The sequence below is a fragment of the Manis javanica genome, chromosome 13 (genome assembly GCF_040802235.1).
Source record: "Manis javanica isolate MJ-LG chromosome 13, MJ_LKY, whole genome shotgun sequence".
In the NCBI taxonomy this organism is placed as follows: domain Eukaryota; kingdom Metazoa; phylum Chordata; class Mammalia; order Pholidota; family Manidae; genus Manis; species Manis javanica.
In genome coordinates this window covers 39,887,451-40,464,166 of record NC_133168.1, presented here as the reverse complement: position 1 = coordinate 40,464,166, position 576,716 = coordinate 39,887,451, and the positions used below count along the sequence as shown (strand labels likewise).

The 576,716-nt window shown below is 38.3% G+C and overlaps 1 non-coding gene across 1 annotated transcript; it reads left to right on the top strand.

The window, feature by feature from the left end:
• The first annotated feature begins 509,887 nt into the window (after positions 1-509,887).
• On the top strand, positions 509,888-510,023 carry LOC118967822 (small nucleolar RNA SNORA72). The gene has a single exon (XR_005055069.1). It is a non-coding gene; the product is annotated as a small nucleolar RNA SNORA72 (small nucleolar RNA).
• Positions 510,024-576,716: the final 66,693 nt, after the last annotated feature.

The following is a 576,716-nucleotide window of genomic DNA, read 5'->3' as shown; positions in this document are numbered from 1 at the left end:
ACCAAAGACCCCAAATAGCCTAAGCAATCCTGAGAAAGAAGAATAAAGTAGGGGGGATCTCACTCCCCAACTTCAAGCTCTACTACAAAGCCATAGTAATCAAGACAATTTGGTACTGACACAAGAACAGAGCCACAGACCAGTGGAACAGATTAGAGACTCCAGAAATTAACCCAAACATATAATGTCAATTAATATTTTATAAAGGAGCCATGGACATACAATGGCAAAATGACAGTCTCTTCCACAGATGGTGCTGGCAAAAATGGACAGCTCATTGTAGGTGAATGAAACTGGACCATTGTCTAACCCCGTATACAAAGGTAAACTCAAAATGGATCAAAGACCTGAATGTAAGGCATGAAACCATTAAACTCTTGGAAAAAAACATAGGCAAAAACCTCTTAGACATAAACATGAGTGACCTCTTCTTGAACATATCTCCCTGGGCAAGGAAAACAACAGCAAAAATGAGCAAGTGGGACTACATTAAGCTGAAAAGCTTCCATACAGCAAAAGACACCATCAATGGAACAAAAAGGAACCCTACAGTATGGGAGAATATATTTGAAAATGACAGATCTGATAAAGGCTTGATGTACAGAATATATAAAGAGCTCACACGCCTCAACAAACAAAAAACAAATAACCCAATTAAAAAATGGGCAGAGGAACTGAACAGACAGTTCTCTAAAAAAGAAATACAGATGGCCAAGAGACACATGCAAAGATGCTCCACATCGTTAATTATCAGAGAAATGCAAATTAAAACTACAATGAGGTATCACCTCACACCAGTAAGGATAGCTGCCATCCAAAAGACAAACAACAACAAATGTTGGCGAGGCTGTGGAGAACGGGGAACCCTCCTACACTGCTGGTGGGAATGTAAATTAGTTCAACCATTGTGGAAAGCATAATGGAGGTGCATCAAAATGCTCAAAACAGACCTACCATTTGACCCAGGAATTCCACTCCTAGGAATTTACCCTAAGAACACAGCAATCAAGTTTGAGAAAGACAGATGCACCCCTATGTTTATCACAGCACTATTTACAATAGCCAAGAATTGGAAGCAACCTAAATGTCCATTGGTAGATGAATGGATAAAGAAGATGTGGTACATATACACAATGGAATACTACTCAGCCATAAGAAGTGGAAAAATCCAACCATTTGCAGCAACATGGATGGAGCTGGAGAGTATTATGCTCAGTGAAATAAGCCAAGCAAAGAAAGAGAAATACCAAATGATTTCACTCATCTGAGGAGTATAGGAACAAAGGAAAAACTGAAGGAACAAAACAGCAGCGGAATTACAGAACCCAAAAAATGGACTAACAGGTACCAAAGGGAAAGGAACTGGGGAGGATGGGTGGGCAGGGAGGGATAAGGGGGGGGAAGAAGAAGGGGGGTATTAAGATTAGCATGCATGTGGGGGGATGGAGAAAGGGGAGGGTGGGCTGCACAACACAGAGAGGACAAGTAGTGATTCTACAACATTTTGCTAAGCTGATGGACAGTAACCGTAATGTGGTTTTTAGGGGGGACCTGATATAGGGGAGAGCATAGTAAACATAGTATTCTTCATGTAAGTGTAGATTAAAGATTTAAAAAAAAGGAAGAAAGAAAAGGGGGATTACTCCTTGATAGGATAAAACTATTGGTAAATCAAAGATCAACGCTTGCTTTAAATATCCTTAATGTTGATCACTTAAAGGGTGTCCGATGATCAGCTATGGAGGTACTCTTTTCTGATAATATTCCTTTCTCTTAATAATAAAAAAAAAAAGCAGTTCCTGTGTGTTGACCTCCAATGAGTTCTACACAGTGTTATAGAGGGCATTTCAAAGTGTGGGCAAAGTGTCTGTTTGTTTCTATGAAGAAGATCAAGGCCTCGCTTGGATACTCAGAAAATGAACTAAGATACGATATGAGGAGGAGCTTCCAGCACCAGCACTCTCTGGAGGTCTTCTGCCAGGGGGATGATCATCAAAAAGCCTCCACAGGGATCTGGGCGATGCTGTGGTTGTGGCTGCATCCACCCCACCGTTTCCTGGACTTGCCATTGGAATGAGGAGGGAGATGTCTAGGCTGGCATGTGCATACAGTGAGACAACGAATTTGACCAGATCTATACTGTTGGAACTCAACCAGGAGTTGGGAGGGGTGCAAGTTGTAGCACTCCAAAATCTTATGACTATAGACTATCTACGGTTAAAAGAACATATGGGATGTGAACAGATCCCAGAAATGGGCTGCTTTAATTTGTCTGATTTCTCTCAGACTGTTCAAGTACAGTTGGACAATATCCATCATATCATAGACAAATTTTCACAAATGCCTAGGGTGCCTAAATGGTTTTCTTAGCTTCACTGGAGATGGATGGTAATTATAGATTTGCTTTGTTTATGTCACTGTATTCCTATTATGTTAATATGTGAGCACAAGTTAGTTAGTAGTTTAAAACCTATACATGCTTAAGGTACTCTACAAGAAGATATGTCAAAGAAATAATCAATCCTCCCATGTTTTCTTCCATATGTTACCTCTATAGCTTTTCTTCTTCCTTCCTAATTACAACCCTTAAATAAAATTCATGCCTCATATGGAATTTACCAAGTATCATAATTCCTCCAGGTGGTAAAGATACCTCGAGACAAGTTCTGGACATAGAAGCCACAGGGCATAAATCTGCAAAGAAGTAAAAAGCTAACCTTTTCAAACAATATGGCTTCTCTCTCACTTACCAACTTTACATTTCCCTGTATGGCCCTGGAAGATGACTGGTTAGCCAGAGACATGTAAGATTCCTCAAGGGAGGAACAACCTAAGACAGGCACAGTCGCAGGGGGGCCATCAGGTGAGAAATTGGGGATCAACAGAGGTGAGGCTCAGAACCTCACCCCCCCTGCTTTGAGAGAAATCTTCTGTATCCGTGGATGTTTTGGTGCCCTTGTCTAGCTTGGATTAATACTTAGTCCATAGACACACACCTGATCATCTACATTTGCCCTCTTACAGCACTAAACTATGTTTTCTACCTTTATCTTGCATCTACCTACCACTTCAGTATTTTATTAAAAATATAAATAATAATAATAATAAAGGGAGAAATGTGGGATCAACATATAAATCAAGTATAAAAATCAAACAAATATTCATATTTGACCTGATTGTTTATAGTTCATAATGCGTGATCAAAACCGAAAGTTTCTGTCATGAATGCCCTTGTACTGTTCACCATGTAAGAATTTATTCACTATGTAAGAATTCGTTCACCATGTAAGAACTTGTTCGTTATGCTTCAGAAGATTGGAGACTGACGAGAATTAGGCTTGAGATGGATTAATGACTGTACATTGAGCGTTGACCCCCCTATACTGAATTTTATTGTTGTTAACAACCATTTGATCAATAAATATGAGAGATGCCCTCTCAAAAAAAAAAATTTCACATCCACACTAACCTTCTGTCATTTTCTTCATTCATAAAAAAAAAACAAAACGAAAAGATTGACCTTGTTGCTTTGTGGTCGAGGTTGGCCATGTGCATTCTTTGTCTCAGACTCTTCTGACTGGACTTTGGCTATTCACATTCTCTCAAATATTTTCAATCTTTTTTCTTTTTTAGTGGATTCTATGCTTCTGAGTATAAACTGCTCCAATTCTCCTGCCTCTTAAAAATGTCTCTCCTTGAGTTTCTTTTTGTTGCAGTCCTAAACTCTCTCTTTTCTTTTACCATAAAGACATCCAACAGTTTCTAAAATTGCTATTTCATGCTTTCTTACTTCCTACCTACTGATCACAGAGAATAAATTTACTAAAACAAGTATCAACCATTGTATTGATTTGAAAACATCTTATAGCTTTGCATTACCTCCAAGAAAATCAAATCATTTTAGTAGAATATGAAAACCCTCCATCTCACACTAATGTCTCATTATGACCACTTTATGCCCTTGATTCCTTAATGCAGCCAGAATTCCCAATGAGTCACCTGAACCAAAATAAATTCCTAGTAGCTTTACTCTTCTTCTTACATATCCTGTTTACTGGGTTGAAAAGTGTGCCCTAAAAAATCACATCTACTTCAAACCTCAGTATGTGACCTTATTCAGAAATAGCGTCTTTGTAGATATAATCAAGTTAACATGAGGTCATACTTAATTAGGGTAAACTCCATATAGGACTTGTGCCCTTGTAAAAGGGAGAAGTTTGAGCATAGACACATAAACAGAGGCAACACAGGTGAAGACATAAAGGAGAATGCCATGCAAAGACAGAGGCTGAGATTGGAGTGATTCCTCTACAAACCAAAAAATACTAAGGATTTTAGGCAACTAGCAATCAATAGGTAGGGGCAAGAAACTTCCTCCAACCCCAGAACCTTCAAAAAGGTGTCCTTGATATCAGACTTCTAATCTCCAGAACTATGAGACAATAAGTTTGTGTTGTTTTAAACCACCTGGTTTGTGTTACTTTGTGTGGCAACTCTGGGGAACTAATATGACCCAAAATTCAGAGCAATATATCTTGATAGTTTCCGGTTAAACACAACTCAAAATCTGACTTGATAATCATTTGTAAATTTCAGTTTCTTTTAAGTTTATGGATCTAGTTGTGCCATTTTCCTCATATTATTAGGTCTTCTTTATTGTGGTGTTATCTGTATCATAGGATATTAAATACATTTAAGATTGCACACAGTCAACCAAGGTTTAACAATCATAATCAAAACAATTAAGAATAATTTAGGCAACCCATTGAGTTTCATCCTCTTTGTAAATGGGGCTTCTGTTGCAGGCTTTTGTCTTAAATTGTTTCTGAGAAATCACAGAAAATGGTGCCTTGAAACAAAGAAAATTAGTATCTCTTGTTGCTGGTGTTCCTTTATTAGTCACTATGGGCAAGAATCCTACCACACTTAGGGGCATTAACAAGGAGGCTAGGTAGTGCGCTAGGCAATCTCTACAGTCACGGCAGTCCACATTGTGTAATTAGGGCTAACATTTGTTTCCATTGCTACAGAACCTCAGGAATCAGCTGAGACTCAAAACTGATTTTGTTTACATGATCTATTGGGAGGACCAATGGCTCTGTTTAGTTTTAAGGTCATGACTTCCTAATTTCTTTGCTGGAGATGCTCCTATATCTGCCAATTTTTAATAAAAGCATGTGCACACATACACACACATTTTACCTCATAAATCAAAGAGGACACCCCACCCCATCAATCATTTTATTGTATCTATCTATGGGGAGATTGTGAGTCACTTTAATTTGTACAAACGAGAAGACAAAAAATTCTCAGTGAAATAAAAATGTTTAGTCTTGCTGTCTCCTTAAAGCAGCACAATGAGGTAAGACACTGATTTTATTTTCTTTCACAATATTTGTTCTTCTGAAAGTTAGTGAACTTTGGCGGGGGTAAAAAAAATCTCAGTGATATTTTGCTCTGGAAACTCAAAGCTAAAAAACATGAAAACTTGGTGAGAACCAGGAGACTACCTGACAGAGTAAAAAGGTCACCATTCATGCCTCTTCCTCTTCTACAAATACAGAGAACTCCAGAATGTACGTTAGGAAAATCCTGTCAAAAGAAGCAGTGCCAGGAGCAACCCTTAATGAGAGTTGTAAACTAATGAAAAATTATACTGGAATTCATTCTTGAAACATTCATGGCAAAGTACTTCCTTCCGCACCATTAGTCATTAGTCTCTAAAAAAGTATTGTGGGAGTAAATGTCAACTAAACTCTGCTTTTATTTGGTGTATCTGCTAAGTCAAAAAAAAATCAGAATAACAGTCCAGACACAGCAATTACATAGATGGGCAAATGAGAGAAAACAAGTCTGTCTGATGAAGAGATATTTCAGGGAATCTGTTATTATAATGCAAATGCTACATTTTCCGGATAGTTTTGTTTGAAGAGAAACTGCTTTACTGCCATTGTCAATGTTAAGCAAGTTTTCATGGTGTGTTGGACCTCTTGGGCTCCGAAGTGTGTTTCCACTTTCAAGCATACTCCTCTGGGGAACAGACAATAAATCTGACCCTCTACCTGGATCCCTGAAGAAGACAAGGCTTCAGTTCATGCACAGTACACGTCAGTCCAGGCATATCTGTGAGAAGATGATTACCTTACAGAGCAGCCAATGCCTTTCAAATCACAGAGATGGCCAAGACAAGCCTGGCAACATCCAGAGCAAGAATAAAAAAAAACAAGGGTAAACAAAATATAGTTCATAGTGAGATGTACTTTGTCACTGAAGTTTAGTGTCAAAGAACACCAAACAAGATGAAGTTGGCTAGATAATTTATGTTGCATCTAGCACACTCCATGATATGTTGAAAATTAACAAGGCACTTCTGACATTATCATTAGGAGCTACGGGAAGCGTGACACTGACTGTCACCTATATCTCTCCCTTTCCAGACAGAGCAGGCTTCTCCTCACACTAAAGCTGATTTTCCCTGTACTCTCTTCTTTCCAGACTTAGGCAAAATAGTTACTGAGAGGTGGAGAGGTTTTTCTTTTCCTCAAGAAATGTTAGCCAGAGAAGTGACCTGAATTTCTTAGAAGAATAAATAGAGACATGTGCCCTCACTGCACCATTCCTAAAATGGGTTATTATTCAAAATATTTTTCAGAATATTCATAATTTCACATATTATATATCAGTTCAAGATATTTGCAATATATCAGTTATTTTTCAGAATATTCCTCTGAAATATATTGAGTGCTACTTATTATGAACAATTATTCCTCTAGAAGTAAAACTATTATTTTCTGACTATTTATAGTCCACATTTCTTTCAGAAATATGAATCTTTTGGAAACACATATTCTATTTTTAAAAAATGTCTTTTACCTGTCTGATTTTTTAAATAACCTGCTGTAAGTCCAGGGAAAGGAAATGCTGGTGCAAAATACCCCTAAAAACTGTTAGGGTCCAGGACTCCGGGGTTTCCCAGAGAACAAGACACACGGACACGGAGATGAAAATCCAAGCAAAGTCTTTATTCAGCCAGCAAGCTGGGATCGACAGCACCTTCCCCGACACACAGGCAGAGTCCAAGCTGCCCACCCCCAAGCAACTTTAGGTATGGTTTATATGGGATTTCTACAGTCATTGCACCGGAGCCTGCACATTACCCCAACCAATGAATTTGAAGCACATTCTATATTTTGGCCAATAAAATTGGAACAGGGATACACCAGGTGCCTGACCTTTGCACAAGCATTCCTATGTGACTTATCACCAGTTTCCACCCCAGGGGGGTCGTTTACTTCTAGTTATCTAACTTAGGGTAGGGTCCAGGAATGTTAGCCTCATGTAGTTTCTATGAAAACTGGGTGGCTCAGCCCTGTTCCCTGCATTCCTCTACATTCCCCCTTTTTCTTGATTAAACGGAGGAATCTTCCACAGTGGCATCCAGGGCCTGATATCTCTGTCAAAGGACCAGAAGTTGGATGGCATTAACCCTTTCCCGCACAAACCTAAGCAGCCTACTTACTATGCACGGACCAATCGTAAGCAATAACAGCAGGATGACCAGTGGCCCTGTAACAGCCGAGAGTAGGGTAGCGAACCAAGGTTTGTATTTGAACCAAGAGTCAAACCAGCTTTCGCTACTGTCATATTTTTTATGCCTCTTCTCTAGATCTTTCTTTAGTTTGGCCAGGGAATCTCTGACTGCACCTGTTTTGTCTACATAGAAGCAACAGTCTTCCTTTAAGGCTGCCTACAGTCCACCTTCTTTTAAGAACAGGAGGTCCAGGCCCCTTCTGTTTTGTAGGACCACCTCAGCTAAGGAGGTAAGAGATTGTTCCAAGTCTGATATTGTTTATCGAAGTTGTTCTAGGTCCCTGTCGACAGCCCGCCTCAGAGCTGTGAGCCCCTGTTCTCGAGTTACAAGGGCTGCGACCCCTGTGCCAGCCCCTGCCATCCCTAGGGCAAAAGGGCCCCAATGGTCAAGGCGGTAATAACTTCCCTTTTTTCCCTGTGGGGGTTTGGCCATTCTTCCCAATAAGAAAGGAGGGTCTCATGAGAACGATATACTAGGCATGGTAGAATGGCCACAAGTACACAAAACTCACTGTTAGCATTAAACACAGAGGTGGATATGGCCGGGGTGAGGCCTGTCTTTAAACAGAGCCACCAACCCGAGGAGGGTATAATCCACTTGTCCTGCTTCCATGTATTGTACGTGTAGGACGAGCATAACTGGCTCCAGACTATCGGGACTGAGCTTACACACGTTCCCGCGACTGAGACCTGAGCGATTGTAAGTCCCCTTGGCCCCCGTCCCAATAAGTGGGATAGGAGTCGTTAATGGTGTAGGAGCCATTTATCCCAATTGCCTCATAGAAGGGGGTGAACCTGGATAGCATAACCAACAGGGATCGGTGAGGGAGGGAGTGGTGCGGTTCAGAGTCTCTGCAAATGCCTGCACCATTTCCCATAAGGGGTTACCTAACCCGGAGAGACCCAAAGCCGGTTTTCTTGCAGGCCCTGGAATCAGCTCCACCGATTGGGAAACACCAACTGTGCAGACTGATAAAGGCTGAGCAGCCTTTTCCAGCCTAGATGGGTGGACTTATGCAGATTAGCAAGCATGTACTGTCCTAATGCTTCTGGCAGGATCAACCTACCTTCTTGGTCTCTACTCCAGTTTCCCTCCCCAGATACTTCTCCTGATACTTGTTTCCTAATCCACTCAAGATCCTGGGGGGAATACTCAGGTTTGGGTGGCAAGGCGGGCAGTTCAGGTATGGGTATTTCGAGGGCTGCAAGTACAAGGGAGTCCGAGAGGGCTGCCCTATTAGCTTCCGCATCAGCATGGCTGTTGCCGATGGCCTCAGGTGTCTTCCTTGATTGGTGGCCCTGTACATGTATAACTGCTACCACTTTGGGTTTTTCGACAGCAGCTAGTAGTCTTTGGACTTCTTGCAGATTCCTCAGTCCCTTCCCTTCTGCGGAACGGAATCCTCTTTCTCAGTAGATGGCACAGTGGACATGGACAGTGCCAAAGGCATATCTGCTATCTGTGTAAATGTTGGCCCGCTTGCCTTCTGCTCTTTCCAGGACCTCAGCGAGAGCAATAAGTTCCACCTTCTGTGCTGAGGTGCCAGGGGGCAGAGCTGCGCTCCAGACAACTTCCCCTTCGTGGGTTACTACTGCTGCCCCTGCTCTCCTGACCCCCTCCTGCACAAAGCTGCTCCCATCTGTATACCAATTTAGCTCACAGTTTGGTAACGGTGTGTCTTTCAGGTCTGCTCGCACCTGGATAATTTCGGAAAGGATGTCTCTACAGTTGTGGGTGGGGGTCAACAGATCTGGGTCCGGCAAAAGGGTGGCAGGATTTAGGGTTACCAGGTCAGAGAAGGCGATTCGTGGAGAATCTAGTAGGAGCCCTTGGTAGTGGGTGAGTCTTGCATTCGTCATCCATTTTCCTGGAGGATGCCTGAGGATCCCCTCTACGGTACGTGGGGCTGTTACTCTCAGGTTCTGGCCAAAAGTCAGCTTGTCTGCCTCCTTTACCAGTAGAGCGATAGCTGCTCGGATATGCAGACAAGGTGGCCACCTGGAGGCCACTGGGTCTAGCTGCTTGGACAAATAGGCCACAGGTCTTTTCCATGGGCCCAGCTGATGAGCCAGGACTCCTTTAGCCACTCCCTTCTTTACATGTATAAACAGGATAAAGAGTTTTTCTGGGTCTGGCAGAGATAGGGCAGGGGCCCGGAGGAGAGCTTCTTTTAGTCTGTCAAAAGCCTCTTGTTGTTCCTGAGTCCATTGCCAGCCCAGCCCTTCTTTGGTCACTTCATGTAGCGGATGGGCTATTGCTGCATACCCTGGAATCCAGAGCCTGCCAAACCTGGCTGAGCCAAGAAACTCCCTCACTCCCAGGGATGAGGAAGGGACGGGGATAGTCAGGATAGTTTGTTTCATGGCCTGCGTTAGCCACCTGGCCCCATTAGATATTTTGTACCCCAAGTAGACCACTGACCTCTGACAGATGTGGGCTTTCTTGGCGCTGGCTCGATATATCCCAGTTCACCCAGTTCAGCCAGCAAGTTCCCCGTGGCTTCTTTGCACTCCTCATGGGTTTCCGTGGCCAGCAACAGGTCACCCACATACTGCAGCAGTGTCACACGGGGGTGGCTCCTGCGAAAGGTGTCCAGGTCCTGGCTTAGGGCTTCATTGAATAAGGTGGGAGAGTTCTTGAAGCCCTGTGGTAGTCTAGTCCAGGGAAGCTGCCCTTTTCTTCCCACCCCCTCGCTCTTGCCACTCAAAGGCAAACAAAGGCTGACTAACTTCAGAGAGTGGGATACTAAAGAAGGCGTCTTTCGGGTCCAGAGTAGTATACCACACATGCGTAGGTGGCAGGTGGCTGAGTAGGGTGTAAGGGTTGGGCACTGTAGGATGGATATTTTCTACCTTCTCACTGACCTTTCGCAAGTCCTGCACTGGTCTGTAATCTCTACTGCCAGGCTTCCTCACTGAAAGCAGGGGCATATTCCATGCAGATTGGCAGGTTTTAAGGATTCCTGTCTCCAACAGTCTATGGATATGGGGTGCTATCCCTTTCCTAGCCTCTTCCAGCACTGGATATTGCCGGAACCGGATGGGTAGAGCCGCAGCTTTGAGTTGAACAATGACCGGGGATAGATGTTTAGCGAGACCAATTCCTCCAGTCTCGGCCCATGCAGAAGGGAACCTCTGCAACCAAGAGTCCATTTCTCCCTGGCCCCCCTTTTCTTGATCCGCCTGAAACAGACGATGTTCGTCAGCCAGGGACAGAGTTAACACATGCACCGGTTGTAGGGGCTGCCCTTCTTTGTCCATGATTTTTATCCCTTCAGGTTCAAAATGAATGCGTTCCCCAACCTTCGTTAGTAAGTCTCTACCTAACAATGGTGCGGGGATCTCAGGTAAGACCAGAAATGAGTGAAGGACCTGATGCCTTCCTAGGTCCACTTTTCTGCTAGTGGTCCAGGCACATTTCTTGGACCCTGTCGCTCCCTGGACTATACTTGTGTGTCCTGGGTTCAGGGGACCGTGGACCTGGTTGAGAACTGAATATTGTGCCCCAGTATCTACCATGAACCCAATGGGAGTCCCCTCCATGCACAGGGTTACCCAGGACTTGGGGAGGGGTGCCGAGCCCCGTCCCCTTCAATCCTCCTCTCCTAGATGCAGGGTTTTAATGGGGTTCCTCCTCCTTGTTCCCCCCTTTGGGGGCACTCCCTCTTCCAATGTCCATATCTCTTACACAGGGTGCATTGATCTCGTCCTAGTCAGGGTCCTGTTCCTTGAGGTGGCCTAGGGCCCTCCTTCACCCCGGCCAGGAATATCCTGGCCATCTCCTCCCTCTGCTTCTTGTTCTCCCTCTTCTGAAATTCTCTGTCTTCCTTCCTATTTTTCTCCTGCATTACCCATTTCTCTTTCCTCAGCCTTTCCTCTCTATCCTCCGGAGTTTCCCTAGCATTGAAGACCTTCTCCGCCTGCTGCAGCAGTTCCCTAATAGAGATCTCCCCCAGGTCCTCCCGCTTGTGGAGTTTTCTCCAGATATCGGGGGCTGCCTGGTTGATGAATGAGAGGACTACAGCTGATCTATGTTCCTCTGCTTCTGGGTTTATGGGGGGTGTACTGCCTGTAAGCATCAAACAGCCTTTCCAGATACGCGGCTGGGCTTTCCATTTCCCCCTGAACAATAGTTTTTACCTTAGCCAGGTTAGTGGGCCATCTGGCAGCCGCCCGGAGACCGGTCATCAGAGTCTGGCGGTAGACCTGGAGATACTCCCTACCTTCTGTAGTCCCGAAGTCCCAATCTGGGTGCGTAAGTGGGAACGCCTTGTCAATGATGGGCTGGAGGGTAGTGGGTCTTCCATTCTCTCTGAGGACATTTCTCCTGGCCTCATTGAGGATACGCTCTCACTCTTCCGTTGTGAAGAGAGTGCGGAGCAATTGCTGGCAGTCGTCCCATGTGGGACGATGGGTAAACATAATGGACTCCACTAGACCTATAAGACACTTGGGGTCCTCTGAGAAGGGAGGGTTCTGAGTCCTCCAATTATAGAGGACACTAGATGAAAAGGGCCAGTATTGATATTGGTGAGTGATGCCTGTACCGTTGCCACGCACAGGCAGAACCGGCACTACTTCTGAGGTGGAGGAGGGAGCCTCCCCTTCTTGTTCCCTGTCCCCCTGAGGCCTTAACTGCATTCCTCCTGCTCTACCTGGCGCCCAGCATGGGGCGAGGGTGGGGGAGTGTGGGGAAGCTCTTTCCGGCCTCCTGCCTTCCTCTGCTGAAGAGTCTGGGGAATCTGCAGCCGCCTGGTTCCCGCTGGGTTCCCCAGCCTCATTTTCTATCCTCCTGGCAGCTTCACCCCTCTCCTCCACATATGGGGGTGGCTACTCAATCGGCAGAAGGGGTTAAAGAGGAGAACTGTCAGGGAGGACAGGCGGCGCACTCGGGTTTTTGGCCCTGCAATTAGGGGACTTTAAATCTTCCTGGGTAACTAGGACGGAGGCTCTTGGTGGGTCGGTGTGAGGTTTCTCCACCAAAAAAGGCCTCAGCCAGGAAGGGGGATTCTTAGCAAAAATTTCCCAAACAAGGATATAAGGAAGTTGGTCAGGGTGACCCTTAGGGTTTGGCCAGGAGATAACGGCTTTGACCTTGTTAATAAGGTCCATGGAAAGAGACCCCTGGGTTGACCAGCCTACTCCAAAAGAAGGCCACTTGGCCGAGCAAAAAAGCATCGAGCCTACCTTTCTTGATGCTAAAACCCATATTCAGGGCCTGTTTCCTAACCTTCAGAAAGTGGGAAAGGATCAGACCTTTAGGAGTAGTCTGAGTCTGGCCCATAGTGAAAAATACGAGGAAGACAAGGGTAAAAGATAGACATGCCACTCTAACAAGATGACTGGTGTATGTGCTTGTGAACGGGTGCCTGTTGTTGCACAGTTTTTCTTCTGTGGGGGACACGAATTTATCTGGGATTCACGGCTGTGACCCCCTTATCCTATCACGGGAGTCTTCTAGCAGCGGGCACCCTAATGGCTCTTAATTGCCCGACCCGTGCCCGCGGGGAATGATTTAGTGGCAGAGAGGAGGAACGGAAAGAACAGGGAACCTTAGAACAGGGAAACTTAAAATAAAAAGCGCAGAAAGAAATATAAACCGAAACCAAAACACAATAAAACAATCAATGATAACACTAAGCACACACACCACATCTGATCGCACTTGTTCGGACCGGTCCTTCTTTCACTCTGGTGCGCACCACACTCACCACTTTCAGGATCCTCAAAAACTCTCATGATTCTCCCGAAAGGCATCCACTCGGACTGCCACAGGGTGAGGAGCTCAATCCCTTCCTCCTCGGGCGCCAGGTTTCTGCCGATTGGACGTGCTTTCCTAATGCCGAGTCACTTGGACCCCAGGGCCAGGATTAGTCACCTGGACTTCACCCAGGGTCACTAACCTGGGGGCCGGGACTACCAACCCAGACTTTCTCATTCGGGGTCATTAACCCGATACCATACACGGGATGGCAACTCCTGCTTTATAATGGATTTATGCAGAGATGAGGGGACGACCCTCGAATTACACTGCCCCGTCCAGGCAATTAGACCTTGCCTCCGGCCGTCCTTTGTTCTCAGGGAAGCTGCAAGGATCCCGGATGAGCCCCCAAATGTTAGGGTCCAGGACTCCGGGGTTTCCCAGAGAACAAGACACAAGGACACGGAGATGAAAATCCAAGCAAAGTCTTTATTCAGCCAGCAAGCTGGGGTCGACAGCACCTCCCCCAACACACAGGCCGAGTCCAAGCTGCCCACCCCCAAGCAACTTTAGGTATGGTTTATATGGAATTTCTACAGTCATTGCACCGGAGCCTGCACATTACCCCAACCAATGAATTTGAAGCACATTCTATACTTTGGCCAATAAAATTGGAACAGGGATACACCAAGTGCCTGACCTTTGCACAAGCATTCCTATGTGACTTATCACGAGTTTCAACCCCAGGGGGGTTGTTTACTTCTAGTTATCTAACTTAGGGTAGGATCCAGGAATGTTAGCCTCAGGTAGTTTCTGGCTTCTAGTTATCTAACTTAGGGCAAGGTCCCGGAATGTTAGCCTCACGTAGTTTCTACGAAAACTGGGTGGCTCAGCCCTGTTCTCTGCATTCCTCTACAAAACCAAAATCAGTCAAAGGGAGAAATAAAGTTTAAAACCCGTTTATTGCTCACAAACTGCAGTCCCAGGCCATCTTTCTTCTCTGCCCAAGCAGCCACCACACTGGCCCTCCCCTTCACCTCTCAGGTACAGATAAGCCCTCTGTTGCCCAGGTATCACCCACTGATATGGAGAGGAACTTCTCCACCCCTGAGGAAAGATGCAAATGCACTAAAGCCACATTTCTTTCCACCTCTGAACACCTGTTGATATGCAGATGTACCAAAGCCAGGCAAGAAATTCTGGAAATGTTTCAATTTTACTCATACCCATTCACCTTGCATAATTTTCAAAAAATAAGATTTCTCCTAGATACAGTGTATTCTTCTTCACTTTACCTCTTTGGTCTTCTTCAACTAGGGGAATTAATACTAAAGCTCTAAACTACTTTTTATCATTGGCTTACCTTATTTTTATTCCTTTTGATATTGAAGATCCAGCAAATGCTCTACTCAGCTCAACACTTGGCTCAGATTTCTTCATAATCCCATTCCATACCATCATCTAAAAGGACTTGTATTGAAGATCAATATGATTTCTCAGCCTTACAGTTATTTAATCCTCTCAATCATTTTATCTGGATTAACTTTAACATCATCTATGTGTCAAGCATTGTGATAATAAGCCCTTTGGAGGAAAGGCAAGTAAAACATAGAATCTTTCTCAAGACTATCCCAGTGTGGAAGGTATGGGATTTATACCTCCTATAACTCAGCTGTCCTTCCCATTCCAAAGCAGAATGGCCTACCTTGCAGAGGTCAGCACCTGCATTTCTTTATCTAAGTGCTTTCTCTCAAAGCTAGATACCCCTCTGCCTTGCCCAAAGCAACATGGACATGCCAGAGATGTCTTTTAGAAGCAACCTAGGTTGGTAGTGGGTAGTGCATTAATGTGCTGGTCCCCTTTTCCTTTGGGCAGGAGACTTCTGAGACTGGAATAAGATTTTATTACTTAAAGTGATAACTTGCTGTATAGCATCCACTTCACTGGCAATTTTCCCTTCACTTTTTCTCAGTTCCTGTCTTAGTTTAGGATCCTCCAGAAGTAGAATCTGATACAAGTATCAAGCAGAAGTCATTTATTTAGAGGGTAAAAGGAACATTGGAGCACAAATGTGCTGCCGGGTGAAGGGTCCCCACCAGTAAGATGGCAAACTTCTGGCTTCTTTTCGGGGTCCTCGGTTCCCGCCGGTGCCACCTGAAGCCCAATCACCTCTCACCACCCTCCCAATCCCAGCACTTAGCCAACAGCCACCAGCCCCATAGAAGTAACACCACAATTACCCTATACCCCTTCCTATATAACCCAGCACCTTTCCCTAATAAAGCAGAACTCTCCGGTGAATTGCTGCTGTGTGTCGCTCCTTTCCTTTCATTGGTGCCGAAACCCGGAAGACGGGACACCCCAACTGGGCCCCGTCTTCCCCCAACACCAGCAGCAGCTTGCCCTCGTCCTCTTTTTCCGGCGCTGGCTCATCACACTCACCACTCCTCTCTGGCCTTTAGGTAAGTTTCCCCCCCGGGGTGGGCCACTCTTCCCCGAGCTATCGCAGTGCCATTGACCGTGATCGTCCGGCAAGGCCCTGACGCTCGGGGACGAGGAGGGAACGCTCCCCGCCTCAGGCCTTCACAGCTGCAGCAGACTCTCAGCCGCCCCCCTCTAACAGCCATAAACGAGGTGACTCCTTTGCGGATGAGAACGCTCCCTTTCCCACCCCCTCCTCCTTCTGTTCTGTCCGCCGAAACCTGTTCGGTCTGCCGAAAATGCCTAGCGCTAGGTACCTCGTGACTCTGACACTCTGCCTTCTTAGGGAAGTCTGGGTGACGACCCACACTTCCCAAGAAATTCCGACTCGTATACGAGTTTCAGCAGACCACCAAGGATCATCGGGGACGCCCTTTGTCTCCTTGTGGTCTGCCTCCAGTCCGAGGATCTCCGTTTGTCTTCCCCTGTTTGTCTCCTCTGTCCATTAGCCATGGGAGCCTCCTCATCCCTCCCTGAAAGTTCACCTCTTGAATGCCTGCTTAAGCATCTGGCTACCCTCTCCCTGACGCCTGATATAAAACCAAAACATCTCCGTAAATATTGCTCCCAAGATTGGCCGACATACCCCTAGACAATAACAACCAATGGCCTGCAGGGGGAACTCTTGATCCTAACATCACTCGCAATCTCTTTAACTACTGCCAGTGCCTGAAAAAATGGAAGGAGATTCCCTATATCGAAGCTTTTCGCCTCCTAGCTCAAAATCCCAGCCTCTGCACCACCTGCTCCCCACCCCAAGTTCTCCTAGCATGCAAGCCGTCTCCCTCCCCTCCACGCACTCCCAGTCCCTCTTCAATTACCTTTGACTGGGCCGACGAGCCTCCACCATACAGACTTCCCCCTTCGGCCCCTCCCCCTCCTACAACCCCTCCACCCTCCGCCACCGCTGCCGCCTCTTTCCCGATGGCAGAAGCCTCCTGTCCTCTCCCTTCCCCTTCTTCTCCTACAACAGCCCCTCCCCCTTCCTCTACTGCCGCCACTGCTGCCGCTTTCCTGGTGGCAGAAGCTTCCCATCCTCTCCCTTCCCCTTCTTCTCCTACAACAGCCCCTCCCCCTTCCTCTATCGCCGCCGCCGCCTCCACCCCAGCAGAAGCCTCCCATCCTCTCCCTTCCCCCTCCTCCACCATCTCCTCCTGCACCTCACCACCTCCTCCTCCGTCCCCCTCACCTTCCCCCCTCCCGCAAATCGAGCCTGAGCCTTTCAGCCCCCCTCTAAGTTCCAAGAGCCTCGTCCGTCTTTGCCCCATCAGATTCGGTACAGAGGGCCTCCCAAAATTATCGCGGCTTTGCCCCCATCACCTGTTTCCCCCGCACAGACTGAGCCAGAACCCTTCAGTCCCCCTCAGACTCGGTTCCGAGGGCCTCCCAAAATTATCGCCCTGCTCCGGGAAGTAGCAGGATCCGAAGGCATCGTGCGCGTTCACGTCCCTTTCTCCTTAGGAGATTTAGCCCAACTAGAGAAACGCCTAGGTTCTTTTTCCACTGATCCCGCGACATACATCAGGGAGTTTCAATGGACCCTCCAGTCTTACAGCCTCATGCATCATGACATTTTCATGCTCCTGGCCAATACTCTCCTCCCTGAGGAGCGTAGACGAGCTTGGGACTTCACCCAAACGCATGCTACCGAAACCCCCAGGACTGACACCACCTGTCCCCCTGGTCCCACTGCTGTCCCCGAACAAGACCCACACTGGGATTATAACACCGCCGTGGGTCTCCACTCTCGAGATATTTTTGCCTCCTGCTTAATAGCAGATCTAAAAAAGGCAGCTCGTAAAGTAGTCAATTTTCAAAAGCTCCAAGACGTAATTCAAAAGAGAGATGAAATCCCCTCCGAGTTCTTAGATAGACTCACTCAAGCCCTATTACAGTATACCAGCCTGGACCCAGAAACACCTGAAGGAAGACAGGTCTTTATGACATACTTCCTAGCTCAAAACTACCCCGACATTAAAGCTAAACTCAAAAAGTTAGAACAGGGCCCCGCTACCCCACAGACTGAGATCCTAACAGTGGCGTTTAAAGTCTTCCATAACCGGCAGGAGGAGAAAGAATGCCGTAAACAAAAAGCTGATCAGGCCAATTTCCAGATGTTGGCCCAGCTGATAAAACCACAACCTGGGCAGCCGTCTACAAACAAGCCCCCCCAAAAGCTTGTTTCAAGTGCAGAAAAGAGGGACATTGGTCAAGGGCGTGCCCCTCCCCCAGATCTCCTACCACCCCATGCCCCAGATGCCACAAAAAGGGCCACTGGGGGTCAGATTGCCCAACCACCTGAAGGGGAGGCTGGACGAACAACCCCCATCCTAAGCCCGCTGTAGTGGGGCTGGCAGAAGAAGATTGATGGGGCCCGGGGGCTTCTTGCCCGACCATTTCCATCACCAAACAGGAGCCCAGGGTTACTTTAACAGTAGACGGTCACCCCATCTCCTTCCTCCTAGATACAGGAGCCACCTTCTCAGTCTTGCGAGAATACCGGGGCCCTACCACGCCAGCCATTACTCCTATAGTCGGGGTAGGAGGTAAACAGGTATTCCCATTAAACCCCCCCCTTTTATGCACAATCCTAGACAGTCCCATACCTTTTTCCCACTCCTTCCTAGTTATGCCCCAGTGTCCCATCCCTTTACTAGGATGGGACATCCTTTCCCTCCTCCACATTTCCATAACTATATCCAATCCCACAGCCTCCAGTACTCCCTTTCTGATGGCCCTCATAGCCGACAAACCCCCTCTACTCAATAAAAGCTCTGGTTCCACCCTTATACACCCTGTAAATCCCAAAGTTTGGGACATTACAAGCCCCTCCATGGCCCTATGTCCCCCTGCCTCTATCAAATTACGTGAACCCTCTCAGTATATCTGTCAGGACCAATACCCCCTAACCACTTCAGGCCTCATAGGCCTCCAACCCATCATTCAAGATCTCTTAAACAAAAACTACCTCAGACGCACTCACTCCCCATTTAATACCCCCATATTAGCTGTTAAAAAAAACAACGAATCTTTCCGCCTTGTCCAAGACCTTCGCCTCATCAACATAGCCGTTGTCCCTATCCATCCCTTCGTTCCAAATCCACACACCCTTTTATGGCAGATCCCTGCTTCCGCGTCCCACTTCTCAGTCCTAGATCTCAAGGACGCATTTTTTTCTATCCCTCTAGACCCCTCCTCCCAAGATTTTTTTGCCTTCACCTGGACGGACCCATACAGCAGACATTTTGTACAACTTACTTGGACAGTTTTACCACAAGGCTTCCGAGATAGTCCCCATATTTTTGGACAAGTCCTAGCTCAAGACCTCAAACAGTTTCACCATGATCACCCCGAGTCCACTTTATTACAATATGTAGATGATCTTCTGCTCTGCAGTCCCTCGTGGGAACAGTCTCAACTTGACATTGCATCTCTTCTTAACCTTCTAGCTTCCAGAGGTTACCGAGTATCCCCCGTCAAAGCTCAAATCTCTTCCCCTTCTGTCACTTACCTTGGATTCCTTCTGTCTCAACAAAGAAAGTCCATTACCTTAGACAGAAAATGACTCCTCTCTGACCTGCCCGTTCCCAAAACCAAGACAGAAATCCTATCCTTTCTAGGCCTGGCTGGGTATTTTAGAGCGTGGATCCCTAACTTCTCCCTGTTGGCAAGACCCCTATACAACCTCAGCAAGGGCCCCCCTGAAGAACCATTATCATCCTCACCCCGACACTCCTTCATTAAGCTCCGCCAAGCCCTTGTAGAAGCTCCAGCTCTCCATCTCCCTGATTTGTCAAAACCCTTTTCATTATACATTCATGAGAGGTCCAGTCAAGCTCTAGGAGTCCTAGGCCAATATTATGGCCCATCCTTCGCCCCAGTAGCTTATCTCTCCAAGCAATCAGACCCCACAGTTCAGGGATGGCCCCCCTGCCTACGGGCATTAGCCGCTGGACAGCTCTTGCAGAAAGAAGCTCATAAACTAACATTCGGAGCGCCCCTTACCATTCTGTCCCCACATCACCTAAAAGATCTCTTAACCTACAAAAGTTTATAGACTCTCCCTCCCTCCAGACTCCTGACCTTACTGTCCTCATTCCTCCAAAATCCAAACATTTCTTTCCTCCCCTGGCCGCCCCTGAATCCGGCCACTCTTCTTCCTCTGCCCTACTCTTCTCATACTTCCCTCGCATGATTGCCTGAAAGCCCTTCACAACTTCCTTCCGTGCCACTACACGATCTCCAAAGGAGCCCTCTCACACTCCGACCTCATCTGGTTTACTGATGGGTCCTCCTTTAAACATGAGGGCATCCACTACTCAGGATATGCAGTAGTCTCCCTGGAAGATGTCATTGAAGCACAAGCCCTACCCCCTGGTACAACCAATCAGCAGGCTGAACTCATTGCAGCCACCAGAGCTTGCACTCTGGCCTGGGACACGTCTCTCACATTGTACACTGACTCCAATTACGTATTCCACATTCTCTTGTCCCACGCAGCAGTATGGAAAGAACGAGGCCTCCTCACCACAAAAGAGAATTCCATAACTAATTCAGCCTTAATTACTAAACTTCTAGAGGCTTCACAACTCCCACACCGACTAGGCATAGTCCACTGCAAATCACATCAAAAAGATGACTTCCCCATTGCAAGAGGTAACAACAAAGCCAACAGAGTAGCCCGGTCAGTTGCCCTATCAGAAAACGCACCAGACAATAATCCGTCTGCCCTCGCGGTTTTAGCCTTATCACAAGACACCCTCTGCTCCCAGGACAAAGAGTCTCTCTTCCGCCTCTTACATGATCTGTTCCATTCCAGCCTCCAATCCTTGAACCATTTTTTACAATCTTTTTTTCCTCTCTCTCCTGAAGACAAAACCCTACTTAACCAAATCACCTGCAAGTGCACCATCTGCCAACGCACTTACCCTAATACCCCCCCTCAAAGCCCGACCCCTCCCGGCTCTTTAAGCAAGGGGTAATGTCCCCGCTGCAGATTGGCAAATAGACTTCACTAACATGCCCCCTGTATGACGCACCAGATACCTACTCGTGTTAGTAGATACATTTTCAGCATGGGTCGAAGTTTTCCCCACCACTAACAAACGAGCATCCGTGGTTGCCTCTATCCTCCTCACCCAGATCTTTCCTAGGTTCGGGATGCCCACTTCCCTCCAATCAGATAACGGCCCTGAGTTCACTGCCCAAATTATCCAGAACCTCTCCAAGTCGCTCTCGCTCCCCTGGCATTTACATTGTCCTTATCGACCATAAGCTTCAGGAAAAGTAGAAAGAGCCAATAGGACTCTAAAAGACATCCTGACCAAACTACCTCTAGAACTACACCTTGACTGGGTTCGCTTACTTCCCTTAGCTCTACTCTGCATCCGAGCCCTCCCAAAGAAACCTTCCTTCTTGTCACCCTTTGAGATCATGTATGGCCGCCCGATTCTACCCCCGGGGCTCCCTTCCCACAAAGGACCAATTCCCCCCAATATAGCCCTTCCACTACTCTCTCTCCTCTGCACTGAATTGTGGAAATATCAGGATTGGCTCCTTCCTGATCCATCCGCCTCCCAAAATCCTCCTGTCTTACAGCCCGGCCAACTAGTGTTTTATAAGCCACCAGAGGATCAGCCCTCTCTCACCCTGAAATGGGAAGGTCCACACCCAGTTATTCTCTGCACCCCCTCGGCCGCCAAGCTCTCACTGCCTGATAACTCTGTCACCCCTTGGATTCATATCTCCAGGTTGAAACCAAATACCCAAGACCCACCTTCTCTGGACACCCAAGACCCATCAGTCACAATCCAGAGTCCTTCGGATACAGACCAAGACGCTGTCTACTCTACCACGCCTCATCCCTCTGATCCATTGAAGCTCCGCATCTCCCGTGCACCCCCTTTGCCATCCATACCCGAATCATGACTTTTTCCTCCTTTACTGCTCTCTCGCTTTTTTCCCTCATTCCTATTGTCTTCCAAGCCGCCCCAGCCTCCTTTGTATGGTGATTCAAAGTCAGACAGACTTACACACAGCATCAAACAAAAGTTACTGCCCTCATTGCCACATCAGACTGCCCTCTGAAAGGCTGCTCTGAGCCTTTGTACCTCCACTTTCCTCCCTCCACCGAAGTATTCATTTACAGCTACCTTTATTCTCCCTACCTCTGCTTCCTCTATGACCAAAGACAAGCCTATTGCAGGCGATGGCAAGACACCTACGGGGGATGCCCCTACTGGTCTTGCACCATTCACTACATGGGTGACTTCCAGTACCCACAGTATTACTCCTCCAACCGTTTCATGAAATATCCCAACGGCTCATTCTCCTTATCAATCCCAGATCCCTGGGACTCTCGATGGGCTGCTGGAGTAACAGCCTCAGTTTACTACAAGGGGTCCTCGACCCCCCATGGTACCCTTCATATCTCTCGAGAGTATGTTCCCTCTCGCTCCCAGATTTCTCAAGTTGCATCAGATATCAGACATTCCGAGAAAGTCAATATCCAAACTCTTGATGGCACCTCTTCATCTTCCTATTCCTCCTACTCTTGGTTACAGCTCATTCAAGACACCACCATCTTTCTCAACCACACCCTCAACACTGCCAATTGTTTCTTGTGCGCATCACTACAGCGCCCACTGCTGGCCGCCGTGCCCCTCAATATTTCCAACTACTCCTTCGATGCAGAAGGACAACCCCTCCGTCCCCTGGCAGACATACCCCTATGGGAACCAGAATACGCAGATAATCTCACCATCCACCACTGTGTAGGCCCAACTCCACCCCCCTCCAGTGCACTTCACTGCCTCTCTATCTACACCCCTACCTCCGGCTCTAAGACTTTTACGCAACCGGGACACTTCTTTTGGTGTAATGGCAGCCTTTTCAACTCACTACCTCTCAACTCCAATACACCCTGCATTCTTGTCACCCTAATCCCACAGCTTACACTTTACAGCATGGCAGAATTCCTTGAGCTCCAACCTCCCTTGCACTCGCGCACAAAAAGAGCTGCTTTCCTTCCCATCATGGTCAGTATCTCTTTAATCACCTCAGCCATTGGGGTGGGGTTTTCGGTAGGAGCCTTGGGTCACTCTCTATGGGCCGTTAGAGATCTCAACGCATACTTGAGGGAGCCCTGACATCCACTGCCGATTCCCTAGCCTCTCTCCAAAGACAGGTCACTTCGCTAGCTAAAGTCACCCTTCAAAACCGGCGGGCCCTATATCTGCTTACAGCTGAGAAGGGCGACACCTGCGTCTTCCTCTGGGAAGAGTGCTGCTATTACATCAACGAATCCGGCATTGTAGAAACTGACATCACCAAACTCACCGACCTTGCCTCCAGCCTCCACTCTGCTTCCAATTCCAACCCATTCTCTTCAATACTAACAAACCCCCTCCTCACCTGGCTCTGGCCCATTGCAGGCCCCATAATAGTCATTCTTCTCGTCTGTCTCTTCTTACCCTGTATAATAAAGTTCATCAAATCCCAAGTCAGAAAAATCTCTAATCAAGCTTTCAACCAGCTTTTACTCAGGAACTACCAGCTTCTGGCCACAGAAGATCCCCCACCGTCACGTGACCTCCTCACCACAGGCTGAGATGGACCCCTCTCTCCGCTGGAAACTGTTCCTGGAAACAATGGCTGCAGACGCCTGGCTCCTGACACTCATATCCTCTTGGCACCATTGGAATCAACAGGTCCTCGACCTATAGTTACAGGGAACCTTCATTGATTTCCAACCTGAAGAAGTCCACATCTACTCATCCTTATTGTGGGGAGTCCTATCAACCCTTTCCTCCCAAACCTCAAACCCTCACTCCATTCTCCGCCACTGTTCAGCAGGAAGCAGTCAGAGAGAAAGCAACGTCCACAAACCCATAGAAGAGAAAGGGGGGAATGAAGGGTCCCAACCAGTAAGATGGCAAACTTACGGCTTCTTTTCAGGGTCCTCGGTTCCCGCCAGCACCACCTGAAGCCCAATCACCTCTCGCTCCCCTCCCAATCCCAGCACCTAGCTGAAGGGTCCCTAGCAGTAAGATGGCAAACTTCCGGCTTCTCTTCGGGGTCCTCAGTTCCCGCCGGTGCCACCTCAAGCCCAATCACCTCTCGACCCCTCCCAATCCCAGCACCTAGCCAACAGCCACCAGCCCCATAGAAGTGACACCTCAATCAATTCATGCCCCTTCCTATATAACCCAGCACCTTTCCCTAATAAAGCGGAACTCTCCGGTGAATTGCTGCTATGTGTCGCTCCTTTCCTTTCATTGGTGCTGAAACCCGGAAGACGGGACACCCCAACTGGGCCCTGTCTTCCCCCGACACCAGCAGCAGCTTGCCCTCGTCCTCTTTTTCCGGCGTTGGCTCATCACACTCACCACTCCTCTCTGGCCTTTAGGTAAGTTTTCCCCCCGGAGTGGGCCACTCTTCCCCGAGCTATCGCAGTGCCATTGACCGTGATCGTCCGGCAAGGCCCTGACGCTCGGGGACGAGGAGGGAACGCTCCCCGCCTCAGGCCTTCACGGCTGCGGAGGACCCTCAGGCCCCTCCTCCAAAAGTCATAAATCCCCGCCTCAAGCCTTTATGGCTGCGGCGGACGCTCAGGCCCCTCCTCCAACAGTCATAAATCCCCACCTCAGGCCTTCACGGCTGCGGCTGACTCTCAGGCACCCCCCTCCAACAGCCATAAATGAGGTGACTCCTTTGTGGATGAGAACGCTCCCTTTCCTCCCCTCCTCCTTCTGCTCCATCCGCCGAAAACGCCTAGCGCTAGGTACCTCGTGACTCCGGCACTCTGCCTTCTTAGGGAAGTCTGGGTGACGACCCACACATCCCAAGAAATTCCGACTCGAATATGAGTTTCCGCAGACCACCAAGTATCATCGCAGACGCCCTTTGTCTCCTTGTGGTCTGCTTCCAGTCCGAGGATTTCCGTTCGTCTTCCCCTGTTTGTCTCCTTCTCTGTCCTTTAGCCATGGGAGCCTCCTCATCCCTCCCTGAAAGTTCACCTCTTCAATGCCTCCTTAAGCATCTGGCTACCCTCTCCCTGACGCCTGATATAAAACCAAAACTTCTCCATAAATATTGCTCCCAAGATTGGCCGACATACCCCCCCAGACAATGAAAACCAATGGCCTGCAGGGGGAACTCTTGATCCTAACATCACTCGCGATCTTTTTAACTACTGCCAGCGCCTGAAAAAATGGAAGGAGATTCCCTATATTGAAGCTTTCTGCCTTCTCCTCTCCCCGCCCCCTCCCAAGTTCTCCTAGCCTGCAAGCCGCCGCCCCCACAGAAGCCTCCAATTCACTCCCTTCCCCTTCTTCTCCTAAAACAGCCCTTCTCCCTTCCTCCCCAACCATGTCCTCCCCCATCTCACCTCCTCCACCTTCATTCCCTGCAGATTAAGCCTGAGCCTTTCAGCCCCCCTTTAACTAGGTCCCAGGGGCCTCCTCCATCTTTGCCCTCATCACCTGTTTCTCCCCTGTTAGAGACCACCTTTGTCTTCTCACATGTTTGTAGAGAGAATGGGAAAGCACCTCCCCCCATGTCTGAATGCAGCATGGGAAAGCACAAGCTAGAGAAAACTGGTGCAGTCCTTAGAAGTTATCTGTCCACAAAAACATATCTTGCCAAGACTCCTCACTCTGAAAATAGGGAGACCTTGAAGATGTGTAGAAACACCGCCCCTGCTTCTAGCTATGCCCTTCCCCCACTTGCCGATGTGGCAGGAATAGAAAACAACGCATTCCATAAGCAATAAACTGGAGCCCTGCTGTAGCTCAGTAGAGCATGGGACTCTTAACCTCAGAGTCATGAGTTCAAGCCCAACTAAAGCAGCAGAGGCAAGCAGCTGGGCTGCTAGCTGGCGACATGTGTGTCCGATTCTATCTTTCTTTATTTTCTTTGCCCTCCTTCTGCACTTCAGGACCTGCTCGACTAGGCACGGCTAGACCACGTCACTCCCCCACAGACTGAGCCAGAACCCTTCAGTCCCCCTCAGACTCAGTCCCGAGAGCCTCCCAAAATTATCGCCCCCCTCCGGGAGGTAGCAAGATCCGAAGGCATCGTGCGCGTTCACATCCCTTTCTCCTTAAGAGATTTAGCCCAACTAGAGAAACGCCTAAGTTCCTTTTCCACTGATCCCATGACATACATCAGGGAGTTTCAATAGACCCTCCAGTCTTACAGCCTCACACATCATGACATTTTCATGCTCCTGGCCAATACTCTTCTCCCTGAAGAGCGTAGACGAGTTTAGGACTTCGCCCAAATGCAGGCTACTGAAACCCACAGGACTGACCCCACCTATCCCCCTGGCCCCACTGCTGTCCCCGAACAAGACCCACACTGAAATTATAACACTGCCATGAGTCTCCGCTCTCGAGATATTTTTGCCTCCTGCTTAATAGCAGATCTAAAAAAGGCAGCTTGTAAAGTAGTCAATTTTCAAAAGCTCCAAGACATAATTCAAAAGAGAGATGAAATCCCCTCCGAGTTCTTAGACAGACTCACTCAAGCCATATTACAGTATACCAGCCTGGACCCAGAAACACCTATAGGAAGACATGTCCTTATGACATACTTCCTAGCTCAAGGCTACCTCAACATTAAAGCTAAATTCAAAAAGTTAGAACAGGGCCCCACTACCCCACAGACTGAGATCCTAACAGTGGCCTTTAAAGTCTTCCATAAGCAGGAGGATGAGAAAGAATGCTGTAAACAAAAGGCTGATCAGGCCAATTTCCAGATGTTGGCCCAGCTGATAAAACCACAACCTGGGCAGCCGTCTACAAACAAGCCCCCCCAAAAGCTTGTTTCAAGTGCAGAAAAGAGGGACATTGGTCAAGGGCGTGCCCCTCCCCCAGATCTCCTACCACCCCATGCCCCAGATGCCACAAAAAGGGCCACTGGGGGTCTGATTGCCCAACCACCTGAAGGGGAGGCTGGACAAACAACCCCCATCCTAAGCCCGCCGTAGTGGGGCTGGCAGAAGAAGATTGATGGGGCCCTGGAGCTTCTCACCCGACCATTTCCATCACCAAACAGGAGCCCAGGGTTACTTTAACAGTAGACGGTCACCCCATCTCCTTCCTCCTAGATACAGGAGCCACCTTCTCAGTCTTGTGAGAATACCGGGGCCCTACCACGCCAGCCATTACTCCTATAGTCACAGTAGGAGGTAAACAGATTTTCCCATTAAACCCCCCACCCACCCTTTTATGCACAATCCAAGACAATCCCATACCTTTCTCCCACTCCTTCCTGGTTATGCCCCAGTGTCCCATCCCTTTACTAGGATGAGACATCCTTTCTCTCCTCCACGTGTCCATAACTATATCCACTCCCACAGCCCCCAGTACTCCCTTTCTGATGGCCCTCATAGCCGACAACCGCCCTCTACCCAATGAAAGCTCCAGTTCCGCCCTCATACACCCTGTAAATCCCAAAGTTTGGGACATTAAGAGCCCCTCCGTGGCCCTATGTCCCCCTGCTTCTATCAAATTATGTGACCCCTCTCAGTATATCTGTCAGGCCCAATACCCCCTAACCACTTCAGCCCTCATAAGCCTCCAACCCATCATTCAAGCAGACCCACTCACTCCCCATTTAATACCCCCATATTAGCTGTTAAAAAAACCAACGGATCTTTCCGCCTTGTCCAAGACCTTCGCCTCATCAACATAGCCATTGTCCCTATCCATCCCTTACTTCCAAATCCATACAGCCTCAGCATCCCACTTCTCAGTCCTAGATCTCAAAGACATACCCCCATATTAGCTGTTAAAAAAACCAACGGATCTTGCCGCCTTGTCCAAGACCTTCGCCTCATCAACATAGCCAGTCTCTATCCATCCCTTAGTTCCAAATCCATACAGCCTCAGCATCCCACTTCTCAGTCCTAGATCTCAAAGACCCATTTTTCTATCCCTCTAGACCCCTGCTCCCAAGATTTTTTCATCTTCACCTGGACGGACCCATACACAAGACATTCTAAACAACTCACTTGGTCAGTTTTGCCACAAAGCTTCCGAGATAGTCCCCATATTTTTAGACAGGTCCTAGCTCAGGACCTCAAACAGTTTCATCATGATCACTCCAAGTCCACCTTATAATACATAGACAATCTTCTACTCTGCAGTCTCTCGTGGGAACAGTCTCAACTTGACACTGCCTCCCTACTTAACCTTCTAGCTTCCAGAAGTTACCGAGTATCCCCCGTCAAAGCTCAAATCTCTTCCCCTCCTATCACTTACCTCAGATTCCTTCTATCTCAACAAAGAAAGTCCATTACCTTAGACAGAAAATGGCTCCTCTCTGACCTGCCCATTCCCAAAACCAAGACAAAAATCCTTTCTTTTCTAGGCCCTTTCTAAGCCTACCTAGATATTTTAGAACGTAGATCCCTAACTTCTCCCTGCACCCTGTTGGCAAGACCCCTATACAACCTCAGCAAGAGCCCCCCTAAAAAACCATTATCTTCCTCACACCGACACTCCTTCATTAAGCTCTGTCAAGCCCTTGTGGAAGCCCCAGCTCTCCATCTTCCTGATTTGTCAAAGCCCTTCTCATTATACATTCATGAGAGGTCCAGTCAAGTTCTGGGAGTCCTAAGCCAATATTATGGCCCATCCTTTGCCCCAGTAGCTTATCTCTCTAAGCAATTAGACCCCACAGTTCGGAGATGGGCCCCCTGCCTACGAGCATTAGCCACTAGACAGCTCTTGCAGAAGGCAGCTCATAAACTGACATTCAGGGCGCCCCTTACCATTCTGTCCCCACATCACCTAAAAGATCTCTTAACCTACAAAAGTTTACAGACTCTCCCTCCCTCCCTCCAGACTCCTGACCTTACTGTCCTCTTTCCTCCAAAATCCCATTCACCCCCGTTACCATCCATACCCGAATCATGACTTTTTCCTCCTTTACTGCTCTCTTGCTTTTTTTCCTCATTCCTATTGTCTTCCCCGCCACCCCAGCCTCCTTTGTATGGCGATTCAAAGTCAGACAGACTTACACACAGCATCAAACAAAAGTTACTGCCCTCATTGCCACACCAGACTGCCCTCTGAAAAGCTGCTCTGAGCCTTTATACCTACACTTTCCTCCCTCCACTGAAGTGTTCACTAGCAGCTACCCTTATTCTCCCTACCTCTGCTTCCTCTATGATCAAAAACAAGCCTATTGCAGACGATGGGCAGATACCTACAAGAGATGTCCCTACTAGTCTTGCACCATTCACTACATAGGTAACTTCCAGTACCCACAGTATTACTCCTCCAACTGTTTCATGAAATATCCCAACGGCTCATTCTCCTTATCAATCCCAGATCCCTGGGACTCTCGATGGGCTGCCAGAGTCACAGCCTCAGTTTACTACGGGGGGTCCTCGACCCCCCACAGTACCCTTCATATCTCTTGAAAGTATGTTCCCTCTCATTCCCAGATCTCTCAATTTGCATCAGATAGCAGACATTCCGAAAAAGTCATTATCCAAACTCTTGATAGTGCCTCTTCATCTTCTTATCCCCACCCCTCTTCCCATTTCTCCTACTCTTCGTTACAGCTCATTCAGGACACCACCATCTTTCTCAACCACACCCTTAACACAGCCAATTGTTTCTTGTATGCATCACTACAGCGCCCACTGCTGGCCGCCGTGCCCCTTAATATTTCCAACTACTCCTTCCATGCAGAAAGACAACCCCTCTGCCCCCTGGCAGTCATACCCCTATGGGAACCAGAATACGCAGATAATCTCACCATCCACCACTGTGTAGGCCCAACTCCACCCCCTTCCAGCGCACTTCACTGCCTCTCTATCTACACCCCTACCTCCGGCTCTAAGACTTTTACGCAACCGGGACACTTCTTTTAGTGTAATAGCAGTCTTTTCAACTCACTGCCTCTCAACTCTTATACACCCTGCATTCTCATCACCCTAATCCCACAGTTAACACTTTACAGCATGGCAGAATTCCTTGAGCTCCAACCTCCCTTGCCCTCGCGCACAAAAAGAGCTGCTTTCCTTCCCATCATGGTCAGTAGCTCTTTGATCACCTCAGCCATTGGGGCAGGGTTTTCGGGAGAAGCCTTGGGTCACTCTCTATAGGCAGTTAGAGATCTCAATGCCAAACTTGAGGGAGCCCTGACATTCACTGCCGATTCCCTAGCCTCTCTCCAAAGACAGGTCACTTCGCTAGCTAAAGTCACCCTTCAAAACCGGCGGGCCCTATATCTGCTTACAGCCTAGAAGGGCGGCACCTGCGTCTTCCTCTGGGAAGAGTGTTGCTATTACATCAACGAATCTGGCATTGTAGAAGCTGACATTACCAAACTCACCGACCTTGCCTCCAGTCTCCACTCTGCTTCCAATTCCAACCCATTCTCTTCAATACTAACAAACCCCCTCCTCACCTGGCTCTAGCCCATTGCAGGCCCCATAATAGTAATTCTTCTCGCCTGTCTCTTCTTACCCTGTATAATAATGTTCATCAAATCCCAAGTCAGAAAAATCTCTAAACAAGCTTTCAACCAGCTTTTACTCAGGAACTATCAGCTTCTGGCCACAGAAGATCCCTCACCCTCACGTGACCTCCTCACCACGTGCTGAGATGTACCCCTCTCTTCACTAAAAACTGTTCCTGGAAACAATGGCCGCAGACGCCTGGCCCCTGACACCCATATCCTCTTGGCAGCATTGGAATCAACAGGTCCTCAACCTATAGTTACAGGGAACCTTCATTGATTTCCAGCCTGAAGAAGTCCACATCTACTCGTCCTTACTGCAGAGAGTCCTGTCAACCCTTTCCTCCCAATCCTCAAGCCCTCACTCCCTTCTCCGCCCCTGTTCAGCAGGAAGCAGCCAGAGAGAAAGCAACGTCCACAAATCCATAGAGGAGAAAGGGGGGAATGAAGGGTCCCCAGCAGTAAGATGGCAAACTTCCGGCTTCTCTTCGGGGTCCTCAGTTCCCGCCGGCACCACCTGAAGCCCAATCACCTCTCGCCCCCCTCCCAATCCCAGCACCTAGCCAACAGCCACCAGCCCCGTAGAAGTCACACCTCAATCAATTCATGCCCCTTCCTATATAACCCAGCACCTTTCCCTAATAAAGCGGAACTCTCCGGTGAATTGCTGCTATGTGTCGCTCCTTTCCTTTCACTAGCCGACAGCCACCAGCCCCATAGAAGTAACACCACAATCACCCTATTCCCTTTCCTATATAACCCAGCACCTTTCCCTAATAAAGCGTAACTCTCCCGTGAATTGCTGCTGTGTGTCGCTCCTTTCCTTTCACCGGGGTTCTTGTTCACGAAGCTGAAGAATGAGCTTCACAAACAGTCAAGGTAGGAGAGCAAGTTACAGGCTTTTATTTAGAGGTAAAGTTAAAGTACAGAGCTCCCGGCTCATGCCAGGAGGGGACAAGAGAGTCCGTAGGGGTGCGTTGTCTAGGGGGTTTTATAGGCAGTTGAGGATTTTTCGAGAACATGAAAAACTTAGGGGTGTGTACTTGTTAAGTGGTCCCTGAATATTAAAAATTAACTTAATGTAAGGAATTTCCTGCCTTGATTTCTCTCCTGGACACCAGTGCCTTGGTCCGGGAGCACATCAAAAGGCTCCCCTGCCCAGCCCCCAAGGTGGGCTGAGGTATTGTCTATTTGCTAAAGAATCCTGCCTCTTGAATTTCCTGGGTGTTAAAATGCAGTCTTATCTTTTAGATGGAATCCTTCCTGCCTTTTACCATGCTGTCTACAGCTGGGTCTGCATGCTAAGTTAGTTGCTCAGTTTGCAAAATCACCTTATCAGATCTGAAGGAGGAAAGACAGCAAGTAGGCCTGGGCCTTTTAGTATGTTAAAGTGAATCTTACACATGGTTACAAATGATTAGCATAATAAAACATGTGCTACTCTTCTTTATCTGGGGAACATTAACTGATCTCACTGAAGAATGATTCTACAGCTTAATGTTTAATATAGAGTTTCTTTGCCCATTGTTACATTGCTCTGACTGCAAATATGCTGCCTTGCTTTTTCCCCGAGGCCCTCACCCTATTCTGTCTACACCCACGGTCTTTGTCTCAAATGCAGAAGTGATACAAAAAAGGAAGCAATCCATTCAAGTGTGTATTACTAAGCTAACAACCACAGAGTTCCCTCAAAGGAAAATTCATGCCTCAGAGTTGTGTCAACCATGGGAAGAGAGAGCTGGGATACACACCCACTCCCATAAATTATTGATTGAGGGTTCTAGTGTTCATTTAGTTCACTAGTACCTCTGCCCTGCCAGTTGCAACAGCAGAGTGGTATACATATTAAGGGAAGAAGCTCTTATGCACAGAGATGCACTTACTGGGCCTTGGAAATCATAATAAGCATGTTGAATTTAGATGATTTGAGGTTTGATATTGGGCAGGATATTGACATTGTTTACTGCCCTTCCCCATTTGCCACCAATATTTCCTGGGATCATTTCCAACAAATTATTTGCACTAGAATTTTTATCTCAAGGGTTACACTTGGAGGATCTCACACTAAGATAATCATATTTATTTATGAAGACACCTTGAACTTGTCATAACTGATAAATACTAAAATAAATGTAAAAACAACATGCTTTGGGGGAAAAGCAGGGGAGAATCAGCAAATGTCTCTTGTAGAAGATAAAGATTAAGATAGTTTTAGACCAATAGAGATTTAAGTAAACAAAGACAGGGAGAAGGAGGCAGGTACCAAGAACATTTCATCAAGTGGTAGGAGAAGGACAAGTATGGGATCATGGGAGTTGCCTGGCCAAGATGTAAACAATAAGGTTATGGGTTTGACTGTACAGATTTAAAATGATAGTGCCAATTAGTCATTTGTCCAATTTTTATTATCATATGCATTTTTAAATCTTAAATATATCAGTTTAATAAATATTTATTAATAATAAATCAATAATTATTAACTATTGCAATAATTACATTTGCTTTTATTATGATTATAATAAATATGGTTATTATATGTATATATTTATAAAAATTAATAATAAGATATTTATATGTGTTCTTAACTTTCTACAGTAACACAACACATATGTAAGTGATGTGAATGCACATTTTTATTATGTATTTATTAAGAAACATTATGCTTTACACAGAATTTAAAGAACCGATAGTTATCTAATGCTCCAATACTTGTTGGTTTCAAGAGTTTATAATAGATTGGAATGATTTGCATTTTCTTTTTTTCAATTTGTGTTTTCATCCCATTTAGTGCTTTATGGTCCTCATTAAATAGATTTGAAATAAGGAATGATAGCCCAGAGATTGTAAAATGAGAAAACAGAAACTGAGTTGCTTCTATTTTGTTCTTTGTGAGTGCCAAGAGAAATGATAAAATGTGCTGTTCCTCTTTGACAGGAAACATAAAATGGCTGCTTGAATGACCTGATTATTTTTACAATAACTGGAGACTACAGCAAATAATATCAGTGTTTTCCATGTCTTAGCCTTTTTGGTATTTTGGAGGGGTGGGTTAGCAGAAAAGAAAATCTTTGGAATTTTTTAACAAATATATTAGAATTTCTGGGAAATTTTCCTGATGAAAAAATTTAGTGGAAATGTGACTGCTGAGATCCTTGAAGACATTAGAATGTATTCCTAAGAAACGTGGATATGGAGAATATTACACATTTTGGACCAAAATGGGATGTTTATGAATGTCTTCCAAAATTATGTTTAAGGTGAATCTTCCTATTTCACACACACACACACACACACACAAACACACAAACTTTTTTGAGTTTCCAATATTAAAAGGAACCTTTTGATATTAAAATATATAAAAGTGTTAATGGATCAATTAAAAAGAAAGGTTGATATGATAATGTGGCTGTACTCTATCGAATTTATATTATATGTAAAAATATATGTATATTTTTATTTAGCATAAATTGAAATTGAAATTTTGGTGTACAGTCCTATAAATTTTAATCATGTATAAATTCATATAACCATGACCACAAATGGGATATTTAAAAATACAATCACCCACCCCCCATATTTTCTAATGCTATTCATTTGTAGTCATAACCTCTACCCACCTCTAAACATGAGTAAATATTTATAATGGAAAGAAAGTACTGTCTTTCAGAGAACTAATATAAATGGAATCATATAGTATGTAACTTATTTACTCAACATAATGTCTTAAAAATCCATCTAAGTTGTTGCAGATATTAAGTTTGTTCTTTTTAATTGCTGAAATCCATACAATTCAGTATTCCAGTGTATAGATTTACAGTTGTTTAGGCACAATTTGAAGTCATTGTCTTTATGTTTTTCCCAGGTGTTGGTGATGATGGAAAAAAAATATTCTATAAACATCCAGAATAGTTGTTTTTAATTTTTCATATCTCTAGGGTAAATAACTGATAGTTATATTTCTGGGCCATAAAGTAAGTATATGTTAATATTATAAGAAGCTGTCCAGTTTTTCCTAGTGGATGTATCACCTTGCATTCCCAATACCAATGTATGAAAGGCTTAGGAATATATTTTCTAATACTTGGCATTATCTCTATTTTTATATTAGGTATTCTTCCATGTCCTTATTTTGCATATTTATATTTTCTTTAGTGAATTGCCTAATATATTTATCATTTTTCTTTAATAGGGCTATTTTTTAGTGTTGACTTTTAGATGTCTTTATATATTCTGGATAAGTGTGTTGTTGATATGCAATTTGCAAATATGTTATTTCAGTCCGTAGTTTGTATCTTCATTCTCAAAAGAGTGTCTTTTACAAAGCAGAACATATTGATGGAGTCCAGTTCATCAATTTTTTAATGGATAGTCCTTTTTATGTCAGATCTAAAAACTCTTGTCTAATCTCAGATGGAAAGATTCTTTGCTATGTTATCTTCTACAGTTTTATAGTATTTTACATTTAGATTTATGATTTGTTTTGAGTTGATTTTTGTAGGATATGAGGTTTAAAATGCTTTTGTTGTTGTTTATATTTAATTGTTTCAATGATCTTTGATGAAGATTAGCCCTTTTCCATTGATTTGCCTTTGCACCTGTAGAATCTAAGCATTTAGTGAAGACAGCAGGTTAGCCTAAGCACAGCCATCTTAAGAAGCCTAGAGGCCATTTTCTGAATATGTGACTCAGAAAGGCCTTGAAAAACAAGGTGAAAAACAAGTTAATCAATCATAAGCACCGACAATAGTGACCTTTAGTCAGTTAGCCTCATGTGGGTTACTCATACATACCAAGAAACCACCCTAACATGATCTTATCTTGCTAAATTCCCAGGATGTGGCACCAGCCTGAAAAGTTATGTGCTTATGGAAAAATACTGCCTTTTTGAAAATGCTATATAAACCCTTGGCTTTGAGTGCTCAGGGTCCTTGTTGAGACCCACTGCATCGGGCTGACACTTGGACCCCAGCTAGCTGGTTCCTGAATAAATTCCTCTTGCTTGTTGCATCAGAGACGCCTTTCGTGAGTGATTTGGGGCGGCGTCCTCCTCTGGGAGAATCCAACACACCTTCATCAAAAATCAAATAGCTGTATTTTTGTGTGTATATTTCTGGATCTCTATTCTGTTCCACTGATATACGTGCCTATAATTTTCCTGATACAGTGTTGTCTTGATTACTGTATCAACCATATTCTTTTTCAAAATTATTGTCTATTATAATTCCCATTGCTTTCTATATAAATTTTAGAATCAGCTTTCTGTTTTCTTAAAAATCCAGGTTTGATTTTAATTGGAATTGCTTTACATCCATAGATCAGTTTGGTATAATCTGACATCTTTACTATGTCAGTTCTTCCAATTCATGTCTACAGTATGGTTCTCTGTTTATTTAGGTCTTTGTTGATTTCTTTCATCACTATTTTATGGTTATAGCATACAAATCTTGTACATGTTGTATTAGATTTATACCTAGACATTTAATATTTGGAGATCTAGCAAATGATATTTTCTATTTCAAATTTCATTTTTTTATTGCTAATGTATAGTAATTCAATTGAAATATGTGTCCTGAAATTATATTGTAGATAATGCTCTAGGAAACATTTATTTTCTTTGTAGATTCCTTGGAGTTTTCTACAAAGAGATTAATCTCACCTGAAAATAGGAAAAGTTTTATTTCTTCCTTTCCAATGTGTATGTCTTTTATTTCAGTTTCTCTTCTTATTGTACTGACTAGGACTTTCAGGGTTAGGATAAGAGTAAAGAGAATAGACATTCTTCCTTTCTTAAAGATCTTACAGGGAAAACATTCACTATTTCACCATTAACTTTGATGTTATTTGTAAGTTTATTATAGTTGACCTTTATCATGCTTAGTAAATATCTTCTAGTTCTAGAAGGTTGCAGTTTTTATCACTAATAGGGTTGAGCTCTGTTACATGATTTTATGCATCAACTGTCATTATCATACACTTTTTTGTTCCCTTTTAATATGGTAGACTGAATTGATTGATTTTCAAATATTGAACCATCTTGTCATTCCCAGAATAAACCAACTTGGTCATAATGTATTGTTATTTTTATATATTTCTAGGTTTCATTTACTGATATTTTGTGGATTTTTTTTGTCTATATCCAGGAGGTTTGGAGTCTGTATTCTTATTTCCTGTAGTGTCTTTGCTTGGTTTAGTTATTGGAGGGTGTTAATTGTCTATTGCTGTATAACAAATTACAAAATACTAAGTAGTTTGAAACAACACCCATTTAATATCTCAGAGATTTTTGCAGGGAGGTTAAGACTGGGCACAAAATAATTGTTCTCTCTGTTCAGTGTCTCACGAAACTGAAATCAAGGTGTCAGGTGGGCTACAGTCTCATTTGGAACTTGGGCTCATTTTTTAAGCTCAAATGATTGTTGGCAAAATCAATTTCTTTCAGCTGAAGAACTCATGAAACTGCATCTTCAAGACAAAAACCAAGAAGGTTTCTTCGGCAGCATACCTTCTTTTAAAAGCCAGTCTGATTAAGTCAGGACCACACTGGATAAACTCCCTTCTGATTAACTCAAAGTTAAGAGATTAGTGACCTCATGATGAGAATGCTCATCTATCACATTCCAGACCATGCTCATGCTCCAGGGGAGTGGATCATGCAGGGCATGTGCACCAGAGGTCAAGAATCATAGAAACTGTAGAATTCTGTTTGCCACATGGGTTTGGCTGTGTAACATGAATTGGGAAGTTTTCACTCATTTTTTCTTTCCTTGAATACCTTGTATAGAACTGGTACTACATCTTTGTAAATCCTCTGTAGCATTTCCCAGTGAAAAACATCTGTATTTGGAAATTTCTTATTCATAATGTTTTTTAATATAAATTCAATTTCACTAAGTTATATATTACTTATAGTTATCTAGTTCATCGATGAATTTTGTCGCTGGTAGTTTTTAAGGAATTGGACAATTTCATTGTATTTCAGAATTTTTGTGTACAGAGTTTATAAAATTCCTTCACTATATGCCTGACATTTGGAGAAATAAGGGTCTGTAGCAATATTACCTATTTCATTCCTGATACTGGTAATTTGAATCTTTTCCCCTTCTTCATTTATCAGTTTCCATAGAAGTATATACATTTTACTGAACTCTTCAAAAACACAGATTTTGGTTTCAATGTTTTTCTCTATTGTTTTCTGTTTTCAATTTCATGTATTAATATTCTTTATTATTTCCTTCATCCTCTTATATTTTACTCATGTTTTTTCTAGTTTCTTCAGTAGCATCTTAGATTATGTTTTGAGAACTTGCCTGCTGTAAGCATTTAATGCAATAAATTCCCCTTTTGATCTAATTTAACAATGTCCTGCAAGTTTTGATATGCAGTATTTTCATATTCTATCAATTCAAAATATAGCCTAAGTTCCCAAGCAATTTCTTCATTGACACGAGTTATTTATAAATGTATTTCCAAATGTTTGATTTTTCTGTTATGTCTCTTACAAATAATCTAGTTTAATGCCATTACATCATAAAATATTTTGTATAACTAGAAATTTTTTAATTTGTCAAGGCATGTGTTATTACTCAGAATATGGCCCATCTTTGAGAATGTTCCATATGCACTTGAAAGAATGCATACTCTGTTAATGAATGGAGTACTCTGTAAATGTCACCTATAACCCTTGGTTGATGGTGTTTTCAGGTTTTCTGTAACCTTGTTGATTTTCTATTATTCTATTTATTATTGCAGAGACAAAATCTTGATATCTTCAAGTATAACTGTGGGTTTTCTTTTATCTCCTTTGAATTTGTCAGTTTTTGTTTCAGATACTTTGAGGTCCTATATTTAGGTGCTGTATTAGTTTTCCATTGTTGCCATAATATTTTATCAAAAACTTAGTGAATTAAAACAACATAATTTATTTTCCTCCACAGTTCTGTAGGTCAGGTGGGCTTGACTGGTTTCTATGATCCAAGCTTTACAATACCAAAATCAAGGTGTCAGCCAGCTGAGGTCTTAGTCGAGGCTCTGGGAAGAATTGACTTCCAAACTCTGTCACAGATGTAGACAGAATTAAACCCTTCCAGTTGTAGAAAAGAGGTTTCCATTCCTTCACTGGCTGTCAGCTTGAGGGTGGAGAGGCCTCTTTTCAGTTCTTGCACATGGTCCCCTATCTTAGGGTTAACAACATCATCTAAAATCCTTCCTGTGCTTGGACTATCTCTGACTTCTTTGCCCATAACCTTAAGTACATCTGCAAAATCCCTTTCACCATGTAATATAATATATTCATGGAATTGAGGGATTTGAGTGTGAACAACTTTGGGAAGAAGCATTCTGCTTACTACAGGTACATAGAATGTATAATAGAAATGTACAATAATTACACTTTTGTGATGAATTGGCCTTTTAATCATTAGTAGAGCAGTATTGTTCTTTGTCCGTTGTTATTTTTTTTCTGAGGACTATTTTGATAATAATTGAATATGTGTTGCTTTTAATGTTTTTCTTTTCCATTTTCTTACTTTTAACCCACCTTTACTGCATCATTGAAGTGTTGCCTATAGACAATATACAGTTGAATCTTTAGTTTTATCCATTCTTCCAATCTCTAACTGGAATGTTTAGACCACTTACCTTTGCTTAGTTTTCAATATATTTTGATTTAGGACTATCATTTTTTATTATTTGTTTTCTGTTTGTTCCTTCTATTTATTACAACTCTACTGAAAATATTTCAGTATTCCATTTTAATTTTTTCTATTTAAATATAATTCTATTATATTTTTTATTTTATCTCTTTGAATAGTTTTTGGCAGGGGCCAAGTGGCAAGAAGATGGAGAGAGAAATGAGGAGCGCTCTGCCACTAGGGAATCTAGGTCATCTGATAAGAGAATAATGTGACCCTGCCTCCGACTTTTAAGCTCTTTGTGTCCCCCAGGGCTGCGCTGTGGACAATGTCACCACTGTGGCAACAATGGAATTACCTGGGAGCTGGCACACGAGAAAATGGAAAATTTTAAAGAGAGAATTCCCTTAATTTCTCTGAGCATTATTTCCCTTCTATTTCCTTGCATTAGACCTAGAGAGCTTCTTTGGAGTGCCCTCTTCAACCTGGTCTTAGTTCTTGGTTTTGGGCTACATTGTTTCCAAGCCAGGAAAGAATGGGGGAAAAAGTGTAAATTCATGTCTGATTTGGTGATATTTCAATTTTTTGTTTTCTTCAATCTACCCACCACAGTTTACTTTTTAGTCTTCAAATAATGCCTCATATATTCTATTCACATTTTACAGTTTCCTTACAGATAAAGGTAAAAGACTGCTTAGTTCATCCTGGTCTTAAACAAGAAGATAAATTTTGATAAAGCCAATGACAAATTTGTAGAAATTAGACTTCAAAACAGGGACCACAATGTTATTAATTTATTAGTAGGCCAATATGTAAGGATAAAGTTTATCCTTTTTAAAAGTACATATTAATGTAATTAAAAACATTAATCATTTATTTTTTCTATTATTGTACTGAATGTTATTTTAGTGCATATTATCTCTCCTTTTTTTTCTGACATGGTTATATATACAAATTTCAAGAAAATTTCAGTTTTTTTCTTTTCTGGTCAATAAAATTGATTTCATGATTATTACTGGAAATTCTTTTGTCAAATAAAAGAGAGGAAATTAACAAATAATTATGCTTCAGGTTTAAAATGCTCAGAGGTTGATTTTGCCTGGAGGACCACCATTTCAAATGTTTGAAAGAATGACTTGATATGACAATTCTTGTAACTATAAGGAATTCAATACGGCTAAGTGATAGGTGAAAAAATTCAGAAGAGAAATCTAGTATGTATTTTAAGGTTGTTGATTGAACAAGTGTTTTTAGCTCTGCTCCTAACTCAAGTAAACACAGTAAAAAATACAAAATAGCCACAACTAATAGGAGGAGAAAAGGAAAAACAGAAGGACAGGAAAAAAGATAGTGATAGTAGTTAAGGAAAATCACAAACTGACAGTTCTAGGTTAGATGAAGAAAGTAAACAACTACATTAGAGTGAGAAAATTTGTTTAGAAGAGATACCTTCAGGAAGTTGAAATTAATAGAATGTTGATATGTTTGACCATCTTAAGAAAAAATTTTATATTTTATTCAGAGAGATTGGAAATGAAATTATTATAGGAATTTAAAAAGCAAACAAATCAAAAGTAAAATGGCTAATTCCAAAGAAAACAAAAAGTTGTATAACAGTATAAATATTATTTACTTAAGTGGTGTTTACATAGAAAATAATAATATACTTCATGCATATTCAGATCCAATAATTGTAATATAAATACTGTGGCATAAGGAATGTGATATTCAACAAACAATTTACTTCCTCCTGAAGAGGAATTAGCACAGTCTTTTTGATTCTACATGTGGCCAAGTGATTACTTCTGACTGATGGACTATAAACACAAATGATGTACCTTGCTTCCAGGTCTGGTCCTAAATTATCTTAAACTCTCTTCTGTCTCCTTGTTTTTCCCTCACATTTGGATGGATAAGAAGGATATGATAGGGCTCTTTGAGGTACATCCTAAGTTGGAGCACTTTGTATCCTTCAGTATTTGATGAAGAAAAACTTCCCAAGGGATCAAACAAGAATAATTACATTAGATTTTAATTGAGAAATCAAGACACAGAGTTCTTCAATTTTTTTTTTTCACATAAGAGCTAGTATTTTTTGGCCTAATACACAAATCGGATCTAGAGTTCCACCACTGGCTTCTGGATGGTGGCATGGTGACAGCTGTTGTTCTATAGTTGAGAGGTAAGACTACTGTTGAGGTTTGTGAATGTTCTAAACCATTCTTTCAGGGACCTAAGCATTGAAAAATAGGAGAACCATAGGACAGCACGAGAATCATCAAGGGTCAAGGCCATTTTCTTTTTCTTTCCTTCTTTTACCAGTGTTCTCCAGAAGGGAGATATATATCTATATATCTACATAGATGTATAAACAAGAAATTGATTTATGTGATTGTGGAGGCTGCAAAGCCCAAAGTCCACAGTATAGGTGGGCAAGAAAGACAATGATACAGTTTTAATCTGGAAGCAATTTACTAGAGAATTCTCTCTCATTCAGGGAGGCTGATCTTTTTGTTCTATCTAGATGTTCAACTTGTTACTGGAGAGGGGTTCTTGGTCTCATCATAAGAAAGAATTCTAGAATGGACACATGGAAGTGGCTGTATTTCAGGAGTTTACTGGGAAAGAAGAGATCAGATTAAAGGGAAAGTACATGGAGTTGAGCTGAGCATGGTCATACTCAGAGGGGGTTGCCCCAAGGAAACAATATGAAGCTTTTTTACATAAAGGGAGATGAATATTCACTAAGTGGGGATAGGTTTCAAAGAGAATACGTGGGCTTTCTTGGAGTTTGGGCATGCCCCATCCTCATATCAGGCAGGGGAGTTTTTGGCTGTATTTGGTTCTCATCAGAACTGTCATGGCAGTTGTTCTCCACAAGGAAGGTCAGACTGCAATGCCAATGTCATGGCAATGAAAGTATCATGAGCTTTAGAGGGAAGTTTGGGTCAACCTCTCCATGTTGGAACCAGTTGGTTTTCGGCTGATCTTTTATCTGCATTCCCACTCTCCTCATTCCCAGAGAACAGCTTACATGGAATATGTAGGGTATAAACGAGCTGAATGTAAACACCAGCCAAATTCCCCAATACCCCTTCCCTGCCCTAGTCGGCTATCTACCTACTCTAAACAAACTGAATGAGGTTCTACCACATTACCGAGGACAATCTGTTTACTCAAAATTCACCAATTTAAATATTAATTTCATGCAAAAACAAAACTACAAGCTAACATGGGGAATTAACTATCACACTTCCTTTTTCTTTTTCCTTTCTTCCTCTCCTCCTCTGTCCCTTCCTTTCTCTCCCTTCCTTTTTCTCTCTCTTTTTCTGTTTCTCTTTCTTTTACCTTTTTTTTTTGATAAATGTGTTTTGAACTGGTTTATATGCTTATGTGTTGATGAAATGATAGGAGAAGAGGAAAAGTCTTAGGAGAAGGAGGTATGATTGATACAACAGTTTGCTTGAATTGTTGACAAAGCACAGAAGGAGATAATAATAGCTCTCAGGAGAGAAACCTCACTGGCCAAGAAAGAAGAAAATCCTAGTGACCTCTGTTCCCACTGCACTACCACTCCCTAAACCTTACCCCCAGCATGGTTGAAAACATACCATCTTAAAATTTTGAAATACTATAATTCTTCTCATATTATAATCACTTATTTCATTTCCCATTCATTTCTCCTTCACCATTAGGGAAAAAATGAAATAAGTGGTAGAACCTCGTTCAGTTTGTTTAGGGCAGGGAAGGGGTATTGGGGAATTTGGCTGGTGTTTACATTCAGCTCGTTTATACCCTACATATTCCATGTAAGCTGTTCTCTGGGAATGAGGAGAGTGGGAATGCAGATAAAAGATCAGCCGAAAACCAACTGGTTCCAACATGGAGAGGTTGACCCAAACTTCCCTCTAAAGCTCATGATACTTTCATTGCCATGACATTGGCATTGCAGTCTGACCTTCCTTGTGGAGAACAACTGCCATGACAGTTCTGATGAGAACCAAATACAGCCAAAAACTCCCCTGCCTGATATGAGGATGGGGCATGCCCAAACTCCAAGAAAGCCCACGTATTCTCTTTGAAACCTATCATTTCTCCTTCACCATTAGGGAAACTGTCAATCCTTCATTTCCAAGCTCTTTAGTCACAAAATCAAAAAAAAAAAATTTGTTGATTTGTTTTAGTAAAGCTACATTCTTTATGAACCCCTTTACCTTATCTTGCTAATTCAATACTCTTGTTTGAAGGGGACTTAGTTTTTTCCCCCAGGAGTTAATTTTAATTTTAGAACCCCCCCCCCACCTTAGAATAAGTTCTGCCATTTCAAAGATCCTACCTCAGCCAATCAGGACCCAGATCCTACCTCAGCCAAACAGGATCCGGATCCTACTCCAACCAATCGGGACCCACATCCTACCTCAGCCAATCGGAGCTTGGGCTCTCTCCTCACCAGTCAGCAAGAAGCCCACCAACCACCCTTAGACCCTGCCAATCGACAAGAGCCATGACCTCTCACCCCACCAACTACCTCTAGTCCCAGCCAATTGGCCAAGGCCACACCCTTCACCCCACCAACAGCCCCTAGATCCCCAATAAAACCTTTGTACTTTTGAAACTCACTCTCTTTCTCTGGCATCTTGCCACTGCATTGGTGCAGATGAGAGATTGAGCTCGAGCTAGCTCAAATGAAGTCTCTTTGCTTTTGCATCAGTGTTGACTCCTTGATGGTCTTCTGGGATTTGCAACTTTCAGCACAACATTGTTCATTTTGCCTCCCTCTAAATTCAACCTCTAAAATATTTTTGGATACATTTTTAAAATTTTGTTAATGGGAGTCAAGACAAAAAATCATGTTGCTTAACTTTATTCATGGCCTCACTTAATTTCAGAAACATGTTTGTAGAATCTGAGGTGATTCCAACATTCAACTTTATTTCCACATGCTTCTTTCTTTCTTCTATGCAAACTTATGTAACTTACACTATACTTTATTATCAATGATATCTTTGTGGATGAGTCAAGTATTTCATCTGCCTCAATAACTTTTTGTTTTTATAGGATTTCATTATATTTATCACTGTCTTGCCTGAGAGTTTCAGCCCTGGGCAAGTTCACTATGAATTCAGTAAGAGCGAAAAATGACAACAGAACACTGGGGGAAAAATGGGGCTCATGCCAAGCCTTATTCCCACCATGGAAGGTCAAGCACTAAAACCCCATTCACCTCTGTCTCTGCCTACGTTCAGTGGCTGCCCAGGCTGTGTCTCTGCTCCAGGCTCTGCCCTCACCTCCAGCCCCTGACCCTTCCGTCCTGCTCTCTTGCTCTCTTCTCTAAGATCCCTTCTCTAGGATGTCTTTTTCTGTCTCTGCTCCAAGCACTGGGGTAATTCTTCATAGCAGTACTGGCAGTAATGGCTTATTGCCAACAAGTATGCAAGCATTCCCTTTGCAGTAGACTAAGCATTACCTCATCACATGTATGCAATGGGTATCAGGTGAGAATCCTGCCTATGGAACTTCCATTTATAACTATGAGAGAACCCCATTTCTTAGTTTTATTACTCAGTACTGTTTCCTTGAACTTCAAAGAGAAATCAAAATGTACCCCAAAGGCTGGTTTGTTTTCTCAAAATCTGTATTTCTTTTAAATGAGATGTTCTTTTGTATTCACAGTTACACGTGGAGGTTATGGGACATAATAGCTTTTTATCTTGACCAACACTAGCACGGCTTTAGCAGTGAATATTTTTCAAAAGATTATTTCATTAGTTAAGTCAGGACATTTGGAATCACTCAGAAATAATGTTATAGGAAGCATTACTTGTTTTTGGGTCTGAAATTAAGGTAATTTTAAACTGCAGATAGTACTATTGTTAGTATTATCAAAAAGAAAAGTATTTTACTGAATTAAGGCTCTCTTCAACTTGGACAGCAAAGAGCCTGACCATTATAATTGTCATACATATAACATCTTATTATAAAAAACAGAATTATAAACTTAGCTTAAATCAGAAAGTAAGGATTCATTCTCAAAATAATTTAAATTTCCTCCTCTCTGACATTAAGTGTTGGCAAGATTTAATAAAGAAATATAAAAAACTGAGAAGTCTTATTCTTTTGAGGTTTTTAATAACAAGATTGGCATCAATTTATATGATTGATCTAGCATAAGTACATGGAAAGAGGTTAGTTAAGCGGAAATTTTCTCTCTAATCTTCATGGTTCTTCTAGCTTGTCTAAGAATCAAATTTACATGAGACAGATTAATAGGAGAAAATCAAACAAAAGTTTAATAACATGTGTACCTGCCACATGCATGGGAGAGACCCAGGAAAACCAAGTAACTCTCCAAAATGGCTGAAGCCATCACCTTAAATACCATCTTCAGCTAAAGAGTAAAGATGTTGCAGGTAGAGAGTCAGTTATGGGAGGTTACCAGGAAAAGCAAGTAAACCAGATTAAGGTTGTTATGACAATTTAAGTCTTTGTCTTCTCCATTGATAAGAGTTTCCAGATTTAGAATCATCCCCCTCTTCCTGCACAGCCAGGGAGACACCCTTAGGAATGGAGATTTTCCCTTATACATGTAAATGACTCTGTAGCTCTGGGGAAAGGGTGCTCCGGGACTGGGGCAAATAAACAGGCTAAACCAAAGTAAGGCAAGGGAAAGGACAGGTTGGGAGAAACCATTTTTGTATTGTGCACAGCTTGCTCGAATTCGCTGGCTAGGCCCTGCTCGACTACCTCCTCTGGCCGCTGCTCTCACTCTCTCTCCTTCTCCCCAGTCCGCGTTAGCAAAGCCCGACTGATGCTCTCTGTCCCTGCAACCATGGCATGTGCTCACTTCCCTGCCGGCCCCTTCTTGGAGGAACACTGTGGGTAGGTCCCAGTGACTGACAGGAACCAGACCAATTATGTACCGGGAATGGAGGGGAGGAGAGAATCTCTCTCTATGCCTTCCCCCAGAGGCTGCAACGGTAAACACCTACAGATATGTAAATAGACTAAGGCCAGGCCGGAGATTCTGGAAATTCTGTGATTATCCCACAGTCTCTTATAAAAGGATGATTTCTACTTAGTTTTTAGAGCTCTTTTGTCTGTAGTTTCTTAAAAATATCCAGCTTGAAATAAAAGATGTGCCAAAGAAGTACATCTTAAAGTGGCAAAATTTGTTCCCTTATAGGTTGAAATAAGAAGATTCTTGAGAAATTTGTACTGGTATATAGCTAAGAGCCAGTAGGATTACAATGAACTCATAAATAACAGTGTTGAGGTAAACCAAGAAAGTAAGAAGAACTGGAACAGATAGAGGGCATTATTAAAGGGAAACATTTTCTTTCTGTTTTTATTTTTTAGCTATATACAGAATCCATGAAAATTTCTATACAGATGTTGGGGATAAACACTTGCAAACCTAACAAAATAAAATGTTACTGGGGATAGGTCCTTGGTTTCATTGCAAGAAAAAATTCAAGAATGGGTGGAGAAAGGCAGTTGAGCATTGAGAGTCTGTTTAGTGAATAAAGCTCAAAGAACACAAGAGTACACATCTAGAGTTGGGACGTAGGCAGACCCATTGTGGGATAGGGAGCCTTTTCTATATGAAGGCAGAAGAATATTCACTAAGTGAGATTAGGTTTCAAAGGGAAAAGGTGGTTTCCTCCTAGAGTTGAGGCTTCTTCACCCTCACATCAGGTGGGGGGTAGTTTTTTTACTAAATCTGGTTCTCATAACTGTCAGTGTAGGGAGACATGATTTTTACACTGTTAATGAGTATATAATGCATTTGGATGTGAAGTCAGGGTCAACTTCTCCTCTGTGTTGGAATCAGCCAGTTTGGGCTGGTCTATTATCTATACCCTCACTCCCCACACTGATGGAAGGGCTTGTACAGAATGTGTACAATGTAAGCAAGCATCTGACTGAAATTCCCCTCCCTCTCCCTACCCATGTCTAGTTATATACCTGATCCAACAAAAACACAATATCCTGGTGAAACACTTTGGTTCTTTTATTAGTGTGCTTATGCCAACAGAATGTAATTTCTCTATTTAAATTTCATTCCTTAAATTTTTTTCTAAGATTACAACCAAAAATCTAATTGGCAAAGCAATGTGTGTGTGTTTGTATGTGTGTGTGTGTGTGATTTGGAGCCAAATTACTATTACTAATATTTTGCCTTTAGTAATATTGTTCTTCTACTGAGAAATACACAGAGGGAAACTCACTCCTCAGTCTGCAAAACAGAGAATCACCTCACTGACCTAGAGGTGGAAAACCCTGCCTAATGTAAGCTCAAGCCTTTGATTTATCCAACACACTAACAATATTATTTTTGACAGAGATTCAATGAATTTCAAATCTGGTCTCTATAAACCATTTATGGCTATAAGCAATCTTCACTGGCAGCCTTATTATATATTTATGAATCCTTTTGGGGTAGATTTCTTACTATATCTCCATTTTATCAGAATAGAGCAGAGAATGAATATCAATTTCTTTCAAAATTTTTTGTCCCTAGGCACATGTAACCATATTCAAAGAAGGATTTGTTAGAAAAGTAAAACTCATTCACAATCAATAGCCCCTTTGTACCAAGAAAATTCATTTGGGACTGCACTGATGCACATTTGTAGGATGAGGCAGCAAATGCATTGGCTGACTATTTTGGAATTTAGCATGAGTAAACTTTTTAAGAATACAAAGTGCTAGAACTCCAAGCAAGTTAATGCTATGAATACATTTTGGAGACTTTTACAAGGAGATTTTTGCCATTCTGAAGGCAAAAAAAAAACATTGTTTGTTTTTGACATCCCCAGAATCCAGTAACTTTAATTGTAAGAGACAAATTTGAGAATGAAAAGTTCTGGCTACTAAAATGAGAGCTCTCATAGTTCAATGCAGCTGTGTGTCCAGGGGTGGGAGGAGGGGTATGACCATGGCCTCCAGCCATCAAATACCACCTGTATTCTTGGTTCTTCTGTTTAATCACAGATGGGCTTACAGAAATTTGGAGCAGCATGAAAGATCCATCGCCTAATCAGAAAAAAGTATTCTCAAATAATTACTATAATGATCTCATTATTATTTCTAACCTGGGGGATAAAATTCCAGTTTAAAAGTGCCACCTTAAAGTTTTGTGTCTGAAATGTCAATGATGGCCTTCAATGTTTTACCTCCATCCAAATAGTCATTTTAGTTTTTTATGCTAACAATTATTGGAAAGCACACTGAGGAGCCATCACGTGTAAAACTGACCTAGGATTTGAGGAGTAAAGCAATCATGTCCAGAAAGAATTTCAAGAAACAAGAAATGATTTTATGAAAAATATACTAAGAACAGGTTTGAATTACAATTGACTAAAATGAAGGGATTTCAACTATGCTCTACTCAGAAAAGTTTAGATTCTCCTCCACCAGTAATTTAATTGCAGATTTTTAATAATGCTGTAGTTTCTCCTGTGTGTAATGAGATATACAATCAACTATTTTTGGTATGAAAGCAAAAAATAACTTGAATTACTCAGAGTATTCCAAGTATCTGTTATTGCATTAATGCACTTATACCAGCCCCACATTTACAGCATTGTACACGACACTACTAAATAAAAAAGAGAAAGAAAAGAAACTTCCATCCTTCGCTGTGGAGAACTGTGGTTAATTTAACTTGGCTAGGCTATTGTGATGAGTTGTTTAGTCAAATTTCAGTCTAGATGTTGCTGAGATGATATTTCTTAAATGTAATTGATATTTTAAATCTATTGAGTAAAGCTGATTACTCTTCTGATATGGGTGGGCCTCATCCATTCAGTTGAAACCTTTAAAGAAAAGACTGAGTTCCTCCAACAAGAATTTTGTCACCAGACTGTTTTCAGATTTAAGATTGGAGCATCAACTCTCTCCTGAGTCTCTAGCCTGCTGATGTGAGCTGCACATTTTGGGCTTATTAGTCCCCAAAATTGCATGAGCCAATTCCTTAAAATAACTCACTCTACACATACACACACACCACAGACACATATATTTTTATTCATCCTGGAGAACCCTTACTCATTCAAGAGCTCATTCATATTTATTAAGAACTTTGGGTCATGAGAAGATGGCAGCATGAGTAGTTCAGAGGAAAACCCCTCCCCAAAACATATATATTTATGAAAATACAATAAGTACAACTATTCCTAAAAGAGACAGCAGTGGATGTGGTACAACAGCCAGGATACAACTACATCTGCGAGAACTCAGCATCACACGAAGGGGGTAAAATACAAGCCACAGCCAGGCGGGACCTGAATGCTTGCCCACCCCAGAACCTGGCAGGAAGAAAGGAGTCAGAACAGGGAGGGAGTGAAAGCCCAGGAGTGCTAAACAACCAGCTCTAGAAATCTGCACCCGGAGCGCAGACACAAGGTGCATGGGGGGCTGAATATTAGAGAAATGGAAAAGCAAAACCTGTGGGCTGGTCCCCACAACCAGCACCCCTGAGACAAAAGAAAAGCAAGTGCTTTCTGCAAGTCTTAAAGAGACAAGGACACCATAGCTGGACGAAGTCATCCCGGAACACTTAGCCAGCAGCTGGGAATCCCAGGGAAGCTTAGGCACCCTAAACCCCAGGGAGGAAGCACAGCTCTGAAGCCCCTCACAGCACTAAGCAGCCTGCCATTCATTCCTCCAACTGGCACAGACCATGACACACATGACTCAGGCCCAGCAGCGGGAGAGTGGCAGCACATGCCAGGGGCTGCGGCACCAGAAGGGACTGGGAGCAGATCGCATGCACCAATGGTGCCAGAGGGGACCAGGAGTAGCTTGTGGGAGCCCGCAGAAGTGGTGACCGAACAGCCCGGGCGCAGCTAGTGTGCACCGGCGGCAGTGGAGCCAGAGGAATCTGACAGAGGCCTATGTGGGAGAGCCCCATGCACACCAACAGTGGAGCGAGAGGGAGCAGGCATGCTTCCAGCAGCAAACCAGAATCCCAGCCTAATGCACAGCCACCTGGGCCAGACCCAAAGGCCGTTGCTGGCACACAGCTGCCTGGCAATGGTGCCACTATCACAGAGGAGCGCACCTGGCATGCCTGCCACTCCCGGCAGAGCTTCATGCTGCTCTGACAGAGACCCCGCCACAGCAGCTTAAGGAATTAACCCGGTGGCTGCTCCAGGAGTGCAGATAACCGACAAAGGCAGGGGAGAAGGGCAAGGCATCCAGCAAGCAGGAAAGGACTTTATTCTCCCAGCTGACACACCCGCAACCCACTTACAGCCACCACTATTACCATGAAAAGGCAAAAAAATTTAGTCCAGTCCAAGACAGTTCAGACAACACCTGAGAGAGCATCTGCACAGACAGACCTAAACAGTGTCCCTGAAAAAGAATTCAAAATAAAAATCATAAACATGCTGACAGAGCTGCAGAGAAATATGCAAGAGCTAAGGGAAGACATCCAGAGGGAGGTTACAGACGTCTGGAGGGAGATTACAGAAGTGAAACAAACTCTGGAAGGATTTATAAGCAGAATGGATAAGATGCAAGAGGCCATTGATGGAATAGAAACTAGAGAACAGGAATACATAGAAGCTGACGCAGAGAGAAATAAAAGAATCTCCAGGAAAGAAACTAAATTAAGAGAACTGTGCGACCAATCCAAAAGGAACAATATCTGTATTATAGGGGTACCAGAAGAAGAAGAGAGAGAAAAAGGGATAGAAAGTGTCTTTGAAGAAATAATTGCTGAAAACTTCCCCAAACTGGGGGAGAAAATAATCAAACAGACCACGGAAATACAGAGAACTCCCAACAGAAAGAACTCAAGGAGGACAACACCAAGACACATAATAATTAAAATGGCAAAGATCAAGGACAAAGAAAGAGTTTTAAAGGCAGCTAGAGAGAAAAAGGTGACCTACAAAGGAAAACCCATCAGGCTATCATCAGACTTCTCAACAGAAACCTTACAGGCCAGAAGGGAATGGCATGATATATTTAATGCAATGAAACAGAAGGGCCTTGAAAAAAGGATACTGTATTCAGCACGATTATCATTTAAATATGGAGAGATTAAACAATTCCCAGACAAGCAAAAGTTGAGGGAATTTGCCTCCCACAAACCACCTCTACAGGATATTTTAGAGGGACTGTTCTAGATGGGAGCACTTCTAAAACTAAACAGATGTCACTAGAGAAAATAAGATCACAGCAAAGAAAGCAGACCAACCAAATAATAACTAAAGGCAAAAAAATAAAATCAACTACCCACTAAAAGCAGCTAAAGGAAACAAGAAAGAGCACAGAATAAAACAACCAACATATAAAGAATGGAGGAGGAGCAATAAGAAGGGAGAGAAGAAAAGAATCTCCAGATAGTGTATATAACAGCTCAATAAGCGAGCTAAGTTAGGGAGTAAGATACTAAAGAAGCCAACCTTGAACCTTTGGTAACCACAAATCTAAAGCCTGCAATGGCAATAAATACATATATTTCAATAGTCACCCTAAATATAAATGGACCGAATGCACCAATCAAAAGACACAGAGTAAAATAATGGATAAAAAAGCAAGACCCATCTATATGCTGCTTACAAGAAACTCACCTCAAACCCAAAGACATGCACAGACTAAAAGTTAAGTGATGGAAAAACATATTTCAGGCAAACAACAGAGAGAAGAAAGCAGGGGTTGCAGTGCTAATATCAGACAAAATAGACTTCAAAACAAAGGAAGTAAGAAGAGATAAAGAACGACATTACATAATGATCAAGGGCTCAGTCCAACAAGAGGATATAACCACTCTAAATATATATGCACCCAACACAGGAGCAGCAACATATGTGAAACAAATACTAACAGAATGAAAGGGGGAAATAGACTGCAATGCATTCATTTTAGGAGACTTCAACACGCCACTCACCCCAAAGGATAGATACACTGGACAGAAAATAAATAAGGACACGGAGGCACTGAACAACACACTATAACATATGGACCTAATAGACAACTGTAGAACACTACATCCAAAAGCAACAGGATATACATTCTTCTCAAGTGCACATGGAACGTTCTCCAGAATAGACCACATACTAGCTCACAAAAAGAGCCTCAGTAAATTCCAAAAGATTGAAATTCTACGAACCACATTTTCAGACCACAAAGGTATAAAACGAGAAATAAATTCTACAAAGAAAGCAAAAAGGCTCACAAACACATGGAGGCTTAACAACATGCTCCTAAATAATTAATGGATCAATGAACATATTAAAATAGAGATCAAGGAATATATGGAAACAAATGACAACAACAATACAAAGCCCCGACTTTTGTGGGACGCAGCAAAAGCAGTCTTAAGAAGAAAGTATATAGCGATCCAGGCACACTTGAAGAAGGAAGAACAATCCCAAACAAATTGTCTAACATCACAATTATTGAAACTGGAAAAAGAACAAATGAGGCCTAAAGTCAGCAGAAGGAGGGATAAAATAAAGATCGGAGAAGAAATAAAAAAATTTGAGAAGAATAAAACAATAGCAAAAATCTATGAAACCAAGAGGTGGTTCTTTGAGAATATAAAAGAAATAGATGAGCCTCAGCCAAACATACTAAGAGAAAAAGAGAATCAACACACATCAACAAAATCAGAAATGAGAATGGAAAAATCACGACAGACTCCACAGAAATAGAAAGAATTATTAAAGACTACAATGAAAACCTATATGCCAACAAGCTGGAAAACCTAGAAGAAATGGACAACTTCCTAGAAAAATACAACCTTTCAAGACTGACCAAGGAAAAACACAAAAGCCTAACAAACCAATGACGAGCAAAGAAATTGAAACAGTAATCAAAGACTACCCAAGAACAAAACCCCTGGGCCAGACATATTTACCTCGGAATTTTATCAGACACACAGAGAAGACATAATGCAAATTCTCCTTAAAGTTTTCCAGAAAGTAGAAGAGAAAGGAATACTCCCACATTCCAAAACCAGGCAAAGACCCGAACAAAAAAGAAAATTACAGACCAATATCCCTGATGAACGTAGGTGCAAAAATACTCAATAAAATATTAGCAAACCAAATTAAAAAATATATCAAAAGGATCATATACATCATGGCCAAGTGGGATTCATCCCAGGGATGCAAGGATGTTACAACATTCGAAAATCCATCAACATCATCCACCACATCAACAAAAAGAAAGACAAAAACCACATGATCATCTCCACAGATGCTGAAAAAGCATTTGACAAAATTCAACATCAATTCATGATAAAAACTCTCAGCAAAATGGCTATAGAGGGCAAGCATCTCAACATAATAAAGGCCATACATGATAACCCCACAGGCAACTTCATACTGAACAGCGAGAAGCTGAAAGCTTTTCCTCTGAGATCAGGAACAAGACAGGGATGCACACTCTCCCCACTTCTATTTAACATAGTACTGGGGGTTCTAGCCATGGCAATCAGACAAAACAAAGAAATACAAGGAATCCAGATTGGTAAAGAAGAAGTTAAACAGTCACTATTTGCAGATGACATGATATTTCACATAAAAACCCTAAAGACTCCACTCCAACACTACTAGAACTGATTTCAGAATACAGCAAAGTTGCAAGATACAAAATTAACACACAGAAATCTGTGGCTTTCCTATACACTAACAATGAACCAATAGAAAGAGAAATCAGGAAAACAATTCCATTCACAATTGCATCAAAAAGAATAAAACACCTAGGAATAAACCTAACCGAAGAAATGAAAAACCTCTACCCTGAAAACTACAAGTCACTCTTAAGAGAAATTAAAGGGGACATTAACAAATGGAAACTCATCCCATGCTCGTGGCTAGGAAGAATTAATATCGTCAAAATGGCCACCCTGCCCAAAGCAATATGCAGATTTGATGCAATCCTTATCAAATTACCAGCAACATTCTTCAATGAACTGGAACTAATAGTTCAAAAATTCATATGGAAACACCGAAGACCCCGAATAGCCAAAGCAATCCTGAGAAAGAAGAATAAAGTGGGTGGGGATCTCACTCCCCAACTTCAAGCTCTACTACAAAGCCGTAGTAATCAAGACAATTTGGTATTGGCACAAGAACAGAGCCACAGACCAGTGGAACAGATCAGAGACTCCAGACATTAACCCAAACATATATGGTCAACTAATATTTGATAAAGGAGCCACGGACATACAATGGGGAAATAGCAATCTCTTCAACAGATGGAGCTGGCAAAACTGGACAGCTACATGTAGGAGAATGAAACTGGATCACTGTCTAACCCCATACACAAAAGTAAATTCAAAATGGATCAAAGACTTGAATGTAAGTCATGAAACCATAAAACTCTTAGAAAAAAACAGGCAAAAATCTCTTAGACATAAACATGTGTGACCTCTTCTTGAACATATTTCCCTGGGCAAGGAAAACAATAGCAAAAATGAACAAGTGGGACTATATGAAGCTGAAATGCTTTTGTACAGCAAAAGACACCATCAATAGAACAAAAAGGTACCCTACAGAATGGGAGAATATATTTGTAAATGACAGATCTGAAAGAGGCTTGACGTCCAAAATATATAAAGAGCTCACCCACCTCAACACACAAAAAATGAATAATCCATTTAAAAAATGGGCAGAGGAACTGGACAGCTCTCCAAAAAAGAAATACAGATGGCCCACAGACACATGAAAAGATTCTCCACATTGCTAATTATCAGAGAAATGCAAATTAAAACCACAATGAGGTATCACCTCACACCAGTAAGGAGGGCTACCATTCAAAAGACAAACAACAACAAATGTTGGCAAGGTTGTGGAGAAAGGGGAACCCTCCTACACTGCTGGTAGGAATATAAATTAGTTCAACCATTGTGGAAAGCACTATGGAGGTTCCTCAAAATGCTCAAAATATACTTACCATTTGACCCAGGAATTCCACTCCTAGGAATTTACCATAAGAATGCAGCACTCAAGTTTGAAGAAGACAGATGCACCCCTATGTTCATCATAGCACTATTTACAATAGTCAAGAATTGGAAGCAACCTAATTGTCTAGCAGTAGATGAATAGATAAAGAAGATGTGGTACATATACACAATGGAATGTTACTGAGCCATAAGAAAAAAACAGATCCTACCATTCGTAGCAACATGGATGGAGCTAGAGGGTATTATGCTCAGTGAAATAAGCCACGCGGAGAAAGAGAAATACCAAATGATTTCACTCATCTGTGGAGTATAAGAACAAAGGAAAAACTGAAGGAACAAAACAGCAGCAGAATCACAGAACCCAAGATTGGTCTAATAGGTACCAAAGGGAAAGGGACTGGGGAGGATGGGTGGGTAGGGAGGGATAAGGCGAGGCAAGAAAAAAGAGGATATTATGATTAGCATGCATAATGGGGGGGTGGAAGAAAGGGGAGGGCTGTACAACACAGAGAAGACACGTAGCTATTCTACAACATTTTGCTATACTGATGGACAGTGACTGTAAAGGGGTTTGTGGGGGGGGGACCTTGTATAGGGGAGAGCCTAGTAAACATAATATTCTTCATGTAATTATAGATTAATGATAACAAAAAAAATGAAAGAAAAAGAAAAGGGGGATTACTCCCTGATAGGATATAACTAACTGCAAATCACAGATTAATGCATGCTTTAAATATCCCTAACTTTGATCATTTAAAGGGTGTCAGATGATGAGCTATGGAAGTACATTTTTCCGATTATATTCTTTTCTCTTAAAAAAAAATAAAGCAGTTCCTGTGTGGTGATCTCCAATAAGTTCTTCACAATGGTATAAAAGGCATATCAAAGTGTGGGCAAAGGGTTTTTTTGTGTTTATGCAGAGGTTCAAAGCCTAATTTGGCTACCCAGAAAACGTATTAAGATATGATATGAAGAAGAACTTCCAACATCAACATTCTCTGGAAGAGCGATTTCAGAAGATGATCATCAAAAAACTTCAACAAAGATCCTGGCGCTGTTGCAGTTGTAGCTGCATTCATCCCACCGGTTCCTGGACTTGCCATTGGAATGAAGAAGGAGATATCTAAGCTGGTCTGTGCATACAGTAAAACAACAAATTTGACTGGATCTATACTGTCGGAACTCAACCAAGAATTAGGAGAAGTGCAAGTTGCAGTGCTCCAAAATCTTGTGACTATAGACTATCTACTGTTAAAAGAATATATGGGATGTGAACAGTTCCCAGGAATGTGTTGTTTATATTTGCCTGATTTTTCTCAAACTATTCAAATTCAGTTAGACAATATCCATCATATCATTGATAAGTTTTCACAAATGCCTAGGGTGCCTAACTGGTTTTCTTGGTTTCACTGGGTAGGGCTGGTAATTGTAGTTCTGCTTTGGTTATGTAGCTGTATTGATAGTATCTTAATGTGAACACCCAATTTAATTAGTAGTTTAAAACCTATACATGATTATGTTACTCTACAAGAAGATATGTCAAAGAAATAATCAATCTTCCCATGTTTTCTTCCATCTGCTACTTCTATAGCTTTTCTTCTTCCTTCCTAATTACAACCCTTAAGTAGAATTCGTGCCTCATATCGAAATTACTGAGTATCATAATTCTTCCAAGTGGTAAAGATACCTCAAGACAAATGCTGGGCATAGAAGCCACAGGGCATAACTCTGCAAAGAAATAAAAATCTAACCTTTTCAAACAACATTGCTTCTCTCTCATTTACCAACTTTACATTTCCCTGCATGACCCCAGAAGACAACTGGTTAACTAGAGATGGGTAAGATTCCTCAAGGGAGGAGCAACCTAAGATAGGCACAGTCACAGGGGGGCCATCAGGTGAGAAATTGGGGATCAGCAGAGGTGAGGCTTAGAACCCCAACCCCCCTGTTTTGAGAGAAATCTTCTGCATCCGTGGAGGTTTTGTAGCCCTTGTCTAGCTTGGATTAATACTTAGTCCATAGGCACACACCTGATCATCTATATTTGCCCTCTCACAGCACTAAACTATGTTTTCTACCTTCATCTTGCATCTACCTACCACTTCAGCATTTTATTAAAAATAATAATAATAATAACAATAATAATAATAATAATAAGGGAGAAATGTGGGATTCACATATAAATCAAGTATAAAAATCAAACGAATAATCAGATTTGACCTGATTGTTTATAGTTCATGATGCATGATCAAAACCAAAAGTTTCTGTGATGACTCCCCTTGTACTGTTCACCATGTAAGAACTTATTCACTATGTAAGAACTTGTTCACCATGTAAGAACTTGTTCATTATGCTTCAGAAGATTGTAGACTGTTGAGAATTAGGCTTGGGGTTGATTAATTTTTGTGCATTGAGTCCCCTATACAGAATTTTATTGTTGTTAACAACCATTTGATCAATAAAAATGAGAGATGCCCTCTCAAAAAAAAAAAAAGAAGAACTTTAGCAATATTTCATAGGTTTTAACATGGCTATTTTATTACTATTTTCTAGATATTCTGTCTTTTGTTTTCCTTTGTCCTCCCAGAGAGTTTAATGGAGATTTTTATATAGTTCTACAGGAAGGACATTTAAAATTTGTTATTCCTAACTATTTTTTCTGATTATGTTTTTGTATTCATTTTTAATATATTGAGGTTTTCCTTGTGTTTTAATATGTAGGGGAATATTTTGTAAATATTTTCGTACATACCAAAAAAGAGGTATACTCCTTATTTTTGGATTTCTTGGTTTGAGATATAAGGTAGTAAACAAGCCAATGTTGAACCTTTGGTAATCATGAATCTAAAGGCTACAATGGCAATAAGTGCATATCTTTCAATAATCACACAAAATGTAAATGGAATGAATGCACCAATCAAAAGACACAGAGTAACAGAATGGATAAAAAAGCAAGACCCATCTATATGCTGCTTACAAGACACTCACCTCAAACCCAAAGACATGCACAGATTAAAAGTCAAGGGATGGAAAAAGATATTTCAGCAATCAACAGAGAGAAAAAAGCAGGTGTTGCAATACTAGTATGAGACAAAGTAGATTTCAAAATAAAGAAAGTAACAAGAGATAAAGAAGGACATTACACAATGATAAAGGGGTAGTCCAACAAGAGGATATAAGCATTATAAACATATATGTACCCAATACAGGAGCACCAATATATGCGAAACAAATACTAACAGAATTAAAGGAGGAAATAGAATGCAATGCATTCATTTTGGGAGGTTTTAACACACCGCTCATCCAAAGGACAGATCCACCAGACAGAAAATAAGTAAGGACACAGAAGCACTGAACAACACACTAGAACAGATGGACCTAATAGACATCTATAGAACTCTACATCCAAAAGCAACAGGATACACATTCTTCTCAAGTGCACATGGAACATTCTCCAGCACAGACCAAATACTAGGCCACAAAAAGAGGCTTAGTAAATTCAAAAAAGATTGAAATCCTACCAGCCAACTTTTCAGACCACAAAGTTATAAAACTAGAAATAAATTGTACAAAGAAAGCAAAAAGGCTCACAAACACATGGAGGCTTAACAACATGCTCCTAAATAATCAATGGATCAATGACCAAATTAAAATGGAGATCCAGCAATATATGGAAGCAAATGACAACTCAACACAAAACCCCAGCTTCTGTGGGATGCAGCAAAAGCAATCTTAAGAGGAAAGTATATAGCAATCCAGGCATATTTAAAGAAGGAAGAACAATCCCAAATGAGTAGTCTAATGTCACAATTATCAAATTTGGAAAAAAAGAACAAATGAGGCCTAGGTCAGCAGACAGAGGGACATTATAAAGATCAGAGAAGAAATAAATAAAATTGAGAAGAATAAAACAATAGAAAAAAATCAATGAAACTAAGAGCTGGTTCTTCAAGAAAATAAACAAAATAGATAAGCCTCTAGCCAGACTTATTAAGAGAATAAGAGAGTCAACACACATCAACAGAATCAGAAATGAGAAAGGAAAAATCATGACAGACCCCCACAGAAATACAAAGATTTATTAGAGAATACTATGAAAACCTATATGCTAACAAGCTAGAAAATCTAGGAGAAATGGACAACTTCCCAGAAAAATACAACCTTCCAAAACTGAACCAGAAAGAAACAGAAAATCTAAGCAGACCAATTATGAGCAACGAAATTGAATCAGTAATCAAAAAACTACCCAAGAACAAAACCCCCGGTTAGATGGATTTACCTCGGAATTTTATCAGACACACAGAGAAGACATAATACTCATTCTCCTTAAAGTTTTCCAAAAAATAGAAGAGGAGGGAATACTCCCAAACTCATTCTATGAAGCCAACATCACCCTAATACCAAAACCAAGTGAAGAAACGACCTAAAAAGAAAACTACAGACCAATATCCCTGATGAACGTAGATGCAAAAATACTCAACAAAATATTAGCAAACCGTATTCAAAAATACATAAAGAGGATCATACACCATGACCAAGTGGGATTCATCCCAGGGATGCAAGGATGGTACAACATTCGAAACTCCATCAACATCATTCACCACATCAACAAAAAGAAAGACAAAAACCACATGATCATCTCCATAGATGCTGAAAAAGCATTTGACAAAATTCAACATCCATTCATGATAAAAACTCAGCAAATGGGTATAGAGGGCAAGTACCTCAACATAATAAAGGCCATATATGATAAACCCACAGCCCACATTATACTGAACAGCGAGAAGCTGAAAGCTTTTCCTCTGAGATCGGGAATAAGAAAGGGATGCCCACTCTCCCCACTGCTATTTAACATAGTACTGGAGGTTCTAGCCATGGCAATCAGACAAAACAAAGAAATACAAGAAATCCAGATTGGTAAAGAAGAAGTTAAACTGTCAGTATTTGTAGATGACATGATATTGTACATAAAAAACCATAAAGACTCCACCCCAGACAAAACAAAGAAATACAAGGAATCCAGATTGGTAAAGAAGAAGTTAAACTGTCACTATTTGCAGATGACATGATATTGTACATAAAAAACCCTAAAGACTCGACCCCAAAACTACTAGAACTGATATCGGAATACAGCAATATTGCAGGATACAAAATTAACATACAGAAATCTGTGGCTTTCCTATACACTAACAATGAACCAATAGAAAGAGAAATCAGGAAAACAACTCCATTCACAATTGCATCAAAAAGAATAAAATACCTAGGAATAAACCTAACCAAGGAAGTGAAAGACCTATACCCTGAAAACTACAAGACACTCAAGAGAAATTAAAGAGGTCACTAACAAATGGAAACACATCCCATGCTCCTGGCTAGGAAGAATTAATATCGTCAAAAGGGCCATCCTGCCCAAAGCAATATACAGATTTGATGCAATCCCTATCAAATTACCAGCAACATTCTTCAATGAACTGGAACAAATAATTCAAAAATTCATATGGAAACACCAAAGACCCCGAATAGCCAAAGCAATTCTGAGAAAGAAGAATAAAGTAGGGGGCATCTCACTCCCCAACTTCAAGCTCTACTACAAAGCCACAGTAATCAAGACAATTTGGTACTGGCACAAGAACAGAACCACAGACCAGTGGAACAGAATAGAGACTCCAAACATTAACCCAAACATATATGGTCAACTAATATTTGATAAAGGAGCCACGGACATATAATGGGGAAATAACTGTCTCTTTAACAGATGGTGCTGTCAAAACTGGACAGCTACATGTAAGAGAATGAAACTGGATCACTGTCTAATCCCATACACAAAAGTAAATTCAAAATGGATCAAAGACTTGAATGGAAGTCATGAAACCAAAAAGTTAGAAAAAAACATAGGCAAAAATCTCTTAGACATAAACATGTGTGACCTCTTCTTGAACATATTTCCCTGGGCAAGGAAAACAATAGCAAAAATGAACAAGTGGGACTATATGAAGCTGAAATGCTTTTGTACAGCAAAAGACACCATCAATAGAACAAAAAGGTACCCTACAGAATGGGAGAATATATTTGTAAATGACAGATCTGAAAGAGGCTTGACGTCCAAAATATATAAAGAGCTCACCCACCTCAACACACAAAAAATGAATAATCCATTTAAAAAATGGGCAGAGGAACTGGACAGCTCTCCAAAAAAGAAATACAGATGGCCCACAGACACATGAAAAGATTCTCCACATTGCTAATTATGGGAGAAATGCAAATTAAAACCACAATGAGGTATCACCTCACACCAGTAAGGATGGCTATCATCCAAAAGACAAACAACAACAAATGTTGGCAATGTTGTGGAGAAAGGGGAACCCTCCTACACTGCTGGTGGGAATGTAAATTAGTTCAACCATTGTGGAAAGCACTATGGAGGTTCCTCAAAATGCTCAAAATAGACTTACCATTTGACCCAGGAATTCCACTCCTAGGAATTTACCATAAGAATGCAGCACTCAAGTTTGAAAAAGACAGATGCACCCCTATTTTTATCACTGCACTATTTATAATATCCAAGAAATGAAAGCAACCTAAATGTCCATCATTAGATGAATGGATAAAGAAGATGTGGTACATATACAAAATGGAATGTTACTAAGCCATAAGAAAAAAACAGCAGCAGAATCACAGAACCCAAGAATGGACTAACAGTTCCCAAAGGGGAAGGGACTGGGGAGAATGTGTGGGAAGGGAGGGATAAGGCAGGGAATAAGAAAGAGGGCATTACGATAGCATATATAGTGTGTGGGGGGTATAGGGATTGCTGTGTAACACGGAGAAGACAAGTAGTGATTTTACAGCATCTTACTACGCAGATGGACAGTGACCATGAAGGGGTATGTGCGTGGGACTTGGTGAAGGGGGGAGCTTAGTAAACATAATGTTCTTCATGTAATTGTAGATTAATAATCCCAAAATAATAAATAAATAAAAAATAAAATAAAAAAGAGAACCTTCTAAAACTAAAATTGTTTCTTTTATTCCATTCATAATATTACAGTCACTTACATTTAAATGTTTATTAATATTCAAAACTAAGAGATTTCAGCTCATTAGATGACATTTCTAAAGAGCTTGTCCTTATTCATTTATTCAAGAATTCTTCATTAAAATAGAACTAAGTGTAGACATTGCTCCAACAGCCAAAGTGAATAAGATAGATGAATTTCTGCTCTCAAGGATTTTCTATTCTTATATAGGCTATTCTTATTTATCCTGGAGAACCCTAACTCATTCAAGAGCTCATTCATACTTATTAAGAACCTTCTAACAGGAATTCTTCAAAAGTCACTAAATTTTTAAACACAACTTCTATTAAATATTATCTAATGTTAATAATTGCTGATATCAAAAGTTTGTTTTAAAATTAAGATGATTCTAATTTAAGCAGATCTACCTTGTGACACTTTTAATTATCCAAACTCTTTCTCCTAATGTTTCATATACATCTGAAATTGTGAGTATATAAGAATTATTTGATTAACTCTTTAATTCCTTAATTCAATCAATTTGTATATCTCACGTTTAAGAAGTATTTAGGACAGTTTTAAGAGAGACCCAGCTATTGTAATAGCAATTTATGTAGTTAATAGAATAAAACTCAAAAGAAACAGCCAGATACAAGATAACAGTCTTCCCTTTCTAAAATTTAAACATTTTTATAAGTTTAGATTATAATTTCTCACAAGAAATCACTTATTTTTAGTGTTGTTTATGAACTACTACTGGCCCTAATTGAGGGCTTCATTATTTTTCAATAGGACTATACTAACAGCCTCTGAACAGATCCCTTTCACCTCCAGGCCCTTCCATCTTAAATGCGGCATATGCACTATATGAATATGTAATTGGCTTATTCAAAAATTTTCAGTGATTTTATATCTAACACAGAATATTCATCCATCAAAGTTCCTTAAAGTCTGGTTAATACTCAGGCCCAAAAGTCTGAAGCATGAAAACTGCTTCCAAATCTTGATATAAAATGAAAGTTTAACAATTATTGTTAACTTTAGATGTATGAACAAAGAGGCAGATGGAACTGGGTGGGATGCAAGGAAATCTAGCAGTACTCAGAGAAAGGTTTTTGCCTTATGAATATATAGCAGATTCTAGGTAGGAGTTTTGTCAAGAACTGTGAATGGTCAGAGATGTTACCTCATTTGTGAGTATATATGTGTATATGTGTATGTGTATATGGCATATGTATATATGAAACATGAGACACCTGAGCCAAGGAAAAGAATTTCTTGATACAAGATCAACAGGCAGAGTAACATGGTTATAATCCATACCCCACATGGACTATACCATAGACAGGCAGGCAAGGTAAGGAGCTCCACTGAAAACTTTCTGTAAGTGGTGGGTTGGTTTATATGAGATGGAGAATAATGGATTTTTTTGTTTTTATATAGGAAAGAGGAGGTGCTTTCCCCATCATTCCTGAGAAGGTGGAATAAACCTTGGTTCTATGCAGATATTATGTAAATAATCTTAGGCTCTCATTTGAATCTCTCAAATGTAAATACATATTTCTAAGAACCAGATAAACCCCAGTGTCAAAGCAAAGATTTATCTCCAAGAATTGAGTTTCATCCTGTTGACATGCAAATATCTAGGGGAATACTGTTTCTGTTTTCGTCCCACCATGGGAGTTTAATTTAGGAGCTTAGTCCAGGCTGTAACCAGTGCCAATGTCAAGTAGATAACGTGTTTTATTATCTTTTTGAATTGGAAGAATTAGCTACATAAATTATACCAGCTCTAAATTTCATGGTATGTGAAGAGAAAAATATTTCTAGGAAAAGTGAAAGTACACATTCCTTACATTTATATTTCATACCTTTCCATACTAAGGAGACTAGAAGTTTCTCAGGAGCCATGATAAATCTCCCAGTTGGTTTACTCTATTTCAGTATTAGACTACTGTATAAAATATTAATTAAGGTGTAGCATCTCTTTATACCAAAAAGTCTGGTTATAAATTGACTTTTTCCAAGCCATAAGAAAAAATGCACATACTAGTATCAATATCAAGTCTCTTTACAAATTATTTTTATAAAACTGATGAATAAATAACCATTACTTGACAGCAAAATTCTCTTACAAATTGGTGAGAATAAGGCAGATCAATAAACATAATATTTTCTGGATACACCTGACTTAATCTAGCTCTGGACTTACAAAAGTAACATCTAAATTCCAAATCTTAGTTTTCCCTACAAGATAAATCTACCCTGAAGTTTGATTGACTTTGAAACCTTCAGGTTTCCCTAAATAAGTATTGTTCAGATTTCTTCTTGAAATAGCCCATATTTTCAGAATGGGTAGAATTTTTGGTCATGCAAGTTCTGGCTCACATGATCTCCTTTATCTAACCTTAGTAAAATAACTTACAGACCAACACGTATAGCCAAAGATAACACCAGTTGAAGTTATTTTTAAAATATTCAAAATATTTGGACTCCATCAACAAATATGCTTCCCTTTTGTTATGCAATTTCTTTTCCAGGGTCCAGGTTTTATGCTTGCAACTCCAGGGGGAAAGTAAGTTCTCAGCCCAGGGCAAATTACCTTTGAAGCTGAAATCAGTCAAAAGGAGAAATAAAGTGGGAGAAACCTGTTTATTCTTTATAAGCAGTCATTCACTCCTGCTCGCCCATGTCTCTCATGACCTGGCTGTCTAAAAAGGACCCCACCAAACCTCTGTGGTCCAGATATACCCTAGCTACCCCCACTCTTGTGATGACCTATTGATATGGAGATGGACTACTTCTCTCCACCCCTTGGAAACACCTACTAATATGGAGATGCACTAAGTCTAGATGAGAGATTCTGGAATGTTGCGATTCTATGCACAGTGCCGCTCCATGACTGCTCAGGATTACCACTTTCCCATTCTAGACCTATATTACCTGCAAAGGTACCTGCCCATAGGTGTCTCACTTTATTTCCCTTCCTCTCAAGTATTTTTCTGTGCAGTATCTTTTTTATCAGGTTTATCTAAATATTGCTGTGGAAACAAAGTGGTAAATGAACTCCTGGTTTTCTAGTAATGGACCTTAACTTATTCATTAAAAGAATAAATGTGTACCTACCATGTACAATGGAAACATTATGCACATGGTTCCTAACTTTATGTATCTAACATATCAACCCAGGATGGCATATATTTACACAGAAGATTTTTAATTCTAAATTGGAAGAATATGAGGAGTGTTATAAGAAGGCACTGTATACCTCTGGTTGGTGTGTGTGAGTGTGTGTGCACATGTACACACACACACACACATGCAGAAGTGCTTTTTTGTTTTTGGTGATGGCCTTCCTGGAATAAAAACTACATCTAGCTGAAATTCCAGGTTTTGTACACATAAACCAGTCATATTAGTAGTCTTGAAATTTGGCTTTGTTCTTTTTTCAGAATATTGCTTCCAAAATGTCTTGTTATAAATGTAATTCTCTCAAAATTAGAGTTTATTAATTTTTATTTCATTTTTCTCCTTCCAAATTATCCATTATCATCAGTGTCAATTTTCTATGGTAGTAATTTTTTTCATTCATTAAAAAATGAATGCTCAATGAAAAAAAAATAAAAAATTTCCGCAAAGAATAAAAAGTGCTCATGATCACACCACTAGTATGTTATGCTTCATCATTTATCTTAATAGTGTGGAAAGTATAAATAGAATATTTCTATGTTTTCTTCACATTTTACCTAAATTGGACCTTTTGGTCAATTTGTTCATACATGAATCGTTATATATGTCCCTTTTACCTTACAGATTTTTCTTCATTGGGATGCGGAATGCTTTTGGATGGTGATACTGTTGAAAAGATGAACTATGAGGCTAGTATTTTCTTAATAAAAAAAAAAAACTGGCATTGAAAGTAGAATTTTTAAATAAAGGTCTTAACTGAGAAAATACTATTCTGTAAAGTTTAAGATAACAAATTAAGACTTCTACTTGTGATTTTCAATTATTATTTAGATACTATGTTACTGTCTTTCCATTAAATTAAAGGCAATTAAATCTTTAACTTATATGCTTATTTTAAATTGAAATTATGCATGATAGAACACATTTTAATATTCTCAGAAAACTAAGGGCATCAGCATATAATACTTCACAATGGTTGCCAATTTTCATATGGTGTTTATAAAAATATTTTTTTGCTAATTGGTTGCAAATGATTACACCATCCAAAAAAGACACTAAATGTTTTGCCAAAAGTATTTTACTCCTCTCTTACCTGTGAAAAGAAAAATCAACTGATTACCACTGTTAAAAAGATAAGCCCTGCCTGAAAAGATAACTCCTGCCACATTTCGCAAATTCCCTTCAATGAGTTTCCATATCCCGATTAGATGACTGAAATCTTTCCTCTCTTTAATTAGAAAGGAAGTGGCCCCTTAACTTGATGTAAATTGCTACTCATCTTTTACACAATCTATTATATCAAAAAATAATAAAATAATATGTTAATTAATTCAAAAGGCTTCACCCCTGTAGCTCACCATTATGAATTGAGTTATCTAGAAAACAGTATAAAATGGGAAAATTACTCAAAAAATCCTAAGTTTCTGTTTTCCTTCAACAGAAATAGCATGCTGAGTTTTGAAAATACTGTACTATTGTCTAGACTTCACCACAGATATTTTGAATATGTCGATCTGAAACAAACCATAATATATATAAAACTATAAAGATTTCACTATTATTTCTGATTATTGTCAGGTTTGAATTAGAAATGAATTCATTTTCAATATAAATTTTCATATAAATGCAGTTTTGATTAACCACTAAACCTGGATAATAACAATCTTTTCGTAAGAACTCTTTCATATTATAAAAAAACATTTTCATTGGAGATTTGAGTAGAAATCACATGGGCCTGAACACTTTTACTCGGCACTTTACTGGAGAAATATTATAAACATCATTCTTTGATCACACTGAAATAAAACTAGAATTTAGTCTCAAAAGCAAAAACAGAAACATCCTTCCACTTGGAAATTGATAGACCTTCTATTAAACATCTCTTAGATAAAAAGAGAAATAGAAACTAGGGAATAAAGATAATGACAGCAAAAACAGCACTTCTCAAAATTTATGAAGTAACAGGAGAGAGAAGAGGTAAATTAATTGCACCAAATATTTTTATCACTAAAAATGAAAGAATTGAAATAACTGAGTTAAATCCCTAGCTCTAAAATTATGATGACTAGCGATGTGTAGCATCTTTTCATGTACCTGTTGGCCATCTGAATTTCTTCTTTGGAGAACTGTCTGTTCAGCCCCTCTGCTCATTTTTTAATTGGATTATTTGCTTTTTGTTTGTTGAGGTGCATGAGCTCTTTATACATTTTGGATGTCAACCCTTTATCGGATCTGCCATTTATGAATATATTCTCCCATACTGTGGGGTACCTTTTTGTTCTATTGATGGTGTCCTTTGCTGTACAGAAGCTTTTCAGCTTGATATAGTCCCACTTGTTCATTTTTGCTTTTGTTTCCCTTGCCTGGGAAGATATGTTCATGAAGAAGTTGCTCATATTTATGTCCAAGAGACTTTTGCCTATGTTTTTTTCTAAGAGTTTTATGGTTTAATGACTTACATTCAGGTCTTTGTTCCATTTCAAATTTACTTTTGTGTATGGGGTTAGACAGTGATCCAGTTTCATTCTCTTACATGCAGCTGTCCAGTTTTGCCAGTGCCATCTGTTGAAGAGGCTGTCATTTCCCCACTGTATATCCATGGCTCCTTTTTATCAATGGAGAAAAGAAGATACAAATACACAAAATAAGAAAAAAAAGAATCAAATAACTATTAACACTGATTAATTTTTTTTTTAATCCTAGGAGGCTACTTTGATGACCCCTAATGAAAAAAAAAAAATAGATGAGATACTCAGTATCTTGGGAAACCACAAATAACTAAAGTTGAAGTTTGGAAAAAAGGAAAGATTGTATGCATTATTTACAAAGAATTTTGATTGGTGTTGGTGGCAGAAAACTAATCTTGGCTAAATATGATTAGTTGCTAAGGTTATCACTAAGCAAAATCTGTTTCTACAGCAAGTGCAGATGTTTGTGCATAGTTTTTAGAGTATCTGTGGTTTGGCCCAATTCAAAAGTTAATGGTTAGGGAGAGCAAAGTCTTTAGAAAATGTATTCACAGAGTACTTTTCCTTTATCTCTTCAGAAATTCTCTTGTCCTTCTTGACCCTAATATGTACCCAAGGAAATGGTCCTGTACTGACCTTATTAATGGTAGTGTTCTTAAATCTAGCCCCATGCTTTTGTACACCTATGGGCATGTTCATACAATTTATTTTTCTAATAAGCTCTGATTAGGTGATGAATTACACAAATCGATTGCAAAATATTGAGCCATCCTAACATGCCTAGTGTTAACACCACTTAGCCATGGTGATTATTTATATTTTTACTGTGCTATTGGTTTATATTTGTCTGTATTTTAAGATTCTCAGTAATTTTAAAAAACATTTTTCTTATTAAAAATCCAAACATGAAAAAGGTAAACCCATTCACATATTACCCACCTTCCATAAATATTAACATCTTGTCATATTGTCATCTGTACTTTTTCCCATTCCACATTGCCTCACTCAATTATTATTATTACTATTATTATTTTTATTACATAGGTTTATTTGGGGAGATAAATGTATATTGAAGTGCATAAACATCTTATTCAACTATCAAAATGCCATTCCTGGCTAATTTCTTATATCCTATCTTAAAAAAAAAAGGTATTACTCTCTTATTACTTACAATGCCATAGTTGTTCCAAGCTTGCTTAGATTGAAACAATATAGTTCCTTCTGCATAAGCAGTTTCCTAATATCATTTAATTAGTATAGTTACATCATTGTTCATGATTCTGCATTATCCATTGAGCCACTTGAGAATATTGGCTTACAATGATCTCTCAAAAGTTATTACTGTACTTCATTGGCAAAGAGCATAAAAGTAAGTTTTGCTCATATTATGCAAAACAGATAAACGACACTTCATTTTCTAGTTATGTTAAATTAATTGCTCAGGTTTTTAAAGTATTAAGATAGAAAAGCACATTTTCCAACCATGTATTCTCTTGAACCTTCAAGGTCATAATCTATGCATTCCTACACAGAGATCCTTTTCAAAATTGACTAAACACATCTCGCACACATTGCCATCAGTAGGAGAAATAAAGGCAGGAGATATGAGTCAAGCAAAAGAGCAGTCCAGTTTGCTCAAGGAGAACCTATTCTTGTCCAGCATGACTTAAGACTGGCTCAGGAGCTCAGAGCCTTACCACATCAGTGAGGGGCAAGAGAAGATAATAATCTGCAGGGACTTTGTCACTGCCACACAACAGACTTGAAAACCCTTAGATGGGACAGTTGAGGCCACCCTCATAAGAATACCTGGCATATAACATGAACACTGCAGAAGGGTTAGGGGGGCCACCCTGCATGCTTGCGGCAAGGAACACACAGTGAAGGATACCTGCCACCATCCCACTCTCTCCAGTTGCTGTAACCTGGAGGAGACATGCTAGTCAGAACACAGACAGACATCTGATACATGGACCCACACACATGTGTCTTAAATCCAAAGGCTGGCAGTGAACCATCCAAGGCCCAGAGCCCTCAGTTCATCCTGTGTCCAACTATCAAAATGCCATTAATAGATGAGGGAGAATCTTCTCAAATCAACAACATTCTGGAAGCAGAATCTTGTGTGATCATTCAACAGAAACACCACAGCAACTGGTGAAAGGAACTTGTCCCTCAGGGTGCCCTTCTGGAACCCCACTCCATCGTAGGCTTGGACAACTCATAGGCTGTTTGCCAAGTACTGTACTTGGACAACTAGTTGAATTGATGCATTGGTGTATAGTCAGAGAGAGAAAACCAGGAACTGGAAAACAGTTCTCAGAAGATCCTGGACCAGGTTCAAGGTATGATTGCCAGGTGTCTCTGCCAGTCCTAGGTCCCAAGTCCTGGAAGTGTGACTTAGAGGGTCTTCCTTGCCAAGGCCCAAGGATGATACTGCTTTTCAGCATCATTTTAGCAATTGCACTTTCTTCCAGATACAACAGTTGGTTCAAGATTCCATATTATCTTCACATGCTCAAAGCCAACATCATGAGTTTCCTTCAGAGGCAAGAGCAGAAGCCTGGTAGCTCCTCCCAATACCTGAGTTCTAGCTTTGTAGAGCCCTCTTTGAGACTGTAGATGGGGCTAATCTCATCCCCTTATATCTACTCCAACCCTAAGGGAGTTACCTCTTTCCTGAGGTTATCTTGGAGTGACCTCAGTTTTCCCTTCTCGCTCATTAAATGTTCCAACACATGCATAAATAATTTTCTTTATTATATTCCTCTGTTGAGAGGACTAGTATGTTTTTGTTACCTTGACTCAACTCTAACTGATACTCTAACTTATAAATTAGAGTTAACTGATAACTCTAACTTATAAATCAGAGATAAAGAAAGTGTTCACTTATTGGAAAGAACTTTCTAAAATTGTTCCGTATGAAACAAGTGTTGTATGACCTCTTAATTTATGATTTACATCAGAAAAACTGGTTTGGTTAGGACAAACTCAAACATTATGCCCCCACGGTATTAAGATAAAGTTGGCTAATTAATGTAGATTTGAAAAACAGTGTGAGATTAAAAAGAATTATATAGAATAATAAAAACATATAATGGACTACCATGCTTTTAAATTATTTTTGCAACAATTTGTTGATATTGCTGCATATTATTAATTAATGACATATGTTAAATATCACACGATATTTTTTGTGTTATTCCCATTTACCTACCATGATTAATTCAATCATAAATTATAAGTGGGGTTGATACTTTCATTTCCCTCTGTATTCTTCAGGATTTAAAAGCAGCAGGATTTAATCACTAAAGATACAACATGGAAAACATTCTAAAAATGTGATAGTTAATAAAGTAGGACTTTTAACAAAGGAGTTTTACCATGTACTACCTAGCTGAGGCCATTTTATATTTTATTTTCTCTATTATAAACTGCATCTACAATAATTAAATAGAAATAAATACTAATAGGATTAAATATGCACCACTCTATATCCATCAGCCAAATATATTCATTTAAAGCGTTGTACTATAACATCAGTTACATTTCCACAAAGAACAGTAGAGATAATCTCTTTCCCTAATTACCACCTCAGTTATTTAAGTGGAAAAGTTCCCTCCAAGTATTGACAAGTAACATAGAACACCTGCTCTTAATGGTGAAGAACAGTGGAATCTTTTATTGTGCTTACTATTTCTCTTAATAACTTTCAAATCAGTCAATACAGTTCTACTTATCAGATGAGAAATTTTATAGACAGTACATCCTCTAACACTGTGGTAATCAAAATAATGATAAATTCTAAAATTCACACTGACAAAGTCAAGTATATTGCATTAGTTGGCAAAATGACCTAGACCTATAGATGAGAATGAAAGCATGAGCCACACATTTGAGCATTGAGCTTATTCTTTGACTTATCTTGGAGAACACAGAAATCTAGAACACCAAAACCCAGGTTATGAGCGACAGGAAAACTTTTTAAATAATTCTCTCTCTGGATTAAATATTTTTTTTCTTCCTCCAAATATCTTACCTTCATATTCATTAATTTTGAATTGAAAATAGCATTCAGGTTAGTAACTCTTATAGATACTACCTAAACAGAGTCATCATATGCAATCTTATATTTAATATTTAGACTGCTGTTACTTTAAATGGTAAAAAATAGACAATTATTATCATTATAAAGTATAATATAGAATATTTTAGAAATAAATTAAATTAGAGCTGTTATCCAAATTAAACAGTTTTACTTAGTAAAACTAATTTTCTGTTAGATATATATTCAAGAACAAACCACTGAAAAGAGTAAAATTTATTTTTCTAAGCCTTGACTTATTTTGCCAGAATTCCCCATGATGGAGCTTATCCTGTTGCCAACTAGCTCTTTAACAGACTGAGGGCTCCTGAGGATCTCAAACCATATCTATAATAGTTCTCAATTATACAAAATCCATTTCATAAAGCAAAAACACCACCATGTATAAAGTACAGGCACTAAATGTTTCACTTCTATTCATTATAATATTCAGTTGAAATGTAACTTACCTTTTAAACTTGACTACTAGAATGTCTTTAGTATTCATACAATTAGCGGAACAAATTTGTACTTATGATGTAAACTACTCCTATTTACTGATTTTAAAGTACCATGTGACTATAATATCTAAGTTTAACAAAAGTGTAAGGAAGAAGGAATACGTTCCACAAAAGTAAATAAATATATAACATTTCATGAAGAGTTACCAAAAAGACTCAGGTTCTTTATATCTGTCACATAAATGAAGTGATATATTATTTAAGAACAATATTAATGATTTCACCTTATAATTTTATATATTCACCCCATGTATATATATTATGGTACTCTATGGTACAGAAACTGAAATGTTTATTTGCAAAATGATTCTAGCTTTTCTTTTGTATATTCTTTTTTCTTTTTTTAGATACTCCCAAAGAAATATCTTTACAGAGAAAGAGAAAGAATGAGTCTCAACTGTCAGGAAGCCATACTCATTCTATAAATTGTACTTAAGCTGAACACTAAAACTTTGTTCAAATTTCTGGAAATATGGATCTCAGTAGCCACAAGAATGTAAAACCTACATAAATGTTAAAATTTTGAGGCATAATGGCATCTTTGGATGAATTTGTCTATTAAGAAAATAATTTATTTAACACTAAATCCCATATGCAAAATGGCTAGATCATATGGTAAGTTTGTTTCATTTTATTATAAAATGGAAAATTGCTTTCCGAGTGTTTGTACAAATTTTGTATCTCAGCCGGCAATGTCAGCCCACCCACTGATATGTCGACTTACATCCACCAAGTGAAATCATTTTGAAGGTCAAAGCCATCCTGAAAATGAAATATACTCTAAATTATATAATAAATCTTTTAATAATCCAATGCATGATTAAACAACCTGCCTAATTATGAATCATTCTCAGAAACATCTATTTAAAATCTTGAGTAGGTGTGATTCTTCTTAAATTTATTTGCAATGCAAGAAAAGGAAAACTATTTGCAAATATATATAGTGTGCATCATGAAATTCATTGAAGTTTTAGAATTAGTTTATTCTTAATATTTGAGCCTTCCTCTCCTAAAACCATATAAGAGAAATGTCATGGACGGTCACGTGTGAGGACATAGAAATAGAGTTCTTTAAAGGTTTATCAGTAATTTTGTTTATGTAGCATGGTTCCATTCTTTGCTGAAATCATTTTTAATTGCAGATGGAGCATCCTGGACTCCTCAATTGAGGTACCCCATTAGCAGGAATAAGAAGAATCTGAATCTGCTAAATGTAAATGTTATCTCAAATTTGTAACTACCTTAGCAACCAATAAATACACAATTAAATTACATGATCAAAACCAGAGAGCAAAAAACAAAAAACAAACAAACACTCTTTTTAGTAATGGATTTAAGTATGAAGTTTCTTAGCTCACTATAGGAATGGGTAAGAGAAATGTAAATATATAATTTTTTGTAACTTGCACAGAGCTCTATTGATTTATTTATATCAAAACTGTCACTCTATCAGGAAGGAAAACAGGTAGATGCTAAAACTGTAACTAGCATACCTAATATAACCACTAGAAGAAATAAGAATTACTTAATCGGGACTTCTCACTTTATGAAGGTTGTGTTATTTTAAAAGTTAAACTAAAAATGTGGAATATTTAGATGCATATCAAGATATGTAGAAATAAAAATAAAAAGATCTACATTTCCACAATTCTAAGTACTTACAAAAAATCTAGCAAGATTATGAGGAGAGACAAGGGAGGGTGGTGATTGCAGAAAAGAAAGGTCTAAAAACAATACAATAGAAAAATAGCCTTCTAATTTAATTGCACCAATAAATTTCCTGTCATAATATGTGTATACACATAAGTGTGTATGTGTATTTCTACTTACTTTAGTTTTTTTCTTCACTCTGCATTCATAATTGGAACTTCAACACTATCAAAATTAGTTTTATGTATAACAGCACATTACCAAATACTTCCTAATAATTTCTGGAAGTAACTCAGAATATAGTAGTTTAAAAGGTGAAAGGAATGTTTACACATAGTGATTAATGAAGTTAACTGGTATGTGGCAAATACAAGATCATTTCAAATGTACCCAAAGGCAAGGAGACTAAGACCAAAACAAAACAAAACAACCAATTAAGCAAAAACTAAAAAACTACTTACTCCATAATTTTTACTCCCTTATCCTGATAATAGAAATACAAGAAAGAGGAAGGTGGGAAAGAAAGATGTTTGCAGGACTGATATTCTTGATTAATCATACCAAAACTTGTTTCTCATTGGTACCAGTCTCATGATATATTTGTAGAATTTTTTTTTAATGATTACAAGATGAAATACATTAGGCAAATGCTGCCTACATGTTAGATACAATAAAGACCTCTGAAAGGTTCACAATTCCTGTTAGCATATTAATGACTTAGTTTAATCTGCAATAGAGAAAGTTTAAATTATTCCAATCTGAATGTACCATACTCATTTAACCACAGAAACATATGGCATTAACTATCACAAAACAGTACTTGGGAAATACTATTCTAGGTTAATATTTGAGACTAAATTATTATATTTTGGTAATATGAATCAAGTTGAATCACGTTGCTTTTCTGTAAGAAACAATTTATCATTTAGAGGAGGTAAACACTTAACAGTATACATATTCAGAAAATTTTAAAACTTAGAAGATACTGAAATGGTACATGGTAGACTTGCCTATAATAGTTTTCCTGTAATGTTTTCAGATGTTACCTGCCATTTGTGCTCTTCAAGATAACAAGTACTTGATCAAGTAGAACTTATTCCAGGGATGCAAGGATACTACAACATTTGAAAATCTATCAACATCATCCACCACATCAACAAAAAGGACAAAACCACTTGATTATCTCCATAGATGCTGAAAAAGCATTCAACAAATTTCAACATCCATTCATGATAAAAACTCTCAACAAAATGGGTATAGAGGGCAAGTACCTCAACATAATAAAGGCCATATATGACAAACCCACAGCCAATATTATACTTAAAAGCAAGAAGCTGAAAGCTTTTCCTTCCAGATTGGGAATAAGACAAGGATGCCCACTCTCCCCACTTTTATTCAACATAGTACTAGAGGTCCTAGCCACGACAATTAGATAACACAAAGAAATAAAAGGCATCCAGATTGGCCAGAAAAAGTTAAACTGTCCCTGTTTGCAGATGACATGATATTGTACATAAAAAAAACTATAAAGAATCCACTCTAAAACTACTAGATCTAATAACTGAATTCACCAAAGTTGCCAGATACAAAATTAATACTCAGCAATCTGTGGCATTCCTATACACTAACAATGAACTTAGAGAAAAAGAAATCAGGAAAACAATTCCATTCACAGTTGGATCAAAAAGAATAAAATACCTAGGAATAAAGCTAACCAAGGAAGTGAAAGACCTATACTCTGAAAACCACAAGACACTCATGAGAGAAATTAAAGAAGATACCAATAAATGGAAACACATCCCATGCTCATGGGCAGATAGAATTAATATTGTCAAAATGGCCATCCTGCCTAAAGCAATCTACAGATTCAATGTAATTTCTATCAAAAGAGCAACAGCATTCTTCAACAAACTAGAGAAAATCGTTCTAAAATTCATATGGAACAACAAAAGACCCCTAATAGCCCAAGTAATCCTGAGAAGGAAGAATAAAGCTGGGGGGATTATGCTTCCCAACTTCAAGCCACAGTAATCAAGACAATTTGGTACTTGCACAAGAAGAGACCCATACATCAGTGGAACAGACTAGAGAGCCCTGACATAATCCAACCATATATGGTCAATTAATATATGATAAAGGAGTCATGGACATACAATGGGGAAATGACAGCTTCTTCAACAGCTGGTGTTGGCAAAACTGGACAGCTACATTCAAGAGAATGAAACTGGATTATTGTCTAGCCCCATACACGAAAGTAAACTCAAACTGGATCAAAGACCTGAATGTAAGTCATGAAACCATGAAACTCTTAGAAGACAACATAGGCAAACATCTGAATATAAGCATGAACATTTTCTTCATGAACGTATCTCCTCAAGCAAGGAAAACAAAAGCAAAAATGAACTCATGGGACTACATCAAACTACAGAGTTTCTGTATGGCAAAGGATACCATCAACAGAACAAATAGGCATCCTACAATATGGGGGAATATATTTGTAAATGATATATCCAACAAGGGGTTAACATCCAAAATATATAAAGAACTTATGCACCTCAATACCCAAAAAGCAAAAAACCCAATTAACAAATGGGCAGAGGTTATGAAGAGACAGTTTTCCAAAGAAGAATTTCAGATGGCCAACAGACACATGAGAAGATGCTCCACATCAGTAATCATCAGGGAAATGCAAAGTAAAACCACAATGAGATATAACCTCACACCAAAAAGGATGGCCACCATTAAAAAGACTTAGAACAACAAATGCTGGCAAGGATGCAGAGAAAGAGGAACCCTCCTACACTGCTGGTGGGAATGTAAACTAGTTCAACCATTGTGGAAAACAATATGGAGTTTCCTTAAAAAACTAAAAATAGAAATACCATTTGACCCGTGAATTCCACTCCTTGGAATTTACCCAAAGAATACAACTTCTCAGATTCAAAAAGACCTATGCACCCCTATGTTTATCGCAGCACTTTTTACAATAGACAAGATATGGGAAGCAATCTAAGTGTGCATCAGTAGATGAATGAATAAAGAAGAGGTGGTACATATATACAATGGAAAACTATTCAGCCATAAGAAAGAAATAAACCCTACCATTTGCAACAATATGGATGGAACTGGAGGACATTATGCTCAGTGAAATAAGCCAGGTGGAGAAAGACAAATGCCAAATGATTATCCTCATTTGAGGAGTATAATAATGAAGCAAAACTCAAGGAACAAAATAGCAGCAGACTCAGAGACTCAAGAAGGAACTAGTGTTTACCAAAGGGAAGGTGTGTGGGAGTGTGGGTAGGGAGAGAGGTAAAAGGGGATTGAGGGGTATTATGTTTACTACACATGGTGTGGGGGATCATGGGGAGAACAATATAGCACAAAGAAGGCACATACTGGACTGTGACATCTTGCTGCACTGATGGACAGTGACTGCATTGGGGTACGGGTGGGGACTTGATAATATGGGTAAATGTAGTAACCACATTGTTTTTTCATGTCAAAATTTCATAAGAATGTATATCAATAATACTTAACAGAAAATTACATAAAAAGAAAAAGATGGCAGCATGAGAGGAGAGACAGTGGCTTCCTCCTAAAACTGGATACAATCATGCAATATAGTTGGCACAACTAATTATGAGAGAGGAACAGGAAAGAGGACGATACCAGACTGCATACATCTGGAGAAAGAAGCAGACCACAACGAATGGGGTAACATAACATACCAGAGCAGTGGCTCAGCAGGACCTGAGCCCTTCCCCCACCCCAGCTCACCAGTGGGAGGAAGAGAGAAACTGAGCAGGGAGGGAGTGGAAGGCTTGGGACTGCTGAATACCTAGCTCTGGAGATCTGCGCCGAGAGCACAAACCTACATTTATGGTGCTTTCATCATACTCTTCTGATTATGGGATTGGAAAGCTGGGACAGGTGGAGTTCTTGGGGAGACTGGGATTCCGGCCACTTGTGGAAAGCAGGGATCCATATCTGGCTGCTCTGGAACAAAAGCTTATATCTGTGTGTTCAGCCCACTGGTTCAGGCAGTGGAGACAGGCACAGCAGTCCCTGACTTTGCTTCAGGGGCTGAGCAGCTCCAGAGTAAAGTTTCTGGACACTAGAGGGCGCCATATACAAATATGAAACGCCAAAGAAATCTGGTCCAGAGTAAAATTATTAATACAACTCTCAAGAAAGATTTAAATGATATGGACGTAGTGACTTTTCCTGAAAGGGAGTTCAAAATAAAAATCATCGATGTGCTAATGGAGGTATGGAAAGACATCCAAGAACTCAGGAATGAATTCAGGTTGAAGATCCAATCATTGAAGAGCACAATGGAGGGTATTAAAAGCAGGTAGAATATGGTGGAGGAGATGATAAATGAAATAGAAACTAGAGAAGAGGAATACGAGGAAGCTGAGGCACAGAGAGAAAAAAAGGATCTCTAAGAATGAAAGAATATTGAAAGAACTGTGTGAACCAATCCAAATGGATCAACATTCATATTATAGGGATACCAGTAGAAGAAAAGAGAGAGGAAGGTATAGAAAGGGACTTTAAGGAGGTAGTTGCTGAAAGCTTTCCCAGTCTGGGGAAGGAGATAGTCTCTCAGGCCACGGAGATCCACAGATCTCCAAACACAAGGGACCCAAGGAAGACAAGACCAAGATACATAGTAATTAAAATGGAAAAGATCAAGGATAAGGACAGACTGTCAAAAGCAGCCAGAAAGAGAAGTAAGATCACATACAAAGGAAAGCCCATCAGGCTAATATCAGATTTCTCAGCAGAAACCTTACAGGCCGGAAGGGAGTGGCATGATGTATTGAATGCCATGAAGCAGAAGGGCCTGGAACCAAGATTAGTTTATCCGGCAAGATTATCATTTAAATTTGAAGGAGGGATTAAACAATTTCCAGATAAGCAAAAGCTGAGACGATTGACCTTACCTCCGACAAACCATCTCTACAATCCATTTGGGAGGGACTGCTGTAGATGGAAGTGTTCCTAAGGTTGAATAGCTGTTACCAGAGGTAATAAAACCACAGTAAAGAAAGAAAGTAGAACAGCTAATTACTAAGCAAATGAAAAATTAAATTAACTATCCCCAAAGTCAATCAAGGGATAGGGAAAAAGTACAGAATATGATATCTAATATACAATGAATGGAGGAGGAAGAAAAGGAGGAGAAACAGAAAAGAACCTTTAAATTGTATTTGTAACAGCATACTAAGTGAGTTAAGTTAGACTCTTAGATAATAAGGAAATTAACCTTGAAGATATGGTAACAACAAACCTAAAGCCTGCAATGGCAATAAGTATATACCTATTGGTAATCACCCTAAATGTAAATGGACTGAATGCAGCAATCAAAAGACATAGAGTCACTGAATGGATAAAAAAACAAGACCCAACTATATGCTGCTTACAAAAGACACACCTTAAACCCAAAGATATGCACAGACTAAAAGTCAAGGGATGGAAAAAGTTATTTCATGCAAACAACAGGGAGAATATAGCAGCTGTTGCAGTACTAGTATCAGACCAAATAGACTTCAAAACAAAGAAAGTAACAAGAAATAAAGAAGGACATTACATAATGATAAAGGGGTCAGTCCAACAAGAGGATATAAACACTATAAATAAATATGCACCCAACACAGGAGCACCAGCATATGTGAAACAAATACTAACAGAACTAAAGGAGGAACTGGAATGAAATATATTCATTTTAGGAGACATCAACACACCATTCACTCTAAAGGACAGATCCACCAGACAGAAAATAAGTAAGGACACAGAGGCACTGAAGAACACACTAGAACAGATGGACCTAATAGACATCTATAGAACTGTACTTCCAAAAGCAACAGGAAACACATTCTTCTCAAGTGCACATGGAACATTCTCCCAAAAAGACCACATAGTAGGCCACAAAAAGATTCGAAAAGTAAATTCGAAAAGATTGAAATTCTACCAACCAACTTTTCAGACCACAAAGGTATAAAACTAGAAATAAATTGTACAAAGAAAGCAAAAAGGCCCACAAACACATGGAGGCTTAACAACATGCTCCTAAATAATCAATGGATCGAAGACCAAATTAAAATAAAGATCAAGCAATATATGGAAACAAATGACATCAACAACACAAAGCTCCAACTTCTGTGGGATTCAGCAAAAGCAGTCTTAAGAGGAAAGTATACAGCTATCCAGGCATTTTTAAAGAAGGAAGAACAAACCCAAATAAATACTCTAAAGTCACAATTGCCGAAATTGGAAAAAGAAGAACAAATGAGGCCTAAAGTCAGCAAAAGGAGGGACATAATAAAGATCAAAGAAGAAATAAATAAAATTGAGAAGTATAAAACAATAGAATAAAAGCTATGAAACCAAGAGCTGGTTCATTGAGAAAATAAACAAAATAGATAAGCGTCTAGCCAGACTTGTTAAGAGAAAAAGAGAATCAACACACATCAACAGAATCAGAAACGAGAAAGGAAACATCACAAAGGACCCAACAGAAATACAAAGAATTATTAGAGAATACTATGAAAACCAATATGCTAAGAAGCTGGAATACCTAGAAGAAATGGACAACTTCCTATAAAAATACAGCCTTCCAAGACTGACCAAGGAAGAAACACAAGATCTAAACAAACCAATTATCAGCAAAGAAATCAAAGCAGTAATCAAAAAACTACCCCAGAAAAAAAGTCCTGGGCTAGATGGATTTACCTCGGAATTTTATCAGACATGCAGAGAAGATATAATACCCATTCTCCTTAAAATTTTCTAAAAAATAGAAGAGGAGGGAATACTCCCAAACTCATTCTATGAAGCCAAAATCACCCTAATACCAAAACCAGGCAAAGACCTGACCAAAAAAGAAAATTACAGACCAATATCCCTGATAAACATAGATGCAGAAATACTCAACAAAATATAAGCAAACTGAATTCAAAAATACATCAAAAGAATCATACACCATGACCAAGTGGGATTCATCCCAGGAATGCAAGGATGGTACAACATTATTAAATCCATCAACATCATCCACCACATAAACCAAAAGGACAAAAACCGCATGATCATCTCCATAAATGCTGAAAAAGCATTCGAAAAAATTCAACATCCATTCATGATAAAAACTCTCAACAAAATGGGCATTGAGGGCAAGTACCTCAACATAATAAAAGCCATATATGATAAACCCACAGTCAACATCATACTGAACAGTGAGAAGCTGAAACCTTTTCCTCTGAGATCGGGAACAAGACAGGGATGCCCACTCTCCCTGCTGTTATTCAACATAGTACTGGAGGTCCTAGTCATGGCAATTAGACAAAACAAAGAAATACAAGAATCCAGATTGGCAAAGAAGAAGTTAAACTGTCACTATTTGCAGATGACATGATATTGTACATAAAAAACCCTAAAGACTCCACTCCAAAACTACTCAAATTGATATCAGAATACAGCAAAGTTGCAGAATACAAAACTAACACACAGAAATTTGTGACTTTCCTATATACTAACAATGAACCAATAGAAAGAGAAATCAGGAAAACAATTCCATTCACAATTGCATCAGAAAGAATAAAATACTAGGAATAAACCTAACCAAGGAAGTGAAAGACCTATACCCTGAAAACTATAAGATACTCAAGAGAAATTAAAGAGGGCACTAACAAATGGAAACTTACACATGCTCTTGGCAAGAAATAATTAATATTGTCAAAATGGCCATCCTGCCCTAAGCAATATACAGATTTGATGCAATCCCTATCAATTACCAACAGCATTCTTCAATGACCTGGAACAAATAGTTCAAAAATTCATATGGAAACACCAAAGATCCCAAATAGCCAAAGCAGTCCTGAGAAGGAAGAATAAAGTTAGGGGGGGGGGGTGGATCTCGCTCCCCAACTTCAAGCTCTACTACAACGCCTCAGTAATCAAGACAGTTTGGTACTGGCACAAGAACAAACCCCCAGACCAGTGGAACAGAATAGAGTCTCTAGACATTAACTCAAACATATGTGGTCAATTAATATATGATAAAGGAGCCATGGACATACAATGGGGAAATGACAGTCTCTTCAACAGATGGTGCTGTCAAAACTGGACAGCTAAATGTAAGAGAATGAAACTGCATCACTGTCTAACCTCATACACAAAAGTTAATTTGAAATGGATCAAAGACCTGAATGTAAGTCATGAAACCATAAAACTCTTAGAAAAAAACATTGGCAAAAATCTCTTGGACATAAACATGAGTGACTTCTTCTTGAACATATCTCCTCAGGCAAGGGAAACAAAAGCAAAAATGAACAAGTGGGACTATATCAAGCTGAAAAGCTTCTGTACAGCAAAGGACACCATCAATAGAACAAAAGGGTACCCTACAGTATGGAAGAATATATTCATAAATGACAGGTCTAATAAAGGGTTGACATCCAAAATATATAAAGAGTTCACACACTCAACAAACAAAAAGCAAATAATCCAATTAAAAACATGGGCAGAAGAGCTGAACAGTCAGTTCTCCAAAGAAGAAATTCAGATGGCCAACAGACACATGAAAAGATGGTCCACATCGCTAGTCATCAGAGATATGCAAATAAAAACCACAGTGAGATATCACCTCACACCAGTAAGGATTGCCACCATCCACAAGACAAACAACAACATCTGTTGATGAGGTTGTGGAGAAAGGGGAACCCTCCTACACTACTGGTGGGAATGTAAATTAGATCAACCATTGTGGAAAGCAGTATGGAGGTGCCTCAAAAAGCCAAAATAGAAATACCATTTGATCCAGGAATTCCATTTCTAGGAATTTACCCTAAGAATGCAGCAGCCCAGTTTGAAAAAGACAGATGCACCCCTATGTTTATCACAGCACTATTTACAATAACTAAGAAATGGAAGCAACTTAAATGTCCATCAGTAGATGAATGTATAAAGAAGATGTGGTACATATACACAATGGGATATTATTCAGCCATAAGAAGAAAACAAATCCTATCATTTGCAACAACATGGATGGAGCTAGAGGGTATTATGCTCAGTGAAACGAGCCACGTGGAGAACGATAAGTATCAAATGATTTCACTCATATGTGGAGTATAAGAACAAAGAAAAACTAGAGGAACAAAACAGCAGCAGACTCACAGAACCCAAGAATGGACTAACAGTTACCAAAGGCAAAGGGACTGGGGAAGATGGCTGGGAAGGGAGGGATAAGGGCGGGGAAAAAGAAAGAGGGCCTTACGATTTGTATGTATAATGTGGGGGTGGTGCATAGGGAGGGATGTGCAACACAGAGAAGACAGGTAGTGATTCTACAGCATCTTACTTCGCTGATGGACAGTGACTGTAATGGGATTTGTGCAGGGGACTTGGTGAGGTGGGAGTCTAGTAAACATTATGTTCTTCATGTATTTGTAGATTAATGATAACAACATGAATTAAAAAACCATTTATAAACATTCCTATTACAAAATGGGAACAGACTTCAACAGATACATGTCAAAATAAAATATACAAATGGTCAATTAAAAAAATCCTTATCTTTCTTTAAAAAAAAATAAAATAAAAGATAGCATGTATAGGAGGGCCTAAAAGGGAGCAGATTACCAAACAGTGAGAAATTGTAATTCAAAAATCCAGTAAGTCACTATTAAATAGGTCTTATGTGTATATAAAACAAAAACTAATTAAACTGCTTGCTATTTGGCCATAGAACCTTAGAAGGAACTTGCAGTTTTTAATATATTTGAAGCATATCTGTGGTCTTTGTTCTATATTTAAGAATAAGTTCAGGAGATCAACTTTAAAACATTTGGCTTGAAAACAATCACAGTAATTTATTGCTTAGAACCAAGGGATCATCTGTTCCTGAGGTTCTAAATAATTAGACAGTCCTGTGTTATGTGAGGTATATTTTCTTATTAACAAAAACATGTAAATATTTTAATAGTAAACCACCACTATGAGTGTTTTGTTTTACACGTATGGTCAGATTAAAGATGAAACATAATTATATCCCTCTTCCTTGGATCTTGACATATTGTCTTTGGTGGAAGAAAACAAATGAAAGTAAAGATGGTATGTATTGAATCAGATATAATATTGAATTCTATTATTAGACTATAGCATGCAAATAAAACTTATCTGCCATGAGAGTTGTCACAGCAAAGAATTGAAATCCTGGACCTAGTACCTTAAGACATCCTTAGCAGATGTAATTACATGCATTACTCCATGGAACAATCTCCTCATCTCCTTTGTAGCACTGTAACATGTAGACTATTGAAAGTATTCATAGCATATCCTGTGAATTACTTGCTTTATTGCCACTTCCTTCCACAAACCTTCCTGTACTGTAAAGTGTGGAAGCAAAACACCCTATTTCCCAGGTGACTTGATGCCAGGGTTCTGGAAGTAAATTTCATTCTACAATGAAATTCAGAATCCTATGCAACATTTTGAATGAAAGTCAGTAAAGTTTCTTTTCAGATGTTTCCAAAGTCATCACCAGCTCCATGGGCAGCTCTGGAAGCAGCAGGAGTCCAGGGCAAGAGTATAATGTTTGTGCCCCAGCAGGTCCTTTAGCCTCTGTGGTCCCTTTACTCCCGCTCTGTCATTCCTTCTAACAATTTCCTAAGCACATTCCTGGTATTTAATCCATTTCAGTTTACATATCGATTGTGTTTTTCACTTCTTGTGCTGAACCAGGACTGATATAGGAGGAATGACATATAACCAAAATTTGGGTTCTAAAATCTTCCATAATAAATAAATCTGCATAAATAAAATTATAACTGAAAATTATTAAAATGCTAGAGACAATTGAGCTTTCTTTGCAATGCATACAGAAATAAATGCACATTTATTTTCTGTTAAAGGTATTGGAAAAAAATTAGGGATGAAATTCTATTTTCCCAAAAGTTTGTTTGGCTTTTGTTTATTTATTTTGGCAAGCATATATGTTCATGTGTGTGTGCACATATGTATACATATATGTATATATATAACACATATATATATTATTTTTCATTTAGGGAAGAAGAAAACAAAGCTGTATGTTTTTCCTCATCATCATCATCGTCAGTAAATATGTCTTTGCTCTTTGACGAGCCTAAAATTTGTGAAATAAGTATTAAAACTGGCTTTTTAAAGGAAGCGTTTCATGTAGTTTATTAAGGTGGTCTTTCTGCATCAGACTGATATTGAATAAAATTAGGATTACTTAAATAAAATATTAGTTTAAAATAATCATAAGGCTTTAACTACCTTGCATTTTTGCCTTGTTATGTATTGTTTGAAATTTAATTAATACTTTGAAAAAATCTTAAGTGAAAGAGCAGTGTCTGCTTAACTTGATCAAAAATTGTATTTAAATTATGGTTTTTAAGGAAAGCAAAATTGTGCAGCATTTAAAGCCTTTATCAGATATATGTATATATATACTTATAAAGGATATTCACTTATATTAGCTCATGTAACTCTCTTAATGATGTTGTAAGTTACTGCTATTTTGCAGAGGAAGAAAAGGAAACCTGGTGAATTTGACCAAACTAGTTAGTCAAGAGTCAGAACTAAAATTTCATGTCAGGTGATCTGAACTGTGAGTCATATAATGTTTCTATTGCATTATGATGATTTCTGTACATTCAGCATCTGGTATTTATTAAATTTTAGCTGGGTGACATAAAATTATAATCAAGGATGAAAATAAATACATCAATACATAATTGGAAATAAATTAGTATTTCAGCCCAGATTTAGATTAAATTCTCACTGCATAAAATTCATATTTACAGTAATAAAAATTAATTGGTCATGTGTATATAATGAAGGAATTGTTTTTCTTCCCAAATTTCTATTCCATTGGCTAAATTATATATCCTGGAAAGAAAGACAAAATCTAATCAGTTGTGTTGTATATTGCCTGAAGAAATATTAAGTTAATAAAAGAGGAATAACCCCAAACAACCTAAGAAATTAGTTAAAAGTTTATTATCATATCTTGATGTAGGCCTAGGGAGAGCATGGCATACCAATGCATACAAATATCCAATCTTGGTTGGCTTATACTGAAGTTATGTATATAAACTGGCATAACTTGAAAATCCAGATTCTGTAATATTATCTAATTATTTTTCTAATCATATTTTTACAATGTAATTCTAATCTTTATGTCTACATGGGGTGGTGAAATTAGATGCCTAGTTTGATTGGATCTAGATCTACCACATGCCAAATATATAGATCTAGGAAACACTTGACTTGTAATTTGATTCCCTCATACATAAATGAGACTAGCAATACTATCAGTGTCCCAGGATTACTGCAATATTGAATGAGTTAATAAAAGCAAAATTCTTAGAAGACGGTCTGACATATGAAAAGTGGTTAATAAGTATGAGGTAACACTAAGTAGTAATTAACATATATTTTTTTCACTATGGACTCGGTAATAAAGCAGACTTTAATATGCATGATTTCTTTACTTTACAACTCATTTATGAGTAAGATCATTTATTTAGATGAGGAAATTGACCCTAAAGAAGATTCCACTGATTATCAGTGGCTAATATTCCAAAATGTTTTGTAGATATACAATGTCTCACACCTGAGATTCTTTACATATTAGTTGTCTGTGAATTTGTTTAAAATGATGCAGTTCTGTAAGAAAGTAATATATTTTAGAAGAACAGATGTTTAATTACTTCATGTACTTGCAAATTGCAGATTAAACTTTCAAAACTGGTAAGTGACTTTACAAGGTACTGTCTTTTATGAAATTTTATCAACCCCAGATGATAGCTCCATTTTGTCACGTTATAAATTTGAGAGCAATTTCCTGTCTACCGTTTTTATGGAGTGATTATAAAATCTTAAATTCAAATCTTGTAACTTGTCTGATCTTAATATTTAGAAGACAAATCTATACATTCTATTTTAATATTAAATCTCCTGAGAATATCTGTGAAAAATTTTCATGAGTTGCTTAATATAGTTTCACATCTTGCATTCAATTGTCATATGCTGTGGTTATAAATTGATGCAGAAGGTGGAATGGAGATTTTTTTCTGGCTCTCACATTTACAGATAAAAGACTAGAAAAACCTTTCTGGCTTCTTTCCATTCCGTTTCTGACGCTTCGCTAACAGAGAGAGAATGACATCTGAATAGATACGTGAATGGAAGGTATGGGGAGAGGAAAATCAGTTTTTTCTCTTTTAATCTCTCTCTCTCTCTCTCTCTCTCATCATCACTGTCATCATCATCAGTGCTATTATTGCCATCATTGCTATTATCTTAACCTGCCTTCAGAGAGGGTATTTTCTACTCAGCTTTCACATATGGGTTAAAATTATGGGATCTATATATTCTGCTCCCTGAGAAAAGGTGCAAGAAGACAAGACTTGTTCACAGTAGCCTGTAACTGAGTAGGTAAATCTGTTCTGGGATGAATTATCAGTAAGCTATTTTGGTCACAGACCTAGTCACACTTTTTAATCATTTTTTTTAGTAATAAAGGCACAATCAAATTATATATTGACCTCTCAATTAGTTCTGAATTTTGGAAGAGATATAATATTAATTCTCTCCTAAAATTTTCAAAACACAACCACAATGACCTTCACTGTGACCACCATACAGCCATAGCACAAGAAAAACAGGAGACTCTAGTTGTGAATCCAAATACCTTCCTTTTCCATATTTCCATTCCATGATACTATTTCTGACCATATTTTAATTTGTCTTGAGCATCTTCCAGTTTATCTGTTTATTTAGTCATTTTTCCCTGGACATGCCTCCACTAGAGAAGTGGAGATGTATTCAGAAGCTGGTTGCCTAAAAACTGAGTACTGATTCTCCATTCATGTCAAATATTTCATTGAAATATTATATAGAATATTGTTAAAATAAAATGCATATCATGCAAACAAGTGCTACAGTTTGGTAGGAATCACAAAAAAAGTCAAAGCAACCATTTTTGATACTATTGTAAAAGCAGCCAGAGGAAGCACATTTGTACTGAACTCTCAAGAGGCAGAAAAGATAACCTAGTAGGTCACATTTGGATTTCATTTTTTTAAGTATTTGGACTCATTAAATGCATTACTAAGCCCCCTAGAGAGATATATACACACAAATTAATTTGGCTAAAAGCCCACTCCATTGCTTCACAGAGAAGCATAAAAGGTTTTTTATAGTCTATTATTTATTAGGGTCAGTAACTTGGTTTCTAGGTAAGAGTCCCCAATATAGTTAGGAAATCAGAGGTAACAGGCCAACAAATGAAATAGAAGTAAAAAGATGAAATTAGAATAATTTGAAATATTGTTGGCATATATATATGCAGTTACCTGCTGGAGGATGAGCTCCTCAACTAAATAGTGCTAATAACTGCCAATTCTAATAACTGAAAGATAGAAAATGCTTCCAAGAGCACTTATCCAAGTTAGTTCAAATGGCATTGCCCAGAACCTCTTTTGTGACCAAGATCATTTAAAGCCCAGGAAGATAAGAACATTAGTACACTTTACTGGAGGGAATTCCCAAGAATTGAAAGAATTCAAATATATTTGTGAAATTTTAATAGATCATTTTTAGTTGTGCATATTAGTAGTACCAATTATTATTAAAAGGACCAAAGATGGTTTTAATATACACCAAGATCCTAATGCATTTATTCATAGGAAGGAAGATTAGAAGCAAGGACAATAAAAATAAAGGAAACAATGCTTTTTTTTCATTTCTGAAGAAGAGATGTATGAGCAACATTCCATTAGTGATTTAGTCTTCATGATGGCCCCGGCCTTTCTTTGAAAGATTTATATATATGATACGTACATGGAAAATAACATTATACTACATTGTTTTAAGATAGGTAAAGCAAATTGATAGATTTCTTATTTCACATGTTTAACAATAAAAGGAAGAGAAGAACAAAAATAGTAAAGATTTTTCAGAAGAATGAGGAATTACCTGCTATAAACATGTGAGCAATGACCTTATGCTTGAATATTTAACACTAAATTTAACAGTCCAAGCATGGGTCTGTATATGGTAACACTTTGCTGTATTCCATTTTTCTTTGTATTAGTATTTTTCCCTCTTATTCAGTGTTTTGTTCTGCTTTATAGCGTGATTATCTCCCATAATTTGAAGTTTTTAAATAAGATTTACAAAAGTCATTAACTTATAATCAGCACTGACTAGGTATGGTATATAATGAAAGCAAAATTGTGCAGCATTTAAAGCCTTTATCAGATATATGTATATATATACTTATAAAGGATATTCACGTATCTTAGCTCATGTAACTCTCTTAATGATGTAAGTTACTGCTATTTTGCAGAGGAAGAAAAGGAAACCTTATTTAAAGCTTCAAATAAATTAAAGGTACCCTTATTTAAAGCTTCAAATAAATCTTAAGGTATAGAAAACACATGCCTAAAGGCCCAAGGTGAAAACTGCTGGGTTTTGTTGGTTATGTGAAAAAACTCCTACCTTTTTTATCTGTTTGCCCACTATACAAATATTTGATATGAATCTGCTTACTGCTTGAAAGCTTTAATTGCTGAAGATCAGCACCGGAACAACACGTCTATGGTTCTTGCTGGTACGGAAGAATTTGATTTTTTTTCACTTAAAACGCACAATGTCAAATCCTAGGAAAGAACAAAAGGAAATATCTGTTCTTAGTTTTCTATTAATGTTTTTCTGATGTATTAATGAAATGCATGTAAAATATTAAATGAATGCTGTATATATTACTCATTCACAAGCAAAATATGCATTAACTATTTTTCCCTGTTCCTGCTGCAACAACTGTATTAAATAAACAGATCTGCAAAATTTTATATTCCAATTATACTGATTATAATTCAATATATCATATTAAAGTAATTTAAATTATAGTAAGACAATTTTGCACTGGTAGAAATTTAAGAAGGCAAAATGAACAATTCAGCAAAAAAGCAATTGCCTCTAATTTCCTATGCTAATTACTGAAGCTGCACTTGATTTAAAAAATGCAGTCCAGCTCTCTCAATTTTCCACGCATAAATACTTCTTAATTATTTTCTTAAATACAAGGCTTCACCTCTCCTCCTACAATATATACTTGGTACTTATCGTTTTTTCCTTTTTTAAATCATCATATGATTTTTTTAATTGTCTTCTTCGGAGCTACTTTCCATTGCCTCCTGAAGTCATCAGACCCCAAACGCCAAGTCTAAGGCAATATTTCTTATGCCAATCTTAATTAACACAGTCAATATCATCATGTATAATTGTGGAGCTGCTTGTGGGTGAAAATTATAGCTAAATATTTTTGGATATCATAATATCACATGAAATATGTAGTAGAATTATTCAGTTGGCATAAATGACTATATGCATCATTATTTTTATCTTCAACCTCCTTCAGGAAAGAGGATTGAAGTGGAAAGCTTATGATTTTCTTTATCCTTCCCAGGATTTGCCTTACATGTAAGAACAAACGAGAGTTCTATGAACATCTGAACAGATCATTTGAATGGATGTGGGTTCTTCCTATCATGAGTGCACTCTATCATGTATCAAACATCAGTATTAGAGATTTTTAATGAAATCAGCAACCCACATAATCTGAACCTGTAAAAAAATCTGAAATACACTTTCAGAGTTTTTATCCAATAAGGAGTTCAATTTAATAAAATGTAAAATATTTTCTTCATTTGTTTGCAACAATATTAAATCATAAAAGTTCAAATGCATGAACGTGAAAAACAGTAGCTTGACTACTAAAGAAAAAAGGGACATCCAGTACTTTGTGATTTAACTTTAATTAAGTTAAAAAAACACAGACTCAAGTTTAAGGGATTTGGATTCTACCCATAACTACGTATGAACTTTGCAAAATTATTTAATGAATTTTGGACACCTTTTTTTATTGATAATATGAGAGGTTTGGGCCAGATTATATCCTTTGGATACTTTATAGATTTAAAATCTTGTGACTATATAAACATTCAGCAAAAATATGAATGTCTACATTTTATAATATTCTAAGTGTTGAAAAGAGACTAAGGTGTTAACTCAAGATTTACAGATCTAATTTTATAGTTTAGGGCACCAAATGACTAATTTACTTTGTTTTGTGGCATGTATGGGGAGAGGGACCATCAGAAAGGATCTTACAATCTATGTATTTCTCTCACTAGTGAAAAACATTTACATTTTGGGATCATTATCCAAAGGGTACTACATACATTGTTGGTATAAATCTCCTATTTCACTTTATTTAGCTTGCCTTTTAACCTTGATTTTATCACCACTGCTTTACTTAAAACTATTTTATCTCAATGATTAAACATCAATGGCCTTTACCAGTAAGGCTAATAATATTTTCATAGGTAAGAAAAAATACATAATGACTGAAAGGAGGGAAATGTTATTATATACGTACTCCTAACAATTTATTTCTATTTTCTGCATTTTTCATATTCTCAAGGTTATTGCAATCTGGCATTAATTAGTGGTGATTGTATTTAGCAATTTAGCAATTGTAGAACTGAATGAGATCACATGAGGAATGAATAGTATTAATTGCAAATTTCAAAATTGAGTTTGTTTAAAAAGCCTAACAAACAAATCATTTGCCAAAGCAATCATTCCAAAGGAATACAAAAATTTTATATTGATTTGCTGTCCTTATCAGAGATAATCTTCACATTCAAATATAATGAAGGCAGATTTATCTGAATATCAAAAGCTATCTCAAAAGTCTTCAAGTACATTTATTTACACGCAGTCTATCCAAATAGGCAGGTGATAGACGAGCTTGTGTAATTAGAAATTAGTGGTAATAACCCCTCCTCTAAGATAACCTAGAACTGATAGATTGCTATTTTGAATCTACCAACCATATAAAGTTTATAAATTACTTTAGCTTTCTGCATCTCTATTGCCTTATTCATTAAAGGAGGTTCCTAATAAACTTTTAGAGATCCCTAAAATATTCACATTACAGCATTTTTGCTTTCATATTATCAGAGATGAAGAGAGCCTAGATATTGAAAGACAAAAACTAATAAATATGATGTGCTACTAGCATTAAGAGAATCTGAGTTAGTAAGACTTCACATAAAATAGAGTAACATAAAAGAAGGAAAAATAAATCTAGGCCATGCAAATATAATCACAGAGCATGGCTTGGCCCATAGGAAAGCTATCTGCAGAAAATAAGCGAAGCAGTGAAAAAACAATAGAGGAAAATTCTTCAAAAAAGAAAAAAAAGCAGGTGAAGACACAATCAAGTAGAGGAAAAGGAAATTCAAAACTTCATACCTGTAGAGACAGAGTTTTAAGAGGTGGGAGAAAGTAGAAAACTGAGGCTCTTCCAGCCCTGTAAGTTTAAAGCGAACTGCTGGTGGCTCTAAGGTATAATAGTTAGACTCCCTGGTAATCTGCTTCTGTATTCTTTGTCAGAAGTGATCATATGATGGAAAGATATTAGAACAAAATTAGGTTTTAGAAAACTGGAGCCCAACACTGGAAAGAAAAATGTAATAAAAGAATCTATACATCTTAGTCAAGAGAAATAATTTTCCCAGAGTCTAGGAAAACCTGCAAATTTAATAACTACATCATGTTAGCAACTCTGAAAAATCATGAAGGCAGCACAAAGACTGGATATGGGAAAAGGACCTTCCTCTTTGTGAAACAGGAGCGATATTTTCCACAATCTACAGTCCAGTGAAAATGACAGTAAATTAATGTTTAAAAAAAAGCTCTTATTGTACTGCTTATAGTTGAAAGAAATTGAGCAATAAACCTTGCACGGTCTCCCTAAAATCAATATCAAGCATTTTATTATCATTTAATTATTTCATACGTTTTAATGTTTATTTGAAGCTCTTAAAGATTGGACATTTAACAAGTTCTACACAGCCAATAAGTAACAATTTCTGATCTAAAATCTAGTTCTCCTACCTCCAAATCCTGTATTCTTTCCACAACACACCTCCTGACCTTGGAATGTTAAGTCTGTGACATAGGAAATGCAAGAAACTTATAATATTTTATTTTCTTTAAATACATTGTAGACCGTTAATCAGTTGCATATTACTTTAACAAACCTGTACAAAAATTAGTGCTTTAAAAAACTTGGCATATTTGAATAGCTTTGCAGGCTGGCCAGAGATGAAATTTATTAGCTTGAATACTGGGTGAGTGCACTGGTCTAACTGATAGGGGAACTAGCTAAGTAGATAGCCTCTCCCACTGGGTGGAAGGCATAATTGGTGAGGGCAGGAAACTCACGGTGAAGCCTTTGTGTCCCTGTGAGATGCAAAGATGTCAAGGCAACTATTAGACAATATCCTCTATCCTGTAGGCAATTTTTCTTGAGATTACCTTAAATTTATAAGTTATTTTAGGAAGAAATGGCATCTTTATAGTGTAAATTTTTCCAAAGGAATATATAATATTACATCTGCTCAAGATATTTAATGTCTCTTATAAAGTTTTTATATAAATAATTCACCATTAGTCTTAATCATAGACATTTCATTTATTGTTGTTAATATAAGTGGATTTCTTTCATTATATATTTTCAGTGATTTTTGTTTATACATATAAAAATGATGGATTATTTACGGTTCTTTATCTAGAAACTGTCGTGATTATCTTTAATGCTTGTGCTATTTTCCACTAGATTGTATGTGGTGTTCCAGGTATATGGTCATATCATCTGACTAAAGTGTAATTTTCAGTATCTGTCCCAATTTTTATAACTCTAATTCATATTATTATTTTTCCTACTGAGAGTTCACAACAATGTTTATTGAACAGACATAGCTATCATTTTTAAAAATTTTAGTAGTGTTCCTATAAATTATCCCCTTTGCATGATGGGACTGGGGTTCAGATAGATGATTTAGAATGACATGGAAGATCTAAGTATTCCTATTATATAGTTTAGTTTACTGTCAAAAACATTAGGTGTAGAATTTTATCAAAAATACTGCCATCACTTATACTAATCCTTTTTTTCTTCTGGGATATGTTGCATTATTGATTCCTAAATAACAAACCACCTTTACAGTCCCATAATTAACCTTACTTCCTTATGGTTTATGGAATATTCTGCTCAATAATAACTTTTTAAGGATCTTATATTGATATAAGGAATTTTGATGCAAAGTCTTTTGCATGTGTGTAGTTGTTTTAGTTGTAAATACTAATATAATGCCCATTTCATAAAAATTAATTAGTCATTTTCCCTCTTTGTTGTATTCTAATACCTTAAATAGCATGAAAATAATCTACTCATTTTACTTTTTCTTGGAGTTATTCTGTGAAACTGACTGGATTTAATTCTTGTGTGTTGGAGTATATAGGATCCCTTTATGCAAACTTTGAAGTTGTGAAGTGTCTAAGATTTTACCTTAGAATAGCAGTAAATTTGCTTTGGCAAAGGGGATTATTATTAAATTCTACTGCTCGAAGCCAAGAATATGCAGGAACATTTAGAAATCTAAGGAGGTTTGCTTTGCAACGTCTTGAAAACAATGACCTACTCTATATTATTTCATTTGTCTGGATTTTCTAATGTATTTGGTATGAGTTCTAGGAAGCTATATTTCCGTAGAAAATTATGAATTTCATTTGTGTTTTCCAATGTGTTTGCACAGATTGACCACATCACTTGTGATTGCTTCAGTTTTCCCTGTTGCTACTACTATTTCATTCTTATAATTTCTTATTTTAACTATTGATATTTTCTCTCATTTGTCTTGATACAATTCATTAAGATTTATATTTTTAAGGAATCAACTATTGAAGCATTTATTTTTTTCATATGCCTCTGTATTTTCTAAGTAACTTTTGTTCCTATGCTACATAATGTTTTCCCTTCTACTTTATTTTGTTGCTTTTATTCCTCCATTTTTAGCTTTGGAAATATTTCTTTTACACTAAGTCTTTCACTTAATATAAATATTTGGTTCTATGAATTTCATAGTATTGCTTTACCTGTATCTACTGTAATATTTTAAATCACTTAGCTATTTATTTTTTAACTTAAGTGTTAATTATTACTATGACCCCACTTTCCATTTGTACCTGCTCTTTTATTTTTAAATGAAAGTTATAAATACATATATTTATTTGAAAAAATACATGAAATGTATTTGAAATATTTTTATTTTAAAAATTCATTAGAAATACTCTAACATATGTATATATTCAACATTTGTGAACTTAAATGGTACAAAATATAGTAAATAAAATGCAAAGTAAATGTTTTCCTCTTCCCCACCCATTCTCAAAAGATAAAGTTATTTTTTATTATTCCTTACAAAAAATATGCACATCCTACCATATGTCTCTGGATAGTCTCTGGATATATATCATTTAAAATATACAGAAGGATCATACAGTAGATACACTGATATTATCTCTTGGAGAGCTTTACATATCAGCATTTAAAATTCTACCTCATTCTTTTGAGTAGACTCATATCAATGCTGTTTTTAAACAATGGGTGTTTATAAGTACTACAAACACTACATTTTAAATTAATAAAGGCAGAATTTGAGAAAGTGATTAGATTGAGCTGTAAAATCTTTCCTTGTTTTTTCACATGGAGGAAGCAAAACCAACCAAAAGGAGGGCAGATCATTCTAATAATTTCATCTTTTTGCCAAGCTTTGTTTGGGGGATGTCTTTCTTTTCTAATTTCTCCCTAGAAAACTATACTGTTTTCTTATTTTGTTTTAATTTCTAGTGCTACTAAGCTACAATTAGATAATGTTACTTTTATAATTTCAGAACTTGAATATGCAGTTGTGACTTTCTGATAAGAACTCATATGATCAGTTCTTGTCAAAATTCTATAAGTTCTTGAAAAATGACTTGTTCTCTTAGGGTGAAGAGCTGGTATGCTATTTAGGTATAATATAACCTTGCTTTTTTTCTACTTGGAAATAAAGGTTGGCAAATCTGTTTTTTCTTCAGTTTCTGAGGATCCTTTGTTTTCCCTCTTATTTCTTCTTTCTTTTCACTGTCTTCTGTCTGAGGACTACCGATGCTTCTCTCCATACCTGATTCTCCCTAACAAACCATGACATTTGAAGGCTGCCAATCTTGTTACACACAGCTTCCAGTCTCTCCCCTGCAGTCGGAGCTGTGCACTACCAGGTGCTGATCCATTCAGTGATTTGGCATTTATTTCACTTTCTATTTTCTGGAAATGATTAAATCTGTGCTTCCTCTAAGTCCTTCCCTCTATCTGTCTTAGTCACAGAATCTCTTAAACTTCTACTCTTTGTTTCTCGCAGTGAGAGCTCTATTGAAACGTGTTTTATTTCTCTACTTACAGATAATTTCAAGGATATAATCTTCTATGTTTCCTAATCAAAATAAGGTATGGGTCCTGTGGCTGTGTGGTTTTATCTGTCCTTTTTGTTTTTTATGGGCTGTTTGAAAAAAATGTAGGAGGGATTCATTATTGGACTCTGCTGCATAATTTAATATTTTCAGTATATTTTATTTTTAAGTACATTGTTTAATGTAAGAAGCTAGCTATTTACTCTTCACAGATAAGATGAAAAATAGGAAAAATATGTCTCCATTCCCCACCTCCTCTCTTATCCCTAGGTTTTTTAGTGTTTGCTTTGTTTTGTGTTAGCTTTTTTCTTTTATTATTTTGTTGTCAAGTTTGTAATACACAATCTATTCTTTTAATTAAATTCCCACAGCTGAGCCTTATTTCGACATAAAAAAATGATTTTGTTTTCTATTTGCCCTTTTACAATAGCTTTCTCTTATTGAATATATGATTTTGATTATTTTCTTAGATTTCTATAACTTATCAACAAAATTTTATTTCCAGAATGAGCTGATGGGGTGCTATATTTTTGAACTCTTGAAAATGTTTTATTTGAAGAAATAAAATATAAAAAAATTATTGGATCATATGTAGATTCACAAAAAAATATACCATACAGTTGCCTGTCACCTTCTCAGTTTAAATACTGATATGGAGAAATTTAAGACAACATAACATTTTCCCCACCCATATTGATGATTTATTTCCTTCTCTAAGGGCCCATAGGATAATTTTTCCCACTGAATTTCAATGATTTTAAAAGTTATCCTTAGGGATGATAGTTCTCTGTCAACTTAATTTTCTTGAAATATTTACATTGACATCTTTAAATATTTACATTTAAAAATTTTTAAATACTTATATTGAAATCTCTATGCTTAGAATGTTTTATTCTATTACATGTTTTTATTTTGTTTGCAGTTGAATTTTTCTCTTCCTAATGTTCCCAGTGCTTATATTGGATCTCCTTGGTCTCCCTTTAATATCTATCATTTTAATGTATTTTTTCATTTTCTTTTTTGTGACTTAATCAAACTTAGTCATGGCATCCTTGCCTGACTATTGGTTCCTCTTGAGTCTCCTTTTAATTATTTTCATTATGTCTATCATCTCTTAAGTGTTTTCTATTTCCTTTTTGACTTTTTATTTTATTAATCTCTTTTTTAAATTCACATTCCTCCTTTATATCTCTCCTTAAGATCCCTCCTCTAACTCATTTTATGGTACCGTTTTGCTGGCCTTCTTTTGAAGCTGTGGAGCACAATTTGTCTAATCTCAGCAGATTCTTTAGGCAATTCCTCTCATGATATTGCTTATCTACCTTTTGCATACATTTCTTTCCATTTTTTAAGTGCCTTTGCTCTAGTTCTCTAATGGTTTACTTATAATTAGTATTCTTCTTTGAAAAATATCAACCCACTAGGGGAAATGAATAGAGAGATCTGAAGAAAACCTTAATTTTTATTTTTTATTTTTAATATTAATTTCTCAAACATCTCCCTCCATCCCCCAATGAGTATTGCTCTGGAAAGAGTTCTGTTCATGGTCTCCAGTAATTAACAAGTTAGTGTGATTATTGAAGGGCTTCAATTGTGATGATCTTGCAATCATGGCTGTTTCTCCTTTTGTACTGCAAAATACAATCTCTGTCATATAAGGACAAACTTGGAAAATAAAAGTTCAATGTTGGTATGATTTTATTATCAGGTCTACCCCCATCTCACGCATTAATGCATGGCTGTATCTCCATCAGACATGCCTCCCCAGCAACCACATACACACTTTTATGTCATAACTTACCCATTACCTATATTCACTGTAATCAAAATTGTTAGATAAAGCCCTCAAGATGTACAACTACTGAACTATTTGTAGAAAAATGTGTACCCATTTGAATTCAATTGACTTATGTAGATGTTGTCAATATCTGCTTCATATACCTTCAAATCCATAGTACTGGAATGTTTCTAACATAGTTTGTGGTTTGGAATTCTGACTTTCTCTGCTTTATTAACATATAGTTCTTTCCTTTATTTTCAGTATTTCATTGATTTTAGAAAGTTTCAAGTATAGTATAGAGAGGAATATACTCACCTTCATGCTGCCATCTTTGTCAAATTGCCCTTCAGTGATTTTGATGACTCAGTGACTCTCTATTAGATGTCTGCTCCTTTTAATATTTGCCTTGGATCTCTAGGTAGAAATCTGTAACAGATATCTAATTTTTTTTTCTACTTTCAGTTCTTAGAGCTATATTCAGGAGTTTGACAAGTTTTTCTACTTTCTTGCTACAGATAAAGCAGTGCATGTCCATTTTACATTTTATGACTGACTTTAGAAGTTATGGTATTACTACTTATTTCTCATTCAACTGCTAGACAATGATATCAAATTCAAAGATGCTGTCATTTTCCCCAAAACCTGTTCCCTTAAAATTTTTAATCACTAAAAGCAAGCATATTTTCCATATGAAAATTCATACTATCTTTAATTAATATTGTTAGGGTTCACTTGAAAATTAAAGAGAAAATATATTATTTCCAATAGAATTTAAAATTATCAAAAATAATATAAGGACATTAAAGAAATTAGAAACATTTATTTTTGTATTTAATTCTATATTATTGTAACTAGATAGTGAAATTTGAAATGGTGTAGTTGAAATTTTCTACAGCTCTCTCACAATACATTTTTTTAAAGGAAAAATGGTTCCTTTCCAATTTAATCATTTTCATCCTTATCTCTAAGAGCAATGCAAAGAAATGTTTTCTTCTAACTATGCCTAACTTAAAGTATTCCCAAAATTGCCAATTTTTCAGTTTGTAGGAAGAAAAGCCACTTAAAGTAACCACTTTAAAATAAAATCTAACAAGACCCTTGTCACCACAGCAGGAAAAAAGAACAAACACTTAAGCAACCATGTTCAGAAGTCATTTATTTAAGCATTCATTTCCTTAGACATACAGGAAATTAAGTGCAAACAAACTAAATATAGGTTTTTAATTTAGGCCTCAGCAGTCTGTATATTCAGGAAAAAAATATATTATTGCTACTTCAGGGAATAGAACAGGAAAAGTGAGCTTATGAATAATGAAATGTGTATAAATGATGACACTCTTCATTATAGCTCTTAATATAAATGGCATAAAATATAATATAGTTAAATGTTTTGTAGCTTGACTGAACCTAAAATATAGCAAAGGCCCTGGACTGAAGAAGAAAGATCAAGAAGAAATCTCATTCCTTCAATGATGGCATAGTTCAATGTAATTAATTAGTTCAATAAATGTGAAATTAAACTACTTCTAAACTCTTGCTGCTCTATTTTCCACTGAATTTCTCATTTTCTTTGAAGGAGACTGTACATAAGCACAGATAGTAATAGAAATACCCCTATTCCTTATTTCTAGAACTTGTAAAACAGTAAAAATAAAACAAACAAAAACCCCTAGATACTAGGTGATAGTATCATTTTTTTCTCATATTGAATTTTGAACACTTCTCATTTAGGAAGGAACACTTCCACATTCTTCCTATTTGTAATTTTTGGTTACTAAGACAAGCTGAATTGAAATGAAGAGTGAGGAATTAATGCATTTAACACATCAAGACAGACATATAAATCATATTTTTGAAGATGCTTGCAAATATTACATTGCTGAGTAGATTCCCAATATTTATGCATAAACATGCCCTGTGTGGGTTTATGTGTACACATGGGTAATTTGGCAAGCCTGAATGTCAACTCTTCATTTTGAAAGGCAATTTGAGCTAGAGAACAATACAACCTACCTCAAAGTAAAAAGCTACTGATTTTACTAGTTCTTAAGCAGAACTCTCAATAATATGCCGCTTTCATTATCAAAAAGTATGCTTAATAATATATAAATACGCCACCAAGGAAGCATTAAAATATAAGTTTAAAGATGTTAAAAACAGAACATACTTATGGGTTTCTAGAAAAAAATACAAGTAAAGCAAAAGGGATTTATTAAATGATCATAAAAGTAACAAATATTAATTCAATATTTAACTGGCAAATATAGTCCTTCTATAAAACATGTCTAGGATGTGAAGAATGTCTCTAAACTTGAATTTTCAAACAAAATCCAGACAACAGAATATATGTGCTTCAAGGTTAGTCCCTATTTGATTAGGGAAAACCATAGAGATTTTATCTGAACCAGTCTCTAAAGGAATGGATAGAATTTCAACAGGTAGAGAAGAATGAATAAATTATTCCAGTATGACAAAATAACAAGAGTGAAAGGATCTGAGAACATATAAATGAGGGAGTTATAGAAGGTACTGAAGGCTAATGGGCCCCAAATTCCATCTGCATGAAAAGTAGCCTGGAGGTTCAGTTTAAGACCTATGGGCAGATATTAAGGTTTGAAATGACTCACTGAATTATGAAAGTATTTACTAAATACTGAAGATGGGAGTTTGATTTAAAAGTAAATAAACTCAGTTTTAGACATATATTTGAGGACCCCGGAGACCATTTACTTGAGTATGTCTGGAAATTAATAAATTTGTGCCTGAAAAAAAGAACATGAGCTATTTGTTTTTATTTTGTCATGAACAAATCTCCCTATGAGATTAGATTCTTCAAAACTATTTTTAATTATTATTAACATTCAAAAACTATATTTGACAGTAATTTTCATGAAAATGGTGTTTGTGGTAACTTTGTGAGCTGATGAAATGCAAAGATCAGAAATCCTTTTGTGTTTAGAAAAATATATCTTAATAAAAAGCTGGTAATGAGAAGACATATAAAACAGTCCTCGGAAACGGAGGAGAATGGAGAGTGTATATTGCTGTAGAGTAAGTTTGAGAAGATAATATCTAACTGGATGAAATCAATGCCTTCAATTATGGTGGATACATCAATGAAGAAGAGAGAAATTGGAGATAAATTGTCATTAATGACCTATCAGATGAAGTGTGTTCTGAAGAGAGGTGATGAGTGTACCCCATTTTGTAAAGTTTTGAAGCAAATTAAATGGCAGTTCTAAGTTTAGATTCTTCAGAAGAAGTAGGGTCAGTATAAATGCTAATTCTGTCAGTGAAAATATGAAGGAGAATAATTCACCAGCCATCTTAGTGTGACAACACTCTGGTGACCTGGACAGCCACTCTGCTTCAAATGTGATGATTGTCACAATGCTGAAGAAAATCAAGGTACCTTTCTAGGTCCCATTTTCTCTTTTTTGCAACCGATTGAATCCATCTAAGTTTCTTCGACATGGTCTCTTGAATGCCTGTCTCACTCTACTTACTGCTTTATCACTCAGATCCTCTTGCTAGCCAAACTTTTGAATATCTTTTGAATTTTTTTCTTGGCTTAATTTCTCTTCACACAATGTTTGATGCTTTTTCCTCACAAAAGCATTGAAACCCTTTTTCACAGATTTATTGACTTAATTGGAATTCTAAATCAAGAAGACATGTCAGCCTTTTATTATACTTTATTTTCCAGCAACTTTTCACATTTTTCTCTATGGTTTTCATATTAAATACTACCTTCTGTGATAATAAACTCTTCAGGATTTTCTCCTCATATAGCCACTGTTTTTCTTACAAACTGCATTGTATGCTTCTATGTCATAAATGATATTTACTCCTTAGGGTCTGTCTAAGATCCCTTTTTCTTTTATTTCTCCTGGGTGATTTTTCCACTTTTCCAACTGGGCTTTAATAAATACCTATAAACAAATTCAAGGCTCCCACCCAGTTCTCTCTCCTTAGAACCAGACTTGAATTGCTAAGTTGATATTTCCTTTGAGTTGTCACATCAACACTCCGAATTCATTATTTTCAATACTGAGTGTTATATTTTGCCCCTAAAACCTGCTTTTCATTCTGAGTTGCCAATCTCAATGAAAGTTGCCGAACTTTCTACAGTTACTCATACAAAAACTTTTATATCATTTTAAAAATACCTTCATCTGCCACTTCCTTCATTCCATACATCACCAAATCATGTCAATTCCTAGTGTTACACCCAGAAACCCATCCATTGTACTTAACCCTGTTTTGCAGCAACTAGATATATCTAGATATATCTCACCTACATTGATGAAATACAAAATAAAACAATGAAAAGATATCTTTTTTTACAAGTTTAGTTGCCGAAGTTTTTCCCCTCTTAATCTGTTCCCTTTACTAAGGTCAAGAAATTGTTCTAAATTATATATTCACTCCTATGTTTCAGAATCACCTTGCTGTCTTTTAGGATTAAGTACAATAGCCTCATGTGGTCTACAAATCACTTTGCGATTTGGCCCGTGATTATTTACCAAGAATCATCTGTCAGGGCTTATGATCTAAAGTGAAGTATGCTCAGTATGCTCAGCTTTCATTCATTTGAACGTGCAATGTAATTTCTAACCACTGAATTTACCTCACTCATAATCTTGGGGGAGTGTTGTATATTTTCCTCAGTCCTTGCCCCACTGCAACAAACAATTGAAGGGCAGAGACACAGTAGTGAAGCAGAGGAAAAGTTTTATTTAACATTACTTAGTGAAAAAGTACAGGCCACCTCAGCAAAGAGAAGAGCCCTGAAAGTTTGGAGAGGAAAGTTTAAAGTTAAAAGGTTACACACTTAGAAAGTGTGGGTAACCTCAGAGAAAGGAGCGCCTGGAAAGGTTGGGGGTTCCCCTTTTTAAGGATTCTTCAGAAATGTGACTAAAGGCTAGGGGAGCAGACTTGTTAAGTTGTATTTGAATACTTAGAATTAACTTAACACAAGGAACTTCCTGCTCTGATTTCTCCCTTGCAAGAGGTCTGGGAGCATATCAAACAAGACGACCCACCCAGCCCCCAAGGTGGGCCGAGTTATTGTCTGTTTGCTAAACAGGAAGTTAAGAATCTTACTTCTCAACTTCCTGGGTGTTAAAATGCAGTCTTCAAGATGGAATCTTTCCTGCGTTTTACTATGTTGTTTATAGCTGGGCCTGCATGTCAAATTAGTTGCCTCAGTTGCAAACTACTTGATTAGGGCCGAAGGAGAAATAAACAATGTATAGGTAAGGTTAAAAAATAAGCTGGGCCTGCATGATTAACACAATAAAGACATGGGCTTTGGAAAGATGGTGGCATGAGAGGAGGGACAGAGGCTTCCTCCTAAAACTGTATACAATTAGAAAATATAGTTGGTGCAACTAATCCTGAAAGAGCAACAGGAAAGAGGATGGTGCCAGACTGCATACACCTAGAGAAAAGAGCAGACCTCATGGAACAGATTAATGTAACAAAGCTGTGCTCCAGTGGAACCCAAGCAAATCCCCCACTCCAGCTCACTGGCGGGAGGAAGAGAAATGGAACATGGAGGGAGTGGAAGGCCTAGAACTGCTGAATAGCTATCTCCAAAGATCTGCTCTGGAAGCACAAACCTACATTTCATGGTGCTTTCATGATATTCACATGATTACGGGGTTGGAAACTGAATATAGGCAGAATTCCTGGAGAGACTGAGATTCCAGCTGCTTGTGGAAAGCAGGGATCCATATCTGGCTGCTCTGGGACAAAAGCTTGAGCCTGTTCAGCCCACTGGTTCAGGCAGTGGAGACAGGCATAGCAGCAGGGAAGAAGGAAACAGCTCTTTCCTCCCCCCAGACACCAATACTGTTACCTTGCAACCTGCGACATTGCTTCAGGGGCTGAGCAGCTCCAGAAAGAAGAGCTTCTGGACACTAGAGGGCGCCATATACAAATATGAAATGTCAAAGGAATCTGGTCCAGAGTAAAATTAATATAACTCCAGAGAAAGATTTAAATGACATGGACCTTATGACTCTTCCTGAAAGGGAGTTCAAAATAAAAATCATCAACATGCTAATGGAGGTACGGAAAGATATCCAAGAACTCAGGAATGAATTCAGGTGAGAGATTCAATTGTTGAAGAGCACGATGGAGGGTATTAAAAGCAGGTTGGATATGGTAGAGGAGACAATAAATGAAATAGAAACTAGAGAAGAGGAATACAAAGAAGCTGAGGTACAGAGAGAATAAAGGATCTCTAAGAATGAAAGAATATTGAGAGAACTCTGTGACCAATCCAAAAGGAACAGTATCCACATAATAGGGATACCAGAAGAAGAAGAGAGAGAGAGAAAGGGATAGAAAGTGTCTTTGAGGAGGTAGTTGCTGAAAATTTCCCCAATCTTGGGAAGAAGATGGTCTCTCAGGCCGTGGAGGTGCACAGATGTCCCAACACAAGGGACCCTAGGACGACAACACCAAGGCATATAGTAATAAAATGGAAAAGACCAAGGATAAGGACAGACTATTAAAAGCAGCCAGAGAGAGAAATAAGATCAGATACAAAGGAAAGCCCATCAGGCTAACATCAGACTTCTCAGTAGAAACCTTACAGGTCAGAAGGGAGTGGCATGATGTATTTAATGCAGTGAAGCAGAAGGGCCTGGAACCAAGATTACTTTATCTGGCAAGATTATCATTTAAATTTGAAGGATGGATTAAACAACTTCCAGATAAGCAAAAGCTGAGAGAATTTACCTCCCACAAACCATCTCTACAGTCCATTTTGGAGGGACTGCTATAGATGGAAGTGTTCCTAAGGTTTAATAGCTGTCACCAGAGGTAATAAAACCACAGTAAAGAAAATAGAACAGCTAATTACTAAGCAAATGCAAAATTAAATTAACTATCCCCAAAGTCAATCAAGGTATAGACAAAAAGTGCAGAATGCAATACTAATAAATAAAGAATGGAGGAGGAAGAAAAAGGAGGAGTAAAAGAAAAGAACCTGCACACTATGTTTGTGACAGCATATTAAGTGAGTTAAGTTAGACTCTTAGATAGTGAGAAAATTAACCTTAAACTTTTGGTAACCACAAATCTAAAGCCTGAGATGGCAATAAGTACATACATATTGATAATCACCCTAAATGTAAATGGACTTAATGCACTAACCAAAAGACATAGAGTCACTGAATGGATAAAAAAACAAGACTCATCTATATGCTGCCTACAAGTGACTCACCTCAAACCCAAAGACATGCACAGACGAAAAGTCAAGGGATGGAAAAAGATATTTCATGCAACTAACAGAGAGAAAAAAGCAGGAGTTGCAGTACTTGCGTCAGACAAAATCGACTTCAAAACACAGACAGTAACGAGACAAAAAAGGACATTACATAATGATAGAGGGGTTAATCCAACAAGAAGGTATAACCATTATAAATATGTATGCTCCCAACAGAGGAGCACCAACATATGTGAAATAAACACTAACAGAATTAAAAGGGGAAATAGAATGCAATGAATTCATTCTAGAAGACTTCAACACTCCACTCACTCTGAAGGACAGATCAACCAGAAAGAAGATAAGTAAGGAGACAGAGGCACTGAGCAACACAATAGAATAGATGGACCTAACAGACATCTACAGAACTCTACACCCAAAAGCAACAGAATACACATTCTTCTCAAGTGCACATGGAACACTTTCAAGAATAGATCATATACTAGGCCACAAAAAGAGCCTCAGTAAATTCAAAAATATTGAAATTTCACCAACCAGATCACAAAGCTATGAAACTAGAAATAAATTATGCAAAGAAAATGAAAATCCCACAAACACATGGAGGCTTCACAGCATGCTCCTAAATAATGAACAGATCAATGACCAAATAAAAACAGAAATCAAGCAATATATGGAGACAAATGACAACACTAATTCAACACTGCAAAATCTGTGGGATGCAGCCAAGGCTGTACCAAGAGGAAAGTATATTGCAATATAGGCCTACATCAAGAGAGAAGAACAATCCCATATAAGCAGTCTAAACTCACAGTTAATGAAACTAGAAAAAGAACAATAAATGAGGCCCAAAGTCAGTAGAAGGAGGGACATAATATAGATTAGAGAAGAAATAAATAAAATTGAGAAGAATAAAACAGTAGAAAGAATCAATGAAAGCAAGAGCTGGTTCTTCAAGAAAATGAACAAAATAGATAAACCCTGAGACAGACTTATAAAGAATAAAAGAGAGTCTACACATATAAGCAGAATCAGAAATAAGAAAGGAAAAATCCCTAGGGACACCATAGAAATACAAATAATTACTAGAGAATACTATGAAAAGTTATATGCCAAGAAACTGGATAATCTATAAGAAATGGACCTCTTTCTAGAAAAATACAACCTTACAAGGCTGACTGAGGAAGAAACAGAAAATCTGAACAGACCAATTACTAGTGTCGCCCACAGGAGACTCACTTTAAACCCAAAGACATACACAGACTAAAAGTCAAGGGATGGAAAAAGATATTTCATGCAACTAACAGAGAGAAAAAAGCAGGAGTAGCACTACTTGTGTCAGACAAAATAGACTTCAAAACATAGAAAGTGACAAGAGACAAAGAAGGACTTTACATAATGATAAAGGGGTCAATCCAACAAGAAGATATAACCATTATAAATATGTATGCTCCCAACACAGGAATGAGAAAGGAAAAGTCACTATGGACACCATAGTGAAATTGAACTGGTAATCAAAAACATACCTAAGAACAAAACGCCTGGAACAGATGGCTTCACTGCTGAATTTTATCAAACATTTAGTGAAGACCTAATACCCATTCTCCTTAAAGTTTTCCAAAAAATAGAAGAGGAGGGAACACTTCCAAACTCATTCTATGAAGCTAGCATCACTCTAATATGAAAACTAAGTAAATACACCACAAAAAAAAAATTACAGACTAATATCCCTAATGAACATAGATGCAAAAATAATCAACAAAATATTAGCAAACCAAATTCAAAAATACATCAAAAAGATCGTCCATCATGATCAAGTAGTATTTATTTCAGGAATGCGAGGATGGTACAACATTTGAAAATCCATCAACACCATCCACCACATCAACAAAAAGGACAAAAATTACATGATCATCTCCATAGATGCTGAAAAAGCATTCAACAAAATTCAACATCCATTCATGATAAAAACTCTCAACAAAATGGGTATAGAGGGCAAGTACCTCAACATAATAAAAGCCATATATGACAAACCCACAGCCAACATTATACTTAACAGCGAGAAGCTGAAAGATTTTCCTTTAAGATCAGGAACAAGACAAGGATGCCCACTCTCCCCACTTTAATTCAACATAGTACTGGAGGTCCTAGCCACAGCAATCAGACAACACAAAGAAATAAAAGGCATCCAGATTGGCAAGGAAGAAGTTAAACTGTCCCTGTTTGCAGATGACATGATATTGTACATAAAAAAAACCCCAAAGAATCCACTCCAAAACTACTAGATCTAATATCTGAATTCAGCAAAGTTGCGGGATACAAAATTAATACACAGAAATCTGTGGCATTCCTATACACTAACAAAGAACTAGCAGAGAGAGAAATCAGGAAAACAATTCCATTCACAATTGCATCAAAAAGAATAAAATACCTAGGAATAAACCTAACCAAGGAAGTAAAAGACCTATACTCTGAAAACTACAAGACACTCATGAGAGAAATTAAAGAAGATACCAATAAATGGAAACACATCCCGTGCTCATGGATAGGGAGATCTAATATTGTCAAAATGGCCATCCTGCCTAAAGCAATCTATAGATTCAATGCAATTCCTATCAAAATACCAACAGCATTCTTTAATGAACTAGAGAAAATCATCCTAAAATTCATATGGAACCACAAAAGACCTCAAATAGCCAAAGCAATCCTGAGAAGGAAGAATAAAGCTCTTCCAACTTTATTGGGGAATTATATTCCCCAACTTCAAGCTCTACTACAAAGCCACAGTAATCAAGACAATTTGGTACTGGCACAAGAACAGATCCATAGACCAATGGAACAGACTAGAGAGCCCTGATATAAACCCAACCTTATATGGTCAATTAATATATGATAAAAGAGCCATAGACATACAATAGAGAAATGACAGCCTCTTCAACAGCTGGTGCTGGCAAAATTGGACAGCTACATGCAAGAGAATGAAACTGGATTATTGTTTAACCACATACACAAAAGTAAACTCAACATGGATCAAATACTTGAATGTAAGTCATGAAACCATAAAACTCTTAGAAGACAACATAGGCAAACAACTCCTGAACATAAGTATGAGCAACTTCTTCCTAAACCCATCTCCTCCAGAAAGGGAAACAAAAGCAAAAATGAACTCATGGAACTACATCAGACTAAAAAGTTTTTGTAAGGCAAAGGACATCATCAACAAAACAAAAAGGCATCCTACAGTATGGGGGAATATATTTGTAGATGATATATCCAACAAGGGGTTAACATCCAAAATATATAAAGAACTTACACACCTCAACACTCAAAAGCAAATAACCCAATTAACAAATGGGCAGAGGATATGAAGAGACAGTTCTCCAAAGAAGAAATTTAGATGGCCAACAGACACATGAAATGCTCCACATCACTAATCATCAGGGAAATGCAAATTAAAACCACAATGAGATATCACTTCACACCAGTAAGGAAGGCCAGCATCGAAAAGACTTAGAACAACAAATGCTTGCAAGGATGCCGAGAAAGGGGAACCCTCCTGCACTGCTGGTGGGAATGCAAACTAGTTCAACCATTGTGGAAAGCAATATGGAGGTTCCTCAAAAAACTAAAAATAATAATATCATTTGACCCCAGAATCCCACTCGTTGGAGTATACCCAAAAAATACTTCTCAGATTCAAAAAGACCTATGCACCCCTGTGTTTATCGCAGCACTTTTTACAATGGCCAAGATATGGAAGCAACCTAAGTGTCCATCTGTAGATGAATGGATAAAGAAGAGGTGGTACATATATTCAATGGAATACTATTCAGCCATAAGAAAAAAATGAATCCTACCATTTGCAACAACATGGATGTAGCTGTTAGACATTATGCTCAGTGAAATAAGCCAGGTGGAGAAAGACAAATGCTAAATGGTTTCCCTCATTTGTGGAGTATAACAATGAAGCAAAACTGAAGGAACAAAATGGCAGCAGACTCACAGACTCCAAGAATGAACTAGTGGTTATCAAAGGGGAGGGCAGGTGGGGAGGTAGGGAGAAGGGGACTGAGGTGTATTATGTTTAGTACACAAGGTGTGGGGGATCACGGGGAGAACAGTGTATCACAGAGAAGGGACATAGTGGATCTCTGGCAATTTGCTGCACTGATGGACAGTGATTGCATTGGGGTATGGGTGGGGACTTGATAATTTGGGTAAATGTAGTAACCCCATTGTTTTTTCATGTGAAACCTTCATAAGAGTGTATATCAATCATACCTTAATTAAAAAATCAAAATATAAATAAATAAAAATATAAATATAAATAAAATAAAAAATAAAGAAATGTTGAAAAAAAAAGACATGGGCTTTGCTAAGTTACCCTCCTTTATCTGGGGAATATTCAAATATTCCAGGACAAGTTGCTCCTGGCTTTTTGAGCTTTAATTGATAACTTTGGGTCTTTTTTAGTGGGCTTTTCCCTGGCCTTATTCTCTTTCCACCCCTCTCATATCTACTTTCCTGCCTAACAATAACACTCTTACTTTTGTCTCTGCTTATAAACTCTAATGATCCTTCAGGTTTCAGGGTTGTTATCTTCCACTGGAAACCTTCTAAACCTTCTAGTTGGCAGAAGACCTTCTTCTGTATTTCACAGTGCTTAGACCAACTTGCTGTGATTTCCTTTTTCTTATCTGTATCTTTTACACGACTCTAAGGTGCATGAGCATCAAGACTATTTCTATTTGCCATTCTATCCAAGGAACCTTTATCTGGCTCCATATAAATGCTCTAAAGGAATTTATTAAGTCAACAGATACATTCATAAAATAACAAATAGATGAAGCAAATACAAAAATAAGCCTGAAAGGAGAGGGAGGGAACAAATCATACAAATAGATTATATTTTCTCAAAATCTCTAATGAATGCCTCATGTTCCCTTGGGTAGCTATGGCTTATTAGATAGTGATTTTCAAGTGGAGTGATAAGTCCCCTGTAGAGGGTCTATTTGAATTTGTGGGTCAGGGCTAGCAATTCTGTTCTTCTATAACAGTGGTTCTCAACTATGCATGCTTTTGCTACTTAGCAGATAGATATTTGGCAATGTCTGGCAATGACAGTTTTGATTGTCATAACTTGGGGAGTAAAGTGGGGGAAGGTGACTACTGACATCAGGGCATAGAATCCCAGTGTGTAGCAAAACACTGTGAAATGCACAGAGAAAATACCATAACAAAGATTTATTAAACCCAAATGTCAGTAGTGCTGAGGCTGTATGAAATGAGACCTGATATTAATATTATGTGCTGCCTTGACATCTAATGAAATCAGGAGGACCTCAAATGGCCTAACTACAAGTTACTCTCCTGCTCTGCTCCTATGGACAAGATTCCCAAGCCAAACAACTCTACTTATCAAATGGACCAGTTGTAATTGCTGGTTATCACTGAATAGCACATTTCAATTTCCTGCCAGACTGCAGAATGTTTCAAACAAGCCAATCACATCCTCCTGTGAACCAGGGAACACCCAGGTCCCTTGTTACTACAAAGCCTGTCTCCCACAGCCTCTGGTCGTGCACTCTGTTCCCAAGGGTAACGCCCATGTGGCCCTCATCCTCTGTGCTGTGAGTGTATGTGACTAATAAACTGCTGTTAATCTGATCTATCCAGTGTTGGGTGTCAGGTGTTCTGCCATCCCATAAACCTAGTGTGGGAATTCCTCCCTCACCAAGGGTGAAGACTGATCAAAATGGGTTGAGAAACCCTACTCCATGGGAGCATTACTCCATGTCTTTTTGAGAATTTCTAGGTTAAATGAAAAGTTCTTGAAAAGGGACGAGATAGTATTTCTGTCAAGGTTTCACAGTGGAATAAAGAGCTCAGAGCTTGTTACAGGTCCTTTCCAGAGTGGACTCCTTCACATTTAAGTGATTTGGGATAATTTAGTCCATCTTCTTCAGAATTTATTTCCTCAGAGTAAGTAAGAACCTAGAGTAATAAGACTAAATGGATTTTCTTCCTGAGAGGAATATTCCTTATTTAGTCTGCTCTCTGTAGCTTTAATATCTTGGTTCCAAAACAAGATGCTTTCTATTTGGTAAAGATATCATTTCACAGATCTGGTGTGGCCAACTTACATAATGGCCTGTAAACATGTTGTCCTATACCCTACATCCTATATTTAGCATCTGATTGACACCAAATAATTAGATCCAGTTCTAAAATAATCTTCTTTTAGCATTTGTATTTTAACAAAGATATTGTAGTGATATTATAGTAACAGTAAAACTTAGCAAAAACTTAGAGTAATATCGATAGCATCAATTTTCTAAGTCATTGTGAAAGTGAGGAAGATAGAGTAGCATTAGAAAATGGTAGAAATACATTCAGTAAGCATATTAAATGTTACAATATTATAAAATATGTATTATTATACAGTACTTTGTGTTATTAGTAAATAAATTTTCACCAGTAATTATCTGTTTCCTAAATTAAGTTTTGCAGAACATATTTCTAAGATGTTCATGAAGCTCTTTAAAATAATTATATTACAAATTAATATAAATTAAGAAGGAAATGTGGGAAATGCTAAATTCTTTGACATCTTCATTGAGTTCCACAATGAGTATAAAAAAATATTTTCAATGCTATTTAATCTATGTAATATCTCACACTTATTTAATTAAAAAATTTATTTTTTGCAGACTAACTTATTTAAATACCACAAATGTTGCAAAGAATGAAGTTAGAGAAATGTCATTTTAGTTGATTTCGGAATTGTTATTGCTGTATATGTTAATATCATATATAGATAGGTGTGTGTTTATGTATGGTTTTATCTGTGTAAAGTTTTAAAATTAACCAATATAGAAAGAGGGACAGAGACATGAACTATTTAGAAAGTATGTACCTATGATCTTAATTAATTGGTAACACAAATGTGTTATACAAAGAACTAGATATTGCTTAAAAATAACACATTAAATAATAAAAATTATATTTATAGATTCAGAATCAGAGAACAAAGTGTTTTATTTATATTTTTTAACATTTTTACTTTTATAATTGTTGAGTACTATAGTAAAGTGTTACAATAAAACAAGCAAGAATACAATATAGAGCTTTGTGAGGATGGGTCATTATGCTGCTCAAACCTAACGATGCTGAGCAATTTATAGCTTTTAAAATTATATACATTTATTATTACTCAATTTTCAACGTCATTTTCTGATGACATATCAATAAATATTATTTTCTGTCCTGATTTTTATCTGTGCATTCATCTCATGCATATACCATGACTGCAACTACTATTGACTTTTCTCTGGCTGCCACGCTGAGCAAGAACCATGTTATAGCTTGTTCTGCATGATCTCAGTATTGGACTTCTGTCAATATTTAAGAACAAATTTTGCATATCAACACCACCGTGAGAGTCAAAGTTGTTCTTCCAAAAGATCATACAGTAATTCGGCAAATTTAAACTGAGTTGCATTTTTGTCATCTTTATATCTTAATGATCTGAAATTGATTTTAGATGGTTTAGAAATATTTTTCTTCATGCTATATATATAAGATAAAAAAAGAGAGAGTAATGCTCAGAGATGCAGGTGATGAGGTCACAGAGATCACTTAAATTGACCTGAAGTGGTCTTTTTTTCTTGAGCATCCTGATATTTTTATCAAGATTCTAAACTATATATTAATGTGCCATTTTTTCTGGAGAAGCAAAACTTTCCTTGGCAATCCTGATTTAAGTGAAACTTTTACATTGGTTTTAATCTAAGCAGTTGTTTAAAAGTTACCTTTTTGACAAAGTTTGCCCGAACCACACCATCTAAAAGATCAAAAGCCTTCCACATCATCATTCTCTAATCCTCTAGTGTTTCTTCTTGAAAATGTTACTGCCTTAACTGTAATATGGTAAAGAATAACAATATATCATTATTAATTTATTTTTCTAACTAGAATGCAAGATTCAGGAAGGTAGATACTTTTTCTTGTTAACATCTAAGTCCCAGTTTCTATAATAAATTCTCTTATATGGGGCAGATGGAGACACAGGAAAGTGTACCATCTTAGCACAGTCTGAGAAGAGGCAGAAGCAAATCCATCTTCCTCTAGAGAAGGTATAGGAAAACCTCCCACCACCAGGACACAAGCAAACATCTACTGTTCCTGGAGAAAGCAAAACTCCTCTGCACATAGATATATGGGCAGGAAACTTGTTATGACCCACACTTTTGCATTGATAAAATATTTCACTAGGCATGACTGGGGATGAGGGTAAATAATTTTTACTAAAACTAAAAAAAATTTCCTCCCAGGAGCCACAAAGAATACAAGTCAGAGTTTAGTTTCCACAAGTCAGAGGGACAAGAATTCTTATAAAGGGCATGTCCAAGGCCAAGGATACAGGACCTGCAGAAGACTGAAGCTGAACTAAAAAAAAAAAACTACAAACTTCTTTCTGCACTGCATAAAAAGAAACCTTCTCTATACCACAGGTGTGCATGGACTGCTGAAAGATGAGACTAACAAAGAAAAAATAAAAATAAAAACCTTCAGCATCCCATGCCCCATTCTAAACGCAGGATAACAGCAGGCCACTACTAGGAAAATTCCCTTTTGTCAGCTAGGATTGTCATAACAACAAAACCTAAACCCAGCCTAAGTCCTGACTTGATTAACTCGGTGCCACATAAAAAAGGCTTGAAAGAAGTTTCATGCCCATTTCTAACTGTAATATTTATCTTAGTCTCTACTGTTTTTCACAAAGTTCTTACGTTCAATAAAAATATTTCTGAGACACAAACAAGAAAAATCCCAACACATTTTTGAGAGATAAAGTGATGAACAGACTCAGAGAACAGAGATGATGCAGAGGCCTGAACTATTAGACAGGACCTTGAAAATAACTGTGTTATTGGTAGACAACATGTATGCAGAAATAGAAAATCTGAGCAAAAAGATTATAAATATAAAGAAGTTAAGTGGAAATGTTGGAAATAAAAATTACAGTATCAGAGATGAGAAATTCCTTTGATAGGCTCATCAGCAATTTGGATATAGGCAAAGAAAAAAATCTGTGAAATTGAAGGAAGTAAATGAAAATAAACTGAAATACAAAGAAGAAAAAAATGTGTGTATTTGGAGGGAACAGAGCAGAATTCTCAGAGCTGTATAACAATATGAGTCAGTACATATGTGAAATTTAATTTCCAGAGAGAAAAAAAGAAGAAAAATAAGACAGGAAAAATATTTAAGAAAAAAATGGCCTAGAATTTTCCAAAATAAATGAAAGACAACAAAACACAGATCCAAGAAAGTCAGAAAAACCCAAATAGAAAAAATATAAAAAGCAACCAACTCACATATCAGCACACAGCCAAACTGCTGAAAGCCAAAGTAAAAAGTTAAACTTGAAGGTAGCTGGGGAAAGGGGAGGCAAAGAAAAATGCAAAACATTCCGAGGAACAAATGAAATACTTATACCAGATTAGTTATCAGGAACAGCAAAAACCAGAAGACAACAGAGTTATCTTTATAGTTACAAAAAGCATTGACTCAGAATTCTGTTCCCCCAATATTATTTTTTAAAAAGTGTTACTAAAAGACTTTCTCCTGTAACGTGAAAGAATTCATTACCAACAGACATGCAGTATTAAAAAACATTAAAGGAAAAGCCTCAGGAAGAAGGAGAAACCAGAAGGAATTCTGGATCTATCAAGGAAAAGACAGACCAACAGAATTTATAAAAATGAACTCAAAGATACAAGAAATTTTCTGAATTTACATATGTCTAAATTGATCAAAATACATAATTTGTGTATGTATAGTTTATTGTAGGTCAATTATATCCTAAATAAAGCTGCTTAAAATTGAGAGAGTGCTAATACTGTCCAGAAATAATAAAATGTGTTCTGTGGTTCACAGAAGGTTCACAGAAACATTTGACAAAATTAAACAACCATTCATAGTAAAAGCTGTCAGCTGGGGAACATTACTGATTTGGATATGGGCATTTACAAAACACCTACAGCTAACATATTTTTAGCAAAATTTTGAACACTTTGATCTATTGAACACAGGTTTATCAACTTCTGACAACTTCTATTAAATATTCTACCATAATTCTTAGCCAATTAATAAAGAAAAATGACTGATATGCAGACGAAAAAATTTCTACTCACACATGAAATGTCTTTCGTGGAAAACATTAAATAATCTCTAAAACCACTACTAAAGATAATTAATTTAGCAAAGTTGTAGAATATCAGGCTAGTGTAAAACCAATTTTATTTCTAGTGCTAAAATATTAAAAATGAAAAATTTAGAAGGAATATCCTTTATAATTTCATCAAATCAGAAAATAGTAATAAATTTAACAAAAATATGTGCAGTGCCTCTCTACTAGAAAGTATACTACATTACTGAGAAAAATTTTTAAAGATCTAAACAAATGGAAAAACATGTTCATGGACTAGAACTCAATATTTTGATATTTCCAAATTTATCAATATATTCAACATAATGTAAGTCAAAATTTCAGCTGCCTATTTCATAGGAATTGACAAAATGATCTAAAATTTATAAGTAATGCAAAAGACAGAAAAATAAAATAATTTTTACAATAAAAATAAAGGAATGGCTCTGAGGGTTTATACTACCTAATTTAAGAATCACCATAAAACTACAGTAGTCAGGACCCTACTGCCTAATGATAAGGATTTTTGGTTCAAATAGAGCCCAGAAAAAAGACTCATATGTGTACGATCCTTCAGACAGTTCAAAGGGGAAACAGTATTTTTTTCAAAATATGGGGCAAAGCAAACTGTATAACACAACAAAAAGGAACCTAAACACTTAATTACAGCATTCACAGAAATAACTCATAATGGACCTCAGTAAAGATTTCATCAGAGGACACAAAACATATTAATCACTGAAACTTGAATGGTTGGACTTAATCATAATTAAAAACCTATGTTTCAAAGATAAAAAGATGAAAATTCAAACCACAGACTGTTAAAAAATATTTATAATACATATTTCTAACAAATGATGGGTATTTAAAATATGAAAATAACTTATAAATCAATAATAATAAAGCAAAAATCTAACACAAAGTAGAAAAAAACATTAATTTCACAAATTAATGTACACAAATGATCAATAGGCACACAAAGATGTGTGACATCATTAGGCAATGCTTCTCATGTACTACAGAGCGCAAATGAAAACTGCACTGAGATACTATTTTACATACCCAGAAGAGTAAATATTACAAATTTACTATTAAAAATATTACATAATTACTAATAAATATTAAAATATTAAATATCTGCTGAGCACATGAAACAATTGGAATTCCCATACATTGTTGGTAGGATTGTAAATTTTACAACCATTTAGAAATTTCTTATAGAGGTAAACATATGCCTATCATATTAGTCAAGCAATTTTCCTCCTAGGTATTTACACAGTGAAATGGAAATATATGTCCAAAGGATTAGTACACAAATGTAAATAGAAAAATTATTTTTAATAGGAAAAGCTAAAATATTATTTTAAAATAATATTATCTTTAAAATTATTTTTAATAGCAAAAGCTAAAATATTATTTTAAAATAATATTATTTTTAAAAGCTAAAATAGCCAACAGGTGAAAAGACTCACATAATATGGTATATTCATACAATGGAGTACTTCTTATTATTAAAAATTGGCAAACTTCTGTTATTCTTATTAACTAAGTGAACAAAAGAATATATATTATATTATTACATTTATGTCAAACTCTTGAACAGGCAAAAAGATAAGATGGTTATGGAAATCAGATTAGTAATTACCTGTAGTGTAGGAAGGGTTGATTGACTTCAAACGCCATGAGGAAAATTTCAGATACAATGAAAATATTCTACTGATTGGCACCATCATCAAAAACCATTTGACTATAGATATGAGAGCTTATATCTGGCTCTATTTTATTTCACTGATCTATATGTCTATCTTTATGCCAGTCCAACACTGTTTTGAACAGTTGTAATACATTTTAGGATTAGGAAATATGAAATTTGCAAATTTATTTTTTTTTCAAGATTGTCTTGTCTATTTGGGGTCCCTTGAGACTCTATTTGAATTTTAGGATATATTTCTCAAATTCTGTAAAAACTCTTATTGGGATTTCAAAAGAGATTAAATTGAATAAGTAGATTATTTTGGGTAATATTGACATCTTAATAGTATAAGTTTTCCAATCCATGAATAGAATAATAGGATGATTTCCATTTATTTATATCTTTAATTTCCTTCAGCAATATTTAATAGTTTTCAGTGTACAATTCTTTCATCTACTTGCATAATTTAACTCCTAAGTATTTTATTCTTTTGAGACTATAGAGAATGTAATTGCTTTCTTAATTTCTTTCTTGGATTGCTCATTGGATCATTTTATAATGATAATATTTAAAATTAGAAAGATCTACCTCATCTATCTCAGCATTTAAGTTGAAATTGAAAATAAAAGAGAAAGAATAATTACAAAGATTAAATATGATCCACTGTTTTTGTAAAGTTTTAGTAAAATATACCCAAGGTCATTTGTTTACAGAGTTGAGTAGTTGTAACAGAGAACATATGGCCCACAAAACTGAAAATATTTACTCTCCAGCTCTTTACAGAAAAGGTTTGCCATGCCCTAATATAACCAAACTATTTTTCTATACAAACAGTGGCTTACAAAATAAAGAATCCATTTGTCTCACATTCAGGAGGTCATACTGTTGTCTATTTAAATTTCATGAAGTAGCAGTTATGATTAACATTGTTATCTGAAAGTCTAATCTGGGGAGGCTCCCTGTATGCTAGGTGTGACCTCAACCCTGGAGAGGGTTCTTGACTTTGATGGGGAAGGAATTCACAAGAAGATCGAGCAGGTATAAGCAAACAGTAGCTTATTAAAACAAAGTACACACTCAAGGAACTAGTGCTCCATGCTCAATAGATGACCCTTGGGTGTATAGGTTTGGGTTCTTAAAAAAAGGTCTGATTAACTATATTCTTGAAATATTCATGGGTATGAGGGTGGGTAATTTGCTTAAAGGGCTGGGTTGTGCATAACCAGTAATACCCCTTTGGCATATAGGCAGTGTGGAGAGAGTGATGATACCTATGTCCAGGATTCTCACTACACACATGTTGGGCAGTACATTGTTATTGACTTTATATAAAGAGCTCTGCACAGTGCTCTGGGCTTTTGACAGCTGCAGGGCCAGCACAGCTACAGATGGACAGAGACTGGAGTGGTGGCAGCACTGAGCACAGAGACTGAGAGGGCTGCTGGGGCAGAGATGCCCAGAGGCAGAGACAGGCTTGCTGCATGCAGACTCACTCAGAGTGGATGGGATTCTAGTGATTGACCTGCCACCGTGGAAATAAAGTGGGGTATATACCCTTTCACCCCAAGAATGTTCCGCTGTTATTTTCTCAGTCTCACTGAATCAAGAGTGACCTTTTCCAGGGCTGTAACTCATTGGCAAGACAGGCAGTTAGAAAATTTTAGCATATACTCTAAGAATACAACAAGTATCCTGGGTGCACTCTAGTGCCTCCATCCCCCATTTCTTTTGTGGGATAACTTAAGGTCAACTTTGTTCCTATTTCATATGTCTGGTGAGGGAAAAAGATAATGTTTTCCCTGAAGAGGAAATTGACTTGGTAGACAGATCACAAGACTATTTTTGGTATGTTCCACTTGCAAGGACCCTGTTTTTTGTACCTTTTGATTTGAAGCCTGAATCCCTCTGCTCCCTGTTCTAGCCTATCTCATCTTTAGGATTCAAATTCAGCCCCATTTCCGTTTATTTTCCAGAATTGGTTCATATCACTGCATCAAATTTTAAAGGAGTCTATGAAGTAGCATATTCTGAGTTGGCACTTACCACAGCAAACATTTTTTATATGAATAAGAAAAAAGAGAAAGGATATTTGCAGTCAGCTTGTAAAGCATTGTGAATATGGAAGCTCCTGTGGCCAGGATCCTCATCTGACCGTGATCTCCTTGATGATGTAATTGGCTTACTGCATGGGCTACTGCTTACACACCTGTTGGCAATAAGCTATTACTGCCTGTGTTGCTCTATAAAGGGCTATACCCAGTGCTTGACAGAGAATCTGGAGCAGAGCAGAGCCTCAAGTGGAGGTAGAGGCTGAGGCAGAACCTGAGGGGAAGCAGAGACAGTGATGGAGATGGACTTGCCAGAAGAGGACATGATTCTAGTGTTTGAACTGCCATGACAAGAATAAAGGTTGATATAAACTCTTTAACCACTTAGCATTCCATTACCGTTTTTTGGTCTCACCAAATTCAGAGTGAACTTGCCCAGAACTGAAACCCCTTTTGGCCTGGAACTACAGTTATATTTTCACACTGTGTCGCACTCCTCAGTTGCCATGGATCATAGAGTATTGTTAGAATTTACTGTATTATGGGATAAAAATAAAAATTTCAATAATAAAAATATACAAAATATTTTCTCTGATGCCAATACCATAAAAGAAGAAATTAATAACTCTGGTCCAACTAAAATAACAAAGTTTTGTAAACAATAAAAAAACTAATCTCTTAATTAAGCCTGAGTAAAAGAGGTGACAAAATTGACTTCAGAGCCAATTATGAGAAGAGAAAATTATAACAACACAGTTCAAACATGGCATTCAAATTACATTCAAATGAAAAGGTGTAGATGCCTTATTATTGTTGTGGGGAAGTTGGGGTTCCTATGGCTGGGATCCTCACTGAACTTAAACCATTGATAACATAACTGGCCTGTTGCTAGACTACTGCTTCCACACCTTTAAGCAATAAGCTATTATTGCACTATATAGAGAGCTCACCCAGGGCTCTGGGTGGACGTAGAGGTGCTAGTGCTCGACCTACTGCCAGGAGAACAAGCCGGGTAATAAACCCTTTCACTTCAAAGAACATTTTGCTGTCAATTTCTTTGGTCACATTGAATCCATAGCAAACTTGCTTGGGGCTGGAACCCATTAGCAAGACAATTGGTGAAAGCTGGCAGAGTTCATTGTTGACCAAGGAAAAAGACAGGATGCCCTTATGTGAGAGGTGCTTCAGCGGGCTGCCCCTGTGAATGGGGAGACAGTGGATTGCCCCCAATGGGTATGTGGTCTGAGGTGGCTTGCCTCCTAGAGGGCAGGGACCCACCCCAGGACTGGAGGCAGGTGTACGTGACACCTGAGGCTGTAAGAGTGGCCTCTGGTATAGTAAGTAGGTCTTTTGAGAAGCAGAGTGCTCATGATGCAGCAGGGACTGTGCATTGGCTGATTCTCATAGTATTAAAAAAATCTGCAGATGAGAGGGACAAGCTCCTGAAAAAGAAACAAGAAATGGCATAAGAACACAAGCTGCGAACTGCTGTGGATTCATTGAAGAATGAAATGGCATTGATACAAGAGGAGGCAGCACAAAAGTGCCATCAGCGAAGTGCCATTAAAGAGGTAAAGGCCATGAAGGAAGAGGACAGACCCCTGAAGAAACCACAAGAGGCCGTGCGAGAACGTGAGCTGCAAGGTAAAACATTCCTTACAGAATGAGAAAGCAGCACTGCCAAGTGTTCTGAAAGAGGAAAAGGCCATAGAAGAAAAAGATGCACTCCTGAGGGAAGCACAGGAGGAGGTGGCACAAGAACGCCAGCTGCAACGCACTGAGGTGAAGGTAAGAGAGCTGCTGAAGATTGAGCCAGCATTGCTGCAAGGGATGGTAGAAAAGGTAAAGGTTGTAGCAGAGGAGGCACTTGGGGGAGGGGAGAGAAAGGTGCCATCAGCCCCAGAAATGGAGGAGCTGGGGAAGCATTAAGGGGTGGTGCCAGAGGCACTGGTGCTTCCTGTATTGAAAGCACACCCAGTGGTTGTAAAGAAAATAAAGACCCAGCAGCTGAAAGTTCCCCAAGGAGAGGAGCAGCCCTTCCCCAGGTTGTGGGCACTCTATGGTCTGCCCCTCTACTCAGGCTGAGCTGGTAGATTTGGGCTCCTGGTTTAGGCAGAAGCCCTAGGAGTCAATATCAGCTTGGCTCCTGTGTCTGTGGGACTTAGGGGTGGATGGGATTGTTCTGTCGGGATCAGAGATGGGAAAGCTGTCTTCCCTGACAGTGCAGCCTGCCTTGAGGCAGCAATTACAAAATGCACATCAGACCCCAGGGAGTCACTCCCTACTCCATTGGCTTATGGCTGCACCTCGTGCTGTGTGGCCCATTCAGGGTGATTTACCATCCTCCCCTGATAGATGGCAGACATATGCTGAGCTTCAACAAGTGTTATGGGAGCTAAGCATAATAAATGCCATCTATAGTCCGGAGAATCATGGCCCAGATGAGGAGCCTTTCACTACAGGAATGAGAAATACTGTGCATCAAATGGCTCCCACATCCTACTTTGGGTCTCTAGTGGCCATTCTTGCCCCTCACTTAGGGCAGCCCATAAGCAAGGTTGTACATACAGTAGCCAACTTGGGAGAGGCTGGAGCAATGAGAACACAGAAAGAAATGAGGTCTTCTACTTACAAGAAGAATTTAAAGGGCCCCATGAAGGTTATGAGGACTCAGATGTGGATTGATTTAATATGGGCAGGAGCAGATGGAAAGAAATTAGACGGGAAGCCAAATAGGATCTTACTGGGCTATGGCAGCAACTGAAACCAGAGAAGCAGTCCCATCCATTAAGACCAAAGGGGCAGAGGTCAGAGACAGAGCCACGAGTCTGACCTGTGTGTTTGCAAGACTTCCTGCTGGGGAGGGAGCCAACCTCACCTGAGCCCGCACAGGAAGATGATTGGGGAACATGGCTTGACTGAGGGGAAGGCTGAGGTACCTGCCCTGAGGGACCAGGGGGAGACCAGAGGCCACATGTTGAAATAGCTATACATTGGTTCCCAGTGAACAAACAATGTGTCCTGGCTCTGGTGGACACGGGCTGAATTTTCACTGATTCAAAGTAACCCTGAGTGTGTTCCAGGACCCCCACTATCATAGACGGATACAGGAGTAAGGCTATCGGAGTGAAACAAGCCCAAGCCCCTTTGGGAATAGGGTGTCTACCCACAAAAGAGTATACTGTGTAACTGTGTATATATCTCCCATCCCTGAGTATATTTTGGGGATTGTTATCCTGAAGCATCTACGGTTGCAGACCACTGCAGGTGAGTTCAGACTGAGAGTACATGTCATGAAGGCAGTTCTGAGGAGACATGCTAGGCACCTGCCCTTAGCTTTGCCTGTGCCTTGGCAGGTGACTAATACTAAATAATACAAACTGCCTGGAGGCCATAAAGAAAGTGGAGAAAACCACCTGGAACTGGAAAAGGTGGGTATTATAAAGCCTATCCATAGTCCTTTCAATTCTCAAGTGTAGCCAGTAAAAAAGTTGGATGGCTCCTGACATATGATGGTGAATTACAGAGAACTGAATAAAGTCATGCTCCCTATGCATGCTGCTGTCCCCTCTATTGCAGACCTGATGGATACCCTCAGCCATGAACTAGGAACATACCATTATGTGGTAGATCTTGCTAATGCCTTCTTTTCCATTGACATTGAACAGGAAAGTCACTAACAGTTTGCCTTCATGTGGGAAGGATGGCAATGGACTTTCACCATCCTTCCACAGGGATACCTCTGCAGCCCCATCATCTGTCATAGACTTGTAGCCCAGGACATGGCTACATGGGAGAAACCACCAATGGTGCAGCTATACCATTATATTGATGATGTCATGCTCATGTCTGATCCTCCTCCAGATCTGGAAGGTAAAGCACCTAGACTGCTGCAACATCTGCAGGAGAAAGGAGTGTCTGTGAACAGCACCAAGTTTCAGGGACCTAGTTTGTCAGTCAAATTCTTGTGGGGGTCTGATTGGGGAAGACCAAAGTTATATAAGAAGCGGTCATAAATAAAGTTCAAGCTATTCCTGCTCCTACATCTGTAGCATTGGTACAGGAGTTTTTGGGTATTTTAGGTGGCTGGAGAGTGTTTAGCCCGCACTTGGCACAAATTCTGAAGCCCTTATACCAGTTGGTATGAAAGGGCATCAGGTGGGACTGGGACAAGACATGTGCATCTGCCTTTACTACAGCAAAATGGGCAGTCAAGGCTGTGCAGGCCTTGAGTGTGATAGACCTATAAAGGCCCTGTGAGCTGGATATTCATATGACTGAAGATGGTTATGGCTGGGGTCTCTTGCAGCAGCTTGAATGAACTCACCAACCTATTGGATTCTGGTAACAACCATGGAAAGGGGCAGAGGTATAGTAAACCTTGAGAGAAAAACAATTGGCTGCTGTGTATCATGTCTTGCTGGCTACAGAACCCATCATTGGAATGGCCCTGATAAATGTAATAACCACTATACCACCTTGGGGTAGGTACAAGGCTAGATCCAGAAGCCAAGGAGTGATGTGGCACAAACGTCCACTTTGGCCAAGTGTGGTCCTACCTACAGCAGCATAGTGCCCTCTCGAGTAGCCACTTGAGTGAAGAACTCCAATGCTTACTGGGGCCAGTGACATACTAGTGAAAAGCAGTAGAACCATTAGTAGCAAAGAGGCCTTATCAGGAGGGAACACCCCCTATACCTGAAGAGCATGGTACACAGACAGCTCCAGCTATGGGTAGCCCCCAAAATGGAGGGTTTTGGCTTTCCAACCTAAGACTGAGACAATATGGATGGAAGATGGTGAGAGGAAGAGCATTCAATTGGCAGAGTTGTGGGCCATGTGCCTTGTAATCAGCCAGGAGCCCTCCCCTATAGTTGACTGCACTGACAGCTGGGCTGTCTATTGGGGCTTGATCCTGTGGCTACCAACCTGGTACCATGCCAACTGGCTGGTTGGTCACAGACCCCTTTGGAGACAAGCATTATGGCAAGACTTAGTGGGCCTGTAATCAGACTAAAAAAATTATACTATATCATGTGACAGGTCATTTGACACTGGTATCCCCAGAAAATGATGAAGCAGTTAAATTGGCCCAGATACATTGGTTAGAAGGAAAGCCTGCCTTTGATATAGCCCAGTGGTTACATCAGCATTTGTTGCATGCAGAACAAAAGATAATGTGGGCTGTAGTCCATTGGTGGGGCTTGCCTTTGACCTTTGAAGAAGTTAGTAGAGCCCAACAGGAGAGTGTCATATATAGTGAGTTCCACAGTAACATGGGACAATAGCTAAGGGGCTGATGCTTCTCATCATGTGTAGATAGACTATATTGGGTCTCTACCTGTGTCAGAGGATAACTTATACAGACACAGCTACAGGACTTCTGGTTGCTTTTCTTACATGTTGTGCAGACCAGCAGATGACCAAAAGAGGCCTGGAGTATCTATTTGCCACCTATGGTGGACCACAGGTAATTGAGGGTGATCAGGGCACCCATTTTGCTGGACATGCATGCAAGAATGGGTGCAAGAGTTGGAAATCAGATGGAATTTTTGTGTGCCGTACAATCCTACCACAGCAGGCTTGTTAAAATCCACACTAAAGTCATGTACCAATCTTCTGTGGGGATAGTCAGTCAGCTTACGGACTGTGCTGTGGCATTTGAATGAGAAATGCTGAAAGGGAGCCCTGAGCCCCATTGACATGTTAAAACACATTGCTGCCTCCCTATACAACTGCAAATACAAACCAAGGAAGAATTGTTGAAGCTGAGGTTCAGCCATCAGAATAATATCTTGCTGCCAGCAGCAACTGTGCTAAACCCCAGAGACTCCATTGAGTAGACGTGGTCTTAGACCTTTTGACACATGGACTAACAATGGCTGGCTTTCCTGGCATGTTGGGGCAAGGCCTGGAAGCTGGCCTCCTGTGTATTCCTGGAGTAACAGCTGAGTGGCCCCCAAAGATCACAGTAGTATATACTGAACAACCAGAAGGGAGGAGCTTCTTACTGGGGAGTTTTGTTTTATCATTATGGCTAGTGCATGCACCTCCAGTAGCACTATATATAGACCCTTCAGTAACCCCCATGGGGAAAGGAGTAAAAGTATAGTATACTAGACCTGGAAGGGAGCCTCTCTTGCATGCATACTACCTAATGGACAAGATTTGCCTATGTTGGTGTCATTAAAACATGTGTCTTTTCACCCCTAAGGCCTTTGTGGATCAGAAACCTCCTCTGGTTTGAGGATTATTATAATTTTTGTTCAAAATCCTGCTGCATCTTAATTTTTGTTATTATCTCTAAGCTTTTGTTCATTATCACCCCTGAGGTCTTTGTGGATTGGGAACCTCTTCTGGCTTGAGGATTATTATAATTTTTGTTACCTGTATCAATGTCTTGTATCTTAATTTTTGTTATTATCTCTAAATTATTGTTATCTGTTGTTGTTGTGGAATCTGTGCTCCAGCTTTCTCACACAGGGACCATCCTGGAAGATTGAGAGCATGTGGATTGTAAGGCAAGAATCCTGGAGGGGGGAAGTGTGGGGAAGTTGGGGTTCCTATGGCCAGGATCCTCACTGAACTTAAACACTTGAGGATGTAACTGGCCTGTTGTTAGGCTACCGCTTTCACACCCATAGGCAATAAGCTATTATTGCACTATATAGAGAGTTCACCCAGAACTCTGGGCAGAGGCTGAGATGCTAGTTTCAACCTACCACCAGGAGAACAAGCTGTGTAATAAACCCTTCCACCCCAAGAATGTTCTACTGTTATTTCTTTGGTCACATTGAATCCACAGTGAACATATGCTGGAATGCATTGACAAGACAGTTGTACATCAAAAACTACAATAAAACAGGCTGTAAAATAAGACATCAAGTCTAATCAAGCTTGTAAAGGTTTAAAGATAAGCAAAGAAAAAAATTAATATAAGCAAATATAAAGAAAAATATTGATTAGAAAATATAAAACAACAGAATTTATAAGTTTATTGAAGAGTTTGATGGGTTTGTGCTTGTCTACCTCATGGTGCAATGAACATCCAGGCTGATTTTTCGCCGCTGTGCACCAGCACAGGCTACTAAGTGTTTAATAGCCAGCATCTGCTCTAACTGCTATCTCTGCTGTGGTGGTTATTTAAATATTATGAGTATCACTGATGTGAATTCCCAAATTCTAATGAGGCTTAATATGAGACACTTATTATGAACATAAAGGGGACATAATTATTAAATATAATTGAAGCAAACTCAGTTGAATAGGAAGTATTTAAACTGGTTTCCTTCACCTGACCACAACCTACTTATCTTCAGGAGGCTAAAGGGCCAAGAGTTCATTTTTCAGTTGAAGTGATCATCTTCAAAGACTTCCTGCTTGCCCGCCTGTGGTTCTCCCTTCTGCCTTCCCTTTTTTCCCCCTTCTTGCTTTCCTTCTTTTATTTCTATGGATCTCATAATAGGCACTTGTTTCTTCCCTGTTCGGAATATAAAATTTTTACTTTTTAAGTCTTTGTTTCATATATGCTGGACATTGAGATATTGTGAATGAACTTTAAGTATTATCAAATGTCAAAATTCCTGGGAAGAATAAATGTATGGGCTATTGCTGTATATCATGTGCTGTCAGAAAAGGTCAATCTTTGGAAGGCAAAGCCCAGATGTTGGTTTCCTAAGTAATATAATTATAGAGTGGGTTTGTATTAAAAAGAGTGGCTTTATAAAGGTTTTCCTCTATGATTTAGACTTGGCCAAAGCTAATGCTAGACTTCCATGCTGAAAACAGTTGAGCATTAGAATATCACAAAACAACTAATATTCTGCAAGCCCATCAGTCTTTGCTTCCTCTAGGTTAAACAGGGGTCATAGAAGAACAAATCACTCTATAAACATCTAATATGGCTAATCAGGAAAGATGGAGAAACAAAAGTGCAAAACATTAGGAATAAACAGGAACTACTGCTGTGGTTATGGAAGACATCACAGCACAATAATTATGAGAGAATACTAAGTGAGACTCTGTGCTCATGAATTTGAAAACCTCCATAAAGTGGATCATTTGCCAGGAAAACATAGAGAATAAAATCCCCATAAGGAAGAAAATCCAATAATGTAGAAAATTAGGAAAAACAAAGACTCTCATCCATATTAATTTATGACTCAGAATCTCCAAACTCTCACTAAAATATAACTTTATTAAAAGCTGAATTAAGGCCTTTAAATATACACTTTTATATATTTATATAGGTCTTGCTTATTCCTCATTAATAGATTTTTTTATGGGTGTTAATACAATTTGTTTTCCCACTGTTCTTATAAATCGGCTATTGTTTTCTCCAAAGCTGTATGTTAACTGGTTGCATTAATGAACTCTTTTATTAATTCTTGTTATAAGAACATGTTTAGCTGCAAATAAGTGAACAGTCAACCAAATTATGTTAAAACAAAATATGAAGTTAATTAGCTCACATAATTAAAAACACCAGGCCTAAACTAGTGTTTTACAGATGAGGTTTGATTCAGTGCTTAAATAGCTTTTAAGATCAGGATCCATCTCTTTATTTTCTTCCTCCAATCAGGTTGGCTCCATTTTCAGACAGGCTTTATTCTCTGGTCACATGAAGCTATTAGTACCTCCTAGGGCTATGTTCTCCCAAGATGACTGTAGAGAAAATGAAAGTCCCTATGGCCAGGATTCTCACCTGACTGTGGTTGGCTAACTCATTACATGTGTGGCCAGTACAGAATTATTGACTATATATAAAGAGCTCCACCCAGTGCTTTAAGCTGCGAGGAGGCAGGAGAGCAGAGGCTGGAGTGGTGGCAGCTCCGAGGACAGAGACTGAGACAGCTGCTGGGGCAGAGAGGCTCAGAGGCAGAGAGACCAGCTTGCTGCATGCAGACTCGCTCTGAGTGAATGGGATTCTAGTGATTGACCTGCCACCATGGGAATAAAGGTGGGTATAAACCCTTTCACCCCAAGAACATTCCAGTGTCATTCTTTCAGTTTCACTGAATCAAGAGTGACCTTGCCCAGGGCTGAAACCCATTGGCAAGACAATGATACTTAGCAGTTAAGAGAGAATTTGCATCCCAGCATTGCCAACTTATATTGTAAAACTGAACTGATTAGAGTAGCTTAAGTCACTTGCCCATCTCTGAAACCACATGGTCAGGAGTGCTCAGAGCCCATTTCTGATCTTTATGCAGTAGAGATGGCTACAGTTCCAAAAAAACATTTATGGGGTTCTTCCCTGGAGTAGAAGTATTGCTTGGTAATGATTTCCCAGCCATGCACTACTTTTCTGAGTAACCCCCACAACCTGTGAAACTAGGTCGAGTCATTACCAATTCTCACTAATAGAATGTGAGAGAACAGATTGTGAGTACCTAAATATTAAGACTTCTTAAGATTAGATTATTCTTGCATTTAAAAACATATAAATTATCATGGCATATATCATTAATATATAATTATCTGGCTAATATTCTAGTAGTTTTCCTGTATATATATATATATTCTCTTGGCCTAATTTTGTGTAAGTGGATATATTAAACCTATAAAAAACACTGAGAAGATTTTGTCCTTTATTGTGCACTGGACAATTAATTGTCAAAGAAAGTGTATATACTCTGAAGGTTTGCGGGATCTTGTTTTAAAACAATCTAGGCCTTTATGTGGAGACAGAGTAAAGAAAATAAATTTCTTTTTCAACTATTTTTTCATTATTAATTTATGTTTCTGATCTCTAGAATCAATTTGATCTACATATTTTAATAAAGGCTAACTATCAAATTTTTTAAGTTTTTGGTATAGAGTATCATATAATATTTTCTTTTAATTATTTACATTTCTGTCATATCAATATTTTGTGCCAATTATTTTGTCTATTTCTTTGATCAGAGTTTCAAGGATAATTCTCTTCTACCCTCCTCACCCTCCTTTCCTCCCTCTGTCTTTCTGGGGAAGCATGTGGGGAGGCAGAGTTCTTTTCAAAGAATTAATAGTTGGTTTTATTTATCAGTTCTATTGGTTTTTATCCAAATAATTATTTTATATTGCTTGTGGAGTAGTGTAATGGCTCTTTTTCCCCACATTGTCCTGATTGGATTCGTGAATAGTAAGTGTTCAGTTGGTATCTAAGGGTCTAAGAAATAGTGTAGTTGTTAAAAACTTAGCTGTAAAAAGGAGAGCTGCCTGTGATTAAATTCTGGCACAATTGTTTATTGGCTGTAAAACCTTACGAAAGTTACTTAACCAACTTGTTTTAAACTTATTTTAGAATATACTATAAAATATTTCAGAGATACAAAAAAGTATACAGCATCATACTGTACCCATTTACCAGAACTGACCTTAAGAAATCACCACTGTTCATGTCCTTAAATACCCTGGTGGGTCTCATCCCAACTGCAGTAACTCCTTTATACATTTGTTATATTCTTCAGCATTTTTACCACATGCTGTAATTTTGCATTTTTCTACTGTACATAACTGATATCATACTGGATGTACCCCTCCAAAACTTCCTATTTCCCTACAATAATATAATGATTCATTCCTTTCATGTTTTTTGTAGTTATGTTTCTGATTATATCAGATTGACTTTTGTATTTTTGTTTTATTTAGATTATATTCAATCTTGTATTATAAGCAATGATGCTGTGATGATTACTGTCATCTATGTGACTGTAAATGTGCTATTTAGTCTCCATAAAGTGTAATATGAAGATTTGGCAAGGATTAATTTAGTTAATATATATTTTTAAAAAGTAGAAAACTGCATGGCATATAACCAAATATAGTATGATAGTGATGTTGTCTTGAGATACATATATATATACTCCAGCTTGATATTCTTCTGAGATAAAAATTTTAATATTATTGACTCTTTTTAGTCTTATAAATTTTAGAATGTATTTTCTGTTTTTTGCAAACTTGCAGACTGATGAGTAGAAAATACACTCCTATGAACAAAAAGGAAATATGATATTCCCATCCAGTTATGCTATCAATAGGAATAATCATCCAATATTTTGCAACGAGAGTCTGTAACAACCTGCTCTGTTAAAATGATGTATGAAAATATTCTTTTTTCTGTGATCATCTTTCTTTTTCAAAATTCACTTGATTCAGTTAGCCAATGGACCAATTCCAATGGCACATGAGTGCATGGAGATGATCAGAAGGATATTGATTGTGTGAAAATGAAAACATTCTTCAGATTAACCATTCTAATTTATATTTCATACCACAGAGACAGTGAACCAGTATGACCAGCTTTCTATTTATTACCTGGACCTAATGTGCCCCTACTCTTCCAAGGAGTTATTGAGGATGCTTTGAGTCCACAAGTTTCAGTGTCAACTTTCTCCCTTTGTCACATAGCATTCAAAATATTTGGGTGTTTTTCCCTTTCCCAAGTGTGCAGTTACCCAGGTAATCAGCTGTAGATCCCTTTGAGGAAAGATAATGCTGTAGAGTATCTTCTACTGGGTACCTGACTTCCTGTCAAGACAATGGGTCAGGATCTGAAAACTGGGCAAGGTTCATGATATTTTATTATGGTGATGCCTTCAGCCTTCTGAAAAACCATCTTCAATTTCTTATGATTATAAAAGTTCAGTAATACCTTTGTGGATATTGTGATTAATTATAAGAAATACAATTATTCTTTATCTCCACTTCTGTCTCATAGTTCTCAACACCCTGGGAATTTCAGTTCCACCCTCTGATCTCCAGGGAAGGAGAATGGGCTGGAGGTCAAACCAATCACCAATGGCCAATGATCTAATCAATCAGTCTATGTAATGAAACCTCCACAAAAATCCAACAGGAGGGTTTTGTAGAACTTCTGTGTTGATGAACACAAGGTGACCTGGGAGAGTGGCACACTCAGAGAGCATGGAAACTCTTTGCCCTCTCTCTTTACCTTGCCTTATATATGCTTTCATCTGGCTATTGATTTATATCCTTTAACAAACTGTTAAATGCAAGAAAGTGTCTCCCTGAGCTCTGTAGCTGCTGTAGACAATTAATCAAACCTAAGGAGAAGGTTGTTGGAATCTCCAACTTATAGCCTATCAGTTAAGGCACAGGTAAAAGCCCTGGGACTTGTGACTGGTGTCTGAAGTAGGGGGTGTGGGGCAATCTTGTACGACTGAGCACCCCACTCACTTGCAGAATCTGATGCTGAGACAGGGACCATAAATGTAGTCAGAGTAGGGTGAGGGCCTCCAGAGGGGGCAGTGCAGGATATTTGCAGCCAGAGCAATGTACTACATGCAAGGAAACCCCCCTGCTAAAACTATGTTAAACATTGAGCTCTAGAATCATTCTTGAGTGAAATCAGTTAATGTTCCCCAGATAAAGAAGAGTAGCACATGTTTTATTATGCTAACCATTTATAATCATGTGTAAGGTTCTCTTTAGCATACTAAAAGGCCCAGGCCTATGTGCTGTCTTTCTCCTTCAGATCTGATGAAGTGATTTTGCAAACTGGGCAACTAATTTAGCAAGTAAGCCCAGGCATAAACAACACAGTAAAAGGCAGGAAGGATTCCACCTTAAAGATAATATTGCATTTTAATACCCAAGAAGTTAAGACGTTAGAAATTCTTAACTTACTCTTTAGCAAACAATACCTCAGCTCACCTTGAGGGGCTGAGCAGGTGGCCTTGTTTCATATGCCCCCAGACCAAGATGATAGTATCTCAGAGAGAAATTATCAGAGGAAGTTACTTGTGTTAATTCTAAATATTCAGGGACCACTTAACAAGTCCACACCCCTAAGTTTTTTCATGTTCTCGAAGAATCCTCAGCTGCCTATAAAACCCCCTAGACAACGCACCACTACAGACTCTCTTGTCCCCTCCTGGTGTGAGCTGCGGGCTCTGTCCTTTCACTGTATCTCTAAATAAAAGCCTGTACATTGCTCTCCTACCTAGACTGTTTGTGAAGCTCATTCTTCGGCTCCACAAGCAAGAACCCCGGCATTAATGCTATCTCCAGAGAGTGTCAGAATTGAATTGAACTGATTTGAATTCTCAGACTATAATTTACCGTTAGCTGCCTATCTGTTTTGTCCCTATAAACACTATTTGATTAGTAATCTACAGAAGTATCTGAATTAGGCCCCTTGATTGCCACTCTGACTTTACTGCTCATTAAAATTACATCCATCTGGTTTTAAACACTTAGTCAGTGCCACCTGACCTCTGTTGTTTTTGGGTTCTATCATCTTTCCAGTGAGCCTCGTTCTATAAAACCTCTCCCACTGTTCCCTCTGATCTACAGAGCAGAATCAGACTCTGGTGCTTCTCTCACTGGTGTATTCCTTATAGCTTTGTTAACTGACATTTCCTTTGGGCCTTCCTTATGAGCACAATTCTCTTCTGGCCTTTCATACTATCTCCACCCCAGCCCACCCACTTTCCCGAGTCTTTTAAATCCCTCCTTGATCCTTTACTGTGGCAGTTGTGGTATTCTGACCTCACTTATCATGGGTCATTGCTTATTCCATGCATCTAGGAAATATCCTCATAGCAAGTATGCACCATCTCTCAGAAATCTTGTCAGATATTAAATCTTACACAGAACACTCACAAATCCATAACCTCTTCCTTGTGGTCTGGTTCCCTTGAACAAAAAAACTTGCTGTTTAAATTCTAGACACATTGTTTGGGATTTCTGTCTGCATTCCAAATAGATCTAGGGGTGTAACTTTCCTGGCTTGTAAGACCCTTGTTGGGTTTTGAGAATAAGATACTATTGGAATTTGAGAAGTGTACCTTATTGTTATATTCTCTGAAAAAGTCTGTATAGTATTTGTGTTAAGTCTCCTTATATATTTGTGTATTTCAAAAGCAAAGCTATATTGACATGGGGTTATCTATGTGTGATGGATTTTAATCATAAATTAATTTATGTGATTGCCATTGGAATGGTTAGTTGGTCTTTTTATGTAAATTTCCACAAACTATGTTTTCAAGATATATCTCCATTTAATCTAAATTATCAAATTTATCAGTATAAAGTATTTATAATATCTTATTCCTGTCCTAATCTCTGTAAAATCTCTAGTAATATCACATTTTTATTCCTGATATTGGCATTTTGTACTTTCATTCTTTTCATTAGTCTTTCAGTGATTTATTGACTTTATTAAACTTTTTAAGTTTAATTGAATTGAAAGAATTGAATTTTGGCTTTGATGATTTCCCTACTGCCCATTTTTTCCTATTTCCCTGGTTTTTTGTTTTTATCTTTTGCTGTTCACTTCCACCCATATTCTACGGGTTTGATTTTTTTTTTCTAACATCTTGAGATGAAAACCTGTATCACTAATTTTCAGTTTTCCTTATATTTTAGTCTAGGAATTAAAGACTAACTAAAGCTAAGCAGTATTTGGCAACATCCTACAAATTTTAATTTAATTTTCTTATCCTGGGATAAATAATATTTTCTAATTTCTATTGTTATTTTTATTTGAACCACATATTATTTAGAATTGTATTCACTTAATTTCCAAGTATTTGAAGACTTTCTATTTTCTTCTGGTCATTGATTTCTAATTTCTTTCCTCTCTGGAAAGATTGCAGATTCTTAATGATTTCAGTGCTTTGAAACTTGTTGATTACAATCCAGGATATTATCAATATGCATACTCTCACTCTTGTAGGAGTCTACATATGTTCACTTGGTCAAGTTTATTAATTGAATTTTAGACCTTCTATAATATTTCCAAGTTTTTGTTTTGTTTTTGTTTTTTCCTGCTGCTTCTTGCATAGGAAATGTGGCGTACTTTCTTACTATAATACTGTACTTGTTCTCTTTTCTTCTAGTTTTGTCAGGTTTCCTAAGATTGACATCATTTGTAACTTCTTGAAATGGACATGTAGACAACTAATATTTTATAGCCATTCTTCTTCCAGTATTTAATGCTTTAAATTTTATTATAAGCAGATCTGGATGAATCCATCAAATAGTGTGTCATATTTGTATCACTCAACACAATTCATTTCCTAATTTCCACTAATTTGTTCCTAATTTCCTAATGTGTTCTTCTTTGACCCATATGCCACTATAATTATATTGTGTAATTTGTGAATATTTTGGATTCCCTAGTTGTCCTACTGTTATGGATTTCTAGTTTTATTTAAGTGTGTTCAGAGATCATCCTGTAAATTATTTCAATTCTTTGAGCTTTGTTTAAGCTTGCTTATGTGACCAGTATATGGTTAATTTTGGTAAGTAATCCAATGGTCTTGAATTCATCAATTAGTAGTGATATATATATATGATCTATATGTCTACTTACATCCTTACATCTCTACCTATCTATTTAGTTAGATATAGATACTTATATATACATTAAGAGTCAACTGGTGCTATATATTTTTAAAAACAGAGAGCCACCCTTCTTTTCCTTTGATAGAAAAAATAATTAGTTCTGCAAATTCTTTATATCTGTAATTCTATGCTGGCTTCATATGAGGTTCTCAGTTCTTAATACTCATCTTACTTGGGCTCAATGTCTTGTGTAAATTTTAACATTCCAACATCTAGATTAACAGAGACCATCAGTGTAGGCATGTCTTAATTGGCCTGCCCCTTCTTACTGACCTTTAAGTACTTGGGTTTGCCAAGTCTCATTCTATTGTTCCCATTGGTGGGCTTCTGAAGAAATCCTTCTTGTCTAGATTATACATCACCCTGAATTAGGTGCCATATCTTTCTTTCAGAACATAAAATTCTGTAACTCAGAACTCAATGTAATCTTCTGAGAGACATTCCAATCAACTTTATATACTTTCTAGCACAGTGATACAATCCACAAAGGGAAAAAAAAGTTTTGTTTTTGGGAATCCAGGAATAATACCTAATACTGGTTCCTCAGCCTTGTATACGGTTATCTAAATGCAGCCCTGTAGTGTTTTATTGCCTTCTAGAACCAGAACCTAAATCTACTTTTCTTTCCTGGCACAGGTACACTATTCCAGTTGGTTTTCTTCAGTTTCTAGTGGCAAAGAGGCTTTACATATCAGTAGTTTCAAAGACTTTTTAGTAGTGTTTAGTCTCTGAAAGCCAAGCCTTCAGTGACTGATCTCAGCCAGGGTAGCAAAGGCAATGACTTTAATTTATAAAAACTTCTTTGACAATTGCCTAATATCTCTATCCAGAAAGTTCTCTAATTTCTTAATAACTAAAGTGTTTATACATGTTGAAATAAAATATCTCTAGTTTGCAATTAATTCCATGAGAAATGTTTTTAATTGCTTTTTTCTCACTATAAAGAAAGCACATAATCTTGCCTGGCTTTGTTTTTCTAGTAAGTTCCTAACAGTCTCATCTTGCAGACTTTATGATTCTAATCACGGTCTCGACTGGATGCTCTGACTTTGCAAGTATACTCCAAAGTCCATCATGGGTTCATTAGGTCATTGCTTGAGTTGTTTTCCTTGTGATAAAAAAAGTCTGGTTGTCATGGAAAAAAGTGTGGAATTTGCTATTTTAGGATAAGAATTTTAACAATAGGTGCCACCAGCACTTCCACAGTACTCTGGCATAAAAAAATTAAATGAAAATCCATTTTAAAAGATTCACTTCTGCAAAGAGCCAAATTCCTACCAGTATGCTTGGGAAAAATTACTATGATTGTATTTGTATTATATTTTTTGTTATTCCTTTCTCATGCAGCACGACTCTTCCCCAAACATGTGCTTCTTTTAAGCTTCTCAGCTCTACATCACATCCAAATGACACCACTCCACCATTTCTTCTGGATATATTTTACTCTCCTATCTATAGATTTCCACTATAACTCAACCTCACATTTCTAGCCTTAATTTCTTAGTTTTACTCATTATTGTGATCTGCTTAAGAAAAGGAAAAAAGAGACCTATCTAGCAAAAGCAAATGCTACTTTAGCTTGTTGGGAAGTACAAGAGGCTCTAAATAATACTGAAATAATCTGTAGGATTACAGAAACAAACACACACACACACACACACACACACACACACACACACATCCTGACTTTTAAACTCTGAGCAACACTTCCTCTGTTCAATATATTTAATATTGTAGAGAAAACTTTTGTTCCCAAATTCATTGCTAAAACTGCCTATAAAAATGTTTGTCTGTAGTTTTGTACTTTATATGTTTTTAAATAAAAATTTTGCTTACAAAAAAACATTTGCTAATATAATCCTTAGATAATTACTTTATCACAATATGTTTACAAGCATGCGATGAGTATAAATTTAAAAAACAAAACCAATTAGTTTGCCAAAATTTACCATTTTCTCCTCGGTCCACTTACATTATTAAGAATCAGGTTAATATCATTCTTTCAACTAGATGGTCAAAGATGCATTTGGGGATCAATAAAATGTTCTTTCAGAGCATATATTTCACTTTGCAGCTTAATCGTCACTTTCTGACCCAAACTAGTTTTGGGCACAAATACTATGTAAATTCCCTAGCATATTTATCTATCATAGAAGCCTGTCTATCCATAGTAATCCAGGGGAAAAACTATTCATACAGTTGGAATCTTTTATTTCATTATTTTATTGTGATTGTTATGCTCAAGTCAAACAATTTATTTATCAATTAAAATTACTTTTCTTCAAAATACTTATAACTCTATATTGTTTGTACCCCCATGCAATTATTGCTATACTTTTCTGTAATCAAATTTCTTTCCATATCAATGTTTAGTCTCATTTCCAATTAATTAGTTATAAAAGAAATATTTGACTCTCTGACAACTTTTAGATTGATCTTACTTTGTATTACAAAATAATAAGTTGTAATTTGAGATTTTTAAAGAAAATGAAGAAAGGGTATATCATACCAGGTAGAATGTAATAGCTCATGGCAGGTCAACAATTCCAATGGCAGCAACTAGAAAAACTATGTTGAATAGATTTTCATAAGTATCAGAGAATTGGAAAATAGACTGGACAATCTAAAATACCAGAATACAGACAAGCATTTGGAGCATGGGTGGCCATGCCCCATTCTGGGTCCTGAGAATGGTTTCTTTTGTTGATTCATGACAAGAAAGGGTTTTGTAGGTAAGGGGGGCACTTTTCCTTGAGTTCAGTTTGCAAAATGTTCTGTTTCCTGATCTGGGTTCCTTATTACATGCTTGCTTTCCATTTTTGAAAATTCATTGAGCTCTACACTTATGTATTTGCATTTTTTTGTATGTACTTTATACTTCAATTAAATATTTTTTAAAGTAAATGAAGAATAGCATCAAAATACACAAACTAGAAAATTCTGTAACTTTATGATATTTGGGAACTCGCTGAGTTGAGAAATGGAACAAGGCATAATTTAATGGTGTTTGTAAATAACATTTGATTGAGTATAATTGTGACATGATTTGAATGCATTCATGAGTGTCACTGTTTAATTTTCTGTTTGCATAGTCACAAGTTCAACAATTTATGAAGCTAGCAGCTTTGACCTTTTTAGATTTACTGATAAATCTAACATTATAGCTTGTTTAATCCAGGAGACCAGCACCTCTCACTAAGCATATGACATAAAAGGAGTAATCAGCCCTCTTCTCTCTGATTGTGCTCTAGGTTTAACACAACTATTTTTTCCAGCTAGACAGATTTACTATTTCTTCATAGCTCATTGTACTTTCTTCTCCAGACTTTCACCACACAAGATTGCAAACAATGATATGGAGATACTGGATTTATTTATTTGCCTTGTGTGCATTTGAAAAGAGAAGTTAAAACATTTCAAAGATTATAATTACACAGAGGAGATGGTAATTAATAGAAAAAAAGTAAGAAAGAAACCCAAGAGTCACATGAAGCCAAGAGACTGTGAGGGATGCACACAGGTGTGTCTAATATACTAGGGCTCCTGGAACAACTACTGGGATGTAGTAGACATTCAACATATATTTTCTGAATTTAATAAACAAATTTTTAGAACTGTGAAATTTTTCTCTAAATCTTTGTTTTTGTGAAGTTTAATTTTACTCAATCTATCTATGTATCCTATGTCTTTGAGGTCATCTTGGCATATCACTGTTTTCCCTCATGCCTACCACCAATTTAGGGTCCCAGACAGAAATACATAACTAAGAACATGTTGAAAGCTTAAGTTGTAAGTTTGTTTATCACAGCATTCATTATAAAATAAGTATTACCTATATATCAACAAATGAAGATTAATTAAATTCATTAATTAAAATATGTATACTTTAATGAATGATACAAGATAATTTATTTCTGAGAAGTGGATGCTTATAACTTTTTATATACTCATGTATTTATGCTATCTAGAAATATTACAGCATAGTAATTGAAATCTTAGGTTTTTTGGAATAAGATAGCACATATTAAGCACTTATTGTATCTGGCACAACCTAAATAAAGTAAAAGTATTGTTATTATTACATACGCTTTATTTTTTTATAAGCATATTGATACTGTTTTAGGAAAACAAAACATCATAATAAAAAATATTTTATGTAGATTTTCATGGACATGGAAGTGTTTTTGATATACTTAGTGAAATCATTTGTTTGAAAATCACTCATTATATGATTTTCTGCACATAAAATGTAGAAATAGAGAATAAAAACTATTTTTTCTCCCTCTGTTTTTGATATTTTACCAAGAAATGCCATATTATTGAATTTAATTATAAAAAAGTATGAAAAATCAACACATGCCCCTTTTTGAAAAATGTAAATATTGAGGCAGATCATGACCATTACACGCTTGCAGCAGCACAGAATGAAGGCAGCGTTCACATTTTTTCATCATGCTCAAGTCTTATCTTCATTACTTTTTAGATGTTTGCTTCTCATATTTTCATGTCCTTTTAAGGCTAAGACTTAAAATTGTGAAGATAGGAAACTTTTTGCAAGCTAGTGGTTTTCAATCCACTAAAAACAATGAGCTCTCCAATTAAGACAAGTAGGTAATCTATAAACCAAATTATATTTTCAATACTTATCCTAATTTATGAAGCTTGGGTCTCTAACCAGAAGCTGTAGTTTCCCTAGAAATTCACCCTTTTCAGCTCAAAGGAGCCTTGAAATAGCTCATTCTAAGAGACTTCTCTTTCCTCCAACCCAGAGGAAAAGCCTCTCCAGAGTCCCAGACAGTCTAAACAAGGCTGAGTTTTCAATCAACGCCATGAAGAACATTGACAGGGCTTTTAGTAGATTCAATAAAAAAAGACCAGGAATAGACCTCCATGTTCTTATCCTTCATGATCCATGAAATCATTAAAAACCAATATTTGATTGAGTTCCTCCCTGGATCAGATGTCTCTGACAAGGGCAATTGCAAATTAATTACCAATAACCAATTAAAGTAATTAACGGAAATATTCATTCAGAGACTGAAGTAGAGAGAACTTCATAGCATAAAAATTGTCATGAAGAAGGTAGATCAAGAGAAACATACCAGACAAGGTGATTAAAAAAATGGGGAAAAGTCAAACCAGGAACCTCTTCATCTGATTCCTTCCATGAAATCCTTTGGAAAACTCAGAACCACCTTATTTCTTAGTGAAGTCAGGCCAAGCCCAATATATGGAACAGCCTACCTTCACCTCTTTTGTAGCACACATCATTTGTGGTTTGACAAATCTATAATTTCTGTCTGGAGTATATCATCACTTGTTCTGAGCTGTGGCTGACTAGCTGTTGTTACATGCTTGAGATAGTCCCAGAAAGAACTTGCTCACTTTACCCTGACTGAAAAATCAGTGGTGGCAATGGGCTTGACTAGCAATTTAGTGAAGTGTCAACTTCTTATTGAAGAAGTATGCGTGACCAAGTGGGCTATGGAAGTTTCTTAATTCTTTTTACCTCTTCTGCTTTAGCTGCTTGTTTGGGGACATCTCAGCATTTACCTAATTTTCAGACATTTAATTTCTACTTAAGGAATACTGGAGAAGAGAGAATAGAAAATGGATAAAACCTGTAAATGTTTATTTTCATATCTTTTATAATAAAAAGTACCATTGCAATAGATCAACACAACTTATAGAAACAACACATTTAGATTATTCATGGTTTTTCTTTAGATACATCATTCTTTTTTCCCAATAGTGTAGATAGTTAAATTATTTATATTTGCTACCCCCTCCTGCCATTACCAATTTTTCCCTAAGATATCTTTTTAATAGCAAGAGAATGGACTCTGTTTTGCACTTTATGTGGACAGACAGAAATGCTCTCATAGCCTCAATTAAAAGAAGTAGAAAGGATGATCTTAAAAGAAACAGGACAAAGAGCCATGTTGTTTCTGTGGAGCTACAAGAATGTGGAGGAAAGCTAATAATTTCAAGGGTTTCAGATAAAATATGAAAGTATAAATATATAAAATCACATGAGAATCAGTAGCATATTCAATAACTGTAAAATATGTTAAAACTTTGACCACTTGGCTAAAACCTAAAGGATAATCATTTACAATACTATTTTAAGTGTTTATTTGGAAAAGTTAGTTATCCCTAGGTTAGTCTTCTGTAAGAATTTGACCAGTTCCTTAAATTTACTCTAGGGTTATCATATAACCCCTCTTTGGTGAACTGCAGTGGCTGCTTTCTTTCTGAGAAGCGAATGTGACAATGCTAATGAGAGGTGTTCGAAGCAGTCAAACTGCAATCAAATATTAACAAACTTTGATTCCAAGAACATTATTCATGCTCATTTTGGATTTCTTGGGAATCAGAGAAATAGGCAGAACTGTCCCTGTTACGAATCTATGTATATGTACATCTAGTTCTCACATGTAGATTTTGTGAATAGAAGAATTGCTCTACTTTGATCTATATTGTTAGTGAGGAAGAAATAACATCTGCAAGAAAATCTGTCTAAACTAAACCTGATTTAATCAGTCCCTGAATATGTTAATTTAATCCTTGGTCTTCATTTATATTCCAATGAGCTGTGGCAATAACAGAAATGTTTAAGTACTAATATAGCAGTAATTGAAAGTTTCATTCAAGAGAAAAGGTTATTAGGTTTTAGATTATTGAATAGTGTCAGCTTCACAGAATACACAGGTACCTAATTAGTCCAGTATTCATATCTTCACTTGTGTATCCATTTACTTTGCCTTCGATCAGTCATAGAAGAAAGGAATGTCTCAAAGTAAAGAAAATACACCTGAGAAAAAATGTTCTGAAATAATAGAAACAAGCTCTGAAGAGTTTCAGAGGCTTAAAATCTTTTTTGAGGGTGAAAGATAAACAAAGGGAAAAAACAGTAATAAAAATAAGAATTCAAAATAGACCTGTAGGGGATCACTTTTTTCACTAACAAAAAAGTAGATATTTCTTAATGAAACAAAAACTCTCATCAATGTATCATGTTCTTTTTACCTTTTTTAGACTTCAGTTTTGAAAGTTTCATGCTGAAATTGACACTGTCTTTAACTGTTTAGTTAGTCCCATAATATCCATGAAGATAAGTTATGATTTGTGTACCAGGAAGTCCCATAATATCCATGAAGATAAGTTATGATTTGTGTACCAGGAAGTGTCTGCTATGCTTGTGAGACACTTTCCTTTCATTTTTGTATTATTATCTTAAATAGATATCATTCATCACTTGCTGTGATAGGAAATAATATTGGCATACACAGCATGTATGGCACTAAGGGTAGAAAATTCAGCTACTAAAAAAGATTCCAAGATAATGTAGGCTGTTCAATAATTTAGTAAATAAATATACATTTGTCTGCCTCTGACAGATTAACTGTATTCATTAGCAATAACACTGAAACAAATGAGCACAACTAGAACTTCCATTTTATTTCCTTTAAGTCTGGAAAAGCTAATGAGTTAATTCCACATTAAATCACCTAAGGTTACAAGCCACAGGAACTGAAAAGATCCGTAATTCTCTGTGAGCCAGATTATGCCTTGGATTATATACCATTTCACTGCAGCAACAATATCAAGTTCTCACATGGGGTGGAGTAATTCTGGGGTAGGACAGGGGCTGAGGAAAAAGATCTGCATCATTGATTGGTAGGTAAAACAACATGTAATATGTGCAAACCTTTGACAAACTTTATAAATATCTCAAAAACTGAGCAGGGAATTCAACTGAATGTTAAATAGACTACCACCTTTGTACCGTTTCCTAAATTACAGTGTTCTTCAACTGACTGCACTTCAGACTTACTAAATTTAGTATGTTCTAACACTGACTCCTAAGTCTTCACCCACAGAGACCTTCACTTAATAACCTGAAGGCAGACCCAAGACACAGTATTTTTATAAGCTCTCCAAGTGATTCTAAAAACTGTTATGCAAACATTTGCCTTTAAAAAATATATTGACCCAATCATACTCCTAGAATATGTGCCCAATGGGAAAAGCAGCAATTTCTGCTTCCTACCTGGTTATGTCTACTCCTTCTTTGCTCTATTTTTAAGAAAATTAAAAATTTTACAATTTGATATGGACATTCACTCTGCAAAAGGATGATATCACTTCAGCAGCTGAAGCCAGAATGTTCTGGAGAAAAGCTTTTGAAATTCATAAAGATCAGAGAAGCCCACTGACACAGAAACACTCTCATCCTTGTATGTTTGACTGTGTAAATCTAGGAATAGCAAAAGCCCACCTTGAGCCAGCTCTGTAGTCACCAAGAAAAGACTAACTTCTGTGGAAATACTAATAATGAAGAGGTGCTGACAGTGGCTGACAATGATTTTGTTTAACTTGTAAGTCTTAATAAAAACCTGTAAGGTCACAGTTAGGCAAATTGTAAGACATTTTCTACATTCGTAATTCAACATGATTGGCTACTACTGTTTGTTGCTGTAATTATCATGCAAATATAGACATAAAAGTTTGCTGTTGCTAAAAATAAGTTTAGTGCAGGTTTGCAAATGAGCTTTCCAGAAACAAGGTAATATTTCCCCAGAATAGTCCTCAAAAGTAAAGTCATGGCTTTAGTGAAGCAGTGTTTATGTGGAAAATTATAGCATTTAATACACACATTAGGAAAAAAGAAAACTCTAAAATCAATTAAATTTTCAACTTTGAGATACTAGGAGGAAAAAAAGGAAATAAAATCAAAAGTAAGCAGAAGAAAAGTAATAATAAAAGCTAAAGCAGAAACCAATAAAATTGAAAACAAAATTCGTGGAGAAAGTTAACAAAATCAAAAACAGATTTTTGAAGATATTAATAAAATCAATAAGACTATAACCAGGATAACTAAAAAAAAATAGAGACATAAATTACTAATATCAGAAATAAAAGAGAATATTACTTAAGATCCCATGTCTATCAAAAGAATAGTAAAAGGCTACTAGGAACAACTCTATGCCTCCAAATTTGATAACATGAATGAAATGGGCCAATTCCTTGAAAGACAAAATCTGCCAAAACTTATACAATAAGAAATAAATAAACAATCTGAATAAGCCTATATCTATTTCTTTAATTAATTGAATTAATAAATAATAACCTTCTAAACAAAAAGCACCAGACCCAGCTGGATCCATTTGATTCAATGTCTACCAAACACGTAAAGAAAAAATTATATGAATTCTCTACAATCTTTTACAGTGAACAGAAGCAGAAGATATACTTGCTAATTCATTTTATGAGGAATTACACTAAACCAAAATGAGAAAAACATATTACAAGAAAAGAAGACTAGTGACCAATATCTCTCATGATCATAGAAGCAAAAATCCTTAACAAATATTAGCCAATCTAATCCAAAAATGTATAAACAGAATTATACACTGTGATTAAGTGAATTTATCTCAGGTACACAAGGCTAGTTCAACATTCAAAAATCAATTAATGTAATCCCTCAAATCAAAAGGTCATAAAGGAAAAAAATTACATATCATATCCATAGATTCAGAAAAAGCATTTAACAAAATCCAAGACCTATTCATGATTAAAATTCCCAATAAACTAAGAATAGAGGAGAACTTCCTCAACTGAAAAAATATATACAAAACTTCAAAGTAACATCATATTTAATGGTAAGAACCTAGAAGCTTTCCGATTAATACTAGCTACAAAGAAAGGATGTCCTCTCTCACTACTCCTTGTCAACAATATACTGGAAGTTCCAGTTAAAGCATTAAGACAAGAGAAATAAATGAAAGATGGGATGAGAGGAGAGCAGACAAAAGATGGCAGAGTAGGAGGCGAGGAAGAAACCTCCTCCCGCACACACACACCAAGAAAGCATCAATAGCAAATACAACTAACCCTGAAAATGATCAAAGACTGCAGAACAGAACACCTACACCTCATGAAGAGAAGACCACACAGAGAAAGGTAAAGTGGCAGAGCCATCATCAGTCTAGACCCCAGCCCTTCCCTCTCCGAGCCCACAGGTAGGAGGAAGAGGAATGGAGTGGGGAGGGGATAACTGCTCAGGAACTCTGGAGACCTGGTCTGGGAACACAAGTCCACATTGCACTAGGCTTTGGTGATTAATGGGGCTATACACCAGAGAGAGTTGGAACACTCTGGGTGGCTGAGCCTCCTGCCACTTGAGAAGGATAGGCATGCTCCATCGGTCCTGATGAGACCCAAAACAGAGGCAGTAGTTTTAAAGATTTATCAGTAGCAGGAAGGATGCCAGAGGTGCAAGAGTTGGAGGAAGCTGTCTCTGGAGGAGAAAGGGCAGGTGGACAACACTCCCAAGCCCTCCTTCAGCCTAACTCGTCTGCACTCATGGGACCCCAAATATTCAAACCTCCTTGCTGGTGGCTTAGCCCTGAGGAGTTTCCCTGAGCAACTGCCCACCCACCATGCTACTAGACCCATTATCATCAGACTTTGTTGCCAGAAAAGTGGAGAAAGATTGTGCTACCTGGCAGGCAGAGGGAGGCTTTCCCCGCTGTCTTGGCCCTATGTCAGCCCAATGGGGGAGGAGCCTATGGGAGCCAGTTCTGAGCATTCCTACCTCATTGCAGGTGACCCAGCCTGGTATGGAGAACACACATGCCCAATGACATGAGCCTATGTATCTGCTTGCACACTGCCATGAGCTGCTACATGCCATGCCTGGCCACTACATGATTGCATGCCCCAGCAACTTTCACCCCACCCTTCAGAGCTTGGGAACCACCCACCCTCACTCCATTAGCCTAGCATTCCCACAATTGCTGAAGGACAGACAGAAGGTGGCCCTGCCCACAAAAATCCCAGCTGCTCAGCTCATAAATGGCCCACTGATGTGAGCTTCAATTCCAGCAGACATAGATAGACCACTGCTAGCAGACAGAAAAAAGGCAAATCTGCCTATAGCCCACAATCAGAAATTAGGGATCTACAGAAAAAAGAACCAGATACTGGAGAGTAAAGAGTCTTAACATTCTGGGCAGCACAGGATGCCTACTTCATAAAGCCATTGCTCTCTAAACTGAAAAGCATAGCAGATCTACCTAACACATAGGAAGAAACACAGAACCCTGACAAAATGAGGAGGCAGATAAATATGTTAAAAACAAAAGTACAGGATAAGACACCAGAAAGAAGGCTAAATGAGTCACCAATCTTCTTGATAAATATTTCAAAATAACAGTCAAAATATGCCCACTGATCTGTGGAAAAGTATTGACTATCTCAGGGAGGACTTCAACAAAGAGATTGAGGAGCTAAAAATGAGCCACTCAGAACTGAGGAATACAATAACTGAAGTGAAATATACAATGGAGGGAATGAATAATAGATTGCTAGGAGGGAATTAATGAGATGGAAATTAGAGAACAAGAAACCAACAAAGTTGAGGAATAAAGAGAAAAAAGAATCTCTAGAAATGAGCAGATGTTAAGAGAGTATGTGATAACTCCAAATGGAACAATATTCACATAATCGGGGTGCCAGAAAAAAGAGAGAGACAAAGGGGTAGAAAGTCTTTTTGTAGAAATAATTGCTGAAAACCTACCCAGTCTTGGGAAGGGAATAGACACCCAGGTCCTAGAAGTACAGAGAGCCCCTACCAAAAAGAACCGAAGGAAGACAACACCAAGACATATAATAATTAAAATGGCAAAGATTAAGGATAAGGAGAGGGTATGGAAAGCAGCCAGAGAGAAAAAAATTACAAAGAAAAACCCATAAGTCTATCAGCAGATTTATCAGCAGAAAATGTACAGGCCAGGAGAGAATGCCATTAAATATTTAATGTATTGAAACAAAAGGATCTTCAATCAAGAACCCTCTGCCCAGAATGATTATCATTCAAATTTGAGGACAGATTAAACATTTCCAGATGAAGGCTGAAGGAATTTAAAACCAGCAATCCAGCAGCATTACAGGATATGTTAAAGAAACTTCTGTAGTCAGAAATGTTATTAAGCCTAAATACTATTCACCAGTGAATAAATGAATAGTAAAGGTAATAGAGCAGTTACTTACCAAGCAAGAATTAAATTAAAAAACAAACAAAACACAATGGTTGAACTAAGTTACATTCCCACCAGCAGTGTAGGAGGGTTCCCCTTTCTCCACAACCTCGCCAACATTTGTTGTTGTTTGTCTTTTGGATGGTGGCGATCCTTACTGGTGTGAGGTGATAATCTCATTGTGGTTTAAATTTGCATTTCTCTGATGACTAGCCATGTGCAGCACTTTTTCATGTTTCTGTTTTCCATCTGAATTTCTTCTTTGGAGAACTGTCTGTTCAGCTCCTTTGCCCATTTTTTAATTGGATTATTTGCTTTTTGTTTGTTGGGTGTGTGAGCTCTTTATATATTTTGGATGTCAACCCTTTATCAGATCTGTCATTTATGAATATATTCTCCCATACTGTAGGATACCTTTTTGTTCTATTAATGGTGTCCTTTGCTGTACAGAAGCTTTTCAGCCTGATATAGTCCCACTTGTTCATTTTTGCTTTTATGTCCCTTGCCCAGGGAGATATATTCATGAAGAAGTCACTCATGTTTATGTCCAAGAGATTTTTGTCTATGTTTTTTCTAAGAGTTTTATGGTTTCATGACTTACATTCAGGTCTTTGATCCACTTTGAATTTATTTTTGTGTATGGGGTTAGACAATGATCCAGTTTCATTCTCTTACATGTAGCTGTCCAGTTTTGCCAGGAATATAAGAACAAAGAAAAACTGAAGGAACAAAACAGCAGCAGAATCACAGAACCCAAGAATGTACTAACAGTTACCAAAGGGAAAGGGACCGGAGAGGATGGATGGGAAGGGTGGGATAAGGGCAGGGAAAAAGAAAGAGGGCATTATGATTAGCATGTATAATGTGGGGGTGGGGCATGGGGAGGGCTGTGCAACACAGAGAAGACAAGTAGTGATTCTACAGCATCTTACTATGCTGATGGACAGTGACTATAAGTATTGTGGGGGGCACTTTGTGAAGGGGGAGCCTAGTAAACATAATGTTCTTCATGTAATTGTAGATTAATGAAAACAACAACAGCAACAGCAAAAAAGTAGTGAAATCAACTATACACAAAATCAGTCAAGGGATACACAAAAAAATGCAGATTATGACATCTGAACTGTGGAAGAGGAAAAAGAATAGAAAAGAAGTACTTTTAGATTGTGTTTGAAATACAGTAATCATAAACTTAATATAAGCTATTACATAGTTAGGAAACTATCCATGAACTGTGTGGTAACTACAAACCTAAAGCCTATATTAGATATACAAAAAATTAAAAAAGAGAAATCTAATCAGAACACTAAAGATAGTCATCAAATATCAAGAGAAGAGTATAAGAGAGGAAGAAGGGACAGAGAGAAACTATAGAAACAACCAGAAAACAATAAAATGCCAAAAAGTACATACTTAGCAATAATTACCTTAAAATGTAAATGGATTGAATGCACCAATCAAAAGATAAAATCCATGTACATGCTGCCTACTAGAGATGCATTTCAGATCTAAGGATATACACAAAAATGAAAGTGAAGAGATGGCCAAAGATATTTCATGTAAATAATTGGGAGAAAAAACCAGGAGTTTCAGTACTTATATCAGACAAATAGACTTCAAGACAAAGCAAGTACAAAAGACAAAGAAGAACGTTAAATAATGATAAAGGGATCAGATCAACAAAAGGATATGTTAATTATAAATATCTATGCACCCAACATAGGAGTGCAAAACATTTAAAACAAATTCGAACAGAATTTAGAAGAGGGAAACAGAATGAAACTCATTCATATTAAGAGACTTTAACATACCACTTACATCAATGAATAGATCAACCAGACAGAAGGTAAATAAAGAAACAGAGGCAATGAACAACACATTAGATCAGATGGACATAACTGCTATCTGTAGAACATTACACCCAAAAGCAGAATGATACACATTTTTCTCAAGCTTTTCCTCTAAAATCAGGAACAAAACAAAGATATCCACTCTTACAACTTTTATTCAACATAGTAATATACATGCTAGCCATGGCAATTAGATAAGATAAAGAGGTAAAAGACATCCAAATTGGTAAGGAAGAAGTAAAACTCACTTTTTGCAAATGATATATTATATATAGAAAACCCTAAAGACTCCACCAAAAACACTATTAGAATAACTGGATTCAGCAAACCTGAAGGATACAAAATTAATACACAGAAATCTGTTGCATTCCTATATAATAACAAATGAGTAGAAAGAGAAATCAGGAAAATAATTCCATTTAACAATTGCATCAAAAAGAACAAAAAAATACCTAGGAATAAACCTAATCAAGGAGGTGAAAGAACTATACTTTGAAAACTATAAGACACTGATGAGAGAAATTAAAGAAGATACAAATAAATTAAAGTCTAGCCCATGTTCATGGATATGAAGAATTAATAGTGTCAAATGGCCATCCTGCCCAGTGCAATTTATAAATTCAATACAATCCCTATCAAAATACCAATGGAATTTTTCAATGAACAAGAGCAGATAATCCTAAAATTCATGTTACCAAAAAGACAATCAATAGCCAAAGCAATCTTGAAACAGAACAAAGCTGGGAGTATTATGCTTCTTGAGTTCAAGCTATACTACATAGCTACAGTAAACAATAAAGAATGATACTTGCACAAAAACAGATCCATAGATAATGGAACAGAATAGAGAGCTCAGAAATAAACCCATGCATATATGGTCAATTAATATACAGTTAAGGATCCATGAATATACAATGGGGAAAAGCCTTCAATAATTGATGTTGGGAAAACTCATCAGCTACATGCAAGGGAATGAAACTGGATTACTATCTATCTAACCCTATACACAAATGTAAAGTTGAAATAAACTAAAGACCTCAGTGTAAGCTATGAAACCATAAAACCATTAATTTCTTAGAAGAAAACATAGGCAAAAATCTCTTGAATATAATCATGAGCGGTTTTCCTGCATACATCTCTTGGGCAACAAAATAAAAAATGGGTAAGCTAGACTACATCAAACCAAAAAGTTTCTGTAAAGCAAAGGACACTATCAGAAGAACAAAAAGACAACCTACAATATAGGAGAATATATTCACAAGTGATTTGTCTGATAAGGGTTTAACAGCCAAAATACATAAAGAACTCATATGCTCAATACAAATATCAAATAACCCAATTTAAAAAATGGGCAGATACATGAACAGACATACACACTAAGAAGATACAAAGATGGCCAACAAGCACATGAAAAGATGCTCCATATCACTAATCATCAGGAAAATGAAACTCAAAACCACTATGATACGTCACTTCACAGAATGGATACTATCCAAAAGACAAGAAATAAGAAGTGTTGGTGAGGGGGTGCTCAAGATGGTGGCAGAAATCTCCTCCCAAAAACATGTATTTTGAAAATACAGTAAATACAACTATTCATAAAAGAGAGACCAGAAAATACAGTACAACAGCCAGGCTACATCTACATCTGCAAGAACTCAGCATCTCACGAAAAGGGTAAAATACAAAGCCGTGATCCAAGCTCACTGGTGGGAGGAAAAGAATGAGAGTGGGGAAGGAGTGGAAGCACAGAAATGCTAAAACACCAGCCCTAGTAATCTCCACAGAGAGAACAGACACACATTGCATGGTGTACTGGGTATTAGAGAAATGGAAAAGTAAAATCCAAGATGGACACTGTGAGTGGGTCACCACAGCCTGCTACCCTGGGACAAAAGAAAGCAGGTGCTTTAAAAGTCTTAAAAAGACAAGGGTTTAACAGGTGAACAAAATCGTCCTGGCAAACTCAGCCCAGAAGGCTTGGAATCTTAAAAAAGCAGCACCCATCTACATGCTGCCTAAAAGAGACTCACCTCAACACAAAGACATACACAGACTAAAAGTGAAGGGATGGAAAAAGATGTTTCATACCAACAATAGGGAGAAAAAAGCAGGTGTTGCAGTACTTGTATCAGACAAAATAGACTTCAAAACAAAGAAAGTGAAAAGACGTAAAGAAGGACATTACATAATGATAAAGTGGTCAGTCCAACAAGAGAATATAACCATTACAAATATCTATGCACCCAACACAGGAGCACCAGCATATGTGCAACAAATACTAACAATTAAAGGAGGAGATAGAATGCAATGCATTCATTCTAGGAGATTTTAACACAACACTCAGTCCAAAGAACAGATCAACCAGGCAGAAAATAAGTAAGGACACAGAGGCATTGAATAACACACTAGAACAGATGGACCTAACAGACATGTACAGAACTCTACACCCAAAAGCAGCAGGATACATATTCTTCTCAAGTGTACATGGAACATTTTCCAGAATAGACTACATACTGGGCCACAAAAAAGAGCCCCAGTAAATTCAAAAGGATTGAAATTCTACCAACCAACTTCTCACATCAAAAAGTTATAAAACTAGAAATAAATTGTACAAAGAAAACAAAAAGCCTCACAAACACATGGAGGCTTAACAACATGTTCCTAAATAATCAATGGATAAATGGCCAAATTAAAACAGAGATTGGGCAATATATGGAGACAAATGAAAACAACAGCACAAAGCCCCAACTTCTGTGGGATGCAGTGAAGGCAGTTTTAAGAGGAAAGTATATAGCAATCCAGGCCTACTGAAAGAAGGAAGAACAATCCCAAATGAATAGTCTAAAGTAACAATTATTGAAACGGGAAAAAGAAGAACAAATGAGGCTCAAAGTTGGCAGAAGGAAGGGCATAAAAAGGATTAGAGAAGAAAGAAATAAAATTGAGAAGAATAAAAGAATACAAAAAACTCAATGAAACCAAGAGCTGGATGTTTAAGAAAATAAAGAAAATAGATAAATCCCTAGCCAGACTTATTAAAAAGAAAAGAGAATCTACACACATAAACAGAATCAGAAATGAGAAATGAAAAATCAAAATGGATGCAACAAAAATACAAAGAAATATTAGAGAATACTATGAAAATCTATATGCTAACAAACTGGATAACCTAGAAGAAATGGACAACTTTCTAGAAAAATACAACCTTCCAAGACTGATCAAGGAAGAAACAGAAAATCTAAACACACCAATTACCAGCAATGAAATTGAATCAGTAATAAAAAACAAACCAAGAACAAAACACCCAGACCAGATGGATTCACTGCTGAGTTTTATCAGACATTTAGAGTAGACATAGTACTCATTCTCCCTAAAGTTTTCCAAAAAATACAAGTAGAGAGAATACTTCCAAACTCATTTTATGAAGCCAGCATCACTCTAATACCAAAACCAGGCAAAGACACCACAAAAAAAATAAATTACAGACCAATATCCCTGATGAACAAAGATGCAAAAATACTCAACAAAATATTAGCAAACCAAATTCAAAATTACATCAAGAGGATCATATACCATGATCAAGTGGGATTCATCTCAGGGATGTAAGGAAGGTACAACATTTGAAAATCCATCAACATCATCCACCACATCAACAAAAAGTAGGACAGAAACTACATGATCATCTCCATAGATGCTGAAAAAGCATTCAACAAAATTCAACATCCATTCATGATAAAATCTCTCAACAAAATGGGGATAGAGGGCAAGTACCTCAACATAATAAAGGCCATATATGACAAACCCACAGCCAACATCATACTTAACAGCAAGAAGCTGAAAGCTTTTCACCTAAGATTGGGAACAAGACATGGATGCCCACTCTCCCTACTTTTATTCAACATAGTACTGGAGGTGCTACCCATGGCAATCAGACCAAACAAAGAAATAAAAGGCATCCAGATTGGTAAGAAAGAAGTCAAACTGTCACTATTTGCAGATGACATGATATTGTACATAAAAAAACCTAAAGACTCCACTCCAAATCTACTGGAACTAATATTTGAATTCAGCAAAGTTGCAGGATACAAAATTAATATGCAGAAATCTGTTGCTTTCCTAAACAGTAATGATTAATTATCAGAAAGAGAAATCAGGGAAACAATTCCATTCACAATTGCATCAAAAAGAATAAAAGACCTAGGAATAAACCTAACCAAGGAAGTGAAAGACATATACCCTGAAAACTATAAGACACTCTTAAGAGAAATTTAAGAGGACACTAACAAATGGAAACTCATCCCATGCTCTTGGCTAGGAAGAATTAATATTGTCAAAATGGCCATCCTGCCTAAAGCAATCTACAGATTTAATTCAATCCCTATCAAAATACCAACAGCACTCTTCAACGAACTGGAACAAATAGTTTTAAAATTCATATGGAACCACCAAAGACCCTGAATAGCCAAAGCAATCCTGAGAACAAAGAATAAAGCAGGGAGTATCTTGTTTCCCAACTTCAAGTTCTAATCCAAAGTCACAGTAATCAAGACAATTTGGTACTGGCACAGAAACAGACCCACAGACCAGTGGAACAGAATAGAGAGTCCAGATATTAACCTAAACATATATGGTCAATTAATATATGATAAAGGAGCCGTGAATATATAATGGAGAAATGACAGCCTCTTCAACAGCTGGTGTTGGCAAAACTATACATCCACATGTAAGAGAATGAAACTGGATCATTTCTAACCCCAAACACAAAAGTAAATTCAAAATGGATCAAAGACCTGAATGTAAGTCATGAAATCATAAAACTTTTAGAAAAAAATATAGGCAAAAATGTCTTGGATATAAACATGAGTGACTTCTTCATGAACATATCTCCCTGGGCAAGGGACACAAAAGCAAAAATAAACAAGTGGGACTATATCAAGCTGAAAAGCTTCTGTACAGCAAAGGACACCATCAGTAGAACAAAAACGCATCCTACAGTATGGGAGAATATATTCATAAGTGACAGATCCGATAAAGGATTAACATTCAAAGTATATAAAGAGCTCATGCACCTCAACAAACAAGAAACAAATAAGCCAATTAAAAAACGGGCAGAAGATCTGAAAAGACACTTCTCCAAAGAGGAAATTCAGATGGCCAACAGGCACATGAGAAGATGCTCCACATTGCTAATCATCAGAGAAATGCAAATTAAAGCCACACTGAGATAGCACCTCACACTAGTTAGGATGGTCAACATCCAAAAGACAAACAACAACAAATGTTGGTGAGGATGTGGAGAAAGGGGAACTCTCCTATGCTGCTGGTGGGGGTGTAAACTAGTTCAACTATTGCAGAAAGCAGTATGGACATTCCTCAAAACACTCAAAATAGAAATACCATTTGACCCAGGAATTCCACTCCTAGGAATTTACCCTAAGGATGCAGGAGCCCAGTTTGAAAAAGACACATGCACCCCTATTTTTCTTGCAGCACTATTTACAATAGCCAAGAAATGGAAGCAACCTAAATGTCCATCAGTAGATGAATGGATAAAGAAGATGTGGTACATATACACAATGGAATATTATTCAGCCATAAGAAGAGAACACCTACCATTTGCAACAACATGGATGGAGCTAGAGGGTATTATGCTCAGTGAAATAAGCCAGGCAGAAAAAGACAAGTATCACTCATCTGTGGAGTTTAGCAACAAAGAAAAAACTGAAAGAACAGAACAGCAGCAGATCCACAGAACCCAAAAATGGACTAATAGTTACGAAAGGGAAAGGGACTGGGGAGGATGGGTAGAAAGGGAAGGATAAGGGGGAAAAGGGGGCATTATGATTAACCCACATAATGTAGGGGGTGGGGCACAGCAAAGGCAGTATGGGGAGTCTAGGAACCATAATGTTGCTCATTTAATTGTACATTAATGATACCAAATAAATAAATAACCTAAGTAAAAAGAAAAAACATGTGTTGGTGAGGATGTGGAGCAGTGTGTCCTCCTACTTTGTTGGTGAGAATGTAAATTGGTGTAGCTACTGTGCAAAACAGTGTGGAAGTTCCTTGGAATACTAACAATAGATACAACCGAATAATTCCATTTCTAGAACTTTACTCCCAAAAAACCAAAATCCCTGATTCAAAAAGATATTTGCACCCTTATATTTTTACTGCATTATTTACAATAGCCAAGATATGGAAGCAACCTAAGTGTCCATCGGTAGATGAATGGATAAAGAAGACGTGTGGCATATACACAATGGAACATTATTCAGCCATAAAAAAAATCTTGCCATTTGTGACAACATGGATGAACCTAGAGATTATTATGCTAAATTTAAGCCAGGTGGACAAATACAAATACCATATGATTTCACTTTCTTGTGAAATCTAAAAACAAACCAAAACAAAAAGGAAAAATTGGAGTAGACTCATAGACACTGAGAAGTGACTGGTGATTACCATGGTGGAGGAGCTGGGGGTGGTGAGTGGGGAGGGTGATGATGATAAAGGGGTATAAAAATTTCAGTTGAATATAAATTGGACACATGGATGGTAGTATAACATGGATAATACTGCCACTGGCTCTGCAACATCTTTCTAGTTGACAGATAGTAACTGCACTAGTTGGGGTGAGGACTTAACAATGTGTGTAACTATTGAACTACTTTGTTGTATACTTCAAACCAATATAATATTTTATATCAACTATACTTCAATAAAATAATACAGAGAATAAAATGTGCCTGCTTCTATGAAACAGAACCATTCAACCCTGCTTTGCTTCAAAATTATCGAATGTTTTTCTTCTTAACTACAGAAGCTGCATGTGTTACCCATACGTTACAAGACATTGTTAAGCTGTGACCAGCATGTTGGTCAACTGGATGCTGTGAATTCCCTTCCAACATAGATACGGGGAGAGCATCTTATTCAAACTCTAGAAGATGGTAGAGGAAGACCCTTAGGTGATCTCACCATCACATCACATCCCCACTCCCACCACACATACACATACACACAAAACCACCACCCCCCTCTACACCCAAGACACAGACACTCAGAAAGAAAACAGAACAGACAGACATCCAGAAGTACGATCTGGGATCAGAACTGAAAGCCGGGAGAAACAGTTAATGGGAGGAGTATTGTACCTAAGGGTGGGAACTTACAGGGAAGATTCTATCTGGCACCTGAGCCTGGGCCAGTGTGAGTCCTGATTCAGGCACTGGGGCAGAAACCTTAAGGTGGACTCAGCTGGTTCCTGGTCAGTCACTCCCCCTGGTGACAGGCCAATACAGAAGTAATACTGTCTGCTGAAAAGCTTACCAAATTTTGGCCTGCAGGTCTCCTAAGATGAAGATCAAGTAACAAACTGCTCATGTGTTAGTATATCATTTGATTTGTTTTATCATTCTTTCTGGCAACACAAACCTTCATTCTGAGATTACTTTTTTCTTTTTGTAATACAAAAAGAATTTCTTTAGTGCAGGCTTTTTGTGATGGTATTATAATTGATCATTTTTCCTGAAAGGTAATATTTCTGGGAACTTAAAGGTAGGTTGGCAATCACTTCTCTCAAAAATCTGAAGATACTCCAATATCCCAGCTCTCTTGCTGCAACTGGGATTCCATTATTGTCTGATTGTCATTTTTTCTTTTGGGTACATAAAAGATTTCTTCTATCCTTTGTGTTGTACAGTTTTACCAGGATGTGTTTGGATGCAGATTGATTTTGTTTTTTTTCTTTAGTTTTGAACAATTGTTGCCATTTTCTTTCAAATATTTCTCCATTTTCTCTCTCACTTTCTGTGATTCTATGTCAGCATATGTTAAACCTTTGCATTTTTTCATTTAGCTCTTACCTTCTCTTTCATGTATGTCTTTATGTGCAGTGCATTGATGGATTTGTTTAGATATGTTTACCAGTTTATCACATCTCCATTCAGTGTTTAAGCCACTCAATGAATTTTTTATTCCATCAGTTATATTTTAACTTATAGGACCTCATTTGCTTTGTTTTTCTTCTTCAAATTTAGTTGTACATTCCTGGAATTTCCTTTATTTATAGTTTTTGGAAGGCTTATCTATTGCTTGCCTTGCCTTCTTTTCTGATTTAGAACTTTGGCTGTGAACCCCAAAAATAAATATTATATTGCAAAGATTGATGGTAACACTGATTAAAGTGATAACAAAGCAAAGATATTTGTTCTATCAAGTTATATTTCCAAACTGTAGTAGTTATAACAGTATGGGACTAGGCAGCACTAAACAAATAGACTGAAGAGAATAGAGGTGCTTGAAAATGACCCCTACAGAAATGGAAACTTGATACATGGACAAAGGTGGTTCTACAGAGCAGAGGGAAAGGAAGAAACTAAACAATGATCCTGGAACAGTTCCTTGTATTTGTCGAGAAGAGAAACGTGACAGTTAGTTTGCTAGGCCTATCGCAACACAATGCCAGAGGCACAGTGGCTTGAAAGACAGGAATTAATTTATTTTGGCTTTGGAGGATAGCAGTCCAAAATCAAGGTATCAACAAAATCAGTTTCTTCTGAAGTTTCTCTCCGCAGCTTGTAGATGTCTGCATTCTCCTGATGTCTTCGCATGGTCTTTCCTTTGTTGGGTGCACATCCCTGATGTCTTTTTGCTCAAATATCCTCTTCTGATAAGGACACTGGTCATAATAGATGAGGATCCACCCTAATGAACTCATTTGAACTTTACCTCTTTTAAGACCCTATCTCTAAACACATTCATTTTCTCAGGTATTAGGGAATATAACTTCAACATATGAATTTGAAGAGATATGATTCAGCCCATAACAGGTAACTTACACAAAAATTTATTACAAATTGATTAGCAACTAAAGTGTGAAAAATCAAAATTTTACTCTGTTAAAAATGTAAAAATATTGCCACAATGGAGGAAGGAAGGATAGATTAAATACACTCACACACACACACAGATTGATCAATTACTACATTAAATTTTATTAAATTCTTTCTTTCAAAAGATACCCTAATGAAATGAAAAAACAAGCTGCAAACTGGGAGAAGATATTTGCAATACTTATAACCTCTAAAAGGCTGAGATAAAGAATACATTTAATGGAAATTAGAATAAGCTACCTAGGGAGTATGATAAAATTTCCCCATTGCACTGATACCTGGAATTTCTTTTAGTACAAGAATAGAAATTTCAAGAATAGTGTATACATGGTTGATATACTTGAAAATTTGCAGCTTTAAGATTATAGAAATATTCTGTAGTTAGCATGTCAATTAATCCAGAAATATGGAACTAATCACTGAGGATTAATGATATATTGCAAATACGATTAAAGAAGATGTCTTTGAACTTCATTCAGAATATGCAAGTCCCTTTGGGTTGATGAGCATAACAGTATGTCATCTCTACCCTCTGTGCCCACTAACATAGGTCAGTGTCTTTCTATTTCTATTTCTATCATAATAACAATAATAAACTATTATATCTAAATTTGATTTAAAGATGGTTTGAGTGATAACTATTATTTGCTATTCAATTTCAATGCTTATTGATTTCATTTCTATTTATTGTGATGCTTTTATGACTTTGTAGTGAACTAATAAGAGCAAAAGATAAAAATGTGTATATATACATAGTATTCATCATTGCTATGTGAGAAATAAACAATATCAGAACATTACATATAAATGTCTTCCAATAATTATTGAAACAGTCACTTATCAGATTTTACATGGCAAACATATATGTCAAACTCTCAAGGACCTGAGCAATAGCATCAGTACACAAGTCACACTGTGAATAACAATTCAGGTTCAACAAAATGTCAACTTGGACATAGAATTAATTATTTTGATTAGAATGTTATTGATAGTCTAGTTTTGCTTTATTGAACTTAGAAATTTGCTTTTAGTTTTGTAGTTTATGGTTGTAAGTAGTTACAGTTTACATTTGTACATATTAAAGAAATACTGTAGTAAAAATAATTTAAGTAACACTCAGGATATGTGAACAGGTGCTTTTTTAAAATGATATCCATATATTACTCGATAAATAATACAGTCTTATATTTTTCCTTCCCTTTTATATTTTCATTTCCTTTCTAACAAATGAGGGTATCTAAGTAATAAAATGCTTATCCTGCAAATAGGCAAAATTAATAATATCTCTAGGTCTTATTTTACCTCATAGCTTTGACTCTAATAGTGAACCAAGATTGGTCCAGATATTCAGTCATTCTAATCTACTATTTTAAACATAGAACACATTTTAATGTGTCAGTTATTTTCTATTTTTAACTTCTTCAGACTTAATCTTATATTTTGGATAACCATGTATTTATCATAATTTAGGAAGACTTATGAGTGAATGAGTGAATTTCTGTTACAACATGAAACATAAATGTACACCGAAGATACTTTAGGAATCATATCTCTCCAGAAGAATCAATCTCTGTAACCATAGCACATCATGGTTGCTGCAAGATCTCATCTAGAATAACATTTCCCACTAGGGGTATAATTTTTCTTTAGACAAACTTTGAATGAGTTTCTTGAGCCCTTAAGGGAAATTGAAAGATTACTGGCCACTAGAAATAAATGGAATCTGAAGTAAATTCACTTTAGCCTAACAAATGACTCTCATTATTCAAGTCCTAACATTGCCATTAGAAATAGTTGGAAATTATTTGATTTGACCATAAGTTGCTCATGTATAAACAGAAATAAGAAAAAATATTGTTCTTCAAAAAACGCATGAGCACATTTTAAGATACCTATGAAAACAGGTATCTAAAAACAAAATCATTAAGCTATTGAATACTATGATGCAACATAAACCCTAAGTTAAGCATTTGCTAGAACTTAATATCATCATATTAAATTTGCAAAGATAGATTAACATTGATTAACATTTTCTATGAGTCCCAATGTGTGGGTATTTATAATAAATTAACCTTAAATTAAAAAAAAAAAAACTAACTCCAGTTAGATAGTCATTACATACTTACCTAGATCTGTCACATGAGTGCATTAACATTTACCTGACAAACCATATGGTATATAATGGAAAGATCTTGGATGTCAAAGTAAGAAAAGCACAGATTCAAATTTTAGCCCCCTTAGTCTGTATATTTTGCTTTTGGTTGGCCAGAAAACTATCTGAGTATGTTGCCTCACCTATAAAATCCTTGAGGTAAGCTTTTCATCATAGGTGATTATAAAAATTAAATCAAATACTATATGTAAGAATTCTAGCCTATGTCAGCTTATAATAATAATTACTGTTCCTGCCATATCCTCAATTATCCTTCCATAAGTAAAACACAAATTATCATGTCTTATTTATATTTAAATTTCTAATATAAACTCTGGCATGGGAAACTGTCTAAAAATACTTGTTATATGAATGTGCACTGTCAGCTCACAGTCTAGGCTTTCCGTTCTCACTAGCTACCCTGAAGAAGCAATAGAATTTTGATTAGACAACTGTTTAAGCATATGCTAATTCAGTATAGAATGTTTTACATATAGGGAAATTATACTTGGAAATCTTAATTTTTTCAATTAAGGAAATTGTTACATAGAGATGCACTCCAGCTACATTGATTTAGCTTATATGCATTTGATGAACCCATAATTCACAATATTTAAAATACAGCTATAATAACATTAAACATTTGTATACATATTTACATTTTACAAAATGTTTTCATATATAGCAACTTATAAGATAAAAGTGTTATATTACACATTATTGGAAAGAAGAAAAAAGACATTTCTTGCCACACATATTATAGAATTGCTGATTCTATAATATACAAATTTCCTAATTGGTATTATAAATTCACAATCTATGTAATAGATTAATTTGATAATAGACCTACATTAATATTATCTTCCAATAACAATTTTCATAGTCAACTACAACATCCAATTTAATTCAAATTCAATTTGACATAGATTGGGAAGCATTTCAAGCTCACACATACAATAAGCTCTGTATTACAATAAACACTGCTAGAAGGATAACCATTAACTTTAGTCCATATTAGAAAATACTTCTTTGTTGTCAGTACATTTTGAAATGACAAGAGGATTTCAAAACATACACATTTCATTATTTTATTTGGCAATCTCTTTAAAAACAGTCATTTCTATAGTTTACTTCAATAAAAATTAAATTTCAAGTAAAACTACTATCAAAAATATAAATAGTAAAGATAACAATGAATATGTGGACATGCCAACATATAATAATTTTAAATTCTACATTTTCAGACACTTAAAAGGGAAATGGCCTCAGTGTCCACAATGAAATTCTGTTTATGTAAAATACAAAAAGAACACACTGAAAATAACCTGTTGAAAGTCATAATAGTGGTTAGCCATGTGGTCAACAGAGATTAGAAAGATACAGGAAAAGTTTTCTGTTGTGTTACCCATGTTTCATTGTTTGACTTATATGTTGTTATACAGGTATGTTTATTTTAAACAATTTAGCTAGCTTTATCTTATGTTAGCTCTTTTATATATGTAGTATTCTTTAATTACAACTTTTGAAAAATAAAGGAACAAATTAGTGTTTTTTTTAATTAAAAGGAAACTGAAAAATTTAAAGTGGCAAGCAAAAAATATCCATCATATTCATAATAAGAGCCTTTAAGGAGGAAAACTAAAGCAAGAAAGAGGGAAAACTTCTAAAATTATAATTCAAGGAAATATTCTTGTGTAGTAAAAGCAATTGAAATGACATTTTGGAAGGATGTATCATGTTGCTGAGAAAATCAATCCAGAATTACCAATACTGAAGCATAGTCTCAAAAAATCAATAGGAGCTAAAAAAAACAAATGAATAAAGCCTTGGAGCAGACAAGGAAAAATATCAAGTCAAATGACAGAATAGGGGACCAAAAAGCAAATCTTTATCACTTTTCAATCTCAGTTCTTCAGGCCAGAACAATGTGTATTAAAATATTTAAGACACGCAAAGGAAGAAAATATGAACTAAGATATTATATCTACCAACAGATTTTCAAAATAAAGTCTACAGAAAACATTATCAATACAAAAGAATTCAGAAAATATTGTTCTTATGGGTCTCTTTTGAAGGATCTACTAGAGTTCAGGCTTCAGGCACCACCATTCATTTAGGGTTTAGGGTCTACAGTTCTGGAGAATGTTCTTTGTTTTATTTCTTTGCTTAATTTCCCCACCAAGCTTTCTGTGAAACTTCTCTAAGATTAATATTGGAAATGCTGACTATATTCCATATATTTTAACTTTTGCCCATCCTTTTCATTAGTAATAGAACTGACTCTCTTGTATTTCTGGTTCTGTACTTAACTTTCCAGCAATACTCACTTAGCAATTTAACTTATACCCTGATTTTACTTACATGTCATTGATATATACTTAAATATATTAATGTTTATTATAAAATCATCACTGATATATATATTTCATTGATCAAATGTTTTCTTTCTACAAATCTGTATTTGAGTACTTTTTTCATGCACTTATTCTGAACTTTCTGTCAGGATAACTATATTGTTCTGCTGGTAGGTTATTAATTTTTCTTGTTGAATTTTTTGCCTCACTCTTTTGATACTTTTCATTTTCTGGTCACATTTAATTTGAGAGAGCCTATTTGCTTACCTTTTTTGAAAACAAAATCATAAGCTATCTAATAAAAACAACCAGTCATCTTATTTCTCCCACATCTATGCTTATGTATTTAACTTATTAGTAGATATTACTATTAAAGTCAAGTGTATTGGGTGAGAAGAGGAATACACTAACCTAAGTGCTGCCAGTTTAATCCCAAATTAATTATCTTAGTAAATGTCATAAGAACTCTTCCAATTATTTGGATCCTCAATACTATGATTAAATATGATATGTTTTTCTTTACAATTAACACTTAGTCATATATATATATAATGTTCTCCACTAGTCTTTATGTTGATTTATCTCTAAATATTTAGGTTTCTGTAAGAATGGGGGAAAATATAAGTAGATTGAATTATACCAAATACGTAAAACAGTTTGAAGCAGCTTTTTATGGTTGAATTAAGGTAATGATCCCCATTCTATCTCCCTAATAGAGAAAAATGTGAACTATATGTGAAGAAGGGATGGATCATCGGGAAAAACTGCAGTTTTCACCCACAGTGTCTGTAATTCAATCAACAGGTATTAGACTGGCCAAGGTACAGGGAAATATAACTGAAGATCAATAAACTGGAAGACAAGTGTGATTCAGATGTTGCAGTATGCTCACAAAGGCTTAAAAATAAATGTTTAAGGAGGGTGGGTGGGAAGGGAGGGAGAAGGGGAATAAGGGGCATTACAATTAGCACACATACATAGAGGGGTGCATGGGGAAGGCAGTATAGCACAGAGAAGACAAGTAGTGACTCTATAGTATCTTACTACACTGATGGACAGTGACTATAATGGGGTATGTGGTGGGGACTTGACAGTGGGAGGAATCTAGTGATCACAATGTTGCTCATGTGATTGTATATTAATAATACCTAAATAAATAAATAAATAAATAAATAAAATGTTTAAGAATTATAAAGAAATAACAGAAGATGGAGAAAATACCTTTAAATATGAAACATTTTACCAAAAATTGAAACTGAAAAAGGACCAAACAGGAAATTGAAGACTGAAAAATTCAGTAACAGAAACAACCAATCAGTTGGAATAAGAAATTAGACAACAGAAGAAGACAGGATTGGTGAACTGTTAAGCCAAGCCAAGACAAAATATACAAACTAAAGCATAGAGAGAAAAGTGAAAATAATAGGAAAAAGAGTAATAGTCACAGAGGATCCGGTGAAAAGATTTTAGATTCTCATGGAATTTCAGAAAAAGATGAGAGACAATTTAACAGAGTTGATAAAAGATCAGCATATATTCCAGATGTTCTGAAAACACTAAAGAAAAAATATACAAAGAAAACTAAACCTAGTTTATTTTGTAGAACGGCTGAACACTAATGACAGAAGAAACTTAAAAGCAGTTATAGGATAGACACATTACTGTCAACAGGGCACAACAGAATAAACAAGTGACCTCTCAACAAAAACAGGACATTTTTAATGTGCTGAAAAATTATTGCCAACTTAGATCTGTTCTAAAATAAATCAAATAATATTCTTCATGAAAAATGATTATTTTAGAAGGAAATAAGGAAAAGAGGGAAGTTATAAGGAACAGAAGAATAAGAAACCATGTAGGAGAGTGTATGAATCTCTGTGTGTGTGTGTGTGTGTGTGTGTGTGTGTGTGTGTGTGTGTGTGTGTGAAAGTGAGAGAGAGAGAAAGAGTGGGAGAGAGAGAAAGAGAGAGAGAGAGAGAGAGAGAGAGAGAGAGAGAGAGAGAGAGAGAGAGAGAGAGGTCTTGTAATGATACCATCTCTGGGGTTTGAAATACATATCAATTAAAATGCATGAAAATGATAAAACAAAAGGCAAGATTGAGGTACATGGATGGGGACAAATTGTTTTAGAATCCTAACATTATTGAGCAAGCAATAAAAGTGTTCACTTTATTAAACTGTAATGAGCCAAAGATATATTTAAATCTTATGGTAACTATTAAAAATGGGAAAATCATGTAAAACTAAAATGTTAATAAGGGGGAAAATGCAATGATAACTATACTAATCAGAAACAGTCAAGAAAGGATTGGTAAAAAGAATATAATACAGGTGGTTCAAATAGAAAGCACACAGTAAAATGTAGACTTAAACCAAAAATTATAAAAAATTACATTCAACATGAAGGCAATAAATAACTCATGAACATAGTTGCAAAAATTCTTAAAACAGTTTCCGAATATGAAATCAAGATGATTTATTTATGGCCAAGTGTCATGACCAAATGTTATCTTACAAACTCAGAGGTGATGTGACATTTGAAAATCGATCAGTTCACCCATTAAGAAAACTAAGGGGACTGAAACATGATCAAAGACACCATGATTGCCTGAAAAATAAAATGTTAAGCAAAGTAAAGATCTCCCAAAAAAGTCCACCATGATTTCTTATGTACGAAGGTCAACAACAAGGAAAACTCATCTATGATGTTAGAATAGTAGTTATTCTTAAGTGGTTGGGGGAAGTGGCTGTGAGTAGGCACAAGGGTACAAGAAAAGGCTGAGAAAAAATCACTGCAGCAGTCAAATCTACCGCTGAGAAACATGGAAATAGCCAGATAAAATACAAAAAACATATAGCAACCACCCCAACACAATTGTCAGAATGTAATTAAGAATTCCCAAAGGGAGCCATATTCAGGAAGCCAGTATCTTGAAGAAAATGGGAACTACAGAGTAATGAGTAAATTCTGTAAGCTTCTCATCCCTCCGGACATTTGATGATGCTTGGCATATATCTTGACAGAGAGTCCTGGTAGAACTACTCCCACTAAAGGCAGAGAAATCAGGAAATATGTGTCAATTTCATGGGCTGGAGGATCAGAAAGTGAAGATTATAGGTACAAAAACAGAGTGTGGGAGAGAAGGAGATGATCAAGAAGCTATATCCCTGAGAAAATGTAGCACAGGAAAGTAAGCCTAACGTTATAGTGTTTTTTATCTTAAGGCAATCACCGAATCCTTGAACTGTGTAGAGCAGAAGATAAGAATCTGGTCAGAAAGCTCCTGGTGACCAAGCAAGTATTTCCTGCGGTTTACAGGGCTGAGAAGACAAATTTTGGAATTCAAGACTCACCAAGAAGGACCCTAGTAAATACTTCATCGCATTTGGAAAGCCTGGAGGCCTGCTGAGGAAGCAAAGTGGCAGTAGAGATAAAAATAAACCATGTTACAGTCACATAATTGAATACTAAATAGCAATAAGAAAGAATGACCCAGTGCAACACACAAGGCAGTGGGTGTTTCTCACAAGTACCTACACAGTTAAAGAAACCACAGAAATAGCACTTAACATGATTCCTTTTTTATAAAGTTCAAAAGTAGGCAAAGCTAATTTTTAATATTAGGAATCAAGATAATAGTCATAGGGGAAACAGTAAGAGGGTGAGAGACATTTCTTGATTAATGGTTTTGCTCCATTTCTCCATCTGTGAATTTTACACGTGGATAGGCTTCCAATATATATTTTTTATTTGTGAATATTTATACACCTACTTAATGTTGCAGTGAAAAGTTACTTAATAAAAGGAAGAAATCCAGTGAGTATTTGAACACTTAGATCTTTAATGTCATAGGAAATAAAACAAGTTAAATGTCAATATTATACATATTTTATTGAAGAAAAATAGGGCAATCAATAAATAATTTTCAAGCATAAAATGTAGCAAATTGGAAGAAAATCCTGCAAAGAAAGTGGAATGGAAATATGAGTTCACAGAGGGTAAAGAGACAATTAAGTTTTCAGAATGTTACAAAGAGTATGCTCATGAATTTTTAAAGTGGATGCTGGTGGATATCATTCATTATGGTATTTTTATTCCATTGGATAAATTTTACAAACTGTTGCAATATGTTACAGTTTTACAATAATTTTCACTAAAATGTCAATATTTAAATATACAGAAGCCACAAATTTTGCAAATTAAAATAAAAAATATATGTGTCAAGAATATTAGATTTTAAGAATATATTTGAAGGGATATACAAGCAATGAATTTTGATGTTCTCTGTGTCATGTAGACTGTTTTTATGCCTACTAAGAGCTAATGAAGTGTTTATCATATACAAAGTTTATATATATATATATATATATACATACACATACAGACTCTATGCCTGGGATCTCAGGATTATTCTATTAGTTTACTTTGTATCTGTATAAATGCTACAATGTTAAATTCCATGCTATTATGATTAATCTTTATATTTGTGATAGCATATCCTCTAAACATTTTAGAATTCTCTTATCTATTTTTTATTCATTTACACCTTCAGATTTACTTAAGATAAGCTTGTGAAATTCCAGGAAACGTGTGATAGGGATTTGGGAGTAAATATTTATTGCAGTTTGGAAGGTGTTAAATGATATTTTTCACAATCCTCAATCTTTCTATACATGGTCAGGCCCACACTACAGTGACTTTCAGAGAAAAAGTAAACGGAAGTTTAAAATTCTGACTCTTCGCTTATCTGAAAAAGTATTTTATTCTACACTAATACCCAACTAATAATTTACTTTGGATATATGTTGACAGATAGCAGCCACACTTACCAATGTGAGCATTTAGTAGTGTACATAATTGTCTAATCACTATGTTATACACTGAAATCAATATATTATATATCAACTATATTTCAATTAAATTTCTTTAAAAGGAGCATCAGTCAAGAAAATAAGAATAGTTTGCCTTGAAAAGTATTCTAGATGGACAATATTTCACTCTTAGAGCATGATAGGTATTACTCCCTGCTTTATAGATTCTACTGTTACTGTCATCATTCTAGTCCGCAAGTATTTGTATGCAATTTGTTTTCCTCCTTGTCTTCCTCCTCCCACCCTTTCCTGGGAATATTAGATATCTTATAATTGCTTTTCAAAATTAAAATATTATAATATCATGTCAGTGTATTTTTTGTGAAAACTGTGTAGGGCATTAAAATCCATGTGTATTTTAAATCTGAAAACACATGTCCTTTAGTTTGGAGAAATTTTCTTGCTTTATTTTGATCAATCTGTAACTCATGTTATTCAGACACTGCATCAATTAAAGTTTATTTCTAATTTTGCCCTCTTTTGAGTTTTGTAGTTGTTATTGTTGCTGCATTATCTGGAAAATTCCTGAGTCTAGGCCCTAAGTATTTCATTGTAATGTTTATTTCTATTAACATATTTTTATGTCTAAGAATGCATTATTTTAAAATATCTTGTTTTGCATGTATATGTTTTATTTCTCTAAGATATTAACTAGGCTTTCTGCTGGCTTTATTTTTTTATCGATTCTTCTGTTGCATCTGAATTCCTTTTAGTTTTCTGTATGGCTTTATATCTTTTACATTAAAAAACATTCTAAAATTTACCTGCCCATTCATTTTCGAGATGGAGGGACTAAAAATCTGCTTAGATGTTCTGGTTGTGGACACAGTACTTGCCCACTGCTAATCTCTACAGTAGGTTGATTATATAGGGACTTAGCAATTGGGTATCACAATTATCCATAATATTATTATTATTTGAGGCAGTTGGTTTCCCAATCCAGTTTAGTGAAATATTTCTGCCTGAGGAGTATAGACCTTGTTGCTGGCATTCTAGAAGCAGAGCTAGAGAAGAGTGTTGGTTATGTATTGATAAGCCTGTTTTCTATATGAACAGGTCAGGGAAGGAATCAGCGGACTGAAATGCTTGTCATGATGTCTCTCAACTACACTTTCATTTTTCATCCTATACCACATTCCTTCATTTTCTTAGGCAACAGATACTTTCCATTCATTTTCCGTAATAATGAATACTTCGTGTATAGGTTTTAGTATTGTAAAAATGAAGGAAAACTAACCACATGGGAAAATCAAAGGCTCTTTATTCTGGGCTTACTATATATAGCAAGGAAGTGAGCCACCATCATTCATGTTCTGACACAGAGTGGGAAACATTATAGTGGAAAAAAATGAAGACTTTAGGTATACCCTGAGGCTGTTGGCATCAGGAATCTGTCTGAGGGCTAACTCGAAGTGGGGCATCTTATGTGATTGGTTAGCTGTATATGAGTGGCCTTCCCTGGTTGGTCCTAAATTGAAACCTGGGGCAAAAATTAGGAAAGCTTCCAGTTATTAATCAAATCCTGGACATTTTGAACTGATTGTTACAGAAGTTATTCTTTAGCTTCCTGCATTGTTACTAGAGATAGTAATCTAGCTTCCTATAAGTCTGATTTATAGCACGTTGGCTGGCTAGGTTGTTTATCATAGATGAGGGGTTGGTTTCCTGCCAGTTATGAGTCAGTTCTATATGGTCTGCCCACTGTCTGTTTATATATTAAGTCTCTCAATATTTTCTGCAGTACTTCATTACTATGAAATAACATGATTCTGTTGATAGCTTAGGTATACTTGTTACCTTCTTTAATCATTTTTTTCTATTGTTTTTACATCTTTATTTTTCTTTTGCAAATACAAATAATGCTGCAATGACTCTGTGTGTGTGTGTGTGTGTGTATGTGTGTGTGTGTGTGTGTGTGTGTGTGTGTGTGTAGAATTGTTGGAATATTCAGGTAAATTCCAAGAAGTGAAGTTGCTGGCCCAAAAAATAAACACACAGTAATATTTTTGTTTTTGAGGTGGCCAAATACTCCTACATAAAGATTGCCTCAATTTTCATTCCCCGGAGCAATGGTATAGAAGTCAGCTAGTCTAGTCAATGGAGTACATTGTCAAGAGGTTAAAAGTTGCTAAATCTTATAACTGTATCTATTTCTTATGAGTGGAGGACACTTTGTATGCATAAAAGCAATTTTTATAACTTGTTAAATGAATTGCCTGTTTGTGTCTTTTACCCATTTCCCAAGTAAGTGTGGTCTATTGTTTGCAATGTCTTATGGGATCTTAGCCATTTATCTGTGACATGTGTTGCAAACATTTTCTCTCAGTTTATCACTTGACTTTCATTTTGCTTATAGCGTTTTGCTGTTGTTGACACCATCTGGGATCTCTGTGTGTGTGTGTGTGTGTTAGTTGAATTTGTCAAATTTTCTCTTTGATTCCAACTCTATTTTCAGCCATAGCTAAAAAGCTTTGTCTAACACCTATGTTACAGGATAATTCACTATACTTTCTTTTGATATTTGAATAGTTTCACTTATTACATTCATACTTTTGATTCATCTGGAATTAATTCTTATGAGATAAGGGTCATACTTTACTTTTACCAATGGTTATTCATTCAGTCAGACAGAAATAATATTTATTAAAAACTTAATCTGGTTTGAGATGCCTCTTTTGTAATATACTAAATATGTGCTAGAGCTTATTTCTACTGCCTGCCTGTCTATTCAAGTACCTGTACCAAGCAGTTTTATTCTAAATTTGTGCAATTTCCTCCTTACAGTTTTTCTTTTTCAGTGTTTACCTGACTAATTTTGAATACATATTTTACCATGTGAAAGGATGTATCAACTAGTTCTCTATTTAAGCTTGTAGATAAGTTTTGTGGAATAGCACTAAATATTTAATATTGTCACTGATTCACTAAAGCATTTTAGGTATACTAATATTTTATGCAGATGATCTTTTACTTCTTTTCCAATTCTTATGTTTTATATTCTTAAAATTTATTTCTTTTAATTACATTAGCTAATATTTGCAGTACACTGTTGAATAAGTAATTGCAAAGATTTCACAACTGTATATATTGAAAGGAATCACAACATAAATGTTCCTCCTTGTTACACTCTAGCATCCATGTAGCCTGCTGTATGGTCCTTAGTTATGTTGATTTATCTGCATAAGATCTTCACATATCTTTCCTCTGGATAGAGTTGCCTTCCACCCATTAGTCATCTAGAGAAGTTCTATTAAAGCATTAGGTTTCAGTTCTAAATTTAGTTCCTTAAAACAGTCTCCCATGACTTCAACTTACATGTGGTAAAGTCAATTAACTAGTGATATAAAACAGAATACAAGGAAGAGGAACTGAGTGGAGAGGGAGTGGAGGCCTGGGACTGCTGAATACCTAACTCCAGAGATCTGCTCTGGGAGCACAAACCTACATTTCATGGTGCTTTCATGATACTCACGTGATTGCAGGGTTGGAAAGCTAGTACAGGCAGAATTCCTGGAGAGACTGAGATTCCAGCCGCTTGTGGAAAGCAGGGATCCATATCCGGCTGATCTGGGAGAAAAGTTTATACCTGTGTGCTCGGCCCACTGGTTCAGGCAGTGGAGACAGGCATAGCAGCCATGAGGCAGGAAACAGCTCTTTCCTCCCCCCAGGCACCAATACCACTCCGCTGCAACCCCTGACATGGCTTCAGGGGCTGAGCAGCTCAAGAGTAGAGCTTCTGGACACTAGAGGGCGCCATATACAATTATGAAATGCCAAAGGAACCTGGTTCAGAGTAAAATTAATACAACCCCTGAGAAAGATGACATGGACCTCATGACTCTCCCTGAAAGGGAGTTCAAAATAAAAATCATTAACATGCTAATGGAGGTACAGAAAGATATTCAAGAAGTCAGGAATGAATTCTGGTCAGAGATACAATCGTTGAAGAGCACAATGAGGGTATTAAAAGCAGATTGGATACAGTGGAGGAGCCAATAAATGAAATAGAAACTAAAGAAGAGGAATACAAAGAAGCTGAGGCACAGAGAGAAAACAGGATCTCCAAGAATGAAAGAATATTAAGAGAAATGTTTGACTAATCCAAACAGAACAATATTTGCATTATAGGGATACCAGAAGAAGAAGAGAGAGAGAAAGGGATAGAAAGTGTCTTTGAGGAGGTAACTGCTGAAAACTTCCCCAATTTGGGTAAGGAGGTAGTATCTCAGGCCATGGAGGTGAACAGATATCCCAACACAAGGGACCCAAGGAAGACAACACCAAGACACATAGTAATTAAAATGGGAAAGATCAAGGATAAGGACAGGCTATTAAAAGCAGCCAGAGACAGAAATAAGATCACATACAAAGGAAAGCCCATCAGGCTAACACCAGACTTCTCAGCAGAAACCAAACAGGCCAGAAGGGAGTGGCATGATGTATTTAATGCAATGAAACAGAAGGGCCTGGAACCAAGGTTACTTTATCGAACAAGATTATCATTTAAATTTGAAGGAGGGATTAAACAATTTCCAGATAAGCAAAAGCTGAGAGAATTTACTCCACAAACCATCTCTACAGTCCATTTTGGAGGGACTGCTGTAGATGGAACTGTTCTGAAGGTTGAATAGCTGTCACCAGAGGTAATAAAACCACAGTAAAGAAAGTGGAACAGCTAATTATTAAGCAAATGCAAAATTAAATCAACTACCCCCAAAGTCAATCAAAAGATAGACAAACAGTACAGAATATGATACCTAATATATAAAGAATGGAGGAGGAAGAAAAAGGAGGAGAAAAAGAAAAGAACATTTAGATTGTATTTGTAATAGCATATTAAGTGAGTTAAGTTAGACTCTTAGATAATAAGGAACCTAACCTTGAACCTTTGGTAACCATGAACCTGAAGTCTGCAATGGCAATAAGTACATACCTATCAATAATCACCCTAAATGTAAATGGACTGAATGCAACAATCAAAGACATAGAGTCACTGAATGGATAAAAAAACAAGACCCATCTATATGCTGCCTACAGAGATTCACTTTAAACCCAAAGACATACAAAGACTAAAAGTGAAGGGATAGAAAAATATGTTTCATGCAACTAATAGAGAGAAAAAATCAGGAGTAGCAGTACTTGTATCAGACAAAATAGACTTCAAAACAAAGAAAGTCACAAGAAACAAAGAAAGACATGACATAATGATAAAGGAGTCAATCCAACAAGAAGATGTAACTATTATAAATACCTATGCTCCCAACACAGGAGAACCTATAAATGTAAAACAAATGCTAACTGAATTAAAAGGGGAAATAGAATTCAATGCTTTCATTCTAGGAGACTTCAACACTCCACTCACTCTGAAGGAAAGATCAACCAGACAGAAAATAAGTAAGAACACAGAGGCACTGAACAACATATTAGAACAGATGGACCTAACAGACATCTACAGAACTCTACACCCAAAAACAGCAGAATACACGTTTTTCTCAAGTGCACATGGAATATTTTCAAGGGTAGATCATAAACTAGGCCACAAAAACAGCCTCAGTAAATTCAAAAAGATTGAAATTGTACCAACCAGTTTCTCAGATCATAAGGCATGAAACTAGAAATAAATTATGCAAAGAAAATGAAAAATACCACAAATACATGGAGGCTTAACAACATGCTCCTAAATAACCAATGGATCAATGACCAAATAAAAACAGAGATCAAGCAATATATGGAAACAAATGACAACAATAATTCAACACCGCAAAATCTGTTGGACACAGCCAAGGCTGTGCTAAGACAAAAGTATATTGCAGTACAGGCCTACCACAGGAAAGAAGAAAAATCCCATATAAGCAGTCTAAACTCACAATTAATGAAACTAGAAAAAGAAGAACAAATGAATCCCAAAGTCAGTAGAAGGAGGGACATAAGAAAGATTAGAGCAGAAATAAACAAAATCAAGTAGAATAAAACAATAGAAAGAATCAATGAAAGCAAGAGCTGGTTCTTCGAGAAAATAAACAGAATAGATAAACCTCTAACTGGATTTATCAAGAAAAAAGAGAGTCTACACACATAAACAAAATCAGAAACTAGAAAGGAAAAATCACTACAGACACCACAGAAATACAAAGAATCACTAGAGAATACTATGAAAAATTATATACTAAAAAATTGGATAACCTAGAAGAAATGGATAATGTTCTAGAAAAATATAACCTTCCAAGGCTGACCAAGGAAGAACAGAAAATCTGAACAGACCAATTACCAGCAACAAAATTGAACTCTTAATCAAAAACAACCTAAGAACAAAACTCCTAGGCCAGATGGCTTCACTTCTGAATTGCATCAAACATTTAGTGAAGGCCTAATACCCATTCCCCTCAAAGTTTTCCAAAGAGTAGAAGAAGAGGGAATACTTCCAAACTCATTCTATGCAGCCAGTATCACTCTAATACCAAAACCATGCAAAGACACCACAAAAAAAGAAAATTACAGACTAATATCCCTGATGAACATAGACGCAAAAATAATCAACAAAATATTAGCAAACCAAATTCAAAAATACATCAAAAAGACCATCCATCATGATCAAGTAGGATTTATTCCAAGGATGCAAGGATGGCACAACATTTGAAAATCCATTAACATCGTCTACCACATCAACAAAGACAAGGACGAAAACCACATGATCATCTCATTGATGCTGAAAAAGCATTGGACAAAATTCAACATCCATTCATGATAAAAACTCTCAACAAAATGGGTATAGAGGGCAAGTACCTCAATATAATGAAGGCAATATATGACAAACCCACAGCCAACATCAAACTTAACAGTGAGAAGCTGAAAGGTTTTTCTTTAAGATTGTGAACTAGACATTCTTCCCACTTTCATGCAACATAGTACTAGAGGTCCTAGCTACAGCAATCAGACAACATGAAGAAATAAAGTGCAGACATATTGGCAAGGAAGAAGTTAAACTGTCCCAGCTTGCAGATGACATGATATTGTACATAAAAAACTCTAAAGAATCCACTCCAAAATTATTAGATCTAATATCTGAATTCAGCAAAGTTGCAGGATACAAAATTAATACACAGAAATCTGTGGCATTCCTATACACTAACAAAGAACTAGCAGAGAGAGAAATCAGGAAAACAATTCCATTCACAATTGCATCAAAAAGAATAAAATACCTAGGAATAAACCTAACCGAGGAAGTGTAAGACCTATACCCTGAAAACTTCAAGACACTCGTGAGAGAAATTAAGGAAGATACCAATAAATGGAAACACATCCCATGCTCATGGATAGGAAGAATTAATATTGTCAAAATGGCCATCCTGCCTAAAGCAATCTATAGATTCAATGCAATTCCTATCAAAATACCAACAGCATTCTTCAATGAACTAAAGAAAATCATTCTAAAATTCATATTGGACCACAAAATACCTCGAATATTCAAAGCAATTTTGACAAAGAAGCATAAAGATGGGGGCATTACGCTCCCAAACTTCAAGCTCTACTACAAAGCCACAGTAATCAAGACAATTTGGCAATGGCACAAGAACAGACCCATAAACCAATGAAACAGACTAGAGAGCCCTGATATAAGCCCAACCATATATGGTCAATTAATATATGAGAAAGGAGCAATGGATATACAATGGGGAAATGACAGCCTCTTCAACAGCTGGTGTTGGTAAAACTGGACAGCTACATGCAAGAGAATGAAACTGGATCTTTGTTTAACCCCATACAAAAAAGTAAACTCGAAGTAGATCAAAGACTTGAATGTAAGTCATGAAACCATAAAACTCTTAGAAAAAAACATAGGCAAGCATATCCTGAATTTGAGCATGAGCAACTTCTTCCTGAACGCATCTCCTTGAGCAAGGGAAACAAAAGCAAAAATGAACTCATGGGACTACATCAAACTAAAAAGTTTCTGTCCAGCAAAGGACATCATCAACAGAACAAAAAGGCATCTTATAGTATGGGAGAATATATTTGTAAATGATGTATCTGACAAGGGGTTAACATCCAAAATATATAAAGAACTTACATGCCTCAAAACCTAAAAAAGCAAATAACCCGATTAACAAATGGGAAGAGGATATGAAGAGACAGTTCTCCAAAGAAGAAATTCAGATGGCCAACAGACACATGAAAAGATGCTCCACATCACTAATCATCCGGGAAATGCAAATTAAAGCCACAATGATATATCACCTCATACCAGTAAGGATGGCCACCATTGAAAAGAGTAAGAACAGCAAATGCTGGCAAGGATGCGTAGAAAGGGGAACCCTCCTATACTGCTGGTGGGAATGTAAGCTAGTTCAACCATTGTGGAGAGCAATATGGAGGTTCCTCCAAAAACTAAAAATAGAAATACCGTTTGACCCTGGAATCCCACTCCTTGGAATTTACCCAAAGAATACAACTTCTCAAATTCAAAAAGACCTAAGCACCCCTACGTTTATCACAGCACTTTTTACAATAGCCAATATATATGGAAACAACCTAAGTGTCCATCAGTAGCTGAATGGATAAAGAAGAGGTGGTACATATACACAATGGAATACTATTCGGCCATAAGAAAGAAACAAATCCTACAATTTGCAACAACATGGATGGAGCTAGAGGACTTTATGCTCAGTGAAATAAGCTAGGCAGAGAAAGACAAATACCAAATGATTTCCCTCATTTGTGGAATATAACAATGAAGCAAAACTGAAGGAACAAAATAGCAGCAGACTCAGAGACTCCAAGAATGAACTAGTGTTTACTGAAGGGGAGGGGTGTGGGAGGGTGACTGGGTAGGGAGGGAGAAGGGGATTGAGGGATATTATGTTTAGTACACATGGTGTGGGGGATCACACGGAGAACCGTGTAGCACAGAGAAGGCACATAGTCGATCTGTGATATCTTTCTGCACTGATGGACAGTGACTGCATTGGGGTATGGGTGGGGACTTGATAATATGGGTAAATGTAGTAACCACATTGTTTTTTCATGCAAAACCTTCATAAGAGAGTATATCTATCATACCTTAATAAAAAATTAAAAAAAGAAAAAAGAACAACAGTACAGTGAAGCCTCATCAGATCAGAAGGCAATGGGTGTGATGCTTACCAGGTGAGGATGATTCACTGACAGTACGGATGTGAAAATGTGTAGGAATAAATGAAGTTGGAAGTGTAATTGATTCATCTTTTTCCAACTATCCCTTATGCTTCATATATACATATTTATACATAATCTATATTATATATATAATACATATACAATTAATATCATCCCTTGTTTTCAAATTGTTGACCAATGATAAATATTATCAGATAGTTTTCAGCAAATTTATCAGAAACATCAATTAAAATAATATTTATATGGATTGTAAATATCATAAATATAATTTAATAGGGAATATATTATTTTATAATTTTATGAAATTGAATTAAACTCAAATATTTCATATGAATCAAGTTAAAATATCATTCTCTTTAGAAGACAGCATAAATAACAGAATGAAAACTTTCTCTCTGAAGCTTTACTTTTAGTAAATGTAATTCTTGCTACTAATTTCTTACCCCATGTTCACTATTCCTTTATCACTTACTAACAGATCTCTAATTTTGACAATATGCACAGCCTGGAGTAGCAATGTGGGACAAAGTAGCAATAGGGACACAAAGAAAAGCAAGCAGAAAATTTCTGGGATTAATTTCAATATATAAACAGCTTGGAAGTCATTACTTCCACCTTTACAACAACAATAAAAATATGAACAAACTGAAAATCAGTGACATTTCTTAAATCCATCAGAAAATTGAGATCACATGGAAAATTGTGACCCAAAAACCTGAAGAGTAGGCAAATATAGAAAACTGCGGCCAAGATCAGCTTATCTGAAGCAGAAACCATGGCCATAAACTGGTAGAAACACTTAAACTGTAATGTTGGTGAACTGCTAGAGGCTGAGTATGTACAACTGGAGAGTGAGAAACTCCTGGGGACACAGTTTTATGAGTGGCCCTACACATTCATGCATTTTACCTACAGGAAACACACTCTCATGGTAAAGATTTGAGAAAAATTCCCTCACGTTTCCAGTAGGAAGAGGAGTAAAGTAACCACTTTGAAAATTTTCCTATTGTATTCCCCATAGCAAAATTCTGCTCTCCAAAGATCTTTCACCACAGCTCTTTTCAACTTCGGGTAAAGGTACAATTAGCCCATTTAGGCCCCTGTATTCACCCTATTTCATCTAAGTCAAAGGCAGGGCACTGAGAAAGACTTCTGATGTCAGAGCCCAGGGACTCAGGCCCAGTAAAAGACTGAGATTTAATCATAAAATTACAGAAGTTTCCTCTCTCCACAATTTGCAACCTTATCAACATGGCTCCAGTTTAACAGTGGATTAAAACCAAAGGAGATGGCAAGGCACAGACTCTACTTAAGAAGGAGTACTTAGGTAAAACCAAGGACAACAAAGTAAAAAAAAGAAAAACAGACAACAATTTACAAAAAAGGACATTTGAAGAAACTGTAGCCTTCAGCATCTATAGCTGCAGTAAACATTAAATACAGCTTAACCCATAGCCAGATTAACATAAACCTCATATTATATGTCTATTTACCTCACTTCCCATTCTATGACACAACGTGCACATCTTTCAACAAAAAAATTACAAACCATGCTAAAAAGAATGACAAAACCAATTAAAGAGACAAAGTATAAGAACTGAATTCATATATAATGAAATGTAGGGCAACAGGAACTTTCATTCATTGATGGTAGGAATACAAAATGGTGCATACACTTTGGAAGATAGTTTGGCCTAAGGTAAACATAGTCCTACCATATGATCCAATAATGTTACTGCTAGATATTTACCCAATTGAGTTGAAATATTATGTCCACACAAAATATCCACAAACTTATTTATAGTTTTATTCATAACCATCAAAAGCTGAAAGTAACCATGATGTTCTTCAATAGATAATTGAAAAGCAAGATGTGGTACACTCATACAATGAAATATTTTTCAGTAAGAAAAGAATGAGCTATTAAGTTACAAAAAGGAATCTTAAATGTGTATTTCTAAGTGAAAGAAGTCAATATGAAAAGGCTACATAGTGAATGATTGCAATTATATGATATCCTGAAAAAGGCATATCTCTAGAAACCATAAAAATATCATTATTTGCTAAGGTTTCAGAGTGACAAAAGGAGTGATACACAGAGGATATTTTTAGAGCAGTGAAACTATTCTGTATGATACTGAAATGGTACATACCTGACATTTTGCATTTGTCAAAACCTGTAGAAACAACACAAAAAGTGAACTTTCAAGAATGCAGATTTTGAAAGATCATTTAGGAGGTTGGGGACTCCAAGGAGAAAATGAAGACTATGATAAGAGACTTTATCTACATTACAAATGTATGGAAAAAACTCACTGAAGGGGATAGGGAATAAGGTAATAATCTAAGTATTTTCTAAATGAATGTAATCTATATTACTAAACATAAAAGAAAGTACATATGCACATTGTGTTCTAGTTGATAAAGTGTTTACCTTGGGGGCATGGTTTAATAATTCTGGTATTGCTATACATGTATGGTGTAACTGAACAATTGTGTAAATAGATGGCAGATTATAAGAGCCAGGATTCTCACTGTTGGAATGGGAATAAGTAGGCAAGCAAATGGAGTAACCTAGAATGATTCACTGATAATGGATTAAAATTGCTGACATCAGTAAGAGCTCATGTTTTACTTAATATAGATACAGATGACTACATATAATATAGATAGATAGGTAGATATCTGTACAAACAAGTGTCAATATACACACATAGTTTTTTGCTCTGGCAGATGAATGGGCTAAAATGATACCCCAATAATACTCTAGTAGCAGCAAGCGCATCTGAGATCCAGAATTTTCTTCTACTACCATTATCCCTTAAAAGGACCAAGTCATCTTGGAAAAATGGCTGATTCCAAGACTGGAGCAAGAAATACACAATATAAGCCTGGAGCATTGTGTAATGCCAGAAAATAGAAAGTGTCAAAAATTGGCCGGGTGTTGTCAAAAGGAAAAGAAGCCAACTGAAAGAACTTCCAATGGCCAAAGCTGGAACAATTTAACAACAAAATATAAAGTAGCATTGGATTACAAGTATAAAACAAATGTCTGTGAATTCATGCTAATATGAATAAGTGGTTGAATAATTAATACTTCCAAAGAGACAAATCTCTCCTGTAGAAGAATTCCAGATAAATTACTTAGATACTCCACACTAAATGAGAAAAAATATTAAATCACTACTCTGTAAGTATCGACTGCATATAGAGTCTTCCGTCCGGACTACAGTACAGAAAGAGGGAAAATGAAAGTAACTTGACGAGGGAGAAATCTGATACACTACTTCAACCAGGTGCTCAAAGGCAACATTAGCAGTGATAAAGCATGTGATGGAAATGGTTCCTTAATTCTGTGACCCCAAAAGGCCATAGCCCCAGCCTAATGGTGAGAAAAAACATCAAATTCCAATCCTGCTATATTTGACCAGTAAACCTCAAAATTGTTAAGGTCACCAAAAACAAAGAAACTGTCACAAACAAGAGAAACCTAAGGATACATAACTGCATTGTGATATCATAGATGGGATTCCAAAACAGAAAAAGAGCATTGCATTAGAACTACAGAAAGTTAAATAAATTTTGGACTTTAGTTAATAATAATGAGTTAGTATTGAGTCTTTAACTGTAGCAAATATGCCATAGCAATGTAAGCTGTAAATAATAGGGAGAAACTATGTGAGGGGGAGTATACATGAACTCTACTATTTTCTCATATTATCTGTATATCTTACTGTTCTGAAAAATAAAATCTATTCATCATAATTTTAAAAAATACTCTAAATGGGGCTTCTAAGAAAGCTAGTGTGTTTTAATAAATAGGAAAAGAACTCACAGGCACCACCTGCCTTTTGCCTTGAATCCTTTCTTTCCTACTTCCTGCAGTAGAGAGATACTTCTTACAATGAAGCAATCTTCTCAGGACAGTGACAAAAATGTCTGAGGATGCAAGAAGAACTCTGGGTTTTCAGTGACTTTCTTGAAGAGTAGCGATAGTTATAGGGTGAATTGGCCCTGCTTATAGACATGAAATGTGAATTTTTCAAGAGTAAAAATCATAGTGTCTAATCATAAATGAAGTAGAATTCTGTATCTCCATTACTCATACATTAGTGCACTAGAGCACAATCAAAACAACGCTGAAGAATAATTTTATCCTAACTTACATCTAGATCATTATTTCATTTCCTTGATAGGATATACACACCAAGGACTCCTAGATCCTTACAGAAGAGTATTAACATAATCCCTATTCTCTTTCAAAAATCTTTGAGAAAAAATTGTCAGTACTCATTAAGTACATTTCAAATTCAAAACATTATAAAATGAAAAAAGCAATATTTGGAGAAAACTATTTAAAGTATAACTTTTTCTTCCATATAATGTAATTTTATTTCCAAGTCAAAGTATAAAGCAGCAGAGAGATGGTACCTGAAGCTCTGGAATTGTTTGCAGGGAAAAATCACTTTTATTGATTTGCTTTTAGTCTGATGCCTTTGGCCTATATTGAGTATCAATGTAAGGCAGAGCCCTGTGAAACTCCCTCTTGCATCTATTATTTAAAAAACAACAATATGATATATCAGACTGCACAACCTATGAGGATTTCAGGAGAATGATTGTCTAAGAAGTGCTTTATTTCTTCTGAGTGACTGGATTATTTTCACAAACACTGAATTATACAGTTTTGTAGGCTTTCACGTGAACAGTAGTTGGTAGAATGCTTTCAGTCAAATTTTTGGATTACTTAAACAAGTACAGAAATAATATACTGACAAATACATGAAGCACTTTTGCTACCATTCTAACCTATTATAGCCATAGTTATACTAAGAACTGAGGGCAGCATCTTTCCTGCTGAGAAAATACACAGCATCCTCAACAGCCAAGAGTTTCAGCTCAGGCATACTGATTAACTAGACCAGTTTGGGATATGTAATGTGGATCATTATCATATGCATATTGATTTTCCTGATTTCTGGAGGATTTTATATTCCAAGAATTGTTTCCTTTCTTCTTTCACTTTTGCTTTTAACCTTTAGCATTTTATTGTAAAGCAAGGGTGGTTTCTATTTGTTTTTCTGCCTTTGTCCTGGATTTTAAGAACAAACACCACTAGTTTTGAAAATACTCTTCATCTTACTTCAAATGAAACAAGAAACCACAATGAAAGACTACCTCTAAGAATTTTTAGAGACTATTTTTACAAAATACTGAGTTGATACAAAATAATACTTTAAAATGTGCATGTAAGAAATATAAAGCGTTATACAGCTCTCAACATCTTACTGATATCTTGCCATGCACAGGTGGGAGAGGCTCTTTATGGTGTTACAATTAAAGTGGAATCATTGGATCATAGGGCATGTGTTTTTTCAACTCGAAGCAATAAAACCACATGTTTTTCTTTTTTCCTTAAAGAAGCTCTGCTAATTTATCCTCCACCCAGCAATGTATTTGTTTTCAATTTGCTTTAGGCCTTTGCCAATGCTTACTACTGCTAGGGTTTTTTCTTTCTCCCCAGATCTGAAGTTTGTGTAATGGTAGTCCATTTTTGTTTTGTTTGTACATCCCTTGCTGTTAATGAACTTGAAACATCTATTCTTATGCTTACTAGACATTTGGGGTATTTTCTTTTGTTAAAGCATCTATTTATCTCTTTTGCCTATTTGCCTATTGTGCTATTTGTGTTTTTCTTACTGATTATGAATTTTTTTAATAACTGCTGGATACTAGCTATCAATTTGAGGTATGATTTGTAAAACCCCATTTTTATGGTTTTTTTAAATTCCCTTTATTGTGTCTTTAGGTGAAAAAAAGTCTTTTTGGTTTTAATATACTCAACATAAATTAATTAATTCTGTTTGTATTTTTTGTTATTTTAACAAAATATTCTTTGCCTTGGTATCACAAAGATTTTTTCTTACTGTGTATTTTTAAGAAAGTCTTATACCTTTTCCTTTCACATATAAATTGTTAACCCAACCAGAATTGATTTTGTGTATGATGGAAGTAAGGATAAGTATTAATTTCTATGGCTTTGTAACAAATTGCCATATACTTAGTGGTTTAAAATAATGCTTACTAATTATTTCATGGTTCTATATGCAGGCTTGGCATAGTGGGTTTGCTGCTGAGGGTCTCACAAGATGATTTCAAGGTGTTTGCTGGGCTGTGTTCTCATTTGGAGCCAGTATCTTTTCCAAATTCACTGATTGTTGGCAACATTTGTTTCCTTGAAGCGGTAAAACTGAAGTTCCAGTTTTCTTGCTTGCTTTTGTCTAGGGCCTCAGCATATCACCAACTTTTTCAGCGCAGGCTAACATCTTGCACTGCTTCTCGTCCCTTCAAGGGATCATCTGATTAGGTTGAGCTCACCCAAGACAATCTGTTTTTTGATGAACTCAAAGTCAGTTGGTTAGGGACATTTGTTACTTATGCACAATTGCTTTTGCTTGGCAATGTAACACTATCTGGAAATTATATCCTTCCACATTCACAGATTAAGCCTACACTGAACAAGAGAAGATTATACAGCATTGCACCAAACGGTGAGAATCTCGGGAGCATCTGTGATAGGTAGAGTTCTGCCTACCACAGGGTCTAATTTTGCTTTAATCCTTTTGGAGAGCCAGCTGGCCTGGTTTCATTTTGTTCATTTTATTTCTCACTACTTCACACTGCCAGTCCTCTCATAAATCAAGTTCCCCTATTGTCTGGGTGTTTTTCTGGAATCTTTAGTCAGTTTCACAGTGCTATTTCTCTTTACCACAACTTCTGATTACTACAGCTTTTTAATAACTCTTGATGGCAGGTCCATGAATCATTTAGTCTTATACATCTTCAGAGGGGTCTTAGCTGTATACTTGGAATTTTTCTATTTAAATCTTAGAATTAACTGACCAAGTTTCAAAAATATTTCTATTAGGATTTGGAAAGAATTAACACCTTTAGTAATCCATAAATATATTGCATTTAAGTCATTTTCAACTTATTTAGATGTCCCTTAATAAAGTTTTAAAGTTTTAACAAATATCTTATATATTTTTCATAGATTTTTTTCCATCTACGTTATATTTTGATGGTCTTAATAATAGCAACTTTAATTAAATCACATGTAAAAACTACTTTTTATGAGCATAAGGAAATGCAATCAATTTTGTGTATTTATACTTTATCTTCTACCTTGCTAAGGACTCAAAGTAATTTTAAGAATTTAACTATAGGTTCTTTTGGGTTATTTACATAAACAATTAAATAGTCTATTAATAGTATACTTTTGTTTCTTCCCTTATTTTGATGTATTTTATTTTCCTTTATTTTCTAGCTGAAATTTTAGTAACTTGTTGAGTTGGAGTGGTGATAGCTTGCTTCCTCATATAGTTATTTAACTTGAAGCAAAGACTTTCAATGGTTTACCATCAATAATAATTTCTGCTGTTATTTTTATGGGTATACTTTCATACTCCAGATATCATTTCTTAATACTATGGATTATTCTTTTCCTTCTTAGATCATCTCTGACTCCCAAGGACATAGACCAGGAAGCTACATTTCCTAGACACGCCTGTGACTGAAATTCCAAATAAATTTTACCATGAGATGAACTGGGATGATTTGTGGAGAATGGAAGAAAAAGGAAAATTGATAGTTATGGGTTTTGGCTTTATAAAGGAAGGTTTTGGATATTCTGAGAACTAATCACTTCCTTTTTGATGGAATCTAGGGCTATTGTTGATAAGTTTTTTGTCATCTGGACACATCCAGAATTTTGGTAAATTGTCTTGCTGACATTTGTCCCATTAGTCTTCAAAGTGTTGTCCAAGTTTCTAATACTCTATATTAAATATCTTTATTTTTAATACCTACTGTGACTTCAGCTTCCAGACTGATCCGAAGCAAATCAACATTCATTGTGAACAGTGATTCAAAAGAAACAACTACAAAAATGAAAACCTTCCCAAAAGTGGGATTTATTTTCTGATCTGTTAGATTTTAAAGCAGTGATGATATTACCAGTATACGTAAGATACTGGTAAAGAGTGACAAAAAAAATGCTTAAATTTACAAATTTACATTGGTTATTGTTTGAAGTGGTGTGGTAGTTTAAAGAGATGTGAATGATCATGTTATTTTTGCAGTAAAACCTTAGCTAGAAATAATGAGTATGAGGACTGTGGATATAAGATGGAAGTCATACTGTAATGAGGAGCTCCAAAGAAATTGTAAAGTACATGGTTTAAATTCTTTAGTGAAGGCATAGCCAACAATGACAGAGCTCTGAAAATTGCCCTGAAATGATTTCTTTCCTCATGTAGTTACAGACCACTGAAAATCAGAAACAAATTTTGATCGTGTGGGTTGCTCACTTACAATGCAGACTAGATTCACAGTCTTATCAAATGTGTTTTCTTAATATTAATCTGTTGACTGGGAAAGAATCATTCTCTGAGAATTGAAATAGAGACATTTGTTTGGATTTTCAATAACATCAATATCTTACAGTCCAAGGTCCCACTGAATCTATCTTGCATAATAAGCATACTTTCTGCCACTGCCTACATTTCTGAAGACCCTATAATGATCTCATTTGAGCAATAAGTATGAGGACTGTGGATATAAGATGGCAGTAATACTGTAATTCCTCTCAGGACCATGCCACAGACTTATGATACCTTTAGATCTATATGTAGTGTTGTATCGTAGCAACTCAGGAAGAAAAATTAAAGTTTGTCCCAAGAAGAGGTACATGTATATTAAATAAATTGCAAGTTTTCCCAACTTATATTGTCAGAAAATGTTGGAGTACATGAAGGGATGGATTCTAAGGATATTACATCAAGGAAGAAGAATATAATTTTGGATTTGTCCAAATTTATTAGTCATAAGTACACTTTCTAGAGATTCTGAATTTAATGTATAAGTTTCAGCGGTTGAAAATAGTACTTAGAGTTTGCTTGGTTGCTTGATGAAATGCTAGCAACAAAGGAAAATAAACTGAGATACCAGCACTTGTTTGGTATGATGTGGAAGAAAGACTTCTCATGGATTAGACATGCATGGGTGTTGGGAGAGTGCCAAAATAGGTTTTGCCAGCAGTTTCTGGACATCTTCCTAAGAACCCACTCCACTTAGGTGCAGTAGTAAGCAGAAGTGATAGATATTGGATTTTATGATTCTCACCCTTCTACCCTTCTAGAGTTTCTGAAATGTACTTTTCTAATCTTTGTTCTGGATGTAAAGATTTTATAAACTTCTACTTCCTCTAATAAACTTGTTCCCATTGGAACTGTCTAGGGTGCCATCTGCTTTCCTTACCTAATTCTGATGATTTCCCCTTCCAAGATCCATTTTTCTCTTTGGACCAGAGACAATTTTTCCTATCAGATAGTGAACATTCTGATGTTTGAGTATCTGGTATTTTTGGCACCAAACTTCTTGTCTAAATAAAAGAAATCCTTGGTAGCAATGAAAAATGATTTCAACACTATTAGCCACTGAAATTCCTGAAGGCACTAAAATCTCTGGTTTCAGACATCCCTGACTCATGGTTGCACCCATCCCCTTGCAGCAGTTTGGTTATATGAGTCTATGAATTATCATATTTCTCCAAGTTATTCTGAACTAGGTTGTTATCACCTGCAAACAAAAGCACCAATAAACACAAACACACATAATAAACGCATGGACAAGAAGACTTCTGACATGTAGGTAAGCAGTATATTTCAACATGCATAGGAACAAAGTTGAAAACAAATTAATTTGTATTGAGTTTTATAAAGCAGCTGATTAGTACCCTTTGCTTTATAAACTATCAAAGTGAAAAAACATGATTAAAAAATAATCTCATGACATAGAAGGTAGAAAAACTCCATAAGACATAAATGATGTTGAAGATTCTATAGTATAGAAACCTCAAAATTTTTATAGTTTCTGCCAAGGATATGTAAACGTAAAAATGTTCTAAATATGACATATATATTTATCAAACATATTATATAGATATGTGCATCTTTATAAATTCTATTAGGTATTATGCTATTAGTTGACCCTGAGATGTATTTATAACTTCAGAGATCAACTATAGGATTCAATCAATTGATATATTATCATAAGTATTTTAAATGTGCTGACAATAAAATACACATATTTGACAAACCATTAAAAAATTGCAGGTTGCAAAATTTTCTGGGAGCTAAAAAAAAAAATCATATATAATAGTCTATTCTGATGTCTTCATCTATAAGCCCAGATACCTTAGCTCTAATGCAGAGTCATTCTTTCAGATCTAACTTCTTATCACATGTAGGCCTAGAAGTCATAAATGACAAAACTTTCCATTATGCCAAGTAACTTATTTTACAATATGCAGTAACCCTTTAAGCTCTGTATTCATTATCCAAAAGATAAAGCAGCTCACATAAACATTCCTGATTATTAAAAGTATACTTTCAATATAACTTCAGGGAGAAAGAAGCAGCAGCAATTTGCTCTGTATTTTTCCCTTTAAATGAAAAAATATTAATAAAGTAATAAACCAAGTAAACAAAAACTTCCCAATGCACAATTCTGTCTTATTTTGGAGCTTCCTAAAATTTTAAGAGCATATCCATTTATGTAAAGTATCCTTAATTATGCATTATATGGACAATAGTTTAGTACTTTTGACCTTAGGTTTCCTGTCCAGGGGATAATGAGCAGGGACTGAATTTCAATGATGAAATTCAAATCTATATTAAAACATAAAAGTACAAAGCAATTAATTCAGAGTATTTAACAGCTTCTTAATTTTAAATCAGGTTGTGTTACTAAAAGCAGATCACCTTATCAAGATGCCATAGAACACCAAATTAGTCTTTCTGGCCATTCAGGCATTATCTTTAAAATTACAGCCACATCCACTTGGTGTTCTCTTGGTGACTTGAAAAGTAAATATGCTTCAAATGACTTAATTTACATTCCATAAATTTAGCAATTTGTTCTCTCTTTACTACATTATAAAAGGTCCCTTTTTACCGGACTCTGAGCTATCTCCGCCTCTTAATCTGTCACGATCATTCTCATCAAACTCTATGCTTATAGTGGCTTAAATGAAGCTTGCTACTTTTTTATTTGCTCTTTTCTGATCACCCAACCAGATATTTAGTCAGATATTTACTCCCTTTTCTGTGATATATTATTATACATATATACTCATACACAGAGAATACTAAACCTTCAACAAACATTGACTATATGTGATGATAAGGTTGATTAAAGGGCTATGTGAAAGTGGATTTCCTTATACAGTCATTCATATATGTAACCTTTTATTAAATACACTCTATGTGCAAAGACATATTTTAGGTCCATGGGGAATACACAAATGAGTAAAAAGGAATAGCATTGCCCTTAAAAGAGTTAGAAACCAAAACTGGTATAGATCTATAAGTAACTATAATGTGAGACAAAGGGAAATGACTTCCACAAAGCAGTATATATGTCCATGGATGCACCATGGGATGGGCAATTAATGCAAGTGAGGAAATGGGGGAGGCTTTATGAAGAAACCATTTAATCTAAACCACAAAGGAAATAAAACTGTAATGAGAATATAAAGTAATAAAGGGCATTAGATGTTTTTTGTTTATTCTGCCTGTAACCAAATACTAAGAGACATGCAAGAACATAAGGCAGTATGAGAATTTTGTGGCTAGAACCCACCTGTACTAAAGACAGATGTACTAGTTAGCACTGGTGGTTTTCAAGTGATGGAAACAAATTGGAGCTAGTTTACAAAATAAAATTAGAATGGGACTAAGATAAATTTGTCCTAAAAAATCAGAGCTACCTCCAAAGAACACAATGGTGCAGAAGTGCCAGAACATGAAAGCCATCAAGATGCTTTATACACCTCTTACCTTGTCTTCTCTTTGCCTATCTGATTATTCTGTTTCACTTTCTTCTTCCCCAGCATTATGGAGCACCTAATATGATCATACCATAGTTTCTAAGTTTCCAGTTACAGTTCTTGCCACAAGCAGAAGAAAACCAGCATGTCACTGATATTCTGGAAGATTCTGATAATTCTCTCCTCATGGATCAAGGGTCCACCACTGGTCTAGTGGACAAAATGTAGGGCATACACTGTCTTATTTCACCCTCAGGATTAAAACTATTATTATGCAAATGTTAAGAATTAGGTAATTAAGATGCCTAATGAAGTTTAGAAACTTATACAAGTTCATAAATCAAGTAATTGGGTCATTGCTACTATTACGATTTCAACAAAGTCTGATAATCAGACTCAAAAGCCTATACTTTCAACCATGAAGTTACACTGTTACTATTTCACACACTTGGCCCCTTGCCTACCTGAGATGAGAGCAAAGACTATATGAAACCGATTTCTAGCATAGCTAGAGCAAATCTGTACTCCTACTCTTCCTTAATGCTTTTTTTTTTTAACACTGTCATTGTCAGCTATTTCACATGCATGAAGATACTTGTCTACTGGTAAGAGTCTTAAGAGTTGTACGATGTAGTTTGCAGTGGTCGTTTTTACTGTTTTTCCAATAAGTACATTATTTTTAAAATTAAACAAAATAAATAGCAAATGCAGCTGCTTCAGACTATTACAGAAAAAAATCAATTTATTCCAGGGAGCAGTTAATGAGATGTCACACTATATAAAGAGTCTTATCCAGTATATAAAAGAACAAATATTCCAGAAATGGGGCCTGAGACTCTATATACCTATTAGTACTCCAGGTGGTTAAGAGTAGGAAGGAAATTCCAGCACCCACGTGGAAAAAGACAATGCATCTTCTTTTCTATAGACAAAAACTTAGGCTTAGTTAGATTTCCTTATGCTCAAGGATGAAGAACAGAATAAGTGTGAAGCTAAAATATTATCATAAAAGATGAAGAACACAGGATTCAAGAGGCTGTAGAAAGACACACTTTTGAAGTAAAATGCTTCAGTAAACAGGAAAAAATTACACAAAACATTTGTTTTATACTTTTAATGAAATTCAGGGAAAAAAACATAGAAATATGCCTACCCGTTTCCTTTTATATCTGTTTGCATTTGAAAATGCATATTTTTGCCTTTTTTTCAGTTGGCATTTTCTTTATGAGAAAAATGCCAGGTTTGCCAAGAAGAAAATGTGGGTGGCATATTCTTAATCCAGGTCTCACTTTCCAAAAAGTTCTGCCTCCTCTCATTAATGACTATCTTCACAAGTCTTGGATTTTAGTATTATTCACTAAAGTTTTACCTGAACTTTTATAATTATTTAATTGAGTAAATAGAAAATTGCAATTTACACACTTTAAAGACATCCTGTATGTATGATATTTCATGGCTTAAAAGTTGACCAAATCCTAGCTGATTAGAAGACTAAGATGTAAGCATGGGTGAGGGAGGCAGAATTCTGTGGAAATAAAAATTAATTAAGGTGAAAAAAGTCAGAGGTATGTAGCATAAATGCTAAAAAAAATCATCTTCATGGATGTTGAAACCCCTTAAATCATGACAGTTGTTAGAGTGAACCATTTGATGCATAGTCAATAATTACTAGAAAACATTGCAAGAAGATACAGTTACAGAAAGATGGTGTGGCTCAAAGAAGTTTTATATGTGAATGAGTATGTGATGGGTTATAATAGTAATAGAAGTTGGGAATATACGTGATCAGAATGATAGTGATGCATGAAGTGGGACAAGGAATACCATTCACTTAAGGGGGTGTCTTCAAAGAAAAGGCCTCTTTTATAGCAGAGCCAGTTAAGATGACAAAATAAGACAATTACTTCAATGAAAACATATTTTGTAATGATGGTAGACAGAGACTCCCAAAAGACATGACAAAGGAGACTGAGATGGTGAATAAATTTCTTAAATATTTAAGGAATAACAACTCTATATTAGAAAAACAGAATTCGGCAAGTTTGGTTAAGTTCTGAGCATTGGTTTCAATGGAATACAAAGTAACTGCACTCATGAAGCTTTACATGTCAGACATTTGCCTAAAATTGTGCAGGTGTAAAGAGCATCAAACGAGATGTATTTATTATCTGTAATGTCTCCTTCTGACAGCATTTTGAAAGACTATGTTAATCTCAGTGATAGCTACATCCTAAGCTCCTCTTTTCTTTTTCAGACGTGGACCTAAAAAACGTTTAAATCAGTTTAGGTAAGCCAATGCACATCGATACCAGGTAAGCATCAATAGTATTAAAGAGCCCTCAATATTAGACATTAAAAGCTTAAATTCATGAGTTCCATGTGAGTTTTATAATTTTTTTCAAAAAAAGTGCTTCCATAAGCAATTGCAAAAGAAAATAAGATGCACATTTCTGGATTATACTTTTCCTGTTACCACATTGTAGGCACTATCTCTCAAAGAATAGTGAAATAATTCTATTATCCTCACTGGTGCTATAGTGAAAAGCACCATGTTAAGACCTGCACACAGCAAATAGCTAAGTAATCTCTCTCTGGACCAGCAGTGGTAATGTGTATAGTTTACTTGGCACATTTTGCAGGTCAGATGTTGAACTTTGTATCATCCTTGAATAACAACTACAAAGCCCTGGAATGGCTGGAAGTTTTTTAATACTGTGCATTTTTAAATGTAATATATTTGTGATAAAAGAAAACATGCATTTGGCAGGGTTTTTTCCCTCAATGGTCACTGAAAATCTTGTAATCATGGAAAAACCATTATAAGTCCCTTTTGGTTGAAGTAGGTTGTATAAACATCAGGTATCCACAAGATAATTATTTGATTATCCCATTCTCTTTCATGTTTTGTTTAGTTTTTACAAGTACTTGTTTATAAGAAATTTGTATAGCTTCTACAGATAGGAGTTGCTATTTCTTATTTCATTTCAATGAGAAGTTGTTGGAAAGGACAAACATTATTTAAAAAAATGGAATGGGAAAGGTGGACAAGAGCAGGAATGACAACTTAAACTCAAACCTGGCTACAAAGATGTTTCTCACCAGCAATCATATATGTTAATACTATAGGTAGAAATGTCTGATAATAAGAAGAGAGTTTCTTATTATTGGCTAAACCATTCATTAATAATTTATTTACACTTCTATGTTGCAGGGAAACCTAGTAAGTTCCACAGAATGGAACTAATGCTTAGCAAATTCATTTTCAAAGCATTCAATATGAATTTTGCACACCAACCAGAAAATCTCTGGGTCTAGACTACTGCAGACTTATGTGCAACACTGGAAATGCCCATGTATGGGAAATAAGAATCTTCACAACTTGTGTATAGTTGTACTTGTCAGCAGCATCTATATCTTGAATGTAAGATTTGAAGGACTACATTTATTATGTCAAAGGCAAATTAGCAGCTGCTTAAGCAGGGATGGTAGAATTCTAATACAACATCTGCAAAACAGCTTTCTGTTTCTAGAATTAGCTTTTTCTCATACCAAAGAGCTTTCAGTGAGTTTCATTAATAAACTTCTCACTACATACGTTTCAAACAGTGTTTCATACCCTAGAGTAACTATTTTAACTGGTATGACTGGGCTCACAAACCTTCAGTCGCTGAGATACCTCCCTCTACTTTATGCGGCCTTCAAACAAACCGAGGGCAGTATAATATTTCTCTAATTATTAACAGTGTCTTTCATTTCCACATTAGTCTCTTATCAGTATAAGCCTAGATGCTTGAATAGGCTTTGACTAGTGTTTTACAGTCTCTAATATATTTTAAAATGTCATTTTTGTTATGTTACATTGTCTTCTAACTGCATCTCCCTTGGAATTCTAAAATGAGACTCAGGTGATGCAAGGGGTTCAAAGCTTGTCACCGTAAAACAAAACAAAACAAAAGTAAAGTTAGAAGAGAAACTTTCACAGTAAGGAAACGGGTGTGAGCCTGGACAGAGAAAAGTATTATCTACATACTACAAGAAAATAGTTTTTTCTTAGATACAAAGCAAAGATGTCAGCAAAGAGCACAAGCCCCAGAATGGGGGGACCATTCTATATTGTGACAAATTATAAAGAAATATTGTAAAGAAATTAATGGAAATTGAGGGCAGATGAGAAACTGACCAAAAGAGATAGCAGGCATGGATCTACACCTATGGAAAGACTGTAGGGCATGAGATTTTCTCTTATTTGGATTTTCAAAATGTGGCAAGGTCGTACCGAGCAAAAGTGTGTACTCTCCTGAACTGAAGGGTAACCTCCTTAATTTGGTAGGACAAAGACTGTAAATAATAGATGCAGAATATTTCCATTTGTAGCAACTATTGCCTCAGTGGACCAAGAACGAGCCTTTGGGGGTTGTTCCACAAACACGTGCAGCAACAGGACTCGGAGAACTGATGGGCAGTGCACCTCTTTCTTGACTGACTTCTCCCTGGCATTGCTGAGCCTTACCCTGGCTTGGACCAGCACTTCCCTAAATCTGAAGGACAATCTCCATAGAGGTGGAGAGCATCCCTCTGTGTATACCAGGAAAGAAACCAGAGATGAGATAAGATGTAGTTCTACTCTGTAGAATAGAGAACTGACAATCCTGAGAACACAAACCTTGTCTACAGAACGGGGGATGTCAATGGTGTAGAGAACATAACATTTTCAGAATGAAGAGCCAAAGAATAAAACCATGGAAAAGGGCAGAGAGCATATATGATAGATAGAAAAGAAATGGCAAGCAAACATACAGATCAAACAATCAACCATTTTAGGTGCCAGAGGATTATGAAGAAATGTACTGGGATGGTCAACCTCCAAATGCTTAGATCCCTTGCTGAAAATCACTGGCTACCAGCCCAATTAATGAAGGGAGGGAGATGTATTCCTCAGCTGTGATCTTTAAAAATCCTAAAATTACGGTAGGGGTGAAAGCAAAGAGAAAACTGTGAGCCAGTTTGCAGGATTGAAATGAATTGAAGGAATTGACCTAGAAATTAAAAAATGACAAAAGCCGAGAACAAAAATACATAAAACCAATTAGCATGAGTTTCAATGAAAGAGGTATTTTGCAAATAGATGAAAGATAAATGTTTTGGAAGCAACCATACTTCATTACAAAAATATTACAACTCATGTTGTTTCAGAAAGAGCTTCTAAAAAAGATTTCAAAAAAGTGTTGAGTGATCTCTCTCTTTGTGCTAGCACCTTAGTTCAATTTAATGATGGGTGACTTATATATATAAGCTTTTAATATGTAGGTTTTCTTAACAAGCTGCTGAGTTCCAGCTTATGTTGTCTTGGTTATTTATAACATTTATCATTTATTGCTAATATCATTGTCACATTTCCAGTGTTTAGTCTAAAGAAGTTTTAATGTCAACATGTAGAATGTTGACTCTTGTCAGGATACACCTGCCCTGAGAACATAATGCTTAAATAGATCACAACCCAACCAGTGTATTTTTTAGGAAAAAAATATAATTTACAAAAATATCACCTTGCCAAAGGGGATGAGCATACAATATATCAGTGTTTGACCAAAGTGAGGAATTGTGAAGAGGATAAAGGAAGAGATTTCATTGTTTTTATTTATGTTTTTGTTTCTCTAAAGAACATAAAAATGTTACAAATAAATGCAACTGATGAGGAAATCCATATTTGTTTAAATCTTTATTGAACGTGTTATATCAAGAAACCATCTTCACACTTGCCATATTTGAGAATATAATTGCCCATAAAAAAGGAAGAAATCATTTCTTTTCCTCTGGAGGTTTGCCAGAACTCAGTTATTAGTGGGAAAAAACAAAAACAAAAACTCACAGTCTAAACTATGCTAAGACTGCCGCTCCTGAATAATTTGGGGACCACTGGATATTCATTGTTAAAACAAACCTATGACTAAAGATCTTTAGGAATATCTACTCTCCTTTAGTTTGGGAGACATACGGAGTAGCCCCTTGAGCTGCCTACCAAGCTTTAAACTCTGGCACCATCACTACCTAGTTTGAGACTTTGGAGACATACATTCTCATGTGTAAACTGGAAATAGTAACACTATCTATCTCGAAGAGATAATGTATGGATTAAGTAAAATAATACATATAAAATACTCAGAAGAAACAAGTCACCAAACAAGTACTCAGGAATTGCCATTATCTGAATTGAATATGAGGTTCATAATAAACATTTCATGTACAGTGAAAATTTGCTTTAATCACTAATGGTTGTACATTTCCGTGGCAAATTTCATTTCCTTGCTCTGAACACTATGCTCTAGTGACCATCTGTGAATAACTATTAACTGATTATTGTAATTTTTGTATTGCGCAAGTACAATGTACAGGTATGATGTCGTTGGATTCAAGTTTCAAGTGGAAAGTTTCCCTTTTGTAAAACTAGAGTGATTGCTATAACATAGTTGTACTTTTAAAGAGTCCAAATAAAAAAAATTTTTTTTAAGTTACATTCTGTTTGAAGTGCTATTAACCTTTCTTTTTTCTTTCTTTTTATTTACTGGATCAAGCTGATTTAATCTATTGGAAAGCATAAGGCCCCAATTTAGTTGACTTGAGTTAGTCAGATGAGAAATTATCCTGGGTGGGCACAATCCAATTAGATGTGCCATTAAAAGGGGCTGTGCCCTTCCCGAAGAGAGAAATTGCAAGCAAGAGAGATTCTTCTGCTACCCTGAGGTCCTGGAACTTATGCTATCATCAAATCTCACATCTGACTAACTATTAGCCACAGAGACTGTGTCCTGCTAGGACACAATCTCAAAGGACCCTATTATTTGTTCACCATAAATATTTATGAAATGTGTGTAGCCTCTGAGCTTCCATAATCCCAAGCTCCCAAAACCTATAGAGACCCTTCTTTATGGGAGATGGTGGGGTATTTCTACCCTAAACCTTCTACCTTGCAAGAAAAGACAGAAATCATGTTTTTCTTTCAGAACAAGCCTATTTTACAAGTTGGTCTAAATTAATTAGTCTGCCACTTCTAGAGCATACATGTATGCATATCCATGTACATATTATATACATATATGTATAATATTAAAATGTGTATGCATTTTACATATATGTACATTGGTGTGTGTGTGTATGTGTGTCCTGAAGACTTAGACACTGCTGTTGCAATGAGTCACACTAACAAAAAGAAACAAGAAAAAATTGGATGCTGCATATGCATGGGCCTTGGCCTTTCACAAGATGTCTCTGTCTGGCATTTCTGTTGACTTCCTTTCCCCACCAGACCTTTACCAGTCATTCCTGCCTACATACAGAATAGGCCTCTCTCCCCACTCTCACTGACCTTCAGGCTCAGGCACAAAATTTACTTAAAGAAGACATAACACCCTTGAAATGAAACCCTGACAAGAAGACATTTACATTGTTATGTAGAGTGGTTTACCTCCTCACTGATTAAAACATTTCCTTTTCTCAAAAGAATTTTGGCTCTACTTCTAAATAATCCAAAGACCATTATAATATTTTTCCTCAAAATAAACATTACCCATCTCCAAAGATAAATTAGAAAACATCTATAGCGAATTTAAAATAATAATTTGTACCCATTTTTACTCTTCCAGATTGCAAATATTGAAATACAGTCTCATTGACAGCATCACATTGAAAGTTTGATATAGCTAAAGAAATATTCAAGCTCAAAATTTGAGATAGAGGTATTGCAAAAAAATTTTCTTAAATAAAATGCAAAGTAATTTCATTATAGTTATCATACATAAAACAAAACTTTCTTTATAGAACATAGGTATGTGTCTACTGCAGTAACAAGATTACTTCAGTAAAGGCTGAGTGTGTGGGTAATTACATTTAATGAGCCCAACTGGATTTGATATATAGCATCAGCTAAGACCCAAAAGATTAGCAAAGGTTAGCACTAAACGTTAAGTGTGGCTAAACCAACTTTGAATAGTAATAATTACAATTATAATTTCTTAGTTGCCTCATTTAACCAATTGATTCATCCTCTTTGTCTTGAAATTTGTATCTCCCTTAGCATGAGTCCTTATTCCTCTGGGCAATATTTCTTTGTCTCTTCATCTTCATAGCATCCAATTTTCCAGGAGTTGGAAATCAAATATCTGGCATTAAGTGGGTAACTTTAATGCCTAATGCTTGCAGAATGTTAAAGGCTGAATGTTGAAGATCAAGTGCTATGTTAAATTGGAGAATGGATATCTAGTCTAAAGTTATGTAAATACAAATTTCCAGAACACTCTGTTACCACATAAAACATATCTGCAGAATGATTTTGGCTGAAGGATATTAATTACGGTCTATTTCCATAGATCAGTAATTCGTAAATTTTAGGTAAAATAATTGTTGCTCTTCAGCAACAAGAAGGCGGGGGGACAAGCAGGACCAGCCTGTTATCCCCGGGGCTGAGCGAGAGGGCAAGTGTCGGTGGCTTGGACACCCTCCCCTGAGATCTGGGGACAAACAAAACCACACCAAGCCGGGAGATGTGTCAGCCTCAAGGGTGCAGCAAAACTCAGCCTTATTCCATCAGAGGCTTAGTATAGGGCAAGATAAGGAACTAACAGAAACCAATGGGAATTGATTATCACATCTGTCACTAGGGTCTTTAGGCAGGTTTTGGCAGTGGGGAGGCGGAGTTAGGGCCAAGAGCGCATGTGCAGGAAGCTAGTAAGGCCACGAATGCAGAAGTAACGAGGGAGGAAGGAAACCTCCAGTCTGTGGCTGTCACAGGACTAAAAGAGGCAAAAGGTCCCAACAATTCCCCCTTTTTGTTTTATAAATGCTCTGGGATGTCCCAGCAGGCAAGGCACCTGACATAGGTTGTCCCCCTCTGGGGATCTTACCCGTCACTGGGTACCTTGCAGCTCTTTGGTTGTCCCAAGCTTACTCATCCTCCGTGGCCTGTCTTAGGTTGTCCCCACCTTGGAGATCTTACCCGTCATGGGTGCGCGGGGAGATAGTCAGGGGGAATCAATGGACAAGCCTTCATCATAAGGTTCACAGTGATCGTAGGGGTCACTGGTTTCCGTGGCAACTCTCTGGTAATGTACCTGCAGCACATCAACTGAATTGATTCAATTCTTTTTTGGACAAACTGGATAATCTTGTTAATAATGCAGGGCCCAAAAGTGAAAAGTAGGAGCAAAAGAAGGAGAGGACCAAGGAAGGGCAGAGTATAGGGCAACCACCCATGTAACTCAGTCCAAAGAAAATTGGCCTGTAATTCTTTTCGGCGTCTCTCGAGGTCTTCTTGAAGTTGCGTGACCTTGTTTTGGACTCTGCTGGAGCGGTTCACATAAAAGCAGCACTCTTCCTGTAAAAAGAGACATAAGCCTCCCATTTCAGCTGTGAGGAGATCAAGCCCCCTACGGTTCTGTAGGACAACTGTCGCGAGGGAATCCAATTGTGCTGGGAGGTCAAGAAATGTGCTGGCTACAGCTTGTATGTCATTGATCATCTGTTGAGAAAGGGCTTTATAATAATGCAGAGAGGTCCCCAATCCTGCTGCCCCAGTGGAAGCTCTGGTGGCCACCTCAAGGTCTACAAGTAGGGGGAAAACTTGGATGGCCCTTTCTGATCTAACTTCAATGCGGTCTAAAGCAGGAATAGGGAGGCTATGATTATTAGGGACCACTCCAATGTCAGGGAAAATTACTGCTGGAGCACAAAGCCCCATCCAGTCTGTTGGGAGAAAGCTAAACGCGTCTTCCCACAAATGAAGACTGTTCCATTAGGGGGACAGAGAAAGGTATTGTTCACAGTAATATTTTGTTGACAAAAGGAATAGCAGATTCGGCCCACATCTGTCTCACTGGTATTATCAGAACTGGGGTCAGCTTTGAAGCATGGGCCTTTAGGGGAAAGAGGGTCTGGATAGACTCTAGAACTTGGGGGTAACAGCTGGCAGTGGAGCTCGGCCTGTGACAGGTTAACAAGAAGAGCATTGGCTTGTAATGGTCCTGGCCTCAAGCACAGCCAGCAATCCTTAGCTAAATCAGGATTGGTTCTATTGAGTAAGGTAAAAGCAACCTTTATGAATGATTGTGTCCAGGATCAAGAAGCAATTCTCCCCTGATCTCCAGGAGGCTTAGAGGGTGGTAAATCAGGGGATTTTGGTCTTCAATCAGCCTGTCTACCAGTTTTTTAATTTTGCTAGTGTCGAGCCTGATCTTGTACTCCACCCCCATCAGAGGCACTTGTACAGGCAAATTTATTCCAGCAGACATTCTCTCCCCTACTCTTTCGACAGTCAGAATATTCATCCTTGCCCTTTATCAGAGTTGCATACCAGTATGTTTTGTTCCGGTGAGTGCAGGGGCTAAACTCCTGATAGCATTGAGCATGAACGGAGGCAAGAAAAGTGGTGCAAGGACACTTAGAGGGGGATTTCCCTTGGGCAGGTGAAGATATTTTGGGGCCTGGCCAACAATGGTGAGAGAGAACTCTCCCAGGCCATCCATTTTCTGTCCCTTGCATAAGTGTAACTGCCCATTGCCCATTAGGGAAGGTTTTAGTAGAAGTATAACAGTGCGTGGGGGGAGGGGCCTTGGAGTGAGCGCAGGCTGTATGTGCAGGGGTCTCCAATGGTTTTTTTCTAGGATGGCTCTTGCTTGACCGGGATCTCCAAATCCTGTCCTAGCTAATGGGAGATTTATTGCCATTAACAGGAAGACGAGCATCATTGGGTTCATTGCAGACCCTGAAAGAGAGAAAGAAGAGAGATATCCTCAGGAGGCGGGGGGCCTTCTGGGTCATCATTGACATCAGTGAACTCCCCCTCCTTAGGGTGGTAATACTTGAGATCCCTTGCGGGGACCCAGATCGGCCTTTTTTCATTGGTTGGAAAGACACATCAGAATCCCCTTCCAGCTGTAATGAGGGGTCTGGGCCCCTGCATTCTCCAGTAAGGGGGTCCTTCCATCGGGCTCTAATCTTCCAATAAGTAACGGTTGTTGTCCAGTGCTTTCGGAAGGGCGAGAAGTGTTCACCTTTGGCAAAATTTAAAATATTTAGAGTAAATAATGCCATCTTTAGTTGACCATGGGGGGGGTAGTGTTCCCCCTTTTTGTTTTATTATTTGACATTTGAGCGTATAATTGTGTTTTTCTACGATTGCTTGTCCTTTAGGGTTATGAGGAATTCCAGTGATATGGGAAATTTGCCATTTACTCAAGAATTCAGTGAAAGATTTACTAATAAAGCAGGGGCCATTATCGGTTTTTATTTGATCTGGCAGGCCAAGAATGGTGAAGCACTGGAGAAAATGGCTTATGGCATGTTTAGATTTTTCTCCCATATGGGCTGTAGCCTAACAAGCATGGGAGAAGGTATCAACTGTTAGAAATATGTATTTAAGCTTCCCAAAAGGGGCAAAATGTGTGACATCAGTCTGCCAAAGTTTATTGGGCCTCAGGCCTTGAGGGTTCACTCCACCCTTTTGAAGTGGAGGAACTTGTAGAAAAGGCTGGCATGACTTACATGTCCTAATGGTCTTTTTTAAGTCTCTGATGGGGACCTGAGGGAACCGATGGTGTAGTCCCCTCCAATTAGCATGTGTAAGTCGATGAAAAGAGGTGACCTCCTGTACTGTGTAGGCTGAAGCTAGTCGGTCGGCAAGAGCATTGCCTCTTGACAAAAAGCTTGGCAAATCTTGATGTCCCCTTAGATGTTGTACAAAAAGGGGAACTAGTCTCTGTTTTAACAAATTGCGGGCTTGAATCATCAAAGGAGTGATGGGATTATCGTCAAGTCTGATGTGTGCGCCCACAAGGTTGGGCAGTAGATCGACAGCGTAAAGGCTATCTGAAAACAGATTAAGAGGGCCTTGGATCTCAGATAGAGCTAAATCAACAGCATAAAGCTCTTTAAACTGGGCAGAGCCCTGTACCTCATGAAAGAGGGTTATAGCCGGACGGCATTCACTTGCGCCTGGGGGAAACAACATTACCACAGAGGATCCCCGCTTAACCCCATCAGAAAAAACAGAGGGGAAAGAGGGGTCTGCCTCAGAGAGGAACATTTTAGGTGGCTGCCATGCCAACTGGCTAAAAGAACTCATCCACTTATAGGGATCATAGTGACAGTCCACTATCCCCGGAAAGCCCTCCATGGCCATTGCCGATCTGGAATTATTTCTCTGTAGCCATGAGAAATCATTGACCCAAAAAGGGATGATCAAAGAGTGGGGTTCACTTCCAAAAAGACGGACAGAAAGATCTTGTCCCTTGGTAATGCAGTCGGCCATTTGATCCACTATAGAGTATACTTGGGGTGCTCCTCCCACAGGTAGATGTATCCAATGTAATGGATCTCCCTTCTGAGCCAAAAGGGCAGTGAGGAGGGTCTCTCCCGCCATAATAGAGAGGACCAGCGGCAAGTTTGGATCATATCTTTTTAAGGCAGCATTATCAATGGCATGTTGAACTTTTGTTAATGTGTCTCTCTGTATAGGGTTTAAAGTCACTGTTGAAGCTAGATCAAGGCCTTTCAATAGGTCGAAAAGAGGGATAAGATCAGCTGTGGTTATAGGAATCCAGGGCCTCATCCAATTAACTCCTCCCAGCAATTTCTGGAGCTGTGGTAGCGTATATACGTCCTGAATACATAACTGGGGTTTAACAGGGGAGACAACATCTAATGTTAAAGTAGTCCCAAAAATTTTAAAAGGAGCTACCTGTTGAACTTTATCTGGGGCAATTAGAAAGTTGTAGTTTTTGAGCAGAGAATGGCACCTTTTAAAGAGGTCATCTAATTCGCGGGAACAAGTGTCCCCCAATATAATATCATCCATATATATGTAAAAGAGTATGTCAGATTCCTCTCAGCTTGTTGCTGGCATTCCTCTTTATACAAAGCACACCACTTAATATAAAGGGGGCCAGGGAGAACCACCCGGGCAAGAGCCCTCCAATCTGCGGTAGTGCACGGATGGCGAGCAAGTCCCTGGAGGATGGTCTCAGTCCAAGGAGCATTGGGGCCATCCTCAAGAATGGCCTTCTTTAATTCCTTAAGTCACCTGGCTCCCAAGGGTACCAGGGGGCAGAGCAGTTACCTCTGGGATTAACATTGACTGGAAATAGCTGACATGTCCCTGGGTTAGGTTGTGGATGGAACAATGGATTCTCTTGGGGTTTGCAGCCAATGGGAGAGCATGAGTCCTTATATGGGAAAGGAGCTGGAACCTCTGCCCATTGACAGGCAATAGGAGAGCATGAGTCCTTAGATGGGAGAGGAGCCGAAACCCCTGCTCATTGGTATGGAGGAGGGGTGCCTGATGATGATTTGAAAGGGTTAGAAGAGGAACTAGTACCTGGAAGTGGAGGGTACAAAGGAGCCATGGATTTGGGAGGCCGGAGGTGTGGGGCCTCAAAAGGGTCGAGGGCGCCATTGCCACAATTCTCATCCGGGTCTTTATGGCTTTCTTGTCCTGCCAGCGTGGACTCAGCCTGAGGAAGGGGATCAGAATCTCCCCAGGAAGGGGCTCCCGACCCGGTGGTTTCCCTGTCTATTAAGTTCTTAGCAGTTGGCTGCAATGGCCGAGGAGGGAAGCGACTCTTAAGGGCTGCTAAAGTGGGGAAGTTCCCCAGAGGGGGGCTATCACCCCAATTAATTTGGGCTTTGTGTATGAGTTGTTCCACCCTGTCCCACGTTTCCCAGTCAAACAAATTACTTGCAGGCAGCCATGGGGCGACCTTAACTAAGGTCTCCCAGGTTTTGATAGCTTGGCTGTCAGAGAGCTCTAGGCCTCTACTTCGGAGGAGGACCTTAAGGGATTCAAGAGAGGGATCAGGCTTGGAAGAAGAATGTCCCATATTTTATGGGATTACACTTACCTGTAGTCTGATTAGCTCATCAGCGAAGTTCCTCGTTCCTCACACAGGGCACCATTTGTTGCTCTTCAGCAACAAGAAGGCAGGGGGACAAGCAGGACCAGCCTGTTATCTGCGGAGCTGAGCGAGAGGGCAAGTGTCGGCAGCTTGGACACCCTCCCCTGAGATCCAGGGAAAAACCAAACCACACCATGCCGGGAGATGTGTCATCCTCAAGTGTGCAGCAAAACTCAGCTTTATTCCATCAGAGGCTTAGTTATATAGGGGAAGATAAGGAAGTAACAGAAACCAATGGGAATTGATTATCTCATCTGTCACTTGGGTCTTTAGGCAGGTTTCAGGTTAGGTGGGGAGGCAGAGTTAGGGCCAAGAGCACACTTGCGGGAAGCTAGTTAGGCCATGAACGCAGAAGTAACAAGGGAGGATGGAAACCTCCAGTATGCAGCCATCACAGGCCTAAAAGTGGCAAAAGGTCCCAACAGACAGACTAAAATAAAGATTAGTTTTCTCACCCAACTCTTCCAATCATATTGCCCAGAAGTCTCTGTTTTGTGTAGATTCATAACTATTACATAGAAACAAGGTTATGTTTATTTGAGACACATTTATGTTAAGCCCATCTGATTAGCCTTACACAAAGCATACTTTTTTTTCACATTTGCTTTAAGCAGCTATGTTTTAAGAATCTATTAAAATATGACACATATGGGCCTTTGAGCCTGCTTATTTGCTTAAGTTAATTGGTTCATATTAGTGTAAACCATTTAGATATATATTAATTGATTGTGAGACATCTGTATCACAGAAGTAGGTTTAAAACTGTAGTGCTGATTATTTTCCTTTGAATCTTTCCCTAGATAGCCAGAACACCAAGTTTTCTAATGGAAAAGAATCTTAGTAACTACATAGTCCAGTGATTCTCAATTTTGCCTGCTTATTAAAAACCCTGGAGAGTTGTTACCCTGACAGAATTTTATTTATAATAATCTGAAACTGGAACAATACAAATAACCATCACTAAGGTAGTGGCCAATCCTACTGTGATATATTTATAAAGTAGAATATTACTCAGTAATGAAAATCAACATGTTGAGTAACGGAAGCTAGACAAGAAAATACACACTGTATGATTCTATTTATACAGAGGTCTAGAATGGGCCAAACTAAGCTATTGTAGAAATCGGACCGTTGGTTTCTTCAGGTAGAAGGGAAGGGTTGACTATAAAATGGCAAAAGGGAATTTATAAAGAAGATGGCAATGTTCCACATATTATTCAACTCTTCATTATGAAGTCTTTAAAATATACAATAAAACTGAAATAGTTTTTTTCTATGAACTCTCCCATTACATATCCATGACCAAGATTATCCCACTAACATTTCATTATTCTCCATTTGTTACAAATCCTTACCCATCCATTTGGTCATTCACTGATCAATTACTTTGGAGCTTTTCAAATCAAATTGAAGACAGCAGTATACCTCCCATTAAATACTTTACCCTGTATATCATTAACTAGAATTAAATATCCATTTATAACATTTTTCCACTTATATACAGAAAATGCATAAATATTAACATTACAACCACCAAATTTTGACAAATATAACTAAATGTAATCCAAACTCCCATGAAGACATAGAACATGCTTATTATATATGTAACATTTCATATTATGTCACTTCTAGCTTAGCATTTTGTTAAGTTTCAAGGGATTTGTCTATTTCATCTATGCTGTTAAATTTATTGGCATAAACTCATTCATTTCAATTTGCCTTTGGCTCTTTTTCTCTATCTTCTTTACATTGGTTGCTTTGGCAATTACAATATATATTCTTATGTTTTAAGTCTACTTATAATTAAATATACTACATCCCATCATATGTAGAAAACTTGCAATCATACAGGTCATTTGTGTTATAGTTTCCATGAGTTTTGCATTTAAATACATTATGAACCCTATAAAACATATATATGGTTATTTAATATATATATATCATGATCTATATTATATATATATATATATAAAATAACCCTGTAAGACAATTACTAATATAATGTATCTCTCTTCATTTCCTCTTGAATATGCATATTTTCACCTGGTGTTCCTTTAGAATTTCTCATGCAGCAGGTATTTGAATGACAAATATTCTTGATTTTCTTTTATATGAAAATGCCTTTCTTTTGCTTTCATTGTTAGGCACAGAGTTCTGGATTTGTTGTTTGTACTTTCATTTGTTACTTATTTCTTGAGCTCTCAGTACATTAAAGTTGTTGCTTAAATGTCTTTGATCCCCATAGTCTCTTAAATTGTCAGTAATTTTTTCATTGTTAATTGAAAGTCAGTAATTTTTTTATTGTTTCCCTGTATGTAATATCTCATGTTTTTCTTTTTCTGATTACTTTCAAAATTCTCATTACCTTTAGTTGTTAGCAGTGTGACAGTGATATACCCAGGCATTTAAAAAATCTTACTCTGATCCATGATTACTTAAGTATGTAAATATACATATTTCACCCAATTTGGGACATTTCTCAGGCTGTATACCTTGTTTTCTTTTCCCTGTCCTATTTTCTTTCTTTTTTTTTTCTGGAACTCTAATTACATGCATGTCGTTGACCTTTTGTTATTATACCAGAAAGATCTCTGAAGCTATTTATAGTTCCCTAAAATCTTTTTTTCTTTTTCATCTTCACACTGGATAATTTCTACTTTGAAGTCCCCTGATGCTTTCCTTTTTTCCCCTATTCTTCTGTTACACTAAATCAGTTGGCTTCAAATTTCAGATAATTATCAGTTTTATAATTCCTTTTTTTTCAGTTTTTATTTCTTTGCTGATAGTTCCTATCTTCTCGTTTATTGAAAATATATTTTCCTTCAGTTTATAGTAATAATGGATGCTTTGAAATATGTCTGCTAAGTCCAATATCTCTATCCTATATTTGGGCTCATTTGACTGTCTTCACCTGAGAGTTAGATATGTTTACATGGTAATTTGTATATTGAATAATTTGAGATTGAATCTTGGATATTTTGAATATTATATTTTGGAGATATTGGATTCCATTTTATTTTTCGACAGCATGTTGATGTCTTTTTTAGTGTTCAATTTACTTGATTGAATTCAAATTCTAAAGTTTAGGTCTTGGGCTGCAGATAGATGTTCAAGGATTGCTTACGTAATGGTCACCATAGTTGTAGAGTTTTTACATCAAACTAGTGGATCCTTCTCTCTGATTCACCTTTTCAGTATTTCTTTCTCACTTTCTAGTTGCTCTTGTTACATGAATTCTGTTCTTTGGATCATCAGGCAAAAAAAGACTGTGAGTTTTCTGAGTTTTGTTGCCCCACATGGAATTGACTTCATCCTGCCTTCAGCCTAAGTACCATACAAATGGGAAATTTGTGCTTTGTTTACAGTACATCGCTTCAACTTTCTGCTGTACTCCACAATCTCCTTGATTTACGTTATTTTTCCATTTTTTTTCAGATCATTGTGTTTTTCTATTTTGTCCAGAGTTTATAAGTGTCATCTGTAGTAGCACAGGTCCTGATGGAGCTTCATTGTTTCAGAATCTGAAGGGTTTTACATTTTGATTGATGCTGTTATCCAGGTATATGCATTTATTAAACTCATAAGAATGTATGTTAAGTGTGTATGATTTGATTATATGTAAATTGTTTTTCAGAATATGATTTTTAAAGTTAACATAGCAAATATAGCTTAAAATTAATATATGTCAAATAACAATGACAAATTCAGAGTATGCCTTGAGCCAATATTTTTGCTCAAGAGAAAGGGGAGAATTTTGACTTCTATGGGATGTTTGGGTATATTTCTGTTTACACAAGTATAAGGGAGTTGGTTAGGCAGGTAGTGAATAAAGGCTAGGGATTGTGCTAAACTAGCAAAAAATATCAATTGTAACAGAGTTGAGAAACCCTGCCTGAGACAAATTAAATCAAACATTCGGGATATTAAGCTTGGTACTGGTATTTTTTTTTAAATTTCCCCAGATGATTCTAAAGTACAGTCACAATTGATAAAAAGTGACAAAGTCCAATCATGAAATTTTACAATTTACAAACGTTAGAAAACTTAAGTAAATCACTCAATTTTATAAGTAGTATGTGATCACTCTTAAAATATAATTAAGGATAAAGTTAAAATTTCTTTATTGCTTCTTATCATGTCATCTAATGTGATTTCAGTTCACCTTAACAATCCCATTCATATCACTTTTTTCATATAAAATACTTTTTAACCATACTAAAATTCTTATCATTTCTTCATCACAACAGGCTATTCGCATTCTATGCTTTTGTGTGTGTTCTCCTTTTACCTCCTTGTCTTATGAATTAAAAATAACCAAATGCTTTTTTAAGTCCTACTTCACTCCTTCAAAAGAACTGACTCTTTCCTCTGAATATCTACCATACTATTTATAATTTTCCAAAATGTAAAAAGTATGATGACATTTTTCTTCATAAATTATGAACAACTATTGAGTGATAAATTTGAAAACATTTAGTAACAGGATTTTTGGATAAGGCAGTACTTGATTGTCTTACCTATCCAACTGAGTTTTTAAATCTATAAACTATTTCACATAGGTTGTCTCCTACTGGAGTGAGATCTTCTTGGATATTGCAGGCTTTATACTGTAGCTTTGAAATAAATATTTACCATTTATTAGTTATCTTAGCCAAGGTTTAAATATTTTAAATTGCCTATCCATTTCCCAGATCAGATTTCCTCATTTTCTTGACATCTCCAAATAGCAATTTTTATATCCCATTTGTTCCAATATTTAATATTAATTGTTTTCTCTTGCTTAGTTGTGATCTTCATGTACAATATATTTTTGGGGAGAGTAGCATCATGGACTGAAAAAATCAGACTGTCCTTAGTGTGGTGAATGTATAACAATTCTGTGGCCCACCCTTATGATGGATTACTACTCAGATAAAAAGAATGAAATGTGATATGTAGAATAACACAGATGAATCTCAAATACATTATGCCAAATTTTTAAAATTAGACTTAAAATGTTATATATTATATAATTTCATTTATTTCATATCTTGGAAAAGGCAACATTATAGAGAAAGAAAAGAGATTAGTTGTTTCTAAGGGTGGGTGGAATTAAAAAAGAATCCACAGAAGGGAAAATTTCTGTACATTGATTGCAGTAGTAGTACCACAACTGTATGTTTTTGCTGAAACTCAAGAACTGTATACCAAAAAAGTTAATTTTTCTGTACTAAATAAAAATAATAAAAGAAAAAAAGTAAGCTTTAGAATATATATAGAGTATGCCAGCATTTATATAAAATACGGAAGAAGTAAAACTGTACATTTGCTTTTGTTTGTGTGTGTGTAGCTGTCTCTGAAAGGTTTCACAAGAATTTGTGAACACTGGTTGTTGCTGAAGGTACATGGAATGGTTGCTACAGAACATGAGCAGATGGGTGACTGAAATACAGGGACTGTTTCCCACCGTTATTTTTATATTTGTGTATTTCTTTGTTTTTTATCTTAGGTCATGGAAACACACCACTACTAAGAATGATGAGAAAAAAGCCTGATACAATGGAATTTTTACGTACAATGCATTGCCCAAAAAAGGATGATTATAATCACAGGGAAAAATAAAGCATTACCATTCACAGAAGAGAAATGTAATGATAGCACTCTGCTTGGCTTGACCATGAACTACACTTACAAAGATGTATTGCCATAAATGCTCTTTTAACGTTTAATGGAAATAGTGACATAATACTTTGAGAGGATGGAAAAGGAGAGTTAAGTTTGTTGTAAGATTACTTAATCCTCATCCATCATAGCATATAGTAAATAAAAATACAGATCTGTTCTTTTAATCGGCAATGCAAATATCTATGGAAAAAAATAGGCTAAACAAAAATCTAAATTAAGCATCTGGTGGTTTCGGAGAAGAAGGGAGGAGTGGAAAAAGTGGGGACAGAGAAGTGATGATTTTCAGTACAATCTTTTTGGTACTATTTTACTTTTAAGCCATGTGCATTGATTACTCCAATAAAAGTGAATTCATTTGTCTATCTATCTAAATATACACACATATGCTATATGCATATCAGTGTGTATGAATATTAAAATATGTATGTATGAATATAACTTAGTTTGAATGAAATTGTTCAAGGTGTATTAAAAAACAAGAGGAAAAAAACCCCATAGGGAATAGTCTTTCATTACAATCTCAAATGATTATTGTTGGGACCTTTTGCCTCTTCTAGGCCTGTGATGGCTGCAGACTGGAGGTTTCCATCCTCCCTTGTTACTTCCCAGTTCGTGACCTAACTAGCTTCCGCATGCTTTTGTCTCTAACTCCGCCTCCCCACCTAACCTGAAACCCGCCTAAAGACCCCAGTGACAAATGAGATAATCAATTCCCATTGGTTTCTGTTACTTCCTTATCTTCCCCTATATAACTAAGCCTCTGATGGAATAAAGCTGAGTTTTGCTGCACACTTGAGGATGACACATCTCCCGGCTTGGTGTGGTTTGGTTTTTTCCCGGATCTCAAGGGAGGGTGTCCAAGCTGCCGACACTTGCCCTCTCGCTCAGCCCCGGGGATAACAGGCTGGTCCTGCTTGTCCCCCCACCTTCTTGTTGCTGAAGAGCAACAAATGGTGCCCCGTGTGAGGAATGAGAAACTTCGCTGATGAGCTAATCGGACTACAGGTAAGTGTAATCCCATAAAATATGGGACATTCTTCTTCCAAGCCTGATCCCTCTCTTGAATCCCTTAGGGTCCTCCTCCAAAGCAGAGGCCTAGAGCTCTCCTCTCTGACAGCCAAGCTATCAAAACCTGGGAGACCTTAGTTAAGGTCGCCCCATGGCTGCCTGCAAGTAATTTGTTTGACTGGGAAACTTGGGACAGGGTGGAGCAACTCGTACGCAAAGCCTAAGTTAATCAGGGTGATATCCCCCCTCTGGGAACCTTCCCCACTTTAGCAGCCCTTAAGAGTTGCTTCCCTCCTCGGCCATCGAAGCCAGCTGCCAAGAACTTAATAGACAGGGAAACCACCGGGTCGGGAGCCCCTTCCTGGGGAGATTCTGATCCCCTTCCTCAGGCTGAGTCCACGCTGGCAGGACAAGATAGCCATAAAGACCCGGATGAGAATCATGGCAATGGCACCTTTGACCCCCTTTTGATGCCGCCCTCTGGCCTCCCAAATCCACGGCTCCTTTGTACCCACCACTTCCTGGTACTAGTTCCTCTTCTAACCCTTTCAGATCATCATCAGGCACTCCTCCTCCATACCAATGAGCAGGGGTTTTGGCTCCTCTCTCATATAATGATTCATGCTCTCTTATTGGCTGCCAACGGGCAGAGGTTCTAGCTCCTTTCCCATATAAGGACTCATGCTCTCCCATTGGCTGCCAACCCCAAGAGAATCCATTGTTCCACCCACAACCTAACCCAGGAACATGACAGATATTTCCAGTCAATGTTACTCCCGGAGGTAACCACCCTGCCCCCTGGTACCCTTGGGAGCCAGGTGACCTTAAGGAATTAAAGAAGGCCATTCTTGAGGATGGCCCCAATGCTCCTTGGACTGAGACCATCCTCCAGGGACTTGCTCACCATCCGTGCACTACCGCAGATTGGAGGGCTCTTGCCCGGGTGGTTCTCCCTGGCCCCCTTTATATTAAGTGGTGTGCTTTGTATAAAGAGGAATGCCAGCAACAAGCTGAGAGAAATCTGACATACTCTTTTACATATATATGGATGATATTATCTTGGGGGCCACTTGTTCCCGCAAATTAGACGACCTCTTCAAACGGTGCCTTTCCCTGCTCAAAAACTATAACATTCAGATTGCCCCAGATAAAGTTAAACAGGTAGCTCCTTTTAAAATTTTTGGGACTACTTTAACATTAGATGTTGTCTCCCCTGTTAAACCCCAGTTATGTATTCAGGACGTATATACACTACTACACCTCCAGAAATTGCTGGGAGGAATCAATTGGATGAGGCCCTGGATTCCTATAATCACAGCTGATCTTATCATTCTTTTAGACCTAATGAAAGCCTTGATCTAGCTTCAACAGTGACTTTAAACCCTATAGAGAGAGATACATTAACTAAAGTTCAACATGCCATTGATAATGCTGCCCTAAAAAGATATGATCCAAACTTGCCACTGGTCCTCTATATTATGGCAGGAGAGACTGTCCTCACTGCCCTTTTGGCTCAGGAGGAAGATCCCATATATTGGATACATCTATCTGTGGGAAGGGCACCCCGAGTGTACTCTATAGTGTATCAAATGGCCGACTGCATTGTCAAGGGACGAGATCTTTCTGTCCGTCTTTTTGGAAGTGAACCCTACTCTTTGATCATCCCTTTTCGGGTCAATGATTTTTCGTGGCTACAGAGAAATAATTTCAGATTGGCATTGGCCATGGAAATCTTTCCAGGGATAGTAGACTGTCACTATGATCCCTATAAGGGGATGAGTTCTTTTAGCCAGTTGGCATGGCAGCCACCTAAAATGTTCCTCTCTGAGGCAGACCCCTCTTTCCCCTCTGTTTTTTCTGATGGGGTTAAGCGGGGATCCTCTGTGGTAATGTTGTTTCCCCCAGGCACAAGTGAATGCCCTCCAGCTATAACCCTCTTTCATGAGGTACAGGGCTCAGCCCAGTTTAAAGAGCTTTATGCTGTTGATTTAGCTCTATCTGAGATCCAAGGCCCTCTTAATCTGTTTTCAGATAGCCTTTACGTTGTCAATCTACTGCCCAACCTTGTGGGCGCACACATCAGACTTGACGATAATCCCATCACTCCTTTGATGATTCAAGCCCGCAATTTGTTAAAACAGAGACTAGTTCCCCTTTTTGTACAACATCTAAGGGGACATCAAGATTTGCCAAGCTTTTTGTCAAGAGGCAATGCTCTTGCCGACTGACTAGCTTCAGCCTACACAGTACAGGAGGCCACCTCTATTCATAGACTTACACATGCTAATTGGAGGGGACTACACCATTGGTTCCCTCAGGTCCCCGTCAGAGACTTAAAAAAGATCATTAGGACATGTAAATCATGCCAGCCTTTTCTGCAAGTTCCTCCACTTCAAAAGGGCAGAGTGAACCCTCGAGGCCTGAGGCCCAATAAACTTTGGCAGACTGATGTCACACATTTTGCCCCTTTTGGGAAGCTTAAATACACATTTCTAACAGTTGATACTTTCTCCTATGCTTGTTGGGCTACAGCCCATATGGGAGAAAAATCTCAAAATGCCGTAAGCCATTTTCTCCAGTGCTTCACCGTTCTTGGCCTGCCAGATCAAATCAAAACCGATAATGGTCCCTGCTTCATTAGTACATCTTTCACTGAATTCTTGAGTAAATGGCAAATTTCCTATACCACTGGAATTCCTCATAACCCTAAAGGACAAACAATCATGGAAAAACACAATCATACCCTCAAATGTCAAATAATAAAACAAAAAGGGGGAACACTACCCCCCCATGGTCAACTAAAGATGGCATTATTTACTCTAAATATTTTAAATTTTGCCAAAGGCGAACACTTCTCGCCCTTCCAAAAGCACTGGACAACAACCGTTACTTATTGGAAGATTAGAGCCCAATGGAAGGACCCCCTTACTGGAGAATGCAGGGACCCAGACCCCTCATTACAGCTGGAAGGGGATTCTGATGTGTCTTTCCAACCAATGAAAAAAGGCCGATCTGGATCTCCGCAAGGGATCTCAAGTATTACCCCCCCTAAGGAGGGGGTGTTCACTGATGTCAATGATGACCCAGAAGGCCCCCCACCTCCTGAGGATAACTCTCTTCTTTCTCTCTTTCAGGGTCTGCAATGAACCCAATGATGCTCGTCTTCCTGTTAATGGCAATAAATCTCCCATTAGCTAGGACAGGATTTGGAGATCCCAGTCAAGCAAGAGCCATACTACAAAAAACCATCGGAGACCCCTGCACAGCCTGCACTCACTCCATGGTCCCTCCTCCCGCACACTGTTATACTTCTACCAAAACCTTCCCTAATGGGCAACAGGCAGTTACACTTATGCAAGGGACAGAAAATGGATGGCCTGGGAGAGTTCTCTCTCACCATTGTTGGCCAGGCCCCAAAATATCTTCACCTGCCCAAGGGAAATCCCCCTCTAAGTGTCCTTGCACCACTTTTCTTATCTTCGTTCATGCCCAATGCTATCAGGGGTTTAGCCCCTGCACTCACCGGAACAAAACATACTGGTATGTAACTCTGATAAAAGGCAAGGATGAATATTCTGACTGTCGAAAGAGTAGGGGAGAGAATGTCTGCTGGAATAAATTTGCCCCAATAGGTGCCTCTGATGGGGGTGGAGTCCAAGGTCAGGCTCAGCAGTAGCAAAATTAAAAAACTGGTAGACAGACTGATTGAAGACCAAAATCCCCCAATTTACCACCATCTTAGCCTCCCAGATATCAGGGGAGAATTGCTTCTTGATCCTGAGACACAATCAATCATGCAGGCTGCTTTTACCTTACTCAATAGAACCAATCCTGATTTAGCTAAGGATTGCTGGCTGTACTTGAGGCCAGGACCATTACAAGCCAATGCTCTTCTTGTTAACCTGTCACAGACCGAGCCCCAGTGCCAGCTGTTACCCCCAAGTTCTAGAGTCTATCTAGACCCTCTTTCCCCTAAAGTCCCATGCTTCAAAGCTGACCCCCATACTGATAGTACTAGTAGGATAAATGTAGGTTGAATCCACTATTCTTTTTGCCAACAAATATTACTGTGAATAATACCTTTCTCTGTCCCCCTAATGAACAGTCTTCATTTGTGGGAAGATGCGTTTGGCTTTCTCCCGACAGACTGGACGGGGCGTTGTGCTCCAGCAGTAATTTTCCCTGACATTGGAGTGATCCCTAATAATCAGAGCCTCCCTATTCCTGCTTTAGACCATTTTGGAGGTAGATCAAAAAGGACCATCCAAGTTATTCCCCTGCTTATAGGCCTTGAGGTGGCCACCAGACCTGCCACTCGGGCAGCAGGATTGGGGACCTCTCTGCATTATTATACAGCCCTTTCTCAACAGATGATCGATCACATACAAGCTGTAGCCAGCACAATTCTTGACTTCCCAGCACAATTGGATTCCCTCGCGACAGTTGTCCTACAGAACCGTAGGGGGCTTGATCTCCTCACAGCTGAAATGGGAGGCTTATGTCTCTTTTTACAGGAAGAGTGCTGCTTTTATGCGAACCGCTCCAGCAGAGTCCAAAACAAGGTCACACAACTTCAAGAAGACCTCGAGAGATGCCGAAAAGAATTACAGGCCAATTTTCTTTGGACTGAGTTACATGGGTGGTTGCCCTATACTCTGCCCTTCCTTGGTCCTATCCTTCTTTTGCTCCTACTTTTCACTTTTGGGCCCTGCATTATTAACAAGATTATCCAGTTTGTCCAAGAAAGAATTGAATCAATTCAGTTGATGTGCATGCAGGTACATTACCAGAGAGTTGCCATGGATGCCAGTGACCCCTATGATCGCTGTGAACCTTATGATTAGGCCATGTCCATTGATTCCCCCTGACTATCTCCCCGCGCGCCCATGACAGGTAAGATCTCCAAGGTGGAGACAAGCTAAGACAGGCCATGGAGGATGAGTAAGCTTGGGACAACCGAAGAGCAGCAAGGTACCCAGTGATGGGTAAGATCCCCAGAGGAGGTAACCTAAGACAGGGGCCTTGCCTGCTGGGACATCCCAGAGCATTTATAAAACAAAAAGGGGGAATTGTTAGTACCTTTTACCTCTTTTAGGCCTGTGACGGCCGCAGACTGGAGGTTTCCTTCCTCCCTTGTTACTTCCGCGTTCGTGGCCTAACTAGCTTTCCGCGCGCACGCTCTTGGCCCTAACTCCGCCTCCCCACCTAACTCCATACCCACCTAAAGACCCTAGTGACAGATGAGATAATCAATTCCCATTGGTTTCTGTTACTTCCTTATCTTCCCCTATATAGCTAAGCCTCTGATGGAATAAAGCTGAGTTTCGCTGCACCCTTGAAGCTGACACATCTCCCGGCTTGGTGTGGTTTTGTTTTTCCCCCGGATCTCAGCGGAGGGTGTCCAAGCCTCCGACACTTGCCCTCTCACTCAGCCCTGGGGATAACAGGCTGGTCCTGCTTGTCCCGCCACCTTCTTGTTGCTGAAGAGCAACATCTGTCAATTCCACCTACTTTTATTATTTGAAGAGAAATAACAACAACAAAACAAACATCACTACAGTGTGTTTGAAAAAAACCAGTCATGTAAAATGATTACAACCAAATTAAAAAGCAGCCCTTATTGTGATATATTATGCCAATAGTCTCTGTAATTATAATGACTGTTTTTTTAACCATAGTATTAAATGAGTAACATTTGAAAATACAAATTAAATTTGTCACCATAAAGGATTCATTTAGAAAAAAATGACCTGGAGAGACATAAAAGAATCTGAATGACTCTTAGGACTATAAGAGTAAGTGGAAAACACATTCTTTCAAGCATTACATAGAGTATGGTTATCTTTTAATAAAATCACAAACTGAGATCAAATAATATACTTTTAAGGAATGCGTATAGATAAGACGGTCTGTATAAAAATGGAAAGCAGAGTATTTGAAGTATGGGTTTTTTAGCTCTATTTTCACCTTTGATTGGGAAACAGGGCCATATTATAGTTTTGGATCAAATGTACAAATGTAGTGCTGTAATAATGACAACCAGCATGACCTGAATTCTGGGAATTTTTCAGTTGAGCCAGTAGGAAAGAGAATGGGTTCAAGATCTCTAGAAGAGAAGAGAACCACTTTGTGAGCCACCAAAAGGTGTTGGCCTCAACTTGCTAATGACCAGAAGCGGGGCCAGCCCTGGTCTTCATCACAGCAAATCAGAAGAGAGAACAACTCCAGACTAACTTTTAAATTGATCTATATGACTGCTAAAGTGTCACAGGCTGCAAAATCTTCATTAACTGCTGCACTGAGAAGCCTTTCATGTGCTCTCACTTATTATACAGTGCATAGAGGCTGGTGGATGTTAGCCCTGCTAGAGAACCTCATGCTGACCTTTGAACTGCCCCAGCCACTGGAGGCAAATGAATGGGCTGGAGGGAGGAAATATATGACCAGGCAAAGATTATTGTCAAGATGTATTTGTCATGTATGGGAGTGAGTTCATGAGTATTCAGCACATTACTAGCATTAAGCAAATAAACAAAGCTCTACCTAAATAAAAGCAGACTATGCATGGAGCATTATAAAAGTATGTCATCCAAGAATGTAAATGATACAATTATGTACACCTGAACTTAAAAAAATAACAAGAATAAAACTGAAATCCTCTCACAGTAATTAAAGCCCCTAATCAGTGACAGACCCTTGTCGGTAAAATTGCAATATTTCCAGAATCGCTCACCTGGCCTTAGTGCATCTCCCTATCAATATGTGTTTCCAAGGGGTGGAGAGAAGTAGTCCATCTCTGTAACAATAGGCTGGATGGCAAGAGACATGGGCAAGTAGAAGTGGATGACTGCTTTTAAGCAATAAACAGGTTTCTCCCACTTTGTTTCTCCCTTTGACTGATTTTGGTTTCAAAGGTATTTTGCCCCCCAGAGTCACACCCTATAACCACACATTACTATGTTGTTAGAGGAGAAAAAAAGTCACAAGTCAGAATTCTAAGAGATGGTTTTCCATATTCTATTTTTACAAACAGCACGCAACTCTGGAGGAACCCAATGATCCCATATTTAACCAGAAGATCCTTAACTTTAAAAGTCAAAACCTGTCCCACCTATGGTAAACCCTCAAACACAATTACCTCTTAATACAGAGAAAACCATCTGTTAAAGAGATAGGTTAAAGACCAATAGTTCAAAAGAAATATGACAAGAAATAGAAGTAGGCCCATGACAGTGGAAGAAAAGTGATTATCACACAAGAAAAATAATTATAACAAAGTATGCTGACAGATGTTAACTTCACTGATTGTGAAAATTTCACCATCTTTACAAATATCTAATTATTATGGATATACACCTGAAACTAATATACAAGAAATAGAAGTAGGCCCATGACAGTGGAAGAAAAGTGATTATCACACAAGAAAAATAATTATAACAAAGTATGCTGACAGATGTTAACTTCACTGATTGTGAAAATTTCACCATCTTTACAAATATCTAATTATTATGGATATACACCTGAAACTAATATACAAGAAATAGAAGTAGGCCCATGACAGTGGAAGAAAAGTGATTATCACACAAGAAAAATAATTATAACAAAGTATGCTGACAGATGTTAACTTCACTGATTGTGAAAATTTCACCATCTTTACAAATATCTAATTATTATGGATATACACCTGAAACTAATATAATGTTATAGGTCAATTATACCTCAATAAAAATATGATTATCAAGCAAATGTAATGGGTAATACATAATCTCATTCATAATAATTTTCTTAAAAATAAATGAAAGCAACAATTAAGATTTAATTGCTCATGACTCAGATTTGTAAAGATTTCAAAGCCTTAGAACACCCACTGCTGAAGGGAATCTGTGGAAGCCAGCGCTATAGTAGGCTGTTGATGTGAGTGTGAACTAGTGCAAACTAAAGCTGCCTTTCTGGATTTCAGAAAATAATCTAAAGTAAAGGCTGCATTTTCTGAACATGATGTTCAGCTTATCAATAGTACTCCATAGGTTGCTAAAAAAAAAGTGCAGCTGATTAAATAGGCAAACATGGTTCAAGGAAAAGCCATGGGTTTTTATTCTTAAGCCACTGGGACTTAATCAAAAGTCTGAACTATTTTTGCACATTAATAAAGGCAGGCACCATAGAATATTAATTGTAAGATTTTTAGAAGAGGAAAACAGCTAAATGAAAATGTGCCTTCACTGCTTGAGCTTAAATGAGCTCTTTCAGTTTGGAGGTCATGAAATGATCATCCTGTAAGAATAGTCCCCTGTGATTTCCTGTTTCTTATGACTCAAAGATAAATCCTTGCATGTTTTTCTTTGATGAGAACAGGGTCCACAGTAGATTAATATCTTTTGCCAAACTTTAAAGAGGTGTAGGTATTTTGAGTCAGTCTAGGTAAAATTCAATTGGTTTAGTAAATATAAGTAGGTGAACTCTTTTGAGTCAAAATAAATGCTTACCATAGTGATTCTGACTATGCAATTTGAGCTGAAAATAACTAACCAGTCTCCAGCATTTACATTTTCCCCAGCAGAAGAATGCTGCTCTAACACTGTCAGTCCCCTGGTAAAATAGGGTCTTTGAAGAGACAAAAACATTCTGCTGGAGTTACTGGATTGTATGTAGAGGGAGTATAAAAGCAAGATGATTCCCAGTTAAACTAAGAAGAATTCTTTAGAATGTAGAAAACATTATTGAGGTTTTCCTTTGAAAAGACATATAGAAAAAGAACAAACTCGCAAGAGTTAGAATGGAATAAAAATAATACAATAACCATAACATCCATTACACATGTTGAAAGTGTACCTTATTTTTCATACATTATGCTTGTCCATTTTTTTTTACAGCAGCCTTGTGAAGTATACATTATTAAGTTGGTGCTATAGTTGAGATAACTAAGCACCTCAGAAGGTATGTTTCTCAAGGCGACGAATGTGCCTGGAGCGAACAAGCCAATCCCAGGTGTTCTTTCTTCATTTATTCTGTTAGGTCCACTGGACACAAGGTACAACAAGAATCCTACTGCTCATTTTGCCAAAAAAAATAAGCTTCCCCTCTAATTCTTGTATTGACTTCACTCCACAGTACAATGTGGTACTTTTGTATCTGATTTGATTCATGTTCTCTATTGAGAGTTAGGCTATTTGCTCTCCAAGGGGAGGCTTCTCCATATTCTCATTACTCCCATTGGATTCACTCTCACCCCACTTTACACCCCACCACTCCCCTCAGCTATTATGCACTGTTCTTGCAAAAGCAGTAAGCTGTAATTGGAGCAACTCTCCCATCCCACCACATTCACTACAAGAATGCTGAACTATCGACAACATAGATAAAGTGTGAGTTGCTCACACTCTCTTAGGCATTTTCATTTGGATTTATAGTCATCCCCAAAGGAGCCATACCCAAAGCCAGGCAAATGCATCTACCTGTCCTAGACTTGCCATTCTGCAGTTTACACAAAGGTTCTATTTGCTTACTGTGGCAGTTTCATCCAGTTAGTTTGCAACTGAATAATAAAGAAGTTACTATTTATTGACTGCTGGCAATGTACCAGTCATTGTACCTTTCATATATTTATCTCATTCCATAAATACAGAACCTTATTACCTAGGCATTAGTATTATCTCCATTTTATAGATGAGGAAACAGAAGCGGATTTCAAACCAGGCATCTGACTTCAGAGTTGCGTAAACTTGTAAACTCTACGTTATGCTCCATAGAGTGAGACTACGTGATTTTGCAAAAAGTTATCACCAATAAAACTATTACTTTAAGTGACAAGTGTTCCTCTCTCTCTAACAACAATTAGAAATCTTAGGCTAACTTTTTGAATTGAGACAGAGTCAAGAGGTTGGATCAGGCAAAATCTTAACTATGTGCCATGGTTGATTGTCCTGCCATTCTGGTCTGTTAAGCAAAAGAAAAACAGCAAGATCTGTGTATTCTCAGGAAATGGCCTTGGCCTTGCATTCCTCACAAGGAGGTTAGGGGCGGCAGCAACATGACAGCACCACTGGATGTCACCTTCCACCTCCCCGTTCCAACCTTCACCTATATCACTGCCTTCATAGGCTCCAAAAGTCAACTGAGGTGCATCTCCCCAGAGCCAATCGCCCTGCCTAAGTGCCTTTCTATACATGACTTGAGCCCTATGTTTTAGTACAGTTTGTTCCACCTTGCTCTGGAATCATCAGTGTGTGTCTCTCTGGCCTGAAATTGAGAGCTATTTGGAGTATTGCTCTGCTTGAGAATGTCACAGCACACAGTGTCTAGCACTATTTAGGAACATAAATATGTGTGGTGATGAGTGTTAGCTAGACTCACTGCAGTCATCATTTCACAATATATACATATATATACAAATCACTTTGTTGTACATCTGAAAATCATATTATGTGATATGTTAATTATACCTTGAAAAATAGGCATCACATAAAAAAAAACCCTCCAAACTTCTGAGTTTGTGTGCTCAGGGATGAAGTAACAGTATTTATTTGGTATAATTCCTTCTGTGAAACCAAAAGTGTAAAAGCCTGCAACTAATACATTCATAATACAATTATAATGATAGCTTTTAGTTATGGAAAAATCATCTATCTTCTCTAACCCTCATTTTCTCCTCTGTAAAATGTGATAATTCATGAGATTTTGGTGAGGATTGAATGATTTTCTTGTAAAATTGTATAACATAATAAACATTTAAATGTTATTATTAAAACCTATGAAGTTATAAGTGACTTTTGAAAATTGAGCAAGGACTACCTTTTCTGGCTGTGGTTTGTCAAGACAGCACTGGAAAAGATAAAGCCAATCATACTTTCTTCAGTGTTCTCCCATATTTATTCTGAAAGCAAACCAAAATACGCCATCAGGAATCCTGGAGAGAAGAAGTAGGAAAGATGAAGAGGAAAAAATGACATAAAGACCTCTGTTCTGTTAAAAAGAGTGAGTTTTCCTTATTCTTCAATAAATTTTTTATTCCCTTATTCAAGTTTGATATAATGCTATTGTTTCATAATCTTAGGATTCAGTCTGAACATCGAAAGGATCTGATCTGCAATACTTCAAGTATATCTTTCCCCTTCTGTGACCATTAGCCACAAATTTTGTAATGACTTACAAAGACGTTTCACAATCGTTTTGATGGGTTACCTCTGCACACAACTTGGACTACAAGAGGGGATCTCAGATGTTCCCTAAGTCATAGCAGGAGTTTGGAGACAGAAGTTTCCCCAAAATAAAAAAAGCTATGTTATAGAATGAGTCATTGTGCTGAATTAGAGGAGGGAACCAGAGGTAAGTAGTCATATGAAGCAAGTAATGTATCCATAAAATTGCCCCTAATGTAAAACTCAATAATTTCATTATCTCCAGTAGGATAAATTCTAGTTAATTTATTTATTATATAATAATTTTGAGCTTCATTAGATTAGACCTATTTGATAATATAAATCTATCATTACACAACAATATGACTCATACAATTTCCTGACATTTCTTAAAATTTGTCTTATTAGCCTTATATTCTTCTAAAACAAACTCTAGAAGAAATATGTACTACCTAAATCATTTGTGAGTGAACATATTTTTCTAAAGAAGCAGCTCTTTTAGTAAATCCTTTAGGGACCATAATATATAAAATGTAAATGTTTCAACAGACTGGTGTAAAGTGATACAAAAAGCAGATTTTGAAAAGTTAGGTCTTTTTTCCTTAAGGTTTTGAAAGTCCTATAGGACTTTCTAATTACATTAAATGTCACATACGTTTTATTTGGTACTTTGAATCTATTAAATTTTATCTAAAAAGTGACACAATATGAATTTTTTTGTTTTTGTCTTAACAGATTTGTCCAAGATATTAGTAAATACAAGTAATCATTAAGCTGAGCTTGAAACCAATTTGACAAGTTTCATATTAATATGCCTGCACTGTGGCTACAAGTTTACTGTAGGATATTGAATTTAAGCCAAAATATGCACAATACTAATCTCCTGTCTTATTTAAAAAATGACTCTATAACCACTTTAACTTGCTTTTTAATTCAGAAATGTAGACCACAATGTATAGTTTGAAATGTTGCACAAATGGACAGTAGTGTCCGATCTCAAATTATTACAGGAACATAGGTTCCCATTTACCTTATGCCAAATGCCTGTCATTAATGTTCCAGAAATTCATTAAGACACTGAAATGGCACAGGAACAAACTCACAAAGCAGGGTACAACCCAGAGAGCAAACTATAAAAGACAGATAAAGATCAAAGACAGACAAACCACTATAGATAAATTAAATGCAATCTGCTAAAGAATAACTTCTATAGTTGATTCATATAGAACATTATCAGCAATGTTGTTGCATTCATGTCATTCCAGGAGGTTACAAAGAAATTAATGGGATATTGAATACCTATAATTTTGCCAAAACCAGATTATTATTTAACTTTTAGGTGCAAAAATAAACATTTTCTTTAGAACTAGGGGAATTTTGTAGTGACCACAACTAATTTAGAAAAAATACCTACATTTATTGAATGATGGAGGAGAGAGTGAAAACTAAGAAGAGTAATGAAGATATCTCTGATATAATTTCTGTATTTTAACAAACTATTTCATGAAGGGTCCCCACCAGTAAGATGGCAACTTCCAGCTTCTCTTCGGGGTCCTCAGTTCCTGCCGGTGCCACCTGAAGCCCAATCACCTCTTGCCCCCCTCCCAATCCCAGCACCTAGCCAACAGCCACCAGCCCTGTAGAAGTAACACCACAATCACCCTATGCCCCTTCCTATATAACCCAGCACCTTTCCCTAATAAAACGGAACTCTCCGGTGAATTGCTGCTGTGTGTCGCTCCTTTCCTTTCATTGGTGCCGAAACCCGGGAGACGGGACACCCCAACTGGGCCCCGTCTTCCCCCCGACACCAGCAGCAGCTTGCCCTCGTCCTCTTTTTCTGGCGCTGGCTCATCACACTCACCACTCCTCTCTGGCCTTTAGGTAAGTTTTCCCCCTGGAGTAGGCCACTCTTCTCCAAGCTATCGCAGTGCCATTGACCGTGATCGTCCGGCAAGGCCCTGACGCTCGGGGATGAGGAGGGAACGCTCCCCGCCTCAGGCCTTCACGGCTGCGGCGGACCCTCAGGCCCCTCCTCCAAAAGCCATAAACCCCTGCCTCAAGCCTTCATGGTTGCAGTGGACCCTCAGGCCCCTCCTCCAAAAGCCATAAACCCGCGCCTCAGGCCTTAAACTTTTTAAGCAAAATTTCCCCGGAGTGGGCCACTCTTCTCCAAGCTATCACAGTGCCATTGACTGTGATCGTCCGGCAAGGCCCTGACGCTCGGGGACGAGATGGGAACTCTCCCTGCCTCAGGCCTTCACGGCTGTTGCAGACCCTCAGGCCCCTCCTCCAACAGTCATAAATCCCCGCCTCAAGCCTTCACAGCTGCAGTGGACCCTCAAGCTCCTCCTCTGACAGTCATAAATCCCCGCCTCAGGCCTTCATGGCTGTGGCAGACCCTCAGGCCCCCCTCCAACAGCCATAAACGAGGTGACTCCTTTGCAGATGAGAATGCTCCCTTCAGCCCCCACCCCCTTCTGTTCTGTCCGCCGAAATCTGTTCTGTCTGCCGAAAACTCCTAGCGCTAGGTACCTCGTGACTCCGGCAAACTGCCTTCTTAGGGAAGTCTGGGTGATGACCCACACTTCCTAAGAAATTCTGACTCGTGTACGAGTTTCCGAAGACCACCAAGGATCATCGGGGACGCCCTTTGTCTCCTTGTGGTCTGCTTCCAGTCCGAGGATCTCCGTTCGTCTTCCCCTGTTTGTCTCCTTCTCTGTCCTTTAGCCATGGGAGCCTCCTCATCCCTCCCTGAAAGTTCACCTCTTGAATGCCTGCTTAAGCATCTGGCTACCCTCTCCCTGACACCTGATATAAAACCAAAACTTCTCCATAAATATTGCTCCCAAGATTGGTTGACATACCCCCTAGACAATAGCAACCAATGGCCTGCAGGGGGAACTCTTGATCCTAACATCACTCGCGATCTCTTTAACTACTGCCAGCACTTGAAAAAATGGAGGGAGATTCCCTATATTGAAGCTTTTCACCTCCTAGCTCAAAATCCCAGCCTCTGCACCACCTGCTCCCCGCCCCAAGTTCTCCTAGCCTGCAAGCCGTCTCCCTGCCCTCCACACACTCCCAGTCCCTCTTCAATTACCTTTGACCTGGCTGATGAGCCTCCGCCATACAGACTTCCCCCTTCGGCCCATCCCCCTCCTACAACCCCTCCACCCTCCGCTGCTGCTGCTGCCTCTTTCCCCACGGCAGAAACCTCCTGTCCTCTCCCTTCCCCTTCTCCTCCTACAATAGCCCCTCCCCCTTCCTCTACGGCCGCCACTGCTGCCTCTTTCCCCGCGGTGGAACCCTCCCGTCCTCTCCCTTCCCCTTCTTCTCCTACAATAGCCCCTCCCCCTTCCTCTACCGCCACTGCCGCCGCTGCCTCCACCCGCACAGAAGCCTCCCGTCCTCTCCCTTACCCCTCCTCCCCTCCCTCAAACCCCATCTCCTCCCCCACCACACCCCCTCCTCCTCCGTCCCCCTCACATCCCCCCCTCCCGCAGATAGAGCCTAAGCCTTTCAGCCCCCCTCTAACTAAGTTCCAGGAGCCTCCTCCATCTTAGCCCCCTCAGATTCGGTCCCGAAGGCCTCCCAAAATTATCGTGGCTTTGCCCCCATCACCTGTTTCCCCCGCACAGACTGAGCCAGAACCCTTCAGTCCCCCTCAGACCCGGTCCTAAGGACCTCCCAAAATTATCAACCCCCTCCGGAAGGTAGCAGGATCTGAAGGCATCGTGCGCGTTCACTTCCCTTTCTCCTTAGGAGATTTAGCCCAACTAGAGAAATGCCTAGGTTCCTTTTCCACTGATCCCACGACATATATCAGGGAGTTTCAATGGACCCTCCAGTCTTACAGCCTCACGCATCATGACATTTTCATGCTCCTGGCCAATACTCTCCTCCCTGAAGAGCGTAGATGAGTTTGCGACTTCGCCCAAATGCATGCTACCGAGATCCACAGGACTGACCCCACCTATCCCTCTGGCCCCACTGCTATCCCCGAACAAGACCCACACTGGGATTATAACACTGCCGTGGGTCTCCACTCTCAAGATATTTTTGCCTCCTGCTTAATAGCAGGTCTGAAAAAGGCAGCTCATAAAGTAGTCAATTTTCAAAAGCTCCAAGACATAATTCAAAAGAGAGACGAAACCCCCTCCGAGTTTCGTAGACAGACTCACTCAAGCACAATTACAGTATACCAGCCTGGATCCAGAAACACCTGAAGGAAGACATGTCCTTATGACATACTTCCTAGCTCAAAGCTACCCTGACATTAAAGCTAAACTCAAAAAGTTAGAACAGGGCCCCGCTACCCCACAGACTGAGATCCTAACAGTGGCCTTTAAAATCTTCCATAACCGGGAGGAGGAGAAAGAAATGCCGTAAACAAAAGCCTGATCAGGCCAATTTCCAGATGTTGGCCCAGTTGATAAAACCACAACCTGGGCGCCCCTCTACAAACAAGCCCCCCCCAGGAGCTTGTTTCAAGTGCAGAAAAGAGGGACAGACATTGGTCAAGGGCGTGCCCCTCCCTCAGATCTCCTACCACCCCATACCCCAGATGCCACAAAAAGGGCCACTGGGGGTCTGATTGCCCAACCACCCAAAGGGGAGGCTGGACGAACAACCCCCATCCTAAGCCCGTCGTAGTGGGGCTGGCAGAAGAAGATTGACGGGGCCCAGGGGCTTCTCGCCCCACCATTTCCATCACCAAACAGGAGCCCAGGGTTACAGTAGACGGTCGCCCCATCTCCTTCCTCCTAGATACAGGAGCCACCTTCTCAGTCTTGCGAGAATACCGGGGCCCTACCATGCCAGCCATTACTCCTATAGTCGGAGTAGGAAGTAAACAGATTTTCCCATTAAACCCCCCCCTTTTATGCACAATCCAAGACAATCCTATACCTTTCTCCCACTCCTTCCTAGTTATGCCCCAGTGTCCCATCGCTTTACTAGGACGAGACATCCTTTCCCTCCTCCACGTTTCCATAACTATATCCACTCTCACAGCCCCCAGTACTCCCTTTCTGATGGCCCTCATAGCCGACAACCCCCCTCTACCCAATGAAAGCTCCGGTTCTGCCCTCATACACCCTGTAAATCCCAAAGTTTGGGACATTACAAGCCCCTCCGTAGCCCTATGTTCCCCTGCCTCTATCGAATTACGTGACCCCTCTCAGTATATCTGTCAGGCCCAATACCCCCTAGCCACTTCAGCCCACATAGGCCTCCAACCCATCATTCAAGATCTCTTAAACAAAAACTACCTCAGACCCACTCACTCCCCATTTAATACCCCCATATTAGCTGTTAAAAAAACCAACGGATCTTTCCGCCTTGTCCAAGACCTTCGCCTCATCAACCTAGCCGTTGTCCCTATCCATCCCTTCGTTCCAAATCCATACACCCTTTTATCGCAGATCCCTGCCTCAGCATCCCAATTCTCAGTCCTAGATCTCAAGAACGCATTTTTTTCTATGCCTCTAGACCCCTCCTCCCAAGATTTTTTCACCTTCACCTGGACAGACGCATACACCAGACATTCTGAACAACTTACTTGGACAGTTTTGCCACAAGGCTTCTGAGATAGTCCCCATATTTTTGGACAAGTCCTAGCTCAAGACCTCAAACAGTTTCATCATGATCACCCTGAGTCCACTTTATTACAATATGTAGATGATCTTCTACTCTGCAGTCTCTCGTGGGAACAGTCTCAACTTGACATTGCATCTCTACTTAACCTTCTAGCTTCCAGAGGTTACTGGGTATCCCCCGTCAAAGCTCAAATCTCTTCCCCTTCTGTCACTTACCTTGGATTCCTTCTGTCTCAACAAAGAAAGTCCATTACCTTAGACAAAAAATGACTCCTCTCTGACCTGCCCGTTCCCAAAACCAAGACAGAAATCCTTTCCTTTCTAGGCCTGGCTGGGTATTTTAGAGCATGGATCCCTAACTTCTCCCTGTTGGCAAGACCCCTATACAACCTCAGCAAGGGCCCCCCTGAAGAACCATTATCATCCTCACCCCGACACTCCTTCATTAAGCTCCGTCAAGCCCTTGTGGAAGCTCCAGCTCTCCATCTCCCTGATTTGTCAAAACCCTTCTCATTATACATTCATGAGAGGTCCAGTCAAGCTCTAGGAGTCCTAGGCCAATATTATGGCCCATCCTTTGCTCCAGTAGCTTATCTCTTCAAGCAATTAGACCCCACAGTTCAGGGATGGGCCCCCTGCCTACAGGCATTAGCCGCTGGACAGCTCTTGCAGAAAGAAGCTCATAAACTAACATTCGGAGCGCCCCTTACCATTCTGTCCCCACATCACCTAAAAGATCTCTTAACCTACAAAAGTTTACAGACTCTCCCTCCCTCCAGACTCCTGACCTTACTATCCTCTTTCCTCCAAAATCCAAACATTTCTTTCCTCCCCTGCCAGCCCCTGAATCCAGCCACTCTTCTTCATCTACCCTACTCTCCTCATACTCCCTCGCATGATTGCCTAGAAGCCCTTCACAACTTCCTTCCGTGCCACTACACGATCTCCGAAGGAGCCCTCTCACACTCCGACCTCATCTGGTTTACTGATGGGTCCTCCTTTAAACATGAGGGCACCCACTACTCAGGATACGCAGTAGTGTCCCTCAAAGATGTCATTGAGGCACGAGCCCTACCCCCTGGTACAACCAATCCGCAGGCTGAACTCATTGCAGCCACCAAAGCTTGCACTCTGGCCCGGGACACGTCTCTCACATTGTACACTGACTCCAAGTATGTATTACACATTCTCTTTTCTCACGCGGCAGTATGGAAAGAACGAGGCCTCCTCACCACAAAAGGGAATTCCATAACTAATTCAGCCTTAATTACTAAACTTCTAGAGGCTTCACAACTCCCACACCGGCTAGGCATAATCCACTGCAAATCACATCAAAAGGATGACTCCCCCATTGCAAGAGGTAACAGCAAAGCCGACAGAGTAGCCCGGTCAGTTGCCCTATCAGAAGACACACCAGACAACAATCTGTCTGCCCTTGTGGTTTTAGCCTTATCACAAGACACCCTCTGCTCCCAGGACAAAGAGTCTCTCTTCCACCTCTTACATGATCTGTTCCATCCCAGCCTCCAATCCTTGATCCATTTTTTACAATCTTTTTTTCCTCTCTCTCCTGAAGACAAAACCCTACTTAACCAAATCACCTGCAAGTGCACCATCTGCCAACGCACTTACCCTAATAACCCCCCTCAAAGCCCGACCCTTCCCGGCTCTTCAAGCAAGGGGTAATGTCCCTGCTGCAGATTGGCAAATAGACTTCACTAACATGCCCCCTGTATGATGCACCAGATACCTACTCGTGTTAGCAGATACATTTTCAGGATGGGTCGAAGTTTTCCCCACCACTAACAAACGAGCATCCGTGGTTGCCTCTATCCTCCTCACCCAGATCTTTCCTAGGTTCGGGATGCCCACTTCCCTCCAATCAGATAACAGCCCTGAGTTCACTGCCCAAATTATCCAGAACCTCTCCAAGTCGCTCTCGCTCCCCTGGCATTTAAATTGTCCTTATCGACCACAAGCTTCAGGAAAAGTAGAAAGAGCCAATAGGACTCTAAAAGACATCCTGACCAAACTATCTCTAGAACTACACCTTGACTGGGTTCGCTTACTTCCCTTAGCTCTACTCCGCATTCGAGCCCTCCCAAAGAAACCTTCCTTTTGTCACCCTTTGAGATCATGTACAGCCGCCCGATTCTACCCCTGGGGCTCCCTTCCCACAAAGGACCAATTCCTCCTAATATAGCCCTTCCACTACTCTCTCTCCTCCGCACTGAATTGTGGAAATATCAGGATTGGCTCCTTCCTGATCCATCCGCCTCCCAAAATCCTCCTGTCTTACAGCCCAGCCAACTAGTGTTTTATAAGCCACCAGAGGATCGGCCCTCTCTCACCCCAAAATGGGAAGGTCCACACCCAGTTATTCTCTGCACCCCCTCGGCCGCCAAGCTCTCACTGCCTGATAACTCTGTCACCCCGTGGATTCATATCTCCAGGTTGAAACCAAATACCCAAGACCCACCTTCTCTGGACACCCAAGACCCATCAGTCACAATTCAGAGCCCTTCAGATACAGCCTAAAATGCTGTCTACTCTACCACGCCTCATCCCTCTGATCCCTTGAAGCTCCACATCTCATGTGCAACCCCTTTGCCATCCATACCTGAATCATGACTTTTTCCTCCTTTACGGCTCTCTCGCTTTTTTCCCTCATTCTTATTGTCTTCCCCGCTGCCCCACCCTCCTTTGTATGGCAATTCAAAGTCAGGCAGACTTACACACAGCATCAAACAAAAGTTACTGCCCTCATTGCCACATCAGACTGCCCTCTGAAAGGCTGCTCTGAGCCTTTGTACCTCCACTTTCCTCCCTCCACCGAAGTATTCATTTACAGCTACCTTTATTCTCCCTACCTCTGCTTCCTCTATGACCAAAGACAAACCTATTGCAAGAGATGGCAAGACACCTACAGGGGATGTCCTTACTGGTCTTGTGCCATTCACTACATGGGTGACTTCCAATACCCACAGTATTACTCCTCCAACCGTTTCATGAAATACCCCAATGGCTCATTCTCCTTATCAATCCCAGATGCCTGGGACTCTCGATGGGCTGCTGGAGTAACAGCCTCAGTTTACTACGGGGGGTCCTTGACCCCCACGGTACCCTTCATATCTCTTGAGAGTATGTTCCCTCTCACTCCCAGATCTCTCAAGTTGCATCAGATATCAGACATTCCGAGAAAGTCATTATCCAGACTCTTGATGGCACCTCTTCATCTTCTTATTCCTCCTACTCTTGGTTATAGCTCATTCAAGACACCACCTTCTTTCTCAACCACACCCTCAACACCGCCAATTGTTTCTTGTGCGCATCACTACAGCGCCCACTGCTGGCCGCCGTGCCCCTCAATATTCCCAACTATTTCTTCCATGCAGAAAGACAACCCCTCCGCCCCCTGGAAGACATACCCCTATGGGAACCAGAATATGCAGATAATCTCACCATCCACCACTGTGTAGGCCCAACTACACCCCCCTCCAGCACACTTCACTGCCTCTCTATCTACACACCTACCTCTGGCTCTAAGACTTTTACACAACCAGGACACTTCTTTTGGTGTAATGGCAGTCTTTTCAACTCACTGCCTCTCAACTCCAATACACCCTGCATTCTCGTCACCCTAATCCCACAGTTTACACTTTACAGCATGGCAGAATTCCTTGAGCTCCAACCTCCCTTGCCCTCGCGCACAAAAAGGGCTGCTTTCCTTTCCATCATGGTCGGTATCTCTTTGATCACCTCAGCCATTGGGGCAGGGTTTTCGGGAGGAGCCTTGAGTCACTCTCTATGGGCAGTCAGAGATCTCGACGCCAAACCTGAGGGAGCCCTGACATCCACTGCCGATTCCCTAGCCTCTCTCCAAAGACAGGTCACTTCGCTAGCTAAAGTCACCCTTCAAAACCAGCAGGCCCTAGATCTGCTTACAGCCGAGAAGGGCGGCACCTGCGTCTTCCTCCGGGAAGAGTGCTGCTATTACATCAACGAATCCGGCATTGTAGAAATTGACATCACCAAACTCACCGACCTTGCGTCCAGTCTCCACTCTGCTTCCAATTCCAACCCATTCTCTTCAATACTAACAAACCCCCTCTTTACCTGGCTCTGGCCCATTGCAGGCCCCATAATAGTCATTCTTCTCGTCTGTCTCTTCTTACCCTGTATAATAAAATTTATCAAATCCCAAGTCGGAAAAATCTCTAATCAAGCTTTCAACCAGCTTTTACTCAGGAACTATCAGCTTCTGGCCACAGAAGATCCCTCACCCTCACGTGACCTCCTTACCACATGCTGAGATGGACCTCTCTCTCCACTGGAAACTGTTCCTGGAAACAATGGCCACAAATGCCTGGCTCCTGACACCCATATCCTCTTGGCACCATTGGAATCAACAGGTCCTCGACCTATGGTTACAGGGAACCTTCATTGATTTGCAACCTGAAGAAGTCCACATCTACTCATCCTTACTGTGGGGAATCCTATCAACCCTTTCCTCCCAATCCTCAAACCCTCACTCCCTTCTATGCCCCTGTTCAGCAGGAAGCAGCCAGAGAGAAAGCAACGTCCACAAACCCATAGAGGAGAAAGAGGGGAATGAAGGGTCCCCACCAGTAAGATGGCAAACTTCCGGTGAAAGGAAAGGAGCAACACATAGCAGCAATTCACCGGAGAGTTCCGCTTTATTAGGGAAAGGTGCTGGGTTATATAGGAGGGGGCATGAATTGATTGAGGTGTCACTTCTACGGGGCTGGTGGCTGTTGGCTAGGTGCTGGGATTGGGAGGGGGGCGAGAGGTGATTGGGCTTCAGGTGGCGCCGGCGGGAACTGAGGACCCCCGAAGAGAAGCCGGAAGTTTGCCATCTTACTGGTGGGGACCCTTCATTCCCCCCTTTCTCCTCTATGGGTTTGTGGACGTTGCTTTCTCTCTGGCTGCTTCCTGCTGAACAGGGGCAGAGAAGGGAGTGAGGGCTTGAGGATTGGGAGGAAAGGGTTGATAGGACTCCACGCAGTAAGGACGAGTAGATGTGGACTTCTTCAGGTTTGGAAATCAATGAAGGTTCCCTGTAACCATAGGTTGGCTAAGAGGATATGGGTGTCAGGAGCCAGGCATCTGCGGCTATTCTTTCCAGGAACAGTTTCCAGTGGAGAGAGGGGTCCATCTCAGCGTGTGGTGAGGAGGTCACGTGAGGGTGAGGGATCTTCTGTGGCCAGAAGCTGGTAGTTCCTGAGTAAAAGCTGGTTGAAAGCTAGATTAGAGATTTTTCCGACTTGGGATTTGATGAACTTTATTATACAGGGTAAGAAGAGACAGGCGAGAAGAATGATTATTATGGGGCCTGCAATGGGCCAGAGCCAGGTGAGGAGGGGGTTTGTTAGTATTGACGAGAATGGGTTGGAATTGGAAGCAGAGTGGAGACTGGAGGCAAGGTCAGTGAGTTTGGTAATGTCAGTTTCTACAATGCCGGATTCGTTGATGTAATAGCAGCACTCTTCCCAGAGGAAGACGCAGGTGCCGCCCTTCTCAGCTGTAAGCAGATCTAGGGCCCGCCGGTTTTGAAGGGTGACTTTAGCTAGCGAAGTGACCTGTCTTTGGAGAGAGGCTAGAGAATCGGCAGTGGATGTCAGGGCTCCCTCAAGTTTGGCGTTGAGATTTCTAACTGCCTATAGAGAGTGACCCAAGGCTTCTCCCGAAAACCCTGCCCCAATGGCTGAGGTGATCAAAGAGCTACTGACTATGATGGGAAGGAACGCAGCTCTTTTTGTGCGCGAGGGCAAGGGAAGTTGGAGCTCAAGGAATTCTGCCATGCTGTAAAGTGTTAACTGTGGGATTAGGGTGACGAGAATGCAGGGTATATCGGAGTTGAGAGGCAGTGAGTTGAAAAGACTGCTATTACACTAAAAGAAGTGTCCTGGTTGCGTAAAAGTCTTAGAGCCGGAGGTAGGGGTGTAGATAGAGAGGCAGTGAAGTGCGCTGGACGGGGGTGGAGTTGGGCTTACACAGTGGTGGATGGTGAGATTATCTGCGTATTCTGGTTCCCATAGGGGTATGTCTGCCAGGGGGCAGAGGGGTTGTCTTTCTGCATGGAAGGAGTAATTGGAAATATTAAGGGGCACGGCGGCCAGCAGTGGGCGCTGTAGTGATGCGCACAAGAAACAATTGGCTGTGTTAAGGGTGTGGTTGAGAAAGATGGTGGTGTCCTGAATGAGCTGTAATGAAGAGTAGGAGAAATGGGAAGGGGGTGGGGATAAGAAGATGAAGAGGCACTATCAAGAATTTGGATAATGACTTTTTCGGAATGTCTGCTATCTGATGCAACTTGAGAGATCTGTGAATGAGAGGGAACATACTTTCGAGAGATATGAAGGGTACTGTGGAGGGTCGAGGACCCCCCGTAGTAAACTGAGGCTGTGACTCTGGCAGCCCATCGAGAGTCCCAGGGATCTGGGATTGATAAGGAGAATGAGCCGTTGGAATATTTCATGAAATGGTTGGAGGAGTAATACTGTGGGTACTGGAAGTTACCTATGTAGTGAATGGTGCAAGACTAGTAGGGACATCTCCTGTAGGTATCTGGCCATCGCCTGCAATAGGCTTGTTTTTGGTCATAGAGGAAGCAGAGGTAGGGAGAATAAGCGTAGCTGCTAGTGAACACTTCAGTGGAGGGAGGAAAGTGGAGGTATAAAGGCTCAGAGCAGCTTTTCAGAGGGCAGTCTGGTGTGGCAATGAGGGCAGTAACTTTTGTTTGATGCTGTGTGTAAGTCTGTCTGACTTTGAATCGCCATACAAAGGAGGCTGGGGTGGTGGGGAAGACAATAGGAATGAGGAAAAAAAGCGAGAGAGCAGTAAAGGAGGAAAAAGTCATGATTCGGGTATGGATGGCAAAGGGGGTGAACGGGATTTTGGAGGAAAGAGGACAGACAGTAAGGTCAGGAGTCTGCAGGGAGGGAGAGTCTGTAAACTTTTGTAGGTTAAGAGATCTTTTAGGTGATGTGGGGACAGAATGGTAAGGGACGCTCTGAATGTCAGTTTATGAGCTTCTTTCTGCAAGAGCTGTCTAGCGGCTAATGCTCGTAGGCAGGGGGCCCATCCCTGAACTGTGGGGTCTAATTGCTTGGAGATATAAGCTACTGGGGCAAAGCATATTGGCCTAGGACTCCTAGAGCTTGACTGGACCTCTCATGAATGTATAATGAGAAGGGCTTCGACAAATCAGGAAGATGGAGAGCTGGGGCTTCTACAAGGGCTTGACGGAGCTTAATGTAGGAGTGTCGGGGTGAGGAGGATAATGGTTTTTTAGGGGGGCTCTTGCTGAGGTTGTATAGGGGTCTTGCCAACAGGGTGCAGGGAGAAGTTAGGGATCTACGTTCTAAAATATCTAGCTAGGCTTAGAAAGGGCCTAGAAAGGAAAGGATTTTTGTCTTGGTTTTGGGAATGGGCAGGTCAGAGAGGAGCCATTTTCTGTCTAAGGTAATGGACTTTCTTTGTTGAGATAGAAGGAATCTGAGGTAAGTGATAGGAGGGGAAGAGATTTGAGCTTTGACGGGGGATACTCGGTAACTTCTGGAAGCTAGAAGGTTAAGTAGGGAGCCAGTGTCAAGTTGAGACTGTTCCCACGAGAGACTGAAGAGTAGAAGATTGTCTATGTATTATAAGGTGGACTTGGAGTGATCATGATGAAACTGTTTGAGGTCCTGAGCTAGGACCTGTCTGAAAATATGGGGACTATCTCGGAAGCTTTGTGGCAAAACTGACCAAGTGAGTTGTTTAGAATGTCTTGTGTATGGGTCCATCCAGGTGAAGATGAAAAAATCTTGGGAGCAGGGGTCTAGAGGGATAGAAAAATGGGTCTTTGAGATCTAGGACTGAGAAGTGGGATGCTGAGGCTGTATGGATTTGGAACTAAGGGATGGATAGGGACAATGGCTATGTTGATGAGGCGAAGGTCTTGGACAAGGCGGAAAGATCCGTTGGTTTTTTTAACAGCTAATATGGGGGTATTAAATGGGGAGTGAGTGGGTCTGCTTGAATGATGGGTTGGAGGCCTATGAGGGCTGAAGTGGTTAGGGGGTATTGGGCCTGACAGATATACTGAGAGGGGTCACATAATTTGATAGAGGCAGGGGGACATAGGGCCACGGAGGGGCTTGTAATGTCCCAGACTTTGGGATTTACAGGGTGTATGAGGGCAGAACCGGAGCTGTCATTGGGCAGAGGGGGGTCGTCGGCTATGAGGGCCATCAGAAAGGGAGTACTGGGGGCTGTGGGAGTGGATATAGTTATGGAAACGTGGAGGAGGGAAAGGATGTCTCGTCCTAGTAAAGGGATGGGACACTGGGGCATAACCTGGAAGGAGTGGGAGAAAGGTATGGGATTGTCTTGGATTGTGCATAAAAGGGTGGGTGGGGGGTTTAATGGGAAAATCTGTTTACCTCCTACTCTGACTATAGGAGTAATGGCTGGCGTGGTAGGGCCCCGGTATTCTCACAAGACTGAGAAGGTGGCTCCTGTATCTAGGAGGAAGGAGATGGGGCGACCGTCTACTGTTAAAGTAACCCTGGGCTCCTGTTTGGTGATGGAAATGGTCGGGCGAGAAGCCCCCGGGCCCCATCAATCTTCTTCTGCCAGCCCCACAACGGCAGGCTTATGATGGGGGTTGTTCGTCCAGCCTCCCCTTCGGGTGGTTGGGCAATCAGAACCCCAGTGGCCCTTTTTGTGGCATCTGGGGCATGGGGTGGTAGGAGATCTGGGGGCGGGGCACGCCCTTGACCAATGTCCCTCTTTTCTGCACTTGAAACAAGCTCTTGGGGGGGCTTGTTTGTAGAGGGGCGCCCAGGTTGTGGTTTTATCAGCTGGGCCAACATCTGGAAATTGGCCTCATCAGCCTTTTGTTTACGGCATTCTTTCTCCTCCTCCCGCTTATGGAAGACTTTAAAGGCCACTGTTAGGATCTCAGTCTGTGGGGTAGCAGGGCCCTGTTCTAACTTTTTGAGTTTAGCTTTAATGTCGGGGTAGCCTTGAGCTAGGAAGTATGTCATAAGGACATGTCTTCCTTCAGGTGTTTCTGGGTCCAGGCTGGTATACTGTAATAGGGCTTGAGTGAGTCTGTCTAAGAACTCGGAGGGGATTTCATCTCTCTTTTGAATTATGTCTTGGAGCTTTTGAAAATTGACTACTTTACAAGGTGCCCTTTTTCAGACCTGCTATTAAGCAGGAGGCAAAAATATCTCGAGAGCGGAGACTCATGGCGGTGTTATAATTTCAGTGTGGGTCTTGTTCGGGGACAGCAGTGGGGCCAGGGGGATAGGTGGGGTCTGTCCTGTGGGTTTCAGTAGCCTGCATTTGGGTGAAATCCTAAACTCGTCTACGCTCTTCAGGGAGGAGAGTATTGGCCAGGAGCATGAAAATGTCATGTTGTGTGAGGCTGTAAGACTGGAGTGTCTATTGAAACTCCCTGATGTATGTCATGGGATCAGTGGAAAAGGAACTTAGGCATTTCTCTAGTTAGGCTAAATCTCTTAAGGTGAAAGGGATGTGAACGCGCACGATGCTTTCGGATCCTGCTACCTCCTGGAGGGGGACGATAATTTTGCGGGGCTCTCAGGACTGAGTCTGAGGGGGACTGAAGGGTTCTGGCTCAGTCTGTGGGGGAGTGACGTGGTCTAGCCGTGCCTAGTCGAGCAGGTCCTGAAGTGCAGAAGGGGGGCAAAGAAAATAAAGAAAGATAGAATCGGACCCACATGTCGCCAGCTAGCAGCCCAGCTCCTTGCCTCTGCTGCTTTAGTTGGGCTTGAACTCGTGACTCTGAGGTTAAGAGTCCCATGCTCTACTGAGCTACAGCAGGGCTCCAGTTAATTGCTTATGGAATGCGTTGTTTTCTATTCCTGCCACATCGGCAAGTGGGGGAAGGGCATAGCTAGAAGCAGGGGCGGTGTTTCTACACATTTTCAAGGTCTCCCTATTTTCAGAGTGAGGAGTCTTGGCAAGATATGTTTTTGTGGACAGATAACTTCTAAGGACTGCACCCGTTGTTCTCTAGCTTGTGCTTTCCCATGCTGCGTTCAGACATGGGGGGAGGTGCTTTCCCATTCTCTCTACAAACATGTGAGAAGACAAAGGCGGTCCCTAACAGGGGAGAAACAGGTGATGAGGGCAAAGATGGAGGAGGCTCCTGGGACCTAGTTAAAGGGGGGGCTGAAAGGCTCAGGCTTAATCTGCAGGGAATGAAGGTGGAGGAGGTGAGATGGGGGAGGAGATGGTTGGGGAGGAAGGGAGAAGGGCTGTTGTAGGAGAAGAAGGGGAAGGGAGTGAACAGGAGGCTTCTGCGGGGGCGGTGGCTTGCAGGCTAGGAGAACTTGGGAGGGGGCGGGGAGAGGAGGAGGCGGAAAGCTTCATATAGGGAATCTCCTTCCATTTTTTCAGGCGCTGGCAGTAGTTAAAAAGATCGCGAGTGATGTTAGGATCAAGAGTTCCCCCTGCGGGCCATTGGTTTTTATTGTCTAGTGGGTATGTCGGCCAATCTTGGGAGCAATATTTACGGAGAAGTTTTGGTTTTATATCAGGCATCAGGGAGAGGGTAGCCAGATTCTTAAGCAGGCATTCAAGAGGTGAACTTTCAGGGAGGGATGAGGAGGCTCCCATGGCTAAAGGACAGAGAAGGAGACAAACAGGGGAAGACGAACGGAGATCCTCGGACTGGAAGCAGACCACAAGGAGACAAAGGGCGTCCCCGATGATCCTTGGTGGTCTGCGGAAACTCGTATGCGAGTCGGAATTTCTTGGGAAGTGTGGGTCGTCACCCAGACTTCCCTAAGAAGGCAGAGTGCCGGAGTCACGAGGTACCTAGCGCTAGGCGTTTTCGGCGGACGGAGCAGAAGGAGGATGGGGGGAAAAGGGAGCGTTCTCATCCACAAAGGAGTCACCTCGTTTATGGCTATTGGAGGGGGGTGCCTGAGAGACAGCCGCAGCCGTGAAGGCCTGAGGCGGGGATTTATGACTGTCGGAGGAGGGGCCTGAGCGTCCGCCGCAGCCGTAAAGGCTTGAGGCGGGGATTTATGGCTGTTTGGGGAGGGGCCTGAGGGTCCGCCGCAGCCGTGAAGGCCTGAGGCGGGGAGAGTTCCCTCCTCATCCCCGAGCGTCAGGGCCTTGCCGGACGATCACGGTCAATGGCACTGCGATAGCTCGGGGAAGAGTGGCCCACCCCGGGGAAATTTTGCTTAAAAACTTTCAGCACTGATGGAAGGGATGGTGAATGTGTTTGACTGTCGGAGGAGGGGCCTGAGCGTCTGCCGCAGCCGTAAAGGCTTGAGGCGGGGATTTATGGCTTTTGGAGGAGGGGCCTGAGGGTCCGCCGCAGCCGTGAAGGCCTGAGGCGGGGAGCGTTCCCTCCTCATCCCCGAGCGTCAGGGCCTTGCCGGACGATCACGGTCAATGGCACTGCGATAGCTCGGGAAAGAGTGGCCCACTCCTGGGGGAAAACTTACCTAAAGGCCAGAGAGGAGTGGTGAGTGTGATGAGCCAGCGCCGGAAAAAGAGGACGAGGGCAAGCTGCTGCTGGTGTCGGGGGAAGACGGGGCCCAGTTGGGGTGTCCCGTCTCCCGGGTTTTGGCACCAATGAAAGGAAAGGAGCAACACATAGCAGCAATTCACCGGAGAGTTCCGCTTTATTAGGGAAAGGTGCTGGGTTATATAGGAGGGGGCATGAATTGATTGAGGTGTCACTTCTACGGGGCTGGTGGCTGTTGGCTAGGTGCTGGGATTGGGAGGGGGGCGAGAGGTGATTGGGCTTCAGGTGGCGCCGGCGGGAACTGAGGACCCCCGAAGAGAAGCCGGAAGTTTGCCATCTTACTGGTGGGGACCCTTCATCCGGCTTCTCTTCGGGGTCCTCGGTTCCCACCGGCACCACCTGAAGCCCAATCACCTCTTGCCCCCCTCCCAATCCTAGAACCTAGCCAACAGTCACCAGCCCTGTAGAAGTAACACCACAATCACCCTATGCCCCTTCCTATATAACCCAGCACCTTTCCCTAATAAAGTGGAACTCTCCGGTGAATTGCTGCTGTGTGTCGCTCCTTTCCTTTCATTTCATCTACAAAATATGACATCATGAACATGTGCAAACAAATGAGGAATATTATCATGCCTAGTTCTCTTTTGTACTAGTAAGAAAGAAGCAACATTTTGGGAACGTTGCCTGTAATCATTAATCTTTTCTTTCTTAATTTATCTAATTCATGGAGATAATTCTATGGAGAAAAAAAGCAAACAAAAATGCCTCATCCAAGTGGCCCCTTCAATAGACAATGTCCAAGTACATTTATATCCTAGTGAACCACACAGAATGTAGATAATAGGTTCCCAAGAGTTTTATATTTTTTTGTGAAATTCACAGTAACTAAATTTTTTTAAGTGATCAACTAGTCAGTTATCTAGAAAAGGCATACATTATAAAACAAACTGTAAGTCCTGGGTGAAAAGATTTTCCCAGCCCAGGAAAAATTACCTTTGAAACCAAAATCAGTCAAAGGGAGAAATAAAGTGGGAGAAACCTGTTTATTGTTTAAAAGCAATTGTTCACTTCTGCTTTCCTGTGTCTTTCATAACTAGGCTGCAAAAAAGAGACCCCACCCAACCTCTCTGGTCCAGATATGCCCTTGCTTCCCCTTGTAATCACCTATTGATATGGAGATGGCTACTTCTCTCCACCCCTCGGAAACAACCATTGATATGGAGATGTTCTGAGGCCAGGCAAGAGATTCTGGAAACACTGCAATTTTACCTACACAAGCATACTTTTTTAGAACATCTATTTACAAACAGTTTTATAAACTACTATAAAGTATTTTAAAAAATCCATCCTCTTATGTTAAGAAAATGTATTCTATAACTAATAATTCAATTATTTTCATAAAGTTATTTTGAATATATGCTATTGTACTAGAGAATGTACAAAAGGCAGCTAAGGAGACAAATCTCTTATAACAGTGTACTTATTAAAATAAATGCATATATGAAAACCATGTACAAATATCAAAGATTTGCTTTAACATTAGAGTGAATAGCTTTGTGCAGTCAGAAAAAATGAGTGCACTGTGAATTACAAGTCTGGGCAAGGTGAAGGGCAATAAAGTTATTTTTGAGATCCAAGGAAATCATAACACTTGAAGATTACTTTTTCACAAGGTGAATAATTTGTTTGCTTTTTATAATTTCTCCAGCACTTCAAAGGATGTGTGCATCCATATTCCACATGGACATTCTGATTTAGACACCTTACAATTTTGAAATCTTTCATAGAACTACACAAGGAAATGCTTAAAGCCCTATTAGAATATATTCATCTTATTTCAATCTGCAGTGTCACCAAAAGGTTAATTTGAAAAGTGACTCCATTTTAATTGCTTTAGGTATTAAGCCAATGAAATGTTTTGGAGAGTTTATCTTAGAACACTTAACTTATGAAAAATTTCAAATTAAATATCATACAAAAGGTAAAACTCAAGCATCTCTATTCCTTTTCTTCACTCCTTTAAATTATTCATATTACATTTCAACTCTTTAAAAATATTATTCATTTAAAAAATTTTAAACAATATAGGGGTTTGTTAAGTAAAGCTTATATGTCCAATTCACTATTCCACCAACATATTCTTTTCCATTTACAAGAGATGTTTGGTATAACCATTCAGGCTTTTTTTCTATGCAGCTGCACACACTTGTATACACTGCCAGATGGATTTTTTTGATCAAAATGAGATCATACTACAGATATTTTTGAAATTTAAAATAAATTCCTTCATGGTACTGTGGGTTAAGTTTTTAGTATTTCCAGAATCTCTCACCTGGTTTTAGTGCATCTGCATATTGACAGATGTTCCTAAGGGGTGGAGAAAGTAGTTCATCTCCATATCAATGGGTAATTACCTGGGAGACTGAGGGCTTATCAGAACCTGAGAGGCTGTGGGGGTTGGAGAGGGACTTCACTTGCTTCTGCTGGAGCAGGAGAGAGAGGGCCCATGGACCACAGTTTGTAAGCAATAAATGAATTTTAAACTTTATTTCTCCCTTTGACTGATTTTGGTTTTAGAGGTATTTTGCCCCAGGATTTCCTCTTCCCGGAGTTACAAGTACAAAAATCATGAATGTATTTCCACATCATCACAATATAACTCCTTCTTTTAAGAGGGTGTAGAGTATTCTATGGTACAGATGTGTTATTATTTAACCAAGCATTTACTAGAGATGGACACATATTTGCTTTTGAAAATTCCCCTTAAAATATGTTACCCTTAATGTTCTTACACAAATGTAACTGGGCACATCTACAAGCATTTCTGTAGTTTAAATACTTTGAAAAGAATTTCTAATTATGTCTATTTAAAATTATGATAGTTATTCATAGATAGACCTTAAAAAGGATTTATCAGTTTATATTCCTATCAGAAATGTGTGAAAAGGTACACTTCCACTCATGTCTAATACTAGATAGCATCAGTTCTTTCCTTTTTTTTCGTATAGTATGTAAGAACTGTTATTCACTGATGTGAAACAATTTGTCCTTCACTGATTTTCAGTGAGTCTGAACATTTTTTCAGTTATCTATTGAATATCTTGTGTGACCTATCATACAGTTAGATACCATAAAGTATCTATTTATGTTCTGCCTACTTTGCTTCTAAGTTATTTGGGAATTTAATACAGGCTCCTAAAAGTTATTTATTTATAAAAGATATTTTATTTAGTAACTATTTTGCAGTTATTTATTCTTAACATGTATTTTATATTACACTCTGTTTTTCACTGTACTGACTTGAAATATCTGGACTGCCAAATCCATCAGTCTTTTCTTTCACAGTTCCAAAACTTCAGTAGAAAGCCTTACTTATCCCTAATTATGAAACAATTTTCTTACACTGCAATATAGCGCTTTTATATTTTTTTCCACATTTAAGCTATTTGTACATCTTTAATTTTTGGTATAGTATTATCTGGGAGTTTAATATTATTTTTGATACAAATAGCTAGCTAACTTTTCCAAAAGCATTTATTTAACAGTTTATGTTTTCTCTTCTCAGAAAATCTCCATTTTCTTTGAGCCCATCTTAATAATGTATGGATATTTCCTCTTTCATTGCATTCTTATTTATGCCTTGATTTACTTCCCAATCTATAAGAATCAAAGGTTCCTCCATGATTAAGTATCATTTGTAATGAAGAAAAGACAGGCAGACAGAGATACACAATTCCTTGTTTTCAGTTCAATCTGTGGGATTAAATGAAAAGATTACATGGCCCAAAACCAGAATGTGTATTTATGCCAATTAAATAAATGCGAGCAATATATGGTAGTATAAAATATATTTAGTCACTAGTGCTCTACAGACCAACTCTGAAGATAACTGTTGATATTTTCCAAAAAGTCAAAGTTGATACTTGTCACTGCAGGTATGTAAACAGCACATTCTGAAAGGAAATGGGGAAAGCAAGCCAGCAATCAATTCAGTATGCTTGTACATCCCACTGCTGTGCAGACATTCATCATTCCGCAGTGAATAAGCTCCTCATCCTGCTTCTACCAGGGGGCATTACTGGGCCCCGACAGTGAACATTAAAGAAAAGGAGATTGCAGGCTGGAGAATTAACAAGAGGAAATGAGAAAGAAGGAAAACATTGTTCTCATCAGTCCCTATAATTATGAAGTTAAATCATTCCTTGAGGGTTATTATGGTGATAGCCATATAATGGAGAGGAGGCTGGAAGATTAGGATAAAGATATGTTGTTTCTGACCTTTTATAAAAAGTAAATTTAGGAAAAAAGCAGAAGAAAGTGATTTCTACCACAGAACACATACTTTGATCTTTGTCTAGCAATTTGATGGTTTATTAAGATAAAAATGAGAATTAGAAGCCCTTTCTTAAGCACTCTTGAGCAAATGTATGGAAACGGACATTGTTTTGGTTATTGTTAATGGAACTGGACCATTGAAGATGCATTCTTTAGCTGTTTATTATAATTATTGTTATTATTGTTTAAATGAAATGCCTTTGGCATTGTCCTTCATAATTAGAATGTTTTAAATCTTATTTTCAAATCCTGCAATCACCGTTCCTAAGACTAAGCAGTTGAAAAAGAAACAAATTTGTTTAAGATCTCATCCAAACATTGTCTGCCATTATCCCATTCCTTAAACTTATTTGCATATATATATATACATATAAACTGTTATCATTTGTATTTTTTAAATAATTTATTGAAGTAAAATTCACGTAACACAAAATTAACTATTTTAGAGTGAATTACTCAGTGGCATTTAGTACATTCACAATGTTGTAAAACCACCACCTCTAGATACAGAGCATTTCCATTGTTCCAGAGTAAAACCCCTCACGCACTAAGCAGTTTCTTTCCACTCCCTCCTTCCCCTGTTCCCTGGCAACCGCCAATCTGTATTCTGTCTCTAAAGATTTATCTCTTCTGAACATTCCATATAAATAGAATTACATAATATGGGACTTTGGGTTTAGCTTCTTTCATTTCGGAGATTAATCTACACTGTAGCATGTATCAGTACTTTATCCACTTTTATGTTGGAATAATATTTCATTGTAGGTATATACCACAATTTGTCCATTCGTCAATTGATGGGCATTTGGGTTATTTCCACCTTTTAACTATTGGGAATAGTTCTGCTATGAACATATGTGTTTAAATGCCTGTTTTCAAAATTCTTTTTGGTATATAGCTAGGTGTAGTCTTGCAGGGTCATATGGTAATTCTATGTTCAACTTTATGAGGAACCACCAAACTGTTTTACAAAGAGGTTGAACCATTCCCACCAGCAATATATAAAGGTTCCAATTCTTCCATAATCTCACCAACATCTATTATTTTCCATTTTACTTGGTTGTTTTTGTTCTTGTGGTGTGCATGTGTCTATGTGTTTGTGTGTGTGTTTCAAAATACCCTAAATCTTAATGGGTATGAAATGGTACCTCATTGTGGTTTTGATTTTCTCTAATAACTAATGATTTTGACCATCTTTTCATGTATTTACTGCCCATTTACATATCTTTGGAGAACTACCTAGTCAACATTTGTATTCTTAAGCCCCATGAAATGGAAATTAAACATCTAAAATTTCATTTTCTCTGCTCTCATTCTTCAAATGCCCATTCTAGTCCTTTATTCTAAGAGCAAAAGAAGGGCTCTCACTATTTTATTTTCCCTGATCTTTTACTTCAATTCAGAAGATGTAGGAAAAATGCCTCAGAAACACATAGTTAGAGAAGCTAGATGTGCTTTCACATATTCAGAAAGCAACCAACTAAGCCTTTAGAGGCTAATTAGGAAATTGTGTGTACAAAAAAAGGTTTACCCTTTATGCTCATGTAGTGAAATGGAGATGTAACTAAAGAAATTTAATTCATAAGTGAATGGTAACAACAGCTGAGTGACAACTAATGTGGCATAAAAGCTAGGAAATGGCTTTTTCTTTTCCTTGAATTTCAGTTTCCCTAAGGCATGTCTCACTTCACAGTCAGAGCTGAACATTGGAAAACAAATCTCTGCTGAAGTTTACTTCCACATATCCCTGGAAAGTCAATACTGACTGGATACATGGAGAAGTTCCTCTGCCATGAATTAGGTATCTTAAGCATACATTAAGTCACATCATGGATACAAAACACTTATCAGGATATCAAGGGTAGGCCCTTCTTTATGTTCCTCTTTCCCCTAAATTGTATTTTATTATCTAGAAACATTTTGGCTCCCAAGTTGACTTAATGACTCTTCTCAGAAAATAATCCTGATTGGTTTTGAAAATAACCTCTACCTGACCTGCCTAAATAGCACAGAATGTTTCAGAATTTCTGTTCCTCCATTTATTTATTCACTCAAAAGTATTTCAAAATGTCCTATAAAGGTTAGGCACCATTTTAGGCATAGGAAATTTAAGATGAACCTACCACAATCCATCTCTTAGGAAGCTTTCAGCCTAGTCAAATAGACAAAACAAGAAAATGGATGGTTATGATACGGTACATCAAGTGCAAATATCGTGATAAACTCAAGGTGCTATATGAGAACAGGAAAAACAAATAACTCAAATAGGAAGACTCATGAAAGTTTTTCAAAGAAGGGGGAACTTGAGCTAAATTTTACAGTAAAGCAAGGAAGTGAAACTAAAATATGAGTGTAATGCCTTTGTTGCCCAAGAATGCATGGCATGCTCTCTTTCATCAGCTACCACAATTCATAACCTTTTAATAACCTTTTATTGCAGCTCCTGTCCTCTGCCCTGAATCTTCCATTCATGATAGCCATATATCACATTTTCTCCCAGGACGTGAAGGATAGTAAAATCTGAACACTATCTTCAGTATCACAGTTGTTTTTTTTTCTCACCAAAATGAAACCCATTAAATAAATTGAAGCTTCAAGAATGCATAGACTACCACCAAAGTTAACACATATGTTTAAAAAATAGTGTTTTGTCATTGTTAACATATTATTAATGGATGTAAAGTTAAGGCTAACCATGGTCCCCAAAACAGTTATATATAGAGACAAAATCTCTCACATACAGCAATTTCTTATGGATAAATTTCAAATTTATAAGAAAATTTGGTAGGATCATTAAAAACTTAATTGTTTAGCTCTAATCTTAAACTATTTGATTTAAATCAAAGTACAATATTTTTGGATTTATAAACTATTTTTCCCAAGAAATTGAATGTTGTCGTTACATTTTACCCTGACTTTGATCTCTATTGTGACTGAAATCCTTTAAACAGAGCTCTGATTTTCTAAATATTATTTTCTAGATAATAATTGGCCCTTGTTTAATCAATGTGGGTAATATATTCACAGATCTAATCTATGGGGGAGGATTTCTTTCTTTTTAGAGAATAAGGGGTATTTATTTGCTTGCTTAAAAATTCACAATGCTAGCACAAATAGACAAAAAAATAATAGCATCTCTTTCCTTCACTCATCTCTTGCAAAATCTAATTGTATACATTAGCAGCCTTCAGCGTAAATAAAATTTTGTTTCTGTATCATTATTTTTCTGGAAACATTGAGTAACAAATACCTATAACAGGGCTTGGGGAATTCATGTATATTTGCATATTGTCTTACCTCAAATTAATGTCATGAATTTTACCTACTGCTTGCCCTGCAGCACTTTCGTGATGATTTTGGTATTTATTCAGTAGGAAAATCTCATAGGCTTTCCTAATACCTATTAAAGAACTCCATGTAGCAAATTCAGAGACAGAACAGGTATCTTTCTTGAGAGAAAGATTAACTCCACCTGGAAACTGAAGTAAGCTCATAACTGTTTACAGGCTCACATGGTTTACTTTACATTGTTCAAGCTGTCTAAGGCCATTATAAATGGCCAATGAAATATAAAAATCTTGAGCTGAAAGATGAGAAAAAGTAAAGGCAATAGGACATATCATTAACATGGATTTGTTTTTATTGCCTTACTTAGAACCAAAAGATAATAAATGGATTAGAGTAACTATCATCTATTGATTGCTTTATAGAAGCATTGGGGAGGAATATAATGCTATTTTATAAAAATTGCTATTTTACTCAGCAATACAATGAGAAAAACTAATAAATTATTTTTGTGATCATTAAATGATATGATGTGGATAAACCACTTATATAAGGGTGTGAACATAGTAGGAGCTCAAAATTGATAAGTAATTATTATTGATAAAAAATAATTGATAAATAATTTTTATGAAATAATTAAAGTATGATTGTCATGGAAAAAATGTGCCTATTAATATAAAAGAAGTATTAGAATGATGCATAAGCTATTTGGCCAGGGTTTAAAGACTTGGCTAGAATAAAATATGAATGGTTAATGCTTAGTGATAGCCCCAGAAAGGTCTGATAAAGTAAAAAGAAAAGGGACAAATTAATTCTAAAAACAGAAATGAAATAGTAATGTATTTGTATCTTATAGGAAATAAAATATTGGTCTTTTGGGGAAAAAAGAAAATATCTGTGCTTCTACCTTTGAAAAGATAAATATTATCTTAAGAGTGGAAGGTTACAGCTTGTTTGGAAAGTCAACATAATGTAGGTGGGTGATATTTAAACAACACTGCTCAATGGCTCTGCATAAAAAAATTATCAGGACATTAAAGATTTCTACTTGGCAGTTCAGGAAAAAGAAAAGGAAAAAGAAAAAAGCATGGGAGGAAAAGTCTCAGAATAAAGTAAGGCTTGGAAGGGAGCAAGCAGGTCTTGGAGCAAGGATATCCAATGATTTGGTGGGCAGAGCCAGTGAACTTTAGAAAAGATACATCTAAGAAAATTAATGTTTATGTTGTTGCCATTCTGAACTGTGAAATGCTCTAATGTTCCTCCATAACCTCAGACCCTCAGGAAAACTATATGACCCGACTATATTTTCTTGTCCCTGCTCTAATAAATTACCACAACTCAATGACTTAAAGCAACACATTATTCTCTTACAGTTACAGAGGTCAGAAAACCAGCATGTGTCTTGAGGAGCTAAAATCAAGGTGTCAGGGAAGCTGATGTTGTAGAGGAGAATCCATCCCTGGCCGTTCTGTCTTCTAGAGATGGCAGGCATCTTTTAGCTTGTGGTCATGTCACTTTTATCTCAGCTTTTGTCACATTGCCTTCTTCTACTAATACCTGATCACCTTGCATGCCTCTTATAAAGATGATTACATTGGACTCACTATGATAATACAGGATAATTTCATCTCAATGTCCTAAATTGAATCATATATGTAAAATTTCTTTTACCATATAAGGTGACATAACATTCATAGCTGCCAGGGATTAAGATGTAGATATCTTTGGGGGATGGGAAACATTATCAAGCCTATTGTGCACACAAACATAAACTTACACACACAGGAAGAGCTTTTGTGATACAGATATTTTGGTGAAAGAAAAGACTGGGAAATATCCAATTTAGGAAAGGCAGTGAATATAATGGACAGAAGGAAACAAGTGAAAATAAGAAGAAAGTAAGACAGAGGATTAAGCTGAAGCAAAAAATAGAAAGTAGTTTTGGCCATGAGATATGGAATGAATCTCTTTAAAAAGTTTGGAGATTTTTGGATATGTCAAAGATACTGGGATAAAGGAAAGAAAAGGCTAGATTTCTTATAATATGTGAAGTTAAGGACAACAAAATTTAAATGTTAAGAAAAACAGTGTGCTGGAACTTTTCTGCTAGACTCCTAGATTCTTACAAAGGTATTCTCATCTGTGGGTGGTTGTTAAAATCAATATTTTATGGGGTGATGAGAATAGAAAACTCTGACACTGCCATGTTGTTCACAGAAGACACAGTTTAGATTGAAAGATACAAACAGACTGGGAAAAAAAGGTTAGAAAATTATACATTGTGCAAATAGAAACCATAATAAGAGAACTGGAATGCCTAGAATTATATCAGACAAAATAGACTTTAAAACAAAAAATTTCATTTTTGGTGAGTACAATTGTTTAATGTATATTGCTCTTCTACTATTCAATCTTGCTTAACTTGTTTATTAGTTTAAATATATTTTTAGTGGATTTATCAGGGTTTTCTATATACAGGATCATGTCATCTGAAAATAAAAATAGTCTTACTTCCCCCTTCCAGTCTAGATGATTTTTATTTCATTTTCTATAGAGCTAAGCAGGGATATAGTATAATGAAAAAAAGTTTGATCCGACAGGAGTATATAAAAGTTACAGCATCTATGCACCCAATAAGATTAGATAATGCTCTGTATCAATAGAATAAAGGACAAAAATCACATGATTATCTCAACAGATGCAGAGAAAACATTTGACAAAATCCAATCTCCATGATAAAAATACTCAGTAAGTTGGTAATAGATGAAGACTTCCTCAACATGTTAAAGGGCATCTACAAAATGCAGGACTAAGATACTTAATGATGAAGGATTGAATGCTTTCCTCTAAGATCAGAGACAAGGCAAAGATGTCTGTTTCTACTTCTACTCAACATGCACTAATGGTTCTACACTCATGGCAAGATGAGGTGACTGGACCTTTTCCAGGCAGCATCACAATGACAAGCAGGTCCCACCACAGTTCTGTGAAGGTCAATGTATTTTCATAAGACCATAGCTCTTGCTGATCATAAACACAATTTCAGAATCAAACAATAAATGGAGAGTGTGCTGCTTTGGTATATTAGTCCTGTGCTGACTGCAGCGAGGAATCCAAACGAAGAGGATTCATTTTCCCTCTGGTGGTCATTGGCCTCTCTCTATCTTTAGCCACCAGCCAGCAGCTGGATATGAATTTTTATCAAATAATTTGTTCATATTCATAAGACATTTCCCCAGCACTTTTATTGACATATCTTGGCTTAACCCACATATTGGCTCAGGAAAAATGGTGTACAAATCCCTAAAATAAAATTGTTCAGAAAATAACATTATTCGTAAGCATAAGTTGACAGCTCCACATTCACATCCCATTAAGGTGTCCAAAGTGCTATATATTTTAAGATAGCCTTCTGGTTTATCTTTACATTTACAAAACAAATGAAAATCCTGGGAGTTCACTAGTACAGGAAAACTATGAATTAATATTTCTGTTTCTATGGAATTTTCTCACCAGCCGTATTTGGTTATTGTATCTCTATCTCCTTCATTCACTATACTGAGTAAACCCCTCCCCAAGACAGTTGATTGCTGAACTAAAATCTGAGGAGGGAAAGAAGCAAATTTGCACGCAGTTTGTGCAGCAATAGATTCTGCAGTATACTGTAAGACATTATGAGTTAAAGTAATATTATAGAATGCTAGCAACAATTCAGAGCAGACTCAGAGAGAACTCATAATCATAAAGTCATCCTTAGACAAGGAGAATAAAAACAGTTACAGTAAGCAGACTGAGTCCTCAATAACACCGGATAAATCACAAGGTGAAAAATGGAAAAAGAAAGCTATAGACAACATTTGAGCATAGTAGAGAGAAATTACCAAGCCATGAGGTAATAGAAATGTCCCAACCCTGGAGACAGTGTTCCTGATGACTTCTCTCAGTGCCATTCATTTCCCTTCAAGGTCAAAGAAACTTTGGGAATGATGGAACACCAGTTTCTTTTCCTTTTTCTTTTTCCTTCTACTTTAAATTCTTTCTGTAAAAGTCTTACCTGAGATCTAACTAGAAAGTTGTAATAGCAAGCCCTGGTTTGGAGAAAAAAGCAAATATGATTTCTTCTGAAACTGATGCTATGATCCACTAAGATTCTTAAAACTAATTCTATTAGAAAACGGAAAGGAGCACATCAAATATTGATAAACTGGTTTATAGAAAATTACAGAAGAATTATTATGAGAAATTTTCTAATAATTCAAGGGTAAAATCTCCAGTAGTAGGCCTCATGGAAAGTAAAAAATGGAATGCTGGGACACTGACTTTGTTTAGAAATCATGGTTGTCCTTTCCCAGCTAGTGATAAAATCAGATGTTTTTCTGGCCTTGTCAAACTAGTGTGCATTTCTTATGTTACAGAATTCCTATTTGTTTGTCACTTTTACCAGTGTCCTATAATATAAGCAGTTAATGAACCTAATATACAATAATGAGAAAGTCTAAGAAAATTAGACCTGAGGTTAAGAGCCTTTTTTTAAGAGTCAGAAGTGATCAATCTGAACTGCAAAGATCTTGGCTAAAAGGTGAGGAAACTAATTCAAATTTCTCTTTTATAATTGAAGAAATATAACCTTTGATTTTAGAAATTATTTTATTTTGAGAATAACAGATTAAATCTGTATGTGATGCTTACTTTTGACCTGGATTAAATCTCTCAGAAGCTGTCAAGAGGCATATAGACCTAGCAAAACTGGAAAGAGAGGTCAGATAGGCAGTCATTTGCCCAGAGCCACTGTTACCAGCTCTTGACCATTTGGGAGATTCTATCCAAGTAACTGATTTTAAGTCTCACATGTAAAACCAGATTACATATCTGTCTATGTATTAGTTTTACATAGGCTAAGGACTGGAAAACAGACCACAAAATATGGCAGCTCAAACAAGGTAGTTTTTTTTTTTTCAATCTCTTTTGCAAGATAATCAGAGGAAGTAAGCCATCCAGGGCAGGGAGGTAAGTGTGCTGTACAGGAACACCCAAGGAGTCAAGTTTGTATAAAGCCCCTGTCATCTTTATTAGGAGCCTTTCTGCTTTTTCTCTGTAGGTCCAATGTTTCTGGCTGCTCCAATCTTCATTTTCTACACAAGGAGAAGGCAGAAAGAGGGAAGTGAATGAAAACCAGCATTCATTGACCTGATAATAGTTCATATCACCTCTCCCTGCATTCCAGAGTCACCGGGCCACACCTCACTGCAAAGAAAGCTGGAAAATTAAATGTCAAATTATGCAAACTTAAAACTGCATGTGTGTGTGTGTGTTTGTGTGTGTGTGTGTGTGTGTGTGGTGTGTGTGTAAAATGCTATTGCTCAAAAGGAAAAAACAAAGTAGTGAAGGAAAATAAGGAATACTACCTGTCACATATTGTTTGATAATGAGAAAGCAGTATTAAACTTTGAAGCTGACTCAGTCAACATGCCTTGTGGACCTCATATAACTAACATTTCCAATAGATTCCAGTCCAGATATATTCCAGGAGTAAAGATAATGAGATAGACTTAAACCAGATAAACTAGATGTGATGATACTTAGCTTACATTAGTAAATAGCTGTGGTACTACAATTAATGGGGCTTCTATCTTTTCACCAAAATTAGAACAATAGACTCAGTTTCACAGCAAATTCCTCTGTACCAAATGTAATAAGAAAACCTAGTACAATATTTATTAAAGTAATAGTGAATCATAGAAAAATGACAATGAATAATAAATCAAGAACTGTTTTTAGCACCATTTATAATTCCACTTTATGTTCTAAATGATGCCATGATTTTTTGCCAACAACGTATTTTTGATCAACTAATGGTGTATTTATTATTTCAGCTCCTTGTCAGACTCAGAGAGTTAATAAAATGGATAAAGAGAGCTTAATGCTGAAGTATTTTTCTATTTTAGATTTGAAAATTATAGGAAAATTTGATCTTATTGAGTCTTTGAAGATAACATGATAGAATAAATAATAGCCCTCAATTTCCCTCCCCCTCAAGGAGCACTATTTATCAGTGTTCATTGTCAGGTGACTTGTGATGTATTCCTGTGGTATAAGTATACTTTCACTGATTTACATCAGGCTAACCATGCACTTTGTTTTAGTCAATAAGATATGGCAAGAGCTGCCAGTATTCAAATTCAGAATAATTGCTGATTCAGAGATTATATGATTTTGCCAGTTCTCTTTCCTTTTCACTCTGCCTCAATAGCACCAAGTCTCAGAAAGTTGCTGCTCAGTCAGTCTGGATCCTGGAGTGAAGATATAGGTGAGTACAAAAGCACAGCTAATGTTACCTCATGTGATAATTAATTTTATATGTCAACTTGAGTAGGCCAGAGAGTGCCCAGACATTGTCCAATATTATTCTGGGTGTGTCTGTGAGAGTGCTGAGAAATTGAATTAACATTTGAATCAGTAGACTTGAGTTAAATAGATGGCCTTCTCTAATGTGGATGGTCCCCATCCAATCAGTTGAAGACCTGATTAGAATAAAAAGACTTGACCTCCTCAAATAAGAGTGAATTTACTCCTCTCTGACTGAACTTCAGCTGGAACATCAGCCCTTACTGGGTCTTAACACTGCAGGCTTTTGCACTGAAGTTACACTGTCAGCTCTCCTGGGTCTCCCGCTGCTGACTGCAGATCTTGTGTGACACAAGCCAATTCCTTATATCAATAAACATGTATCTCCTGTTGGGTCCATGCAATCAACCTCCAAATAACCAGGAGACATGTGGATGCAATAGCAAGAGCATTTATTGGATAGCCAGCATGCTGGGGTCTCACAGTCGCCAGTGGAGACCCCAAAGTACAAGTTTGTTCTTCTTTTATACACAGGAATGGGGTCGTGAGCAGAGTGGGCCATGAGCAGAGTGGGCCTAGGTAGGACCTGACCTTTACTGAATCTTGACTGCTGGGTGGGCGAGTTGTCTTCTTTCTATTGGCTGGGAGCATCTGGCCAGTTTTGGTAACTGTGTTGGTTAAATTTTTTGTAACTCTTGTAACTTCCCCTTGATGTGACCTGTCTCTTACAAAATGAAGTCACTTATAAAATGGAGTAACTTATGTCAAGACTCTTTAGTCAGGACTCCTCATTCCTCCCTTGAGTTTTGTTCTATTTCAAATCTTTGAAGTAACGGAATAGGGTCTTCCTTACTCAAGGGCTTGTACTGAGATCTAAGGACCATGAGTTGGACGGTGGAGATCCATTTCTGTACAAATTTGAGAAGGGCATTGATAAGGCAGGGGCCACATGTAAGAGCCAGTATCAGAAGTAAGAGGGGACCTGCTACTGCTGCTAATAAAGTTGTTAGCCATGGGTACCAGCTGAAAGGTTTTCATACCAGTTTTGGGTGGCTACTCTATTTCTCTGTCGGTTTTGAATCTTAGTTTTTAGTTCAGTCAAAGAATTTTGAGTTACACCTGAGTGGTTGGTATAGAAGCAACACTGTTCTCCTAAAGCTACACATAGTCCTCCTTGTTGCAAGAGCAGTAAGTCAAGTCCCCTTCTATTTTGTAGTACAACCTCTGCTAGGGAGAACAAAGACTCTTCTAGACGGGCTAGCGTTAAGTCCTACTGTTTGGAAATCATGGTTGATAGTATCACTGAGGGCTTTATAATTTTTATCTTGGAGGACTAGAGATGCTATGCCTGTACCAGCACTAGCCAACCCGGCTCCCAAAATGGCAGAGACTACTATGGTGGAGATAATTTCTTGTTTTTGCTGCTTAGACTCTTTTGACTTAGGGAATTGCTATCAATTATTTCTTCTTCACCATGCACTACTATCTGGGGGATGAGTTGCACAAGAATGCAGACATCATCACGAGTTCTAAGGGTGTCAGCATGGATACAAGTGGTTATTCCCATTTTACGGGCCCACCAAGTGTTGGGAGGGGCTACTAGGTATGATTGGATCTTGGAAGTAACATTAAGGGTCTAGCTACATAAGTGAGGGTAAGGAAGCTGTCGGTTAGTGGCAACACAAAGTCCTTGCCCTGTGAGGGCCTGTAGGGTAACTCTAGGAGCATGCGCAAAACTCCTTTGGGACCACTGGCATTTGGAGGAGTCAGTCTCAGTAGAGAAATTGGCTACTAGAGCAATGCCACCATAGAAAGGGGGTTTGGAGTCTAGGCAAAACCAGCAGGATTGGGTTACTTCTGGCTTTGAGATATTTAATACCTGATAAGTGGCCACAACTAGGGGGAAGGTACTGGGTCCAGTTAGGGATGGGAGGGGGTTAAGTGGCCTAGCTTTGAATCTGACCCTGGATCTGTCCTAGGTGAAGGGTAGGTAGGTCTCATGGTAGGTTTCTGAGGTTTCTCGGGGAGTGGAGGAGGAGGCTGAGGTTTCTCCAGGAGTGGGGGAGGAGAAGGCACTGGGTTCAGTCCCCAAATGACTCATAGTTTATTCAAGAGTGGGGCTTCCCAGAGCATAATCGTAAAAAGAGCTCAGGGGTCTGTTCCCTTTGCATAAAAGTGAAGGTCCCACATTCTCCCCAACTTCCATTCTTTCCACTTAGTTTTTCCTATGGAGGTGAAACAAATGTGGATCGGGTTACAGTTTGGGTTACTCCAGCAGGAAGGCCCCTCAGACTGGCTAACTTGTATACAATCACCTTGTACAGAGGGTCTCCAATTTTTCTTACCCGTAGACTCACATCCCCAGATGGCACAGAAGAAGTGTTCTGGGCCCCCACATTTAGCCTGCTGAGACTGACTTGGCTATGTCTGGGACAGACATAGATATTGTGTTGATGTGTCAGGTCTCGGGGTCCTACACCCTATCCCTTGGGTTGGGCGTGGGTACTTAGGGTCCCCTCTTAAGCCCCAGTTTGTCCCAAACAACTTACAAACATCAAAGTACAGATTGGGGAACCATGACTTAGGGTGTCCTTCTTGTTCTGTAGAGTTGATAATGTCTCCAGTCACGGACTTGACAATGATCTACTCAGGTTTCCTTGGGAAGTGGGGACTTCTGGTAACCATTAGTTCCAGGGCTAAAGCCTGGAAAACCAGAAGTGGCCACATGTCGGGTAATTTTTACTCTCAGAGGGTCAGTCGGATGGGCTCAAATTGTCCACGTAGACTCTTGATCTCTAGGAGCAGCCTTGACCTGAGTGTGATGGATCTACGCTGATATCCTGTCAACTTTGATCGCTGTGGGAGTTGCTAGGATGACTATGTGAGGTCCTTTCCAACGTGGCTCTAAGGTTTCTTTTTGATGTTTTTTGATCAATACCAAGTCTCCAGGTTGGAAATTGTGGGGCTCCAGGGGAGGCTTGTAGTACCGCCTGTAAATTCTGACGTAAGGCTTCTTGGACCTGAAACATTGCTTGTAGGAAAGAAAGAAAGTTTTTATCTTTTTGCTCAGCTAACAGATCAGCTCACAAATTGGGAAGGATTGGGGGAGGCCTGCCAAACAGGATTTCAAACAGGGTCATGCCCAATCTATAGGGAGTGTCCCTGACCCTGAACAGAACAAAGGGGAGGAGAGTCACCCAGTCACCACCAGTTTCTAGGGTTAATTTGATTAAAATCTCTTAAATGGTCTGATTCATCCTTTCTAATTGACCTGAGCTTTGGGGATGATTAGCACAGTGTAGCTTCCAATTAGTCCCCAGTATATGGTTCAGCCATTGTGTTACCTGAGAGACAAAAGCTGGTCCGTTGTCTAACCCAATAAAAGCGGGAAGGCCATGCCTTGGAATAATGTCTTCCAGGAATTTCTTGGCAACTACTACAGCAGTTTCTCTTTTGGTTGAAAAGCCTTCTATCCATCTAGAAAAGATATCTACCTAGTTTGGCGAAGCCAGGAATCCAGAGGTGGCAGAACCCCACTGTCCCCAAGAACTCTCTGATAGCCTGTCTACAGTCTCGCCTTGGTAGCTGGAAAATAGTCTCTTTTCTGGCCTGAGTTAGCCATCAGCGTTCCCCCTTGAGTTTGTATCCCAAGTAGGTGACTTCTTCTAAACAGAATTGAGCTTTTTTTAGCAGATGCTCAGTACCCTTGTTTTCCCAGTGTCATAAGTAAATCTTTAGAGGCTGCCTGACATTCTGTTTCTGTCTGGGCAGCTATGAGTAAATCATCTACATATTGAAGCAGGCTCACCTCTGGGTGGAAATGCTGGTACTCACTCAGATCTTCATGGAGGGCCTCGTCGAAGATGGTCGGTGAGTTCTTGAATTCCTGAGGCAACCTGGTCCACGTTAATTGACCATTCAATCCATCCTCCAGACCTCTCCATTCAAAAGCAAACAGCGGTTGACTTGAGGTGACTAGCGGTAAGCAGAAGAAAGCGTCCTTTAGGTCTAGGATGGTGTATACAACCCTGTCAGGTGGCAGAGAGCTCAAAATTCTCGGTTCTGGGCAGGACCTTGTAATGAATTAGCCAACAAAATCTTAGCCAACCTGCAGGTCTATTGCTCTTCTGGGGTGTCTTGGTTATTGAGCACTTTCTCAGCCACTGCCAAAAGTTCAGCTAGTCTTTTTCCCTCAAAACCTTCTAATTTTTGTAACTTCCACCTGATGTCTGGTACCAATTGATTGACAAAGGCCAAACTTACCATGGACTGGTTTTCAGCAGCTTCTGGGGCCAGGGGAGTGTAGGTCCTGTAGGCCTCCAGCAGTCTCCCAAGGAAAGCTCCAGGAGATTCTGTGGGCTCCTGTTTCACCTGACTTACTTTAGACAAATTGGTGGGATGGCGTGCTGCCACCCGGAGACCCCCCATCAGAATCTGGCTGTAGACAGTGAGCCTCTCCTTACCTTCATCCATACTGAAGTCCCAGTCAGGCCAACTCAAGGGGAATCTGATGTTTATAATATCTAAATCCGTGGTAGGTCTCCCATCAACCCCTGGGACTAGTTTCTGGGCTTCAGTCAGGACTCTCTCTCTCTCTTCAGTAGTGAAAAGAACCTGTAAAAGCTGATGGCAGTCTTCCCAGGTGGGCTGGTGGGTGAAAAGGACTGAATCCAACAAGTCCATAAGTTTACTGGGTTTCTCAGAGAAGGAGGGGTTCTGCATTTTCCAATTATACAAGTCACTGGTAGAGAAAAGCCAATGAACTAAGAACTGTTGGCCCTCGGGGCCCAGTGGGCCCGCCACCTGCAAAGGTAGGGCCACAGTGCCTGGGGTGTTCTTGGGAGCTCATAGGTCTCGAGAGCAAGTATGGGGAGGACTAATCAACATGGGTGGTTCCTTCAGGTCAGATTCCTTTTCCATAGGTAAAGGTTCAGGAGGATTGGAGAGAGGAGTGGATCCATGTGGTGGTGGGTGGGGAAAGAATGGATCTTCTGAAGAGGGGTCTGAAGGGGGGAGGACAGGATAAAGAGGTGGGGCTTAAGGAACTGAGGGATTGGGATTTGACTTGCTGGGTGCCTTAGAGGAGCTTGGAGCTTTAGAGGAGGCAGTGGCCACAAGGGTTGCCTTTAAAGGTGGAAGAAGGGGAGCCAGCCATTGAGGTCAACTTTCCACTAGAGTCTGCCAAGTGGTGATGTAAGGAACCTGGTTGAGGTGCCTAGGACAACTATATACAAGGTCCTTGACCCTGAAAATGGTGGGGAGGTCAAACATGCCCTCCTCAGGCCACCTGACTCCAAACTTAGGCCATTCGTTCCTGCAAAAGATAGAAAGTTTATCCTTTTTGACAGTAAGACCAAGATTTTTAGCCTGGGTTTGAAAGTCACTGAAGCGAGATATGAAGGTAGAGGAGTAGAGTGCGACTGGCCCATGCCAAAGAGAAACAAGAAGACAAGACATACAAATATGAGTATACAAACAGAGAACGCAATGTTCGGGCACCTTTTTCCAAAAAAGAAACCAGACGAAGAGGGACGGCCTCTCCCGTAAGAGGGCTCCATCAGGGAGCCACCTCCCTTCTCCCCCAAGACTGAAAAATAAAGTCCAAAAAACAGAAGTGAGCGAGGGACGTCTCTGTGCTCATCAACGTGCGGGGAAAAATAGTGCGTCCACCTAGTCCCCGGACTGCCAGATCAGGTTTCCGCTGATAAATGGCACAAATACAAGGACCCACAGCACATAAAGAGGCAATCAAACACTGCAGCCACACCCACACTTACCCGCACGCTCCACACAGTCGCCAGTTATGGGAGCGCTATCCCGTACGAGCCCCCAAATGTTGGGTCCATGCAATGGACCTCCAAATAACTGGGAGATGCATGGATGCAAAAGCAAGAGCATTTATTGGGAAACCAGCATGCTGGGGTCTCACACTCACAGGTGGAGACCCCAAAGTACAAGTTCTTTCTTCTTTTACACACAGGAATGGGGTCGTGTGCAGAGCAGGCCATGAGCAGAGTGGGCTTAGGTATGACCTGACCTTTACTGAATCTTGACTGCTGGGTGGGTGAGTTGTCTTCTTTCTATTGGCTGGGAGCATCTGGTCAGTTTTGGTAATTGTGTTGGTTAAATTTTTTCTAACTCTTGTAACTTCCCCTTGATGTGACCTGTCTCTTACAAAATGAAGTCACTAATAAAATGGAGTAGCTTATGTCAAGACTCTTTAGTCAGGACTCCTCATCTCCTATTGGCCTGCTTCACTGAAGAACTCTGAAACACCCTGAATTTGGTAGTTAAGATGAGCTAGAAACTAATTTTAAATGAATGTATTAAGCCACTGGAATATGAGTGTCATTTGTTATAACAGCAAAACTTATTAACAAAGATTGATTTCTAAGAGTTCTTTGTACATTCCAGATACAAGGCCTTTATCAAGAAGAAAAATAAATTGCAAATATGTTCTCAGACTGGAAATTAAGTCAACTTTTGAAGAACAGAAGCTTTTAATTTTGATGGAATCCAATTTATTTTTTTTTCCTTTAAAGGTTTGTGTTTTTGTGTCTAGGAGATTTTTGCCTATTTATATTTAATATTGTTATAAACAGGTTTGTATTGTCTACTGTCTTGATATTTTTCCTATCTTTATGTTCTTATTTTGTTCTTTCTCTTTTACAACTTTTTTGTATGTTGACTACCTACCTTAATATTTCCACTATTTTCTCTACTGGCTTTTTAGCTATATATCTTTTATTTAAATAGTGGCTCTAGCATTTGCAATTAGCATTTTAACACAGTCTACCTTAAAATAATAACATCACATACTGTTAGACCTTCATAAGAATAAATTTTAACTTCTCCCCTTGCATCAATTTTGATATTATTAATGTATATTTTATTTCCATGTATATTATAAATGGAAATTACTCAATTCTTTTTTAAATAGCCAATTATGTTTTTGTTATTTTTTAACTTTTTTTATTGAGGTACAGTTGATATATAATATTATATTGGTTTCAAGTGTACAACACAGTGATTCAACACTTTTACACATTATTAAATTCACACCCCAGCTATTGCAGTTACTGTCAACATAGACGTCACAGAAACATTGACTACATTCTCCATGCTGCACTTGCATCCCTATAACCAATGTGTATTATGAGACTTTTGTATCCTTTCTCCCCCTCACCCACCCCACCCACCCACTCTAACCCCTCCCCCATGTTTGTTATAATAGACTTCATTTTTTTACAGAAGTTTTAGGTCACAGCAAAATTGAGCAGAAAGTGCACAGAATTCCCACAGATCCCTGTACCCTCACCCACAATCTGCACCCCACTGAGATCCGGCACCAGAGTGGTGCATTTGTTACAATCGACAAACCTACACTGACACATCGTCACACTCAGTCTCCACAGTTTACAGTAGGGTTCACTCTTGGTGCTCTACAATCTATGGGTGTAACAAAAGTGACATGTATCCCCCATTGTAGCATACAGAATAGTTCACTGCCCCCAAAGCTTCTGTACTTTACCTATTCCTCCTTCTATAACCCAAATCCCCTGGCAAACACTGAATTTTTTGCTGTCTCCATAGTTTTGCTTTACCTAGAACATCACATAGTTGGAATCACAGTATGCAGCTTTTTCAATTGGCTTCTCTCACCTTAGTAATATGCTTTTAATGTTTCTCAATGTCTTTTCAAGGCTTAGTAACTCATTTTTTTTTTAGCACTGAATAGTATTCTATTGTCTAGATTTACCACAATTTATTAATCCATTCACCTACTGGAATGTTGTTTCCAAGTTTTGGCAATTATGAAACTTGGTGGTTCTAAACTTAAGGCAATTGTGAATAAAGCTGCTGTTAATATCCAGGCTTTTGTTTAGACAAGATTTCTACTAATTTGGTTAAATATCAAGGAATGTGATTGCTGGATCTTGTGATAAGAAATGTTTAGTCTTATCTAAAATGGTCAAACTGTCATCCAAAGTGGCTGTTCTATTTTGCATTCCTGTCAGCAATGACAGGAATTGTGCCTGCTGTTCAACGTCCTTTCTGAGATTTGATATGGTCAGTGTCTGGGATTTTTGCCGTTCCCATAGATGGGTTGCGGCATCTCTTTGTTGTTATAACATTTGTGTTGAGCATATTTTCATATGCTTATTTGTCATCTGTGTATCTTCTTTGGTCAGGTGTCTGTTAAGGTCTTTGGTCCAGTTTTTAATCAGGTTGTTCATTTTTCTATCATTCATTTTAATAGTTCTTTATATATTTTGGGTAAGAGTCCTTCATCAGCTTTGTGTTTTGCAAATATGTTCTTCCAGTGGCTTCTCTTCTCATTACTTTGGCAGTGTCTTTCACTGAGCAGGAGCTTTTCATTTTAATGAATTCCAGATAATCAATCACTTCTTTCATAGATCCTGCCTTTGTTGCCATATCTGAAAAGTCATTGCTAAACCCAATTTAGCTATTCTCCCATTATTTTCTAGTTTTATAGTTTTACATTTTACACTTATGACTGTGATCCATTCTGAGTTAATTTTTGTGAACGGTATAAGATCTGTGTCTAGATTCTTTTTTTAGCATGTGAATGTCTGTTTTATTTTTAGTCAACTTTATGAGGTATAATTTATATACAATAAAATTAAATGATTTGAGGTATCATTATTATGATTTTGGACAAATATAAACAGATATTTAAATGTCCTCACTCCCAAATTTTTCCTTGTGTCTATTTGCATCAAACCCTTCCCCTTCACCCAGGTACCTGGCTGTAACAGATCTGCTTTTTGCAGTGCTATTTTGCAGTGCTTTTTGCTTTGCTATTCCTAGAATTTCACACAAATGGAATCATACAGCATAGAGTCTATGCCGACTGACTAAGCTTCTCTTACTTAGCATAAAGTTTTTGAGATTCATTTATTCCACATGTATCAATAACTTGTTCCTTCTGCTTACTGTATAATAATCCATTTTCGTGGTAAGTATTTTTCAATTTACCAATTGACAGACATTCAGGTTGTTTTCAGGTGTTTGATATTATGGTAGAAACTGTAATAAAAATTTATGCACTAGCCTTTATATGGATATATTTCCCATTCCCTTGGATAAATAAGCAGGAGCGGAAGATAATGCAAGTACATGGTTAACCCTATAGGAAATTGCCAACCTACTTTACAAAATGGTTGCACCAATCTACATTTCCACCAGCAATATATATGAGAGTTTTCACTTTGCTCCACCACCTCACCTACACCTGTTTTTGTCAGGCTTTTAAACTGTGGATAGTCCAAGATATATGGTACCTCAGTGTGATTTAATTTATATCTCTAGTGAATAATGATGAGAAGTGTATTTTTATCTACTTATTTGCCAATATGATGTAAATATTTTCTTCCAACCCGAGTATTACATTTTTATTTTTCTAACCATGATTTTAGAAGAACAGGTTTTAAATTTTTTATTAAAATTTACCTGATTTCTATGAACTATTTAAAAATATTTTCCTAAAACAAAATAACAAGGATTTTTTCCTGTATGTTTGTCAAAAATTTTGTAGCTTAGTCTTTCACTGATAGCTCATATTCATTCAGAGTGGCTTTTTATATATGGTATGAAGTAAAAGTTGAAGATTATTTTTATCCCCAAACAGATTTACAAGTACTATATCATCATTTGTTGAAAAGACTATCATTTCTCTATTATATGTCCATGTTCTTTCATTCAAAATCAGTTATCATTTGTATGCTGGCTTTTTTTTAACTTTATTCTGTTTCATTTATGTAACTGTCTATCCTTACACAAAACTCACACATTTTGTAGTTCACCTTGCAGTCTTCCAAATGTGTTCTTCTTTTCAAAATTGTTTGTATATTTTTATGGGCTTTTACGTTTTTTTGTGAGTTTTTTATCCAGATTGTCAATTTCTACAAAATTGACTGCTGGCATTTTTATTAAGACTGAATCTACAGGTCAGTTTAGAGCAATATTGAATGTTCTAATCCATAAACATGGAATATTTCTACACTTTATTAAGTTTAATTTCTGTCAGTAATATTTTGTAGTTTTCACTGCACTGGCACTGGCATTACACATTTTTTACCCTTATCTCTCTAAATATTTCTTGCTTATTGATACTATTGTAAATAATACTTGATTTCAAATTCCAACTATTTATACATAGTATATAATGCTACAATTGATTTTTATATATTGACCATATATTGTATAATATTACTAAATTCGCTTATAAATTCTAATAGTTTGTATAGGTTTTGTGATATATTCTACATAGATTATAATGTCATCTCTAATCTGTATATGTAATTATTTATTTTCTCGCCTTACCTTACTGCACTGGCTGAACAGCAAAATGTTGACTACAGCTGATAAGATTTATATGATTTCCTAGGTCCTAGTCTTAGGAATAAAATGTCTATCTTTGATCATTTAGTATGATATTGGCTATACGTTTTTCTTAGATGAATTTTATCAGGTTGAGAAAATATGATATATTTTATCAAAGGAGTCATTCATATTTTATTCATATTTTACCAGATTTTATTTAAATACATCCAATGCCTTTTTACCTTAATTGAGTGATTATGCCATATTCCATTTTAGTCTGCTGATGAGGTGAATTACATTAATTTTGAATGTTAAACCAACCCTGCATTCCTGGAATAAAACTTACTTGGTAATAATGCATTATCCATTTTGTATACTTTTGGATTTGATGTGCTAGTATTTTAACAAGAACTGTTGCATCTCTGTTATGATGGAAACATCATAGTATTCTTTGCTAGTAATACTTTTATCTGCTTTTGGTTACTTTTTTCTTCTTGCTACTTTGTTACTTACGTAGTACTGCATCTTGAGCCAATATCTATCATATCTTCATATTCACAATGCACCAGATAAATATATATCATGTCCTTTTCTCCCAGGATCTCATCCAGAATACTACATTACATATAGTCATCATTAGATGTCCCTTAGACTTCTCTTGGCTGGGACAGTTTCTCAGACTTGTTTTTGATGATCTTGACAATTCTGAGGATTATTGGTCAGGTATTTTGCAAAGTATATCTCAGTAGCTATTTGTCTGATATTTCACTCATGATTAGATTGGGGTTATGGGTTTGTGAGAAAGATCACAGAAGTAAAGCACCATTTTTCTTCCATAATATCAGACACATACTATCAACATGACTTATCACTGTTACTATTGACCCTCATCACTTGGCTGAAACATGGCTTGTCAGATTTCTCCACTATAAAGTTACTCTCCCTTCACCCCCACATCCATACTGTACTCTTTGTGAGGAAGTCACTATGTGCAGCCCACACTTGAGGAATGAGGAGGTATGTTACACCTCTTTGAGGAAGAAGTATCTGTATAAATTATTTTGAGTTTTTCTGCACAGGAGATATGTTTCCTCCCTCATTTATTTACATATTTATTCAACCATTTATTTGTAACAGTATGGACTCATTGATATTTATTTTGTATTTTGTATTATAGTCCTATCCTATTTTATTTGTGGCCCAAATTGTTCCAGCTTTGGCCATGTGATTTCAGTTAGTTTAAATGACTCTTTAACATAATAATATAATTGTAGAGTTTTGTTTTTATCACTTTCTTACCTTCTGACACTCTAAAGCCCTCTAGGCTCATGTACAATTCCTACCCCAGTCCTCGAATTAGCCATTACTCCAAAGAGTCTTCTACTTGTTTTTGAATGTTGTATTCATGTGCTTATAGAATTTGGACACTGATCCTTTCAATAATGATCTACAATAATAAGGTATGTAAACTCTACTGTATCATTTTTTGTATAATATAATTTCAAGCACAATAAATTGAAAAGTACTTTTAATATAACTTTCCAAAATTCTTATTTCAAAATTCATATTTATGCACTATTGCCTTGATGAACTAAAGCCAATTAAGATATTTTAAAAATGAGGCTCACCTATGAAAATTCAGATAATTCAGGATCCAAACACCTTCAGATCTAACTCTTTCTTGCACCCCCTAAACTGTTATTCAATATATCCTACACCCTTATTCATTACAAGTTTATGGTTCTACCCATCTCATTTTTTTAGCAAATAACCAGTTCCTTTATAAATACTATTTGTACAGCTTTCCAACATTCTGTACATGTAAGAAGTTATCTTTTGAATGAATGCATAGGTTTATTAAATCATTTACACAACATGGCATGACATAATAGCCACTGTTTATAATATTTAGGAATTTAAAATTCCATTCGAAGTTCTTACACCAACAGAAAACCAAAATGTACAAACTGAAATTAAACATGAAAACACAGTGCAGTCTAAAATTAGTATTTCTAGGGAAATGTTCAAGTAATATTCTATAAGTACAGTCCTTCAAGCCATTATTACATTGTCCAAATATATTTGACTTTCAGATTTTATTTCATAGTCTGTTCAGCATCTTTGTCATTACTGAATGAGATATCATTCTGTGATCTCTTTTGTCAACAGACTCAGTGAGAGTTAGATTCAGAGTCTAAGTAGACATGTCAAATTAAAGATAAGTACTTGAAATGTATCATTAATAAATGGCTTGTTTTAGTTTCTACTATTTGTGGGCAATCAAAAAATATTGAGTCTAAATAAAATATGTGTATGACTTCAGGAAAGAGTTTAATGTTTATAGATATAGAAGTCATCCATAGGACAGAAAAATGAATGAGGTGTTCTATATTTTTCAAGTTAGTTTTATGACATAGGAAAATGCAACTCTTATACCTACTTGCAGAAAAATATCATAGGTATTTTTCTTCCACTTGAGAGAAGTAAATCTCTTGGGGTCTACTCCTGGAAGCCTTTTCCCTTACCACCACTCTTTACCTTGCACCCAAATACTTTTATCTTTAAACTTGATACTCACCTTCAACACCATTTTAGAAGGATGTAATACAAAGGTTTATTCCTCACCAACAAAGATGGCTAATTGAGGCATTTTCAATGTAATTGGCTTTTTAATGAAAAAGAGAGTCTCCTAAATTCAGATCTAGCCAGATTAAAATCTTTGAATTCAACTCCCTATCATGGGGTTTGTCCTCTAAAACTCAAGTTCTGTAGCAAGGCTTCTCTGCTAGTCTCTGACTAAGCCTCTCAAGAAGGTATTTTATTCATCACATTTCAGAATCCAGGTGAAGCTAATCCATCAATCTCTGCTTACACAATGTTCAATTAGACACATTTTAAATTTCCTTTCTTACTTAGATTGGAATATTGCACATTTTGCCAATGAACAGTTATTTTTAGATCTGCATTCCTTAGACTGTGATGAACATTCAGCTGGTGGCCATTCTTTGGTGGTGGTGTAATTAATAGATATTTTATTTCTGAGCACATTGTTCTTGATCTGAAATTTTGGTCCCTGTCACTTTTTTATCTGAATGTAGATATCTTAATTGAGCCTAATATCAGCCATTGTGCAAATATACTTAAAATTTATCATGCCAAAACCATGCAATGTAAGCTTTAAAAAAAAAAATGAATTTGTGAATGGTTCAATTCAGTGGTACCGGATTCTCCCAGTATATAAACTACTCTTCTGGAATGTACCTCCCAGTTTTGGGATATGCATTAACACCTTTCATAAATCATTTAGTCCATAGAAGTAATAAAATTTCTTAAGTAATCCAACAGTAATCTAGTGAAATATAGAGCAGTACTACCTTAAAGACATCTCAGAAAACTACTTAAATACTGAGAGCATCTGACTAAGGCAGTGAAATATCCCAAGGTAATTTCTCAACTATGTATTCCACTGGATGTGATATGACCTTCCTAGGAGACTCACATTCAATTTTATGCCTCTAGGTATTTCCACTGGAAATTCAAAAATGAAAAGGTGAGATTAAGTAGTCATGTTCTTATTCAAGGCCTACTTTGTCATTTTTAGATTAACTATAAAATTACATATATAGTCTACAGTCCATAACTATCAATGTATTATAAAACCTCCATATGCTCAATCGCATAATAACTATACCCTAAAGTTTTAAAGTCATATAGAAAAACATAAATTTAAAGAGAAAAAAGGAAAGCTGTTAAGTAGTTAGACAATAGTCTTTACAATGGAAACATAATTGAATTGAAATTATTTAAACTACAGAATAATGAACTATAAGGTGACTTACTGATGAATATAGAGAGCATAATGATGAGGGGAACACCAACTTGTTCAGCATACACAAAGAAAAAAATTAGAAATGTATTAAATTTGGCAATTGAATCTTCCATCCTTGCCCCTAACCTATCTCTATTCCCATCTTTTCTGTGTGGATTTAAATTATAAATAGGACAATATCATTTTAAAGTATGCATATCTAATATTTCCAATGCTGTAGTGAAATGTTTGTCCTCCAGGTGAATATAAGACAGTACATAGTACATTTCTCATGATGTATCTAAAAATAAAAAGCTGGCTATTGTACTTATTTTTCAAAAGAAGTTTAGGAGCCAAGATGGCGGCATGAGTAGAGCAGTGGAAATCTCCTCCCAAAAACACATAGAGCTATGAAAATATAACAAACAAAACTCTTCCTAAAATAGAGACCAGAGGACACAGGACAACATCCAGACCACATTCACACCTGCAAGAACCCAGCACCTTGTGAAGGGGTTAAGATACAAGCCCCAGCACAGCGGGAACCGAGCGCCCCTACCCCCGGCTCCCGGCGGGAGGAAAGAAACCGGAGCAGTTTTTTTTTTTTTTTTGGCGAGTGCTTTTTGGAAGCCTTAAAGGGACAGGGACCCCAGTGCTAGGGAGGCAGAGCAGCAGGACCGGTGAGAGGGTGCCTGGGACCAGCGCCTGAAGGAAAAGAATATCGCGCATTTTTCCCTGCGGGACCGGTGGGCAGGTGCTTTTTGGAAGATTTGAAGGGACAGGGACCCCGGTGCTAGGGAGGCAGGGCAGCAGGACCAGTGAGCGGGTGCCTGGGACCGGCGCCTGAGGAAAAAAAAAAAAAATTGCGTGTTTTTTCCTTTTTTTTTTTTTTTCTGTTCCCTCTCTCATTGTTGCTGTTGTTGTTTTGGTTTGGAGAGTGCTTTCTGAAAGTCTTAAAGGGGCAGGACAAGACACTTAGACCAGACGCAGGGAATCTAGGGATCTCTGGGCACTCTAACCCTCTGGGCAACAGGGAGCACAGAGGCCCCTTATGGAGAAAAATAGCCTCCCGGCCGCGCCCCCTCCAATGGGGCTCCACCACTTTGGAAGAGCAGCCCCAGCCAGGCCACGCCCACAGCAACAGCGGAGATAAACTCCATAGCAAATGGGCAAGTAGCAGAAGCCCTGTTGGGGAACAGCTGACAAGCATAAGCCACTAGAGGTCGCTATTATCCCAGGAGAGGAAGGCCACAAACCAACAAGAAGGGAAGCTCTTCCAGCGGTCACTCGTACCAGCTCTGCAAACACTCTCTATCACCATGAAAAGGCAAAACTACAGGCAGACAAAGATCACAGAGACAACACCTGAGAAGGAGACAGACCTAAGCAGTCCTCCTGAAAAAGAATTCAAAATAAAAATCATGAACATGCTGACAGAGATGCAGAGAAAAATGCAAGAGCAATGGGATGAAGTCCGGAGGGAGATCACAGATGTCAGGAAGGAGATCACAGAAGGGAAACAATCCCTGGAAGGATTTATAAGCAGAATGGATAAGATGCAAGAGGCCATTGAAGGAATAGAAGCCAGAGAGCAGGAACGTATAGAAGCTGCATAGAGAGAGATAAAAGGATCTCCAGGAATGAAACAACACTAAGAGAACTATGTGACCAAACCAAAAGGAATAATATTCGTATTATAGGGGTACCAGAAGAAGAAGAAAGAGGAAAAGGGATAGAAAGTCTCTTTGAAGAAATAATTGCTGAAAACTTCCCCAAACTGGGGGAGGAAATAATCGAAAAGACCATGGAATTACACAGAACCCCCAACAGAAAGGATCCCAGGAGGACAACACCAAGACACATAGTAATTAAAATGGCAAGGATTAAGGACAAGGAAAGAGTTTTAAAGGCAGCTGGAGAGAAAAAGGTCACCTATGAAGGAAAACCCATCAGGCTAACATCAGACATCTCGACAGAAACCCTAGAGGCCAGAAGAGAATGGCATGATATACTTAATGCAATGAAAGAGAAGGGCCTTGAACCAAGGATACTGTATCCAGCACGACTATCATTTAAATATGATGGTGGGATTAAACAATTCCCAGACAAGCAAAAGCTGAGGGATTTTGCTTCCCACAAACCACCTCTACAGGGCATCCTACAGGGACTGCTCTAGATGGGAGCACTTCTAAAAAGAGCACAGAACAAAACACACAACATATGAAGAATGGAGGAGGAGGAATAAGAAGGGAGAGAAGAAAAGAATCTCCAGACAGTGTATATAACACCTCAATAAGCGAGCTAAGTTAGGCTGTAAGATACTAAAGAAGCTAACCTTGAACCTTTGGTAACCACGAATCCAAAGCCTGCAATGGCAATAAGTACATATCTCTCAATAGTCACCCTAAATGTAAATGGACTTAATGCACCAATCAAAAGACACAGAGTAATAGAATGGATAAAAAAGCAAGACCCATCTATATGCTGCTTACAAGAAACTCACCTTAAACCCAAAGATAAGCATAGACTAAAAGTCAAGGGATGGAAAAACATATTTCAGGCAAACAACAGTGAGAAGAAAGCAGGGGTTGCAGTACTAATATCAGACAAAATAGACTTCAAAACAAAGAAAGTAACAAGAGATAAAGAAGGACACTACATAATGATAAAGGGCTCAGTCCAACAAGAGGATATAACCATTCTAAATATATATGCACGCAATACAGGAGCACCAACATATGTGAAGCAAATACTAACAGAAGTGAAGAGGGAAATAGACTGCAATGTATTCACTCTAGGAGACTTCAACACACCACTCACCCCAAAGGATAGATCCACTGGGCAGAAAATAAGTAAGGACACACAGACACTGAACAACACACTACAACAGACGGACCTAAAAGACATCTATAGAACTCTACATCCAAAAGCAACAGGATATACATTCTTCTCAAGTGCACATGGAACATTCTCCAGAATAGACCACATACTAGCTCACAAAAAGAGCCTCAGTAAATTCCAAAATATTGAAATTCTACCAACCAATTTTTCAGACCACAAAGGTATAAAAGTAGAAATAAATTCTACAAAGAAAACAAAAAGGCTCACAAACACATGGAGGCTTAACAACATGCTACTAAATAATCAATGGATCAATGAACAAATCAAAATAGAGATCAAGGAATATATAGAAACAAATGACAACAACAACACTAAGCCCCAACTTCTGTGGGACGCAGCAAAAGCAGTCTTAAGAGGAAAGTATATAGCAATCCAGGCACACTTGAAGAAGGAAGAACAATCCCAAATGAATAGTCTAACATCAAAATTATCGAAACTGGAAAAAGAAGAACAAATGAGGCCTAAAGTCAGCAGAAGGAGGGACATAATAAGGATCAGAGAAGAAATAAAGAAAATTGAGAAGAATAAAACAATAGCAAAAATCAACGAAACCAAGAGCTGGTTCTTTGAGAGAATAAACAAAATAGATAAGCCTCTGGCCCAACTTATTAAGAGAAAAAGAGAATCAACACAAATCACCATAATCAGAAATGAGAATGGAAAAATCATGACAGACTCCACAGAAATACAAAGAATTATTAAAGACTACTATGAAAACCTATATGCCAACAAGCTGGAAAACCTAGAAGAAATGGACAACTTCCTAGAAAAATACAACCTCCCAAGACTGACCAAGGAAGAAACACAAAAGTTAAACAAACCAATTACGAGCATAGAAATTGAAACGGTAATCAAAAAACTACCCAAGAACAAAACCCCGGGGCCGGACGGATTTACCTCGGAATTTTATCAGACACACAGAGAAGACATAATACCCATTGTCCTTAAAGTGTTCCACAAAATAGAAGAAGAGGGAATACTCCCAAACTCATTCTATGAAGCCAACATCACCCTAATACCAAAACCAGGCAAAGACCCCACCAAAAAAGAAAATTACAGACCAATATCCCTGATGAATGTAGATGCAAAAATACTCAATAAAATATTAGCAAACAGAATTCAACAGTGTATCAAAAGGATCATACACCATGATCAAGTGGGATTCATTCCAGGGATGCAAGGATGGTACAACATTCGAAAATCCATCAACATCATCCACCACATCAACAAAAAGACAAAAACCACATGATCATCTCCATAGATGCTGAAAAAGCATTTGACAAAATTCAACATCCATTCATGATAAAAACTCTCAGCAAAATGGGAATAGAGGGCAAGTACCTCAACATAATAAAGGCCATATATGATAAACCCACAGCCAGCATTATACTGAACAGCGAGAAGCTGAAAGCATTTCCTCTGAGATCGGGAACCAGACAGGGATGCCCACTCTCCCCACTATTATTTAACATAGTACTGGAGGACCTAGCCATGGCAATCAGACAAAACAAAGAAATACAAGGAATCCAGATAGGTAAAGAAGAAGTTAAACTGTCACTATTTGCAGATGATATGATACTGTACATAAAAAACCCTAAAGACTCCACTCCAAAACTAGTAGAACTGATATCGGAATACAGCAAAGTTGCAGGATACAAAATTAACACACAGAAATCTGTAGCTTTCCTATACACTAACAATGAATCAATAGAAAGAGAAATCATGAAAGCAATTCCATTCACCATTGCATCAAAAAGAATAAAATACCTAGGAATAAACCTAACCAAAGAAGTGAAAGACTTATACTCTGAAAACTACAAGTCACTCTTAAGAGAAATTAAAGGGGACACTAATAAATGGAAACTCATCCCATGCTCATGGCTAGGAAGAATTAATATTGTCAAAATGGCCATCCTGCCCAAAGCGATATACAGATTTGATGCAGTCCCTCTCAAATTACCAGCAACATTCTTCAATGAATTGGAACTAATAATTGAAAAAATCATATGGAAACACCAAAGACCCCGAATAGCCAAAGCAATCCTGAAAAAGAAGAATAAAGTAGGGGGGATCTCATTCCCCAACTTCAACCTCTAGTATAAAGCCATAGTAATCAAGACAATTTGGTACTGGCATAAGAACAGAGCCACAGACCAGTGGAACAGATTAGAGACTCCAGACATTAACCCAAACAAATATGGTCAATTAATATTTGATAAAGGAGTCATGGACATACAATGGCAAAATGACAGTCTCTTCAACAGATGGTGTTGGCAAAACTGGACAGCTACATGTAGGAGAATGAAACTGGACCATTGTCTAACCCCATATACAAAGGTAAACTCAAAATGGATCAAAGACCTGAATGTAAGGCATGAAACCATTAAACTCTTGGAAAAAAACATAGGCAAAAACCTCTTAGACATAAACATGAGTGACCTCTTCTTGAACATATCTCCCCGGGCAAGGAAAACAACAGCAAAAATGAGCAAGTGGGACTACATTAAGCTGAAAAGCTTCTGTACAGCGAAAGACACCATCAATAGAACAAAAAGGAACCCTACAGTATGGGAGAATATATTTGAAAATGACAGATCCGATAAAGGCTTGACGTCCAGAATATATAAAGGGCTCACATGCCTTAACAAACAAAAAACAAATAACCCAATTAAAAAATGGGCAGAGGAACTGAACAGACAGTTCTCTAAAAAAGAAATACAGATGGCCAAGAGACACATGAAAAGATGCTCCACATCGCTAATTATCAGAGAAATGCAAATTAAAACTACAATGAGGTATCACCTCACACCAGTAAGGATAGCTGCCATCCAAAAGACAAACAACAACAAATGTTGGCGAGGCTGTGGAGAAAGGGGAACCCTCCTACACTGCTGGTGGGAATGTAAATTAGTTCAACCATTGTGGAAAGCAGTTTGGAGGTTCATCAAAATGCTCAAAACAGATCTACCATTTGACCCAGGAATTCCACTCCTAGGAATTTACCCTAAGAACGCAGCAATCAAGTTTGAGAAAGACAGATGCACCCATATGTTTATCGCAGCACTATTTACAATAGCCAAGAATTGGAAGCAACCTAAATGTCCATCGGTAGATGAATGGATAAAGAAGATGTGGTACATATACACAATGGAATACTACTCAGCCATAAGAAGTGGAAAAATCCAACCATTTGCAGCCACATGGATGGAGCTGGAGAGTATTATGCTCAGTGAAATAAGCCAAGCGGAGAAAGAGAAATACCAAATGATTTCACTCATCTGAGGAGTATAAGAACAAAGGAAAAACTGAAGGAACAAAACAGCAGCGGAATTACAGAACCCAAAAATGGACTAACAGGTACCAAAGGGAAAGGAACTGGGGAGGATGTGTGGGCAGGGAGGGATAAGGGGGGAGAAGAAGAAGGGGGGTATTAAGATTAGCATGCATGGGGGGGAGGGAGAAAGGGGAGGGTGGGCTGCACAACACATAGAGGACAAGTAGGGATTCTACAACATTTTGCTAAGCTGATGGACAGTAACCTTAATGTGGTTGTTAGGGGGGACCGGATATAAGGGAGAGCATAGTAAACATAGTACTCTTCATGTAAGTGTAGATTAAAGATTAAAAAAAAGAAAGAAAGAAAGAAAGAAAGAAAGAAAGAAAGAAAGAAAGAAAGAAAGAAAGAAAGAAAGAAAGAAAGCAAGCAAGCAAGCAAAGGGGGATTACTCATTGATAGGATAAAACTATTGGTAAATCAAAGATCAACGCATGCTTTAAATATCCTTAATGTTGATCACTTAAAGTGTGTCAGATGATCAGCTATGGAGGTACTCTTTTCTGATAATATTCCTTTCTCTTAATTAAAAAAAAAAAAAAAGCCGTCCCTGTGTGCTGACCTCCAATGAGTTCTGCACAGTGGTATAGAGGGCATGTCAAAGTGTGGGCAAAGTGTCTGTTTGTTTCTATGCAGAAGATCAAGGCCTAGCTTGGATACCCAGAAAATGAACTAAGATACAATATGAGTAGGTGCTTCCGGCATCAGCACTCTCTGGAGGACTCGTGCCAGGGGATGATCATCAAAAAGCCTCCACAGGGATCCGGGCGATGCTGCGGTTGTGGCTGCGTCCACCCCACCGTTTCCTGGACTTGCCATAGGAATGAGGAGGGAGATGTCTAGGCTGGCATGTGCATACAGTGAGACAACGAATTTGACCGGATCTGTACTTTTGGAACTCAACCAGGAGTTGGGAGGGGTGCAAGGTGTAGCACTCCAAAATCTTATGACTATAGACTATCTACAGTTAAAAGGACATATGGGAGGTGAACAGATCCCAGAAATGGGCTGCTTTAATTTGTCTGATTTCTCTCAGACTGTTCAAGTATAGTTGGACAATATCCATCATATCATAGACAACTTTTCACAAATGCCTAGGGTGCCTAAATGGTTTTCTTGGCTTCACTGGAGATGGATGGTAATTATAGATTTGCTTTGTTTATGTCACCGTATTCCTATTATGTTAATATGTGTATACAAATTAGTTAGTAGTTTAAAACCTATACGTACTTAAGGTACTCTACAAGAAGATATGTCAAAGAAATAATCAATCCTCCCATGTTTTCTTCCATATGCTACCTCTATAGCTTTTCTTCTTTCTTCCTAATTACAACCCTTAAATAGAATTCGTGCCTCATATCGAAGTTACTGAGTATCATAATTCCTCCAGGTGGTAAAGATACCTCGAGACAAGTGCTGGGCATAGAAGCCACAGGGCATAAATCTGCAAAGAAGTAAAAAGCTAACCTTTTCAAACAATATGGCTTCTCTCTCACTTACCAACTTTACATTTCCCTGTATGGCCCCGGAAGATGACCGGTTAGTCAGAGACAGGTAAGATTCCTCAAGGGAGGAACAACCTAAGACAGGCACAGTCGCAAGGGGGCCATCAGGTGAGAAATTGGGGATCAACAGAGGTGAGGCTCAGAACCTCATCACCCCTGCTTTGAGAGAAATCTTCTGCATCCGTGGATGGTTTATTGCCCTTGTCTAGCTTGGATTAACACATAGTCTACAGGCACACACCTGATCATCTACAATTGCTCTCCTACAACACTAAACTATGTTTTCTACCTTTATCTTGCACTTACCTACCACTTTAGCATTTTATTAAAAATAAAAAAAAATAATAATAATAAAGGTAGAAATGTGGGATCAACATATAAATCAAGTATAAAAATCAAATGAATATTCATATTTGACCTGATTGTTTATAGGTCATAATGCGTGATCAAAACTAAAAGTTTCTGTGATGAATGCCCTTGTACTGTTCACCATGTAAGAATTTATTCACTATGTAAGAATTCGTTCACCATGTAAGAACTTGTTCGTTATGCTTCAGAAGATTGGAGACTGATGAGAGTTAGGCCTGAGATGGATTAATGATTGTACATTGAGCATTGACCTCCCTACACTGAGCTTTATTGTTGTTAACAACCATTTGATCAATAAATATGAGAGATGCCCTCTCAAAAAAAAAAAAAAAAAGAAGTTTAATTTTTTAATGAAAAATATAAAAAAGACAATTGGAAATTTTAAATACAGCTATTGGGTGTGAAATGAATTATTTTAAGCAAATGGTAAGAGAGGTAATGAAAGAGATAAAGTTGTTGAAATAAATATCCTGTTCTACAAGTCTCTACATAGAAACTTTCTTTAGAATACATTTTTTGTCTGTCCATTCATTTTTGCTTACTATATGCCATCCTAAAACTTCTGTTTCTCCTATTGCTCATTTCTCATTGTCAAACTATCAACAAATCACTTGTAGTCCCAGACTCTCTTTTCTGTGTTTATTTCACTTAACATAACCTACTAAATCTGTATATATATATCCCCTCCTATTGAGTATAGTATTATGGGAAAGAGATTTTGCAGACATAATCAAGGCAGCAAATAATTTGATTTTTACTCAACCAAAAGACCATTATCTGGATGGACCTGACTTAAATCACATGGGTTTCCTTAAAAATGAAGATACAAATCAAGAGAGGAATTCTCCTGCTGGTATTGAAGACATAAAATTTCATATTGTGGAAAGGGTCACAAATTAGAAAACTGTGTGGCCTCTAGAAACTGAGAGCAGCCCCTGGCCAAGAGTTAGCAAGAAAACTGAGAACCTCAGTTGTCTACTTTCAGAGAACCAAATTCAGCCAAGAGTCATGTGATCTTGGAAGAGGACTGAGTTCAAAGAACACAGCTTGACTAACACTTCTCTTTCAGCTTTTTGAAAACCTGAGCAGAAGATCCAGCTATGCTATGCCAGACCTCTAACTTACAGAACTGTGAGATAGTAAATTTGTCATATTTTAAGCCACTAAATTTGTCACACTTACTGGGAATTTGTTATACAACAATATATATGCTCAGATGACACCTAAAAGTCTAAAAGTATTTTGATCCTTCACATTCTCACGTTTGAATCACTCAGTAATCACATACATCCTCTCACTAAAACCAATAAATAAATAAATAAAACCAAAAAGGAGGTCCTATTGACATTCTATTTCTTAACTCCAAACCATCAGCTCTCATTTTTTGTCAGTTGTCTTGCTTAAGTGTAGCCAACTAAATAAAAAAGAACTGTTTGCAGTGGAGAATAAAAAGAGACATTAAAAAATGACAATTCTTGAACATCTTACTAAAGCACTACCTATAAATTTCCCATAGAATCAATCATGCCATATGTGTAGGCATGAACAAAGAAAACTTAAAGCCAGTGTCAACCTTCCTGACTATTTCATTCCACCATACCTAGATGCAGGCCCACAATATTCTAGCAGACCTGCCAACTTCCATGATGCCCATTGGCCATAAGCTGACTTCTATAGTTAGTCACCTGTCAAGATTCAAATTTTTCTATTTTCTTTGTTACTAAATAGTTGTTGACAGCAAATATAAAGAATAAAAGAAATGATAGCAAAATATACTGCCTTTGCCACCCTTGCAATTTTTTTTTCTTGCAAGCCCAGCAAACTGCCCTGCTAGATTTCACTCTTTCTCCTAAATAAAGTACAGCTAAAGGTAAGATTATTTGCCTCCTTCTTTAAAATGTACCCTGATGTGGGTAAAATTGTAACATTTCCAGAATATCTCACCTGGCTTTAGTATATCTGCATATCAGTAGGCATTCAGAGGTGGAAAGAACTATGACTTTAGTGCCTTTGCATCTTTCCTCAGGGGTGGAGAAGTTCATCTCCATATCAATGGGTGATTACCTGGGCAACAGAGGACTTATCTGTACCTGAGAGGTGAGGGGGAGGGCCGGTGTGGTTGCTGCTGGAATAGAGAAGAAAGACGGACTGCGACTCCAGTTTGTGAGTGATAAACGGGTTTTTGGACTTAATTTCTCCCTTTAACTAATTTTGGTTTTTCGGGGTATTTTGCCCCGGGATTTCCTTCGCCCATACTTACACCTGAACATATACTAAAATGTTATTTCTAATAAATTCCCCTTCAATAATATGAAATAGACAGTTTCCTGCCGTTTGATGCTAGTGGTGGATTGACAACACTGACCACCTGATATAACACCACACTACACAAATGCCCAGCTCCTTTGAAGGTAGTCAATAGGCCCTCTTAGACAATGGTGAATCTAAGCAAAACGTGTTGCTGTAAAATTCCTCTTCAAAGTGTAGTTCTTTAGATTTCTGCCAGGTTCCCCTTAATCCATCCCTTTTCTGTTACAAGTAGATTTTTTTCTCATTTCTCAAAAAAAGATGATGTTGACAGATTGCTGGCATTAAGTACCCTGCTGACCCAGTTGACTTTAATTAATTACCATAATGCCTGTCAGCAAATATTTGGCCTTAGGTGTTGTAATTATGGAAAATTTTATTAAGACTTAATCTGGATACCAATGTAGGAAGTTACTTCTGCAACTTTGATCAATGGATTGTTGCATTTATGACTAGACTATGTGAACTAGAGAAGTGGAGAATTCTTTATTACATTGTTATAGAAAAGCATTAGAATCTACATTATGGTCATATACAAAGACCACTAACATTCCCAGAGTGAATTCCATGAAAGCATGTCATACCTGTTTAATCCAAAAAATGGAGGAAAGTTTTATAGCAGCTGAATTTCAAAATAACAGCTTCCACATAAGGCATGTTAGTGTGGAAAAGTCCTGTATATGTTTATCATGTACTTAAAGTTGTAAAATAAATGGTTTTCTGAATAAAAATGGGTAACAGTCTTGCTAGAATTTTGTTAGAAATTATTTGCTCCTATCTTTTATGAAGGATTTCTGCATTATATTGTTGGATTCCCCAGAGGAGGGCGCCGCCCCAAATCACTCACCAAAGACGTTTCTTGATGCAACAAGCAAGAGGAATTTATTCAGAAGCCAACTAGCTGGGGTCCAAGTCAGCCCGACGCAGAGGGTCTCAACGAGGACCCTGAGCACTTACAACTAAGAGGTTATATAGGATTTTCTGAGGCATTTAGCCCTAGAGGATTACCATGGTTACAGATTAGAAAACAATTCTACAAAGGCAGTAATTTTTCAAACCTATGATTTCTGGGTTGGTGCCACGTCCTGGGGGTGTAGCAAGATAAGATCATTCTCTTACTGCTAGGGTGATTTAGCAAGGTAGGGTCGGTATTTATGATTAACTAACCGAAAGGTTAGTGCTGCCAGCAGTCATGATTGATTAACTTGTTTTTCCAGAGGAGTTACCTGGTTCCAGTTGTTCCCTCTGAGTCATATATCAGAATGGCTTTTTGGGTTTCAAGATGGCCACTCTTAGGCTAACTTATTTCTCAGGGAGGTTGGGGTCCTACAATATAAGCTCTCTTAATGAGTAGTGCAAAATGTCAAATGTCAAAAGGAAAAGAAACACATTTGTGTATTGTTAGCTCAGCCAAGAATATAGACCCTAATGGCAAAAATATTATAACTTAAATCCATCTTAGAAAAGCCAAACTAGATTTTCAGAAAAGGAATTGCAATGCCTGATTGCACATTCACACAAGCAATCAACTAGCCAAAGAAAGGCTAAAAAAGACACTTCCTAATGTCCAACAGCACTCAGCCTGTTTCCAGGGATGTGTTCCAGGCCTTAGGTTATGATAATCATGCTGCCTGCCCTATACCTGACCTTCTACTCCATATTATCGCGTCTCGGTTAGTATTTAAGTTGAAAACACACCTGCCTAAATGCCTAAGGCTTAGTGCTAAATGCCTGCACAATACAGCTAAATGGGCTGAATGCAACCCAACATCAAACCTTCCAAACATGTGCTTAAAATGCACCGAGTGAAGCATTTTTATGCAAAAATGACAGAAAATGTAACCGAAAAGAAAACATCTAACAAAGGCATAGCCAGATGGTGTTCTTCATTGGGGGCCAGCTCATATTTCTGAGCTTTTGAAAATGTCACGCTTATTGCTGCTCAATTCTAGATTTACATCCTAAATTTGGGAAAAACCCTTCTCATGTGAATATTATGATCTCTTTCACATTTGTCTTGTAACTTACCATTTGGAAAATGCTTTCAGTTCAGTTTTTTGAAACAATTTTTGTTTTGTACAATTTGGTACAGACAATATATGTTTATTGTAGGAAAATAGAATGGGAAGCAATGTGAAAAAATGTAAAAATAAAAAAAAGTAAAATCTTGAACATGCTATTGCTTATATTCTGCTTTTCAAATTTTTTTTATAATTAGATCAGTATAGTAGAGCTTGCAAAAATGAAGTTAAACTATAGATTTGAAAATTTACTTCTTAAATTGAAAGTTGCATTGTGACAATTTTCCTATATCAATAATCTATATATTCAAATCAACGTTTAAATAATTGGGTATTATTCCACTTTAAGGCCATCACATAATATACTAAACAGGACAATATTATGGGCTGTTTTTTTCCTTTTATCTAATTTTTCTATTTCTAGCAATGCTACAGTAAATATTCTTACACATATAACTTTGTACTCTTCTTAAAATGTTTGCTTATATTCCTAGAAGTGGATGCATTGGGCCAAAATATATTTATAAGTCTAATAGCACATATTAACAATCATCTGGCAATTCTGAAAGCATTTAAAGATCCAAAAAGGTTATAACTATTCTTAATGGCCACAAAGCCTCCGAAACACTGGGACATGAAAGGCATATTTAAAAACAGAGCAATTTCAATGGAATCCCTATACTAAGCACTACATGATCAAACCAAGACTTACTTACAGATTGGGCTCCAGAAATGGAGTCTTAAACTAGGGACCCCCCACAATCAACATTAGTTAGGTAATCTGCCTGATAGAGCCCTGCCATCCTCTAAAGAATGTTAACCTTACTATAACCTATATGCTTTTCTGGGCAGTGTAACTTCCTTTGCCCTGCTCCCTTTTGTCTATAACAATCTTTCATTTTGTGCATTTCCTCAGAGCACCTTTTTACCTGCCAGATTAAATGTTGCCAGTTCATGAATCTTTGAACAAAGCCAGCAAGATCTTCAAAATTTACTTAGTTGAATTTTTTTTTTAACTGGCAGAAAGTGGTAACTGCTAGTTTTGATCCTATTTATTAATGTAATTAAAAATTTCAACATATTTTAACTAAATATGTGTGTATATTGACTAATTTTTTGGCTCTCTATTATATTTTGTCCTTTACATATTGATTTTATTATTGTGTCCCTGCTTGTCATATGTAGCATATTTTGTCACTTAGTTTTTTATATTTTCATTGTACTTATAACATGTTCTCTTGTATTTTATATATTAGGTGATGCACCTTTTTTTTTATGACTTCTAATGGACCCATTTGTAACTTCAAATCTTGTGGATCCATTTGCTTCAAATATTTCCACAAGTCAAGTTTATGAAATCATAAATGAAGGGTCCCCACCAGTAAGATGGCAAACTTCCGGCTTCTCTTCGGGGTACTCATTTCCCGCCGGCGCCACCTGAAGCCCAATCACCTCTCGCCCCCCTCCCAATCCCAGCACCTAGCCAACAGCCACCAGCCCCGTAGAAGTGACACCTCAATCAATTCATGCCCCCTCCTATATAACCCAGCACCTTTCCCTAATAAAGCGGAACTCTCCGGTGAATTGCTGCTATGTGTCGCTCCTTTCCTTTCATTGGTGCCGAAATCCGGGAGACGGGACACCCCAACTGGGCCCCGTCTTCCCCCGACACCAGCAGCAGCTTGCCCTCGTCCTCTTTTTCCGGCGCTGGCTCATCACACTCACCACTCCTCTCTGGCCTTTAGGTAAGTTTTCCCCCCGGAGTGGGCCACTCTTACCCTTTACGGCTGCGGCGGATGCTCAGGCCCCTCCTCCGACAGTCAAACGCATTCACCATCCCTTCCATCAGTGCTGAAAGTTTTTAAGCAAAATTTCCCCAGGGTGGGCCACTCTTCCCCGAGCTATCGCAGTGCCATTGACCGTGATCGTCTGGCAAGGCCCTGACGCTCGGGGATGAGGAGGGAACTCTCCCCGCCTCAGGCCTTCACGGCTGCGGCGGACCCTCAGGCCCCTCCCCAAACAGCCATAAATCCCCGCGTCAAGCCTTTACGGCTGCGGCGGACGCTCAGGCCCCTCCTTCGACAGTCATATATCCCCGCCTCAGGCCTTCACGGCTGTGGCTGACTCTCAGGCACCCCCCTCCAACAGCCATAAACGAGGTGACTCCTTTGTGGATGAGAACGCTCCCATTCCCCCCCTCCTCCTTCTGCTCCGTCCGCCGAAAACGCCTAGCACTAGGTACCTCGTGACTCCGGCACTCTGCCTTCTTAGGGAAGTCTGGGTGACGACCCACACTTCCCAAGAAATTCCGACTCATATATGAGTTTCTGCAGACCACCAAGGATCATCGGGGACGCCCTTTGTCTCCTTGTGGTCTGCTTCCAGTCCGAGGATCTCCGTTCGTCTTCCCCTGTTTGTCTCCTTCTCTGTCCTTTAGCCATGGGAGCCTCCTCATCCCTCCCTGAAAGTTCACCTCTTGAATGCCTGCTTAAACATCTGGCTACCCTCTCCCTGATGCCTGATATAAAATCAAAACTTCTCTGTAAATATTGTTCCCAAGATTGGCCGACATACCCCCTAGACAATAAAAACCAATGGCCTGCAGGGGGAACTCTTGATCCCAACATCACTCACGATCTTTTTAACTACTGCCAGCGCCTGAAAAAAATGGAAGGAGATTCCCTATATCGAAGCTTTCCGCCTCCTCCTCTCCCCGCCCCCTCCCAAGTTCTCCTAGCCTGCAAGCCGCCGCCCCACAGAACCCTCCCGTTCACTCCCTTCCCCTTCTTCTCCTACAACAGACCTTCTCCCTTCCTCCCCAACCATCTCCTCCCCCATCTCACCTCCTCCACCTTCATTCCCTGCAGATTAAGCCTGAGCCTTTCAGCCCCCCTTTAACTAGGTCCCAGGGGCCTCCTCCGTCTTTGCCCTCATCACCTGTTTCTCCCCTGTTAGGGACCGCCTTTGTCTTCTCACATGTTTGTAGAGAGAATGGGAAAGCACCTCCCCCCATGTCTGAACGCAGCATGGGAAAGCACAAGCTAGAGAACAACCGGTGCAGTCCTTAGAAGTTATCTGTCCACAAAAACATATCTTGCCAAGACTCCTCACTCTGAAAATAGGGAGACCTTGAAAATGTGTAGAAACACCGCCCCTGCTTCTAGCTATGCCCTTCCCCCACTTGCCGATGTGGCAGGAATAGAAAACAACGCATTCCATAAGCAATTAACTGGAGCCCTGCTGTAGCTCAGTAGAGCATGGGACTCTTAACCTCAGAGTCATGAGTTCAAGCCCAACTAAAGCAGCAGAGGCAAGGAGCTGGGCTGCTAGCTGGCGACATGTGGGTCCGATTCTATCTTTCTTTATTTTCTTTGCCCCCCTTCCACACTTCAGGACCTGCTCGACTAGGCATGGCTAGACCGCGTCAGTCCCCCACAGACTGAGCCAGAACCCTTCAGTCCCCCTCAGACTCAGTCCTGAGAGCCCCGCAAAATTATCGTCCCCCTCCAGGAGGTAGCAGGATCCGAAAGCATCGTGCGCGTTCACGTCCCTTTCACCTTAAGAGATTTAGCCTAACTAGAGAAATGCCTAAGTTCCTTTTCCACTGATCCCATGACATACATCAGGGAGTTTCAATAGACACTCCAGTCTTACAGCCTCACACATCATGACATTTTCATGCTCCTGGCCAATACTCTCCTCCCTGAAGAGCGTAGACGAGTTTAGGATTTCACCCAAATGCAGGCTACTGAAACCCACAGGACAGACCCCACCTATCCCCCTGGCCCCACTGCTGTCCCCGAACAAGACCCACACTGAAATTATAACACCGCCATGAGTCTCCGCTCTCGAGATATTTTTGCCTCCTGCTTAATAGCAGGTCTGAAAAAGGGCAGCTTGTAAAGTAGTCAATTTTCAAAAGCTCCAAGACATAATTCAAAAGAGAGATGAAATCCCCTCCGAGTTCTTAGACAGACTCACTCAAGCCCTATTACAGTATACCAGCCTGGACCCAGAAACACCTGAAGGAAGACATGTCCTTATGACATACTTCCTAGCTCAAGGCTACCCCGACATTAAAGCTAAACTCAAAAAGTTAGAACAGGGCCCCGCTACCCCACAGACTGAGATCCTAACAGTGGCCCTTAAAGTCTTCCATAAGCGGGAGGAGGAGAAAGAATGCCGTAAACAAAAGGCTGATCAGGCCAATTTCCAGATGTTGGCCCAGCTGATAAAACCACAACCTGGGTGCCCCTCTACAAACAAGCCCCCCCAAGAGCTTGTTTCAAGTGCAGAAAAGAGGGACATTGGTCAAGGGCGTGCCCCTCCCCCAGATCTTCTACCACCCCATGCCCCAGATGTCACAAAAAGGGCCACTGGGGGTCTGATTGCCCAACCACCCGAAGGGGAGGCTGGACGAACAACCCCCATCCTAAGCCCGCCGTAGTGGGGCTGGCAGAAGAAGATTGATGGGGCCCGGGGGCTTCTCGCCCGACCATTTCCATCACAAAACAGGAGCCCAGGGTTACTTTAACAGTAGACGGTCACCCCATCTCCTTCCTCCTAGATACAGGAGTCACCTTCTCAGTCTTGTGAGAATACCGGGGCTCTACCACGCCAGCCATTACTCCTATAGTCAGAGCAGGAGGTAAACAGATATTCCCATTAAATCCCCCACCCACCCTTTTATGCACAATCCAAGACAATCCCATACCTTTCTCCCACTCCTTCCTGGTTATGCCCCAGTGTCCCATCCCTTTACTAGGATGAGACATCCTTTCCCTCCTCCACGTTTCCATAACTATATCCACTCCCACAGTCCCCAGTACTCCCTTTCTGATGGCCCTCATAGCCGACGACCCCCTCTACCCAATGAAAGCTCCGGTTCTGCCCTCATACACCCTGTAAATCCCAAAGTCTGGGACATTACAAGCCCCTCCGTGGCCCTATGTCCCCCTGCCTCTATCAAATTATGTGACCCCTCTCAGTATATCTGTCAGGCCCAATACCCCCTAACCACTTCAGCCCTCATAGGCCTCCAACCCATCATTCAAGCAGACCCACTCACTCCCCATTTAATACCCCCATATTAGCTGTTAAAAAAACCAACGGATCTTGCCGCCTTGTCCAAGACCTTCGCCTCATCAACATAGCCATTGTCCCTATCCATCCCTTAGTTCCAAATCCGTACAACCTCAGCATCCCACTTCTCAGTCCTAGATCTCAAAGACCCATTTTTCTATCCCTCTAGACCCCTGCTCCCAAGATTTTTTCATCTTCACCTGGACGGACCCATACACGGGATATTCTAAACAGGACCCATATACAAGATATTCTAAACAACTCACTTGGTCAGTTTTGCCACAAAGCTTCTGAGATAGTCCCCATATTTTTAGACAGGTCCTAGCTCAGGACCTCAAACAATTTCATCATGATCACTCCAAGTCCACCTTATAATACATAGACAATCTTCTACTCTGCAGTCTCTCGTGGGAACAGTCTCAACTTGACGCTGCCTCCCTACTTAACCTTCTAGCTTCCAGAAGTTACCGAGTATCCCCCATCAAAGCTCAAATCTCTTCCCCTCTTATCACTTACCTCAGATTCCTTCTATCTCAACAAAGAAAGTCCATTACCTTAGACAGAAAATGGCTCCTCTCTTACCTGCCCATTCCCAAAACCAAGACAAAAATCCTTTCCTTTCTAGGCCCTTTCTAAGCCTAGCTAGATATTTTAGAACGTAGATCCCTAACTTCTCCCTGCACCCTGTTGGCAAGACCCCTATACAACGTTAGCAAGAGCCCCCCTAAAAAACCATTATCCTCCTCACCCCGACACTCCTTCATTAAGCTCTGTCAAGCCCTTGTAGAAGCCCCAGGTCTCCATCTTCCTGATTTGTCAAAGCCCTTCTCATTATACATTCATGAGAGGTCCAGTCAAGCTCTAGGAGTCCTAGGCCAATATTATGGCCCATCCTTTGCCCCAGTAGCTTATCTCTCCAAGCAATTAGACCCCACAGTTCAGGGATGGGCCCCCTGCCTACGTGCATTAGCCGCTAGACAGCTCTTGCAGAAAGAAGCTCATAAACTGACATTCAGAGCGCCCCTTACCATTCGGTCCCCACATCACCTAAAAGATCTCTTAACCTACAAAAGTTTACAGACTCTCCCTCCCTCCAGACTCCTGACCTTACTGTCCTCTTTCCTCCAAAATCCCGTTCACCCCCTTTGCCATCCATACCCGAATCATGACTTTTTCCTCCTTTACTGCTCTCTCGCTTTTTTTCCTCATTCCTATTGTCTTCCCCACCACCCCAGCCTCCTTTGTATGGCGATTCAAAGTCATACAGACTTACACACAGCACCAAACAAAAGTTACTGCCCTCATTGCCACACCAGACTGCCCTCTGAAAAGCTGCTCTGAGCCTTTATACCTCCACTTTCCTCCCTCCACTGAAGTGTTCACTAGCAGCTACCCTTATTCTCCCTACCTCTGCTTCCTCTATGACCAAAAACAAGCCTACTGCAGGCGATGGCCAGATACCTACAGGAGATGTCCCTACTAGTCTTGCACCATTCACTACATAGGTAACTTCCAGTACCCACAGTATTACTCCTCCAACTGTTTCATGAAATATCCCAACGGCTCATTCTCCTTATCAATCCCAGATCCCTGGGACTCTCGATGGGCTGGCAGAGTCACAGCCTCAGTTTACTACGGGGGGTCCTCGACCCCCCACAATACCCTTCATATCTCTCGAAAGTATGTTCCCTCTCATTCCCAGATCTCTCAATTTGCATCAGATAGCAGACATTCCGAAAAAGTCATTATCCAAACTCTTGATAGTGCCTCTTCAACTTCTTATCCCCGCCCCTCTTCCCATTTCTCCTACTCTTCATTACAGCTCATTCAGGACACCACCATCTTTCTCAACCACACCCTTAACACAGCCAATTGTTTCTTGTGCGCATCACTACAGCGCCCACTGCTGGCCGCCGTGCCCCTTAATATTTCCAACTACTCCTTCCATGCAGAAAGACAACCCCTCTGCCCCCTGGCAGACATACCCCTATGGGAACCAGAATACGCAGATAATCTCACCATCCACCACTGTGTAAGTTCAACTCCACCCGCTTCCAGCGCACTTCACTGCCTCTCTATCTACACCCCTACCTCTGGCTCTAAGACTTTTATGCAACCGGGACACTTCTTTTAGTGTAATAGCAGTCTTTTCAACTCACTGCCTCTCAACTCCGATACACCCTGCATTCTCGTCACCCTAATCCCACAGCTTACACTTTACAGCATGGCAGAATTCCTTGAGCTCCAACCTCCCTTGCCCTCGCGCACAAAAAGAGCTGCTTTCCTTCCCATCATGGTCAGTAGCTCTTTGATCACCTCAGCCATTGGGGCAGGGTTTTTGGGAGAAGCCTTGGGTCACTCTCTATAAGCAGTTAGAGATCTCAACGCCAAACTTGAGGGAGCCCTGACATCCACTGCCGATTCTCTAGCCTCTCTCCAAAGACAGGTCACTTCGCTAGCTAAAGTCACCCTTCAAAACCGGCGGGCCCTAGATCTGCTTACAGCCGAGAAGGGCGGCACCTGCGTCTTCCTCTGGGAAGAGTTCTGCTATTACATCAATGAATCTGGCATTGTAGAAACTGACATTACCAAACTCACTGACCTTGCCTCCAGTCTCCACTCTGCTTCCAATTCCAACCCATTCTCGTCAATACTAACAAACCCCCTCCTCACCTGGCTCTGGCCCATTGTAGGCCCCATAATAATCATTCTTCTCACCTGTCTCTTCTTACCCTGTATAATAAAGTTCATCAAATCCCATGTCGGAAAAATCTCTAATCAAACTTTCACCCAGCTTTAACTCAGGAACTACCAGCTTCTGGCCACAGAAGATCCCTCACACTCACGTGACCTCCTCACCACACGCTGAGATGGACCCCTCTCTCCACTGGAAACTGTTCCTGGAAACAATGGCCGCAGACGCCTGGCTCCTGACACCCATATCCTCTTGGCCAACCTATGGTTACAGGGAACCTTCATTGATTTCCAAACCTGAAGAAGTCCACATCTACTCGTCCTTACTGCGAGGAGTCCTATCAACCCTTTCCTCCCAATCCTCAAGCCCTCACTCCCTTCTCCGCCCCTGTTCAGCAGGAAGCAGCCAGAGAGAAAGCAACGTCCACAAACCCATAGAGGAGAAAGGGGGGAATGAAGTGTCCCCACCAGTAAGATGGCAAACTTCCGGCTTCACTTCGGGGGTCCTCAGTTCCCGCCAGCGCCACCTGAAGCCCAATCACCTCTCGCCCCCCTCCCAATCCCAGCACCTAGCCAACAGCCACCAGCCCCGTAGAAGTGACACCTCAATCAATTCATGCCCCCTCCTATATAACCCAGCACCTTTCCCTAATAAAGCGGAACTCTCCGGTGAATTGCTGCTATGTGTCACTCCTTTCCTTTCAATAAACACTATTTTCTTCTAGAGTTCATTTTGGTAAATCAGTTATTCCAAAACTTTTCCTCAGTGATTTAAGATGTGTTTCTCCACAGAGGGGAAAATCCCCGGGCAAAATGCCTTTGAAACTGACATCAGTCAAAGGGAGAAATAAATTTTAAAACCCGTTTATTGATTACAATGAATTATCCCACATCTCTCTCCTGCTGCAGCAGAAGCTATCAAGTACTCCCCCCAACCTCTATGGTCCAAATAAGCCCTTGCTCCCCCATGTAATTACCCACTGATATGGAGGTAGACTACTTCTCTCCGCCCCTTGGAAACACCTGTTGGTATGAAGATGTACTAAAGCCAAGTGAGAGCTTCTGGAAATATTGCAATTTTACGCACAGATGTTATCTTTATTATATACTAAATGCCTGTATTTACCTGAGTGAATTCATAGATTTAGGGGTTGATTTCCTATCACAGTATTTTAACTACTATAGTATTATAAGTTTTCTTAACTTGTCAGCTATAACTCCTTTCATTAATCTCATTTTTAAAAACTTCTAGTAATAGAGAAATCTAAAGACAGATTTCTTTTCTCCCTGCCTTCACTGGTGACATGTAATATTTACTTGGTCTTTTGTAATACAAAATATTGTCAATATATATTCAATATTGGGACCTCCTGAGATTAATTTTTACAAGTGTAGAGTTTTAAAGTTTTCAATTTGCATAGATTATACTTTATTCTTTACACAGAACATTTTCATCCATTACATACTAGATTATCTCATTTGTTTCATTTGTGTTGGCTTCTGCCTTAGGAAAAAAGTTATTATCAACATTGCACCTCTTTTTTCTATTCCTCAGAATTCTAATCTTTCCACATTATTTTTCAGGATCATTTCACAAGTATGTCTTTCGTATTCAAGCTTCAAATTTTTTGACAGCCCTAGGTTTTATATTGCCTGCCTCTAATACTGTGTGTGTTCTTGTCTTCTTTCAATTCTTTAACCATTTTATTGAGTTTATTTCTATACCACTACTTCACCTTTTTGCTGAGCTATTTCTTCTTTAGGATGTATGCTCTTCATATTTAGAGGATATCTTTTCATACACCTTTCAGGAAGTAAATAATTTTATAATAAATAGAAGCTCATTTTCATAGTTATGTCATCATGTTTTTCCATGTAGTTTTTTAGTTTCTTTTAGTCTAATCTTTCTTAAGACTATACCAATGCTACCAAATGGATATGAGTGCTCAACTGTAAAATCACAGAAGAGAAACTGAAGGCTAGAACTATGAACTCAATTTAAGGAATCACTCCCTTATAAAGAAAATAAAATTGGAAATGATGCAGGTTGTGTTTGTGGTGTGATTTATGTAAAAAAGGATGAAAACAAATTCTAGTCCGTGGATCAGTAAGTTAAAAATAAAGGCCTCTTCATTCCATGAAAAGATATGAGACAAGGAAGTTTTTTTTTAAATTTTATTTTGGTATTATAAATCTACAATTACATGAAGGACATTATGTTTATTAGGTTCCCCCCTTCACCAAGTCCCCCCCACATCCCCATTCACAATCACTGTCCATCAACATAGTAAGATGCTGTAAAATCACTACTTGTCTTCTCTGTGTTGCACAGCCCTCCTCATGCCCCCCCACACTATACATGTTAATTGTAATGCCCCCTCTCTTTTTTTCCACCCTTATCCCTCCCTTCCCACCCATCCTCCCCAGTCCCTTTCCCTTTGGTAACTGTTAGTCCATTCTTGGGTTCTGTGCTTCTGCTGCTGTTTTGTTCCTTCAGTTTTCTTTTGTTCTTATACTCCACATATGAGTGAAATCATTTGGTACTTGTCTTTCTCCGCCTGGCTTATTTCACTGAGCATAATATCCTCTAGCTCCATACATGTTGTTGCAAATGGTAGGATCTGTTTTTTTCTTATGGCTGAGTAATATTCCATTGTGTTTACGTACCACATCTTCTTTATCCATTCATCTACTGATGGACACTTAGGTTACTTCCATATCTTGGCTATTGTAAATAGTGCAGTGATAAACATAGGGGTGCATCTGTCTTTTTTCAAACTGGAGGGCTGCATTCTTAGGGTAAATTTCTAGAAGTGGAATTCCTGGATCAAATGGTATTTCTATTTTGAGCATTTTGAGGAACCTCCATACTGCTTTCCACAATGGTTCAACTAATTTACATTCTCACCAGCAGTGTAGGAGGGTTCCCCTTTCTCCACAACCTCATCAACATTTGTTGTTGTTTGTCTTTTGGATGGTAGCCATCCTTACTGGTGTGAGATGATATCTCATTGTGGTTTTAATTTGCATTTCTCTGATGACAAGCGATGTGGAGCATCTTTTCATGTGTCTGTTGGCCATCTGAATTTCTTCTTTAGAGAATTGTCTATTCAGCTCCTCTGCCCATTTTTTAATTGGATTATTTGTTTTTTGTTTGTTGAGGTGTGTGAGCTCTTTATATATTTTGGATTTCAACCCTTTATCGGATCTGTCATTTATGAATATATTCTCCCATACTGTAGGATACCTTTTTGTTCTATTGATGGTGTCCTTTGCTGTACAGAAGCTTTTCAGCTTGATATAGTCCCATTTGTTCATTTTTGCTGTTGTTTTCCTTGCCCGAGGAGATATGTTCAAGAAGAGGTCACTCATGTTTATGTCTAAGAGGTTTTTGCCTATGATTTTTTTCTAAGAGATTTATGGTTTCATGACTTACATTCAAGTCTTTGATCCATTTCGAATTTACTTTTGTGTATGGGGCTAGACAGGATCCAGTTTCATTCTCTTACATGTAGCTGTCCAGTTTTGCCAGCACCATCTGTGGAAGAAACTGTCATTTCCCCATTGTATATCCATGGCCCCTTTATCGAATATTAGTTGACCATATATGTTTGGGTTAATGTTTGGAGTCTCTATTCTGTTCCACTGGTCTGTGGCTCTGTTCTTGTGCCAGTACCAAATTGTCTTGATTATTGTGGCTTTGTAGTAGAGCTTGAAGTTGGGGAGTGAGATCCCCCCACACTCTATTCTTCTTTTTCAAGATTGCTTTAGCTATTCAGGGTCTTTGGTGTTTCCATATGAATTTTTGAACTGTTTGTTCCAGTTCATTGAAGAATGCTGTTGGTAGTTTGATAGGGATTGCATCGAATCTGTATATTGCTTTGGGCAGGATGGCCATTTTGACGATATTAATTCTTCCTAGCCAGGATCATGGGATGAGTTTCCATTTCTTAGAAACCTCTTTAATTTCTCTTAAGAGTGTCTTATAGTTTTCAGGGTATAGGTCTTTCACTTCCTTGGTTAGATTTATTCCTAGATATTTTATTTTTTTGATGCTATTGTGAATGGAATTGTCTTCCTGATTTCTCTATTAGTTTATTGTTAGTGTATAGGAAAGCTACAGATTTCTGTATGTTAATTTTGTATCCTGCAACTTTGCTGAATTCCAGTATTAGCTCTAGTAGTTTTGAGGTGGAGTCTTTAGGGTTTTTTATGTACAGTATCATGTCTTCTGCAAATAGTGACAGTTTAACTTCTTCTTTACCAATCTGGATTCCTTGTATTTCTTTGTTTTGTCTAATTGCCATGGCTAGGAACTCCAGTGCTATGTTGAATAACAGTGGGGAGAGTGGGCATCCCTGTCTTGTTCCTGATCGCAGAGGAAAAACTTTCAGCTTCTTGCTGTTCAGTATGATGTTGGCTGTGGGTTTAACATATATGGCCTTTATTATGTTGAGGTACTTGCCCTCTATACCCATTTTGTTGAGAGTTTTTATCATGAATGGATGTTGAATTTTGTCGAATGCTTTTTCGGCATCTATGGAGATGATCGTGTGGTTTTTGTCTTTCTTTTTCTTGATGTGGTGGATGATGTTGATGGATTTTCGAATGTTGTACCATCCTTGCATCCCTGGGATGAATCCCACTTGTTCATGGTGTATGATCCTTTTGATGTATTTTTGAATTCTGTTTGTTAATATTTTGTTGAATATTTTTGCATCTACATTCATCAGGTATATTGGTCTGTAGTTTTCTTTTTTGGTGGGTCTTTGCCTGGTTTTGGTATTAGGGTGATGTTGGCTTCATAGAATGAGTTTGGGAGTATTCCCTCCTCTTCTATTTTTTGGAAAACTTTAAGGAGAATGGGTATTATGTCTTCTCTGTATGTCTGATAAAATTCTGAGGTAAATGCATCTGGCCAGGGGATTTTGTTCTTGGGTCGTTTTTCGATTTCTGCTTCAATTTCATTGCTGGTAATTAGTCTGTTTAGATTTTCTGTTTCTTTCTGGGTCAGTCTTGGAAGGTTGTATTTTTCTAGGAAGTTGTTCATTTCTCCTAGGTTTCCCAGCTTGTGAACATACAGGTTTTCATACTACTCTCTAATAATTCTTTGTATTTCTGTGGGGTCCGTTGTGATTTTTCCTTTCTCATTTCTGATTCTGTTGATGCGTGTTGACTCTCTTTTCCTCTTAATAAGTCTGGCTAGGGGTTTATCTATTTTGTTTATTTTCTCAAAGTACCCGCTCTTGGTTTCATTGATTTTTTTCTATTTCATTCTTCTCAATTTTATTTATTTCTTCTCTGATCTTTATTATGTCCCTCCTTCTGCTGACCTTAGGCCTCATTTGTTCTACTTTTTCCAAATTTGATAATTGTGACATTAGACCGTTCATTTAGGATTGCTTTTCCTTCTTTAAATATGCCTGGATTGCTATATACTTTCCTCTTAAGACTGCTTTTGCTGTATCCCACAGTAGTTGGGGCTTTGTGTTGTTGTTGTCATTTGTTTCCATATATTGCTGGATCTCCATTTTAATTTGGTCATTGATCCATTGATTATTTAGGAGCATGTTGTTAAGCCTCCATGTGTTTGTGAGCCTTTTTGCTTTCTTTGTACAATTTACTTCTAGTTTTATGCCTTTGTGGTCTGAAATGTTGGTTGGTAGGATTTCAATCTTTTGGAATTTACTGAGGCTCTTTTTGTGGCCTAGTATGTGGTCTATTCTGGAGAATGTTCCATGTGCACTTGAGAAGAATGTGTATCCTGTTGCTTTTGGGTGTAGAGTTCTATAGATGTCTATTAGGTCCATCTGTTCTAGTGTGTCATTCAGTGCCTCTGTGTGTCCTTACTTATTTTCTGTCTGGTGGATCTGTCCTTTGGAGTGAGTGGTGTGTTGAAATCTCCCAAAATGAATGCATTGCATTCTATTTCCTCCTTTCGTTCTGTTAGTATTTGTTTCACATATGTTGGTGCTCCTGTATTGGGTGCATATATATTTATAATGGTTATATCCTCTTGTTGGACTGAGCTCTTTATCATTATGTAATGTCCTTCTTTATCTTTTGTTACCTTCTTTATTTTGAAGTCTATTTTGTCTGATACTAATATTGCAACACCTGCTTTTTTCTCTCTGTTGTTTGCATGAAATATCTTTTTCCATCCCTTGACTTTAAGTCTGTGCACGTCTTTGGGTTTGAGGTGAGTCTCTTGTAAGCAGCATATGGATGGGTCTTGCTTTTTTATCCATTCTATTATTCTGTGTCTTTTGATTGGTGTATTCAGTCCATTTACATTTAGGGTGATTATTGAAAGGTATGTACGTATTGCCATTGCAGGCTTTAAGTTTGTGGTTATCAAAGGTTCAAGGTTAGCTTCTTTACTATCTTACTGTCTAACTTAACTTGCTTATTGAGCTATTATAAACATGGTCTGATGATTCTTTATTTCTCTCCCTTCTTATTCCTCCTCCTCCCTTCTTCATATGTTGGGTGTTTTGTTCTGTGCTCTTTTTAGGAGTGCTCCCATATAAAACAGTCCCTGTAAGATGCCCTGTAGAGGTGGTTTGTGGGAGGCAAATTCTCTCAACTTTTACTTGTCTGGGAATTGTTTCATCCTTCCTTCATATTTAAATGATAATCATGCTGAATACAGTATTCTTGGTTTGAGGCCCTTCTGTTTCATTGCATTAAGTATATCATGCCATTCTCTTCTGGCCTGTAAGGTTTCTGTTGAGAAGTCTGATGATAGCCTGATGGGTTTTCCTTTGTAGGTGACCTTTTTTTTTCTCTCTGGCTGCCTTTAATACTTTGTCCTTGTCTTTGATCTTTGCCATTTTAATTATTATGTGTCTTGGTGTTGCCCTCCTTGGATCCCTTGTCGTGGGAGTTTTGTGTACCTCTGTGGTCTGAGAGACCATTTCCTCCCCTAGTTTGGGGAAGTTTTCAGCAATTATTTCTTCAAAGACACTTTCTATCCCTTTTTCTCTCTCTTCTTCTTCTGGTACCCCTATAATGCGGATATTGTTCCATTTCAATTGGTCACACAGTTCTCTTAAAATTCTTTCATTCCTGGAGATCCTTTTATCTCTCTCTGCATCAGCTTCTCTGCATTCCTGCTCTCTGTTTTCTAGTCCATTAATGGTCTCTTGCATCTCATCCATTCTGTTTTGAAGTCCTTCCAGAGATTATTTTATATCTGTATTCTCCCTACTTAGTTTTTGCATATTTCTCTGCAAGTCCATCAATATGGTTATGACTTTTGTTTTGAATTCTTTCTCAGGAAGACTGGTTAACTCTATCTCCCCAGGTTCCTTCTCAGGGGAAGATGTAGAAGACATCTAAGCTGTCTGGTTTAGTCTTGTCTGGATCAAGTTTTTTTGCCTTTTCATGTTGATAGGTGCAATGGTATGCTATTGACACATCTGTCAGCTGGGAGAGCCTAGACTTTTTCCAATTTCTCCTGGCCTTTCTTTACTTGGACAACTGCAACCCCTAGTGGCTTGTGTTGGGCAATTGTGTGTAGACTGGGTCTCTGTATCTTGCCCACCAGTATTGAGGAAGCTCCCTTGCTGTGGGCGTGGCCAGCCTCAGGCAGCTGCTCTGTTATGGTGGGGCCCTGGCGGGGTAATGTACAGGGGGCTGTTTAGCTGTTAACCTCCATGAGGGGTCTCAGAGCTGTTGCCCAGGGAGTTAGTGCACCTGGAGTTCCCTAGCATTTCCAGCTGCTGTACTGTGACCTGGGATGCTTCTGTCCAGCTGTGGGGTCCCTGTCCCTTGAAGACTTTCAGAAAGCACTCGCTTTCCTTTGTCCCAGGAGCGCTGGCTTCAGGACCCGCTCACAGGTCTTACTGTCTTGCTTCCCTAGTTTCCCGCAACCCATACATGCACTGTGTGTCTGCTCTCTGGTGTGGATGGCTAGGGCTGTGTGTTCAGCACTCCTGGGCTCCCTCTCTCTCCTCGCTCTGACTTCTCTCCTCCCACTGGGAGCTGGGGTGAGGGGCCTCGGGTCCTGCCGGGCTGCAGCTAGTATCTTACCCCTTTCACCAGGCGCTGGGTTCTCACAGGTGTGGATGTAGTCTGGCTGTTGTCCTGTGTCTTCTGGTCTCTCTTTTAGGGATAGTTGTATTTGTTGTATTTTCAAAAATATATATGTTTTTGGGAGGAGATTCCCACTGTCCTACTCATGCCACCACCTTGGCTCCACCCTCTAGACAAAGAAGTTTTAAAGCAAATAACAAATGGTTTGAATTTTAGGAAGAAAATCATTCATTATATTTAGGTAATAAGCATGATACTGGCAAAATTATCCATTGATCAACCTGTTGCTCACATTTTATTACATGAGTAAAGTCTTTTACTAAGAAAGGAAATTTAATTGCAGAATAATTCTGTTATAGATGAAATAGCTCTAAATTCTATGATTTTATATACAAAAAATAATATACAAAGTATAGCATATGTGACAAGGTAGAGAAAAAATTGATGAAAGACCTGCACTAGCTGCCTAAAGCAGTTCAACTGGAATTCACAAATTGTTTGTTATTATTGACTATTCAAAAAATTATAAATGTTATTATATAGAAATTATTCTTTACCAGCATTCTACTGGTCATAAAAATTAACATGACTCTGATTTAGTCAAAGTTTATTTTTTCTAAAGAAAAAGAGCATTATAAATAGAAACACAAAGAATATTTTCACTGAAAGGCTTTATACCTTCTAGGTGATATGATTCCCAAACCAATTTTGAGGATGATATTGTACGTCTTTATAACCCCTTTTAGTTTTTGGGGCAAGGGGGCTCAACTCCTGGAACAAATTCCCCTATGAATCCAGTGACACCAAAGCAAGGCCAAGGGGAAGAGCAGGTTGGGAGATTGCTCACAGTTGGCTGGAATTCACTAGCTGGGCCCAGCTCTCTCAGTCCCTCTAGATACCATGCACACTCTACTTGCCTGCCCGCCCCTCTGGCAGGAACCCCATGAGCAGGGTCACGGTGACTGACGGGCACCAGACCAGTTAGGTGCCAGGAATGGAGCAGACGAGAGAATGGCCATTTTCTCTCCACCCCTTGTCCCGATCAACTGAAGCCTGCAGCGATAAACACCCATTGATATGTACATGAAATAAGGCCAGGTAGGAGATTCTGGAAATTCTGCCATTTACCCCCATGCAGTCTAATTGAAGAAATTTTGGAATATTTAAATAAATAACTTAGGTAAAAGTTTGAATTGTGTTTTAGGAAGAATACAGTAAAGACAAAAAACTGGATCCTACAGTATCATGAGAACTCTTATGCAACAAAGACGTTGTTTATGGTGTAGTATTAGCATAAAATCACTTTTCCAAGAAAAACAATCAAATTGAGAGTAGCAATTTGAGAGTGGCAATTGAGAGTGGATAAGTAGCAGCCAAAATTAGATATATAGTGAAATTGGACAGGTACATAGAAAGGGATATTTAGAGAGACAGTCTCCATATATTTTATTGTTATATTGGAAATGATTGAAGAACTAGTCACTGCTGTTATTGAGGCAAGGAGAGTGGGACATAGGCAGCCTTAGAATTTGTGGCCCTGGTAAGGGGAAAGCAAGAGGGTATTAGGCCCAAAGCCTCACAGTAAACAAGGAGCCATATCCTTGACATCTTGAGAATTCAGTGTGAGAAACCAGGGGCCGCATCCTGAACATCTGGAGAATTCAGCTTGAAAAACAAAGGGGTCTTCGTAGCAACAAGCCCCTGCCAATCCTATAAACTTCCTTCTTTGGGCTTATAAACCCTAGACACTGAAACCCCAGTGGCCTCAACTCTTGGAGCCTCTCCCATTTAGAGGGAATCTTTTTCTTTCCTTCTTATGCATTAAAAACTTTGCTGATTGCTCCATACTCATGTCTGCTGGCTTCATTCTTCATCAGGTCCAAGACATAATTCTGGGAAAAACAACATCTCAGCCAGTAACATTGTGGTGATATAAGAGGAAGGACTATGATATAAAACCATGTGTCTTCTTCTAAACAAGGGAAAATTACTGATTTTATGAAATGCATATTCATGTATATGTTTTACTATAATTAATTATAATAAAATATTTAACTTATTGTATGACTGTGCATACTGGAAATTTGCTATGAGAGTATATTTCAAGTGCTCTTGTCAGACACACACCCAAAAATGGTAACTATGTGAGAAGATATATTAATTAACTTGGCTATAGTAATCATGCCACTATGTATATGTATGTCAAATCATTGTACTGTACACCTTAATTTTATACATTTTTATTTAAAAAATAAGTGGTTTTTTTCAATTTAAAATAGGCAAAACAAACAAAATGTAACTAGCCAATCTGTGCATCCCATTATATTAGAGTCTTTAGGCTATAATTCCAAACAAGCATTGCTGTTAAAGTGTTTGCCACCAAGCTACAACACTGAGCTATTGGAATCATGGCTCCCTGGATCTACTGCATTCTTGTAAATTTATTACTTCCTCAAGCTCATGGTTTCTTGGGAGCTGCAGTTTTCATCTAGGATCAAAAAATGATTCAGGGAAATAAACAGGGACAGTATTACACCACACAAACTAATATCCGAAGAGTATATAATGATGATTCTTTTCCATTGGATAGAGCCCCACATCTTTGAATCTGGGGACTGATTCTGTAGAAGGCATGAAGCTTTATTCTAATTTTTCTTTACTAGTAAGTAAGATTGAACTAAAGCCTTGTAATTATATTCTCAGTCAGAAAATCAGTTCCATAATTACTGTTTCTCCTTCCTTTAGTAATGATATTACCTTTAAGTTTGATTATACAGCTTTGAAATTTTGTATTTTAATGCATCTTTAAGAAACTTTTATTGGGAAAGTATGCATATTATAAACTGTGGTTCAAAAATTATTTTGAGCTGGAAGTCCTGCTGTTTCACTCTGAAATTATCACAACTTATTTGGTCAAAACAATGATACCCTCACTAAATCGGTGTGAAAACTGAAGGCCAAAGTAATTCAATGGCTGGTGTTAGGCCACACAGCTGGAGACAGGGAGAGCTGAGGCTAGAGATCAGATATTTCTTTCTATTATAACTGTTTTCCATTTTTACAATGAGAATAGCAACAGCAATATTACATATAGCAAGAGGACATGATAAGGGACTGCTAGAACTGTGTGAGCCTCAAAGATTTTCTAATCCTTCATAGTCAAGAAATTGACAAAAAAATTCATTTATGTAATTAAGACTGAAATTTGAGATATATAGTCAAAATATAAGCAACAAGTTATTCCACATGTGTCATTAAAAGGGACATAGGGTATGCAAATTAATATTCTGGAAGTAATGCAGTTTAATAAAAATTATCTTTCCAGGTCAAAATGCCAAGTTTATAGTCTCTGGTATCTTCTCTCTGCAAATGAAAAAAAAAATCACACACTTTATAATAGCATCTTTGAATAAGAATATCAGCCAACTTTTTGCCAAAGAAGTAAACTTAACTAACTCTAGCACTAATAATGATAGATTAAGGAAGAAAAGATTAACTTAGAGCAAAGAGCGATTTTATTTAAGTAAAACTTCAGTTTATAAAAAATCACAGAGGAATTACAGTTTGGGATAAGCAAGCTACAATGAACCACTGGCAAGTCCAAAGAGGCAAAGGGAGGGTCAGCTTGTATTAGACCTTAGGAGGCAACTGGAGAGTTGCGCTGAACAAAAGTTTATTGGTAGAGAATAAGTTTAATATTGCAGCGGTTTCTCATTGGCTGCAGGCGGTCATTAGTGCATTGTTGCTGGGGCAGGGAGGGATCTTCCTTTTCTTAAAGACAGGAGATGAATTCCTATGTGAAAATGCTCTACTTTACCATAATATTTACCTTCCTTCTTCCTGCTGGTTATGGAGGCTGCAACAAATAGTATATATATAAGAGCTCCCACTTCAGGGCTTCCCAACTCCATTTTAAATGAGATTCAAGATAGAACCCAAGCATATGCATTATAATAAAGCTCTCTAGGTCATGGCTAGTACTAGGGTTAGGTGTACAAGGCATTCTTTTTAAGCACAACATTTAAGAGGGCACCCAAACCTCAGTAATCAAATCTATAATATTTTATTGCAATGTTTTTAAATGAAAAAAAAATCAAGGATAAAAAAATATCAATATGTTAAATAAAGCTATGATAGACTGCCTGCATTTGCATGACCCTGTCCCACTCACCTCATTCTAATCCCAACCCTGTTCCAATAAAACTTTATTTTTAAAATCAGAGGCCATCCATGGGCCATTTCTTCCCAAATTCATTTTTTAAGATAGTTTTTTTTAATTGCATTTTAAAAAATATAATTCAATATATTCATATACAAATATTATTTGTTTTGATTACTGAGGTTTTTTGGCACCCCTTTAAATTTTGCACCAAAAACAAAATGCCTCATTTGCTTTAACCTAGTCCCAAAGCCTGTGAGAATTTAAAAACACTCTGCTTATCTTTTCTGAGAATCAATTCTCTGAAACATTAAAAAATTAAAAAGGAAGAAATAATAAGCTAGGATGAGAAAAAAAATCACAATTTCAGCATGGGACAATGTAACATCAAAACCTGAAAACCAAGAAATTGGACTACACACTACACACAGCAATTCGGTTTTAGATCTGGGAACCTATTAGCACCCAAGTATATGAAGAGGCTCTAAACACAATCAAAGCACTCTATTTTTAGCAAGTGCTTGACATAAAGAAATTTCTCTTCATTATGAATGATTAAACTCAGGTGGAAACTATTAATAATCCAGTGCAAAAGAAAAAGAGTAGGATTATTATTTCAGAACAGAATCAATCTCTTGAAAGTAATTTAACACAGGAAATAAATGAGGATTTAAAAAATACCTGCTTCTTGTCTTCAAAAAATTAGATATAAATGTTTCTGTGAAATAATATTAAAATACCAGAAAGAGATAGTAGCTCAGATGAAGAAAACTAGCTAAAATGAAGTCCAAGATGAAAGAGTAAGTTAAAAGAAAAAATTTAAGAACACAAAAATGTAAGAGATTAATTTAAATCTACTGTAAAAGAAATTTAAAGAGCAGAAATGACTCAGAAACTTAAATTAATATGTGATACAAACCAAATTCAAAAGTTCTTCCAGATTTCAGAGGAATAAAAATACAAGAACACAAATATACAAATAATAAGAAAATACAATAAATATAGAGAAAAGAGAGAAATGTTTCTCGAACACAGAGATTTGAGTTGAGAATATAATCCTAATAATCCATCAAGTTTAATCCCATTTTACATAATATCCTTAAATCACTTGATAAAAAATTTAAGAATAAAGAACATGCAAAAACCAGACAAATTAAATAACAAGATTTAAAACTGGATCAAAAAAACTTTAAAGCAATCAGGAAGGAGAAAAAATAGAAGGCATAGAACAGTGTAGTCAAACTGTAAAACAAAGTGAAAAGCAAGAAAATATTTGCAAAAAAAACAAAAGGCAAAAGTGAGCTTTAGGGTTACAATAAATAGAAGTGGATTAAAATACAGGCTTTTATATTTTGGGATATGAATAACGCATTCTCCAGGTAAAGGAAGGTCTGATTTTTCCTTCAAAACCCCTGGTAAAAGGCAGGGATAAGAAAAGTAACTCATTTGATATATAATTCCACTTTCACACCTATTTGCAGAACACCAGTCTTTTAACTATGCAGGGAAAAAGAAAAAAGGAAGAAAAGAAAAAGCCTGAGAATTTTTCTTCTATCAAATCATAGAATCATTTTGGAAAGAACTAGGAAAGCCAAAAGAGGCACTGTGTCCCCAAGGCAAAGCCCTCCACTTTACATAATTTAGGAAGTCCAATTTTATGTGCATTTCAAGCCAAGCTTTAATACCTATAGCCCAAAGACAGTAATAAAGTAAATAAAACAAAATGGGTTATTATATGTAAGTACATTTCAAACTAAAAGGATGTATGAGATTGTTTGCATTATTTGAATTTGTAACTTCAAACATAGAGATTAAAAAAAATATTTAAATATTATATTTTGCACTGTGTTACCCCTTCATATAAACAAGAGAGCTGGAATTTTTTCCCTACCCTGAAATGCCAGTAATGAGTATTGTTTTTTGAAGAATAAATATGTAATAGAGATTTGGGGCTTGAATCCTTACCTAGGAGAAATATTTCATGTCATTCATTGTCTAAAACATGAATAGACTTTTTGAAGTATCTTACATAACTAATTCTCAAATATTTCATAATTCTGATATTCTGAAGTTATATTTGGTTTATACTATATGTTACACTACAGTTCAGTACCTTGTATTCTTAAGCCTTTATTGACATTATCAGTTATAATTGAGAAAGGCAAACTCAATAATGATAGTTCCTAGGTAATGGTTTATATCAGAGATCCATTTTGGAATTCAGTATTTACAAATAGTCCAATTTGGGAAAAAGAATTCAAGATGTCATGTTTATTTGAGAACATAAATGTCAGTAGAGAAAAGGGAGTGAAATGAGTTTCCCAAATATATATATGTTTCCTGGGGAAAAACAAATCAACTTATACACTTAGGTAAATACATGGGCACATGGGCAAACATTTGCCGAGAAATCACATTTGGGAGAATATTTAACTATGTATGCTGACATCAACCAAAAAGATCTGTTACATAATTCAGCATTTGTTGGTGAGCTGAGGTGGGGATTTTGCCCTGGGTGACATCGATATGTTGATTTCTTTCAGTAGTTAAAATTTTTTATGCCTCTATATCCTTACCAAGCCAATTAACTACCTGACTATATTGTACATCAGTCAATTAAGAAAAATCTTCAGTTAACTAAAGTTTAAGGGCTAAAAAAGTTTACATGGTTCATTTAGTCATCAAATAGTTATTGAGCACTCTAGGTTCCAGACACTTTTCTAACCCCTGAGAATGAAAATATTTAAAAAAATGAAAACAAAATTTAAAACCAACATGCACTGTCCTTTGCAGAGTTTATTTCTAAGCATATTAAGTGTATTTTGGGGGGAATAAATATATAGGCAATAAGAATGTACAGCTATGGAGAAAAAAAAGCAGAAAAGCAATATGACGTGTGTTGGCAGGTGGCAGAGGGTGGGAAGTGCAGTGATGCATTAGACAGGGAAGACATTACTGAGGAGGTGACACTTTGAGAAATAGCCAAAAGAGGTAAAGGAAACAGCCTCTAGCTATTTGTAGGAGAATTTTGCAGGCAGAGGAAAGAGGAGGTACAAAGATACCTGAAACAGAGGTACATCTGACCCCTAAAATGCCTGAAGTAGATTAAGGGGAAAGCTTTAGGGGATGATGTCTAAGAGGTTGTTGGTATAAATGGGAACAGCACTCATTAATCATGAAGCTCATAGGCCATGGTGAGATTGTGCTTTTACTTTGAAATGAAAACACTTTTAAAGTTTTTAGAAAAGGAATTTGTTACATATTTTATATGCTCTGTCCTAAACTTTACCTTTTGGTGGTACTATTTCTGGATAATAATGGAATCTAAAGACATAAATTCTGTCTCTGCAAAATGTTATCTCTTTGTATTTAAGTTTATTTAAAAATCTAACCTAGATCATTACTTAAGCATCATGTATAAACACACTTACTAATTTTGATACATTTACATTAAATTTTTCTCAACCTTAAGAATTAAGTCATTCTGTGACAGTCACAGGTATCATCTCCACATGTTATACAGTCATATAAAAAGTTTACTAATGATAAATAAATATATCTAAATAATTGACTTCATTTATAATTGTGTTTCATTAGTTACAAGAAACAATGCCATAAATAACTTAACTTTTTCTTCCAAGATAAATTGTAAATTCTTAGCCATGTTTCCAGTTTGGTTTATAATTCCAATGCTTGTTTCTGTTTAGGACATATAATATCTATTGCCTACAGTAGATACTCTTTTATAAAACTACCATCTGTAATAAAAATACCATCTGGGCAATTTTTTAAAATTAATTTACAGTAACATATCATAGAAAAATCACTTACTTTATATGTATTTATATTCAAAAATCAAGCTTGTGGAAATTTTATTCATATTTCAGTTTATTAAGATTTTATCATGAATATTCCCATATATCTATTTATTAACCCTTAGTTTTTAAAAATATATAATGGCACTTACCATTGTAGTTATGCAACAGACATTTTGTAAACACTGTAAACAGGTAGGGAAACTCTTTACTTGATTAAGAAATAATGTTTCATTTTTCCTGAAAAATAATTGCTTTATTTTCCTATGTCTACTTTGAAAGACATTCAAATAGAGAATGTCTCTTGCCAGTTAGAAAAAAATGACACAAGCATGATGATGCATAGCAACAAATAATTGAACTTAGGATCAGGATGACAAAGGGGACAAAATGACAGGGACAATCCAGATGTATGCATCCCATCTAAGAGTGGATGCTGTTATGTACTTACTTTGTACCAATTACTTTCATTCAGGAATGTTAATTCACTTTGTCTAATCTTCCAATTTGCCAAAAATGCTAGAACTCTGTATTTTTAGATGAAAATTGCCAACTGAAAAAATATCTGAATCAATTATTTTTAAAACATTTTGCAGTTTAGACAAAACTAAGTGTGCAAGTTGTGTTTAGCCTCTTAGTCACACAAAGTGGTGTTTCTTGTAGCCTTAACATAAAAGTTCCAATATTTATTTGAGAATACTTAAAGGATGAGAAATAGAAGACAAGAGAAGCAATGTTAAAAAAAGAAAAAGAAAACGACGACAATTTCCTAGCAATGAAGAAAGGCATGACTCTTAAAACTCTTGCATTTTAGAAGCAAAAAGAAAAATAGCAAAAACAAAACTCATACTTAAAAAACAAAACAAGTATGAAGACAAAAATAGTAAAAAGCTTCCAGAGAGAATGGAGGAATAAAAAACTACATAAAAAAATTACAATTATGTGGATGACAAAACTGCCAGTAACAACATTGGAAACAGGAAGACAAGGAACCAAAGCTTAAAATACTAAGAGAAAACTGCCTTTAATATGGTAATATATACCCAGCAAAAGCATTATTTTCAGACAAGTGGACTCAGACGTGTTATCACAAATATATCAATTCTAAAAGCTAAGCTAGTGGATGTTTTCCAAGAAGAAATAGAGGTGAATCATAGAAGGATAGGACAAGAATTTGGTAAAGGTTCTTCACCAACAATTTGATGTGTAATAATTGAATGTGTAAAAGAAAATTATTTTAATAACAATCTGGTACTTAAATTACAAGATCAACCTGAGATTGACAGAAATTAAGAAAGCATACAGTTCTTCAAACACTTGGGGAAGGATATAGTCTAATTTTTCATGATATTGTTACAAATATAGAATTTAGCATGTGTATTAAATATTTGAAGGATAATAGTTTTGAAAAAAGAAAAACAAAATTATAGAACAGAATAGAACCCTAAATCAGAATGAAAAGAAAATATATTTCATGTCAGTAGACAAGGACACTTATTCGAAGGTTGAGCTAACTGGCTATCAATTTCTTTAAAAATCAAAATTAAATCCCTGTATCATCACATTGAGCAAAAAATGAATTTCAGATGAATTACAAACCTACTATATAACAAGAACTCTATAGATACCATAAGTGTACTGAAATATGTCACAGACAATATATTTTGAATCTGGAGTAGGAAAGGACTTTAAGATGCAATGAGGATAAAGCAAGTACAGGTACGTACATGCACATGAGTGCTCATAGCAGCAATATTCACAATAGCTCAAAGGTAGAAACAATCAAAGGATGAATGGGAAAACAAAATGTAGTCTTATACATATAATAATATTTGTTCAGCCACAAAAAGTTATGAAGTATGATAAATGCTATGAGGTGTATGAACCTCAAAAATATCATGCTAAATGAAAGAAGCCAAATACAAAAGGCCATATATTGTATGATTTCATTATATGAAATAACTACAATAAGTAAATCTATAGAGCCACACAACAAATTGGTGCTTGCCAGGTACTGGAGGGAGGAGGGTAAGGAAACTAACTGCCTAGTGGGCACCGAGTTTTCCTTTAGGGGAATGAAAACATTTTGGAACAGATAGAAGTGTTTGTTTGCAACATTTTGCATATAACAAATAACACTGAACTGTATACACTTTTAAAAAGTTAATTTTTTGTTATGTGAAATTTACCTCAATAAAAAAAGAAAAACACACACACAACTGGAAAAAATAAAATCATTTTATTATAGTATAAAAATATAAATAACTTAATTTGGTTTTGGCATTTCAGACCATAGCAATGAGAAAATCTGAACAAAGTCCCTAAATAGCCAAAGCAACTTGAGAAAAGGAGGAACAAAGGTGTCAGTTTCAAACAAAGGTATCATGATCAAAACAGTCTGATATTGGCATAAAAACAGACACTTAGACCAATGAAACGTAACAGAGAGCCCAGACATAAATCGATGCAAATACAGTCAATTAATTTATGACAAAGGAGCCAAGAACACACAATAAGATAGTCAATAAGTGGTGTTGGGCAGCCATGTGAAAAAGAATGAAACTGAAACCCTATCTTAGATCATACACAAAACTCAATTCAAAATGGATTAAAGATGAACATGAAACTTTAAACCCTAAAACTCCTAGAAGAAAACATAGGGGATAAGGTCCTTGACATCGGTTTTAGCAATGCTAGTTTTTTGCCTGTATCAAGTGAACAGGAAGATCAGATAATGGTTCATGCACCAGTCTGCTGTCATTGTGACCACAAGTCTCAGCCTCATTGCCATCTTTGTATGAGAAGTATAGAGAGTGTAAACAGAAGAGCTGGAGAGACATCCATCTGCCCATGTAACTATATACTGCTTTGGAGTGTCTTTTCCAGAACAAAAAGATTTTCAGTTGGCCACTTCTTTCAAATGAACCCTAAACTCATTAAAAAGACATCTACAGTTGGTTCCCAAGCCATACCTCCACTTTCCCATTATTTTCTTCTCTATTACCTGCATGTCAAGAAAATTCATCTTCTTAGCATATTAGAATATGTCTGATACCTTCCTACAGTGCTACATTTGCTTTTGCACATAGCTCTAGATGATAAGCCTTCTCTAAAATGTGGAATATTACCTCACCTGCACGACCCAGCTCAAATGCCATCACCTCCTTGAAGCTTAGTGTACCAGTACACTTTTAAGACTCTTGTCTTTAATGCTTCTCTCAGCATACTGGAAGTATGTCAATGGCATTCACTTTAGCAATGTGCCTCTCTTTCCCTGTCTCTCATACACACGTAAACTCCCCAGGATCCTCCCCCAAAGTCCATGTTCATCCCTTTCTTCAGTGTGATTTATCCCAAAAGTACAAAGTCCCATGCAAGGTTTTTAAGGTGCAAACATATTTTACTATAACCAATGAGACAAATATGAGTATAAAATAAATATACATAGTTGGACTAGTTGAACTCAGCTATATTTCTCCTTCATTAATTCATTTATTCAAAAAACTGATTGGGCACCTACTGACTCAAATGCTTTTCTAGATTCTAGGGATACCGCAATAAACAAAGCTAGTGAGAGACAGACTATATAACAAATTTTCAGATAATAGTGAGTGCTGTGAAGAGTAAGAAAAAAGAGAGTTTCAGCCATTACTATTTGAGTAAAATGGTCATTGACATACTTTCCAAGGAGGTGACAAACAAGCAAAGATCTGATTTCTTCAGGCTTTTTCACTCTTCCCTAATTTCCAGTCAAGTGTATTTCTAGACAATTATCTTTTGGTTAAGTTGCTTGAAACATTTCTTACTTAAATGACCTAGACAAAATCAGGTGTAATATTCAATTCTTAGCTATCAATTCTGTGAAAGAAAAGCCTCCATAAAATCCAGTGTCTTCAGCACTTTTAAACAAGTGTTGAGTTTTTTACTTATTATTATTTTATTCTTTGTATGCAGATTTACCAAGTGTGAACTTTCTTGGATCTATTTTTCTGTCTGAACTCTGAATCATCTTAGAATCACTGTCAGCTAGGGCGCAGCCACAACATATTCACTGCCATGCATGTGTGAAACTCATCATGGCTGTTCATACTGTCACCACTTTGAGGCATGTGTACTATTGATAGTTTATGTGTTGAATTTAACTGCTATTTCATAGAGCTTCAAATGATGACACCCTGCTTCTACTTTAAAAAAAAATGTTATTTTTACCAAGAAATGCTCAGAAACAAATATGCAGGACATAAATGTGAAACAAGTATTTGTCATTGGAGGAAAGGAATGTCTGACCCACGTAGCCTCTCATCTTCTGGCGGGCTAGGTGGGACTTGTTCACATGGTGCTAGCAGACGACCAGGGAGAGAAAGGAGAAATGTGAAAGTCCTCCTGATGACTAAGCTCCCAGTTGGGCCAGTTCCTCTCCCACCACATTCTATTAGCCCAAGCACATGACAACATCAGGCAGATACAGCGGGTGGGGAAATTTCTTCTCAGATCATGGATTCCTAAACTTTAGTGAGTGTGAGAATCACCTGGGTTCCTTAGATCCTCAGGGTATGGGAATGGGGAGTGGAGTCTAGGAATCTCCACTTTGTACTAATTACCCAAATAGTAACGTACATTTCATGTACTAGGAAATGCACTGGGAAAATTTTTTCCTAGACATTGTTCTTGAATCTTCTTAAACAAAGTGAGATATACTATTTTAATAATGATTATTTGATAATAAGAACAACCAACACTGTCAATTAAGAGTCTTATCTCTCTTCTACTCATTACCTTTCAAAAGAAGTATCTTTTAAAAGGCATAAAATACTAATAAGAAAGATACGCATCAACTTTAAACATATATTCCACTTTGTAGGGGGGAAGATAGGATTAAGGAAAAGTAAAAAGAGATGTTTCAACTATACAGTATTTTATTTTTCTTAAAAAATTATTTGTTGGAACATTGCAACTGTACGTTTACCCAGTGCACACTCCAGGGAGTCTGGCACAGAAGTGGGGCATATGAGGAGTACCCCCTCCTCCACCTGGAGTTGTACACTCCATGGTCTCTCCAGTCGTATATGGAAATGCTGGGAAAATGCTCTTTATTAAAGATACTTGTGGTATATACAACAGCATTATTATTTTATAGACTTTTAAAAACTTTAACATAATTTTTAAAAATTAAGTTACCCAAAGAACTCATTTTATTAGGTGAAGCAATATGAAATTGCCAAGAGTTAATCATTTGAGCCCACAAAAAGTGCAGTTTCATGTAGTTTGACCCAGTATATACAATGAGGCAAAACCCCTCCTAGCCAGTCAAGTTTCCTGTTTAATTAATATCGTCCTAAACTAGGCTTGAAACAAACGAAACAAAACAAAGAGTTTCGGGCTCAAAAGTCATTTAATCATATGGAATCTCCAAACTCACACCAAACTTACTTAATATCTAAACAAAGGTTGCAATTTAATATAAATATAGTGTATAATTTTCATTCAACGTTGAAAAAAGACACATTTTTCCTTTGACAGATAGCTGGCAAATATTGTCTGGCCAGGAAACCGTGGACCATGTATCAAAGCTTTAAGCTTGACTATTGCCATGTAATTTCTTGCACATGTGCTTTAGAGAACAAAGTTTCAGCATTTATTTAAGTTTGCTTCTTGTATTACTAATATTGGGGAATTTATATTATTTGCAAACTTTATAATTACTTGTTACTTGCAGTTCTTGTAGTCTTCCGTACTATGCATACTTTAAATTTTTTCTTCTATATTTTTTATCCCAAATAAATATATTTTTTATCTATATTTTTTGTTCTTTTTCCCAAAGCTTACATATTTATTTAGTAGCTGCTATGTACCAGGCACTGGGGATACAAAGTTGAACAAGACAGACATCCCAGCTTTCAGGGAGCTGATGTGATGACTAACTGCCACGAGCATTTCCTCCTTCATGTTAACAAGGCTCATAGTGTGGGACTTGGAGCTGTTCTCCTGCTTGGCTCCCATCATGGAGTACCTACTTCCCCAGACCTAACAGAGAACTGCACTGATGACACCACAACTTACTCCTGATGTCGAGGGGAAATACTGTGTTTTCCCTCTCTCTACTGTTCATTCACAGAGGATATTCTGCAAGCTCTTTGGACATTTCCCTTTAGAGCTCAGTATGTACATGTAGTGTCCCCACACTGGCCACCCAGGCTGACAGAATATGACTTGACAAAACACATTAACACTAAACTTTAACAAAGGGGCTGGATCTATACCTACCCTGCAGAAAATGCCAAAAACTGAGAAGAATGCATAGATGCCATCTCTATGAGCATCCCATCAGTTGACCACTTTGAAGCACTGGATCACCAACTTCAGTGAACTTCAGAATCACCCAGAGGTTTATTAAAGTACTTATCATTGGGCCCCCACCAGGATGTTTCTGAGTAAGTGGGTTTGGGGTGGGTCTAAGAATTTGTGTTTCTGCTTATTCTTGTCTCAGAACCCCACTTTGAGAACCCTTACCATAGAGTCACCTGAAATTGTGGAAAAAAAGAAAGAAATGGACACTTTTACATTCTAAGTGTGAAGATTTTAATTTTTAATTTTTAATTCCAGTATGAGTGGTTTTTACATTTGCCATTTCCTCTAATTTATTTTCTACAACTAAACAAATGAAAACTTCCTTAGTACAGTGAAATAAAATCAGTAGAGTTCACTTTTTATACCAATAAAACAATATGGGATTGGTGTTTGCTTTATTTGTCTATTTGCCATCAACTTCTCTAAAGACTGTGCTGTTTTATAATCTCAATCTAAGACTTTCGGATTTCTTTAATGCAAACATTCCTTTAATGGAAAAAATACATGAAATGATATAAGTGCTAAATAACAATTGAACTTTACTGTTTTAGTTCTGTCTTGGGTAAACAATTAGTAACATTTTATGATTCCTTTAGACTTGGTGGAGGTGGGAGAATTATATCTTCTTAGAATAAGACTAAAACTTTCCAAAATGGAGAGATGATTGATGCACTGTTGATCCGAGGATACAAAGTTAGTATTCAGTTGACCAACTTAATTCCCTTATTATTTTCAGAGAAATTTCCTTTTAGACCGAGGACAAGTAGAGATCACTTGAAATTTTAGAGTTCATGAGCATTTTTCAATGCTCAGAGTCAGTGAGTAAGATATTTACGTTAAGTAGGGTCTAAGATTTTAAATAATTCCTAGGAGTTGTGTTCCATTTTTCAGAATAAACTAAATATTTCATTTTTTAAAATATTTAACATATGTGTTACATATCGGGGAGGTCATTTCCAATGTGGTTTCCAACACTGAACATGCAATAATAATGTCAGCATAATGGGACCATGCAGAGCTCTCCTGGTTCTTCAGAAAAGAACACCTCAGGGACTGTGGGGGGATGAGGGGGTGGTCAACTTGCTGTGCTCTTGTCATTTAGGGGAGAAGAATCCTTGATTCCTGATTAGGCACAGAGGCACCCCTGGATCCACGATATGCTGCTACCAGTTACTGGGGGCAAAATTTACCAGTGAAATTTAGAAATGAGGGATCAAACTCCCAGGAAATTGGGGACACATAAGAAATTGCAGAGTAACAAGAAAAAAACAAAATGTGCAATCCCTTGGTTATCATTAGTAGCAGTGGTAGCAGTAGTTATAATAGTTAAAATGGAAGTAAGTGATGGATAAAGCTCAGGTTCCAGCTGGTCTGAACTATGACTTTTAGTTGCAGGGCACCTCCCAAAGGAATGTGTTGGAGAGGAACCTGGCATCATGCCAAATCTAGATTCTGGATAGCCTGAGATAAAACTGCCAGCCTCAGAACCATTTCCAAAGAGAAACCTATGCTGAAACAATAGACACAAAAGAAGGTTAGAGTGATTCCCAAGACAATGGGAAAAGCAAAAGGGAGAGCCAAGGAGTTCATCTTAACAGAGTGGAAACCTATAACCAGCTTTTGAGAAGTGGAGTGAATAAATCAAACATTGATGGGATAAAATAAAGGGGAAAGAAAAAAGGGAGAATCAAGGGACTCATTCCAGGAGGGTAATAATAATCTTTAAGTAGTAATTTAAAAATGGATGAACAAAGCACATTTTGATGGAGTCAAAAAGCACTCTCATATGGTTGGGTGGACCAACAGAGGTTCCTTTGAAAGACCCTAAACAAATCTGCTTTATTCACCCCAGTGTGGGAAATGATCCTACAGCAATCTGATCAGTATAAGAATTGGCACCCCACCACCACCACTGGGGACCCAAAGTCTTATACACATGAATGGGCAAAATGATCAAGTAGTGCAGAAAAGACATTTTTGGGACTCCTTGACACTAAAACCCTATACATTTTGGTACCTAAAAGGGGCTACAACTCAATTGAGAGTGTATAGAAAAGTAAGGATTGAGAGATTAAGAGACAGCTTGGATGAAAACTGCAATATTTGAACAGACTTTACTTGAACAAAATTTGAACAGAAATAGTAGCACATCTGTTACCTGAATGTATTATGGGAATGGAGATTTTGTCTGACTGGAGAAAATACTCCCTATATAGTATTATAAGGCATGCAAATCTATCCTTCAAATAATAGTAATTGGACATACTAAATGGTAACCTGTAAGACTGCCCAAGCCCAGACAGAGTAGAATAAAAGCTGGAGTATTGGAGTGCTGGTATGAACAAATTATCTGTGCAATTTTCTGTCCTGGGCATATAGATAGGGTATTACTGCAAAAGTCTGTGTGAATTATCTAGCAATTACTACTGGAATTTCAGACCAGAAACTATCTATTTGAGAGACAATTAGTAGCTGGATGTTGGGTTTTGATTGAGACTGCAGCTATGGATGAAAGATATAAATTTATCTTAAAGACTGAAATTCCTATAACATTTTGAATAATGTCTTAGAGATCCTCTAATAGGGAGGATAATACCCAGAAGAGTAACAAAAGAAATTGAAATGGTTTATACAAGAGCATGTTGCTGGGGAATTCAAGGAGATATTAATGAACAGGAATGCTCTTTTCCTCTAAGATTGACTTTGGAACCACCTGCATGGCTACCTGGACTTATTACTACTTAAACGGTACCAATAAACTGCTCCTGATTGAGTTGATTTAAGAACAGCAGTTCCAAGGGAAATGGAAAGCATTCTGTTTGGAAAGCTGCCTCTCTAATTGAAGAAGGTAGGTCAAAATAGCTTAGCAAGCTGAACTACATGCACCTATATTTGGTGTTTTACCACTCAAGGGCAGTAACCAATAGCTGGGCCATATGGTCAGGAGAAAGGACAGTGGGAAACTCTCTTGTTAAGCGATGCCAATTTGGTTCATGGCTCTATGGAAATCACTATGGGAATTTGAGGGATGCACTAAAGTGCATGTTGATGCCCATCAGAATATCCCCTTCTAGGATTGGAAGATGAGTAGAATTGGTGAGCAGATATTCTGGTGGACTCAACTGAGGTGGCCACCTGGATTCATAAAAGGATTGGACATGGGATATGACAGCAATGCAGAGATGAGCTGAATCTAGACATATTCCACTTGTACCTTGTGAGGCATCAAATGCCAAGGAGAACTGTTTTTCTGCCAAATTAAGAGACTGAGACAACAGATGGCTGGGGGAAGATTCCCTGTGGCCGAGATAAACTTTTGAATAACTGGCAAATGGGACTGATGTCCTTAGCTGCAGGAGGCTACAAATGTGCCCTAATAGGAATAAATGTTTACCTTAGGCTGAAACCAGTGGTAGATGTAAATGCTCAGAGTACTATTAAATAAACAGAACCAAAGATATCACACCAATTTGCACCACCAAGTCATATTCCTTCAGACCAAGCATTTGCACAGCCATAGTGTCAGAGATGGGCAGAGATAAAACATCCTCAGAATAACGATATGATAGAGAATTAGAAAGGGCAATTAAAACATGGGTTGTCTAAAATGGGGCGATACATAAGCATGTATCTTAATGAGTATGTGCTTACTCTCAGCATGGCAGGGGCAAGCAAGAGAGTGTCCCCAAAAGATAGATTCCTCTGCCTTTCTTGTTGATCTGGGGAAGAAGGGCTGAAGGAGGAGGCTTATATGACTATATGACTCTTCCCAAATAACCTCAGCCTTTTTCTTTTTCTCCATATCACCTCAGCTCCCCCACAACAAACACACCTGATGCAGTGGGCTCAGTGCTTCCACTGCAAGTGTGAAATGCATGGATGATCCTAGCTGGGAGGAAGACTGACTATACCTGTAAACCTTTGCATCAGAATCCTGAAGGTCTTGATGGGGCAGGTGGTGCCTTTACTCTATCTGGCAAAAGTGGGGTTGTCAGTGAAAGCAGCTATATAGCCTAGTGGTTGAGAAAGCCCACAAGTTCTGCATCCACTTGACTCTATGGAAGTGAATACGGGTGAGGGCCTTACTAGACCAGCATTACTGTCTCCAATCTAGACCAGCACAGTGGCCAAAACTAATATTCCTTCTAAAGGGGAAATTTTGACTTCAAGTTGAAAGGAAAAATACTAGCTGAAGGTAAAGAAATGAATAAATGGATTATGCAAAGAAGTAATCTAATATAACATTAATACCTCAAAAGAGGCTCAGTAACAGATGATATGGTCTCTAAGTTCAATTACACCAGATGCCAGAAAGGGTGAAGCCATATATTGCTGAGTCCAGTCCTACATTTGGCACCTGACAAAATCTAGTGGAAACCTGCAAACTTAACTGTCCCTTCCTTGGGAGATATTTTGGTCATATGAAATAAGAGAGTGACCTAATTGCTAATGACAGAAAAGAACTCTAGAATTATGACAACATTTTCTGACCCTTGTTTTTCAAGTTACATTTACCATACTGAGACATGGTAGAATTCTGGTAAAGTGTTCAAAAAAACGCCACATTGAGAATGTGGCTTTAAAGTGGAAAACAAAAGGAAATAAGAGAGGAAGTTATGGAAGCTGGGAGACTATTCCAAACCTGGAGATCAACAATGCAAAATCACTGAGGCAAGAACTTGACCTAGGCTGTTTGAGGACAGAGAGTTAGGGAAAGAGTTGTTAAGAGATGAAGATGGTGAAGGGGACGGAGGAAATGCAGACTGTGTGCAGTTAGAGGCTCCTGTGATATCCTTGGCTTTTACTGTGAATGTAAGGAAGGATTTTTTCCTATTAAGGTATCATTGATACACACTCTTATGAAGGTTGCACAAGAAAAACAATGTGGTTATTACATTCACCCTTATTATCGAGTTCCCCACCATATACCCCATTACAGTCACTGTCCATCAGTGTAGTAAGATGCCACAGAGTCCCTATTTGTCTTCTCTGAGCTACATTGTCTTCCCTGTGACCCCACATGCACCATGTGCACCAGTCTTGATACCCCACAATCCCCATCTCCCTTCCTCCCCACCTGCCCTTCCCTACCCCTCCCCTTTGGTAACCACTAGTCCCTTCTTGGAGTCTGTGAGTCTGCTGCTATTTTGTTACTTCACAATGATGGAAATCATTTGGTATTTGTCTTTCTCTGCCTGACTTAGAGGTGGTACATATACACATGAAATGTTATTCAGCCATAAGAAGAAAACAAATCCTACCATTTGCAACAACATGGATGAAGCTAGAGGGTATTATGCTCAGTGAAATAAGCCAGGCAGAGAAAGACAAGTATCAAATGATTTCACTTATCTGTGGAGTATAAGAACAAACAAAATCTAAATGAACAAAACAGCAGCAGACCCACAGAACCCAAGAATGGACTAACAATTACCAAGGGGAAAGTGACTGGGGAGAGTGGGTAGAAAGGGAGGGATAAGGGGGAAAATGGGGCATTATGATTAGCACACATAATGTCGGGGGTGGGGAGACACAGGAAAGGCAGTGTAAACAGAGAAGACAAGTAATGATTCTATAGCATTTTACTATGCTGATGGACAGTGACTGTAATTGGGTATGTGGGGGGGACTTGATAATGGAGGGAGTCTAGTAACCATAATGTTGTTCAAGTAATTGTACATTAATGATATCAAAATAAAAAAATAAAATAAATAAAATATAAAAAGAAGATGAAGACGGTGAAGAGAATGGAGGAAATGCAGACTGTGTGTAGTTAGAGGCTCCTGGAGGAAATGCAGACTGTGTGTAGTTAGAGGCTCCTGTGATATCCTTGGCTTCTACTGTGAATATAATGAGGGTTGTGAGCATGGCAATTCTGTGGACTCACGTATCTGTAAAGAATCACCTGGGTTGCTGTCATCAGAAGAAAGCAAAGAAACTAATTAGGAGGCTATGACTGGAATTCAAGAGAGAAATATTGTTGGTTTAGAAGAGGTTGGATATGCAGTTAGATGGCAAAGGTGAGCCAATAGGATTTGCTGTCAGAGGTGGTATGGATGCAGCAGATAGAAAGGAGTCAAAGATGATGCCAAGGAATTTGTCCTAAGGAACTAGAAGGACAGAGTTGCCATTCCCAGGTTCCTGCTGGAGTAACAAGATTAAGACAGGAATGCTGGGCTCAGTTTCAGACATAATAGATTTAAGAACGTTTCTGGACATACAAGTGGAGATGTTGACCAATCAGTTGGACACACAAGACTGAGGCTGGTGAAGAAGTTCAGGCTGGAAGAAGAAATATGAGTATCTTAGCATAGAGATGGTTTTTAAAGCCAAGAGTCTGGGAAGGTCAAGAGAGTCAGTGTAAATAGAAAAGATGAAAAATCCAGGTGGTCAAGCCCTGGAACACTTCAGTGATTAGAGTTGTGCAGATGGGAAAGAGGGAGTGAAGGGGAAGGAAATGTACAGCTTTGAGGTGGAAGGGCAACCAAGAACTTGATTGTCCTGGAAACTCTGAGAAAGCCATGTTTCAGTGAGGAGGGAGTGATGAACCGTGAAAAACACTGCTCATAGTCTTGTGAGTCAAGCGCTAATTTAGTCACCTGAGGGTCAATAATATCCTCAACAAACAATTATTAAAAACTGATTTTCTGAACCAAAACCGAACACTTTCAAGTGCCTGATATTACTATAAAACCCTTGGCTTCCAAGGCAACTTCCAAAGGCAAAGCTTTGTGATGTTAATTATTCACTTAAATATTTAACAAAATTTCTCAGATACTATCCAGATACTCAGTATCATACAAATAGAGCTCTATTCAAAAATCTCCCTTTGAAATTTATTTTGTCTCTTTTTTAAAATACTATTTCGTATTCAAATTTCTTTAAATAAATTTGCATTTTTAGATATTTTTAGTAAGGTGTTAGTGTTCTTACACCATTATATTCTGTGAACACTTTCTTTAAAAATTATTCTAAGATTGCTTTTTAAAAGACTGATACAGGGTCAGTGTAGGAGAGTTTTCATTGGTTTTATCTTTTTATTAACTCCTAAAATGCTGCTGCTGCAAAAAGTATGTCTTTTAATTAAACTATCAGAGTGACTTTTGCCTCTTTATCTCAAAAAAAATTGTTTTACAATATCACAATGCAGAACACATTTTTTGTAAAGCAGTCATAAAAGATTTTCTAAGCCTCATGAGATATATCTTAAGAATGTCTTCAGTTATTACCACTCAAAATAACTCAGGGGCTTTTCTTCCCAGTCTGCTCAGAACTGGGGGGTTTCTCAGGCTGCAAGATTGCCACAGTTGCCACAGTTGTCACTGTCTTGGGCCAACCAGGATGGTTGGTCATTCACTCCCAAAATGCCACATCCTCTGGGTGTCTTTCCCACCTGACTATGTAATGATTAAAAGGCAGGCCCTAGATTTAGAGGACACGGGTTTGAATATTGACTTCATCCCTTGCTAATTAAATGACCTGGACAAATTACTTTATCCCTAGGAATAAATGAGACACTGGTTATAAATCCCATGCTCCAGGCATGACACAAAGTAGATACTCAAGAAATGTTAGCTATTTTTATTATAGGTTTTAGTGACATAACTTACTCTTTATAAGAAAGTTAAGTCTATTCCACCTCCTAAGCCTTAAGCAAATAATGATGACCAACCACTGAAAAAACTAAATAAAATCTGAAAAGTATGGAATTTAAATACATGACAGATACCTGAATACATCATTAACACAAGTTTTAAACTCTCTTTGGAAGTGCAGGGGCTGGGAGTGACAGGACACTATAGTAACAAAAGTTTATTAAAAAGAAATAAAATTTTAGAACTGAGTTGATTCTACCAGGGTGTAATATCTAATCAAGACCTAGAATCGCAGAGAGCAGATCATCTAATAAACCATCTCATTTATTTAGGAAGAAACTGAAGCCCAGAGAGATTAACTGATTGTTCTTAGAGGCATCTCACCAGTCAGCAACAGAGGTAGACTTCCCAGGGGCAGTTACCACTCCTGCCATTTTAACCTCCTCATCTTTTGTGTCGTAAATAGTTTTTGACATGTCATAGACACCAAATAAATATGTGTGGACCCACCAACTCACTGGGACATAATTAAAGAAAGAATAAATGAGTGGCTGAATAAGTGAATGATAAAAAACAGGGGGAAACATGGGTTTCTGGATTCTCAGCCCAGACTGTCTCATTTTATCCCTATTCTGCCCCCAATACTGACCAAAGACTCTCTCAATATGCCTCTGCTTTATTTCTCTCCAACCTTCTCTTGAGTCAGTATACGGAGCACAAAAAGTAGAGTGAAAGTAAATACATTTAGCAGAGATAAGCTTTCTACTATGAACAGGTAGTAACACTGACAAATATATGATAAAGTGTTGATGGATGAAAGAAAAAAAATGTTCAAATAAGTTTGGGTTCCATTGAGAAGAGGGAACTCCTACTGTGTTGATTTACTTTACCAAGTGTCTCATGTAGCTACTGGATTCAGTCCTTTTATCTAGTCCTTCAGAGCTGTGCTCGACTTAAACTCTTGCAAGAAAAGAGATTTCTATTCATACCCCCAGCATGCTTTTCCTGGTGTGAAAGGACTTACTAATGGAAAAGTAAATTCTGAAATCAGTTCTCAGCACTGTATAAAAGCCTGCATATAAGCCGAAGGCAGCTTTACCCCTCAGCTTGCCTAAACATATCTGTGTGGATTGAAACAGTTGTCACTGAATCACTGCTCATGCAGAAAAAAGAAAATTAAATGGGAGACTATTTAAAGAAAATTACAACTAATAGAAATAGCAGATTTATAAAGTCTCTGCTGTGTTTCAGAAATCCTTTAGTGTCCCTTAAGTCTCCAAGTACAGCCCCCTCATTGATTTGTATTTGTACACCCTTGCTGCGTTGCTGGGAGGGTAGAAAGCTGGTTATCTATAAAATATAAACGTTGGTGTTTTCTTCGCTCCTGTTTTTTTCTCCCTATAAATCTTGACTTTTCCCATTTTATGAAGCTATGTAAATAGTAAAGTCCTATACAGATACTTCTCGTCATTGTCACGAAAGAAAGGAAGAAAAGCTTTATACTCAATCCTAATATCTCAGACTAAGAAAACCAATGAGGAATTTTCTTGCATTTTATGAGGCATCCTGAGACCCAGCCACAGGGTGCTCTGCCACAACTTGTGTTTTGCCCATGGAGTGCTTAGTCTTTTCTCAAGATAAATCAGTGCCAAGATGAATGTAACGAGCTTTTCTTTGTTTGTCTTCCTAAAACCATTTTTTTTCTAAAGGATGGTATTCTGCCAAATGACATGGGAATGCCTATGTATAAAAATGTCAAGAATGTCATGAAATACCTTCATAGTTTGTACATTTGCAGTCAGAACTCTTGCTGTAGGTCAACTGAGAACCAAGTCAGTCAATTGGAAATATAGCTGATTTGTTTGAAAATTATCAGGAATTTGGGAGATTGCTATAACATAAACCCATGAGAGCAAGCAAGGTGGTGAGAGGGGACTGCAGAGACAAGACAGTAGTGGGGCTCACAGGATCTTTAGTCAGTTAACACAGGTTCCAATTCCACCTCTGACGCTTTCTGGCTGTGTCTCCTTGGACATGTGTCATAATCTCTCTGGACTTCCCTTTCCTCATCTGATAGGATTATTGTGAAGAATAAAAAAGAAAACTAATGTAAAGTCCTCAATAGAGTGCTGCTATATAGAATACATTCAATCAAAGTTAGATATTATGCTGATTGTTAATGCTGCTTCTGGTGGGGGCTTTTATAGATTAAATGCTAGAATTATCCTCTGTTAGCCCTGAAACAAATACTGTCTGAAATTCCCCGAAACAGTGGGTTAAGCATTAACCCTCAATTATCAAAGTCTTTGCCACACTATCTCTTAAAGGCTCTGAATGATAGACTCAGGAGAACTTTAGTCGTATCATTAAAAAGGAGGCTGGTGAGTAAGGCAGGCAGGAGTTTGGAGGTCCTAGATGGCCTGTCCATCATGCTATCACTGCTTGGATGAAATGTAAGAGTGTGTGATGATGAATGAGAAACAGAGGAGACAACACCGTCCCACAAAAAGATTAGCCCTCTAGTTTCTCCGAATGCAACTAGTGATAAATATGTCAAGAGCCAGTGATTCAACAAATTTACACTAAGAGCTTACTCTGCCCCAAGTGCTGTACCAGGATCTAAGAATATTACACTCCCTGAAGCCCCGAGAAGCCCGCAGATTTCAGTATGATTCCCCTTAGCTTTTAGGAATTTGGGGAAGGTGAATGTAAATGAGATGCTAGGTCCAAGGAGGTGAGTTGTCCTGAACGGGAGGTCCAGTGGGGTTGATGACAGAGCTCAGCCTGGGTATAACTACAAGGAGAAATGTCCTGCTCTAGCACGGATCAAACGCCGGCAGCCGTGTTCATTGTCAGTTTACTTACCCATGTGCGGCACCGATCCTGAGCCCCTGGAGGGTCCAGTGGTGCTTTTTCCTCATAATTTCCCCAAACCTAGACTAGTATGTGACTGTAAGAAAATGTTTATGAAACAGAATTATTCTGCAGTTTTCTTAGATTAGCTTAACTTGAGTAAACATGACTTAATTTTCTTAATTAGGATTAGAGAGGTCATGATCTTTAAAACGTTAGTGACCAGGAGTATAGGATTGTGAAGAATGTTATCACTAAGAGAGTAAGTAATAAAATATTCTGTAAACATCGGATGGAAGACGTCTATGGGTAACGAAGGAAACAGGAAACCAATCAAATTTGAAAACAGAACTATTATCAACTTGTAATTGAAAGATGAAAGTGTCTTTATAGGCTGTGTGTGCTCACGTAGATGGCAACGCAATACAGGAGAATATGTTGGAACTTCTTTCTCACTGGCTATGTACTTAAAACAGATGAGTTCCATTCACAAAAATCCTGCCTAAGTTATTTCAGATGGTTGTATTTAGAAGAGAAATGGATATGTTAATGTTTTTCAAGCACTAAAAGATATGAAAGGATCATGCATGTTTTTCCCCTGTGATGACTGTTTTCTTAATAAAGGACCAAGGTTAAAGTAAACAAAGAAAAAAAGATGAAAAAAAGAGAAATAAGAAAGAATTAGACAAATGCAGATTTTCATTTTATAAATCATTTGAGCAGTGTATGGTCTTTTCATCACCATCTTGCATGTGTGGTTAGTGATTGAACAATACAAAGAAAAGAGAAAAAAATCTTCCCTCCTCCCTGCTTCATCAGCTGAAAATACACTATAGCGTCTGTGTCCTCTTCTATAGTCTTGTCTCTATGGTCTTGGATTTCTGCAGAGACCTTGTCCAAATAGCAAAAGCAAAGGAGTCTCAGAGGTTCTGAGATGTCTCAGGAAAGAATACCAAAAGATTGTGCCAAACGAAACAGTCACAGATCATCAATTCTAAAAGCACTAACCGACCTCTGAGGAATCAAAGACATGGGGCATTTATTAAGAGGGTAAGTTGGATGGAAAGTCAGGTATGTAGCCAGGCATTCCTTTCTTAATTCACATAAATGCATAAAAACAAAATTTACCTAAACAGCAAGCAATTGCAAGTTTCAGTGTCTGAATCCTAAGGATATAAAGGATTTGAGAGATACCCAAAATCATGAAATATAAAACTCCCCATCATTCCTCAAGGAATTTTCCAATATACAAGGCAAGGTGCTAGAAGAAGCTTAGATTGAGGCCTTGACCTGCTCCATCACAGGAGCTTATATTATTTTTCATTCACTTCACTCTAGAGGTGAAGACTATATTTATCTTTAATGTAATTCTAACGAATGCAAATTTTGCAAGACCATAAAATAATGCTTTGCTAAGACATCACAAGGTATCTTCTGAAGGAGAAAGCAAATACAGAAGATAAATTAATTCTAGTTTGGAGAAACCTGTACTTTGTTCCATTGTTAAGAAATATGAAATAAAAAGAATAGAGTCAATATTGAAACAAGGGATTTAGAGTAGACATCAGGAAAAGTTCTCAAATGATAAAACAATGTTAAGTCAGGAAAGCGGTTACCAAATTCTGTGGCTGAAGCTGTGCTCCTGATGAAGAATAGTGTTTGTTTACTTAGAACAATTGTATTTTGACACAAGAATGACAAAGTGCAATCTGCTCTTTAGAATAATCGTTTGAAAAAAACTGCATATATTTGCATAAGTTTTGGGGCTTTTTCTCTTTGTTTTTTTCAAGGGGTGTATATATTTTTAGAAGAGAACATGGGAAGATGGGATGATTTTTTTTTTTCAAGAATGGTGGGCCAACCTTTTCCTGGGGGTCTGCTGGATATCTTATCTGTGTTATGTTGTTGAAATGACACAACTATCTTCTGAATTATATCTTACTATTTATTGGCTTATTATTTTTACCTTAAAAACAAGAAGACTGAGACTAACAAAATTTAAGGTAATGGCTCGAAGTCACTCATCTAGGAAGTGGCAGAGCATGGAGGCAGGTCCCTCTAAGTGTCTCTCAAAAGCTCATGCTGTTGCCAGTGTATTTTGCTGTTTTTTGATATGCTCCGCAAAGCTGTTTCAAGTCCTAGAATTTACTCTACTTGTGAACATTTATTTCTTTATTCCTGTAAATCTATGAAGTCATTATTTTCCCTTCATCCCCCCTAGAAAAAAGAAAAGAGAAGAGCCCACCACAGCAATGGTCTAGGTGAGCAATGCCTCAGTTCTACGCTAAGAAAATAGGATATCAGGGCAGAGAATGAACAAGATTTAGCAATTAATTGAAATGTGGGGGTGAGGAGATTGGAATAACTGATAATGAAAATGCAGAAATAAAGGAGAAGGAGGAGGTTCAAGAAGAAGATAAAGCTTACAGTGTTGGACATGAGCATTTAATAATGAAATATTTTGCTACATCAATAATTAAATATACTTAGATAAAGTCCAAAATGGACTTCCCTCCAGTTGTTTCTTTATAGCATAATGAGACACCAGTGAATTATTTTTGTGGACCAATAAGATATTCAAGCCAGGCAAATATTAAAATTTGTTCTTTATAAACAGTAATATGTGCCATGTTTGTGATTGCATGTATTAAACATAAAAATAGTTTACAGCAGATTCTAAGTTAATAAATTCACCTTAGCATTGAAAATGTGCCTCCCACTACCAAAAAAAATGTCCTAATGAATATTGAGTACTCCGTCTACGAGAGAGAAAACATAGCTAATCACAACAGGGAGGTAATACCTCTAGTTCACTAGGAAAGCTTCCAAATTTGAACTTATCTGCAGAAGCAGACCAAGGAGACTTTAAGTAACACAGCATCTGAAAATGTAATATACACAATGACTACACTGCTATTCTTTTAAGACTTGAAAATCCAACATTTAGCCATGGATGTGACATCTCATTTATTATATATTAAATTTTATTCATTCTATGAATGTAGCAGTATTATAATGAAAAGCAATTTTAAGAAAATTCAAGACAGTCAACTCGTTTTGAGATTCAGAATAACCTGGCTGCCAATCATTGGTAATATAATTGATATTATAGATTTTACTCTATAGCCTTGAAAGTATAATTCCTTCAGTGCTCATGACTTTCAGTCCTTTGATGATAAATGCCATTAAAGTGCCTGGTGCCTGGCTTTCTCCTTCCAGAATCATTTTTCTCAGATAAATGGTGTGAAACTCCTGAATGAAGTACTACTCTTTTAATTGTGCCCGCCAATGGGGTGATTTTCATCTTAAATGCTTCAGGTAATAATTTCATACTTGATATGGAAAGGGGATATAAACCTCTCTTGCCTTACATTTCTCACTTCAGTGGCATGTCATGTAGAGTTAAGTTTGCCTAAAAATATGTACAATGATATTTAAAAACTGACATGCAATTTCCTGTATACTGGAAAAGAAAATATTTCTAGAAATATGGTGGTAATAGCATTTTCTAAATTGGTACAGGCAGAGGGACTATGTTTTACTCTCAAAAGATAAGAGCTGTCATAACAATTTACTTCATGGGCACCAGTAAAAAGAACTGATCAGGCAATAGAAGACACTTTGTTTATTTTTAAGACTTGACTTTTATTTGAAATATAATTGACATATAACATTAACATTTATTTTGAAATGAACAAGATACAAAGTTTTTGTACAAAGTATAATGTTTCTGAAAGAGGTGTACAGTTGCAGAGAGCAGACTGCCCCCAAATTTAAGACTTTAAAATAACCCCACTCAAAAAATTTTGGGTACTCACTTTTTAATAAAACACATGTTGATGGATGGGGAAGAAGGGGGTGAGAATTCATAAATATTTTGTTCAGTGTTTGATTTATCAGAAATAAAAAGGGCTTTATAGAAGTACCAATGGGATGTTTGGAGGACTTTTTTTTTTCCTTTAGAACATAGCTTTTTTCCCAGGAGCACAAATTACTTAATGATTATTAACTCTTTAAATGGACAATAATGAGTACCAATGTTAGATTAGTACACTCAATCTTAGAAGAATTAAGTCATCTGACTGTAAGGCTCACTGTCCAAACAAATTTCTATGTATCTTCAGAATCTTAGTGCGGCAAATGTCAGTGAAGGTTTTTTGTCCTGTAAAATGTATGGTAGTTGGAAAATGAAAAAGAAATCCAGTTGAGGATTGCTTGTTATGGCACAGTGGTTTAGAGCACAGGCTGTACAGTCAGAGGAGCCAAGTCTTTCTCTTCACTTAGAGTGTTGAGACTTGGGTGATGACTCAATCAGCCGAATACTGTACTCTGTATTCCTTTCTGGCCATTACTCACTTTCTTCTGGCTTACTTTTCTTCACTTTAAATTGCAGCTCACAACAATTCTTCCTCATTGGGCTGCTGTGAGGACTCATGAAAACATTTAAAGGATTTGGAATAATGACTGACACATGATATTGCTTCTCTTACAACTTGAGCCTTTAAAAATGCAATATAAAATATAACAATATGTTATATTTGTTGAATTTTCTTTTCTTCCCTGTCTCTTTTTTTAAGATTGACAGCTCAAATTCTTACAGAGATCAAGGAACCAACTTGTGCAAAGAAGTATTTTTTTGAAAGACACTTGCATATTAATATCATTCATTCATTTCCACAAGGATATCATTAATTTCTACAAGGAAGTGCGATGTTTTCTTATTTTTGTTGTATGTTTTCCTTGCTGGCTACTGAGTTTCATTCCCTCACCTTTTATAGAATGCAAAAAATATTTGCTTTCACTTTACTGGAAAATAACCAACAATGCACATGCTATGATGAAAGGTCACTGCAACTTGGCCTGAGTTGGGGAGAGGATATGGAGTGAGAAGAGACTAAGCTGAACTGAAGATATATGTCACTTTCTGAAGGGAAGCCACTGCTCCCCTCCAAAGACTGGTACTTCCCAGGAATACAGGCTTCCAGATCATCTGATTTTCAGTAGGCCAAAAATCTAAATCTTTAAGTATAAATTTTGGGATATTTAAATATTTTTGCAACACTCTAACTCTGGGGAGGGGGGAGATATTTTCCCAGCCCAAGGCAAAATACATTTGAAACCGAAATCAATCAAAGGGAGAAATAAAGCAGGAGAAACCATTTATTGCTTACAAGTAGTCAAAGACTTCTGCTCACCTGTATCTCTCATGACCTGGCTGCAAAAAGGGACTCCTTTTTGGGCATATCTCTGATCCAGATACCCTGTCTCCCCCTTGTAATTACCTGTTGATATGGAGATGGATTACTTCTCTCCATCCCTTGGAAACACCTATTGATATAGAGATGAACTAAGGCCAGACAAGAGATCCTGGAAATACTGCAGTTTTACCCACAAACATATGAAAAATAGTTTCGTGGGAAACTTTCAGCTTGACTGGGACCAGTGAGCACATACACACACACAGCTTCTTATGAACACTGCATACAGATTTAATCAGCTATGTTCAAGAAAGTTTTGTGTGAATGTATATGATGTGTGTGTTGTGTAAATGCACATATATTCATAGCTTTCCTTGGTATATCTTTATATTGTTCCAATTTTTATTACAAAAATATTTACATATCCAGAAAAGTTGACAGAGCACCATGAACACCCATGCAACTTCCACCTAGATTGAAGTTATTTTACTATATTGCATATATGAAGAGGGTTTTTTATGTTTGAATGAATTTTGTTTTATACAGTTTCATTTCAAATTTACTAGAGGAAACACATGGATATTAAAAATAAAAAATGCAAGCAAATAGCAAATAAGTTCATGGCACACTAAAGTACTAAATTATAAATTATCTAGAGAAAGTGTTTTTGTGTGAAGTGTCTGTACTTATGGATATAGGCATGATCTTGCAAATACACAAGAAAATAACAAGTATCATTTGTATTATCCTAGCACTTACAAAACACTTTTTTCACAAATTATTTCATTTAAGTTGAAAAAAATTTCTGAACTAGTTTCTACTGTCTAACAAAGGTATAATGCAGAAGTAGAAGTTCATGTATATATGATGTAAATATGGCAAAAAATTGATAGAAAAATAGTGTTCAACTCCTTTAAAAATATTTTTTTTTTCTGAACCATTTAAAAGGAGGTGCATTATAACCCTTCATCCTAAATATCCCAGCATGCATTTCCTCCAGATTTTTAAAAATTTGAGCATTAACTGGGCGAAGGAGTTCTTTGTTTCTAAAATCATGAATATTATTGTAACTTTGTGGTTCCACTCAGTTGTGCATTAATTACACATGTTGTGAACATCAACTCCTTTCAATTTGACTGACACTGTGTGAAAGGAAAGGAGCGACACACAGCAGCAATTCACCGCAGAATTCTGCTTTATTAGGGAAAGGTGCTGGGTTATATAGGAAGGGGTATGGGATAATTGTGGTGTTACTTCTACGGGGCTGGTGGCTGTTGGCTAGGTCCTGGGATTGGGAGGGGGATGAGAGGTGATTGGGCTTCAGGTGGCGCCGGCGGGAACCAAGGACCCCGAAGAGAAGCCGGAAGTTTGCCATCTTACTGGTGGGGGCCCTTCATTCCCCCCTTTCTCCTCTATGGGGTTGTGGACATTGCTTTCTCTCTGGATGCTTCCTGCTGAACAGGGGCAGAGAAGGGAGTGAGGGCATGAGGATTGGGAGGAAAGGGTTGATAGGACTCCCCACAGTAAGGATGAGTAGATGTGGACTTCTTCAGGTTTGGAAATCAATGAAGGTTCCCTGTAACCATAGGTCGAGGACCTGTTGATTCTAATGGTGCCGAGAGGATATGGGTATCAGGAGCCAGGCGTCTGCGGCTATTGTTTCCAGGAACAGTTTCCAGTGGAGAGAGGAGTCTATCTCAGCGTGTGGTGAGGAGGTCACGTGAGGGTGAGGGATCTTCTGTGGCCAGAAGCTGGTAGCTCCTGAGTAAAAGCTGGTTGAAAGCTTGATTAGAGATTTTTCTGACTTGGGATTTGATGAACTTTATTATACAGGGTAAGAAGAGACAGGCGAGAAGAATGATTATTATGGGGCCTGCAATGGGCCAGAGCCAGGTGAGGAGGGGGTTTGTAAGTATTGAAGAGAATGGGTTGGAATTGGAAGCAGAGTGGAGGCTGGAGGCAAGGTCAGTGAGTTTGGTGATGTCAGTTTCTACAATGCCGGATTCGTTGATGTAATAGCAGCAATCTTCCCGGAGGAAGACGCAGGTGCCGCCCTTCTCGGCTGTAAGCAGATCTAGGGCCCACCGGTTTTGAAGGGTGACTTTAGCTAGCGAAGTGACCTGTCTTTGGAGAGAGGCTAGGGAATCGGCAGTGGATGTCAGGGCTCCCTCAAGTTTGGCGTAGAGATCTCTAACTGTCCATAGAGAGTGACTCTAGGCTTCTCCCGAAAACCCTGCCCCAATGGCTGAGGTGATCAAAGAGATACTGACCATGATGGGAAGGAAAGCAGCTCTTTTTGTGCGCGAGGGCAAGGGAGGTTGGAGCTCAAGAAATTCTGCCATGCTGTAAAGTGTAAGCTGTGGGATTAGGGTGATGAGAATGCAGGGTATATCGGAGGTGAGAGGCAGTGAGTTGAAAAGACTGCCATTACACCAAAAGAAGTGTAAAAGTTTTAGAGCTGGAGGTAGGGGTGTAGATAGAGAGGCAGTGAAGTGTGCTGGAGGGGGGTGGAGTCGGGCCTACACAGTGGTGGATGGTGAGATTATCTGCGTAGTCTGGTTCCCATAGGGGTATGTCTGCCAGGGGGCAGAGGGGTTGTCTTTCTGCATGGAAGAAATAGTTGGGAATATTAAGGGGCACGGCGGCCAGCAGTGGGCGCTGTAGTGATGCACACAAGAAACAATTGGCGGTGTTAAGGGTGTGGTTGAGAAAGATGGTGGTGTCCTGAATGAGCTGTAGGAGAAATGGGAAGAGGGGCGGGGATAAGAAGATGAAGAGGTGCCGTCAAGAGTTTGGATAATGACTTTTCGGAATGTCTGATATCTGATGCAACTTGAGAGATCTGGGAATGAGAGGGAACGAGGGAACATACTTTCGAGAGATATGAAGGGTACGGTGGGGAGTTGAGGACCCCCTGTAGTAAACTGAGGCTGTGACTCTGGCAGCCCATCGAGAGTCCCAGGGATCTGGGATTGATAAGGAGAATGAGCCATTGGGATATTTCATGAAACGGTTGGAGGAGTAATACTGTGGGTACTGGAAGTTACCTATGTAGTGAATGGCGCAAGACCAGTAGGGACATCTCCTGTAGGTATCTGGCCATCGCCTGCAATAGGCTTGTCTTTGGTCATAGAGGAAGCAGAGGTAGGGAGAATAAGGGTAGCTGCTAGTGAACACTTCAGTGGAGGGAGGAAAGTGGAGGTATAAAGGCTCAGAGCAGCTTTTCAGAGGGCAGTCTGGTGTGGCAATGAGGGCAGTAACTTTTGTTTGGTGCTGTGTGTAAGTCTGTCTGACTTTGAATCGCCATACAAAGGAGGCTGGGGTGGTGGGGAAGACAATAGGAATGAGGAAAAAAAGTGAGAGAGCAGTAAAGGAGGAAAAAGTCATGATTCGGGTATGGATGGCAAAGGGGGTGAACGGGATTTTGGAGGAAAGAGGACAGTAAGGTCAGGAGTCTGGAGGGAGGGAGAGCCTGTAAACTTTTCTGGTTAAGAGATCTTTTAGGTGATGTGGGGACAGAATGGTAAGGGGCACCCTGAATGTCAGTTTATGAGCTTCTTTCTGCAAGAGCTGTCTAGCGGCTAATGCTCCTAGGCAGCGGGCCCATCTCTGAACTGTGGGGTCTAATTGCTTGGAGAGATAAGCTACTGGGGCAAAGGATGTGCCATAATATTGGCCTAAGACTCCTAGAGCCTGAATGGACATCTCATGAATGTATAATGAGAAGGGCTTTGACAAATCAGGAAGATGGAGAGCTGGGACTTCCACACGGGCTTGACGGAGCTTAATGAAGGAGTGTCGGGGTGAGGAGGATAATGGTTCTTCAGGGGGGCCCTTGCTGAGGTCGTATAGGGGTCTTGCCAACAGGGAGAAGTTAGGGATCTACGCTCTAAAATATCTAGCTAGGCCTAGAAAGGAAAGGATTTTTGTCTTGGTTTTGGGAATGGGCAGGTCAGAGAGGAGCCTTTTTCTGTCAAAGGTAATGGACTTTCTTTGTTGAGATAGAAGGAATCTGAGGTAAGTGACAGGAGGGGAAGAGATTTGAGCTTTGACAGGGGATACTCGGTAACCTCTGGAAGCTAGAAGGTTAAGTAGGGAGGCAGTGTCAAGTTGAGACTGTTCCCACGAGGGACTGCAGAGTAGACGATTGTCCATGTATTGTAATAAGGTGGACTTGGAGTGATCATGATGAAACTGTTTGAGGTCCTGAGCTAGGACCTGTCTAAAAATATGTGGACTATCTTGGAAGCTTTGTGGCAAAACTGTCCAAGAGAGTTGTTCAGAATGTCTTGTGTATGGCTCCATCCTGGTGAAGGCAAAAAAATCTTAGGAGGAGGGGTCCAGAGGGATAGGAAAAATGTATCTTTGAGATCTAGGACTGAGAAGTGGGATGCTGAGGCAGGGATCTGTGATAAAATGGTGTATGGATTTGGTACTAAGGGATAGATAGGGACAACAGCCATGTTGATGAGGCGAAGGTCTTGGACAAGGTGGAAAGATCTGTTGGTTTTTTTAACAGCTAATATGGGGGTATTAAATGGGGAGTGAGTAGGTCTGAGGTAATTTTTGTTTAAGAGATCTTGAATGATGGGTTGGAGGCGTATGAGGGCTGAAGTGGTTAGGGGGTATTGGGCTTGACAGATATACTGAGAGGGGTAACGTAATTTGATAGAGGCAGAAGGACATAGAGCCACGGAGGGGCTTGTAATGTCCCAAATTTTGGGATTTACAGGGTCTATGAGGGCAGAACAGGAGCTTTCATAGGGTAGAGGGTGGTTGTCAGCTATGAGGGCCATCAGAAAGGGAGTACTGGGGGCTGTGGGAGTGGATATAGTTATGGAAATGTGGAGGAGAGAAAGGATGTCCCGTCCTAGTAAAGGGATGGAACACTGGGGCATAACCAGGAAGGAGTGGGAGAAAGGTATGGGTTTGTCTTGGTTTGTACATAAAAGTGGGGGGGGGGGTTAATGGGAAAATCTGTTTACCTCTTACCCCGACTATAGGAGTAATGGCTGGCATGGTAGGGCTCCGGTATTCTCGCAAGACTGAGAAGGTGGTTACTGTATCTAGGAGGAAGGAGATGGGGCGACTGTCTACTGTTAAAGTAACCCTGGGCTCCTGTTTGGTGATGGAAATGGTGGGGCGAGAAGCCCCCGGGCCCCATCAATCTTCTTCTGCCAGCCCCACTACGGTGGGCTTAGGATGGGGGTTGTTCATCCAGCCTCCCCTTTGGGTGGTTGGGCAATCAGACCCCCAGTGGCCTTTTTTGTGGCATCTGGGGCATGGGGTGGTAGGAGATCTGGGGGAGGGGCACGCTCTTGACCAATGTCCCTCTTTTCCACACTTGAAACAAGCTCCTAGGGGTGGCTTGTTTGTAGACAGGCACCCAGGTTGTGGTTTTAAAAGCTGGGCCAACATTTGGAAATTGGCCTGATCAGCCTTTTGTTTACGGCGTTCTTTCTCCTCCTCCCAGTTATCGAAGACTTTAAAGGCCACTGTTAGGATCTCAGTCTGTGCAGTAGTGGGTCCCTGTTCTAACTTTTTGAGTTTAGCTTTAATGTCGGGGTAGCTTTGAGCTAGGAAGTATGTCATAAGGACATGTTTTCCTTCAGTTGTTTCTGGGTCTAGGCTGGTATACTGTAATAGGGCTTGAGTGAGTCTAAGAACTCAGAGGGGGTTTCATCTCTCTTTTGAATTATGTCTTGGAGCTTTTGAAAATTGACTACTTTATGAGCTGCCTTTTTCAGACCTGCTATTAAGCAGGAGGCAAAAATATCTCAAGAGCAGAGACTCATGGCGGTGTTATAATCTCAGTGTGGGTCTTGTTCGGGGACAACAGTGGGGCCAGGGGGATAGGTGGGGTCAGTCCTGTGGGTTTCGGTAGCGTGTGTTTGGGCGAAGTCCCAAACTCGTCTACGTTCTTCAGGGAGGAGAGTATTGGCCAGGAGCATGAAAATGTCATGATGTGTGAGGCTGTAAGACTGGAGGGTCCATTGAAACTCCCTGATGTATGTTGTGGGATCAGTGGAAAAGGAACCTAGGCATTTCTCTAGTTGGGCTAAATCTCCTAAGGAGAAAGGGACATGAACGCGCACGATGCCTTTGGATCCTGCTACCTCCCGGAGGGGGGTGATAATTTTGGGAGGCTCTCGGGACTGAGTCTGAGGGGGAATGAAGGGTTCTGGCTCAGTCTGTGGGGGAGTGATGCGGTCTAGCCGCGCCTAGTGGAGCAGGTCCTAAATTGCGGAAGGGGGACAAACAAAATAAAGATAGAATCGGACCCACGTGTTGCCAGCCAGCAGCCCAGCTGCTTGCCTCTGCCCCTCTAGTTGGGCTTGAACTCATGACTCTTAGGTTAAGAGTCTCATGCTCTACTAACTGAGCTACAGCAGGGCTCCAGTTAATTGCTTATGGAATGCGTAAACAGAATGTTCTTTGTTCTCCATTCCTGCGATATCGGCAAGTGGGGGAAGGGCATAGCTAGAAGCAGGGGCAGTGTTTCTACACATCTTCAAGGTCTCTCTATTTTCACAGTGAGGAATCTTGGCTCGTCTTTGAGGACAAGATATATTTTTGTGGACAGATAACTTCCAAGGACTGCACAGGTTGTTCTCTAGCTTGTGCTTTCCCATGCTGCGTTCAGACATGTGGGAAGGTGCTTTCTCATTCTCCTTACAAACATGTGAGAAGACAAAGGCGGTCCCTAACAGGGGAGAAACAGGTGATGAGGGCAAAGACGGAGGAGGCCCCTGGGACCTAGTTAAAGGGGGGGCTGAAAGGCTCAGGCTTAATCTGCGGGGGACGAAGGCGGAGAAGGTGAGATAGGGGAGGAGATGGTGGGGAAGGAAGGGAGAAGGGCTGTTGTAGGAGAAGAAGGGGAAGGGAGTGAACGAGAGGCTTCTGCGGGGGCGGCGGTTTGCAGGCTAGGAGAACTTGGGAGGGGGCGGGGAGAGGAGGAGGCGGAAAGCTTCGATATAGGGAATCTCCTTCCATTTTTTCAGGCGCTGGCAGTAGTTAAAGAGATTGCGAGTGATGTTAGGATCAAGAGTTCCCCCTGCAGGCCATTGGTTGTTATTGTCTAGGGGGTATGTCGGCCAATCTTGGGAGCAATATTTACGGAGAAGTTTTGGTTTTATATCAGGTGTCAGGGAGAGGGTAGCCAGATGCTTAAGCAGGCATTCAAGAGGTGAACTTTCAGGGAGGGATGAGGAGGCTCCCATGGCTAAAGGACAGAGAAGGAGACAAACAGGGGAAGATGAACAGAGATTCTCAGACTGGAAGCAGACCGCAAGAAGACAAAGGGCGTCCCCGATGATCCTTGGTGGTCTGCGGAAACTCGTATACGAGTCAGAATTTCTTAGGAAGTGTGGGTCATCACCCAGACTTCCCTAAGAAGGCAGAGTGCCGCAGTCACGAGGTACCTAGCACTAGGAATTTTCAGCAGACAGACAGAACAGATTTCGGCGGACGGACCAGAAGGAGGAGGGGGGGAAAAGGGAGCGTTCTCATCCGCAAAGGAGTCACCTTCTTTATGGCTGTTGGAGGGGGGCCTGAGGGTCTGCCGCAGCCGTGAAGGCCTGAGGCAGGGATTTATGGCTGTTGGAGGAGGGGCCTGAGGGTCCCCCGCAGCCGTGAAGGCCTGAGGCGGGATTTATGGCTGTTTGGGGAGGGGCCTGAGGGTCCGCCGCAGCCATGAAGGCCTGAGGCGGGGAGAGTTCCCTCCTCGTCCCCGAGCGTCAGGGCCTTGCCGGACGATCACGGTCAATGGCACTGCGATAGCTCGGGGAAGAGTGGCCCACCCTGGGGAAATTTTGCTTAAAAAGTTTTGGCACTGATGGAAGGGACGGTGAATGCATTTATGACTGTCAGAGGAGGGGCTTGAGGGTCCGCTGCAGCCGTGAAGGCCTGAGGCTGGGAGAGTTCCCTACTCATATCCGAGCATCAGGGCCTTGCCGGATGATCACGGTCAATGGCACTGCAATAGCTCGGGGAAGAGTGGCCCACTCCGGGGGGGAAAACTTACCTAAAGGCCAGAGAGGAGTGGTGAGTGTGATGAGCCAGTGCCAGAAAAAGAGGACGAGGGCAAGCTGCTGCTGGTGTCGGGGGGGGGAAGATGGGGCCCAGTTGGGGTGTCCCGTCTCCCGGGTTTCGGCACCAATGAAAGGAAAGGAGTGACACACAGCAGCAATTCACCGGAGAATTCTGCTTTATTAGGGAAAGGTGCTGGGTTATATAGGAAGAGGCATGGGGTAATTGTGGTGTTACTTCTACGGGGCTGGTGGCTGTTGGCTAGGTGCTGGGATTGGGAGGGGGGCAAGAGTTGATTGGGCTTCAGGTGGCACCGGCGGGAACCAAGGACCCCGAAGAGAAGCCGGAAGTTTGCCATCTTACTGGTGGGGGCCCTTCACTGTGTTAGGTCCAGAGATAAAAAGATCAGCAATGGCACTCAGAATCCTCATGCTGCCAGGGTTCTTGTTTGCGGACCAAAGAATGAGCTTCACAAACAGTCAAGGTAGGAGAGCAAGGTACAGGCTTTTCTTTAGAGGTAAAGTGAAAAGACAGAGCTCCCGGCTCATGCCAGGAGGGGACAAGAGAGCCCGTCGTTGGTGCGTTGTCTAGGGAGTTTTATAGGCAGTTGAGGATTTTTCGAGAACATGAAATAACTTAGGGGTGGGGACTTGTTAAGTGGGTCCTGAATATTAAAAATTAACTTAACTGTAAGGAATTTCCTGCCTTGATTTCTTTCTGGGACACTGGCACTTTGGTCTGGGAGCATATCAAAAGTCTGCCTGCCCAGCCCCCAAGGTGGGCTGAGGTATTGTCTACTTGCTAAAGAATCTTGCCTCTTGAACTTCCTGGGTGTTAAAATGCAATCTTATCTTTAAGATGGAATTCTTCCTGCCTTTAACTATGCCGTCTACAGCTGGGTCTGCATGCTAAGGTAGTTGCTCAGTTTGCAAAATCACCTTGTCAGATCTGAAGGAGGAAAGACAGCACGTAGGCCTGGGCCTTTAGTATGTTAAAGTAAATCTTGCTCATGGTTACAAATGATTAGCATAATAAAACATGTGCTACTCTTATTTATCTGGGGAACATTAACTGATTTCACTGAAGAATGATTCTAGAGCTCAATGTTTAACATAGAGTTTTAGTAGGGGGGTTTCCTTGCATATAGTTACATTGCTCTGACTGCAGATATCCCACCCTGCCCCCTCCGGAGGCCCTCACCCTACTCTGACTACATCTACGGTCCCTGTCTCCCTCATAGTGTAGTAAAAAAAACAGGCCTTTGTATGGTGAGATATAAGTATTATGGTAGAGTCATGAAAAAGGCAATATGTATTCTAGGAGATTCCAAAATCAGGACTAAGAGATAGCAGATGGGGTCAAAGCTGAGTCTACATTGAGGAGTACTTTAGTTGAGACTTAACAGATGGCATGGAGTTTGGCAAAGAACTTGGAATGGCATATTCTAGGTCTTGGAGGAGTGCATACCAAGGCACTGGTACCAGGATATGTGGCAGTGGTGTACTGGGGACAGAACTGTAGGGACCTTGGTGCAGCTCAAGAACTTACAAGGAAGAATGGAATGGAATGAAGGTAGAATGGAATTTGAGGAATCAATTCAAGGTATCCAATAAAGTTGTTCAGACTCCCTCTTAACTAGTCTCCTTTCTGAAACTGAGTGCATTGTCACAACTACTGATTTAAGTATTCAGAGGCATAGATTATTGCCAAACATATTTCCTTTGGCTTTTCTATTCATCAGGTTCTTGCACAAGGATAAACCCATGATCATGACCTTTAAGACTCAATCAGAAAACAAATTGAATTTAACATTCCAGACAATTAACTTTTGTCCCAGTAGTTTTAAAAATATAACCTTTTATTTTGGAATATGATAAAGCATAAAAATGGGTATAAATGAATGAGAAACTTGTCATGTCATCCTGAATTTTAAGCTAAAAAAAATTTACTGCAGTATAATTACTGACTGATAGAATTTTTACTACATCTACAAAAGTAATTGATTTCAAACATCTGTAAAACCAAATATTACTCTTTGGAATGATGAGATTAATGTTATGAAAGCATCAAAGCATATAACAGTAATTGACAAGGATCTCAGAAGTCATATATTACAAATCCAATCAGATATATCAATATTCTTATAATTTATTTCAAGTGGACATCCAATCCTTATTGAATATTTTAAGAAATCAGAAACTACTTGCTGCCTCATTAGCCTACTCCATTTTTTACTGAAGTACAGTAAAATCCACTAAAGTCTAGCCTCCAATCCTAGTTCTGTACTTTGCAACAATTAAAGTTAAGTTTACATCCTTTTCTGAATCATGACATTTCAGTAGTTAAAGTTTACAGTCATATTCTACCTAAATCTCTTCTACAAGCTAAATAATCAGTTGTCTTTAGTTATCACTTCAGGCCATCATGATATCTCCTACTGCCCTTTAGCATGGTCTAGACATGGTCAGATAATTGTACAATATGACACTGTATTTAGTGTGGCTAAAGCATGGGCTAGAGTTTTGGAGGTGATATCACAGAATGTGTTCCTTTAATTGAGCTTTGATCAATAAAAGTTATATATTTTTCAAATGTACTGCTCTTAAGTCATATCTCTCATCTTATACATATTCAACGATAGTACCTTGAGCTAAGTCCTAGAGTTTCATTACTATCAACATTGACCTGTTACATTACATGCATCCTTATGCTGATTTATAATGTCATGGGCAAGGGTAGATGCTATAACTCCAAGCATCACATCTTATTCCTGTGAGTCAGAGGTAAGAAAAGGGCAAAAAAACAGTGGTCACAAATTAAACTTGTATATCATTGGTCAGAAATATGCCAAATGTGTACCCTTAGCTGCAAAAGAAGCTAAAAATTATATATTTTATTTCTAAGCCTCTATGATATAAAACAATACAAAATCAGGTATTAAGAAAGATTGGGCTTAAGCCATCCTATAATGTCTGCCGCCATATACAATCTATGAATTTTTGCTGGCTCCCATTGCACACTGCTACTTGTACTAAATAGTCATAATCCATCCTTTTAATTATTCATTCTGGAAAGTTTTCTATGATTACTGTCATCCTCACTAATCTGAAGTTTATGAAAATAATTTTCTTACATTGTTTAAAAATAAGGATAACTGTTGTTGGTGTCTAATATTCCATATTTATATCTTGATCCATAATTTTTTAACCTTTTAGTGATTTTCATCTATAAATTCATCAGTTCAGTGATTTTCATCTTTAAGTTGTTTGAGGATGCAATTAACCTCATCCAGAAAAACAAAACTCATTTAGAGTGCTTATATGTACATTCACCTTCTTTTCAATAACTTGACTTCATTTCATATTAGAAATAAATAAAAATAAACTTTCTACCTTTTGATTGTGAAACTTATTCTCTCCAGCAGAGAAAAGATACAAACAAGCAAATGAAATTTTTCTTATATTTTTCTTATCTAGCCCCAAACACCAAGCCCGCAAGGCCTGTCTACATACATTCTAATTGTACTTAATTGATTTCTCCACTGACACACAATTTGCACGCAGTTAAGTCCACAAGAGTAACAGTCCACATCATTTCCTAAACTCTCAGGTTTAGGATGAACACAACAGGTCACCTTAGTATAGAAGGAGGTAAATGGCAGATTATAACCAACTGCATTTGTAACCTATCAGTTTCTTAATAAAGGTCAGCACGTAGAGATAGGCAGATAAAAGGTTACAGAATAACAAAATTCTCATAAGCCCCAACATGTTGGCCTCAGGTTGAATGTAATTAGACATTCTAAGTCTCATAATTCAAAACTGCATGAAATTCAATGGGTAATGAAGCATCATAAATAGTATTAAATTAAGCGAATTTTCTTCATGCTCTTATTGTCCAGATAACAACCTGAAAATGACCAAAATTGCTACCCTCCCCTCTAGTGGATAAAATCTCTGCTAAGTAGCACAACAGACATATTAAAAGTAAATATACAGAAAAACCTTACATGATTCACTTAATAATAATAACCCTATTTAATGCTGCACACCTTGAAAAAAAACACAAAACAGCATGAAATTTTTAGCTTCATGAACACAAGGTTGCTAACTCAATTTTTGGGCATCAGTCTCAACAACTGAAGAAACCTTAATTTTATAATTATGTAAAATTTTCAAAGTGCTTAAAAGTAAAACTTTGCAATTTATTATAGAAGTTATATGAAATTAATTTTGTTAACACAGTGAATATTGCAAACAATTTCATGCATATTGCCTGACAGTTGAGATTAATATATTCTCATACGTTTAGGAGGATGTTGCAATTACCACTGTTTCTGTATATCCAACTTATAAACAGATTGAAGTCAGATGGCATAGGTACACACTGCTACACACTAAGATGGGGTGATTCATTTTTAAGAAATGGACTTCACAAAATTATGATAAATTTTATAAAATACAGTGAAAAATTATTTATGCAAAAATTAACTTTAGTTCTAGTTTTATACATTCACCTTGAAAAAATGCCCAAGTCATGGGTACTGAACACAAAATCAGTTCTGATGAGTAAAGAAGTTTTTAATATTTTCAAAGCTACTATGTACACATTGCTTTGAGGAAACCAAACCACTTTAATGTTATTGAACTACAATTTTGTGCTTTCTTAAAGATCTAATTTATTTTTTTGACACTGGTCAAAAATAATTATAACTACCTCAATTTACTTTGATCTTACACTGAGACACCATGTCTCAAATTCTCACAATATTCTTGTAGGATGGTATTATTAGCCCCTTTTTCATATCTTGAGCCTAAAAGAAAGGTTTTTCTCCAAGATCTTCTATTTTATTAGAGGTAAAACAATGATTCAATCCTTAATCTGAATGTCCTTCTAGAGGTCACACTTTTATATATGCCACCATCCCTTAGCTACAGCACTAATCTAAATGAACATTAGACCAGTAGCTAACAGTGTAGTCTTTGATCAATGCACTCCCTATATAGTTTCATCATTTTTTTTTGTATGTGCATCTATTGTTGATTAAGAAGTTAATTCTTTGGAGTCCTGGAACATACACAATCTTCTTTATTCTATTCTGCACCAAGAACAACGCTGAGTACCCTAGACACTTGATTCATCGATATATCTAGGAAAGTGATTGTTTCAATAAAATAAAGTACATTGTGAAAATGCTTTTATTTTACTTCAGTTTGCTTTCAGTTGGCTTGACTTAAACAAATAAGACTCTTGGTAAGAATATAGAACAAGCTCTATCATCAACATCAAATATGTAAAAATAAAAAATCATAATCTCTACCTTGCATACAAAAAGACAGAGGTGGGAAATTTTAAACACCAGAGCTGTAGTAAATAAAGTAAATGGCAATGGATGGACGAAATTATAAGAAATAAGGCTTTAGTCCACTGTATCTATGACACCAAGAAATTCTGTGACATTACAGTATGACATGTTCATTACAATATAGATTACAATAGAAAAAAATAATAAAAGGGAGTTACTTTAGTATACAATAGGGTACTTTTCCATAAATCAAAAAGTATTACATACTAATTCAAAACGATATAGTAGAATTTTTTAATGATATATTTAGTGGAAATCCAGCTGCAAACTAATATGTAAACCATGACACCATTACATATGTATGTGCACATGTGTTTCTTTTTTGAGTGTAACAGTATAGAAAAATGGGAATTTTTCTGTATCAGTTCTGAGGCTTAAAGACCACAAATAGCAAATAATCCCACATTCCAAAGGCAGTCAGAGAGTCACGAAGCAGGTGATTGACATCTGAGTTCTGACGTTAGTCTGGGAACACTTCATCTGAGTCCCTAGAACCATCAACACTCCAGGTGGAGAATGCTAGGAGGGTCTCTCTCTTCTCCTCTTAGCGTGAGGATGGCTTCAGGAAAACCACTCAGAAAGTTTGATAAGTGACCCAGGAAGTCAAAGGGCAGATTTACAACTGAATAATTCTACAGCATCTAAGACTGGCTGAAGCAACTTATGACCACAAAATAGAGGTCTGTGTCTGGGATGTCACCGCCAGGCCACAGACCAGGGCAACAGTGTGGGCTTCCTGGAGACCACAGGTGGGTCCCACGAGAATGAGCCAGCCCAGGGCTGCTGTGCATCTTGCCATTGCCAGATGCCTATCGCTGCACAAGCAACTAAAAATCATAACATACAAAACTAGCATTTGTTCTCACAGATTTGCAGGCGGGCTGGAGGTCAGTTGGGAGTTAACTGGATAGTTTAATTTTAAGCTGCGGGCCAAGTGGGTCGGTTTTTAGCTCAGTTCTGCTCCATATATTTTCATTCTGAGGCCCAACTACTTACGGTTGGTAAGTCGAATTCTTGTTAAGAAATGTTCACTCCCTCCCACACTCCCCCCCACAGTAAGATTCTCGGCTCCCCTGGCACTGGCCAGGCTTTTCCATGGGACTTCCTTTGGCCACTGGGATGTTAACAAGAGTGAAACACCAGGTAGCAGAAAATGTGTGTGCTCACACCAACTCCTCTGTGATCACCATGAGAAGAACATAATATGGGCCTTCGGTGCTAAACCCAAAGAAGGGCGAAAGGACTGATGATCAAGAAGAGAAGAGAAAGAGGCTCAGTCTGCCCTCCTTGCCTTTTTCCCTGCAGGTGTCTTGGTGGAGCAGGTCTGAGCTGGGGAAGGAGAGAGTCTACACAGCACTTACCACTTTAATTATGGAAACAATTGCCTGGAGATAAATTTTTCTCGTGAGTACATCTTATTATCTATGAATTAGCAGAAAATCTGCTAAAGATTTTACCAGCACCAGAGAGGGTTTTAAATAAACTGGGTGGGGAGAAGAGGGTCAGGAAAGTTGGGGAGTAGTTTTCTGATTGTTCTATGAAACTGAGAACAACCCTGCTTGTTATATGAAATGTATTTTTATAAACGTATGTATGTGTATGAGAAAGGTAAGTATTGAAAGAAAAATTTAACAGTAAAATTTAGCCATTAGAAGATTTCATTAAATATTTTATATAACTAAATCTTTATTATTTTTATCAAGGGAAAAAAATATCATTTTAAATTACACAGCTCAATAAAACCACCGTACTTATCTCTTTTTCTACTCCAACAAAACCAATAATATAACATAAGTTCTCAGCCATTTCCCTATTTATTAAATGTGGTTTTTGAAGAAAGACAATGAGAGAAGATGACACAATGACAGTGGCAATCAAGCAATCTTCAGCATTACCTCCTCATCCAACAGCATAAAACCTGTCAAATGCCAGCATGTGGTCAGCTTGCATCCTTCTGATCTCTATCGAGTGATATTTGTAGAACTAATCAGTCCTATGGGATGGGAAAAAAACAAGCAACCCTTTCCCACCAGCACTAATTTCTCAGGCTGCATACATCTCGCAGGGGCCTTCTGAGACAAGTGTTTTTCACTGAGTCAAAGCGTTATATGTACTAGATCACTTGGAACAGGAAGAAAGTCAGTGTGCTTCCACATTAGCTGAGGTTGCTCTGTCTGACTAAACTCACTGCCACCAGGCAGCCACGGACGGGGCCTGAACACAGGGTGCATTGTCATCTGCCAAAGGGGAGAGAGAATTCAGAAGATCTGGGCAATGGCCTCCCGGAGAAATCAGCATGTGGCAGGGAACACCCAGGTGGCAAGGAGCCAGGGGAAGATGGCCTGAACAGTGACAGGAGGAATGATAAAAGCACAATATGCCTTACTTGGCAATTTCCCTCTGACTGCCCTGCCAAAGAGACCAAAATGAGGTATGTTGCAATGTAAAGTATAAATTAAGAATATACCTGAGAGTTTGTAAGTAGAAAATTGAAATGATTTAGAACCCTCTGTGGCTAACCTTTAGGAAGTAGCTATGGCTACATTCTGCAAAAGAGTAAAGTCCACAAATGGTAAAATATGACAAATAACATCTCTCTCTCTTTCTGATGCTTTCAGGGGCTGCTGCCACTTGAGCCTAGAGCTAGAACAGGACACACTGCTGACACTGTGGCTGAGAAGCAGTTACTGGCTCTAAACTCAACACAGTTCCTTTCTACTATCAACCTTCTCTACCAATCAAATGTCCTGTCCACAGGGAGTGAGAACTGTTCAAGGCTAGAGCCTCTTAAATACTACATTAACTTTTACCAAGTAATTAAAACAAATGCCTCCTATCAGTACTGTGTTTAGGCTAAGGCCATAATGAGAGAGAAATGAAACCTCTGCCACTTTGACAAGAAGCATATTCAAGTAAAGAACAGAATCAGAACAGGCTTTCTTTCCTTAATTTGAGATGATTTATCTGTAAAGGTGGATGATCAGTATTTGAATGCCATACCATTAGTTCTGTTCTCAAATAGGTTCCAACTGTCTGTTCCTTGCTCTGGACTGACCTCTACATTTCCATCTTATGACCTTTTTCACAACTAGAAAATATTTTTAAAAATCATGTTTACATTAACAGAGAAAAAATGGACTTTAAACCCTAATTGTGTGTAGTGTCACTATCTTGATATGGAAAATGTATACTTCTCATGCAGGACAGTTAAAAAATCAACATGTGCTAACTGTTTTATTCACCTTTTGAGTGCTTTTAAACCTAAACCTTCTAGACAGATATATGAAACCTTTACAAAGATGATCCATAAAGAATGATTGCTTTTTAATGGAAACTTAACTGACTGCTCTGCATTTCTTCATAGGCTTTTATATCAAGGGAGTAAAGCCTGTCAGCTGTCATCCTCACAGTGTCAGCAGAGAGACCTCAAATGTTTATGGTGTTAACAAGCAATTATTCATATGTCATTACTACACTGAAAGAAATTCAGGCAATTGGTGAAGGCTGCAAAGCAGTGGCCCAGATTCCAGGTAGAGCTGCATATGAGCAAGCTCAGCCCTGGGTCTGAGAGTTTTCATGACTCAGCTTTACAGTCACACTTCCTGCAGCTCCCTCACCAGGTCTGAGAGACCAAACGGCACACCTAGGTTTCTACAGTGGAAGCTCCTACTGCATGACTAAATCCAAAGGCAACAAATATCAGAAAGAGGATCCTCACCAGAATACCTGTGGTTCTCCTTGGCATCCTTCAAAACTGGTAGAAGTGATACAGAATGGCAGCACAGAAGATTTCCCGACTAGGAGACGTTTTGAAGATACAGGCATACATATATACACACACACACACACACACACACACACACAAGCATACTCTTCCATCAGTAGTATATGGTTACTTTTGGAAATGGTATTTAAGAAACTTTATTGCTATTTATGTGATCTAAGAATTGTAAACAGACTTATCATCTATATGTATGCTTTATAAAATATTTTACTTATAAAAACAAATACTGGAAACTTCTGGGCACACTACATATCAGAAAGGTAGAGGATCTATGTCTAAGTTTGGTCAATCTATAAATGGCATTATTAGTAATATAGGAAAATATATTCAGCATGATATATTAATTGTGAGTTGCTTTTAAAAAACAAAATCATCAAATTTCAAAATTTTATGAGTATTAAAAGTAGATAAACAGCTTAAATCGAAAACCTACCTAAATCTGGAAACCAGTGGACCAAGGGCCCAGGTAAGACACTAGGTAAGATTTCTAGGCAGGAAAACAGGACACCCTACAAATATAAAGATTCTGGTAAAGGAAGAATCAGAGGTCTGGTAAGCAATTGATGTAAACACCAGAGTGGCTTTCCTGATGTAAAGCGTAACACGCAAGCAAATTCTCAGTCACAGGTAACCTATAGGAGGAGACAGAGATAAGTCGCCCAGCAACCAGGGTAGCTCCAACAACAGGTGAAGCTATCTAGAACATGAGCGTCAAATGAAGGTCTTGAATTTCAAGGCAGGTTGACATTTTGAGGTATTTTCATATTAATCTCTACATCTTGGAATACGCACATGTAGGTATGAATCTTCTTTGAGGGTTTGGGGAGCTGTATTTTGAACAACCATTACAGTAGGAAAGGGAAATGTAAAAAAAACAGGAGAATGTTTTTCTGACCTATCTGTATGATGGTGAAGTTGAGTCTCCCCTTTTCTTAGGGCCACATTGAAGGTCACTGTGCTACAGACCATATCATGCCCCCAAAACCCACATAGTGAAGTCTTAATTTCCAATGTGACTGTATTTGGAAATAGGAGTTCATTAAGGTGAAATAAGGTCATAAGGAGGGTGCCCTAATCTGAAATAACTAGAGACTTTATAAGAAGAGAAAGAGAGATCTTCCTCTCAACAGCTCCATCCACTTTCAGCATGCACAGAATTGAGCTTATTTGAGGACAGAGCAGAAAGGTAGCTAACTACAAGCCAAGAAAACAGACCTCACCAGGAACAAAACTGGTCAGCACCTTGATTGGAGACTTCCAGCCTCCAGAACTGTGAAAAAATAAATTCTGTTGTTTAAGTACCCAATTAATGGTATTTTGTTATGGCAGCCCTAGTAGACTAATAGAGACTTCTTTCCTGTTAGGATGACAGAAAGTGATGGTAAGGTAGAGGAATTCCTAAACCACAATGGAATGAAGAGATGAAGAGGGCTCTGTTCCATGATGGAACTTCTGAGGCTCTGGACAAGCAATGGTTCAGAAAGGGAATATCACCAAGCCTGCTGGGACAGGTCAGATTCACTACCTATTCCAAACTAGAAAGGAAGGAGAAAGGCTCTTCTTCCTCCTCTTCATCTCTCCATTCTCTAATCAAAATCTTGTTCCTGTTCAGTGACCTCTTCATTCTATCTGCCCTTTCAATCTTTACTTTCTCTTCTTCTCTTTTTTTTCTTCTTTTCTTAACCTGTTTCCATCATCATTTTTATTATTCCTCTGATTTACATATGCCCAAGTAAAGTAAACATTTTATATTATTTTGAACAATATTTAGTAAGCCTGGCCTTGTAGAGTGAAATGAAATGCCCAGGATGAATGTAACCTTTTGGATATAAACTGTAGAGTATTTACAGGGTAAAAGACAGAGATAAGATAAGATATGTCATTCATTAACGCTGGCAAGATCAACCCTGATTTACCCATTTAAACCAAACAAAGAGAATTTCCCAGCATATAAATCCAATAACCTTACTGTAGTTAAAGTGCATTACAATATACTATAAATACAAGCATGTGTCACAAATCAGGTTTATGTAAGGGTGAAAATAATAAAAACTTATGATCAGTGCCACAACTATAGTGCACATCCCTCTTCTAGCACTGATGACACAGAAACCACTACATCTGTACAATCAGATGAATACTCAAGCAAATGAAACATCTGATGAGACAAATCTCCATGCATAAATGAAGTACTGGAGAACCCAAATCTAGTGTTTTATCTTTTCAAGAACCTCTTATTATGTGGCAACAATTTCTATAAAACAGAAACTTATCAAGGATTTTGCTTTGCAGAACAGTCTGCTAGATGCGATGCACAGTTTGGGTTTTAAGCCTTCCAACACTATGGTTTTAACACTTCCAGAGGATGCTCATCTGGCAGCCCTGTAGGGCAGCAATAGGTGCCAAGTCATTATGCCAAAATCACGGACATTGGCCATTCAGATGCGATTCAATGATGGTGATATTGCCACATCTGACTGACTGTTCTCCAGTTATCAAACCCAGTGGCCTGAATGAAAAGGATATATCCTACAATTGGTTTGTTAGTTATGTTTGCCACTCTGTGTGATGGTTTGACACAAAGCACACCTCTAAACCAAAGTGCTGATATTAGTGAAACTTCTGTCCATTGTACCTTGCTATTGAGGTTTTACATCACTCACCAAACCCTAAGTCATTTTTTGCAACTCTTGGACCTGGCCTAAAAGGGGCCTTTAATGGCCACTCCAACCTTTAAATCCTTCTGCCTACAATACACACTTATTCAACTATTCAAAGTTGAAATGGTGAGTTTTGGAAGAGTTATTACACATTAAAGGTTATCAGAAATATCAGTGTAAACTGGACTGAAGCGGCATATTCTAAGTGGGTTTTATGGGTGTAGTTCAAAGTTATACTCATCACAGCCATTCACACGTTATTATTAGAAAGCTAATATCATAGACTTTTAGGTAAGTAATGGAGGGCAGGGGATTAAGAGGCTATTCCAAGTAGAAGCTTGAAAATCATACCTGACTGTTCAATATTTGTCATAATAACAGCAAAATGTGCCTTAGTCCATTCAGACTACTATAAACAAGAATATCATAGAGTAAGTGGCTTAAAGGACATTTATTTCTTGGTCTTGAAAGTCCAAGATCAGGACGCCAGCATGGTTGGGTTCTGGTGAGAGCCCTCTTTCTGGTTTCCTTATATGGCAGAGAGAGGCAGGTAGCTCTCTCATGCCTCTTCTTATATGGGCACCTATCCTATTCTTAAGGGCTCCATTCTCATGAGCTAATTATCTCCTAAAAACCCCACCTCCTAATACCATACACTGGGAATTAGGATTCCAACATGAATTTTGGAAGGACATACACATTCAGTTTATAATAATAAGCATGACAATGAGGTCACACTTTAGATTACAAAGAATTTTATAACACATATTCTATCAATAAATGTCTCCCTCAGCAGAGTTGCTATTACTGTCTCTCCTTTTAAAGATTAGGAATGGAAATTGAGGAGCTGAATGACTTGCACGCATCCAGTAAGGACCTGAGACACTGAGTTTAGTTGTCTGATTCCTTGCTCAGTGTCTTTCCATCTTCTCCAAACTTTGATCTGAATATGAACAAAACTGCATGTTGAGATGCAGTACCTCCACAATCTGTGTATTAAACATCTGAGATGCTCTATGATAGACCCAAAGCGGTAGTTTCTTATGAAATGATTGAAAGCCCCCAGCAAATATTTGTGCTGACCTGAATGAGTCCCAGACTCTTGGGAAGCACTTTTGCAATGTGGAGAAGCAAGCTGACAGTAATGGCTGTGGTTTAGTGCTATGTAAGCTGTGATGTGTTGCTAACTATAAGCACAGTCTAGAGATACTAATACTCATATTATTCTAATTAGATTTAATTTTGTTTTTCATATGGTAAACCTATTTTTTAAAAGATTGGTTTCCTTCATTAAAACTCCTTTTCCTTATATAAGAGGAAGAACGAGAGTATCTAGCTGTTCTAAGAGGAATTGAAACACAGTATCAACATAATTGGAAGTATTCTGTAAATACTTAGAAAATAAATACATATTTAAACTATACATTGACATATATACATCTGGCTAAATGATAAGCAAAGGATTTTACTTTGTAATGATTTATATTTCCCATTTCTAAATTGAAACTGACATAGGAATCTCTGCACTGTGTCACCTGTGGAAATATCCTAAACTTTAACAAATGCTTTATTTTTCATCCCACTGGAAAAGTATTTCATTCTTACTCAACTAATGTGTAGAAATATGACTATTATAGAAAGCTTAGTGGGCTGTTCTACACCCACAGATGTTCAACCGTATTGTAATATACAAAACTGTGTCATTGTAGATCACAGGTTTCCAAAGGAGAGAGATATTCTAGTCTGTGCTAAGTTTTGGTAAGTAAATACAGTCACTGAAAGCTAAAGGAAGAAATTACTGGTTGAAATATCCTGGGAGGTAAAGTCCTCAATTACAGAAGGCCCTTTTTGTAACTTGAGTGCCGCACAAAAAGCTGACATTTAAAAAATGCATTAAATATCTGTATCTGTGGACCTGAAACTCGATCATGTGTATTTTATGGTTTATGGTTTCTCTAATAACTAACCCATAGCTGGAAACACATGGTGACCAATTTGATGATGTCCTAATGAAAACTTTGTAGGGAATTCTCTCCAACATTTCCCACTGAGATCAAATCATCATCAGACTTTCTTCCACACAGCATCTTCTCTTTCATCCCCTAATGTTTGACTGTGCTTTTCACTTTATTTAATTAATCCTACAGAGGGCCATATTTACTGCTGCCACCTGAGAGGGAAGGTATGAAAAGACAGGCTTTTGCAGTCTTTCTTGACTCAGAATCCTCCTTTCAACATTAGTAACATATGCACACTGTTGGCTGCTTAAGATGACACCCATCTGTTCAGATGGCAAGAAATCCGCAGGAAAGTTAAGTGTTTCCTTGTCTTAGGGTCCAAGCGGCATGAAGCAAAGGGTAGATATGAACAAGCTATAGGACCTTTGACAATGGCCCTGCTTCACCTGGATGAAAAAAGAAGCCCAAACTCCTCCTTGCATGCTGCTCTTTAACACTTGCCGAAATATACTGGGAAAGGAAGCAAAATTATTAGTGCTTCAAGCTGCCAGAAACAACAATGTTCCAGGTGCCCTGGAAATTGAGTTAAATCCTGAAGCTTGTTCCAGATGAAAATAAACACCTGATGTGGAGAAGAGACTCCAAAAGATCTGCTATGAACACTGCCATACTAACAGGGTGTATGTCTCATGTGAGACTAAAAATGCATGCATTCATAGTTTTCCACCCACAATAGGAAATCGTCATAAGGAAAAAGTAGGAGAGACAATGACTCCATGAACCCCAAAGTAATCAAGAAAGTGTACCCTAATGTTAGTCAGTGGGAAAATAATGTCAAAGGATGTGTATAGTTCCCATTCATTCAATGAACAATTAATATATGCAAACACATTCAATGAGAATTTAATATGAATTAGACACTATACTAGACACAAAGGCTACCTGGCTGTGCAATGACAGTCCTTTAAGCCATCCCACTTAGGCACCATGCCCGGCCACCCTGCCAACCCCATGCACTGTCCGACATTCATGGCAGTGACCCATCCTTGCAACACCTCTAATATATACTCACTGATTCTTTTAACATTAACTGACTTTCTGTGGGTCAAGTATTGAACAACAATCCATCTCCATATATATTTAACTTATTGAATCTTCATAGTGCTACTTCATAGTGGTCATGTCTGTCTTAGAACTCAGGACAATGTTCATCTTTGATGATTGCCTTAGTCCCCTTCAGGTTCCACATCTGTACTGATAATCCTCGAGCAGAAGAGCAGGATGACACCTAAGCATAGAAGTGCCTGAAAAAAGATGTAAAGACACTCAGAGAGCCAGGGCCAGAGGCACTAAAATGCAGAAGGTCTTGTTCTACCAAAATTCCATTAAAGTATATACAACCTTTCCATATAGTCTATATGCAATTCAGAGGCACCACCATAGTGCTGGGGGGGTAGGGAGGAGAGGTAGCATGGGATAAGGGAATAAATATCTGAACTTAATAGTAGCTGGACTGTTCATAATATGGTATTTTGTATTTTTGAACTATCTTGAGGAAAAAAATAGTGCTCACATTGTCATAAGACAAATTGACAATTTAAGTCACTGAATTTAGGTACAGTGTTACAGTTCTAGCACTGTATCTGAGTTTTCCAGAGTAACACTAGGAGATAGACACACACATACGCACACATACAGAAAGGGAGAGAGATTTATTATGAGGAACTGGCTCTCACTAATATGGAATATGAGAAGTCCTACAATTTGCTGTCTACTGGTTGGAGACCCAGAAAAGCCTGTGATGTAACTCAGCCCGTGTCTGAAGGCCTAAGGGTACCCAATGGCTTAATTCCCAGTCCAAGGGCTGAAGAAGTCAAGATGAGATGTCCCAACTGAAGCAGGCAGGCAGGAAGCAAAAAGGGTCAAACTCCTTCTTCTTCTGCCTTTTGTTCTATTCAAGCCCTCAGAGGAGTGGATGATGCCCACCTACACTGGTGAAGATAATTTACTTTATTGGGTCCAGTGATTCAAATGCTAGTCTCATCTGGAAACACCCTCTCAGACAAACCTGGAAAGAATGTTTAATCTGTACACCTTATGGTCAGTCACAATGACACATCAAACACTAATAGTCACACTTTGTACATTATTAAGTTTTTCATTCTGAAATGTCTAGATGCTATGTTATGATGTTGCTGGGGATAACTGAGATGTTAGGTTATGGGACTGACAAGGGTCATCTCCCACTTCCAACATTATATATATATATATATATATATATATATATATATATGCAACCGTGATAATGGCTCTTTCCAAATAAACCATGAGCTTTCAGAAAAGGGAAAACACTAATCAAGCATTTCAGTAATTCAGCTAAGAATTACTGAACTAAGGCTGAACTAAGGCTGCCAAAAGGGAGCAGAGAGCAGTTCACTGATAGGAAATATACTACAGAGGTAAAATCAGAAGACATAATTACTGAATGGATATGCCAGAGAGTAAGAGAACAGGTTTTCTAAATGTAGGACACTAGATAAATGTTGTTGCCAGTAACTGAACTAGAAGTTTCAAGAGGGGAAGCAAATATAGAAATATATATACACAGTAAGTTTTAAGTAACCCTCTTCAGTTCAAGTTACTTTGAAATATTTCCATTCACAAGTCCATTGCCTCCACCAGTGACCTCGGCTGGGTAATGCTCTTTGGGATACTCCTTAGTTCAGAAAGGGATAAAAGCCTCCTCCTGACAGGCACTGGCCTGGGTGCCACTCATCTTTAAAAATGTAGGTAGCAAAAGTCCATGGGCTCTCTTAATTTGCCAGTAGACTTCTAATTGCAGTTTTAGAGGGAGCTGCTGCTATCTACTTGTTTAAGCCCCAAGGGTAATTAAGAGTCTACTGTTTGCAGCAGTTACCACCTGCTTCCATGACAGTGGTCACTACAAAGAGCACCACAGGTGAGCACATTCCCCATGTTTGCACTGATACCATATGCACTGTCAGAGACCATGGGGATGAATTTTGGAATTCAGCAATATGGCCCTAGTTGATGAGAAAATTCTTCAGGTGCAAAAAAAAGAAAAAGATGCTGTAGATTTGTGTGGATTGATTACAGGGCAACATGAATAAATGGTTAAAGTGACTATTTTTTATGGCATCTAGGATTTCCTTCTTTTAAAGGCCTTAATGCCTATTTTTAATGCCAAATATCTAGAATTAACCCATTAAAAATAAGCTCCTTATTCTGGGAAGCTAAAAGGATAAGTGTTGGTTTTACATGAGGCAAAGTTAATAAAGGGAGTGTGCACTCTTTAAAGGGCCAGTGTTGAGGACATTTTCCCTTATGCTCTCATCCAAGAGTTTTATGACTTCAGGTCTATGTTTAAATCTGTAATCGATTTCAAGTTCATTTTTGTGAGTAAGATAGAAATAGTGGCTGCCAGGGGCTGGGGAGTGTGAGAAAATGGGAACATGTTGGACAAAGGGTACAAATTTGCAGTTATAAAAGGAGTAAGTTTTGGGGATATAATGTGGACTATGGTGATTATAGTTAATAATACTGTATTACATATTTGAAAATTGCTAAGAGAGTAGATCTTAAATGTCCTCACCACAAAAATGAAATACTAATTATGTGATATGGTGAAGGTGTTAGCTAACCTATGGTGGTAATCATTTTGCAATATATTATTATATTAAATCAACATGCACATCTTAAACTTACATAGTGTTATATGTCAATTATATCTCAATAAATGTTAGATATTTTTTAATTGTTAGAGAAGGAAAAGAGTAGATTGACGGATAAAATTTTTAAAAAGAGAACAGAAGCAGTTAATATTAAGTATTGCAACAATGTCCATTAAACTCCTCCATTTAGATTTGAAAAATCGTAATGACCTTGATAAAAGCAGGTCCAGTACCATCATGAGGACTGAAGGAGTTTATGGCATAAAGTAAAAGTGCTTCTTCCCTCTTCCATTTCTCTTCTTGTATTTTGCCTTCTATGGCTGCCATAATGCAATACAGCAGCCTCGGTGGTTTAAACAACAGAAGTCTATTTCTCACAGTTCTGAGAGGCTGCAAGTCTGAGATCAGGGTGCTGTTTTGCAGGTTCTCCCGAGGCTTCACTTCTTGGCTTGCAGATGGCCACCTTCTTGGTCCTCACATGGCCTTTGCTCGGTGCAGGGATGTGCCTGATGTTGCCTCTTCTCACAAGGACAGCAGGCCTACTGGATTAGGGCCCATCCACCATGACTGCATTTAATCTTAATTACTTCCTTAAGACCCAACCACCATATACAGTGACACTGGAGGTTAGGGATTCAAATTATGAATTTTGGAGCACAATTAAGTCCATTCTACTTTCTTTCTATTCCTTTCCTTTTCTGAATAATTCAATCCAAAAGTCTTGTGTTGTGGCCAAACCAGTTAGGCATGAGATTAAGGCTTGGGTGAGGATAGATTGCAGAGGCAGTATGCAGCATGGCAGAGTCCCTGTGGTTCAAGGAGAGATGGGAAAGCAACCACACTGTCGGGGTAAGGAGCAGAGAGGTACAGGTGTCAACGGCCAACTCGGGAGAAAAGGCCATCCATGTCGGGGGTGTTGGGCAGAAAGCCCATCATGGGTTACTGGTGCCCTGGCATGGCGACCAGGGCTTCACCCACAGAGAAGCCTGGCACGGGTGTCAGGACGTCAGCAGAGTAAGGAGGGCATGTGTGTTGAGGGGGCAGCAGCCCACAGAGAGTCTGGAGCTGGGGAGGTGAGAGGATCATGCAGAAGGACAGTGGGCCTCAGCACTGCAGCGGGTGACAAGGGCATCGTGGTGGCAGCATGGCCCAGATGGTCTGAGTGTGATGGCATCAGGAGGATTTGCATGAGGGGAAAAGGCAGTGCTGCAAATGAAACTGGTTCACAGGAGAGAAATAAGTAAAATAAGTAAATAAGTAATCAAATAAGATTAAAATGTTAAAATGTTAAGAATAATGGGATATTTCTCACTATCAAGAAAGATAAGCATGGAAAAGGAGAAAACTCGAATCAACCATTTGGTGTGGCATTGGAACTGAAAGTTTCAGGGAACACATGGTTTTCAATTATACAGAGAAAAATACAAAACTAAGGGCATGTATGTGTGTGGGTACACTTGCACATAGACCCTAATTCTGTCCACAAGGGAAACCGGAAGTGGTGATACACTACTAACTGTGAGCACAACCTGATCTCACTTGCTAAATTATATTTTGGATAGATATACATATATGTCTAAAAGCATCAAGGCTCCTTGGAAAAATATTTGATTCCAGTCCTGGGGTAGTAAAAGATGGAGCTGGATATTCTGTTATGCCAGAAAGTACATATCAAAGAATGATGAAGACATGTCAGAAAGACAAAGAAGCCAGTTCTAAGGAGTGGTTACTGGTGAAATCTTTGCCAATATGATCATTAAAATAAATAATCATAGTAAAAGGTTTTAATCCACTGAAAAAAATAGAAAACCAGACTTCATACAGATATAAAGCAATACATAATTCAAAAATTTGATGAAAAATGGGATATTTACAATAGATTCAAATTACATACTCACAAAATATTCATTAATTCCAAAGGGAACAAGAGTAATTTATTTATAGTGGAGAAGCCCAGAAGTTAGCACCTTTATCAAGTGATCAATACAAACATCATCAGTAATGGGACTAATTAAAATCACGAGCCACTGGGAGGATGCAAGAAAAACAAAGATTCACTAAAGCGAAAGTCCTGCCCCACATGCCTAACAAATTTACTCATGAGGAAATGCTAGAAAAACCAAACCGAGTGACATTTTATAAAATGATGGCCTGTACTTTTTTTTGGTATAATTTATCTACAATTACATGAGGAACAGTATGTTTACTAGGCTCTCCCCTTCACCAAGTCCCCACCACAACACCCAGTACAGTCACCATCCAACAGCATAGTAAGATGCTGTAGAATCACTACTTGTCTTCTCTGTGCTGCACAGCCTTCCCCATGCCTCCCCCCACATTATATATGCTAATCGTAATGCCCTTTTTCTTTCACCCTCCCCTTATCCCTCCCTTCCCACCCATCCTCTCCAGTCCCTTTCCCTTTGGTAACTGTTAGTCCATTCTTGGGTACTATGAGTCTGCTGCTGTTTTGTTGCTTCAGTTTTGTCTTTGTTCTTATACTCCACAGATGAGTGAAATCATTTGGAGCTTGTCTTTCTCCACCTGGCTTATTTCACTGAGCATAATACCCTCTAGCTCCATCCATGTTGTTGCAAATGGTAGGATTTGTTTTCCTCTTATGGCTGAATAATATTCCATTGTGTATATGTACCACATCTTCTTTATCCATTCATCTACTGATGGACACTTGGGTTGTTTCCATTTCTTGGCTATTGTAAATAGTGCTGAGATAAACATAGGGGTGCATTGGTCTTTTTCAAACTGGGCTGCTGTATTCTTAGGGTAAATTCCTAGGAGTGGAATTCCTGGGTCAAATGGTACTTCTATTTTGAGCTTTTTGAGGAACCTCCATACTGCTTTCCACAATGGTTGAACTAATTTACATTCCCACCAGCAGTGTTGAAGGGTTCCCCTTTCTCCACAACCTCGCCAACATTTGTTGTTGTTTGTCTTTTGGGTGGTGGCAATTCTTCCTGGTGTGAGGTGATATCTCACTGTGGTTTTAATTTGCATGACAAGCAATGTGGAGCATCTTTTCATGTGTCTGTTGACCATCTGAATTTCTTCTTTGGAGAACTGTTTGTTCAGCTCCTCTGCGCATTTTTTAATTGGATTATTTTCTTTTTGTTTGTTGAGGTGCATGAGTTCTTTATATATTTGGATGTCAACCCTTTATCAGATCTGTCATTTGTGAATACATTCTCCCATACTGTAGGATGCCTTTTTTTTTTTGCTTGATATAGTCCCACTTGTTCATTTTTGCTTTTGTTTCCCTTGCCCAAGGAGATATGTTCATGAAGAAGTCACTCATGTTTATGTCCAACAGATTTTTGCCTATGTTTTTTTCTAAGAGTTTTATGGTTTCATGACTTATATTCAGGCCTTTGATCCATTTTGAATTTACTTTTGTGTATGGGGTTAGACAGTGATCCAGTTTCATTCTCTTACATGTAGCTGTCCAGTTTTGCCAACACCAGCTGTTGAGGAGGCTGTCATTTCCCCATTGTATGTCCATGGCTCCTTTATCATATTATTAATTGACCATATATGTTTGGGTTAATATCTGGAGTCTCTATTCTTTTCCACTGGTCTGTGGGTCTGTTCTTGTGCCAGGACCAAATTGTCTTGATTACTGAGGCTTTGTAGTAGAGCTTGAAGTTGGGGAGTGAGATTCCCCCACTTTATTCTTCCTTCTCAGGATTGCTTTGGCTATTCGGGGTCTTTGGTGGTTCCATATGAATTTTTGAACTATTTGTTCCAGTTTGTTGAAGAATGCTATTGGTATTTTGATAGGGATTGCATTGAATTGGTAGATTTCTTTAGGCAGGATGGCCATTTTGACAATATTAATTCTTCCTAGCCAAGAGCATGGGATGAGTTTCCATTTGTTAGTGTCCTCTTTAATTTCTCTTAAGAGTGTCTTGTAGTTTTCAGGGTACAGGTCTTTCACTTCCTTGCTTAGGTTTATTCCTAGGTACTTTATTATTTTGATGCAGCTATGAATGGAATTGTTTTCCTGATTTCTCTTTCCATTAGTTCATTGTTAGTGTATAGGAAAGTCATAGATGTCTGTGTATTAATTTTGTATCCTGCAACTTTGCTGAATTCCGATATTAGTTCTAGTAGTTTTGGAGTGGGGTCTTCAGGATTTTTTATGTACAATATCATGTCATCTGCAAATAGTGACAGTTTGACTTCTTCTTTACCAATCTGGATTCCTTGTATTTCCTTGTTTTGTCTAATTGCCATGGCTAGGACCTCCAGTACTATGTTGAGTAACAGTGGGGAGAGTGGGCATCCCTGTCTTGTTCCCAATCTTAGAGGAAAAGCTTTCAGCTTCTCGCTGTTCAGTATGATGTTGGCTGTACTTGCCCTCTATACCCATTTTGTTGAAAGTTTTTATCATGAATGGATATTAAATTTTGTCAAATAGTTTTTCAGCATCTACAGATATGATCATGTGGTTTTTGACCTTCTTTTTGTTTATGTGGTGGATGATGTTGATGGATTTTTGAATGTTGTACTATCCTTGCATCCCTGGGATGAATCCCATTTGGTCATGGTGTATGATCCTCTTGAGGTAATTTTATTCAGTTTGCTAATATTTTGTTGAGTATTTTTGCATCTATGTTCATCAGGGATATTGGTCTTTAATTTTATTCTCTGCTGGGGTCTTTGCCTGGTGTTGGTATTAGGGTGATGCTGGCTTCATAGAATGAGTCTGGAACTATACCCTCCTCTACTGTTTTTTAGAAAACTTTAAGGAGAATGGGTATTATGTCTTCTCTCTATGTCTGATAAAACTCTGCAGTAAATCCATCTGGCCCGGGGGATCTGCTCTTGGGTAGTTTTTTGATTACCACTTCAATTTCTGTGCTGGTAATTGGTTTGTTTATATTTTCTGTTTCTTCCTTGGTCAGTCTTGGAAGGTTGAATTTTTCTAGGAAGTTGTCCATTTCTTCTAGGTTTTTCATAGTTTTTTGTAGTAGTCTCTAATAATTCTTTTTGTTTCTGTGGGGTCTGAGGTGATTTTTCCTTCTTCATTTCTGATTCTGTTGATGTGTGTAGATTCTCTTTTTCTTTTTATAAGTCTGTTTAGGGGTTTATCTATTTTGGTTATTTTCTCGAAGAACCAGCTCTTGGTTTCATTGATTTTTTTCTATTGTTTTATTCTTCTCAATTTTATTTATTTCTTCTCTGATCTTTATTACGTCCCTCCTTCTGCTGACTTTAGCCTTCATTTGTTCTTCTTTTTCCAATTTCGATAATTGTGACATTAAACTGTTCATTTGGGATTGTTCTTCCTTCTTTAAATATGTCTGGATTGCTATATACTTTCCTCTTAAAACTGCTTTCACTGCATCTCACAGAAGTTGGGGCTTTGTGTTGTTGTTGTCATTTGTTTCCATATATTGCTTGATCTCTATTTTGATTTGGTCATTGATCCATTGATTATTTAGGAGCATGTTGTTAAGCCTCCATGTGTTTGCGAGCCTTTTTGTTTTCCTTGTACTATTTATTTCTAGTTTTATACCTTTGTGGTCTGAGAAGTTGGTTGGTAGAATTTCAATCTTTTTGAATTTACTGAGGCTCTTTTTGTGGCCCAGTATGTAGTCTATTCTGGAGAATGTTCCATGTGCACTTGAGAAGAATGTGTATCCTGCTGCTTTTGGGTGTAGAGTTCTGTAGATGTCTATTAGGTCCATCTGTTCTAATGTGTTGTTCAGTGCCTCTGTGTCCTTAGTTATTTTCTGTCTGGTAGATCTATCCTATGGAGTTAGTGGTGTGTTGAAGTCTCCTAAAATGAATGCATTGCATTATATTTCCTCCTTTAATTCTGTTAGTATTTGTTTCACATATGTTGGTGCTCCTGTATTTGGTGCATATATATTTACAATGGTTATATCCTCTTGTTGGACTGACCCCTTTGTCATTATGTAATGTCCTTCTTTATTCTTGTGACTTTCTTTGTTTTGAAGTCTATTTTGTCTAATACTAGTGCTGCAACACCTGCTTTTTTCTCCTGGTTGTTTGCATGAAATATGTTTTTCCATCCCTTGACTTTTAGTCTGTTCATGTCTTTGGATTTGAGGTGAGTCTCTTGTAAGCAGCATATAGATGGGTCTTGCTTTTTTATCCATTCTATTACTCTGTGTCTTTTGATTGGTGCATTCATTCCATTTACATTTAGGGTGATTTTTGAAAAATATGTACTTATTGCCATTGCAGGCTTTAGATTCGTGGTTGCCAAAGGTTCAAGGTTAGCTTCTTTACTATCTTACCACCTAATTTAACTTGGTTATTGAGCTATTATAAACACAGTCTTATGATTCTTTATTTCTCTTCCTTCTTATTCCTCGTCCTCCATTCTTTATATGTTGGCCGTTTTATTTTGTGCTCTTTTGTGTTTCCTTTGAGTGCTTTTGTGGGTAGTTGATTTTATTTTTTGCCTTTAGTTAGTATTTGATTGGTCTGCTTTCTTTGCTGTGATATTATTTTCTCTGGTGACATCTATTTAGCCGTAGGGTTGCTTTCATCTAGAGCAGTCCCCCTAAAATACCCTGTAGAGGTGGTTTGTGGGGGGCAAATTCCCTCAACTTTTGCTTGTCTGGGAATTGTTTTATCCCTATTTCATATTTAAATGATAATCGTGCTGGATACAGTACCCTTGGTTCAAGGCCCTTCTGTTTCATTGAATTAAGTATATCATGCCATTCTCTTCTGGCCTGTAAGGTTTCTGTCAAGAAGTCTGATGATAGCCTGATGGGTTTTCCTTTGTAGGTGACCTTTTTTCTCTCTCTGGCTACCTTTAATACTCTCTTTGTCCTTGATCTTTGCCATTTTAATTTTTATATGTCTTTGTGTTGTCCTCCTTGGGTTCCTTCTGTTGGGAGTTCTGTGTGCTTCCATGGTTGGAGGTACTATTTCCTCCCCTAGTTTGGGGAAGTTTTCAGCAATTACTTCTTCAAATACACTTTCTGCCCCTTTTTCTCTCTTCTTCTTCCTCTGGTACCCCTATAATGCAGATATTATTCCGTTTGTATTGGTCACACAGTTCTCTTAATATTCTTTCATTCCTGGAGATCCTTTTATCTCTCTCTGCATCAGCTTCTCTGCATTCCTGTTCTCTGATTTCTATTCCATTAACGGCCTCTTGCACTCGTCCATTCTGCTTTTAAGTCCTTCCAGAGATTGTTTTATTTCTGTATTCTCCCTCCCAACTTTATCCATTAGCTCTTGCATTTTTCTCTGCAGCTCCATCAGCATGGTCATGACCTTTATTTTGAATTATTTTTCATGAAGATTGGTTAAATCTATCTCCCCAGGTTCCCTCTCAGAGGATGTCTGTGTGATTCTGGTCTGGATCAAATTCTTCCCCCTTTTCATGGCAATAGAGGTAGTCGTGGGGAGTTGGCGCATATGTCAGCTAGGAGAGCAAAGTCCCTTCTGGCTTGCTCATAACCTTCCTCTCCTGCGAGAATGGCGAACCTAGTGGCTTGTGCTGGGCAGCTGCACACTGACGGGATCCTTGAGTCTGTCCCAGGTGACTGTGTGGAAGGTTCTGTGAGGCTGCTGTGGGCGTGGCTGCCAGTCTCAGGCTACTGCTCCGCCATGGTGGGGCCATGCCGGAGGGGGAATGAGCAGGAGGCTGTTTATTGCCAAGAGGGGCCTCAGAGCTGTGCTGCCACCCAGGGGGTTAGGGTACCCAGAGTTCCCCGGGATTCCCAGCTCCTGAGCTGAGTGTGCCAAGATTCTTCCATCCAGCAGTGAGCCTCCTGTCCCTTTAAGACTTTCAAAAAGCACTCGCTTTTCTTTTGTCCCAGGGGCTCCAGCTGTGGGAACCCACTTGCAGGTTTTACTGTCCTGCTTCCCTAGTATCCAGCACCCCATGCACTGTGTGTCTGCGCTCTGGTGCGGATGGCTGGTGCTGGGTGTTTAGCAGTCCTGGGCTCCCTCTCCCTCCCTGCTCCAACTCCTCTCCTCTTGCTGAGGAGCTGGAGTTGAGTGTGTGCGTGGGTCCCGCCGGGCTGCGGCTTGCATCTTACCCCCTTCATGAGGCACTGGGTTCTCACAGATGCAGCTGTATCCTGGCTGTTGTACTGTATCCTCTGGTCTCTCTTTTAGGAATAGTTGTATTTGTTGTATTTTCAAAAATATATATGGTTTGGGGAGGAGATTTCCGATGCCCTGCTCACACTGCCATCTAGGGCTTGTACTTTTTCAAGGTGCCCAAGTAAGGAAAGTCAAGGAAAGACTGAGAAACAGTTGCAGATGAAAAGAGACTACCGAGAGTCATCTAGCTAACTGTGATGTGCGATCCTGAACTAGATCCTCTTGTTATAATGGACATTTGCAGGTAAGAAACTTGAATGGATCCTGAGAATCAGATGTTAATGCTGTTTTACTACTAACTTCTTAGTTCTTGTCCCACAGGAAAATGTCTTTGCTGGAGAAAAAACATAATTAAATATTTGTACTTGATGGGGCAACAGTTTGGTTATTTAATTTCAAATGGCTAAGGAAAAAATTTTATATGATTCTTGAAAAATTGTTGTTAAATCTGAGGTGGCTTTAAAATTGAAGGAAAGAAAGACAGGAAATATATAACCTACAGTTAAAGGAAACAGATGAGTGGTTGTGGGGAAGGGCAGGGCAGGGCTTTACTGAGGATGGGCATGAGGAAACTTTCAGAGGTATTGAAATGTTCCATGTCTTGAAGAGAGTGGTGGTTACTTCAGTGCATATATTAGTCAAAACCTATCACACTGTTTATTTAAGATCTGTGCACTTTGCTATATTATAACTTAATGAAGTAATATGCATAGTAAAAATCGGGACAGTGAGTTTAGACAATTCATTCAAACTGCTTGGTCTTTGGAATAAAAAAGAAATAAAGCAGCTGGAGGGGAATCTAGACTTAATGAAAAGAGTTTCATTTTGTTTTTCTTTTGTTTTCTCTCTAGATCTGTCTTTGGAATATGGAACTATACCACATGCATCATCTGAGCATGTCAAAGGAGAAAGTAGAGAGAGAGAGGCTGGACCAGAGCAGAGAAAGACCCAGGACAGGAAGGGGGCAACTGCCTGGGCAGTGCTGGGAAAATGGGTTCTGGTCAGAGAACTTCTCATTCCTGGGAGCAAATGACACTGACTTTAGGATGCAGAGAGTAGAGAGAGCTGAGGATCCTCTAGCTGAATATCTCTATTTCTCTTGTGGAATAAGATTTGGGGCTGTCTTTTGAATATGAAAGACTTAAATTGACTAAGGGGGTTTTAAAAGGTGTGTAAGCTTGAAATCAGAACACCAAGACCAAGGTAAGTATCTGCCTAGGGATTCTAATTATGTAATGAGAATGTCATGGCTTTGCCCACTAATCCGGGCTTCAGCTAGGAGAAAAGATAATTTTCTTAAATCTGTCCCTATTCTAATTATGCGGCCTCAATCATTGTAGTTCCTTAAATCTACCTTACATAATAGCAATGTGCTCAAATATAAAGGATCTGAAGGAAATAAAGCAATAGGCCTGAAAGAAATGCATCATACACTGACCCACTCAGCAACCTGCTCAATTTTATGTGATTAATCTCTAAGTGAACATGATGAGGATATTCATTTGGTTTTTTAGTGCAACAATGTGAGGAAGTGTAGGAGGTATGGAAAATTACTCCTGAAAGGGCAAAGGGAGGAAACTTTAGTAACTGTTTATAGACTACTTGTAGTTTTTTCTAGCTGGTGACAAATTGTGCCTTCAAAGCTTTTTTTTTTTTTTTTTGGTAATACATTTGCCAGGGAGCTGTATATTACATAGATTTTTATTGACAGATTTACTTGTTTAATTAGGATTCAAAGTTCAGAACTACTTCTTAAATAGAAAGTCAGAATGTCAACAGAGGAAATGAGATTTTTCCAAGACTATCAAAAATGTAGCTGGGCAGCTGCAGCTTTTAGCCTTTTGCTAAATGTCTCTCATCTCCTCAGAGGAATACGATGTTCTCATTGCTCCACTGAAACTCTGCTCTGATCCACTGGGTCTTCCACAGTTTCTACCCTGTGAGAGCTTATAGTGTTGGTTAGATGGTTTAAATGTCCTATTTGACCAAAATTCAGAATATCATATGCAACTAGCATAGATTTATGACAATTCTAAACAAAATGATTGCTTCCCTTCTCAAACAAAGTACAGCAGTATTTCCCTCATTCAGGCAATGAGTTTTCCCAACAGAAAAAAAAAATTGTGAGTGCATTTAATTTCATTATTGCTATGGGAATTATATAATAGAAATAATAGGAAAGAGTTGCTTTGTTTCTGATGTGTAGTCAAGTATGGTAAAGATGTGTATTAAAGTTACATTAAAAGCTCATTTAAGTAATGGGAATTGTATCCTTTCCTTTAGGTACAAATTCCTCCATAGGTACAATTCCTGAAATTGTTTTATTTGTGGGCTCTTTCATTTTTGTTGCATGATTTGGTTGAATTGGAGAACATCAAGCAATCATTTTTACATACTGAGCTTGGAAACCAAACATTCTTGTTCCAATCTTTGAAAACACACGAAATTGAGAAAAACAGATTTTTTTCAATATCATTGGATCCAGAATCTCATAGTGATATTCATCCTCCAGCCCTCAAACCATATGTGGCTCACAGAATATTGCATGCCGCTTTCTACTAAGTCACATTATGGAGCCAGACAATTTCCTTTAGACTGTGATATAACAGTTGGCCTGAAAAATGGGAGATATAAAACAGTCATCATAACAGACAAAGATGGACTCACACAGAGGTGAGTGGGAAGAATTCATGGAACCAGCTGTCTAGAAATGAATGACAGATCATTCTCTGGACTGATTTCTCCTTCAACCTAAAATTATACTCCTCATATCACATCATAATCTTTATTTAGCTGTTTTGAAAAGCTTGTTTGTAAACAATACCATGAAAAACTGGCATTGGACATCATAATAATTAGGTTGAATTCCTGATTTTTCAGGGCCCCTGATGATAAAGGAGGAAGTGATCTTTAGATATTAAAGAGAGGTATTGTAATAAGCAGAGCACAAGACTCAGAGACAGACCTGGGCTCCATTCTCAATTTTGCCACTTATAAACTCTTTAAACCCAGTTTACTTATTTGTTCTCTAAAGCTAATACGAACTGTGTAGAGATGCTGTTAAAAATCCATGATACAATGCATCCAAGATCACTGGCCTGCCAGTGGTGCTCAGTAACTGCCAGTTATTATTCATTTATAAGACACCTGATTCATCTTATCTCCTAGCACCTATTGTTGTGCCTTATCTACTCAATAAGTGACAGATTAAATCAATGATTTATAGTGAGTTCCTGTTAACCAACTAAAATAACTGCTTCCATATTGAAAGCATCTAATAGGTGAATCTATAAATTAAAAGTAAATGTCTTAATCTGGTTCACTCACAAAAAAAAACAACTTATAGAACTGAAATGTTCCAAGAAAAAAATGTTACTGGTTGTTCTGGCACTAAAAAAGCAATTCGCATCTTATTTAAATGGGTGGATAGTCATGGACTCTAAGCCTGTTTTGATTTTTTTACTGGTTTCTCCTTTGTTTAAGAAAAGGAATTTGTAGTATTTTCGAGCTGGAGATTGGCCATAGTGATCTCCGTCAACCCCTTCATTTCACAAATGTCTAAACTAAGGCCCAAGGAGGCAAAGTGACTTGCACATGATCATAATAGCAGAGCCAAGATTAGAAATCAGGTCACAGAAATTTCAATGTAGTTTTCTTTATTCTACATTATACCACATAAATCAAACCTAAAGTCTAGTGATATGCTTTGAGGCTCTAAAAGAGAATTCTGTGGTGAGTTCTTATGGCACAAAAGACATCTAGGACCAATACAACTCAGGGGGGAGGAAAATGGCATCTCATTCAATAAACATTTTTAAGGAATATAATAAATTTATCACCTTTCTTCAGCCCTTGGCATAGCATCTATGTATTATTCTAACATAAATACTTGGGTCTTACAAAATTATTGGTCTTAAAAGCATTCTGGTCTTTCCAAAGTAATGGCAAATGGTTCTCTTGAAAGAGACAGAAAAACTACTCTTCAGAGTGAGTTTTGCTGTTTGAGGATTTGTCTGTTGTGTGGGAACACTCAAACACATTTTTCTCCTTCAAAGGCGGAATTGGTTAAGCCTCAGCACACTTACTGGGTGATCTTTAGATGGCATTTAATTGATTTGTGCCTAAGTTTGTACCTCCAGTTCGTATGACACTGATAGGAGTTGTATAGTTAGTATAGGAATTAGTTAATACATGTAAAGCACTTTGAATGATAGTCTAAAATACAAACTTAACAAATATTATATGCTACTATCATTGTTCTTATTATCATCATTATTATTACCATACACTGTCAAAAGCAAGTATCTACCTAATATGTTATATTTTACCTTCTTTGCTCCTTAAAATGACAGTTAATAAAAATTACACTTGCTTCCAGACTCTTGATACTCTTTGAAAGTCCTCTTACTCTTCTCTCAGCAGCTTTTTAAATCTGCTAAGCTCTCTGTCATCTGGAAATCAAGATGGCCATAGGAAAGGAAAATGCATTAGAGGTTTCTGAATAAGTCAGAAATAAATTTAATATAGGATATTTCCAGGCATCTGTAGAAATATGATTTCACTTGCTTTAAGTGATTGCATATAACTTCTTAATTTGTTATAAGAAAAATAGTAGGATCAAGAAGAGCTTTTTTGCATTCTTGGTCAACTCAGTTCAGTGCCAAAGCTGAGCCATATATAAATATAAATACAAATATGAACCAAACTAAGTCTAAATAGACCTCGCTAAATATTGTTGAATTAAAGAATAAGTAAACCAAAGTGTCATGGAAAATTTGTTTTCAGTCAAATGTTTGCAACTATAACATTTCTTCTGTGTATTTTTCCTTATGTGCCTTCATTGGCAAAATCTGAATAGATGAGACTCACTTCCTTGCCAAGATTTACAATGTATATATAATTCTTTGTCACCTCTAAGTGGACAATTATTGGGTATTCATCACCCACATGCCTGTAGTTGATTACCCTGGAGGCTGCGCTAAAGAAAGTTCACTTCTCAATGTATTGACAACAGATTCAGAGACTAGAGAAACTATTTCTCTACCACAGTGCCCTTCTTCTGATGAAGTACATCTTCAGAAGTTAGGATAGTTCTATGAAAATCCCAAGGTCAAGGCTAAAATTACATCAAAAAATGTGGTGACAGAATATATATCATCCATCATTTTAAATTTTGTGTATTTATTTCATGGTCAACTCTGTACTTTTATGCTAAAAGCTGAAATTAGAGTTGACTCTGTCAGATAAGCACTGCCTAAATTAGATTGCAAGAAAAATACATTAAAAAAAGACCATAAAAGACTAGTAAATGCTGGAAAATTTCAGGGCAAATATAATTAATCTTAATAGGAATTAAATATGATTTAAGATGAATATTAATTAGCTTGATTCCAGATTTAAAAAAATAATTTATAAATATTTTTATCTTTATAAATGTGGAAGAATGTATAAAAATACAAGAAATCTATTTTCATATAGACCTATAAGGTAGCTTAAACAAAACTTACTTTAAAAAATAATATCTATAAAGTAATACTGAATTTTTCCCCACCTGGGATATACAAACAGAAATTTCAGACTTTCCATAAAAAAATTATAGAATTTTTTGCCAACTCAAACTGACAAAATAAGATACTTGAATCATTGTTAGAAGTAATTAAAATCTATTGCCACAAATAAAAATGTTTTCCTCTAATAAACTAAGATAAATGTCTTCATTTTTCTATCTGCCTTAAGACATCTGCCTTAAGACAATTTCTTAATGAAGTTGGACTACAAAGAGAATCTCTCTGTGCTTTTTCTTCTTTATTTAAAACCTTGGAGGCCAGGAGAGAGAAAAGCCAGGGCTGATGGACTGAAGAACACAGTCTACACAAAACCAACCCACCTTCATGATTCTTCCCTTGTTTGGTAGCATCACCTCCAGGGTAATGTTGCAACTCCCTGTCATTATACTCGAGGCTTTCCCTGTGCTGAGGCCTCACCATATTCCTCTGTAATATTTAATAGCCTAGCCACGTGAAGTTATTTGCCATTTCCAAAACATTCCGCAGGACTTCTGGTTTCCAAGCCTTTGCATTATCCTGAACTTTGACCCTTTGTACTTACCACCCTTTAAGCCCAGATAAAATGTTACTTCCTTTATAAACTTCCCTGTATGACCTGTCTGAATCTCTGTGATCTTACAGCATGATAGTTATGTTCTTCTTCACTAGGTAGTGTAGGGAGGTCACAAAAGAAGGATGTTAAAGAGTGACCCATTTGGATTGGTATTCTGCCTCTGATAATTATTTAAACTTTTTGAGGCTTTGACAAGTCACTTGAGTCTAAGTAGAATATCTCCTTTTCCAGGCTACTGTAAGGATTGGGAGTGGTTTGTATATCAAAGTGCCTAGAAGATAGTTGTGCATACACTAGAGAATCATAATATTAGTTCTCGTATTACTTCCCCTTTGGACCCTGAGGGTCTTTCTTCATTTTGAATTGTGCACAGATACTTGATTATAGCCTGTGTTCAAACTCTATGTCCACTGGATTGACATAAGAAAAGAATACCAACATGAGAAACTACTATTACTTTCATTCCTTGGAAAATTGCAAGGTTATTCTAGACCAATCAGTGCCTGATAGCCTTCAAAATGCCAAGATGAGGCCAAGAGCAGCCAAATTTAGAAGCAGCCAGCTGTAATACATCATTCACCCAGCGTATCAGGCTCCCACTATCTTCATGGCCTTCCTGAAGTTTAATAACTACAATTTAATGACTTATAGCACAAATCCAGAAACTTGTGTCAAACTTGGTGATCATATCTCTATGATCTTCTAGGAATCACAGATCAAATTAAAGAGAGTCAGTTCAGTATCAGAGCATAAGGAGTCTCAAGGTCAAATACTGTTTGCCAATTAAATAACTGAAGAAAGTATTCATCTTACTGTTCCTTTCAGACATCTCTCATAATAGAAAAGAGCATGGTTTTTGGCAATCAGAATCAAAATGAAGCATAATTAAAGCTAGATATATAACTCCTAAATAAAACTGACCCTTGAACCCATAGCTATGTCTTGATTGTCAGAACAGTAACATGATCTCTATTCATCATGAAACAGGGAGAGATATATTTACTCTAGATAAGAGAGAGCAAAATGCATGTTGGCTTTTTAAAGAAGTCAACATAAGGCATGGATTAAGTAAACACACACAAAAAATCTCAACAATGAATTGCTAAAAAGTACATTTCAGGGACTTTAATAATTAAAATTGGAGAAAATTTCTCTTCCGGCAACTCATAAGTGAAACATAAGGTCCTTTGGACAGAGTGTTCGTCACACACAGCCCTTACACTGCCTCGTGGTACTACTCTCTGTTGCCAAACACTCAGCCCAAAAAATCTGCTGGCTGGTGTTCACCTGTGAAATTGAGTGTGCACACAATTCAACCTTCCTAGACAGAATGAAACACTGTGAAAGATAAGAGAGTGATGTGAATTTGTAAGAAATACACGTATGCTATAGGAGTCTAATAGAAATATTTTAACCACTGGCCTGTATCCAATCTGCACAGTAATTTAATAGACTATCAACCACAAATGCAATCCATAAGGCAAGTAAATGGGTACCAAATGCAATAGGTGATTTTCTTGGAATGGGATCGGTAGAATCAAACTAATCTATGAGAAAAAGAAGCTGTCTAGCAATATCATATAGTTAAAATCTTCAGTAAGAAAGTGAAACCAATCATATTCTTATGACATATTGCTTTGGAAGAAATTCCATCAACACCATAGGACCTAACAAATATGAAATATTTTTTTTTTATCATCTAGAGTTTCTTTTTTCCTAACATCTTTTATCTCATTAAATAGACAGGAATTCAATGGGAACATAACTTAAAGCCAGTGTTTTCCAAGAAACATGTAAGTACACATGTTTAAATGATTACTTTTTTCCAAAGCAACTTACTACAACTTGCATCATTTAGATACCATTTTAGAATTCAAATTTGGGAGATTATTTTCAGAGTCACTTAAAAATTCCTAAAAGGAAATTAATCCGATGACTTTATAATCATAATTCAGAGGAGATGAATTCACATATTTGTGATTAGCTCCATTCTAGCTCTGCTAAATAGAAATACTTAAGAGGTATAAAAATATTTAATAAGGGAAAAATCAGAAAAAAATTTGTGGAAGAAAGCCATTTATTTTTTTCTTCATGGAAAGACTTCAAGAGCACAATGAACTGCCTTACCTAGATGATCTGGAATTTTCTAGAGACAGTAACAAACCAGATGGCCTGAATATCCCTTCTAACTGAGGATTAGATTCTTTTGTATTAAATATTCATTATGTCATATGCATAGTAAATGACAAAAATATTGCCCATCAAATATGTCTGTTAAATGCAATTTTCTCTGCTGACCACATAATGTCTGTATGTATAAATATCCACTAATATTCTTTCTCTCCATGGATGTTCAGTTAAAAAATAAAATAACCAAGAAACTTTGTTTATACTAGAAAGTTGACCTAACCATTAGAAATTGGTTGTTGATAGGACTGAAAAAAATTTTGGAAGATAACTTGAAAAATCCAACATCATATTTTATTCATTTATTCAATGTATTTATAATTTGTTATGTGACAGTCAGTGTTCTAACTATTGACAGGCAAAGGTTAACAAAAGAGACAATGGCTACTCACCTCAGAGTTTGCATTCTTATAGTTAGAAGGCAAATTTTAAACCAAGTTACACAAATAAACACATAATTAAATATTCTAATAAGGTTTATGATGAAAAAGTAAAGTACCTTAATAAAGAAGATGGGAAGATCTAATTTAGATTGGAAAAATAAACATTTAATCTGAGTTCTGCAAGAATATCAGAATTTACCAGGTGGCTGTTCACTTGAGGAACAGAAAGCACTGGGTAGAAAGGTCTGTGATGTGAGAAAGATCTTGATAATTTCAAAGGATTGAAAGGTAGACAATGAGGCAAGAGCATCATTAGCGATGGAAAGTACGAGAGGGGACGTTGGAGAAATGGGTACAGGCCAGGTCATACAGGACTTGACAAGACATGTCAATGATTTAACTCTTTTTTTCCTAAATGCAGCAGGGAGCCATTGAAGAGTTTTCAGCAAGGGAAGGACATGGACATGCTTAATTCATAAATTGTTCACTCCAGCACTGGGAGTTGTAGGGGTGGATTATAGGGAACCAAGAATGATCATCAGGCTATTGCATTTCTGACATAATGCAAGTAGGACTAGGGTAGTGACAGTGGAGGTGGAAATAAGCAGTGTATCTGTATGATACACTTGCATGATATTATAGTGTAAATTTAATGTCAGGAAATAAAAAAGCATTAATTGTTTCCTCTTCACTCAAGACACAAGTTTGGCAATAACTTTACAAAACACACTTTGGATGGAATACTTTATAGGAATAGTTTACAGAGAACAGAATAGGCCAGTTGAATTTATAGGTAATCACATATTTACCTACCAAGAGCACTCTCTAATCCCTAGAATACATCTGATAAAAACAGATTCATGTCAAAGCATTCTACTATGATTAGAATCCCACTGGGTTAGATTATGTTCAGAATTTACCAATTCACAGTGAATTTACAGTTTTTTTTTAATGTGAAATCTTTTAGTTTTTTTTTTGGTATCATTAATCTACAATTACATTGGATTTACTTTTATGTAGTTAATGTAAACTGAAGGCCTAAGGGAATAGTAGCAAAGAGTTTATGCTTAATTGGATAAAAGGTAAAACAAAACAAATTATTTATTCATAAGTAAATACACATAAACATGACAAAGGAAATCATTAAACAGTATTTCTAATGTATTCTAAAGTATTTGTCCTTGAATGTGATAAGGGATTTGGATATATAAAACTGAAAACAGTTATGTGCAAATGGCCATATCAATGGAAGTTGAAAAGGTTTGAATGATGTTAAACATGGCCTTTGGAGGTAAGCTAATTAGTAAACTAGAGAGTCTTAAAACTCTCAAGTGCCATTTTTGAACTGAAAAAGACATCTTACTAATGAAGTCCCAGTGGGCTGAAAGTCTAGGTCTGGCAGTATGTGCATTTCTGTAGCTGAGTTTTAACTATGCTGATGCATTAAAAGCAACATGGGACATTATAAAGAAAAAGGAGGGTAAAAATGTTCACAGTACCCTAAGCTGTAAGTAGTTTATTTTTAATTTCTCAGTTACAACTAGTGCATATAAAACAATCAGAATGCAACCAAAGTACTCAATAAACAAAGAAGAAGAAATTAGAAAGTGGTACAATAAAGAAGAGGGTAGTATTTGAGAGGGAAAATGATCAATTAAATCCAAATCTCAGGCTCATTTACATATTTCAAAAATAAGAGAGGTAAATTTGGTTCTTCTATGAAGACTTGAAGGCTAAAGTGAATGTTTTAAAGAGCTGGTATTTACTTTGGGAATCTGTAGAGATCACCTAATTGTCTTAATCTTGACATTGGAAAAGGATTGTTGTAGCAGCTGGCTAACACTTACTACTTATTACTAAACCAGAATTTATTCTGCTTCATAGAAAATCCACTTGCTATGAGAGCTGCGTTGTCTACTAAGCATCCCATTATGGTGTGTTTCTGAGTGTTTCTTCTCTTTCAGTAGGAGGGTTTAGAGAGAGAGTAGGTTTCAGGGACCAGAAAACCTTGCAACTCTATTGGGCTGGCCTTTAGAATAAGGTCACAACACCCAGGGCATATCCTAGAGGGAAAGAAGAACATAGAGATAGCATGCCTTCTTCCTTCCCTGAGGACCCGAGGAAAAGCCAATACCTATGCCTCCGTAACTTGACAAAACTGAAAATAGATGAACAAGGAAGAGATACAACTTTAAAAAGTTTTATCCAATACTGAATAAGGTCAATTAAACTAGCACAACACACACATCCTTTCTGTACCCACATCTATCCCAGTTGGATTTTGATGAACGTCTTTCAAACTAATTCAGACTTAATAAACACCTGACTTTATCTTCCCCTCTCTACTTCACGTAGAGACAGGAGGAGGGGAGGGAAGGAGGGAGAGAGAGAGAAAGACAGCGAAAGGAAGTGGCAACAAAACTCTTCCTAGCCTGCTTGAGATCATCACATCACTTCTGTGTAGAACTCACAAGGAAAATAATTGAGAGCTGCTGAAGAAGCAGCAGCCAGGGGAGAGCAATTTGCGATGGCCAGTCCGGTCAGCATCTGAGAACTGCAGGATGGCAGACATGAGATACGTGTGCCTGGGGCCTAGCATACATGCATCTGACATATTTGTTTTGTCTCCATGCTTACCTTTTTTGTCTTCCCCCAAAATGGCAATATCTTTATAGATCTGGCTTTACTTGTTATGAACTCTCTGTAGCTCTGTATTAACCATTGGTGGTCAATATTTTGCTGCTGCTCTTTGGGATTTCTATATCCCTGAACTTACTTTCAATGGTAAGTAGTATGATTCAGAAGCGACAGAAAGTCCTTTCTATTTTCAATTAACTAATTAATATTTTCCTGAAGTTAAATTATAACTTATGTCTGTATTTCTATCTGAAAATCAGACAATTATATAGGGATCTAAGTTCTGATGTTCCTGTCTTTTAAAATATTCCTAGGACCTAAGCTAGGCTATCCATCATCAACATCTCAATGTAAAGTTGTTTAACTAGATTGTCATCTCCTAAATTTTTGCCTATGCCATTTTGCCGCTTGAACTCAAGGGACCAAAGTTTCATGGAGGGAGTCCAAGTGACACAGACCAGCATATGGTGACTTCAGTAAGCAAGAATCCTGTGGCATGAGAACACACAACTCTGGGGACAAGAAATGATGGAGGTACAGCAAAATATTAAACTTTCTATGCTTTGCAAATTTGCCTCTAGCTGGCCCTGGGCCCACCGTATTTATTATCAAAACATTCCTTTGAATTATCTTGTTCTTTTCCATCATCACAGGCACTTTTTAAGCTCATAAGTTGGTTCTAACTGCAGTTCTCTGATATTTCATCAGTGTTTAGAGAGTTGTTTAATCTTGGGGTGAAGCACAAACAATGATAAAAAGAAATACCAGAATCATTGGGGAAAAGAAGTTTTCAAATAACACCTTTTCAGAATCGGTAGAATGGGGAAAAATGTTCACTAATGGTTTAAATATTGAAGAGGATGAGGGGAAAACAAACAAACAAACAAAAGAAATACATAAGAGACAAGGGAAGGAGCTGATGGGGTTGTGTTAATCAAAAATCAGATAGTAAAACCAGTGCTGTTTTGTCCTTGGGTGAGAAATGATACTTATTACAGTGAGGGTGTGTGTTAAGGTAGCCGGGGGATACTAGTGCTGAGACAGAGAACAAGGAAATGTAAACATCAAAGGGGAAAGGCTATTTGAGACAAAAGCAAACTCTGTGTATCTGTTTTCTTAAGTAAGAGAAAGCTTTGGGATGTTCTGGAGGAAAGCTGAAGGGTAGAAGAAGATGATCTGATGAGAATAGCCTTTAAATGTGGTATCCCCTCCCCTCGAGAAAAAATTTTAAATTTTTAATTGAGATCGTTCTGCATAGTTGCAGCTTCCTCACTCTGGTCTCTGGTTTCTTTTCTATTACATCTCGTGAAATCTTCCCTGTTCATGAGCAGTTTAGCTGTCAGCCAGGTATTAGGACAGTTGTGCTCAGAAACTGGGACGCCTAGGGTTTCCCCTTTAAGCTTCTGGTCGTGAACTAGGATCTCTCACAGGCTGGGCTGTCCTGCGAGGCAGCTGTTAACCTTGGGGGCAGAGGGTATACTCATGTCAGGAAGTAACTAACTTAAAACTCAGATTCATTCCAGTTGTAGTTTTACGTGTTGAAAGTTTCCCTGCCTCTTGCTTGCTTTTATGATGCTTTGCAGTGTTCTTTATTTAGTTATTAAATTATTTTAAATGTTATTCATCTTGTGTTACTCTTACCCAGTGAGTGCTCACACCGTCATCTCACTCCCTGCCTTTCTTTGGTTCTCTCATTTTGCTTAGCAAAACCAAGCCTAAGAGGTCTTTCAAAACACTAATTATGATTATCTGTGGCACAGCTTGATTTGGGTTAAAATATATTTTAACATGACAAATGATCTTTATCATATTCATCGTTCTGTATTTGACTAATTGCTTTATTGTATATCTTGGGTGTAATGTCTTTTTAGAAAGCACAGCTCTTAAGGTATTCTTTCTTATAGATCTAATCATCAAAATAACAATGTAGAAAAATAAAACAACCACTGAAACTCATTTTTGGGGCAACCCTGTGTCAATATGTGTCAATGATCCTATACTAATCAAACAAAACGGGAGGACTATAGCGATATAGCTATAATGGAAGGATCCATAGACAATCTTGAGTAGGACAATATCTGAAACAGAGGGTCAAAGTATTTACGTATTGTCCAATATGGGGTCTTTTCCAATCTTTGACATTACAAAGATGAACATCACCTCTAAAGTCATCAGTGCTCCTGGAAGTAATTAGAACAATACAGAGAGAGACTTTTCTTCATCTTGCAAACTAATACTGATAATCTGACCTCTCTCTTCCATAGGAGTAAATACCGACCAACTACAGGTCCAAACTCAAGCCAAGTGTCTCAAACTAGCAGAGGACAACCTCGCTGCCTGGCTCCTATCATCTTTCACACCCAGTGAATCACTATGCTGTGATCTTTTCCTGAGAAGCATTCTCTCCATAACACCCTGCTGCAGGAGCTGATGGGAGGGAAGGCTAAATCCATGGAATTTTTTCTTTTTTCTTTCCTTTTCTTTCTTGCTTATTCTGAGTGAAATCTAAATTGGCTTCTTTTTGTTTTAAGAGTCTAAATGTCAAGAGTGCTTAATTTGATCTGCTCTACATATATTAAGAAGGAAATTAGAAATCCTATCAAGGGTTGAATGCTAAGAGTTTTCATCAGTGACTTGAGTCTGTCTTGGTATCATTTTTTTTACATGTTTATAAGTTGTCATAGAGTTATGAAATTTGTATTAATGTGATAAGACAAAAATGATCAAATTGAAAGGATATACAGCCATTCACCTTCATCCTAAGGTACTACTTTTCTTTAATCCTCTGTATACAGTTCAGCTAGGAGGCCATCATTGTGCTGAGCAAAGTATAATAAGCTTGGAAAGGACATAAGAAAAATTAGAAAATGGTTAAATGGATTGGAATTAGAAAGTGCATGAAATTGTGGAGAAGGGATTCTTAGTGATTGCTAAAGGAGGTGAGAACATAGAAAGAAACAGTATTGTAGTAGCTGAACTAAAGGATGGAAGGAAGCTGTTTTAAGGAAAAGGACCAGTGAGTTTGGAGTTTGTATTGATAAGGAAAAGAGAACACAAGAAACAAGGGAACTTGAGATTTGGTCCACTGCCATGAGAAATGGGACTTCGACAAAAAAGACATATTTGGTAACGTGCAATGTAATGTTTTTATCAGAAACACTTTGAACACCCCAAGAATAACATTTCTCTTCAACTTTTCTTCTAATGCTGTAACATGCTGCAACTGTTCATGAATTTGAAAGAAAAAAGAGTTAACTTTATTCAAGTAACATTTCAGCGACTCATGGAATTTTAGACATAAGGCGATTGCCCAGCTGTGCCTCCAGTGAGCCAAGACTGCCCTTTCACCACTCAGGTTGGTGAATCTGGGGGACCAGCCAGAGCAGACACATGCTGTGACTGTATTGCCCTTTATAGTGCCATATTAAGGTGAGAGGTAAATTGTAGGAATTACTCTTGGGGAGAATGCCTGATCTCTAACTAGACATATCAGATGGAATACAGAGCCTCAGAACTGTGTGAGATTGCCAGAATGTAAAAATCTAAGAAACTCCCTCAAGGGATTGCAGAATGGAAATTAGTGTTTAAGCCATATCTACAGACACATTATTTGTTGAAACATCCAAGGCTTTCTTTGAAGAAGAGAAGAGGTCTGTGGCAAGAACAATTGAATTGTTTTAGAGCCTTTTTCTGGCCTCACAGGCTAAGACTTGATTCATTGGTGCTTGGAGAATTTAGAGGACTGAAAAATACTTCCCTTAAGGAACTAGAGCAGTTTTCAGAAATTACATTTCCAGGCACATTCTAAGAGAATGTGCTACTGAATACTATAACAGTGGCAGGTCTCAGAGACTGAGAATCATCAGAGATGAAAGGAATATTGTAGGTCTTGCTTTAAGAATAGTTTGATTATTTGAAGATGTAGACTCCCATTCTGTGACCAAACACCTAGTAGCACTAAAAAGAATGCAGAGCAACACAGGATGTTGATGACAGTAATTTATAAAAATGTGTCAGAGGAAAGGGAAGAGTTTTCTGTATAGTGATGAGATGCAAGGGTCTTTGATGGTGGATCACAGAGTTTGCTAGAGCATAGTTTAGAGAGATGAAATGGCTGGATCATATCAGTGCAAAAAAGTGTAGCCAACAGTTGCTGAACAAACAGCCTTTTCCCAGAACCCCAGGAGGCCACCTGCATTATCAATATTAGCAGATTTAGTTAAAGATGCAGGAAAGGAGGTTGCTATTACAGTCCTTAGGAATAGGGCCAAATATGGACTTCAGTTAGAGGCTCCAGGATAATCATACAGGGCCAGCAAAGCTAATGTAGGAAAGAGAGCATATATAAGGAATGAATCCTTAAATATATAGATTGTCATGGGCACAAATAGAAACAGCTCTCCATTTTCTATCAAGAGACCTCAGGCAACTGCGACAATTTCTATGAATTATGTCTCCAAATTCACCTTTTCTTCATAAAGGCTGGCAAGAATGGCATCTTTCTGGTCTCTTGGCACTAATCTCCTGGAATGTAGCAGAAACCAGATGCAGGAACTTTAATAGACTTATGTCAGCTAAGGGCTTTGGGACAGAACAATACCCTATTCTTATTTTGGTTATGGTCAAGTCAAGCATTTGTTGGCAAATTATACTTAAGAAGAAAAGTAATCAATGAAAAGACCCACTTTCCTTTCTGACTGAATAGAAAATAATCTGCAAAGCACAGTCAGTTTAGACTAGGAAGAACAGGAACCAAAGAGAGAGTAACAGTAGGCATGACACTCAGCCCAGTGGAAGAAGTAGGAGACCAAAGGATCACAGCTGGATGGTAGAGGACACTGGGTACGAAAGCACATGTTATAGACTTTTTGCTAAAGGATCAATTACAACACAGTTCAAACCTTATAAAAATTTTTCTTACACCCATTCCCTCTCCCTGATATCTGAGAAGATCCTTCAGTTTCTTACCCTTTAGTTTCAGGGACAGGCCCTTTGCGAATCCAGGCTGAACTGTGGTAAATACCAAGATGGGGAAGAAGCAGATGACACTAAATTGAGCTATTTTGGAAGTATAGGGTAGTAACTGAATACATTTGTAAATGGCAGAAAAGAGTAATTAGAGGAAGTTTCTAGAGGAGGTAGAATGATATGGTTAGGAGATTCATCAATGGTTGATGGAGAAAGGTGTGATTTTGCATTTTCATTTTATATTTGCTTGGGAGACACAAGGAAAATCATGATAGCATAAGAATTTTTTTTTCATTTCCATGAAGAACAGAAATTTGGGGAGAGATATGACTCCTCATCTTTCAAGTGTCACCAATTTTTAGAGCTTTTCCTTGTCCATTTCATATACAGTAGCCATGCACACCTCACCTCCTCTCAGATATTCTCAACTCAATCGCATTTGTTTATACACTTCACATTTGTTATCACACTCTGTAATGAATCTTATTTATGCATTTACTTATTTGTTGTCTGTCTTTCCCATTAGGATTTAAGTTTCATAAGTCAGGATCTTTTTCTGTCTTGATCACATTTTTCACAGACCTACCACATTCTTGATCCACAGTAGCTGTCTAATAAATATGTCATGAAGGAATAATTGACAGAATAAATGATAAGTGAATGAAAAAGGGTTTTCTAGAAAGTGTTGTTCTATTATACATAATATAACTTCTCAAGCCTTGCTTTGCTCTAATTAAATTAGCATAAAGATTCTTTTTTAAGCATGATTTAAAAATACTTATTTTCCCTCCATTTTATTAAAGGAAATAAGCAACCCTCCATGTTTTGACAGAGGAGTATTACAGAATACCTGTGTATTGACAAGACTGAGGTTAACATGTTAGTGTCATTTTATAATACAAACAAATATGTGCCTTTTATACATATTTGATTTATTTTAATGAAAAAATTTTTCTTGCTCATTTTAGCAGTTTGTGACTGAGCAAACTTCCCTTCCTTTAGACATAGTATGTAAAAACATTCCTCAAAATGTAGCCTTAACCTACTGACTGTGTCAATAAAGCATACAAAAACTTTGTTCTGCAAAAGTCATATAATTAATTGATACTTTAATCATTTTTATTGAGTTATTACCACTCAATTCACATAATGAGGTAGAAAATTCTGCTCTAATCAACTTGTCTTTACAGAACCACATCTAAACTGAAAACTGAATACACATTATTGTCCTTCTTTTACTTATTTGTCAATTGAATTCTGTAGTCCAATTAGGAAACCTTGTATCAAAGAACTTAAATTTGTCTTTAAAATAAATCCCCATTCTCTGGGATTGCCCAGGACAGATGTAGGATGTATTTCTAGCCATCTCACAGCTGAAATCTCATTCAAGTCCTTGACAAACACAGATATCCCCAGTGATATTATGGTTTTCAAGCTCCTGAAGATGAATTTATTTTTCAGTCTTTCAAATCTGGCCCCTTTCTCAATTCCAGTGTTAGTAACCTATGTCAAGACCTCATAAAACTCCTCTGGACCACTGAAACACTATACAAACTATCTTTCCTGCTTTTAGTTCAGAAGTCCTCAAACTCTGAACTAGATCCTCTGGATTAAAGGTTGCAAAACATTTTAGATCATTCACCTCTCAGTAAAACAATCCTGTGTGTGCACTTACAACATACATGCATCTACTTAACAATTCATGTTATGTGCCTGTTTTATTTTGCTAATGTATAATATACATATTTTAAATATGTTAAAATAAATGTAAAAAGTGAAGTAGAAATAAAGAGAAATTCTAGTATTTTCTTGCCAAAGCCCAGTGAATACTATCTTTCTGTCCCGGGGTGGTGATTAGATGAATTTCAGAAGTCTGTCAGTCCCTGCATCTTCTATGTGCATATACAGCAAATCATCTGTGACCTATTAAGTTAAGGCCCAGTGACTACACTACTTAAACTGCCTTCAGATTGATTTTACTAAAACACAGATCTCACCCTGACACTCTCCCTTTGCAAAATTCTCTGGAAATTTAAAAGATTACATCCTCTCTTCTTTGGTTGTCAAACATAGTTCTACAAAATCTGCAGCCAAACTTTGCCACCTTAATCCTCTGACAGGCTTGCTCACTACACAGAAAACACCCTTTTCTCTAGCACACTATACATGCCACAATTTTGTGTCATTTTCTACTCTCTGAAGAGAACTACCCCTTATATTTAAAAAACAATCCTCATAAGAGCTATTATTTACTCAACACTTAACTCTGGGTTACACATGTTCATTATCTTATTCAATCCTTGCAACATTACAGGACAGGTATTATTACCCCCAATTTACAGAAGAGTAAACCATGGGTCTGAAAATTATTCTAGTTTATTAAAGATCACACAGTTGAATTCAAAGCCAAGCCTGGGTAGCCCAAAACTTGGGCATGTTACCACCACACTGAACCACTTCCATAACTCAAGTGCTGTCTCAAATGAAAAGCTTGTCTGAACACCCCAGCCTCCAGCCCATTCTTCTCCAGGCAGCATGAGAAGCTATCTGTCCTAGGTTTTTCATCACTTTGTTCACACATCTAAACACAATCTGATATTTGAGCAATTTGTGTATGTCTTCTGTCCCACATTATCGTAAGCTACTAGAAAGTTATGAGTGTTTTAATTGCTATTTCTGGCAATTCTGGCAATTTCTGGCTATTTCTGTATTAATTGCTCACCTTTATGACATTTTATAAATTTCTACAGACACTCTTATGGTGATACAATAAATTATTATTTGACTGACTCATATTTTATTTTTAAATAGGAAATGGTTAGTGTCTTAAGAGATTTTCATATTTCTATATCCAAGTTATTTTGACCAAGGGAACCAGATGTTATCAATACTTGAGACCATTTCTCATCCAAAAGTTGTGATGGGCAGTGGGCTTTGGAAATTCTAAATATTTGACTATAAGAAAATTTAAGCCTGAAAATTTCCTCAAACTCCAAGACAAAAAATTAGAGAGCTAGGACATCATCTAATATTTATAATTCTAAAAAATCTCCAATTTTCAAGAGAAAAATACCTTAAGTGCTTTGGAAAGACTGCAGAAATAATATCATAGATCTTGGTAGAGATTATGTAACTTTTACATTTTAAGAGTAGAAAACAATATGAAAAAAACAGACAATTCTAAATTGAGGTATATTCTACAAAACAATTCACCTAGACTCTTTGAAAATATTACTGTTTTGAAAGACACGAAGGAGACTAATTTGAAAATAGTTTTCAAAAGAAACACAAAGGAGCAACAGAGAAGATTCTATTAAGTCATCAGTACAACCATAGAAGAAACTCAGTATTATGTGCATTATTCAGTTTTGAGCAGCGCGGACCTCCAGTGGTATCTCCACGGTGAATTAGAAGCAAAATACACAGGATAGTGAATAAATCCCTCTGATGGGCAGGGTTTTAATATTTAAGATTCAAACCTTGAAAAGGTCTGCCAAAACCAAGCCTTTCTGTCTTAACACTTAATATTGAACTCAAATTTCCAATGATAACTACATGCTAAGTGTTTGAATCCATTCCTAGTGTCCAATAATAAAAACGCATCACCAATGAAGAATAAAATGTTCATGTCATTTTTACAGCAGACAGACATGCTCTAATTTTTTTCAACTGTCAAAACATTTAGTTATTTTAAATATATTATTAAATAAATGGGAATCAGAACAATTCAGTTTTACACAAGATTCAACTGTCAACTGTACGGAAGGCAGAAATAAGAAAACTGTGATATTTTGAGTTTAGCAGGCCCGGAGAGGAGCTGAAAACATGCCGCACAGACCTGAGAACATCGCGGGCCTCAAGTCCCGCTGACCCCTAGATGGAAATTACTGCGCCTGCATCCTGCCCAGAGCCTCGGAACATCCGCTTGGCTAAAGACTGATAACTATAAAACCCCAAAACTTTTTCATTCAGATGCTGTAATCTCTCCGACTCTGTCCTTCACTATCTCTGTAGATATTAAATCTTGCTGTCACCAATCTGGTCTCCTGCATTTCCTTAGCTTTTTTACATAAACTACCTTACCAGGGCAACTATTATTACCTATTTAGACTATTATTACTATGTATTAGTACTACCATGTACTTATTTTTTAGGCTTTGCAAAAAATCTGCAATCTGTGCTTAACTCTTACAAGTTGGTCCATGCTATTTATCATAGTATTAAAAGCTAATAAAATTCCAATGAACTTTACAGAGTTTTAGGATATTCTTGGCTATGGTTGCTCTAAACGTCAGATATTAGCTTAAGAAATCTAGAACTTCTATTTAAATGAAGTATGCTGGCCTATGATTTATATGACCTTGTAAGAAGGCTAACAGAATGAAGCTTCACCCAGGTTGGGTTATAGCCTGGAGTCAAACTGATGAAGTAGTTGGGCAATCTGGAGTGACTGGAATGAACTGACATTAATATCAGTGCATAATATCTGAGTAAGATACTATAGACACAGTATTTAATTGATATATTTTTGAGAGTGAAACTTCCTTAAGAGTTAATAAGTCTACTGGTTATGTCATTAACATTGGTTTGTTTATCAAGTTAGAAATTTCATTCTATCTCAGAATCTTAAAATCCTAATGTAGTACAAACAGACTCTGACTATCTATACCAAAGAAAATACAATAGAAAAGTGATAGCTTTCAAAAATAATCTAAATCATACATTTAAAATTAAGGAAACATTTGTCTGAACAGGTAAGTAGACAATTACACTGGCTCCACTGCTTGAGGCAAAATTGAAATTCAGTCTAGGCTTGCCCAAAGGTTGTCAGCTAACAATATTAAGTGACCTTATGGGTAAATTTAGCTATGCATTTTCCTCTGTGATATTGGTAAATATTTCCAGAAAAATATCCCATGAGGAACCTGTCTTCCAATGGTATCCTAATGACAAAATATTAGTAGAACCCTGTAAATTATATCAGTTGAAACCCTTTTAATGTAAATGATACAGGTGTGAAATGTTAAATATAATAATCTATTTACATTTTAGCATGATAAATAGAAAGGTGAATTCCAGTTGGCTGTATAAAGTGTTCAAATTATGAACATCACAAATATTATTTTATTATATATACCTTGAAATCGTGAAACCATTCTTTTAAGCTTAACAGTTTTAAAACTCTGGTAACTCTTCTAAGATTACCAGTTATAAAATCTCTTTTATTTTTAACATAATTACTTTGTGTTATTCCCAGTAAAGGAAAGGATTAAATCTGAGAACACTAGGAAATGCATTTTGCAAAATGCAGTTTTCTGAGACAAACATTTAACTAAAAAGAAGAGTATAAAAATACAAGTTTTTCATTGTCATACCTACTTCTAACAATCCAGAACAGAAAATCTTTTCACAAAGGTGTATTTCAATAGTTGATATGGCAAGAGAACGTACATCTGCTTATTTGCCTTTCAGAATTACAGAAAATTAACGTCAGAAAAGATTGCTTCACACCCTGAGGACATACAAATGAAGCTAAATTGAATAATTAATTTCAGTAACAAGGTGGCAATACAGGGTAATCAGGATGAACTGATATCAATTTCAATTTATATGGCTGAAAGGCATGGATTTTGGACCGTCACCTGCTTTGACTAGCTCTGCCGCTTGTAGGGTTCTGGTCACGTTCTGTTAAGGCAGCCTGAGCTTTCCCTCTTGAATGTAAGGGTGATGGAACCATGGTCACAGCTCCCTGGCAAAAGAAAGGAAGATACCTCATTTACAGCACACTTTTCCTGCATAATGTAAAGACAGAAAGATTTGAGAGAAAACCTCAAATTCAGAAAGTCCTTCTGAAAACTTGCACTACAAAAACTTGATTCAGCTTGATTATGTTCATACTGTTAAAGGAAACTTGGCTTGTATGTTTTTAGATATAAAAGTAACTTTTTTTCCTGAAATATAAAGGTACAAAGGAAGCAGTATTCAAGCTTTATTGTGAGGAGCAAGCAGAGAAGTTTTCCATCGCTCCTTATTTTTAAATAAGCATGTGCAAGGCTGACTTCTCCATAATGAGATTAGTTTGGGAAATTGTTAAATGTTCTAATTTCTTTGCCAAAGAGCCCTCAGAAATTCACAGCTCATTAGAACCTTCAGAGTAGTTAATAAACAAAGCTTGGTATTATTACCTAATTAAAATATATCTCATTTCAACATTTTATTACCCACCATTAAGATTCTTCTGCTACAGAGGTTACATAAAAATTCTTCTTCTTCTTTCTTTCAATTGCAAGTTTCACAGAGTAGTTCTTTCATATCAAAACACATAGAAATTGCAGATGGAAATTCATGTCACCCAATCTAAATTCATTTAAATAAACTCAGAAACAATAGTCTGGAAAGCAAGATCATCTAAGAAATCTACTTCAGAATTTGTACTTTAATACTTGCTTCCATCATATGCTACTGATTCATAAATACAAGTAAATATTTGAACTTAAAAGCTATCTATGAGGATGTTTTATATACCCTTATTCTTTCACTGACACATCTTTGCACAATAGCAGGAGCATCAGAGGGGGATCTAAGCATTAGTTTTGGCCTCTGCTGTCTTGTGCAACTTGGGGCAAACTACTTACTCTCATTGTAGCCTGCTTTCTCTCTTTTCACATGTGTTTACAATTCCTTCCCTGCATACCTCACATGGTACTTACAAGGATAAAATGGAATTAACCCATAAGAAATTAACAAGTATCTTTTATTTTATAGATGTTTTTTCTTATGGCTGAGAAGTGACATAAAGGACCTTATAGAATCAATCACTACCCCATCTCCACCCACTGGACGAAGCCCATGGGTGAAAAGGGTGCTAGTCTTTAATGAGAGTACATGATTCAGTGGGGTCAAATAAGTGAAGACTGAAAATGGTACATTGCATATGGTAAATCTTGACCTTTATAGAAGGAGTTCAGTGGCAAGGATTAAAGTGAAGAGACAGAGGATATGAGCTGGGTGTCCACATTCACTTGAAGGTTTAAAAGCAGCCATGGCAAGTTAAGGTATGGGATGAATACTCTGAAGGCCTGAGTGTAAAATAGAAGGAACTCTTACAGTTGAGTGTAAGAGGGGTAAGCTCTGGGGAGCCAGGGGACCGTTGCTCTTTCCTCCAAGGGCACGCCCCAAGTTTAGGGGGCCAGGTGAGCAGCCCATGCCTCAGGATCACCGTATGGGGCAGGTTACTGGGTGCCATCTGAGGCAAAGAGGAGGCAGAAGTATGTCCTCCACAGCCTGAAAAGACTGTAGAAATTGTTCATAATGGATGGGAAAGAGGAATAGGCAAATTGTGGAAAAAGCAGCAGTTAAGTGTGAGAGAGGAAAATAGCTGCCTTTTGAGTGGTGGTAATGGACAATGGATGAAATAGACTCAGTTTCTGAGGTGGTAACTCTGAGACTGAATGATGCCCGAGTTGCTTGCAGAGGTTAGTGTCATGAGAAGCCAGTGGCCTGGGAGGAAGTCAGTGTGGCCCACACAGGCTGAGGACCCTGTACTGCTGGGAGAAGAATGGTACCTGCAGAGTCTTGACTCAGAATTCCTCATTAAAGATCAGTTGTCAGTTATCAAGGTACCCCTAGGAAGCTTCAGTCGAAGAGATAGGAAATGTAGGAGTAGATGTTCTCCAGACCCTCAATGATAGTGGGAAAAGAGCTGCACCTGGTAGTTCAGAGAACTCTGGTCTCTGTGTTGGGTGTATGTGCAGACTTTGGACCCCACCTGGCCACATAAAACTAGGCTTTTGGTTTGGAAACTTTGGTACCAGGAGAAAGAATCCTCACAGTCCATGGTGATGTATTGCCTTGTACAAGAGTATGTCTTCCTGCTTCCGTCTCCTGTGTACTTCTCCATACTGTGGAAGTACCTGAATTAACAGCCCTCAAGCATGCCCCCAGTTTTCCATATTTCAGACTCCAGGGGTGGTGTGAATGACTGGAATCCTTCCACTGCAGCATAGGTGGGATATGCAGCTTCATCACCCTGGGTGGCTGCAGAGTGGATGCACCAGCCGTGGGGGATAGACACATTCAAGGGGCTGCATCTTCTCCTCCAGCTGTAAGAAAACACCATTACTTGAGCCTGGTGTGCATGTTGTCTATTCTCAGTGACCTATAACCATATACTGGTCTCTTCCCTGCCCACCATTAACTCCAGCTGCACAACCTAGCCATCCAGTGAATGGTGAAACACTCTCAGTGGGTTAGTCATAATCTAGATTTATCAAAAGCTGCTTAGCAGAGCATGTTAACTGGAGAGGATCATGGGTATTTTCTTTTTAAATATTGACATTTCATTATTATTTAGAGATTTTCTAACTTCACAACTCTAACAGCACTCTTACATAAATAGATAAAATTGACAAAATGGTAAAAAGTTTGAATATACAGTTATAAACTTCCTAGACTAATCACACTTTTCATGAGTTAGAACTCATTTTTAAACCAATATTTGATGTGTTGTTTTGTCCAAGTCCACAATAATATATTTTATCAGAGCAATGCTCTCAATCCTGGACAGGGAAGTCATAACAGAATTACATGGGGAATTTAAGTTGCAAATTACATTCTTTTCCCCACCCTGAAAGTATATTTGAATTTTAAGTGCCTGGTAGTGGGTGGAGGAAAGGGTTGCTTATGGGAAGCCTCAATTAAGGCAATAGGCCATTAAAATTTATATGGAAGAAATTCTTTGGATGATTCCAATAATCTCTCTCTCTCTCCATCCTCACGCCCATCCCCACCCCTAGAAATGGCTGTGATAAGCGGTCATGAGAAAAATTTTGTTTAAGGGAGAAGCAAAACTTAACAACACTGAATAATTTCCTAAAGTGAAACAATCACTTGTGAGTCAATGTCATGATTCTGTTCATAATGCCTTAGATTTTCTGAAATTTGGGGCCATGATTACAACAGGAATGCACTGATTCATGTGATACTCTCTTTATTTTATTTTACTTTTTGCACCAATCTTAGTACAGCTTGATGAATTTAAATGTGTATACTCATGTAATCATTACCCAGATCAAGATGCCAAACATTCTCACTAATTTTTTTCCCCTTCATCTATTTCACCCATACCAACACTCCCTCCAGATAGTACTCTCTTTATTTATTTATTTATTTATTTATTTATTTATTTATTTATTTTTATTTTGGTATCATTAATCTACAATTACATGAACAATATTGTGGTTACTAGACTCCCGCCATCATCAGGTCCCCACCACATACCCCCATTACAGTCACTGTCCATCAGCGTAGTAAGATGCTGTAGAATCACTACTTGTCTTCTCTGTGTTGTACAGCCCTCCCCATGTCCCCCGCACCCTATATTATGTCTGCTAATAGTAATGCCCCTTTCTCCCCCTTATCCCTCCCTTCCCACCCATCCTCCCCAGTCCCTTCCCCTTTGGTAACTGTTAGTCCATTCTTGGGTTCTGTGAGTCTGCTACTGTTTTGTTCCTTCAGTTTTTCTCTTTGTTCTTATACTCCACATATGAGTCAAATCATTTGAAACTTGTCTTTTTCCACCTGGCTTATTTCACTGAGCATAATATATTTTTATTTTTTAACCTTTAATTACTTCCAATATTTCATGCAAAAAGGGAACAGAAATATCATCAATAACATAGATTCTTTAGCTAATAGCTGTAACCTCCTCCACTTAAAATGCACTGCCTGACCTGCTAGAAAGTATAAGACTGAATGCTTCCTTGTTCTGCTCTGTTCAAAATATTAATGTGAGATGAAAGTACAATAGACATAGGAGAGAGAAGAGCAAGGGACACAGACAGAGTTTCACGTAACATGAGTTGAAAGTCATTTCTGACCTATGATGCCAAGAATCCTACCAATGTAACTTCAGTGGTTCATTTCAGGGTGGACTTTTTGCACAGTATCAGATTATGTGTCTTAAGAATCTATTCTCCAAACTGAAATTTAATTAACATATGGTACCAGAAATGTTTTTATTTGAAATGTGCCACAAAGGAATGTATGTTAACTTTGATATCTAGAAACTAAAGTATATGATCTTAAAAAGGGCAGTAATTCTAAAACTCACCTCTGCTGCCTCACCACCCTGCCACAGGGTCAGATTGTAGATTTTTAGTCATTAAAAATATCTTTAAAATATCTATGTCTTTGTCTGGCAAATAAAAGAAAAAATAAGATATAAACTTGATGATAGATGGAAGCTTTAAAAATCTATTTTTAATGTGTTTGAAAAACATTAAATACTCTTATCAAAACATTTATTTGTATACTGAATTACTAGTCTTAGATACTGGAAAAGTAAAATTGAATATATATTCATACGTGTATATATTAACACAGGCATACACACGTATATATTCCATTATAAGAAAAAGGCACCATAACAAGACATCTGTGTTATGGGTGGTTAAAGCTCCTAGGTGAGAGTAGTCAGACAAGAATCAGTGATCCAGTGGAGAATAAAATGCTTATAGCCAAACACTTGAAAGGAGAAGCTCTCAGAGATTTGTCAGACATTTGTTTTCTGTGTGGCCCAAAGAAATAAGCCAAGAGCAGTGTATTATTCCTATGGAGCAATAAAGCTCAACTACAAAAAAAATCTTTGTAATTTCAAAAGTCAGAGATGATAAAACAGAAAAAATGGAGTAGGACTGGTTTCAAATGATTTTTACTTATCTCTACTTCCTAAAATGTCTTCATTCAGTTTGTATCAACTTTATAATTAATTAAAATACATTTTTAGATAAGTGCAATCGTAGAAAGTATTATCAAGTGGAATAATGAGTTTCCTACCATCAGGACTTCATAAAAATAGACTGGACGACTACTCCCAAAGATTCTGCAAGAAACGATTCTCGCTTGTCAACAGGGTGACTGCCCATCCTAGTTTTCTTATTTTCTACCACAGTCCTTATTTTAGCCCTGAAATCTTGCTTCCCTGAAACCCATCACTACCGGGAAAACTGCAATTGTTGGTCACCTTACTTAAATATATGGCTGGACTGGACAACTAGAAGGTTTCAGTCACACACAAATGAAACCAGGTGTGGCAGCACAGAGGAGCTGTCCCCCAAAGTTCCTGAGGGGAGTTACCACTGGCAGGAAGCAGTGCTCTGTGGCCCACCCTGGAGCTGAAGAGGTCAGGCAGTGTTCAATCCCCCTCTGCCCATGATGACAGCCTTTAGACGCACAGCTGCTTTTACCCAGACAATTCAATTACTCAGTTCAGGTCTGCATTTATTGGCATTGAATATGAATTTAATCAGGACATTCCCCTGCTACATCCCTCCAGCAATTTCCCATTGTCCTTAGTATAAAGTCCAGAATAATTAGTAAGGGAGCTAAGAAAGGTCCTGCACCCTCTGGCCCTTGATTCCCTTTCTAGCATCACCCACTGTCACATTGTTAGTTTGCTGAATCCAGTAATCTTGGCATTCTCTCAACTCATCTGATATATGGGACCTTCTATTTCAGAGTCTCAACGATGTTATTTCCCCCATTTATTGGCCTAGGTAACTCCTGCTCTCCCTGTGGGCTCCATTTCTTCATGGACACCTCTCCTGACCAGTCTAAACCATGACAATATTAAGTTCTTTATCTGCTTATCTACCATCCTCTCCTTTCTCTTTGTTACACTTGTTTTAGCAGTAATAATATTCGTTCATTATGTCTCCCTCATTATACAGAAAATTCTGTGAGGACAGGGATAGTGTATGTCTTGTTCTTTGCTGTATTCTGAGCATCAAGCTGGGATGCTGAGTGAACATGGTGACTGTCTTAAGTGGCTCACACTAGAGTGATTCCTCCTTAACATCACATACTAGCAAAATAAACTCAGATAATCCAAGACATCTGGTTACTGTAGCTAGAAGAATCCTATGATCTAGAGCTGGTAATTTTCACTTCCCCTGCTAAAAAATGAGATATGCTCTTGAAATCCCAGTCAAAATGCTTAATGCACATTCCCAGTGAAATGTTGTAATATTTAGTGCTCTACATCCTATATAAGTAACTTCCATTTTCTAGTCTTGGAATCCAACTACATTTTGGAAATTTATCCTTGTGTTGTCAAAGTCCCATTACACACAAAGGACTTTAGGAGAATAACTCATCTATAAATTGAAAAGTGAGTGTATATTGCCTTCTGAATTCATCATGCTTTATGTTTAATTTAATGTAATAACATCAACATAAATTGCTCCGATTTAAAATAGAGGTAATTTCAAATATATCTTTTTTATGATTATTAAGACTAGCTCCAAATTCCCCTGTCTTAACAAATAGAAGAAGCCAAATTGACTTCCTGTAAAGCCCTATTTATAAGCCTTGAATGTTCACAATTTTATGGTTTCAAATGTTTATGGTGTTCTTTCAAATTTTTTTTGCCTTAAACCATTTTTTCAATTTACTGATGATGTGCTTTATTAAAAACTCAATAATTTAATTTCAGCAGCAGAGACTGTGAAATACTATATTACATTTCTGGTGAGGGCATGAAGTTGTTTAAGTCCTTTTGGGATGTGGAAAATTATTTTTTTATTACTGGAGAGTTTTTAAGTTTTTTCAAATAATGTGGTCATTAGGTCAAATATGACCATGGGAAATTTTACTTAATAGAGATGTATACTTTTACCTACTGAATAATGCAATCTCTAGCACTTGTTTGCATTTTTTTACAAGTTAACTATGCCCTATGAGAAAATTTGTAGGAAGAAAAGTAATATTGAATCATCTAAAGAACCTCACAAATACAAATTTAAAGCCATTTTTCATAGAAATTTAATTCAGACTTCAATCATTTTTTCTTTACTACCACTATATTACATAATGTGGATATCATTTCACATGTAAGTATGTATTAGGCAATCCCATTTAGTTCTTTTAGGGGATAAGAAAGGAAGAGAATATATGACCCTGAGAAGCTTATAGAGATTTGTTCTAAGAAGGTTCCTGAGTACAAATAACCAAGCTATTTTCTACAGCCCACAGGAGGGGCAGTTTCAGACCATTCAATGCTTCCTACAGCTCAATCCAAATATGAATCTATGACAACATCGTATGAAACCCTTCCTTCCACATACTTCCTAAGATCTTAAAAAAGCCCTGACCCTTCCCAGATCCACTTTACCTTTCTAACTATGCAAAATAGAATCCCAGCATGGGAGAGAAAATCTTTTGCTCTTCCTCTGCATGTCACTGTGTCTCTCAGCTCACACCTTGGCTTTTCGTTCATTTCCTCTTTCAGCCATTCATTCAACAAACATGAAATATCTACTGTTTCCTACACAGCTTATAAGTATTAGAGATGCATGATAATACAGGCTTTTTGTCCTTGGAGAGCTTTCAATTTAAAAGGGTAAACAGAAGAGAAGGGAATAATTATATCCCTATATGACAAGTGCTAGGATGGATCTGTTCATAGGGATTAACAGATAGAGTCAGGTCCTCCTGGTCAAATTCAGAGAACTGGAGGGTTTCCTGAGGTCTGTGATGCTCTTTCTGGGTTTTGAGGAATGAGTAGAAATTAAAGAAAGGAAAATGGAGACAAAGTGTTTCATCAATAGGAAGATGCACAGCATCAAGGAGACGCAAGAGTACGCTGCTTTCAGAGAATTATTTGTTTATGCTAAGGAGAATGGAAGTTTGGGAAAGGCTGGCGGGAGACAAGACTAGAGAGAGAGAGCAAGAGATTGCAGTAGGCTGATGTGCCAGGCTAGGGAGTCTAAACATCAGGATAAAAGCTACGAAAATCAAGTAAAGATGTTAAGCCAAGGAATGACACAATCACAGTTAAGTTCAGAAAGATTACTCACACAGCAGTGCGGAGAACAGACTGGAAGAGCACCAAATAGAGATTAGGACACCAGTTACCAATTCTGCCATAATCCAGGCAAAAGTAATATCAGTAATAGCAGCTAATATTTATGGAGCATGCATTATGTGCTGACTCCTGTTCTTAGTGTTTTATATGCATTAGCTCACTCAATCCCACTCTCATGCTACATGGTATGTGCTGTTTCTTCCTTTTATTTTAAAGCCTGTCAGCATAGGATAAAAGAAGATAAGTAATGTACCAAGGCCCACATAATTAGTGATCAGTAGCTGGGATTGAATTCAAGTTTGTCTAGCCTGGGATTTCACCATCATGCTCTAGGAATTAGCAACTGACCTTGAGTAATAATGCTGGAGATGTAATAAAAGAAGTATGCGCAAGAAATAGTGATATATTCAGAATCTGGGATGACTAGACATATCAAGAAAACTGGTGAAATAGACTCCTCAGAGGTCTGTTTACATGAGAAATGGAGGACCTTCTTTAAAAAAAAATTGTTCACGCTAGGAGAAGAGAAAGTCAAAGTATAATTTTGGCTCAAGGCCAACAGGCTCATCAACGTAGTAAGTACTGACTGGTTGGGAGACCACTAGGTGTTTATTAACTACATTTTCAATTGGCCTAGCACCTGAGGGTGCACAGGAAAACAACACATCTTCCTCTTCTTCATAGAGCATGCAGGTTCCAGGTATCAACCCCTCTGGTCCAAGCAGCGGCACAGACCCACAGGCACAGACACCGTGAGAGACTGCAGAGGACTGCCAGCGGCAGAGGGACTGCTCGCTGTTCTTCAGCTAGAGGAAGATCTTTTGGGGCTCTGCCTGGGTGCCACGGTTCAGAGTCAATCCACCAAAACAATGACAAGAGAATGTAACCACCTCACACCCACACCAGGTGGTGAGTGTAAAAGCAATGAGAAGAGCTCAGTTGCTTGGGCTTTAGAAACATCGTGTCTGACTCTCAGATAACCCTGGCACCAGAGGTGCATAAAGGATTGGAAAAAGAATGGTGAATGCCTCAGCCTGAGCAGCTGGATCACCCCACATGCAGAGGATGGTAGACATATACTGTGTCTTTACATATGCTGCTTCTCCAAGTAAGCCCCCAGAGATGAGTGAGGATCCCAGAGGGGAGAGGAGGTGTCAGTGCCGGCTGTGAGAGGGACAGGTGATAGAAATGAAGACTGTCACATCCAGAAATAATCTATCCTTGCCAAAGTAGGAGCAGTATATGAGGTACTACCAGGGTGTGCTCCTTCTTCCACAGCCCTGGGGAGCCAGGAGGAGATGTCACATCCACATCCCATGCCTGTCTCCTGGAGTCTGTCCCCAGAAGAAATCTAAGGTGGCCTAAGCAAAGAACTTTCATATCTGTAGCATTTCGAGCTGGATTCTCAGGTGAAGACTTAGAGAAATACCAGATATTTTACTGGAGGTAGAAGGTAGCAGAGGTCCAACCTTAAGCCCAAGTCTGTCTGCCCTCGGATTCAACTGTGACTGGGCTGGGTTTGTCTGGCAGACGGGTTGCCATAGCTGGCCAAGAGTCTCATGAAACAAATGACACAGAATATTGTGAGAAAAAACATAATTTAGGAGACTGTTGGTACAGCAATCATCAGGCATGCAGTGGTGACAGGGAATAGGGACCACCTATCTCCAGTGTCCTGGCTACCAGGGATCAGGATTTTGTGATGTTAGCTTTGAGTTTCTACAGCCTTAGTGTAAACCACATGAGCATCTGAAGTCGTAGCAACTGCTTTTTGAAAGGCAGCAGCAGTGGCCCCGGGGACTTGTGTAATATGATCCTGGTGGCATAATTCACTGTTGATCTCAGAAGCAATTGAAGATATAAAGTAAAGAGACTAAATAACAGATCTCAGAGGGGTGACAAGTCCTTAAAATAAATGTGAGATACCCACTGGAAATACCAAGAAAAATTTAGGAAGATCTTGAGGGAGACTTGAATTTCTGAAGATTAGACAGGTTCAAAGGCAAAGAAATATTGTTTTATGACTTCTGTAGAGACTTAGAAACTTATTTAGGAAGTAAAAACTGTAAGACAGGTTGGATATGGAAATTAAGTGGCAGAGAGTTGTCAGAAATGACTCCAACTCTTTTTGCTTAGGTAATAGACAGATGGTGATGCTGGTCATCAACATAAAACACAATAGAAAGAGCAAGTTTGGAGAACAACAAATAGGTATGGCTGGTTTGAGGACAAACTTACTTTTTAACTTGAGTTCTGTGGGTTGTACAAGTGGAGATGTTCATTACCCTGTGGGTAGCAGTCTTGATCTTAGCACAGCAATCAGTAAGTTCAAATAGAATCAAAATAGAAAGTGCTGACTGGATTTGCCAATATATTAGGTGAATAATAGAAGAACACTCTCAGAGAAATGGTGAAGGTGGAGGCCAAATTTTTTTGACTTGAGATGTGACTGCTTGGTGAGGAAGGATAAACTACTTTCTTTTTTTCTTTGTTTTTTTCTTCAAAATTCCTAAGAAGGAAAAAAGAAAGACAGGACACAGAAAAGGTCAAAATGTTTGTTCATTGGTTTATTACAAGTAGAATGAGGGAGAACTGCAGAATGAAAAGAAAAAAAATGTTATATAAAGAAATAGGTACTGACATCAAACAACTTGAATTTGGGGTAGAAACAAAGAGAATTTTCAAAGGTATGCAACAAACACTAAGAAGTCAGTTAGACTGATAGGGAAAACTTACAAGGACAACAACCCAGCTGGTGACTCCACTCGGTCTCGCACCCCTCCCTCCTCAACATAAACAGCACTACACGGACAGTAATTCATGAGGTGGCTCCCCTCTGCCTCACCCTCCTCCTCAACCCAAACAAAAGAACACTCCCTTGGTTTCCCGTGCTGCCAAGCACCGGGTCCCAAGGTTCGCTCCCTAAACTCCCTTCCCCTTGCATGCTCCCTTGCTGTGTACGTAGGAATGTTACAGATAAGGAAGCAGAAAGGTATAAATTGCTCCCTTTTCCTTTGTTTGGGGCTCAGACTTTTTGGGAGATTACTCCCCTCTGAGCCTGCCAGTGTGAAATAAAGCCTCAACACTCCAAGACCTCCGAGTGCCGCTTGGTTTTTTCCGTCGGTGATCCAGTCCAGGCTTTTTTTCAGTATTTTCCGTAACAAGACCTGAAGGGTCCCCAGCAGTAAGATGGCAAACTTCCGGCTTCTCTTCGGGGTCCTCAGTTCCCGCCGGCGCCACCTGAAGCCCAATCACCTCTCGCCCCCCTCCCAATCCCAGCACCTAGCCAACAGCCACCAGCCCCGTAGAAGTGACACCTCAATCAATTCATGCCCCCTCCTATATAACCCAGCACCTTTCCCTAATAAAGCGGAACTCTCCGGTGAATTGCTGCTATGTGTCGCTCCTTTCCTTTCATTGGTGCCGAAACCCGGGAGACGGGACACCCCAACTGGGCCCCGTCTTCCCCCAACACCAGCAGCAGCTTGCCCTCGTCCTCTTTTTCCAGTGCTGGCTCATCACACTCACCACTCCTCTCTGGCCTTTAGGTAAGTTTTCCCCCCGGAGTGGGCCACTCTTCCCCGAGCTATCGCAGTGCCATTGACCGTGATCGTCCGGCAAGGCCCTGACGCTCGGGGATGAGGAGGGAATGCTCCCCGCCTCAGGCCATCACAGCTGCGGCGGACCCTCAGGCCCCTCCCCAAACAGCCATAAATCCCCGCCTCAAGCCTTTACGGCTGCGGCAGACGCTTAGGCCCCTCCTCCTACAGTCAAACGCATTCACCATCCCTTCCATAAGTGCTGAAAGTTTTTAAGCAAAATTTCCCCGGGGTGGGCCACTCTTCCCCGAGGTATCGCAGTGCCATTGACCGTGATCGTCCGGCAAGGCCCTGACGCTCGGGGATGAGGAGGGAACTCTCCCCGCCTCAGGCCTTCACGGCTGCGGCGGACCCTCAGGCCCCTCCCCAAACAGCCATAAATCCCCGCCTCAAGCCTTTACGGCTACGGCGGACGCTCAGGCCCCTCCTCCGACAGTCATAAATCCCCGCCTCAGGCCTTCACGGCTGCTGCTGACTCTCAGGCACCCCCCTACAACAGCCATAAACGAGGTGACTCCTTTGTGAATGAGAACACTCCCTTTTCCCCCCCTCCTCCTTCTGCTCCGTCCGCCGAAAACGCCTAGCGCTAGCTACCTAGTGACTCTGGCACTCTGCCTTCTTAGGGAAGTCTGGGTGATGACCCACACTTCCCAAGAAATTCCAACTCGTATACGAGTTTCCGCAGACCACCAAGGATCATCGGGGACGCCCTTTGTCTCCTTGTGGTCTGCTTCCAGTCCGAGGATCTCCGTTCGTCTTCCCCTGTTTGTCTCCTTCTCTGTCCTTTAGCCATGGGAGCCTCCTCATCCCTCCCTGAAAGTTCACCTCTTCAATGCCTACTTAAGCATCTGGCTACCCTCTCCCTGATGCCTGATATAAAACCAAAACTTCTCCGTAAATATTGCTCCCAAGATTGGCCGACATACCCCCTAGACAATAAAAACCAATGGCCTGCAGGGGGAACTCTTGATCCTAACATCACTCGTGATCTTTTTAACTACTGCCAGCACCTGAAAAAATGGAAGGAGATTCCCTATATCGAAGCTTTCCGACTCCTCCTCTCCCCGCCCCCTCCCAAGTTCTCCTAGCCTGCAAGCCGCCGCCCCCGCAGAAGCCTTCCGTTCACTCCCTTCCCCTTCTTCTCCTACAACATCCCTTCTCCCTTCCTCCCCAACCATCTCCTCCCCCATCTCACCTCCTCCACCTTCATTCCCTGCAGATTAAGCCTGAGCCTTTCAGCCCCCCTTTAACTAGGTCCCAGGAGCCTCCTCCGTCTTTGCCCTCATCACCTGTTTCTCCCCTGTTAGGGACCGCCTTTGTCTTCTCACATGTTTGTAGAGAGAATGGGAAAGCACCTCCCCCATGTCTGAACGCAGCATGGGAAAGCACAGCTAGAGAACAACCGGTGCAGTCCTTAGAAGTTATCTGTCCACAAAAACATATCTTGCCAAGACTCCTCACTCTGAAAATAGGGAGACCTTGAAGATGTGTAGAAACACCGCCCCTGCTTCTAGCTATGCCCTTCCCCCACTTGCCGATGTGGCAGGAATAGAAAACAACACATTCCATAAGCAATTAACTGGAGCCCTGCTGTAGCTCAGTAGAGCATGAGACTCTTAACCTCAGAGTCATGAGTTCAAGCCCAACTAAAGCAGCAGAGGCAAGCAGCTGGGGTGCTAGCTGGCGACATGTGGGTCCGATTCTATCTTTCTTTATTTTCTTTGCCCCCCTTCTGCACTTCAGGACCTGCTCGACTAGGCACGGCTAGACCGCGTCACTCCCTCACAGACTGAGCCAGAACCCTTCAGTCCCCCTCAGACTCAGTCCCGAGAGCCTCCCAAAATTATCGCCCCCCTCCGGGAGGTAGCAGAATCCAAATGCATCGTGCGCGTTCATGTCCCTTTCTCCTTAAGAGATTTAGCCTAACTAGAGAAATGCCTAAGTTCCTTTTCCACTGATCCCATGACATACATCAGGGAGTTTCAATGGACCCTCCAGTCTTACAGCCTCACACATCATGACATTTTCATGCTTCTGGCCAATACTCTCCTCCCTGAAGAGCGTAGACGAGTTTAGGACTTCGCCCAAATGCAGGCTACTGAAACCCACAGGACTGACCCCACCTATCCCCCTGGCCCCACTGCTATCCCCGAACAAGACCCACACTGAAATTATAACACCGCCATGAGTCTCCGCTCTTGAGATATTTTTGCCTCCTGCTTAATAGCAGGTCTGAAAAAGGGCAGCTTGTAAAGTAGTCAATTTTCAAAAGCTCCAAGACATAATTCAAAAGAGAGATGAAATCCCCTCTGAGTTCTTAGACAGACTCACTCAAGCCCTATTACAGTATACCAGCCTGGATCCAGAAACACCTGAAGGAAGACATGTCCTTATGACATACTTCCTAGCTCAAGGCTACCCCGACATTAAAGCTAAACTCAAAAAGTTAGAACAGGGCCCCGCTACCCCACAGACTGAGATCCTAACAGTGGCCTTTAAAGTCTTCCATAAGCGGGAGGATGAGAAAGAATGCCATAAACAAAAGGCTGATCAGGCCAATTTCCAGATGTTGGCCCAGCTGATAAAACCACAACCTGGGCGCCCCTCTACAAACAAGCCCCCCCAAGAGCTTGTTTCAAGTGCAGAAAAGAGGGACATTGGTCAAGGGCGTGCCCCTCCCCCAGATCTCCTACCACCCCATGCCCCAGATGCCACAAAAAGGGCCACTGGGGGTCTGATTGCCCAACCACCCAAAGGGGAGGCAGGACGAACAACCCCCATCCTAAGCCCGCCGTAGTGGGGCTGGCAGAAGAAGATTGATGGGGCCTGGGGGCTTCTCGCCCGACCATTTCCATCACCAAACAGGAGCCCAGGGTTACTTTAACAGTAGGCGGTCACCCCATCTCCTTCCTCCTAGATACAGGAGCCACCTTCTCAGTCTTGCGAGAATACCGGGGCCCTACCACGCCAGCCATTACTCCTATAGTCACAGTAGGAGGTAAACAGATTTTCCCATTAAACCCCCCACCCACCCTTTTATGCACAATCCAAGACAATTCCATACCTTTCTCCCACTCCTTCCTGGTTATGCCCCAGTGTCCCATCCCTTTACTAGGACGAGACATCCTTTCCCTCCTCCACGTTTCCATAACTATATCCACTCCCACAGCCCCCAGTATTCCCTTTCTGATGGCCCTCATAGCCGACGACCCCCCTCTACCCAATGAAAGCTCCGGTTCTGCCCTCATACACCCTGTAAATCCCAAAGTTTGGGACATTACAAGCCCCTCCGTGGCCCTATGTCCCCCTGCCTCTATCAAATTATGTGACCCCTCTCAGTATATCTGTCAGGCCCAATACCCCCTAACCACTTCAGCCCTCATAGGCCTCCAACCCATCATTCAAGCAGACCCACTCACTCCCCATTTAATACCCCCATATTAGCTGTTAAAAAAACCAACGGATCTTGCCGCCTTGTCCAAGACCTTCGCCTCATCAACATAGCCATTGTCCCTATCCATCCCTTAGTTCCAAATCCATACAGCCTCAGCATCCCACTTCTCAGTCCTAGATCTCAAAGACATACCCCTATATTAGCTGTTAAAAAAACCAACGGATCTTGCCGCCTTGTCCAAGACCTTCGCCTCATCAACATAGCCATTGTCCCTGTCATCCCTTAGTTCCAAATCTATACAGCCTCAGCATCCCACTTCTCAGTCCTAGATCTCAAAGACCCATTTTTCTATCCCTCTAGACCCCTGCTCCCAAGATTTTTTCATCTTCACCTGGACGGACCCATACACAAGACATTCTAAACAACTCACTTGGTCAGTTTTGCCACAAAGCTTCTGAGATAGTCCCTATATTTTTAGACAGGTCCTAGCTCAGGACCTCAAACAGTTTCATCATGATCACTCCAAGTCCACCTTATAATACATAGACAATCTTCTACTCTGCAGTCTCTTGTGGGAACAGTCTCAACTTGACACTGCCTCCCTACTTAACCTTCTAGCTTCCAGAAGTTACCGAGTATCCCCCGTCAAAGCTCAAATCTATTCCCCTCCTATCACTTACCTCAGATTCCTTCTATCGCAACAAAGAAAGTCCATTACCTCAGACAGAAAATGGCTCCTCTCTGACCTGCCCATTCCCAAAACCAAGACAAAAATCCTTTCCTTTCTAGGCCCTTTCTAAGCCTAGCTAGATATTTTAGAACGTAGATCCCTAACTTCTCCCTGCACCCTGTTGGCAAGACCCCTATACAACCTCAGCAAGAGCCCCCCTAAAAAACCATTATCCTCCTCACCCCGACACTCCTTCATTAAGCTCTGTCAAGCCCTTGTAGAAGCCCCAGCTCTCCATCTTCCTGATTTGTCAAAGCCCTTCTCATTATACATTCATGAGAGGTCCAGTCAAGCTCTAGGAGTCCTAGGCCAATATGCTTTGCCCCAGTAGCTTATATCTCCAAGCAATTAGACCCCACAGTTCAGGGATGGGCCCCCTGCCTACAAGCATTAGCCGCTAGACAGCTCTTGCAGAAAGAAGCTCATAAACTGACATTCAGAGTGCCCCTTACCATTCTGTCCCCACATCACCTAAAAGATCTCTTAACCTACAAAAGTTTACAGACTCTCCCTCCCTCCAGACTCCTGACCTTACTGTCCTCTTTCCTCCAAAATCCCGTTCACCCCCTTTGCCATCCATACCCGAATCATGACTTTTTCCTCCTTTACTGCTCTCTCGCTTTTTTTCCTCATTCCTATTGTCTTCCCCACCACCCCAGCCTCCTTTGTATGGCAATTCAAAGTCAGACAGACTTACACACAGCATCAAACAAAAGTTACTGCCCTCATTGCCACACCAGACTGTCCTCTGAAAAGCTGCTCTGAGCCTTTATACCTCCACTTTCCTCCCTCCACCGAAGTGTTCACTAGCAGCTACCCTTATTCTCCCTACCTCTGCTTCCTCTATGACCAAAAACAAGCCTATTGCAGGTGATGGCCAGATACCTACAAGAGATGTCCCTACTAGTCTTGCACCATTCACTACATAGGTAACTTCCAGTACCCACAGTATTACTCCTCCAACCGTTTCATGAAATATCCCAATGGCTCATTCTCCTTATCAATCCCAGATCCCTGGGACTCTCGATGGGCTGCCAGAGTCACAGCCTCAGTTTACTACGGGGGGTCCTCAACCCCCCACAGTACCCTTCATATCTCTCGAAAGTATGTTCCCTCTCATTCACAGATCTCTCAAGTTGCATCAGATAGCAGACATTCCGAAAAAGTCATTATCCAAACTCTTGATAGTGCCTCTTCATCTTCTTATCCCCACCCCCTTCCCATTTCTCCTACTCTTCATTACAGCTCATTCAGGACACCACCATCTTTCTCAACCACACCCTTAACACAGCCAATTGTTTCTTCTGCACATCACTACAGCGCCCACTGCTGGCCGCCGTGCCCCTTAATATTTCCAACTACTCCTTCCATGCAGAAAGACAACCCCTCTGCCCCCTGGCAGACATACCCCTATGGGAACCAGAATATGCAGATAATCTCACCATCCACCACTGTGTAGGCCCAACTCCACCCCCTTCCAGCGCACTTCACTGCCTCTCTATCTACACTCCTACCTCCGGCTCTAAGACTTTTACGCAACCGGGACACTTCTTTTAGTGTAATAGCAGTCTTTTCAACTCACTGCCTCTCAACTCCGATACACCCTGCATTCTCGTCACCCTAATCCCACAGTTAACACTTTACAGCATGGCAGAATTCCTTGAGCTCCAACCTCCCTTGCCCTCGCGCACAAAAAGAGCTGCTTTCCTTCCCATCATGGTCAGTAGCTCTTTGATCACCTCAGCCATTGGGGCAGGGTTTTCGGGAGAAGCCTTGGGTCACTCTCTATAGGCAGTTAGAGATCTCAACGCCAAACTTGAGGGAGCCCTGACATCCACTGCCGATTCTCTAGCCTCTCTCCAAAGACAGGTCACTTCACTAGCTAAAGTCACCCTTCAAAACCGGCGGGCCCTAGATCTGCTTACAGCCGAGAAGGGTGGCACCTGCATCTTCCTCTGGGAAGAGTGCTGCTATTACATCAACGAATCTGGCATTGTAGAAACTGACATCACCATACTCACCGACCTTGCCTCCAGTCTCCACTCTGCTTCCAATTCTAACCCATTCTTGTCAATACTAACAAACCCCCTCCTCACCTGGCTCTGGCCCATTGTAGGCCCCATAATAATCATTCTTCTCACCTGTCTCTTCTTACCCTGTATAATAAAGTTCATCAAATCCCAAGTCGGAAAAATCTCTAATCAAGCTTTCAACCAGCTTTTACTCAGGAGCTACCAGCTTCTGGCCACAGAAGATCCCTCACCCTCACGTGACCTCCTCACCACACGCTGAGATGGACCCCTCTCTCCACTGGAAACTGTTCCTGGAAACAATAGCCGCAGACGCCTGGCTCCTGACACCCATATCCTCTTGGCCAACCTATGGTTACAGGGAACCTTCATTGATTTCCAAACCTGAAGAAGTCCACATCTACTCGTCCTTACTGTGGGGAGTCCTATCAACCCTTTCCTCCCAATCCTCAAGCCCTCACTCCCTTCTCGGCCCCTGTTCAGCAGGAAGCAGCCAGAGAGAAAGCAACGTCCACAAACCCATAGAGGAGAAACGGGGAATGAAGGGTCCCCACCAGTAAGATGGCAAACTTCCGGCTTCTCTTCGGGGTCCTCAGTTCCCGCTGGCGCCACCTGAAGCCCAATCACCTCTCACCCCCCTCCCAATCCCAGCACCTAGCCAACAGCCACCAGCCCCGTAGAAGTGACACCTCAATCAATTCATGCCCCCTCCTATATAACCCAGCACCTTTCCCTAATAAAGCAGAACTCTCCGGTGAATTGCTGTTATGTGTCGCTCCTTTCCTTTCAAGACCACCTTCAGAATGAGGCTGCCTATGGTAGCACATTTCTTTTCCATATTGTAAGCCTGTTTCTGCCTCAATATTTCTTATTTCTAAGGAGAAATTGACATCTCAGCTGAGCTTCAATGCAGAATGGCCACCGTGCCTAGGTTGCTTAAGAGAGCTGTGGCAGAGTTTGAGAATAGCTTTGGAGGCATGTTTTATCTTGGATATCTAGAAACCAAGTGTTTCCTAGATGGCAGAAAGCAAAGGAATTAACACCCCTGAATATGTGGCACACATCACAAGAACAGAATACTGAAATGGAGAAAGAGATGGTAAATCCAGTATGGCAGATTCTGTCAATGCCTCATCCCTTACCCCTTAGTCCACAGAACTGATCCAGTAGTGGCAATATATAATCCTTGTTGGGAGCCACACAAAGACAACAAGATGGCCACAGTTCATGAGGTTCCTGCTTCACTTCTTGGAGATTAGCTACGAGCCCGCGCGCGCCAACAAGGAAGCCCGCGCGCGCCAAGAGATACTCTTCTCCCCCTCCTTCCCCATTGTCATATACCAATCAGAATGTAACTCGCTGCGCCACCCCTGCTATGCAGCCAATCCCCTGCCTACAAGTATCCTATGGCCCACTCTGCCCCTGAACACTGGTGTATATCTACCCCCGTCTTACAATAAAATTTGAAGGCTTGATCAGAATACTGTCTTGCCTTCGCTCTTCTCTCGCCCCCATTTTCTTTCAGGTCGGATCCCCCTCGTCCCCACAAATAACTAAGTCCCGCTGGACGGGACAAGTGGCGCCCAACGTGGGGCCAGAGGCGCGGATCCTTCGCAGGCGGACCCCCGAGTAAGATATCGTCTGGCCAGACCCCTTCTTGATGAAACAATAGGAGACGCCTTTCGCCGCTCACGGAGGTCGTCATCCCTGGTGAGTACCGGCCGCCTTATAAGAAAATGGGAACTAGATTAAGTAAAGAAGCGGTCTTCATAAGAGACCTAAAAAGTTCGCTTAGGGAGAGAGGAGTTCGAGTTAAAAAGAAAGACTTGGTAAAGTTTTTTATTTTTGTTGATGAAGTCTGTCCGTGGTTTATTGTTAATGGCCCCGAAATTCATCCTAAAAAATGGCAGAAAGTAGGTAGAGATTTAAATGATTATCTTATCAAAAACGGCCCCGACTCTGTTCCTGTTTCAGTATTTTCCTATTGGAGTCTTATCAGAGATATTGTTGAAAATACTGACCCTGATAAACGTCAACTCTTGTCAGTGGCAGAATATTGCCTCCGCCCCCTATCTCGGGCGGCCTCAAAATCGTCTCTTTCGAGTGATCCCCCTGCTCCAAAATCAGCTAAATCCCCCTCCCCTAGCCTAACACCATCTTTGCTCGGTGCCCTCCATGATACCCCTCCCAAATGTTGCATTTATCCGCCTCTCCCTCGAGATTCGGACTTTGTCGATACACAAAAGGTTTTTCCGGTCGTGACTAAGAGCCAAAATAGCGAACCTTTAGATCCGGGAGACGCGGCCGAACTAGAAGACGAGGCGGCCAGGTATCACAACCCAGATTGGCCCCTTGCCGCCCCGTCGCTTAACCCCCCTTCTTACACTCCCCCTATTCGGCCTCCCAATGTTTGCGCCCCGGCCTTTTTGCCCCCGTCGGCCCCTCCGCTACCCCCTCCGGCTCCCGGTCCTGTTAGCCCCCCTACCAGCACTGAAGACCTAATAGCACAGATAGTAGAACAAAGAATAACTTGCCATCTCCAAAAATTGGTTGTCTCCCAACCAGTTCGTCCCTCATTATCTTCGCAAAGGAGCCTCTCTAAGAAACCGCTTACAGCCACAAAACCTAAAAAACTGCTCTTTCCTGTTCTTACCCGGGCCTCCGCCCGCTCTGGCCCCACCTCCACAACACGTAGCCCGGAAGAGGGCGATCTTGAAAGCGATGGTGAAGACGCCCCTGCTGCTCAGGAATTAGAAAGTGAGGGGAAAGAGCAGGCTGAGCCAGAGCCGGCCGAACCTGCCGATGGCCCTAGAGAATTTCACAAAATCCATTTCAAAAGCTTAAAAGAGCTGAACGCAGCCGTTAAAGCTTATGGCCCCAATGCCCCTTTTACCCTTTCTGTTCTTGATTCGCTGTCTCGAGGAGGACATTTACTCCCAGGTGAATGGCTGCGTATAGTCCAGGCTGTGCTTACCCGTGGTCAGTTTTTAACTTGGAAGGCAGATTTTGCTGACCGCTGTCAGACCATCGCTGCTGCCAATGTAAAAGACCCTCATTCCCCAACAGCGTCCTGGACGTTTGATAAGCTTACGGGACAGGGCAGATATATCTCTGAAACCAGGCAGCAGCGCCTTCCCCTTGGTCTTTTATCTCAAGTGAAAGATGCCGCTTTGGGCGCTTGGATATCACTCCCTGCTTCCGGGACTGCTAACACTCCTCTAACTAAGATCACTCAAAGCTCGCAAGAAGACTATAGCGAATTTGTTAGCAGATTGTTAGAGGCCGCCGAAAGGACCCTTGGTTCCGCGGCTGCCAATGATAAGATTGTAAAACAGCTAGCCTATGAAAACGCCAATTCGGCATGTCGAGCCGTCCTCCGCGGTAAGACTCGAGACAAAACTCTTGATGAAATGCTGAGAATGTGTAGAGATGTCGATCCTTTTACATCCAAAGTCCAAGCCCTTTTAGCTGTAGGTGCCGCTGTTCAGACTCCCCCGGCTTCTTATCCTCCTTCCTTCCCCAGGGGCGCACCGCCTATGCGTAACTGCTTTAAATGTGGACAGCCAGGCCATTTCGCTCGCCAATGCCCTACCTCAGCTCCTCCTCCTAGAGTTGGGTCAGTCCCCGGTATTTGCCCTCGCTGCCATAAGGGGCGGCACTGGGCCAAAGAGTGCCGTAACAATCCAACAAATCCTTTTTACAGTACCACAAATCCTTTCACCCCCCCTTTTCAGGGAAACGGGCTGAGGGGCCAGCCCCGGGCCCCCCAGCCAATTCCATTTCAGCCGGCCTCGGGGAACAGCCTAGCTGTAGCACTCCCGCCCTCTATCGGGCCACACCCGGGAGTGCAGGACTTGACCTCTGTGCCTCCTCCTCAACAATATTAACGCCTGAAGAGGGAGTTACAATTATTTCCACAGGAATTTATGGCCCACCTCCCAAAGATACTTATTTTCTAATTTTAGGGCGAGCTTCCACCACAATAAACGGCCTTATTGTCCACCCTTCCTTAGTTGACAATGACTATACTGGAGAAATAAAAATTCTTGCTAGTGCTCCCCAGTGCCCTGTCAGCATTATGAAAGGTCAGCGCCTTGCGCAGGCACTCCCCCTCCCTTTAAGTACATCTCACCCTGCTATTCATAAGAAGCGAGGCTCCTCTACCCCAGGTTCTTCAGACTTATATTGGATCCAAGCTATTACTAAAGAACGCCCCACTCTTAAGCTTAAGATCCAAGGAAAAGTATTTGAAGGAATTTTAGATTCGGGGGCCGACTCTACGGTCATATCTCAGGCTTCATGGCCCTCCAGCTGGCCCTTACACGCTTCCTTGACCCATCTACAAGGAATTGGGCAGTCAAGAAATACCTTACAGAGCTCACAGTTACTAAACTGGGAAGATGAAGAAGGAAATACCGGACTCATTCAACCCTTCGTAGTTCCTGGGTTGCCAGTAAATCTTTGGGGAAGAGATATCCTTTCTCAAATGAAAGTCATCATGTGTAGCCCTAATGAAGTTGTAACACAGCAGATGCTTTCACAGGGTTACCTCCCTGGTCAGGGGTTGGGCAAACTAAAACAGGGAGATCCCAACCCGATACTGGCCACGCCTAAGATAGACCGCTCAGGTTTAGGGTTTGAAAAACATTTTTCGTAAGGGCCGTTGCTCCTCCTGCACTCCAGGCAGACAAGATTACTTGGAAAAGTGATGTTCCTGTCTGGATCGATCAATGGCCCCTTACCACTACAAAATTAAATGCAGCCATAGAGTTAGTGCAGGAACAGCTGGCTGCTGGACATATTGAACCTTCTACATCCCCTTGGAACACCCCAATCTTTGTAATTCAAAAGAAATCAGGCAAGTGGAGGCTCCTACAAGACCTCAGGGCGGTCAATAAGACCATGGTCCCTATGGGCGCATTACAACCGGGAATTCCCTCTCCAATAGCCATTCCTAAAGGGTATGTCAAATTAGTAATTGATCTAAAAGATTGCTTTTTCTCCATACCTTTGCATCCTGATGATTGCAAACGTTTTGCCTTTAGTATACCCATTACCAATTGTGTAGGGCCTTCTCCCCGGTTTCAGTGGAGAGTTCTCCCACAAGGAATGGCCAACAGCCCTACTCATTGCCAAAAGTTTGTAGCCCAGACTATAGACCCCTTTAGGTTGCTCTTCCCCACTTTGTATATTATCCATTATATGGACGATATTCTTCTTGCCGGTCCTGACCAGCAACAGCTCTATGCGGCCAGTCAACAGCTAGTCACTGCCCTCCGAGATCGAGGACTACAAATTTCCCCAGAAAAGGTCCAGGTCCACCCCCCCCAACTATTTTTAGGCTTTGAATTATTTTCTAATAAAATCCTCACTCAAAAAATTCAGTTAAAGAGAAGCTCCTTAAACACTCTTAATGATTTTCAGCGTCTGCTAGGAGACATCAACTGGCTCAGGCCTTATTTAAAGCTGACCACCGGAGAGTTAAAGCCTTTGTTTGATGTCCTACGTGGAGACCCTGATCCTTCCTCCCCCCGCTCGCTCTCATCAGAAGCACAAAGGGCATTAACCATTGTAGAGCGGGCTATTTCTGAACAGACCATTAGCTACTTCTCTCCACATCTAAGTTTGTGGCTGCTCATTTTCCCTACCCCCTTCTCCCCTACAGGAGTCCTTTGGCAAAACCATCCACTATTTTGGGTTCATTTGCCAGCCTCCCCCCCTAGAGTCTTAGCTACCTATCCTCAATTAGTTGCTGCCCTCTTACGTTTAGGCCGAGAGGCAGCTCTCAAGTTGTTTGGGAGAGACCCTGAAGTTATAACCCTCCCATACAATACATCTCAATTACAATGGCTTATTCAACATGATGATGATTGGGCAATTAGCTGCACCTCCTTCCAGGGGACAATAGACAATCATTACCCTGCAGACAGATTAGTCCAGTTCCTTCAAAAGACCCCGGTTGTCTTTCCCAAAAGGACTAAAACCACGCCAATTGCTGGGGCCGTAATGGTGTTCTCTGATGGGTCCTCCTCCGGCATAGCCGCTTTCAGTATTAATGGGCAAGTTACTCGAATACAGACAGACCTCTCTTCTGCACAGCTTGTTGAACTAACTGCAATAATCAAGGTTTTTGAGCTTTTAATAGATGCCCCCTTTAACCTTTACACTGATAGTGCCTATGTAGCAACCTCTGTTCCCCTATTAGAGACAGTGCCTTACATACGTCCCTCTACAAATGCTTCCCCCCTATTCGCAAAATTGCAAAAATTAATTTTAAGCCGCGATGCCCCTTTTTTCATCGGGCACATACGCGCTCACACTGGCCTTCCAGGGCCGCTTGCCAAAGGCAATGACAGGGTTGATCTGGCGACTCAATTAGTAGCCTCTGTCACGCCAGACTCACCCTTGGCTGCAGCCCAACGGGCTCATGAACTACATCATCTCAATGCTCACACTCTTAGACTCAAATTTTCAATCACCCGAGAACAGGCCCGCCAAATAGTTCGACAATGTCAAGGATGTCTAACTCTCCTCCCAGAGCCTCATAACGGAATCAACCCCCGGGGGTTAGTCCCAGGAGAGATATGGCAAATGGATGTCACTCATTACCCTCCCTTTGGTAAATTAAAATATATCCATGTGTCTATTGACACATGTAGTGGTTTCCTATGTGCATCCTTGCAAACGGGAGAGGCAACTAAAAATGTTATTACCCATGTTCTCTCATGCCTGGCATATCTACCACAACCTAAAATCTTAAAAACTGACAATGGGCCTGGATACGCCAGCTCTAGCTTTAAACAGTTCTGTGCGCAGTTAGATATTAAGCACGTAACAGGAATTCCCTATAATCCCCAAGGCCAAGGCATTGTTGAAAGAGCCCACTTAACCCTTAAAAACATGTTATTCAAACTTCAGTCGGGGGGAGAAGTACTCTATCCGAGAACAGGTAATGCAAAGACACTCCTAAATCATGCACTGTTTGTTCTCAATTTCCTTACTTATGACTCCGCGGGTAAAACCGCTGCTGATCGCCTTTGGCATCCCTCCACGGCAGATAATTATGCACAAGCTATGTGGAGAGATCCGATGACCAATACATGGCACGGGCCTGACCCTGTGCTCATATGGGGGAAAGGACATGCTTGTATATATGATGCTAAGGCACAAAATGCCCGATGGCTCCCAGATAGGCTCATTAAACTCCTAGACACAAATAGAGGCAAAAACAATAATAATTCCAGTCCAGGGCATATTAACCCCTGAGAAGCCTTCCCTTTCTGTTTATTTTCAGGAGGCAAAAATGAAGATATGTACACTATTGACCCTCGTCATGACCTTTCGCCCCGTTTGGACCCATCAGATTTCCAATTTCACCTGGACAGTCACCAATGAAGCAGGAGACGTCGTTTTCAGCTCTTCCACCTTAGCAAGTACCCCCCCATGGCCTGTTCTTGCCCCTGATCTCTGTGACTTGGCCGCTGGAGCTTCTGCGGCCTGGGGGACCCCAGACATTTACTTTCCTTTTTCCACCTCCCCTGAGACCTACCCTGAGGGACAATCTACCACCTCTCCTGGGTGTAACAACACCCCTAGGAGAACCTACCTCAGAGAAACAGAATTTTATGTCTGCCCGGGAGCTCATAGAGATCGAGCCCTTAACTATAAATGTGGATATAGAGACTCCTATTTCTGTGACTCCTGGGGGTGTGAGACTACGGGAGATGCTAGTTGGAAGCCTAGCTCCACCTGGGATTATATAACTGTAAGTAGAGCTTGGAATCCCAAACCTAACTCAACTGTTACCCCAGAATGTCAAAGCACCCAATCCACAAGGGGGCGATGTACACCGCTCTCCATTACCTTTACTGACAAGGGAAAAAGGGCCCCTATTGATGGATGGCTCAGGGGACATGAATGGGGGCTAAGGCTTTATGTTTCAGGAAAAGACCCTGGGCTCACTTTTAAAATCAAATTAATTCGATCCATTCCAAACGCCAACAAGCACGTTGTCCTTGGCCCTATTGCCCCTAAGGCAAGAGACCCAAGACCTTCTAACCCTTCTCCCCTGTCTACTAGTACTGTTTTCCAGGCCTTGCTCCCCCCGGTTTTACCCTCCACAGGCGAAATCCTTAAAGGCCTAGCTAATGTGACTGCAAAATCCCTTAACTCCACTGGATATAGCGAGTGCTGGTTATGTTTCTCCCCCGTTCCCCCGTTTTACGAAGGGATAGCAGTTTTAGTAAACACCTCAGCAGACCTCATACTTACCAATGACTCCAGCAAGACTCGCTGGTCAGACCCCTCCCGTTTTTCAGAGACCTCTCCGGGTCTCACATTGACGCAGCTTTCGGGAATAGGCCTCTGTATACATAGCCCCCTCTTGCGTCTACCCCCTCAGCTAGTACCCATTTGTAACAGCTCCTTCTCACCCCCGCTGTCCTATGAATTCCTTGTCGCGCCCAACGGTACTTATTTTGCTTGCTCCTTTGGCATAACGCCCTCCGTTAACCCGCGCTTATTAATATCTAACAATGAATATTGTGTTTTAGTCATGCTCATGCCCAAGATTTTCATACATCCCACCGAAGACCTCCTTCCATATTACTCGGGCTCTACTCGCACTAAGCGTGAGCCAGTAACCGCCATTACCTTATCTGTATTATTAGGACTAGGAGCAGCTGGGGCTGGAACAGGCATTGCCTCCATAATTACTTCTAAACAACAATATTATGCTCTTAGTCAAGCTATTGATAAAGACATACAAAATCTGCAAGAGGGTTTAGACAGCCTGAAAGAATCTGTTGTCTCTCTCTCTGAGGTAGTGCTCCAAAATCGCCGAGGGTTAGACCTCCTTTTCCTGAAAGAAGGAGGCCTCTGCGCTGCTCTTAAAGAAGAATGTTGCTTCTATAAAGACAAAACAGGGTTAGTGCAAGATAGCATTGATAAAGTTAAGAAAAACCTAGAAGCCAGGCAAAAACAAAGAGAAAAGGATGAGGCCTGGTATAAAAACTGGACCTCTGCCACCCCTTGGTTAACTACTCTGATCCCCACCATCCTTGGACCCTTGGCAGGATTCTTCCTTTTAGTGTCTCTTGGCCCTTGGGCCTTAAGAAAACTGACAGTTTTTATTCGAGAGCAAGTTGACCAGCTCGTCAAGCCAGCGGTTGCTGTTCATTATCACAGACTTACAGCCTGTGATGAAGAGTCTTACACCGAGCCAACCAATGCTCCCGGTCTCCGGTTTTCAACTTTACAGGCGCCTCAACCATGGTACCATCGATTCTGGCACCGTACTTAATGTGGCCCATATGCTGGTCAGCCAGAGCCAGACATACCCCTAACTATGAGGGTATGGGCATCGAGATGAGTGCGAGACAAAGTACCGCAAGGGAGGGTTCTTCCTAGAACCTCTCTGGTCCTCCCTGAGAATACGCCTGGCTTGCATAGAGGTTGGTATCCATATGTACATAAAGCCTTGATATATTAAGGTCAATTTGGCTTTCAGCTCTGCCTCTCCTCCCTAAAAGATACCGAGAGCATTTGCAGGATGTTACCCTGCTGGAGGAGCCAGGCCTCTATTCCCTCACTCGATTAAGGCCCACCTTTCTAAAATAAATAGAAAGAGAGGAGATGTTGGGAGCCACACAAAGACAACAAGATGGCCACAGTTCATGAGGTTCCTGCTTCACTTCTTGGAGATTAGCTACGAGCCCGCGCGCGCCAACAAGGAAGCCCGCGCGCGCCAAGAGATACTCTTCTCCCCCTCCTTCCCCATTGTCATATACCAATCAGAATGTAACTCGCTGCGCCACCCCTGCTATGCAGCCAATCCCCTGCCTACAAGTATCCTATGGCCCACTCTGCCCCTGAACACTGGTGTATATCTACCCCCGTCTTACAATAAAATTTGAAGGCTTGATCAGAATACTGTCTTGCCTTCGCTCTTCTCTCGCCCCCATTTTCTTTCAGGTCGGATCCCCCTCGTCCCCACAAATAACTAAGTCCCGCTGGACGGGACAATCCTCAGCCTGCGGACTATTTTACATCTCAAGTGTTCTCATCTCTCTTCTTATCCTGTTCAGCTACACGAAGGCATTGCCTGCATGCATGGGGACTCAATGAACCTGAATAACCTCAAAGAAGGGAGATTCTAGCAAACACACTAATGTCTTCAGCCCACTCATTCACTGGTTTCTGTGGGCTGGTTTTTCAGAGGGCCCCAGTGTGACAGAGCCCCAGTTGCCTACCTGGGCAATTCATTTCATTACAGTGCCCTTTTCTTCTTTTATCACCGCATTTTCTCCAGTTCCTCCCTTGGGCACCCTGGGATCTTCCAAAGAAACTCATTGCATACAATTATTTGCCTCGGGGTTATACTTTGGGCAAAGTCAGACTGAAATGCCTTTTAAGTTAGTGTTTGGGAATCTATCTTTAAGAAAACAATTGGAAATACTGGGCAGGGAGACCCTTCTGAACAAAGATTGATTTCTGTGGTTTTAGTCATGTGTCCCAAAGCTCCCCAGATCTATCAGTAAGATTACCTTAACACTGATATCTGAATCCCAACACTTAAACCTTACTGGCTTTTCACTCTTTTAAAACACTTTTTGAAGGCCCGGGAGGAGTACATTGTGTCTGCCTTGGAGGCGCACAGAGCTGTCACCACTTGAAAACCCCGTCTTTACGACTTCACTGTCCTCCACTGTCCTGAGCAGAAGGCCCTGCACCCGCCCATCCCTGGTGCTCACAGGAATGCTGCTGTTTCTTCTCAGGAGCTTCCTGAAACTAGAAAACTAACATTCTTCCTGAATCATGCTCAATGTGGGGCTACTCAGCAAGTAGATTTTCATGGGTATTACCGAGCTATCAAAGAATTATCAATAGAGTTTTCCTCTCCTCTCCTTCAGAGCTTCTGAAAAAAGTGTCCACACAATGATGATTTCGCAATACATATGTGTGTTAAATCATCACACTGTACACCTTACACTTATACAATGTTGTATGTCAATTAATTACATCTCAATAAAACTAAGAGAAAAGGGGGTCCACACCAGCTGTCACATTAAATCCACCACTATGAGTCCATGTTGCCAAGCCTGATGAATTGTGAATACACTTTAGGAGTTCTGTTTGACGGAGCTACTCATCTCCCTTTGAAGCCTACATTGTTGACTGGCTGACATTCCCCTACTTCCCATCTACCACACACATGCATGAACATATACACACACACACTTGCACACACATAAATGCATATAAATACACGTGCAAACACACATGCACATTAACACATATGCATATGCATGCACACATATACACATGCACACAAACACACTCATATGCAAACATGATTCAAAGTTTTCTTTTGGAGAGATGTTGTTGACATCATAGTTTTTTATTTTTTCCTGTCATGATGTTCCTCAACATCCAAAATTAATGGATAAAAATATTTCCCTAAAAAGCAAGGACTGCCAATATTTTAAGACTCTAGCAATATCTCAGAGTTTTGGTGCAGAGTCCCTATTAAAATGAAAATGAAAGAGAGAGAGAGAGAAGAGGAGGGAAAAAGGAACAAAATGAAAAAGAGCTAGCAAGAGAGAGAAAAATCAAAAGCTCCAGATACAGGAAATGGTTAAATAAACTGTGGAATTATGCATTCTGTGAACTCTTAAAATATATTTCAAATGATGTCTATGAAAGTTTATAGAGGCACATGACATGCTCAATATCATTTCAAATTAAAAAAATAAACAAGATACAAAATACACAATAATCATAACTACATTATATAAAAGCCTGGAGAATAACCAAAAAGATATTAGCAGTAGTTTTCGAATTACCTTTGGGTTATAGAAATGTTATTTATTTTTCAACTCTGTTTTTCCTACAGTTGTCAGCTTTCTAAATAAACTGTATATGCATGTGTGTGTATGTTTGCGCACACCCTCTTTGTGTGTGTATCTTTATATGATGAACAAATACAAATACTAAACTTGGCTTTACAAAAGAGAAGGACTGGGAACTGATGGCCCTTGGCATCCAAGTTCTGGGTCAGCACCTCAGTATGGCACACTCAATGTCCTCATGTCCTCTCTCATTACTGTTGTTCTTAGATCCAGGCTCCCATTTTATTTAGAGATTCACTATGAAAGACATGCAATCATGGTATGTCTGTAATATCAATGGACCCCTTTAAATTCCACACCTTCATCATCACAGCTCCAGCAAATTAAAGCAGGTAGGTCAAGAGTTTGAAATGTGTTTCTCTTAACTTCTAAACTAGATAGGGTAGATTAGAATTGAGAGAGAATGGTGGGCTTTCTCACCAAGCACTTCTGAGCAAAGGTTTTGAAACACATGCCCAACTTACTTATTTCTTTTGAGCAGGAACAGAATCCATAGATAAGTATCTGCGCAAGTCAGAGAAGACTTTTTTCTTTAGATTCAGGATAAATTGGTTCTCTTTCTGGGTATCCCCCAACTTTGAGGCTCTAGAGGGCTTCAGGTCCGTGGCACTTTCCTGGGAGGCCTGTGGCCAAGCATAAGGGTGGGTCCCAGGGGCACTCACCAGGAGAAGCGAGAGGAAGCTCTGACCTGACCGCCAGGAAGCGCTGCCAGCACGCAGACCTCACCTCCAGGCCCGAAGGAGCCTCAGACACCATTGGGAGCCACGCACATCGTCTGGACGGAAGGAAGGCTGTCCCCTCACCTACCCTGTGACTCGCATGGGCTGTACTGTTTCAGTCAGTCCAATTTCCTATCATACTTCCAGTGATATTAATTGAAGCACAAATAGAAAGGAAGGAGAGAGAAGGGAGGAATAAAAAAAGGAAGAACGAATTTCTCTAGACATAAATTTATAATTTTTCCAAGAGCATGGGCAATTAAAATATATTTCTTTGCTGTTTGTAGTTATGGGATGAGTTTTCCCATATCACCCTTCAGACATCCTGAAAACGGCATTGGATTTAACATGGTATATTTTAAATCTTGATTAAGAGAACATTCTTCCTAAGGGGACTGAAAAGGTACAAACAGTGGCATCTGTGAAGGTACTTCATCCTTCCTGGAATGGTGATGACTGGTTTGTTCTCATTCTCATCCTCTTTTGAGAGCTGTTTTTGTATACTACTGAGGATGACAGTGTTTGTTTTTCTAAAGCATCTCTCCATTTTTGCTTTTTGCAGTTGCTTCCTTATAAAGCTAAGATGATAGGACTTTTCAGAAGTGATGTCACTCTTTTAAAAAAAGACAGCTGTTCTACATTAAAAGAATGTTGTCCTTCAATTTACATTTCTGTGGAACTCCTTATATATTTGTTACATTTCACTGTACTCATAATGAAAAAATCAAGCCTGTTTAAATTTCATATTAAGACAAACTTGGTGGCCAGGAAATATTGAATGCTATGCTCTAATGTTTAAAATGAGTTACCATTAGCCCCACCTTTTCTATACCTTTTATTAGAACACTAAGAAATTCTGGTTACAGAAATATATTATGCAGCACTTGAAAATATGATATCCCAATGGATTAAAGGAAAGTAAATTTGTGAGGGAAAGGTTGCTTCCAGGGCTTGTGAAATGATTGCTAGCTCAAAGCTGAAACATAAATTTTAAAAGCTAGTGTATTTAAGTGAGCAGGAATCCACGGATGATCCATAAAATGTACTGACACAAAAGAACATGGAACTTACGGTTCAAATGAGAGGGATAAAAACTACAAGGAAGAAAGAGAATAAAAAGGAAAAGAACATATGAGCATCTCAGAAATGTTCAGAATCATAGAAGCTAAAATTGCAAACTGTAAACCTAGGCTGTGTGCCTGAGCTCACTGCTCAGTTGATGTTCAAATGGCTTTTACGACTGGTGCCTCCATTCTCCTTTTCTTCATCTCACTAAATTGCTTCTAAATCCAGACCTTTCCATCCGGCTAAGTAATTGACATGTGTCTCTTTAGGATTAACATTATCTGGGTGATTGTAAACGTACCTGCCCTCTTAGTCATCCCTTACCAAGCTCTTTAGTTCTCTAAATCATCTCTTCTAGAAGTAATCCCAGCAGTCCTTAACCACTATTATTACTCTTCTCTGTACTTCTACCATTTTGACTATAATTTTCTAGTAATGAGATTTCCCCAAACAGAAGTATTATTTATTGTACCAATTGTGGTTGTATCCCTGCCCTGTGAAGACAGGCCCTCCTGGTGCATAATGGGATGCTATTGTAGATGGCTCTAAAATAACAATAACCTTCCTGTGTATCATCACATTTCAACTTCATTTTTAATTTGTTTATCTCTATTACCATAGGTCTTTTTGACAATACTGTTTCCAAGTTAATCTTTCCCTCTGAACAACTTGCTTTTAATTATTTTCCCAAGACTTGTGAGCCTCCTCCTTTCCAATAGAATTCATTTTCTTGTTCTTTGTCCATATTTCTTCTGTCATAAGAATACCATGCTCAGATTATTGCTGTTTTCATCACTGTTTGTATTGCTTTTATTTACAGTATTTGTGAAACAATACTCCATTTATTTTTAGATTCCTTCTTTCATCATGATTAAAGACAGCTTGCCAATCCTGAAGGCTATATCTAATTATACAATTTTACCATTTCTGTTTAGTACTGAATATAATTATAAAGGCTCTAAGTGGCCTAAAACCCTTCCCACTTTCCATCTGTGGGTCCCTTCCTTAACAAGGAAAATTATTCAGATGAATAAGTAGAGTTAAACCATGAGTCAAGATGTGACAAAATACAAAGCTCAAGAATGAACACTTAGACTTCATACTCGGAAGGAAGGTAAGCAAGATGCACTGTTTCATCAAGAGGAATGTCTTTTATCTTCCTTTTATTCAGGAAAAACTTAACAAAGGAAGTGGAGTTGCAAACACTGAAATAAACAAGAAAGGATATACTTACATGACATTGAAGAAATATTTTTAAAACAATCAAAGTAGAGGAATGCAGATGTTCCTTTAAAGTCTTGGTGAAGTAAAGCAACCTTAGTTGACTTAGTTTCTACATGAATAAGAAGGGTATAATGTGCCCACCTTACAAAGTTGTGAGGTACAGGAAATAATGTAGATCAAGCAATTTATATAGTGTCTAGCAGACATCAATAGTTATTCAGTTAATACAGAAAGAATATCTCCTGCGTTTGGCATTATGTCATCAAATGTTTGTTTTTGTTGCTGTGGTGTACATGGTCTACTAAGAGTCTCAGATAATTAATTCTTTATTTGTCATTTTCCTCATCAATTTGTTTTCAAAAGTTTTTCAAATATTAGCAGCCACAGCTTTTAGAAGATTGCATAAGCTATAAAAATAACCTATAATAAATTCCTTTTCACTTAATTTTGCAATGGAGAATCCTGACCAATATACAGAACTTGGGGTATTCTTCAGAACCCACCTTCTCCCTCATCGTTGAGAATTACACAACTGTATTTCTAGTTATGAGGTTAATGCAGCCTCTCAAAATGGCTATTTCAGTCTTTCCTTAGCTCCTGGGAATTCATCAGGGCATCTTCTACCTGTTGCTGCTGAGATCTCATCACCTATCCACAAGGGCTTCTTAGATGGGATCTAAGAGGATGCCATCTGTAAATCTTTCACCTCACTCATTTTCTGTCCTTAGTAAATATTAACACAAAGTTCATACCCATCAAATTGCACAAGTGTTGGGTAAACAAATACAGTCAACAAGATGTTTTCTACTGTCAGAGGATAAAACCCCAGACTTGGATTTTCATCTTTATATTCCTCAGCTGTCTATAACACCTGTCTTCTATGGCTCCCAAACAGTTTATGGAATCTCTGAGGGGGCGGAGAATCATGTCTGAATGCTACACAGCTTGAAAGATAGCACCCAAGAGGCATGCCCAACCTCACACCAAGCTCTCTGGTTAACTGAACCCGTATGACTTGAGGAGATGAGAAGCAGCACGCCTCCTCATGCCACAGGGCAGAGGGGAGATTGAGAGGACCACCTCCACTGTACCTCCAGACTGTGTCAGCTTCTCTAAGTTCTTATAAGGCTGGATGTGGAAAGAGAGGTAATGTTCTTAGACACCGTGTTTACATGTTTGCTTAAGTGGTCTAATGTCTTAATTTGGGGTATAAGCATACCTGCCATGTGATAATTTGGTTCTCAGTCTCTAGGGCTATGTAGAAATTTAGATGAAAGACTCTATTTAACCTTCTATCTTAAATAATTCACCATATTATATTTCCTAGCTTAGCCTAATAAATCTGCTTGAATCCCCTAAAATGCTTTACACATCACCATCTTCTTATCTCTGCTTATCTCCTTTCTACTCACTGAAATCAACTCTCAGTTAAGGTTATGGCTGCTGCTTTTTTCAGAGGCTGAATCAAATGTCACCTCTTCAGTGATGACTGCTCATTCAGTTTGTCACTTTGTACTTCAGGGCCTGCACCACTTACTAGCCTCTTAACAAGGACAGATACTCCAAACATGGTGCGGTGCTTCACTCCTCCCTGTTGTACCCACGGCAGGCAGCCTGAGTCATTCTTGGCGCTCTGTCTGGCTAAGCCATTGGTTAGAATGTTTTATACAGCTCTGCAGACAGCTATTATAACCCAATCATTATTGAAGCACGATCTGAAACCCATTTCATATCCTTGAATTTTTAATAGAACTTTTATAGGTATATCCCACCAAAATAAATTGAGAGGCCAGAGGACATACACCAATTTTTTTTATATCCCCTGTGCATAAGAGAAATTGGGCCTCAATAATGTTAGATGCTTTTCACTACAATGGCTTTTACCATCAGATTCACTTTTAGTTTCTGTTCTTTTGTCTTGTCAATCAGTCTTTTGCAGCAAACATGTAAGAAGACTAATGTATTTTTAATGCTCTGATTCTTAAGTCGGTAACTGATAATTATATTACTTTTAAATATTTTATATGTTTGAAATGTTTCATAACTTAAAAAAAGTGATGCAATGAAGAATGAAATCCCAAGGAGAAGAAATTCCTACCATAGTATGTGGAGCCATGCAGAAGACCTGCAGGCAAATGTGCAACACACACATTCAGAGAAAACAAATGGAAGCCCAGGTGTACTTTGCCTAACAACCAAATAGAAGAAGTACATATCTGGATCATACAGAATGATGTTCACAGAGGCAGTGTTAAGCACCTGATCCATTTTTTGGTCCAATTTTACTGTGATATTAATTAGAAGCCTTTGTAGTTAGGTCATCCAAAATTTAGTTAACTACTCCTGTTGAGAGTACTAATACTGATGAAAAGTACTAACCCAACAGAATTCAGTGAAAACAAATATAAGCCCCACCATTTTGTTTAGGAATCAGAAGGCAACCAACCTATTTGATGGTAGATTTCTTATATGTCATTGTAACTCCAGGGGGAACATATGTTTCCAGCCTGGGGCAAATAAACCTTTGAACCCAAAATTAGTCAAAGGGAGAAATAAAGTCAGGTAAACCCGTTTATGGCTTACAAGCAGTCATCTACTCTGCTCACCCATGTCTCTTGTGACCCGGCTCCAAAAAGGCCCCACCAAACCTCTTGGGTGCAGGGTCCTGCTCGCTCCCCACCTGCCTTGTAACTACCTATTGATGTGGAGATGGACCACTTCTCTCCACCCCTTGGAAACACCTATTGATAAGGAGATGCACTAAGGCAAGGTGAGAGATTCTGGAAATACTGCAATTTTACCCATAGTCATATTCACATCCCAGCAGCTAGCACAGTGCCTTTTTTTACATACAGAGAAATGACTTATGACTACATGTTAATATGTATTGAAAATATAAGATTCTTTCCCTGGTTAGATTAATTTATCATTGAAAGATTTTTCCACTAAGAATGTACTTAAGGTTGGGGCTTGTTATGTAAACTTTTATATCCCTCATCATGAGCCCTAGAAGATTCCTTGTTTGTAGATTGAAACGATTGAATGAGAAAATCTGATTTTATTTAAACTCTAATATTCATTATTCTAAAAAAAATGTCACCCCAAATGAGTCAATCAGAAAGTGCAGAGTCCTGGAGAGAATTCAATTGCTCTTACATTAGTTATCCTGTGTGATAACAACATTCTTTTGTAAACATATGGGAAGATTCACTTGATTTATTCGTTCACATATTCAAAAAAGATCTATTGAATGCCTACTAAGTACCCTGTGGGTACTGAGTGTTTTGTAGTAGCAAATATTATAACCTAAAATTCACTAAAAATTAGCTGTAGAAAGAAATATGAAAAACCGATATGTCCTAAATAATCTCTGCTTGGACTTTAATAGTCACACTGATGTCTTCTTTCAAATCCTGCTGATCCTCTGGATGTTTACATACTTTGAACTTACTGCCTTGTTTATCCGTGTGTATGTGTGTGTGTGTGTGTTATTTCCATTTGCATATCCAGTCTTACTTGCATATTTTACAGATAATTGGTTTCTGTCTTGGTCCCTAATATGCTTCCTTAGCCTGTCACTTTTTAGACCCAGATTAACAACTGATGAGTAATCTAGACATCACCTTTATGAGGTCAGAGAAAAGAGAAGGGAGTAGGTATGGAAGAGGAGGTAAAGGGAGTTTCCAGAGAGGTTCACAAGGGAAGATACAGATAGTGGGTGCCTGTAGGGTGATTAGGATTTTAAAAGGTCAAGTTAAAAGCTAGAGATACCTCAGACATATAAAAGTCCCAAGCTATAGCAGGCAGTGTCAGTCTGGGGAAAGGAAATCCCTGGGCAAAATACCTCTGAAAACTAAAATCAGCCAAAGGGAGAAATAAAGTTTAGAACCCGTTTAGTTCTCACAAACTGCAGTCCCAGGCCGTCTTTCTTCTCTGCCCCAGCAGCAACCACACCGGCCCTCCCCCTCCCCTCTCAGGTACAGATAAGCCCTCTGTTGCCCAGGTAATCACCCATTGATATGGAGATGAACTTCTCCACCCCTGAGGAAAGATGCAGATGCACTAAAGCCATACTTCTTTCCACCTCTGAACACCTATTGATATGCAGATATACTAAAGCCAGGAAAGATATTCTGGAAATGTTACAATTTTACCCACAATCTACCCTTCCAGAAATCTCGCCCTACAATTTACTCAGTCTCTCTCTTCTGACCAATCTAGTAACATGCAATAGAAACAGCAATAAAATCTTGATAATCTTCAAGCCAGAGGATTCAGCCTATGCAGATTAAGCAAATGCACTTTACAGCACAATCTCTCACTAAGTACAAAATATGTTTCTACACTTGTTTACTCATTCCTAACAATCATGCTAGATTGCTCACAGAACTTTTACCAAACATTAGACAAAGTCAAGCCTCTCTTTAAACATTATTTTCTTAACAACAGCAACACAATCATAATTCTCAAGCCAGAGGATTCAGCTAGGTTCAAAGTCCCATGCAGATTAAGTCTAAAGCTCAACCATTCCAGCCATCACGCGGCAGCCAGGGGGTGCATCCAGGACACAAAGACTGTAGAAGCAAGTAACTGTGATTTCCAAGGGCCATTTTGCTGCTATTACAGGAATACACAGAAGGCCAGCTTCCAGGCCTTTTCCCCAAGATGCCAGAAGAGCCACCCATCCCTGATCCATGTGTTGAAATGTCCAGGGCCATGTCCATTTTACTCCTAATTGCTGCACCCATCCTTGCAACACATGTCCAATAAAGTGGGTACCTCAATTGCACTCAGTAACCAGCAACCAACCATAGGCTACAGAGAGATGCTCTGTAGAATCTAAGCATTAGTAAGATTAGTAAATTAGCATAAGCATAGCAATCTTAGAAACCTAGAAACCATTTTCTGAGGGTGTGACTCAGGAAGAAAAAAAAAGAAAAAACTGGGCCTGGGTAAGGCCTTGAAAAACAAGTTAATCATGAGCACCGGGTGGTGGGCAGCTGTGACCCTTGGTCAGCTAACCTTGGTCAGTTAACCTTACATACCAAACTTATCGTGCAGAACCTCCCCAACCATTGAGGAGTAGTCTTATCCTGCCCTTGCTTAACCCCAGGATGTATGTTTTGCAAGAATAATGTATAGCTGTGGAAAATTACCATGAGTTAAGTGCTTTGAAAATGCTATATAAACCCTTGGCTTTGAGTGCTCGAGGTCCTTGTTGAGACCTGCTGCATCGGGCTGACACTTGGACCCCAGCTAGCTGGTTCCTGAATAAATTCCTCTTGCTTGTTGCATCAAGAGACGCCTTCCGTGAGTGATTTGGGGCGGCGTCCTCCTCTGAGAGAATCCAACAGCTCTAGGCCCCTCTTGGTGGTTTGCTGATCTGCACAACATGCAGGGCACTCCTTCTGGGCTTGGCTGACTTCTTCAAGGTGAAAGATAAGCCACACTGATGGGCCCACATTGTCTTTTGAGGTGTCTGTGCCACGCCACTCCATGGCCTTTGGGTCCAGTCTTGCACCCAGCCCGTGATGGGATAGGAGGTTATTACCTTGGTCAGAGCTGTTCTGGCGACAGGCTCTGTAGCCAGCAAGGCATGGTACACAGCAGCCAGTTGCTTCTCTATCAAGGTGACCTGGACCTCTGCTCCTTTCCATAGTTGTAGCCAGGCTCCAGCTGCCAACAAGAGCAGCAGCAGTGGCAGAAGCAGTAGCTTTAGGCATGGGCCACGGGCCAGGGTCAGCGTGGCCAGCAGAGGTGGTGGCGCCTCCATGACCACACAAGTGTAGACTCATGTCCCTTGGCGTGAGCGCTGCTTCTCCCCATCATTTCTAGAGGTGGTCTTCCCAAAGGTCGCACCCATTATGACATGTTTCAGGTTCACAGGAATCGTGCCGACTATGCCAATTGTCAGTCCAGGGAACGGAAATCCCGGGGCAAAATATCTCTAAAAATTAAAATCAGCCAAAGGGAGAAATAAAGCTTAAAACCCGCTTATTTCTCACAAACTGCAGTCCCAATCCATCTTTCTTCTCTGCCCCAGCAGCAACCACACCGGCCCTCCCCCTCCCCTCTCAGGTACAGATAAGCCCTCCATTACCCAGGTAATCACCCATCGATATGGAGATGAACTTCTCTACCCCTGAGGAAAGATGCAAATGCACTAAAGCCATACTTCTTTCCACCTCTGAATGCCTATTGATATGCAGATATACTAAAGCCAGGCGAGATATTCTGGAAATGTTATAATTTTACCCACAGGCAGTCTAATCAATGAAGTAAGATAAAGGATTTGGAGAGACCAACCTACTGGGTGGACTATGAAAGTATTTGAGAGATACATGATTAAAGGCCTGCAGCAGCCTCTCCACCCTAAATAGCATAGGCAATGGTAGGCACATGCTGGAATCTATGAAGGAGAGCAAAATGTCTCAGATTCCTCCCATTTTTGCATAGGCTTCTCTTCAAATAGTGAAAATAATTGATGGTCTGTTATTACACCCAGTCCCTTCCAAAGCTCCAAGAAATAGTGGGAAAAAAGGAAAAACACTTCCACTTCCAGAAAAAACAGTCTACAAAAACAATACAAGAATTAAACTGAGTACAAGAAAATTTGCACAGAACTTACCTTTCTTTGATTGTAGTGCTTATTAAACTATTTTCTCCTTCTACATATTTCAAAAGACTCAACTGCTTAGTAAATGTTTTTTTGGCACAAACTGCCACCCTTCTTTTCTCTTATTCTCTCCTATGAAGACTACACCTCTTAATTTTGACATTCATCATAAGAATTATCCCACTACATCTCAATTATGTGCATTCAAGTACAATGTAGTTTCTTCATTATTCTCCCTTGCTTATGTTCCTAACTTTTTCTTTTAACTAGCATAGAAAATCCTGTTCAAGATAGACCATTTTCTTACCTTCACCAATATTTAAATTTTAGGTCAAAACCACTGGCCAGTATTGGTGAAATGTTTTATAAATAAAATATATGTAAAATCAACCCTTGGCAACATGGGTTTGAACTGCGTGGGCACTTATACACAGATAAAAAAAATTCATTGGAAAAGTTTTTGAAGACTTGTGACAATTTAAAAAATATTTTCTTTCCCTAGTTAATTTTATTGTTAAAAAAAAGTGTATAATGTATATAACATGTAAAATATGCATTAATCAACTGTTTAAACTGTCAGTAAGGTTTCCATGCAACTATTAGTAGGTAAGCTTTTGTAGAATCAAATGTTATACTCAAATTTTCAACTACAAAAGGGTTGGCACCCCTTACCAGCCCCCTCTTGTTCAAGAGTCAGCTTGACATATGAGTCACACATATGTAATTATACACATATGCATTTGTTATAGAATATTGCATTATGTAGTGTTACCTATCTTACTGTGAATGCTTCCTTTAAAATTTCCCTTCAGTATTTAAAAGCCAAATGTGCTTGGCTATTATAATATTAACACTAGAGGCAAATATTTGTCTGAACTAATAAATAATTTTTCAGATTTGGGAAATAAAGTATCTTCTTTATGCCTTTGAAAATTCTTTGGTTTATGTGCTTCCTAAATCAGACAATTTGTTATGTGAGAAGCTCATTGAAAAGCTAATGATACCACTATCTATAAGTATTTCAGAAACTACCAAGGAAGTACAGAACAATGAATCTTACTTTCATACCAGAAAGGCTGGTTGGATTCATAATAAATGTAAATTCAGTGTATGCTGAAGCAGGCATAATCTCTAGAGGAAAAGAAATGTGGCCAGAAATCAGTTCTGACTACTTTGAGCCTTAAAAAAAGCATGTTAAAAACAAGTAGATGTGATTTGTTTAGTTTCCTAAATCCTTTAACATTAGATTTTGATCTTGTTGTTTCTATACATTTTTTTATCCTTAATGGTTACCTCCGTAATTAGCATTTGTTGGGTGCTCAAAAGATGGCTGTAAAATTGAATAGATCACACCAATAAAAAGTAACTGAAGCACACCAGAAATTTAGAAATGGTTGTGTCATAAGCAGAGGACTGAATTTTAAAGTGATGGCAATATGGAGAAAACCAGTGATTCCTTTGGTGCATGAAGTATAAACCTTCGGGTTCATAAGGGAACAGAATTTCATAAGTAACCAAGATGAAACAACATACAGTAAATAATTTACATTTGCAGAAGATGTGATTTTTCAAATACTGAAATGCCAACCCACTGGGGAAATAAAAATATTTTGCTTCATGTGTGAAACTAAGTGGCAGATGAGTTTCAATATAAGTAATAATGATGTAAACCACATACAGTGAGTGTTTATGAGTTATTTATTGTGATCCAGTGTTCATTAGATGCATGATTTGTTTCACTGTACTTTTATCAAGACACTTAGAGAGCTTCATTGTTCTTTAAAATACTTCATGTGAGCAAATGAGAATAATTAGTCTATAAAAAAAAACAAGCACAAACTCCTGAGCACAGCTTATCCAGTGTCATCAATTGTACTTAGGAAGCTACCAAAAACTTATTGTAGATTGTTCCTCAAAGAGGAGGTTTCAATTTAGTGTTACCATCAAAGGGTCAAAAAACTAAGTTTATCATCAAGAAAATTATTAAAAAGCAACAGAGAAAATATTTACCCTTATAAAAATCTGTGATGCTTCCATACCTGAAACAAAAATCCAAGCCAACTTTGGTGCCTGGTAAGATCCACACAGTGGTAATGGTAGTATATCAGAGTTCCCCAGAGGAACAGAGCCAATAGCATACACACACACACACACACACACACACACACACACTTATTTTAAGGAACAGCTCCTGCTATTGTAGGGTCTAGCAAGTCTGAAATCTGCAGGGCAAGCTGGCAGGCTGGAAACTCAGGCAGGAGATCTATACTACAGGCTTAATTTAAGGCAGAATCCCTTTTTTGGAATTCTTGCTCTCAACTGGTTGGATGAAGCTCACCCACATTTTGCAAGGCAACCTTATTTAAAGTCAACTGATTGTAAATGTTTATCACATCTCCAAAACACCTTTAGGCAACATCTAGACTAGTGTTTGGTTTGGCTAAACAACTGGTCACCATAGCCTTGCCAAGTTGACACATAAAACTAACCATTGCAGGTAGCAGAAATAGTTAAGGGTCTACTTTATGGAGACAAGCAAAAGGAGAAGGGGAGCACTGGAAAGATAAAGTGGTTTTGTGTCTGTTTCGATATGATTTTGCAGAATTCTATATCTGTAATTTTAGGAAATTGCTACTATATGAGAAATATATCATATAGCCAAGATATCCTAAAACACTGTTTGTTGATAAGACTATGATCAATGACTTCCAATCAGTTTGCTTTTGCTACACAAAAGCAATTATTAAAACAACAGAATTAATAAGAAACATACTTAAGAAAATGTGCTGTAAAGATGGTATTCATTTAAAGTAAGAATGAATATATTGATATTGCCAAGACCACTGTGCTCTGTTTTCTCCAAACAGCTGCAGCTAAAAGGAATAACTTTGTATTCCTGTTATAATCTATCAGGATCTTTTGACACCTGGGGCTCTATCTACCTTTTCATGCAAACCAGGGTTCATAAAATAGGCAAAACACTCTACCAAAGAGTTTGAGGTCACAGCTCTGTTTGCCATTACTCTTTCTATCACGTTCACTTTATTTACATTGCCTCAGTTGGTATTGGTGATTATTTGATTCACTTAATTTTCTAAATCAACTATGAGGGGTAACAGAGCTTCCTTTCTCAAGCCTTAAGGAAATCTTGACTTGAAACTCCAATATACTGCTTGGATTTACAAGTTTCTGTATTGTCCTTGCTTGTAATAACTAATTTTGGGCTCCTGAGTATCTGCCAGGTCCTCTTCAGTTCACTTGACTCCCAGTCCTGGCCCCAAATGGCCTTGCTTTTCCTATTTTTGTCTGTGTGACCCTGTGACATCACCAATTACCTGTGACAACTTACCTTAATGTAATTATCTAATTATCCCCCATCAATCCTTTCATTGGTTGTTTCCTACAGAGCTTGCCACTGCTGGAAGGTACTCTGCCTGAAAGAAACCAGCTGTTTCATAAGTGCATGCATAACCTTCCATGCCTCATCAGAAGTAGGTACTACATTTTTCTTGTTCATTTCCAAGTACAGTTTTTCTGATCTTTTCCCTAATTGTCTTTCTGTGCCAAATAAATACTGGATAGTTCTACAGGGTGTTAACATGATTTCCCTGAACTATCCTGGAAATTGTATCATTCAACATAGCCTGATTGAAATAGAATTTGCCTCCCAGAAATCTGGGTGAGTCAGAGCCCACTTACATATCCTTGGGCAAGTGCTCTAATTTCACTAAGCCTGAATTTTAAAATAGAAACAATAATATCTCTGTGACTATCTCACAGTGTCACTTACCTATTCAATAAATATTTTGTTCAATATATATTTGGTCCTAGATGAAATCCTATAGGTTAAGAATAGAAAGAGAACAAGATAATGTCCCCATCCTTCATCTTACACAGTGATGGGACAGATACAAGTAAACAAGCAAAAATCTATCATGTTTATATTAACAAGAAATTGTGATAAATGCTATGAAGGGAGTAGTCACTGCTCAGCAGCAGAGAAGTCTTTGGAGAGGAGAAAGTGCTGCTTTAGATTGGCTGGGTGGAAAATGCTTCTCAAAGGGAATGATTTTCAAGATTACAACTGTAGAAGAGGAGGTATCCAGGCATGAGAGGGAAATAATATTTTAGGCAAGAAGAACAGAAGGTCAAAAGTAGAAAGGAATTTATGAAGATACTAGCAAGGAGCCAGTGACCACAATGAGGTCTGAAAGGTAGATAGATGAGGCCAAATCATATGAGGTGTCCAAGGAGCTTTTAAGTGCAATTATTATTTAATTGAGGAAGCAATGTAATGCAATTTCTATTTTTAAAAGATAATGCTTACAGTTGCATATAAAATAAAATAAAGGAAAATAGGACCAGCTAGGAAACTACAGTAGTAGTCCCACTGGATATTCATAGTGGTTTTCTCTAATATGGTGGCAGTAGTTAAGAAGGAAATCTATTTGGAGATATATTTTGGTGGCTAGAACAAGGCCCATTGAGCATGACTGTGCAGGAACAAAGGTGCCACATCTGAAAGAACACCACTGACATCATAGATACAAACATGCTATACATTTCCCCCAATAAGAATACGAACAGGTTGGATGAAGCAGATAAACTGGAGAGCAGGATCAAGGAAGAGTCACATATTTCTGCTTGACATGCTGTGTGAAAGGTGCTGCCTTTAATCATTACTGTGAATTCACAGAGAAATTATTTTGGGGTGGAGGAGGCAAAAAGTATCATTTTTGATAAACTAAGTTTGGGATACCAATTAGACGTCCGGGGAAGAATGTCTCGTTGGTGGGTAAATATTTGAGTCTATAGTAAATATTTAAACAGAGATGATAGTTTAAGATACAAACGTGAGATCAATCAGTTTATAGATCATATTCAAACTATGAAACTGGTTCAGGTACTTCAGGAGAGCATGGGAAGAAAATGGGCCCATGAGTAGAGCGCTCAAACATTTAGAGGCAGAGATAAGTGGAGAAGGACACAATCAAGGAGACTGAAAAAATTTAACAATTAAGTAGGGGAAGGGGAGAAAGTAGTTTCATAGAAGCCCCAAAAAGATAGTTTTTCCAAAATGAAGGAGTAGTTGGCTGATTTAAATGCCCAAGAAAATCAAATGAGATGAAACCAGAGAACTGTCCTGTTTTGTAAAATGGCAATTAGGGTTGCAGCACTATGGCAGAGGAACAGTATGGAAAGAAGCCAAACTGGAGTGGATTGAAGAGTAAATAGCTGTAGGAGTCAAGTATACAGTCTTGCCTTGAAAAACAGCAGGAAAATGAGATGGCAGCTAAGCAAAGGGTGTGAGGTCAGAGGTCAGGTATTGGAATGAAAGCGGGAAATCGTAGAGCATGGGAGTAGAGCATGGGAGGGGGGCCTTGACTGTGGCAGGCACAGTTCTTCAGCTTTAAAAAAAAAGAGACTTTGATAGAGGATGGGTCAAGAGGCAGATAAGTTTGTTGACTGGGTGATGAGAGAATGAAGCATTCGGCACCTGCTTTTATTGTATTAATGAGGTATGAGGAAGGCTATCCGCTTAGAATATGGGGGGTCTTTAAGGTACAGGAAGGTTAAAGGTAAAAGGAATGTTTTAAAATAGTCATTTCAAAAATGGCAAAGCAAATTTACTGTAGAAATTCAAAAGTATTGCTAGGCATTATTAAGTGTTGTTCAGGTTTGTGGTAATTAAAGGAAAACCACTTATTCCAGGAAAATGTTTTTGTTTTTCCCCTAGAAGTTTCAGTAACTTTGTTGTGGGCATGGAAAAGACAGATGATTGAAACAGACAGAGTCAGAGCTTTTACATGTGCATATGACAGGAGAGAGAGGGATGAAGCTATTGAGAACATCCATGAGGAGATACCTGTAAAATGAAATACAGAAACTATATTGGATATGCAGGAAGTGAGAGCCAGAGGGAGGGGATGGTTCTGTGTAACCAGAATTTGCATGTGGCATCATTCCAAGAGATGATATTTTGTGTTGGAAAAGGAATGTGGACTGCAGAGGCCAGATGGAAGGCAAAAAGAGTGAAGGAAATCCAAAGATGGAAGGTAGCATGACTGTAGAGAGAAATTCAGGCCGAGCTGGCTGTGGGTGGTAGTAAGGCAGTCGGGTAGCGCCGACGGCCCAGACAAAGTTGGAGGTCATCAGTTTGCAGTTGCACAAAATATTCAAAAGTATGGTATGTTCTCAGGAAATGTTCAACATTCAAAATATTGGAATCAATAAGTCAATTTGATGAAATGTTGGGGATTTGCAGGGCAGATACTATGGAAGAACATATTTATATATTTATTTATAAGTAAATATAAATCATCACCATTATTCTTACTCTCATTACTGTACTCGAACTCATAGGAACACCATGATGGAGCATTGGAAGAGTCTCTTTTTTCCAACTGTGAGTCACATTCTCCTCTTCGAGCTCTTCTCTCTTGATCCTGCTTCTCTCAAGCACTGAATTCAATAAATACATTTCACAGTTGAAACAGCTCTGCTTCTTCCATAGCTATCAATCTAATTTGCTTTTGGTTAGCAAAGCTGATGTTTCCTAGTAGAAAGTAAAAATTTCTAAGTAGTCATATCTTTTTATAACAAGTTTAAATATAGATTTAAATGCAATATAATATTTTTGAACAGTTATATGGCAGTTTCCTCACATAGTCAAAGTCTAAAAATCATATTCATCCACTACAATTTCATTCACTAAATTCTGTAATAGCAGAACTAAAGGGCACCCTATGTGGCCTAAAAGCTATGGTTATAAAACAACAAAAGTAAAGTACTAATTTATACAGCAGGAAGTAAGCTCATGAAACTTACTCCCCCAACTGGTGGAACAAGCCAAAAATACACCTTTATATAAATTTTTAGATAATAAATTCATAATGGCTATTAACAAAACTAAAATGTTCAGAATATAATCCTAACTTTTCTCAGGTTGGAATTATATGGAAGGGAATTGATTTCTGCCCCCACAAAGATTCTTGCACCTGTCAAAGAAAAAGTGTTGGGTGAAATAAACCATGGGCCTAAAGAATTGGATCAGTTAGTTCCTCCTTTCTGATGACACTTTACATCATAAATACATGCAAAGAAACATAGACAACACAAATATTAGTCATACTATGCAAAATTCCACTCTTTATTTATTTGGTACTGTTTTTTTTGAGTTAGTTTAAATTACATGCATAGCATACCTGTGAAGAAAAAAAACCTGTATCTTTGGTTTTAATAAAATAAAATAATTGTTGACAACAGAATGTGGTTTAATGAAATTGGTAAGGATCAGGAACAATAGATTTTGTTAAAATTTTCATTTCAGACTTGAGGAAATCATGTTTCAAGACTCTTAAAATGAGAAAGAGAGGAAGTAAAAGCATATATTGAAATTATGATTGCTCAAGACAGCTGACAATATAGTATATTAAATGGGTACAATTCCATATCCTCCTGTAAACAAAAGGATGCTAGATATAATGTAACAAACAAAAGGTAATAAATAACCAGGACCAAATGAAATAAAACACAACACAAAAGTGCCATAAATTTAAAGGGAACTTAAGTGCAGAGCCCTAACAGTGGGAACAGACCCCATAGTAATCGGTTGGCTTCCTGGAGCCTTATACTTGCACAGCTCGCTACAGCTGGATTCTAAAGAATGCCTTCGCGGGGACAGAATACAATTTTAGGTTCTGCAAAGTGAGAAACAAGAATAGATATTATTGCAAAATAATGAGTAAATAAAATTTAAAATACAAGAACAAAGTTCTTTATCATCATCTTAACACTCAAATTAACATATACAATCACCAGCATTCCTTCAAAAATCATCAACAACCGGACCCAGCTATAAAATACACATTTTTATAACTACATGACACATTTACATTGTATATTTTCCATACACAGCAAACAGAAAAATTTAATTTGTAAAAAAAAACAATTTCATTGCATAAAAAACATCAAATCCCAAGTAATGAATCTTTAAAAAGAGGTACAAAATCACTACCTACAAAATATAAATTTATCAATAGAAATGAAAGGCTAAATAAAGCAGCAATATGCATGTTTTTTATTAGATAATTCAATTTCATAAACATGTCAGATTTCTCCAAATGGATCAATAGAGTTAACAATCCCAATCAAATAGGAAGAGTTTTACAGGAAATTAGCAATCTGATTCTAAAATGTATATAGAAATGCAAAGGGCAAAGAATAGACAAAGCATTTTTAAGAAAGAACAAACTGACCCCACTAGTTATCAAGACAATATAAAATCTTCAGCGATTTGGATTTTTGGTGTTAGAGTAAGGAAAGATAAATAGACCAATTAAATAGAACAGAAGGCACAGACAGTACCCAGTCTGGAAGAATTATGATTGTGAAGTCTTCCTTTATAGCAAGGATGCCCCCTAGTGCAGTGTGTTAAGGTTGATTTTCAGTAAGTAATATTGGGTTGCTGTATTTATACATCAATAATAAATATGATCCTTCCTAACACCATACACAAAAGTTAATTCTGGGTGGGTTGTAGATGTAAATGTGACCAGTCAGATAGTGATATTTGTAAAAGATAAAATTAGGAGACATCTTTATGACTTTACAAGAGATAAATATTTCTTAAAACAGGACAAAAAATATACTAATTAGAAAGGGAAATACTGATGCATTGGTCTATATTAAAATTAAAATTAAGAACTATTCAGCAAATGATAACATTAAGAGAGTTCAAAGGGAAGTATCAGGATAGGACAGGCAAGATACTGTACAAATAAGGAAAATATAAAGGTAATAAAATTTTTAAATAGGCAAGGTACTTGAATGGGCATATCAGAAAAAGGACATTCTAACTGCAAATAGATATACTGAAAGGTGCTATAACTCATAAGTGGTCATAATAAGATAATACTAGACATACGCAATTGACCACAATTATAGAGACTGACAATACCAAATATTGTTAATGGTTTGAACTGATGAGAATGTAATTATTGATAGTAGAAGTTTAAGTTAAAAAACACTTTGAAAACCACTTGTTTTTTAGAGCACTGTTAGATATATACAAAAAATTAGCAGAAAGTACAGAATGGTACTCCAGTAAATAACCATTTTAGTTTCTCTGATTGTCTTATACATTAACTAAGCCATATGTTGAATAGTAGTTATGATAAATGGCAACCTTCTCTCGCTCTTGACTTTAATGGAAATGTTTTTAATCTCTCACCATATTATTTGTGGATATCTGTTAGGTATATTTTACTTTAAGGTCATCATTTATCAGACTAAAGGCGTATCAGGGTTAGTCCTACTTTGCTAGAAATTCACATTAAGAATTGTGGTCTTACTTTCTAATTTTCCCAGAGTGATCTTACATTTTCCTCTCTGTAAAAGTTAATGCAATAAATTTTAATAATTTTCCTAAATTGACTTATTTTTGCCTTTATAAGATGTAAGTCATGATGTATTATTAATTATAATATTATTTTACTATATTGCTAAAATTCTATCTGTTAGTATTTTTTAGTGTTTTGAACATACTTGTTAATGGAATTACCTATTGTTTTTTTTAAAGAAATCTTCATTGTGCCATAACAGCAAGTGACCCTCCTTGGCAGGAAACCTGCTTTACCTCTCTAGACATCTTTGGGTTTTATTTTTATATTTAACATTTTGACATTTCATACATTTTGTCAGGATCTTTTCTTTCATTCATTTAATCACATGTTCAGGAAGTTCTTTCACCAAAAGTGTGTATATATTCTAAGTCCTTTGAAATGATCTTTCATTATTCCTACAATTATTTCTTCATTTTCTTTATCTTTGTTGTGTGTGCATGTGCACATATGTGTTTGCATTAAGGCCCTACTCTTATTCGTTTGGTTCTATTAACCTTGGTTTTGCATCACACATGAAAAGCAACAGCTCTAGATCTTCACCCTTAGTTTAAATCAATGGTTCTTAGTTCCAGCAAGGCTTGGAACCACCCAGGAAGTATCTGAGAAATACCAATGCCCAGGTTACATCCATATCTATCATATTAAAATCTCTGAATGTGGAACTCAAGGCTTCGAATTTTTTCAAAGGGCTGTGAGCAACTCTGACATACAGAGTTAAGAAATGCTGCTTTAAACTCCTTTTTCTGGCTTTTCTCCCTCTCTTATCTTGCCCTCACATGGTTTGCCTCAAAATCTGCTCTACTCTGCCCTCGCAATACTTAACTCAAGAGTTCTCTTGAGTGAGTCTATTATCCAATGCATTAGGCAAATATAACTTCTAGCACTCCCAAGAGTAAGACCACCATGACACACTTTGACATTTCCAGACAACAAAGAGTATCAGAGAGAAAGAAAAAAAAGTTAAGGAGATAAATAGTTCAAGTGGGTATGAGTTGGAAATAACACTGCACCTGTATGGGGTAAATGGAAGTTTTCACCCAGAATTTCCAGAATTTCCTACCTAGTCTTAGTTCATTTATATACTGATGGATGTTCACCATAGCAGAGCCTCCAGTTGATCAAGGCTAAGGGGTGGAGAGAAAATGGCCATTCTCTCCTCTCCTCCATTACTGGTACCTAACTGGTCTTGTGCCCAGTCACCATGGACCTGCCCATGGAGTTCCTGCTGGAAGAGGCAGGCAAAGGGGTAGAGTGTGAACAAGTCTGGAGGGGACAGAGACTGAGGGCTGGCTAGCAAACACAAGGGAGCTGTAAGCAATATAAACTTTTTCTCCCAATCTTTCTTTTCCCTTGTCCTCCTTTGGTTTTATCAGATTCACAAGGAACTTGCGCCAGGCAGGGAGCCCCCTTATTCCCAGAGCTACAATCTGACTTTACCAATTTCTGTACCATTGCTATTTTTTTTCCTTCCACTACCCCATTTTCCAGCCAGATAGCTGATGCCTCCTGATATCTGCCCTCTAAAACCACCTCATTCACTGATCTTGAGATAAAATTATTTTTCTCCTTAGTTTCAACTAAAGATGATTAATTTTTTATTGTAATCTCATTGGGAAAATAGTAGCAATAGGAAAGAAAGCCAAGATATTAAAAAGCAAAAATATCAAAATGCAAAATATTAAAACACAAAAAGTTTAATTAGACTGGCTTGCAATGACAAGCTCTAGAATACACAGGACTAGTTCCCTCACCTGGGCTACAACAAGAATTACAGTCACCATTTGGAGAGCAACTTCTATGTTCTGGAATCCTATCAGGATTTTATGATTATCATTTGTTACCAGCTTAGTTTCACAATTGAGAAAAACAAGTCATGGTTTTGTGGCTGAGCAGTGACTGTACTATTATACAAACTCAATTCCATAATGTCAAAACAAAACACACACTCTTTCCCTTGTAACACTATATAATAGACTGATCAAGCTGGCCTTGAACATGAGATGAATAGTTTGGACCTATTCCCAGGGTTGTGAGATCCACCTAGGACATACTACCTCATCTCTTGTAAAACCTCCCCTTTGCTCCACCCTCCCTATCTCTACCTGTTCTCTTCTGGTGCTCTTCAGCGAGACAAACATCTTTGGGGGTCAGTTCTGGTGCCAAGCTTTTTCTGACTCTGAATTTGTATTTATTTCTCTTTCTCCTCCAAAAGGCCAACTGAAACTTATAATCATTATAGTTTTATATGCTCAAAATAGTTTAACTCTAACATCACTTATCACATGATGGTGAGGGCAGAGCTACTCTTACTATATTTGGTACATGTGTGATCTCTCTTGTATCATGACTCTTTTAAATACAGTTGCACTGTACTATTAGGTTTTTTTCATAGTCCTTATATTTTTTGTCCAACAAGCTTTCAAGATCCCTTTTAAGAAAGGATTTGGGTCAGATGCTTCAGTTCTTTAATGCTAGATGTATATAATTAAAGACAATCAAATGTGCTAAGTGAACATAATTTACATTTCAGTAAAATATCGGTTTCCGAGAGATATGACAGCAAAGGGTAACCTAACTCTAAATAAATAGACCTGAATTTACTTGCAAAAGCATAGTTTTTGAGGTCTTTTATTGAAGACATAGCTACACAATATGATGGAATTAGAAAACAACTCATATGCCATTCAGAGCTCAGTTGCCAAGTATAACACAGCTAAAATGCATGCTGTGACCACTCTTGAAAAATAAAAAAGGAAAATAATGTGAGGTCACCTCCTCTTTATAAGGTTGAGAATTCAATCTCAGAAATAAACAGAACTTAACAGAAGATGAAACACAAGAAGAGCTAGCACAGACAAGGAAATACAGAGTGAAAATGCACTGAGGCTCCTTAATGTAGCACAACAATATGCACAAAATATGGGTGATTCGAACAGAGTAGGGAAGGAAATTCACAGGAATGTTTGGGATTCAAGACACTGTAATCCTTGAATTCATCATTTTGTCTTCAAAGACAATGTCAGAAGTAAAAAACGGGTTGGACGTAGCTATGGTAATTCACAGGAGCCTTTCTCATTCCTTTTGCTTATTGATGGACAATCAAAAAGACTCTGAAGAGAGATCAAGAAATGTGGAGGTTGGCAGTGTAATGCACAGAGTGATATATTGTAATGTCAAGAAAACTGTGCACTTAGATGCCCAGGGAATATATGCCTTATATCTCTCCAGTTCCTTATTCACATTTGAGGCTTTCAATTCCTTGAGAGTGAGAGGCAGTGCAGTATCTCATCATTTTCTCCAGTAACTCTTACAAAGGTCAAGACAACAGAAAGCAAGTCAGCTACAAGAGCACATAGACTCTTTCCTCTGATTACAAGGTCTTAAATCCAACTCTAACTTCCGTTTGGCTCAGGAAGGAGCTGTTAACTCAGGATTCCTTGACAGACAAAAAGTCACTCTATAAAAATATAGACATATGAATGCAAACACACACATACTGGAACTATCTTACAAAGAGCAAAAGCTACCTTGTAAAAATGCAGGAGGAAGACTTGAGACACAGCACAGCAAACACAGAATATGAAAAGGAGAAAATAAAAACATAATCAGAGCACAAACATATATAAAATATTACATTAAATATATATATACATATCTCAAATTCATCTTAATGTTCAATTTTCAAAATGAAAGCTGACCACAGTTATCATCTCAGTTGCCCTGAGATGCTGTACACAGAATCAGGTAACTACAAGGACATTATATTCTTATTTGGTGTTGTTTCCCATTGTGTGTGAAATATCTCACTTGAGAAAGCTGCTAGGAAACTCAAAATAGAACTCAGGTAGGAAAATAATAGCAAGAGAAAGAAAAAAAGCCTCTCTCTAAATATGGCAAATTTTATTAAAAGTATTAAAATAGTAGTATTTTGGTCTTAATCAGGGACTTGTATTATAAACAAATCAAGATTCTCATTTTAATAATGATCATATATGTCTATTCCAGCAGAGAAGACCCCATTAAAGATCATCCATATTTTATAAATATACAAATTCTCCAGCTTCAGTATCTGTAAGTGATCTTCAACAAGAATACCATATATAAAATCTGCCCCTTAAGAATACAGAATGAGCCTATCATAAAGGCTTAGTTTATTTTTTAGAGGTAACCAATCAGTTTGATCCATGTTAGGAGTCCTGGATGATTTATAAAATTGGGCCCAGCCAAGATTTGAGGCAAAACCTATGTAATTCTGAAACTCACAATATTTATTTTATTTACATTTGCCAACTTACTCAATTAAGTCACTACAGAAATAATTGTAAACATATTATGCCACAGACTACATGTGTAGTTGAAAAGCTGCTTAATGTAAAACAAAAAACATGTTATCATTTATCAAAATAATACAAGCAAAAGCAGGAAACCATTCCCAATGCTACATGAAAGCCATAGAGGGTACACATTGTCTTTAACATAATTAAGAATATCTGTATATTTCTTACCATGTGGATGTTCAAATAATAAGACAATACAAAAGAATTAATAAGCTGCCCCTAAGAGTTACTATCATGATATGAGCAAAGGTAAAACTGGAACTAATACATTTAAATAATAAATCAATGATTCAAAATTCTTTATGCTCATAATACAAATTTATAATATTCAGAGTAATAGGATAGGTTAGAATAACTGAACTTAACTCTTGTTATTAAGATAATAAACTGCAAATAAATGAAATGTTAGAAAAAAAGGATATGAGGCAATATGCTAATTATTATTTCAATTTAAACTCTTAAACTAGACCTCAAAATGTTTAATAACTACTTCTTTCACATTATTACTGATTAGACTACATTTTATATATCATAAATACATTGATGAAAAGGTAGGTTTATGATGAATTCCCAATATTAATATATAACTTAAAAAAATTTTCTTCAAAGTCATGAAAAGAAATCAAAGCTCCTATTGTGTTACTTTAACAGCTTTCTGAATGTAATTAAAGGTATTTGGATTCAAATGAACTATTAAAGAATGGATGTGGTATGGAGACATAAGAAAAACATAATAATTTTATATTAATCATAGTATCATTTATCTAGAGAAAGCCCATAAATTATATTTTTGAAATCTTGAGGGTACTATGAGATTTTTTTCCAAGTTTGGGCTCTTATTTCTATGATAATCTAAAAGAATTAAAATAAGCAGATTTAAGCAATCTGGATTCTGTGGCCACATAATATGTATGACCCCATTCATGCCTGTATTCACGATTCAAACAGCAAGAAGCATTACTTGGGTTGAAGGCCATAAGAAACGGTTGGACTTAAAAAAGGAAGGACTCATACCAGGTAATGTCACATCACAAAATGGGAGAACCTAGTTACACTAGATTTAACAAACCCTACACCACACCTGTCACTTCTACAGCTGCGACAATGGTTTCAACAATGTGATAATTTCAGGCTTCAGTCACATTACATTTATATTGTTAGTTTTTATTGGTTTGGTATTGGTACTGTTATTGTTTTCATTTCATTTTCAAATGTGTTTTGTAATATGCTTATATCAAGGCTTAATCAGTTGGAATTTATTAGGTCTACAAGTCTGTAAAAACTTAAGTAATATCATAATTTAAGAAAAAATACTGTTCAGCACTGGTGATTCATGAGAAATCCTTTAATGGAATTATTATGAATCCTTCTTGTATGTTTCCATCCAAATCAGAAAGTTTTTTTTAATCTCAATGGTCTCTTTAGTACAATGTGTGTATGTGGGGGAGTGTCTATATTCACATGTGTGTGTGTGTGTAGTTTTTTCAGTACCAAAATAAACCATATGAGAATTAAAATATTTGTAAATCTGTTACTTATATTATGAAGACTAAAAGCATATGACATCTAAATTTAGAAATAGGATTTTATATTTTGGAGCTATTTTATTCATTTCCATAAACTTCTTTTTTTTTTTATAATGGCCAGTTGTACAGGGAATGAATATTTGATCTCTATAACTTGGAGAAACAAAAGATAATGAAAGATGTACCTTAAATGTGGGGTTTTTTTGTTGCTGTTTTGTTTTGTCTATTAAGAATTTATTTTTTAGAGCAGTTTAAGGTTCACAGCAAAATTGAGGGGAAGATACAACAATTTCTCATTAGTCTTCTTCCCGTCCTCATCAACATCCCTCACCAGAGTGGTATGATTGTTACAATTTAGGGACCTACACTGACACATTGTAATCACCAAAGTCCATAATTTATATTAGAGTTCACTTCTGGCATTGTGGGTTTGCACAGATACTTAATAATCTGTCCTTATTACATTAGTATCATACAGAGTATTTTCATAGCCCTAAAAATACTCTGTGTTCCACTTGTTCATTACTTCCCCTAAAAGCAAACCCCTGGCAACCACTGATTGTTTTTACTGTCTCCATAGTTTTGACTTTTCCAGAATGTCATATACTTTGAATCATATAGTACATAGTCTTTACAGGTTGGCTTCTTCCACTTAGTAATATACATTTAATGGGGCTCCATGTCTTTCATGGCTTGATCGCTCATTTCTTTTAAGCACTGAGCAATTTTCCATTGCTTGAATGTATTGCACTTTATCCATTCACTTACTGAGGGACATATTGGTTGCATCTAAGTTTTGGCAATTTTGAATAAAGCTGTTATAAGCATTCATGTTCAGGGTTTAGTGTGGACATAAGTTTTCAACTACCTTTGGGTAAATACCAAGGAGCACAATTGCTGGACTGTATGGTAAAATTATATTTAGTTTTGTAACAAGCCACCAAACTGTTCCCCAAAGTGTCAGTACCATCTTTAAAATCATAGAAGTAAACCTCCTTCACAGGCTACAGATTCACTTCTCTACAGAGGCAAACAGAAAATTTTTATGTGTTCTTCCATACATTATTGATTTCTAATTTTAAATTAATTAGAAAATAGCACCTAGTGTTGTTAACTATTCTTTTGCCACTTAACAGTGTATAGTGGTCACTTTTTCCATATTAGTACACAAAGATTTAACTCATTCTTTTCTGAAGGTAGCTGTTAACCCATTGCATTAATGAAATATCACATTGATTTTGCAATTTATTTTTACTTTAAACACAAATTAAGAAAAATCAACTAAGCTTTCACAGTGAACTGCATAGTAGTGTAAGGTAGTAACCACCAACAAATAATACTGAATGCTTACATTTGTCCAATACTTCATGTATGAAATCATAGCCCAAAAATCACTTGAACTTTCTGACTTTACTGTATATCCCAAAGATGATAAAATATATAATACTTGTGTAAATACTCAAAGGAGAAAAAGTATTTCAGTGATTTGAGAAAAAATTTAAATATTAGCTAAATGATAATGAAGCTGAGAAGTTAACTGTGGAAAAATATTCTCTTAAGAGATAGTGAAGCTGAGAAGTTAACTGTGGAGTAATTATATATTAAGGGTTTCAGTACTACTTAAAATACTATGTAATTGAGGTTTCACTAAATAGTATTTAAGAAAAGAAAGTTAAAGAAATGAATTACAACTTCTAAAAGAGTTTGGTTCTTATTATTCTTCAGGCTGGTTTGCATGTATTTCACAACAGGGGCTCATTTACTATTGGTTCATACAGCACTGTCATACATCGCACATAATTTAATTTCATCAATAACTGTGTAAGGATTATTATTCTTACCATTTTGAATGTTTTCATTATCATCATCATTATTATCCAATGATGCCTTCATGACTGGTACATAGAAAGTATTCTATAAAAATGTTTTTAAAATGAATAAATAAATACAATCCTATTTTACAAGTGAAGAAACAGGTTTGGGATGATTAACCAAAGGAAAATTTGAGTAATTATATATTAATAATTTTAATGACTATCCTCTCCTTATATGACTCTCAGAGAAACCAAGATTGCCCAGAATATTCACACTTTTAGAACAAAACTCACACCAATTTCTGGTGATTTTAACATGGTTAACAGTTTCAAAAACATTGAGCAAACACATGAAGTCAACCAAAATTTGGATAATTTGACAAAGATACAAAGATGACCCATTAGCTAAGCTTGGTGAAATGCCATAGATAAACACGAAAAATTTAGAATACAAAGTTAGAACAAAATTTAAATGAAGTCTTCAATGATTTGGCAACATGATGACCAAGTATAAAAACAATGGAGACAAAGAATTTGAGAAGTACAGCAACAAAATAAATTATGGAGGAGGCATACTGGTTCTACAAATGCTAATTTCAGAACGTAATAGAGGCAGGACATGAATAAGAAATTGGAGGTACAATTTTAATAATTTATGTTTTATTCCCAATGTAAGAAATGACCAAGAGGAATCATTAATAGTCAAACTTGATCATAAGAGAAGAAAAATTAGATGACATGCCCAAGAAAAAAAAAAACTACACCCAGGTGGAAATATCAGAGAATTCTAAACCCAGTCTTGAAAGAGAAATTTGTTTTTGTTTTAAGAGATATTACTAGTATTAGTCATCATGTAAAATAAAGGTAGCATGACATAATGATTGGGGAGAAAACATATATTGGATGCCTGTTTTGTGGCAAGGTACTTTAATTACTCACACAACACTTCCGTATAAGGATTATTTTCCCCCTAATACAAATGAGGAAACCATATTTATCTGGAATCATAAGAGAATAATTCTAGTGTAAACCTCTCCAGTTACAAGCTCTGCAGTTCTGGAGGAAATCAGAACCTCTCTGAGCTTTAGTTTCTTCACCTGTAATAAAAAGATGATACCTTCCCTGCTGGTCCTCCGTAGTTGTTTTGTTATGGCAATTAGATAACCCATAGAACCTCCATGTTGTAGAAAGCATCTCAGAACTACAGAGGTTTTTAATGCAGTAAAAAAAAGTCATGCTGATAGAATTAACATGAACAGCCGTGTGGTTAAGAGCTTAGCCCCGGGTGTCAGACTAAATGTGCACCTTGGCTGTTATTTTTCAACATCTTAACCTTAGGAGAGCTGCTCAATCTCTTTGTACTTCAGGTTGCATATTAGTATAATGAGAATAGTGATAATGCCTATCTTATATAAACATTGTGAGCATTAAATGATATACTAACATTAAAAGTTCTTAGAACATGCAGATCATACTATTTCTATACTAAGTGCCAATTTCTGCATCTTTGCCAATTTGCACCAATGACTATGTAATTTGTATATATAATTCTGTTCATATCAACAAACATTCATTAAATGTCAACATTCTGAAAAATACTATGCTCAGTATTTCAGGAGATGCAAAGATGAATAGGATAGAATCTGTGCCTCTGAGGACTCAGCCTGCTGACAGAAATAAACACATAAATAATCATAATAAAAGACACAGTATGATATATGGGAGTATCAGAGAGAAATTCCTACTATACTTCAAGTATAAAACATATTTCATTGTCTTCATTCATTTGAGTCTGTCCAACTCCTTGGTCCATGGTAACTGAAGGACAACATACAGCAAAGTATTTTCAAACTTGATGAGCACAGTGCAAATTCATATTCATAATCTGGGTCTTGTGTCCCGGTATGACATGAAGATGTAGCTTTTAAACTGAGACTATTGGTTCATTGGGCTGTCTTCTAACATAACAAAACTGACTTAGAATTATTTTTCCCAGAATTCAGATAGATGTGTGCTGATCCTTTCATGTTCTCTTATTACTATTGCAACCCGTGCTAAAGACAGGTGCCTGTGCTTGGAAATAAGACTTTAAGAATGGAATCGAATAGAAAAGACATGTAAAGAGATTGAAGCTGAAACCTCATTTCTCTAGGTCGCTACTATGTAATCAGTCTGTTGAATTCAGTTGCCCAGATACCACACTGAAAAGGTTGCTCTTTTTCCTTTATTCTGTGCAAGGTCAGCAAGTATTTACTCTAGATCTGTGACGCTCAGATTGTACACTTCACTTCTTCATCAAAAATTCAATTAAACCATCAATAACACCATTTCAATACCACACCATTTATACTGCAAAAAAAACTTCTTCCTGTTTTTTTTGTTTTTTATTTTTCATTGATAGATACTACTTGAAACAAATTTTTAGCATCTTGCCTAGATTTTTGCAATGACTAGCCTCTTCACTGGTCCCAATCCTATAGTTTCTCTTGTTTTCAAGTCCATTGTGGACAAATTTTTATAGTTCTCATCAATTTTCAAAGTACTTCCATTATGTTATCATTCAGTTACTAAGGAGCTAAACAGTCTCAAACGAGTGAAAGCAAGATATTTGACTCATACTTGAAATACAGTAGGAATTTCTCTCTGACACTCCCATATATCACAGTTGTACTTAATTATCATTATTTATATGTTTATTTCCCTCATGAGACTATGAGTGTTCATAGTGCAGGATTCTATCTCCTCTTTGCTTTCCCTGATGTGCAAGTATATTATAATGTACAAGTATATTACAGTCTAGGTCAGTAACTTTCAGTGGCTATATAATAGTTTATTGCAAAAAATCAAACTCTACAATATGTCTCTCACCAACCTAAATTCCAATCTCATCTCTTGATACACTCCCATGAATAACCTATGCTCAGGTGGACTCTAAAACTGAGTAGTTAAAGGAAAAAGAGAAAGAGACTATTTGGTTTCATCTCCTGACATTCTACATTAGTTGTAGGTCGAGTTCAGAAATATATATATATCACACCATATATGTATGTCACACTATATATATGCACACATATATATATACACACACATATATGTACAAGCATACATGCATGCCACAATATACATATGTGTGTATATATGTACACATATATATCAACACTAAGTTGATATTCCCACTCTGGAACAAGTAAACTATTTTCTGTTCTCCAAGGTCACTGTGCAATTTCTTACATTCAGTTTTTTTTTATCAGCCTAAGAATGGTAAGTTCCTTCTCAGATCACTGCCTCTCAATACCCATTTTAAATAACAATTCTTGCATGAAGCTTTTCCTGATTTATTGCTTTTCTAAGAACTTTCATGACATTTTGCTTATATCTTTTTTGATACTTACCATAATCTGCCTTGTAATACAGGCATCAATGTAACTTTTATCACATTAACAAATACAACACATATATCATTAAAGGCAGGAACTGTCTTAAACTTTTTTAAAATTCTCTGATACAATGAGTGTAATGTTATATATATAGCTAACTCATTTTTTAAAAAATCAGGTGTTACCCAATTTAGCTCTGATAGCTCTCCCTACAATTTCCATGTTGTAGTTGGCAACTGCCTGTACACATTTAACACAACACATAAGATCCTATGTATCAAAAGATATAAGCAAGCACCCAAATTCACCTTAAATATGCCTTGCTTTTAAGACAAATGTGCTACACCACTGAATTCCAGTAGGCTTACTTTGTTCCACTGGGCCACATAAAGATAGAAGTTTCTAATTATCAGCACAGCAGCATATAGCTTTTACATAATAACTTAGTTTTATGCAGCATCACTGCTCTAAACAAGAAGAAATGTTAATAGGAAGAGTGAAATGAACTTAGGCAGACGGACACGACAAGCAATGGCACCCTGTGGCACTGCTGTTATTTGAGGAAGGGGTACTCACAGCCTCAAGACTTAGAAATAATACTCCTGCACCCCAGGATGATTTTGGGCCAGAGAAAAGGGGGTAGCCTGCTTACCCAAGGTTGATATGACATGCATTCCTCATTGAGTGCAGCAGGAAAATTGAGCTTTGAGTGTAAAGAAAGGCAGCCCATGAACCTCTCTTTCAGTTCCTTACTTTGTAAACCCACATCCCAGATGCCCTGAACTCCTTAACACTATGGCTTCATCCTTCCTCCTACATTATCTTGTTCTTCTACCATTATAGCCTTACATAATTTCTGAAATTTGAGAAACGGGTATTCCTTTTCTGTAGTCCTTATTCCTCAACACCCCTTCCCTTCACCTTCCCAAATGTCTGTTTCCTGTGACAAGAATCATTTCTGTACACCCAACAGACACTTGCTACTTCCCTGAAAATTATCAGGAAATATCACTGATGCCTTGAGGTATTCTGGTACCATGGAAACATGCAATGAAATTTTCCAAACCTAGTTCAAAGGAATATATTGTTCCAAGGTTGTCAAAAGGTTGTCTTACCTTGCCCCAATGGAAACAATCCCTTTTATAATATTGTAATGATTTTCCTAGTTATCCTCCTATTCCCTCTTTTCCATGAATTAGAACAAGTCCTGTGAAATGTCAGAGCCTTAGTGGGAGAATCAATAAGAGTAGGTCTCTGAATCTTTATCCCCCTACAGAGATATTGGTCTGCTTGGGACTTTTGTGTTGGTGACCTAAAGCAATTTTAAATTACACTAAAAATAATGGTACATTTTATGTTTATAAAAGAGGCACAGATTTCTACTATTTTAAAAAGTGGACCTGTGACAGAAGAGAGGACCAATATAACAACCTGTCCTATAATACTCCTAATACCCATTTATTCTATATAAATTTAATTTTGCTTTCCTGAGAACAACTAAAAAGTTTAATTTGTAACATCAACTGGTCATTAGATGTTTTTTAAAGAATATAGCATACAGTTGATCGCCTTCAGGCTAAAATTTAAAGATGTACCTATTTGCAGAAAGAAGCATCTGCTCAATTTCTCTAAAGTTTTTCTACATAATCAGGGAATAGATACTTAACCTTATTTCCAGGAGACAGCAGAAAAAATCTAAATTTGGAAAATATCATAGGTCAAGGACTGAAGAGGTGATTTAGGATTTAAATGATTTAATGAATAGTATGACCTTTTCCTTTGCATCAGTCTTTCCCATTAACTGTGACCCTGGTTAAATTCCTAAATTTATCTAGGATGCAGTTGCTACTTCCGTAAAATGAAGATTACAAATTCTGCTAAACAGATTACAATTAGAAATAGGTAAAATAAAATATGAAGTGTTCGTAAACATCTAAGAAGCTACACAAATGAAAAAATAGGAAGTCCCTTCCCCAGACTTGGAGTTCTTGCCTGTCATTCTCCTTTGACATTGCATTTCAGCTAGATAATACAGTTATTATAACTGGTGAATGGACTCATTTACCCTCATTCCTGTTCCTCCAGGCACTCTTTGGGTGCTTCACTTAAGAAAATAAAACATACTACATTTTAGTTACAAATAAACATTGCTCTCTCCTCTTTAATGTGGTTTGCTTCAAGCATTTGTTTTATAAACTGAACTATAAAATTATTTATATTGGAACTTAACTTCATACAACAAAAGCCATGTAGCTCTCATAACTCCAACATATGACCTAGGTGAATTTCACTGGTACTTTTCATTTCTAAATTCAACACACTGTGTAACACACACACACACACACATGCACCCTCACAAACAAGTCTTGGGAGAAGTAATATAATCACATGGTACTTCTTTGCACCTGTACATAGCAACTGAGACAGTTATAAATTAGAAACACCATCTAGCTTTAAAACCAGGTTGGATCCTAAATTCATGATGCATTAACTTTTGTGATCTTGAGTAGGATTCCTACTTATCAAATTTTATATTTATAACTACCTTTCAAATTCTCTAGGGAAAACAACTGTATTTTCATATAATCACAGTGTTTTTAGGAGAAAAGTTATGAAATGCTTTGTAAATTATAAAGCAATCTAGAAACAAAAAATATTGTTGCTATTAAAACAGTAATTATTATTAATATTATTTATAAAACGAATAAATAAAGCTTCAGCGATGCTACAGCTCTGTGAACCTAGCATGCTGGATTCTGGAAGCTTCCCTGAACACCCTATTAAGTCAATACTAGAACCAGCATCTCTAACTGAGGCTGCAGTTACAGGCTGAGGGGCAATTAGCAGTAGCATACAGACATAAAGTCAAAAGTTAGACGGTCTAGTCCAAACAGGACAAAATAAAGAGGTAGAACCAAGATTCAAGATTAATTACTTTTGAAACTAGGGAAGATAAAATCCTATTGAAGATGAGGGTAGTTAATGTGAACAAAAAAAGACAAAGGTGGAAACATTTCTTAGAGTTCTGGAGGTTATGCCAGCTATTTATGTACTCTAATATGGGCAGAGCATCCTGGGAATTTATACCGGAAATGGCATATTGTGAATGGGAGGTGACAGAATAAAAGACTGCTCATGTTAGTGATCTAGGCTAGCCTGAGTTACACAGATAATAATCTGGGGAGAGAAATGGGGAAAATGGCTGGTCCAGAGACACACAGCTGTGGTAGATGATACATTGATCCTAAATTATTTTAAACTTGGAACTCATGGAAATTTCATTAATAGACTGAGTTTTAGGTTCTCAGATAAAAGAAACATGCTAAGAATATGCACTTCTAAAGAGTAGCTGGCCTTAACGTTTGGGTTATCGAAAACAGAGGCCTAATTTGGGGTATGTAGGCAAGTACTATATGTCTGCCCTGTGTCTGAATGTTTTCACAAAATTACCTTGCGCCTAGGTAATGATCAAAATAAAAACCTGGTACCATCAATTTCTGTATGTGCTAATCTGTAGAATCATCATGATTTATATCCTTGGTTAGGAAGTGTATATAACTTTGTAAGAAAGCTCTCCTCTCCAGAGCACTTCTCTTTTTCAGAAAGAAAATCCCTGTGTTTCCCAGGCAGCTGTTTTAAACCCAGTCTCAAATAAAATTCTAATAACTCTCTTCTTGAGTTTTACTCTGGGATTTTCTTTTCATCAACAAGGGGATATTGTGAAATTACTTATTTTCTTTCTAGGTTTGTTTGTAAATAATATCTCAGAATCCAGTTTCCCTCTCTTATTGCTCCAAATTATTCTTAAATAATTCTTAAGTAAGTTTCCAAAGTGTCAATGAGAATCATATCTGTAGGAGTACTGCCATTTATGAGGATAAAAATGCATGGTGTTTACTTCACTATGGCATGAATTATTTAAAAAACCAAAAAAAAAAAATCCTATAAACTCTACCTTTAACCTTACTACCAGGATATTTACTTATTTTATTATTAAGATGTCTTATTAACAATTAATACTTAATTATTATTAGAAGTATTATTAAGAATATTTATATAACCATCCTCTATATAATAAATACATCATGCTTTTTAATGTGGATATTACTAATATAAATTGACAATAAATTGTTTTATTGTTTTCTCTTTCATATAAAATTTTTCATTTCAAAACTTATACATTGCCACATAATTCCAACAATATAAAAAATGTTAAGTGAGTGGTAGGGCAGGGAATAAGAGTCATGAATATTAAAATTTTTGCACTAAATATGTTTATACCTACAAAAAATTGAAAATAGATTTTCTAGTAACTACTTACTCTCTGTATACAATGACTTCTTGTATTGCCTTATTTATGTTTCATAAGAACATGAAAGAATCACAGAAATGTGGAACCCTGATGAAGCCATGCCTGCAGGCCATCCCATACATTACTGGACTTTTCAGTTACTTGAACCAAAAAATTTATCTTTTTTTTTTAAGTCAATTTGAATTAGCTCTCCCATTACTGCAGCTGAACAAACTAGAAGGAAGAAAAGCTCAAGACAAACAGGAAGTCATAAAACTTTTATTGATGTTCCTGATGGTTTTCTCTCTGAGCTCCCATAGACTCCTTGTGTGGCAATTAACACCTTACATTATGGTCAATCACATCACTTTTAATTCTACTATGACATTATAAATCCCTTGAACAGAGGTTCTGTATCTTATCCTTTTCATGTCTTTCACTGGACCTAGAATTTTTCTTAGGTTTATGAGGTGCTTAATAAATGATTTTCTAATGACTAATTAATATATTCATTAATTAAATGAGTTTAATTAATGCTTTCAGTAAATGTTTGTTAACATAAAGGATAAAAGAGGAAAAGAGTTATCTGTTTTCTGTTTATTTTTATCTCTGATGCACTGTATATCCTCTGATCATTCATGTTTGTCAACCAACTTGACAAACACACATAGTTCTGGCGTGTTCGGTTCCTCCTGAATCTGCCTCCCTGGACAGGACAGCCAGGAAACAAGACAGCATCCAGGCAGCCCAGCCAGGTTTTTGACAAGCACTCCCACTCCACACAGCCAGAGACCCAAAAGGAAAATAAGTACAAGAACATGGAGTGTCGGGGAAACTTCAGGGTGCCATGACAGAACCACAGGAGCCGTGTCTGATGAATGCTGATGGGAGAGCGGCCCATGGGGGGTCAGCAAACCTCACATTCAAACATCAGAAAAATGACAGCAGAAAACCTTTTATCAAGAGTAGGGAAATAAAAGGTAGTCAAACTCAGTGAAATTAAATTAATTCAAGTGTTACCTTTGAATTTTTAAAACCTCATCACTGATTTTTCTCTTTAATAGAATCCATGGGCATGTTTTTTCCCCATCTTTTCCTCACCAACATAGAGAGACAAAGAATTGTGTGTGATTTATCAAGGAGAACACACAGGAAAGGCACAGAAGAAACCCGCATGTAGTCACGGTGCGCTTGCTCACCTGAGCTGAGCGGTTCATTTTAGTGGCTGCTCTTTCCTCTTTGCTGTAACATAAAATGTACATGTCTGAAGAGAACTTCATAAACATTCTCCCTCTTTATAATGTCTAAATTTGTAAAGTGTAAACAAAACATACCTATCTTTATTTTGGGAAATATAGAATATTTTGGGGTAAAATGACAGTCTGACAAATTATAATAAATTGGAAAAAAATACTAATGCCTACTATGTGGTCCCTCCCCTGCACTCCACACACACAGTTGTTTTCAAGATACTCTCTTTGTCTTCAAGGATTTCACTGTAATTCGAATTCTCCCTGAAATAACTTATTTGATTTCCCCCTCGCCACCTTTCACACTTTCAACACACACAATATTTAAAATCACAAATTAAAACAAAGTAGAAATGTTGCCCCTTTATTTTTAATGGATAGAGGGTCTTCAAAGTAGAATTCTTCTTTTCCTCAAAGATTGTAAAGCAGAAAACCATCTGTCTCAGAATGGTCTCTCTGCGTTTATTTTTTAACAATGTCTTTACAGTACTATTTAGGGGAGATCTTGGATCAATAAGAGAGGAGAGAACACAGGGCAAATCGCTACTCCAAACTGGAGAGGCAGATAAATACAAGGAGTCTGGTTTACTGGAGCAGAGACACATGAGTGGGATACAAGTGCCAGGATTGTAAATGATGAATTGATGGAGGCTCAGTGTGGACAATTCTCCTATTTAAGAACTCTTTGGGGACACAGTCACTGGGGGGCCCTGAAAGTATCTGAGATTTACCTCACAGTAAACATCAAGAAACACCCACCTTGTACTTCTAGCTGGGGAACAGGAAAAGAAATCATTATGAAATTAACAAGATTGTTCTGTTCTTCATACAAGACCTGCTTTCAGGAGAAACTAGTTTACTACAGCCTAACCTGCTGGAGTATTAGCAGAGCTTAACTGATATGGACAAAGAGAAATATTCAACTCCAGTATACCAGCCCTTCTACTAACCCTGTTTCATCTAATGGGGATAAAAACACTAAAAAACACATGTGAAGTTAATAGTCCTGAGGCATAGACTCACTGAAACACTGAGACCTAATTATAAAATGGTAGAGCTTTTTCTTTCCCCCATACCTTACCACCACATTGCCAAATGCATATTTATAGCAGTTCCTTTTAACTGGTACACCATTTATGGCCATCAAGAAAAACTGCAAGACATACTGAAAGATAAAAACATATAATTTGAAAAGACAGAGCAAGCATCAGAAAAAGATATGGCATGGATGCTGGAATTATAGACTAGGAATTTAAAACAACTATAATATGCTAAGCGCTCTAAAGGATAAAGTAGGCAGCATGCATGCAAGAACAGATGGTCAATGTAAGTAGAGAGATGGAAATATTTAAAAAAGGACCAAAAATAAATTGTAGAGGTCAAAAACATGGCAACAGAAATAAAGAATGCCTTTGATGGTCTTATTAATAAATGGGACACAGCTGAGGAAAGGACCTGTAACCTAAAGGATGCACCAAAAAAACTTCCAAAACTTAAAAGCAAAGAGAACAAAAAAAAACAGGAAAGAATACCCAACTACAAAACAGAAAATTTGCAACAACTATAATATGGAATACACAAAATAGAAATACACATAATGGAAACACTGGAAGGAAAAGAAATAAATAAAGGAACAGAAATCTTTGAAATATATTTCAAATATATGCCTGGCGATTTCTCCCAAATTAATGTCAGACACTGAACCAAAGATCCAGAAAGTTCAGAGAATACCAAGCAGGATAAATGCAGAAAAACTAGATCTAGACATACCATTTCAAACTACAGAAATAAAATATAAGAAAAATAATCCTGAAAGAATCCAGAGGAGAAAAGTATCCTATCTATAGGGAAACAGATAAGAATTATATCTGATTTCTCCCCAGCAACCATGCAATCAAGAAAAGAGTGGAGTGACTAAAGTTTTAAGAAATAAGCCACCAACCTTGGAGTCCATACCCTGCAAAATTTTCCTTCAAAAGTGAAAGAGATAGAGTTTCTCAAAACAAACAAAATTGAGGAAATTGATCAAGTAGATCCCCTTGTAAGAAATGATAAAAGAAGTTTTTTAGAGAGAAGGAAAATACTACAGGGCAGAAACTTCTATCTACGTAAAGAAAGGAAAAGCACTGAGGAAGGAATAGTGAAAGTAAAATAAAAACTTTTATTTTACTTATTCTTAATTGGCCTAACAGAACAGTTTGTTCAAAACAATATTCATGCAATGCATTCCATTATGTATGCTTATGAATATATCACTTGCATATGTTTATGTATGTTTATATATAAGTGAAATGAATGATAATACAAGAGAAAAGAGAAAATTTGTATTATTTTGTTATCATGAGGTATTTATAGTATCTGTGAAGTGATACACTGTTATATGAAAGTGTATGTGAATTAGTTGTAATTTTATATTGCAAACACTAGGGCAACTACTCTAAGAAGCAAAACAAAAAAAAGTATTATTTATATGCTAAGAAAGGGAAGGATATGGAAACATATAAAATGTTAAACTAAAACAAAAAAAGTCAGAAAAGAGTTTGAGGACAAAAATGGGAACAAGGAAGAAGTGCAACAAATAGAAAACAGGAACAAATATGGTAGGTATTAATCCCACTATATCAATAATCACATTGAACATCGATTGTTTACATGTACCAACTGAAAGAGAGTGTCAGAGTAGAACAAAAAGGTACAACTATATGTCATCTACAAGAAACCCACCTTAAATATAAAATCATATATAGACAAAGTAAATGGATGGAGAACAATACACCATGCTAACATTAATAAAAAGAAAGTAAAAGCAGCTATATTAATTTCAGACAGAGCAGGCTACAAAGCAAGGGAAGTTATTAGTGATAAAGAAGAGCATTATATAGTGACAAAAGGATCAATTCTCCAAGAAGATATAATGTCCTTTATACATTTAACAATAGAGCTTCAAACTAGGTGAGGCAAAAACTTATAGAAATGAAGGTAGAAATAGATAAATCCTCCATAATGGCTGGAGTCTTCAACACCTCTCTACCAGTAATGGACAGATTTAACAGGCAGAAAGCAATAAGTATATATTTGAACTTAACAACTGGTGATAATTCATGTCTGTAGACTGTCATCCAACAGTATCAGAACACATATTCTTTTCAACCTCACACAGAAGACTGAAGAAGATACACCATACTCTGGGGCATAAAACACAACTTAACAAATTTAAAAGAATAGTAATCACACAATAGAAGTAAATAGAAATCAGTAACAGAAGATAACTAGGAAATCCCAAAATATGTTGAGTAAAATAACACACTTCAAAATAACACATAGGAAAAGGAAAAAAAGAAATCTCAAGAAAATTTTTTAAATATTTGAACTATTAAAATATGAAATATGAAACTGAAAAGACCACTTATCAAAATGTACTGGACCCAGAAGTGCATAGAAGGAAATTTATAACATTGAATGCATATATTTAGAAAGAAGAAAGTTCTAAAATCAATAATCTAAGTTTCTACCTCAGGAAACTAGAAAAGGAAAAGCAAATTAAATCCACAGTAAGCAGAAGAAAAGAATTAGTAAGAATTAGAGCAGAAATCAATGAAATAAAAAACAGGAAATCAATAGAGAAAATCAGCAAAACCAAAAGCTGGTTTCTTGAAAAGACCAATAAAAATCAATAAACAACTAGCCAAACTAAGAAAAAAAGAGAATACAAATGACTAATATCAAAAACTAGAGAGGACACTTCATATCCCATGGGCATTAAAAGGACAATAGAAATAATATCCTCAATTCTATGCCCACAAATTTGATAACCTAGATGAAATGGGCCAATTCTTTGAAAGACACAAGCTGCTAAAACTTAAATAAGAAGAAATAGACCATCTGAATAGGCCTAGATTTATTTTAAAAACTGAATCAATAATTAATTATCTTCCAAAACAGAAAGCACCAAGCCCAAGTGGATTCACTGGTGAATTCTAAGCATTTAAGGAAGAAATTATACCAATTCTCTATAATATTTTTCAGAGGAATGAAGCAGAGGGAACACTTCCTAACCCATCCATGAGGTTATCATTATCCCAATATCAACAACTGGACAAAGATATTACAAGAAAAGAAAACTACACAAAAATATCTCTCATGAACACAGATGAAAAAATCTTTGACAAAATATTAGTAAATTGAATCCAACCACCTATAAAAAGAATTATGCACCAAAACCAAGTGGGATTATCCCAAGATTGCAAGACTGGTTCAATGTTCAAAAATCAATTAATGGAACTGATCATATCAACAGGTCAAAAAAGAAAAATCACATGACCATATTAACAGATGAAGAAAAATCATTTGATGAAATACAACCTGATTAAAAAAGAGAAAAGACCTTAATAGACACCTCACCAAAGAAGATATAGACGTGGCAAATAAGCATATGAAAAGGTACTCCAGATCATATGTCACCAGGAAAATGCAAACTAAAACAAGGATTACCACTCTATACCTATTAGAATGACCAAAATTCAGAACACTAACACCACCAAATACTGATGAGGATGTGGAGCAATAGGAACTTTCGTTCATTGCTGGTAGGAATGAAAAACGTACAGCCACTTTGGAAAATAGTCTAGCAGCTTCTTACACAGTGAAACATACTTTCACCATACAATCCAGCAACTGTGTTCCTCATTATTTACACAAAAGAGATGAATACGTAGGTCCTAGTGAATCACAGTAAATTATGGACTTTAGAGATTTATGAAGTATTAATACAGCAATTATAACAGAAGTAGATGTTGACAGTGGGGAAGTTATGCCTGTATAGCAGTAGAGGAGAATATGGGAAATTGCTTTACTTGTTCCCATATTTTAAAAGTTTCTTAAAGGAATTTTAGCCAAAATCTTAAAATATTTGTCTTTATTGCAGTTTCTTAGTACTGTGCTGAGGCATTAAGTTCTTTTGAATTTCTAGGGTTCTTTTAGTAGGAAAGGCAGTTACATCTGTCTCATCACTCGTTTGGTGCTCAGGTCATCCTAACAAATGGGCATGTACTCCTCGAAGCCAACTCCAAGATCTCTGACTAAAAGATGGATCTACAAGGAAAATGTGATGAAGACTTCTAAATGTGGGGGTATCACTATAATTGGACATCACCTTGGGAAGTTCATTGTAGTAGTGTAAGAATACAAGAAGGAGTGGAATTAGACTCATTTTTTCTAAATTTCATTTTAAAAATAAATACTATGTTCCTTAATACAACTCTCTCCGCCCTCATTTTTTCCTAGGTTTTTTTTTTTGGTATCAATAATATACAATTACATGAGTAACATTGTAGTTACTACACTCGCCCCCTTATCAAGTCCCCACCACATATCCAATTACAGTCACTGTCCATCAGTGTAGTAAGATGCTATAGAGTCACTACTTGTATTCTCTGTGCTATACTTCCTTCCCCATGCACCCCCTACATTATGTGTGCTAATCGTAATGCCCGTTATTCCCCTTATCCTTCCCTTACTCTTTGGTAACTGTTAGTCCATTCTTGGGTTCTGTGATTCTGCTGCTGTTTTGTTCCTTCAGTTATTTATTTTTTTCTTATACTCTACAGATGAGTGAAATCATTTAGTAATTGTCTTTCTCCACCTGGCTTATTTCACTGAGCATAATACCCTCTAGCTTCATGCATGTTGCTGAAAATGGTAGGATTTGTTTTATTCTTATGGCTGATAATATTCCATCCTGTATATGTACCACCTCTTCTTTATCCATTCATCTACTGATGGGCACAGGTTGCCTCCATTTCTTGGCTATTGTAAATAGTGCTGGGATAAACATAGGGGTGCATAAGTGTTTTTGAAACTGGGATCTTGCATTCTTAGAGTAAATTCCTAGGAGGGGAATTCCTGGGTCAAAATGTATTTCTATTTTTAGTTTTTTGAGGAACCCAAATACTGCTTTCCACAATGGTTAAACTAATTTACATTCCCACTAGCAGTGTACGAGGGTTCACCTTTCTCCACATCCTCACTAACATTTGCTGTTGTTTGTCTTTTGGATGGTCATCCTAACTGGTGTGAGGTGATATCTCATTGTGGTTTTAATTTGCATTTCTCTGATGATTAGTGATGTGGAGCATCTTTTCATGTGCCTGTTGGCCAACTGAATTACTTCTCTGGACAAGTGTCTGTTCAGATCCTCTGCCCATTTTTTAATTGGATTATTTGCTTTTTCATTTCTTAAGGTGTATGAGCTCTTTGTATATTTTGGATATCAACCCTTTATCAGATATGACATTTATGAATATATTCTCCCATACTGTAGGATGCCTTTTGTTCTATTGATGGTGTCTGTTGATGTACAGCTTTTTAGTTTGATATAGTCCCACTTGTTCATTTTTGCTTTTGTTTCCCTTGCTGGTGGAGATATGTTCATGAAGAAGGTGCTCAGGTTTATATTCAAGAGAGTTTTGCCTATGTTTTATTCTAAGAGTTTTATGGTTTCATGACTTATATTCAGGCCTTTGATCCATTTCGAGTTTACTTTTGTGTATGGAATTAGACAGAAATCCAGTTTCATTCTCTTATATGTAGCTGTCCAATTTTGCCAACAACAGCTGTTGAAGAGGCTGTCATTTCCCCATTGTATATCCATGGCTCCTTTATCATATATTAATCGACTATATATGTTTGGGTTAATACCTGGACTCTCTATTCTGTTCCACTGTTCTATGGGTCTGTTCTTATGCTGGTACCAAATTGTCTTGATTACTGTGGTTTTGTAGTAGAGCTTGATGTCAGGAAGCAAGATACTTCCTGCTTTATTCTTCCTTCTCTGGATTACTTTGTCTATTTGGGGTCTTGTGTGATTCCATATGAATTTTAAAACTATTTATTCCAGTACAATGAAGAATGCTTTTGGTATTTTGATAGTGATTACATTGAATCTGTAGATTGCTTTAGGCAGGGTGGCCATTTTGAAAATATTAATTCTTCCTACCCAAGAGCACGGGATGAATTTCCATTTATTAGTGTCCTCTTTAATTTCTCTTGAGAGTGTTTGTAGTTTTCAGGGTATAGGCCTATCACTTCCTTGGTTACATTTATTCCAAGGTATTTTATTCTTTTTGATGCAGTTGTGAGTGGAATTGTTGTCCTAATTTCTCTTTCTGCTAGTTCATCATTAGTGTATAGGAATGCAACAGATTTCTGTGTACTAATTTTGTATCCTTCAACTTTGCTTAATTCAGATATTAGTTCTAGTAGTTTTGGAGTGGAGTCTTTAGGGTGTTTTATGTACAATATCATGTCATCTGCAAACAGTGACAGTTTGACTTCTTCCTTAACAATCTGTATGCCTTTAATTTCTTTGTTTTGTCTGATTGCCATGGTAAGGACTTCCAGTACTATGTTGAATAACAGTGAGGAGAGTGGGCATCCCTGTCTTGTTCCCAATCTCAGAGGAAAAGCTTTCAGCTTCTCGCTGTTAAGTATGATGTTATCTGTGGGTTTGTAATATATGGCCTTTATTATGTTGAGGTACTTGCCTTGTATACCCATTTTGATGAGAGTTTTTATCATCAATGTATGTTGAATAATGTCAAATGTTTTTTCAGCATCTATGGAGATGATCATGTGGTTTTTGTCCTTCTTTTTGTTGATGTGGTGGATGATGTTGATAGATTTTCAAATGTTGTACCATCCTTGCATGCCTGGGATGAATCTCACTTGATCATGTTGTATGATCCTCTTGAAATAATTTTTAATTCAGTTTGCTAATATTTTGTTGAGTATTTTCGCAATTATGTTCTTCAGGGATACTGGTCTGTAGTTTTCTTTTTTTGTGGTGTCGTTGCCTGGTTTGGGTATTAGAGTGATGCTGGCTTCATAGAATGAGTTTGGAACTATTCCCTCCGCTTCTATTTTTTGGAAAACTTTAAGGAGAATGGATATTATTTCTTCTCTAAATGTCTGATAAACTTCAGTAGTGAATCCTTCTGGTCTGGGAGTTTTGTTATTGGGTAGTTTATTGATTACTGATTCACTTTCATTGCTGGTAATTAGTCTGTTCAGATATTCTGTTTCTTCCTGGGTCAGTCTTGGAAGGGTGTATTTTTCCAGGAAGTTGTCAATTTCTTCTATGTTATCCAGTTTGTTAGCATATAGTTTTCATAGTATTCTCTAATAATTATTTGTATTTCTGTAGTGTCTGTAGTGATTTTTCTTTCTCATTTCTCATTCTGTTTATGTGCGTAGAATCTCTATTTTTCTCAATAAATCTGGCTAGGGGTTTATCTATTTTGTTTATCTTCTCAAAGTACCAGCTCTTGGTTTCATTAACTTTTCTATTGTTTTATTTTCCTCAATTTTATTTATTTAATCTCTGGTCTTTATTATGTCCCTCCTTCTGCTGACTTTGGGCCTCATTTGTTCTGTGAATTTAGACTATTCTTTTAGGTTGGTTCTTCCTTCTTTAAATAGGTCTAGAATGCTATATACTTTCTTTTTAAAACTTCCTTCACTGCATCCCACAGATGTTGGGGCATTGTGCTGTTGTTTTCATTTGTCTCCATATATTGCTTGATCTCTGTTTTAAATTGGTCATTGATCCATGATTATTTAGGGGCATGTTGTTAAGCCTCAATATGCTTGTGAGTCTTTTTGTTTTCTTTGTACAATTTATTTCTAGTTTTATACCTTTGTGATCTGAGAAGTTGGTTGGTACAATTTCCATCTTTTTTAATTTGCTGAGGCTCTTTTTGTGGCCTAGTATGTGGTCTATTCTGGAAAATGTTCCATGTGCACTTGAGAAGAATGTGTATCCTGCTGCTTTTAGGTGGAATGTTCTGTAGATGTCTGTTAGGTCCATCTCTTCTAGTGTGTTGTTCAATTCCTCTGTGTCCTTACTTGTTTTCTGCCTGGTGGATCTGTCCTTTGGAGTGAGTGGTGTGTTGAAGTCTCCTAAAATGAATGCATTGTATTCTATTTCCTCCTTTAATTCTGTTAGTATTTGTTTCACATATGTAGGTGCTCCTGTGTTGGGTGCATAGATATTTATAATGGTTATATCCTCTTGTTGGACTGACCAGTTTATCATTTTGTAGTATCCTTCTTTGGCTCTTGTTACTTTCTTTGTTTTAAAGTCTATTTTGTCTGATACAAGTACTGCATCTCCTGCTTTTTTCTCCCTATTGTTCACATGAAATATCTTTTACCATCCCTTCACTTTTAGTGTGTGTATGTCTTTGGGTTTGAAGTGAGTCTCTTGTAGAAAGCATACAGATGGTCCTTGCTTTTTCATCCATTCTATAACTCTGTATCTTGATTTTTCCATTCAGTCCATTTACATTTAGAGTGATTATTGATAGATATGTACTTATTGCCATTGCAGGCTTTGGATTTGTGGTTACTAAAGATTCAAGGGTAGCTTCTTTACTATCTGTCTAACTCAACTCACTTATTATTCCATTATAAACACAGTCTGGTGATTCTTTATTTCTCTCCCTTCTTTTTCCTCCTCCTCCACTCTTTATATGTTAGGTGTTTCATTCTGCACTCTCTGTGTTTCCCTTGACTGATTTTGTGTATAGTTGATTTTATTTTGCATTTAGTATTTGGTTGGTCTACTTTCTTTGCTGTGGTTTTATTTTCTCTGGTGACAGCTATTTAGCCTTAGGAGCCCCTCCATTTAGAGCAGTCACTTTAAAATACACTGTAGAGGTCGTTTGTGGCAGGTAAAGTCCCTCAACTTTTGCTTATCTGGGAATTTTTTAATCCCTCCTTCAAATTTAAATGATAATCTTGCTGGGTACAGTATGCTTAGTTCTAGACCCTTCTGTTTCATTGCACTGAATATATCATGCCATTCCCTTCTGGCCTGTAAGGTTTCTGCTGAGAAATCTGATGGTAGCCTGATTGGTTTTCCTTCGTAGGTGATCTTTTTTCTGTCTCTGGCTTTTAATATTCTGTCTTTGACTTTGATATTTGCCATTTTAATTATTATATGTCTTGGTGTTGTGCTCCTTGGGTCCCTTGTATTGGGAGATCTGGGGACTTCTATGTTCTGAGAGGCCATTTCCTTTCCCAGATTGGGGAAGTTTTCAGCAATTATTTCTTCAAAAACACTTGCTATGCCTTTTTCTTTTTCTTCTTCTTCTGGTACCCCTATAATGCAAATATTGTTCCATTTGGATTGGTCACACAGTTCTCTTAATATTCTTTCATTCCCAAAGATCCTTTTATTTCTCTCTGCCTCAGGCTCTCTGTATTCCTGTTCTCTGATTTCTATTCCATTAACAGTCTCTTCCACTGCATCCAGTCTGCTCTTAAATCCTTCCATTGTTTCTTTCATTTTTGTTATCTCCTCCTGAATTCATCCCTTAGCTCTTGAACATTTCTCTGTAGCTCCATCAGCATGATTATGACTTTTATTTTGAATTCTTTTCAGGAAGATTGGTGATTTTGGTCTCACCAAGCCATCTCTCTGGTGTTTGAGGCATTTTGGACGAACTAGGTTCTTCTGCCTTTTCATGGTGATGGGAGTTGTCACCGGCAAGAGGAATGTTTGTCAGCTCAGAGAACAAAGTCCCTCCTGTTTGCCAGTCATTTTGCCTGCCTCCACTGTCTGTGCCAGTAAACCACACACAGACACAGGGAGCAGCCCCTGTGTTGATCCCCTAAGCCGCCGTGGGTGGGGCAGCCTTTGAGATGGCCTAGGGCAATGGCAGGGGTTACAGGCAAGCAGCGCGTGTTCTGCTGCAAAAGCAAAACACCTTTTAGCCTCCCAGTCTCCGTGCCCATCTCCACTGTCTGTGCTGGTCAGCCACAAACAGGTAGCATCCTCTGAGTTAATCCCCTGAGCTGCCATGGGCGAGGCCACTCTTGTGATGGCCTAGGACACTGGCGGGGATTGCAGGAGAGCGGTGCATGTTCTGCTGCGAGAAAAGAGCCCCTTTGTGTTTTCTGGACTCTGTGCACATCTCCACTGTCTGCACCAGTCCTACGCACACAGATAGCAGCCTCTAGGCTAATCCCCTCAGCTGCCATGGGTGGGGCATCCCTTGGGATGGCCTAGGGCACTGGCGGGGGTCTCATGCAAGTGGCATATGTTCTGCCGCAAAAACAAAGCCCCTTCATGCTTCCCAGACTCTGCACCCATCATCCCTGTGTGCACTGGTCCACTGCATGGAGGGAGCTGCCTCTGGGTTAATCCCCTGAGCTGCCATGAGCAGGGTGGCCCTCGGGAAGGTCTAAAGCACTGGCAGGGGTTGCATTCGAGCAGCACATATTCTGCCATGTGAGGAAAGCCCCTTCATGCTCTGCACTGGTCTCTGCTGTCTGTGCCAGTCAGCTGCACACAGGGAGCAGCCTCTGGGTTTGGGCCAGTTAGCCACATATAGGAAGAAGCCTCTATGCTAAGCTATGTGGTTGCTGTAGGCACGGCTTCTCCCAGGCTGTTCTGCAGCAATAGCAGGTCAGCCGGTTTGCTTGCAGTGCTGGTGGGGAGGAAGGAATGGCAGGCTGCTTATCACTGTAAGGGGCTTCAGAACTGCATTACCACACAGCGGGTTAGGGCACCTGAAGTTCCTTAAAGTTTCCAGTCTGCTGCCCTGGGAGCTCCTGGGAGCAGCCCTGCCTACAGCAACCACATAGCTTAGCATAGAAGCTTCTTTAAGACTTCGTTTTCTTTTGTCCCAGGGCAGTTGGCTGTGGGAACCTGTTCACAGTCTTAACATCAGATTTTGCTTTTCTGCTCCTCTAATATCCATAGCACCATGCAGTGTGAGTCTGTGCTCCTGGGGCAGATTACTAGGGCTAGTTATATCACAGTCCTGTGCTTCCACTCCCTCCCCACTCTGATTCCTTTCCTCCCACCGATGAACTGTGGTGGGGGGAGTGCTCAGGTCCTGCCAGGTCACAGCTTTGTACCTTACCCTTTTCTATGAGATGTTGGGTTCTTGCAGATGTAGCCTGGCAGGTGAACTGTATCTTCTGGTCACTCTTTTAGAAATAGTTGTACTTGCTGAATTTTCAAAATACATATGGTTTTGGGAGGAGATTTCCACCACCCTACTCTTGCCACCATCTTTTCTAAGATCAATTTACCCCCATTTTTTATTATAGCTAGAAGAAACTAGGTAGTACCTCCAGGACTACACCTACACCTATCTGTGGCTGTATCATAAAGTTTATTTAGTGTTATTTTCCTTTTTACATGCTAATGCAGGCAACAATTTTGTTAACCTTCTCTCACTGAATAACTAGGGTCACCTTTTTCCAGAATTCAGTAACATCTTCCTCACTTTCCTTTAGCCCTCTCTGACAGCCTCCTTGAGTCCATTTGGCTTCCACCAACCCTTTCTTGAGGCCCTTCGAACTTTCCATCACTGTCTCAAGTCCCTTCCCACATCTGAGGATTTGTCCTAACACTATTGCCACAAGTTTTTTTATTTTGTTTTTGACAGAACCCCACTTCTAGATCCAAAACTCTGTTCCAGTTACTATTGCTGTATAACAAATGCTCCAAAAATTTAAAACAGCAAAAAATCATTTTACTGTCTGCTGTGGCTTCTCTGGGTCAGGAATTTGTAAAGGGCTCAGCTGGATAGTTATGACCTGGGTTCTCTAACATGACTTCAGTTAGACCTTCTAGAGTTGGCCCAGCGGAAGCTGGAGCCAGTGACAACTAGCCAAGCATCTTTGTCTTTATATAGTCTTAGGGTTTCTCCATGCTATCACTGCTTGTAAATTAATTTGGGATTCCTCACAGCATAGAAACTTCAGGGCAGTTGGGACTATTTATATGGTGGCTTGGAACTCAAAAAGTAATGTTCCAATGAACTCTGTGAAAAATGGCATTATCTTTTTTTTTTTTTTGATGTAGCCTCAAAAATTATGCATTGTTGTTTCTGCTGCCCTCACTCCACTGGTTGCAAGCAAACAGTAGATGCTTTTTTGTTTTCAGGGGAAGAGAAAGAGATTCTAGTTGTAGTAAAAAGGTTCTATAAATTCATATGGGGTAAGAGATACCCCTGCAACCATCTTTGGAAAATAAAATCTGAGATAGGATCTAATTCTGGAGATACTGGTTTACTGGTTTACTGCCAACAAGTTCCACAATTGTTTCATATAGACTAGTTTTAAATTTCAGTGTTAAGATTAGTTGAGAGGAATATTACAAGTAATTTACTCAATTTATAGTAGAAACTATCAAAACAAAATTATTAACTAAACAGGGTTCATATAAGGTTATTGCTGTTATAATATCATACTCATTCACTTAGATACAGAGAAAGGAGTAGAACTACAGATACTTAATAAGCAATTTTACATTTATAAAACCAGCTTATTTATGCCAAAGGCCAATAGAACAATATTTAGTATATAGCTATCACCCCTCATACATTTGAGGGTGGGAAAATAATGAAAACTGCTGTTGTAACCAATGAGGAACCACTGAAAACTTGAATGTCAAAGTCAATCCTTGTTTTCCAACCTTGGCTGTGATCTCATTGAGGACAAATAAGATTTTTATTCAGCTTCTTGCTACTATTTCTTTTTTTACCAAGAAGCCATTCCAAACTTTTGCCACTCTCCTCAACACCTTAGTTCACCCTTACTCACTTCATTTTTCAACAGATGGTTTCAGCTTATTATTTTTTCCCTAAGTTAACAGCATCTCCATTAACCAGTCACCCAAGCTAAACACCTCACAGTTTTCCTCAACTTCTCCGACTCCTCAACCCTGAATAATCTGTTTTCACATCTTATACATTCTATATCTAAAATGTCTCTTCAATCCTCATTGCCTTAGTGCAGTCCTTCAACATCTTTTACTTGAATTATTTCAATGAACATCTAATATGTTTTCTTAACCCAAGTCTCTCTTCTATATTCTCCTTGGTTCCTTGCAAGCAATTCATATTGTTTCCTCGAATTTTTTTCTAATCATGGAGTGGCTTAAAAAACCTTCCCTTAACCTGACACCAGTAAAATTTTAAAGCCACTTCCTTCATTTCAGACTTCTCATCATATGAAATTCAGCAGTCCAACTGCTGGGTGCAAATGAGTATAAATTCTATTCTAAGGGTCAAAACAGTGTTTTTGTTTTGGGGAGGGGAATAGGAGTTGAAACCATCTAGATAAAAATATTCATAAAAGTATGGTAGAAAGCACAGGGGAACCAAATGCCTGATAGTTTATGAGGCTGGTGATATTCTAAAATTTCTTCTCTTACCTATCGACTCTACCAATATTTTATAAATATATTTCTAAGAAATTTTATGTTCAAATGTATAGTAATTACTTCTCCCAATTTTAATGTTCCATCATAAACTCTGAATTGATAAATCAAAAATACATTTTTGTTGGGTAACATAATTAATAAATAAAACCTAAAATATCGTAACATTGAACACTCAAAATAAAAACAATCATATCCTTCCCCAGATAATTAATTTTTCCCTCAACACAAAGAATTCCAAGGCCTTACTACAATGAAATTTTCACCATTTCCTAAAGAACACTCCACCAAAAATTTTCATCTTTGTATATTTGCTTATACAATTCTCTCTTCTCAGAATTTTCTTTCACCACAGCCATGACTGACATAATACTATGTACCTAGTAGAGCTATCATCATGGAAACTTTGTTAATAGGCAAGGAATATTTAACTTTACCTTTCTGGGGCTACCAGGATATTTTAGTCTATATCAATATGACATTTAGACATAGAGCACAGGGAATATTAAACACAGAGACTGTCTTTGACATATTTTGAATCTAAAGTGAAAACTTTCTAGATCTCAAGAACCTACCAGTGTTGGGGATTAGTATATACCACCTGGATACATTCTCTAAGACCAACTGGTAAATCAGTGTCAGTGAATCAAACAAGGGACTGTTGAGGTCCCTTGCCTATGCTTTGATAGCAAAAAAGGAATGATTTCTAAGACTAAAAAAGACAAAGGAGTGAATACACAAATTATCTGGGATCAAGCACATGAAATTTGAAATGAGAAAAGGTAAAAACAAAATATATATCACATCTGAAATAAATATACAACACAATATGTAATGCACATATTTACATATAACTATATTATATAACATACAAATGCATAATAAAAACATCCTTAGAATTATTATTTTAATAAATCGTATCTTAACATTGAAGCTACTGAAGCTCAGAAGATCAGTAACATACCTAACATCACATGTGTAATCACTGGTAGAGCCAGAACTGCAGGTAGACTTTCTGTCACCAAACCCTTAATATTCCATGCATCATACAACACTGTCACCTACGTGCAGTTTACGCCCAGGAATTAGGTAATAAAAAAAGGACATGTGTTGGATACATTTTCAAAATAATCAAAAATAAAACAGACAATTGCAGCAATTCAGCTCAAGGCAAGGAACAGTTTGGGCATCACATGACATCACAATTAAAGCACATGACTGATCCCTGATCTGAGAAATGTGTGAGACAAGAGAATTGGGTTTCCCAGCTTTTCATCCAAAACCAAGTAAAATTCACCAGTAGACACTAAGTGGTAAAGAGATAGATTCTTGTCAGAAGAAGAAGTCACTGAAGTAAATGGCTTATACTGCATGGAGATTACCTCTAACATACAGAACACTAGGGCCTCGAAGTGAAAAACAATTTAGCTTGACACCTATGTTACAAATTTGATCAAAAAAGAGGTTTAGAAAGCAGCTACTATTGAAGAAAAAAAGATGTCAGCTTTTTTGTTTCCTAAAGAAAACATCAGATGTTATTACAACATAAAACTAATAAATAAAATTTAAAACAGTACAAATACTGAAATTGTTCTGCAAGACACAGCTGATTTTGATCTTATTCTTGTCAGCATGGTCTGCATCTACTCACAATTTGACATAGAAAAGATGACAAGGAGTTAAGAATGACTTAAAAAAACAAAAGAGGGGCGGAGCCAGGATGGCGGTGTGAGTAGAGCAGTGGAAATCTCCTCCCAAAAACACATAGAGCTATGAAAATATAACAAAGAAAAATCTTCCTAAAATAGAGACCACAGGACACAGGACAACATCCAGACCACATCCACACCTGCAAGGAACCAACGCCTTGCGAAGGGGGTAAGATACAAGCCCCGGACCGGCGGGACCCGAGCGCCCCTCCCCCCGGCTCCCGGTGGGTGGAGAGAAACCGGAGCGGTTTTTTTTTTTTTTTTTTTTTGGCGAGCGCTTTTTGGAAGCCTTAGAGGGACGGGCCCCCGTTGCTGGGGAGGCAGGGTGGCGGGACCGGTGAGCAGGTGCCTGGGAACGGCGCCGGAGGACAAAGAATATCCCGCGTTTCTCCCTGCGGAACCGGCGGGCGAGTGCCTGAGACCGGTGCCTGAGGACGGAGGAGGTCGCGCGTTTTTCCCCTTTTTTTTTTTTTTTTCTCTTTTTGGCGAGCGCTTTTTGGAAGCCTTGAAGGGACAGGGACCCCAGTGCTAGGGAGGCAGGGTGGCGGGACTGGTGAGCGGGTGCCTGGGACCGGCGCCTGAGGACAAAGAATATCCCACGTTTTTCCCTGCGGGACCGGTGGGCGGGTGCCTGAGACCGGCACTTGAGGACAGAGGAAATCGCGCGTTTTTCCCCTTTTTTTTTCTCTTTTCTGCGAGTGCTTTTTGGAAGCCTAAAAGGGACAGGGACCCCGGTGCTAGGGAGGCAGGGCGGCGGGACTGGTGAGCGGGTGCCTGGGACCAGTGCCTGAGGACCAAGAATATCGAGCGTTCCTTCCCTGTGGGACTGGTGGGTGGGTGCTTTTTGGAAGCCTTGAAAGGACAGGGACCCTGGTGCTAGGGATACAGGGCAGCAGGACCAGTGAGCGGGTGCCTGGGACCGGCACCTGAGGACAAAAAAAAAAAAAAAAATCGCTTGTTTTTTCCTTTTTTTTTTTTTTCTTTCTTTCTGTTCCCTCTCTCATTGTTGCTGTTGTTGTTTTGGTTTGGAGAGTGCTTTTTGGAAGTCTTAAAGGGGCAGGACAGGTCACTTAGACCAGAGGCAGGGAATCTGGGGATCTCTGGGCACTCTAACCCCCTGGGCAGCAGGGAGCACAGAGGCCCCTTACGGAGATAAATAGCCTCCTGGCCACTCCCCCTCCAACGGGGCTCCACCATTTTGGAGGAACAGCCCCAGCCAGGCCAAGCCCACAGCAACAGCGGAGATAAACCCCAAAGCAACTGGGCAGGAAGCAGAAGCCCTGTCTGCGCACAGCTGCCCAGCACAAGCAACTAGAGGTCGCTATTCTCCCAAGAAAAGGCTACAAACCAACAAGAAGGGAAGCTCTTCCAGCGGTCACTTGTACCAGCTCTGCAAACTATATCTATCACCATGAAAAGGCAAAACTACAGGCAGACAAAGATCACAGAGACAACACCTGAGAAGAAGACAGACCTAACTAGTCCTCCTGAAAAAGAATTCAAAATAAAAATCATGAACATGCTGACAGAGATGCAGAAAAAAATGCAAGAGCAATGGGATGAGATGCAGAGAAAAATGCAAGAGCAGTGGGATGAGATGCAGAGAAAAATGCAAGAGCAGTGGGATGAAGTCCGGAAGGAGATCACAGATGTCAGGAAAGAGATCACAGAAGTGAAACAATCCCTGGAAGGATTTATAAGCAGAATGGATAAGATGCAAGAGGCCATTGAAGGAATAGAAGCCAGAGAACAGGAACGTATAGAAGCTGACATAGAGAGAGATAAAAGGATCTCCAGGAATGAAACAACACTAAGAGAAATATGTGACCAATACAAAAGGAAAAACATTCATATTATAGGGATACCAGAAGAGGAAGAAAGAGGAAAAGGGATAGAAAGTGTCTTTGAAGAAATAATTGCTGAAAACTTCCCCAAACTGGGGGAGGAAATAATCGAACAGACCATGGAATTACACAGAACCCCCAACAGAAAGGATCCAAGGAGGACAACACCAAGACACATAATAATTAAAATGGCAAGGATCAAGGACAAGGAAAGAGTTTTAAAGGCAGCTAGAGAGAAAAAGGTCACCTATAAAGGAAAACCAATCAGGCTAACATCAGACTTCTCAACAGAAACCCTACAGGCCAGAAGAGAATGGCATGATATACTTAATGCAATGAAACAGAAGGGCCTTGAACCAAGGATACTGTATCCAGCACGACTATCATTTAAATATGATGGTGGGATCAAACAATTCCCAGACAAGCAAAAGCTGAGGGAATTTGCTTCCCACAAACCACCTCTACAGGGCATCCTACAGGGACTGCTCTAGATGGGAGCACCCCTAAAAAGAGCACAGAACAAAACACACAACATATGAAGAATGGAGGAGGAGGAATAAGAAGGGAGAGAAGAAAAGAATCTCCAGACAGTGTATATAACAGCTCAATAAGTGAGCTAAGTTAGGCAGTAAGATACTAAAGAAGCTAACCTTGAACCTTTGGTAACCACGAATCTAAAGCCTGCAATGGCAATAAGTACATATCTTTCAATAGTCACCCTAAATGTAAATGGACTTAATGCACCAATCAAAAGACATAGAGTAATAGAATGGATAAAAAAGCAAGACCCATCTATATGCTGCTTACAAGAAACTCACCTTAAACCCAAAGATAAGCATAGACTAAAAGTCAAGGGATGGAAAAACATATTTCAGGCAAACAACAGTGAGAAGAAAGCAGGGGTTGCAGTACTAATATCAGACAAAATAGACTTCAAAACAAAGAAAGTAACAAGAGATAAAGAAGGCCACTACATAATGATAAAGGGCTCAGTCCAACAAGAGGATATAACCATTCTAAATATATATGCACCCAATACAGGAGCACCAGCATATGTGAAGCAAATACTAACAGAACTAAAGAGGGAAATAGACTGCAATGCATTCATTGTAGGAGACTTCAACACACCACTCACCCCAAAGGATAGATCCACCGGGCAGCAAATAAGTAAAGACACACAGGCACTGAACAACACACTAGAACAGATGGACCTAATAGACATCTATAGAACTCTACATCCAAAAGCAACAGGATATACATTCTTCTCAAGTGCACATGGAACATTCTTCAGAATAGACCACATACTAGCTCACAAAAAGAGCCTCAGTAAATTCCAAAATATTGAAATTCTACCAACCAATTTTTCAGACCACAAAGGTATGAAAGTAGAAATAAATTCTACAAAGAAAACAAAAAGGCTCACAAACACATGGAGGCTTAACAACATGCTACTAAATAATCAATGGATCAATGAACAAATCAAAATAGAGATCAAGGAATATATAGAAACAAATGACAACAACAACACTAAGCCCCAACTTCTGTGGGATGCAGCAAAAGCAGTCTTAAGAGGAAAATATATAGCAATCCAGGCACACTTGAAGAAGGAAAAACAATCCCAAATGAATAGTCTAACATCACAATTATTAAAACTGGAAAAAGAAGAACAAATGAGGCCTAAAGTCAGCAGAAGGAGGGACATAATAAAGATCAGAAGATCAGAGAAGAAATAAACAAAATTGAGAAGAATAAAACAATAGCAAAAATCAACGAAACCAAGAGCTGGTTCTTTGAGAAAATAAACAAAATAGATAAGCCTCTAGCCCAACTTATTAAGAGAAAAAGAGAGTCAACACAAATCAACATAATCAGAAATGAGAATGGAAAAATCACGACAGACTCCACAGAAATACAAAGAATTATTAAAGATTACTATGAAAACCTATATGCCAACAAGCTGGAAAACCTAGAAGGAATGGACAACTTCCTAGAAAAATACAACCTCCCAAGACTGACCAAGGAAGAAACACAAAAGTTAAACAAACCAATTACAAGCAAAGAAATTGAAACAGTAATCAAAAAACTACCCAAGAACAAAACCCCGGGGCCGGACGGATTTACCTCGGAATTTTATCAGACACACAGAGAAGACATAATACCCATTCTCCTTAAAGTGTTCCACAAAATAGAAGAAGAGGGAATACTCCCAAACTCATTCTATGAAGCCAACATCACCCTAATACCAAAACCAGGAAAAGACCCCACCAAAAAAGAAAATTACAGACCAATATCCCTGATGAATGTAGATGCAAAAATACTCAATAAAATATTAGCAAACAGAATTCAACAGTATATCAAAAGGATCATACACCATGACCAAGTGGGGTTCATCCCAGGGATGCAAGGATGGTACAACATTCGAAAATCCATCAACATCATCCACCACATCAACAAAAAGAAAGACAAAAACCACATGATCATCTCCATAGATGCTGAAAAGGCATTCGACAAAATTCAACATCCATTCATGATAAAAACTATCAGCAAAATGGGAATAGAGGGCAAGTACCTCAACATAATAAAGGCCATATATGATAAACCCACAGCCAGCATTATACTGAACAGTGAGAAGCTGAAAGCATTTCCACTGAGATCGGGAACCAGACAGGGATGCCCACTCTCCCCACTGTTATTTAACATAGTACTGGAGGTCCTAGCCACGGCAATCAGACAAAACAAAGAAATACAAGGAATCCAGATTGGTAAAGAAGAAGTTAAACTGTCACTATTTGCAGATGATATGATACTGTACATAAAAAACCCTAAAGACTCCACTCCAAAACTACTAGAACTGATATCGGAATACAGCAAAGTTGCAGGATACAAAATTAACACACAGAAATCTGTAGCTTTCCTATACACTAACAACGAATCAATAGAAAGAGAAATCAGGAAAACAATTCCATTCACCATTGCATCAAAAAGAATAAAATACCTAGGAATAAACCTAACCAAGGAAGTGAAAGACTTATACTCTGAAAACTACAAGTCACTCTTAAGAGAAATTAAAGGGGACACTAATAAATGGAAACTCATCCCATGCTCATGGCTAGGAAGAATTAATATCGTCAAAATGGCCATCCTGCCCAAAGCAATATACAGATTTGATGCAATCCCTCTCAAATTACCAGCAACATTCTTCAATGAATTGGAACAAATAATTCAAAAATTCATATGGAAACACCAAAGACCCCGAATAGCCAACGCAATCCTGAAAAAGAATAAAGTAGGGGGGATCTCACTCCCCAACTTCAAGCTCTACTACAAAGCCATAGTAATCAAGACAATTTGGTACTGGCACAAGAACAGAGCCACAGACCAGTGGAACAGATTAGAGACCCCAGAAATTAACCCAAACATATATGGTCAATTAATATTTGATAAAGGAGCCATGGACATACAATGGCAAAATGACAGTCTCTTCAACAGATGGTGCTGGCAAAACTGGACAGCTACATGTAGGAGAATGAAACTGGACCATTGTCTAACCCCATATACAAAGGTAAACTCAAAATGGATCAAAGACCTGAATGTAAGGCATGAAACCATTAAACTCTTGGAAAAAAACATAGGCAAAAACCTCTTAGACATAAACATGAGTGATCTCTTCTTGAACATATCTCCCCGGGCAAGGAAAACAACAGCAAAAATGAGCAAGTGGGACTACATTAAGCTGAAAAGCTTCTGTACAGCGAAAGACACCATCAATAGAACAAAAAGGAACCCTACAGTATGGGAGAATATATTTGAAAATGACAGATCCGATAAAGGCTTGACGTCCAGAATATATAAAGGGCTCACACGCCTTAACAAACAAAAAACAAATAACCCAATTAAAAAATGGGCAGAGGAACTGAACAGACAGTTCTCCAAAAAAGAAATACAGATGGCCAAGAGACACATGAAAAGATGCTCCACATCGCTAATTATCAGAGAAATGCAAATTAAAACTACAATGAGGTATCACCTCACACCAGTAAGGATAGCTGCCATCCAAAAGACAAACAACAACAAATGTTGGCGAGGCTGTGGAGAAAGGGGAACCCTCCTACACTGCTGGTGGGAATGTAAATTAGTTCAACCATTCTGGAAAGCAGTATGGAGGTGCATCAAAATGCTCAAAACAGACCTACCATTTGACCCAGGAATTCCACTCCTAGGAATTTACCCTAAGAACGCAGCAATCAAGTTTGAGAAAGACAGATGCACTCCTATGTTTATCGCAGCACTATTTACAATAGCCAAGAATTGGAAGCAACCTAAATGTCCATCGGTAGATGAATCGATAAAGAAGATGTGGTACATATACACAATGGAATACTACTCAGCCATAAGAAGTGGAAAAATCCAACCATTTGCAGCAACGTGGATGGAGCTGGAGAGTATTATGCTCAGTGAAATAAGCCAAGCGGAGAAAGAGAAATACCAAATGATGTCACTCATCTGAGGAGTATAGGAACAAAGGAAAAACTGAAGGAACAAAACAGCAGTGGAATTACAGAACCCAAAAATGGACTAACAGGTACCAAAGGGAAAGGAACTGGGGAGGATGGGTGGGCAGGGAGGGATAAGGGGGGGGAAGAAGAAGGGGGATATTAAGATTAGCATGCATGGGGGGGAGGGAGCAAGGGGAGGGTGGGCTGCACAACACAGAGAGGACAAGTAGTGACTCTACAACATTTTGCTAAGCTGATGGACAGTAACCGTAATGTGGTTGTTAGGGGGGACCTGATATAGGGGAGAGCATAGTAAACATAGTATTCTTCATGTAAGTGTAGATTAAAAATTTAAAAAAAAAAAAAAAAGAAAGAAAGAAAGAAGAAAGAAGGAAAAGGGGGATTACTCCTTAACAGGATAAAACTATTGGTAAATCAAAGATCAACGCATGCTTTAAATATCCTTAATGTTGAGCACTTATAGGGTGTCAGATGATCAGCTATGGAGGTACTCTTTTCTGATAATATTCCTTTCTCTTAATTAAAAAAAAAAAAAAAAAAAAAAAAAAAGCAGTTACTGTGTGCTGACCTCCAATGAGTTCTGCACAGTGGTACAGAGGGCATGTCAAAGTGTGGGCAAAGGGTCTGTTTGTTTCTATGCAGGAGATCAAGGCCTAGCTTGGATACCCAGAAAATGAACTAAGATACGATATGAGGAGGAGCTTCCGGCATCAGCACTCTCTGGAGGACTTGTGCCGGGGGATGATCATCAAAAAGCCTCCACAGGGATCCGGACGATGCTGCGGTTGTGGCTGCATCCAGCCCACCGTCTCCTGGACTTGCCATAAGAATGAGGAGGGAGATGTCTAGGCTGGCATGTGCATACAGTGAGACAACGAATTTGACCGGATCTGTACTGTTGGAACTCAACCAGGAGTTGGGAGGGGTGCAAGTTGTAGCACTCCAATATCTCATGACTATAGACTATCTATGGTTAAAAGAACATATGGGATGTGAACAGATCCCAGAAATGGGCTGCTTTAATTTGTCTGATGGTTCAAGTACAGTTGGACAATATCCATCATATCATAGATAAATTTTCACAAATGCCTAGGGTGCCTAAATGGTTTTCTTGGCTTCACTGGAGATGGATGGTAATTATAGATTTGCTTTGTTTATGTCACCGTATTCCTATTATGTTAATATATGTGTACAAATTAGTTAGTAGTTTAAAACCTATACATACTTAAGGTACTATACAAGAAGATATGTCAAAGAAATAATCAATCCTCCCAAGTTTCCTTCATATGCTACATCTATAGCTTTTCTTCTTCCTTCCTAATTACAACCCTTAAATAGAATTCGTGCCTCATATCGAACTTACCGAGTATCATAATTCCTCCAGGTGGTAAAGATACCCCGAGACAAGTGCTGGGCATAGAAGCCACAGGGCATAAATCTGCAAAGAATTAAAAAGCTAACCTTTGCAAACAATATGGCTTCTCTCTCACTTACCAACTTTACATTTCCCTGTATGGCCCCGGAAGATGACTGGTTAGCCAGAAACGGGTAAGATTCCTCAAGGGAGGAACAACCTAAGACAGGCACAGTCGCAGGGGGGCCATCAGGTGAGAATTTGGGGATTAACAGAGGTGAGGCTCAGAACCTCACCCCCCCTGCTTTGAGAGAAATCTTCTGCATCCGTGGATGTCTTGATGCCCTTGTCTAGTCTGGATTAATACTTAGTCCATAGGCACACACCTGATCATCTGATCATCTACATTTGCCTTCTTACAGCACTAAACTATGTTTTCTACCTTTATCTTGCATCTACCTACCACTTCAGCATTTTATTAAAAATAAAAATAATAATAATAATAATAGGAGAAATGTGGGATCAACATATAAATCAAGTACAAAAATCAAACAAATATTCATATTTGACCTGATTGTTTATAGGTCATATTGCATGATCAAAACCGAAAGTTTCTGTGATGACTGCCCTTGTACTGTTCACCATGTAAGAATTTATTCACTATGTAAGAATTCGTTCACCATGTAAGAACTTGTTCGTTATGCTTCAGAAGATTGGAGACTGACGAGAATTAGGCTTGAGATGGATTAATGATTGTACATTGAGCGTTGACCCCCCTATACTGAATTTTATTGTTGTTAACAACCATTTGATCAATAAATATGAGAGATGCCCTCTCAAAAAAAAAAAAAAAAAAAAAAAGAATATTTTGACTTTTGAATTTATCTAACCCTTAAGGCACAAAAATAATAATAAAACTGCCAACACATTATACAACTTATTTCTGAATAGCAATAATAAAAATGAGACAATAAGGCAAGATAAAGAAAACATACCTTCAATTTAGGGAGCATTAATGGTACAGAGTAAAATATAGCAAAATCTATAAATTGGGTTTAAAAAAACAAAAAATTAGAATTTTTGTGTGTGTTAAATCTGCTAGAGTATTCCTAAACTTTGATAACAGAAATGTCATATCAATTTGGAGACATTTACTGAGGTATTCTAAAATAAAGAATCAGATCCCTGCTTGACAATGACTAGAAGCAAGCTAAAACTTAAGAATTCTGATATTTACTTTCCTAAATTTTCTGTGAAGAAGATAGGATTATTCTATATTTATTTTCATCAGCTATAAATATTTTAACCTACAAGAAATTTCATCTATAAGAGATCATGTAAGGTATATACCTCCTGTCTGACAAACATGGCCCTTAACTTCTGGAAGTCATATGATGACACTGCTGAAGAAGACAGTGTGAGAAAATAGGAGGTAGGCAATTATACATACGGAGAATCTACTCCCTGCTCCAAGCAACAGGTGAGCCTCTGCTGGATCTTGAAATGAGCCCCACGATAAACCATGGCCCTAAAATACAGTCTCCCTATTCTCTAATAGGCTGCTAAAAAATAGTCACACTCAGTTTCTTTTTTTGCTGTTGAAGTTTCGCTGATATACAATCTTATATTAGATTCAAACACATGACACAGTGGTTCAACAATTAGCTACATTATTAAATCCTCAACCCCACTAAAGCTATTACTATCTGTCAACATAGGAAGATGTTAACAGAATCATTGGCTATATTCTCCATGCTGTACTACTATCCTTGTGACCAACTCATATCACGATTGAGAATTTTTATGCCCTTTTATCACCCTCACCCTCCTCACCTACCCACCCCAGCCCCTGCCCCATGGTAACTCAGGGTCTGTGAGTCTACTGATGGTTTGTTCATTTTGTTTTGCTTTGTTTGTATATTCTACAAATAAGTGAAATCACATGGTATTTGTCTTCTCTACCTGGCTTATTTCATTTGGTATAATACCCACTAGATCCATCCATATTGTTGAAAATGGCAGGATTTATTTATTTATGTCTAAATAATATTCCATTGTGTATATTTACCCACCTTCTTTATTCATTCATCTATTGGTGGAAACTTAGGTTTGCTTTCATATCTTGGCTATTGTAAATAATGTGGCAATAAACATAGGGATGCATATCTTTTTAAATCAGGGATTTTTGTTTTCTTTGGGTAAATACCTAGAAATGGAATTACTGGGTTGTATGGTATTTCTATTTTAAGTTTTTTGAGGAGCCTCCATACTGCTTTCCACTGTGGTTGTACCAATTTACATTCCCACCAATAGTATAGGAGAGTTTCCATTTCTCCACATCCTTGCCAACCATTGTTATTTCTTGTCTTTTGGACAGTGGTCATTCTACATGGTGTGAAGAGATATCTCTTGTGGTTTTGATTTGTATTTCCCAGATGATTAGGAAAATGACTGTCACTATTTTGGATGACATGTTATACACAAAAAACTCTAAAGTCTCTACTAAAAACCATTAGAAATAATAACTTGACTCAGCAAAGTTCCAGGATACAAAATTAATACGCAGAAGTGTTGCATTCCTATATACTAACAATGAACTAGTGGGAAGAGAAATCAGGAAAACAATTCCATTTATAATTGTATTAAAAAAAATAAATATCTAGGAATAAACCTAACCAAGGAGGTGAAAGACCTATACTCTGAAAAATATAAGACACTGATGAGAGAAATTAAAGAAGACACAAATAAATGGAAATCTGTCCCATGCTCATGAATAGGAAGAAATAATTTTGTCAGAATGGCCATCCTGCTCAAAGAAGTTTACAGATTCAATGCAATCCCTATCTTAAAATCAACAGCATTTTTCAGTGAACTAAAACAAATAATTCTAAAATTTATATGAAACCACAAAGGACCCTAAATAGCCAACCCATCCTCAGAAAGAAGAACAAATGGGGGTATTTCACTCCTGGATTTCAAGCTATACTACAAAGCTACAGTAATCAAAACAGTATGGTACTGACATAAGAACAGACCCATATCAATAGAACAGAATAGAGCCCAGATATAAATGTATGGTCAATTGATATATGATAAATAAGCTATGAATATTCAATAGGGAAAAGACAGCCTCTTCAACAACCAGTGTTCGGAAAACTGGACAGGTACATGCAAGAGAATGAAACTGAATTATTGTCTAACTCCATACACAAAAGTAAGCAAAATGGATCAAAGACCTGAATGTAAGACATGAAACCATAAAACTCTTAGAACAGTTTTTCATACATGAGTATGAACAATTTTTTCCTGGACACAACTCCTCATGCAAGGGAAATAAAAAATGAACAAATGGGACTAAGTCAAACTAGAAAGCTTCTCTACAGTAAAGGACACCATCAGCAGAACAAAAAGGCAACCTACAGTGTGGGAGAATATAGTTGTAAACAATTCATCTAATAAGGGGTTAACATTAAAAATATACGAAGAACTCATACAAATCAATAGCAAATAAACAAATAACCTGACGAAAAAATGGGCAGAGGGCCTGAACAGACAGTTCTCCAAAGAAGAAATACAGATGGCCGACAGCCATGAAAAATCACACTCGGTTTTATAAAGAGGAGAGAAATACTGTGAAAGAGAATGCATCTAAGCATATAAATGCATACATTTTAATTTTTTACATGTCACTTAGATTATGGCTAAATGGAATCATCTGCCCTCACATCACTTGTCACCTCTCAGCATATTCCATTCACATCTGTGGTCATAAAATGGCTTCTGCAAATAATCTAAAATATTTAGGAACCAAGAAACCTACTGTATAGATATTTTTTTTAGTGTGCATTGCCAGCTGCAAGAGACAGACAATTTTCAGGCTCATTCCCATGGTACAGAGTTAACCACACTGAGACCAAAGAGGAAGTTGGCTAATTAAACAGGTATTTAAAGAACCATTATCTGTAAAATCAAGACATCCTGCCACCAGAGGAAAACGTTCCACAAATACATACTTTGTTCAATAGTCCTCTTTCTTGAAGTCAGTCCTTCCCTTAAATTATGTCTTTGATGGCTATTACCACAACCTGGAATATCAAGTGACAAAGTAGAATAGTGAGTGGTTGGTTGTGAGTTAGCTCTAGAGCAGCAATGCCTTAGTTCAGATCAGAGCTCAGTTATTCCACTCTAGAGCTGCAATGTTGTCCAATACCTCTAACTCACTCTGTTTTTGCTTTGTTTTGTTTAGTTTTTGTTTTGTTTTGTTTTAATCTTTGAAAGAAGGATAATAATATCTGTTTCTTAGGGTTGTTCTAAAAGTAAATTTGTTAAAATCTATGTAGAATGCTTAGTATCTTGGACTGAAATAAATGCTCAATAAAGGTTTATTATATTTATTACTTTTGTTCCTAAAAAGACTCTGGCTCTCAAAATATATGTGGCTTAAACTCCATCATCATTACCAAATACTAACTGAATATTTACCAAATGCTAAGCACTCTTTCAAGCTTAGGGCCTTCTCAGACATTTCTACATGGAACAAATAAAAAGCTGTCCCAGTAGATATTTATAGTCTAGTGCACGACCTGTCCAGGGACCTTAACAAAACAAATGAGAGAACAAATTCAAAAAATACCATTTCTGTGCATGAATATTGACATTAATACATTCACTCAGTTTTTTAGAAAAAGAAAATTATTGTACTTAAAATAAGACATCAGTTGATTAAAACTCACCCGTCTTTTTCTCCCTTCTTGTTGACTTTCCTTTGATGACAAATATGATACAAAACATACAGTCTTCCCAGAACGTAAGGTATTTCCTAAGCCATAGAATTGTACTGTTTGCTGCTTTTCCTAAGGTTGATCACTGAGTTGTTTGAACAAAAATACATAAAAGTTTTTCAATATTTACACTTTTTTAAGTCTCCTAGTCTAAGATTTCATGGGTTACTGAGTTACAATTCTTTCATATTGTCTTTCTCCTTTTACCACACACATCAAGCACATGTCAACATGTGACATCAAGTATTATAATTACTAATTAGTCACTTGGTGCTGCATGCATCTAATGACAACATAATATTTCACCATACAATTTTACCTTGGCAGAAATCTGTTGAAATAATCCCATCTTTCCTAGACTTCACTCCATTACCTTGCTGATTATATTCATTTCCCCAACCACAGAAAAATAGATCCAGCCATTTAATCCTCAGAGGTATCACTAGGTTTAATTGTCTAATATTACATGGAGCAAGAACACATATATACAAGGAAGACCATTAATATGAGTGGAAATATAATAATAACTCTAAGAGAAGTAGGCAATAAATGCTTTTCTTATAAGACAACAAGATCTCACATGTTTGAAAGGGAAAATATATTTATGTCAGGAAGTAAACAGTCTCTTACCTGGTTTGGTCAGAAAGTTTATCAGGTATCACAGATACTCTCTGAATTAGTACGATTCAAGAAAATGCATAGTAATATTTTCTGGCATCTAAAGCTATAACAGATGGCATGCCTATTTATGTGCACATAATGGCATGCCTATTTATGTGAACTGATATATGCTTGCAGGAAATCATTGTTTTAAAATGGTATGCTCACAGGAGGCCTTCCGACATTATAATGCTCACTTAGACTCTTATTTCTTTTATAAATAAAACATGTCTTTTCTATACTTTCTATGAAGCAGCAATATAATATCCTTTCCTTAAAAGTCAAGATAAGGACCTAGCAATCATTCCAACTCAGAAATACATACATTGATTTAGCAAAAAATACAAATATTTTATCTTGGGTATTTATTTTCCTCTTCAAATATTCCTTTAAACCTAGCTCTGCATTCTGCTATTCCTCAACTGATCATTCACGAAAGGAAAATCTCCTTTCCCAAAAGGCAGTTTGACATTTTAATGTACACATCTTTTTATCTCCCTTACGGAGCCAGATCTGTTTATAGGCTTCTCATACAAGAAGCATTCTGATGTGGTGTGGAAGGTATTAAGAATGAAGGAAATTGATCTGATCTAATTTGATGTAACATAAGCCAAGTGGTTTATTATAGACAAATTCCCTCAACTGTGAGTTGTTGCCCACTAAAGGAAGTTTCATATAAATGATTACATGAATGGGTAGACGTAAAAATCTGACACAGCTACCACAATATTAATTTTCTTTTTCCATAAGTAGTATTCCATAGCCCTTCAATTAGGTGTAACCAAGAGAAATCACTCAAACACAAATTACAAAAATAACCTTATATGTAAATGATGAAGTTAATTTCCCACATCTGGAGACTCGTGGGAAGAAAAGAAGTCAAACATTAAAAGATATCAACCACAGGAACCCATCAATCTACAATCTTCTGCAGACTGAAATCACCTCTTCCACAAATATTGAACTATAATCTCCGTAACTTCTCAGTTAATTGGTCAAAGAGATGACAAATGCAAAAACAGTTCCAGACAAAGACGTGGCTCCTCTAGTTCTCACCTGCTTAGATGTGGATTAATGAATGGTCACTTTGAAGTCTTCGCAAACACATTGTTTTATTTCAGTAGCAAATAATGGAAACATGGCAATAAGGAGTCCTGAGTGAATGGAAGGAGCTCTAGACACTGGGTTAGACCAGATCTGCTTAAAGTATGAACATGGACCAGTGCAGTCCAGAGAAGGAAAGTTTAAAAAGTGAGAGTAAAGGTTTAAAGCTTTTTATAGAAATTTGATATTGCTGGGACAGTTTTATTGTATTTTACAAAGGTGCCGATCCTCAACATATTGTAAATTTAAAATAATGAGGATGGTGCCACTGCTGCTGCTGATGATGAAAACTTGATTGTACAACACAGGTCCTACCAATGTCCTGACCATGACAGAAGACAAAATAAAGGCACAGAAACTTTCTCTATAGTTTGATCTAATACCAGTTTCTGAATGAAGTTGTGGGTAAAAGTCATGCATAGTTGGCAGAAAGACTTGGATTATAATCCTTACTAGCTGTGTAATTTTGAACAATGCCTCCCTTAAACCCAGCAAGTAGGGGCCCTGCCCTGGACCCACATCTAGGGGGCCCTACTGAAGTACTGTCCTTAAAAATGTCTAAGACTCTCATAGAGTGCCTAGAAATAGACCCTTCCAGGAACAGTTCCCCATATCCAGACTGGTCTGCATGGTTCCTATTCACCAGAAGCTCCCTCCTCAAAATTTTCCACCTGACCACCCACATCTAGCCTGTTCCTGCCTTCAGGGAGCTTTCCAATCCACCACCTATACTCCCATCTCATAACCCACATGCAGGGTTGACCAGATGTCTCAAAGAGCTCTAGGATTCATTCACATCTATCATTTCTGAGGGGTTGCAAAATATGCCATCCTAGAATGTGCCACTTCGACCTCAGGATTATTTTCAGCTGAAGATACTCAGGGCCCAGCAGATTTAAGAAGAGTTGTCAATTGTCCCCTTAACTGCCTAAAGAATTTGGATAGGGGACCTATATGAGGAAGAGAGCTATAACCAGAGATAACTCTTTACATCAGAAGACTTATCTGTATGCATGGCTACCATTTGCTTCCTGTGAAATGCCTTCTTCCCCTTTGAAGCCCAGGCCCCCATCCCTATCTCCTTGGTTCAGGAGGATATATAAGCCTCAATTACCTGACTACCAGGGAATCTCCTTTTTATGGGGGTCCTGTACAAAGTTTGTTTCTCTCCTGTTAACCTGTCTTATGTCAATTTAATTATTAGACCAGCCAAAGAACCTAGAGGAGAAAAAGAGAAACAGTTTTTCACTCCTAGATTTTCTTCTGGGGCTATGTGGTTCCCTGGCTATAGAATGGCCTGGCTACTAGATTGCTTCCAAGTGACTTGAGATGTCTCAAATTGTTTATATAGACAGAGCTCCAGCAAAAAGTGTTTGCCTACACACACACACTGTTTCTGGCCCTGAATTTGAGCAAAATACTTAACCTGTTGAAACCTTCATTTCCTTCTTGGTTAAATAGGGAAAAAATAATATGCATCATGATGTTGTTCTGAGGATTAAATTATATAAGATATGTAAAGCTCCCATTACAATACCTGATCCCATGTAAGTTCACAATAAAAAATGCTGTTACTATTCTAATACTTTAATTTATATGCACTAGCTATACAATAAAAAAATAATTTCATGTTTTCTTTGTTTAAAGAGAAAGAGAAAAATGGAGCAAAATTTTACTTTACAGTATTTTATACTCTAGCCACAACCTAAAACATTCTGTTTTTTACTATGGACCACATAAAATGGGAATTTAGTAGTTTTTGCAGACACTTATGTTAAGTATTATGTCAGTTTTTTTCAAGATATACATATTCATTCATTATCAACAAACAGTTAATGATCATCATGTATATGCCAGACATTATGCCAAGGCTATTAGCAAATTATTTTACACTATGAAATATTAACATTGATAAAGGGCATTGCTATTCATTTAGTAGTACATACTTTTATTACTATTCATTTTATTCCCATTTTTATAGATGAGGAAACTAATTCTTCAAGAGGCCACTCAGGTAGTGACTAGTGGAGTACAGATTAAAGTTCAGATCTTCTGACAGAAAACAAGCAGCTCTCCAGTTCAGAAATTTAACTGTGTGAAAGTAAGCCCCTCAATGCCCATAAAAGTGATATCTTTCAATATATTCTGGCTTTCCAAGTTGGAAAGAGTAGAATAAAGCCTACTGTAGCAAGATAAGGTTCAGTTGAGCATGATTTGCAATTTTACTTCTCAAAATGTTATCCACAGAATAGCAGCATGAACATTATCTGGGAGCTTGAAAGAAATGCAGATTCGTGGGCCTCTTCCTCACCCCACTGAACAGAATTTGCATTTTAATATGATTCCCTGGGGATTCAGAGGTACATTGTCTTGAGAAGAACTGGCCTACCACCTTGACAGCCCCTCATCTTCAACCTATTTCTGATACCTAAACCTAAATTTGCCAATTCTCCCATCTACTTCACAGACTTGAAGTTAGACTTAGGTAGACCGGAGTTCTGTGTGAACTTGCACAAGGAGACTCCATTTGTCCATGTGTAAATGAGGATAATCACTCACACCTTCATGATGGAAGAGAAATCATGTATGCATCTCTTGGTACACATAGCAGGTGCCCTGTAAGTATTTGTCCCCTCACATCCCCCAGCAACCACAATCCTAACTTGCTCCATAAAACTGACCTGAGCTCAGTCCTCATTTCCATCTTTGTTCTAGCCCTAATTCTAGTTCTCTTCTGCCCATGCCTCCTGCCTTCTTTCCCATCTTCAAATGGAGTCCCTGGTAAGGCTCAGTGTGGTATGCCATTCTCATCCCTTTTCAAATGACATCCTAAGGCCGTAGATTTGCAACACATGTGCAGAGATTCTGCACATTGACTGGCTAGCAAAGCTCACTTCATTCATTTGCAGGCATCTGCATGCCTCCAGGTGGGGAATGTACCTCCAGGTAGAATATATACATATACACTCTCAAGTTGGCAGCAGGTCTTGAATCACTCCTTGTCTTACACTGGCCACATTTCCAGAGGTATGTTTCTTGTTAAACCCTTGCAAACATTTGAATTTGTGAGTTTTTATATATCAACTCCTTTAGCTTTTATCTTCACTTACTATTGAGGAATAGAAAAGCAAACCATTTAACCTCTTGGCTAGCGATAGGTCCCTTTGCTTAGACTTGTGCCCCCCCATGACTTTCTTGGTATGTGGTCCTCTGCTGCCCCTTATTGGCCTCTGCTCACTTTACCCACCGGCCTTGATTCACAGCTATTCAAAACCATTAAGAATTCTTGTTTTGACTTTATAGTGTATGGACTGCAGTGTAGGGAGTGCATCCAGGTCTAAATTACAAAGTTTTTCATTGAAAAAAGTGACTCTGAAGTATAAAATATACTTGCTGCCTAAAAGTGCTCCTTTCATAAGGCTCTTTCCATAGCATTGATTCCATTTTCTTGAAAACACACAATTACTTGTCTATTTATACTCCCCACTAAATGAAAAACACAGTTTGAGTCACATAATCCAGCCTGGACAAGAAGGAAGACTTCTCACAGGAAGGCTGACTACTTAGATTCATACAAGTAAGTAGGAAATAGCTTAACTGAAGATATGCAAGTAAGAAAATGCTTGAAGTTGGAAAGGAAAGAATAAAATAGTTCAGCACAGCTAAAGAGTAAAACACTGCAGGTAGGGGTGGGATGGAGGAAGAAAGTGGAAAGAGAACAAACTGGAAATATAAGTTAGCTCCAGATCATTAGGAGCCATATTTAAAGGTATACACTTTATTCTAAGAACAATGGGGATTTATTGCTAGGTATTAAGCAACAAGAACTGTGATCAGGTCAACATTTTTGAAAGATCACTCAAGAACATCATGATGAAATCTGGACAAAGGAGGATATTGTCTGGACTTGGTGAATGGAAGTAAGGAGGGAGAAAAGTGGATGAAGTCTGGAAATATTTAGGAGGTAAAATCAACAGAGATTATGAAGGGAAGAAATGAGTCAAGGATGACCAATTTTCTGTTTTGGATCATTGAATACATATAGTTGTAGAATTAACAAAGGTCTGTACCTCAATGGAAAAGTATAAACCATAAAAGGGAAAAATGGTAAGTTGAACATTGTCAAAATTTAAAATTTCTGCTCTTTAATAAATACTGTTAAGAAAGTGAAAAGTCAAGCCATAGACCAAGAGAAAATATTCACATAATTCACATATCTGAAAATGCCTTGTGACCAAGGTATATAAAGAAATCTTACAATTCAATAACACAAGCCAATATGAAAATGGCAAAGATTTGAAATATATATGTAGAAGTACATCAAAATATGCTTAATATCGGCCATCAGAGTGGTGCATATTAAAACCACAATAACATTATACATCCATAGCAATGGCAAATTTTTTTAAAGATTGATAATGCCAAGTCTTCACAAGGGTATAGAACAATGGGAAATCTCATATATTGCTAGAGGAAATGTAAAAAGGTATCATCTCTTTGGAAAACACTTTGGCAATTTATAGCAAAGGTAAATATACACTTAACATATAAACCAACAATTCTACTTGTATTAGCCCAAAACAAATGAAAATATATGCCCAAAGACCTATTAATGAACATTCAACCAGCATTATTCAGAATGGCAAAACCAATTCAAATGTCTTACATAGGTAAATTGTGGCATATTTATACAATGAAATACTAGTCATCAATAAAAGGGAATGAAATTTTGGGACAATAATTTTAACACATGTGAAAAGCACTTCACTAAGCAAAAGAGCTACAAATAAAAGTGTTCATATTATATGACCCTATTTAATATGAAGCTCTAAAGATGACAAATATACAGGAAACAGATCAGTGGTGATCTGAACCAAGGTGGGATAGACTGAGTGGGAAGGGACATAAAGGAACTTTTGAAAGTGATGGACATGCTGTGAAGGTGATTTACAAGGTAGTTTAATTTTTTCAAAACCCATTAATGGGATGCATTTTGTTTTTGAAGTCTATAAAGTTAAAACAAACAACTAAACGGTTGGTGATATAGAAGGTTCTAATTGAAAATTCAGAGTTCTACATGATGAAGTTTCTTTGGCTTACCTCTCCGGAGCTCCTGTTAATTGAATTCTAACAGCGAAACACAATGACATGTCTCAATAATATTATGAAGGACTATAAAAATCTATTTTCAAAAGTTTTTAAAAATAATGTGTGATGTGGTGTAATAGTGTCCCTCCATCTAAAATATATATATATATTTAGTTCACTCTGTTTCAGAATATTTTCACTCAGTGAACTATTATGCAAATATCTTCCTGTCTAAAAAAGATCCTGGTTGAATCATCACAAAAATGAAAACAATAACAAATTAATGTGACAGAATGAAAAAGAGGCTGTACTAATGATCAGCGTTAACACAACTACTAAACAGCTGCTCGGCTCTTCCCAGAATCAGCCGTACCCTCAACTACATCTTCTTGAGCCTTTCTGTTCTGGTTTAGGACCATCTGTCATTTGGCAGATAAGCCGTGTTCTGAGACATCTATATTCAACCACCATTCTCATGCCCTGTAAGTGTGCACTAATTCTAGGCAATACCATGATGGTCTATTTTAACATTTTGTTTTCTTAGCTTCATTTAAGACCCTATCACACAAGGGAAAAAGCAGAAAATTTCAGTAGAAAAATGCAGAATACTTGCCTCTGGGAAGATTCCTTTATCTTCTGCAAGCTTTTAGTAGCAATTCAATAAATTTTCAAGCCTTGCAAAGAAGAATACCATATAATTTCCTCTAGTCAGTAATGAAGATCACTGAGGAATCAGCTAATTCAGAAGCCTCATAGATTTTGGGCATCTGCAAGATTTTTTCTCCTTAGCTACACTTCAATCTCACCCTGAATACAGTATTTTAATTAGTATTCAGTTATCATTTTCCTGCTTTCCAAATATTATATATAACATATTCAGTTATCATTTTCCTGCTTTCCAAATATTACATATAACATGAGAAGTAGAAATAAAATTCTCTTTCCTGATCTTTGAAATAGCCAAGAGAACCCAGTTAATTTCCAAATCTATTTTCTCAGTTGTGTAGGAGAAGAAAACGAAATGGAGCCAGCTTACTGAACTAAATAGGAAACTTTCAGAACTGAGATGAAGAGCTAAATTATCATTTCCAATATATCAAATCAACAAGTTCATAGACAGCCTAAGAGATTCCACACTCTAAATCTTTCTACTGAACTGAATATATCCTATAAGGTGAAGTGAGAGACAGGGAAGCAGTGTTATCTTCTTACATGACTATTCCTAGGAGTCTATTTTGTTGAAACCAAATATATCAGGTTGTTACTCTCTTGACAAGCTATCCAGTGTGTACTTAAAGCAGTCAAAAATACTTGATTTAAAAACATAAAATGAAAAGAGTGCTTACGTGATTAAACCAATGTCATTTCAATTCAGAAATAAAAATAGACCCTAGTGAGACCCACTGTTTACTCTTCTGCTTGACCTTGTTTTGACATTCCAGGAGAGTAATACCACTTTACTCTGTGCACAAATGCAAACATTTGAAATGACCACAAGGCAGTATGCAGGAGGTTCACAAAGCCACAAAATTACCTACTTTCCTCTACTTTTCTCTCTACTGTGTCTGTACCTTCCCTTTTTCAGTTGAAAGCGTTGACCGTTAACTCATCTTTATGCTTAAGAGTTGGTGGATATAACTATCCCAAAGGATAAGAATTATATTTAAAAATGATCACATAACAGGCAGGGTGCTGGTGTTCCCACCACAGGAGACCAGTCAGATCTCTGATTTATCTGCAGCTCCTGCCATGCTAACCACTCCCACAGCTAGTAAAAAAAACAGCCAGCTAAAGAGCAGGACAGCTCACATCATAAGGTTTTGCTTACCAAGAAAGCACCTACTACATTTGAAAGAAATTTTATGCTAAACATAAACATGGTGGAACCAAAGGAAATGCGCATTTTAACTATACTTCCTCTGAAGTAAAACACTCTTCCTACTAAACATCCAAACAAATCCATAGTACTGCAAGCACCTGACAGAACTGTAGTGGTTGGCAGTATGGCCTCACTGTCAGAAAAATACAATGCTAATACAGCCTCACCTGTCACCTCTTGCTACTTGGTTTTTTTCTCCTTCCTCTGCTGAAGACCAAGTAAGAAAAGTAGAAATAAGGATATTTTGATTTACTGATGAAAATAGAATTTTATCAATATGCAGTTTAACACCATCCTCTTATTAAATAAAACAAGTCTCCATATCAGTTTTTGACATTATCACAATTACACACACCCCAAAAATGTATACACAATTTTCAGAGAACCTCAGAAATCCAGAGCACACACTCAATTCAGTTCAAATCCACAGGCAGACTCATATTTGGCCTGTCAAGGGGTGTTCACTTTTGGAAACATTTATGCTCAGCATAAGTTATGCATGCCTTTGAGCTTTTGACCCTATCTCATCACCAATGTGATGAATGAGGCACAAGGACTCCTACCTTTCTTACCTCCCACAAGAAGTAATACATATTTAAAATGAAACAGGAGAATCCTTGGCCCTAATGGTAGCAAGCATACCAATTAAAAAAAAAATCTCAGCTAACTCTAATTCTACAGTTGAGAATTGGCTTCTGGTGGTGCCATTTGCAACACACAGGATCAATGCTCTGAGAGAAATGTCACACTAAAATTGGTGCTATTAATTCTCTTTAGTAAAGATATTTCCTTCTTTCCTGTAAAATGAGATTTAGGGAACAAAGTTTGATAAAGAGTCCCAAATTAGAATCAAACAATAAGTTTCACAGACAAAGCTGTAGGGTCCATTTATCTGTCACTGTGTGAATGTGTGTGTGCGTGTCTGTGTATCTGTGTGTGCGTGTGCATGCACTCAGGTTTGTACCTGTTTTTCTAGCCTTTGACTAAAGAAACAATAACTAAACATGCTTTTTAAGGAATAATGACAACTGGTAAAACTCCTTCCTTCACTGAGAAGAAGCAGGGGACAAAATTCCCAAGAACCACTACTGGTAATACAACTGTTGGATTGTCCTTTCTGCTTAAGGTTTCCACTATATATAATATATACCATATATATATATATATATTATATATATATATAATATAATAACATACTGTTATTAAGTATGAAAGTAAGAGATCAAGAAGTGACAGAAGATGAAAATCTCAATCCATGACATTTCTTTAAAAATGTGTTTCAGTGAAAGAAAAGTATCAGTCTCTTCATTTTTCTGCGGCCACACATGGCCACTCCTACCTGGGATGGGAGCCCTCCCCTGATCCTTGTCCCACCACTCTCAGCTTGTTCCCTAAAATACCACTTCATTACTCAACCTGACTTCTTCCATTCTAACTCCTCAGGATTTGCAGGTGCTCCACTCGCCGAAATTTTCCAACTCTCCAAAGCTTTTAGTCCTCACGTGGAGAGAAGCAGCCTCTTTGCATCCACTTAGTTCATATTCAGTCATAGTTTACAACGCTGACAGGTCTATGTGCTGAGGTGCACCTAAACTGACATGGATTCAGAAGCGCCCAGCAATAGCATCTTTGCACAGAAAAGACAATTATACATCTCTTGCCTCTCAGGCATGCAGCGAGACCACCCACCCCAAATGAATGCCACCAGCCACTCCCCCTGGTTCTTTTCTGCCCCCGCACAGCTGTTTCAGTGCTGAGAGGAAAAGCACAGCTGCCTCAGTTTGACTCACACCTACAGGGCTTTTCTTCATTCCCACTCTCGTTTCTGGGAGCCCCAACTGCTTGCATCTCTCCACCCCTTTTATCTGCATTAGAGGAAGTACGAGGTTGTGGGCAGAATCCCTTTTGTCTTCTTGTTTAGATCAGACATGTAAATAAACACATCTGTTTGACTAGGGTACAACCAAAACCTTAAATACTAACATTGTCTAAAAGACATCACTAAATTCTGCTAAAGAATTATTACAATTAAGACTTCTCATGACAAGGCAGCTTTCATCCAGCTAGTCAAACAACAAGACGCCATTTCACAAACCCACTTGCCTCCTTTTTGCATATATGAAAAATGCTGTCACTCAGAGAGCCATAGTAGGGAAGCAATTGCATATAACAGCCAAGTCCAAGTAAATCCACGTTCTCAAAACAGGGCACCATGGAGAAAATCACAGTTCTTTGAAATAACTCTCTCTCAAGCAGATAAACTCCTTAAAAAAAAAATCTGCCTTAGAGAATTCAAGTTGTTCTCATGAATCTCCTCCCAATCTGCTCTATATTAGTTCATAAAAATGGATGTCAATAGCAGATATATATATTTATTAGTGAAAAATATCTTGAGGATTGTCTTTCTTTATTAGTCCAGAACAGATTATTAACCATTTTTTTAGCTATCTTTATTAAAGCAAAAACAGGCCCTGCTTTGTTCTCATGTTAAAAAAAGAAAAGCCCTTATCTACACTTAATACCAACATAATCTACACTTATAAAACATAATTTGTTCATTTAGTTACTTCTCAAACATTTTAAAATGCTATTAGCCCTCCTTCCCTATTTTCATATCTGGGGCCAAATGCAGTGCTGCCTAGAACAAAAAAGTCCATTTCTCTATCTTGGAGCTGCCCATTTTTCAACCAGCATAGCAACCAGGCGAGGGCAAATGGCTGGACTGCAGCAATAGCTCTTTGTTACACCACACGTTAGCCGTGGGCAGCTCAAAACACTGCCTTGCACTCTTTCCAAGTGTTAATCACCTTTTTAAATGTCATAGTGCCTGATGTGCAGACAGAAAGCCAGGATCCCACCAGCCAGGCTCCCTGGACCAGTTCTCACCACTTTTCATGAGGCTGGGTCATGCCTTTTGTTTACTTTCTTGTACAGTGTTACAACCTTCAGATGGTGCTCATGCTGAATCCTACCCCCTTATCCATCCGGGAAATTCACACTCCTGAGGCTCAAGCATCTCCTCTAAGACAAAGCTTTGCTGATGCCAAATGCCACAATTTATCCTTCCTTCTGCAATGCAGCCAGCAGATTCTGTACTCACTTCCTTTATTTAATTAAAGCTTGATTACACTGTAGTGTGGTGATTGGTTTGCACCCCCATTCCTCTCCCCTGCCTCTGCCTTTGTCCTTAGATTTCTTCTTGGTAACTAATCTCAGTGTCTTTCCTCAGGCAAGCCTTCCCTGAAGGCTCCAAGGTGGTTTTCTCTGTTGCACACCCCCATTCTGTCCATTCTCTTCCTGTATAAAATCACATTTGTCAGCCTCTGTACCATTTCTATCTCCTGGAACCTGAAGTTCTGTGACTATAGGGACTTTGGCAAGGGCAACCCCGATGCCTGGGACAGTGCCTGGAATCTGTTAGCTCTCAACTCTTTGAAAATGTCAGGTGAATAAATAAATGCATGGCTGCTTCTTGAGAGCTGAAATTATGTCTTATTCAAGTTTTTATGTCCAATCTATCCAAGTCAGTAAGCAACAAATTTCAGAATCAATGATATCAACTCAGTAAATGGTGTGTTATTCATTTACACTCTACAAATACAATCAAGTTATAACCACCTTGTTTCTCAAGGAAAGTATATGGCTTAATTTCCTAAAATTTATAAGGATTAGTGGCATTGAAAAGTAGACTAAGAACACTGAAATGGAGACTTTTAAATACAACTTATTTTTAACTGGTAGTATCTTGAAAATATTGTACCATGTCATAAAAAAAAATGTTCCAACATATGTGTACAGCAGCTAAACAGAAGCCAATACATATTCACACATGTTTGTTGTCAAGCATGAAAAAATTAAAGCACAGGTAATTCAGAGTAATTCAAGCCTTCACTGCAGCTTTGCTTTCAATATTACTTTCTACTTGTACTTGCATATTTTAAAAAATAATCAATTAGTCATAGTCAACATTTATGTGCAGAGACCATATTAGGCACTGTGGAGAAATGCGAAAGAAGGAAGAGGGAGACAGATGGCTCCATGTAATATACATAATAAAATGTCCTGCTTTGCTCTGCCTCACTTGGATATCATACATTCAATCTGAAAGCTTTATATTCTTTTGCATAGGTGTGGGTTTTTCCTCTAATTAGACCTTAAGTTCCTTGGCAACAGATATTTGACTTTTAGTTAGCCCTTTTTAATCACCTTTTGTCCTTTCTTACCATATCAATGCATGCATTCATTTATCAAATATTTGCTGAGTGTCTGCTGTGTGTCAGTTATTCTTCTAGACCCGGGAGATATATCTTCTCTGATATAAAGTGCTGCCATGGAGCTATGCTGAATGTATATGTGGGAGGTTGGATGAAACAATGGTTAAACAAACAAGTGTGAAAATTTTGGCTGGAAAAAGTGAGATCTAAACATATATAAAAGATTAAAGTGTTTGAAACTTACAAGGATGAGAGTTAAGATGAAATGGTCAAAGAACATTTAAGCAAATGCCTGGATGTTTAAGGAAGGCATTGAAACATCTGTGCAGAGAAATGTTTTTGGCAGAGAGAACAAAAAGTGCAAAGGCCCTGAGGTGGCAATGAGCCCTGTGAGTTGGAAGAACATCGGAAGGATGGTGTGATTGTAGTGGAGTGAGTGAGGGGCAGAGAGGTACAAGATAAGGTTAGAAAGAGCTGCATCACAGAGGGCCAACATAGGTGATAGTAAGCAGTTTAGATTTTATATTCATGTGATGAGATGCTTATGGAAGTTTTTGAGCAAGGTAGTGACATCATCTGCTTTGTATTTTAAGGTTACTCTGACTGCTATGTGGCAAATGGGCTAGAAATGTTGCAAAAATGCAAGCTGGGAAACCAGCTGGGGGGTATTGCAATGGACCAGGTGAGAGATGGTAGTGCTTTGGATTGAGGTAGTAGCCTAGAGGTGGTGAAAAGTGGTCAGATTTTGAATTTACTTTCAAAGTACAACCAGAAGGTAGGACTTGCTAATGGTTTGCATGTGAGGATGACTTCCAGGTGATTTGTCTGAAAAGGGGTGACTGGTAGTACAGGTTTGATATGTGGAAGAGGAGAGGAACCTAGAATAAGGCTCCTAAGAGCAGATGCTGCATAAATGCTAATTTGTTAATTGAAAAACAGAAAAGTACAAATTAATATCATAGCAAGCTGTTTCTATAAGTGATAATAAGTACATAGCCTCAAATTCCAAATCTGTAGCATTTTAGAAAGTTGAATGGCATAATCAGAGCACGAACTAGGAAAAAATAACATCCTGAGATAAACCATCTTTAGAAAATACAATTGAAAATCATTTCAGACAATAGTAGGACTTTAGGACTTCAGCTTCAAATTTCACAAATTCTAAGAGCTCTTATATAATTAAAATTGAAGTTATTTTTAAATGATTAGCAATGGCTAAATTAGCAATTTATCTCTCACTATTTAGCAGAAGACATCACTGTTTAGCATTAGAAAGAAGCTTCAACATCTAGATACTCATGTTTTCAGAGAAGTTAGACAAGCTAAACCATCTTTATTAATTGACATGATGGTAGTAATCAGGGGAGAACTTTCGACTTGACCTCTATGTAGCACTCAGAACAAATAGATTGGTTGCTATGATATCTTAATAACATAAATATCCATTCCATCAAGCCATGCTTTTGAAATTCATTTTAGAGTTTAATAGTGAAGTACCAGCTCCTTAATTGGTAAGGTTTGATTAATATGTCCTTTCTTACATCCACATGGCCCATTTGCAGTAGGTTAAATCTGTTTCATTTTTCAAGTTACAATAGTTTGGGGATTTCTGCTTCTCTTTCTTCTCTGATATAAAATACTGTACCTAGGCAATGTGCACTAATCTACTGTTAGCCATATTCTAGCTGCCCAAATTCAGGACTCTAGATATTTAATAAAGCATTACTTCTTGGTGGTTTTTTAATGATCCAAAGCATAGACACTGAGGCGAGAAGCATCACTCCATTTGTATTGAATTTTTGAATACAGGGAGTTTTCTTTTGCTGTTTATCACCTAAGATTTGAAATTTTTGTCATGACACTACTCAGTAAACCCTAAGGAGAGTTTCCAATTGGCCCAAGTTACAATAATCTTGTGAAGATTTACTGCTGAGTTTCAGTATTGTAAATGAAGGAAATTCTACTCATAGTCCAAATACCAAGTGCAGCTTCACTTGGGGTCAGGCAGCATCGATGTGCCACAGGCTTTTATCATAAATCAGGTAGTCTGGAACAAACTCATAGAGTGTTGACTTCCAAAGGTTCCATATAATATATGTGCTATTTTTTTTTCTTTGAACACACAGAGGGCAGTTGTAAATCATACAATAACCTAAAAAATAAGAGATGATTTTTTTCTCCCTGAAACAAAACTAAGTTAATGGCTGATTCAGGAAAATACTACCATTGGCAGGATGTGAGGAATCCTTAGGATAGAGGCAGAGGCATATTCATTCCCTGGCCATTTAAATAAAACCTGCTGATTCTAAGCTATATCTGTTTTCACAAGGTGCCTATTCCACATTGTGCCATGTATTTGCTTTCATTTTATTTCAAGGAGAGAGTTAGTTTCCTTTTCTATAACTATTGGCTGGCTTTTTCATAAGTAACTTATGCAATCATGTCCATAGGCTATGAAGAACCTTGTATCAGTAAGAATGGTCATTTTCTTTTTCATTCTCTCTCTCCCAAACCAGTATTCCTCATCTAATGGGATTGTCTCAACCCTTCAAAGACAGTCCTATTCAATGGGGAATTTTCAAAATGTTTCTAATTTGGCTCTCTTCTGAAATGTCTCCTTAGCCCTGATAAAAATTTAGCATATTTTCCCAAAAAATGAAACATTGTGCACTGTGTTCCCCACACAGTGCTATACAAGTAAGGAGCCCTAATTCTTGACATCAAACCATGCATCCTGGAATAGGGCTTTGTGTGCCTGGAGCAAGGTTTTTTTTTTTCCTAATTCACACAATGAACTAGCAACAGCTGTTTTTGTCCCCACAAACTCTAGAACTTTAGACTTCTTGTCCACTCTGCCACACAGGCAATTCCAAACAGCCTCCGTTCTGTAGACTTTTCTTAGCTAATGCCTGTTATCTGCATCTTTGACTACAAAACACCAGGGTACACAGTCAATCAAATTTGCCTAGTATTTTCCTTACCATATCCAACTCTGATCCCATGGGAGAATTAGGGCCTACTTTAATGTGATTGGTAAAATTAATGAATCAGAACCTTAAATAAAATAATTAATCAAATCCAGCTATATATTTAAAATTAGCATCCATTGTATTTATTCTAGAAATATATGAGTTACATGTGGTATTAATAAAATTCATATTATGAATAGTCAAAATAAGAAAAAAAACTCAAATTTTAAAAAGGCATTTGATAAAATTTAACATCCATTCCTAAAGGAAAATCTCTTCAAAAAACAAACAAAAAGATTCAATATGTTAAAAATCAGTCATAATGCTTCCAGCCAGCCTTTTATTTAAGAAATGCATGCATGTCTATTAATGCCAGATAATAGCATTACTATGACAAAGATAATAATCATTCTATCTACAAATAATGTACATGATTATTCTTAATCACATAGCCAATGCAATTAAATAAGAAAATGACCTATAAGTGAAAAGTACTGAGATATAGGAAAACATTTAAATATTTATATACCTAGAAAAAAAAATGAACCACCTAAAGAGCTATTAGAAATAGAAAATGAATTCAGTAAACTGGACACTTAAACAAAAAAATAATAACACATTTCTAAAATTACTTAGGATCAAAATGAATATGTGGAAAACATACAGATTATGACATAGAAATGAACATTGTTTTAAAGATATAAATTCTCCCCCAAATTAGGCTATAGACTTATTTCAGTTTCAGTCACAATACCCATATTTTTTCCGAGATTTGGTAAAAATTATCTTAAAGTTCTCTGCATATCCAGAATAATGAGGGATGACTTGTCCTTCCAGATTCTAATATGTACTCTAAATTTTTCACAGTTAACAAAGTGAGGTACTTTGAAAATAAAGAAGAATAACACAGAGATATAAAAATTGGTAGATAAAGATGGCATTGGAAGTTGACATGAGAAAGATAAATAATTTAATAAATGAAGCTGGGGCAAGGGTTGAGCAATATGGGAAGAAATCAGGTAGATTACTGCTTCACCCTTACTCTAAAATAAATTGGATATAAATTAAAGATTAAATTTAAAAGGAAAACCATAAAAATGTTATAAGCATATAAAGTTGATATATATTTGGTATAATACAACATATGATTTTGTATTATATTATAGATGCTAAAACATAAACATAAAAGCAACAATCATAAAAGAAAATATCTTAGACCTCACATAAATTTGAAGATAAAAATTAGATACCTATTAATGGCAGTGTTGATATATATGCAAAGATTCCGTGATTCTATAGCATGATCTCATTTGGAAAAAAATCAATAAATATCTGTTTGAATAACATGAATATATTATACAAAGTTTGATACTTAAAAACATTATGCTTTTATTCTTGAACCAATTCTATTTTCTAATTCTGGATCACCAACCAGCCAGCACTTTATCAGGCAATTTAATTTAGTTCTTGCATTATAATTCCACCCTATCCAGTGATTTAATAGTCAACTTAGATTGTGTAAATCAGTTACAGTTTGGTTCACTCATGCATCCTAGACTTTTTTCTCTCCTCATCTCTGGCTCTGTTTTCCAGAGTATAGAACGCCTGCCTTCCACTGGCAGCAGCTGGCTGCCTATCTGTAGTGCGGAGAGTTTGTGAAGAGGAGTAGCAGTCTACTTTCCCCACTGCTGTATTACTGGAGTCTGTTGTCTCTCAGCCACAGCAGGAGGGGCTCTGGCAAGGGCCTCGGGTGGCTGCAGGCAGCAATCTGGAAGGGCAATATCTCCACGATGCAGCCGCTTGGCTCTGCTCTCTTCCTTTTGCCCTGCCAGCTTGCACATCAGCGGCCTCTCTCAGGTAAGTCATGAAATCCATGATTTGCCCATTGTTATGAGCAACTACCTAACATGCCACTCTTGGACCAGGTAATACCCTAGAGACTGGGGAACTGGAGGCCCCTCTCACGTCTGAATGAACTACCTGGCCATGTCCCTTGCTTTAGCAATGCAGGATGGCATGGGGCACATCCACCCTGGCAGTCACCGTCTTAAACTGTGCCTAAACACAGCACTTCTATCTCCGTTTCTCAGTTACCTGCACACTCCTTGGGGGCTTCTTATATTTCTGTCCTTCTTTTCCATTTGGCTTTCAGCACAAAGGGCCAGGGGAACAAAACAACACCTGACCTGTTTCCCTTCTTTCTTCTTCATCTAAATCTCAACTCCTCTCTACACTCAGCATGGTTCAGAGACCTTTCTGTATAGGAAGGAGAGTGAAAAGGGGGCTCCTCAGCTCCTTACCTCATCAGCTGTGCTTGACGGCAGCAGCCAGCCCCTCCCCACTCTGTAAGAACTTGTGCTCTAAATTGGAGATGGCCATGAGGAACAGAGGAGAGAGGTAAATGCTTGACATTGCAAGTTATCAGATACATTGTTATTATTTCAAATTTCAACCTTATATATATATATATATAACTGTAAATATACATATATTTATAAACAATGTTGATGTAGATGCAGACAGGAACACTAGAGATAGTAGAAATTAGTCTGCAGATGATACATATCTAACTATTAATACAGGTTGAGAAATGCCTAACATTGATTACTTTCATAGATAAATACTAAAAACACTTTTAAAATGTAATTTTATAAATTTACAGCTGTCCAGATAATGTTCCAATTCACCTGGGTAAAAATTTATGTTTCAAAAGTGTTGAGAAAACCACTGAATCATGGGATCACCTCATTCATAAGTGTGGCTTAAGCCTGGATTTGAAAATCCTGGACTGAAAATCTCCTAGAAAACTCTTGCTAGGAAAAAAATGGACTACATCAGCATTTGTATTATTTTGTGTTTCATTAGGCGAAGTAGAGTGAACCTGTAATGTAAAATCCTGCTCTACTGCTCCACACGTTAAAGCCACTGGACAATGAAGTCAGGTTACCAGGTGTCATCTTCCTAATTCCCACCCTGTTTTGCAATCAGAAACACTGCAGCATCATTTTGATATATGGTGGCATAAAACATGCATTCTTATTCAATGCAAAACTAACACTTGTTTCTTAGTAAATGATTATCAATTCAGAATAGTACTAGAACATCTTTCTTTGATTTTGACTGTATTTGATCAGAACAGTCCACTGATTATAAATCTTATTTTCTCCAATGATGAGGAAAAAAAGTCATGATTGACTCACCATGCTAACCACAAATCCAAAGCCACAAATATTAAAGACAGCTATATTAAGGGAGTGGTAACACTGAGATAAGCTCATCGTAACTCAGAACTATCTTGAGCCTCAGAGTGCTGATTTAGCACATATAACTTTTCTGTTACGTTTCAAGAATTATCATGTTTTCCAACTGAATAATTTGATTTCTTACAGGAAATATACCAGTATTGCATCTTAGAATAACCAATGATGTTAGGAATTACCCAGTCCTTTGCAGTTTCAAATCCCTAACCTCAAGTTCCCCAGGGGACATTACTTATAAGAAAATGGGGAAAGCAAGAAATAGCCCAGCACTCTGATTTGCAGAAACTTCAAATTCACAAGTGCTGCAGAAAATTCTAGTCAAAGAGAATTGAGATCAGGAATAGAGTATGGAAGCAAGGAAATTACTCAGGGAAATCACTCTGGCTCCTGTACAGTCAGACCCTGATTTACTCAGGAAGCATAAGTCCCCTCTTAGACTCCCAATCCACTCTGCCTTGACCCCACTACCAGAACATAAACAGAAAACTTAATGTAACTTGGTTACACAGTTATTCCTTTCCTTCTGTGAAGAGTTACATACGTTGGTCTAATTTCTTACAGCTTCAGAGAGTATATAACAGGCCGTGTTTCAGTTAAATTCCACTATTCAAATAACATGGCAAATCTTGCATGTGTGTGTGTGTGTGTGTGTGTGTGTTAATCGTAATGATTCCCACACTAACATAGCATTTTAACAAAATACCTTAAAATATATGATTAATTCTTTGTGATCCTAAAAGGACTTTAGCCCAAGTATCAGAGCTCAATATAATAAATAGAAATACTTAGGTATGTTAAAAGAAATGGATACAAGAAATAAGAGGCTTAGAAAATAACTAGAAGTTTGAAAGAGTTTGAAAGGAGCAGGCTACAGTCTGGGCCTCCAGGAATGACTCCCAAACATCTCACAACTAAAACACCAGGAGGACTGCTGATTATGCCATAACCAGAAGGTAAGATTTCAAGAAGTCACCACTGCAAATATTAAATCCAGAACATTCTTCCAGAAATGAAGCATCTGCTGCCATCCCCATAGCCAGAGCTGGACCCTGGAACAATGCTGAAGAAAAACCCCACGTCTTTATAACCTGTTTACTGAAAGAAAAAAAAAAGCCGCAGGAAAGGTGACTTCTATATTACTCCCACCTTATAAATCTTGAATAAATACTTATAAATAATTGGATCTAATTTGTTTCCAAATCTTAGCAGCAAAGGAAATACTAATGTTCAGTTTTCCAGCCTCTGCAGGGCAGGAAGCCTAAGTAGAAAGACTTAGCAATGGATGCTAAGGACAGACCAACCACAGGCACCACTAGCAGGAGCTGATTCTTCCATTTCACAGATTTAGAAAATTTAAGTGACTTGTACAAGGCTTCAGTATTGCATGAATTCTGTCACCAGGAGAATCTAGGACTTTCTATGCCATGACCAGTATATTTTCCAGTTTGCCATTCTGTATTGATTATAAGGAATTATTAAACTTTAGAAATGAAACAACTGACCATACCCCATAAAGGGATCTAACATTTTCTGACATTTATTTGCTCATCTATCAGGCTAATACTGTGTTTCAAAGATGTCAATTTAGGAAGAATCTCTCATAGCATTCTTTCTCAATAGATGTTAAACAGCTGATAGCATTTAGGATGTAAATGAAACAAGGTTCAAACTGCATACTCTGGTCTTCCTTCAAAAATTCAAAAAAAATCACTCAAAACCTGAAGACAGAAAGAGGCATCTGAAAGGTGAAATCATCTTTTCTATTTTTGTCCTCAACCCCACCCAAAATTAAAAGAATATTTGTAAAGGTTTATATAATGTCAAAGACAAAAATTAAAATTTATTTATATTATCTGAATTAAACTCAGAATTTCTTTTTGAGTCAAAGATAACATAAATATGTGTTAATTAAAAACTGGTGAAATTATCTCTAAAAGAAATATTGACCCTAAAGATATAACTATAAAGCTACCTAATAAAATTTGGCTTCCTTATCAGCTTTTTCATATATACATATGTGTGTATATATATACTTTACGGTTTGCCATTCTATACTGATATATATATATATACATATATCCTTTTTTTAGTAATTCATTCTTTTTCTAAAAAAGTGAATTATCAAGATTCGCATGTGGATCTTAGTTTAATTAAATGTGGAATTTTAGGTGAATTTTTAGCTAATCAAACTCATCCCAAATTCACTATAGACATGAAGAAAATGGATTCACTCTCACTTTACCAATGTCCAAGGCAATGTTCAGTGCTCTTTTTTGTGAATACCTCTTTAAGGGGAAGTATCTTGAAAGCAGTCTCCTGAAAGCATTTATAATAAATCTTTCCTGACTTTCTTTTAAGCAGAAAAGAAAAATCCACTTAAGACAATGCTTTAAGGTAAAATGTTACCTGACTTCAGATTCAAACTTTTCATTTACTAGGTAAGAAGTTAAAGTCTCCAGGTGGGTGCTGAATCAGTCCATTCTGAGAAGGTGAAAGGAGGAGCTACATTAGGCAAATGATGTTTAACTCTAGCGATAAAAACAAGTCCTTGTCCTCCCAACATCCTCTCTTCTGATAGCACCATCCTCTTACCCCTCACAGAAAGTATGCTGATTCCTTAACTGAGAAATAAGAAGGTAATGAAGAATTGCAGCAGTTTTTATTTATTGAACCTCCACTATATGTCACCATGCTAGGTTCTTTATATATATATATATATATATATATATATATATATATAAAATCTCCCTTAACCTTCAAAATATTACTGTAAGCATTAATAATCCCATGTTACAGGCAAGAAAACTAAGGCCTTTAGGAGCTAAAACTGTGCCCAACATCACACAACTAGTAAACGGAGGAAGCAAGACTCAAACCCTGGTCAATGGCTACAAAGTTTGCATGCCCTGCCCTATAGCATAGCGATGAGCAATCAATAATTCAAGGAAAGGCTACTTTCCATTTAAAGGAGTTATTCAAATAGAGATAGTCTGAGGCTGGCAATGTAGACTGACACAATGACCAAAAACCCACACCGTTTAAAACTGCAACATCACAGAAAAAGCTTTGCAATCTTACCTGAATGTCTATAGCAATCAATATAAAGGTTATTCAAGTTCAGCAAACTTGCCTCTAGCAAAACACAGCTAAATTTGTTCTACTTATGGGAATGGAAGGAGAGCAAAGATTCTTTTTCCTCATTTGCAGATCTATCCCCAGTTTGAATTTTCATCTTCACAGAGTTAAGGATGCATCATAGAAAGGGATGAACAGCTATGAATAAACAAGTTATTCTTGAAATGACAATCAACTTCTCTCCACACATCTATTTATTACTAATTTTCTTTCTCAAGATTATATTACTGATATAACTGTGCTCATTTCTAGTCATTTTTCTCATGCCCAAGGTTTATTTTCCCTACAGTCTCTATTGCATCCTTTAATATATGTCTTAAACACATTATACTTGTCTGTGATTTGTAGGGTAAAATTTCATCTTCCAGTTATAGAGTCAAGCCAATTATCTATTTCACTTTGTATTATTTTGAAGGGGAGGGGAGGCTACTTTTGACTACTAAGGCTTTTTTCCTTTTATATAATTGCACATTTTTTCCTTTCTACCACCATTTCTTCCACCAAATGTCTGCAACTTATTGTAACTCAGACATTCAAAATCAAATGTGATGTCTGAAGCATTGTAACTGAATTGGGTGGGAAGAAATACTCAGGCCTGTGATTATTCTTCATATAGTCCCTCAAAAAACATTAGCTTTTCTGCTGCCACATCACATTATAAATTAATTCTGCTTCCAAGTAATGCTCACCTTAATTTTCCTTTACGTCACAACTCTTACAAGTTATCTTGGCTCAGACTCAGAAGCACTAAGCAACAATTTCTCTAGAGGCCCACCTATGACATGGCCATAAACAATCACCTTAACTGTCTGAGAATTCTGAAGGACCTTTAAACAGCTTCTAGACATGTTTCCTGATTTCCCTGGGGACTATGGATGACCACAGGGAGGAATTCCTGACATTGTGGGCTGGGATGTGATATGGAAAGGGATTGTGGTGACATGATGAGTCTGAAAAAATATCTTCCTTACCAGAAGCAACACTAACAGGGAGCAGCATTTCTGAATATAATAGGAGTCTCTACTTGAATTCATTAGTATTGCATAGACCACTCCTGCCAGTACCACCACCATCCCACGCTCCCTACCACCATGCACCAGTTATTCTCCATTTGCCATTCTCCACCCTCCCCTGACCTAGATCCATTCTCTGTCATGTTCTGTGTGTAGAAAGTCTGACTCCTGCAAAGTACATTCCCTGGAGTGGGAAGTCAGTAGGAAATCACAAAGAGGGAAAAAAGAAAGGTCAGGGCTATTCTCGGCCAGCCCCTGCCCTGCTTGAGTGCAAGGGGTCTGACAGTGGCTGCCACTCCCTGGGACCACAGTTCTTCCCACACAGCCCCCCCTCCCAGGCTTTGGCTATCCCAGGGCTGGGGTGGGCTAGGCCTCCCCTGCCTGTTTAGACGTGTTATCGCCTTTCAATGTTGCTAGTCTGAGGTGCCTCAACTTCTTTTGTTTGTTATCTTACCCAACCCCACATATCTCTCACAAGTATTTTCATCAAATTCTCCTCAGAATTCCATAAGTGTGCTTTCTGTCTCTTGCTAGGCCCCCAGCTGATACAGTAATGGGTTCCAGGAATAGTCTTAAGAAACAGGCCCTCAAATTGAAATTCTGGTATTGATTCCACATGTATTATTTTATACCATACAGATGACTTCCCTACTCAGGTGGAGGGAAGGTGGGAGTAACCAGTGGGGGGCAAGATTTGGGGAGAGTAAGTGTCTGCATCATTTGATCATTATGCTAATAAAGACTGTAGGCACCTTCTCACTCTACTGGAGAGCTTACAGAAATGAAAATAAAAGCCTGAACTTCAACTCAAGGCATGATGGAGAACAGGAAGAGTTCTAATCAGCTTTAAATGTATCTCTTATACATATGTAGGGCAGATACAGCTGATGATCAGAACCATGACTTGATGGTGTATGTTGCAGAGTTGCAATATTGATTAAATATCTGCATTCAGTGGACGTTGAGAGTTAGAATGGCCCACAAGTTCATTTTGACCCATGAGGATGTATGGTTGGACTAATTTGTTTGTGAGAGTCTTAGGAATGAAATAGATTGCCAGCCTTCTAAAATATTATTTAGTCTACATTATCAGACCAGTTCTTCCTCTGGTAGGCAACACCCAAATCAAAATGCTATAATGGGAATCCATGGCCTCTTCCCTAGTAGATAAATCCAGAACCTCTTGAGATGGAGGCTAGTGTCTTTTAAAGACTCATTCTGAAATGCAGATACAATGATATACTGTAAATCTTCCTCCAAACCTTTCCCTGAAGGATCCATGGCCATTTAATGTGGTCATGGTAAACTGGGAAAGAGAAATACCACATCAGAGTTGTTACTTATCGGGCACAGTTTAGCACTAGGAAGTGTGAGCACAAAGTCAGGAAATAAATGGAGTCTTGGCCCATATCCCCTCCAGTGGTCAGTGGGTTTCTGTGGTTACTTCCCATGTTCCTGATTGTACACTTGGAATAATCATACTTAACAACTGAAAACATCTTTACATTGGTTCTCTGACCCATGAGATAAATGTTATTATGATGGGAAGAGTCAAGCAAAGCCCTCGGAATTTCCTATCAAACAGTAAACAGAAAAACAGAAATTTGTGCTACTATCAAATACTGAAAGAAGCAGAGATGGCAATTCCTGTTCCATCCTCATTTAACATTTTATTTTGGCTGGCATGAAAGCCAAATGGGTGCCATCGAATGACCCTGAAACATTGGTGCCACCAGCCACAGTTGCTGATTCAGATGTAGTGGCCTTACGGGAGCAAATCAACACACCTGCTGGATCCTGGAGTGTAGTTATCTATCCAGGAAGCTGTTTTGTTAAGGTTTTTTTTTTTTTGCTATCTGAGTTAGTGAAGATAATTAAGAGCAGTTCATCTTTATCTAAATAATATGAATAGAATTATTCCTTCAGTGTCTTAGCTCAGAACAGTCAAATTTCTCTGTCCGTAAATACAGTCCAGAAGATTCTTGAGCATGTTGAAATCCCAGAAAACACCACTTTGATCCTTCACATTGACAACATTGTTCTAATTGAACCTGATGAGCAGGCAGTCACAAGCAACTAGTTGTCTAAGTAAAACCATGGGCGCTGCTGAGTTAGGAGATAGACCCACAAAGCTTTGGGATACGGCCAAATTGCAGAATTCTAGTAATTGTGTGATGTAAGGCATTTGTGGATATCCCCTCTACAGTAAGCAAAAATTCACTGCACCTTGAATTTCGTACTGTGAAGAAAGAGGTACCACATTTAGGTTAAGACATTGTATTCCAGAGGAAGCATATACTACATTTGGGAACACTGCTCTAACCCATTTCCTGAGTAGTCTATAAGGGTAACAGGTTTAATTGTTGCCCAGAGCAAGAGAGGATTATCATTAGGTCCAAGTTGTGGTGTCAACTTTCCCACCTCTTGGACTTCATAAGCTAGAATACCTAAATTATACTTGAACTCTCTATTATAAACAAGAATGCCCTTTGGGGCCTCCAAGGTGTCTCAATAGGAGAAACATACTATAGACCATAATATTCTGCAGCAAACCCAAGCTCTCCTCTACAAACAACTACTTTCCATTTTTAAAGCTATTTCTGATTTGCTCTGGAACCTAGTATAACCAAACAACACCTGAGTACAGCAATCAGATGTGAGCTGTTCATCATGAATTAGATATTATTTGGTCAACCAAATCCTAAAAGTAGAATTGGGAAAGAATAAATTTCTGTTGTTTTAAGCCACCCAGTTGGTAGTAGTTTGTTAGGGTAGCCCTAGGATTCTAATATACTCACTACTCATGCCTTATCTCTGACATGTTATACCACACAACATCACCCTCAACCAAGCAACTTACTTTATAATGATACAAATGCAGCAATGGGCCCACGTCTGGGGGATAGACTGGGCAGTGGGAGTATCCCCTCACTAAACCTGAAGTCTCTGTGTTAGAAATTTTGCTTCATGTTCCTGTACCCTTGGGTTCCACAATATTGGAATTAAGAGTTCCTAAGAGAATTATGCTTCCCTCTGGGAATTAAGTGATGATTCCATTATATTGGGAGTTAGTTCTACCTCCTGTTACTTTAGGGCTTTTAGGCAGAGAGGATGCTTGCAGTGTGGTCAGGGTGACCTATCCTGCTTGCCAAGGGGTGGCTTTGCTGCTGCTATGGAATGAGGACATGGATGGATAAACAGGGTATCTGATAGATTCGCTGCAGTGCCATTACTTTCAAAATAATTTTTATAGGAATCTGTAGAAACTCAATAAGGTAAGACCACCAAGGGTTCAAATTGTATAGGAATAGAGGTTAGGGTCACCACCAGGTAAAGGATCCAACCAGCCAAATCACTGGCAGAGGTAAAAGGATACAGAATGGGCACTGAGGAAGGGAGGTTCAGAGATCAAGGACTCCACACAACTGGAGGGGCAGCCTGAGCAGACGGTCAGGAGTTTCATTAGAGCCCCAGATATCTGAACACAGCTGTGGCATGGAAACTAAGAGGCACCAGGAGATGAGAGCAGCTGGGTACAGCAGTTCAAAGAAATCCTCTTGAGATTCCTACGGCACGTTAGAAAAGGAGGGCTGTGGTCCGACCAACCAGCATGAATAAGATTCAGATCAGGTTTAGGGATTTGTTTTTTGTGTCAGCTTGGTGAGGCTTTAGTATTTGGGCATCCAAACACTAATTTGTGTGCGCCTGGGGAGGTGTGTGGTAGATCTGGTTAATATCTACAATCAATTGACTTTAAGAACAAGAGATTATCCTTGATTATGCGGGCGGACCTCACTCAGTCAGTAGAAAGGCCTGAAGAGCAAGACTGGAACACCCCTGAGGAAGCAATCCTGCCCAAGCCTGCAGCGTCAGCTCCTGCGCCAGAGTTTCCAGCCTGCCAGCCCTCCGTTCAGATCTGACTTGCCAGTCCACAGTCACGATCCAATTCCTTGATCGTGTAAATATATATCTCTTACTGGTTGGTTCTGTTTCTCTGGAGAACACAGACTGACACAGGGACAAGCTGTTAAGGGGAACCTATCTCGGGCTCTCTGGGAAGTAAGCCTATTTTTAGGCTTCTTCAAACATTTGTTTCAAAGAGAGGGCTGACTATTTCCCAGATATTGATTTATACTTTAAGTTAAAATTTATATGGGGGCTTGGGATGGATCTAAAGGGAAAACACTATTTATCTGTGTTTCTTAATTCTGTAGGATGGCTTCTCATTTCACTTATGCTCCTTGCATCACTTTTTTTTTTTTTTTGCTGAACTGCAAAAGTGATGCTTTGGTCTAATAATATGAATAGCTTTACCTGTAGCTGGGATGGATTATTTGCATCACCTGGTGCCCCATGGACCATAGTGCGATATCTCCAGGAGGGCTGGCCAGCTGCCATGGGCAGTGAGCAGCCATAAACAGAAACTACTTAGCTTCCTATCTCCCCCAAGAGCTTGGCCTCACTGATAGAGTGTTCAAACCAGGAGAACTGGCAAACTCTCAGTTTTCCAAGAAAAGTTGAAGTCTATTAAAGAAAATGCAGAAAGAGAGACAATGTAAGACACTCTACTTAACTGTTCAAAATAAACTTATCTGACCCTTAAGAAAGCCTATGAAAGGATAAGTAAATACTAAGTGCACATGGATAAATTTAAGAATGTTATCCAAAAAATTGAAAAAGAAAAGTGAATCAAGCACAAACTTCCATTTAAAAGGCAACTATTTAATTCAAAGTTTCTCAAATGTGAATCATGTATGCAACATCTTGATTAAAAATATTAGATAACCTGATATTACTTATTTTCCTAATATTATCTATATATATAATAACATAAGAATAATGTTTATACTCTTACAGAGCTAATATATCTAATAATTTTATAAGTTAAATGATACTGAAAGTACAAAAACAAATGAAATTTAAAAAATCAAATTAATGTGACAAGGTAACACCTAATTATTTGTTTATTCAATCTTTATCTTTAATTTAAAACAAATCACTAAGGTTAGTTTCATGGAAAAAAGGTGTTTTACATAGATGCTTTAGAACATCATGGACTTATCATCAGGTCTTTATTATTGTTAATGAAACTTATTTTTAGACAATTCTTTTTCAACACTGATCAATTATTTTGATCAACCAATGAACTTAATAAAGCCCTCCAATTATAAATATTGGCAGCAATATTTCAATATCATTCAGAAAAAGTCCTCATGTGGATTTACTATGATAATGAGCTCTGATGAGCTTTAGCGGCTTGTCAAATAGAACCCACAGATTCCTGATTCACAGCAGGAACGTGAGACTGTCATGAAGGAAAATACTCTGAGTTAAATATGCATAAACTAGAGGAGGGCTCTATCTTATGCTAGATTCTTTTGGTCACAAGGAATAGAACTGATTCAACCTGGCTTTGGCACAATAGCCCTACTTCTGTCCTCCTCTCTGAGGGAGATGGGGAGGGAGGGTTGGACTCAGGGACTGGAGAGCTGTTGGGGTCTGAGGCAGCTAGTCCACGTGCATGTGTCTGTCTCTTCTTCATTCTCTTCTCTCCTTCTCTCCTCCTGACTGACAGATATTTCTCCTCCTATTTCTGTGTTTCTGTATGTGTGTGTCTCTCTCTCTGTCTATTTCTGCCTGTCTTTGTCTCTGTCTCCCCTGCCCCGAGGCGGCTTCTCTGATTCTGGCTTCCTGTCTATATTATCTTCCCAATGTTTGTCCAGATTTATCTGCCCATTTACATGTGAGTCAAATACTACTACTCCCAGTTCTGGTTTAATATTCTTTATAAATCTAAATGCTGACCAGTGAGAATCCCTGCGTCCCAACTCCAAATTTCTAGGAGTGAGAACCTGGCTGGCCACACAGGCTGCTGATGCCAAGGTGTGGATGATTTAGAAAGTGCATTACATGGGTGGCTGCCCACTCAGCAGAGACTGTTCAAACACACTTTCTAAAATGACATGGGTATTGTAGGAAATGGGTCTATTCACTTGTTTTTTAAGGGACCAAAACATCAGTTTCTCCTAGCAACTATTCATTAGGGTACTTGAAGTAATCAACTTGAAATACCAGTTGATTTTGACTTTAAAGATGGTGTCCCAAAACCAATCCAGGAAATCATACTATAGGTACAAAAACTAAAGGCTTTTAAAAACATGAAAAGAGACCCTGAAATCTTCTAGAGAGAGGTGAAGGGTTCAAGCCACAAGAACTATTATACTGTTCTACCAACAGACTGCTCTTAAAGGCACTCATGTGAAGGACTTAAAAAGAGGACTGGACATCAAGACTTTGGATGGAGATCCCAGCCACCAAAGAACATGATTTGTCCTGGCACTTTTTCTGAGAAAGCAGCATGGGTAAGAATATTTATTCCTTAAAAATTAAACATAATACTATAAAGTTCTTCTGTGATTACTGCCTTCAGTAGTACTTTTATTTACACACATTAGGAGAAGCACTAAGATTGTTTTAATCATAAAAATTTAAAAAAGTGAAATGATATCTTCATCAAAAATTAATATTTACTAGACATAGGCAAGAGGGGTGTAAAGTTTATGCACAGAGCTGATAATATCTGTGAGAGGGGAAGAGGGATTAAAATTAATATTGTAGGAAAAGCATAAAGTCAAAACCAAGCTTTAACAAAGGCACTGAAAATTTGAAGATTATGGATGGGGCTGTTCAAATGAGGTAAATTCTCCTAGAAAAACTGGGCTGAATCTCTCAAAAAAATGAGGACACTTTTCAAGGAAAGGTCAAATTAATATATGCTAAAAAAAAGCATGAGAGAAGGGGAAAAAATTGAGAAGCAGAGTACAGAGGAGAGTGGGGGCTTTCATTTGGTGGCAGCAAGGTGCTAAGGAGTACAGGTTTGCACAAAGCAGTAACTGGAGTTACCGAAGGGGTTTCAAGAAAGAGTAGATGAAGGCAGCAGCTTTGGTAAATTACTCAAGCGATAATATATAGCGTAAACTGAATGATAGAGTGGTCAGGGATTACGTTTCCCTGTAATATCAGCCTGGTACCTCCAGTTCTGCAGCGTGCATCCCGTCAGCTCACTGGCCACAGCAGGCCTCCCACATTGCCCTTGTGCAGGTAATCGAAATTCACCTCTCCTAAACACTGACTGATCCCTGGTTCTGGCAAGAAGCCAGGGCTCAGCTAAGCAGGATGCAAGAGACCCTCGCTGTGCCTTATGTCTCCTGCCTTAAAGAAAACTCTTCTCTGCTGCATGCACCAAAAAAATTTAATGAGCCTCAATGTGCACAGGGATGAAGGTGTAGAGGTGGTTCCTTGGGTGCCAGGAGGAGAGAGACAGAGTAGAAAAGAAGCAATAATGTGGGAGGGGAACTACTAGGCACTGCCTGGAGGGGACAGTGAGAACACAGGACTTTGAAGAGGACGTGGGGAGGATGAAAATCATGATGGGAAAAACAATGTGGAGAATAAATAAGAAACATGAGAAAATAAAAACAAAGGGGGGTGAGAGAACAAAAACTAACAGAAAGACAAAAAAGGAGATACAAGGAAAGCAACAGAAAAGTGAAACAAGTTAACTAAGGAGAAGGACAGCAGAGAGTCTGTATGGACTTCACGTCCTCGTGACCGTCTCTGACCAGGCTTACTGTTGCAAAACCACATTTCATCTGGCTAATCAGCATAAAAACAAACAAAAGAGAATGAGAGAGGTAGAAACCTTTGCATAAAGGATAAGGATAGAGACTTTGCATAAAACCTAAGACAAGGCTTTGAATAATATTGGATTTTTTTTGTTCCCCCGTTATAAGCAATAAAAAGGCATGCAAATGTCTTCTTTTTTTAAAATTATGCATAAATTTGCTCCCAATTGGAAACTACTTACCTTTGGAGCACATAGCTGTAAGTGACAAATAGTCTGTCCTTCCACATGTGCCTACTAGCCCTAAGGCTTTGTACCTGTGTAACATAAATAATTTATTAGCTTCCTAAGAACAACAAATCACAAGGACCTTAAAGGAATTAACAATCTCACAGCAACATAAACTCAAGAATCTTCCTCAACCTCTTCATCATTAAATATAAACACAATGACCCATTGGCAGAGTACTGGGTTGGAACTATGAGAAAACAACTTAAAGCCTGTGATCTTGTTCTCTGTGACAAAAGAAAGTTTGAATAAAGAAGAATGATAAAAGTTTCTCAAGAACCATATGCATTATTAGTTACATAATTTATCTGTTACCTAAAGTTAAGTGCTGTCTCGAATTGTCTCCATGGGTTATGCTCTTAAGGCTGTGTCTCACAGGTGATAGTTGATGAGTCCTTGGTACTTTTCAAGATTTATCTGCAGAAGATGTTAATGCTGAGTACTTTTCATAATCCTATTATGTCATGGATAGTACAGCATCAATACTGAATAATCATTAAAAAGCTTAGAGCCCCCTTTGCTTGGACAGCCGAGGAGAAGGTTGAACAATCTACAGAATTGTTTACAGTTTTTACAAGGTCCTTCTTACTCTTTTTATTTTACCCATTTTGCTTAATTAGTTAAAATAAGACTTGAAGAGTCCTGTGGGATAAGATCAATAGGTTTCAGATTTTTGTTGATGTACATGTTTTCATCTTTCAGAAAATCCATTCAGTTAAGAACTTCATTGATTGGTGGCATAACAGCCCAAATTGCCTGAGAGACCATGACCCTGAGGGAGGCAGGGAGGCAGGCAGAGGGCCAGAGAAGAATCCAGGCAACCCAAGGATACACCCTCAGTGCTCCTGAGTGACCCTCATGTGATGGCTGCCATTTGTTCTGCTCAATCCTTTTGGACAGTGCTGTGGACTGAATGTAGGAAAAAATTCACATACTGAAATTCTAATGCTCAATTTAATGGTATTAGGAGGTGGTATTTGAAAGGGGCTTAAGTCATGAAGGTAGAACCCTCATGATTCCACTATCCTGGGATTTGTGTTCTTATAAAAGGCACCCCATAGAGATCACTATGCCCTTCCACCATGTGAGGGTACAGTGAGAAGGCGCTGTCTACAAACCAGGAAGTGGGTCCTCACAAACACCAAATCTTTCAGTGCCTTGACCTTGGACTTTTCCAGCCTTCAGAATGAGAAATACATTTCTGCTGCTTAGAAGTTAATCATCCTGTGGTATTTTAAATGAAGACAGCTGGAATAGACTGAAGATTTTGTGTTACTTTTGGTTATGTTGTTAAAAAACATTCCACATTGGATTCTATATGTATTGTAGAAAAATTGTAACATAAAGATAAGCAATACAATACAATAAAATAAAAACTAACCATAAATTGACTATCCAGACAAAAACAACACTAATTTTGCAGCCAATTTTTTCTACTAGGTTTTATCCTTTGTGTGTGTATTTTTAAATAAATATATTTTTACATTATTTGGTAACCTGCTCTTTTCACTCAGTAGGATACCACACATATATACCGTAATAATAAATATAATTCCTATATTTTCATTGTTAATAGTTATACATGTTGTATATTACATTATATATGTAACCTACATAAATAATCAGACATTGAGTTGTTTGCCAATATAGTTTCTTAAACAAAGCACAATACCGTTAATCTAGGATTGTCAGGGAAAGAGTTGCTCCAAATAAAGAAATTACCAGTCAGCTAATATTGAAGATTTTATGGAGCAGAAATTTAGAGATCTCATTGTCCTTATAACAAAACAGTTCTTGATCTAAAAGAAATGCCTTTGCAGTATTTTCCCTAAAATATTATATCCTATCTATTTTTAAATCTATCATTTAACCATTTATTGATAAACTATAAGCACAGACTATTATGCCATATATCAATATAATCCATCCACTTTTCAATTTTAGGATCATTGCTTTTACTATTACTCCTCCATAACTGCCTCAATAGCTTTTAAGTTGTTTTATCTAATTCTAGTTTCTCATGGCTGAGACACTGAGGACCTAGGCTCATTAACATGTATACATTAAATAAGGCTCAATAAATCTATGAAGGAAATATTTGAGTCAGTAAACATCATCCATTAGTTTTATGTATTATTTTCACTTACACTAACTTACATAATATTTTTTAAAACCTATAGGTGAGTGTTATTTTGTGCTATTACAGAAAAGGAAACTGATTATTTGGAGAAATGAAATAGCTTACCCAATGTCACCTAGCTGTAAAATGCCGTGTAAAGTCTCAAACCCAATTCTTCTCATTCAAAATCAACTCTAAGGACTCTGTTAAGAGCAATTTCAACTTTTTTGTTTCTTCTGGCTGAGGAATTGTAATCCAGAGGTTTCCTAAAATATGTTTCATCAAATACAAATGATACAAAGTATAAGTACTCAATAAAAGAGAGAAATGCTGGATCAAAAACTTGGTTTACTGCAGGATTTCTCAGAGATTTTTAATATGCTAATATGCTTCATAAAGCTCCAAAATCAGCATTTTCATAACTTGAACCTCTGAGGTGACCCTCTGCAACAGCATACCTCTTCAGATTCCCAAGAAGCAAGCTACAGAAGATAATGTCCCACTGAGGAAGGAGGGTCTGAAGGGTGTACACCAGACCAGTAAGTGAGGTCTAACAGTCTTAATCTTTGCAGTTATCTCTCACTTACAACCTGTTAATGTAACAGATATTAAAATATAAATTCTGAAAGAACTTGATATTTATGTGAATTATTGTCTTTTGATAATACAGAAAATTACTTCTAATAAATAGGATAGGTAAATCTGTCACAAGTAGCTACAGAATATACCTATAAACTGTTGTTAATACATTTAATCAGTTAAAAGCTTAAATTCACAGAAAACATAGACATAAAATGGGAAATCTTAGGCTGCATTTGGAATTAAACAATGCACCAGGGCAGACCATAGCACAGTTATACTGTAACTCTCCCCTGAGATACAATGTCCTGTCCTTAGATCTTCATGATCTCTGTGTCAAAAAAAGAAATCCCGATGCAGTGCAATAATTTCCTCTTTCACAAATTGCATGGAATAAAAATATTTGTACAATCCTTCAAAACTTAACAGATAAATTTTAAAAGTAGTTAAATCCATTTGTAGTTTATTAAAATGTTTCAATGAAATAGCACCATTTTAGCATGAGAAATGTCATTATGTAGCTCATGAAATGAAAAAGATTCTCTGAAGAGAAATGGCTGCCCAACTTACTCACCTGATAAGGTTCTACATCATGGAAACCCTCTTGGCAGCATCTTGCCATGAACATCTGTGAGTGGAAATTTTACTAAGCATTTTATATTTACTATTTTATTCAATACTTAAAACAGCCCAACAAAATAAGTAGGTATATCAGAAATAGTCACCAATTTTACAAACCATAAAATTGAGGTTCAGAGAGATCAACTTGCCTGAAGAAGCAGAACTAGCATTGGAAGCCAGGCTGCCTAATCATAAAGCCCTTTATTTAAACTACCTCTCTCTGCAATGTTCATATTCAGTTACATATTTCATATAATAAATATATGTAACACCTTGATGCTCCTATTTAAATCATACAGTAGCCATGGAGGATTTAAAAGGAAGAATGTATTCTCAGATGATTCCCCTATTTTACCTTAGCAAGCTTCTTACGAGTACAAAACCTCTGTTTTTTCACTCTGACCTTTAACTAACCTCCACTCTTCAGTTGGAAGTCAAAAGACCATGGCATCTCATGATTTCTTCTTCTCTTTTGACATTTCTGCTGTCTCATCAAGGCTTTTACAAATGGGACTTAAGTATGATTAACTGCAGTACAAGCTAAACCCTAAATACAAATCAACAGGGCAAATATAAATGCAAAGTAAGCCAGCTCTAGAGCCCATGAGCGCTTTACCAGAAAACTGGTAGGTACTCAATCTGCAGTTCTGGACTTTGTATGAATTAATTTTAATTCAAAAGACAATAAAAGGGAGAAAGAATTATATGGCTAATTTGGCCTTCAGTAGAGGAGAAGTTGGAAGCAGTAGAATTTAAAGTTAGAAGGACATATCATATCAATCAATCCACAATTATTTATTGAATATATTTACCACTATGCTACAATGCTTAGAATCCCAATCACTGAGTTATCAACTGGAGCTAAAACATAACTAAAGAATTAGTATGTGTTATGTGAATATACATTACTGGAAAGAGGACAGCATTAACTCCCTGGTAACTATTGTTATATTAGCATAATATAATGCAGAACCCTGAGGGGATAGAATGAAAGACAGGTAAATTAGGACTGATTCTGGAGAAGTCCCATCAATGCAGTGAAGCCTTGTAGGATCGAAGATACACCAGAGTTGTGGGGTTTAATTCCAGAAGGTAGCATCTTTGCACTAGGTCCTGGGTACCAGGAAAGTGAAGCAAAGGATAATGTTGAGTTACAGTATTTGGGGCCAAAACCACTAGTTTATCTACAACTTAATGGGAGCTTTTTTTGTCCTCCATTTGTCTATGTAAGTTGGTGTCTTTTTACAATGTAAAGTGCATTCTGACATTTGACACTAAGACCCCACAGGTAGGAAAAACTCCTTCCCCAGGTAATATATATGAAAAGGTCACAGGGTCTATTACGTAAAATTGGTATCATTATACATCCTGATAGTGTCTATTTAAAGAAAATTACAAAGGAACAAGTATGGGTTTTTCTGGTATCCCTCTCATCTGCAAAGAGTGCTCGTCTTCCAACAAAGCATTCCCTCTATCCGGTGGTGTGCTGCTAAGTGTTGAACAACTAGCTCTCAAAGAGAAAAAAAATGTATTATAAATTTTACTGCTTTAAGGATGTATAGTGTGCCCACTGCATTGATGTGACTGAGAAGCTTATTATAAATTCCCTACCAATGACTTCAGTGTGGCTTGCTGTTCTTTATAAAATCTACTATCAGTTTTTTTTTCATTCTATCCCCAAAAATAATGGCCCAAAGTCAGACTATGTATAAAAGCTTAATCATGATCCAATTCAAAAAACAAGTCTCTCATGTCATTGACAAATGAGTATAGTTCTGGCATAAATGTTTGTTGATATTTTCTTTTACATTATAGAGTGAATCTAAAATAAAACAAGGATATATGTCAGACTTAATTCAATTTTCAATGACATGAGAAATATCTTTGCTGAATCTGAGTAGCTTGAAATACTAGAAAAATATTTTCTCAATGTTATGTGCCCTCCACAATGTAACAGCTGCAGACCAACACAATTTTAAATTTAATCTACATTATTAATATTTTCTCCATCATTTTTTAAGTCTAGAAAGTGAACAAAATTGTGGCATTTATTATTTGTACAGTGCAAGTATTCCCATTATGGTCAATTTCAAAACACTAATGCAGGACTGAGAAGAGCAAATAACATTACATACTATTTCCAGATACCATAGATATAAACAGCATCAAAAGCACAGGTAATAGTAAAACATAGTAAAATAATTAGGAAATGATGTCAAGTATTTACTACCTTTGTTTGTAACATAATGTTCACTTATAAGTTATGTAATTTAATTTTTAATAATTGCTATTTAGCAAACAGCAAAATTGCTGTAAATTTAACAATGGACTCTTGCAAGCCTGTATGAGCTGGCTTCAGCCTGTCACTGCCTCTCTCCATCCTAGCTGCCAGGAAGGCAGCATGCCTCCCTTCTCATTCTTCTCAGATGTATTTCCTCAGTTGCAGAATTATTTTGGAAATTCCCTACCACAGCCTCTTTAGTTTTTAAGAACTTCATTATTATTTTCTGAACTGGAATGAAATTTGAGAGATGACTAATGGTCATAAAGAAGGGTGGGCCAGTTAACCATTACAGAGCAAACTGTAAGCTCAGGAAAGGGGTGCTGGGATGTGAAGTCAGAGGACCTGGGCCTGCGACCCAGTCCTGCTAGCTTAGATGTACCTTTCAAATTGTGAGCTTCAGGATTCTTATCCGTAAAATGCATTTAATAGCCACTCCACAGGATTTTTGTGAAGAGTACCTAAGAAAATATCTGCAAAACTGTTTTATAATTAACGTTATGATACAAAATAAATCACTTTATTATCTGCTATTCTTTCAAATAACTTTAACCTTTTCGAATTTCTTTCTTGAGGTTCTGGAAGATTTGGAGGAGGGGTTTTAGAAATGCCTACAAATACCCATCATGTTATGCTTTAAACTTGTGAATTTTTAATTCATTCATAGAATACTGCAAATATTCTCACTGTTCTAATTTTATAATAATTAGGGTAAAGAAAAAAAACATTTGCTATATAAAGACCATGCATGTGTCCCCAGACCTAGTTCTTTTCCCAGGTATGGTTTTATAAATGATGGCGAAAAACCAAGTCTCATTAATATGATGCATCTTAGAAGGGAAATGTCTATGACTCTAGGTTTTGATCAACCTTGAGAAATGATAGCACAGCTGCTATAAAAACTCTTGAAGATAATCACTTCTAATTTGATGACTACCAGTTGCCATTAAATAAATTGTAAAATCATTGTGTTTTCTTTTCTAGGTGATTCTGCTATCATTAGAAGTATTAGAACAGACTGGTGAAAAGTAATCATGCAAAATTTTTCTTTCATAAAACTGGCCAGAGCTTCTTTTAAAAACATTGTTTTCATTTCAGCCATTTTCTTTGCATCTTTTTGTTTTAGTACACTTTCCTGAAGATAAGGAGCAGAGAGAATGAGGCAGCAGCAAGATATGGTGGCAAGACTTTTGGGCTAAGAGCCCAAAACATCCTCGTTTCCATTTTCCCATTTCTTTTATAAAGGGAGAGTTCCTTTCTTGTCCTGGATTTTTAAGAGACTTAATTTTCAGAATTCCTGTCTCAGGACTTTACTGGTATTTACATTTGAATATGTGTGAGGGACAGCAAGTTTCAATGCCTAGAACTTAATCATAATTTAATGTATAGTCCAGCTTAAATCTACTAAGTCTGAGTGCAAAGAGGATTGAACAACATATGTTCCTTCACCCAAAATGTTGTCACAGGCTGAGAAAAGCTCTATTGAACTTTAATGTATTCTTTCCTAAGGTTGTACAGCAGTTGGGGTAGAAGAACTTGGACAACCTGAGAATAACCCCAGACCTTCAATCAGCGTTAGGTCCACAGCTGCCAAAAGTGTGTTTTGTATCATTTTGGTCCTAAGATGTATACCATGAAGTACATTCAGTGTTGAGATTTTGGGGAAACTGCATACTGCATATCTCAAGGGTATCCCATGGAACCCTTTTCCCACATCTGCTAATATCCTTTGGAACACTGGCAGAATTAATTTTGGGGGGAATACTGATTTAGATACACCTTGATTTACAGAATTTAATGGTATAAGTAGGGAATCCCTACACAGTCTGTGCTGGGCTCTAAAGGAGGCTGCAGAAGTTCCAGAAATGACACTGTCATTTGGACTTTAGAATCAATCAATTCACACAGGCAGTTTTTGGTGGCAGATGAGTGAGACATAGGAGATGAGAATGCCTTTAATACACTATCCCGAAAGTCAAGTATTTACTGAACTTGGAGTCAGAAGTCTCTACCTCTTAATAGCTGTATAGCAACCATGGCTGGGTCAAGTCCCCAGTTTCACAGGTGAGGGAAGTGTCTGCTTTCATGCTAACAATATATGATTTTAGTTTGTTTTTGAAGTTAATCTGAGGTCGTGGCTAAGGAGTCTAGCTGTTGTGAACTAGAATTCCCTTACTGGTTATTCAGTTACTCAGTATTTAAAACTTTTGAGGGGGAAATTGGTCATATTTTGATTTTGTTTGCTACTTCATTACAACTGGCAATTTATGATTAAAGACATTTTTCTAGTTTGGAAAAAATCTTGTATGTATTGCAAAATATGTAGACTTGCTTATGAACATTTACATTACAGAAGATACCAAGCATATTCAAGAGAGCTTAAATGTGTGAAATGACATTCAAGATATCAGGGTTTTACATCTAGCTCATTCAAACACATTCATGACACTATTTTAAATTTCTCTGAACCCCATTTTGCTTATCTTTCCACTGCCATGATTAAGCGAAGTAATTTGATGTTCGTTCTAACTCTAATTTTGCTTATTATTTCCTTACAGCTTTCCTAAAGTATGTCTTTAAATGTTGTCTCATTTACATGGTTATCTATAAAGTAATAGCTGCAATTTTTGGCCTTTAGACCCCTAAACTCACAATCAGCCCTTACATAGGGATGTACTTTGAAACAGGTCCTTTTCCTATAGAGGAACAGTCCACAGTCCCATTGTTATTATAGCTACACAGTGATGACTATTTTGCTTTTAAGTCACTGGGGTATATTGAGAAGGGATATGAAAGTAGACAGAAAATTTTAAAACCAAAATATGAAAAACTATCTTCTCCAAGTAAAAATTAAACATCTTTGAATGTATAAGGGAAATAAAACAGAAAATCTGATTTATTTTGTTATACCTTGGTGGTTCACTCTAAAGAATACATTGATTCTGTGAAGATCTATAGAATGTTTAGAAATACTCCTCTTTTTTATGTTATGTTTCTTTTGATATCTAACTCCAAGTTTTCCTATTTCTAAGGACTGATCTCTCACCTCTAACTAGTCCTTCAATCAGCCTCTCTATCCTTAAAATTCTGCCCCTCACAGCTCTGCCACAGAGCTCCTAAACCCACACTCCTTAGCCCTTCTCAGAACATGGGCTGCCAATTCGAGCAAAAAGAAAACTAAAACAAAACAAAATAAAACCTTCAGTACAAGTAAGAATCACTTATATACAAGTGACTGTGATAACTGCCTGGCTCCTACAGTTAGGTGCAGAAGTGAAAATGCCACCTGGGTAATACCTTAGATGATAAGAGACTTCTTGGAATTTATTTATTATACAATAAAGAAGAGTAGGATGTTCTTTCTGAAATATTTTTCTTGGGAACTCAACATGTGAGCCTCTACTACTGACAAGGTGGCATTTTTAGATTAAGCCATGGGAAATCTAACATGATTTACAAATACAACAGTCCAAGAATAACAGCCTTCCTGCCATCCATGATTGGCATAGTTATTATAAACTCTATTATAATCTTATCTTGCTGTCCAACAAAGCTATTCATTCAACAACTAAGCTCACATAAAAGACAAGGCAGAGTCTACTTATTTGCAGAAAAATGCTTTTGAAAAACACAGTCTCATTGCTCAGACAGTATATGACATGGTGCAAGGTGCTTATGATAAAAGGTGGCAGGAAATAAACTTGAAACAGAAATACCAGCTGAGAAGGTGTTTAATCTTTGAGGTGTGGGGTATTACATTCTAGCACTCTCTCTGACTGAAATCAGGCATGAAGGGAAAAACTATCTAAAACAGATGGGGGAAGTACTTTCAGGTCCCTTTGATGTCTGTGTTGGCAAAGCACTTCAGCGTTCACATCCAGTCTTTAATAAAACAGCTGAAGTTCCTGGTTTGTAAATAAAGGAAGCTAAGAGATTGCTGAGTAGGGTATGTTGCACACATAAAAATGCAACTTCACTTCAGTGTATGCCTGAAACCACTCATCTAGATATTCATGCACACACACACACATACAAACACACACACCTCTTACAGTGATCTTATAAGTAACTCCGTACCTGATTTTAACAAGTTCTGTAATTTTCAAATAATTTTTATCATGGAAAACTAACAATTTTCTATAAATTCATATATTCAAAATTCTGAAGAAAGTTGAATAGCCCCTCTTTTCCCACAAGGAAGGACCTGAAGACAATAAGCATGGTAGTAGGGAGACCATACCGGTCTCTGTGTGAATTATCAATAAAAAACTTAAGTTACTTTTCAGCAAGAATGAGGAGCAGACACAATAGTGGTAAATAAAAAAAAATAAAAAATAAAAAAAAAGGAGACTTTGTCAATGATTCAGGTACTACCCAAACTGTCCTGTGCCTCCAAATCCATAAAAGCACAAGGGCTTGCCAAAGGCCAAATAGGAACCAGATAAGTGTTAACATGAGAGAATGCAAGCCCCACGTCCCACGGGTCTCCCTGGTGGATGGTGCTAATGTTCTGCCCAGCCCAGGTTTGTACAGAGTAATTCCTGCTCCGTCCCCACTCTCATTGACACACACGCCTGTGTTTCCATGCTCTTCTGGACCCACTACTTCACACCATCCCCTACCAAGTGCTGCTAACAGGGGAAACCTAGAAAATTTGTGTTTTTCATACAAATCCATTCTGTTCACCCAAGACATATAGAATATCAGGAATTACGAATTGAGACCTAAGTCTGAGATCACCTAAATCCAATCCCACTCAAAAAGAATCCCCTCATATGCTCTTCAGTCAACGAACCTGCTTCTGTGTCTGTCCTCTCACTGCATGCATTGAGAATCCACAGATATGATGAGGGATCAAATTTATCATATCCTACTGGGACACTGTAAATATTAAAGAAACTCATCTATTCTTGAGTTGTGATCTTGTTCTCTGTGGTTTTTAACCTAGAGTATCTGGCTGTTCCTAAGGAGAGAGAGATAAGAGACATCTTTTAAAATATCATTAGTTAGCTATTTATTATAGTTCTTAGTTCTAAGAAGTTTTTAGCATTGGGATTATTATAACCACACCCAGATTTTAGGACTTATTGATATACTTTTTCAGTGTGGTGCCTCCTTATTCACCAGGATTTCTTAAATATTACTGATGAAAATTCTGTAACTATGTTCACAAGTCCCTTCAATAAAATACAGGGTAATTTATTGGAATCAACATCACTTTGTATAAAAGAGATCAGCATCTTCTTTCATCATGTATTTCAGATTTTAATTCTACTTTTCTAATTGGAAACTAATTTTCTTGTTCTTGAATACAGAAGAAAAATCGTTGAGTCGAGAAGTATCTATTATCTCGAGAAGGACAGCATCTGGGGAAACTAGGCTTGTCTCATTCTTGTCCATCTTGCTCCCTGCCCTCTGTAACAGTCTTTCTACAATTCTCTACGATTCTAGCCTTTTGCCTATTTTCATATTCTTCCAGACCTCTCCCCCTCCTTTACAAACATATGGCATTCCATATTTTGAATCCTTTAGAACTTGATTTCATCACAGCATTTTCTGTGGAGTGATTTCGCTGTGGTTGTTATCTCCCCTTTATTTTTCTCCTAAAAATATTTAGTAATTTTACTTTGAGATTTTTACATTTTTCATTCTAGAGGCCCTAATCTCCCCTTAAGAATATCCAATGTTATGATATGCCTATCTCTTTTTTCTCCTCAACTTCTGGAGCCCAACTTCTGTCAAATCTAGAGGTATGCTTGACTGCAACTAATATTTCTTCACATCATTTTTATGCATCCTACCACATTTTCACCCAAGATTCCTATTACTTGTATAGCTCAACTCCAAAACTGCTTTATTCCATCCAAGTAATAAAGTCTTGGCAGCGCTCTGTGCTATGACTATTTCTCTTAGAGTTAGAGCTCAAATGAAAGAAGGTTTCATGAATACATATATTAACACATGTAACTGAGTTAAGAAATAAAGTCACTTTTCCTGACAGACAGTAATTTTCATTTGGCTGATTGGTTTGATATGAAGACTGGCTTTGCCAAGTAAGTAAAATAAACATTTTTCATAAATTATCTAATTCTGTACTTCTGAGATTTTAACAACAATATATTGAAAGTACATGAAGAGAAAGCATTTTATCAAACTATTTATTGGTAAATGTGTATTCAAATTAATAATAATAGCTATTGAATACATCTCAGTAAAGCCTTTTGAGTATACTTCCTATAAACTGAGAAAGAAAATGACTCTAATGGCAGGGTGACAAATTTTTTTACAAGTCAGGATCAAAAGTGAAGGGAACCTAATTGAATTGTCAACTGATAAATTAATAAAATATTTTTATGAAAGATTACTATATGAATTTTTGGCACGTAACTTGGAAGGAATTCAAAGAATTGAGTGATATTACTACACTAAAACTCCTTCCATTTCTACTTATTCTTCTAATTCTTATTTATGACAATAAGTTTCCTCAAAGCTAACATATATATAAAATATAAAAATATAAATAAAATTGATACTGAACTTTTCCTCAATAGGATAACAACTAATTTTTTTCCATGAGCAAATGGCTAATCTTATTCAGAGATTCATTCTCAATATCATTTTACTTTTTACATTTTATAAATATGTACCTAAATTTTCAGTATTTTGTTGTTTTGACCAATTGGATAGTAATATTAACTTTAATGGAACTAAATCTTGAAGTAATTTTTTAACCCTTAGGGTCAGAAAAATAAAAATAATTAAATTTTAATTTATACCGCTATTTTTGTTGCAGAGATACATGATAGTTGACCAATAAAAGAACTTTCAGAATCATAAAAATATGTTGCATTAGAGTAAAAATTTATTGAGAAAGACAATAGAAATATGAATTCAAAGAAAAAAACAAAATATATACATTTTCCAATATTAAATAAGAATTTAAGTATTTTCAAATAAATGTGTCTTGAATCACAGAATTTCAAAACTGGAGAGGAAAATAAAAGCTAACTATTAAATTGGTCTTTATATTTATTTTCCTGCATTATCCCAAATAATTCGGATTAATTTTGTATTCCCTCAAACATCAAATTGACTTCTAAATTTTCCATTCTAAGTTTAAGTGGTTGCCAAAGATGTAATTTCTGTCATAATATGAATACTGACATTTAAAAAAAATTTAAAGTTACATTACTTTTTAAAATTCAAACCCTATGGCAATCGATATTTTACCATCATCCACATTCTTCATCTGTTTGGTGGGCTTCTGCAGTGTTACTTCTCATTGCCTTTCCTATCATCCTCTTCTCAATGTTCTCCTTGGCTTCTGCTGTCAAGGAAAGAGATTGCCACAAAGTCAGTATTTTTTTCCAACTTAGTTTTAAAATTCTGTTTCTTTTGAACCATAAACATGTTACACAAACCACAAACCACTTGTTTACCAGCGATCACCTCCATCCATTCAAATTCTCATAATAAGTATGAATTTGCATTACTTTGTGTTCATATATATTATCTGCTTACTAGCCCATAAGATCTATGCTCAGTAAATGTTAGCTATCATGGTTATAATATTGTCTTCCTGATAAATATTTCAGGTACATGTTTTTATCGATCTCATACACATCATTGTATACATATGTAATTTAAAGAATTTTCCCAGTATTTTCAGTGCTGATCAGTTTGCTAATTTGACATTTTTATTTTGACAATTTCTTCTCCACCTCATATTGCCACTTAAAATACATATTCAGAAGTGGAATATTGTCTCAATGACCATGATATTACATTCTCCTAAACCTTCACTTTTATGCTTGAAATGTTGCCACAGTGATTTCTGCCTGATCTGAATTATTAACTTAGCCCCGGAGTCTAGGTAGCATTTACACAAACTGGCTTAGCTCTATACTCTGGAAAATGAAGAAATTACCACTGCTACTCTACTCTCTGGTTGTCTCTCCCTCCCATGCTTCGACCTGCCAGCTTTTGTCATCATCTACCATTGCTTTTCCATAATCAACATACATAACATTTATAGTCTTTTATATAACTATAATTATCATATTTTTATAACTAAAACTACATTTTGATTCTAAAGATTGAAGACCATTAATATTATCATTATATAAATATTATTCAATACAGAGCCAGGTATAGGGACCAAATACAAAAAGATAAGTAATTTTATTATGAAAGCTGTGCTTCTTAAAGGAGACTATTGAAGGTTCATTGTCAAATAAATTATTTATTTTAAACTCTCATTACTTGATTGTTTCATTTTTCTAGGGTGAATTTTTTGTTAGCTTGTTTATTTTCCCTTGAAAGTCTAATATTTTCTCCTCACTCCTGCACTTATTTTCTTGTTTACAAAAAAAAATGTCTGCCTCTTTGGCCAAATAACTGAGAAACACAGCTTCTTAATCAATAAAATATGTTGAATGGAATATTCTTTTCTTGAAAACAACCTTCTTAGAGACCTGCTATCTTTTCTAAGCTTGATGCATTTGTTTCATTCTGACATTTATTTTTATATTATTCCAAGTTTAATCCTCCTCCATTTTTTTAAATTTCCATGCTATACTCCTGCTTAATTTCCATGTATGTTTTGTTGGAGTAGTATCTGAAATACTGTCTTTTAAGATGATGTTAAATATAATCCTTTTTATGTTTGAATATATTCTCCTTTTGCCCTCAGACTTGATTGATAGACTAGCTAGGGGAAGACCTATAGGTTCAAAATAATTTTGCACAGAATTTCAAAGCTTTGTGTCCTTGCCTCTAATATATACTGATGGTGAGAAGTTTGATAACAATCAGATTTTCATCTCTTTGTTGATAAGTTGTTTCATTTTTCCTGTAAGCTTTGAAGGTCTTCTCTTTGTTTTAATGCTGAACCTTCATTAAGATAGTCTCAGAATGGATACAGCTTCACTCATTCTATTTGGTATTTAATCAACTCTTAAATTTCTTCATTTCTGAGAAGTCTTCCTGTAGTCTTTCTGGATTTTTTCCTCCCATTCATTGCCTCTGTCCTTTTACTTACGTAAACCCATTAAAGAAATATTGAACATCCTAAATGCCCTCTATACTTTTTCCCTTTTCTTCTCTTTGTCTTTATTCTTCCACATTATCAACTCTTTCCAAAGTTTATCTTCCAGCACCTCTCTTCTATTACTTATTTTATCAATCATACTTTTTGTTTACAATAATGACTTCCTGCCTTCTCATTGATTCTTTTATAAAGCAACCAGTTCTAATTCAATAAATAAGCTATTTTCTGAAAAATTCCAAAAGCACAAAGTAGAACTTTTTGAAGTTCTTTTTCACTTGAAAAAGACTAAGCATTAGTTTTTTCCCTTTATCCTCATCCTTTTCTTTCATGTTTCTGAATTTACTCAAATATATGTGCATCCTCAATGCCCTGCTAGTATTTATGAATCAAACACTGTGCTTATAAAACAGGCATCAAACAATGGCTGCCCTAACCTTTTCATAGTTCTGCTAATTTAAGAGGCTTCTCCATGAATCAATTGCTTATATATTCTTAGACATGAAAGCACTGAATATTTAGGCTATGGACATTAGTTATGGTAACCCTAAAAGTCAAAGGGTAATAATGCTGAAACTAGATTAGATGCTCTTGCACAAAATGGCCTGTGAGTAGGAATGTAAACAAGTCTCTGAAGGTATAGCTCAAAATGGAGATAGCTGCACATGGGATAGAACCAACAAGATAATTTTGTTACCTACCTCATCCATCAAGAATATTTACTTGCCATAATTTACCATTTTTCTTCTCTTTGCTGAAAATCTTCTTAATTCAGGAATGAAAATATTGGGCAGTAAAGAAACAACATCATATTGCAAATCTCAAAACCTGCCCTCTAGGCATTTCTGCCAGCAATTAGCTCTAAGCCTATAATAGAGCTATACCCTCCTTGGATTGTAATACAGTGATATTTGAGGCCCTGCCCACCTTAAAATTATATAATGTTAGGAATTTAATGTCCATAAATGGTCTTTCTGCTCCTAGATATGTATGACCTAATCAAACATTAAGCCTATAAAATTACAAATCAATGTATATAACAACATTGATATACACATATTTATTAAACATGCACTATACTTTGTGCTAACACCTATTTCCCCTACTCCAGGATGCTGTGATTGGTCTCCACATAAATTTTTTATCTACATGACCTACTGATGAGTTTTTAAGTACACAAAACTCAAAGGAACACTTGAATTACATCATCGTAATAAATTTAATCAATGATATGAAGCTAAAATAGGTTTTCTTTCTTTATCAAAACATTCACTTCCATATGCACCTTTTGTTTTTTCTCACTAACTAAATCTCACATCGTCCAGCTCTGCACACTCACCTCAAATATCTTACTAGCTCAGTCATGGCTATGATCTTAAGGGAACTCTGCCAATATTCACTGTTTGGGCTATTATCTAATCCTGTTGTCCCATATGTCATCTCTTACCTTAGATCCAATCACTTCGCTTTTTCAACAATTGCAAGTTACTTTCACATTCTTATCAATCAAGACAAGAGATTTGATCTTTATGACTGACAAATATGTGAGTTACACACACAAATGGGGAAACTTTATCACTGTTCCAATTTCCACATAATCTAGTTTTTTATCCTACAAATAACTAAGATAATATTGAGTGCATATTTCTTGGTTACTTAATGAGAACAGTTTTTAATAGCAAAGCAGTGCCATATGGTTTTCAAACCTTATTCAAATATATTACCTCATTTGCGTCTTCAAATTAGTCTGGGGACATAAAAAAGCAAATGTAATCCATGTTTTACAGATTGGAAAGAAGAAGCAAGAAGGTGTAGAAGGATGAGCTACAGTATCTCAGGATGCCAGGAGCCAACCCCATTAATATTTGCTGTATCCTCCCACTACCTCCCACAAAAAAAAATTTGGCATATTTTTTGTTTTTTTCAAGATAGCTCATGATGTCAGCTCAACTTCACTACCTATTTTATACAAATCTTTTTATTCCAAACTTATTTTGTTCGTTAAGCAGGCAGCTCCTAATATGTGTCAGACTTGTGCTAGATACCAGGGATACTATGGTATACAAAGGAAGACATTTTCCATGCTCTCACAGAGCTTTGACCAGTGAAAATAAGACATTAATTAAATAATTTCAAAAACAAATATATATTACAACCACGGCAAATGCTCCAAAGCCAGAGCAGCCAGAGCTTTGGCTGAACAATGAGGCAGAGTTTACTAAAGTAAAGGATAAAGAGAAAACCACATGTGCAGAAACCTTTAACATTAGGAAACATAGCAAATGTGGAGGAAGGAAAAAGCCCAGTGTGAATGGAATCAAGAGAATCAGGGAGAACACAATTTGTTAAGCGGAGGCCAGGCTCCACAAGTTTTAAAAGCTGAAGTTAATGAGTTTTGTCTCTATCCAAGACACAGTGGGATTGTTTATAACTTAATATATATATGGAATATGCAGAATAAGCAAATCCACAGAGACAGAAGGTAGATTAGCGGTTGTGAGGGGTTGGGAAAAGGGAAGAACACAGTGTGACTGCCAATGGATACAAGGTTTCTTTTTGAGAAGATAAAAATATTCTAAAACTAGATAGTGATGATAATTATACAACCCTGTGAAATACTACAAACTACTGAATTCACATTTTAAAAGAGTAAACTTTGTTGTATGTAAATTATACCTTGATAAGGTTATTATTAAAAACAGTAACCAAGAAGTATGAAGATATTGAGAAGGGAATTCTCTTGATAGGATTAAAGTTTTGCAAGGATTATTCTGGCTTCAGTATGAAAAAAATATATTTGAGAGTGGAGGAAGGTGGCTACTGTAGGAATCCAAGTGAGAGAAATTTAGAAAAAAAAAACAATATGACTTAATAATACATGGAGCAATTGTTGACTCCAAATTGCTGGCCATATAGACAGTACAAATCAGCAGTGGAAAAATAAAATAAACAGAAGCCAGAGCAATGGGAAAGCCAAGAGAGTGCTCTGTCAAAGAGGACAAGGAGAGCATTTCAGAAACCTCTATGACCCCACTCACGCTGTTATCGTACTGTTTCTTACCTAACTCCTCCACTAGATAATGAGGTTTTGGAGGCAGGTGTATGTTCTTCCTGCACTTTACTTAGTACTTGGCACATATTAAGCAGTCAGTGAATATGTGTGGTTTGCAACTGAACATTTAAATTTGTTATTTGGTAAAAAGATTGTTACATTAGTAACAATCTTTTTTAAATGCCTTTAGGACAAAACAAAAGCCCATAAATCTGTACTAGAAAAACTTCAGTGCAACAGACAAAAGGAAAAGTTGTCATTTTTCCTGACTAAACAGACAGCTGTATCTAACTCCACAGTATAATGTAAGTGTATGGTATAAACAGAGCTAAGTGAAAATGACAAGTAATAGCAATATGTTAGTAGCAATAGTGGTAAAGTTGCAAATGCTTGAATAAAATTGAAGCTCAAACAAAATGCAAAAGGTGTCTGAATGGTGGCTACAGAGCCACAATATTTCAGACCTGGATTTTTCATGGAAAAAGATAGCCAATTCAGTGAACAGAAACAAAAATCAAAAAGGCTAAAGAAGAGACAAACTTGTGTACTGTTGCTGTAATTTGGCTCCCACCCACCTAGGATTCAGAAAGATGTAACCCATTCCTACTGAGCTGTATTGATAATAAACAAGCTTACTTGTGTAAGAAGTGTGTAAACATCAGCAGTCTACTCATAATAACATATATATACACACACTAACTTCTTAGTTACTAAGTGTTCAAGATATTTACATTGCTCCTTTATTGTGCAAAACTTACTAGCCATAACCCTGATGACCAAGGAGGGCCTTCCTTAGATCGGATGCCCTGAACTGCGAGACATCTTCACAGAAGGAGGAATTTAGGGTAAGGCAGAGTAACTGAGGCTTACCCAATACCGGTCAATACTACTTTGAGAATTTTGCTGAATGCTGGGGACATCTTCAGGGCACTATTAGGGCATTGCTAACTGCTGTATGTGTACATAATAGAAAGAATATTTTCTTTGGATAGATGCTACACCATAGAAGTTTGCATTGATTTATACTTCTCCTGATGTATATGAGAATGTTTGACATGTATTTATAGCTGAACTGAAATGTTCACCCTAACCAATCTTGCTTGAAAACCCTTGTCAGTTGGGGCTTTGCAAGTTAAAAAAAATCTATGCTCTGCACTTATAAAATCCATCATGTCCTTTTCCCTCATTCTAACCTTGTCTCAAAAGTTCCATAAATCACACATCACAACGAAGAGTTGAAATCTCCCTAAATCTAATCTTATTATCTTCTCTTCCTCTTATCATTTTATATATTTCTTTGCCTTACCTCTTTTGTCCTAGAGGTCTGTAACATATATGTACTCCTAGTAGCTTTCTTTGTAAACTTTTTAGAAAAGCATCAACTTACTTAAACTTATTATTCTTATATGAAAATTGGTCAATATGTTCCCATTTATATTCCTTCATCACCCTTTCCAGCTGTAAGCACACTGCATAATAACAAGCCCTAGACTTTTCTGTTACATTGCAGCAGTAAAGACTTTTTAACATAAATCTGTGTCTCATAGTTTTCTTCTTTTATCCAAGCTATGAATGTTTTGTTTCTAATACTACTGGCCCACAGGCACACATATTCGATAATTTTAATTTCCTTCTCTTGTCTGACTTTGTCCAAATGTATTTGGATTACCGTTTCTTCTCTTGTTTTTCTGAACACAAAATAGAAAATTAAAGGTACTGTTTATCAGTTTATTTTCCATTTCTGTGGAAAGCCTAGAAGCTTAAGCCCCAAACAAGAGCATTCTTAAGCTTTTGTTCAAATCAGTTTTGGCTATCAGGACCATCCCTGTAACCTGAAATCTAGTTGTGTCATGGCTGCTGTTCAGTTTTTCCTTCACTTGCCAGAGGCCAGTTGCTAGTCAGACATGGAACCCTTAATTTGGGCCACTATGGGTCAGACAGAGCAGCTACAGGCCGCTCCCCTCCACTGCCTCCAGTAGAAGAGGCAGCAGTAGAGGGGCTACAAATCACTACTCCTACAACATGCTCCACAAAAACAGGTCAATCAGCAAGTAGTTCGTGGAGCTTCTCCATGCTATTTGCTACATAGAAATCCAAATAAGTAAATATAAAATTCAGAGAAGTACCACAAAAAAGAATGTTATCTCACTTTGCTTAATCTTGAAATTCCTACTGTTCTTGTTTGAGAAAATTTTGGAGGTTGTACACCTATGTAAGAACTATTAGCATTTGGTGAGTCAGTCCTCTGGAAACAAAGGTTTCTTCTGGAACCTGTAGATTAAGAACAACAACCAATTCCTATGCATCTAAGTTAATGGCCTTTAGGCCACTGGAAAATCCTTCTAGGACAAGAGGTCTTCATGTTGCTTTCCTCCTTGGGCCTCTACAAGTTTTGTTTATTACAAAAGCCTATATTTTTCAAGGTATCTCCTGTGTAAACTGCCTCCAGCCTATTCAAAATTTGCAGATTAGTGTTCAAAGCCCAGCTCTGTCATTTACAAGCCATCAGGCAATTAGTTTAATACTTTTTAGCCTCAATTTGTTTCTCTGTAGAATTGAGAACAGGTCTACCCTAATAGCACAGCCCACAGCAGAAGGACAAATGAGGGCTACATACCATATGTCTGAATACCTGAAAGTTATCAGATAAACCATGCCTCCTACCTGGCCTAGTCTCCTCTCCCACCCCTCAAGCTTTGCCTCTGGAATGTCCTCACCACTCAGAAAACAGAGAGCCACCTTGCTATCTGTTGGTCTGTCCCTTCCCCCTTCAAGAATAGATGGGAGTACAGGTCTTTGAGGGCCAGGCAGGAAAAGCTCCCAGGCCTCCTAGACAATGATTGGAGTAGCAGAGGGATATCCTTCTGACTCATAGACAAATCTAAGCACCTACCAAAACTAGACCATCTGAACAGATGGGTGAGGTAAGGAGGAAGAGAATGCACCTATTTGGAAAACTTGGTCTGCTTAGATACCCACATTAGTGATTTGGGACAGCCAGATATAAGTAGAAATACCAACTCTTTCTCTAGCTTCCCAGGGCAGAAGATCTGATACACATACATACACACACAATACTCACCCCAGAATCTTCTGGCCTGCAACAGCTATTTTGGCTAATGCATTTATTTTCCATAATTCTTAATAGTCAAATCAACTCCTAACATTTAAGAGAGAAAAGAAAATCCTGTCTTGAAAAGGAAAAAATTTCTTTGTATTTCAATATCTATGATTTGCATAAAATCTAAGGCTTAGAGCACTGATGAGGGGCCCAGAAAGATACCCAGGTCTAAGGGTAGGAATTGTTGCGGTAATTGTACCAATCTCATAGAGTTGTGTAGGTATTAAACATGATAATGCATGTAAACTATGTATTATATCATTGTCAAAATCAGAAGTAATTCTTCTATAAAGTTGGCCTCTAATTCTTGTTAGGAACAAAAAAAAGCAATGAAGCTGTATTTTGAGAAGATGAACAAACCGGGAGGTCAAAGTGTTATTCCAATGATTAATCATTTCAACACACTGAAACATTGCAGCATTATGCTGGACTCTGTGCTTAAAAGATGATCAGTTTTCTCATATACTCAACAATAACTAAATAACCCAACTCTTTGAGAGTAAGCACTGAGGTCTGTCTTCAGTTGATTGCCTGATTTAATGGAATGGGGGAAACAAACCTTTTATTCCCTTATAACTGATAAACAGAGCATTCAGTCAAACTGGAGGATCTCCTACAGAATGTTTTTAAGTAGCAGGTCCCTCCCTGAACTTTCATGTTAATTAGATGGAGGTTGGCCCAATAGAGTTTGCATGAAATTTTACGATTATCATATATTCCAGTTGTAACAATGATACAAAAATTATCTTTTTGAGAAACAAACAGATATTCTTGATCTGTCATTAACTACAATTTGTTAATTGTATGTAAAAGAAGAAAAGTGAACTGCATTATGAGTGTTGCAGGTCTTCAGGCTTTTGAAATGGAATTTGACCAAGGATATTCCATTCAAATGGATGACACCTTAAGTGATATATATGATGTGTGTGTGTGTGTGTGTGTGTGTATATATATATATATATATATATATATATATATATATATATATATATATATATATGGTATATATATATGGTGTGTGTGTGTGTATATATTATATATACATACCTCTGTATTCTTACACATACCTTCAATTTAATCAGACCTTTTGCACACTGAATAGCCCATATTCATTGCTACCTCTAAGCCCTCTAAACTTTTATCCATACTTTACAACGTCCCCCGACTAAACTTCCTTCAGGGAAACTTTGTCCTTATAATGCCCTCTGGATTCCTATCTTTATCACCCCTTTGGTCTCTAATTTTGGCCACATGTGCATACTTTGCTATTGAGATTATAAATTATTCAAGAGTAGAGAACAACAATCAAATGATTTTGTATGACCCTAGAGTGTCTAACATAGTGCTACCAGGTTCACTCAACCACCGAACAGTTAGTTGTATGTGATGGACCCCAGAGGTCTATGCAATAGTTAGTTGTATGTGATGGACCCCAGAGGTCTATGCAATCAATTAGTGCCCAGCCTAATCACCACTTTAATTCCAGAAGTAAGGTTAGACAGGGTAGCAGACTATTTGATCTCTTCTTTGTCCAACATGCTGTCAGATGCCTAACAAATACAGAGAGATGAGCTAGGTTTATATTACCCCCCACTAATTAAAGGGTTTAGTGTGTATGTGTTCCTATAATGAATTATTAACAGAAGCAATTTAAAAGACTCACCCATGCTAATATGGTAGGACCTGAGATTGGATTTGATTTCCCTTCTGTGTTTCCTTTGAAAGCATTCACACATCAGCCACCATCCTTTATGCTACGTCTGTAGGTGTGTCATGTCTGGAGCCTCTGAGGCAGAAATTATGACAGTTGTTGTAGCAGCAGTGATAGAAAGATAATTTAAAAATAATTAACAAGAATAATTAGCATGGGGCCAAGGGAGAAGAGCTTTTATTTTATCAGCTAGTTTGATGTGATTAGATGTGTCTAGAACACAGCTAGAAAAGGGCCTTTATATGGCAATATGAAAGAAACCATGATTTTCTTTCATTTTTATTTCTTTTCCTGCTTTTCCTTCCCACTGAAAGTCAGCAAGAAGTAGTTGCTGTAATCCTCACTGCTTTTTGAAAAATGCCATCCAGCATCTCTTACAGCATATCGCCATTTGACTGAAGATATAACTGCACAGCTTGAATGAAAACACAGAAGTGGAACATCGGGATCTGTCAGCATAATGCTTCTGGGGGCTGTGCATTAGGTGATTACTCTGGCACCAGCTAAGGAGAAAAGAAAGGAAAAGGAAAAGGCCATAAGCAGCAATAGGATTTTACTTGTTTTTGCTTACCATGCTTTACTTTCCTGAGAGCAAGACTAACCTATCCTGGCAGCCAGTAAGATGTTCCCAGCACTGACTGTCTTATAATTGGACAGGACAGCATACATTTTTATCCAGGAATTGCCCTGCTATAGGGAAGCTACACACTCAAGAATGGTCCCCTGCTGAGAAAAGAGCCCTTAGTTAAACAACTCCGTCAGCCAAGAAGAGTATATGCTTTGCAGTCAGAGCGGGCTGAAAAACTAGGCATCCTCCCAAACTAGTACTAATTGAGTGGCCTGGGCAAAACACTTTTCCTCTCTAAACTGAAACTATGTGTAAAGTGGAGATAACAATACTTACCTACCCTGGTATTTGTATTATCATATATTTGAATGCTACCCTTCTTGTCACAGTACTCGTCATTGTCACCAGATAACTTAACTACTCTGAACCTGCTCACTCACCTACAAAATATAGGGAATACTTTTTTCACAGGCTTAGTATGAGAATTAAATGAAGTCCTCAAGAAAAGTCCCCAGGCTATTTCATTGATCAGTATTCATGAGAAAAATCTAAGGAATGTTAGAAGGTAACTAACTTCTTACATTTGAGAAAAAAAAAAAAAACCTTAAGATGTGATGATATAGCTATACATATAGACATCAGGACAGTGGCTTTCATATTCTAAAGATCTGAGCATACTAGCCCTTGGCTATTTTTGTTTGTTTACTTGCTTTTTTGTTTTGTTTGTTTGATTTTTTATAATATATGCAGGAAGCCAAGCTGTCTCCTAAACACTAGATATTTGTTAAGGAATAAAAATATAATTAACACATCATCACACAATTCTGTTTCCCCCAGAACTTGATAGCACTGAGGAATGAGAAAATGGGGTAAATGATGTGGGAGAAGCTTTTAAAAGTGAATGTCATGGTGGACAGGAAATAATTTGTGATGATTTGGATTCTTAAGATACGTTTTTCAGATGCAATTTGCTTAGAGGACATTTGAGACAGAAAGTGGAGAAGAGAGGGCCAAACACATCAGGGGTGAAAAACGGCTGACCTCTCTGAAGTTAACATCACAGTTTACAGTAATTTGTCTTAATCATATCAAGAAGCTCATACCCCAGCAGCTATGGTTCCCTTGGGGGGGTCACTGGATTTTAAAAGAATCCATCCAGACTTGGCTTGCAGGATCTATAAAACTTTACCAGGCTCATGATATTCATTCATTTAACAAGTATTTTTGAGCATGTACCCTACACTAGCAATTGCTCTCTGGACTCCTACTCTGTTGGGAGAAAGAGAAAGAGGCGCTCTCAAGTTGAGCTCAAATAAACAAACATTAAAGTGTTATATAGATTAAAGCTGACCATCACTATGGCTGACAATATCTCATTATAAACAGTAGAGGGAGAGACAGAAAGGACAAATGAGCCTTTTCCCTGCAGGTAGAACATTTTGCCCTTGGTGGTTTCATGAAGTTATTTTACTTTCCCTGTGAGTTTTGGCCCCTTGTTGTACAGCACCATCCATTAGCTCTGAAAAAGCTCTAGATATGTTTGATTATTCCCAGTATGTTAGAACCGAGAATAATTCTCAAATTTTTTCACATCCAAAAATGCGAGAACTGAACATTCCAGCTCAGGTGATATCAACTGAACTTTAACTACAGTGCCTGGAATGTATTACTCAAATATTTATTGACTGAACAAAAGGCTCCAAGATAGAAGAGAATGAAGAAAGTTTGTGGATGATAAGGAAACATTTTCAGAGGAAAGACAGGAGGAATACAGAGTTAGACAGGCTGGCTGCCTCCATAAACTGGGTGTTCCTCACAATTCATTCCAATTCTGCCTGAGACTCCCTCTTCCAAAACATTCACAACCATTAGATAAAAGAAAGCTAACAGTTGGAGGACATTAAAGCTGATTACCAATAGATTGCATTAACATGCAAAGCAATTAGGAATCACTGAAGAGTATTAACATGATAGGCTGAAGCTTTGTGTACCAATCATAACTCCATCTGCAGCCAGACTTAGACACTGTGATTCAAGGCTTCTAAAATGGTATTTCTCAATACCCTTTACCTCACACCCTCTCACATGACAAAGCTCCAGGCCTGCATCTGTCCAAGTAAACCAACACTTCCCATTTTCCAAGTCTACAACTGTGCTTTATTGAAATCACTATAAATCGACACCTTCTTCCTATCCCAAATGGTCTTTAACACTGCCAAATAATCCTTCTGTGAGCCTGCTCCCATTTTTATCTCTAGCTTCCATTTTTTCTTTGTTAGTCCAAAATTCTCATTTAAGCATCATCTGCCATTACTTCCCTCAGCTTTTTCAGATAACCGTATGGCTTCTGTGGATAAAGTGAAAGTTCCTATGGTCAGGATTCTCACCTGGCCCTGGTCGGGTGGCTCACTACACACGTGTTGTCATTGACTATAAACAGGTCTGCTCAGTGCCCTGCGCCGCACAGTGGAACGGCTGCAAGGCTGCGGAAAAGCAGAGATGAGACTGGAGTGGTGGCAGCACCAAGGACAGAGACTGAGATGGCTGCAGGGGCAGAGAGGCTCAGAGGCAGAGAACAGCTTGCTGCATGCAGACTTGCTCTGAGTGGATGGGATTCTAGTGATTGACCTGCCACCATAGGAATAAAGTTGGGTATAAACCCTTTCACCCCAAGAAAGTTCCACTGTCATTTCTTTGGTCTCATTGAATTCATAGTGAATTTGTCTGAGCTGAAACCCATTGGCAAGACAGCTTCCTAGTTCACAACTAGTAAAGCCCATAAGATTTCCCTCAACTTCATTTGCCCACTGATATCTGCACTATTCTTCCCTCCTTTCTTCATACCTTATAATGAAGTATTCCTTGTCCTGTCAATGCAAATCCTTCAACTAGTATTCTACCCACTGGCAAATCACTCTGTTAATTATCCCATCTCTATGCTGTATTTCGTCATTTCATGTTGAGTAGCTGTATATAAATGCACTCAGATTTCTCCTACTTTAAAAAAATGGTACAGCCCTATAATCCCTTAATTGTCTTAATACATATTACAAAATTGCCTTCCAGAAATATTATTTCACTTTATGAATGGATTTTCCTCACTATAAAACTAACAATGCTAATTGGCTGAAAATGAGTCAATGGATCCTTATTGAATACCTATATATACCATATAAATTCTCTAATATAGCATATTAGATTCCTCATTATCTATCCTCTACTCAGCTTTCCTCATCTCTTATCCTTCTCCCTCAGGCACTGTATGAAATACTGAACTATTTCACCCAACATTTGTTATCACCACTCTGCTTTTATAATATGTTTTGCTCTTCCTAAAATGTAGCCCAGTGGTCCTGAGCAATTCTTCTCAGAAGGAAATAGTGGGTAAGACAGCCCCCTGAACCCTGAAGCTGTAAAAGAGCTTTAAAGTTACACTGTGGGCAATAGTAATTATAAAAGCTTCATAAACAGATGAGTAAAAACGTGTTTCAATGTGTATTACTCTATATGAGAACAGATTTGTGGGGAAAATGGAAGTTCCTATGCCCAGGATGCTTACCTGACCCTAAACTACTTGACAATGTAATTGGTCTACTGCTAGGCTACTGCTTCCACACCCATAGTTAATAAGCTATTATTGACTGAGCCACTGTATAATGAGCTCTTCCTAGTGATCTGGGCAGAGGCAAAGATGGAGGTGAATGACAAACCTGCAGACTGCTGGATGCAGACATGATTCTAGGGCTCGACCTACAGGGAGAATAAAGCCAAGCAGAAACCCTTTTACCCAATTGTCTTTCTTGCCAATGGATTTCAGCCCCGGGCAAGTTTGCTATGGATTCAGTATGACCAAAGAAAATAACAGCAAAATGTTCTTGGGGTGAAAGGGTTTATTACCCAACTTTATTTCCAGGTGGCAGGTCAGTCACTAAAATCCCGTTCACTCAGAGCAAGTCTGACTGCAGCAAGTCGGTCTCTGCCTCTAGGCCCCTCTGTCCGCACAGCCATCCCTCACAGCAGTCCTCTGGACCTCTCTGCACAGTCATCCCGCACAGCCGTCCTCTGGGCCTCTATCATTGGTGTTGCCACCACTCCAGCCTCTGCTCTGCTCTCCTGCAGCCTTGCAGCCGTGCCACCATGTCATGCCCAGAGCACTAGGCGGAGCTCTTCTTACAGAGTCAACAGCCATGTACTGCCCACAGGTGTGCAGTGAGCTAGTTAACCAGGGCCAGGTGAGAATCCTGGCCACAGGAACTCTCATTTTATCCACACCAATAATGTTCCTTTGTCATTTCTCGGTCTCACTGAATTCATAGTGAATTTACCCAGAGCTGAAGCACTCAGACAAGACAAGATTTTAAAAGGGCAATGATACAAAACATTAAAACCAGTTAGAGTCTACTAAGGTTGCCCAAGTAAGAGCTGATAGGAGCCTGGAATAGTCATAGAAGTTGAGATAGAGCCTCAGAAAAGCCCCAGGAACAGTATCACAGAGGTCAGAGTAAAAAGAGAATACATCATTACAGAAACCAAGAGTATAGAGTCCAGCATGAGTAGTGATGATCCCAACATCAAATACACGGAGAAGCACCATAAAGGTGACCATTAGATTTGATGACTAAGGAACCATTTTTAACCTAAACAACAGCAGCTATATAGAATAAATGTAGAAAAGAGCAGAGTTGAATGAATGGAAACCAGGAAGTAAGTCAGTGAGTGTCTATAATTTTCCAAGAAATTTGGGTAGAAGGGAAGTGAAATAGACTACACAGGTCTAGAGAGTCAAAGGGCTGTGAGGGTGAGAGAGATTTGTATATTCATCAGCTGAGAAAAAATTTCTTAAAGGATCAGATAGTAAATATTTTAAGCTTAGAGGCCACAAGGTTTCTTTTGCAACCATTCCACTATGCTGTTGTAATACAAAGCAGCCAGAAACCATATGTGAACTAATGGGTGTAGCTGTGTCCGCATAAAACATTAGTTACAAAAAAGGATGGAATCAGGCCCTCTGGCCATAGCATGCTAACCCCTAAGTGACCCTTGGCTGATACAGGAGGGTGGTATCTGGGGCAAAGGTCAGCCTTAAACAAGAAGAAAAGGGAATAATGATGTATACCTGTTAATAGAGGCTGGATTAGCATTAACTGAAAACTTGAACACTTAGTTAAAATATCAATCTAAACTTTTAAAACTATAAAGAAACATAGCCTAAAAATAAACCCAGCTGTTTCTAAAATGGCTCTTTATAAGACTCTGAAGAAAGAAATATTTACTTAGCTGTATTGGAATAATTGTATATTTTAAATTCTCAGCCATGGTCTGTCTGGTATCATCTTTTGGAAATTGTGAAATAGCATTAATGATACTAGCAAGAAACTCTCCTTTACATGCTGCCTCAACTCAGTAGAATGTAAACTTTCACTGCCTGCTCTAAAAGGAAGGTCTGATTTGAAGAGAAGGATCACATTATTTTCTTCCAACACTAGATCTACAGATATTTTAGTTGAAAAGCTGATTGTGCAATCCTGGCTTATTTCCATAAATAAAGTAATGTGATTAAGTTCCTATAGGCTTTAGATAATCACCCAAGCTTTGTGATTCTTATAATCAGGTCAGAGCTTCAATCAATGAAGCTCTCCTAACACTATTGACTGCCTTAAGAATCCGGACAGGATAGCACCTAAAAACAAGACCTTCAGTCAAACTGAGCAAAAGACTTTTAAGATAGTTTCCTTGGTAGAGCTTATGTAATATGGCAATGAGGGACTGGCATAAGGTGGGTGTTCACAAACTAATGCATAATGGGCAAAAGCATACTTGTAAGGCAAAGTAGGATGATTCTATACATTCCTAATTTTCTAATAACTGCAATGGTCTTTCACTGAGACACACCAATCACCGTCATCATAATTACACTGTCTGGGCTTCAGCAGCTTTCCTGACCCAGCCAAAATTTGCCAGATGAGTTATTTTTGTTAACATAAATCATGTGAGTAGTATTGTTAACTCCTTCTAAACACATGTCTAGCAAGGTAATTTCCTTTCTGCTCTGCAAAAAGAAAGGAAGCATGAAAACTGGTTGGATAACCATGCCCTTTGCCCACCCACCCACCCACCCGCCATCAATAAGAATGTCTTCTTTGGGACAGAAGAGAAAGGGGATGGATATTTGGTGGCAAAGATCAGTGATTGTAGAGTTAAAAAAAAGTGCGCTAGTGCCTGTCAGGGGAGACATTGAAGACTTTAGCCCCTCTCTAAGACTGCTCTGCTGAATGGCTCTGGGGAAAGGCTGTAGGCAGCCCTTCTCTGCTGCAGATGGAAGAAAAATGTGTTAGGAAGCAAAAAGGTGAGGGGGTGGGAGGAACAGGCAAACAGCAAATAAATCTCTTGATAGTGTTTTGGATTGATAGCACTTCATCCTGAAGCATTTCTCAAACCCCACACATGCAGTTTCACCAAAGAATTGTAAACCCTTTAGGAATAGAAGAAAAGCAGGAAAAAAAAAATAGCAAAGAACCTAATGGTGACAAAAGAAAGGGAGTATTTTGGAACAATTTCAGTTGGTCAAAACATTACAGAAAGGACCATGAGCTCTTAAATCCACACAAAGTCCAAAGGAAGGTTTATTTTTTAATGGTTTCATCCCTCTGGCATTCCATTTGGTTGGTTGAAAGGTGGAGTCACAGAGCTGCTGGGGATAGAATCTGTCCCAGAAAACCACGCAATAACAGATATTACTCCCAGTTCATTAATTCACATGCTAGGAAAACCTTCACTTACTCTAAAGCTGTGTTTCCTCAGTGCTTAGAACTGAACCTGGCTCTAAGCATCCATTTGATGGTAGGTTATTTCCCTAAAATCCTCTTCAGAGGCAAGAAGCCCTAAAGCCCTTGAAACATTTTAAAAGCTCATGTTCCACTGGGATGAGATAACAAAATCATAGCTCAAAACAAAAACCTCCACTGTAACCAAAATAACTTGTTCATTCCCACCTACAAAACTTCATATGGCATCTCTGGATTCCATTCCATAATTTTTGTATAACTAATAGCTTGCATACTAAGCCATTTGTATTTTATCCAAATGCTTTTTTACATAGCATCACTTTTACACACTTTCTCCTTCAAGAGTTGCTGCATTTATGTGTAATCTACACTTTGCAGGCTATTGAAGCACGTAATCACACAGCAAACTGTTTCTAATGCCCTCCCACTTGTTCTTTAAAAGCTCAAGCATCCTACTAATTCTTTGGAAAATGTTCTAGGAATCAACAAAAGATCATTTCACATGTAAACCAAGCATTAATTAATTTTCTTGGCCACCACTATTTTCCTGACCTCCTGCTTTAGGTCTCTTTTGGTTATGGCTTGGGTCGCCAACATAAACAGAAGTGGTAGCTATGCTGCCTCATTCTCTGAAGGCATGACCACCACCCTGCTGATCACGCCCACCATGACTGCTGATGTCAGGCACAGGCACTGCTTTTTCAATTGCTCTTGTCAGCATCAAAAATGAAGTTAAAGTCCATGTCATACCAGATGCCTAATATTAGAACCCCTCTGCTAACTCTGCCACTGTTATTACCCACAGTACTGACCCCAGAACTACAGATGCCCTTGTTAACTGCCATCAAAGGTACCAATCATTGCAGCCAACACTGTTCCCAATTCTGGAATTACTCCCAAGATACAATGTTTATTTTATCATGGCTCTGGGGAGAACACCAGGGAAAAATCTCTTTTTAACCTTGATCAGTCCTTTTTTGTATCCCTTTTATGGTAGAACCAAGGCAAGTCTCCTCAGGGCTGGGCTGACAAATGACTGCAGCACCAACCAAGTTATTTCAGCAAAAATTTCTAGGACACATCCCTTTCCCTCACCCCCACATCCAAACATGATTAAGGTTACCAACCGCATCAAATCATATCCAGAATCCAGCTACTTTTTTCATTTCAAACCCTCCTACTCTTACTCAAGTCATGATCATCTTCAGTCTAAACTTTGAAACAACCTCTGACTTGGCCGCCTTGCCTTCTTGCCTTCCTACAACCCGTTCTTCACATGTCAGCTAGAGAGAGAATTTTACAAATGTAACTCAAGACCATATCATTCTCTTCCTTAGAGTCAATGTTTCCTCACTTGCTCTGGCTTCTGAAGCCATAGGTGACATGCCCCAGCTAACTTCTGCAACTTTTCCCTTCTCTCTGTTCCCCAAATACACCAAATTCATTCCGTCCTGAGAGCATTTTCACTAGCTATTTCTTTTTGCTTGAAATGCTCCTCCAATATTTGTGTGGTTCCATTTTCTACAGAGAACTGTTCCCTGACCAGCCAATACAATGAAATTTCCCAGTTGTTGTCTTTTCATTGTACTTTAACTCACTGAAAAGCACTTGTCATTCTATTTTTCTTATTAGTCTACTTGCTTATTAATTTGATTGACAGTTACATAAACTGGTGTCACATAAATATATATAGATGTGAAATAACATCTTTAGCCACACAGTCTAAAGATCACTTAAACAATCTGCTTCAGAGGAAAACTGTACCCCAATTCCCCAAAAAGACACAAATCAGTAATTGATATATCCAGTCCCAGAGAATATAAAAACTCAAAAGTTCTATCAATGATACCATCTCTCTGCCCAAGTTAGGGTTGCTGCAGGCAGGAATTCTGCAGGAGGGAAGAGAGGCATGGCCACATTCTTTCTTAGTCCATGAGTTTCACATACCCACTGCCATGCCTTCCTTCCAGGCACCCCTCCCAGCTGCAGCTCCCAGCCCTTTCCGAGGTGGAGGAGGTGAGAAATGAAAGATAAATAAATATCCAGCAAAAGCCTTCCAGGACTGTGACCAGTGCCTTCTGGAACGGGTTTCCTCTGGCCTTGGGGAACATTTCAAGTTTTCTCTTTCTCTGCTTTGGCATATCTGTTCTTCAAAACCACAACCGCACCCATCCCTGGATATCTCCCTCCCGTACTTCCCTGGTAAAAATATTCTCCCTCCCTTTGGCCTCTAGTCACAGATTCTTTCTATCAAAGTGTTGTGACTCCCCAGGGGTCCATTAACACTCCTCTAGATGGATCAGACTCCAGCTGTCCACTTAGGTCTGAAGCAGGCCTACAACTACTTGCTCTTCTCTTTTTCACACTGGATGAGGGTAGATCATGGTTCTGACCATCTTCTCCACAATCCTACTTAAGAGGGTCCAGCACCTCACTCTGAGATGTGAGAGTGCTTGAAACTTCTTTTCCTGGGCTCAGCCAAAGTTTTCACACCCTTATCAAAATATGCAGATTCTATTGGTAGTCCTTTTGCTATTAAATGTTTTCCATATAGGATTAGTATGTTGCTCTTCATAGTATCAGTTTAGGCAATGAGGAGGCGAGAGAATATTCAGAGTGAATACGTATGAAGCCTTTTGTCTGCAGTACAGAATATGCGGTCCAGCCTCATGAATATTCACCCACATGGCAAGTCTAGATTAAGGAGGTTGTGTAAAAAATCTCCGTTTGGTTCATTTGACAATGAGTGTTAGTCCATTAGTCCAAGAAGAAGAGTATATTTTTTATAAACATTTCAACATTCTTATCTTTATTATACACCCCAATAGAACAAAGTTGATAACAGCATCTAAATAGAAGTGAAAAATGAACTGTTAAAGGCACTCAACCCGCTGTCAGAGACCCCGGCTTGCTTGTTGATGACGACTGCTACAATACACAGATCTTGCAAAGCTTACTCAGAGAGGACACTCCAGACGCCCAAATACTCACCTCCAGAGAAACTCAGAGTCTCTCAGTAAAAATCCCAACACCTCTAAGGGCTAGCCAGGGAATTTTTAGTGCCAGAATTAATGCCATATTATAGTCACACGGGTATTATCCTCACTGATGTCGGCAGCCAGGCAGCACAGTAAACTGGACTGTTCCTTCCCCTTGGGCCAGGTGAAAATGCCCAATTCTTTGTTCCTCATGACACTTCTTTCTGGGCCGGGGCAGTCAGTAAAAGCAAAGAGAAAAAAAGTCATGTAACAGTGTAAATCCCAGGTATTTGCTGTAAATCCAGGCATTTGCTGTAAATCCCCGGCATTCTCTTTCTTTCCAAGCCAGCCTAGATTACCATTATGAAGGAAAGTCAGAGTTGTACAGAAGCAGAAATCCTAACAAAGAAAAACTAGTTCACATCCTCTGACAAATTAGAATAAAGCCACATAGATCATCTACCCCACACAAATAGAAAATCTGGAAAAAAAATCATATCATAAGCATTTCAGAAACAACTTCATAGAACTTTAATAAAAGGTTAAAAACAATCCTTCACTGTATGTAGAATGGCTTCCTTACCAGCTATGTGGTCTTGAACCTGTGTTTCCTCAGATGGGGAGTAGGGTAGTACCATTTACTACCTATGGGTGATTTAAAATGTGAATGATTCAACATATAATGATTTAAGATTGGGCTGTAGAATGCACATGGATTTGATAGGCCAGGAAATTTTACTTTTTTGTCAAGTAAATTTTTTGTCAGAAGATCTTTTTGTCTGAAGATTTTTTTTAATTGTTTTCACACTGGGTTTTACCCCTCTTTCCAGTATAGATGAATGTGTCTTAGTTAGAAGAGTGGCACAAAGGAGGCTCTATAACTTTACAGTTGCTATTGTTTGTTTACATATGAGCCATGACCTCTTCCTAAACACCTTTACAGACATGTGTGTGTGTGTGTGTGTGTTTGTGTGTGTGTGTGTGTGTGTGTATATATATATATATATATATATATATATATATATACATATTTTTTTTTTTTTTTTTACACTTTAAGGGCTATAAGATCCTATTTATTTGGTTGACTCAGTCTCAGATCTTGAGAAAATGACCCAAAAGCAGTAACATGCTTAACACTTTGGGCTTTTGGCAATAAAAATGACAACCTTGTTTCTATGATTATTTTTATATAAAACACTGATTTGTCCCTCATGAGTAAAATGAAAGACATTTGTATTTTGTGTCTAATACCTTTTAAAAATAAAACAAGAGGAAAAAAGAAAATCAATGCTTCAGACTAATTCGCTGAATAACTGAGCTGCCTAGGAGAAACAGCCCTGGGGGCCAACCACTTCACCTGGCAGGTTCAGAATCTCATTGCAAATGACTGTGCCTGTGAATCAGAATCTGGCTGCTGAACATGTCCCAGTCTGCAGGCCGAGGGAGATCTAAAGAGATCAGCCACAGAGGCATTAATTAGGAAGAAGTTCCTGGAGGACAGTAAAGCCTTTGCCATGTTGTTAATAAGCGTTTTCATGCGGAGTGACTGGAGAGCACGCCACAATGACCACAAGCCCCAGTAAGCTGCCAAACAGTAAGCCCACATGGGTGAATTCACCCTGTTTACCTTGCTTGATATAAAACCCGAGGAAGGCCAGGCAATAGCCATAAATTTAAATAAGCTTTAAAGCCTTCTCAATTGATCACTACATAAAAAGAGAGAGCAATTGTATAATCACTTCACACACAGGTAACTAAATATATTGCCCTTTCCAAATTCACTGATGTAAAACACAGAGCTTTCTGTCCCTAGCTAGTGGTTGATAGCAGCTTTATATTGCTTTCTTGTGAACTTAATACCCAGGAAATCAATGACAGTCCTGGAAGCAGCTTCTTGGGTCTGACAGTAACATATACGCAATGAAATCTACTTGTGATAAAATAACCAGTTCAGGTGAAGAAGAATTAAAGCCTTGGTTGCACTTCTGTCTCTTACATGTATATTAAATTTTTCTGTGAAGGTCAAAAAACCAAGGCTTTCTCCTAAATTGTGTCCTCGTATGTCGTATTAAAATATATAAAACCAGCTCACTTGGTGACATAAACTGGGGTGATGAAGGACACATAGAATATTTGTAAATACAAAAACTATTAATTGACTCCTAAATCAACATACAAATGGGGGCAGTGTGGCAATGGGGACAAGCAGTCATCATCATAGCCATGTGGGAAAGTAAGTGGATGCTAAATCCCCATCATATTCCACCAGTGTAAGCCTGTATGTGATGACCCGGACCACAAATAAAGCCGAAGTTAGCATTTAAATTCCAGATTTTATTCTTGACTCCACAGTCCCTGAGTACAACTTCTATAACCACAAGAACAATACTGTTATTCTATTTTTCCACAAAGGTAATTTAAAAAGAAGAAAAGCATTCCAACCTCAATGACATTTCCAAATGTTTCATTTCTTCACGTGACTGTCACCACAGAAATAGGCATCTTAGGAAATCTCATAAACTCGTAGAGATTTCTTTTGTCTCAGATTCTCTGTCTATTCAATGAGTATGGCTTCAGACAATTGCCATTTAGTCTTGACTATATCATCCATGTCTAATGGAATGTATTGGTACAGGACTTTGGTCCTTCTATCTTAGCATATTTTAAATGAAAGCATTTCTCAGCATCATTTAATTTCTAAGATATATAACCAGTTGCTAAAGAACTATTGGTATATTTGCACAAAAGTCATAAAAACTGGAACTTTTAATGATATGATGCTTCCATAATAGACTAAGATTTCAAAGACTGTTCTTCTTCTGCTGCCTTGAAAGTCAAATATGTGGATTCATTGTGATGTTTACAGATATTAGATGTACATTCAACAGTCTTTCCCATAAGCAGAAGCGCAATGTGTGACTAGTCAGTAATGCTGGAATTTTGGACTGACAATGAGTTGCAGGGAGTGGTGTGAACTAAAACACTGGCTGAAGTGAGCCTTGCTGCTCAAGCTGTTGTCCCAGAACCAGTACCATTAGCAGCTCATAAGAACATTTTAGATATGCAGAATCTCAGGCCATTCTCCAGAACTACTACTGAATCAAAATCTGCATTCAAAAAATATCTGCATATTAAATAATTATTGATATATGTCAATTATAACTCAATTTTTAAAATAAACCAAAACATCAGCAAGAAAAAGCAAATTGAAAAAACAAAACAATATTGAGATCATTTGTATGCCTAAGGCTTGAGAAGCCCTGGGCTAGAGCTGGGAGAGTCTAGAGCAGTGAATTCAGTTCAGGAGCCCATAGTGAATGGGGGGCAGTAAGGAGCCAAAAGTCAAAGGTAGGGAGACCAGAAGCAAAAACAAACCAAAGGCCAAAGAGGCATAAACAAGATCACAAACAAGAGCTTAGGATAAGGGCCTCACAGGATAAGGACCAGATTAAAGAAGGTTGGGAAGGAGTTAGGTGTAAATTTCAGGTGGACAATCTATATAATGCTGGAAAATCTGAAGAGTGCTGCTTAGGTTGGATACACAACCTTAAATTTCAAAATCAGTAGAACTTACTTGTAATGGAAAATGACTACAATTTGTTACCTTCTATGTCTCCAAGGATTTTCATCCTTCAACACTTGAGGAATCCCAGAACAGAAAATAAGTTGGTTGGTTGATTTTTCACTGACACTTCACAATTTCCAATATTGGTCAAACACAATATTTAAAAAAAAATATTATTAACCAAGTTAGATTTTGCAGGAAAGAACATTGTTGACCATGTGTTGTTCTGCCAATGCACAGACTCTTAAGTTGAAAAGCTCATAGACAATATAATCTAGTGAGCGGCACAAGAAACACCAGATGTTAGACCTACAAGGGCATCACAGATTTAAATCTGCACAATCCTGAGCTAAATTTTATCCCTCATTTTACCCATTTTACATCTGATGAAGTTAAGGCTCCAAATAGAAAAACAATAATGTTTTTCCAAACTCCAGTGAAACTAGAACAGTGTCCACAACTTAGGTTCTTAGCAATTATACCACATTAAAAGAAAGGAAAGCAAAATATAGCTGCCACTTATAAACACAGGTGCCTCTTGCATGTCACACAATATAGAAATAGTAGTTATTTCTATAGTCAGCAAAAAGCTCACAACAATAGACATCACACCTGTAACATAATGAAGAACCTTAGCAGATTTCTAAATCTCATCTTCAGAACTATGTATCTTTTGAGGATCAAATGAGAATCTGTGGGGAAGCTGGGGTTCCTATGGCCAGGATCCTCACTGAACTTAAACCACCTGATGATGTAACTGGCCTGTTGCTAGGCTACTGCTTCCACATCTTTAGGCAATGAGTTTATTGCGCTATATAGAGAGCTCAGCCCAGTGCTCTGGGCAGAGGTAGAGATGCTAGTGCTCAACCTACTGTCTGGAGAACAAGCCAAGTAATAAACACTTTTACCCCAAAGAATGTTTTGCTGTCAATTTCTTTGGTCACACTGAATCTATAGCAAACTTGCCTGGGGCTGAAACCCATTGGCAAGACAAATGCTAAAGGTTTTTTCAATCTATAGATTCAATTCAATTCCTATCAAAATACCAACAACATTCTTCAATGAACTAGAGAAAATTGTCCTAAAATTCATATGGAACCACAAAAGACATCGAATAGCCAAAGCAATCCTGAGAAGGAAGAATAAAGCAGGGGGAATTATGCTCCCCAACTTCAAGTTCTACTACAAAGCCACAGTAATCAAGACAATTTGGTACTGGCACAAGAACAGACCCATAGACCAATGGAACAGACTAGAGAGCCCTGATATAAACCCAACCATATATGGTCAATTAAAATATGATAAAGGAGTCATGGACATACAATGGGGAAATGACAGCCTCTTCAACAGCTGGTGCTGGCAAAATTGGACAGCTACATACAAGAGAATGAAACTGGATCATTGTTTAACCCCATACACAAAAGTAAACTCGAAATGGATTAAAGACTTGAATGTAAGTCATGAAACCACAAAACTCTTGGAAGACAACACAGGCAAACATCTCCTGAATATAAGCATGAGCAACTTCTTCCTGAACCCATCTCCTCAAGAAAGGGAAACAAAAGCAAAAATGAACTCATGGGATTACTTCAAACTGAAATGTTTTTGTACGGCAAAGGACATCATCAACAATACAAAAAGGCATCCTACAGTATGGGAGAATATATTTGTAAATGACATATCTGACAAGGGGTTAACATCCAAAATATATAAAGAACTTACACACTTCAATACCCAAAAAGCAAATAACCCAATTAACAAATGGCAGAGGATATGAAGAGACAGTTCTCCAAAGAAGAAATTCAGATGGCCAACAGACACATGAAAAAATGCTTCACATCACTAATCATCAGAGAAATGAAAATTAAAACCAGTGAGATATCACCTTCCACCAGTAAGGATGGCCACCATCCAAAAGACAAAAAAACAATAAATGTTGGCGAGGTTGTGAAGAAAAGGGAACCCTCCTACACTGCTGGTGGGAATGTAAATTAGTTCAACCATTGTGAAAAGCAGTATGGAAGTTCCTCAAAAATCTCAAAATAGAAAAACCATTTGACCCCAGCATCCCACTCCTTGGAATATACCCAAAGAATACAACTTCTCAGATTCAAAAAGACATATGCATCCCTATGTTTATCGCAGGACTTTTTACAATAGCCAAGATATGGAAGCAACCTAAATGTCCATCTATAGATAAATGGAAAAAGAAGATGTGGTACATATATACGATGGAATACTATTCAGCCATAGGAAAGAAACAAATCCTACCTGTTGCAACAACATGGATGGAGCTGGAGGATGTTATGCTCAGTGAAATAAGCCAGGCAGAGAAAGACAAATGCCAAATGATTTCCCTGATTTGTGGAATATAACAATGAAGCAAAACTGAAGGAACAAAATGGCAGCAGACTCACAGACTTCAAGAGTGAACTAGTGGTTACCAAAGAGGAGGGGTGTGGGAGGGTGAGTGGGGAGGGAGGGAGAAGGGGATTGAGGGGTATTATGTTTAGTACACATGGTGTGGGGGATCACGGGGAGAACAGTGTATCACAGAGAAGGGACATAGTGGATCTCTGGCAACTTGCTGCACTGATGGACAGATGGACAGTGACTGCATTAGGGTGTGGGTGGGGACTTGATAATATGGGTAAATGTAGTAACCACATTGTTTTATCATGTGAAACCTTCATAAGAGTGTATATCAATCATATCTTAATAAAAAATTTTTAAAAGAAGCTTAAAAGGTCACACACTTACTAAGTGCAGGTGACCTCAGAGAAAGGAGTGCCCCAAAAGGTTGGGGGTTTCCCCTTTTAAGGATTCTTTAGGAATGTGATTAAGGCCTGGGGGGTGCAGACCTGTTAATGGTCTTTGAATACTTATAATTAACTTAAAACAAGGAACTTCCTTCTCTAATTTCTCTCTGAGATATCAGGCCATTCTTGATCGGGGAGCATATCAAACAAGGCTGCCTGCCCAGCCCCCAAGGTGGGCTGAGTTATTGTCTGTTTGCTAAAGAGTAAATTAAGAATCTTCTTAACTTCTGGGGTATTAAAATACAATCTTAAAGATGGAAAAAAAATGCTAAAGGCTTTTTGAAACATGGAATACCTCTATGTATGGATGTATAAAATGGTATTGTTGCTAATATATGATATCTAGATGAATATAAAGCTCTGTTTACCATGCTCCACAGTCTATCCATGGGACTTCTTATCACTACCTGACATAGAGCAGAACATCAGGCTCTCAATAACTTGACTGAATGATAATGACTATAATTATTATTATTAACATTGAAAGCTGAACTCAGACACTTCTATCAAAGAGATTCATTTTCATGTTTGCTGTGAATTTTTCTTAAACCAAGATGCTAACTCCTGGTTGTGAAAACATCAAAGAACTTTATTTCTTCACATTAAAAATAATTGTGATAAACACATGAAAACTGCAAGCTCACCAGAGAGATTAATACCAAATTCAAGAAAGAGCTGGCAGCCAATGTTGTCCATATTTGGGGAGTAATATACAATTGAAAATTTCCCCCAAGGAGAAATTAGATACAGCTTGTAAGCTATTACAGGAAATTGCTGCCATAGCTTCTTCAATTACAGATTAAGTATCAATTATTTAGCTAGCCAGAAACGATGCCAAACTTACACTAATATCATATCAAATTATGTAAATTCTACTTTAGATATGTTTAACCATTTTAGTTTGAGTCTCTAATCCTTCCCCCAAAAAAGTGTATATTCCATCTCACAAAATTAATATAAATAAAATTCCATTCCCAATACTTAGATGCACTGTCTCCATTAACCATTATTTGCATGCCATTCCATTATCTTGGTCTATAGCCATAAGGGACAAAGTTGAATTGCAAGGAAACAAACTAATATCATTGCAGTTTGAGAAAATCATTTACACTGAATCAAAAAATCAGAATAAATTTAGTTTAGTTTCCTAAACAACATAGGAAACTCTGATGTTCTGAATGGCCACCATGACTATCATTTATTGTGTCATAATCCAAAAAAGGAAATTCAATTATGTTCAGTATATTCTAAGTCAGTCAAGTGGCTGCAAATGCTTTTTTTTCCCCAGTAACATAAAAAGATTATAATCTTGAGCACCAATTAATCAGAAAATTCAATGAACCCAAAGCCCCTAGTCTTTAAGAACTTTATTAAGCTTTTATAAAAAGTGAGATGTAACACAAAAAAGAAGAAAATTAAATAAAATGGCTCAAGAAGTTTGCAACAATTACTGTACTATATTAGTAAAGGTTTTTTAAGTAAATTATCAAAATCTGTTTTAAGAACTTACCTTTTAGTGCCCAAGATCAGAATGCTTCTCAACCTCCCAAATGTAAATCTGCATATCTTGAAGGACACAAACTCTCTACCACCTTACTTTGATATATTAAATGGAGAATGCCAAGATATTTCTAGATAAGGTTGCACATGTTTACAAATGGTCTAATGTGGTTAGCCTCCACAGTTGATCAGGATAGAGTTCCTCATACAATTTTTAGCTCATTTCTTCAAGGTGCTTTTGCTACCATATATTCAACTATGTTTCTGTGATAATTGTGGTAAGCTTTCAAAACTTAAGTGAGAAAAAATATCACATTCTCTTTACTATTTAAAATGAAACACACTAGACCCTTGATATTCAGAGCAGATAGTTTCTGGACCTTTTCCCAATCCTCAAGTTTTAAAATATCACTATAGAGATTAAATAGAAAGCAATAAATCTGAGTGATGCAGGGAAAGCAGCATATCTGAGTGTTGGGTGGTCAGCTGGGCTGAGTCACCAGCTAAGAGCTGACTTTTCCCACTCACCACACCAGCCTCAATGAGTTCATGAATTGAGTTCATGCCTCAGCAAAATCACAAATTATTTTCTGCCATGGATCTTCAGTTTAATTATGAAGAAATAAAACCAAAAATTTTAATTGAAATGTCCAAGTTATAGTATACACAGGAAGCTCTCCCAAGGAATAAATGTAAATTTAGGAACCAACTACTCTCTCCAAAGCTATTGGTTGGGCATTAAAAGGATGTCAACAAATCTTTGTAGAGTTTTTAACGCAATATCTAAAACAAAACAGGATACCAAAACTACAGCTCTAGATAAGTTATGAGTTCTATTTGCAAGGTAAACAGCAGAATTTATTTCAGTTTTGGAAAGTAAAAGCAAGTATCACCTCAAGGAGAATATTTTTCTAGTGAAAAGGAATTAAAAAATTCTCACTTAAGAGAGGACTATCTGCTACTCAACTCAAAAATATTTAACAACATAAATAAATCCTTCTTGCCATGTAAACTTGTTATGAACACTTTTTTAATAAGGTATAAACAATAACTCAGGGTTTGGAAGACATCGATTTCCGGTAATGGTAGGTAATTGAAGCTAACTCTCCAGTTGTGGCTAGCTAAATAAACTAGAGAAATTATATTTTTTAGGGTGCTTGAAAGCATTAAAGATAATAAAAAAATTGTAAATCACTTATCAGGGAACTACGGAAACCAAGGAAGGTGAGTCCTTCCAACTAAGTCAGTCAAGTGGATGCAAATGCTCTTTTTTCTCATCAACATAAAAAGATTATAAGCTTGAGCACCAATTAATCAAAAAATTCAATGAACCCTAAACCCCTAGTCTCTAAGAATTTTATTAAGATTTTATATAAAGTCAGAAATAACACAAAAGAGATGAAAATTAAATAAAAGTCTGAATAAGTTTCCAACAATTGTACCATACTACACTATGCTATATATACTATACTATACTATGCTATGCTATGCTATGCTATGCTATACTATTCTATACTATACTATACTATACTATACTATACTATACTATACTATACTATAGTACTAGCCACCTTTGGGGGCTAATTTTCCCCTGAGGGCATTAACTGACTGTAGAGGGAGTATCTGAGAGCCTAAGAGATTGAGGAGAATTTTGGATAGTCTCATTGGGGTAGGGGAACAGTTATTGAAGTCTAAGATTCACCATGTGTGAGATTTTAGGTATACCCACCTCACTATGGATTGGGATTCTAAAGGATTAATAGAAATAAAGATGAACTGGAAATGGAAATGGACCTCATAGGAACTGCAGCCCAACTTTGAATCTTACCAGACCCTGAAAATGTATTAAGGTGATCTGAGGTTAAGTGGCTTTGGTTTTCAGGGAACTACAAAACAGAAATAAATATAAGTTCTCTCAAAAGGAAGTTGACATCACTCTAAACATTAAATTATTTCTTTATACAATATTGTGAACATAACATCGGCTCAAAATTTAAAAATAGTTGTACATGTGTGGACAAGAAGGTATGATTGAAAAGCAATAGCAAAAGACAAGAGAAACAAACACTTTGAAGGTCCACAGATTGAGGTTATCATCCACATGCTTTAAAATGAGTGGTTTTGCCTTGTAGTAAAAGGTAGAAAAAAGACTGGAAATTTCAGCAGAGAGCTGGAAATCATAAAATTTAACCAAGGGGAAATTCCAGACAGTAAATAATGCAATTTATACAACCAAAATAAAGAACTCAGTAGATCATTGTGCCAGCAGATTAGACACAGCTGAAGAAAGACTCAGTGAACTAAAATATAAACCTAATATATCCAAAATGGAACAGAGACAAGATAGAAAAATACAAAAAAAAAGAGAATAAATGACATAAAAGACAGAGAAAGGATTCATTATTCATACAATTGAAGTATAAGAAAAAACATGAAAAAAAGATCAGAGAAATATTTAAAGAGGTACTACCTGGGAAAATTCCATCACTGATGAAAGATCTTAAGTCACAGAACTAAGTCAGAAATGAATTTCAAAATAAGATAATTAAACTATCTCCAAGTTTCTGTAAATTAAGAAATACACTTACACTTATAATCTATAAGTCAAATGTAAAACACAATAAAATTAGAAAGTACTTAAAGTAGCTAATAAAGTATGACATGAAAACTAATGTGCCACAGCAAAACAATACTTAAAAAGTAATTTAAAGCATTACATGTATAAACCAAAGGATGAAAACCAACAGTCTAAACTCGTATTTTAAGAAGTCAGATAAATCACAGAAAGTTAAAACCAGCAGCAGAAGAAAATACTAATGATAATAAAAGTTATTAAAAGAGAAAAATGAATAAAATTGATAAACCGCTAATGATACTGATTGAGATAAATAATGAGAATACCCAAATAAGGAACAATAAAATTGGAGACTATCACTACAGTTTTTAGAGGCATTAAAATTAAGATATTATGATGTCAATATATTAGACAATTTAGATGAATAAACAATTTTTAATTATATTTACCAACAATGATATTTAAAAATTAAAAATCTGAATAGTCCTAAGATTATAAAAGAAATTCACTATTCAATCAAACATCTTCCAATAAGAAAATCATGTGCCAGATGACATCACCAGAGAATTCAAATATTTTAGGAGAAAAATAATGCCAACATTATACAAATGGTTCCAGATTTTGAGAGAAAGAACTACTCACAAGCTCAATTTTTGAGGCAAACATCAATGATAATGAACTTCACAAAGATATGAATACAAGAGAATATAGCCTCAACAACATATATAAACAAGCCCAGAAACATATAAAATTTGAATATATTACAGGAATGGAAAGATTTTAAATGTTCCAAAATCAGTGTTTCCCATGCCATTAACAGAATGATAAAGTTAATATACTCATCTCAAGGAATACTAAAATGGCCTTGGATAAAGTTTAATATCCATTTTTTAAAAACTGCATGCACTAAGAACAGATGGGAAGTACCTTAATATTATAAAGAGTGTTTTTAATACAACAACAAATACTTACTTAATTGAAATATTGAATTCTTCTATTTTGAGATCAATAAAGAAATAAGGGTACATGGTATCATCACTTAAATTTAATATTTTATTAGAACTCTTAGTCTGTATAATAGTGTAAAAAAAGAAATGTTACAGTTATAAAGATAGAAGTTAAACTATTACTATTTACAGAAAATATAAGTATCTATAAATAAATTATTAAAATTGATAAGTGAGTCTAGCAAATCAATTACATTTGTTATTTCAATATTAACAAAAAATAAAATATTAGGGAGAAAATATTCAACAGCATCAACAATATTAAATGCATAGGTAATAAATATTGCAACAGATGATTAAGACATCTTTGTAGAAAAGTATAAATCATTATTGAGAAATTAAAGAGAACTTAAATAAATACACCGTGTTTATGGATTAGGAAATGATTGTTCTTACCATTATTTCACAGATCATTTTTGTCTGTTGATCTTGACACAGAAAGTAGAAAAGACACTTTGAGGAAAGACTTGACTCACTGGATACCAAGATTAATCATAAATTTTAGTTAACTAAGATAGGATGATATTAGTCAAGAAAAGACACCTTGACCATTGAGAAGGAATAGGAACCCAGTAACATGTGCTTATCTATTTAAGGTTGATTTATAATAAAGTAGCTCCATAAATACTGTGGGTAGATTTGGGCAGTGCTGGGCCAATTGGATATCTATACAAAAAAAAAGTGATCCCTCCTATATATATATATATATATATATAATATAAAAATTAACTATGAGTATATTATAAATGTAAATTAAAATACCACAACACAAAATAAAACTTGTAAATATCTAATGTAGAAGAATATATTCATTGTCTCAGAGCAGAGAAAGACAGAAGACACCACCACAAAGAAAAATACTGAAATTTTGAACAATTGTTCATCAAACACATATTAAATAAAAGACAAGTCATAAGGTAGTAGAATACATTTGCAATACATTAAGCAACAAAAAGTTCATATCTAGAAAAATTAAAACTGCTAAATCAGTAAGAAAAAAGATATTTAAGAGAAAATGGGTAAGGACTTTAACAGGCACTTCAGGTAAACAAATGGCTAAAAGTTTATGAAATTCTGCTTAACTTCAATAGGATCTAGGGGAGTACAAATTAAAGCCCCAGTGAGAGAATTCTACACATCTGCTGAAATGGCTAAAATTAAAAAAACAACTATACCACACAGATCAAGCATGACCATTTATATACTACTCTTGGGAATATAAATTGGTATAGCTATTGTATTAGTTTTCTTTGATGCATAGCAAATTATCCCAAATTTAGGATCTTAAAACCATACACAGTTATTATCTTACAGTTTCTGTGCATCAAATTATCTCACAGTTTCTATTGCTCTAACCCAGTTTTGCTGAGTTCTCTGCTCAGAGTCTCAGAAGGCTGCCATCAAGGTGTCATCCAGGCTGCATTCTCATCAGGAGTTATGGCTGGAGAAGAATCTCCCAAATCATCAGGTTGTTGGCAAAATTTATTTCCTTTTAGACTGAGGTCCCCATTTTCATGCTGGCTGACAGTAGACCACTCTCAGCTCATAGAGGCTACTCAGAGTTCCTTGCCACATGATCCTCTCTATTGACCCCCTCAACACATGGCAACACACTTCCTCAAAGCCAATAATGAAGTCTCTTGCTCCAGTCTGTTCAAAGTCTTACATAATATAAAAAAATCATGAAAGTGACATCCTATCACTTTTCCTATGTAGCATAACACAATGAAGGGAATGACATCTACCATATCATATTTGCCATATTCCATTGGTTAAAAACCAGTCATATATTCTATCTCCTGGGAAAAAAATTACACAAAAGCATTATGTTGGGATTCCCAGACCCAAATCCAGTGTGTGTGTGGGAGAGAGTTTTCCCACTCAAGACATCAAGCAATTCTTAAACACCAGGTTGCCCAAGAATTCATCTCAGATCTGATATCTACCTGGAAATAGTATCAGATTCCACAGCTTAAGGGCTCAGTTCTATAAAACTGACTTCCTCCCCCTACTTCAGATACCAGGTGTAGGCTCCAGGATGTTGCCTGTGCTTCTGACAAACTGGAGGTTCCAATGAGCCCTTCCTTATGTTCAATTAATTTGCTAGAGTAGCTCCTAGAACACAGGAAAACACTTAATCATTAATAATAAATAACAATTTAAAAATAATAAATTTTAATAAAGGATACTATAAAGGATGCAAATTAATAGCCAGATGAAGAGATACATAGGACAAAATCCCAAATAAAGGAGCTTCTGTACCTGTGGAGCCTGGGGCCTGGCTCAGTGGAAAATAGAAGCATTCTGGTTCTCCAATCATGGTAACTCTCTCAGACAGAAAAGCAGAATGGAAAAGAAGAAAACACAGTTCCCATAGGTTTTTGTGAGGGCTTCATTACACAGTAATGATTACTAAATCATTGGCCATCGGTTGACTTAACCTCCAGTCCCTCTCCCCTCTCTTGAGGTTGAGGGTAGGGGCAGAAAGTTCCAACCCTCTAAATCACATGGTTGGACCTCCTGACAACCAGCCCCTGCCCGTGGTGGGGACCAAAGGTCTCCTCATTAACACAAGACATCCATATCACTTTAATGGCTCTAAAGCATTTTTTGAAACCACAGATAAAGATCAAATATATCTGGGAAATATATTTTGATTATCTGAATAACAAAGTATATCTTACCATATATCACAGGCATGTACAGCAGGAAGTGGAATATATGTATTGGGAGTTGCCCTATAGCCTACCCACCAAACTATTTTGGAAAATATGTTGATAGTATCCATGGAAGCTAAGGCCAAACCCTTTGACCTAGCAATTCTATTCCTGGATGTAAAAGAACCAGAAATGTATGAATATGCACACAAAAGACATGTGCAAGGATATGCATACTCAAAAACAGGAAACAACCCAAAGGATCCATCAAGAAGAATAGACCAATAGATTGTTACATTCGTGTCAATGCTATTTCACTGCAATGAAATGAAAAAAATGACATAGACAAATCTCACAAACTTCCTGATGCGATAAGCCACACACAAAAGAAAACATATTATGGTTCCATTTTTGTAAAGTTAAAGAAAGAAAAATTAAATAATCACATTTAGGGATGCAAGTTTGGGTGATACAACAATAATTACAAGAAAGGGATTAGTAATTCTGGTGGTAGAAAAGTCGCAGAGTAGGAAGGCAAGGCAGAAACCTCCTCAAACACACACAAGGAAGCAACTAGCCCTGAAATACAACTAACCCTGAAAACTGCACAGCAGACCACCTACTCCTAGGGAAGAAGAGAAGCCCACACAGAGAAGGGAAAAGTGGCAGAACCATGGTCAACTGGGACTCCAGGCCTACCCCCATCCTAGCCCACAGGCGGGAGGAAGAGGAATGGCTTGTGGAGGCGATAGCACTCTGGAACTCACACCTGGCCCTGGAGAACTGCTCTGGAAACATAAGTCCATATTGCACTGGGCTTTGGTAATTAATGGAGATGGACACCAAGGAGACTTAGAGCACTCTGGGAGGCTGAGACTCCTGCTCCACATGGAAGATAAGCAAGCTCTGTTGATCTCACTGAGATCTAACACAGAGGCAATGATTTGAAAGATTTAGCAGCATCAGAAGGAAGAGGGAGGCTTTCCCTGCTTTCTGAGCCCTGTCTCAGCCCAATCTGGGAGCTGCCTGTGGGAGCCAGCTCAGAGCTCTCCTTTCTCCTCACTGGCAGCCCAGCTCCACACAGAGCTCGCATGTGCACCTACCCACCCCACCTGCCCAGCAACACTGCAATCACTGCAAGGCAGGCAAAGGGCAGCTCCACCCACAATTATCTCAGCACAAGCACCACTGCTAAACTCACAAAGGGGCAGATGAAGTAAGCTGTCACCTGAAGCCGACTGAGATCAGCCACTGCTGGTAGACAGGCAGAAAGGCAGCACAGCTAACCAAGAGCCTCTGCTAACAAAGATGAACCACTTCTGGCAGACAGGCAGAAAGACATCCCTGCCCATAGCCCACCAACAGCAACTGGGACTCCTCTGCAAAGGAGAAACAGGCACTGGTGAGTACAGAATCTTGAATTTCTGGAAACCATAGAATGCCTTCCTCATAAAGCCATTACTCCTCTAGAGCAGGAGGCATAATGGATCTATCTAATAAAAAGAAAGAAACCCAGAAACCCAGACAAAATGAGGAGGCAGAGGAATATGTTCCAAACAACAGTACAAGATAAGACAATAGAGAGAGGCTAAATGAAGTGGAGATCACCAGCTTTCTTAATAAAGATTTCAAAGTAACAGTCATAAATATACTCACTGATCTGCAGAAGAGTATTGATGATCTCAGGGCTGACTTCAACAAAGAGAAGAGTTGAAAAAGAGCCACTCAGAGCTAAGGAATACCATAAATGAAATGAAAAATACAGTGGAGGGAATGAATAATGGATTGCTGCAAGTAGAGGAGACAATGAGATGAAAATTAGAGAATAGGAACACAACAAATCTGAAGAACAGAAAAACAAGAATCTCTAAACAAAACAATATTTTCATAATAGGGGTACCAGAAAGAGAAGAGAGAGACAAAGGAGTAGAAAGTCTCTTTGAAGAAACATTTGTTGGAAACCTCCCCAATCTGGGGAAGGAAATAGACACTCAGGTTCTGGAAGCACAGAGAGCCCCTAACAAAAGAACCCAAGGAAGACAACACCAACACATATAATAATATTACAAAAATTAAGGAAAAGGAGAGGGTATTGAAAGCAACTAAAGAGGCAAAAAATGTCTTACAAGGGACACCCCATCAGGATGACAGAGACTTCCCAGCAGAAACTTTGTGGGCCAGAAAGAGTGGCATGAAATATTTAATATATTGAAACAAAAGGACCTTCAACCATGAATCCTCTACTCAGCAAGGTTATCATTCAAAATTGGAGAAATAAAAAGTTTCCCAGATAAATGAAAGATAAAGAAATTCACCACCATTAAACTGGCCTTACAGGATCTGTTAAAGGGACTCCTGTAGATGGAAATGTTGTTAAGCCTATATATTTTTCACCAGTGAAAATAAACCCACAGTTAAGATAGCAGACCAATTATTTACCAAACAAATGTAAGTTAAAAACAAAAGTAGTAAAATCAACTACACACAAAATCAGTCAATGGATACAAAAAATGCAGATTATGATGTCTTCATAAAGGGTTCATAAATACATAAAGTGTGAAAGAAGAAGAATTTTAAAAAACTACTTTAGATTATGCTTGAAATAGAGTGATTATCAACTTAATATAGACTGTTATATACTTATGAAACTATCCATGAACCTTATGGTAACCCTAAACCTAAAGCCTATAATAGATAACACAAAAATTTTAGAAAAGGAATCCAATCACAACACTAGGAATTTACTCAAAGAAAACAAAATCTCTGACTTGAAAAGATATATACACCCCATGTTTATTGCCACATTATTTACAGTAGCAAAGATATGGAAGCAACCTAAATGACCATCAATAGGTGAATGGATAAAGAAATGATGGTACATATAAGCAATCAACTATTATTCAGCCATAAAAAAGAAAGAAATCCTGTCATTTGTGACAACATGGGTGGACCTAGTGGGCATTATGGTAAGTGAAATAAGCCAGAAACAGAAAGATTAATACTACATGATTTCACTTATTTGTGGAATTAAAAAAAAATGAACAAAATAGCAGTAGATTCATAGACACTGAGAAGTGACTGGTGGTTACCAAGGGGGAGGGGTTGAGATGGGTAAGTGGGGAGGGTGAGAGGGATAAAGGGACACAAAACTTCTCAATCATTAATATAAGTTGGTCACAGGAATGGTAGTACAGCATGGAGAATATAGACAATGATTCTGTAGCATGTTGACAAATATTAACTGCATTAGTTGGGCTGAGGATTTAATAATGTGGGTAACTGTTGAACCACTGTGTTGTATACTTGAAACCATTATAAGATTGTGTTTCAACAATACTTTAATAAAAAAAGAAAGGGATTAGTAAAAAGACTTTTTTATGGTCAAGAATAACAAATTCTTGGTTTTTATATTAATTTGCCTTGGTTGTTATATTAATTTCCTATTACTGTATAACAAATTACCACAAACTGTCAGCGTAAAACAACATAAATATATTAGCTCCCAGTTCTGTAGGTCAGAAGTGTGGTACAGCATGGCTGAGTTCTCTGCTTTGTGTTCAAAAGGTTGAAATCATGTTATCAGTCAAGATAGTTTTTGTCTGGAGGTTTTGAGGAAAAATCTATTGCTCCTTCGTATTGTTGGCCAAACTCAATTCCTTGCTTTTGTGGAACTGAGGTCCCCATTTCCTTGCTGGCTATTAGTGAAGGGCACTCTCAGGTCCTAGAGGCTGCCCACAGTCCTTGTCATATTGTCCCCTCCATCTACAAATTAAGCATCAAATTCTTCTCATGCTTTGAATCTCTGACTTACTTTTCTGCCACTAGCCAAGAAAACTCTCATCTTTTCATGCGATTATGATATACATGTGCATGTTTAGAATTGATGAGCCCCTTGACAAATCCCCTTGAGATCAACTCTGCATATAAGGTAACATAACCATGGAGTAAAATCCTTCACATTCACCATCCCAGGGATTATGCAAGGCATGAACACCAGGGGAGTGGGAAATCTTAGGAGCCATGTTAGAAGCTTTCCTATCACAAATGACCTCAAAAATGAGAAGGTCACATTGAAGCTATGGAAGCCTGACTGACATCTCTAAAATGTTTTATACATACTTGTTTAAAAACCAAACCATTTTAAGGGTACCAACTTAGTTTCTTGTGCTTTTAGAAACTCTATTACACTAACTTATTAGTGGGTCACAAGATCAGTTAAATAGGTTGCAATAAATTTATTTTTGATTGAAATAATAAAAGTAAAAGGAAGTATCAGAGCAACTTAGTGTGATCTAGAGTGTGATTGAGTTCAGTCAAAATGTGGAAATCAATCTAAAAAACTTTCAGATGGGATGAAACTCTCTATAATAACATTGCTTTCCATTTTAAGTACATATAAGGTCCAGGTGACTCACCTGACAGGTGCTGAGTCATTGCCCATACACCAGCATGCAGCTTAGCACTGGAGAGTCAAAGGTGAATGAAACTAGTTCCTGTGGTCACAGTATTTATAGATCTACAACCATGGGATATACTGTCAATGTTCTTTTTATAATTTTTTACAAACCTCTGTTACTTATTGTTTAAACTGTTTGCTTTCTTCTCAAATCTACTTGTGTCTCACTCACTATGTTGTCTTCTAGTTTAATGATTTGTTTTGGGATAGGAAAAAGACATACTTGCTCTGGCTTTATGTGAGATTGATATTATGATATATATGTGCATGTTTAGAATTAATGAGAAATAGAACTGTGAGTAAATTTTTTCAGATGAGTTATGCCCAAGACCATGAGAATATGATTACCTAGAATAAGAATTTTTGAGCTTTTATCACTCAGTGGTTTCTCAGACCAAGATCTTAACATGCAACCAATTTAATTGAAACAAAGGTTGCTTTATCTGGAAAATGAATAATAACATCATTCATGTCCCACATACAAAACAATGTATTTATAACAAAACAAATCTATATTTAACATGAAATCAAATACACATCTAGTGTTGCCTTTTTCTGATATTTATTACCTAATCCTATGTTAATACTATTTATAAATAAGGGCAACTAACACTCTCTCCATATCCATCAGAAAAAGATCACAGTGGTGAATGGGTAAACACTATATTAAAGATTCAGCTACAAACTAAAAAATATGAAAAATGTGCTAAAGGCAGTAAGTTGTAGTCTGTTTCAAGGGTCACCCCCATCTGGAATTACAATAAAGATATGTGTAGCCTAATATATTTCACTTGCTGAATCAGGGCAACAAGCTGGGGCTTTGCCACTCAAATTTAAGTCAAAGAAAAGTAAGAGAGTTTTCTTCCCTCTACAGCAGCTCGCCTAAGGTATCCACACGTCCACCCTCTGAAATATCATCATTAATGTAGCACATTGCCAGACCGATGAAAGGCAGCAAAGTGACATAGGTCAGTTAGATCTCAGGAGAAAAAAACAACATATCAAAGTGTTGTCAGAAAAAGAGAAAGGAACCCGAAGGACAACATGAATTTTGAATTTTTTTGCACAAAACGAATGTTTCTATTGACCAACTTCTACTTATTTGTTAATATCTTCACCACCACCCACAATATGACTGATGCAGTGAGATTTGAAATAAAGAACAGTCAAAGTGACAGTCTGACTTAATTGCTAGGAAGGAAGCTAAGGACTGATTTTGCCAGACTGTTCTAACATTTTGTTTTTTAAATGTATAAGAAAATAATATTACCGGCAAGATAGGTTAAAATGTTTGCAGGACACAATGTGAAGAAGGGTACAGCAGTAACAAAAGTGCTGGGCCGTCAAAAGCTGAGTCACATATTCAGATATCTACAAGGACACTCAGGTAAGGTACTGATGTTGGTCTGACATAAAATCATTGGGAAGTGCCTGCTGTGCTTGGATATGTAGCACTATGCTACTCCACCAAGTCACATCAAGTCATTGCCTTGATGGAAGAGGAAAAAGTAGTGACAGATCTTCTAATCATTCAAGAGAATCTGAAGATCTGGATTCTTGTGTTAACAGTCTCAATTTTTATCAAACTTAAAAGAACAAAGAAAAATTATGTATAAGTCATTTTGAGCTCAAAGCCTGCTATATGTGACCTCTGTTCTAGAAGGAAAGAATCACATGATATAAGGGAAGGTTTGCTCTGTCATTCACCTAGTATTAACAGAAATATGACAAAGCTTTGGAAACACTATTATCTTTCATTATTAGCTCTAGGATGTGATTTCGATTTCACTTACTCTTGTGGTTAATGTTGAAAAGAATGATACGCAAAATCAGCCTGAGAGGACACTGTTTGTCAACAGAGAGGATCTGAAGGTCATCAGGACCTGCGGTCAATTCGGATATTGTTCCCAATGCCCAAAAAGCCACTGCAGCAAAACCAGGAATTATAAGTTAGGAACTCCTTAGAAAAGGTCATTAACTTCCTAACCTTGACACATAGCCGAAGAGTGAGGGAAATATGATTTTAATACCTTCCTCCCATGTAAATGTCACTCAAAGGTATCAGCATGTTTGAGGGTATGTTTGTGTTACTTCTAGTCCCTTTATGGCCTGAAATGTCAACACACAGGCAATAGTTCATTTCTTGTTGATCTTTTAGAACTATACTTTTTAATGAAGCCAAAATTTCATTTTTAAAACTCTCTTACTCTCCATTAGGACAAACTGCTCTGGGCTCTTCATCCACCTCCCATCAACTGAGTATCTTTCCTGATCACACGTTCATTTTCACGTCACCATAACCTGCGTTGCTTCTCAGTCTTCAAAGCTGATGTGAGCTGGGGTTGAGCTCTCCTTAACAGAGGTCTTCCATTGTCTTGCAGAGCTCCCTTTCTCCACTCCACCACAGAGCGATTTACTCACCACCCTCTCAGCCCGGCTGATTTGCAGTAAACTTGGTCTTAGTCTTTAAGTGACCTTAGCCTTTATCCATGAAGCCAATTAATTCTAGTGTCACAGAAAAAACTTTTAAATAGTTTAATTTAATCTCAGTAGCCTACCTGAATTTCAAGTCCTTGTGGACAAGATTCTTTGAACACCAGTTAAATGTGGTCTAGCCTTTAGCTTCTTGGAAAGTTTTAAGTTCACATTACCTTTATACTATTTTATCAAGGAGGCACTGATCATTTTCTACTTTTTGTAAAATCTCTCCTTTTCTAACAATATGGCTCCAAAAGAAGGAAATTTCAATTGGTTCTTTTCACTGTGCTCCAAGTGAAGATTTGCAGGATATGAAATAGTACAAGTTGTAGTCAGAATAAAGTGAAGCAGATAAAGAAAAGTGACTTTTCCCTGAAGCTCACTGTACACTACTTAGTAGCACATATTTCTTTCTCAAGAAAATCAAATTTGCAAATGCACCTCAATACCAAGCACTAACCTAGCTTTGCAGGTTGCAATGGGCCTTGCATAGGCATTCTTGACTTTCTTCTTCAAGGGCTCTAGGTGAAGTTGGGGGATTCTCTCAGACTGTCAGTTCCAGTAAACCCTCTTTAGTGAGTATGAAAAGGAATAGCGATATGTCAGTCATATAAGTGGCAAAAAAAAGTTGGTCAATACAAATCAATCATTTTTCTACACTACAAAAATGTAAGAAATATGTATACTACAGAGAAATATAGACACACATATGGATGTTATATGTGAGTGTGGGGGTCTTGGGGAGGAATATTACAGGAATGTAGGAGAAAAAGACTGGGAAGGAGAAAAAATGTGGGCATGAAAATAAATAAACATTAAAATGTGAGTTTCTTTTGAGAAAGAAGCTTACAAGTGTGAGATAGTTAAGATTCTAGGAATACTGAATGTGCAAGGTTGATGAGTTCCTGAGAGAGAGACTGAGAAAGTAAGTGTCATATCATGCGGAGGAATTCCTTCATTTCTAACTAGCTTAAGAGTGCTCACTCATTCAAGAATTCACTAATATAGCTAACTGGGAAGGAGGGGAAGGGGAGTTTTCCTGTTCCCTACAATGTTCTTAAGCTAATTTTTAGATACTATATTTGATGGGTTATATTATTTTTAATTAGTCTGTGCCCGGAGCATCTGATGAGGTGTGTAAGGCCCTTGTTTATTCCAAATTGAAAACTTAGATAAGGAAGGGATATAGATAAAATAAACATTGCATTTATTTGTCATAAAGACTGAATTGGAGTACTTAGCATACGATGAGAACCAGAACAATCCTATTAACTAAATCCAAGAATTAGGCAGATTTTATCGTCTCATTCTAGGCAGCACTGAACAGCAGAAGCTGTCCTCACTCTGGGCAGAAACTAGCCCTCAACCGAACAAAAGGCAGAACAGAGACAAACAAAATGAGTTCATTTTTCCCAATTCTATAATCAGATAAGTCACCCTTATTTGCCAGGAGTAGAGTGAGTAAAAGAGATGGAGAGATTCTGGGAGCATTTTACTAATCTAGGCCTGCTCCATGGGCCTATGTTAGAGTTAATGGTCTAAGGAAGTCACATTCCCACCTAACAGTGTTCAGAAAAATATGCTTGAAAAATAACTGTTATTCATTTTATTGCAATAGACAATCCCACCTATCACAAATAATAGAAAAGAATTTTGATAAAATTCTATATCCAGGAGGAAAAGAAATTGCACAAAGAAAGAAAAGATAAGATACAGACCAGATAAAAGACCTGTAGGAAATTATACCTGTTTTGAGGCAATTAAATATCAGTTTCTAAATTCCTACTAATCCTCCCCAAAACTAATTTAAAATTCAGTTCAAGGAAATCACCATTTTACTAGGTCATAATACCAACCTATGCCTATCTAGTCTCATAAAGAGAAAACACTGATAGAAGTTTTATGCCCTGGCCTCCCCCTAATAAATTCACTAAGTTGCAATTTTTAAGATCATAAGGAGTCAACTTTGAGCAGAACCAAGAGCACTGATGGGCCACAAAAAGTTGTTTATTCAAGACTCGACTCTATTACTCCCTTACACTGCGACACTGGGCATGTCTGGGTCACTTTCCTCATCTCTAAAATGAATGGAACTGAACAAAGTGATTTCTGAAGGCTCTTTCAGATCTAAAATTGTACTCTTGCTTGTAATCACTTCTCATGTTATTAAATATTCTGAAGTATATATGAATAAAGTTGAAACCATTTTGAAAATCTCCATTTTTGATTCTCTATTTCTCAGTATATTCACAGTATATTCACAGACTCCTACTTATATATAATGTATATATAATAAATATATAATATATATGAAAATATTATATAAATATTAAATACATACAAATATATATAATATCCTATATGAGAACAGCAACACCAATCATCATTTCTTGGGTACTCATTTCTTATCGGTTTTTCCCAATGGAAAGAATTTAATTTTTTTCAGTACATATTAAGAAAAACTGCTCTTCCTCAATAATGTTTACACAGCAGGAGATGTCAATGCTGAAAATGTGTACTAAAATAAATACAGGCCTTAGCCAAGCCATTGTACAATAAATTGCTAAAGTGAGTGATCAATAGAAATGTGTTGTCAACACATAAGCTGATTGTTAAAACTGAATAAACACTCAGAACTAGGTATTGAATAAATATGAACAAGAATATTATATTATCCTTGTTACATTGCAGGAAGGTTTGACAATAAGGATTTACCTTCTCAAATATTTAGAGAACATAAACTGATTAAAATTAAAATAAAGTGCAATGCTAAATAAGCAGCAAAACAATAAAGTAAGGATGCAATATATAATATTAGAAGCTTGGGAAATGCAACATTTGGAAATTCCCATGAGTTTTATTAGCATTTCTATTGGTAATATTAAGAAAATACAGACGTGGACTTCTCAAATGTTATACTACTGGTGCTAGAAATAGAAATAGTTTTTTTTTCCAGTTTTGAAAAGGAAGTCACTTATTTTCAGGTGTTCTCATCATAGAACTTCAGTGGCCTGACTCCCAGAACACTTAGCTTTCTTGTCACCAAGATTTCCCCAATCTGAGCTATTGTCAATGATCACCTTGCACTCAATAGTCCTAGGCCCTATAGTAATAAAATAAAGTAGAATCTTTCTATTTTGATTTTCTTTTTTCACACCATATCAATTTCAAGAAAATATTTGTACTTCACATCTATAAAATTGAGATTTTGTATTGGAATAGTATTTTATATTCACTTCATAAAAACTCAACAATGGAATTATGACTTTGGATATTGAAAGATAAAAAAAAAAAGTTCAGGTTAATTAGCTTGGGCCCTTATGCCCACAAATTATTCTGGGTCCTAATTTACATAGCTTGAAGATCCTTACAATTATAGCACATCTTACTGGAACCTCACTTGACTAGGCTGCTACTATTCATTGATGTCAGATGTCTCCACATAATGATGCTGGTATGTGTGAGAAGAGCCGATCAAGTATTTGCTGCCTGGAAGATCAATTGATTCTATCTGCTGTGCTGAGTAAGCCCATTTTATCTCCCTTCTCCAATACTACCTCAGCACCAGAAACTGGAGGAGCTTACTAATGAGGACCCAGTCCTTTCAAGTGATTAAAGATGAAGAGGTGACTGAAAGAGTTGTAGCTGGTGCAACTAGGGAAAGAATACTGAAGATCATGGAATACTTGAGAGACCCTTTCCCTTATAACACAAAAATTCTCTCTCTGCTCATAATGCTGCTTAGAATGCTGACTCTAGAGTAAGTGAAATGACAAATATGCAAAGAACAGTTACTCTAATCAGCTAATTAATATACTTTGGTGATTAATATTATATTTAATGGTGAAAATGTACAAAAATGTAATACTTGATTCATAGCTTAACAAGCCCTTAATAGCCAGATAAGCTACAGATCCCACATTACAGCATCAGTTGAATTTAAATTAGCAAAAACAGACTTAGCCTCTTAATAGCTTTGGCCAGTTCATAGAAAATGTTGCTGAAGTCATCCTAAATGTATTATAATGAAATAGGGCTGGATGAGTCAGCACACTTGTCATCCTGGGAACAGAAATCGTGTGCTAGACCCCATCATGATATGGTATAAGAGAGTCTGAAGATCGAATTCTTTTCTACAATCTATATTCTTCATTTTAAGATTTTATTCAAATTTATGTTAAGAACAGTTTAGCAGGTTTTATAATACTAATGCTCAAGTAAAATAAATGATTCAACTCTTTTTTAGGATACTTTTCAATAAGAAAATGTACTTCTCTGAAGTTCACTCTTAATCTCATGATCCCAGCAAATTAAATTCAATAGTATATTTAATCTTTTATCCAACTGGTATATAAATTATACAGTAAATGTAACAGTAATTCCCCACATCCATATAGGACGCTATCAGTTAGCCTGGGCTAAGTTATACATGATAACAAGCCATCTCAAACTGCCAATGGCTCACAACAACAAAAGCTTTGCTGTTGTTTTTTTTTTTTTGCTTTTCCTCTTATTCATGCCACATCCCCATAATGGTTGGGCTCAACAGTACCTTCCCAACAACACTCAGGCTGACAGAGTGACCTTTACCTCGGATGTTGTCCATCTCATAGTGAAGCACACTCTGGCTTAACATTTCCCCTCAGAAGTGAAAAACGTCACTTTTGTTCATATTTTCTTGGCTGAAAAAAACAAGTCATATTGCCAAGTCTAATATCAATGAGATCCCAATATACAATCCTTCCACAGGGAGGCTGGGGCATAGTGAGGAAGGCAGAAAAAAATTTCAGTCATATTATAATGTATATATAAGTCTGCTCCCTTATTCACAAATTCCGAACATCCTCTTTACATATGTAAAATATTCCCATCCTATCTCCACAAGGAGATGGTCCAAAAGTCCCATCATCCCAACAAGGCATGAGGTTCACACCCTCTTGAGAGTCTCAACATTAGGTCCATATGTGGTTCTCCTCGGTCCAAAGACCTAGAACTAAAAAGCCAATTATCAGCCCTGGTGACCCCACCGCCCATCATCATAAGCATACCCATTCAGAAACAAGGAGAACTGCAGAAGCATGCAGCCACTGATCCATAGTAATTCTAAAATCCTGGAGCAGGCATGTAATGACCCTACCTTGAAAGACCATATTATGTAATGAATGTTTTTGTTCCCTCAAATTCACGTGTTGAAGTCCTAACCCTCAATGTGGCAATATTTGGAGATGAGGCCTCTAAAGAAGTTATTAGTGTTAAAGGAGGGTTGGGACCCTGATCCCATACAATTAGTACAATTTAGTCCTTATAAAAGAGACCCTAGAAAGCTTACTCTCTTTCTCCACACCAAGGAACGATTATGTGAGTACACAGTCAAAAGGCAGCTGTCCACAAATGAGGAAGAGAGTCCTCACTGGAAACCAGCTGACCACCCTGGCACCCTTATCTCAGACTTCCAGACTCCAGAATTATGAGAAAACAAATTTCTGTTGTTTAAGCCATCTGGTCTGTGACAGTTTGTTATGGCAGCCTCAGCCCAATACAGTAGAGAATGTTTCTTGATTAAGCCTTGTTTCTGCCTGGAGGAGTAGCTCTCCCATTCTCATCCATAGCCCTTGACTCAGCCCTCTGGAAGGTCTTTCTCCATTATCTTCTTGACCTTTTTAGAAAGACATTAGAGAAAACGACCTGCTTGGCATCTGAGACAATTTCACATCCTGTTTTCTGCCCATAAAAGATTGGAAGCTTAATCATTGTATTATGTTTTGAAAATTGAATCACTTTCAGTTAAGGCTGGTGGATTTGGGGGAGGGGGTGTCACACTAGTTTATAAAAAACATAGTTTCTTGTCTATTAGACTCAAATCAACACCATATGCTAAGAACCACAATAACAATTATTTTTGGAACATGTCTCTAACTCCAGTCTAAATGTATAAGGCTTCTGTGGAAGAGCCATGATCTTAATCTCTTCTCACTGGGATATTTTATCCAGTTAAAAGAATTGGGTATCACCTTAGTCTACCTGAAGATTTTAACAATGGGATTTATGGCCACACCCTTGTCTTTGTTCAAGCCCATGTTACTATTCAAAGACACATTACAAAGGGCTTTCACAGTTTTTATTTTTTCAAAGTTAGAACTCTTTAATACCGTATATGGGTATGTTTAGCAAACTATTAGAAAAAGGGATATGATCAGGAAAAAAAATGGCTTGTTTGCAAGCAAAAATGAAGAGGAACACAGTCAAGGAGAAGAAATCTAAAGTTTCTGCTTATAACAAAGCATATCAGTTGTGCTCCTATTTCATTGACCAAAGCAATACCCATGCCCGATCTTCCATCAGTGGGAAAAGGAAGTACAAATCCTCTTACAGGGAGGGACAGGGGAAACTTTGAGTAATCATACAGTCTATCACAAAGCTTTACAGTATCTACATAAAATTTTCATCATGTGTATACATCATTCCTATGAAATGAGGAAAACATAGGTCATATTACTAGCCTTACTCTTCAGAGTATGAGATGAAAGTTTAGGGAAATCTAAATCATAACCAAATATCACAGAGCTCATAAGACAAAAAAGTCAAAGTAGAATCTCAAATTCCTGACTTTTAATGTAAAATTCTAATATTCAGCTGGTATTCATGAAACATTAAGGTTACATAATACTGGTACATGAACACAAATGCCCCAGATGACAGGGAACACTGAGGTTAGGAAAACTGTGGGTGTTCTCAGAGCTCTGGGTTCCAGGCCCAGGTCTCTTATTTACTAGCTATGTGAGCGCAGCAAGTCACCTAACCTCTGTGCTTGTTTCTTCATCTGCAAAATGGAAATATTTTTTAAAGTTCCTAATGCAGACTTTCAGATACTAGTTTAAAACATACATTTGATACTGATTACAAATCAGATGCAGAATGTGGAAACCAAGATAAGAGTACAAATTAGGCATATTTGCCTGGACCTCCCCCCCCAATCAATTATGTTCCTATTTCTCTCTTTAGGAAGTGGTCCTTTCTAAAGATGTACATGTAAACTATGCACTTGAATAATTTATGCAATTAATATGAAACATCAAGAGCAGCCATTTAAAATTCCTAGAATTTTACATAAGCAGCAAAAACAGAATTAGGTAATAACAGAGACTGGAAAAAGGCAACACTAGGTATTTGATTTCATATTAAATATAGATTTGTCTTGTTATAAATACATTGTGTATGTGGGACAGGATTAACACTATTATCCTCATTCTCTAGATAAAGTAATCTTTGTTCCAATTAAATTGTTTACATGTTAAGATCTTGGTCTTAGAACCGCTCTGTGATAAAAGCTCAGAAATTCTTATTCCAGGTCATCATATTCTCATGGTCTTGGGCATAATTAATCTGAAAACATTTACTCACAGCTCCATTTCTCATCAATTCTAAATGTGCACATATATATTATAATATCAATCTCACATAAAGCCAGAGCAAGTACTTCTTTTTCCTACCTCAAAACATATTATTAAATATTGAAATGTTAATATACAGGACTAAAATCTCAAGTGCATCGCTTTTACTAAAATCATAAAGTTCCATGTGATTTCTCAAAAATAACATGCAAAAGAGTTTCTATTATTACTATGAAATTCAAGTTTGGACACACAGAAATAATGTGTCTGGTGGAAATTTTAACAGCTATCGGTGTCTAATGACTATTGAGTTTGGACATTTATGCTCTGATCCAGCTGAAATTCACACAACCAGGAATCATATACACTATCATACAAAGGTAACTGTTCACACACACACACACACACACACAAACAGCCCAAGTAGCAGGCAAATCTTAAATAGAAGCTATTTTCAAAGCTGCAAAAACTACAACCATTAAGCTAGAAAGAAATAGGATGCATTTAGTGAGTCGTGTCAGGATCAGCATCAATCTCATCAGCTGACAGAGAACCTTCCCTCTCCGTTAATGCTGCAAGGGGAAATGCACTCTGCCAGAAAGAGAGGCGTCCACACACATTATGCTAAGGGTCAGTAATTCCAGCCACAACATTACGGGAAGAACATTGGCAAACACAGAGGGTTCCTTAAGTGCCATAGAGAGAGAAAAATGATAACATTTAAAATCTACATCAAGTAATGAGGAAAATGGGTGTATTCTGGGGGAAAAAAATTCCCTATGTTTTAGTAACCACTTGGATTTTCAACTTTGAAAGAGTAAAATTTACTTAACCTTTAAACTAGTTGAAATTAATAGCTAAAACAATAAGACAGCACTCTTAGTATCCTGCAAAAATTACAAAGAGTTATAGATCCCAAAGGTGGTGAATGTGTAAAGAAATAGAGTTCACCTACTTGGCGTATAAATTGTACAGGCTTTATGCATGGCAATGTTTCAATGCACCCCAACAATCTAAATGTACATTGTCACAATTCAATATTTTGGATTTATCCTACAGAAAACAAAAATGCAAAAATCCATGTCATTGTGAAGTTCATTGGAGGCATTGTTTCCTTAGTAAAATTTGAAAGAACCTAAAAGTTGTCTAATAAAGAGTTTTTTAAATAAATTGTAGTGCATCCATACAGCAGAATGCTCTGCAGTGATCAGAAAGGATCAGGCAATTTAGGTATTGCCTTGTAATATATAAAATGCAGATTATAGTTTAGGATTTATAATATAGAAAGTATATACATTTAAATATGCATTGCAGAAGACTGGAAAAATAAACACTATACTAATAACAATTTATCTCTAGAGAGTGAGATTACTGGGCCCATGAGATTGTCCCACACTTACGCAGAAGTGAAGACTGGACCAAAAGAACCAAAAGGACATATTGAGCAAGGTAGGAGGCACACACATGCTGTTGGTCATTTTATTACTGTACTTTGCATATGATATTTTAAATGCTTTGGGTACTTTCATGATACAGTGACCTCACTGGCAGAGAAACAACATGCACTTTTAAGGCTACCTGACATCTTATCTTTAACACCAGTAGGTTAGTGTTAGTTTGGGACAAATGAGGGGGAAATTACTCAAATTTGTATCATGCAATACACTGATAAATGCATCATCCATGTATTTGGCAGCACTATCTCCCATAAGCATTCCTCTCCTGACTGTGGGAAGGCCACTCAGCCTGACTTGGAAATACTATGTAACACAAGAGCAAGTAAGAGTGTAAAACAGGCAAACATACACCACACCTGGCTGATGACAGGCACTTTTTAAGGTTTATGTAACAACTTACCCAGACAACACTTCCATGTCCCTCTGTCTTACTGTCTTTCTCTCTCTGATATAAGCAATAATTTTACTGCTGAAACTGGTTTTTCAGCTAAACTGTAGCTTATCTTTATTCTTTAAAGTTAAAAATGACATGACATACATTCCAAGTTTCCTTCATCTAGCTCTAAACAGAGGAAAGAACAGTGAATAAATTTCAAACACACAGGTGATAAGATCAGGTAAAAGAAGAGCAACAGACAAAATCCAGAGTTGCAACAGATCCCTTCATTTTTGCCAAAAAGTTTCTGCAGGGCATCTCTGTTCTCCACCTCTGTTAACTTAACAAATGTCTTAACTATGTCATCCGCATAATGATACTGGGAGAAAGGTTCTGGCAGACTCACTCTGAGATGTTAATAGAGTGCCTCAGAAAATAAATATTATTTTTGTTTATCTCATTAATCTTGGCCATTCCTTCCTTCCCTTCAGCCAGACTGCTTCAGAAAGACAAGTACTTTATCCATGTGACAGAGTTATAGGAAAATCACCACTCAGACCTAGAAAATGAGTCTTTTCCATTTTCTGACAACCATTTATCTTCTGCCATCAGGCAGTATCTAAAATTTTTATGTGGGCTTTATCTTAAAGATGAATTCCTGTTGAATCTCAGGGGCTGTCAATACATTCTTAACCTTTGAAGGAAATGCTATCTTTCCAAAACAGTCACATTTATTTTCCAAGGATAATGCTACCACTTAAAACAATTATCCAAAAACTATGACAAGCTACCATGTTCTGCTTTTTATAACATAACCTCATTCCTAAGCAATTCATAAAAATGTGTTTCAAATGAATTAAGCATTATTGAAAATTTAACACTCAATAAAGCAGACAGAAAAATTGAGAAATTATTAAATTTAGCTTTAAATAATCATGAATTTTAAAAAATCAATTTCTAAATGCAAATTTTTAACTTCAAATCCCACCTTCCAAACTTTCACTTTTATACTTCTTTTCATTAAAAAAATATGCTAAAACTGTACATAATGTACCTAAACCTCTATTAGATTCCAATTTTTTCAAACTATAATAATTTTTTCCTCACATGTTCCTGTAACTTCTTTAGTGTAATTTGTCCTAGACTTCTTAGTTCTTTCCCTACCCTACCCACATTTATTTGTCAACTACAACATTTTTGATATTGCAGGGGATTTTTTAATCCCTAAACTGGTGATTTTTTGTTGCTCAGCTTTTACTTTAAGGAGATGACTTAAATTGTTTATTTGTTATCAGTGCTTATTTCTCCCACAATATTAGCTGCACCCAAAAATCCTTTTGCTGTATTTGGCATGTCCAAACTTTGATTGACCAGGTTTCCCCTTTGTTTGGAAGATTTTGTATCAGTCGATTCCCCAATTTACATTGACTTGAACGAATAGTTCTTTATGTGAGAAATTTCTTATGAGATCCACTATGATGGATCCCTGTAGGAACTTAGAGGACAGGGGGGAAATAAAATTAATCCCCTTGATACATCTCCTGCTCTCTGTGTATTAAGTGACCCTGCCAGGAACCCTTTGCCTTATGGCTACCCTTTCCCATTTCCGGATGCCACTTGGTCCCATTGCCACTTCCGATCTAGGGGTAGAAATAGCTCCTCATTTTGCTTATGCTGAGCTTCTGAACTATCTCATGTTAGCAACATTAAGCACCTTTACACTTTAGTAAATGATCCCTTTATTAAATTTCCATCAATCTACCCAACTTGAATGTGCTTCTGAATGCTATACCTTTGATGCCAGGGTTCTTGTTCATGAAGCCGAAGAATGAGCTTCACCAACACTCAAGGTAGGAGAGCAAGGTACAGGCTTTTATTTAGAAATAAAGTGAGAGAATAGAGCTCCTGGCTCACGCCAGAAGGGGATAAGAGAGCCCGTCATTGGCTTGTTGTCTAGGGGTTTTATGCGCAATTGAGGATTTTCAGGAATGAGGGTAAGGGTTAGGGGTGCAGACTTGTTGAGTGGTCCCAGAATGCTCATCCTTGATGAGTAACAGAGGAGATTTTCAGCTCTGATTCTTTCTCAAGATAGCAGTTTCCCTTTGGGAGCATGTCAATTAAGACTGCCCCCCAAGGTGGGCTGGGTTGTTGCCTGTTTGCTGAAATAAGTTAAGAATCTTACTTCTTAACTTCTTGGGCTGTTTATAGTTGGGCTTGCTTAGGAAATTAGTCTTTTTCCTATATTGCAGATTACTTGGTTAGGATCAGAGAAGGAAATATAGCACATAGGTACAGTTAAAATAAGCTGGGCTTTTTAGCAGGCTAAGGTAAATTTTACAGTGAAGTCATGGGTTATGCTGAGACACTTTTCTTTATCTGCAGGACACTCAAACATTCCAGGCTAAGTTGCTGCTGGCCTTTTGAGTTTTGACTGATCTCATTGAAGATTTCTATATTCCTAGTCTGGTATATTTACCCTAGAGAATTAGTGTGACTCTGACTTTGCATAATACTTATCACAGAGTTTCAATAGGGACTTCTTTGCACATTGCTACATTGTTCTGACTGTAATTATCTTGCTCTGCTTTTTCTCTGGAGGCCCTCACCCTACTCTGCCTAATTCCACGGTAACTGTCTCACCTTCTTGAAGATCTTTGAAAATACTCTGAAGTTCAAATTCACAAACTTTTATTTTGTACATGCAGGTAATTTCATTCAAGTTAATGATCTTTTTAAAATTTGTGAATTTTTTCTTTAAAAATCTGTGCATGATAATTGTAGAAAATCTGAAAATTGCAAAGAAAAAGCATTTATAATGCAAACAACTAGGGATAAGCATAGTAAAATTTCTGACAAATCTTTGTCTCTGAAATTCTATGTAGGTAAGTACCCTATGCTTTTTGAAGAGTTCTGACTAAAGAGTCTTGACATAAGCTACTCCATTTTATAAGTGACTTAATTTTGTAAAAGACAGGTCACATCAAGAAGAAGTTACAAGAGTTACAAAAATTTAACCAACACAGTTGCCAGGGCCTGGCCGGATGCTCCCGGCCAGTGGAACGTGGATGGCTCACCAACCCTACGGTCAGGAGTGTCACTCCACCTAGAAGGAACCGGTCCAAATGGTTGGTGGACAAGTTGACAACAATTGCAGTGAAGGTCAGGTCATATCTAGGCCTGCTCTGTGCACGGCCCGCTCTGCGCACGACCCCATTCCTGTGTATAAAAGAAGAATGAACTTGTACTTTGCGGTCTCCACCTGCGAGTGTGAGACCCCAGCATGCTGGCTACCCAATAAACGCTCTTGCTTTTGCATCCATGTGTCTCCCGGTTATTTGGAGGTCAATTACATGGACCCAACACTTGGGGGCTTGTCCGGGATCCCGCTCCCATAACCGGTGACCATGCAGAGAATGCCAGTAAGTGTGAGTGTGACTGCAGTGTTTGATTGCCTGTTTATGTGCCGTGTGGCCTTGTATTTGTGCCGTTTATGGTCAGAAACCTGATCTGGAGGTCCAGGGACTAGGTAGACGCACTATTTTTCCCTGCACCTTGGTGAGCACGGAGACGTCCCTCACTCACTTCTGTTTTTTGGACTTTATTTTTCAGTCTGGTGGGAGAAGGGAGGTCGCTCCTTGACAGAGCCCTTTTACGGAAGAGGCTATCCCTCTTTGTCTAGGTTCTTTTTGGAAAAAGGCACCCTAGCATTGCGTTCTCTGTTTGTATACTCATATTTGTTTGTCTTGTCTTCTTGTCTCTCTTTGGCATGGGCCAGTCGCACTCTACTCCCTCTACTCCTCTGTCTATCTTCATATCTTGCTTCAGTGACTTTCTAATCCAGGCTAAAAATCTTGGTCTTGCTGTCAAAAAGGGTAAACTTTCTATCTTTTGCAGGAACGAATGGCCTAAGTTTGGAGTCGGGTGGCCTGAGGAGGGCACTTTTGACCTCCCCACCATTTTCAGGGTCAAGGACCTTGTATGTGGACATCCAGGCACCCCGACTAGGTTCCTTACATCACCACTTGGCAAACTCTAGTGGAAAGTCAACCTAAATGGCTGGCTCCCCTTCTTCCATCTTTAAAGGAGACCCTCATGGCCACTGCCTCCACTCAAGCTCCATGCTCCTCTAAGGCACCCCTGCAAGTGAATCCCAATCCCTTGGTTCCTTCAGCCCCACCTCTTTATCATGTCCTCCCCCCTCCAGACCCCTCTTTAGAAGATCCATCCTTTCCCCACCTGCTGCCGTATGGACCCACTTCTCTCCCCAATCCTCCTGAACCTTTACCTATGGAAGAGGAACCTGACCTGGAGGACCCACCCATGTTGATTAGTCCTCCCCATACTTGCTCTTGAGACTGACGAGCTCCCGAGAACACCCCAGGCACCATGGCCCTACCTTTGCGGACAGTGACCCACTGGGTCCCGATGGCCAACAGTTCTTAGTTCATTGGCCTTTCTCTACCAGTGACTTGTATAATTGGAAAGTGCAGAACCCCCCCTTCTCTGAGAACCCAGTAAACTTATAGACTTATTGGATTCAGTCCTTTCCACCCACCAGCCCACCTGGGATGGCTGCCATCAGATTTTACAGGTTCTCTTCACTACTGAAGAGAGAGAGAGAGAGTCCTGACTGAAGCCCAGAAACTAGTCCCAGGGGTCAAAGGGAGACCAACCACGGATTTAGATATTATAAACATCAGATTCCCCTTGAGTAGGCCCAACTAGGACTTCAATACAGATGAGGTAAAGAGAGGCTCACTGTCTACAGCCAGATTCTGATGGGGGTTCTCTGGGCGGCAGCATGCCATCCCACCAATTTGTCTAAAGTAAGTCAGGTGAAACAGGAGCCCACAGAATCTCCTGGAGCTTTCCTTGGGAGACTACTGGAGGCCTACAGGACCTATACTCCCCTGGACCCAGAAGCTGCCGAAAACCAGTCCACAGTAAGTTTGGCCTTTGTTAATCTATCGGCCCCAGACATAAGGTGGAAGTTACAAAGATTAGAAGGTTTTGAGGGAAAAAGGCTAGCTGAACTTTTGGCAGTGGCTGGAACTCACTGCAGAGACCAGTGTGCCCACTGCAAAGAGAGAGGCCACTGGAAAAATGAATGCCCCGAGAGAGAAGCCAGGGAACAACTCAAGGTCCTCCAGATGGAAGGCTTAGATGACTGAGGGGGATGGGGTTCAGCCCCCCTCCCTGAGCCTTGGATAACCCTAATGTGGAGGGGAAGACAGTGACTTTTACGGTCGACACTGGAGCAGAACATTCAATCCTTAAGAAACCCATGGGGCCCCTTTATCCCAAACAGTCCTTGGTACAGGGAGCCACAGGATCTAACCGATATTCATGGACTACCCAAAGATCCATAGACCTAAAATTGGGACGGGTATCCCACTCATTCATGGTTATCCCTGAGTGCCCCTACCCACTTCTGGGGAGAGATTTGCTATCCACGGTGGGAGCCCACATCCACTTTGAGGGTATTTCAGTTTCCGTAAATGACCAGAGCAGAGCCCCCATCAGCATTCTTACCTTATTGGTTAATGATGAACATAGACTTTACACTAGCCCAAGAAGAGAAAAAGACAACTATGAGCTCCTCCATAAGTGGCTAAAAGAGATCCCAGAAGTATGGGCCAAGAAGGGAGGCATCGGATGGGCAAAGCATCGGGCACCGATAGTGATCCAACTAAAGGCCACTGACACCCCTGCCTGTTTGCGGTAGTACCCGATCCTCCAAGAAGCAAAGCTTACTGCTAGCCACCTCTAGTCAACCGCTGTTTCCTTTTGAATGGAGAGATCTGGAGGACTGATTGAACAGTCAACTAACGTGGACCAGGTTGCCTCAGGGATTCAAGAACTCACTGGCCATCTTCAACAAGGCCCTCCATGAAGATCTGAGTGAGTACCGGTGTTTCCACCCAGAGGTGAGCCTGCTTCAATATGTAGATGATTTACTAATAGCTGCCCGGACAGAAACAGATTGTCAGGCAGCCACTAAAGATTTACTTATGACACTGGGAAAACAAGGGTACTGAGCATCTGCTAAAAATAGCTTAACTCTGTTTAGAAGAAGTCACCTACTTGGGATACAAACTCAAAGGGGGACGCTAATGGCTATCCCAGGCCAGAAAAGAGACTATTTTCCAGCTACCAAGGCCAGAGTGTAGATGGGCTATCAGAGAGTTCTTGGGGACAGTGGGGTTCTGCTGCCTCTGGATTCCTGGCTTTGCCAAACTAGGTAGATACCTTTTCCTGATGGGTAGAAGCCTTTTCAACCAAAAGAGAAACTGCTGTAGTAGTTGCCAAGAAATTCCTGGAAGACATTATTCCAAGGCATGGCCTTCCACTTTTATTGGGTCAGACAACAGACCAGCTTTCATCTCTCAGGTAACACAAGGGCTGAGTCATATATTGAGGACTAATTGGAAGCTACACTGTGCATATCTTCCCCAAAGCTCAGGTCAAGTAGAAAGGATGAATCGAACCATTAACCCTAGAAACTGGCAGTGACTGGATGACTCTCCTCCCCTTCATTCTGTTCAGGGTCAGGAACACTCCCTATAGATTGGGCATAACTCCGTTTGAAATCCTGTTTGGCAGGCCTCCCCCAATCCTTCCCAATTAGCGAGCTGATCTGTTAGCTGAGCAAAATGATAAAAATTTTCTTTCCTCCTACAAGCTTTGTTTCAGGTCCAAGAAGCCTTTTCAGTTGGTCCACATGGCTAACATCTTTACTATTAGCAATAGCAGGTCCCCTCTTACTTCTGATACTGGCTCTTACATGTGGCCCCTGCCTTATCAATGCCCTTCTCAAATTTGTACAGAAGTGGATCTCCACTGTCCAACTCATGGTCCTTAGATCTCAGTACAGGCCCTTGAGTAAGGAAGACCCTATTCTGTTACTTCAAAGATTTGAAGTAGAACAAAACTCAAGGGGGGAATGAAGAGTCTTGACTAAAGAGTCTTGATATAAGCTACTCCATTTTATAAGTGACTTAATTTTGTAAAAGACAGGTCACATTAAGAAAAAGAAACAAGAGTTATAAAAATTTAAACAACACAGTTGCCAGGGCTGGCCGGATGCTCCCAGCCAGTGGAAGGTGGACAGCTCACCAACCCTATGGTCAAGAGTGTCACTCCACCTAGAAGGAACCAGTCCAAGTGGTTGTACAAGTTGACAACAATTGCAGTGAAGGTCAGGTCATATCTAGGCCCGCTCTGTGCATGGCCCGTTCTGCACACTACCCCATTCCTGTGTATAAAAGAAAGAATTTGTACTTTGTGGTCTCTACCTGCGAGTGTGAGACCCCAGCATGCTGGCTACCCAATAAACACTCTTGCTTTTGCATCCATGCATCTCCCGTTTTATTTGGAGGTCGATTACAAGAACCCAATGAAAGGAAAGGAGCGACACATAGCAGCAATTCACCGGAGAGTTCCGCTTTATTAGGGAAAGGTGCTGGGTTATATAGGAAGGGGCATGAATTGATTGAGGTGTCACTTCTAAGGGGCTGGTGGCTGTTGGCTAGGTGCTGGGATTGGAAGGGGGGCGAGAGGTGATTGGGCTTCAGGTGGCGCCGGCGGGAACTGAGGACCCCGAAGAGAAGCCGGAAGTTTGCCATCTTACTGGTGGGGACCCTTCATTCCTCCCTTTCTCCTCTATGGGTTTGTGGACGTTGCTTTCTCTCGGGCTGCTTCCTGCTGAACAGGGGCGGAGAAGGGACTGAGGGCTTGAGAATTGGGAGGAAAGGGTTGATAGGACTCCCCGCAGTAAGGACGAGTAGATGTGGACTTCTTCAGGTTTGGAAATCAATGAAGGTTCCCTGTAACCATAGGTTGGCCAAGAGGATATGGGGTTGTGGACGTTGCTTTCTCTCTGGCTGCTTCCTGCTGAACAGGGGCGGAGAAGGGAGTGAGGGCTTGAGGATTGGGAAGAAAGGGTTGATAGGACTCTCCACAGTAAGGATGAGTAGATGTGGACTTCTTCAGGTTTGGAAATCAATGAAGGTTCCCTGTAACCATAGGTTGGCCAAGAGGATATGGGTGTCAGGAGCCAGGCGTCTGCGGCCATTGTTTCCAGGAACAGTTTCCAGTGGAGAGAGGGGTCCATCTCAGCATGTGGTGAGGAGGTCACGTGAGGGTGAGGGATCTAGTGTGGCCAGAAGCTGGTAGTTCCTGAGTAAAAGCTGGTTGAAAGCTTGATTAGAGATTTTTCTGACTTGGGATTTGATGAACTTTATTATACAGGGTAAGAAGAGACAGGCGAGAAGAATGATTATTATGGGGCCTGCAATGGGCCAGAGCCAGGTGAGGAGGGGATTTGTTAGTATTTACGAGAATGGGTTGGAATTGGAAGCAGAGTGGAGACTGGAGGCAAGGTCAGTGAGTTTGGTGATGTCAGTTTCTACAATGCCGGATTCGTGGATGTAATAGCAGCACTCTTACCGGACGAAGACGCAGGTGCCGCCCTTCTCGGCTGTAAGCAGATCTAGGGCCCGCCGGTTTTGAAGGGTGACTTTAGCTAGCGAAGTGACCTGTCTTTGGAGAGAGGCTAGGGAATCAGCAGTGGATGTCAGGGCTCCCTCAAGTTTGGCGTTGAGATCTCTAAATGCCCATAGAGAGTGACCCAAGCTTCTCCCGAAAACCCTGCCCCAATGGCTGAGGTGATCAAAGAGCTACTGACCATGATGGGAAGGAAAGCAGCTCTTTTTGTGTGCGAGGGCAAGGGAGGTTGGAGCTCAAGGAATTCTGCCATGCTGTAAAGTGTAAACTGTGGGATTAGGGTGATGAGAATGCAGGGTGTATCAGAGTTGGAAGGCAGTGAGTTGAAAAGACTGCTATTACACCAAAAGAAGTGTTCCAGTTGCGTAAAAGTCTTAGAGCCGGAGGTAGGGGTGTAGATAGAGAGGCAGTGAAGTGCACTGGAGGGGGGTGGAGTTGGGCTTACACAGTGGTGGATGGTGAGATTATCTGCGTATTCTGGTTCCCATAGGGGTATGTCTGCCAGGGGGCAGAGGGGTCGTCTTTCTGCATGGAAGGAGTAGTTGGAAATATTAAGGGGCACAGCGGCCAGCAGTGGGCGCTGTAGTGATGCACACAAGAAACAATTGGCTGTGTTAAGGGTGTGGTTGAGAAAGATGGTGTCCTGAATGAGCTGTAATGAAGAGTAGGAGAAATGGGAAGAGGGGCGGGGATAAGAAGATGAAGAGGCACCGTCAAGAGTTTGGATAATGACTTTTTCGGAATGTCTGCTATCTGATGCAACTTGAGAGATCTGGGAATGAGAGGGAACATACTTTCGAGAGATATGAAGGGTACTGTGGAGGGTTGAGGACCCCCCCCATAGTAAACTGAGGCTGTGACTCTGGCAGCTTATCGAGAGTCCCAGGGATCTGGGATTGATAAGGAGAATGAGCCGTTGGGATATTTCATGAAACGGTTGGAGGAGTAATACTGTGGGTACTGGAAGTTACTCATGTAGTTAATTGCACAAGACCAGTACGGACATCCCCCGTAGGTGTCTGGCTATCACCTGCAATTGGCTTGTTTTTGGTCATAGAGGAAGCAGAGGTAGGGAGAATAAGGATAGCTGCTAGTGAACACTTCAGTGGAGGGAGGAAAGTGGAGGTATAAAGGCTCAGAGCAGCTTTTCAGAGGGCAGTCTGGTGTGGCAATGAGGGCAGTAACTTTTGTTTGATGCTGTGTGTAAGTCTGTCTGACTTTGAATCGCCATACAAAGGAGGCTGGGGTGGTGGGGAAGACAATAGGAATGAGGAAAAAAAGGCGAGAGAGCAGTAAAGGAGGAAAAAGTCATGATTCGGGTATGGATGGCAAAGGGGGTGAACGGGATTTTGGAGGAAAGAGGACAGTAAGGTCAGGAGTCTGGAGGGAGGGAGAGTCAGTAAACTTTTGTAAGTTAAGAGATCTTTTAGGTGATGTGGGGACAGAATGGTAA